General features: G+C 39.4%; 1 protein-coding gene across 1 annotated transcript; it reads right to left on the reverse strand.

The window, feature by feature from the left end:
• Nucleotides 1-184,147: 184,147 nt before the first annotated feature.
• HCN1 (hyperpolarization activated cyclic nucleotide gated potassium channel 1) lies at nucleotides 184,148-486,248 on the reverse strand. Its single transcript, XM_036310979.1, has 8 exons — nucleotides 485,751-486,248; nucleotides 448,749-449,172; nucleotides 311,132-311,293; nucleotides 267,454-267,672; nucleotides 234,822-234,968; nucleotides 219,216-219,456; nucleotides 191,048-191,212; nucleotides 184,148-187,652 (listed from the first exon to the last, which is right to left on the reverse strand). The coding sequence occupies exons 1-8, from the start codon at nucleotides 486,146-486,148 to the stop codon at nucleotides 186,772-186,774; spliced, it is 2,637 nt and encodes an 878-aa protein (XP_036166872.1). The 5' UTR covers nucleotides 486,149-486,248; the 3' UTR covers nucleotides 184,148-186,771.
• Nucleotides 486,249-576,716: the final 90,468 nt, after the last annotated feature.

Genomic DNA, 576,716 nt, shown 5'->3' on the forward strand with positions numbered 1-576,716 from the left:
TTCTTTAATTTCCCCCACCTGGATGTGTTGGTTCAGTCAACCACATCCTTATTAATATTATTCCTTGGTTCAGTGCCCAGCCCCCCTGCACACACCCACCCCCAGCAGGGACATTCACAGTGCCATGAATGTAAATTGCTAAATATATGCTATTGCTCTATATTGCTCTTCAGTCTGACTTAGCTTTTAGTTTCCTGACAGCAACTGTATGTATTATGAAATAGATGGAAAGGAAAAGCAATAAAATTTCCAGATGAGAAATAGGCTTCATAATTTGGCATTGAACGATTGAGAATTGTTTGCAATTAAATGCTAAGAATATTCAGCTAATTGCTTTTATATTTTTGTAACATCCAGAATTATTAAACACAGGCTAACACAAATGCTCTCTGTCACCTAATCTTTTTTAAAAATTTATCTTTATTGTTGAAAGTATTACAGATGTCCCTTCCCTCCCATTGACCCCTTCAACCCCACCCCCCAGGCCTTCACTGCACTATTGTCTGTGTCCATGGGTTATGCATATCTATACTAATAAAAGGGTAATATGCTAATTAGACTGATTATCCTTCTGGACAAAGCCACGGTGGCAGGGGCTGTGGCAGAGGCAGTTAGGGGTGATCAGGCAGGCAGGCAGGCGAGTGGTTAGGAGCCAGGGGTCCCGGATTGCAAGAGGGATGTCCGACTGCCGGTTTAGGCCTGATCCTAAACTGGCAGTTGGACATCCCCCAAGGGGTCCTGGATTGGAGAATGTGCAGGCCGAGCTGAGGGGAACCCCCTCCTCCCCCTGTACAAATTTCATGCACTGGGCTTCTAGTCCTATATAATAAAAGCCTAATATGCGAAGTGTTCAGTCATCAGTTCAACCAATCAAAGTGTAATATGCTAATGATATACTAAGAATGCTTAACTGTTCACTGTTACATGCACTGACCACCAGGGGGCAGACAGTCAACCGATGGACCAGTTGCTATAACATGCACTGACCATCAGGGGGCAGACACTCCAACTGGTAGGTTAGCTGGCTGCTGGGGTCCAGTCGATCCAGACTGAGTGAGACAGGCAGGACACGCCCTGGAGCCTTCCCACAGTCCCTCCCCAGCTGGACAACCTCCCACGTCCCTGCCTAGCCTCTATCATGCACTGATGGGGTCCCTTGCCCTCTCACAATCCGGGACCCCTTGGGTGATGTCAGAGAGCAGACATTTCAGCCCGAATTCATGCACCAGGCCTCTAGCATAGTACATATAAGTTCTTTAGTTCTCTTCCCACCCCTACCTCCCCTCTTCCCTCTGAGATTCCTCAGTCTGTTCCATGCTAATCTTTTCATTTTAAGAAGCTTGATCATCTTTCCCTCCCTCCTTTCTCTCTTTCTTTAACATAATATAATCTATAATAATAAAAGCATAATATGCTAATTAGACCAGACATCTTTCCTGATGAAGCTGGAGCTGCGAGGGAAGCCCTGGTCCCGGGTGCCTGCTGGCGGCTGGAGGGAAGCAAGCCCGGGTCCCCGGTGCCAGAGGGAAGCAGGTGCCAGCAGCCTAGGGAAGGAAGGCCTACTCTTGCACGAATTTCATGCATCAGGCCTCTAGTCCACATATAAGATGAGGATAATTATAGGACCTACTTTTTAGTGTTACAGTGAAGATTAAGTGAGTTAATCCATGTAAGACGCTTAACATGTCTTCAGCAATGTCAGTTTATTTTGTGATAGGTCGTTTGTTTGTACTGAGCCCCTGGTTTTGCCAGTCACTAGGCTAAGTACCTTACTTGAGTTTTCTCTTTATATCTTACCATTCTCATTTTGAAGATGGGGTCCATGGACTCAGAGCTAGTACATAATAATGTTGTTATTTGACCCTCATTAGTCTCCTTCTCTCTTCCCAATCCTTAGCCACAGTGCTTCTCAGTTTGGGGTCCTTGGCTTCTTTTTCTTTTCCTCCACGTGCAGTGAGCACAGCTACCCTGTGTCTCTGCAGAATTTCCTGGTGTAGCCAAAGCTTAGGTCCTGTGAGTTACTTGAATGATGTCCTGCAGTAAATCAGCAAAGCAGAGAGTTTACATTCATATCAAAAACCACTGAGAGCTCCAAATTAAAATTATGTTTACATGTAAGTTATCAATGATGAAAAACTTTCAGGTATCATACATGGAGTTTCAAATATTCTGAAAGTAAATGTTACATTTATTGTTTAACATTAAAGAAGACAATATTCTTTTTTCTTTATTGCTGAATAGAATCCCTTTCATTTTATTAATATACAGTTTTTAAAATTTAGTGCTTATTGTCAGTGCTAGAGAAATACTCACCAAAAAACTACAATTAAAATTTCACTAAAGCTCTTACACAAATGGTAGATAATTAAAACGAAATGTTGTACTGATAATTAAGGGGCAATACTGGATTAGTGTGTTTTTCCCTTTGAAAGTTGTAGGTTTATTCTTAACTAATTCTTTTGACAATATCCCTGGCAATATTGTTTTGGAGTAGTTGGTGTTCACAGATTTTAATTCTACCTTCTCAAACATTTGCTGTTTGGGGTTGTGTATTTAAATCAATAGCTGTACAACACCCACAGGAGAATAGGAGAAACATGAAGTCTCACATTTTAAGTAGTGTAGCCGTGTCCAAGAAAGATTTGTGCCTAAGGTGACAATTGTCTCATTGAGAAGAATGTCTTAACTTAAAGAGAGTGTGCGATTCTATTGAATCACATACGACGCCATATATCCTGCATCTGGCATCAAGCACTGCACCCCCATCATTATAGCACATAGGAGGATCTCAATAAACATGTGCTGGATGGATAAGCTCTGCTTAATGGAAATACTGTGTGTATGTGTGTATGTGTGTGAGTGTGAGTGAGTGTGTGTGTGTGTGTGGTTTTTGTATGAAAGAGATTTAGTCATGCTTTATCAAGTGGAGAAGTTTTTAAAACAAAGGTTTAAAAGGCAAAGGCTTTGAAATTAAAAGGTTATTAGAAATTCAAATAGGAGTCAGCTACGTATGGTGATAGAAGAAGATTTGACTTTGGTTGGTGGGCACACAATGAGATATACAGATCATGTACCAGAAGTTTACACTTGAAATCTATGTAATCTTATTAACCAATGGCACCCTAATACATTTTATTAAAAACAAAAGAAATTCAGCCCCTAATCTTGGGTATGAATGGTAATTAATGTGAACTGTAAGTTCATACAGATATCTATCTTTGGGGATAGTTTATTTCATAGGCATTGCTACCGGTCAAGATAAGTTTGGAGAAATATGAGTCAATGAAAAAGAAAAATACCTAGAGAACGTTGTTGCATTTTCCAAACAGGTTAGAATTGGAAAGTTCTACAAGGACACATGTTTCCCCTTGAAAGATCACACATCTTGCGATTTTGCTGCTTCTGTAGGAAACGTCATCTTGCATGAGGAAAGAAGGTATTTTAAACCACATAGACAGTTCCATGTAGTTATAAATAGGCCGCGTTCTAGAAGTTCATTTGAAAGTTAATTTTGGGGGGAGTTATAACCTATTTTCCTGTGGAAGCAATGTGAGAAATAGGACTTTGATTCCCAAGGTGCCAGAAGGTGTCAGGGCTTGTCCAAGCGATTTAATGTACAAGCAAGTGCTCTGGGGTAGAAAGAGCTGGATTCAGATTTCAGCTCTCTGAGTGTTGGTTTCATCTCCCATAGAGCGGTACTAATTATAGCACTCACTCCATTGAGTCCTGTGGATAAATGAGGTTATCACATATTAAGTGCTGGGCTTGCTTCCAAGCAGATACCGCACACTACAAAGGAGCCATTGTTCTATACCACTGTAGTAAAGTCTACTAAAATCCAGGCTCTCGCTCCAGTTAAAGTATCTTTATTGCACCCCATTCCCTATGGGCCCCCAGGTACTGTCCATGTCTAAACATTTTTCACGTGACTCTACTCCACCTCATCTGGGCAGATCTGCATGCCTGTCCACGTGTTTTTTCTCTGCTGGAAATGAACCCAAACACTTTTCTTCTTTCCAAGTCCTACTCAATGCTACTTTCTCCCAAAAGACATTTTTCTTCTCTGAGCCAGAAGTAATGATGAAAAACTCAGATGTTGAAGGAGCTGCTAAGTGGAACTAGTTGCAGAATCAGAAGAGGCTGATAGATTTGGGGTTTGCCTCTTTTCAGGGGTGGAAGGGGAACGCAGGATAACACCCTGGGTTAGGATAAGGCTCTTTGTCAGAGGGTGGACTAGGTGGGAGGTTTAATCTGCCAAGATAACCCCTAATGGAGTGAAGTAGCACAGAAATCTAGCTGGAGCTGGACTGGATGAATTTGGCGTTGCCTCCGACACGGGCAGACACACTGTTGAGGGCATGGCTAGAATCCCACTGTGTAACCCGGGGCTTGTTAGTTGTTCACGAACTGACTTGATTATATGATCAGAACAAAGAGATGAAAGAATGGAGACTATGCAAAGCTAAGCAGTATGATCGTTAAAAAGTCAATTAAACTACATTCACTAAAATAAAATGTCTTTAAATGTAGTTCTATATAAATTAGAACAGCCTGCTGCTTTAATTTTTTTTTCAGGTAGCTTTTGTATTTTATTTTCACTTTTTAAAAAATTATCTTTATTGTTGGAAGTAATACAGATATGCCTTTTTGTCCCCATTGACTCCACCACTTCTCCACACTACTGTCTGTACCCATGGGCTATGCATATATGCATGTAAGTTCTTTGGTTAATCTCTTTCCACCCACCCCTGCCTTCCTGTTGAGATCCATCAGTCTGTTCCATGTTTCTATGTTTCTGCTTTTAAATATTATTTAAAATTTTAATTCTTGCTTGTATTCACAAATCTCATTTAAGAAATAATTCTAGATTCACTTCTAACCATTATTATAAACTAGAGGCCTAGTGCACAAAATTCTTGCATGGGTAGTGTCCCTAGGTCTGGCTGGTGATCAGGGTCGATCTGTGGGGCGACCGACGGGGTGATTGGGGGCCCCCTGCTGGCACCTTCCTTGGATGGCCTGGCCTGCAGGCTGGGGGCAGCTCCTGTCTGTCCCCTGGTGGTCAGTGTGCATCATATTAACCGGTTGTTCCACTGGTCATTCTGCTGTTCGGTTGATTTGCATATTAGGCTTTTATTATATAGGATATCCATACTTCTTATGTGGTGGTTTAGAGTAGAAGAGGGTTGTGGGGGTGAGACACAGGCCTTTTAACATTAGAATGCTTTAATCATGGGGCCTAAACATTTGCACATACTTAGTGAACATGTTTCCTTCGTAACTTTCACAGCTCAGGTGTAGGTAGTTATAGAAAAAGAAGACTCCTTTGGGAGGAGGACAACAAATATACATTAGCAAGCTGAATGAAAACATGTATTACCTTATTTTCTATTTTTCTAGCCCACCAAATTATGTGGATAGTTCTGACTTTGCTAAGGAAAGAATTTCACATTTTCAGTAAATGTCAGTTTTGTTTTGTTTCCTTACAGAATAGCAGTTACGAAAAGCTGTGATTTATTGGTACCCACTGTATTCAGAAGGTAGTAGCTTCTGGCCTTATTCCAACTCCTCCATCCAGTGCAGAGCTTTGCCAAGGGAACTGTTCTACTTTACATCATGCTGTTATGGGCAAACAGCTTTAGCAGGTGCCCTGGAAATTTTTCATTCTTTTAGTGAGGGCTACGCCTGCCACCCTCAGGCATGAGTTCCTATGTGCTTCTATCAGTGCCAATATCCATGTACACTTTCAGAGTTTGTCCTTGACCTTCATGTCTTCTCATTCTGCTGATGCTCCTTGGTGTACTTCCTTTCTTCCTCTGGTCTCTGGAACTATCTCTGTATGTACCAAGGATGTCTGGTTTACACTTTTAACCCATATCTCTGTCTGAATACTCAGATCCATAGATCTAAATGCCCCCCAAACCTCTCAACTTCTCTAGGAGAGAGCCCTGAGAAGTTAGTTATATACCATTTAATGAACTTTGCATGATTCCTACCATTGGGGAAATTTGGGACTTACAGGCCTCATGTAAATATTTAGAAATGTCCTTATCAATCCCTGATAATTCCAAGATTCACCAGTTTGAAAAACACTTATCTTAGGAGACAAAGGATTATACTTTTAAAATATCTTGCACAGGATAATTATCACTGAAAAAGAGTAGTTTTGCCTTTAATTCTATCAAAATTAGTTTTAGGGCTTCCCTTGAAAATGCAAAAGTACACTTTTAAAATTTCAGAGAACTCATAAACCCCTGAGATAATGTAGTACAATTCTCAGTTTGAGAAACTCAATTTTATTACATAGCCAATCACGATGGTGGATCTATTGTTGCTTCATTACTTTCTAACTTTTCCTTAGTCAATATCTTAATTTCACATTGGAAAGGCATCTGAATTGTCCTAATGTATACAAAATTCTCATTTTGAATACTAATATGCAGCATGCCAGTTAGCAAGATATTTAGGTCTAGCTTCATGTGTGTGATCATATGAGTTCAACATAATTATTTCAATTAACATCATTTTTACCCTATATTATTATAACATTCTCACAAATATAGTTTTAAATATCTGCAAAATATTTTTCTGGGTTAATGTCCCATAGTTCATTTAATCATTCCTCTATGTTTTAACAATCCCTAATCTTTCATTGTTTTTATAGTTTTATTATTTCTATCATTAGCATGTTTCATTTCTCTATGATTCTATATGCGATCTAAGATGGTTCAAATTCTTAGGAAAATATAACCTATTAATAAACTTGAAAACAAATTTTTCTTAAATAAAGCCAAGTGGAGTTTCCCAGAGATAGTAATGGGAATTGACAAAATTTCTTTTTTAAAAATCTTTATTGTTGATTTTATATATCCCCTTTTTCCCCATATGACCTTTTCTATCCCTGCCCCTGCCTTCACCACCCTATTGTCTGTGTCCATGGGTTATGCATATCTATACTAATAAAAGGATAATATGCTAATTAGACCAGATAGACCAGACGTCATTCGGACTTTCGGAACTCCTTCTGGACAAAGCCATGGTGGCTGTGAGGGCGGAGTGAGGACGGGCAGCCACTGCGGCCAGCAGTGGCAGCAGCAGTGAGGTGATCGTGGTGGTGCCTTCCCCTGATAGCCCAGTCACCTCCCACAGAGGCAGCGGGAGAGGCCGTGGTGCAGTCCCTGGGTCCCAGTCCCAGTGCTGTGGCCCCTCCTTCTCCAGAGGCCGTGGGGCCGTCCTGGGGTCCCGGGGTCTCGGTCCCAGCACCACAGCCCCTCCTTTCACAGAGGCGGTAGGAGAGAGGTCTGACCAGTCCCAGAGCCTCCACAGAGGCTGGATGGGGCGCGACTGCAGTGCCTCAACCTCCCACAGCCCCTCCTCCAGCCGGCCTGGCCCCAGATCGCACCCCCACCACCATTGGTTGGGGATGTGGGGCCAGCGCTAAGAAGCAGCAAGCCCAGCTTCTGGTTGAGCCACACTTCCTCCACCCCCACCCCCACCCCTGCTCAGCCAGAAGCCAGGCTCATGGCTGGAGAGCACAGCGGAGGTGTGAGCCTCTCCCGCCACGGCAGGCGGGCAGTAAGGAGCAAGGGGTCCTGGACTGCAAGAGCCCCGGACTGGGAGAGGGATGTCTGAGTTCCAGCTTAGGCCTGATTCCCGGGGAGTCCTGGACTGTGAGAGGGCACAGGCCGGGCTGAGGACCCGTCCCCCCTCCCCCAGTGAATGCATTTCATGCACTGGTCCTCTAGTATGCATATAAGTTCTTTGGTTGATCACTTCCCACCCTTCTACCCTCCCTCACTTTCCCTCTGATATTCTGCAGTCTAAAATTCTTATTATAGAGTGTAGGGCTATATGATTTAGAGAAATATTATAGTTATAATTGATTTAGTACTTTAAAGTTAATATTTATCAATAGCCAATATCAAAACAATTATCTGGAAAGTTATAGATAAAGCCATGGACCCCTAACTAAGTGGCAAACATGATATAAAAACAGCAGATTTCTTAATTTGAAGTACATATAATTGTATTTTTGCTAAATGCCCGATGTGGAATACTCTCATGGGAGGTATAAAGTAAATTCCAGCAGAAGAGTGGCCAACATTCTGTATGTCCCAACTCTGCAGTCTGTCCACAGAGGGACCGGGCTGGTACATGACGTCTGGAGAGGCAGGCTGATGAACTGCTCTTCCTTTGTGTCTGGGGTGCTGAATTCAGGCGAGGTCACGCTGTTATTTGTAGAAATAATAGCTGGAAACTGAAAAGGGCTATTGGCCCTTTCCTCAATAAATCATGAGTAAATAGGGCAAGCTCCTTGGACAGCTGGGGTCAGTTGTTGCATTTCATTTCCCGTCTGCCTGCTGGAGCAGAGCAGGACCAGTCCCTCAATATGCAAAAGAGAGGTTGACATCTAACACCTTTTTCTGAGAAAATTCTGTCAGTTCACCTCTAATGACAGCCTTTCATATAACTCTTCCTTTTCTCCTTTTCTTGCTCTCCTTCTTCCTCTTCCTCCTCCTCCTCAGCCTCATTCCCCTGCTCCTTCTTCTTTATTGAACCCATCTTGCTGTGGGAGAATACAATGAGATTTCCTAAAAATAAAAGCCAGTCCATGAAAGACATTTTTTCCCCTCCTGTGCTGTATTCTCTGACAAGAGTAGAGGTTTGCTGACTATGTCAGCACTGGGTCTGAACTGGCATTGGGGTCCCCAGGCCTGGCAGGGAGATAGAATGACCTTGGCAGGGGGTGGTGTAGGACAGATGTTAGTAGTAACCAATGAGAGGAGGGATGGATGCTGTAGGTTGCTGAGGAGAGTCAGCCTGTTCCTATACAACAGGTGACTCAGGCAACAGCACCTGAGCGCTTGCCCTGGTCTAAAGATTTTCCATATGATAAGCCATAGGTTTTGACATGTTAGCAAGGCATGGAGTAAGGGAATTTAAGAGCAATAGAGGGAGCCAACACACAGGGACTGCTGCAGCCAGGAGGCTCCTGCACAGAGAAAGAATAGAGTGAGGACAAGACACATCCAATTCTGGAAGAAAATCCTTAGAAAAGAATACATTTATGGATATTTTTATTGCCCAGCATTGTTATGCTAATTGTGCTATACTTGCATAATGTTCTGCTGCCTATTTAGAATTTTCAGCATATTTTGGGTCGGACCTCAATATGATTAACAATAAAATGTAATTAGGAATAAATGTATGCACACTGACTTGGCAAAATATTTTATTACAAGCACAATAAACAAGTCACAGTTAATTTAGGTTATATGTATGTCCCTCTGTACCAAAGTAATAAGAGAAAAAGTGAGTTAAGGAAGGAGCAAACTTCAGATAAATTCTTTTATATTGCTACATTGTCAATTAATTGCAAAATGCAATTATATCTGCAAGTGGAAATTGCCATCAGAGAGTGATTAGATTAAATGTAGTTATGAATCTTTTGGTTATTCAGGAATGAACTGTGAAAGGGTACAGAACTTGAATGGTGTACCAAAAATTTTATTTTAATACCAGTCTAATGTGTCAACAAATTATGTCCCCAAAATGACTTATTGTCTTTGTGAAAACATAAAACAACAACAACCAACTAACCAACTCATCAGAGTCAACACTATTGTACCTCTTAATCACAAGGAGTCATTTTCTAAAGGAGATGGGTATTGGTAATTGTACACACAAGTTTAGGTGATAATGAAGCACCTTGATTACTTTGCAACATACTTTCTTTTATTCAATCAGATACTAACTATAGGGAGGAGTCTAAGTATCCTTGGGGAAATTGGGGTGAATGTGTAGATAGCTAGAAGGGGCTGGATATTTCTTACCTTCAGAATTTATCTATGTCCTTTATTTTTTAGAATAGAGATGAAATAGTACTAATATTTTAGACTAGAGGTTCAGAGTAGGTATTAAAATAGCATCTGGTTTATAATGATAATTTCCCCTTTGTAAGAGATTTATTTTCCACTCCATATTTCAAAATAGAAGCAAATTCCTGTTAATATTCAAAAGTCAGTATTTTCTAATGGAGGAAAATAAAAATTGCCAGTATCTACAGAGAAGAGCAGCATTATTTGTCTGAATAGTTTTATTTATGGACTCCCTAGAATTCCCAGACCAGAACTAGGTCTTGTATTTAAAGTTCAGGGCTCCAGTTCCTCAGAGATACTGGCATTATGGGAAGTCTAGTCACTAAGTCCATCCTATCTAATAAAAGAGAAACATGGTAATTAGCCATACGGCTGCTACCCTTCCCATTGGCTAATCAGTGAGATATGCAAATTAACTGCCAACCAAGATGGTGGCCGGCAGCCAGGCAGCTGACTCGAAAATGGAGACTTGCTTGCTTCAGTGACGGAGGAAGCCAAGCTTCCCCGCCTGCCTTGCCGGCCTCTAAGCTGCTCTCTAAGCAACATTGTAACAAATATAGAAGCTAAACAAAACCCTGGGCTTCAGCCAGCAGGACCGCAACATTGTTTCAAATACAGAAGGTAAACAAAGGCCAGAAACCTGCTTTCAGCAGCGGAGGTCTCATAGCTGGAGCCGAGCCTCAGAGCTAAAGCTGGCCCAGAATCAAAAAAAAGGGAAAAAGGACAGGTTGGGAGCTTCAGTCACCCGCCGGCCTGAAAACGGCCCTCAGCCCCTCACCCAGGCTGGCCAGGCACCCCAGTGGGGACCTCCACCCTGAAGGGTGTGTGACCAGATGCAAACAGCCATCATCCCCTCACCCAGGCTGGCCAGGCACCCAAGCAGGACCCCCACCCTGATCCAGGACACCCTTAAGGGCAAACCAGCTGGCCCCCACCTGTGCACCAGGCTTCTATCCTATATAGTAAAAGGGTAATATGCCTCCCAGCACCGGGATCAGCGTGACAGGGGGCAGCGACCAAACCCCCTGATTGCCCTGTGGCTCTGTGTGTGACAGGGGGCGGGGCCACAACCTCCCTATCCGCCCTGCTCTGTTCGTGACAGGGGGGAGCTCCTCAACCCCCTGATCAGCCCTGCTCTGTGCGTGAAAGGGGGGAGCTCCCCAACCCCCTGATCGCCCTGCGGCTCTGTGTGTGACAGGGTGCGGCGCCCCAACCCCCTGATCGGCCCTGCTCTGTGTGTGATGGGGGGAGCTCCCCAACCCCCTGATCGCCCTGCGGCTCTGTGTGTGACAGGGGGCGGGGCCACAACCTCCCTATCTGCCCTGCTCTGTTCGTGACAGGGGGGAGCTCCTCAACCCCCTGATCACCCTGCGGCTCTGTGTGTGACAGGGTGCGACGCCCCAATCCGCCCCCCATTGGCCCTGCCCTGAGTGTGACAGTGGTGGCACCCCAACCCCCTGATCTGCCCTGCTCTGTGTGTGACAGGGGGCAGTGCCCCAACCCCCTGATGGGCCCTGCTCTGTGCGTGACAGGGAGTGGCACCGTAACCTCCCTATCGACCCTGCCTTGAGTGCGACAGGGGACGGTGCCCCAACCCCCCAATCGGCCCTATGCTGAGCGTGACTAGGGGTGGCATCGCAACCTCCCAATCCACCCTGCTCTATGCATGACAGGGGGTGGCGCCCCAACTCCCCAATCGGCCCTGCTCTGAGCCCGACCAGGGGCTGCACCTAGGGATTGGGCCTGCCCTCTGCCACCTGGGAGCAGGCCTAAGCCAGCAGGTCGTTATCTCCTGAGGGGTCCCAGACTGCAAGAGGGCACAGGCCGGGATGAGGGACCCCTTTTCCCCCACGAGTGCACAAATTTTTGTGCACCAGGCCTCTAGTATATATATAAAAGGCTAATATGCAAAGTGTCCCCTCTGGAGTTCGACTATGAGACTGGGAGTTCAATTGTTCACTATGATGTGTGCTGTGTGTGCTGACCACCAGGTGGCGGCACAGAATGAAGGGAGGCCCTAGCCAGTAGCCGGAAGGCCCTGATTGTCCCTGATCGCTGGCCAGGCCTAGGGACCCTACCTATGCATGAATTTCATGTACTGACCTCTAGTAGATTATATGGCCCTTGTCCTGGCCTCTAGGCTATGCTTGCTTGCCTCTGCTTTTCTCATTTTAACCTCAGGTGGGGTTTGGCTGCAGATTGTGAGGACAGACCAGCTAAGCCTCAAATATGATAAACTTTGTCTTATTGCTCAGTCTGGCATAGATCACCGTTAGTTTCTCTTGCTTTGTGAGTTGGAAATTCCCAGCCAACCCTGCCTAATCTCATACATTAAATACACAGTGCTTAGCAGGGTTCAGCACCCAGTACAGAATGTGACTCATTTTTATTAGACATCAACGGATAAACCATGATGCTGGGAGGTAAAGCTGTAAATGAGATTTGACACTAAGACCTGCATCTGTCTCCATAACCCAAGAGTAATCCTTATATGTGTGCAGTTTAGGTTTTTGTTTGTTTAGTGGTTTGTGTTTTTTGTTTTGTTTTGTTTTAGACACATTTTATTCAGACATTTAAGTTTTAAAATAATGGATTTTTCAACATTGTGACCTATATGATAATAGCAACATTTTTAATATTAATTTCTGAATCACTACATTTGCTTATAGGAAAGGCAATATCTATTTGTATAATAATATGCTAATTTTGAAGGGATATAAGTAGTTAGATGGCAATTTTTGAACAGTACTCTGTTCTACTTTTGAAAAAAATCAGTCTGCCCTTATAATTGTTGGGTAGTGAAATAGTATTTATTTCTTATTTATGAGATGGAGATGTGCACTATTTGAAGATTTATCCTTTGTAGCCAGTTTTTTAAATGGCATTTACCCAAACAAGTCCTAATACTCATGATGTTTGGTGATTTGTTTATAAACTGGCTCTTGTAAGCATTATACATTGTGGTGACAAAAGTTTGGTATTGGTTTTCAGTTTTTTGCGTTTTTGTTGATTCTGAGTATAACTATCTTAAAAAGAACGAGTAAAATAAAATATTATTTGTAAAATATATCCCACGATAGGGAAAATGGCATCTACCATGATGTTAACATAAAGGAAGGAAAAAACACACACATTTTACATGTTTAAACCCAAATCCAATGTTTTGTGTATATTATTAAGGTGCATTGCACAATGTGTTTACTTCTTACCATCTCTGCTGCCAGTCACCATCATGTCTGGCAGTGAGTGTTGGAATTGCCTTTTACTTTAAAAATAATCTCCCTCCTTCTGCTCTTGTGAGGTGTGCTGTTGGAGGCACTGAGAAAGTCATCTTAGCACGACTGGCTTAACTTCTCCAGGTGTGAGGATGGGATGGATTTCTGACGGGCTCCCTGTCTATGTGGGCACGTGTCCCCCAGGCCTTTCTAGAGGGATGATTGGTGGTCACAGGTGTCACTAGTGGTCCTTGTAAATGCAGTTAGATCCCTGAGGTCACCCCTGATAAATATCATCCAGGAGAGGATTCTGGGAATCTTCACTTTTAATGAGGTCCCCAGATGATACTAATAATCAATTAAGGCTGGGAAACACTACTCCAGCGGCTGTGGGCATAGATATGACCTGGATTAGGGCACGGAAGCTAAAATGAACACCTTTGTGTTCCCAGAGGCTCACTGCCACTTTCCGAGGAGTAGTACCTGAGGCCTGGAGCCTGTGTAGTCAAGGCCGGCCAGCCGCCTTCTCGTAAGAACAGACGGCAGAAGCCCTGTGATATGTAAACAGCCCTCCTGGATCTTCAGGTGCAGTGAGTATGGCGTCGTATCCAATTCTCATGCTCAGGAACTTAGTCGACCACCACCTCTTCATTTCTGCATAGGGAGATAACTGAAGAAGGGAATTTACCTACACTTACATGCAAAACTAGTTCTGTAACTGTTGTGGCTCGTATAAATGACACGCTATTAATAAGAATTTTTTACAAGGTTGGGTTGAATTGCAGACGGAATATTTTGAAACACTGGAGGGAGGGAGCCTGCAGAGGTGGCATGACCTGCACCAACTCCATCTTCAGCTCCCTTCGCACACAGTTATCCGGTGAGAGCTTGAAGGCTCAAGCTGGTGACTTCCTTTCCGCGTTGGCAGAGAAGGTTGGTACATTGAACTGCAACTTTCTGGTCCATCGTCCCCACTTGGCAGCGATATGGAGTCAATGTGCCGCTCCTTTTCCTGCTACATCTTCAAACTTGGAGGTTGCCTCCATTGTTAGAGAACTCTCACTCTTAGTGCTTGGGTGTTCTGTTGTGCTTGTTTAGGTTAGCTCACTTTATAGCCGAAAAGGCTAGGGCAGCGGTTCTCAACCTGTGGGTCGCGACCCCTTTGGCGGTCGAACGACCCTTTCACAGGGGTCACCTAAGACCATCCTGCATATCAGATATAGTAGCAACATTACAGTTATGAAATGGAAACAAAAATAATTTTATGGTTGAGTCACAACATGAACTGTATTTAAAGGGCCAGAAGGTTGAGAACCACTGGGCTAGGACTAAAGTACTTATTAGAACAGAAGTGCATATGTTGGGAAGCTTTATTAGTTAGTGGCCTATTTCTAGGCAAAATAGAAATGCAAGCTCAGAAAGAAGTGCCTACAGGGAAATTGACTTTCATGAATTGCATGTGTGAAGTGAGCAATGCTTCCTCTGGCCACCAGAGGTCTTCAAGGACCCGTCATAGCTGCGTATCTGCCACTGAGGAGGAAAAACCTCTGAGGAAGCTGACAGATTCTCAGCCAGCAATTCACGCAAGAACTTAAATGATGATCTGTGGTCTGTAGTCTTAAGGCTAAACATTTCTGCTAGGTAGAATTCAGACCAAGAGAACAAGATAACAATAACCAAACCCTCAAAGGCAGAACAGTTACGATGTTGTCCTTTATAGTTTAGATAAATTCATTGTACTTTGTGTTGGGGGGCTTCTGATGATAATTGCGATGATTGAAAACTTCTTATCATTACTACAGAAAAGTGAAAATTCACTATCATTTACATTTATTCACATATATTTATAAATGTAATATATATAGTATATGTAAAAGAAAAATCCCAATTCTGTCTTTAAATTTAAAGGTTAAGAGACAATCGGGGCTAATTCCTTTGATGTAGTCTAACCCATTGAGAAGCAAAGATTTTATATCAATTTAAAAAAACAGCTCCCTGTTTGAATTTTTAAAAGAAAAGGACTTGAAACAAACTAATGGATCCTACTATCTGCATAATAACTTAAGTAAAGGTTGTCTATTTCATTGATAGTGTGTACTTTTATGTTAATTGCTTATGCAGTATTTATCCAGGGGCTACTATTCGCCTGCCGTTTTTCTGTGTTGGCACGCAAAAAAAAAATTGCAATCACACTGTTTAGATTGCATGATCACTGCTTAGAAATTCACAGAGCAGTGCAGGAAAAAATGGCAAAGACTTACAATTTGGCTTTATACACTCTGCATTTGAAAGGTGGTAATCAGCAATGGGAACTCAGAGAGTGGTACCTAATTTAGGGAGAATCAGAGATTTCACCAAAAACGCAGGTACATAAGCAGATGTTGGGATGGTGGGAGAAGGAGAGCTGTGCCTCCTGGAGGAGAAGGGCATGAGCAAGCAGAGTGCAGCCAAGTAAGAGTAAAATGTTAGCATATCAAGAATGACAGCCGCTGTAACTGGTTTGGTTCAGTGGATAGAGCGTTGGCCTGCAGACTCAAGGGTCCCAGGTTCGATTCCGGTCAAGGGCATGTACCTTGGTTGCAGGCACATCCCCAGTAGGGGGTGTGCAGCAGGCAACTGATCACCTGTTACTCTCTTATCGATGTTTCTAACTCTCTATCCCTCCTTCTTCCTCTCTGTAAAAAATCAATAAAATATATTTTTTAAAAAAAAAAAAAAGAATGACAGCTACTGGGTGCAGAAATGTGCTGGGCCTGTGACAAAGACAAGACTTTTGTTTGCTATATGTAAAGTGAAATTGCCAAATACATCTTTGATTGTTGAGGGTCAAGAAAGGGCTAAGGTTGAAATATTCTTAATTCTTTTTTTTTTGCATGTTTAATTTAATTTTATTTATTTTAATTTTGTTTTATTGCTTAAAATATTACAAAGAGTAGTCCATATGTCTCCTTTTTTTTCCCCCTTGACCTTCCCCGGCCACCCCTAACCCCCAGTGTCTTGTGTCCATTGGTTATGCTTATATGCATGCATACAAGTCCATTGGTTGATCTCTTATTTGTTATTTTTAACCACTAACCATATTGAAATAGAGTTTCCAAAACCAGGGTTCAAACAAAGTTTAAAAAAACAAACTCACACAATGGTCTGGAAAACAATTTAACATGTTTCTTTTTATTATCCAGTCCCCGATTCTGTTTTCTGATTGTCGGAGCAGCAAGAGCACAGCTGCTCTGAGTCCACATATTCTTCTAAATTCTGCTCCACTCCACCAACTGGCAGGGCAGGATGTAAATCCCGCTCATAGCACTGCTTGTGAGAGCACTCACTGCTCCATCTTGCCCACGGTCCACGTGGGGGAGCATAGGTCCTGCCCCTGCCCTACTACACTAACTGTAGGGTCCGAGCCCCTCTGCCAGGGGCTGGACCTTCTTGGACGCCAGGTGGTAGATGGAGAAGCCATGAGAAGCTGTAGGTATATAAGAATGAGTCTTTATTGCAGAAGCCAGTGGCCATATAGCCATCAGACAAAACAGTGCTTCATAGGAAAGTCCCATACAAGCAGTCACACACTGGCTGGTGAACAAATACATCTTTCCCACAAAGCAGCATCAGTCTCTGTATCCACAGCTATTATCTGAGCAGCCGCACTCTGCCCCTAGACACACCACCTCACACAGTAGCGGCACCTGAGCTCCGCTCTTGCCTCTCTGGCCTCCCGCCTCTCTCCAGCCTTTCCTGCACTCCTAGCACATTGGTTGGTCAGTAATGTATTATACCACTTAGAGGCCTCTTGCCAACAGTGACATCAACCATTTGGGTTATAGAAGGGCACCGTGTACTGTGAGATCGCTGTGGCCTTGCAGCAGTGTAGTCCTTGGACATTCTGGTTAAGATTCCCATGTTCAGAGTGGCCTTGGCCATCCAGCATTTTAAGAACAAGGCCTTGACTATCCGACGTCTCTGGCGTGGTTCCCACACTGATGAACTTTTTTATCTTCTCCTCCCTTCTTGCCTTAGGTTGCATGTTTCATCTTTTAAATCTAATGAAAAGGGAGCAGTGGAGAACAATGCTTAATATGGGTGTGTTCAACAAAGTGCCTTTTTGTTTAATGTTTGTGTAAGGTAGGAAACAGGGAAGCATTGTAAAACCATTCAAAATAGAAAGACAGCAATGCAATACATCTGAATTATATTTTACTAGAGGCACAGTGCATGAATTTGTACACAGGTGGGGTCTGGCCGGGCCGGCCCCAATTGGCAGATTGGGGCTGGGCCTGTTGGAAGGAGGAGACAGCGGGAGGTTGGCCAGCTGGCCCACCCTAATCAGGGCCTGATCAGAGCAGGGATGGCCTGGCGGGGGGACCGCGGGAGATTGGCCAGCGGGCCTCGCTCCCAGTTGGGGTGGGGGGACCGATTGGGGTCGGGGCCGGCCATGGGGAGTGGCTGTGGGTGGTGGGCCAGCTGGCCCCTCCCATGAATGGGGCCCGGGGACAGGCTGTGGGAGGTTATCCAGCCAGCCCCACCCCCGATTGGTATGGAGGAGGCTGATTAGGGACAGAGCTGGCTTGGGGGAGGTGCCATGGGCCAATCAGGGTGGTGGGGGCTGACCAAGGGTGGAACTGGCCATGGGGAGGGGTTGTGGGCTGGCTGAAGGCCAGCAGTCTGGGGAAGGGGCCAGGGGTGGTTGGATGGCCGGCCCTGCCCCTGATCAGAGTGGGGGTGGGGGGGCTGATCAGGGTCTGAGCTGACTGGGAGGAGGGACCACAGGCTGATGGGGTGTTGGGGGCCACTGCCCCTGAATGGGGTCAGGGGAGGGGCTGTGGGAGGTTGGCTGGCCAGTCCCACCCCCAATTGGTATGGAGGTGGCTGATCGAGGGAAGACCTGGCTGGGGGGAGGGGCCATGGGCCAATCAGAGTGCTGGTGGCTGATTGGGGGCGGGGCCAGCTGGGGGGAGGGGCTTCAGGCTGTTGGGGTGGTGGGGGCCCATCAGTGGTGGGGCTGGCTGAGACGGAAGGGCTACAGGCGATTGGCTGGCCAGCCCTGCCCCTGATCAGGGTGGTGGGGGCCCATCTGGGGAAGGGCCGGCTGGGGGGAGGTGCTGCAGAAGGTTGGCTGGCCGCCCCCAACCCCAATCAGGCTGGTTCGCTGGCCACAGTGGGCGTCATAGTGACCAGTCATTCTGATTATTATGGCATTCCATTTGCTGACTTTTTATATATATAGACTAGAGGCCCAGTACACAAAAATTTGTGCACTTGGGGGGGAGAGGGGGTCCCTCAGCCCGGCCTGTGCCCTCTCGCAGTCTGGGACCCCTCAGGAGATAACGACCTGCTGGCTTAGGCCCACTCCCGGGTGGCAGAGGGCAGGCCCAATCCCTAGGTGCAGCCCCTGGTTGGGCTCAGAGCAGGGCCAATTGGGGAGTTGGGGCGCCGCCCCCTGTCATGCACAGAGCAGGGCGGATCGGGAGGTTGCGATGCCACCCTCAGTCACGCTCAGGGTAGGGCCGATTGGGGGGTTGGGGCACTGTCCCCTGTCACACTCAAGGCAGGGTTGATGGGGAGGTTGCGGCGCCACCCCCTGTCACGCACAGAGCAGGGCCCATGAGGGGGGTTGAGGCTCCATACCCTGTCACGCACAGAGCAGGGTCGATCAGGGTGTTGGGGAGCTCCCCCATGTCACTCACAGAGTAGGGCTGATAGGGAGTTGGGGCACCGCCCCCTGTCACACACAGAGCAGGGCTGATCAGGGGGTTGGGGCATCGCCACTGTCACACTCAGGGCAGGGTCGATGGGGAGGTTTTGGCGCCACCCCCTGTCACGCGCAGAGCAGGGCCAATCAGGGAGGTTGGGGCTCCATACCCTGTCATGCACAGAGCAGGGCCGATCAGGGAGGTTGTGGCCCCGCCCCCTGTCACACACAGAGCCGCAGGGCGATCAGGGGTTTGGGGAGCTTCCCTCTATGAGGCACAGAGCAGGGCTGATCGGGGGTTGGGGTGCCTTCCCCTGTCACGAACAGAGCAGGGCGGATAGGGAGGTTGTGGCCCCGCCCCCTGTCACACACAGAGCCGCAGGGTGATCAGGGGGTTTGGTCGCTGCCCCCTGTCACGCTGATCCCGGTGCCGGGAGGCCTCGCGGCTCCGCTGATCCCAGTGCTGGGAGGCATATTACCCTTTTACTATATAGGATAGAGGCCTGGTGCACGGGTGGGGGCCGGCTGGTTTGCCCTGAAGGGTGTCCTGGATCAGGATGGGGGTCCCCACTGGGGTGCCTGACCATCCTGGATGAGGGGATGATGGCTGTTTGCAGCTGGTCACACACCCTTCAGGGTGGGGGTCCCCACTGGGGTGCCTGGCCAGTCTGGGTGAGGGGCTGAGGGCTGTTTTCAGGCTGGCAGGTGACTGAAGCTCCCAACCGCTCCTTTTTTTCTTTTTTTCTTTTTTATTCTGGCCCAGCTTTAGCTCTGAGGCTTGGCTCCAGCTCTGAGGCCTCTGCTGCTGAAAGCAGGTATCTGGTTTGTTTGGGTTCTATAATCAAAACACTGTTTCAACTCCAGCTCTGAGATCCCGGCTGGCTGAAAGCAGGTTTCTGGGGTTTTGTTTAGTTTCTATATTTGTAATAATGTTTCAAACTGCAAGCTCAGAGGCCGGCAGCAGCAGGCGGGGAACGTTGGCTTCCTCCGTCACTGAAGCAAGCAAGCCTCATGTTCGCTTCCAGCTGCCTGGCTGCTGGCCGCCATCTTGTCCGGCAGTTAATTTGCATATCGTCCTGATTAGCCAATGGGAAGGGTAGCGGAGGTACGGGTAATTACCATGTTTCTCTTTTATTAGATAGGATGGTCATAGCAGAATTGCCTTGAGAGAATTACACAGTTCTACCACATGTTCATAGACATTTGTTTGTCTTCTTCTAACATGGCTGGTCTTGTTTTGGGTCTAGATCATGTACAAGTGTTGCAGAAAGAAAATGTTGGATTCTGACAGCTGATTCTCATAGCCACTTGGCCTGGAGGTCAAACCCTCCCTGGTATTAGCTACAACAATCAAGATTTATAGAACTGCGCACAAAGACCACTAGGGGGTGCACCAAGGAAGCATAACAAAATGCGGAGACAAAGAAACAGGACAAAATTGTCAATGGAAGATATAGAGTTCAGAACCACACTTTTAAAGTCTCTCAAGAACTGTTTAGAAGCCGCCGATAAACTTAATGAGATCTACAAGAAAACTAATGAGACCCTCGATGTTATATTGGGGAACCAACTAGAAATTAAGCATACACTGACTGAAATAACGAATATTATACAGACTCCCGACAGCAGACCAGAGGAGCGCAAGAATCAAGTCAATGATTTGAAATGCGAGGAAGCAAAAAACACCCAACCGGAAAAGCAAAATGAAAAAAGAATCCCAAAATGCAAGGATAGTGTAAGGAGCCTCTGGGACAGCTTCAAGCGTACCAACATCAGAATTATAGGGGTGCCAGAAGATGAGAGAGAGCAAGATATTGAAAACCTATTTGAAGAAATAATGACAGAAAACTTCCCCCACCTGGTGAAAGAAATGGACTTACAGGTCCAAGAAGCGCGGAGAACCCCAAACAAAAGGAATCCAAAGAGGACCACACCAAGACACATCATAATTAAAATGCCAAGAGCAAAAGATAAAGAGAGAATCTTAAAAACAGCAAGAGAAAGAAACTCAGTTACCTACAAGGGAATACCCATACGACTGTCAGCTGATTTCTCAACAGAAACTTTGCAGGCCAGAAGGGAGTGGCAAGAAATATTCAAAGTGATGAATACCAACAACCTACAACCAAGATTACTTTATCCAGCAAAGCTATCATTCAGAATTGAAGGTCAGATAAAGAGCTTCACAGATAAGGAAAAGCTAAAGGAGTTCATCACCACCAAACCAGTATTATATGAAATGCTGAAAGGTATCCTTTAAGAAGAGGAAGAGAGGAAGAAAAAGGTAAAGATACAAATTATGAACAACAAATATGCATCTATCAACAAGTGAATCTAAGAATCAAGTGAATAAATAATCTGATGAACAGAATGAACTGGTGATTATAATAGAATCAGGGACATAGAAAGGGAATGGACTGACTATTCTTGGGGGGGAAAGGGGTGTGGGGGGTGCGGGAAGAGACTGGACAAAAATCGTGCACCTATGGATGAGGACAGTGGGTGGGGAGTGAGGGCGGAGGGTGGGGCGGGAACTGGGAGGAGGGGAGTTATGGGGGGGAAAAAAGAGGAACAAATGTAATAATCTGAACAATAAAGATTTAATTTAAAAAAATAAATAAATAAAAAACAGATCTGATTCATAATAAAAAAAAAAAAAAAAAAAAGAAAATGTTGGATTCTGGAGTTTGAGGCTTTAGGTTCCTGCTTTTTGCAGGATTCGGTGTGAGACTTTATATTTAAGTTGAATAGGAAATAAAACTCCTCTCACTCTGTCACCCCCCCATTGTCTGACTGCTGTGTGGGATTGTGATTAGGTCACTTGATGGTTCTCCATCTACCTCCAGGCCCTTTTCTGTCCTTGCTCCCTAGCACTTTGCCCAGTCAGAACAAATTCTGTGATTTTCCGTAATTTGACATTGTAGAGAAATCTCCAGGTTTTTGCATGAGTTGTTCCCTTAGCATGAAGATCCTCTTTATTTTTCTCCCATCACTGTCCTTGTTTGTCTATACAATAAGACTGATATTGCACTTGAGAAATTACAGTATAACATAAAACTAATTTCTTTTACAGTCTTTATCTATTTGTGTGTCTAATTCTTCACTAAACTGTCAGGGATAGGGCCCTTAAGTTTTCACTCAGCACCACAACAGGTGTCCAGGCATAGTAGGTATTGAATAGAGTCATGTTGATTGAATAAAGTAAGAGTGGAGGAAGGTAAATGGATATTGAACTAATCATATAAGTGATGGGACTATTTGGTTCAAATTTCTTTAGACTTATGGAGGACAGGTTAACTTCTCATCAAGGTGTTTTAATTTTGTGATATGTTTTATACTTTGTGATACCAAAGAAACAGATTTCTCATTCCTTTAAAGTAGTCTGATGAAACAGCATTTAAATAAAATTATTCACTATAATTTATTTAAGAAAATTGGTTTCATCTTTGTATTCTCACTTAAAGCTCCTTTATCAAAGGGAAATGCTATTTTCTATTTATTACTAGGCTAGAGGCCCAATGCACTACATTTGTGCAAGGGGCTTGGCCCTCGCAGCTGTGGCAGCTTGCCTCGGCCCTCGCAGCCCCGGCTTCGTCCAAAAGGTTGTCTGGCTATCCAGTCTAATTAGCATATTATGCTTTTATTATTATAGGCTAGGGGTCCAGTGCATGAATTTGTGCACCTTGAAAGGAACTGTGTGCCACAAGGCTGCGGTGGGCACAGGGGTGGGTCTCAGCCCATCCTCCGTGCCCCTGCCCAGCCCCTCCTACCGTGGCCCCTGGTCCCCTGTCTGCAGGCAGCTCTGCTCCTGCCGCTGCTGCCACACCTACACACTGATGGTGCTGGCCCCGCTCACACCCACTGATGGCACAGAGCAATTGGGGCCAGCGCCAGCAGTGGGTGTGAGTGGGGCCAGCACCATCAGTGGGTGTGAGTGGCAGCCGCTGCCCTGATTGTCCCTCACAAGCAGGGTGAGGTGGAGAAGCCCTCAGGGGTGATTGGGGCCAGTAGCTGCTGCTCACACCCACTGACAGTGCCAAGTGATCGGGACCAGTGCCGGGCGCCAGCAGCAGATGCAAGTGCTGGGCAGGACTGTGGCACGTGGGAGCAAAGAATTTTCAGTAACCACCAGAGGCTCACCCCGATGACAGCAGCCCAGCACCCCACCTTGGTCTGGTGCCCCCGCTCACCTGGTCCACCATCCCACCATAGCCGATGCTCACCATGTTCCATGCTCTTTTGCCTGCTGCCAACCACCATGTTCTGCACGCACCCCCTGGTGTTCAGCGCCCATCATAGCGACCAGTTGTTTGGTTGTTCAGTATTCTGCCATTCGGTCTATTTGCATATTAGGGTTTTATATATATAGATTAACCCTCTGTTGAAAGGAGATTAACAGCTATCTTCAGAAGGCTCCTGAGCCTTGCTTATGCTTAAGATGGGAAGCAGAGGAAAATACCCATTTCTCCTAATACGCTTCCAGCCATGAAAATAAAAATGCAGATTTAACACATTTGATCTCTTCCATCAGAGCTTGTTTTGGAGGAAGCCAACCTGTGCACTGTGTTCCCTGGGGTGGAGCCGTGAGTGTGCGCTTGGACTGAGTATTCCACAGAGCGTAAAGCAGAGCTCTCGGTGTTTAGTCTCACTTGTGCCTTTGAACTAGACTTGCTTTCTTTCTAGTGTCACCTTCCTTGTTCACCAGAGTTTTGGAAGAAGCCTTTCTTAGACTTGATGCATTTGGGATGCTGATATTGACTAAGGAGACTGCAGCCTTTATTGTATATTGGCTGGAAGCAAAACCGGTGTGGTGTCAGTCCCCTCTGCTTCTTCCCTGGCTCCTAACCTGACATCGAGTGGGGACACATTTAAACATGTCGAAGAAGCATTTGCAGCTTGGTAAGGTTTTCTTATTCAAAATAACAGCATGACAAAGCTCTGTAAGAAAATGAGCTGGTGCTACACTGACCTTTGTTGTGAGGGCTGAAGAAAACCTTTCCATCTGCACTTTGTTCCTTGTGCTCATAGCAAGGTTCTATTTCTAAGGGACCTTTCCATCTACAGCTGATGACTATGTCTGGGATGGACAGACTTCTACTGGCACCACCAAAGCTAGTCTGCCACCTGGTTTTGTCACTACATTTTATTAGATTACAGACCATCTCATTTATTGTCTGTGGCTGCACTTTTGTGCTACAACAGAATTTAATCATAGTGATTCAATTTCTGATGTTGATTAGTCCAGAAAAAGCTTGCTGACCCCTTATTGTAAGTGATATCACCTATTACAGTTTTTTTGGCTTATATAATGTTGTTATTTATCATTTGTTCTTTTGGATAATGTGGTAACAACTTATATGTTAAATTACACCTTTAAAATATATAAGAAAGGAAATAGAAAGGGAGAGAGAAAATTTAAGTATGCATTGAATAAAAAAGGTCAAGGTATACAGGAATTTTTATAGGATAAAGTTAGGATTGATTAAAATAGATGAAATAAGGAAAATAATAAGTAGAATGAGTATAAAATATCAGTATAATTAACTCAATCTGTCAAATAACCTGTTTTTAAGCTTTTTTATTATGCCATGTGTACTATCAATTTCCTGTGGGAACAATTCTAATTAGAACACAGTTAATACTGACTATGTAAATTGATATACTTTATCTATTTTAAGACAGAAATCCTACCAAAGTCAACTATTAGGTTTCCCCCTTTTAAGCTATAACATTGTTATTTGTGTCATTTGGAAGGCAGTTCCCAGTAATTAGAACAGCAGGTTGCAGATGGATTATTTCGGCATGACCACACTCATTTTCCTGCCCTCAGGTTAGATGGCCATTGTTTCATGTGGGCACTGCCCATTGTCCCTGGGCAAACGCCCTTAGATTGTCCTTGGAGGAGGAAATTAGCCTGGATAGATCTCTTGTTGCCTCAGAAGTCTTTGAAACAAACTGTGTTAGTGACTGCTGGCTGAGGACTTGCTCCAAACAGGAAAAACAATTCAATAATCTTATGATTTGAATGTCAACCTGACATAAAGTTAAAAAGGAAAAGATTCTCTTGTTCAAGAGATTTTTAAAGGGTTTCTTTGAAGTGCATACTTATTTGTAAACTTTTTTTTTTTTTTTTTTTTTTTTTTTAGGTTGACTGAAAGAAACCACACTCCTCTTAAAATTTGCTAGTTAATGTACTTTAGAGCATGGCCTGCCTAAAGAGTAGAAGTTGGAGAAATTTAGGGGAGAAAGAAAAGATGAGGAAGTTTCAAAACAAAATGCTCATTTGTGTTTGGAGCAGGGAAGTGTGTTTTTGACAGAGGGTCAAATGCCCGTCTATTCACTTATTTAAGGTTATGCAGAATTTATAGAAAGACCTTAGCTGATGCGATGTGTCTGTTCCTTCACCTAACCAGAAAACCATGTCCTTTGCCCCTGAGCCAGGGGATAAAATACTCAGACAAGATTTTTCAGTGCGTGATTGAATGTTGCTATTTTTAATATAAAAGCTATGGAAAATTGAAAGATGGAGTAAATGTAGGAGCATAGATATTACTATACTTCAATACAGGCTTCAGACTACCTTTCCAGCCTCATCTTTCACCCACTTTCCCCAGGTTAATTCTAGAATTTGCCATACACTTCATGCCCCCATGATTTAGCCCCTTGTGCTCCTTTTCTGGAATCCCCTTCCATCTCTTGATCATCTGTAAATTCTACTTATTCTCCCTTTCACATGTCTTAACATTAGCCACACCTTCCCTTGACCTATAGAATTAATTTCCCCTTGTCATAGCACTTGTTCTTATTTTATTGCCATTATTTCTTGATTTATCTTTGCTCCTCCAGACAAAACTCCCTGAGGGCAAGATTTTGTCTTAATCGCCTTAATATCCCTCATGAGAACATAATGCTAGGCACATAAGCAGGAGCTGAAATACATCCCTCTTGAATGAATTACTTGCAAATCATGATCTTTCAAAGGCAATGCCCTAAAAAAAGTAAAATCTGAAAATTAGTGCTGTAAGTGAGATCATATGATTCTATAATTATCACAAAATTTTCTGTCATTCTTACTAGATGAATTTTGTCTAGTCCCAAAGTTTGATTTTCAGTGGTCTGTGTTTGATATTCCTTTTTTAGTAATATATATTTTTATGGCCCCAATCATAGTTCTTGCTGGTTGTCATTATGGCTAACAACATTAGTTTAGCCATCTGCTGACTCAAGAATAATTGATTCTCTGCGCCTTCTAATTTGATATAAGAAATAATGTCAATGACAAGTATAAGTTATAGGCCTTTACATCACTTCAATTTTGATAGATCTGAGGTTACTACACACATACATAGCACAGATAAATTAGAAATAAAATGTAACTGCTCATATGTATAGAATTAATTCACATACAAATGCTGTTCATCAAGCTATATATATTTTTTTACTACCTATAAAGAATGAAAGTAAGGCAAACTTCCGCTGTAAGATGCTAATTCAGTGGATTATATTTGCTTATCAGCACAAACGCATTCCTCAGTACACCTCTAGACCTTAAGTGTAATTAATGAGACACTGGGCTCCTAGAGATGGTGTCTTCTGGTTTGTAGACAGAGTTACATAAGACACAGCTGTTGGTGATTAATCACAGGTTCTAATGGATAGTGTGTTTGTTCTGTACTCCTCAGAACAGCAAAGCGGCAATGATTTGTGTGTGTGTGATCTGATAAACAAATTTTGAACATATGTAATGCTGATTTATCCATTTCTAACTTATTAATGGGGAGCCCTTGCTTTCCCACTGACTAAAATCAGTGAAACATCTGTAAATATGTTTATCCTGGGCTTGATGGACCTCATTTATGTAACGAATTGCAGTTGCATAATCTATGACTGAAGCAATGCTTAGTTCGTATAAAGAAACTCTCCCCTTAGGGATTCCCAAATTGGGCAGGAGGCAGGTGCTGGAGTGTCCCAGAATCCAGGATTCTTTAAATGGAATTTCTAATAAATCTGCTATTTTTCTGTGCCACTTCAGCAAGTACAAAAATGATCTAATATTTCAACAGCCCTGATAGAGACCCGATTGTCATGCAGTGAACTTAGATTTAATTTAACTCTCTTTATCTTTACCTTACTTCACTGCTAGAGCCCAATGTTTGCATTTGTGTAGTCCTATATAGCTGTTATCCTACTTTAAGTATTTCGGTTAACATTCTACATATGGTATTTCTTCCCTCCCTTTTTGTCAATCATGAAGTATTTCTCTGGTAAGTCATCGTTATCAGAGGAAGTGCATAACCTATAGTGAATTAAAAGCTGCTGCAAAATTCACCATTTTCATTTTCAGTTGTTCTGAAGTATTGCCACTTAGTAGAAATGTCATCCTCTGTATTGAGAAGACAGGTTTCTGTGAATGCTTTTAAAACAAATTCCTGCTGACAAATGAAAATGTGGCCAAGTATCCCCAGTGGGCCAGGTTATGGTCCCTAAGTCATTCTGTTCTTTCCTCTAGCTCCTTCTGTTAGCTATGAAGCCCTTTAGATCAGAAGATGTTAAACTGCTTCCACTGAACATCACTGAAGTCAGGGAAACTAGTGCCAGAGGATAGGTTCCCGGAGAAACAGACCCTGAGACTCTGAGGTTGCCAGGCAGGAGGTGTGTTTTGGGAAAAATTAGGAAAGGTGGTCGAGACAATACTGAGAAGGGAAGAAGGTGAGTTATGAGCAGTTGCGATGGCCTCAGACTATCCTGCAGGAAGCTCTCAATCATGGATGTCCCTCCTGAGTTTTTGTATTTAGACAAGGAGCCAGGCTTCTGTGCTTCACCATCACAAGTCTTTGAATACAGGCCACTCTTGGGGAGGGGCTGAACCTTGGGCCAGTCTGCTCTCTTTGCTGAGGCCAGTTTCTGGAAAGAGACTAATGAGAAAGCTGTTGGCCATCAGCATTCACAGCAATGGAAGAAATGAGTGTTTTAGTCCTTGAGGACAAGTTCTGAGCAGCACATGACAGCATCTATACATATAAAAGGCTGTGACTGTCTGCCGACCAGCCGGTACCTGTGACGTGCACTGACCACCAGGGGGCAGACTCTCAACACAGGAGCTGTTGAGCTGAGGTGACTTGGCAGCGGCATTCTCTGGTGATGCACCCGGGAACCAGAGAAGAGGGAACCTGATTCCTCATGGGACAATGTGATTTCACCTTCGATCGTGGGTTATGTTATTCCTGGGCACTGTTGGCCCTGAATCTGGTTTACTGCACACTTGTGTTTGCGATCCACACCCTGTATGATAGCAACTTTGTAGAATGCCCTCTCGCACTCCAAGACGCCTCGGGGGATGTCAGAGAGCCAGTGTCAGCCCGATCCCTACAGGCCAGGCCGAGGGACCCCACCTGCCAGAGGGACCCTGCTCACTTCACAGACGCCCTTTGAGCTGCAGCGCTGCCCCAGGAATTCTAATTAATTTCCTTTCAATGTGCACAAATCCCTGGACCAGGCCACTAGTCTACTGTAATGAGATGCCTGACTCTTGGTACAACATTTGTAAAGCCAGCAGTGAGTGGTGATTAAGTTGTGTGGTGTATAGAGCTTCACAACCATTTAAGTTAACAATGGCTTGTAAGTGGCAGATAGTGATGTTGTCTTTGTCTTTAAATAACTTCAGAAATACCACCCTTTAATTTACCACTGAGACCTTGGGAAGTTTAGAGTCAAGATTATCATTAGCTTTAATGAGAATAATTTGTACAGAATCCCATGTTTTAGTGAAAGAATAAAAACATTTCTACACGTTAAGCTTGGAACAACCCTTCATTTCAGCCTTTACATGAATACACAGAGCTTTTATCAAAATGACATTGAAGAGTTTTCATATTTTTGTTGTTTTATTCCTAATAGATTTCCAACTATACGAGTACCAAATTTGGGTATTTAAAAATATTTCTGTTAATTGGGTTATAAATTTAAGTAAGAAAGAGTTCATCTGACTATTAAATAATATATGGCTAAATTCTGAGGGTCAAATGAATGTATTTCCAAAGTGTGTTTAAAGTGAAGAGGAGGATGGTAATTGGATGATATAAAATTGTATGTTTATTGACACAATTCCTGCAATGGCAAAAATAAGTCCAGGTGTGTGGTGAATATAAAAGAGTGGCAAAGTGGCAAAATTAACTCAAACATATGCAATTTACTAGTTGAATGAATAGGTCAATTTGCATTTAACACTAAGGGGTCAGATGGTTTTAGGAATGAGTGTGGGTGATAGATGGCATAGTTACTTAGTTCCATTTCAGTAAATTAACAAGTAATTGACAGAAGTACTCATGGCATTGAGCAATTATTTGAATAAAAATGTATAGGATTGTTTTATAAAATTCAAGGTTTACCAAATGTGGTTATAGTTAATTCATTACATAAATTGTAGTAAATAAATTAGCTTATTTCACTACTTTAAAATGCCAGTAATGTTTTAGCTAAATAATTACTTATCATTATGGTTTGTTTGCTTACTGAAATAATCCATTTGATCTTAATGTATTCTAATATTGTTTCTTAGTCCATTAAAATGATGACCCCAGCCTTAACCGGTTTGGCTCAAAGGATAGAGAGTCGGCCTGCGGACTGAAAGGTCCCAGGTTTGATTCAGGTCAAAGGCATGTACCTTGGTTGCGGGCAACATCCCCAGTAGGGGGTGTGCAGGAGGAAGCTGATCGATGTTTCTCTCTCATCGATGTTTCTAACTCTCTATCCCTCTCTCTTCCTCTCTGTAAAAAAATCAATAAAATATATTTTTAAAAATAAATAAATAAAATGATGACCCTAACAAAATAAAGACTTCTATAAGGTTATCATCAATCCTATATAATAAAAGCCTAATATGCTAAGTGACCAGTAGTCCATTCATCCAATCAAAGCATAATATGCTAATGATATGCTAAGGCTGTTCAACTGCTCGCTATGATGTGCACTGACCACCAGGGGGCAGACACTCTGACTGGTAGGTTAGCTTGCTGCTGGGGTCCGGCCGATGGGGACTGAGTGAGATGGGCTGAACATGCCCTGGAGCCCTCCTGCGGTCCCTCCCTCGCTGGTCAACTTCCTGCATGCCTCCCTGGCCCTGATCGTGCACCGGTGGGGTCCCTTGGCCTGGCCTGCACCCCCTCACAATCCGGGACCCCTTGGGGGATGTTGGAAAGCCGGTTTCAGCCCGATCCCGCATGCCAGGCTGAGGAACCCCACTGGTGCATGAATTTGTGCACTGGGCCTCTAGTTTTACATAATAAGAGACCCACCTAAATAAGACTGGATAAAGAGAAATAACAAAATAATCATACTCATCTTAAACTTTTGATTATAAGTGGATACTACCCTTGTAGAAATTTGTACTAACTTGATTGGTTAATTTATTCTTTAAGCTCAAGGTATATATTTGTTGTGCTGGTTTTTTTTTTTGGGGGGGGGGGAGTTGGTGCTTTTTTTTGCTTGATGTTGTCTTAGATAAAAATTATTTCTAGGCTATACATTGTTGGGGTTCTTGTTCCAGCATCTAGAAGGGTTCAGCAATCTGGAGAAAGGCTGTGTGTAACTTAATAAAGAGTCCAGAGACGAAGCATAATTTTGAAAGGCATTTGGGGGTCAGAGGAACCTAGCTAACGAAACTAAGATCTCCTTGTCTCAGGACCCCTTGCTATTTATTAACACAAATTGTCCTAAGGCAAGGTGGAGATATACACTTCAAAGGGTAGGGTTTCATATACACAGTCCATTGTCAGAATGGAAGAATTCGCCTACAGCTGTTCAGGTATTTGGCCAATAGGAGGCAATAACGTAGATTAAGATGCCCTGTGCTGTCTGGCAGCAAGCAATCATCCCTTTCAGGTTTGGGGAAATGCCCTTTAGCCACTCCAGATGATTCAGCCCTTGCTGACATGCTGGAATTGGCTTCCGGCAATACATTACTAGTATACCCCTATACTCAGTTTAGGATTCATGGAGCTATACATATTGATAACAGTATATCCTTATGAGAAAATATGGGTGACTGATACAAAGAAAAATATCTTAAAACCTTTGTGGGGTAATGTTTGTGAAATGTAGTGGATTGCTGCACTCACAAAACACAGAAAAGTTAAATAAGTTATAAGAACATTAAGGCAATTAAATTCAAAAGTACCATGTGGCAGGAGTGTTGAGGGTACTTAGAGCTGAAGAAATGAGTTTTAGACAAACTGTTTCAGCCCCTGGAGACATTTAAAGCATTTATTCTTAAGTGATGATTGGTATTTAAATGTCAGTGAGCAGTGATTGCTGTCAGGACCACAAGCTGAATTCCTCTATAAAGGAAAGTGTGCAAAAAAGAAGACAGCAATTCTAAAAATCATTTGTTCATGAGTAAATAAAAACCTGTGGATGGAATAATGCACAACTGAAGAAAACACTATAGTAAGACAAATTTGAGGAAATTATCCACAAGAAAGGAATTATACTGTATTATCCATCATTCCTCAACTCAAACTCAGACAAGATGGAAAATGTTTCTGATTTGAAGAGGTGTGAACTTTCAGATTGGAAGAAACATAGCAAGTCCCTCTAATTAGACACAGTGTTGTGAAACTATAGGACGTCAAAGGTAAAAAAGATGTGAAGACACTGGAGAGAAAAGACAGATTATTGACAAAGAGACATAATTGGTTAGATATTACATTTCTCATTAGGCATAATATGTGCATGAAGACAATTAAATATTTTCAGATTGCCGAGGAATAAAACTTTATACCTAGGTAAACTATTGTTCAAAGTAAGGATTTAAGACATAGATATCCCTACACATTAAAAAATAACCCTCCACTGAAAGACACTAAAGGATATAGTTTAGCAGGAAAAAAAGTATGTTGATAAGAAAAGTTTGGAAAGTGCGAGGAAATAATGAACAAAGCAATTGACCTAACAAACTTATAAATACTAAAATTACTAAGATTCCTAATAATAACTACTTTTGTATGGCTTTAAAACAAGGTGGAACTTAAATAGTGAAGAGTAATTAAAATAACTAAAGAGAGTTACTGAAGGAAATATTATTACATGTCTTTGAATCATTTGAAAGAAGATAGTGATTTACTTTGGACTTTATTAGACAGAAATAAAGTTAAATGTGTACGTTACAAATTTAAAAGAAACAGAACCATTGAAACAATAGAAATACAGCATTTAATTTCTAAACCAGAAAGAAAATTTCTATCAAATCAGCAGGAGGCAGGAAAAGAAAAAATAGGAGATACTAAGAAAAGGATAGTAAATTTTTAAAAATTGGAATAAGATGTAGAAATAAATCTAAATATATTAGTAATCAGAATAGATGTAATCAATCACCTTTTGTAATGCTGAGACTATCAGATTTGATTTAAAAGTAAACAAATAGCCGAAACCGGTTTGGCTCAGTGGATAGAGCGTCGGCCTGCGGACTGAAAGGTCCCAGGTTTGATTCCCGTCAAGGGCATGTACCTGGGTTGCGGGCACATCCCCAGTAGGAGATGTGCAGGAGGCGGCTGATCGATGTTTCTCTCCCATCGATGTTTCTAACTCTCTATCTCTCTTCCTTCCTCTCTGTATAAAATCAATAAAATATATTTAAAAAAAAAAGTAAACAAATAGCTCTATGTTGTTTGCAAATGATTATGCCTTACAAAATAAATTATGAAAATTAAAAAATAATGAAAGTTATTTTATATGAATACTAACCAAAAGAAGCAAGGAATCGTTTTATCAAATATATATAGAATTAATTCTACTTCTTCCTTTTCAATGTGGATAGTTTATTTATTTTCTGCCTAATTTTCTTTTAGTGGCAATAAAATATACCTAAATATTATAGTTATATCTTGTATTTATTTAATACTAGAGGCCCAGTGCATGAAATTCATAGATGGGGGTGGGGGGCCTCAGCCTGGCCTGCACCCTCTCCAATCCAGAACATCCCTCTCACAATCCAGGACCACTGGCTCCTAACCGCTTGCCTGCCTGCCTTCCTGATTGCCTCTAACCACCTCTGCCTGCTGGCCAGATCACCCCTAACTGCCTCTGCCTGCTGGCCTGATCGCCCCCTAACTGCCTCTGCCTGCTGGCCTGATCGCCCCCTAACTGTTCCCCTGCTGGCCTGATTGGCCCTAATTGCTCCCCTGCCGGCCTGATCACCCCTAACTGCCCTCCCCTGCTGGCCTGATCACCCCTAACCACCTCTGCCTAGGCCCCTGCCACCATGGCTTTGTCCAGAAGGGCATCTAGAAGATGTCTGGTCTAATTAGTATATTACCCTTTTATTAGTATAGATTGTCAAATTTAAAAAAAGTGTCCTTTAAGTCCTATATTTTGGTATGTACTGGATATCTGTTACATAGCAGACCTTATGATAGTTTCAGGAGACAGCAAAATTATGTCAGTCCCTGTTTTAAAGAGCTCAATCTTTTCAGTGATACAGAAACATAAATCTTTACAAATCTACAGGTTGGGAGAACAAGAGGACTGAGAAATGAATTGAAAATGAAGAGAATTTCAGGCATCTTTGAAGGAGCTATTTGAGTTCCCTTCAGCAGGGAGTGACAGTGTAGTGGTTTTGAGCAAGGAAACCAGTGATGGCTGATTTTTCAAGGGAAATTTTCACATTATAGTTATATAAAGACGGTTCTACTGTAGGGAATTTAACTTATTTCATGGGGGGAAAAAAACTGTGATGAAACATGATTATTTTAGTGCCTTTAAAAGTTTTAAAATGCCTTATGAGGACATTTTAGGAACCAAGAGCAAATATCGGTGGTGATATATTAAAGCGGTTCTCATTAAAACAAGGAACCAAGTAAGAATTCTATTGACCACTGTGCCTATTTGACATTGTTTTGGTGGTTCTAGGTAATGGAATACAAGCGTTGTGTGGAATAAGTGTAGTAAAAAAAATTTCATCTTCAGATGATAACATCGAATACTTAACAACATCAAGAAATTCAAAGAAAGAGAAAATTTTGGCTTTGAAAAAATCAAGAGTTTTCTTTTTCTAGTGTAACAGGATGTTTAAGTTTGAAGGTTTGACTGAACTCCCAGTTACAATGTGCTCTGAGTCAGAGTCACAAACGGAAATTTCAAAGGTGCCTGGGTACCTGCTGGATGAGTCATGTACAGCAAGGATCTGAAATGCTCAGGTGGCTGGTGATTCGGCGGGACGGCAAGCCTGCTTTGGAAAGACCTGTGCGCTAGTCAGATCTCTCAGCCTAGACCTGTCTTTAATTGGATTGATAGATGACATTTTGGAGTTTATTTGGAATAAACTAAAACCTAGGGTTAAATTCTAAACTCATTTCTTACTGAATATTTAGGATTTTTAAACTCCCAATGCAGTAACTACTAAACTACAAAAGAGGAATTGCAAAGAAACCTGGTAATGCAGTGGATTGCCAGTGCATTTTATTCCTTGGTGTTAAACAGGCAGTTGCTAGTTTTAGAATATTATTTTTGTTATTGCATGCATAACTTTTTCTGAGTGAACTCTAGAAATACATTATCAATGCAAATAATTTACACACTGGCCGCTCCTTTGTGATTACCTTTGTATGTGCGATTTCAGTACCTGAAAGCCCTGATGAACAGAATAATGGGCACAGTGGGACATTTTTTGTAGAAGTTAATTATAGTGATATTGAACTTCCTCTCATGGCCATAAAGTCCACCTATTTCAATAACTACTTTTTTAAAATTATCCAAAGCTTGTCAGTATGCTTATTGCTTGTACTTTTTCTTCCTCTTTTTCCCCTTTAAACCCTGTCTCATTTTAGAACAGATTTGAAATAGCATAGAGTATTCCACAAAAGTTAAATGTATAAAGAATAAATTATACTGAAATACTTGTGAAAATATAAATTCGAATGGAAAATCAGGAATTCAGATGGACATACCACAGAATTCTAGAAATTTACTCGACTTGTGTAGTATATTTTATTCTGAGAGTTATAGCCATTAAGGTTAAAATGACAACATAACCATTAACATAAATTTCACTGTTCATGAGAAAACATACCATATTCTCAATGAAAGTAAATTTTCCAGGCATTTATTTTCCACAATATAATTTTTATAGAAGTCGTCAAATGATATAATAGACAACATAGGAGTAAACACCATAGCATATTTTATTGAAGCTCATAATTAACTTCAGATAAAGTATCTACTATGTGTGATCTTTGTTTTTATTTTCATGGCCAAAAATGGGTATTTTTGAGGGCCACTTACATGAATCTCCATTTCCACAGAACCAAAGTTTAAAATTGTCAAATGTTTTAGAAGTGCTACAACTTTTTACAGGATTCATTCATTTTTCTTCATTAACTCACAGGTACTTTGTTATTGCCAATCATGGTAACATAATTACCTAATGAAATCTGAATTCTCTCTCTAGAGTAAATGAAACCATCCATGGTCAGAACATTTGAGAACTCTTTACCTAAGGGAGGAAATTATGTGTATCATAAGCTGCATATTTTGTTTATTTGTTCAACTGTCCCTGATACCTGATACCAAATATGGTTTTATAAGCTCGGCCAGTGTTGCTCAGTGGTTGAGAATCGACCTATGAAACCGAAGGTCAGGATTCAATTCCTGGTCAAGGCACATGCCCGGGTTGTGGACTCTATCCCCAATGAGGGGTGTATAGGAGGCAGCCAATCAATGATTCTCTCTCACCATTGATATTTCTATCTTTCTCTTCCTCTCCCTTCATCTCTGAAATCAACAAAAATATATTTAAAAAAATTTTTTTAAATAAACTCCTAGTCTTTTCATTCAACATCAGGCCATTCCACTGACCATCCCATAAATCTTGGAATAAGAGGGGAAGAATTCTCTGTCCTGTAATCCTTCATTGAAACCAAGGCCATGTTCTATTGCTACTTTCTGTGTCATCTACCCAGAGTGTGTGTTGTGCTCTGACCACTTCAAAAGCTTTGTGCAAATAAGTTCGATGCTGAACAACTGCAACAGCTTTTACAGGGACTTTCCATCTTCAGCCGTCCCACCTTCCTCAATAATGAAGTCTTCAGGGATGGTTAGAGGGGTACATGACTGCTGGCTGATGATGACATGAAACACAATGGTGAGAATGCAAGAGAGGTGCAAGGGAATTCCTAATGATAAAAATGATAATCCTCAGAGTGTGCTATTCCTTCAACAAAGATTTATTGAGCCTGCTATGTGCCAGGTAGCACTCTAGGTTATAAGTACTTAACGAAGCTCCCCACACTTCAAAATCACGGAATCAGAAGGGAAGATAAACACCACTTTACACTATGAAAATGTTCACTGGGCAGAGAAGTCTATAAACCTTACTTATTATTGGAGGTTGGAGAGTGTTATTTAAGTGAGATAAAGAGAAAAAGATAGGAAAAGTAATTTGGATGTGACAAAAAGTTATGACTACCTGTCCTAAGGAAACTAGTTGGTGATTACACAATCACAACTGTTATTATATGAACTATAGACATGACATAGAAACCTCAATGATCTGTTCATTTTTGGAAGTCTATTCTACACAAGCAAAACAAGTGAGAAATTCTTGCCTGGTCTTCCTGACATTTTCATGCCCTGAAGGGCAAAGGAAGTGATTACAAGAACTAACATTTTTGGCCTAATTTGACCAGCAGGGACAATTTGTTTCACAAAGCACCAGTGACAGGAGACTTTGGGAAAACTGACCATGTTGTTTTAGACTTTGGAATATCTTTGAGATGGTATTCATTGGACAGGGACTTTTGACTTTAAGAAGGAAGGTTGTGATAATTTCAGACATGAAAAACTAAGAAGTTCAGAAATGCAGCAAAAACTGCTAATGATATAACTGACAATGCAAATCTCAAACTATTTCAATGAGGAGGAAAAGAAGGCTTCTAATGAAAGAAAATGGCATAGCTATGCAGAGAACCTTATTACATGTTCTGATTGTAAAAATGCATGCACAGAATATGAAAAGGAAGAAAAGCAACCAAAAAGGAAGACAAATATCTCTAAATATAGAAATGGAGCATGGATCAGTAAGAATAGTGCAGGAAGGTCAACACCGATAATGAGCTGAGTTTTGCAAAATTTGCTGGAAACGAACAGGGCTATTTTAGGTGTAAAATCAGAACTGCTCTGGTTGATACCTCTTCCCCACTGTTCTCTTGTGCTGTGTTCTTTTGCTATTAAATGGAGACATTAACTAATATTAAAATAAGATTCCTTTATCCAGTACTTCCAGTATTTTCCCCCAAGCTTTTTTAGTTCACGTGTAGAAACCATAGCCTAAAAAAGTTATTTTCCAAACTACCCATGCTGGAAATGGAAGGGCCCAACTCAAAGACCTCAAGCAGAGTGTGTGAAGAAGCCACAAGTGCAGAAGGAGAGGTTAGAAAGGGACTTCATGATACACATCTTCAAATGAAAGGCAAAGATAATACTCATAAGATTACTCCTGCCTCTCATTATATTCTTCTAACAAGGTAGGATTAAGATATTCAGTGAAAGTGAAAGCTGGGGGCAGAAGTGGGAGATGAACTTTGTTCGGTTTGATTCCTGAAACTGATCTGGAAATCTCAAACCTACCAGTGTGCTGTCCTGACCCACAGGAGGTCAGAGCCAGCCTGGACTAGCTTCCTGAGGGGCCCCAGGAACTCCAAAGAATAATGAAGCGATTATAGCATCATAGATAAAACAAAACAAAAAAAGAATTTAAAATTTATATTACAGATGGAAAAATCAGAAAAACCCTATATAATAAAAGGGTAGTATGCAAATCGACTGAATGGCAGAATGACCAGTCTCTATGAGCATTGACCACCAGGGGCAGAGGATCAAAGCAGGAGCTGCCCCCTGGTGGTCAGTGCACTCCCACAGGGGAGTGCTGCTCAGCCACAAGCCTGGCAAACTGCTGGCGAGCTCAGCAGTGGTGGCGGGAGCCTCTCCCGCCTCCGCGGCAGAGCTAAGGATGTCCGACTGCGGCTTAGGCCTGCTCCCCATGGGGAATGGCCCTAAGCTGTCAGTTGGACATCCCCCAAGGGCTCCTGGACCGCTAAAGGGCGCAGGCTGGGCTGAGGAACCCCCCACCCCCAAGTGCATGAATGTTGTGCACTGGGCCTCTAGTATAGAATAATTTAAGAAAAATTGAAATTGTTGATGGTTAGGTAACTATTTTTGTCCAGGAAAATAATCTTCAGGATCATTACAGGAGAATAATTAAATACAAGATATTTCATAAAACAAATACCAAAAGAAATCACTGTCTTGCTTAAAAAACCATTATTGCTGCTCATTGTACTTAGGGTAGTTTTCCTTCTAACCACCTCCTCCATCAAATTTTCTTTATTCTCCCTTCTTTTCTCTTGACAACATTTATTTCTTTTACAACTCTATTTTGAGATCATTGTAAATTCACATGCAGATGGAAAATAATACAATAATAATTATGAAAAGCTACCTTCATCCAAAAAATTGATTTTGTTAATAATAGGAAATGCCACAAATGTTCAGATAAGCTAAAAATAAATCTGTCTAAAAAGAAAGTCAAAGACAGGTAAAATAATCTAACATTCGTTTTTAGACTGTGCTGTGTATTTGAGGACTAATTGCTTGTATACTGAATATCCTGTTGAGGCAAATTAAAATGGAAGTGAAGTTATTATGTTTGGAAATTGCCTGTTTCACACATTCACCCATTTGGATTTCGGACATAATGACCTCAGCAGTTCTCTTACTAAATCCTTTGGCCCTCACACTCTTTATTCATATTCTATTTTCAGTCTTTTACCCTGAATGGCTGGCTGAAAACTGTTTGGCCTTGGGCCAGCGATTTTCAACCTGTGTGCCGCAAACATTTATAAAACATGTAATACCTAACTATTTAGTCAGGGGCACTCTTTTCCCTTAGATTGTTAAATAAAAAAATAAAAATAGCCAACACACAGCAATAGCCTTCCGGTGTAAATGAATCAAAATTACACCTATTTTTTGTCAGGTCGGCAAAAATATATACATTGGTGTGCCACAGAATTTTAGTAATTAGGTTTTGTGTGTCAAAGATGAAATGGTTGAAAATCGCTGCCTTGGACTGTGGACAGCCACCTAACTCATCCCCAAGACCATGTAATGAAGTGAAAGGGGCAGAGACCAAGTGGACAGTATAGCACACCAGCTTGGAACCCAGCCCTTCCTTGACCCTGGTCCTCATTCCGTGATTTAAATTATAATTTTAAATTATTTAAATTTTTAAAAAATATATTTTTATTGATTTCAGAGAGGAAGGGAGAGGGAGAGAGAGATGGAAACATCAATGATGAGAGATCATTGATCAGCTGCCTCCTACATGCCCCCTACTGGGGATTGAGCCTACAATCAGGGTATGTGCCCTGACCAGGAATCTAACCATGACCTCCTGGTTCATAGGTCAGTACTCAACCACTGAGCCACACTGGCCAGGTGTAAATGATTTATTTTTTAATTTTCACAGCCTGAGGCCATTTCTCTGGGTGATATTAGTACCCTTGGGAAATAGTCTCTCATTTTAAGAAATGTTAAGTAGGCAGGAATTTAGAATACACCAAATTATTGTACCTTAGTCTCAATGTAACAAACAATGTTATGTAAAATTCACATTTAAAATTTTCATAACTAAGACTGCAGCTGATTGTTTATGGAATTAAAGACAGACACCTACAAGTGACATGAAAATACCTAAAATCTTAATTCCAGGACCAAACTATCCAACGTGGATTATATAAAAAAAACCGCATATGGCATTAGCAACTGGATATTTAAAGTGTATTTTAATTTACAAAATTGGAAATTTCTGTATGTCTCATGTGACTACTTTGATTTGAAAAAAACCCACAACTTGGAGAATTGGAAAATAACAGGTAAAGACATATCACTAGTGTGTAGCTACTTCACTTCAATTTTTTATAACATCTTGGACACAGGTTTTATAACTTGCTGAAACTGAGTTCAAAACCCATAGCATGTATTTTAGCAACATTCAACCCTTTACTACCTGCTGAGAAAGTTTTATAGTTTGAAGCCTTAACAGGACTATAGGAACATATATGATTATATATTTTTATGAACAATAACAATTGATATTTAATAGCACCCTGATTGATTTTTATTTTCAAGATTTAATTTACATTTTTACTTACAAAACCCAGAAACCCTTGACCTAAAGTTTTCTGTAGAAAAATCTGATGAATTACTGCTGCTGCCTATGTGTGTATATGCTTAAAGAATTGAGAAAGTCAGTAGGACATTTTAAAAACTAATGAAAATATTGAATGTAGAGAATAGTTTACATAATAGTCTTCCTTCAGGTAAATTACTTCCCAGTTTCCTGGAATTTCTTGCTTTGGACTGATGTCCTTAACTTGTCCGATTCTGTTTATGTGTGACTTGACAATGGTGGTATTCTGGTGACTCCAGCTTTTATTAAAAAACTTTATTGCAGGCTTTATGGATTGCAAGAACTATAATGCTTTAATGGGACAATAATTTTATAAGTTCCAAAGTTCCTGGGTAATATCAGATTTCAAAATTTCCCAGGCATATTTAATAAAAAATAAACCCACACACAGCCAAGTGTAAGATATTGGAAATAATCGTTTCCAAAGCCATCCGAAAAAGTGAAAAGGTTGAAGAAAGAGAGAGAGATAGAAACATCAATGATGAGAGAGAATCACTGGGGATCAAGCCAGCAACTCCGTGGACATGCCCTGAAGTCAGGCTCATGCCCTGACGAGGAATCGAACCATGACCGCCTGGTTCATAGGTCGATGCTCAACCACTGAGCCATACTAGCTGGGCTGCTTCTATTTTTTTTTTTTTAGTACTACTTTTGTTTAAAGTACCCCTTGATTTTTCTTCCTATTTTATTGATTTTGAAAGGTAATTATCTTTAACCAGATCAAGAAAGGCCTTTTGTGAAGGGTAACTTTTAAAAGAGGAAAAACAATTCATTTGGAAGGTACCGTTATTCTTGCAATAAAACACCACTGACTTTCAAGAAGATGTGAAAAATTCTGATATTTCTACATTAGTTTTTAGGGACATTGTCATTGAAATGAAAATCTTGATGTTGTTGCTGCTAATGATGATGATGGAGAAGAGGAGGAGGGGGAGGAGGAGAGGATGGCTCCTGTGAAGCAGCAAAGCATATTTCCAGAGGAGCTTGGTATTAGCACAGTGTATTGTCTGAAAGCATATTAACAAAAAGAAACAAAAAACATAGACAGCTGTTTTTAAGGCATTGTGTTTGCTATCTTAACTCAGAATTAACAAGAAGTGCATGTATAATACTTTGTAAACCAAAGTAATTTGCAGGGTAAATATTCTTATTTTTATCACTGTTATTGGTGTCCATATGATTATACTTGTTTGAGCAATGAATATTCATGTCACCATTTGTCTTTCCCTCTTTATGCGTGTGAGCTGAATATCCTGATGAAAGGCATCCTGCCCAAGGCTGAGATAAGGAATGAATCCAAAATTTAGTCTATGACTCAAATGTCTGCATTTCAGGTTCATGACACAGAGCTTCCTTGTCATGTGGCTCATAAGTGACTTTGATGGTGCCATTATCTTGTCGGAAATAATCATAGCATAAAAGCTTTTCTGAAGTTGGAATAATTTTGGCAAACTAGGGTTCTGACTGCATTTGGCTCTTGCTTCTCTGTGGCTGTTTCACTCAGTTAAGAGAGAAAGGAAAAACAGGGAAAATGTATTTTGCCTTAGAATAGGGGTGGGCAACCCCTGGCACGCGTGCCAAACATGGCACGCCAATAACTTTTGCTGGCACGGGAAACCCTCTCTCATAATCTCCCATTTACAATTTTTTTTCTTAATATTGACTTTTTTATTTTTCAGATAAATTCAGTGTAGGTGCATCTTAGATAAATAAATAATTTTACATAACAAGTTATCTTAAAGACCATAGACATGGATTGACGAGAGAGGGGAAGAGCAATTTCTATGCCTCTGCCTTAACTCTCCCTGCCTTCCTAGATCCGACCAGTGTTTTGGTTTCATCCACATATACGCTTGTGAATCTTTGTTCTCAGTGATGAATTTTGTTAAGTCTCATAATAGGAGTAGCCTGACGGATGAAAGTAGTAGCTCGTGCATATCTCTGAAGGTCACGAAATATAAACCTGATGTAAAATCTCTGTCATCAGTGATGAAGCAGCAAAAGTCCCACTGATAATATCAAACGGAGTCATAAAGTTTTCTGTCGGACTATCAGTGTACATGTATACATTAAAAAATAAATGTATTTTTCATCATCATATACTGTGTTTTTGTCGCTCGAATGAATTTCATTATTTCTTTAAGGTTCTTCACATACGTACACCTTAAGAGATATCAAGTAGGCGTAACATGTTCTCAAAAAATTAGGGTTGGCACGCAGAAGAATTTTGAGTCAGAGATTTTGCTGGTTTTGGCACGCACTCACAAAAAGGTTGCCCACCCCTGCCTTAGAAGATCCTTGGTCATCTGCAACATTTCTTGATGAACCATTTCCTATGTCCTAGTCTTCAGCAGGTGAAATTCAGAACACTGTGGAGTAAACTTCCCCAGAGAGGAGAGCAACCTACGAGGGTACTCAATCTCGCCCAAAGAGTTCACTGGAGGGTATTGTCCCATGGCCAGTGCACCTGTGTTCTCAGGAAGCCCCAGGAAGTGTTGCACATTCACAGACGGTGTGCATTTATACACACTATCCACACGTACAATTTTCTGATGAATCATTGTTTCTCCTTTCTCCAGCTCCCCCTGCACCCTGCACACAGTTATTTGCAACCAGATGTCTCTCCTTCCCCACATTCTGAGGGAAGGAAAATTCTCAGTTTGGTTTCTCAGTTTAGGAAGACCGATGTTCTGCAGAGGTGGAAGGCTTGGGCTGGGCTGTAGTGTGGTTGGCCAAAACTTGTCTACTGGAATCGTGTACTAAGAGCCTGAAGAGGGGAAAGGAAATTTACTCCTGTCTCAGCTGTAAGAGGTTACCAGCCACTGCTGCTGGATATGCAGAATTCGGCAGTGAAAACGGGGGGTCTTGCAAGTGGCCATGTGTGGTTTCAGTTGGGTGTGCAGGACTCTATAAGATACATCTTTTTCTTATTTATGGTACTGAACTGTGCTTCTTAAATTTGACTCCATAATGAGAAGGATTCATAAGACACCTTCGAATATTATTAGCATTGCATACATGTTTAAAATGTGAAATGACTGCATGATCTGCTATATCCTATCTTAGTATTGACTAGGGTGGGGTTAATTAAAATTCAAGATTTTATGAGAATTAACAAGTAAACATTCAGTGTCCTTCATTCAACAAAATTAATCACATCAGGTGACCAAATAGTCACTACAGTTAGTCCTTGATCTGTAAGAATCACAAATAACTCTTTATTCGATCTTCTGTAGCTTCTAAGTTACTTTCATATTGAAGTATATATTGTCTTTGTAATAGGACAATAAATTATCTCTGGAGACTCAAATTTATATTTCCCTCTTACTAGAGTTCTCTATTTCCAGATTTATTTCACAATCAATATATATTTCTTTGTAATCCAAAAATGTAATTAAAATGGCATACAATTCACCATTGCTACTATTTCTAGCATTTAACTGTTTCATCATGCTCTTCTGATCAAAGACTCAATGAGAGGAAATGTCTCCATGCCTCTTCCAGGACTCCCGCTCTCACTTCTAGACTCATTGACCAAAGTGACTGAGCATTTAAGGCAAACCAGCCAACCAAACAAAAAACAAAAAACAAACACCCTCCCCTCCCAAACACACGCACACACACAAAACCCTCCTGGTCATTTAATTTACTGGGACTCCTGAATCTTACAAAGTTTAGAATTTCACATAAGTCATTCTCATTCACTAGGTTTATGGTAGGATTACCCAGCAATAGGAGACAAAACTGTTTAGTAAATCAGACTGCCTGAATGTGCTTAAGAAATGTTTTCCAAAAAGAATACCATCCTTGCATAAAATTGGGGTTCCGGTGGGTCATACTCACGGTGAGTCATCGTCCCTGTGGCTTTGATTCTAATATCCCCGATGCCTAATGATGTGGAAACTCTTTGTGTGCTTGTCCTTACACTTTGACCACGTGCTCTCATTCAGTTGCACATTTGTTTGGGGAATGGAGACTCTATATCAGAGGTTCTCAACCTGTGGGTCGTGACCCTTTTGGAGGTCGAATGACCCTTTCACAGGGGCCGCCTAAGACCATCCTGCATATCAGATATTTACATTACGATTCATAACAGTAGCAATATTACAGTTATGAAGTAGCAGCGAAAATAATTTTATGGTTGGGGTCACAACATAAGGAACTCTATTTAAAGGGCCAGAAGGTTGAGAACCACTGCTCTATATGTTTAATATGTGTTGCATTATGTCACTTGATGTGTGTCTGTATCTCTGTATAAGGCCCTAATCCATGCAATGTTATCTCTATTGGTGTAATGATCTGTTTTAGAAAGAGGTTCGGAGAATTAAAGGACAACAAAAGGAAAGAGACCAATTCAAAATCATAGAAAAAACTAAGGGATAAATTTAGGAGAGGAAGAAGCCAAAAGTCAAAGAAAACATGGTAAGAATTCAAGGTGAAGCAGAAGGGGTGTTTTCTGTGAACAGAGCTGTAACATCACTGGCCACTGATCCCTCTTTGACCATCAGCATGTTTAGAGAATTAGAGATTCGGGTTGATTTATAGGTATAGTGTCAATGAAAAGTTACCTGTTTATTCTCGAGTCTCCATTTTTACTTTGCGCTAAGGACTCTAGGGTTACTGAACATCCCTTCCCTGTCCAAATAACTAAAGAAAAACAAAAAACAAAAGGAGGCCTACTGATTGTATTCTGTCCTAGCCTGTTAGTGCTGATTTGAGCTGATAATAGACAGGTCTTGACCTAGCTGGTTTGGCTCAGTGGATAGAGCATTGGTCTGTGGACTGAAGGGTCCTGGGTTTGATTCCAGTCAAGGGCACATGCCCGGATTGCGGGCTTGATTCCCAGTAGGGGCCCTGCAGGAGGCAACCAATCAATGATTCTCATCATTGATGTTTTTATCTCTCTCTCTCTCTCTCTCTCTCTCTCTCTCTCTCTCTCTCTCTCCCTCTCCCCCTCCCCCTTTCTCTCTGAAATCAATAAAAATATATTTAACAAAAGAAAATAAGACAGGTCTGAAAGCCCGTCAGTGAACTGGGGGATGGCAAAGATGTGGCAGTGTGATGACTGAGCAATCGGGCTTCAATTGTTGTCCATGTAAAGCTCAGCTGAAGATACATCATTAGCTTCCCGGGTCAAGATGGAAATCCAAACCTAAATAAAGGCAATGGGAAGTCCAAGGACAAAACAAAAGAAAACAAGCAAAATAAGTAACAAGATATAGGAGGCAGCAAGTTCAAATTATTTAAAACATTTAAAAGTTAAAGCCCGACCAGCATGGCTCAGTAGTTGAGCATTGACCTATGAACCAGGAGGTCAGTGTGATTCCCAGTCAGGGCACGTGCCCAGGTTGCAAGCTCAATCCTCATTGGGAGCATGAAGGAGGCAGCCAAGCAGTGATTCTCTCTCATCATTGATGTTTCTATGTCTCGCTCCCTCTCCCTTCCTTTCTGAAATCAATAAAAATATATTAAATAAATAAATACAAGTTAAAGATCCTGATTACACATAAAATTTTGTCTCATTAAAGAGGCCTCTACCTAAGCAGAGCTACACAACAATCATGCAATCCAAGCCCTGGTTTTCTGGATGAGAAACTAAGGATCAAAGAAACTACGGGGATTTGACTAATTACACTAATACTGGCTACATTAATAGACACAAGAATAGAACTGAGATCTTCTGACTCCAAATGTAGTGATCTTTTTTTCTCAATATGATTTAAACTATGTTTTCAAGTAAATAGGAAGCTAGGTCTCCTTTTTTTATGATAAAAAGTGAAGAGAATATTTGATAAGAATAAAATCTGTAATTCAGTTTCTCTTCCACTACTTCTGAGCTTTGCTCTATGACTGTCCCTTCAAAAAAATGATTCCACTTGGAGATCTAAATGCTTACCTGTTCTCTACCACTAACTAAGCATAGTATTAGGCCTAGCTTCCACTTAGTCCAAGGTGAATAAAATACTCTATAAATTCTGTGTTGTACAATGGGTTAAGTAATAAATCTGTAACAGTGATTTGTACTCTAGTATAGTCCTCTGATTTAATTATTAAAACACACAAAATTACATGTAAACTTGACTAACTTAACCCATCTAAGTAGTATTCCTTTACTGCAGAACTAAATAATATAAAACAAAATCAACCCAAACCAAATAAACAAAATAAATTGTCTTGAAAAGTTAAATATAAACAACATGTAGACATTGAATAAAGCTTGTTAATTAAATTATAAATTTAGAAAACTTGCTGCCTTTTAATTTTTTTTCTCATTTAAAAAAATGTACTACTCACTGTGTATATGCCAGAAATAGTTCTGGCTTACTTGGAGTGTTAAATGTTAAATTTCTGAATTGATAATAACCTCTCTCTATTTCTAAGATATTTATAAATCTTTCCTCCTTTTGAGGGTCTTCAGGGACTTTAGACTGCCAGGAAACTAAGGAATCATATACAAAGCATTTGAACACTAAAGACAGACTTAATGAGCAGGCTGGCGCGGGGGTGGGGGTGGGGGGGGCAGTTAGGGGTGAGCAGGCCGGTGGCGGGGGGCAGTTGGGGGCAAGCAGGCTGGCAGTGGGGGGCAGTTGGGGGTGATCAGGCAGGTGGGGGGGCAGTTGGGGACAAGCAGGCCAGTGGGGGGGGGGTGCAGTGTGGGCGAGTAGGCCAGCAGGCAGAGTGGTTAGGGGCAATCAGGCAGGCAGGCAAATGAGCAGTTAGGAGCCAGCAGTCCTGGATTGCAAGAGGGATGTCTGACTGCCAGTTTAGGCCCGATCCCACAGGAATCGGGCCTAAACCGGCAGTCAGACATCCCCCGAGGGGTCCCAGATTGGAGAGGGTGCAGGCCAGGCTGAGGGACATCCCCCTCGTGCATGAATTTCGTGCATCGGGCCACTAGTTTGATAATAATGAGTTTGATGATAAATTACCATTTATTCATTATCTCTCAGGGTTGTTTATCTGCACCAGAATGTTTCTTGTTAAAAATGATGCTTTCTTTCCACCTACGCTTTGGTTTGTAGCACCCCTTGATGAATGTCTTCACAGAGTGATGCGAGGAAGTTGTCACCCTGTTCTCCACATCCCAGTGGCAATCACAAAGAATTTGCAGAGCTGGAATGAATTATCTTTAAGCCCCTGTTTAAATAGATTTTCAGCATTTGTCAACTTACAAAAGATAATTGAGCAAACCAAAAATTTGCAAATGTAATTTTCCAAAGACTTAGAAGATATTTTCACAAAACCAAAGTTTTAGCAGTGGTTCTCAACCTTCCCAATGTCGCGACCCTTTAATACCGTTCCTCATGTTGTGGTGACCCCCAACCATAAAATTATTTTTGTTGCTACTTCATAACTGTAATTTTGCTACTGTTATGAATCGTAATGTAAATATCTGATATGCAGGATGTATTTAGGTGACCCCTGTGAAAGGGTCGTTCGACCCCCCAAAGGTTTCATGACCCACAGGTCAAGAACCTCTGTTTTACAGTCATAATTTCAAAATGACTTAGCTGGTATTTATTCTAAAGACAGAACTGGCTCTGCTGGGGAACACACCCTGAATGACCATTCTGTGTGAGGGGTGGGGTCCTGGAGGAGGGTCAGAGAGGATAGGATACTGTGGAAGATGGGCTAGATTCCTCTGTATAAGAAAATGGTCCAGAGATGTTGAAGCATAGATATTTTTAATATTCATATTTGTTTTGTGCATAACTGCAAGCGTAAGCCTTTTATGTTCTGTCACAGTCTTCCTTCAACACTTGTTTCTGGAATGAGTGTTTTTGGGTAAAAAAGAAATTGGTAGAGCATTACCATTTGAAGAGTGGGGTACATACACAGGATGATAACTACACAAAACTTTAGTTTAGTTGAAGTGTAAATTCAGAGCCTGAGTTGAGTAGAAAAGCTGCCTCTTCCCCTCAGTTTTTAAATTAAATTTATTGGGGTGACATCTATCTATATAAGGGGAATGTGCAAATTAGCCCAGATGCCATAACGTCACGACCGGACAGCAGGGACCTGAGGTTGCATGGCGCCTGGCCAGGGTGAGGGACCTCAGGCCGTGCCCCCTGCCTGGCGGAGCTTGACAGGGACCTCAGGCCATGCCCCTAGCACGTCAGGGCTTGACGGGGGACCTCAGGCTTCACCCCCCACCTGGTAGGGCTTGACAGGGTACCTCAGGCTGTACCCCCAGGCCAGGGGTCCTGAGGCTGCACCCCCTGCCTGGAGGGGCTTGATAGGGGTGGGGCCGGCTGGGTCAGGGTCTCAGCCAATGAGTGTGGGGACAGCTGGGTTTGGGTCTCCTGCATTTTCAAAGCACATGTGGGTGGTGGGTGGGGACTTGATTCTAGGTCCCACGGCGCACCCCAGACTCTGACAGGAGGGAGATTTTTATATACGTTTTACTAATTTTCTTCCATCTCTGACACTTCTATTATAGAGAAAGGGCAAATAGCAATATTAAAATATTTCCTCTAATTAATTCCCTTTTAATGTGCATGAATTTCATACACCTGGCCACTAGTTGATTAATAAAATTATGTAAGTTTCAAGTGTACCGTTCTATAATACATCATCTCTAAATTGCATTGTGTACTCACTACCCAAGTCAAATCTTCCATCACCATATATTTGTCCCTATTTACTCGCTGCTGGCTCCCATCCCTCTTCCTCTTCCCTTTTTAAGCACTTCCTTTTCACCTGCATCACTTGAATCCCTGGAGACCTTGGGAGGAACAAAGGCGATCACCCTCTGTGGAATGGGGTGGAAACACTGCACTGAATGTTACTTCTAGGACATTGGATCATATCACTGTCATTTTATATCTCACAACCACCTTGCTTCAGCATTCTTTATTTTAGAAAACAATTTATGTTAGACCTATCATAAGATAAGAACACTACTTGATATATAATCATCTTAACAATTTTCACCACAACCATTTATTTAATATAATTGCTCAGGGGACTTAAAGAAAAGAATATACCTATGGTCTCCTCCCTCAAGAAATGTACTTTCTAATGACATCCTGATGAACACATAAATTACTCATTTTAATTATTTATTGGCAAATCTGGCTCCCTCCCTGGACTATGGGCAGGACCAAATTTTATTCCTCTTGCATCTTCATTGCCTAGAATAGTTCCTGGAATATACTTGAATTTCACTAAATATGTGTTGATTAAAAGAGTAAAAGATGAAGCAGCTATGGAAATATATGTAAATATGTAATTGCCTTTTGTTTTGTTGAGTCAGAAGTACAGTAAAAGTATGGAGAAATGGGCATGTATTAATTTGTTGTTTTTATAAAACCCTGAACATAGATAATTTTTTAATGCCTGAGAGTTTGTCCATTATGGGTGTGGAGAGCTAGGAGAACAATGAAAAGCAGCAGAAAAAAGGATGCCTTGAAAGAAACACTGGCTAAACAATCAAACACACTGGGTCACTGTATCATGGCCACAGTCATCATCATGATGTCTATCTTGGTCTTTGCTGATTTCAGGTTTCTGAATTCCCATCCTCTGGCCTATGGCTCTGGCTTCAAGTTTTATCCTACAAACTTTCGATTTTTAGCCTCCAGTCTCAATCCTTAATTTAAGCAACTAAACCTTATGATAGTTTCGAAATCAAATAAAAATGTTAATCATACTAAACTATCACAAACAAGCATCGGCCACGGTGGTGAATGCAAGGCAAGTGCATGGGCGGCAAAGTGCACAGGAAAGGATGAGCTCTGCAGTGCTTCTCAATGTTTGGTGAGCTTACCTGCAGAAGATTGAAGTGATTTGTGGGTGTGAGTTTGCGTGCATGTGTGTTTGAGAGAAGCAGAAGGAAAAAAATGTCAAGACCATTTTAAAGTAACCAACCTGTAGGTTGCAGAGATGCAGTAGGAATCACGCTCACACCAGCTCCTTGGCTTACCAGGCTGGGGCTGGCTGCTGGGGCCAGTGATGAGGAGTTCATCATGGTGAGTTCTAAGAACAGCATCTCTTCCACTTCACTGTGAATGACAATAGCACCAGTGGCTGCAGGTTCTCTGATAAAACACACACACGCAATCATCCATACACCACACACATTAGAATCACTCTTTGTGCGTCAACATCTTTACTTTTGGAGTTAAAAAGAAGGAATGAAAAAGAGAAAACACCATAAGTGTTATTCTCTGGGGTTTGCTTCTTTATACATGTGAAAAAATTTTAAGAACACTGAATTAAAAGACAAAAACAACAATAATAACTAATTCCTCCCTTATTCTCTGGTGGTTTTGCATATTTGCTGTATCCTCTGTCTGTGCCTGGGTTTCAGGTTGAGAAATGTGCTACACTGCATGTCTCCCGTTCACTTTGAGGCTGGCTCAGACACTTCAGTCCACTTTTTCTTTCCTTTATTCATTCAGACATCAAGTCATCCAACACACATCTTATTGAGCCCACCATATCCCACCAAATGTTAGGCTCTTGAGATAGATGGATGAAACCTATTCCTCATCTTTAAGGAACTCACAAGCTAGTGGGGGGAAAATGCATAGCTACTTGTGATTTAGATAGTAAATGCAATAATAGGTACTAGTGTAAGGTATGGTATAAAGTCATAAAGAAAGTCACTTCTTAAAAAGGTGAAGCAAGTCTTCCAGGAGCAGGTGATTTTAGGGTTGAGCTTTCCAGGGTGAATAGGCATTGGGTGAGTCCCTGTGTAGTCAGCAGCAAGGGCAGTGGAACGGGAGTGATGACATCACAGGGATGAGAAGGAATTACAGGCAATGAACTGGGTGCTATGACTGAATTGCATCCCCCGAAATGCATATTTTGTAGCCCTAGCCCTCAGTGTGATGCGTTTTATGGATGCAGCCCTTGGAAGGTAATTAGGTTTAGATGAGGCTCTGAAGGTGGGCCCTTCATTAGGGGATTGGTACTCACAAGAACAGTGCTTGCCTGCTCTTTCTACCATGTGAGGACACTGGCAAGGTGGCCTTCTGTACGCCATGAACAGAGCTCACACCAGAACGTGGACCCTCCCGGACGTGGGTTTGGACCTTCCAGCCTCCAGAATGATGAGAAAAAACTTCCTATTGGTTAAGCCACCCACTCAATGGTATTTTGTTTTAAAAGCCTAAGGGAACTCCTGGAATGCGAAGAAGTGAAGCTGTAGGGGTGAATGGGGCTGAGACTGGCAGGGCCGCCTGACTGATGCATTTTGCTTCTCTTTATAGAAGCTGAGTTTCCCCCCCCAGGTATTTCCTCAATTCTCCATGCTATGCCTGGTTCACCAGTAGTTCACCCAAATATGCTTAGTCCTAACTGAAAATAATGGAGGTCTTGGGTTGAAACAGATATCTTCCTTCCAACAATGAAATGTGGAAAAGTGAGTTACAGTTATGAGGGATTATTAAATGTACCCCAAGTGTCACCTTCTAAAACAAAAGTGAAATAAAAAAGCAATGCATAATCAATTCACAATGGCAGGTTAAAGTGACACACTCCTGTTATTGTTTTATTAATGAACAATTCTTTTTTATTTGTAGGCAGTGGGAGTGAACAAGCAGCTTCAGGGGATTGTTGAAATAGTGTGAATTATTATGTCTTTAAAAATCTTATATCTACTGCTGATTTCTTCTAAATGTTTAAAAATATTAATTATTGATGTAATTTTTCCTTTTAGTAGTTATACAAATGGGAATAATGAAAATAATAAAATAAGCAAATGCCAATCTTAAAAATAAGGTTTGATTAAGTGATTCTCAACTGGGAATTCTTATTCCTTAATGAAAATCTCTCTTTTGAGTGTATATATTAATAGCATCAGCAGTTACCCAAGTAATCCTAAAGCCCCAATGTGCTTTTATGTACTAATTTTGGTAAAATCATCTGTATCTACAGAACTTATCTGTTTAATTTGATTGTCTTTATATGCAAATTAAAATCAACACTTCATTTTACTGAAGAACACAGAACTTTAAAGTATTTCGTGACTGACACTACACCACGATCATCCCCCTTCTCTGAAAGACCTCAAGACATTATAACATAATGAAACAATTGCTAGTACCATTATAGTTTGCAAGGAAGCATGTTATCTAGCTTGATCCTCATCAGGGTTCTAGGAAATAGGCATTATTGTGAACAGCACACATTTATAGAACAAGAAACTGTAGCTGGCTCAGCCCACTCTCTTCGGAGGGTAACGTTCTCCTCTGGGTCTCCCCAGAGCAGGAAAGCTGGGAACCACATAGCGGAGTCATTGTTAATGGGAGCTATTAGCTCTGAATCTGCTCGATCACATTTATCCCAAATGAATGAACAGGGTAGCAGGGGATCAGAAGGTAAGGATTTAAGATATTTGATGCCATCATTTGATTCTTTTTCCATATTTCTCCAGCCCTTTTTTTTTTTTTTAGTTCCGAGTCTTGGATGTTGAATTGGTTTGACACACGGGAATGGGTCTAGGAATAATGGAAATAGGGGCTGTTTTTTAATTATGGACAGTGGTCCACAAGCCATGAGGTAGTAGAATAGGAATAAAATATTTTCTTGATTCACTTCAAATAGAGCTATTTAGATGATGAGGCTAATCATTCATAGTCGTGGCCACATACTTGAGTCATTGGAAATCAAGTGACTTGGTTATTGTTTTCTTTGGTGCTTATTTCAGCTTCTGCTGGCCATGATTTAAAATTTAAGGATTGCTTAGTTCTTTTAGGGATATACATTCACAAAAATCCTGAAGGGGTATAAAGCTTGTGAACTGGAAGCACAAATGAACTTGAAATTGTATTGTCATTCACCAATGACATATTAGGGCAGAAACTCTTACTCAGACAAATAATTAGTTTTTACAATGGAAAGGTAAACAAAACTATAAATTAGGATTAGATAAATGTTTTTCCCTACTGAGACCAATTCGCCAGCACTTATTCTTTAGCTGTAAAATATGGGTGTTATAAAATAGAGTTTTGTGAATAAAGTTGGTAAAAATAATTAAAAGTGTCTGAATATTGTACTCTTTTCTCATATATATGAGTGTTGTAATCTGGTGCTTTAATTGGCATCTTTGTTATTTTCCCTTTCTCTGTTAGAGATAAAAGAAATCAAGATGAGAATTAAATGTTCTTAATTGAAAGGGAAAAATAAATACACTTAAGAAATATATATATAAATGTACATATGTATATATATAGTATATTTTTATTGATTTCAGATAGAAAGGGAGAGGGAGAGAGAGAGAGAAACATCAATGATGAGAGGAAATCACTGATCAGCTGCCTCCTGCACGCCCCTCACTGGGGATCGAGCCCACAACACAAGAAAGTGCCCTTGGTTGGAACTGAACCTGGGACCCTTCAGTCCGCAGGCGGACACTCTATCTACTGAGCCAAACCAGCTAGGGCAAGGAACCCTTATATTTGACAATGTTTCCAATTAGAAGTTCCTATGACGATGCCAGACTTTTCTTAACCAATTATTTACATTAAAATCTTGCTACTTAAATGCATACATTTGAGCAGTTGCATGTCTATATTCAAAAACAGGGTTTCTTTGACTTTAGTTTTCTAAATTAGTGTTTTTTAAGAATGAAATCTTGCCCTAACCGGTTTGGCTCAGTGGATAGAGCTTTGGCCTGCGGACTCAAGGGTCCCAGGTTAGATTCTGGTCAAGGGCTTGTACCTTGGTTGCGGGCACATACCCAGTAGAGGGTGTACAGGAGGGAGCTGATCAATGTTTCTAACTCTCTATTCCTCTCCCTTCTTTTTTAAAAAATCAATAAAATATATTTAAAAAAAAAGAATGAAATCTTGTATTAGCTCAGGCTACCATCAAAAAATTACCACAGCCCAGGTGGGTTTACACAATTCAAAAGAATGTTGTGGTGATTCCTTTCATAAATAGTGAGGGAAAAAGAGACAAGTGTTGAGTCTGAAATGCATTAATGATTCCTTGGCATGTGTTATTGTGTAATATGAATCCAGAAAAATGATTTAATGTAATTTTTATAACCCTGTAGTACTTCATTATCTGTATTTGCAAATTAGATAATTTTGGCTTAGGGTAATTATTAACATCCAAACGCATACAATTAGTAAGTGGGAGAGAAGGTATTTAGTCTAGGTATATCTAACTCCAAAACTTGTATTTTTTTTTTCAATAACATACTTCTCTTAATTCCTTGCTAAATAACCTTTAACAATGAGAACAGTCTTCATTTGTTAAATCTATTTTGTAAGTTTTCAAATAATATAAAAAGTGACTGAAGATTATTAGTTCAAATGGAAACCATAAATATCACCTTGCCCCAAACGTTTCATTTTGCTTAAAAGGAAATAGGCTCAAAGTGATAAAATGTCAACCCATGGTCTTACAGCTTGTTATTGAAAAAGATAATACAAAGACTCATTATAAAGGAGATTTCAATTTTACTTCAATTGTTTTAAAAAGTGTGTAATCAGTGTCTCACGTCTATATGTATTACTTGCAGATGTGTTCTTGATCTCAGCTACTGGGGCATTAGGACCTCCATATAACCTCAGCATTATATAGATTACCCTAATAAGAAAGACGTAGAGGCGTCAGCATGGTACGGAGCTCCGGAGGCTGTTTTCTTATTTGGAATTTCTATCAGGCAGGTGGTCATTGCCTAGAGATTATTCCTTGGCTAGGAGGCCTTTCGTCCCTGTATGAAGGCTCAGGGGAAGATCTTATACTCTTGAAAAGAACTACAGTTTTAGATCAATTATTAATTAGCAACTGGGGAAGGATCCAAATTGATGCTCAGTTCTTTGGACCTGACCTACCCAGGGACAGTGGATGGGAGAGATGCATCCTTAGAGTGAGTAGCTTCTGGGCTTGATTCGGAGCATGGTAGTCTCAGAATAGTGGCGGTGGTAGTGGGGAGGCAGTATCAAACATTGTTGCTGATTAACTGGATTCCATGTTAGGGATTTCGAGACAATAGCAGGGTAGAAACCCAAGTGTTCCTTGATCAAAGCAGGATTGAGTTAAATCTGGGAGCCTAAAAATAAATAGAGAAAATAAAAAAATAATGAGTAAGGAAACTGGAAAAGAGTGAGAATAATGAAGGATACTGTGACAAAGCCTCTTCTTTGAGGGTCTGTTTCACTTTGGTATTGCATTGAAGGGTACAACTAAAGAACTGCAAACTGTCATGAAGCCATGATGGATGACCTTGACACAAGTATGTGCAGTTTGACCTATAGCCATTTTCCCCCATGTGTCTTTTGTTGTTGTTAACGAGAAAAAGTTGAAAAGTTATTTTTAATTGCAAGAAGTATTTTGTGAAACTGTAGAAGTTGACAGGGCTAAGGAACATAATGGATGACTCTCAGGCATTAGAAATTTATACATGCTCAGGGGTTGTTTAAAAAACCCACAAATGAATACATCTTGGTAGTGTTATTAGATTATTTTCATGGAGCATAAATCAAGCAATTTAGGTACTGAGCTGAGAAACTGACATAATCAGATCAACAAGAAAAGGACATTGAAAAATTTGCATCCATAGTATAAATTAATAATGTTTAAATATAGTTACTCAGAGCAGTAACTTCCCACAGAATAATACATATGACTGAAAGAAGCCCTCTTAATTATGAAATTTGTCTCAATAGTCAAAGACAGTTAGAGATGAGATAGTTGTAGGTAAAATTATAGTCCTAATTTACTGTCAATTTTATCTGGTCACTATTAAGATAAATACCTTACATACTTACTTCATTCCATAAGTGTAGACAGAGGCAAAAAAAATGTTTTTAAAACCCTCAGATGTTTAATGTAGTACAACTGAGAAGCTGAACTATGGAGATAGAAAAGAATGATTAGATTTTAAATACTGGGATATTATAAGACAGTCAATGAGGGAGAGAAGAAAGATAAAGGAAGTTACAAAGATAAAGGCTTCAAAGATTGAAGCAATTGAGTTTCCGCAGTAATATGGAAAACGATGAGTAAGAACTTGGTAGGGGAAAGAAAGGCCTTCTTTGCTGAGGTGGAATTTTTAATCTGACTTTTGGAAAGGAATATTATGTAGGAGAATATAGAGAATATAAAATATATATTAAATTCTTTTTCTGATAATATTAATGTGTTCCACTTATATAATTGATATAGAAAAAGAACAAATAACTATAAATCAATAATTCCAAGACTCAAAGGTAGCTACTAGAACATTTTTAAATAATTCCTTTCAGCTTTATGTGCATTTCTATTAGCAAGAAATTATGGATCAGTAGAATACAAGTGTGTTTGTGTATTCAGAATATGTGTTTGTTGTGAGATTTTATATATGTATAATATATGTGTATCTGCTCCCAGTTCCTGGCACAGGGCTCCTAAAACCCTTGTACTTTTCTAGTCATAAGAGCCCTAGGAACATGTTTTGTTCTAATATTTGATCCTTGATTCCAGTCCTGGACACATAATTCCTAAAGCCTTTCCTGGGTGATAGCAGTGGCTTTTGTTCTAATGAGGTCACTCTGAGTGGGCTCCAAGATGGGACTGGTCAGCACAAAGAATAAGCCAATATTAGAAGCTTGCACATTTCAGCTCCACCCCTCATTTTCCAGAAAGGGGAGAGGGTACTAGTCAGGAATTTCAGATCAATACCAAAGATTGCTCATGAAAATGCTATTTCTGCTCTACAAGACTGGGAATTATTTTCAAAAATTCTGCCTCTGTTCTTCTCTGCTCGTTTGTCCTTGTTTAGCATGGTTGGCTTGATTGATAGTGATTATTTTTGAATTTCCAATATATGATGACTACTCCTCACTGATTTATTTCCCAGCATCTCAGCACTTTGATTAAATCCCCACTACTTTCCTACAAATGTGTTCTTCTAATTTAATTAAGATCTCAACAGCCTGGTTATTTACAAGCATTCCACATTATAGTAGCCCCTGGGCATTTTAACTAGAATATGAAAAGAGTTTCAAGTTTTAAGCTGGAAGCAATTTTACAGATGAGAGACAACTATTTCATAAAGTTATCCCTAGAAACCTAAAGATAATACATGTTCAAGATTTCTGACATACATAGAGCTCTGCGTATAATGTTTTCCATTACTTTTAGGTTTGATTTATAAAATTCTACCTCCACTCTTCATTTCAAATACCTCCTGATGATCAAATGATTTGGAGCCACCATCTTAGCAGCTGGACCCTTCCAGATGTGAAGCTAGTGGTTTGTCCATTCAATTACTGAAAAGCAAATGATCATAATTACCTGAAGTTAATCTCTGATGCACACTTTAGACGAAGATAAAAACAATGCAACTTTTGAGGATTATTCAAGTACCTTACCCACCAATTCTTAATGTTGCTCCTGTAATGATTAATCTAAGACATAAATCACATTCCACAAATGAGTCAGAGAAGCACAATAGCCCTGCTTCGGTTTTTCCTTTACTCTCACCTTTCTGCCACACTCACAACCCTTCTGACACCAGATTGTGGGGGTTCCCCCCCACCAGTAAACAATTTGTGACACCTCCTGGGGAACCAACCATGTAAATCAATTTTGACACTAACTATCTGGAAATAGCATCTGATACCAAGGAGACTTCCCCCCACATCAGATGCCAATCACAAGTCGTCGGCCCCAGGTGACCCACAACTTAGTCTGACTTGGCTACAGATCAGAGGTTCCCATAAGCCCCTCCTCCAGTTTGATTAATTTGCTACAGTGGCTCACAGGACTCAGGGAAGCACCACCTTACACAGGCCAGTTTTTCAAAGGATAAGGGAAAGGATACAGATGAACAGCCAGGTGAAGAGATGCACAGGATGAGGTCTGGGAGGGGCCTGAGCACCACTTCCACTCTCTCACTCTATTCCCAGCACCGGGCCGCCACTGTCTGCCACGTGATTGATAGCGATCGCCTTCTTTCTAAAAGGTCTTTCTGATTCTATTCTTAACCCTCACCATCTCTTCTCCATTCAGCAAGCAGTGATCATCTACAAATTAAATTGTCTCTCTGGCATTTAATCCTTCGATGGTTTCTTATTACACTTATAATAATATTTAGCAACCTTATTGTGGCTTAGAAAGGCCTATTTGACCTGGCCCCCTTCTCATTCACCTCAATATCCCGTCCCCAACCCCGCCCATCCCCCCCCCCCCCCCCCAAGTCCAGTTCACGCTGCTGAGACTCTCAGGCATTTGTTCTGCCGCTGAAAGAAGCCAACCCTATCCTCCCCAGCGCACTTTGCGCTCTGCCTGGGTGCTCTCTCTTTGGAGTTTTAAGTCAATTTCTCCTTCAAGTCATGAGTCCTTGCCCTCGCTTTCTCACCTTCTATCCTTGAAGCTGCTTTACTTCTTTCAAGGCCCTTATTACTATATAAAAGTATTCTGTTTATTTATTTATTTTTACTACTGGCTTAGTGTGTGTCTCTATTAATTAAAAATAAATATGCTCTCCATATAGTGTCAGAACTGCGAGGCTTTTGTTATGTTCATTGTTATATCCAGTTTTCTAAAGTACCCAGCGATATCTATTAAATTAATGAATGAAGCCCTAGCTGGCTTGGCTCTGGATAGAGGGTCAGCCTGTGGACCAAAAGGCCCCAAATTCAATTCTGGTCAAGGGCATGTTACCTTGGTTGCAGGCTCCTCTCCCACTCAGTCCCTCCTCAGTCCCTCCTGCAGGAGGCAATCAATCAATGTGTTTCTCTCACATCAATTCACTCTCTTTTTAAAAAAAAATATCAATGGAAAAGTATCCTCCGGTGATGATTAACAAAAGCAAAATAATTAATTAATTAATTAAATATTAAAGAATGAATGAAGAATGAATACATTTCAGTGAAAAACCTAGGCAAAGGGGAAGAATAAGTGGTTTAGAAAATAATTCAAATGAAGTCAATCCAAGAATCAAACATATTCAAGAGTACAGGGGTGAAAGAAAAAATCTAAAAATAATCAAATTGTGCGACCGGTGCTTGCCAGTGCTCCTCCACAGAGTATATTTACACTGACAGGAATTAATAGTAGCTTTAATCACTTTACAAAAATTTAATTTATGTAACAAGGGAGCAAATTTATGTATCTTTTTGCTTTTTAAAAAACCTTTTAATCATGAAAACTATAGCTGAATACATGCCCTTTGTAAACTTGTCCAGGTCATTCATCTCTCCTCCCCAGCTCATCCTCCCTCGCTGCAGTTCACCATCGTCTGGATTTCTCCAGATCTTTTTTTTTCTGTTATTTTTATCGTTCTATAATTAGTCTATCAAATCCAAGTGCTATAACTTTCTTTTTTTTAATTGGAGTAATTTTGGCTTCAGGAATAAACAGAGGCTTAACAATATCTGTTTATTATCTCACAAATCAGGTCAGAGACATGGCAGGAACTCCAAGGTCAACCCAAGAGTTTGATATCAGCAAGCACATGCACTCCATCCATGGTGCCATGTTCCCACCCTCCCCTGAACAGAACCCTTCCCCTTGCCTTTGGTTACAAATTGGTCACAGCTGTTTTATATAGTATCAGGCTTTCATTAATGTTTAAAGACAGAAATGGAAGTTTTCCGAACATATCTCCTTATAAGGCATTTCCCAGAAGCCCAGAAACTTCCACTGATTTCTTATTGACCAGAGTTACAATTCATGATATGCCTAAACAAATTACTTGCAAGAAGAATAAAATTACTATAAATGAGTTAGACAACAACATTCATCCTCATATTCCGTGCAAATATGGAGAAGGTAAACGTAAGCAAATCAACGTCTCTGAAGCAAGAAAGAAATGGGCAAAGGATGGGTATTGGGTTGGGAACCTTTAGGGTCTACCAGAAACATACATCATATGAAAACTGTGGTTCATAATGACAACAAATTTATTTTGACAAAAATAATAGAAATCAATGTTTCATCCTTCAAATCTCAGCTCGCCTTTTGCTTCCTCTAGCAAGCATTTTCTTGACTTCCCAAACTAGGTCAGGTCACTGTTTTACATCATCAGAGAGCCATTGGCAATGCAGAGCTAGCTAGCACAAATACTCTGTGGGATTATTGGATTCCTGTGTGACTTGTAGAGTAGACTATAAAATCTATGAGAGCAAATCTAGGGTTATTTTGCTCACTTTTCTTTATAGCCTCCATGCTTTGTACAGTGCTTGGCACATAATAGGTGCATAAAATATTTAAATAGAATACCTTAGTGAATGCTTGAAAAGTGGGTCATTTTTTACTGTTGCTGAAATAATCACATATAGTGAAGAGATGAAATTATAGCAAAGAAAAGTTAAATGTATAGTCATGCAAATTTTAAAATGTAGCATATGCAGGACCTGCCTAAACATTAAAAATTTAAAATGCTATCTGTGTGGCAGGAGATAGTGTTTCGAATTTCTTAGTCTTGTTCTTAAGAAAGTTGTGAAACAGACACTGACTGTCTGATGTGAACATTTCAACAGCTAAAGGCCCTTAAGTTGCCTTAATCTAACACTGCTCCTGTAAGTAAGTGGGGACACTTACTCTCATATAGAACTGTTTTCAACATATGTATATTGGGTTAGAAAATCATATACTTTATAGATTGGTTCCCCTGATGCTTCAAGTACTCACCTGAAACCATGCATAGTTATCATGATATTGTTGACTATATTCCTTATGCTGTAATCTACATCTCTGTTACTATTCTGTAACTTCCAATTTGCACTGCTTAATCCCTTCACCTTTTTCACCCAGCCCCCCACTTTCTAACCACTTTGCCGCACATCTGAAAGTAATACAAAATATTGAATGTAAATTGTAATTGAAAAAAAATTTAAAAGATAAAAATTAAACAAGTATATATATATATATATATTATATGAAGTGAAAAGATAAATTAACAGAAAAAACTGATAGAAAAGTAGTACTATTTTTAGTAGAGTCTACAGATAGACAATGGGAAAGCAGCACTTTGAAGTTGGGAGAGAGAGGGAGAAAGAGAGAGAGAGGAGAATAATTTCTGTGTATATTATTTAAAGATTCTCAAGGGGCAGGGGATTCCTCCAAAGAATGGGCACAATCCATCTGCTTGGTTTTGGGAGCGTCTCTGAAGTACTAGCATGTCACACTGTCACTAGCCTGCTGTAAGCCATCCTGGTTGTGGAGATTGATATCAGAGAAACAGAGCAGTGGGACATCAAGAGCAGAGCAGCCCTATCAATCTCTCTAGACAGATGCGTCTGACACACAGCAGCCTTGAAAGGCCTTGATGTATGAACTGCTCTTGGGATCCTTCTGGAACAAGAAAAGTCCATGAGCCTTTCTAGCCAAAGAATGATGAAATCCTAACACCTCAGTGTTCTGAAAGTTTGCTGTAGTTCATAGACTTCACTTCTGGATCGTGTATTTTCCTGGGGTGTGTATATCCCTATAACCACATAGTTGGTTTGTTCATTCGTATTCCCTTGTAAATGGAAAAATATCAGTCTTCCCCCCAAGGGCGTCCCTAGAGATATCATGGTATGTGCTCAACAGATATACGTACATATTATATTATTTAAAACACTGTGGCCCTAGCTGGTTTGGCTCAGTGGATAGAGTGTTGGCCTGTGGACTGAAGGATCCCAGGTTAGATTCCAGTCAAGGGCACATACCCAGGTTGTGGGCTCAATCCTCAGTAGGGGGCGTGCAGAAGGCAGCTGATCAATGATTCTCTTTGATCATTGATGTTTCTATCTCTCTCTCTCCCTCTTCCTTCCTCTCTGAAATCAATTACAATATATTTAATAAATAAATAAACAAATAAATAAATAAAAATAAAAACACTGTGGCATGGTGAAATGAATAAAGCAAAAAGCATCAGTAACATTATTTCAACTATACTCACCAATATATCTTAAAGTAGTAAGTTGGCTGTTGGTTAAAATACTTTCCCGTGAATATTGAAGGGTCTTGACTATTTAGTTTATTTCCATGGAACAATACATGTGAGATGCCTTCTTAATGATCAGCAATATTCTTTCTTGGCCTTCACTAACTCCTGATATTGTTAAAGTTCTTCAATAAGTTCAGATTTTGTTGGCTACTCAACTTTATAATATAAAAATAGAGTCCTTTTGGACTGAGGGCAGCACTTTTGATGCTCCTCTAGTTGTTAAGGAGTGTCAAGGTCAGAGGAAATGGGGACTCTCGAAGCCGGTGTGGGATGTATGTTCAAATGCTGATGGGCACATATTCTGAAACTGCTGAGTTTCTTATGGCTTGGTATAGCTACAAGGTCTCATGAAAAATACTCTGACTTCTTTAGAAACTTTTTTCTGAATTTACAAAATGGGAACTGTTTTTCTCCAGAAATTGGGATCCAGAAGGCCTCTCTCCTCACTTTTCCACATGAAAAATTCTCAGTTTCTATTTTTTTTCCTATTACATGTATGTGAATAAAAGTGGATACCATGGATAGTAAGCCCAGAACACTCTGAGGATGAACCAGCAAAAATCCAAAACTGCAATTGTGGCTGATGCTGTTGCAAGGTTGACTCATAATCTTTCTTTAATGTTGGCAAAAACAACAATAACAACATAAGATCAACTATTATTACATAACAAGAGAGAGCACAAAATTATATCACAAGATTCTAGGTTTTAAAATTAAGCTCAGTTTGAAATATGTGTAAGATGGCTTATTCTTACTAAATTTGTCTATGCTATATAGCATAAAATGTTTGATTAAAAATGAAACATGCTATAAAATTTAAATAGAGGTTATGTAAATGATAAAACTAATGTAAATATTTGTTTTGTGTCTGCCTTGAACAAATTGGCACAATCAAGCAATCAAGCCAAAGCTCTGCCAAATTAGATTTCAGTCCTTCAAAGAAAGTCATTCAACTGAAACTAATTTTCTCATCCTTTGCCTCCTCTATGTGCTGTCTGATTACTTATAGTCAAAACCAAGGGGTGGGAATACAGTGCTATAACTTATTTCTTTCTCCAAGAGGTTATTTGCTTCCTTTTAGGGGGTCTATTTCAATTGCATTGTTGATGTAGAAAAATTATATGAAATCACTGACGTTGGGCCTAAATCAAACTTCCATAAAATAAGAGCTTAATGAATAACAATTCAGGAAGAGGATCCATAAGTTAAAGAAACACACAATAACACAATGAAAAGATCACCAACATTATCAAAAAAGGTTAAATAATTCTTTTTTTAAGACAGTTTAAATTTGTGACTGTTTTTGTCTTAGGTAATTAATTATTTTCTGTCTGAATTGCATTTTCTCTCTTTCATCTCTTTACTATGTCACACTGTGAATTCTATTCAAGTACTTAAAATTTTCTTTTTGGTGGCTAAAAAAATAGCACAGATGCAAAAAAGAAAATAAGACAAGTCCAAACTGATATCCAAAGTAGCCATACAGGTAGATAAACAGAAAAATATTTTTTTCTTGCTAAAGTCCTGAAAAGTTTTTACATTAAGCAAGAAAAACCGAAGTACATCTGATTATTTAAAAATTTTCTAGTAGCCATATTAAAATTGAAAAAAGGAATAGGTGAAATTTATCTCAACATATTTGATTTAATTCAGTGTATCTACAACATTATAGCTTCAACATGTAATCAATATAAAAAACATTAAGGTATTATTTTTATGACCTCTCAATATCCAGCATATATTTTATGCTTCAAGCATGACAATTGCCTTGTTTCAGAAACTCAGTAGCCCCCTTCGCTATGGCTACTATTTCAGACAGTACTTTCCTACATCACTGACTCTCAAACTTAGGGTGTCTTATAGTCATCTATTAAACGTATAGATTCCAGGTTCTCACATAAAGAGTCTAATTCAGTAGGTCAATGTGGAGTCCAAGAATCTACACTTTTAACAGATATCCTCATAATTTTTATGTTGGAGGTCAGGAGATCACTGATAAAAAGGCTACTATCTAGAATCTCTAAGATCTCTTCAACCACCAATTTTATGGTTTCTAAGATTTTTCAGCACCTACAGTTTTAATGTCTTCAGTTTGTAGTGTTTATCATAGCATATCATTTTGTGGAAAATTTGTTTAAAGGAGTATATTGAATTTCAAATTTTTGGAGACTTTGAACAAAGCCACAAGGCAAGGTAGAGTTGATTTGGGCCATCTTTGTTCTAATTCACACTTCTTCTCCGCTTAATGAAGGGACAGATGGCTAGGAGTCACCTTCACAGTGTCCCTGAGAAAAACACTCTCTTGTCAGGTTTGAAAAAAACTTATCCATTTTGATCATCACAGTAAGCTTTGAATTTCAGAAAACAAATTAAATTCATGTGTAATATAACTCAGCTTTTAAAAAATACTTCTCACATTCTAAATCATTAGCAATATAAGATTTATTTTTACTGTTTTATTATGCTTCTCTATTTTGAATTTCCCCTAGATCCTCAAACTTTTATGCTTTCTTATAGACTACCAGATGTCTCATTTTGTCTGATACTGTACTTATCTGAATACAAATGACTGCTAAGTAGAATATTCAACATCTCTATGTACAAATTATTTGTATATATGAAAAACTTTACTGAAATATTTTAAAGTACCAAGGCTTTCAAAATGTTACATTTATATTAGCAGCTGCTTCTGCTTTAGAAATAAATGACAGGTTTTCATTATTTTCTAATTTAAAAGTTTTCCAACCACTCAAATCTGTGAATCACTCTTCTCTAAAATCAAGCAGACCAAGGACATCTTAGAGTTTACATCCTGTCTTTACAAGAACTAAAGGACCAGAAAAATTACATTTTTCTCCAAGGATGCTTTGTTGACATGAATCCAATTTAATCCTCTCCATGATCAATCATGGCCCAACATATATCTCCAGGCTATTTTCTTTCCAAAGATATGCACTTTAAGTGAGGTATACAATGTCTTTTTAAAAATATATTTTATTGATTTTTTACAGAGAGGAAGGGAGAGGGATAGAGAGTTAGAAACATCAATGAGAGAGAAACTTCGATCAGCTGCCTCCTGCACACTCCCTACTGGGTATGTGCACGCAACCAAGGTACATCCCTTAACCGGAATCGAACCTGGGACCCTTGAGTCTGCAGGCCGATGCTCTATCCACTGAGCCAAACCGATCAGGGCTGAAATGTCTTTAGGTCTATCAGAAAAGATGGGAATTATATGCTGTTGGTCTTTCCGTGTTGCTCAAAACGTCTGAAATTTCTTGATAACTTTGTGGAAAAAATGGTCTATCACTTATCCCCTCAACTTACTTAAAAAGTAAAGTTTTTTTTGAAATGTTAATCCCAATAACTTATTAAATCAAAATTTTCTGTGTATATTTTTTGAGCATATTCTAGATGCAAGGGAGTACCACACATATTACTAAACTACACTAAACTTTAATTCATAATCTCTACTTCCAAGAAGATTCAAGTTGTGTTTGTATGCATGCATTTCATTTAGTTCTTCCATAAAACCTATAAAGTAGTAGCATTATTCCAACTTTGCTGATTGAGAATCTTGGACACAATGTGCCAGAGCTCCTAAGTGTTAAATTAGGGACTACCCAAAGAGCAGATGAGCATAACCCATAGGCACAGACAACAGTGTGGTGATGGACAGGGGGAACGTGGGGCAGGAGCTGGGTGGAGGTGGGCGGGGGTGGGGATACTATGGTTTATAGTATCAACAATAAAATTAAATTTAAAAAAATGAACTAAAGAAAACAAAAGTATAAACACCACACTTTAGCTCCAGGTCTGAAGCTCTTTCTAATATATGTGGTAAGTATAGGGGTAGGAGCAAAACAGAATGTACTCAATTTCAATAAACATCATTTATATGACTTATTTTAATTTCTCCCATTATGTAGCACACATCATGTCCCAGATGGTGTTCATAAAATTACAAAAATCATGCGTTTGCACAGTGATGTGGAGAAAATAAGACTACTAAAGATTATAAATAGGAACCAAACCAATCATTATGTTTCTTTTAAAAAGTACATGATAGATTACTTATTGTTAGATCGCCATATAGTCATCTATTATACTTGAAAGATATTTAATGTTCTATTGTTATGCAATCACATACTGACTGGTGAAAATTGGTGTAATTTAGTCATGTAGAAGCCCTTAGAATGAGAATCTTTTTAAAGATAATTCTTCCTGTAATATTAAAAATATCAATTGTTCTATAGTCTAACAAATCAGAGTTAAATGATAGTTAATAACATGGTTTTAATCTAGAAAAGACACAAAGTACTGTACAATTTTTTGTTAGTTACCTTTTCATATTAGTGGGAACAATTTCCCAACTCCTTTCAGGCTCCACCCACCAAAAAAAAGAGTAGAAAGGAGATACAAGAATCAACAATATTTATTGAGCTCTAGCTGGATTCAGAGAATACTACTGCAGAGAAAGATTTCATATGTTGAAAATATTTTCAGACGTTAGTAATGGTTTGCAATAACTGAGCATTATGTGGATGCTGCAGTCTTACATAACTAGCCTTTCTCCTGTCTCTTTTCATTAAATAGTCTATGACTAAAGTTGAATAAGTTAATACTAGTAAAGATTGCTGTTTTAATAATAATGACTAGAGTGTTGACAGTGGATAGTAAGGTCAAGATAAAAATGAGCAATAACCGAATTCCTCTCTTTTTCCCCCCTATCTTTCTCATATCCTCCAACCTGATTACAGTCCATGCTCTCTGTACTCTGGACACAAGGGGTTTGAACTTACTTTTTGTCTCTTCTAGGAAATGTTTCCTCATCCCCTCCTTTGCCTTAGACACAGCTGACTCCCCTCTGAAGGGCCATTTCTAACCTCTGATCAATTCTCTTGGATATATATCCTTTACAGAGCCATATGCCCCTCCTCAGGAGAATTATCAAGGGTTTATGTTTTTTTAATTGCATTATTATTTAATTTGTCTCTATTTTCTCTACTAACTTACATACATCGTTATGAAAGTAGGGTTGATGTCTGTCTGCATAGTCAGTGTTTCTCCAACATCCACTGAAGTGCCTGGCAAAAATCTAATTTGAGATCGTACCTCTTTATTGTCCTATAGCCCATAGCATTTCTTTTCAGTTAATAATTTCTTTTTATTATTTAGTTTTGTCACAGCCAAAAGCAGTCTTTGCATCAGATCCATACTTCTAGCAACATTTGATTATGAAAAGATTTGATGAAAAGGATCTAATTTTGTGTTTTATCAGTTGATGATTTTAGAAAAGCTGCAAAGTTTAATCACACAGATTCAGGCATTGTTAGTCTTAAAGAATGCATAAAAAATCCAATAGAACGTTTCCTAATATTGCTTTATAATGAAATTTATTGCCTTAATATGAAGCACTATTAAATAACTAACTTATAAAACTAAATAATGTTAAACATAATAAAACAAACTTTTAAAAACCTAACACTCACCTTAATAAAAAATACAATTTTGTCATTTCAGCTGACACCCTCTATGAAATTGCCAAGATTACCTTTCCCAATAAGGCCAAAATAGTCACTATCCCTAATTTACTTAATACTTTATATCTATCTATCTATCTATCTATCTATCTATCTATCTATCTATCTATCTATATACATATATATGTATATGTATGTATATGACTGTATCTTAGACATACAGTATAGCTTTGTATCATTTAAAACTTTATATATTTGACTAGAGGCCCAGTACATGAAATTCATGCACTGGAAGGGTGCCTAGCTGCTACTCCCTCCCTTCCCCTGGCTGCCTGCCACTGCTGCCACTGGCCAGGGCCTCCCTCCCTTCCCCCAGCGGCCCCGCCCCCTGGTCAAACTCCCAAATGAACTCCTGGTCGAGGGGACAATTTGCATACCATGCTTTTATTATATAGGATTATTATTTATATTTCATATTCATTCTTCAGCACTTTGCTTTTTCACTCAACATTATAATTTTAGGTTCATCCATATGTTCATAAAGCTTTAGTTCATTGATTCTCTCTCTGCTATAGAGAGAAATGTAAGCTATTTACAGTTTTTATTATCTAATACAATGGTTTCTGTTAATATTCTTATGAATGTGTTTTTGTGTCTATGTCAGTTTCCTTAGACTCCATACCCTGGTTCCCTTCCCCTCCTGCCTTCAACCCTGTTATTCTTCTCAGTTGTCTACATAATGGCCATGGAAATCTTTTGTTAGAATGACTTCTGGTTACTTTCTATTTTTATCATTCTTGACATTTAAAAAATATCCAGCAGCTTTGCTACACTTTCATTCATACTAATAATTTGTTTATATGCAGTTTGGGTTTCTTGTAGGCTGAATTGTGTTTCCCCCAAATTTATGCATTGAAGTCCTGTCCCCACTACTTGTGTTTGGACATAAGGTCTTCAAATAAATTAATTAAAGTGAGGTCATTTAAGTGACTCTTAATCTTATATGCCTGGTGTTCTCATAAGAAGAAATTAGGACAGACACACACATAGATGAGATCATATGAAGACATGGGGAAAAGATGGCTATGGACAGGCCAAGAAAAAAGTCTCAAAAGAAACCTATCCTGTCAACACTTTGGTCTCACTTCTGGCCTGCAGAATGTGAGAAAATAAATTTCTATTGTTTAAGCCACCCAGTCTGTAGCGCTTTATGGCAGCCCTAGTAAAACAAATACAGATTTTGAATTGTGCTTCCTAGATTTGGTCAGCTCATAACCTGTTTGGCTGCATATGCAGTCTTTAATCAATCATATCATTTGTGAACAAGGACACTTTACCAGTATTTCTATAACATTATGATGATATTTTAGTTCTTTTTCTTACTGAAATATTTAAAACTTACAGTATAATGTTGAAAAGGATCAATGATAATGAGCACTGAATAAAATGCTTCTACATTTTTATCTCAATGAATGATGTTTGTTATGGATTTTTGATAGATAACCTCTATTAGGTTAATGACTTCAATTCTTATTCGAAGAGTATTTTTAAAAAGTATGAATCAGTATTTAACTTTATCTAATATTTTCCAACATCAAAACAGGATATTTCTCTTTTAACTCTATGTTCTTTTTGAAATTTTAATAACTGGATAGATATAGGTATTATTTATGTGATGTAAAAAGAAGAAAAAAGTATGGTGACTATTTACAATCGCCTATGGGATTTAACAATGTCGGATGAGACTGTGGCAGTATGACTCTTGTTAGCTCTCTGCAGCCAAAATCTTCATTAATTTCATGGGTGACAATTCTCAAGCCACACAGTCCAAAGAGCATACTAAGTAAATAAGCACTTTAGATGTGAAAAATGGAGACAGAGAGAATTTACTCTTCCATGAGTACAGTGTGATGTTGGGAATTAATTCTCTGTAAAATCTAATAAGGAGGCAAAAAAAAATCATAGATTCTCATTAACAATGAGCAATTATCCTCATTTTTGTTTAGCTTCACAATCAAGTGTGAAGATTGTCTTATTTTGCCCTTTTTTTATATGTATTTATTTATTGATTTCCTAGAGAAAGAGAGAAGGGGAGAGAGAGAGAAACAACAATGATGAGAATCATTGATTGGCTGCCTCCAGCAGGTCCCCTACTGAAGACTGACCCTGCAACCCAGGCATATGCCCTTGGCCGGAATCGAACCTGGGACCCTTCAGTCCGCAGGCCAATGCTCTATCCACTGAGCCAAACCAGCTAGGGCTTGCCCTTTTTTAAGACAAATTTCCCATGTGCAGGAAGTTGGGCTTTTTATGATATAAGATTTTACTTTTATAAGCAGGTGATCATATGTCCTAGTCATTTCTCAGCAGTACTTTTTTTTATGGGTTTATGTTGATACTTTCACCACTTTTCCATTTACCTTGGCCAGTGTTGGCATTGTTCTTTACCTCAATACCTGAGTGTGCTCTTCATTTCAGTTCCATGAATCAATCATTTCCTCTCAAGCTACCTATACCTAAGAATGCTCCCAGGAGAAACTTACAGGTTTTCTGTGAGAGCTTTAAGCTGATGCATCGGCTAGATATTTTAGCTGGTTTTGTTTATCTTAAAAATCTGGCATCAAATCAATCACAGACTATAAAAAGTGGCCACTCTGAGGAGAAAGATAAAAGAACTGTAATTTCTCCTTAAGCCATCCAACACACATTTATAGTGTACGTTAAAGGAGGCAGGCCACTGAGATCACTTGGGTAACAATTCCTCGTTTCTCATGGAGGCTAGGGAAGGAATTCTGCAAAGTTCACCCACCAGTCACAAACACTGGCTGTCATCTCTGTGATTGAAATTCTTCTGATTTATGACAGGCATCAAGCGGAATAAGTCTTTCTGAGTCCTATCACTTTGGAACAGGAAAGCTATTGGCTGACATATCACTTAGTAAATGTTACCACAACTAGAAATATTTTTGTTTAGCATTTTGTGATTCACCTAAAGCAATTATAATTCTAAGAATTCGAGTAAGGTAACTTCTCAGGCAAATTAAAAATCTCTACATGCATTTATATGTACATATATTTGTATTTTGACTGGAAAAAATAAACTTCTTTAAAATAGGCAAATTACATGATTTTCCGCATTTTTTGCCACTCAGAAGGAAAAGGGCCCCTGAATTAGTTAAAGTGAGAGAATTTTGGATACAAATGATCTTTAACAAAACTGGGCTGTACCAGCTAATGCCTGTTTGGGAAACACAGAACATAACAAGGCATTTTTAATGTAATTATAATTTAGAAATCTGCCATTTGCTCTTTGAAATGGTAGGAAGAGCAGCTAGTGATTTACAGTATGTGGTGATTGGGGATATTCCTTAATAGCTCAAAGGCTACTCTGCAATCCAAGAGCCCGCCTTCTCTTGTGCCAGGGAGGGACTTGGAGGATGGTCGTTGGTGGGTCTGTGAAGCCTTTTGCAGCTTTCATGGGTCAGGATGAACAACATTTTTCATCCTTCTCTGGAAACAAAACACCATGATAAAAGGCACAGTGAGGGCCATAATGACTCTGAAATTTAGTGGTGTAAAAATAACAATTAAAACTTAATTCATAGGCTCTCACTTTTTCTTATATTTTAACTAGAGGCCAGGTGCATGAATTCATGTGCAGGTGGGGTCCCTTGGTCTGGCCAGTAATGGGGCTGATCGGGGCCAGCTGGCCAGGGGAGGGGCTGCGGGAGGTTGGCCGTCCAGTCCCCCCATCAGGCCAATGGGAGGGGAGGGCTGGCTGCGGGGAGGAACTGGGAGAGGTTGGCCAGTGGGAGGTTGGCTGTGGGAGCGCACTGACTACCAGGGGGCAGCTCCTGCATTGAACGTCTGCCCCCTGGGTCACTGCACATCATAGAGACTGGTCAACTGGCCATTCCAGTAGTTCTGGTCGTTCAGTCATAACAGTCGCTTAGGCTTTTATATATATAGAATTCTTCCATATCATAAAAAAAGGTTATATAATTACCGTGGTTGAGCAACATGCTAGGAATTATATTGGGTAATATATATCATTTGTATTTCTTTTTTTTCTCTCTTTTTTTATTTTTTTAAACATATTTTTTATTGATTAAGATATTACCTATGTGTCCTTATCCCCACGTTACCCCCTACCTCCCCCGCCCCCCCGCTCATGCCCTCATCCCCCCCCCGTTGTCCGTGTCCATTGGTTAGGCCTATATGCTTGCATATAAGTCCTTTGGTTGATCTTTCCCCCTTACCCCCACCCTCCCCTACCTTCCCTCCAAGGCCCGACAGTCCAATCAATGCCTCTCCGTCTCTGGATCAGTCCTTGTTCATCAGTTTATGTTGTTCATTATATTCCACAAATGAGTGAGATCATGTGGTATTTATCCGCTCTCCAGTTCCATCCATGCTGTGGCAAATGGTAAGAGTTCCTTTTTCTTCTTCCTCTTCTTAAAGAATACCTTTCAGCATTTCATATAATGCTGGTTTGGTGGTAATGAACTCCTTTAGCTTTTTCTTATCTGTGAAGCTCTTTATCTGGCCTTCACTTCTGAATGATAGCTTTGCTGGATAAAGTAATCTTGGTTGTAGGTTCTTGCTATTCATCACTTTGAATATTTCTTGCCACTCTCTTCTGGCCTGCATGGTTTCTGTTGAGAAATCAGCTGACAGTCGTATGGGTACTCCCTTGTAGGTAACTGACTGTCTTTCTCTTGCTGCTTTTAAGATTCTCTCTTTGTCTTTTGCTCTTGGCATTTTAATTATGATGTGTCTTGGTGTGGTCCTCTTTGGGTTCCTTTTGTTTGGGGTTCTCTGCGCTTCCTGGACTTGTAAGTCTATTTCTTTGACAAGGTAGGGGAAGTTTTCTGTCATTATTTCTTCAAATAGGTTTTCAATATCTTGCCCTCTCTCTTCTTCTGGTATCCCTATAATTCTGATGTTGGTACGCTTGAAGTTGTCCCAGAGGCTCTTTACACTATCTTCATATTTTTGGAATCTTTTTTCTTTTTTCTTTTTCGGTTGGGTGGTTTTTGTTTCTTTGTATTTCAAATCTTTGACTTGATTCTTGGGATCCTCTTGTCTGCTGTTGGAGCTCTGTATATTATTCTTTATTTCAGTCAGTATATGCTTAATTTCTAGTTGGTCCTTTTTCATATCCTCGAGGGTCTCACTAGATTTCTTGAGGGTCTCACTAAATTTATCGGTGGTTTCCATAAAATTCTTGAAAAACCTTATAAATGTGATTTTGAACTCTATATCCAGTCGTTTGCTTTCCTCCATTTCTGTTATTTGTGACCTGTTTCTTTGTCTCCGCATTTTTTATGCTTCCCTGTGTTGGTAGAGTGGTTTTGTGTGCTAGGTGTCCTGTAGGGCCCAGTGGCTCAGCCTCCCCAATTACCTGAGGTGGACACTCTTGGTGCACCCCCTTGTGGGCTTGTGCACAGTCTTGTTGTAGTTAAGCCTTGATTGTTGTAGGATCACTGGGAGGAATTGACCTCCAGGCCAATTGGCAGTGAGAATCGGCTGTGTCTGCAGTGGGAGAACTTCTGTGCTGAAGACACCCTTCTGGGGCAAGACTTGCTTCAGTGGGGCTTTGGTGCTCACTGAGTCTGCCCCCCTGGGTGTGTCCCTTATGGATCTGAGGAGTTGTAATCCAGATGGTCCCCCTCTGACCACTGGGTACACTAGCTCTTGGAGGTTACCAAGCAGGAGCTATGAAGAGAACTGCACATTCCCCTTCCTTTTTTGGAGTTTGGAGGTGCCCTGATGAGGCCCAGCTGTGAAGCAATGCAAGCTGCTGTGGGACCTTGGGCCTTCTCTTGGAAGTTCTGGGTCTGTGGCCCAGCCGCAATTTGTTAGGTAATTTTCAGGTTGCAAAGGGCCAGGGCATTCATATGCAAAAGCCTCTGCCACAGCCTGGGTGGGGCGGGGTCTCAGGGAATCAAAGGGCGGAGCAAGGAACTATGGCGGATTCTCAGCCCTGCCCTAAGGGGCAGCTCACCTCTCAGTGTCCCGACAATCCAATTGCTGTAAGCACCTCTGAGGGAAAGCCGCCCTCGAGTTCCGAGTTCTGCCCGCTGCCAGACAGTCCAGTTTCTCCCCGTATGAGTCCTGGGTCCCCAGAGACTTCCCGGAACTGAAGTTCAGAGCAGTCGGGAGCTTGTGACTCCCTCCCGATTCAAAAAGACAGCCGCGTCCTCAGGTACCAGCCCCTTTCCGCGCACTCTCGAGCCTCCGTACCTTTGCACTTTACTTCCGCATCTCCTGACCCTCAATGTGCTTTTCTCCTTCCTTCTAGTTGTAGAATGTCCACTCCGCCAGCCTTCCTGCAAGTCTGGATGATGTCCGTTTTGTCTGTTTATTGTGTTTTGAAGTTGTTGTAGGAGGCAGCAATTTCGGTGTTTCCCTATGCCACCATCTTAGTTTCTCTGTCTATCATTTGTATTTCATCTGGTCTTAAACACCTGTGAAGTAGCATCAGTTCCTTTCATATAAAACATAACGACTCCTAGTAAATTAGTAACTTGTCCAGGCTCAAAAGCAGTCTCTGTCAGAGCTATGCCCAAGTCCCGGGTCCCCTCTGATCACCTTGGTTTGTTCTAGAGACCCATGTTTTAGAATCTGAAGATACAGAAAATATAAGCAAATATCCCACTTATTTGGGGGTAATAACCATGTGGTGAGACAGACAATCCTATATAATAAAAGCCTAATATGCAAATTGTCCCTTTGTGCAGACATTCGACTGAGAATTTGACCGGGAGACCGGGAGTTTCATTGCTCGCTATGACATGCACTGATCACCAGGGCATGGTGCAGAACATGGTAGGCGTCAGCAATGCAGCGCTGGCAGCACATGGCATTGGAGGTGCTGCCAGCCCCAATGGGCTCTGATGAGAGTGGGACCGCAGCGGGATGGTAGAACAGGTGAGCGGGTGGCACCAGGCCAAGGTGAGTGTGAGTGGGGGCCCGATCGCCCACCAATCACCCCACAGATGATGACCAGTGGGGGTGAGGGGGTGGGGCTGCTGCCCGGCTCCCAGGCACTGAGGGAGCCAGGCAGGGGGCCTGGCCCTGACCGATTGCCCCACAGGTGGGATGGTGGAGCAGGTGAGGAGGCGGTGCCAGGCCAAGGCGGGGTGCCAGGCGGGGCTGCGGGGCTGCAAGGCTGGGGACACAAACTGGGGCCCGATCTCCACAGGCCACCCCGAGGGAACCCACCTGTGCACGAATTTGTGCACTGGGCCTCTAGTAAGCAATAAAGCCAATTTTAAAGAAAAAGATTTTAAAATGCCAGGTAAGGAAAAGTGCTATGAAGGAAAGAAAATATCAAAAGTGAGTAGCAAGTGGTAGAAACTACTTTTTTATATATGGGCTGGAGGCCCAGTGCATGAAAATTCATGCAAGAGTAGGCCTTTCTTCCCCCAGCTGCTGGCACTGGCTTCCCTCTGGCACCCAGGACCAGGGCTTCTCTCCTCCGACCACCGGCAGGCACCTGGGACCTGGGCTGGCTTCCCTTGGGCCACCCGCAGGTACCCAGGACCCGGGCTGGCTTCCCTCCAGCCCTGGCATCATCAGGAAGGGCATCCGAAATGACGGCCGGAAGACGTCTGGTCTAATTAGCATATTACCCGTTTATTATTATAGATATGACAAATGCTTTTTCTGCATTTATTGAGATGGTCAGGTGGTTTTGATCTTTTCATTCTGTTAATATGCTAGGAATATCACATTAATTGATTTAGTTATGGTAAACCAAACCTTGCATCCTAGGATAGATTCTACTTGGTCATATTGTATATATAACCTTTTGATGTTGTTAAATCAGTTTATTAGTATTTTATGGAGGATTTTAACATTGATGGTTACCAGAAATATTGGCCTGTAGTTTTCCTATGGTGTTTTTGTCTGGACTTTGTATCAGAGTAATGCTGGCCTCATGAAATTAGTTTGGAAGCATTCCCTCTATTTTTAGGAAGATTTTTAAAAGATTCATATTAATTCTTCTTGTGTATTTGATAGAAACCAGTCTTGGAGACAGCTGGTGCTGGACTTTGCTTCATTGGGAGGTTTTCTATTCAATCTCCTTATTTAGGCTATTGACCTGTCTAGACTTCCTACTTTGTCTTGAATCATGTTGATAAGTTGTATGTTTTTAGGAATTTATCCATTTCTTCTAGGTTATCAAACTTGTTGGTATAAATTGTTCATAACAGTCCTTTATAATCATTTATCTATCTATCTATCTATCTATCTATCTATCTATCTATCTATCTATCATCTATTTCTGAGGCATTTGTTGAAAAGTCTCCTCTTACATTTCTGATTTTATTTATTTTAGCCTCTCAATAGTTAACCTAGTTAGCCTAGCTAATAGTTTGCTGTTTTTGTTTATTTTTTCAAAAAAAAACAACTTTTAGTTTTGGTTATTATTTTTCTGTTGTTTTTCTATTCTGTATTTGATTTCTGCTCCGGCCTTTATTATTTCCTTCCTTCTGCTTACTTCGGGTTCTTTGTTCTAGTTCTTTGAGGTATGGTTAGACTGCTTATCTGAGATCTTCTTTTTTAATGTAGGTGTTCATCACTATAAACTTACTCTGTTAAGAGTGATGGAAGGCCATTGAAAGGTCTTGAGCGGATTTAAGAGGTTGAGGCTGGTACTGTGGGTGAGGACTGTATGCTGGGAAGAACACAAGCATGGCCCCCCAAGGGCTGCTGCTCATCAAAGGCACTCATTGTACTAACATAACACTGAGATCCTTCAGAAATAGAGACTTCGGATGGGTATTAGCCCACTTTGTGTTTGTCTGCTCTGCTTCCCAGACCCCTTTTTGTGCTTACTTCCCCTCCCCCAACAGAACCACACATAAGCCCCTTTTCTAGAAAGATATGCAGGTGAAATATTTCCTTTGTTAGGTCTTCAGAACAGGCTTCTTAATCTCAGCAGTATTGATATTTGGGATGAGAGAATTCTTTGTTGTGAGGGACTATCCTGTGCTCTTTAGGATGTTTAGCAGCATACCTGGGTTCTACCTACCGGGTGTCTGCAGCACCCCTTAAATGGTGACAAAATTGTTTCACATATTGCCAGGTATGCCCCTGTGGGGCCAAAACCTCACCCCGGTTGATATGTTTCACAAAGAAAGCATATATATATATATATATATATATATATATATATATATACACTTTATATATATATATAAGCATATATATATATATATGCACTTTATATATATATATATAAGCATATATATATATATGCAAAGTGTTGGTTAATGTTTTACATTAATGATTTTAAGTGCAAAGGGCCCTAATAATTCCTGAAGTACCACATAACCTATGCCTTCACTCTACCTGTTAAACAAATTTCCGATATTTGGGTGGAGAAAAATACACTTCCTTAGACACAAATTTCATGTAATAGCAGCTCCTGTTTAGATGATATGACCCTCTTTTGATGAGATGGTTGTGTTTCTAAGGAAAGTTTTTTAAATAAATGAAAGAAAACATGGCGTGGTGAGGTTTTTCATTTCTTACTCTTTCTTCTTTAAGTTCATCGGAACGGAAGACATCTATTAAGCAGTATAGAAACAAAACCCCTACAATGTGTGTCCTAAGGCTCTCTATGCCAAACACCCAAAACTCATTTAGTCGGCATTGTTTGTCTTTCTGGGAAGGCAAAACTACTGTGTTCTAGACTAGTCTTAGGAATCATGGATAAGCTAAGAAAGACTTGAGCTAAATGTTAAAGGATGGATAGAGAGTGAGGGAAGAGGAAGAGTATGGCAGAGGTGGGGCAAAGGCAAGGTTTGGTTTATGAACAGTCAGACTCCTTGTTGGGAAACTAGAATGTCTGTCATTGGTTGTCCTGTGCGTAGGTCTTAAGCAAGGATGCATTTTTGTGTGTGTGAAGTGGGATAACCATTGAAAGGTTTGGTTAATACAAATTAGAAATTGCAGTATTAAAGAAACTATTTTTTGTAGCACTATCGCTGACCTGCAGAAGGGAAAATGCATATGTTAACATACTTATTAGTGTCATTATCACTGGGTTGGAGTATTTTTTCCCATTCCTTTGGATTAAGAAGTCTGGGAACTCTTGATGGAGTTGGGTGGGTACATTCTCAATAGAGCATAATGTGGGCAAGGGGGGCGGACACACATTCATAAAGCTGAATCCTGGAAGCTCTGAGCGAGCAGAATAAGGACACTTGGCAACTAGAGGAGGAAAGATCCTGTAACTGAAGGGGGTAGAGAATGAAATATATACTGCCAACAGCATTTTCAGAGCAGTCTGTTTTTAGTTAATAGAGATCTTCAAGTTGGATAAAGTATTTCTATAATAAATGCCATTACAGGAATGAAAAAGCAGAGTGAGTTCATATCATAAATTATCTCAGTTTCCAACCTGAAACCCACTTCCTGAGGTATTGAGAAATGAAAAATAATGGCAGGTGCTGAGGTGGGAAAGCAGCCTACTTAAAAGTCATATTCAAATCAATCTTGTAAGCTATTCATGAAAAATGCCTAAGCTTGTTAAATGCTTCAATTCTTTTAACACCTTTCAGTGTTTATGGAGATGATGAATTTTATGATTGAGTACTAACATCAAAACCTTAGAAATATTGGGCCAATACTATGATTATCTTTTCATTTCTAATATATTTAAATTTCAATTTTGACTTATTTTAAACCAGTGCATCAGGAACTTAGGTATTGTTCATCAATCCTGTGAATCTTCAAGTTATAGTTATTTTTCAATCATTTAATTTTTTTTAAACTTAAGAGAAATAATATGTTATTTTAATGAACTTTCAGTATTATAGTTACAAAAATTGGAACTCTAAATTTTATCAGCTAAGTAGAGAAGTTCATTATAAAGAAATCAATTTACTTAAATGTGGTCCAACAGTGTACATTTATATAATCAAAATATCTTGAAGAAGAGCTATTGATCATTCAAATCTAGCGTTGGTCAAGTATAGCAATGATGCATGCTTGCAATTGTTTGTGCTCGCAAATTATTTCACTAATTTGTTGATTAATGTGTAGCAGGAATGACTTTCAACAAAGACTTGCAGTCACACATTGTCCTGAATGAATATAATATAAATTGAGTCTGCCAACCTTCTTTGAGATTAATTATTCTAACATAAATGAGAAAAAAATCTGTTTTAAACTGTAACTAATTGATGACCGGTGTGGAGTTAATTGGTAGTAAAATTCACTATACATCAGAAAAAATTTCTCAATGGCTAATGTTGAGATAGAATTTGTACCCTATTTTAAATTTAAATATGAGGTTGCTATTTCAGTAAGTCATATTTAATATAAAACTGCTTAAGCTACTTGCACTGTTTTATTTATTTTTTAAATATATTTTTATTGATTTCAGAGAGGAAGGGAGAGGGAGAGATAGAAACAGCAATGATGAGAGAGAGTCATTGATTGGCTGCCTCCTGAACACCCCCCACTGTGGATTGAGCCTGAAACCTGGGCATGTGCATTGACTGAGAATCTAACCATGACCTCCTGGTTCATAGGTCTACGCCCAACCACTGAGCCACACCAGCCTGGTTATTTGCATTGTTTTAAATTTAACAAAGGATGGAGGAGTTGGGCAGATGGCTTTCTTTACAGAGCAATACAACTGAAGGCATTGCTACCAATCCATTCCTGCATCCTAGGCATAATGGCAACGCATTAGGAAAGCAGGTGCTTTATAAAAGTACTGGTACCTGGGCCTCCCCACAGGCAAATCAAGTGAGATGCTATGGAGGGGAAGGTTGATCACCTCTGTTTTTAAAAAGTCCCCTGTAGCGTGCTTTGCCCGGAGGGGCTGAATGACAGGGGAGGGGTATTTTATAGATCTTTTCTGATTGTTTATAACTTGCAAATTTCAAACTCCCCAAATTTACATCCAGGTTAGTTGAATGTTACTTTGACATCCCATCTGCAGAGACACCCGTCAATTTTCCTTCGGGGAAAAGTCTATTTTTTGGTTCACCTTAAATTCAGAGGATCATAACAGTATTCTGTGATTAAGCATCAGGAAATGTTAAACAGATTCTAAAACATAACCTTGACCTTATTAAATGTTCTATCACGTGTAAAATTAAGAAAAAAATATTCTTTACACTGGTTGCCAACTACTAGGAACTCTCATTGTATCATTTTTTTCTTAAATCCAGATAGGTTTGAACCTTGAACTTGAAAGTAACTTAATGATTAAAACATCTAAGATTTGTGGATAAAAAATGAATACTTTAGTGGAAAACATGAATTAAATTGTTATGCTTAAATTTCAAAAGTTGGAAAATGTTCCAAGAAATAAATTTGACACTTAATAAAACAGACATTTTGGAGAAGGTTTTTCAACTTGGATTTCAAAAGGTGATTTGTTCTCCTAATTGACATTTTGAACTGCTGGCTTTATTTTCTCTTATCCACTTTGAAATGCTGTTCTGACTTGGCTTCATTCATTTGTATCATTTCTCCTTCTACTTGCCTGCCATTTCCTTCCTCTGTAGTAGTTTATTTCATACTTAAATGGGAAAGTAATACTTGAAATTGATATTGTAGTAGGTCATAGTATAGAGGACATCTTTAACGCAAAATGCAATTAACCAAACATTTCCTGAAAAAAAATTACATCATAGGCTCTTTACTAGGGTCCGAGAATTACAAAGAGCTAAGGAGCTCAGAAGAAACCAGGGAATATAGATACAGCTATGCCTAATGGAAAATAAGCTCACAGCCCTTGCTGGTTTGGCTCAGTAGACAGAGCATCAGCCTGCAGAACGAAGGGTCCTGAGTTCAATTCCGGTCAAGGGCATGTACCTCAGTTGCAGGGTCAGCCCTGGCCTGGGCTCAGGTAGGGGCTCATGCAGGAGGCAACCAATCAATGTGTTACTTTCACATTGACGTTTCTCTCTGTCTTTCCCTCTCTCTTCCATTCTCCCTAAAAATCAATGGAAAAATATCCTTGAGTGAGGATTAATGACAACAAAAACCAAAATAACCAAAAAAAAAAAAAAATTTAATAGAGAGAGAGAGAGAGAGAGATACCTTCTGAGAAATGGATTACCATAGTTTTTTTGTGAGTGAGAAAGGAGTACAGGGAGGAATTGATTTTACCTAAAATTTGAAAGCACCTGGTTTTTTAATGTCAATGAAAATTTACCATGTGCTCAAATTAATATATTATTTTGGGGAGTTGGAGGTAAGAGGAGAAATCCCAGCAGAGGAAATCCCAATCCAAAGTCATGGCAAAAATGTATTTGGGACAAATAATGAGCCATGGCTGGAGGAGTAAATACACCAGAGGAGAGCTGAGTGGTTGGTTTTCCTCCTTCTCCTTCTTTCTGTCCATCCTTTCCTTCCATCCTTCACTCTCTCCTTCTTCTTTTACTTTCAATATGATAATTTACTTTGAAATATTCTACTATAAATACTGTGGCAGAAGTGCATGTTTAGAATGTGTGATAGAGTCCCAGGCTATTCTTTAAGGGCAGTGATTTAGTATTTGAAATGTCCTAGTCAAGAGTCGACACTTTGAAGATATTCAAACAGAAGTATCAAAGTTTACACCAAGGGGTTGCCTAATTAGCATTAGATACATTAGAAAACATTTTATTTTCTTTGATAAAAATGAGTGGAGTTTATGACCTGTGGTTGCCCCGCAAGATTCTGCAGACGCCTTCCCCGCATAAATAAGGCTTACAAGGCAGGCAATCCTGGGGCTCACGGAGGACTCTGGCCTGACTCAGGTAAAATGGTGCCTACTACAGAATATTTCTGAGTCTGTCTCAGCATGCACATCTGAGGCAAGGTGCTTGTCTGAGGACAATGTGGAGTTTTCCAGACCTTACTGGTGCAGATTCTATCACTGGCATTTTATTTTATTTTGCATGGTTGTTAATAAATTTTAGTGATTCAACCATATCTGTTCTAACCCTCACTTGCATTGCTTCATATCCCTTGGAAGGCATTTTGTGGATAAGGGTTGTATGTGGCCTATGACCCCTGCTTATGTTACTTGCTGATTTTCCAGTTTGACATAGGGTGGTCACAACCATACCTTCCTTCCTTCCTTCCTACTTTTTTCATTTCTTTTCCTCCTTCCCTCGCTTTTCCCTCCATTGTTCATTATTTATTTATTGAGGGCTTGCTCTCTTCCCAGCATTGTGCAAAGCCTGAAGTAAAACTCATTCTGTATAATAAAAGGGTAATATGCAAATTGTCCCTGCAACTGGGATTTCGACCAGAGTTTGACCAGGGGGCGGGGACGGCCCACCAATCACCCATGGCTCCTCCCCCTGGCTGGCCCCACCCCCAATAGGCTCCCCTCACCCCAACCCCGGACAGGCTGGCCAGACCCCACCTGTGCACAAATTCATGCACTGGGCCTCTAGTCATGTATATTTTCACCCAGAACACAGGAGAACAGGACTCTGCATGGCCACACAGTTCACCATAGTCAAGAACGTTGTGCCTCTTGATATTTCACTCTTTTTCAGTGCAAGACCTGGAACCCTCATGGCTACCCTTCTGAATCTTGACCCTGACACTATAGATTTCTGTCATTTTGGTTGTGACCTCTACATGATATAATTATTAAGTAACACATACATCCTTTGGTGTGAGATATTTAGATCTGCCCTGTCAATGCCAATTCAGAGGAGGCACACCAGGAGCACGGCCTGGAAAGGCGGGTCAGTGAGTTCATTAACCAGGACCGAGGTGGCAAGAACCATTACTGAGGCGAGGTAGGCAAGCTATTGGAATAGGCAACCAGGGGTCCAGAAAAGTGGGACAATCCGAGTGGAAGGACCCAGACTGGGGAATATGTAAGGTGACCAAAATGTGACAAGTCCAAGCCAAGATTCTAGCTCACTGGAAACTGAGCCCTCCTCCAGCCCTGGGGCTTATCCCAAGCCCTTGAGCCACCTGCTGGGTGGGAGCCGCCTGCCTCTGAGCAGCAAGTTCCCTGTGTATTGTCTATTCACAGATTGGATGGTGTCCGGCTTGGGCTATAACTCTATAAAGGGCAGAAACTACCTGATCATTGTTTTACAGTGAACCCCAAAGATATTCACATGTATTTATTAATACTTGTGGATAATAGTGACAGAGTCTCCAATTCTTAAATCAGAGCTATCCTTTTTGGGGGTGTGTGATTATTTTAAAAGTGTTATATTTTCTTACTGCTGTGAGTTCACTTCATAGGCCCGATTAGGTACCTCATGCCCATTTGTGTGATAGGATTTGTGTGTTGCTTTAGCAATGCAGATTCTCATTTAATTGATTTGGCCCACTGTGCTCTCTAGGAAAGGCATCGGAGGAAAAGCAAAAGAGAACAAAAACCTGGGATTTTGTGCCAGGATTCAAAATCCAGACTCCCTCCTATTCTATGGGCACCTCTAATTGTCACATTGTGTTTAGACCAAATGCACTGGCCTGCCATGTGCTCTTCTTTCCATATTATTTGCTCTGACTTTGATCTACTAAAAAGTCTCATCCATATTCAAGGTTTTTTATGTAAAATACCCTTAAAAATAAGCCCAAGTAGGTCCCAGTGATGTGAAACTATTTTATATCTTATTTCAGTGGTTATCATATACAATCATGTGAGTGACAGGCATAGCGAAACTTTATGGTACCTGTTTGATTCTTTAAGCAGAAACATTGAATATATAAGCCACCAGTTGAAAATGTAATTGGACTTTTACTTTCACGAATCTAAGCACCTATTTTTTATAAAACTTTCTGGCACGTATGTCGACATTCTTACCAAGGGTGTTTTCGGGTATACCAATTACTTCAGTATCTGTTCTTGGAAACATACTGTCACTCTTTACTAATGGAACTCACCACCCAGGAGATGCTCATCGAATATATCATGACCTTAAACTCTCTGCACTTGCCTTAAGGGGCATAGAAGGACCAGGCTGAAAAGACATTAGATGTCTTGTGAGAATGGTTTGGGGAAGAGTCAGCAAGCAGAGTGAGTACAGTGTATAAGGAGTAACTGCTGGGAAGTTATGGGGAAGAAATACACTGTGGTTAAAGTGTTTAATGAATAATTCTGGCTGTCAACATTCTGGTGACAGCTCCCCATCCCCTCCTCAAATTGTAGAGGTATAATTTAAAATGAAAAAAAAAAAAACAACCCTGAGAATTATTCTTATCAGAGCAACACTAAGATACAAAAACAGACTTTAAAATCAGTACAAGAATTCTTCCCAGGATTTTGGAGCGGCTGTATAAAATAAAGATAAAAATATCTTAAATAAACTCAAGGTTTATTAAAACCAGCTTTACATCCAATGTAGTCTTCTTTTCAAAGAAGAAAAATCTTTTCTAATATAATCACATCGGCAGGAACATTAGTCAGACTGAAATCGAGTCAATGAAATATTTCTTCATGATGACCTCTTTCGGTTTATTTAGCTAGTTATACCTGTTCTGAAATAGTTTAAATTCTTATCTGCTACTTTAATAACAGGATTTGAAGATGAAGTTCAATCAGCAAATGTTCCAAATGTATTTTGACTAAATTATAAAAAATTTTAAATTTCTATAACTTTGAGAGTCCTTCAATGCTATTAGTAACTATAAAATAAAATTAGTTATTTAATTCAGTGATTAACTACAGTCATTTAGAACACTTGAAGGTCAGGCATTTAATATCCTGCCCTTGTGAAATAAAAGCCCCAAACCTGAGAAGTTAAGTCAGCATATTTTAGTGAGACTTGTCTGCAGGCTGCATATACTGTTAGAATAGAAGTGTTCAGATCTCTGTATTAAGGATGTCAGCATTTCCATTAAAAAATAGCCTAGGTAAGGAGTTTAACTAGCATCCATCATTATACTGCTTCAGCTAGAGTTCCCGAGGCTTAAATACTAAACTCAAATGTGCATATTCTGATTAGCTGATTGCTTCAATTAATGAACATATTTAAATACAGAATGTATTTCCTCTGCTAAATATATGTCTCTCTCATTTGTGCTTTGGTTTCTCTTTGGGAAACAACCATAGTGTGCATTTGTAGAGCCTAATGCTTCTCTGTCTTAGAAAAATTGTGTGTATGTGTATTTTGAAGTAGTGTGATAGGAGGGGAACCTTTGAGCAAAGACTAGGCGCTTCAAACTTTAAAACCCCTTGGTAAAACACCTATGACAAATATAATCTAGAGGAGACTGAACACTAGGGGGCACTAGAGCCTCTCCTAAACTCTTCTGCCCCTTTTCAAGCTTCTCCTGGTTCTCATTTCCACTTTCTTATTCGTAATCTTTAGGGGGTAATATCCTTCTTTATATATGGTTAGTAGATTTGTCTGTCAAAAGGCCAAATATTGAGTGGGGAAACGGCATGTCAACTTGCATTTTCAGGACTGGACAGAAGGCCCTGCAAGAGAAGCTTCTGCACCCCACACTGGGGACAGCTGTCTGGCATTTTACTTTTTAGTAAAAGGCATGAATCCTTCAATAAGACACTTCCAGAGATGACCAATGTACTCCACCAGTGGCAAGTTTAAATGATCACTTTCTGATATTCATGGCTAAAAGCGGCTTACGGCAAAGACCTACCTTTAACGTAGGTGATTCTCTTCCACAACTGCTCAGCGATGATGAGGGCGGAAACTGACTTCCCGCTGGCTTTGGACTCAGACCAATGCAAAGTCCCTGACTTTAGCAGGATTTCCTCTTTTTATTTTTTACAACAGTCCTGTGATGTTACATCAGTTATTTCCTTATAGATGAGGAACATGACAAACTGGAAGATTAAGTAACTTGCTCAAAGATAAAATAGTTCCTAAGGGTGAGAACGAGTCCAGAAGCCAGGTCTTTGGGCCACCAAAGCTTCCTTAACTTTGATTTATTATACATGGGACATTTGGCTCATGTCCAGTTACTTCCAATTTAAAATAGCCTTTCTCTTCTGCATGTCACACCATGTGTCCTGCTTTTGTTAAAAATAGGGTTGCCATTGTTAAAAGGAATCGATAAAGCTAGAAAATATAATGTGCAAGTAACACATTTTGTAATTCTATCATTTGGATAAAAATGTGTTACTTCTACGAGCCTTAGTGTACAGGAAAAATGTTTGGAGCATGCAAATTATTTCTTTATATTTCTTGTCTAATCAGTCATTGAACCTGATAAGCACTATGATAGGACAACCACTATGAGGTATATAATAACATAGAGTATCACTTCCAATGTCCTCAAGAAATAATCAGAAATATACATGCCAAAAAAAAAATACACACACACACACAGTGGGGCAAAAGTAAGTTTACAGTTGTGTGTATGCAAAACAGCTTATTGTTGTACTATTTTTTATTAATTATTGCATTATTTTTATATGAGCAACTGATTGATCAAATGTGTGATGCATAGTTACCTTGTTTGAAATCTTTCTTTCCTCATTTTTTGAGACGTAATCCAACCACCATTGCTTTGTGATGCTTTCCGTGGCCATCTCAGACCCCCAGCATCTGCTCTCTTACTGAAAACTTACGTTATTGAGTTGTGAGAATCCCTTATGTATTCTGGACACTAGACCTTTCTCAGGTATATTAATTGCAGATATTGTCTCCCATTTTTTGGCTTGTTTATTTCATTTTATTGATGTGTTCTTTGATGGACAAGTTTTTTTATTTAATGCAAAATAACTTACCTGTATTTTTGTCCTTGTGTGTTTAGTGTCATATTTAACAATCCATTGCCTAATTCAAGATCATGAAGATTTTTGCCTATGTTTTCTTCTATTAAACACTTTAATAGTTTTAGCCCATGATCCATTTTGTTACGTTAGGCATATGGCGTGAGGTAGATATCCAACTTCATTCTATTGCAAGTGGATATCCAGCTGTCCCAGCAGCACTGTGGTAGAATTTTCTTGGCATTCTTGTGGAAAATCAATTTACCATAAATGCAAGAGTTTATTTTGCAAGACTCTCAATTTTGCATTAATTAATATTTGTACCTTTATGATAAGACTATTTTGCCCAGGAGGATTTGAATGTGACCAGTCTGTTACGAAGTGATGACTAGTGAACTCCTGAGTTTTTTGGTATCTATTATCATTAGTTATTCTTATAAAAATCCTGGTAGGATAGATGCTATGTATTTTATAAATGAGTACTTGAGAGTCGTCAGATTTGGTACTTACTCAAGAACACAGATCTCATATGGGGCATAATCACAATCCAGCCTCGGTCTGTGTGATGCCACCACTGTACTTGTTCCTCAGCATCCATCCGCCTCAATTCTTACTGGATGAAAGACAGGCACACAGGCCTAGTGATGCCAATTGTCACCCTCTATGTGGGGAGCAACTGGTGGTGCAACCTAAACCCTCATAAGAATAAACTTTTATAGGTTTTGATTCTAAGTAGCATATAATTTTAGTAAATTTTAGTTACAATCTTAATTACTATGTATTGTATCACTAAGTTACCTCCAAATAACCTTTATCTATGAATATGTACTATTGATTGAACAATGATAGATACACATTGGTATCACACAAATAAATTTAGGGTAAATTAGACATAAGTAGTATTTTTAAAGATCATTAAATTCTAATTCTGTGATTTAGAGAAATTAGTACATAAGGTACAAAAGTGAGTCTGTTTCAGAACTATAGTGACAACCTAATAAGTTACTCACTATAAAATAAGTATTGGACGAGATGTAATCTAAACTTCTTTCACCAGTTGTAAAATTCTATGTGCCCCCTAAAGTTAGTAAACTATCTTCTCTCGTCTCTACTGATCTGCAGTCAGCATAAGTGATAGGCAGCTGTTATAAAATTATTGTAAAGCTATGAATCATAGGCCACCAGAGAAAAAGAGTTCAAAAATTCCTGATTGACTATTTTCTCTCTCTCACAAGCAGACCAACATATTTCTGGTCATTTTAATATCTACTTCAGGATGTGATGTCTTTGTTGTTTTCCTCTTTAAAATTCTAGATTGTCTTTCACCCTTCTATCAAAGTGCAAGAGTTTTAATTACTTGGACATCCACACATTTCAACATAAAATAGCTATTTAGTTTATCATGTCTTTCTGCAGCATTTGGAAAACAAGGCTTTCTGACTTGAGACAAAAAACATTCTGAGAAGCTAACCTGGATGATGCTCCCCACTCAGCCCATTAAGAAGGAGAGCGTGTCGCACTCGGAAATTCGCCCTTATGAGTATTCATGGCAGGGAATATCGGGGTCAGAATGTTTGGGATCTTTCAAAATGAACTTTGACTGGAGTTGTTTATGCTAGTTTTGGAGGAGGGTGTTTTCTGTAACAGATTCCTTCAAGATAAAGGAAACTATAGTGTTGTTTCTATAGTGGATTTACACTGAGCGTGATTTGCATGTCACTACTTAAGTCTTTACATTTAAATAGGACAAACCATGGATGCTGTTATTGCTTGAAACCCTTTGAAGATGGGGATGAGAGGTATTTGAAAATGCTAAGGAGGGAGAAAGTTGAAATTGTGTAAATAATGATCTCTATGCCAGTACAAAAATATTACCAAAAGGATATAACAAAGAAAAAATCAAGTTCAAAAGTAAACTACAAATAGTGTTTGGAACAAAATAAAATCTTATAAAATATTTTATACAGTGCTCATTGTATGGGTGCTCACTGAAATAGAAATAAATGCAGTATTCAAATGTTATCTTATACGGTGGTAAATAAATTTTTATGCATTTGTGGCTTATAACAATTTAGTTAGAAATTGATTTAGATTTAGTTATAAATTTCAATTTCTGACCAAATTCCTTAGTTATTAATGAATTTCTTAAAGGTTCCCTTCTCTTTTCTCTATAGTTAAATTTCTTTGTGCGACACATAACCAGTTAATATTCTTCAGAAGGTGCTTATAATAAAAATATTACAAAATATTTTTGAAACTCCCCAAATAAAGTTTAAACAGAATGAATAAATATATCAGTTATATATGCACTTTGAAGAGATAAAGAAAATCCTCCCATTGGGTCAAAAATAATGGCAAGTGTTTGCTAAAACAAAAACTGAAATGCCTCATCTAAAATTTTCCAAGATGGTAAGAAATAGGTGTTACAGTTAAAGTGCACATGCTTCTTTACTAGCTTAATTATGGTCTTGTTAACTGATCATTTTAATATCTACTTCAGGATGTGATGTCTTTGTTGTTTTCCTCTTTAAAATTCTAGATTGTCTTTCACCCTTCTATCAAAGTGCAAGAGTTTTAATTACTTGGACATCCACACATTTCAACATAAAATAGCTATTTAGTTTATCATGTCTTTCTGCAGCATTTGGAAAACAAGGCTTTCTGACTTGAGACAAAGGTCTCAAGTCTTGTTAACTCAAGGTCTTGTTAACTCTTAGTTTGTAGGCCGAGCAAGAGTAAACAATTTCTGGCTAATCAACCCTTGGGAGGCTTAGATTTCGTAATGTGCAAATGAATGGCTATCTGTTGCTTTCTACCCTCTAAATACAACCCCGATTACCTGGGCAACAAGGACCACAGAGGGCATGGCATAGCATTATGAAATCAGTTACGCAGCATGCATTCAGACAGAAGCAGCTCTGCCCAAATAACCCAGGAGGAAGGGAAGGACGTCCCCACAAGGGCAGGGCTCAGAATCGCTGCCGAGCACAGAGGACTCTGTAATACACTCTGAATTAGCATCGTTATTTTAATGAGCTGGCTGTAATGTTTAAAAGCATTTGCTTTTGTAGACAGACTCATAAACTCTGTCCTAATGGGGTCATTTATTAATTTGCCTGAAGATCATTTCTTATGACAAAATCCTAACACATTTAATAGAATGCATCTTTAAGTAACAGGGTCTGAGAGCGTGTTATTTTTTAATTTCCCAAATGTTTCCATTGTGGATTGTGCCAAATGGTTTCCCGTTAATCATCTTCTCTTTATATGTTCAGATTCTTAGAACTGTAACTTCAGTAAGGTTTTTCTGTCACTATTGTTCTGGTTCCTGAGGATGTACTGGTTTTATATATATTGCTTTCAATTTTTTCTTTCTTTACACCAATGCTCTACTCTTACTACCTGTGGAAGCTTTGCCTGATCACCTCATTGGAAATGCCCCAGCTCCAAGCTTATTACTCTCTTTTCCTCTTACTTATTTTATTTTTCTTTAGTTCACTTATTACCTCATTTGTTTTTTAATCTCTTTCCCCTCACTAGAGCTTAAGCTTAATAAGGACAGGGCCTTTGTTCAGGGTTGTTTCACTGGAGCCTAGACTAGTGGCCAACATATTGTGGGTGCTCAATAAATATTTGCTGGGGAATGAATGAAAAAATGAGAGCTGAATCCATTCAATTCATATTCATTCACTGGTCACTTTCTATGACCTAACCATCAACATTAGTGCACATCCGTCTCATGAGTGATCCCCACAACTTCTCTACCATCATTCTGTAGTGTCCTAGTTCAGGACTTTATTTTTGTCATACTCTGACTCTTCAACACTTCTTCGTGCTTCTTTTTGGATTCAATCTGTCTTAATTTTAGTTCATCTCCTCAATATTCCTGGTCATCTTTCAAAATGACAAATGGACGTGTCACTACTGTAAGCTCACTTCCCACCAGCCCCATACCTCCAAAACAGTGCATAAGACTCCAACTCTGGCCAATGCCTGGACATGGGAATGGTGGTTTAAATTCCTATTATTATTTTGGAAATATTAAACAATATCTATTAAAGTGTAAACCACTAATACACCCTGTCTCATCAGTACATTTTTTGAAGATCATTTTTATTAATGTGGAAATACCAGTGCTGTACTGCTATTGATACACAAGAATTACTGCTTGGCTTGTAACTGCAACACACTGGAAAAAATCTGAGGCTAGATGCTCATCAAAAGGACAATGCTACTATACAGTCAGTGTGACTCAGTGGTTGAGCGTCGACCTATGAAGCAAGAGGTCACTGTTCAATTAAGGTTCGATTCCTGGGCAGGGCACATGCCTGGGTAGTGGGCTCAATCCCCAGTGCGGGGCATGCAGAAGGCAGATCCCCAGTGTGCGGTGTGCAGCAGGCTGCTGATAAATGATTCTCTCTCATTATTGACGTTTCTATCTCTCTCAGCCTCTGCATTCCTCTCTGAAATAAATAAAAATGTATCTTTAAAAAAAAGGCAGCACAATACTATCAGTCATATATCAAGATCACAAAGAATATGATAGATATTTATGTACTAAACAAAAGGATTATTTATGATACATACTTAACTGGTAGGAAAAATTAAGTTCTAGAGTAATGTCTTTAATAAAATATTGTTTTGTTGAGGGAGGGAGGGTGGGAGGGAAGATAAGAGACAGAGGGAGGGAGAATACATGTTGGAAAGGTATATTTGAGCTTTAAACATGACTTCCTAGTTAAATAAAAATAGTAAAATACTTGTATTTGACCAATATCTCAAGTTAAATCTATAAACTTTTGCTCTATTATAATATCAGTATCCCCCAAAATATATATACACACTTTGAATAATTATAAAGGCAGTGTTTATTAAAATATATTTCATTTTCAAAATTGAACTATCAGTTGTGACAGTGTGTATACATTTTTTTAATAAAAGCTTTAAAAAATGCAGGAAATGTAGAATTTGAGATGTTGAAAAGACTTCAAAGTATATGATTTTTTTCTTTGTATTGGTGAGAAACCAGAGGTTGTAGAGAAATTAAGTTACTTAATAAAAGTCACATAATATAATAAAGGTGGAATTAGGAACAAATTCGTCTTGACACTTCTTAGACTGGTAGTCTCTACAGTGAACTTATTGCCTCTCTAGGAGCAAATCTACTTCTTATTTGGGCTTGATTTTGCTAAATTATTTTTGATTGCCAGGCCATTTATATACAAAACCAGAAAATACAAGAATAAAAATGGTACCAAAAAAGCCAAAATAATTAAACTTATATTGGTTGAGTTTGAAGAAGGCATTATAATTTTTTTTATTAAAGTATACTTAAAATTTACAATTAGTTAAGAAAATACATTTTAATAAACTTTAACACATTGATCACATAGAAAGCATTTCAAAGTTAAACAAGTTCACAGTGAAAAAACTGAAAGTGCCTAAGCTGATATTTTAAATTAGACAGGGTATTATTGTGACTGTCAGGACAGGCAATTCAATAGGCCAACTGATTTGTCTGATCAATTATCACATGGTAATACAGCTGAGATTTCCGATTCACCTATAAAGCATGCTGTCTAGACATGAGCTCAACTTCCCTTTTTTGTTTTTATTGTTGTACTTGGGATATATGGGGACCTGGACGAAGCCCAAGCCAATGAAATGCTTCTGTATTTACATGCTCTCCTGGACTCCTCTCTGCTGTGCATTAATGGCTGCATTTAGCATAGTTTCTGATTTATTCAGAGCTTTGCAACTGCATTTCTTATCAGGTAAAATATATGACTTCTTATACAGTAGGAAGTCTTGATGATAGAATAATGAAAAATAAAGCCATCTTTGTTGCCTTGGAAAAAATAAGGAAAGGTAAACACAAGCCAAACTTTTTTGCTGAACCTGGTGCAGACCAGTGTTGCTCACCATGTCCTCCCTAGAGGACTAGTTGTTCAGAATTGGTAAAGGTACCATTAAAAAATAAGATGATGAGGAAGTTTTATAGTCAAATATGTTTGGAACAGCCAGATTTCTCCTGGCTTTTAGATTGCATATTCTAACAGAATAGCTTATACATTTATTGCTAATATAATGCCATATATAAATTGTTTTGTTTGTTTATCAGAGAACCCTCAACTAGGGGTTCTGTGGGTTGAGCATTGGGAAGTACTGATATGATACATTTATTTGATATGCTGCATGCAATTTAGGGGTCTGGCTAATAGGCAATAGTAAAAAACTATAGTCAAGAGAAGGACTAGAGGAAGTACAAGCACAGACTTGGCATTCTACTTAAGTAAGTCCTTGGAGACTGCCTAAGCAAGGTCAACTTTCCACACAGAAATTTTACAGATACCGACAATAAATAGGTTACAGTATAGCAAAGAATATTACATAAAGTGCATTCCATGATATACTTATTGTTGAATTGAAGATTATGCCTTAAACATATTATTAGCTTTTATAATCATGAATAAAAGAGACATAGTAGAATAATTGAACTAAGAGGTGAATAGAACTCATATAGTTAATGTTGGCAAAGGACTTTGAACCATGCCTGTCACATAGAAAGTGCCATATAAATGGTTGTTAAAATAAATAACATATAGGGAGGAGAGAAGAAAGATCAAAATAGCTTTGAAATATATACACACAGAGGTGTATTGCTGAATCCAAATTGCATATGTATTTAACTATTTAAATATCTTTTCTTTCATTTGAAGTTTTAAGTAGTTTATTATTGACATTTCCACTATGATTTACTTTCTCCTATAATTGAAAATATTATATTCAAATACTCATCTCAGAATATTTTTACTTCTGGATATATAATAGAGCTGAGATAAATGCCTGTAAACTTATAATGTTTTGAGCATACTAGTTGCTTGGCAACAGAGTAGCTGGTTCAGACTCTATGAACACTCATTGCTATCATTGACTTATTAAATAAATGTACAGATACATCTTTGTGTAAGTGTTTAGAAGATATCTACAAAGAACCCATTTTTGTCTTGCTTCGAACCCACTAGGCTGACCACAAAACATTGAGCTTTCTCTCATGAGATCAGTGAAGCAAACCCTGTGGTATATTAAAAAAATATATTGCCTTTAACTTTCTAAATTGTAGTTAACTGTTTTTTTGCTACCAAATTCTAGAAGTTTGTGTATTTTCTTTCACTAGTTTGGCATATTATACAACTGAAGCATTTAAGTATTAAATATTGAATTAAATTAGATTCCAAGATTCTCAGTATCTATTCACTTTGCCATATATATCAAATTATTCCAAAGGAGTAAAAATGTCTACTGTCTTAAAAGTATGGACTACAGTTAGCTCTTTGTTGAACTATTGTCTTATGTTTACCCTAATAGTCACAGACACTGATGTGAAATATTAACTATAGTCTATTCTCAATTCAAAAGAAACATTTGAAATAATTAAAAGTAAAAATAATATAAGCATCATTTAAAAACTCTTATAACTAGATCAATTTATGGGTTCTATACTAGGAACTTAATCCACAAATAAGAGATATTTAATTTAATCCTTTCTGATTGCTCATTTTGTGGCAAAGATATCTAACTTTCTGGAGTAGGATATTTTACATTAATAATACCTTCTTAAAATCTCAAGTTAATTTGCTCCCAGAATGTATCATTTACATAAGAGAATCTTGTATTAGAAATTTAAGGCCAGCATTGTTTTTTATTTATTTATTTTCTTTATTGATTAAGGTATTACACATATGTTCTTATTCCCCCAGTGTCCCCCCACCCCCCTGCTTATGCCCTCACCCCCCTAGTGTCTGTGTCCACTGGTTATGCTTATATGCATGCATACAAGTCCTTTGGTTGATCTCTCCTCCCAGCATTGTTTTTTAAAGAAGAGGTCATTTTTCACACTTGAATATAAAGTAACTCAGCTCTACTAATGAAACCTATGGGTATAAATAGTGTCCAATTAACTTACAGTTGAAAACACAATAATTGTCCTCAGCATCTTCAGCTAGTGAGATCTGATTTCTCTCTTAACTCAGCTCATGCCTCTCTATACCCATGATCTTCATGTAAGAGCCAGACAGACGTCTTCTCACTGCCTTGCGTAGTAAGGATCTCTGCTTGATTAATGCACCCCCCTTGCCTCTGGACTTTCCTTTTTGACCTATTTCTCTAACTAGCTTATTCTTTTCATTTCTCATTCCCTCCCCCAGCTTCTCATGCATCATATATACATGCATTATGCCTGTATTTTTCCAAATTTGTGAAAAAATATATCTTAAAAGTTCTGTTTGTAATTACGACTTCTTAGTATTTGGCATGACATTTTTCAGATATTATAATTTTACCAAGTGGAAGAAGGTAGTTTAGAATGGATTCAGAAAGATATTACTCTCAGAAAGAATACAATCTGCAAATAATGGCCCCCAAAAAGTAAAGGAATCAATCCCAGAGGAGACAGTGTAAGAAGACTATGGATGATCAGAAAAACTTAGACAACACAGCAGCAAGAGACTGGGCAAAAAACACATTTGTCTTGGCCAACTTGTTCAAAGATTCTCACTGGTGTCTGAGTGAAGAGAATATGAACATTTATGTTGGAATGCACTGTACATTCTTTGCGGTTTGGTGTGTATGTTCATGCTTAAATCCATGTGTAGTAAAATAATATTATAAAATGTTGGCTCAGTCATCTTTGCTTAACAAAGGCCAGGTTTCAGACCAGTTGTGAGACACATGGTCATGGTCAATTCAACTTCACTTCTACTATTTCATCATTCTGGTGACTAAAGCACACGAAATACAAAATACTAAGGCAAAAGTACTTACTTCAGTTTGGGTATGCTATATATTGTCTTTAGCAATATGTGACCGAGCTTATTGGGTAAGTTTGCCAGCAGAATTAAATTAAAGATAAATTTATAAAAAAGCATTTGTTGTTAGAGAACACCTATATCCTCCAACTTAAAAAACTACTAGTAGTATTGTGGTAGAAAATCTTGGATTTTCTTATTTGTAAATTGCTTTTACACAGGAAATCAATACCTTTAAAACACAATCATTCTTTTTGGGAATGATACATGCGCAATAGTGATCATATGAATAATATTACTTTCAAATCTCCATTTGAACAAATAAAAATAAATATCTAGATTGAAATATAGTTTGTTTTATGTGATTTCTCAGAGTGAAGCAATTTACATATGATAATAGCATATAAACTGTCTGAAAATAGTCTTCAATAAATCATAGTTTATTACCTTTGGATTATTCCCCATCTTATTTTTGAGTAGGGACATTTTTTAAGATGTAACAACAATTTTGACTAAAGTGTAGAATACATAAATACATGTATTTACATATATATCACAACACTGTTATAATAGTTACAAGAGCACTTTTTAGGACAAGTAGAAGATATAAAATATATATTTTGCAATTAATTTTTACCACTTGATAATAGAAACTCATTCATTTGAAAATGCAGAGTAATAAGAATAATCAACTCTCATGAAAAACTCTATTTCAAGTATAGTTTTTCACAGATCAGAGGGTGGATCATTCAAAAGAGGGTTCCCTAGTGTGTGACGAGATCCTCATTTTCCAAAGTCAATTCCACAGAATATTAATCAGCCTATCTGTCTATCTATTATCTATCTATCATCTATCTATCTATCTATCTATCTATCTATCTATCTATCTATCTACCTATCATCTATCTATCATCATCTAAGGTGTGTGTGTTAGCCTTTAATAGTCCTATCTACATTGGGAATTTCAGAAAATAAAATGCTATAGGCACAATTTCTCTGATTTATTTCACTTTTAAAATTCAGAGACATCTTCCCCTTGCTTTTTTTTTTTCTTATCAGAGCTTTGCATGGGACTTGTGTTTACTGAAACCATAAATACTGAACTAGAACTTGACAACTAGGACCTTGAGAGAGATGATTGATTCCTTTTGTAGTGCTTAAGAAATTGCTCACATTGCCTATTGATGAAAACCAAAAATCCCATTTGATTTAGTGGCATCAAGAGAGGACAGCCTCAGTTTGTGTGATGAAATTTCAACTGTAACAAGATAAAAAAATAATGGAGGAAATGTTGGCAGGTTATATAAATTTTGGTTGTCCTTTGAATATATTTGGGTGGCCCAGCACACTCCTCCTTCTCCCTCAATTTGATATAAACTGTGTAATTGCCTCTTTAGAAATATGCAAGGCCCAAGGCTGGAAGATTAAGCCAGGGAGGCTAAATGATACTACCTCCTTACTTAATTACCCACTTTGGTGCTACTACCACGAGAACACAGCTTTGACGAAATACCTCAGAAACAAGGAGACACACAAAAATAATATTTTTATCAAAGCCCTTAAATGCATATTGATTCTCTAAAACTGTGAGTACTCTAAATATATGAGAAGGAATAAAAAATAAGGAACCAAATCAAAATAAAAAACTAGTTTGCAAAGGTGTTGAAGAAAGAGAGATAATAATGATGATGCTAATATTGTCTTTTTAAGGTTTTATAAGACTTTAACTCTTGGAAAATAGGTCCTTCAATAGAAACGATGCACCTTATGGAACAAAGCTTGTGACAGCTTATACATTCATAAGCACTGCTAAACATCTTTCAACAGTAGTGTATGACATGAGTTTCTTGACAGTTTAAATAGGTCCTTTTTAGGAAGCAAAGCCCACAATGAAACTGAAAAGTAAAATAATTCCTTGTTTTAAATTTTAAAACACGTTACCAAACAGACTGTACATTTTTGCAGAGGTAGTAGTTTGGTGTTTTCCACCCTGATAAGATCAATTCAATCTCAAAAAAGCAGTGATGTTCTTTCCTGGACTATGACAAACTGTAGTCATTTCAATGTGGGGACAGAAGAGGAATCCAGACCATTATGTTGTTTAACTCCATTTCCCCCTAAGGTAATGAACATAATGACAGAGAAAGCATTCAAGATTCTAGTTCCTACATCCTGGCTATTATTAATTTGCTTTCTCTATCTTTGTATTTTATGTCTGACTGGAATGAAATAATAATGCGTGGTAAATGCAGATTTAACATTTAATATCATCTGAAATACTCTGAGTAATTTTCTACGAAAAGCAAAATGTTTAGACGTCATTGCCAATAAATACCCATGGAAGCAAAAATATATCAATACCCATGCCCCCATCAGCATTTATTTAGGCCAATACTTCTCTGGGGCCCAGGTTTTTCCAAATCTAATGATTCATTACAGAGTAAAAAGCATATAAGCCCTCAGAGGGTGCTTAGAAGAATATACTGTATATAAAAAGGCTATATTAACAGTATATTTTGAGGTCCTGGGTACTGTTTTACAACCTCTCATTCTGTCCTGTTCAGCTCAATGCCAAGGAATGCTCTCTGCATTTCACCTGAGAAAAGTGGTGGATTTGGTTCTGCTCTCCTTTCGCCTGAGGGTGAGTTCCTTGGAATCACAGTTTAAGGGGGAGGCATTCGTAGATAAGGCCTCATCTTGGGCAGACTCTGGGCTGGGATGTTTCCAGACCTCTCTTGCTCTCACTCCTGTCAACAAACACTTGTAAAATGTTGTAACAATGAACGGAAATACTTACCATAAATTATTTGAGTGCTTTTTTCTAAAGAATAAATAGAGTTCAAGAACATAATCATGAGCCTGGCCGGCATGGCTCAGTGGTTGAGCATCGGCCTATGAACCGGAAGATCACGGTTTGATTCCAGGTTGTGGGCTGGATCCCCTGTGGGGAGCATGCAAGAGTTAGCTGATCAATAATGCTTTCTCATCATTAATGTTTCTATCTCTCCCTCTCCCTTCCTCTCTGAAATCAATAAAAATATATATAAGTATATTTTTAAAAAGGAACACAATCTTAAAGTTTCCTAAAGGAGTTTATTTCGATGCTGTGGAAAGGTAACCAAGAAACTGAGTCATATCAGAGGCAATACTTTGGAAAAGAGTGGGGAAATCAATCCACAATCGGCTCAATACTTCCTTTTCATTCTGCCCAAAAGACCCTAAACTGCCAAATACTGAAAATAGGATTTTTTAAATTTGAGATAGGAGGTAGTGGCCGAAGATAAGGGATTGATTGATTCCTAGCCCATTTAAACACTTTTTCTTGGCTGAAAATATCAGGGAGTGGGAATAGAGATGAATTACCTATGCATTTATTGGCAAAATTGGCCCATGTCCACTAGCACTTTTCTGAGTGGTTCATTCTTGATGAATAGTGTCATGTGTTAAATTGAGTTTGAGTATTCATGGATGACTGAGCTAAATTTATTTTTAAGCTTATGTTTTCTAATTGTCTGCATAACCTTATAGCATACTTGATGCTCTATGTTAAAAATAACCAACTTGAACACATTTAGTGGTTTTTTCCTCTAGTAGCATAAAGCCACCTCACTGTCTATAAAAACAAACTCGAATAGCTGTATATGTGATCATTAAGAAGGTAATAATTATGTTTTTAGGCACCAATGACTCAGTCACTGCATTAGTTCCAAGTGGTGCAATGTCAGTTAGAGCACTTGAAGTAATATAATCTGTATGACTTCATTGCCTTTCACAGGCCAATTCTTGGATTTTGACTACATCCCCCTGCTCCCACTCCCCATAGTATCATCATGAGAAATAGAAACTCTACTAACCCATAAGCACCATCTTCTACAAAAAAACTTTCCCTGGTAGAACTCATCTTTCTTCCAAACTTTTCTTATGACTTATTTTTGCACCAGTCATATAACACATGCTATATCTTGTTTATATCACCAGCTATATACATAGTCATGTCCCTTTGTTTGTACTTTTAAAATAAAGAGCACTTTTATTAAAACAACTAGAGGTCCGGTGCACAAATTTTTGCACCGGGGGAGGGGGGTCCCTCAGCCTGGCCTGTGCCCTCTCACAGTCTGGGACCCCTCGGGAGATAACGACCTGCTGGCTTAGGCCTGCTCCCGGGTGGCAGAGGGCAGGCCTAATCCCTAGGTGCAGCCCCTGGTCGGGCTCAGAGCAGGGCCGATTGGGGAGTTGGGGCGCTGCCCCCTGTCATGCACAGAGCAGGGTGGATTGGGAGGTTGCGATGCCACCCTCAGTCACGCTCAGGGTATGGCCGATTGGGGGGTTGGGGCACCGCCCCCTGTCATACTCAAGGCAGGGTCGAAGGGGAGGTTGCGGTGCCACTCCCTGTCACGCACAGAGCAGGGCCAATCAGGGGGGTTGGGCTCCGTACCCTGTCACGCACAGAGCAGGCCCATCAGGGGGTTGGGGAGCTGCCCCCTGTCACGCACAGAGCAGGGCCCATCAGGGGGTTGAGGAACTCCCCTCTGTCACTCACAGAGTAGGGCCGATAGGGGAGTTGGAGCACTGCCCCCTGTCACACACAGAGCAGGGCGGATCAGGGGGCTGGGGCGCCGCCACTGTCACACTCAGGGCAGCGCCAATGGGGAGGTTATGGCTCTACCCCGTCACACACAGAGCAGGGCCCATGGGGTGGGGGGGTTGGGGGCCGCACCCTGTCACACACAGAGCCACAGGGCGATCAGGGGGTTGGGGAGCTCCCCCCATCAGGCACAGAGCAGGGCCGATCAGGGGGTTAGGGCGCCTTCCCCTGTCAGGAACAGAGCAGGGCCGATAGGGAGGTTGTGGCCCCGCCCCCTGTCACACACAGAGCCGCTGGGCGATCAGGGGGTTTGGGCGCTGCCCCCTGTCACGCTGATACCGGTGCTGGGAGGCATATTACCCTTTTACTATATAGAATAGAGGCCTGGTGCATGGGTGGGGGCTGGCTGGTTTGCCCTGAAGGGTGTCCTGGAACAGGGTGGGGGTCCCTACTGGGGTGCCTGGACAGCCAGGATGAGAGGATGATGGCTGTTTGCAGCTGGTCACACACCCTTCAGGGTGGGGGTCCCCACTGGGGTGCCTGGCCAGTCTGGGTGAGGGGCTGAGGGCTGTTTTCAGGCTGGCGGGTGACTGAAGCTCCCAACCGTTCCTTTTTTTCTTTTTCTCTTTTATTCTGGGCCAGCTTTAGCTCTGGCTCCAGCTCTGAGGCCTCAGCTGCTGAAAGCAGGTATCTGGTTTGTTTCGGTTCTATAATCGAAACTCTGTATCAACTCCAGCTCTGAGATCCCGGCCGGCTGAAAGCTGGTTTCTGGGGTTTTGTTTAGCTTCTATATTTGTTACAATATTTCAAACTGCAGCCTCAGAGGCCGGCAAGGCAGGCGGGGAACGCTGCAGTCCTCTGTCACTGAAGCAAGCAAGCCTCATGTTCAGTTTAAGCTGCCTGGCTGCCGGTCCCCATCTTGGCTGGCAGTAATTTGCATATCGCCCTGATTAGCCAATGGGAAGGGTAGCGGTTGTACACTAATTACCATGTTTCTCTTTTATTAGATAGGATAATAACTAGAATTTTTACAGCATATTCATTAGAATTAAAGACATAAACTTTATGTTATGAAAACACATATTTTAAGTATCTTTGCATTTAGAAGTCATGTCAGGGCTCTGACCATATGAGGTGCTAACAAAGAATCTGTTGAATAAGCGAATTAATGAACTTGTGACCCTTAATTAATAAACTGAATCCTAAAATGATAAAAGAGGAATGCACTACATTGAACCAACAGAAGTAAGAGGCTTTCTTTAGGATGTTGAACCAACCCACATTGACTCAGCCAGCAAATTCAATATAAAATGCAGTCAAACAAGTGGAAAATGGAGCTTTTATGGACAAATATTAAATTTGTTAAATGACCTTTTAGTAAACTTATCACTAATGAACCCTGAATAGCAAAATTGTGCCACTTTTCACCATGGGAGTTGCAAAATTTAATTGTACAAATAATTCATGCTGCATGTTCTGTGTTACCTTTACTCATAGTTTATAAATCAAGAAAAACATCTAACTTGGCTACTTATAAGACAGACTATCCAAATGATATGACCACAGCCTAGCTTTTCATTTCATTTTAGCAAGATTCTGGAGAGCATGCTGCACCTACGTTAAAAATTTATGGCAATAAATTTTCTTTTTTTTATTTTGGGAAAAAATAGAATCACCTTGAGAGAGGTCAGCAAAACTGTTCAATGTGCTTGTCATTTATTGGCTTTATGTAATTGAAGGTCGAGATGATCACATACAAGATTGCATAAAGGTATATAGTTCAGGCTCCATTGCCAAGACACGCTTTTCATTCAAGATCTTTTTTTTAAATTATTTTAAAATGCACCAATACACATTTTATTGATTTATTGGTGGGTTTGGAAACATTTAAAACAACTAGAAATGTAAGAGACTTTTGAAAAGTAAGGGCAATCATGAGGCAAGAAAGAGGATTGGACAGACATCCCTCTCACAATCCTGGACGGTTGGCTCCTAATTGCTCACCTGCCTGCCTGCCTGGTTGTCCCTAACTCCCCCCCCCCCCTTGTTGTCCTCTGTATGCTGGCCTGATCGCTCCTAACTTCCCCCCACACACAAGCCTGGTTGCCCCTAACTGCCCCCTTACTGGCCTGGTGATCTCTTACTGCTCCCTCTGCCGGCCTGGTTGCCCCATGCAGCCTGCTGTTCAGTCGTTTGGTCGTCCCTCACTAATCCCCCTGCCAGCCTGGTCATAGGCAGCCATCTTGTGAGGACATGAGGGTTAATTTGCATGTTACCTCTTTATTATATAGGACTAGAGGCCCAGTGCACAAAAATTTGTGCACTCGGGGGGGGGGGGGTCCCTCAGCCCGACCTGTGCCCTCTTGCAGTCTGGGACACCTCAGAGGATGTCCACCTGCTGGCTTAGGCCCGCTCGCTGGGGGATCGGCCCCAAGCTGGCAGTCAGACATCCCTCTGCCAACCCGGCAGCCCTCGGGGGATGTCCACTTACCAGCAGGGAGCAGGCCTAAGCTGCAGTCGGACATCCTTAGCGCTGCTGAGGAGACGGAAGAGGCTCCCACTACTACCGCTGTACTGGCAGCCATCAGCCTGGCTTGTGGCTGACCAGAGCTCCCCCTGTGGGAGTGCACTGACCACCAGAAGGTAGCGCCTGCATTGAGCATCTGCCTCCTGGTGGTCAGTGTATATCACAGTGACCAGTCATTCCCAGTCTTTCTGCTGTTAGGGCCAGTTTGCATATTACCCTTTTATTATATAGGATAGAGGCCTGGTGCATGGGTGGGGGCCGGCTGGTTTGCCCTGAAGGGTGCCCCGGATCAGGGTAGGGGTCCCGCTGGGGTGCCTGGCCAGCCTGGGTGAGGGGCTGATGGGTGTTTGCAGGCTGGTCACACCCCTTTCAGGGTGGAGGTCCCCACTGAGGTGCCTGGCCAGCCTGGGTGAGGGGCTGAGGGCCGTTTTCAGGCTGGCCAAGCCCCCTGGTGATGGAAGCTCCCAGCCTCTCCTTTTTTTTTTTTTTCTTTTTATTCTGGGATTTATTTAAAACTTTGATTTATTTAATTGAAACTTTGTAGTCTTGAGAGGAGTTCAGAGCTGTCCAGGATGGGCGGGAGGGAAGCCTCCTGCTCGCTCCAACTCTGTGGCCACAGCCAGCTGAAAGCAGGTATCTGGGGTTTATTTACCTTCTATAATTGAAACTTTATTGCTTTGAGTGGAGCTCAGAGCTTTCAGCAGCAAGTGGGAAGCTTGGCTTCCTCCATCATTGGGGCAACCAAGCCTCCTGCTTGCTCCAGCTCCGTTGCTGCCAGCCACCATCTTGGTTGGGTTAATTTGCATATAGTCGCTCTGATTGGTTGGTGGGCATGGCTTAAAGAGTAGTGAAGGTATGGTCAATTTGCATGTTAGTCCTTTATTTGTGTAGATAAGATAATGAAATAAATTTTAAACATATATACCATGTGGTATAGTACCTAATCTTCTGAGAATGGACCCAAACTTATTAAAAGTAAGCCTTGTGGGATCAAAATCTCTACAGTCAACCAGTGACCTCATTGGAATTCTCTAAACCTGGGAGATGTACATTGAGGGGGTAATGTATTGGAAGGAGAACAAGATCCCTTGATAAATTGTCAGCCTCATGCTTTCAGGAAGCATTCTGTACATTTTGACCATTAACCGAATGGTCAAGCCTTGTGGTTAAGCAAGCAACAACACAACACAACAACTGTAAACACTGAGGAGGTCATGCAGCACATTTCTTTCCCATTCTTGAAACTCACTATTGTTTCACTCCTCATCTGTCTCCAGTCTCACATCCTCTCTGCCCCAAGTGAGTGGGATCACTGGCCTGGCTGACTAGTGGAAGAAGCCTGGCCCTCATGGCTCAGTCCTCTCATCTTCTCTTCCTCTGAGAGGGAACACACACTCTGCTCCAGGGTAGGTCAACCTGGTGAATTGAGAGGTCACTATTGAGTAGCTCAGTTGCTCACAGATAAAAATAACACCTTTCTCCATAAAAGACTATTTTTATGCTTTATCTGTGTTACTTCTCAGTTGACTTCAGAATTTTGGCAGGTAAGATAAGCAATATAATTTGGGGGCTCTACACTTCAACTTTCTTGATACCTTAAAGTTTATTTTTAGTGCTAAAAGCAAAACCTATGGAGCATTAAATGAGCTAATTCATAAAGTGCTTAGTCCATTAGTATAGTACCTAGAACATGGTCATGCCCGATCCTGGGCCTAAAACGGCAGTTGGACATCCCCCTAGAGGTCCCGGATTGGAGAGGGTGCAGGCTGGGCTGAGGGGACCCTCCCCCCATGCACGAATTTTGTGCGTCCCACCTCTAGTACTAGTATCCTATCTAATAGAAGAGAAAGATGGTAATTGGCGTACGACCGCTACCCTTCCCACTGGCTAATCAGGGAGATATGCAAATTAACTGTCAGCCAAGATGGCGGCCGGCAGCCAGGCAGCTGATGCGAACAGGGAGGCTTGCTTGCTTCAGTGATGGAGGACTCCAACGTTCCCCGCCTGACTTGCCGGCCTCTCAGCTGCAACTCTAAGCAACTATGTTGCAAAAATAGAAGCTAAAAAAACCCCAGAAACCTGCTTTACTCAGTCGGGCTTCAGCCAGCCAGATCGCAACATTGTATCAAATACAGACAGTAAACAAAGGCCAGAAACCTGTTTTCAACAGCCGAGGCCTCAGAGCTAAAGCTGGCCCAGAATAAAAGAAAAAAAGGAGCGGTTGGGAGCTTCAGTCACCTGTCAGCCTGAAAACGGCCCTCAGCCAGACTGACCAGGCACCCCAGTGGGGACTCCCACCCTGATCCAGGACACCCTTCAGGGCAAACCAGCCAGCCCCCACCTGTGCACCAGGCCTCTATTCTATATAGTAAAAGGGTAATATGCCTCCCAGCACCGGGATCAGCGTGACAGGGGGCAGCGCCCAAACCCCCTGATTACCCTGCAGCTCTGTGTGTGACAGGGTGCAGCGCCCCAACCCCCTGATCCGCCCTGCTCTGTGTGTGATGGGGGGCGGTACCCCAACCCCCCTGATGGGCCCTGTTCTGTGAGTGACAGTGGGGAGCTCCTCAACCTCCTGATGGGCCCTGCTCTGTGTGTGACAGGGTACGGAGCCTCAACCTCCCTGATGGGCCCTGCTCTGTGCATGACGGGGGCAGCGCCCCAACCCCCTGATCCGCCCTGCTCTGTGCGTGACAGGGGGTGGCGCTGCAACTTCCCTATCGACCCTGCCTTGAGTGTGACAGGGGGCGGTGCCCCAACCCCCCAATCGGCCCTACCCTGAGCGTGACTAGGGGTGGCATAGCAACCTCCAGATCCGCCCTGCTCTGTGCATGACAGGGGGCAGCGCCCCAACTCCCCAATTGGCCCGGCTCTGAGCCCGACCAGGGGCTGCACCTAGGGATTGGGCCTGCCCTCTGCCACCCGGGAGCAGGCCTAAGCCAGCAGGTCATTATCTCCCGAGGGGTCCCAGACTGCGAGAGGGCACAGGCAGGGCTGAGTGACCCCCAATGCCCCTTGAGTGCACAAATTTTTGTGCACCGGGCCTCTAGTAATACTATATTCTTCCAAGAAGGCAGGGCTCATATAAGATTTCCCTTAGTCCTTGAATCTTGGTTATTCCCATCCATTATACCAGATATCTCTGGAGCAAATCTCCCTATGAATACTGGGAAAGTGTTAACCTGGTAATGAGAGGAGATAATATCTTTTCAAAATAGCAAAGAATCAGCCCTGAAGAGGTAGAGGGTGTGTGTTGGGGAAGAGACAAATGCATAAGAAATATCTGAAACCAACTATTGGCAGTAGCAGATGTTTTTGTATGAAATAGTGAATAGAAACACTGGCCAAAACAAATGTGACATCACTTCCACTATCTAATGAATTGTCTTTAAAGGACAAAATCAGTTTGGTCATTAAAGTGTTTAATGGTTTGGCTACTGTCACACTTTAATCTGTTCCTTTCTTTTGATTTTTTAAGATTTATTTATTGGAAGAGAGAAAGAGAAACATTGATTTATTGTTCCACTTATTTATACATTTATTGGTTGCTTTTTGTATGTGCCTTGACGGGGGATAGGACCCATAACCTTGGTATATCTGGACAATGCTCTAACCAACTAAGCCACCTAGCTAAGGCTGTTCCTTTATTTCAGAGAGTCAAAATTTGGTCCTTTATTAAGATCACATTTTGTTTGTGTGCCTTTTTCAAGATGTAGCAAATAGGTCATGCAAATCAGATTTAGTTTAACTTCAACTTTGCTTCCTTAATTAACATAAAGAGAAGATGAATTCTCTTACATTGCCTTAAATACATCTTTCATAAACAGAGCATTTATAAGAGTACTGAGTATATGCGATGAAGTCTATTCAAATTGAATTTAGAAGATGTTTATTCATTGACTCATCTGAGGCAATGTCTTCAATATCTATTAATAACAAACTATTCTCATGGAGCAATCTTATAATGGGTTTGATTTTTCTTAGAAAGACATACAAAAATTATTTTCTTAGTGCAGAGGGTAGATCTTCCTTATATACCAAGTCTTTCAATTTCTTCCTTACTTATTCTAATGAAATTGGTGGTTCCATTATTGGGTCATTTCATACTGAGAAGTCAAGAAAACAGATCCCAGAGAATTAATTTTAAATTCCTTTTCTTCTTTTGAGGCAGAATATGAAGCATCTGGATTTGACCTTTTCATAACACTAAAAATTTCTAAGGAAGGTAGATTAATTTGTTAAAATAGCATTTACCAGTTTTTAACTATGTGTCTGAGACAATGCTAAAAGTTGAGGATATCTTAAGGGACATAACTCAGTATTCCAGGATTGTAGAGTCTAATTGTAATATGTGATTTAAATTGTATTTCAGGCAAGTAACATAAGCAAAATTGGGAAACATATATAGACAAGGAAGGATAAGGAATTAGGAAGTCTATATACTTAAGGATTGATACATGGATGTTGGAGTGTAGTTACTGATATAGGTCATTTGTATCATACTTATTTTTATTAAGTGAATTTTTAAAAATCAACAAGAGAAAGATCTTGAGTGGTGAACTCAAATTGTTTATTTCTAGACACAATTTGTAATGCTCCTTGGACATCATTGTGGAAATTGCCCGTGAGCAGTTGAAAATCTGAATCCTAGGCTCAGTAAAGAATATAAGACTAAAATGATGGATTTGAGATACATGCCTTCCTTGTGATATTTGAAGAATGACTAGTGGGGTCACCACACCCATTGATGGTATATCACCTGTAGAGAATATAAAATAAGACGATAGGCATGGAAACTGGTAAAATAAGAAAGGTTTTAGAAGCAGCAATGTCTGAGGAATTCTATAGAGAGATCAGGGTAACTATAGGGATAACAGTCAATCTATAGACTACATATAATATCAGACATATTCCTGTTAGTGTTTATATTAAACTGGGGGCCCGATCATGAAATTTGTGCATGGTTGGGGGGCGGTCCCTCAGCCTGGCCTGCACCCTCTCGCAATCCGGGGCCCCTTAGGGGATGTCCCACTGCCCGTTTAGGCCCGATCCTACAAGGATCACAATCCGGGACTGCTGGCTCCTAACCGCTCACCTGCCTGCCTGTTCACCCCTAACCACTCTGCTTGCCTGCCTGATCACCCCTAGTTGCTCGCCTACCTGCCTGCCTGACCACTCTGCCTGCCTGCCTGCCTGATCACCCCTAACTGCCTCTGCCTGCCTGCCTGATCGCCCCTAATCACTCACCTGCCTGCCTGATCATTCCTAACCACTCACCTGCCTGATCTCTCCTAACTGCTCACCTGCCTGCCTTCCTGATCACCCCTAACCACTTGTCTGCCTACCTGATCACCCCAACCCCTCTGCCTGCCTGCCTGATCGCCCCTAACCACTCACCTGCTTGCCTGATTGCCTCTAACCACTCTGCCTGCCTGCCTGATCTCCCCTATCTCTGTCTTGGCCACCACCACCACAGCTTCATCCAAAAGGATGTCTGGCATGACGTCTGGAAGGTCGTTCAGCTGTCCAGTCTAATTACCATATTACATTTTTATTATATAAATTAGGTAAAGTTTTATATTACTATTCTAAGACAAAAGGAGATAAGAACATCTACCTGGAAATGGATCTATTTTGTTGGGCATTGATTGTAACCCGGGCTTAGGTAATATTTCAGAAGTCAAGGTTCTCAATGTTCTCCACATCAGTGCTCATATATCCATTCTTCTGTCTTATGCAGGTTACATTTGGGAGGCTTTGATTAACTATTATTAGCCAACAGGATGACTCAAACAGCTGCCTATGAGTCAGCATCTCTATACATTGGTAGTTTTATCTCTTGCCCATAGGTATGAATTATTTTATTCACAAGGGCCATAATGACTCACTTTATTTCTCTCTGGTTTCTTATCCACTTTCAACCATAAATCAATTTTGGAAGTCTCAACTGACAACTAGGTCAGCTTTGAATAAATCTGGATACTGTGAATTTAGAGTGAATTAACCATTGTCTATTTATCAGAGGAGGAGGGGGCTCAGTTCCAATGTTGTAACAGATTATTCTCAGGAAAAAAATTCTAATTTCATACATCAAACATGTTTACTTACCTTTAATATATATTTTTATTGATTTCAGAAAGGAAGGAGAGAGAGAGAGAGAGGAACATCAATGATGAGAGAGAATCATTGATTGGCTTCATCCTGCATGCTCCACACTGGGGATTGAGCCCACAACTGGGCATGTGCCCTGAATAGGAATTGAACCATGACCCCCTGGTTCATAGGTTGATGCTCATCCACTGAGCATGCCAGTTGGGCTGTTTACTTACCTTTAAACAACAACAACAAAAAATAACCAAGGTGATTACCCAACTCTTGTGAACTTACCTACTCTGGATTTGAAGTTAAATTTTATGATACCATTAAAAATAATTTTTTCTTTCTAATGCGTGTGCAAAATGTTACCTGGTTAAAAACAGAGGTAAATTATTTTATAGAATTCAGGACTTTGGAGAAAGAAGTTATATGTTGAGTGTGCATGTATGTGTGCACTCACATGTTTATGTGAATACATCTTCTTTCACCACATTTAATATAGTAAAGATAGCTAACATCCTATTACCAAGGAAAAGGAAATAATATCTCACGTTACGGATTAGAACACTGAGGCTTGGTAAGTTTAAGTAAGCTCTAATTACAGAGCAGCTCCTTAACTAACTTGACTTTGTACTGCACTCAGCATAGTGACAGCCCATCAGCAAACCCAGAAGGAAGTGTGCTGGGACTGAACGAATGACCATATGAATCACCACATTCTCATTACAAAATGAGAATTGAACTCCATTTATCTAGTCCCATTTTTTTTCAGTGCACAGTAAAGAAAATAAAAGCATACTTCTCTTTCCTGAAGAGTATAAATCTCACTCCCTACATTTTGGGGAATCATTTTATTCTGCGTGGATCATCACAGCCTGAACCATAACAATCAATGAGGATGCTAAACGCTATTTTTCACCACTGGACCTACTACAAAATGCAAGTGAGCCTGTTAAATCACTAATGTCTTCCCTACATACACTGAAATTAAGCCTCTGGACTAGTCAGTTTGATTGTTGGCATAAGTTTGATTGAATAATTTGAAAATGAAAAGATTGAATAATTTGAAAATGAAAAGATTGAATAAGTGCCATTATGACAAGAAGACAGCTATTTATTGTAGTCTTACACTACACCAATTCATGTTTCATGACATGAGCTCTAACCTTTATGCTGTTATAAAAAATGGATTCTGGTGTAGTATTGTCGTTCTGACATCTGTTGGTTGGACAGACTTTAATGATGGAGCCAATCAATTATTGGTGTTTGCGAGCGTCCTCAGAAGACTTAGAGCAGCCCAAAGGTTGTCTGCTGGGTCTTTTTCAGATTTCAGTGCTTCCAAAAATGTCCCTTCGGGCTCCGATGTCTCTGGAATTCAGTGCAGCCCTGCATTTTTTTTAATTGCTTAAAATATTACAAAGAGCAGTGCATTTGTCTCCTTATTTTTCCTCCTTGACCTTTATTCTGATAATGCAAAATGTCAAAAACTTATTAAAAGCTTAATAATTTAATCTTATCCAATATATTCCTATAAGGAAAATATTTAAATATAAAATTTAACCTCAAGAGTTAGATATGTAATCAACTCCACAAGTTTGGGTCAAGAATTTTCATCTCCACTTGAAAATAGGCTCGAGACTATTTTGTTACTGTTTTAAGAGCTACCGTAATGTCAACCCTTTCAGCTTGCTCAGAAAATACACAAGGGTGATTATTTTGGTTACAAAATCCAATAGTAAAATATACTAGTTTGTTGAAGAAAATGGCTGGATACCTGAATTCCTGGCCTCATGCATTTTCACAAAGATTTTCATTTTTCAATGACACAATGGATTTGACTAAATTCCTCTAGCCTTTCAGCAAAATAAATGTTCTCAAAAGCCTATTGTTTATTGGTCCAGGACAACAAGAAAAAATTGTCCAGATCCTGATTTTATTCTGAGAACAGAATGCACTGTTTTCCTTTCCCTGTAAACAGTATACTTTGGTATTTTGACAATGGAAAGAAATGAATTGCATTATATTTGACCAACGTCATTCCAGAAATGTTACTCTTAGCATAATATGTACTTTCCCCCCTAGAATATAAAAAGCTCTCCATGACGTAAGTATATGGTTGGAACTCATTTAGAGTTACTGAGGCCATGGCTGAGAAATCAACAGCAGAATCCCATTTTGTACAGTACTTAGGTAAAAGGAATTCTCAGTCTATAGACATAGCCAGAAAGGTCCGGTGGTAAATTTTCTGCTACTCACCACTAATTACAGTAACTCTTAGGAGTCCTCATTTATTTTGAACCTCTCATATTTTTCTGCTGCTCAGGCTCTCAAGGGCATATGGAAATATAAAGTATATGTTTGAAACAGTCAAAGGAACTTGTCACATCTTCAGGGGATCTCTCATTTGAGTCAGATATTTGCATCAAAAACTAATTTGATATTAAATCAAAATAATAATTTTAGGTAGAAGAATTCAAATATCACATAATTTTTTAAAGATGATGGAAGAATCTTACGAAGAAATCCTCCCACTGCTTGCTCAGACTCATTTCCACTAATCCCCTAATAGGCACCCATGCCTCAGTCATATCAGAGGATGTCTCAAGACCTAAATATGCCTTTTTTTCTCTCATAAATCCAAGTCCTCACCTTGTGTGTCCTTAACACTGAATATCATTCTTCTGTATCTTTTTCTGGCCAACTTGTGGTCCTGTAAGACTCACAACCAGCTTCATCTCTTCTCAAACGCTTCCCCTGACCTGCTAGAATTAGCCATAACTATACTCTGGGTTCCCACAGCTTCCTGTGCACTTTCCTTTTAAAGCTTTTCGTATATGTCTCTGGGTCTGTTTTTGTTCATCAGTTGATGTTGGTCATTAGATTCCACATATGAGTGAGATCATGTGATACTTATCTTTTTCTGACTGGCTTATTTCACTTAGCATAATGCTCTTTTGGTTCATCCATGCTGTTACAAAAGAGTTCTTTCTTTTTTACAGCTGCATAATATTCCATTGTATAGATATACCAAACCTCAGAGGGAAGGTAGGGAATTGTGGAGGAGGGGAAGAGATCAACCAATGAACTCATATGTGTATATGCATAACCCAAGGACACAGACAGTGGGTGGTGAAGGCTTGGGGAGGGAGGGGGGTGGAAGAGGGCAATGGGGGGAAATATGTAATACTTTCAACAATAAAGATTTATTTTTTAAAAAAATCTTCTCTTATACTGTATTGTTTTTATCTTATACTGTACTGTTTACTTACTAGACCATGTGCTTGACAAGGGCAAATTAATATATTTTATCTTTGTATGTCTAGTTTTTGAAGGATTAATCACTTCTATCTCTCTGCAGTCCTTCATAAGATATGCCATCCTCGGTGAATCCTCAGCATATGCTATCTGGCTGATGTCTGATTTATTGAAATCTCTCCATCATAAAATCTTGCATATATTAAATATTAAGATATTTATAATTTATGTCATACCTGTTTTCTAAAAGTACGAGGCAGCTTTAAAATGCACCTCAGGAAATATATATCATAAACCCAGGAGTAGGTAACCTAGTAGAATTTTGCAAACTCTCATCAGTTGCCCTTCAGTTGACCATCTTTGAATATGTGAATTTATAAACTGAACATTAAACTTCAATGTAAATTTTTTAAGTTATCCTTTATTTTATATTAGACAGAAGGTGATAGAGTGTGTTAACAATGTTTTAGAATTTAATATCACAATATAACATGCAAAATGTATGAGGTAAATTGAATAACATTACCTCATTCTAGGAAATAATTCTTATCAAAAGTATTCCCCGGGGTGATTCTTGATTTAGTTATTTTGCCAGATGGCTGTGTCAAGTTCCATATTGTTGAATATTAGTTTCCCCATGGAGGGATGAAATTAGTAAGTAAGCCAGGTATGAAAAATCCATGAGAGGAGACTTTAAAACTACAAAATCTTATAAACATGATCCATTTGTATTTGCTCCTACATATATGAATATTGCTTGGACACTGATTTATTATGCAGAAGTCAATATATATTATGCATGATTACCAGTAATTCTATAATAATTTCAGAGAATAAAATTGAAGTTAAGATATGTAACACATGAAGACTATATTAACAGTAAGATAGTGGTGGAGTGTATTATTTTTATGTTTTTTTTTCTCTAGCTTAGAACAATCTCTTCAGTTACCCCATAGCAATGGAAAGTTTTTTGACCTTTTCAGATAACAGATCATGTGTTATTATATTTATTAAATATACAATTTAAACTTTTGATTCTATCCTAGTCTTATAACAGCTAATGTGTTAACTGACAGTGTTATTTAAGAATTGTGTCTGGATAACATTTCCTATACTAATAAAACAAAATTTTGATTATTACAACCACATTAACATTTTCCCTTTTGTGGCCTATTTCAATTATTCATATTGACACCTTATACTTCTAGCACTTACACTGTCGATTGCTATATTTCTGTCTATACAACAACAAGAACAAAACCAGGACTGAAGGGATACTCCTCATTCCTCCAGCTGGGTCAAAGGCCAAGGTCATTTCCCTTGCCTCCTCTGCCAGTCATTCTAGATTCTCTGGGCCTCAAGCATCACTTCTGCTGGTCTAGGTTGCTTGCTGAGTGGGAAGCACCAAAAGTTGTCCTAGACTTCCCTGAATTCCAGACATATTCCTCACCACCACTCTACTTCTGAGAAGCAGGATCCGTTACTACTGCCAGTGAAGTAATTCCCATTTAACTAAAGATCAACTGGCAAAAGGACCATAAATGACACCTTTGGTACTAGGTTAAGTGGAACCCTCACTGTATCACCTAGTAGAAGGTTTCCCCACTGGGAATCGTGATCTTTAACCTGGAAGATCCTCAAGTTGAGCAAATAAGAAACATAAATTCCCCAAGTGTGCATCTGGGAGTGAGGATGAAAGGGGTGACAGGTGCAATCAATGTCTTACCTGTACCTTCAAACACCACAGTGCCCAGCCTGGCTTCCAGCTGCCAGCATCCTGGAGTCTTTGCCTGAATGCCAGGGAATTGACTGAAGCCTCCAGGTATAGTCCTCAATAAGTTACTGATGGGAATTATTGATGAGTATCCCATGTCCCTCACTTCTTGATGGTATAACTCAGCCATAGGTTTTATGTAAGCTCACAGTTACTCCACAAGATTCATAGTGAAGACCAAAATATAAATCATTTGTTTTCTAAATTTACTTTTGTTTTCTCATTTATCAATGACACTCATTTTTAAATTTTTATCTCCACTGCCAGAATCATGAAATAATCTCTGTTTATTAGCAAGAACAATAACAATAGTTTCATCATTTCATTTTATTATTATAACAGTTCTGTGAAGCCAGTAATATAATTATCGGATTATTGATAATTGGTTAAAATTTTACATATAATAATTCCTTTTAGACTTTATTATTTTACTGAAAGTATATTGAAAAGTAAACACTTTAATAGTGGGATTTATATGAGACACATTTTAGAGACGACTAGTTGAGTTTTATCATTGCAACTAAGATTTGTTATAATTCTGGCAACAAGAACACAGTATTTTTATTGAATTGATTGGGGTGACATTGGTTCAAAAAACAATACAGTTTTCACATGTACACTCAACAAAGCATTATCTGCACACTGCATTGTGTGCCCATTGCCCAAAGCTAAGTCTCTTTCTATCCCTATTTATCACCTCTTTGCCCACCTTCACCTGCCTCGCTCCCTTTCCCTTCTGGCTATCACCACACTGCTGTCTGTGTCTATGTGTTATATAATTACCTTCTTCCTATAATAATAACTTCATTTTCCTAGTAAATGCTGAGGGATATTATTAGAATTATATTTATAAAAGTTATCTTCATAATATCAGCTACAGTTTTATATTATATTGCTGCCAAGGGGTTTTACAATCTAAATAAAAATGTCTTTTATTTTAATATGAGTAAATAATTAATTGATTTCTAAAACACAACTATTATGCCATTTATGTATAATTTATTTCAAATTAAGTTTAACACAAAACAAATTCAATATTTTCTAATTATATGCACATGAAAAAAATAATTTTAGAGCACCAGCTATTTCATTTTTAACAAGGTCTTTGTAGTTTAATTTAGCTCTGCAGGATAAAATAAAATGAGGAATGAGAAAATAGGTCTAAATGAAAGATGTCAGTTAAAATTTTGAAATAATAAAAACCTCAAATTCAGCTGTGAAAAACATTATAGTTTGTATGCAGTACCTATCTATATATATAAAAGCCTAAGCAACTGAATGACAGAATGGCCGAATGGCCAGTCGACTAGTTGCTATGATGTGCACTGACCACCAGGGAGCAGACTCTCAATGCAGGAGTTGCCCCCTGGTGGTCAGTGTGCTCCCACAGCCAACCTCCTGCAGCCAGCCAGCCTCCTGAGGCTGGCCAACCTCCTGCGGTCTCTACCCCCGGTCAGCTGGCCCCCACCCCGGTCAGCCCCAATGTGGAGGGTGGCGGGCTGGCCAACCTCCCACAGTTCCTACCCCCAGCTGGCCAACCTCCCATGTTTCCTCCCCCTGGCTGGCTGGCCCCCCATTTGGCCCCAATTGCAGGGAGGCAGTGGCCAACCTCCCGCGGTCCCTCCTCTAAGTCGGCTTCCCCCATAGGCCCCGATCACTGGCCAGGCTAAGGGATCCCACCCATGCATGAATTCGTGCACCGGGCTTCTAGTAATATACAACAATTTCATTCTAAATTATATTTACACTAGTGGCCCGGTGCACAAAATTTGTGCATGGAGGGGGGTTCCCTCAGCCTAGCCTGCACCCTCTCCAATCGAGGACTGTTGGAGGATGTCCAACTGCTGGTTTAGGCCCTCCCCTGCCGGCCTGGTTGCCCCCACCTACCCTCCCCTGCCAGCCTGGTTGCCCCCAACTGCTCTCCCCTGCCTGCCTGATCACCCTTAACTGCCCTCCCCTGCTGGCCAATTTGGTTCTGATTGGTCAGTTTCTATGCCAGTCAGCATCAAAAGCTCTGCCTCTTAGGCAGCCACTGTCTCCTCACAGTTCACCCAGATTTGGTTCTGATTGGTCAGTTTCTATGCCAGTCAGCATCTCCAGGTCTATCTCAGGGCTTATCTCCGGGCCTTATCAGAGAGGCTGGGCTGATCAGCAGCCCCTGCGGAGGCCAGGAGAAAAACACAGGCGTGGCTGCTGGCTAAGCCCAGAGAAAAAGAGAGAGGCAATGACTGATCAACAGCTGCCATGGAGGCTGCAGATTAGACCCTGCCTCTCTCTCCAGGCTTCTCTCCAGGCCTGATCCACAGCCCCCTCGGCAGTCAGTGCTGGGACGCTGTGCCTGCACCGGCACTGACTGCAGGATTGACTTCCAGTGTTCGGTGGAGCCTTCAGTTGGTCATTATGGACCCTGGCTTTTTATATATTAGGATTAGAATTTATTAAAAAAAACAATATTTTCAACATTCAAATTTCTAATAAAAAATTAATTTTAAAAATAAGAACAGTGTTCCAAATATAAAAAATAATAATAGTTTTTTTAAAGTCAGAAACAAGACAAAGATGAATACTACCACCATTATTATTTAATATTTTTCTGGAAGTGCTACTTAATAGAATTTGACAACAAAATACATAAGAGGTAAATATACTGAAGACAAAAGTCATCACTATTTTCAGATGATGATGATACTTAGAAAGATAAGGAGAAGTGACTGAAAATATTACAAACTATAATTCAAAATGTTTTAAACTCAATTAAAAATAACCAGTTATAAAATATTAGGAAATAAAGTATTGGATTTAAAATTGACAAAAGATTAAACACTCTGAAATCAATAACCCTGTAATAGTCAGGAGCTATGAAAACAAAATGAACATATTTAATCAATAAAAACCAATCAGCACAGATAATATAAACACTGATATGGACCTGACATTTCAACCAGGAGGTAGATTCTTATATAATGCATGCTGCCATTTATGTAGAAAGAAAAAAGGTATGTGTATGTGTATATGGGTAGCTTGTTGGAATAGGTACAGCAAGTTCATCTAGAAGATGAAAGAGTATTGCCTTTACGCATGTGAAGAAAAATTACTATAAAAAACTTGTGCTGAGAAAACTCAGTAAAAATGGCTTAATTTTTTATTTCCCACAGTGGACAGCAGCATGGTTTTGAAGCTATTCTACCTATGTCTATGGATCTTTCTAGAAAGGAACACATCCATCCACTACCATAGGGATGTTCCCCAACTGGAGTCATCCAAAGTGCCCTGATTTCTGGAGTCAAGGTGAGGTTATTCACTTGTTGGAATAGGTTGGCTTTTCTTCAACTGAACTGCTGGGCCATTTAACCACTGGAAAATAATTAGAGCTTCAGGATTTGTAGCCACCTTACTTTTTCCACTGTTCATATTTGTACAACAGAGGATGAGGGGTCATTCTTAGAGACACTGTCATGTCAAAGCCAACCTCCTGTAGATGCTACAGTCAAGTGTGGATTGCTAAGGACAGGCCTGCTAATTGCTAATTCTCAGATTCTAAAGCAATTTTCAGAAAACTCTAATTCCTGGGGTGAAGCATTTGATGTTTTAAAACACCTGTTCCAAAGAAGTAAAGTCATCTTCATTTTAACTGGATTAGTGTTTAGTCAATAGAAGGAAACTGAAACGTATTGAGTGCTCCCGGCATGTCATTCATGGTGTGAGTGACTTTGCGTGGGTTCTCTCAGCAACCCTGAGTGCACACGAGACAACAGACAACTCACAGTAAAGTGCATAGACCAAGGTCAACTCTGACAGGAAAGGTCAGGGCCAACCTTCCAGTTTTCCTTCATCTCAAAGAAATCCTGTCCTCTTCATTAGAGCATCCGTCTCAATACTCTGACTGGTATGTAGCTTCCTTACACAGTTCCATTTGGATACTATAATAGAAGAATTTCATTTCAGCACCCTCAACCCATCAGTAAATTTGGCAACACGCATAAGAAGAACCAGTTCTGCCTACAAACAATGCCTGTGTATTTGTCATCATCAATGTGAAGATACTCACCTGCAGAGCAGTTGTGTTAGAAGGGTAGTGAATTCATTGCTTTAACTCTGAACCCTTCCAGAAAATTCTGGCAACTTTATTTTCAGGATTGCCTCTACTGATGACCACAACTGCCACAAAAGGAAGGAATCCGGTTGTTAGATCTGTGTTGGGGAACAAGAGAGTGCATGTCTGTGGATTGGGCATGTCTGGACACTATTTTTGTCTGTTCCTAACAGCTAATACTTCTATAAGTTCATTAGATAAATTTGTTTTGAGTGGAGATAGCAGGGTAGAGCATGCCATTAATCTCTTGGGAGAGTGGAAGGACAGAAATATGAGGTTTAGACTTTATGGTGCCAAATCCTATCTAATAAAAGACAAAAAGGGTAATTGACCGTACCTTTGCTATGCTTCCCATTGGCTAATTTGCATACTGCAGGAGGGCTGGCCAGCACCAGACGCCATCCGGGCCCCTTGTGAGGCCCTTGTGTGGCCCTGGGCGGCTGGGCTTAGACGGCGCGATCGCGTCACCTAAGTCCCGCCCCAGCCAGGACGCCCATGTGCCACCTAAGCCCCGCCCCCAGCTGGGACCCCATGGCGATCCCAGAGCAGGCAAGTGCGGAGGGTGAGCAGCCCCCTGGTGGGCCTGCTCCTGGGATCGCCATGGTGATCCCAGAGCAGGCAAGTGCAGAGGGTACCCCTGCCAGGTGGGCCTGCTCCTGGGATCGCCATGGCAATCCCAGAGCAGGAAAGTTTCCCACAGGCAGCACCCAGCAGGGCCTGCCCCCAGTCTCTGCAATGATCTGGTGATCCATGAGCAGGAAAGCGCAGCCTGTAGGCAGGACCCCACCCTGGCCACAGCTCAAGGGAGAGAAAAACACGCAGTGGAGGCCAGGAGCCTGAGAGATCAACACAGAGGGGCGCCTGCTCCTAGCCTCCACAGTGTGTCTGGGGGCAGGCCCCCAGCAGACACACACACTCACACACACACACACACACACACACACACACACACACACACACACCGCACCTGCTCTGAGCCTCCAATGCGGCTGGGGGAAGGCCCCCTGCAGACACATACACACACACACACACACACACACACACACACACACACACACCGCGCCTGCTCTGAGCCTCCAATGCGGCTGAGGGCAGGCCCCCAGCAGACAAACACACTCACACACACACACACACACACACACACACACACACACAGGATGCCTGCTCCGAGCCTCTGCTGCCAGACTGTGGCCATCAGTAGGACATCCACTGAGGGCTCCCGGACTGTGAGAGGGGCAGGCTGGGCTGAGGGAACCCCACCCCCCAGTGCACGAATTTCGTGCACTGGGCCTCTAGTACTTAAAATAATACACATAGAGACATTTTGAGGCAAGAGCACATTATTTAAAAAGAATCAATTTTTGTTTAGACAAGAAGCAACTTATCAATGTCTGAAGATTAATATAGCATCTATTATTGAGGAAATGTGATAATCTAGATCAGTGGTTCTCAACCTTCCTAATGCTGCAACCCTTTAATACAGTTCCTCATGTTGTGGTGACCCCCAATTTCATTGTTACAAATTGAATATAATAAAAGCATAGTGATTATTCACAAAACCATATGTAATTAGATATGTGTTTTCTGATGGTCTTAGGCGACCCCTGTGAAAGGGTCGTTCGACCCTCAAAGGGGTCGCGACCCACAGGTTGAGAACCGATGATCTAGATGAACATAGTAGCTAGATTTTGCCCAATAATCCTTTCATGAAGTAATAAAAAAAAAAAGGCAAAATATTTCAGAAGTGTCTTGACTTCTTTGCTGCATACCAAATATTCATTTGAGAATATTTGTCACTTAGATCTGACTAAGAGCGTTCTTTCAGGAATAGACAATTATGCTCCTGGTTTTGAAGGAGTAGAAACAATTCTAGCTCAGGTATCAGTTTATATTTTCAACCGTAAATTTAGCAAAGATAACTTTACATGTGAAGAAAGCTGAAAGTTAAACAAAGGCTGGTGAGTCAAGCCAGATATTAGCACTACTAAGGAACTAGAGGCCTGGTGCATGAAATTTATGCACGTGGGAGGGGGGGGTCCCCTCAGCCCAGCCTGCATCCTCTCCAATCCAGGACCCCTCGGGGGATGTCCAACTAAAATGTCAGTCAGACATCCCTCTCGCAATCCAGGACCGCTGGCTCCTAACCACTCACCTGCCTGCCTACCTGATCTCCCCTAACCGCCCTCCCCTGCTGGCCTGGTCACCCCTAACTGCCCTCCTCTGCTGGCCTAATCACCCCTAACCACCTCTGCCTTGATCCCCGCCACTGTGGCTTTGTCAGGAAGGAGGACTGGAAGATGTCCAGTTGACCCAGTCTAATTAGCATATTGCCCTTATATTAGTATAGATTGTTAGTGACCCTGAGGCTGGAGGGACTGAGGGAGAAGGGCAGCCCAGGATGTGGTCTACCTGGTGAACTTGAAGCCACTGCAGGTCTATAAGGCAGGAGCTGCAGCCACAGAGGGGGCTCAGAAGCTTCCAGAGAATCTTCCAAAACAGAAGCACTCCAAGTCCTCTCCTTAACCTGTTCTCCAGACTTCTGCCAGTGCCTCCCATTGGGCCAACTTAGCTGAAAGCCAGAGGACAATGGAGTCTGGGAAGTCTATTGTACAACACAGAGTGGAGTAGATAAGGGTGGGGAGTAGATGTGAAAGAGCACTATTGAACAAAAGGCAGAGTTTTAGTGGTTCTCTTATATTTGACTTCTCTTTGTTCACCACCTGCCTGGTTTGAGGCCTGACGCTGTTAGGAATGTGTTGCTCCATAGCGCTGAGCCCATCATTGTCTGTGCTTTTTGTACACCCTGAACTTAATCCATATAGACAACTATGACAATGGAACTTGCCAGAGTTCTCACTTCCAGTTTCTGGATGAATTAACATCAGAAGACAGAAGTAAAGGCCCCCTAATAATGAGGTCATGCGGAGTCACCAGTCTCCTGGCTTCAAAGCAATGCTCAGCAGAGTTCTGCTTCCCAGGGAGAGAGATCAGAGGGAGGACCAGGGATTGCACACGTACCTGTGGGTGTCTGGGCAGACGGAAGTCAGGCAGGCAGGCAGAACAAAGGTTTGGGGAAGTCACGGGGTGGCAGTCCAGCACAGACTTGAGGTGAGTTACAAGAGCACACCTGTGGGGACTCAGAGGTGGGGTAGAGATGGGATTGTGTCAGCTCACCTGGATTTACAGAGTATATCACATCTGTGTTACTGGAGCTTTACAAGCTGTGTGGTTGAGTTTTAATTTGCAGAGATGAATGCCTCTACAGAACTGAGGATGAATGGGTAGCATTAGGATTCACCACTGGGGTCTTAGTCAACTCAGAAATGGTTCTTTAACTAAGGACTTTAGATCCAGATACCCAGTCTTAGAGAGTAACTGTACTCACACTATTAAATGAATTATGTATGCAAATATTACTGAAGAGTTAACCAATGAGCAGTGTTCCTGTGTACTACCTGAACCAAATCAGGTACCCTGCTCTGGCTTCCAGATGCCCTTAGCATGGTGTTACAGTACAATGAAACACCCACCACCCCTTAAACAGTGATGAAGCTCTTCCTTGAAGGTCTATTTAGGATGCTGAGGGTGGAGTTTACAGAAATATTTTAAACTTTCTAGAATATTGTGGGTACTTCTTCTTCCTCATAAAGTTCTACTTGTCCTTGCTGCTGCTTAAAGTAGTTGTCTTCTCATGCATGTCCTCCTTCTTCATCCTCTCTCCGCAGCTTCGGCTTCTCTGGGTCACTGGGCCCTTTCTCCTGAAGTTCTACCTGCTTCTCTCACTTGCAATCTCATCCACCACTGCTCCCAAAAGCAGAAAGTGGAGTCCTCGGGATCTGTGTTTCTTGGAAAGCTGAGAAGGAGGGAATTTTAAACACACTTTTTATTCTTATGTTTCTGTTACACATAAAAGGAACTGCTCATAATATGCAGACTATTCTGGTATTAATTTTCAAGTTTCCCTCATTAAAGGAGAATAAATTCATTGGCTACAGGAAGCTAAAGAAAACACCTCAGGCCCAGTCAAGGTGGCTGGGTGGTTGAGCGTTGACCTATGAGGAGGTCAGGGTTGAATTCCCGGTCAGGGCACATTCCCTAGTATGGGGCTTGCAGGAGGCAGCCTATCAATGACTCTCTCTCGTCATTGATGTTTTTATTTCTCTGTCCCTCTCCATTCCTCTCTGAAATCAATACAAATGTATTTGGAAAGAAAATACCTTGGCAGATCTCTGCTTGCATCCTCTTCTTGACTATGCATTGTACACTTTCATCTAGTTTTACCAAACTAGTCAAGGGATATGAGAAAATATAGCTATTCTCAGGTCTCATGGGACCTCCCTTGAAATGTAAATGGAACCTCTAAATCTAAGAACAGTCCACTAGAAGATAAAGAGCAAGCAATTTACCAGATGGCTCTTTCTGGTTTCCTATCTCCCATTGGTCAAAGTTCACTCCATGGGGTCTTAGTTCTCCTGCACTGTATGCGCCTCCAGGCAGCCAATGGAGAAACAAGAGCCTCTATAGGTCAAGTGAGTTTGGATTTCAAAGATGAAGTTTCTGTGCCACTGAGTGACAGCAATATGGGCATTTTAAAGCCCAGCCCTCAGTCCCAGAGGCTGAGATAGTCAGTGGCATCAGGAGATGACGGGAGAGATGTCTGGGCAGGAATGGCAGTACTGTAGGCAGTTAGACAGACATGAGCAGAGCAAGGATGATGGGCCAGGCACAGAAGGTCACCAGGATGGAAAGCCCCATGTGCCTAGTAATGAACAATAAATTGTAGGGTGGGACCTTGCTCCCAGGGTGACTTTTCCTCCCCTAGAATATTGCTAATCTTGCAGTTTGGACCCCCGACCTTTCCTCCCTAGAGATAACATCTAGGCCTTAATTGTATTTGAGCTGTAGGCCCAGATAAGCAGTAAAACTAGCCACGGCTGATGTCAGGACCAGCTGCATTGAATAATGACCCCCTGCCCTGGTGCCAGCCAATCAATCAGCGGAGAACACAACCCTGAAATGACACACCTGGAAAACTGCTGAATATTCTATTAAGACCTTTCCCTAAAATCTCCACCTTAAAATCCCTAGGATGGAGGACCCAGTGTGCTCTCCCTCCAGGTAGCACACTCATGCCTTTTCCTTTCTCTTCCCCCTTCCCCCCGCCCGCCCTCTCTAGACTAATCTATCCCTGCAGCTGCCATTGAAATGATATTGATGACACACAAATCTCATCACCTCCAATGCATAAAATATTAATAATTCTTTGTGGACTTTAAGACGAAAGTCTTAAATCCTTTAGTCCTGCATTTGAGGTCCTTGACATTCTTCATTCAACAAGCTGTATCACCGTCTTCTCTCACACCTACTCTCAAACAACATCTCGAGGACTTATGAGGCTCTCAGCCTTCTCAGAGCTGCTGCCTCCTCTGGAATCCCCTCCCCCAAGCCTTGCAAAACAGACACCCTGAGAGCATGAAGACCCTTTGATGCAGAGTCAAACTGAGCATGTTCTAATGAAGACCGGGAATCATTACAGCTGAGTGCCCAAGAAAAACTCCTGATCTTTTTGACCCTGAGGAGATATGCATTCCCACCCAGCTTTCTTCTTCTGGCTTTGCAATAACACAAAGCCTTTGGTCTCATGGTTTCTGATGCCCTCCACATTCTGAACTTCTCCAGTGCTGAATAAAGCAGGAGGTCAGTATAAAAGCAAAACAATGTTGATATCGCAAAAATAAATACAATGTAAGAGGAGAATAGTAAGAAAAGGCATCCCCTCCAGACACTGTAATCACACTAACATCTCCTCCACCGGCCCTCACGCCCCAACCCCCATTGTTACTTGCTGGCCGCTCCTCACTCAGCAGGGTAATAAAATAAGAACTTGCTTTCTGATTTGCTTGTGTTCACAGCAGACACCTTGGTGTCTTCTTAACATATCTCACTGTGCCTTCAGCTCAGAAATAGTTCCCCCAGCCATTTAATAAATGGAGCCTTGGCTTCGTGAGGTCGCATGCTGTATTTCCATCAGCATAGACAGCTAATATCTCCACATCCCACTGGGTGGTGGACTCTGAATGCACTCTTTAATCCCAGATTTTAACTTAAGAGCCTGGGACATTTTCCACATAATGTAACACCTTACCAACATCCCCTGGGCTGTATAGTTCAGCTCAACAGTGTTTGTGAGACAAAGTATATTCATCTCCAGAGCTCATCATTGCACAGGATGTACATTTTCACACTAGCATGTTGGTTTGTTTTCTGTTGAATGTCTATTTTTTAGCTTTTATATTGTTTGTTGTTTTTTTTTAAATCTAGCTATTGATAGATAGATGTTGTTATGCTTGCCTCTGAATTCTTTTAAAAATAGGAAGAAATGAAGGAAAGTTTAGTTATTCCTCAAAATCCAGGCCAGGTGTTATCTCCTTCATGAAGACCTTCTCATTCTATTTGCCACCAAAACGAATGATCCTGCCCGCCTGTAGGACAAGTTTTGTCATAAGCTTGTCTCTTGTTTCTACACATAGTACATTAGTTCTTTATAATATTAATAGAAATTTGTACACGACTAGGGTCCCTAGCAGCTGCTGGCTGCTGGCCGGGGCCTCCCTTCTCCCGACTGCCTGCCGCCACCCCCTGGTCGAACTCCAGGTGGAGGGGACAATTTGCATATTAAGCTTTTATTATTTAGGACTAGTAGCCCAATGCATGAAACTCATGCACTGGGGTAGGGGGGGGAAAGGGGCCCCTCAGTCTGGCCTTCACCCTCTCCAATCTGAGACCCCTCAGGGAATGTCCAACTGCCTGTTTGTGCCCACACTTTTAACAGATAACAGCTCCATTGTTGTTTCTTTTTTATGCTTAAAACCATTGGAATTAGTAGGTATTCAAAGTGTGTATACATTTTGGGGGGACACCCTGTATATCTCTAGTCAGCGGTGAAAGAAAACAACAGCAGATTTGGAACCCCCGGACAGGGAACCTCGCTCACTCCCCACATGTCTCCCCATTTCACTTTCCACCTTCGTGGGCAGCAGGAGAATCAACGTTTTCTCTCATTAATTTGGAAAAGCACGTCCTGTCACCTGCGCTAGGCCCCAAGCAAGCGAGGCTCAGTCAGGGCAGCCTTTGCTCATGGGTGCTGGCACCCAAAGTGCACATTCCTCCTCTACAGTCACCCCGGCTATCCCACTGTTTCACTGAGAGGACGGAATTCCTCTCCGCCTCTGGGTTCTTGATCTTGAACACTGACGGAAGGCACCTCAGCGAGGGCCACCCGTGCCCACCAGGTGTGTCTGTCTGCACCTGCTCCTGCCTCAGCACCTGCATTAACCCCCCAGAGGTGATCTCATAGCTGCACTGGCCTCCGTGGGAACAGGGCATCACCACTCCACCCTCTCACTGTTCATCTCACAGGCACCCACCCTCAGCACCCAGAACACCCAGACACTCTCCAAAGGACGTGAGCACATCAGAGGGGATGTGTGCACATCCTGTGGGTGTGTTAGGCATTCTGGGTTGATGGAAGTGAGGTGGAGAGGTGGGGGGAACTTGTGCACGCCTTGGTTTGCAACTATTGAAGGCGTGGGAGGGTGACAGTGTGCTGGGGGATGTTCGCATGCCAGTGGGGGATGTGCACACCGGAGGCCTCTGGCTTTGCAGATCCACAAACCCCTGTGGTGCGGCCAGGAGGACGTCAGTCTGGCCTGCCATGGTGGCTGTCCCTGCGATCCTGCACCTTCTGGGCCAGGAGGCAGATCTTGCGCAGCCACTCCTGGGCATAGATGGCCTGCAGGTGCTACTTCAGCTCAGCCTGCAGGCTCCGCTTGGTGCACTTACAGCTGTCACCACCGCCATGTGGGGAGTACAGGCCGCTCTCTGCCGGCCTGCCTCCCCTGTCCAGAGGCTCTCTGCACTGCTCACCTTCCCAGAGTGACTGGGGCTAGGCGGAAGCCAGGCGTCTTGCCCTGCCCAACCCTGGCTGATCCACCCCTGTGAGAGCTGCCGCCCCGCCGGGAAGGGTCACGGATCCGGGTCACAGGACCGTGGACAGCCTCAAGCACTGCCCCCCGCCCATCAGAGTCACAGATCTGGTTTCGAGACAATGGACAGCCTCAAGCACTGCCCCCCACCCAGCAGAGTCACAGATCCAGGTTCAGGACAACAGACAGCCTCCCGTGGTGCCCCCTGCCTGCCAGGTCACGGATCCAGGTCCAGACCGCAGACAGCCTCAAGTACTTCCCCCTGCCCGGCAGGGTCACAGATCCGGGTCCTGGGACAGCGGACAGCCTCAAGCACTGCCGCCCGCCTTCAGTATGCAAATTAGCTGCCATCTTGTTGCTTCAGGGTGGGGGTCCCCACTGGGATGCCTGGCCAGTCTGGGTGAGGGGATGATGGCTCTTTTCAGGCTGGCGGGCGACTGAAGCTCCCAACCTCTCCTTTTTTTCTTCTTTTTTTTAATTCTGGGATTTATTTACCTTCTATGGCTGTTACTGGAGCTGAGAACCGGCTTTAGCTCTGAGGTTCGGCTCCAGCTCTGAGACCTCGGCTGCTGAAAGCAGGGATCTGGGTTCGTTTGGGTTCTATAATTGTAACACTGTTGTGGTCCTTCTTGTTCCAGCTCTGACGGCTGAAAGCAGGTTTCTGGAGTTTGTTTAACTTCTATAATTGCAACAAAGTTGCTTAGAGTTGCAGTTCAGAGGCTGGCAGTGGCAGGCGGGGAACCTTGGCTTCCTCCTTCACTGGAGCAAGCAAGCCTCCTGTTCGCTTCAGCTGCCTGGCTGTCGGCCGCCATCTTGGTTGGCAGTTAATTTGCATATTGCCCTGATTAGCCAACGGGAAGCGTGTCAGAGGTACGGTTAATTACCATGTTTGTCTATTATTAGATAGGATATCTCTGATTAACTTGTAATCTTAAGGCATCTATGTTCATCTTTCTATTCCTCTGACACTAGCAAGTAATGAAACCCACATAGACACATGGTTTTTCATCTTGTTTTTGATTTAACACTTTATCTGCAGAAAAAGTCAACACAGTGAAGTTTTAAAAAAATATTTTCCCACTTGAGTTGAATTGTCTTCCCAAACGTTAAGTCCATTTTCACTGCACAAGTTGATGCTAACATGTATTTGTAACTTTCAATGTGAGAGTTACCCACATGCTGGGCAGAGATAGAAAGATCCTATTTCTAGTAAATCCAATGCAACTGTTGTCCTTTAGAATTTCTGACCAGCTTCAATTAAACACAGTGGTGGTTTGCACCACCGTTGTTTTCTTCTTTTGCCTACAGAATATTTTCTATAATTACTACTGAAGCAGAGATACTCTAGTTCAAAAACATATAGTTACAGCTCATGATTTGCCTTTTAAATATATGAGGATTAAACTATTTCCCTAAAGATTTCACAAAGATGGGCCTAAATAGCAATCTTTCTTCAATGCATATAGTTACAGACACCGGTGGCTATAGGTCATTCATAAGATTTGAGAGGAAAAGTATAGAGTCAAAAAGTAGAACACAGGTCACGCCTTGTTAGTCTTTCTTTTTTAAAAGCTGCTCCAAAGCAATAATTATTTCTGCTCACACATAAATCTATCAATGGAAGAATTAACCTGAATTTCCAAATATTCCTTCCTCTCTGGGATTGATAAGGAAATGAGAATTGTGTGCTTAATACCCTGGTGGGATTAAAACCACTGACTGGTGTTATGGATGGTTTTGGTTAGCTTCACTGTGCTAATACCACTTAGCTGGAACTTTTAAAAGTTCCCAGTTGTAATCTGGAGGTAAGTATTGGATTACAGCACCTGTTCTAAACACACCGGGAGTCTGACACACTTTAGGAGTCTAAGAAATGCTTTAGATTTATTGGTTGAACTACAGATGTTTTCTTTAGTTGACCTCTCCACACTGTGACTCAAGATTAGAATTCTAAGAAGTCTTTTGTACACAAAAAATCTGGATGAACTCATTAGTGCATGATTTTTTGAACAGTTTAATGTATATTTTAAATATGTGAAAACAGAGACTAAAATAATTTCACATTATTGCTACATTAATACTTGGGAAATTACTTTGGGTGAATGTAGATTAGTGATGAAGCACATGCATCCTAAATGGCCCATCTTGTTTATGGCTTAGAACAGAAGAAAAAGCATTAAGCAACTCTGCAGTCAGATGACATCATTCCTTCCACAATCGGTAATATATTTGTCTAATACACTGAACCAAGCCAGCTATATAATGGCTACAAGAACAGGGAGCTATGTGACTTACCTTCAACTTTCAAAAATATGAACCTGTGTAGCCTTTTAGTCTGGTCACATACTGGTGTTTATCTATTATGTTCACTATGGTGATGTCTGAAAAGACCCGAATTATAGGAGCCCTTGTAAAAGCTGCAAAGTCTACAGTGTCCTTGTGATAGTGGAAGATTTATTGAGAATGTGAAACCTCTACTCAGGCAAAATTTTGGAAACTCTATGTAGATGAAGTCCTTGAGGTGCTTGGCATCACATCAAGTTTTATTGTGTTCTGTGTTAGCATGCATTAGCATTAATACCACAGCCAACATATCTGAAAGAAATGTCATCAACTATCATGAAATTGATCAAATTCATCAGCACTGTTTCTTTAAATGGTACTATCAAAAATCGATTCAGCATATGAAGCTCTTACTGACCAACCATCTCAAGATTTTAATTCACTCTCATTCTCCAGGACAAATCTTAACAGACAGTATTGAACTTCAAACAGATTTCTCACATTTTTGAAGGCCTATATTAAAGCAATTTCAAATAGGGAACTTGGCAAACTATCATCTATTTTAATAAGACGAATCTTTTGATCAACACCTGTCAGCCAACATAAAATACAGCTGAAAAACTAGGTCTTTGGCCAAGCTCCTGGGATAAAAGAGGATTGAGGTGAGCACTGTGAACACATTGTTCACAGGTTCCAATGCTGGAGCAGTTCCAGAGCGGATGAGAATCCAAAAATTATAAAGCCTTTCAATCTCCCAACAGATAAGAATATTCAGACACCTAGAAAATAACTCTACTTTTACTTCCATTGAGAGGTCAACATAAAAATACACACTTTATATTCAAATCTGTATTAGTCTGTTCAGGCTGCCATAAGAGAACACCTTAATAACATAAATTTGCATTAAAGCAAAAGAAAAGAACAAAAGTAAAACTCATAGAAACAGAATAGAATGAGAGTTGCCAGTGGCTAGGAGGTGAGGGATGTTGCTACAATATTGGGGGATGATATGGGTAGAGACTTTTAGTTATAAGATGAATAAGTTCTGGGGATATAGTGTATAGTTAAGTGACTATGTTTAACAATACTGTTTGAATTTTATTTTTAAAGTAAACCTTAAATGTTCTCACCACCCACACAAAAGAAGGCAACCATGTGAGGTGATGGATGCAATAACTAACCTCATTGTGGTAATTAACTCAAAACATGCATGTCTATCAGATAATCATCTTGTACACCCTGAATTCTGAATTGGCACAATTTACAATTTGTCAATGTATAATTTGTCAATTATAACTCAATAAAGCTGGAGAAACAAGATATTACTTTGGAAAGATTATTTCTACATTCAGTTTTACAAAGGAATGCAATTCTACAATATAATCAATTACATACAAATTTAATGTATCTACAGTCATCACCTAACAATGGCTGCCTGTGGCTGCTACAATCGCTGTTCTTACGGGCATTCTAATATAACAGCAGCTCTCTTCGTTTCTAAATCTCATAGATACAATTTCACTTGGTTCTAATTAGGAAATAACCTTTTGGCAAAATCACTCAGAAGCCGTCTCATTAGTAATCAAAGAGAAATCTTCCGTTTTATCCAGAGCTGTGCTATTCTAGAAGCTTAAGTGGATTCCTCAGGTTTATCTTATAAGCACTGTGCTTTTCTCTAGCAGATGCTCATATCTCTCTAACATTATTATAATCTTATCTTTTCCTCCTCAATGATTTACTTTCAAAGCGACTAGAATCACGGTAATTCCAAGAAATCAAATATACAGCTTTGATCACTGTTCACATGATTTCACAGTCATTGAACCGTCTGTGTTTTGTGCCTTTACCATTTTCGGACTTGCAAAGGTAATTTAACACAGTTCTTCTTTTTTAAATTTATTAAATAGTTCAGACAAACAAAAGAGCATAAAAATCAGAAGTATTTTTAAAATAAAGCACATGTAACTACCACCTAGTTTAAGGAAGAAAAATTACTAAGCATTGTTTCATCCTAATTTAGAGGAAAGAGAAATAAACTTGTTTACTGCATGTCAGACACATATACAGATTCTAAAACGGAAGCTATTATTTGCTTTACAAAGTCAATGCTCACAAAGCAGGAATACACATCATCAGCAGGTAAGGTTCAGCTTGCTATTTGCAGTCTCTAGAAGTGATATGGACTAGAGCATCTTTCGTTTCTTAAACTGTGATCAAACTATACGTAACCACTGAAGCTGTAGCCTAATGTATTGATTTATTTTGTTAGTCCACCAGTTTTCACATGCAGTCTATGATATTCACTTGTTCCTCTGGAGTTCTAGCTTTTCCTATTTCAATCATTCTTTCAAGAGACAAGAAGGAAGGTTTTTACTTTGTAAATTCACTAAACTGAATTCATCTCAAGATTTTAGTAAACAGAAACAAAAATAAAAGGGACAAGAGATTAGCACAATGATTGGGGAAAATACTAAGGGAATGAGTAACTGCTGCAAGTGAAGAAGAAATAAAAGGTGAAAAACTGGAAAAAAAAAAAAACACTGCAAAAAAGTATAAGATATCGTTGAAAAAATATACAACACATGCAACTTTAAAAGAATGCAACCCAAATTAAGTGAGAAGATTTTATTGAAAAAAATTGAAAATACCACAGGTGTACAATAATCCAGTCTCTAGCTAAATTTTATAGGGTGTCCCAAAATTCACGCAAGATTTGAATTTTGCGTGAGCATTAACAACAACAACAAAAAATAAAAGCCTAATTTTACTTGGTTTATTGAATCAGATTCTAATATCTGTTGCCCTTTGATTTCAATCCCTTCAATTTGATAAGCATTACCAAGTACCAATTATGGCCCAGGAGCAGGGACAATGAAGACCAATGAAGACCATGGCTTTGTGTATGTTCCAGCAAAGCTGCGGAGGCCATTTACCCGATGTGCTATTCCGTACATAACCCTATACTGTATACTTTATGAATCAATAAAAAATTTACAATTTTTAATTATAAACCTGTGTTTCCTATCAAAATTACTTTTTGCATGAATTTTGGGACACCCTATATGATCAATTAAATAGAGACATTACTTTGCTGATGTATGAATCTGTACAAAATAAATAAGGGATACTACTTAACAGAGTTAGTACAAAATACCTTATCTGTACTTCAAACTGTCAAGTTCATAAAAAACTAAAAAACCCTTAAAAACTGTCAGAGTCAAGAAAAGCCAAAAAGGTTTTGGATTTGATTCCGGGTCAGGGCACATGCCTAGGTCTCAGATTCTATCCTGGTAGCAGTGCCTATGGTAGGCAACCAATCAATGCTTCTCTCTCTTTCTCTCTCTCTCTCAACATATTTTGGGGTGAGGATTAAAAAAAAAAAAAGCCTAAGGGAGACTTGATGGCTATCCTGAATGGGATCCTAAACTGAAAAACGTCATGAAGTCAAAGCTAAGAAAATTGAATGAAAACATGGGCTTTAGTTAATAATAATAATAATCTACACTAATAAAAGAGAAACATGGTAATTGGGGTACGACCGCTACCCTTTTCATTGGCTAATCAGCGAGATATGCAAATTAACTGTCAGCCAAGATGGCGGCCGGCAGCCAGGCAGCTTGAAACTAACATGAGGCTTGCTTGCCTCAGTGACGGAGGAAACCAACGTTCCCGCCTGTGGCTGCAGGCCTCTGAGCCGGCAGTTTAAGAAACATTGTAACAAATACCGTCAGACTTCAGCCAGCAGATTCGCAACACTGTAAGCAAAGGCCAGAAACCTACTTTCAGCTGCCCGGAGGCCTAAGAGCTGGAGCCAAGCCTCAAGGTAAAGCTGGCCCAGAATTAAAAAAAAAAAAAAGAAAAAAAGGAGCGGTTGGGAACTTCAGTCACCCCCAGCCTGAAAACAGCCCTCAGCCCCTCACCCAGACTGGCCAGGCACCCCAGTGGGGACCCCCACCCTGATCCAGGACACCCTTCAGGGCAAACCAGCCAGCCCCACCCATGCACCAGGCCTCTACCCTATATAGTAAAAGGGTAATATGCCTCCCAGCACCGGGATCAGCGTGACAGGGGGCAGCGCCCAAACCCCCTGATCGCCCTGCGGCTCTGTGTGTGACAGGGGGCGGGGCCCCAACCCCCTGAGCAGCCCTGCTCTGTGCCTGATAGGGGGGAGCTCCCCAACCCCCCTCCCCGCCACGGGTCCTGCTCTGTGTGTGATGGGGTAGAGCCATAACCTCCCCATCGGCCCTGCCCTGAGTGTGAGGGTGGCGGCGCTCCAACCCCCGGATGGGCCCTGCTCTGAGCCCGACCAGGGGCTGCACCTAGGGATTGGGCCTGCCCTCTGCCACCCGGGAGCAGGCCTAAGCCAGCAGGTCATTATCTCCCGAGGGGTCCCAGACTGCGAGAGGGCACAGGCCGGGCTGAGGGACCCCCCCTCCCCCCCGAGTGCACAAATTTTTGTGCACCGGGCCTCTAGTAATAATAATAATAATGTATCACTATCAATTCATTAGTTGTGACAAATATACCATAGTAGTATGTGATGTTTATAATGGGGAAAACTGGATTTGAATTATAAAGGATGTCTCTGCACATCATTGTAACTTTTCTGTATTTGATTGTTTTTGATTGTTTAAATATCTAAATATCTAAAAATGTATTAATAAATAAAACTGATCAATTATACCTCAGTAAAGCTGTTTAAAAGAACCCACAAAAATCACAAAATAAAATTCAAGAAGTACTAAAAATAATTAGCATTTCCAATCCATTGACTATCCAGGAGTTTCTGAAAAAAATATTTGATAGATAAAAACAAACATCCGCTATACATAAAAAGGTGTCTCAATTATTTTTGAGGTCATAGAATACACTGAGAATCACAGAGAATCCTAATTTTTTTCAGGATTACTAAATAAAGAATGACATTTCCACATCTCTAGTCATGCATATTCATAATTATTTCTTCATTCTAACCTGAGAGGGTAAAATTGTGATGCAATTGCCATGACCTCCTGATTAAAGCATGCACAGTTCAAGCTCTTCCCTTATCAGATAAGTGCATTCCATCGGTGGATCAGTGCTAAACATGTTGTACCAAATCATCGCTAGACATTGAAAATGGTGACTCTGGGGAGCACTTAATTAGTAAAGAATCCTGTAATCAAGTCAATGAAGTATTCTTTATGTGTAAAAGGAAAATGCTTACTTGTCCTTTACCCAGGGAAAATAAACTGAGATACAGAGACTGATATATAATTCAATTTTCATCCAGTTTCCTACCTGTGTTGACAGGGTTGAAGAGGCCAAATTACTTGTCACATCACAATGGCCCAGATGGGATTTCATCTAATGAAGGGTGAAGGCCTCTCAAAGATTTCTGAGCAACTGTAAAATAGTAGTGAAAAGGCTGAAAAATTATTTTTTTCATTTAATGGTATGCTTTATAGTCCCCTTACCTATAAAGCATGTCTACTGGAAGTGTTCCCTGCAAGTCCACTTGGTTCACTGCATTCTAAATAAGTTTTTGATTGTTTAAATATCTAAAGACTTCAATATTTAGAACAGGTCCTCAGTGGACTGTAACTACCTTGCACTTTGAGAAGTCACTTATGAGATGGGTTCTACATTGTTTGCAGCCAAATCCAATTACTTAAACAAATATTCACCAAACACCTTCTAATGAAAGGTCTGTTGCTAGGCAGAAATAATTCATTTCATGAACTAAGAAAAAATATAGAATATATAAAGGTGGAAAATGAGCACATGAAAAGATTCTTCACATTATATGTCATCAGGGAAATGCAAATTAAAACAACGAGACAACACTACATGCCTATGAGAATGGCCAAAATCCAGAACACTGACAACAAATGATGGGTGAAAATGTGTGACCCCAAATGATGGTGAGAATGTAGAGCAAGTTTTATTCATTGGTGATGGGAAAATACCTATGATGTAAGGGGAGCTGTCAGCTGACAGACTATGATAGGACCTTAACCACTGTGATAAAGGTCTGATTAAAAAAGTCTTAAACTGATGCACAGTTCTAAGAACATTTAGATAAAGCCAATAAGAAGTCTTTGAGCCAAGGTTGCGAGTGAAAGGACCCACATTGGTAGTTATGGAACAGTCGCAGAGATAAATTACAGCGTAGGGAACATAGTCAATAATACTGTAATAATATTGTCTGGGGCCAGGTGGGTACTTGAAAAAGCCAATGTTTCAGTTGGAGTCCAAAGGCAGGAAAAGACCAATATCCCAGCCAACCAGTCAGGCCTTCCACTGATTGTATGGCACTCGCTCACACATCAGGGAGAGAAGTCTGTTTTACTCAGTTATTGTTAAATGTTCAAATGCTCATCTCAGCCAGAATCATCTTTACAGATACACCAAGAATAATGTTGAAATAATGTCTGAGTGCTGATGGCCCAGTCAATTTGACATATAAACTCACAATCACACAAATCTTGATTCAACTTGCCATTCTGCCTCTGGAGAATCTAGATGAATCCAGGATAGTGACTGTAGACTTGAGTTGGCTTAACTAAGTAGAAGCTTTGGTTGGATCCATTATGCCAAAGGTGGTGTCATTGCTAGAGTATAAAACTTTTGAGAGACAGCTCGTAGTATGTAACTGGGCCCTGAGAGAAAAGAACAGTTGACCATGGGCCTTAATGGGCACCATAAATTCTTTTATCACCTGGCCCCATAAGCCCTTACTCCAACAGGGCGGTCTTAAGGGTGCTTTGACACTCTGCTTATCAATTCAGATGCTATGTCCAATAGTCTGTGCTATGTCTATGTATTCCTTCCTCAGGGTAAAATCACCTAAGTAATTTGCCATAGATGATTTGGGGAAGGGCTAGGGGAATAGTCACAGTATACCTACACCCTTGCCAGTATTTCAGGTTGCTTTCTCATATTGAACCAACCAGTTCTGTCAATGGGTTCTGGATTTCAAAATGGGCTTAGGTCTGGGATCTGAGCAAGTGATTATGACTTTTTACCACCCTCAGTCTCATATTTCTCTATTCTTGCATCCTTTTTGTTGTTGATGTTAACCAAAACCAAACCAAAACAAACAAACAAAAAAACTTCCCTATATTTTCATAGAGATGCCATGCTCTATTAGCCATCTCCACACGCTATGTCTAAGAGACATCAAGGCCCCTACTGTCTCTTCAGCTTTGATGGCCATTACAAAAATTGTTTGGCAGTTAAGTACCACCACTTTGCCCCTGTTACCTCAGGGCCTTATAATTGCCATGGATTTTAATGAGTCCAAGTATGTAACTGCTTACCCTACCATTAGCTCCGATCTGCAGAAAGCCACTCCTGATCTTCTTAGTGATGCTGCTGCCCCTCTTACCAGATTACTTCTGATAGATTTGGTAAAGAGTGTGTTCTCTGAGTCCTTCCATGGCCCACAATCCTCTGGGGGATTTTCTTAATCTGCATAGTATGTCCGTCCCAGCATGCCCACTTCCCTTGACCTATTTTATTCCTTTTTCTGCCATCTTCCAGAACAACTCGGCCATTCTACTTTGCTCAGCATTGACCAAGTTTTTCTTTCAACTTTAAGAACCACATTAGCAGTGACTTTGCCACATTCCCAAAGGTCTTTGCCGGAATTTCAAGTATTGAATCCTGAAAATGTGCACCAAGACAATGAATTTTTATACTTTGCCCCTTCCACCCAAATACATCTCCAGGGCTATTCTCCAAGCTCACATGAAACAAGCACAGGCTACCTGGGTTCAAATCCTAGTTCCACTGACTTTGGGCAAGTTGCTTCCTGTATCTCAGTTTCCTCACATGCAAACTGAGGATAATATTACTACCTATCTTAGAGAGTAATTATGTATTAAATGTAGCAACATATGCAAAGTGCTTAGCACTGTGCCTGCACACAGTAAATACTCAAGAAACATTAGATCCTGGCAGTGTTATGGTATTATTATTATTATTATTATTATTACTCACCAAAGAATATGTTTCCATTGATTTTTTTCAGAGAGAGTGGAAGAGAGAGGGAAATACAGAAAGAGAAAAACAATGTTATTGGTTGCCTCTTTCATACACTCTGACCAGGACTGGAGCTGGGGAGGAGCCTGCAACCGAGGTCTGTGCCCTTGACCAGAATCGAACCAGGACCCTTTCAGTCTGCAAGCCAACACTCTATGCACTGAGCCATAGGTCGGCTTTCATATTATTGATGGGATGGGCCACTTACTCTCTTTAGGCTACTTTAAAGATGTGTGGTTTGAAGTGACCCTGGATAGTTCAACCACTAACATAAAATATAGAACTACAAAATATGCTATGGACGGCCCCACTCTAAGAACTCTGATGGTTATAGGAAAATGAATGCTGATATTTGTAATTTGTATCAACTTTTCAAAACATTACAAAGTGTGACAATGTCACAGTGGTATCTCTGAGCTCCTAACCTTTGTAGCCAACTCTCATGCTGGTGGAACGTGAAACATTTTGGAACCTTCTGTCATCTTTCCTTGGGAATTAGGTGTTTTCACTTGGCTCTAGGACTGCAAACCATGAACTGTCTGTGTCTTTTAGCTCGTGATGAGCTGACCTTTCCCATGCAACAGGGCTTCTGGTTGTGTGTCTTTGAAGATCAGATTGGGAACTTGGGCAAGATGTTTCGTCAGGAAAAAGGTACAGATTGTGTGTGAATTGTCATAGTCCAAGAGCAGGGAATGTCAGGGAAAAAATTATGTGCCTCTTCACAACACCAGAGGAGGGTATAGATAAATAAGATTCAACTAAGTATTACGGATTAAAGCGCAAGGGAGATGCGCAGGACACCGCAAACATCCACCAGAGCACACCTCCGAGTCAGTCCCATAGGACCTTTCATGGCCAGATGCAATGGTACCAGCCCAAACTGGCCGGGGGTGCAGTCACCAGACAAAAGGGTGGTAAATGGTACAATATCCACAAATCAATAAGCGTGATACATCACATAAACAAATTGAGAGATAAAAATCACATAAACATATCAATTGATGCAAAAAAAGCATTTGACAATATCCAACACCCTTTCTTGATAAAAACTCTCAGCAAAGTGGGAATAGAGGGATCATACTTCAACATAATAAAAGCCTTATATGACAAACTTACAGCCAACATCATACTCAATGGGCAAAAACTAAAACCATTTCCCCTAAGAACAGGAACAAGACAGGGATGCCCACTCTCACCACTCCTGTTCGACATAGTACTGGAAGTACTAGCCATAGCCATCAGACAAGATAAAAAAAAATAAAAGGCATCCAAATTGGAAAAGAAGAAACAAAACTGTCATTATCCTCAGATGACATGATATTGTACATAGAAAACCCTAAAGACTCCATCAAAAAACTACTAGATTTAATAAATAAATTCGGCAATGTAGCAGGATACAAAACTGACACCCAGAAATCCATGGCTTTTTCTATACACCAATAATGAGCTCACAGAAAGAGAAACAAACAAAACAACAACAACAATGACAACAAAAAACAGCCCCATTTACCACTGCACACAAAAAAATTAAGATACCTAGGAATAAACTTAAATAAGGAGGTAAAAGATCTATACTCAGAAAACTATAGGACTTCGATAAAAAGGGATAGAGGAAGACATAAACAAATGGAAGAATATATCATGTTCATGGATTGGTAGAATCAACATCATTAAAATGTCCATACTGCCCAAAGCCATATATAGATTGCAATCCCCATTAAAATGCCAGTGGCATATTTCATAGACCTAGAACAAACTCTCCAAATATTCATATGTAATAAAAAAAGACCCTGAATAGCCACAGCAATCTTGAGAAAGTAGAACAAAGTTGGAGGGATCACAATACCAGATATCAAGCTATAGTGCAAAGCCACTATTCTCAAAACTGCCTGGTACTGGCACAAGAACAGACATACTGGTAAAGACCAATGGAACAGAACAGAGAACCCAGAACATGACACAAGCCATTATGCTCAATTAAATTTGACAAAGGAGGCAAGAGCATACAATGGAGTCAAGACAGTCTCTTCAATAAATGGTTTTGGGAAAATTGGACGTATACATACAAAAAAAAAATGAAACTAGACCACCAACTTACATCATACGCAAAAATAAACTCAGAATGGATAATGGACTTAAACATAAGATGGAAAACCATAAAAATCTTAGAAGAATCCATAGGCAGAAAAATATCAGACATATGTCATAGCAATATCTTTACTGATACAGTTCCTAGGGCAATGGAAACTAAGGAGAAATAAACAAATAGAACTACATCAAAATTAAAAGCTTCTGCACAGAAAAAAAAACCATAAAAAAACAACAACAACAAGAAATCCCACTGTATGGGAGAACATATTTGCCAATGTTATATCTGATAAGGGCCTAATCTCCAAAATTTATAGGGAACTCATATATCTTTTTTTTAAACTATATTTTATTGATTTTTTACAGAGAGGAGGGGAGAGGGATAGAGAGTTAGAAACATCAATGAGAGAGAAACATCAATCAGCTGCCTCCTGCACGCCCCCCACTGAGGATGTGCCCTCAACGAAGGTACATGCCCTTGACCAGAATCGAACCTGGGACCCTTGAGTCCACAGGCTGACGCTCTATCCGCTGAGCCAAACCGGTTAGGGCGGGAACTCATATATCTTAATAAAAGAAAGATAAACAATCCATTAAAAAAAATGGGCCAAGGATCTAAATAGACACTTTTCAAAAGTGTACATACAGAAGATCAAGAGACATGAAAACATGCTCAAAGTCACTGATCATCTGAGAGATGCAAATCAAAATGACAATGAGGTACTATCTCACACCTGTCAGAATGGCTGTCATCAACAAATCAATAAATGACAAGTGCTGGCAAGGATGTGGAGAAAAAGGATCCCTCGTGCACTGCTGGTGGGAATGCAGACTGATGCAGTCACTGTGAAAAACAGTATGGAGTTTCCTCAAAAAACTAAAAATGGAACTCCCATTTGATCCAGTGATCCCACTTGTAGGAATATATCCCAAGAAGCCAGAAACACCAATCAGAAAGGATATATGCACCCCTATGTTCATAGCAGCACAATTCACCATAGCTAAGATCTGGAAACAGCCTAAGTGCCCATCAGCAGATGAGTGGATGAGAAAACTGTGGTACATCTACACGATGGAATACTATGCTGCTGTAAAAAATACCATTTGCAACAGCATGGATGGTCATGGAGAGCATTATGCTAAGCGAAATAAGCCAGCCGGAGAAAGATAAATATCACATGATCTAACTCATTTGTGGCATATAATGAACAACATAAACTGATGAACACAAATAGATCCAGAGACAGAGAAGCATTGAACAGACCATCAAACCTCAGAGGGAAGGCAGGGGGAGGGTAGGGGTGGTGGATAAGAGATCAATTGAAGGACTTGTATGCATGCATATAAGTATAACCAATGGACACAGACACTAGGGGTGTTTTCATAATCATTTTGAAAGGCATATGACCTTGTTGGCTATACTAAGTCTCCCCAAAACTCTACACTCAACAGGTAAGTAACTGTTCATTCAGCAGATATTAGAGGGCCAGTGATACACACTGTAGACGAGAGTATCTGGTGACATTTGCTTGCTTTTGACTCTCCATTCCAGTTTCCTAGGCACATGTAACTTCTCTGTGATTCTGCTCCTTCAACATAATGACCCCTCACATAATTGTTGTGAAGACTAAATGACCTGATGTATATAAAGTATCTGAAATTGTACCTGGCCCATAATAAACTCTCAACCAATGCAGTAATTCCTTTTATTATGACTGCTCCTTTGATACTAAGCTCTGAATAAAACATGGTCTATGACATTCGGGGGCTTATAATCCACCAAAACTATTAACGAATCAATAGTGCACTGAGTGTTCTGGTCCGACAAAACTCTGTGGGACTCTTCGCCACAGTAAACAGATGGCTTTATGGGTCTGCTTTATGAGCAAGAATAAATGTAATAAAGAAAAAAGTAAAGGTACTATTTTGAAAAACAAAAGAAGTTGAAATTTACTCTTTCTTGTTAAGGAAGAAAATTATTATTAGAGACTATCAACAGAAAGCTATCAAAAATTGGAGTGTTTTCTTTCAAGAGATCCATATAGAGGCAGAACTTTGCAAATATATAGATTTTTGCTGTTTTTTTTTTTAATCAGCATTCTGAAACATAGTTTTTTTTGTATATTTTTATTTAAAAATTTTAATGTTGACATTATTGCAGGGGTACCTCTGAACCCCCTTTGCCCATCTCCACCCTCCATTTCCTCCCTTGGCCTTCACCAAACCATTGTCCATGTCCATGGGGATTGCATATATGTCCTTTAACTAATCCCTTCACCTTCTTTACCCAGTCCCCCTTATTGCCCTCCCCTCTGGGCACCCACCAGTCTGTTCCATGTATCCATGCTTTGGTTTCATTTTGTTCAACAATTTATTTTGTTCATTAGATTCCACATATGAGTGAGATCACATGGTATTTGTCTTTCTCTAACTGGTTTATTTCACTTAGCATAATATTATCAGGTGTGAGGGGAAGTCTTCCCCAAACTGCACTGGCTGTAATTTAGGAACTGAGAAATGGCTGTAGAGAAACCTTGTACTGACACTAAAGGCACATTAAGCAAGCCAAAGGGCCTCCAAGCATCGCATAACTCAGGCTGGCCATGGCCGGTGGCTTTTAATGGCAGAAAGAGTGCATAACACTTTTTCCTGCCTGGGCTCCATGCCAGGCTGCTGAGAACATTTATATGTTTACACATGTGCCCAATCAAGAAGCCTCTCTCAGGAGCTGGAAGGCAATGAGGTGCCACCAGGTCCTTGAGATACTAAAAGCGAATCCTTTGCCCCAGGACCTCCTCGTGGTCCGGATGATACACAGTAAGGCGGAAGCATCCTGGGACCAACTCTCTGTCTTTAAATGGCAGGTCAAGTCCATGTTTATTAATGAGCTGAAAATGCCTATGTCTGCTGGAGCCTGCTCGGGGACCTCCTAACACGGTTCCCATATCTTTAAAGGAGACAGGAAGTTATTATTGAATTGCACCTTGAGATGGAAGGCACTGTGGCAGGCATAGCTGCTCCCTTTAGCTGTGCCTTTTTGATGGAAAATTTTCATCACCTTTGTCCAAACAGGTAAAATTGTGTCTCCAGCGAAATGAGGAGCAAATTGAAGACTTTATTGCTAACGCTTTTATTAAATTTCACCTTACTGACCAGCCAATGGGTCACATTGGCTTCATATGTTATTTGGACATGTAGGGTTTTCTCATAACCTCACTATTAGCAATTAGAAGGGAAAGCTTAGATTCTCAGAACTTCCCACCATTACGTAAGAACGCATAATAAGGTTGTTTCACTTGTTCATTTCTCCTTTTCTTCCTGGATTATTTTTTTCCATGTTCTACTTGGGGAGGGAGTGGGAGCAGGATGTGTGGGGTCAATGAGGGGAAAAAGGGGAACATCTGTAATACTTTCAACAATAAAGATAAATTAAAGAAACAACAACAACAATGGCTTAACTCACTGCCAAACTCATGCTTTAATGAACTCATTTAATAAATTAATGAAATCAATTCATCAAAAAATAGTATGCATCCTTTATCACACAGTAGGATGATGCTATCAGCTGCTCTAGATTTCTGTGCGTATGTCTATTTGTGCACTTATGGTGGGAGCAAAAAAAATCAAGCCTTCTGACACAGCAAACCATCCTATCTTCAGCTGTTTCTATACTCCATCTCCCCAGCAAGGTTATTTATACTTTGTTCAACCAATATTACTGAACATCTGTGAAGTTCTGGGCACTGTGTTTTGGCACCGGGGCTGCCGTAATAGACAAAAGCAAAGTGCCCGTTCTCAGGGTGCTTACATTCCATGGGATACAAACAAAAGCCGGATAACAAAATGTAGTGTAACAGGTCAGATGCTGAAAGTATTAAGAAGAACATTACAGCAGGATAAGGGGGGAAAGGATGGTCAAAGAGATCCCGTTTTAGAATGGCTGACTAGGGAAGATGACATGGCCCGGAGGCCTGGCTGCAGTGAGACCCTGTCCTGATCTCCAGGAATTGCTCCTAAGGACGCCTGCAGCAAGGTCATGCATGGCTTAGCTACGTTCCGGCCTCAGTCTTCAGAGAATCCTGGAGCAATGGACCCAACTGCTATGTAGCAAAGTTTGGCACAAGGGTTACCTCTTCTGTCCCAGGAGGCAAGGCAAACTCTGGGGAAGAAGCAATGATGCTGGTCAGAGGACACCAGCCTGGGCAGCCCACAGAGCCGGGTAGGGGCAGAGCTCAGCTGCGCAAGCTGCACAGAGCACAGTCATTCTTGAGAATTTCCCGTCTCTTCCAAACACAGCCTAAACTCATTTATTATCTCAGTCTCCCGAATCAAAGCTGTGAGAAGGGAACATGCCAAGATAGAAATGGAACAAGATAATGGGTGTAAAAGGACAAAAAGCAGAAAACCTCCTCCTGAATGATTCCGAGTGTTGTCACCAAGGAGAGAGTTTGTTAAACAAAGAACCTGTAGTTCAGCATCTAAGAAATGACTTGCTAGCTTTGCCTGCGTAGGGATCCTGGTGCTTACCTGGCAGAAGTCACACTCGGTTAACAAATGAGTACCTTCAGAGTGGACACCGTGAACTGAAGCAATGAGAGTTGTAAGTGACATGCGTCTGGTTAATGATTGGCTGGGAGGTGCCTCTGCTTACATAATCATCATCTTTATTTTAAACTAACCAAAAATAGGCACTTAACCACAGAGCATTTAAGTTCTGTTATAAATTATCAAGTATTTTATAAAGGATATATTTTATACAGAATTATTGACTGATTTTAAGAGAGCACAAAATTATAGTTTTTATTTCTTAGTGGTAACAAGGGACAGTAATCACCAATCACATGATACTCAGGAACAAAATAATTCTCACCCCAACGAAGCAGACCCCATCCTGATAGGACAAGATGATAAGGGTAGTCACACTTGTTGTGGGAGTTCTCAAATCCCCCTGTCATTTTTGTTTACTTTCCTGATTGCTTGAATTCATCTTCTCATTTGTTCTCAACTTCAATGAGAAAACTGAGTATCAGAACTAAATAATTTGAGGGGACTCTAACAATGAAATAAAATATAAGTAATGTTTATTCAGTGGTGTCCAGGGGACAAAGTTTTTTGCATCCTTGGGATTGTGTGAAATTATTTTCCTTTCAATGTCTGTCAATTTTTCAAAATTTCTAGAAATATCTATTGATTTAATTATTCAAAACTCTAAATTAAAAAACAAAATTACTTCACATAGTGAATGAAATCTGTTTTGTTTTTTTTTGTGTGTGTTTTTTTAAAAATATATTTTATTGATTTTTTACAGAGAGGAAGGGAGAAGGATAGAGAGTTAGAAACATCAATGAGAGAGAAACATCCATCAGCTGCCTCCTACACACCTCTTACTGGGAATGTGCCCGCAACCAAGGTACATGCCCTTGACCGGAATTGAACCTGGGACCTTTCAGTTCGCAGGCCAACACTCTAGCCACTGAGCCAAACCGGTTAGGGCTCAAATCTATTTTTAAAAATATTTTTTAAAGGACAGTTGACACACAACATTAGGTTAGTTTCAGGCCTATAACATGATTCGATATTTGTACACATGGCAAAATGATCTACAGTAAGTCCAATTAACATCCAATTCAAGTCTGTTTTCAACTCAATTTTTTTCTGCTGGTTTAGGCTTAAACTCTTAGATCTACAACTAATTCTTTTTATTATTATTATTATTAGTTAAGGTATTACAAATGTGTCCTCATCCCCCCCATTAACCCCCAACCTCCCCCTCCCCCCCCTCGCCCCGCACACTCATGCTCCCATCCCCCTGTTGTCCATGTCCATTGGTTGGCTTATATACATGTATACAAGTCCTTCGGTTGATCTCTTCCCCTTACCCCTGCCCTCCCCTACTTTCCTTCTGGGGATTGATAGCCTGATGGCTAATTCTTTTCCAACTGATAAGTAAGACACAAATGTTTGAAGATAATTTGTTTTCTAGTTTCCTCTGTCTTCTCTTCTTGAGTCTTAGCATTTCCATTTTCTTCTACAATGACTACCCATGTTCTTCTTCATCCTGTCATTCTCCTTTGATGAGAAATAGCTTATCTGTGGTACTCAAATCCAAATGAAGAGCCACAACATTATTTACTTAGAAAAAAGAAATCTATTACTGTAGCCTATAATAATGATTTTTTAATATCTGAAAGTTGATGGTATATTAATGATATGATCATGGTTACAATTTCCTTTATATTAATAAAGGGGAAACTGTAAAAGGGTATTTGTATTTAATATATATCCCTTAGACCATCAGTCATGAGCATATTGGGGTCACACACAAAATCCCAGCAATAAAACAATGTTTCTCTGGGCCATCACCATCCTGTAGCATTGCTGGTTGTCAAGCTCTATGCAAATTCTCCACTCTGTCATGTGGAAATGAGAAGAGAAAGAAGAAAGATCCTAGAGTATGTCACCCAATAGTTTATTATTTCAGACTAGAGGCCTGGTGCACAAAAATTTGTTCACTTTGGGGTGGGGGGGGGTCCCTCAGCCCGGCCTGTGCCCTCTTGCAGTCTGGGACCCCTCGGAGAATGACCACCTGCTGGCTTAGGCCTGCTCCCCAGGGGATTGGGCCTAAGCTGGCAATCAGACATCCCTCTGGCAGCCCGGCAGCCCTCGGGGGATGTCCACTTGCCAGTGGGGAGCAGACCTAAGCTGCAGTCGGACATCCTTAGTGCTGCTGAGGGAGCGGGAGAGGCTCCTACCACCACCACTGTACTGGCAGCCATCAGCCTGGCTTGTGGCTGAGCAGAGCTCCCCCTGTGGGAGTGCACTGACCACCAGGGGGCAGCTCCTGAATTGAGCGTCTGCCCCCTGGTGGTCAGTGTGTGTCACAGTGACCAGTCATTCCCAGTCTTTCTGCTATTAGGGTCAGTTTGCATATTACCCTTTTATTATATAGGATAGAGGCTTGGTGCATGGGTGGGGGCCGGCTGGTTTGCCCTTCATGGTGGGGGTCCCCACTGGGGTCCCCCTGGGGTGCCTGGCCAGCCTGGGTGAGGGGCTGATGGCTGTTTGCAGCTGGTCACACCCCTTCAGGGTGGGGGTCCCCACTGGGGTGTCTGGCCAGCCTGGGTGAGGGGCTGATAGCTGTTAGCAGGCTGGTCAAGCCCCACCCCCCAGTGGGGACCCTCACCCCATAGAGGTTTGGCCAGCCTGGGTGAGGGGCTGATGGCTGTTTGCAGCTGGTCACACCCCTTCAGGGTGGGGGTCCCCACTGGGGTTTCTGGCCAGCCTGGGTGAGGGGCTGATAGCTGTTAGCAGGCTGGTCAAGCCCCACCCCCCAGTGGGGACCCCCACCCCATGGAGGTTTGGCCAGCCTGGGTGAGGGGCTGATGGATGTTTTCAGGCTGGCCACACCCCCTTTAGGGTGGGGGGTCCCCACTGGGGTGCCTGGCCAGTCTGGGTGAGGGGCTGAGGGCCGTTTTCAGGCTGGGCAAGCCTCCCCGGACTTGGAAGCTCCCAGCCTCTCCTTTTTTTCTTTTTTTTTCTGGGATTCATTTACCTTCTATAATTGGAAGTTTGTTGCCTTAAGTGGAGCTCAGAGCCAGCCGCGGCAGGCAGGAAGCTTGGCTTCCTCCATCACTGGAGCAACCAAGCCTCCTGCTTGCTCCAGCTCTGTGGCTGCCGGCCGCCATCTTGGTTGGGTTAATTTGCATATAGTCGCTCTGATTGGCTGGTGGGTGTGGCTTAAGGCATAGTGAATGTATGGTCAACTTGTACATTTGTCTTTTATTATTGTAGATTCCCACAGGATGCCAGGCTTCTGGCTTCCAAAGGCAGTGTATGGACTTGCACAGGCTACCATCTAGCCAGAAGTTCACGCTGTTGTGTGAACACTGTCTTCCATTTGGACAATCTCTATGGGAAGCAATAATATGGAGCTGGCCTGACAGCTCACTTCTTCCCTATCATGCATAAGCTTCTAACTCCTCCCCTTCACCCACCCGACTCCACAGGCTCCATCATCCCCCAGGGATGGTGGTGAGATCCATACGGGTCTTAACATTTCTTGGGTCTATTTATCTTATTTATTACAAACATGTCTATTGCCTATGAGGAAGTGAAAGCCTCCATCCCCTCTCCCTAACATTGTACAGTGGACTAGGAAGACTCCACTCATTAACTCAGGATGGAATCACAGTCTCTGTTCTTCTTAGATCATTTTAAGAAATTTAATTAGCAAATTCATCCACAGGTGTGTCTGGTTTTCTTTGCTATATTCAAAACAGTGAACAAATAATAAAAATATTACCCTAAAGCAAAGATAATTTTATTAAGATAGTTTTGAAGAGCAGTATTCTGAAAACCAAATAGTTAATGCTAATGTGGGACTTTAAAAATTATGAAAAATGTTCTTTATTCTGATTTCAGTGGATTGTCTATTTCTTGGAGACATTAATTCAAACAAAGCACCATGGAAACAAATACACAGTGATCATTATATTTATGCTTCATTTCCCCATCAATTAGTCAGTGTGATGGGAAAAGTGCCTCCTTTTCCCACATACAATATGTGGTTTTATCATTTTGGACTAAACTAATGATTTCCCTTACGGCTCACAAACAATTTATTTTACCATTCCTGATGAAACTAATGATTTCCCCTAAGGTTCACAACTAGTTTATTTTCATTTTTATCAACCTACCCTAATGTGATGGTGTTTTCCCCTGCATGAGACTTTTCTTCTCTTAGCAGATTATACCTCACAATTAGCATTCTTTTAGTTGTGTGTATGTGTGTGCATGTGTGTAAAGGCACAAGAAGACACATTTAACAAGAAGGAATTAAAAACAAAAAATGTCAAAATAAATGTTTTCACTTCTGCAAACATTTTTCCCACACTACACAGTCATATAACTTTACGTAAAGAGAAAAAAAGAAAAGTTGAAACTACTGAATCACAGCAAAAGTTAACTTGGAAATGTCATATTAAACCAATGACACACTTTCCACTTTTCTTGCCATAGTGGAAAGAAAAAATTGTGTTTGGTTCTAACATAAAATATGTTGTGTCTTAATAATATGTTAAATGTATTACCCTGTTTCCTTTGTAACAGATAATCTTATCTCCAATTTTCTTTGAGTTTAGGAAATAAAGGAGAAGCATCAGAACACCTGTGTAATTTCTCTCCCCTCCCCCACCCCTTTTTGTCCATTGCGCAATAATAAAACGATACAGGTTCAGGAGAGGACTTAAAACACAGTTTTCAATTTGGCTCAAAGGAAAAGAGCCCTGTGGTTATTGGAAGCCTGAGCATCTCAAGTTAAGGAAAAGAGAGGATGTTCATGGAATTCTAAACTTGAAGTATGCAAATGTTTCGGAAGCTGCAGTAAGTGAGTACCTCCCTTATTCCTCTACTTTCAAATAGACATAGTGGGGCATGTGGAGTGATTACCCGGTGTTCTGTATATTACTGAAGGTTTTTGTATCATGCAGTCTTTTTTCATTCCATTGTACAGCAGCTTGTGGTTTGGGAGGGACTGACCTGACCACAAGCTCTAGTGATAGATATTTTCAATAGTCCTGAAGCAACAACTGCATGCAATCATCTGCCTCTGTTGTCCCATTCAGTGTGGAAACGTCTAAGGCTGGTGGTTAGTGTATGGGATGCTCTCTCTCCCACTGGCGGGGAACAAGCAAGAACAAGGGGAATAGTGAATCATGCTTGCTGCTGGAAGGCATCTTGCAAACATCTTGGTAAAAAACTGATGTTACTAACAGCAAGAAAAAAGAAAGACAGAAAGAAATCCAGTTTTTGGTGACACAGTTAATTCCATTGAATCGAGTCTTTCCCTAAAATGGAAACCCCTGACTAAAGTTATTTCAGCCAAAATTTTCTTTTTGTTTGTTTGTTTTGTTCAATCTGATTAGTGTTGTGTGTTTTATTACTTGCAGATGGACACATCCTTACACTGAGAATAGCTTACTGATCCCAACTGGAGGACTCTTACCCAGAGCAGAGGTCATCTTGTCCTGTTTCCATCCGTTTGTGGGGTCACCCATCCTACAAACTTCTTACTTAAGCATCCCTTTTATTGAGATAGGATTTTCTAAATCGAATAATATAGCTAATGTGATTCATCTTAATTTTAATTAATGATTTTAGCTAGCATGCTTTTCTCACTCTATTTTAGTAATTCATGCAAGCATATATGTAATATAAAAATATAATGTATATATATAATTACTGTAAGATATAGCACATAAGATATATAATGTATAGTATATAATACCTATATATACTTTCTGCCTATCTCTATCCCTGTCTCTGCCTGTGTGTGTTATGACATTTGAAATCAGCTTTGATTACCAAATATTATTTAAGCAATGCTGATTTTTTCATCACTCACCTCTCAGAATCCATAAACGGAATATTGAGATTATAGCCCATGACCTTCTGGTAACTTACTTTCTGTTCTGCCAGCATCCTGAATTTAGAACATTAGTCTCATTCATGTAAGTGCCACCTTCCTAAGCCAAGACTTCCATTAGGTCAAGATTAATGTAACTAATGAGCATTCTGTGCCTGTGTTTAAACCACCACCACCCCCCTGGCTCATCATTTGTCCCCCTCCCCCCCGCAATCTGTCATTATGACACAGTCACCTTTGAGATAATGGATGCGGAGCCAAGTTTAGAAATCCTGTCACAAGCTTGATTCTCTTTTCTCTTCTCCATCTCACCCCATGAGCCCCCACCCTCAGGGTAGCATCATGCCTGTGGCTTTTGATGACATTAACAAATACTCCTTTAATGATGTCTCAGGAAAAGGTATATCATTTGTTTGAAAGTTGCAAGCATTGACCTTAATTTACCTTAATTGACCTGGTTATTATCAAATTCTTCCTGTTTTACAGTTGGACACACTAATGAGAAGAACACTTATTATTTCCTCCCAAAATAAGTCTGACTAATTGGGAGGTTTACAAGATTAATTGCAGGGAGTTTTGCAAAAAGTACTTGTCCAAGGAACGATCAAGAATTTGGCAGTATGCACGCATTATTTTGAATTATAATCCACTGAGAGCTTAAAGCTACTTTGTCATCCACTTCTCTACGTTAGTATCCATGGGCATAAAATTCCCTTTAAAAATCAGTAAATTCGACAGCTCTTGTACATTGTTGATCTAATTCTTTGACCTGATTTGATACAGTAAGAGTGAGCACTTCTTGAAAATGGCATGTGAATGTATAGGAAATGCATAAACAAAGTCGTACAAACTAGCTTGCAAACACATATCACAATCATTCCTGGAAATAAATAAGCAACCTTAGACCTCTGATTTTTCTTTCAGGCTTATTCAACAGAGGCCCCATTTGTGTATGTGTTGAAAGGTTAAGTTAGAAATTGTGACTGCTCTATTCAAAATGGGAGAGCCTAGACCAGGCAATCAGTCCTCACAGAACCCTCCAGGAGCTCCTGTTTCTTGGTCTAGCCATTTCTCCTGAAGAACTCAGATGCAGAGATACACCATATTATATTTTCTCAGTTCACTATGTTTTCCTCAAGTTGTCATGAATGAGGAGGCCTCATCTTTGTAGAAAAAAGAATTTCATGGTAGCCAAGTTTTTAGCAAAGCCACAGCTAAAGTTAATTCTCGCACCTCCTGGGGCTCAGTGTCTTTAATTTACCACCCATTGAGTCCTACCTGTTGTCAGGCTTCATAGAGCCTTTTGTCTTCTAGCTATCTAAGTACTGCTCACGTATAACATGGAGGGGAAATGACAATAGAACAAAGAGAGTCACATGTCAGTCCCTACATGTTTCTTTCCATTTCTCACTTGTTCTTCTTCTCACTTTAAAAGCTCCTGGAACTGGAGCTTACCTGAAAGGCTTCCCTACAATAAGTTCAGAGTGAATGGGAGGAAATTCAATAATTAGCATGAAGCATGATATTCTAGTAAGTGTCTACTCCCACAGGTCTTTAGCATTCTAATCCCCAATCTCCTTCTCTGTTCTTCTTTCCCACGTACCTGAAATCCTGATGTGAACTGAGATACAAGATACACTTAAACAGATACTATTTTGGGTAGTTACCTAATTAATTAATTCATGGTTAAACATATCATTTCTTCATTTGAGCTACAGGTCATTGAGAGGAGGCCATATTGTCCCTAGTGCTGACATAGTATAGTTAACAGATTTATTTGTTTAAGTGATTGATTTAACAATATTGACTTGCCAGAGTGAAAGATGTATTTCCAGTTTTTCATCTCTGGTCCTTATAAGTCTTACTTGGTCTTTATGAAGTTAGAAGTTATAGCAAGAAGTCACAGTGTGTCATCAGAAGAATGCAGGGAGCTTCCTCGTGGGCTCTAGATCATCAAAACAGCAGAAGCTTAGGAGGGGAAACAAGCATGGTGGTGGGAAGTAAATCAAGTTCACTGGTCTCTCTGTTTCATGCAATGCCTCCTATGGTTTCACTTTATTAATCACACATATTAGTCTCAAGGTTACTCTAACTTTTAGAGTAGAAACCAGTGAAATGAAGGATCACTGGTTTGAAATTGCCCCTTGGTCCGCTGAAGGTAAAAGCACCTGTGAGTTCAGGATGTCAACACTGTAATTATATCATCGGCAACCTGACCATGTATGGGAAAGTCTTATCACACAGCCTTCTAGGCCTCTGACCAGATATTCATAATGCCATCCATTTGCAGATCAATTAAATGAACTGCTCAGAAGACCTTGTGAACATGCAGCAGCCCTGTAATGAACACCCAATGATAAGTATTCCTTAAAAACACTATTTTCAGACACTAACCCATTAATAATTATTGTAATTTTAGGGGGTCTTCTCTTTCAGCTAAAACTATCAGGAAATCAGGTCCACACAGGATGTATATTTTCATCTGGAATTGAGAGGATACAACCATTAAAAAATCACCATCCATTATTTATTATGTGATAAACACTTATACTCCAGTGAAGACCTTCATCAGTCCTCATGTGTATACTTTCACACTGATTTGATTTTCTCAAGAAATTTTATTTTTTGTCTCAAGCTGCCTGCATGGATGTGAATTTATATATTCTTTCTGATAAAAGGTGGATGATGACTATCTAAACTATTTGCCTGTTTAGAGCAGGTCACTCCCAGCTTTATGCTTCTAGTAGTATGTTGGGCTCACAGGGTTGCCTTATGAGATTAGCCCAACACAGTCCCTAATATTTCAAAGGAAAAATTTTCTGTCAACACAAGAATGAGAATCTAAAACACATTTTGATTTTTCCATGGCCCCATGAATTGCTGGGTCAAACTGAAACACCACTGTTCCAATTAAGAGGCATTTCTGTCATTTCCTCAGTCTATTATCTAGGCTTCCCTTTCCCCTTAAGTTCCCTTAACAGTTGGGATGTATTGGCATGAATATTTTGCTCTCCTTTGATACCACACTCAAGATAAAGGTCCTCAATTTTATAGTTCAGTCTCAGGAAACCAGTCCACAGCCTAGAACCTTCATATGTGTGCATATACCACATATTGTCACAAGTAATTGATTTCTCATTTGTAAAGATTTTCTGATTTGGGACATTTGTTCTCATTTTTGAGTCCTAATGGTGGGTTCTCTGTGTCCAGATTCACTGGTCGGGCAGTGAGCAATGGCCGGAGACTGAGATGGGACAGCCTGTGTCTCATTTATCCTCAGTCTCATGCTTTTTAATTTTACTCTTGGTAAACTCCAGCTCAACAATCCAAACTTAGTTGATTATCAGTATCACTGATAAGGTTTCAAAATACACATTTCTCAGCTCTTTCCCTGGAATTTCTGGCTCAGTGAGCATGGAATGATGCTTAAAATTATCTATTTAAGAAATAATCCTGATCTGAGCACTAAAACTATCTTGGCACAGTGGTTCTTCAATAAATAGTCAAAACAATAAATTAATTATGAAAAATCACTCAATAGTTTTATATCTGTGATTTTTCCAATGCTTGGAAAATTGAGTGTAGTATAAAAAGAAATGACACCAGTCTCGACCTTAAGGAGCTATCTACATTAAACAACTAAGCATCAACTAGAGGCAAACACCTGATTAGTTATCAAAATACTGAGTGAAAGTGTTCAAAAAACTTAGAAAACCAGAGAGGACGAAAAGTTACACTCATTCATTAGCACCTACTATTTGTGAGGCTAGTGCTTGGAAATCAGAAATGAATAAAACAGTTTCTGAGATCCAGAAGTTCTTAGGCAAGTGTAAGATAAACACTTAAAGTAATCAATAATGCAATGACATCAAAAAACTTCTATAGGAACTCAAAAAAAGGGACTCAAAAATTCATGCCTGAGATGTTGGTGATGATATTAAAGCTGGAGATGAATCATGGCATTTTTACAGTCACAAGGTCACTGTGCTTCAGGATTGCTAGTATCTCCTGGATAACTTTGCATGCAAACAGTCTTCCCCTTCTATGACATTTGGGGGACCCCAGAAGGAGTTAGAAGGTCACTTAAGCATCTTTCCTACCTTGATAGGTTTAGAAATGCCAGGTATAAGGGCCCAGTATTCCAAACTCTTATAGATCAGCAGGCTATTGCATTACCTCTAAAAACCACTTGAAATATGGTTTCAAGTTGACTGGTATTGTAAATGAGATCATTCTATTTTGAAAGGAATTCATGATGCTAATGTTAAGGTTGTGTGTTATCATAATTCCTTGCTAATTGAGATAGGTCATCGATTATGCTTTTCAGTGAATTATGTGGCAATAAATAATTCTGAGGTGAAGAATGTATTCCAGGACAAGATTGATATAACCAGGTAGGCCTGAAAGATGTCAGGGAAGATAAATCTTTCTACACAGGAAATAATTCATCATGCTGTGTGTAGTTGTTATGGCATACACTTATGAATATTATTTTTAAAGCACTTAAGCTACTATTCTAAAAAACTCAATCACTGAAAACTTCTCAATCAGCCTAACATTTCAGGCAGGGTGGCCTTCATATGGCACAAGGAATAAGTATATCATGACAAGTGCCGGTCGGGAGCTGGGGTGAAGAGGGAGTGAGCAACATGCTGTCTCAGAGAAAGAAATTCTTTCAGAATAGACTCTATTCTGATGGTGTCCATGCTGCGTACATGTGGGGGATTCTCTATGGAATAGTAAAAATGCATTTCTTTATTTGCAAATTTAACATGGGGATGATATGGATGTAGTCTATTCTCTTTAAGACATCTTACTTTGCTTTGAATGAAAGCAGGATATTTATTTAGAACATTTTAGCTATCTGCTTAGATAGCAGAAAGAAATTAGAGTAAGATAAGAATGCTTAATAGGAACACAAATTATCGAAGGAGGTTTTTGAGTCTTATTGCTGAATATTTTTGAGAATAAGATTGGCCAAGGTGTAGGGAATGTAACAGGGAGATAAGCCAAGTGGCTTAGTTCCAGTTACTTTATGGGGGCCTTGAACACAGCTGGAAGGATTCACATTTCATTCTGTGGGTGTATGGAGAGTGACACAGTGTTTCTGATCAGGAAAATGATATGATCGAACCTGGGCTTTAGTTGTACTATGTTATAAAGATAATAATAACAATAAATATACTTTCTGTATTTTATCTAATTAACTATAACAATAACATTAAATAAACTGTTATAATTAAATATTTAAGAAGCTCAATAACAGTCTTTTAAATGTAGACTTCTTGACGGTATCCAAGACTGAAAGGTTTCAAACAAAATTTCTAACATTTAAGCCTGGAGGGGCCTATTAGAAAAAAGGACTTCTAAGATAATAAAAATATCCTAGAATCCACTTTATTTTTTTCTATGTAAATTGACATTTCAATGCAGTTTTAAACTAGAGTTTATTTTTCTTATAAACAGGACTCAAGGTTTTCAGGACAAGAATAGGAGTATTATACTAACAGAAAAGAAGGAGTCAAATGAAGCTAAAAGAAAGTATGGTAGTACTTATTCAGTAACGATGCTTTGATCTGCCATTCAGCATTTGTAATGAGCATACACTGATTTTTCCCAAAATATAGGCTATTTTTGTTCCTATAAAATACAACATAGCAGGAACAAGAATTTTAAAAGCCATAACAGGGAAATGCAATTCAGTGGAGACAGGGCAGTCACAAGGCTTCCCACAGTACAATCTGGAAAGCTCGTGGTGAGTCAGTCTGCGGACATAGACTGTGTCTGCACACCCCACGCTGGGATGCTGTGAAATGACCAGGGAAATGACTGCCATCTGTGCAGCTACCATTTTAAGATATCAGTGTATGCTTGACTTTTGACAGAAAGGCTTGAGTAGAAAACTTAAAGCAAACATTACTATCATTTTATTTTCAGGTTAAAACTGGAGGGAAAAATGCCTTTCCTTAATTGTGCCAGCCTGAGCTCTCCCTAAAATGAAGGGATTGTATTAAAAGTCCTTTGACTTAAAATAACCAGGTGGAGTCATTGCCTGGCAGTGATATGGTCTACAATGACTTCGTTCCTTCAACAAATGTCTTTAGTTCCCTTGCATCTGCAGCTACTGAGAAATAGAAATCCATTGTTTTCCTACAGTAATATCAAAGCAAGCACTCAAACAATAACAAAGGCAATACATTAAAAGAAATCCACCAAATTAAAAAAAATTAGACAGAGAAGATGAAATATCCTGAAGCTCATCTGAAAAGGGTACCAGACACTCCATCCAAAGCAATGTATTTTGCCAACAATGCAGGGGATTTGCTGAAAAGGATGCTTTCACTCACTAGAACATTATTTTGAGTTCAGTTGAGTACAACAAACATTATTATTGATGAAAACATTAGGCACATACAGCCTTTGACTGATGGTGTTGTTCTGTATTTTGCTTTAAACTATAAAATATAAAATCATTTGTTGTACCCTTTGTCATGGTCAAGAATAGAAACTGGAGGCAGACTCTTTCGGCTCAAATACTTTTTCTGCCACTTAGAAGCCAGTACCTTTGGTCCGACTTAACCTTTTCAAGCTTTGGTTTCTCATCTGTATAATAGAGGAAATAGCACCTTCATCATTATGATGATTAAATGAGTCAATAAGTGCTAAGGGCTTGGAACAGTGTTTAGAACATGATAAATGTTCAGAAGAAATCAACAATTATTATTCATAAGCCCAACGTTGTAAGAGTGAGATGTGTGAGTCAGATTGTAAAGTTCTCATTCTGGGACTTCAGACACATTGGTTAATTTATTGAAGATCTTATTTTCTTCATCTCTTAAATATGGACTAGACTATACTTTGTATCACAGTTGTCACTAGTCATATATGTCTACTGAGCACTTGAAATGGGACCAGTTCAAGCTGAGATGTACTGTTAGTATAAAATGTGTTCCTGATTTTGAAGACTTAGTTTCCTATTCCACAAAAAAGAGTGTAAAATATCTCAATAATTTTTTATACTGGTTTGATGTTGAAATGATAATATTTTGGAAATATTAATTAAATAAAATGTATAACTAAAATTAATTACCTGGTCACATTTTACTCATATTTGATATGACTAACAAAGAACTTTAAATTACATATGTGGCTCATCTTAAATTGCTGTCAGGCAGCACTGCTTTAGAGTATTTTACTCTTTCTATTTATAATACATTAGAACTCTGTGATCCTACTCTGAAAATTAACAGGTATTAGTCACATATTTTTGTAAATAAGCCAGAAAAATCAAGAAGGATAATGTAAATGTCCATTATAGTCATTCTCAACTCACATTTTATTCTAAAATTTCAGGAAATTATGAGATTATGAAATTATCACCTCATTTCTAAAGTAAGAAATGTCATATCAGGTCATTTCATGAGTTTCAATTGCTCAAATCCTCCAATTTCACATCTAAAAGAGAAACCTTTGTAAACCTTTTGATAAACTCAATCACACATTTCTATTGATTATAGAGCACTTAAATGCCTCCACACTTGTCATCTTTAATAAAAAAGTTTACTGTGTATGTGAATTTCATCCATATTCCTAAATTTCACTAGGAAAATCCCCTAGATTTGGTTCTACTTATCAAAGGTACTCCTATCTCTCATGCCTACACGTGATTTAAGATATTTTACAATATAGATCCTAATGTATCCTAATACACACCAGAATATATTAGGTATATTAATGTGTATATACTAGAATTCGTGCACAGGTGGGGTCCCTCGGCCTAGCCAGTGACCGGGGCTGATCAGGGCTGGATGGCCAGGGAGAGGGACTGCAGGAGGTTGGCCAACCAAGGGCGGTTGGCTGTGGAAGCACACTTATCACCAGGGGGCAGCTCCTGCGTTGAGCGTCTGCCCCCTGGTGGTCTGTGTGTCATCATAGTGACTGGTCGACTGGTCATTCGTACTTAGGCTTTTATATATATATATATATTTGTATATATTAGAAGCTCAGTAAAAAATAAGAGTCATTGTCCATAAGTGCTTAGCTAAGAGCCAAAGAGACCTGAAGATTAAAGTGAAAATGGATCCCTGCTTCTGGTGAGTGCACAACCCATTCGGGAGGTGATTGTGAGAGAGAAGGAATGGTCTCTTGCTCTTTATAAAGATGCAATAACTCAACTCTGAGGTGAACCTCCAGCTGGCTGGAGAATTAAGCTACTAACTGGAAAGCTATTGAAGCGGAGGCTGCCAAACTTAGTGTATTCTGCTTTTAACTGCCTTGCAACCTGGCACATTCCTTGATAGCACCAACATTTCATTCTAGTATTCATCCATCCATTTCTTCATAAATTATTTATTGAGAAGCCATAACATATCAGAGAATCTTTCTTTCTTTCCCTGCCCTATTCCAACATCTAAGCCACCAGCCAGTCCTGTCCATTCTAAATTCTTCTAAAACTCATCCTAACTATAATTTCTAGTAACCTAGACCTAATCACCACCATTTCACAGCTCTGATTTAACTCTTTATACTGCTTCCAATATTCTTCTTATACACTTCAACACTAGATGAACATGCCCTGAAATTGCATTTCTTGTCCCACATTGTTTCCAAAATAACTTTTGGTTTCTAATTTTCTTCATCTTAAAAATGGAGATAAGCCCTAACCAGTTTGGCTCAGTGGATAGAGTGTTGGCCTGCAGACTGAAGGGTCCCAGCTTCGATTCTGGTGAAGGGCATGTACCTTGGTTGCCGGCACATCCCCAGTAGGAGGTGTTCAGGAGGCAGCTGATCGATGTTTCTCTCTTATCGATGTTTCTAATTCTCTATCCCTCTCCCTTCCTCTCCTTAAAAAAAAAATAAAAATAAATAAATAAAAATGGAGATGATATCATATGTTAGTGTTGAGAGAATTAACTAAGGTGAAGTGTTTCCTTGAATAAAATTTTGTTCTTTGTTGATGGTGAGTAACATGAATAATGCATTAAGTAAAAGGGCAATGTATAACCATACAACTTGACTGGCATGTAATTGTATTAAATCCCTAAAATTAGGATTATATTTGAGTTTTAATGAGTACTGACTGAGACATTTTTCTTTATTTTTCATTCCCCATATTGTGCTTATTATTCAACTAGAGGTCTGGTACATGAAATTTGTGCACAGGTTGGGGGGGTGGTCCCTTCAGCCCAGCCTGCACACTCTCCAATCCAGGACCCCTCAGGGGATATCTGATTGCTGGTTTAGGCCTGATCCCTTGGGCCTAAACTGCAGTCAGACATCCCTCTTGCAATCCAGGACCGCTGGCTCCTAACTGCTCACCTGCCTGCCTGCTGATCACCCCTAATCACTCTGCCTGCCTGCTTGATTGCCCCTAACTCCCTTTGCCTGCCTGCCTGATGCCCCTAACTGCTCCCCTGCTGGCCCAATCACCCCTAACTGCCTCTGCCTGACTGCCTGATGCCCCTAACTGCTCTCCCCTGCCAGCCTGATCACCCCTAACCACCTCCGCCTCGGCCCCTGCCACTATGGCTTTGTCCAGAAGGATGTCTGGAAGGATGTCTGGAAGACATCCCGTCTATCCTATCTAATTAGTATATTACCCTTTTATTAGTATAGATTTTATTTGTACTTACTTTTCTGTATATCTGCTTTCTTAGTAATCAGCTCAAATTTACTGCTTCTTCTATGGGGATCACTGGCTTCCTTGTCCTGTCTCCCTTGACAATGACATTACAGTGGCTCAAAACACAGGAAAAGATACAAGGAAAGTGACAAAATTGTTTTCTTAAGTTATTTTCTGTATTTAGCTTCTACAAAAAAAATAAAGCATTTTTTCAATTTTAGGAGGATTTACAATCACAAATTATTCTAAAAGAGAAATTAAGTATATTTTGTAAATATTTCTTAAGGTGAAATCTATTCTAGATTTTTCAAAGTAAGTGATATACTGTTTTGGCAAGTTTATGATTTTCATGATTTAAGTGATGGAATATATGCAGTATCTGAAGTCTTCTGGACTATGGAAAGTGTGTTTTTCTGTCCCTTTAATCCATTTATAAACTTGAATGATGGATTTTCTTGGGTACTGTGTGAATTCAGAAGTGGAAGGTCACTTGTTTGTTTTAAATGCATTTATTCTGAAGCTGATTAAAACAAAAATAATCTTTGGAATAAACATAAAGAGCATCTTTATCTGAAAGTTCTATATTTATTCTCCCTCTCAAGTAAAAAAGTGCTTTCCACATTAGTTTCCAAATTTGATTATCATGCCCATTCTGCACATAAAACTTAAACAGCCCTATACATGTTTAGTGTTATCATTTTTCTATATAATATTCCAAATCTTATAGATAATACAGTATCTAGACTAATAATAGAGGAATATGCAAATTGTCCAGGATGCTGTCACAGTAACAGTACCGACCAGCAGGCTGTGTGGGGCAACAAGGCCGGCAGGGGGGTTAGTGAGAGATGACCAAATGACTGAACAGCAGGCTGCATGGGGTGACTAGGCTGGCAGGGGGGCAGTTGGGGGCTACCAGGCTAGTGGGGGGGCAGTTGGGGTGACCAGGCCAGCGGGGGGGGGCAGTAAGGGGCAACCAGGACAGCAGGGTGGGGCAGTTAGGGGTGACCAGGCCGGCGGGGGGGGGGGGGGACAATTGGGGGCAACCAGGCCAGTATGCGGGACTGTTAGGGGCAATCAGGCCAGCAGGCAGACGCGGTTAGGGGTGATCAGGCTGGCAGGGGGGCAGTTAGGGGAAGTCAGGCAGGCAAGCAGGTGAGCAGTTAGGATCCAGCGGTCCCAGATTGTGAGAGTGATGTCCAACTGCCGGTTTAGGCTCTATCCCTGGGATCAGGCTTAAACCGGCAGTCAGACATCCCCCGAGGGGTCCTGGATTGGAGAGGGCGCAGGTTGGGCTGAGGGGACCACCCCACCCCTTGTGCATGATTTCATGCGCCAGGCCTCTAGTTAATAATAATTTTCCACCAAGCACACACTGTGCTGAATAGCCTATTTTACAAAGCCTAGATGTTGGATCAACTCTTGCTAGCTTGAGGCCTTGGCAGATGTGTTCAGAGATGCTGCTGGCAACTCTGTGGCCAGGGCCAAAAAGAGACCCATCAATTAGAGGTTACTCCTATTGAAATGACAGGGACTCCTTGTTAAGTTTGAGTTATCCATCAGCGAAACCCACCACTTTAGGAAACACAATCTCAATTCATACAAAGTAGTACCTGCACCTAGAAATAGAATGGAGATATGTAACAGTTTCTAAAAAATCACCAATAATAGAGCAAATGGGACCCCAGAAGGTGCCAGGAGCATGTGATTAGTATCCCACACAGGCACAAGGAAAGATGCAATGATGAGGTGATGCAGTGCAGGCCTTTGAGACCACCATTCAGACCTATAAGATGCCCCCACGTGGTACTAGCTGTACCTCTGGATCTATATTATGGACAGGCCAGTTACAGATTATTTCAAAATAATAGTCTCTCATTCTAGATTCCCATTCTAAAATAGCAATTTTTGAGGATATCCAGCTGGAGAGATCTGGTGCTCTTCAATGTAAGGAGCAGTTTGACAAAGACACAGTAAAAAGTAGGTTCACTCAAAATGCGTTTTCCAAATCTTTGGTGTAGTGAATGACACTGAAATTAGTAGAAGTTCTGTCTAGTGTGGATAGACACTGTCAAGTCCTTTTTAAGGATGGGTTTTCCTTTGCACAATCCTATTTTCCATTTGCGTGATTGCACGCAAACGGCCCTACAGAATCATGGTGAGCATGGACAATGCTCTGGAGGCAAACTCCATCGTCACTGACATTCTCCTTATGCCTTTATTGGAAAAGGTTGTTCAGAGTCTTCTTTGCACTGAATGAGCCAAGAAATTAGCTCATGGCCTTTTCTGATAATAAGTACACCAGGAAAAACCTAATCTGACATATGGAAATGAAAGCCTCATTGACTCCTTAACATTCCCCACGGGGCATCTTTATAGTTTCCTCAGTAAAAAAATCTGAAATTGAAATTCTGAAAAGATCACTCTTTTAATTATCCCAAGACTAGCCAAGTTGTTTTCTAGAGCTTCATCATCCTAGACAATTCTAGTTAATCACACAGTAAACCAATGATAATTATTTACACTTGATGGAGGCTTTGGAAAAAATATATAAATAATTTAAGAATGTCATTATTGTATTAACATATAATACATATGTATTATTTTAAACAAACACTATAAACCTATGTCTACTTTGCTTAAAGGACAAATTTCAATTTTAAACTCTTTTTATTTGCAGAAAATACTTTCAAATAAGGATGTGAAAGCAAGTGGTGCTGGCTATCATTATGTAACTTGGTAATTTCACGTTGGCTAATAACTCATGATGATGGTGGTAATCAGGACCACAGTGGGTACTTATCCACATCAGGAAACGAAACGTAGCTGAGTTTAATTTAACTCTACAGGGAGTAAATGCCAGGGGAACCCATTCCCTCAGGAGAGGTGGGAGGCAGACACATAATTTCTGTACATGATTCCTGAAATGCATGTATTATCCAGTGTGGCTGTGATAACTGACTTTTACATGTAAGCACTATATGTGACACAGAAATAAACGGGTTTTATATTTTTCCCTTTGCAACTCGTACAGGATATTCATCTCAGTGTGAGCTGTGGAACAGAAGTGGCAACAGCAAGGCCCACTGAAAGCCTGGAGGAAAGTAACCTTTGCCCCAAAGTATTTCCATTGCAGTTTGCATTGTTTCTAAGGGGAACAACAACAACTGAAATAAGTATGGCTTTTCTTATTCCATTGTGAAAGTTAGCAAACGGGAGAAGAATGTAGTGATTATGTATTATACAGTGAAGCTCCTTAGATGTCAAAGGATCTTCTCTAAGGAAGCTTTGAACATGGAAACTACCAATCACAAAAGATATCTAAGGTTATTTACATGATATGAATATGGGCACCTGCATCTTAGCCTGGGGTCTGTTAATGCTCTGTTTACCAGTGGTGCCCTGATATCTGAGGTGACTATAATTTCTTTCTGCTACCACATGATACCTATGGTCCATCTAAAGGAGACACCAGACACATTTTGAGCATGTCACCTTCCATGGTTTGGTTTATGCTGATCTCGCCACAGATGGCTTACTGCCTCCTCTCTCCTCCAAAAAAAAAAAAAAAAAAAAAAAAAAGGCACAGAGCATGAAATAAAAAACAAAAACACAGAAGATTTCCAGGGAGCAGTTAGTCTGTTCATAACTGAGAAAAAGGCAAAAAACACAGGAGTCACAGTGTTATCTTGCAGCCTCACAAATCAGACTGCACAAGTCAGAGGCACAGTGGTCTTTATAAGGTGTAAGCACCTTTCAGAGAAAAGCGTCAAGACTTCTTAAAGTTAGGAGCTGGCTCCAGACAGGGGGCCCTGTTTCTGTTCATGGGTTTTGTTTGTACTTGTAACAGAAAAGATTTTATTTGTCTGTTTTTATGATGGTATTTGATGTGCTTCATAATGGGGGGCAGAGGACTAGGCAGTCTGCTTACTCAATTTCGAGAGCTTTTAGTATTTTAATAATTATTTAAAATTTAATTGTGATGATGACTCTTAGCATTGATGGTTGATTGCTGTTTTATCCTAATTAGAATTCTTGAAATGGTAATCTGGTGCTTTTACCAGTAAAGAGTTACGAAAGAAATTATGAAACCATATTTTGAACTCTGAACTGACTGATGTGTGCTAATGGGATGTCAGGCTGAGGCGAGGTGTTAATCAGTGGTTGGGCATCAGCGAGTAGACACAATAATGGATTGCATTAGTGCAGTCATGGTAGAAAGAATGAATCACATCATGTAAGTCTCTGGAGAGTCTATTATGCTCAATGAATTTAGTCATAGCTGCCAGAGGTAGTTCTCTATGCTTGCTTTTTTTTTAAAAAAAAAAAAAAAAACACAACATATATTTTTATTGATTTCAGAGAGGAAGGGAGAGGAAGAGAGAGAGATAGAAACATCAATGATGAGAGAGAATCATTGATCAGCTGCCTTCTGCATGCCCCCTATTGGGGATCGAGCTGACAATCTGAGCATGTGCCCCTGACTGGAATCGAACCCTGGACCTTTAGTTCACAGGCCAAGGCTCCATCCACTGAGTCAAACCAGCCAGGGCTGCACTTGCTTTTTATATCCTGTCTCTAACACCGAGCTACAACTCATGCAGTTTGGCACCGCTTGCTTCTCATAACAACTTTGCTAAATGGAAATTCTTAATACTGACTGGTAACTATGGACAAGACGTATATATCTATCTCTCTCTATATAGAGATAGATATTTATATATAGATCTATATCTAGATCTATATATAGATCTATATCTACATAGATAGATATGGATATAGATAGATAGATAGATAGAGATAGAGATAGAGATATAAAGATAGATATAGATAAAAACAGACCAAAGCAAAAAAAATTTCCCAGAAAAGAGATAGCAAAACCTCTTGATGTTTTGGAAGACATGAATGAGGAGAAATAGGAAGCTGAGAGAAAGTGAGACAAGTTATCTAGAGGTGGTTGGGAAAGTTCCCGAGAGTCCAGGGAAGCAGAGATTTAAAGCAAAGACCTGCCAATGCACACTGTATTCTGATACAGGACTTCCATCCTTATAAAATCGGGAAGCAAGGCCAGTCCCATGATATCTTTACCTTTATCCACTCAGTGAGTGTGTCCTACTCCTCACTGCCCGTTGTCATGAAGAGACTAAAATTTAACTTAATCTAAGAATATCAACTTCTGCATTGGGTCTAGTAGAACATGCCATTACATTTGCCAGTATTCCCATTTAATGAACAGCTTATTTGCTCACTCATTCAATGTAAAACTACTGACTCACTCAATAATAAAGAACCTACTGAATGCCAAGAACAAATATAGGTTAAAAGTTTCAGTGTTTGTTCTCAAAGTGTAAAAGACAGATAAGGAAACAGGTAAGCATACTGGGAAAGTGTGGGATGTTGCAAGCTGACAAGGATTGTTACGGACATACATATGTGAGACACTTAGCCCCATCTGAAGAAAGAAAGAAAGAAACATTTCTAGAGGAAATGACATCTGAACTGATCTTAAAATGATGTAGAGCGGTCACCCAGTCGAAGAAGAGTGTCTGGTAAATCACTCATGCCATTTTTTCTACACTGAAATTTTTAGCACATACTGTGGGCCAAGCATGTTGCTTAACGCTACAAAATTGCTAGGCTAGTGGGAGAAATTTAAACAAGACTATTCTATTAATCTAAATTCTTCTATAATCTATGTAAATAGCCTCTAATTTTCTCCTCCGTACAAATAGAGAATTCAAGCAGACTGGAAGATAATGTAACACGTGTGTGAAACATTCCTCATTTTCCCAAGCATCAGAGCTTTAAGGTACCAAGGGTGCAAGTTTAGACCCACAATCCCTCATCTGCAATTATGCATTTTAAGAGCTCTGAAATTTTTTTTGTTCCTTATCTAAGAGAAATACTTGACTTGAATTGATATAAGGCTATCTATTTTATTTACTCACCCCATTTGTTGTAAATGTCCATATATTTCACTGGCTATATTAGCATATTTGCTTATGGGGCACCACCAAGCCACTTTGGAGGTATATGCATATTAAATGCATATATACATAATGCATCTTTTTAAAATCTAAAATATTCTGAATTGTGAGACAGAATTCTAAACTTTTCAAATATCAGAATGTAACTTGTTAATGTAGAAAAGGGAACAGGAGGAGAGCTAACTTGCCCTTCCCAACATTTACACCTACCAGCACACATCATACACAGCAGGAGGAAGTCCTACTGAGGAAATGCTAAAGGTCAGATTTAGAGTCAATCTATATCAGAAACGATCACATTTTTCAAAATCCATTAGAACATTGGTAAACACTTTTACACATGTATGTCTGAGACTAGCACTAGTTATCTAAATATAAACATATATTAATAATTTAAAAAACAAGATCACTGTCCAGGAGTCAGGAAACCTGAATTAGGCTGTGATGCTGCTACTGACCAGCTATGCCATTTAGCAATTCTCTTGTCCATCCTGAGTTTTTATTTATCTAATTTATTCCACTTATTCATACAAATTACTTATGAGGACAATAATCTTCCAAATACTGAAGAATTTGCGCTATATGAAATCCAAAGCTTATTCTAGCTCTAGCATTCTTTATATTTTTCTTAACATTTAATTTTGAAATAAAGTTATCTATTTACCTGTCTATTCTTTTATCCATCCATCATTTCATCTCATTTTTGTGTGTGTCATCCTAATTACTTTTGTGGGGGGTGGGGTAGTTAGTTCAAAGTCCTCATAGGTTCTATTTAAACAGGATAAAAATGCTCTGAGTTACTTTGCTGCCTCCTTTAAGTTAAATAATCAGCTCCTTATTCAGGCCATTTACCAGTAAGAAAAGTGTTGTAGGAGCCATACATTACAGCTCTTTCTTCCAAGAAAATCAATAACTGAGGAGATTAGAAAATGGTAGAGGGCAAGGGACAATTTATCTGGAGAACAATTAGTCAGATTGGAAAAGTACAGAGAAAGATATATACATTTATAAATATATTATGATATACTTATATTATCTATACATATCAACTATATATAAAATTATCTGTGTATCATTCTTAAAATTTTTCTTTAAGCAAGAGGGCTTAAGTGTTGTCATAGTAATGTACTATTTACCTTTTCTTTTTTTTGCCATGTTCCGTAGATTTGTTAATATATCATTTCAGTCAGTGTGGGCTTTTATAACAAACTAGAAGCCTGGTGCACAAAAATTTGTGCACTCGGGGGGGTCCCTCAGCCCGGCCTGTGCCCTCTCACAGTCTGGGACCCCTCGGGGGATATCCACCTGCTGGCTTAGGCCCGCTCCCCAGGGGATTGGGCCTAAGCTGGCAGTCAGACATTCCTCTGGCAGCCCGGGAGCCCTTGGGAGATGTCCACTTGCCAGTGGGGAGCAGACCTAAGCTGCAGTCGGACATCCTTAGTGCTGCTGAGGAGGCAGGAGAGGCTGTACTGGCAGACATCAGCCTGGCTTGTGTCTGAGCAGAACTCCCCCATGTGGGAGCTCACTGACCACCTGAGGGCAGTTCCTGCATTGAGCGTCTGCCCCCTGGTGGTCAGTGTGTGTCATAGTGACCAGTCATTCCCAGTCTTTCTGCTGTTAGGGTCAATTTGCATATTACCCTTTTACTATATAGGATAGAGGCCTGGTGCACGGGTGGGGGCCGGCTGGTTTGCCCTGAAGGGTGTCCTGGATCAGGGTGGGAGTCCCGCTTGGGTGCCTGGCCAGCCTGGGTGAGGGGCTGATGGCTTTTTGCAGCTGGTCACACACCCTTCAGGGTGGGGGTCCCCACTGGGGTGCCTGGACAGCCTGGATGAGGGGCTGATGGCTGTTTTCAGGCTGCCTGCACCCCCTTTAGGGTGGGGGTCCCCACTGGGGTGCCTGGCCAGTCTGGATGAGGGGCTAATGGCTGTTTTCAGGCTGGCCACCCACGCCCCCTTTAGGTGGGGGTCCCCACTGGGGTGCCTGGCCAGTCTGGATGAGGGGCTGAGGGTTTTCAGGCTGGCCAAGGCTGCCGGCGACTGAAGCTCTCAGCCTCTCCTTTTTTTCTTTTTCTTTTTTTATTCTGGGATTTATTTACCTTCTATAATTGAAACTTTGTTGCCGCTCCAGCTCCGAGGCCACGGCCTGCTGAAAGCAGGTATCTGGGGTTTGTTTAGCTTCTATAATTGCAACTTTGTTGCTTAGAGTGGAGCTAAGAGCCGGGCCGCAGCAGGGAGGAAGCTTGGCTTCCTCCATCACTGGAGCAAGCAAGCTTCCGGTTCTGCGTGGCTGCCAGCTGCTATCTTGGTTGGCAGTTAATTTGCATATCCACTGATTAGCCAATGGGAAGCATAGTGGAGGTATGGTTAATTTCAAACTTTGTCTATTATTAGATAGGATTACCAAGACTGCTTAGTTTATAAGCAACAGAAATCGGGTTCTCACTGTTCTGGAGCCTAGGAAGTCAGAGATTCAGGGGCCAGAATGGTCGGGATCTGGTGAAGGCTGTTTTCCTGGTTGTAGGTGCTGATGTCACTGTGTCCTCACGTGGTGGAAAGACCAGCAGAGCTCTCTGGGGTACCTTTGAAAAAGGCACAAGTTCCATTCATGTGCACTCCACCCTCATGACCTACGCACCTCCCAAAAGCACCACCTCCTAACACCATCCCATGGGAGTTAGGATTTCAAAATGTGAATTTTATGGAGACAGATATTCAGTCTATAACACATATAGATCTTCAAATGGCAGTGTCTGGGACATGGGACCTAATCTTACAGTCACAATTCATATGTTCCTTCTGTCCACCACCCACTCAGATTTGTCTTATATCTATATTTAGCTCTTCGGAGGTTTCTCTAAATAGCTTTGTAATACCACATTAACTAATCAATACCAATTTGAGGTAGGCTCATTACCATTTCTATGCTTGACCTAGCAAATGGAAAAAGGCTAAGTAGGAACATAGCTAAGGTCATCTCACTTGAGATTAAAATAGAACATTTTATATTATATTTGCTCCACTTCTTTGCATTACAATCTCCATTCTAAGGATATCGCTGACTTAACCAAATGTTCTCAACATACAGTCTATGACTCCTGAGGCCTCAATTTAAGAAGTTGAGGAAAGACAAACTTGTAGCAGGATCTGAAGGAACCTAATGAAATATAAATTTTTAGGGGTGCAATAGACAGGTTTAAGGAATTTTTAGAATTGAGGGTCCATGGAAAAAAACACAGGGCTATAGAGCAGACATTATATTTCCATAAGACAAGGGCGAGGCAACAGTTACATTTACATAAGATAGGGAACTGGGAGTAACAAGAGATCTATATTTACAAAATAAAGAAGGAGGAAGAAAGCTCAGAGGGAATGGGAAAACAATGAGGGAGGAGGGCCTTAGGAGTTACTATAGTAACCAAATCAAAGGGAATAGCGACCAATCAGAGGGGATATCAAGGCACCAAGAACTGCAGCCTTTACAAACCAGGGGAACAGGAACTCGGTGGGACTCTTTCTCCCTCCGCACAGGGGAGCCTGTGCTGTGGATTCTTTCCCCTTCCACGTGTTCCAGTCCAAAAATCCCGTATCACTTTCCAAAGCTTTAGGCAAGTGAACTGAATAATTGGGGTCAATTGAACGCGTGTCTCCCAATCCTCTGAAAACGCTCTCTACATTTTGGAGACTATCCCAATGACATGAGAGCTCTTTGTTAAGCTTGGATTATCTAAACTCTGGCTTGGGAAGGACCAGGCACTTTTTCAAAATAACCAATTAGCCTCCCAATCTTTCCGGGCTTCTGATGGGTCCTCCCCCTAACCAATCCGTTTCCTAAATCTTCTGGATTTTTTTTGTTTGTTTGTTTGTTTTTGTAAAATCTGGCCCTTTCCCCAGGCTAGACAGACAGGCCTCTATGTTCACCCTCTGGACTCCCACTGCCCACATGCTTACCTTCCCCTTCACCAGCTTGGCTTCTATTGGGCATGCGCCCAGCAGAGAAATTTCTCCAGCTGTTTTATCTTTCCATCAGTAATCCAGGCTAATGACAGGCAAGGATCCTTCCTTCCTGCTTTAGAGATTAGGTCTCAATGCAGCTCTCCCCCGGGGAGCCTCTGAATGCTGCAACTTCCTAGTGAAGCAAGCCCTGTCCTATTCACTCCCAGTTGATTAGGCTTCTTAATGTCTCTTTTCCTTTGCTTCCTTCCTTTATTAATATTTTGCCACCTACAGGAACAGTCCTACCCCAGTCTAATGGCCTTCTTGTTTAATTAATTGAAAGGACCCCTTATAATTACCTTAGAGAGTGGTTGGAAGAGTTAAATATTATTTTCTTAGATTGCAAACCACAACCATGGATAAAAATAACAATACGTATGTTTCTTTTACAAATATTTTCTTTCTTTCCATTTTCCCCTTTTTCACGAAGGACTGAAAAAAAAATAATAATTTGCCCTCATTCTCCGGCTTCACAAAGGCAAAATCATGTTGCTCTCTCCCTCTCTTGAGTTTACAGCTTATTGTGCACTTCAGGTTCCTCTCAATGTCCCAGTTTTCCATATATTTTCCAGTTGTCCCCTTAATGACTGCTTCTACCCTCTGACTCACAGAGAGCCTCATTAACTCTGTTCTGGGTTACTATTTGCTGACTCATTTTTTTCTCTTACAGTTTCCCCTGATCCTTTTGCTTTCTTTGCACCTGGATTTCACTTATCTCTTTATATGCTTACTGTGCATCATTGTAGACTCATGAATTAGGTCTTTTTAGGTCTTCAGAATGGAACACGTATTCATGGATAAGCATACATTTAGCAGATTAAGGTAATCAGAGGGTGACTAAAGGAATCACTCTTATTACAAACAAAAGGTTAAAGTCTTCTCAACAGTGCAGACAGGACAATGAGAGCTCATGGAATGAAGGGAGTTAGAGAGAGAGAATGCAAGTGAGAAAACGTAAGAGCATAGAGAGAAAGTGGACTTGTTTCTTTAGGAGCACTCCTGAGTAGAAAGGAAAAGTTTGGAGATTTAGGAATAAAAAGAGAAGAAACTGTTAGAGGTGTGGCAAAATTGGAATTTCTGCAAAATTTCCGATTTCTTTTTTAAATGTCTAAATAAAGAATACTTAACATGTAAGGTTTGTGGATTGATTCCATAGGGAAAGGTACTGCCAGTCATGATTTGAGGCAGGGGTTTCTATAGGTTTTTTAATCTGAAATTGAATGCTAGACCATTTTGAATTATGTGTGTGTTTGCACAGAAATAAGTCTTAAATTATGTGGAATTTTTGCCTGTTACAACATTAAAGGATTACCCTGGAAATATCTATAACACTTTTTAAAAATGTAGTTTTATTGATTTCAGAAAGGAAGAAAGAGGGGGAGATAGATGGAAACATCAATGATGAGAGAGAATCATTGATCAGCTGCCTCCTGCATGCCCCACACTGGGAATCGAGCCCACAACTCAGGCATGTGCCCTGACCAAGAATCGAACTGGGACCTCCTGGTTCATAAGTCGATGCTCAACCATGGAGCCACGCTGGCCAGGCTATCAATAACACTTTTTACTAGCTTTTCTCTAGAGCATGATTTAAGCCTAAAAACATTTACTACAAATGAATTTGCACAATTCTAGTGAGGCAGTATGTGGAAATCAGCTCCATTTTCTTCTCTCAGGAAGGTGTTGCTTCTCAAAGTATTGTCTGCCACCTACTTCTTACACTTGAATATTTGTTTAAAAATGTAGATACCTAGGTTATAACTGAGTCACGCAGAATCACTAACCAAGAGCATGAGGGAAAAAGGACTCCTCAATTAAGGTAGCAGTGCTTGGTTTAAGAAGAGGATGATATGCAAAGAACCTGAAGACATTTGGCTGAAACACGGATGCCACACTTGGTTTAAGCTATTCTTAGTTCAGTAAATGAACAAAACATCATATCCTAGACTTTATTATGCTAGCGGGTGTGCACCAGATAATCAACTTGGCTGAATATCCATCAAGGGTTCATATGTGCCATGTGAAAATGATTAGAGTTAAAATGTCAGCCTCAGTACCATAGGTGTGTGTGTGTGTGTGTGTGTGTGTGTGTGTGTGTAAAAAACAGTGGTCAATTAGAGCAGTATTTGTTGGGGGAATACCTGCTTATGTTCTCATTGTTTTTTTCAAAATGACACTTCATGGGCATAAGGTAAGGGCCTATGTAGGATGTAGTTACCCAGCTTAGTGTAAAGATTCAGGTCCCCCATGGGGGAAAAACAAAATAAAATTTCAATATTTCGAGTGACAGGATAACGAAAAGTTAGACAGAATTTTATAATTCTGCCCTCTTAGCTAAGGGAAGTAAACCTATTTTGCAGATACTTAAGAACATAAATCTCCCTACCATTTATCTAAATTAAAAGTGAGACAGTACCATTTATGACAAACCATATTTCTAGTACAATATGTTTGTCAGTTTTCAACAAATATTTATTGAGCACCTATGCTCTAGGCCAGTGATGGCAACCTTTTGAGCTCGGCGTGTCAGCATTTTGAAAAACCCTAACTTAACTCTGGTGCCGTGTCACATACAGAAATTTTTTGATACTTGCAACCATAGTAAAACAAAGACTTATATTTTTTATATTTATTTTATATATTTAAATGCCATTTAAGAAAGAAAAATCAACCAAAAAAAAATGAGTTCGGGTGTCACCTCTGACACGCGTGTCATAGGTTCGCCATCACTGCTCTAGGTACTGGGGAAACCAATGAACAAGAGCGAGAGTCTTGCTGATTCAGTAGAGCTTACATTTAATGCAACACACAGCATTTCTGGTTGTTCCCCTCTCACACTGGAGTCAGATAGCAATATGCTGTTAGCACTTTCCTTGTCCTGGACACACACCTCGATAAATTACATTGCTAGTTGCATTGGCAACCATACCAACCTTCTGGTTCCTCTGTCGGTGCATGTGTGGGAGGCAGCCAGTCAATGTTTCTCTCCCTTCCTCATCTCTAAAAAATCAATTAAGAAAGCATATTCTCAGGTGAGAATTTTTAAAAATGTAGGGATCATAATCAAAGAATGGAGACAGTTTGTGGGGAGTGATTGTAGGGGGCAGGGAGGGGACAATAGATTTCTAATTGGTGTTTTAAAATAAACCTGAAGAACTAAAAGGTTAAAAAAAGTTACAATGATTTGTAGTAAGGATATCTCAAGGACTGAGGGATTAGCCTTTGGTATCACAGGATCTGATAAATTTAAAAGATATTGGAGTCTCTTTAAGAATTTAGACAATGTGTTCTTACAATATTAGTGGCCCAATGCACAGATTCCTGCACATTGAAAGGAAATTAATTAGAAGAAAGATTTGTGCGGTAATTACGTTACTGCAAAAAATTATATGTCAAATAGTATATATAATATCCTATCTAATAAAGACAAAATATGCAAATTGACTGTCACTGCAACAAAGATGGTGGTGCCCACAGCCAATAAAGAGGAAATATGCGAATTTGACCAACAAAGATGGTGGCAGACGGACCAGGACGCTTGCGTCGTCACCATGGCCCAGCTGCTCCGGGCCTCTGGGCAGTGCGTGAAGGCAGAAGGCAGCCCCGGGCTGGAGCGAAGGCGGAAAGGCAGCTCTGGACTGGAGCGAAGGCAAAAAGGTGGCTCTGGGCCAGATCGAAGGCGAAAAGGTGGCTTAGGGCCAGAGCGAAGGCAGTGCTGGCAGCCAGGGGAAGGAAAGCCTATTCTTGCACAAATCTTCGTGCATCGGGCCTCTAGTCGTATTGTAAAATTTAAACATGCATGCGATTGGCACCAGCGAGGCCTTTATATGTATCCCGCATGCATGAGTCAATGTGTATTTTTAAATTGCCAGTGCACATCATATGGACTGGCTGGTTGGTTGTTCAGTCAGTCAGTCGGACAATCAGATGGACGTATGGTATGTCACTTAGCCATATATATATATATATATATATATATATATATATATATATATATATATATATATATATTATTGACCATATTCCCTATGCTGTACTTTACATCCCTATTAGTGACTATTTTGTAACTACCAATTAGTACTTTTTAATCCCTTCATCATTTTACCCAGTCCCCCAAATCCCCTCCCCTCTAGCATTTATCAATCTATTCTCTGTATTAATATATGATGTCAGTGGGTACTTGAAATATGGGGGGAACACTTTGTAAAGTATATGATTATTTAACCACTATGCTGTATACCTGAAACTAATACAAAATAATGTTAAATGTCAACTGTAATTGAAACATGAAATTTAAGTAAAAAAAGAACTTAGACAATGTGTTAAATTTATGTATCTCTTTGGCCTTATCATTCCCTTCTTTCTCAGTTGTTTGCTGGAACTGCATGATCTAGCCACATCAACTGTTCTAGAACAGAGACTTTTCTCTGCTTAAAGATAAGAAAGTAGGGAAACAGCAAGTATAAACCACTAATTTGGAATTAAGTTGAGAACTCTAGGTTTTGGGGGCAGCCAAATCACTTTGAATTGAGTAAAATATTGAAGAGTTTACTAAGGGGCTAGCAAACCAAAGTTTGTCCCTCACATTTTATCTATGTCCCTCATTTGGAGCCTTGCAAAAACACTGCTTATTCCTGTTAGAGTTAATTTACACAATGTCCTCACTGATTGGTTAATTAGTACACAGCATTGGTGAGATGTACGCTCAGCTCCTGCTAGTCACTGAGAAGGTTACAGAAGCAAGATGTAGGGCACAGTTTACCTGAAAAATATGAATCTGTAGTCAACTTTTCCATATTGGGGACAAGTACAAGCCATATGTAATATCTAGCTAATGATTGTTTTCTTTGCTGCAAAACTGAAGCTGTCCTACTGTGAGATGGTTCAACAATTATTGTTACTGAGATGATCAGGTCACAGCCATTTGTGAAACACTTATCCTCAGTTTTGCCTGTTGTTTCAGACGCAAATTTCTGGAAGCTAAGTTGTGTTGTCAAAAATGTTTAGCAATACATAATCATGTACTCTAGCTCAAATAATTTTGGCTTCATAGCTGATAGCCTCAATGGCAATATTTTGTATTATTATTTAAGAGAAAAGAATAACTCCTAATGTAGACACCAAATTATTTAGTTTTCACATCTCCAATAGGATATTTAGGAAGATTATACTTGATTTATTCATTTGTCCAACCACTGAGTATCTCCTATATGGCTGACACTATGCCTTACCTTTTAGAATGTGTGATTTGTACAGATCACCTTCTACTTTGTGTAAATTACCACTCTCTTTGAAGGTCATTTACACATTGAAACCTGAACTTCATTTCAGCAGCTCTACCCAAATCATAACTTTTCTGGAAGATTCCATCCCCTGACATCTAATCTATCCTTTAAAATGACATTCTTTCTAGAAGTACATCACATTGGTTTTCTGCTAAAATGCCATCAGTGGCTTTTGCCTATCAGTGAAACTTGATAGCTTTTAGGGTCATAATTAAGCTTTTCCTCAATCTAATATTCTCTCTATAAAATCTCTTGCCTCCAGTCAAATACTCCTGGAAGAAATAAAGAGCTAATAACTCATGAAGTTTTCAGCAATATCAGCTCTATATTATTCTTGGCAAAAGAACTGAAGGGTTGTAAAAAAAAAAAAAAAAGAAAGAATACCTAAAAGGGTAGTTGATTTGCTTTTATGAATTCAAAGGATGAATTCACTTTTATCATAACTACACTAAAATCTAAGTTGTAGGATAGGAAGGAACCTATAACTGAAGTGAGAAGCTTGCTAGAACACAAGGACTCAGGTATTAATAAGATGTCAGGATCTAGAAGAATCAGGTATGTTAAGAGCATTGGAAACATGTAAGCATTTCATGTGATGCCCAATGTCAAGAATTTGCATCTACAAATTTTAGGTTAAGCTAAATTGGTCAACTACACAACCAGCTTGTTTTAAGACAAAAATAGGTCATAAAGTACTAAGATTGGTGTGTGTATTAGTAAATTATCTTCCTTAAGAAATAACATGACTCTTCCCTTGTTTTATAACCTATACAATGAAGTAATTAAATTTAATGTTAAAATAAAAGTAAATTTAAAAGCAAATTTCCTGCCATAACAAAGATTCCCCACTCCCCCAAATGTGTTAAACCTTCCCCCCAAATAAAAATAAACAGTGCATGAAATATACAGTTCTGGACCAAGTATCTGATTAAACTCTTGGAAGCTTCAATTTTCAAACTCCACAGTTCTTTGATGATTTTAGTCCCATACTTTATCACCTACCTATAGATCTTGAACAATAATGTTCACCACAGTGGCACTGACTTCCTCTGACCTGAGGTGGCTGGTTTTTTCTGACTTTTTTTTCTATAAATCACAAAGTAATAGTGATCCTGCTGGGAGTAAAGTTTTGAGAACTGAATCTAGATGAACCTACAAGCCTCAAAGAAATTGTAATTGTAGAAGGTGGTTTTAAAGCATCAGTTCTAAGAAATAACCCTGTATGTCCTCCCACTCTCTTGCTGTTCAGCTAGAAGCCTGAATATAAAGAAAAGGGCAGGGCAGAAGGTCCAGCTGTTAGGAGCTGGATGCCTGCTTTATGCCAGAGGAGTTCAATGGCACTTAGATACTTACAGAGGTTCAGCTACACAGTCCCACTACTCTCAGAACATCACAGAGTCACTGGACACTTCAATAGTTCTGTAGTTCAAAGAGGAAACTGTGTGTGTGTGTGTGTGTGTGTGTGTGTGATGTCTTTCAGAAACCCGCCTCTTCCTAAAAGTCATAAAAACAAGGCTCCATATGTGTAAGCAAACCTGTGTGTGCCTGCACATGCAATGTTTTAGTCATTGTCAACTACATCACATAGTAATTACTTCACTCCTGAAGATTCTTATTTTGAAGGGGCATGGCTATAATAACGTTTATCATCAAGAAATCTTATCTGGAGCTTTACCTCCTCCAGTGCATAAGGTTTCAGGGTAAATTATTAATTGATGTTAATTATTAATTAACTGTTACAAGTTATATATTAAGAGTAGGCTTGTGGACACTGAAACACAAGATTATGAAACTCCAGCATGATTACCTGGTGAGTGGTAGAACCAGATTTTTAGCCAGGTTTTCAAAGCACTGCAGATGTGTAGACATGGTCGATGGATAGAAGTCCACTTATAAAACATTGACCAAATTATTTTTTATAATATTAGTTTATTATTACTAGCCTTTTAAAAATGTTACAAAAAGCAATAGACACATTGGACTGATGTGAGAGTAAGGAGCATTGCTGGCTATGACATCAAGATTCATCCCCAGTAAAAAACTGGTAACATCTAACACATATTAATCCCACCTCCATTTCAAAAAGGAAGTGCCAGGAGGCAGGCTAAGAAAGGCAGACGACTGAGAGGAAGTCTAGGGATGGTTCAAGGTAATTTATTAATTGATGGTTTGTCATCAATTTCAAGTTCATAAGAACTTCAAAATTCTCTGCATGAATGGCTAAGAGACTTGACCAAACTCTAGCGTGGCTACTATGAGTCCAACACTGTCTCCCTAGAATGGCACTAGACCCTCAAAACCCTTGCCTGAGAAAACTCAACATTCCTAAAAGAATTTATTATTTGTTACTGGCAAAACATGATGCTATCCCTCCTCCTATCTCACTTTTCTTAGGTTAGCTACTTACTTTTAAAAAATACAGTTATAAATTCTTTATGTCTCCTTTGAGATGAAGACCTTGCACTATCAGAAACATCTCAGGGACCTGGGAGCCATGTCTTTGAAATGCAAACATCCAGAGAGAACTCTCTGTCTCCCACTCCCTATGAGAGGGACAGAGTCTAACTGAGCACCTTGCTCCAATGTGCAAAACTACCTCCTTCCTAAAGCTATGAAAACTTGGTTTCTCCACCAGATAAATGCTAGTCGATATGTCCTAATCACATTGACCAAACGCCCTAGTACCTTTCTCTAGCACACCCCTTGTCTAACCCTCCTACCTCCCTAGTGGATTTCAGCTCAGTCTACACTGAGTCTCTCACCCCTTACTGGAGTCATCTGAATAAAATCTGTCTGACTGGCTTTCACAAGCATCCAACTTTGCTTCTCTTTGACACTCATGCTATGATGCTCAATATCGACTTGGCATCCCAGAAATGTCCTTACACCTGAAAGTTACCTAAAATACCCCTAAAATTTATTGAAATCTCCTAGGACTTTACTAGCACTGTACATCCTTCTCACAAACTAATTTACATATGAATTACTTAGCAATCTTGTTAAAATGCCAGAGTGTGTAGGGTAGAGCTCAGGATTCTGCAATACTTACACCCTTGCAGTTGATTCAGATGATATAGGTGCAGACACACTCAGCAGCGAAGCTCAGGAGGACACCATGTTATCTTTTTTGGTCATCCATCCTATCTAATAAAAGAGAAACATGGTAATTAGCGTACGACCGCTACCCTTCCCATTGGCTAATCAGGGCAATATGCAAATTAACTGCCAGCCAAGATGGCAGCTGGAAGCCAGGAAGCTTAAAACGAACATGAGGCTTGCTTGCTTCAGTGATGGAGGACTCCAACATTCCCCGCCTGCCGCTGCAGGCCTCTGAGCTGCAACTCTAAGCAACTATGTTACAAATATAGAAGCTAAACAAAACCCCAGAAACCTGCTTTAGTCTGCTGGGCTTCAGCCAGCAGGATTGCAACATTGTTTCAAATACAGAAGGTAAACAAAGGCCAGAAACCTGCTTTCAGCTGTGGAGGCCTAAGAGCGGGAGCCAAGCCTCAAAGCTAAAGCTGGCCTAGAATTAAAAAAAAAAAAAAGAAAAACAGGAGCGGTTGGGAGCTTCAGTCGCCCGCCAGCCTGAAAACAGCCCTCAGCCCCTCACCCAGGCTGGCCAGGCACCCCAGTGGGGACCCCCACCCTGATCCAGGACACCCTTCAGGGCAAACCAGCCGGCCCCGACCCGTGCACCAGGCCTCTATCCAATATAGTAAAAGGGTAATATGCCTCCCAGCACCGGGGTGAGCGGAGCCGCGAGGCCTCCCGGCACCGGGATCAGTGTGACAGGGGGCAGTGCCCAAACCCCCCAATCTCCTTGCAGCTCTGTGTGTGACAGGGGGCGGGGCCACAACCTCCCTATTGGCCCTGCTCTGTTCGTGACAAGGGAAGGCGCCCCAACCCCCTGATCAGCCCTGCTCTGTGCCTGATAGGGGGGAGCTCCCCAACCCTCTGATCACCCTGCGGCTCTGTGTGTGACAGGGGGCAGCACCCCAACCCCCTGATCGGCCCTGCTCTGTGTGTGACGGGGTAGAGCCATAACCTCCCCATTGGCCCTGCCCTGAGTGTGACAGTGGCGGCGCCCCAACCCCCACCCCACGGGCCCTGCTCTGTGTGTGATGGGGTAGAGCCATAACCTCCCCATCGGCCCTGCCCTGAGTGTGACAGTGGCGGCGCCCCAACCCCCTGATTGGCCCTGCTCTGTGCATGACAGGGGGTGGCGCCGCAACCTCCCCATCGACCCTGCCTTGAGTGTGACAGGGGGCGGTGCCCCAACCCCCCAATCGGCTCTACCCTGAGTATGACTGAGAGTGGCATTGCAACCTCACAATCTGCCCTGCTCTGTGCATGACAGGGGGCAGCGCCCCAACCCCCCAATTGGCTCTACCCTGAGTGTGACTGAGGGTGGCATCACAACCTCCCAATCTGCCCTGCTCTGTGCATGACAGGGGGCAGCACCCCAACTCCCCAATCAGCCTTGCTCTGAGCCCGACCAGGGGCTGCACCTAGGGATTGGGCCTGCCCTCTGCCACCCGGGAGCAGGCCTAAGCCAGCAGGTTGTTATCTCCCGAGGGGTCCCAGACTGCGAGAGGGCACAGGCTGGGCTGAGGGACCCCCCTCCCCCCTGAGTGCACAAATTTTTGTGCACCGGGCCTCTAGTATATATATAAAAGCATAATATGCAAATTGACCAGATGGCAGAACTGGTTGCTATGATGTGCACTCACCACCAGAGGGCAGATGCTCAATGCAGGAGCTGCCCCCAGCCTGCAGGTCCCAATCGTCCAGCGGGTTGGTCACCACACACACAGAGGGTGACTAGCGGCGGAGGGCGGGGCCAGTGAGCAGGCCGGCACAGCCAACCTCTGATTCCTTCCCCCAGCCAGCAGGCTCTGATCATCCAATGGGAAGTGAAGAACCAGAGGTGGGTGGTGGCGGATGCAGTGGCACTAGGCCAAGGGGGGTGCGAGCGAGCAGGGCTCCGATAGCCTCGCTGGTCGCCCCTCACACAGAGAGTGACCAGCGCCCGCAGCGGAGGGCAGGGCCGGCTGCTGGCAGCTGGGGAAGATTGGCCCTAATCACAGGCCAGGCCTAGGGACCCTACCCATGCACGAATTTTGTGCGCCGGGTCTCTAGTTGTTTAAAAATGAACTTACTGAAGCCCTTCCTGCTCATGATACTTAAAACAGCAAATGCTCTTTAATGTTATTCTTGACATTCCCTTCTCTCCATTGGTTTCCTCCAAATAATTTTTTCACTATCTGCACCATTTTCTATCTATCTATCTATCTATCTATCTATCTATCTATCTATCTATCTATCTATCATCTATCATGTACTTCTTCCTAGAGCAGTGGTTCTCAACCTTCTGGCCCTTTGAATACAGTTCCTCATGTTGTGACCCAACCATAAAATTATTTTTGTTGCTACTTCATAACTGTAACGTTGCTACTGTTATAAATCGTAATGTAAATATCTGATATGCAGGATGGTCTTAGGTGACCCCTGTGAAAGGGTCATTTGACCGCCAAAGGGGTCACAACCCACAGGTTGTGGGTTGTGGGACCGCTGTCCTAGAGGGATATAAGTTTCACAAGGGCATATGTCCCATCTTGTTCACAGCCACATCTACACCATCTAGAACATTTATTTATACACCATAGGTGCTTGAGGAATGAATTGCATGAGTTAATGGGTCATCTAAATTATATATTGAACTAATAATGCCTTGAACCTCTATGGTAACATGTATAACAAAATAAAATGGACACAAAGTGAATAAACAGCATCAATTCCAGGCCACATTGGGGAAATATTATGGGTGAAAGGGCCAATAAGCATCTTAGACATTACCATCGTCTGACTCTCTGGCTGCTCAATGAATCAGTTACGACGGGGCAGTCTGCAAGGCCAATTAATTAATTAATTATTGCAAACTACGGTCCACCTTCATTTTACTCTTAGGCTATTTTTAATTATCATATGCTGCATTTCAAATTTTATAAAGCTGAACTATTTTTTAATTAATTTGACAAGTATCCCTTGCTGCTGCCTCTTCCTATGCACTTTTTTCTCTCCAACTCCACATGCTTGCTTTCTGTTATAAAAAGCACTACTAGTATAATATACAAATAAGAGTGTCTGCTCGGCAGTGAGGCTAGGACCCAGAGCAGCACAGATCCCTGTTCACATCAGCACTTAGGACAATGGTTCTTTACCATTTTAATGCCATCTTTTTATACCTAATATCTTATACTAGCCCCTTTTACTCTCCTGAAATGATAGTCATTGATAAGATAACATTTTTCTTAAGTTTTTATTTATTTATTTGCAAGAAAGAGAGAGAGAGAGAGAGAGAGAGAGAGAGAGAGAGAGAGAGAGAGAGAGTTGGGTCACAACATGAGGAACAATTTTGAGAGAGAGAGAGAGAGAGTGGAAGAAAGAGAGAGAGAGAGAGAGAGAGAGAGAGAGAGAGAGAGAGAGAGAGAGAGAAGAAGGGAGAGAGAAAGGGAGAGGGAGAGAGAGAGAGAGAGAGAGAGAGAGAGAGAGAGAGAGACAATAATTTCTTGTTCCATTTATTTATGAATTCTTTGGTTGCTTCCTGTATGTGCCCTGACCAACAGAACCACCCAGCCAGGCAGGGCCTGATAGCATAACACTTTTAAATATAAATGAATACCTAGAATGTCTTTTGTGTAATATGAATGAGATCTAACAAAAGGTATTTATAGTAAAATAAAAATAATAATGTATAAATACTAGTACACAATATCAGATTTTAAAAAATTCTCATTTCCCACAGTCTGAGGGATTGTTAGCTGCTGGTTGGAGCTCTTTACATAAAGAATTCTGCTACTGTAAGTACACAGGCAGACATATAGCTTTGCTAGTATGAGTGTACTTGGTATCAGTTGGGTTCCGCTGTCTAAGTTCTGAAAAACATTGATGCTGTTCCGTGCTGAGGGTGCTCTGGAGTAGCAGAGGCCCGCCCCACTCCTGTCCTGAGCACCAGACTCTGCTCCTGCTGAGCCATCCTTTGTTAGAAGGTTTGCTTCTCTCTAGTTTGAAAAGCTGCCTTGGCTTCTTCCTTATTTCTGAATAGGCCCCGTTTTCTGGTCTTTTCACAATCTTAATACAATCCACACCCTCCCTCTCCAAATTGGTCACATTCTTTTTGAAGCAAAGGGCCCAGCTTTAATATTGGTGCTATTGTTGATATCTCCCAGGTCAGAAAAGTAAGATTAGCTCTAAAAATGAAGGTCTAAAAATGTCTCTGGGTGTTTTTCGAAACCTTCCCTCTTTCCCAAGATTGCCTATATTTCTAATCTGTTGAAACTGAGTTTTTATAACCTAAGGCTTCTCCCTTTAACTTCCCATTCCCACAGACATTGTAAACTAATTCCAACTCACTTTGTAAGTTGCAATTAAGGGAGATTTTATGGCTTCATTGGAAATGCAGATCTTTGCTTAAGGCACACATTTTTAGCTCCATTATAAACAAAAGCACAGGCTTACTCAACAGGATTTGTCATAGCAAAGAGATTATTAAGTACATTGGTAAAAAAAAATGTCCATGAGAAACACCTTTAAAGAGACTGAGGAATCTATGAAAATATACCTGAAGGAAAGTAAGGAGAAGGGGGTACAAAGTCATGACAAACATCAGCCCCTCCACAATAAACTAAATTCTATACCCATTATTTTCTAGAAGTAAATCTTCATAAGTGTTTCAATGTCAGATTCCCCTTTGTTCTTTAGAATTAATACTGTGGCATCTCCACCATCAAAGTGAATATTGAAAGCCCTCTCAGATATGTGTTTGATCTCCTTCAATGTCACCTTCCCTCTCTACATGCACTGCTCTTGAATTGTTTTTTCAATGTATGTTGTCAGCAAAGGTGGCTTCCCTGTGAGGACCAGGCTGTAGCCCTGTGGATGCTGAAACAATTCCTGGTCAGGTGCGGAGGTAGAAGTGTGGAATTGTGTTTATGTACAAAAGATGAGACTAGATCATTAAGAACTGAAATGTGAAGTGACTTTCTTGGGATGCTGGCTAATTGCCCTAATTTTGCTGGTTTTCATGTAAAATAAATAAGTACAGCCACTTTTCATGGTTTCCTTATATAGCCTCAGCCTGTCAAATATTTCATACTTTGGGGGGATAAAACACCTTTAGAAATGTCACAATTTTTCTTGCACCAAACCTTGCTATTTTTTTGCCATCACGGAAACATGCACTTTGAGAAATATGTTGTGCTGGGATAAGGGCAGGGGTTACTTCAGATTGGCTATCAGTATCATTTCTTCATAGAAATACAGAATGTGTTGTAAATAATCATCCCTTTGAAAAGAACTCTACAAAGGAAGCCCGACTCAATGCATTTGATCATTGTTCTTCTGTGAGTGTAAAAAACAGATATAAAACTATTAAAGTTATTGGATTTTTCTTTACATTTTTAAAAATATGTTTTTATTGATTTCAGAGAGGAAGGGAGAGTGGGAGAGATAGAAACATCAATGATGAGAGAGAATCATTGATCTGCTGCCTCCTGCATGCCCCACACAGGGGATCGAGCCTGCAAGCTGGGTATGTGCCCTGGCCAGAAATGGAACCCTGACCTCCTGGTTCATGGGTGGATATTTAACCACTGAGCAACACTGGCCAGGTAGTTATTAGATCTTTATAGGTAAATATTGAAGATCTTTAGAATGTTTAGAGTTTGAGTTGTTGGGAAGCTGTCTACATCTAAAGGCTCTCAGAACATGTCTACAATAATGGGCCACACATAAAAATACCCACATTTGGTTTGTGATTGCAAACAGTGATGCCGGACTAGATTATTTATTGTATTAAGAAAATAGAGCTTCCAATGAGTTTTGGTTAACTCTCAAATAGGATTTGCTCTTACAAGGTAGAGATAAACCACAGTTGAGAATATTCAGTTCAACTTGCTACAGGTCCTATAGGCTGCTCTGAGTTGGGTGATCAAACAGATTTTGATTCATGCAAGTGTCTTTGGGATCTGTGTTTCACATTGTAAGACAATTTCTGTGAGGAGAATGATCACTTGAATCTTTCTGTGTTTGTTTACAAGCCAATATATTCCATATGTATCTGATTCTTGGTATGAAGATCTATGGAGACTGTATTCTATATAATGTATTCAAACCTATTAATTATTAAATACTATTTGATATTTCTCAAATGAAATACTTATCATGTCAGATACCAGAATATCCTACTTTGAGAAACTCGGAATTGCATCTTTTTAATAGGACTGAGAATGTAGTCCTATTGCTTTGAAAAGCATTACAAAAATCATGAATGCTCTCTTCTAAACAATTATAATAAAAACTAGAAGCCCAGCCTGCAAAATCGCACAGCCCCGCCCACCCGCACGCCCCGTGCCGCTGTGGGAGCAGGACCCCAGACCCGCTGTGCCGCCCCGGGAGTGGGACCCTAGACCCCGCCCGCCTTGTTTGGTAGTTACGGCGTCACGGGGTGAGGGCCACAGGCTTTTTATAATATAGATTTCTTTTTCCTGCAATAAATTTGTGAATATGTCATTAATTCTTCCCCAGCTAGAGAAGCTCATGCTTTTCCAACCCTAGAGCTCTAAATGAAATGATGGAGAACAAAATGACAAAGGCTAATGGAAATGTCCACTGCTCCCGGAGAAGGAAGGAGCGTGGCCTTCAGTCGAAAACTCCAAAATGGCGGGGAGGAATGTGGGTCCCCCGGCAGGTTTGCTCCTAAGGATTTCGGCAGGGGATTGGTATTTTCTCTAGTTCTCTTTTCAAAGCAGTGGCTCTCTTCCTGAGGGCTTCATGGATGTCCAGTGTATGAAAGGTAGATGCCATTTTTTAAAAGAATCAAAATTGCTTATGAAAGTCACTGCCTTCAAGTGCCGGTAGCAGGTACACTTGACCCTGAACACGACAGTAAGTCGTCCTTGCTCCTTCCTATTTTCCTGGAAAAGGGACACATTGAATAAAATTATAGAACTGAGCTGGTGAGTCATTGCATGCAGCCGGTCTCGCTTCCAGTTTTACCATTTCTTTCAGGACTCAGAATAGCTATTGATGCACAGCGTCCGAATTTTCTTTAAGGGCCACATTTCTTTTGTATTTAAGGGCATAAGTAATCTTTCAAATAGGCAGAGCATGTGTAGAATCTTTGCTAGCTGGAGTGCACGAGAACAAAAGGACCACGTGTGTGTTTCATGGCACGTGTTCTAGAGGATAGAGGTCCAAGGGAGAGCAATCTTGCTCAAACAGCTTAATGTCATAAATGATGAAAGCGAGGGCCACAGAAACAAAGCAGCATAGTGCAATTAACAGCTATCAATACTTCAGTTGAAAAGGAAGACATGGAGACTTTACAGGTAAGTCTGAAAGGTAATAGAGATGTTGGTACTTGGAAGTGTAAATAATTCAGGCTTTGAAATCACAGGTCTAAAATTCAAAACACATCACATTATCTAAATCACCCAAGACCTTTGGGAGTTACCGTAGCAGCCTGGGGGTGCTGTGCAGTGTCCTGCAGAGGTTATGCTCATTTCAGTCCCTAAATGGCAACATAGCCATTTACAAACAAGCAAGCATCCATGAGGGAATCACTCACCTACAGAGTGGTCACCGAGGCCTGGGGACAGGCTATTTCTTTGATGAATACTCCTGCCCTGCCGTTTATCTTACAGTTTTCAGGACACCATCACTCACTGTAATAAACTCTATCTTGAGCTTTTAGATCTCATTCCAAATCCACAAGTGTAGGGAGGTTCTATCTTTATGCAAAGCCTTTATGAGGTTCAAGACTACCATAAAATAGGTTTGCATATATAAATTACAGGCTTTATTTCTAAGTGTCTCTAATCTCCATATCCAATAATACCAGAGAAATGTCTGTGTATTGAAGTTGGACAACCATATGCTAAGGAATGACAGAGAAGAGAATTTAAAAGACAAAACCCAATGTATACTCTACAGAAGAGGTGAAATAGAGAACTAGCTGAGAGCTTATGTTCTGTTTCAATTCCTTTCTACCCCTACAGAATATCTATAATTAATTTGGTGATTATCATGTATAAGCCCTCTTGGAAACCTGAAGATGTAAAGATAGAAAGGGAGAGTCAAATCTGTACTCAGGAATAAAACAAAAGGTTGGGTTATGTTGATAAAATAAAATATTCATGATTTTAGTTGATTTTGTTGAATTTATTAATAACCTTTATATATTTATATTTGTATGGCTTTGAGCAAAGACAAAAGAAATACTCTACCGCGTCCCTGATCATACAGTTGTTGGAAGAATCAGCTCGTCTACTATTTCCCCAGCAGCAGAAAGACCAGTCTTTTCAATAATACATTTCTTTCTGTACAGATTAAAACTCCATACGCATGGGCTTACCTAGGTACAGAGAAAAGAGGTCACTTGTCAACTAGCAATTGGCTTTTATGTTACAGGAATGTGAGTCATTTTTTTCCTTCACCTAAGTATATAGATTCATACATAGATGTAAATAATTCACCCTGCACCACTGTTAGTTTAACATACAAACCTTAGCTTTTTGTCCATTCTGTTACAAAGAGAGTAAAAATTGTTTTGGTTGCACTAAAAGACCATGAAATTCAACCCTGCTCACGTTTCCCAATAGTCCTGGAAATAAAAAGCCCAAAATGTATCTATTGTATAAAAATATTTCACTACCAAACCCATTTGTCCTATCAAATGTAAACCTTTAATAATTTAAAGGATCAATACATGATCTTAATAAATTGACATTAACTCTCCATCTTTTAATAAAATAAAGGAGTTTTGTACTGATATGTAAATGGTCTTACAGTTTTCCCATAGGATCTAGGTAGACTGAATAACCCCATTCTTACACCATTCCCGACACGCCTTCCTGTGACCAGCGTGGTACCGATAACATTACATTGGCTAGCATTGTTGATCCACATGAGCTGCGATCTCTCCGAAATTAAACACAATGACTCATTTTGGTATTATAGATGTTTTTTCCCACAAAAGGCATGACAGGCAGCATGGATCCATTTTAGAGTTTTTCTTTTGTTTTGTTTTCTGTCTTCAAGTCTGTCTGGGGGCCCTCCCCATTTAAGGTGGGATCTTGGTTAAGTTCTTCAATGTGTCACCAGCGTCAAAGATACTGAAGACCTCCACTCTAGGCCATTCTCTCACGTTGGGTTATTTACAGAAGTTGGTAATTAGGGATTCTCCGATTGTGTTCCAGTCACCGGCCACGTTCCTGGGATGCATTAGGCACAAATCATTACTACGGGACTCCCTGCAGAGGGAGAAGATGCTCCCGGATCATTGAAAGAGTTAAGGAAACAGACAAATTCACAAACAATGCTCACATTCAGTTCCACCCTGCTTCCCGTCACCAGGTCTAGACTTTTCTCAGCACTTTTAAAACAACACACCTCCTCTCCAAGGCCCATGTTAACACCATATGCCTTAAGATTTCCTAACCACTCAGTTACAATATATATAGAGCGAAGCGTGTGTTCCCAACAGACATGATGCTGCTATGAGCATTTATTTCTTTAAATCAACACCACCGTAAACTGCCAACTACAGTGAAGACAGAACACACGGGCAACTCCAAATCAAGCTGTGATTTACAAGTCATTATTTAAATAATAACAATAATAGTACTCATATTAAAAGAAAGTAAAAACCTCACTTCTAGTCTTAAGATAGAGTTCCATCCGAGTCAAACTTACAGGAATTTTAAGATAGGCAATTAATAAAATTGGCATATATTTCTAGAAATGAGAAATGCTGTAAGCCTTTCCCTACAATGACTGCTTTCAACCTATCCCCCCCACAAAAAAAGCATGCAGGGATATTTTCCAATGCTTGATTATGGCAAGAAGGAAGAAAAGTGATGGCTCTTGGTGTAATACAAGCAATTTGTAGAATCGAGCATACAATTTTGCATAAAACATTGCAGGTTAAAATAACATTGTAGGTTTCAAGCCATTGCATTACAGTTGAATAATTGTCACAATTAGGTTTTGTAAAATTTAAAACTCTAGATTTTGAAGTGAAACAATAAAACTAAATTCTTAAGTGATGACTTTGACCTTCATTCAGCACAGAATAGCTATTTTTTATTTGGGTTGAAAAGATTATTTACAACTAACATTGATTGAGTCTGGGAAATGTCCAATAACACAGGAAGAGAAATATCCCCTCGCTACCTGAATGAACAATGAACATGTTTGAGGTTAGAGATATTCCTAACACTGGCTGCTACTCTCCTACTGTGGCCAAGCATATACAACTGTTCTTTAACCTAGGTCAGAATGGAAAGCACCAAATGACAATTTGGATCTATAAAACGGAATTTGCTATTTCACCCTCCATAACGAATGATTAACCATTTAGATGCAGAGACACAGCTAATGAAGGAGGTGTTGATTGGTGCCATTCAGTAGCTCACTTGAGCTGCCTTTTAAAATCAGGGTTTTGTTTGCATCGAATCCAAGAACTCTTCCTAAAATAGAGAAATACATATATCAAAGGAATTTAGGAAAAGCAGGTTAAAAATAAATAATCTTACAACAACATTTTAAATCTTTTTTAATGATTTAAAGCAAGGAAGACATATATAACACTGAATGCTAAACAAGTCTTTGAATGTCTCTTGGATTTTAGATATATATTTAATAGTATATGTATATATATTTATATATATATATATTTTACATTTTGCGTGTAGGCCAGAGCTGTCTAAAATATCTCTTCATAATAGGCTATAGGGATGTGTCAGGAGATAGAATAAAATAAGATCTGAGAATGTTCTCGGTTCATTCGAGTCTGTATGACAATCGGCAGGGATCATAAATTTGAAGAAAATCGTGGCTTTTCCACCTCTGGGTCTGTTTTTAAGACTGAGGAAGGCTCTTTCTGAAGGGGGGCCGCCGGCGGAGGAGGTGCAGGAGGGACTCCTCGGGTGGGGGGAATGGCTCCCGAGGACATCTGTCGGAACAGGGTCACCCTCTGGGGGACAGTGCCCCTGCCCCCCGCCTGCAGGCTCCCGCCGTGGACGGCTGGCACGGGCTGAGGGATGGAGGCCAGGGACTCGCCCACCGTGGGGTGCGGTCTGGAAATCGGGGTGGACACCTCGTGGGGCAGCGAGGGCTGCGAGGCCGAGAGGGGCCTGACCTCCCGGCTCAGGCTGGCGTTGTGCAGGGCCTGCGTGCTCTTGTGCACGTCGGTCTTGGGCGTGGAGCTGCCGCTGGGCGTCTGTGGCTGCGGGGGCTGCTGCGGGGGTGGCGGCGGGGGCTGCGGGGCCGGCGGCGGCGGGTGCACCAGGGACAGCTGCGACGCCGTCGGGGAGGCGTAGTGGAAAGTTCGGGCGGCCAGCGGGCTCTGGACGGGCGGGCTGCAGACGGCCGTGGTGTAGGAGCAGGGCGAGAGGATGGCCGAGGGCTGGGGGGTCTGCGTGCTGGGGCTGGGGGAGTGCAGGTTGCTAGGGGACAGGCCGGTGGCGGGGTACACGGGCGGCGACTGGGTCCTCACGCGGGAGGTGGGCGTGGCCGTGGCCGTGGAGGCGGCGTTCGGGGCCGGCATCTGCGGGTAACTGATCGGAGCGATGGCCTGCACCATCTCCCGGTCGTGTTTCACGATCTGCTTCAGGATCTCGTTCTCCTGGTTGTTGAAAACACCAGTGTTAAGATCCTTCTGGAACTTTTGCAGAAGAATTGAATTTTTCTTGCCTGTCAGCGAAAGAAAAATAAGCGCTTAGAATGCCTACCCAGGACAGGCGGCAACTCCCGGGGACAGCGGCTCCTGAAAGCAAGTCCTCAGTGAGCCCTCGGGCGGGTTCCGAAGCCCAGTACTCACCTTCACAAACAGGGGCGGGTGGGGGGTGGGGGGGGGGAGGGGGCCTGCCCTTGGCGCGGCCTGCACCATCCTGGAAAATCCCACCTCCCATCCAGGTCAAGTTGAAAAATCTGTAACGTGGCAAAAGCCATCTTACAGAAGAAATGGAGAGTGAGGGCTCCGGTGCAGAGCCGGGAAGAACGGGCAATGGGGCCAGGATGGGCCTGGAATCAAGATTTGAGTTGAACGCTTCTTTTTCGAGAAAGGACAGTGGCACGCCCACTATGTGACAGGCCATGGGCAGGTTCATTTTATTCACCCCATTCTTGGAGGCGTGCTCACGCCCACTGAGACAGAGGCAGGGTGAGGGCAATGCCCAAGAAAATGTGGCTCCTGAGTAACTGGGCTGGGAAGGGAAAACAGCAGATGTGACATAGATGTGTCATCCTCAACTAACCAGACACACCTGTCTCACGTGAATGCCGGACCCCAGTCCCTGGGCCTCACCCACTGCTCAGCCAGAAGCGGCATTTTACTGAGCTCCCCACGTGGCAGTCGGAGAAGCAAAGGACTTTGTTTCTGACCAGCGTCCTACTCCAGTGATTCTCTGCCCTCCCTGCATCTCAATCTCATCCCTGGGCTTTCAAACACACTGAGTTCCACCTGTACTCAACCACTTAAATCAGAATGAGCAGACCTGGGGCCCAGGTTTTGACACGGTAACAGCTAATTTCCCCCCTGGATTCTTCTGCGCCGCCCTCATTGAGGACATCATAATCTTCCTCCTCTGACAGGCTGTGAGGGTATAGTGCAGTGGTTCTCAACCTTGGCTGCAATTAGAATCACCTGGGAATCTTTTTAAAATCCTGATTTCTGTGCCTCATCCTCCGGAAATTCTGTTTCTTTGTTATGGGATGAGGCCACAACATTAGTAACAAAGAAACAGAATTTCCAGAGGATGAGGCCCAGAAATCAGGATTTTAAAAAGATTCCCAGGTGATTCTAATGTGCAGCCAAGGTTGAGAACCACTGTTTGTGGTGGGCTCTCAGCTCACTCCAGAACTCAGTCACCATAACCATCACCCCTCCTTCCTGCCAATGTCTCTCCAGGGCTCTGCAGATAGCAGACATTCTGTGGCAGAATAACTACCAGCACGAGGAGTAGGCTGATGAAAGATGGGAAGTCAGTGACTTTCGATGACATCATTCATACCCAGGTGAACGTGGTAACTAAAAAGTGAATCAATTTGCCAAATCACTTAATAAAGTGTGACATCTAAAGGAACAAGAAATATTTTTGAATGAAAATATATGCTAAAATTTACTCATGCTGAGAAAAACAATCATTTTTATTTTATTTTTGATCTTATTGATGTACAATTGACACACCCATCCTATTAGTTTCAGGTTGCAATCATTTTAAATGACTGACAGAATGGATAGCTGTCTATCTCTCCTTTCAGAATTGACCTACCTTCCCAAAGAGCAAACACCCCTAGGTTAGGAATAAATGTAAATACTAATTTAGCATATTCCCTTAACTAATTATAATATACATTATAATATGATGACAATTGAGAAGGATTGCATTTCTTTGCGATCATGTGAACAGTCAACATTTCATAATCTAATATCTGTGACCTTGTGGAAAAATACTATAACTTTTATTGTTCTGTTAGCATTTTATAAGAATTAAAAATGCAAATGTTTGATGCTTACTAGCAATTTCATTGCCTATACTATTAATTACGAACCATTTCATACAAACCTTTTTTATAAACATAAACTGCAATGAATTAGAGGAGAATGAAGCTGTATCAGATAAAGAGATATTTCCTATTGAAATAACCTAATTTTAATGCTTTCTCTAAAGATGTGGAGCTGGTTTAGGAAAAGAATTTATATGCTCAGAAATTAGCCTCTAGTTCTGCATGAACATTCATGCACCACAATGAGGGAAGTTATTTTCAAATTAAGTAAAGATGCTTTGAGGAGTATTCGTTTGATGGGCACTATGCCCTGTTAAATCTCTAAGTTGTCATTGTGAGTTTCTAAGGTATGAGTTAAGTCTAACGGTAATATCCAAATACTATCTTTTTTCTCCTGACCTAATTTCAGATCCTATGCAGTCTGTTATCCTAACATGGATGGAAGGAAAGTGGTGAAATGCAGCAGAAAAGCTCACATATCCATACATCAATCACAAGTCCTTACCTTTTAGTAAGAGTGAAGCAGTTGCAATACCTCTTTGCTTACTTTCAAGTGATCCCAACCCCATCTCCTTTGAGTTCATTGATTCCTTCAACCCTCCCTACCTCTGGCCAATAAAATTTGCTGTGCACCGGGTGCTGTGAATGTAATAGTGAATTAGACATGATCTCTGCAGTTACAAAGCTTAGCATCTCTAGTGCAGTTACAGCACTAAAAGCAGTGCTGTGACGGAGGAACTTCCCAGGGATATGGGAGAACATATCTGAGTACCCAGCCTATCAGGGGGTGGGGTGTCTAAACTGAGAGAGGAAGATTAGTAGAGTTAAGCAGAGAAAAAGGGGCAGAGCAGGGCAGGATGGGTAAGAGGATCTGGGTGTGTAAATGAATGCATACTTCTGATGTCACAGTGTCCCAGCAGATCTCGGGAAGTTAACTGCAAGCCAATCTAATGTAACTTGACTATGGCCACTATTCAACTCTTTAAACTAGTGTAACTAATAAGGCTAATTTATACATTTTTATTTGAGAGCAGAGCAGACTAAACTAAATTGATATTTGCAAAGTAAAGCATCTATGTAGGACATTTCTAGCAAGGCTTTTTTTCTGCTTGAGTCTGCATTACAAATATTTCAAGAAGTTTCTACTGAGACAGTTATTTAACACAAGTTCTCATTTCTTAATATAAGGATACAATGTAAAGTGGAACCTTAAAAAAATCCTTCTGGTAACTTTGGTTTGTAATGTAGACTCATACATTGGAATTTTAATTCTATTTTAATGCTATGTAGAATTTTTATCATTGCTTTTTACCTGAAAATTCAAATTGTATTGGCATCACTGCGGAAATCAGATTGCGTAGCTAGTAAAAATAGAGATGAATAAGTAAACCTAGAACACTGAGAAGAGAAAGTTAGAGCCTCGGATCTTTCTAGAAATAGGGCTACAGCTAATTGCTACTTCTTTGCAATTGAACAATCAATCTGTGAACTAGCGTCTGGGACGGATGACTGCAAATACGTATCAGCCCACTAGATTCAAACTGAACTGTACATGAAGAAGACAAAACCAAAGAGAGTACCTATCCGGTCTAGTCGGTCAATGGCAACCGTCTCAAAGGCTCTTCTCATCATCGGATATTCCTCCAGGACCTCATTGAAGTTGTCCACAGAAAGTGAATAAAGACGGCAGTATGTGTCAGCTCGAACACTGGCAGTGCGGCGTCCCTTGGTCAGCAGGCAAATCTCTATAAAAACAAGGAGGACAGATTCGTTTGGTCATTTTCTGTTAGAGGCCATTAGGGCCTCCCAAAATTAAAGGTAGAATCGCATGGTGTGAGAACCCAATGATTAGCAGCATCTTCTGTTTTACCAACTAATTTTTTTTTTTGACAATTAAAAGTATCCAATTGCCAACACTCAGTCTTAAAATATTCTTCTTTTTTAAACAATTGAAGCTTTGGGCTCAAAGGGAATGCTGAGACATATTTATCTTCCCTCAGGTCCCCATTCCATTCTCCTTGAAATAACAACAAAAAAAGATGCAGGAAGTGAATAATAAATGCACAATAGAGTTGAAAACAGGAAGAAACCATGCTGAGGTAGAAGTTTTTTTATGAATTCTGGAAGTGAGGCAGAATGGTAAGAATTAGGAAAATTCCTTGGCACATGGGATGGGGAAAGAGACAGCTGAACAAACTGGTTGAGCAATTTACAGCCTGGTCACCAGGTACAGAAGGTCACCGGTGGAAATCCTTGAGTGCCTAGCAAATGGCAAAACTGAGAAAACAAAAACTTTGCTTCCAGGGTGACCTTTCCTCCCCCAGTGTATTACTGGTCATGAGGTTTAGACCCCCTGGCTTTTATATCTCTGGTGTGGTTCGGACCCTCCCCTGACCTTTCCTCCCCTGGCATATTGCTAGGCATGTGGTTTTAGAGCCCCCTTAGAGGAGAAATAGAGGCCAGAGATAGCCTCACAGGAACTCCATGTAAGTCCTCGCTGACCACTCCCTTAAGCAGTCAGCCCGAGAGCTATCATCTAGGCCTCAGTTGTTTTTCAGATCCAGGCCCAGAGAAGCAGCAAAGCCAGATGAAGTGATGCCATGGCCGACATCAGGACCAGCTGCGATGACTAATGAGCCCCTACATTGCAAACGTCAATTCATTTTAATAGACACCATGATCCTGAAAGGACACACCTGGGAAAGCTGATAAATATAATGTTGAGATCCTTCCCTGAGACCTCCAGATAAAAGCCCTCAAGACCAAGGACACAGTATATGCATCCACCTTGAAGCAAGTCCACTGGTGTCTCCTTTTTGAGTGTATTTTACTTACTTTTCTCTTAAGCTCTAAGGGTTGCGGTGAGACTTGCAACCAGGGGAGCAGCAGGCAGTGGCAGCTCATCGTAGGCTAACCCATTGAACCTGTCTCCAAGGCCCCCTTTTCTCTGACTTTTCACGGAGCTAACAGCAGCCCCACCTTGGCTCACTGCTGCCTCTGTGACATTTACTTCTCAGTGAGTCCATGCAGCCCAGCCTGGCTCACTTCTTTCCTATAACGTTTCTAGAGAGCCGAAGCAGAGCACCACCTCCACTCTCTCCTGTTATTTCTTCTATCATAATCCCCTCCTTTATTTCACTATCGCCACCTTCAATAAACACGTTCTCAAAATCATCTGGACTCATGTGAAATCATTCTTGTACAAAGTTAAAGCCCACACACGAGGCCGGCCCGAGGCAGATGTGCTCTGAGCCTGGTCCCTTTCCAGTGATGGAAAGCGTGAAGCAAATGGTAGCATGTAGAAAGAAACCAAAATGAGCCCAAACTTTGGCTTAGAAAGTCCTATGATGAAGCAAAACTGGACCAGTGGAATGCATTACCGGCATGCCTTATGTAGTTCCTATATTTCCAATAAGACCAGTATAAAATTTTTATTCCATATGCACTGAGGGGGTCCTATTTAAATAACTTCTAAGGAGAACTCTTCATTGAAACTTAGCTTCCCAATATATGGTAAATAAATCTTTGCAAATTTGGATTTCCTTATTTACTAACTAAATAAATGATAAAAGCAATAATTTCATTTTCAAAATTTATTAATTGAATTCCTGTAGGCTAATCCTTAGGGTATCAGATGACCCAACTGCTCCATGCTATTTGTGTTGACATTAGTTAACCTTGATTATAATCATGTCATTCCTCCTGAGATTATTGTCACTTACATGAACAGTCATGTGATAAGGTAGGGCAAATAGCCTTAAGAATTTGCAACAATATTTCCCAGACCTCTAAAACAGAGCTTAACATCGCAGTAACACAGAGCTAGTCATGAACTTACAGCAGAAATTTGTAAGGTAATGTGTTTAACCTGAGTTTCTAGAATGGGTGGGAAAATTTGTATGTGACTGCTTGTACTAACCAAGGTAAAAGCTGCTTCTTTCTTTTGTAACTGATGTCAAGAAATAAAAGTACTCTCTTGTACATCAAAATGCTAATTTTCTACAAATTACTTAGGTTTCTAATCCACTGTCTCATAATAATGTGCAAGAAGAAATATCACTTTTTGGTTTTCTTTTTATATTTATATCTGTAATCTTTCCATCTTTACACTAGTGAACTAGTAAAATAGTATTTCTTGTGACATAGGAGATGGTAACATCTGGCTTAAATCAATTTGCATATCAAGCTTGGCTGGTAGAACCATTTTTAACTGTCAAATGGAATTGAATAAAAAGCTAAAGGAATTAAAAGTAGGATAAAACATTAAATAGATGTAAATTTTGTAGTATTTGATGTATTTTAAAATATTTTATATTTTTGTAACAGATATTGGATATAACATATTTTCAAATGTAGATATAAAGTGATAATTATGAGTACCTCGATTATATATCATGATACATATTCTAATAAAATAAATTTTGCTTTTTTCTAGATATAACTTATCATTTCAGTTCCTATAGACATAGTCATATTTGTACAATTATTAGTGTCCTCTACTACTGCTCATCCTGTTATTTAAGACTAGAGGCCTGGTGCACGAAAATTCATGCACTGGTGGGGGGGGGGGAGGTGTCCCTCAGCCCAGCCTGTGCCCTCTCACAGTCTGGGACCCCTCGGGGGATGTCCACCTGCCAGCTTAGGCCTGCTCCCTGGGGACATCCTTAGTGCTGCCAAGGAGGTGGGAGAGGCTCCTGCCACTGACCCTGCGCTCGCAGCAGTCAGCCCAGCTTGTGGCTGAGTGGAGTGCCTCCTGTGGGAGCGCACTGACCACCAGGGGGCTGCTCCTGCATTGAGCATCTGCCCCCTGGTGGTCAGTGTGTGTCATAGTGACCAGTCATTCCTGGTGGTTCTACTATTAGGGTCAATTTGCATATTACCCTTTTATTATATAAGATTATTAAGATCATCTAAAGTTACTGCCTTGTCAAACACACCTTAATTCTCCACCTATGTTTTGAGAGTTAACCTGTGTTTTTCAAGGCAGTAACTTTTCATCTGTCTTAAAACAGAGGATTAGGGTGATCAGCTCGGGCTCTGAGTATTGACCTAGTAGTGGCCCTTCAGACAAGTTATTCATTGGCAAAGTTGTAATGAGGACGAACTAAAATAGTGCCTATAATGTGCCCAGTATAAGCCCAGCACAGTATGGACACTCCTAAAACATGAGTGTCCATCCTTTATCTCTTATGTCCCTTCTCCCTGTATGCTTGTGATTTGGGCTCTGTCTGCCAGAATTAAGAAAAAAAGTAATGCTTCATATATCATTAACTCTCCAAATTTATGAAGTGTATATAATCTCCCACACCCTCCACTCTCTCGCAAACAATTTGTTCATAAAGTAACCACATCGATTCCTTAGACTTGTCTCAAGTACTATGGTTTCACACCCATGAACACCTTTTCTTAAGTTTCCCAGGAAGAACTGATCTTTGTGCCTCCTCTCCACCTTTATCCTCTTGCATCTCAGCCCTTACAACACATTAGTGGACTTACTTGCTTATACGGTATTTCTCTACACTCAACTATAAGGTCTTTAATGGAAAGTACAACAATCACATATGCAATTTCTAGCACTTACCACAGATTTAATAACATACCACTTGGTTCAAGAAATAAGGAATGAATGAATCAACAAATGTAAAGCAGAATTGACTTATACCAGGATGGAAATATTCTTTGTAAAATGAGGTGCTCACATCTGAGCACAACATTCCAAATAGCCATATTGTTTTGAGGAGTTTTGACCCTATCCACCAGAAGTCACATTGCTCTTATCTATTATAGATTATGAATTTGCTTATGATATGACTATTTTATATTGTTGGATATGTAAATGTATCCATTAAGGTTTATACATTCCACTCCTTAACCTCTCATCCTTTTCCCTCCCTTAGGAGGTCTGTGTCTTAAAATTCCATTGTGACTTCTTCAAGTACCTAATGTCTACATACGATCACCTTTACACACTACTATCTATAAACTGTTATCTACTATATATTTATAGGGCTTGTCCTTGGCAAGTTAAAATACTTGATGGACTATCCCAGGAATTCTGAGAATACCTGTTGAGCAGGTAGGAAACATTGCTAGCCCCACGTTGGCCATGTGATAAACAGAAGATTAAAGAGGACCTGTTATGTGACTGGAACAGAAATCCCACAAAAATATCAAAGCTAAGAAGGATAAGAGCATGGTTTCCCTACTTCTATCCAACTCTAAAAATCCACCAGACTACTGCAAGCCTTTCCTTTTGATTTTAAGTCTACCAACATTCAACTCTTTAAAAGTTAATCAAACACTTTGAATTATAAATGCCTTTAAAAGCAGCCAGCTTTTTAAAAATTCATCAAATGAATTCAGCTCTTAGATACCTCAAGTGTGTGTGTGTGTGTGTGTGTGTGTGTGTTCAAGTAATATCCTGATAGCTTTGTTTTCCTATGTGGTTTAATATGTTTACCCAAAATGAAAAAGAAAAGTACAGCAGAAATAATAGTCTAAATAGAAAATATATTCATTAGATATTTCTTAGGGGAGTCTATGACAGCAAAAAAAATGTCTCCCCAATTTTTCTCTGGCTTTCTCTTTTTCTTCCTTACACACATATGCACATACACGCATGAATAGTAAAATGGAGATTTAAGTAGACATTTCCTTGGTTTATTTAATGTAAAAGTTAATGCTCAACTGATTCAGACGGATTCTTTAGTGCAGCATTTCCCACACTTTAATATGCATAAGAATCACCTGGGTCTGTTGCTGAAAACAGAGTAGGATATAGTTAGTCTGCAATGGGGCCCAAGACTGCGTTTCTAGCTGGTTCTTAGGTGATGCCAAGGATAGGCTTCTTTTGTAAATGAAAAGTTGTAGCTGCCAGACCTACATCTATACCCGGTTTCCTTGTTTAAGATAAATTGGGAAAAGGTGGCAAGAAGAAATGGAAATTAAGTGACAGTATGAATTTAAGTCAACAAATGGTTTTACTGTAACCAGTACCTTGAAGGAAATTTGAGAATACAAAAATAAATGAAAGACATTGACTGATCCTGTCTCAAAGAGTTTATAATTTATTAAAAATGCAAGCCTATTATATATAAAAAAGGTTGAGAATAATTTCAAAGCTAAACTGTCTGCTAGTGACTTTAATGTTGATACAAACTTAAAATCCATATAATACAGCATTCATCATAGTGCAGTTCTGTACGCCTGTGGTGGCATGAAGGGCCTGGCGTGTGTAGGCTTGGCGGGAAGTGTAGAAATTGCATTGCTTCACCATGAGGATGGAGAGAACAGGAAAAGAGGAAGTGGGGGAGGAAGATATCAGAGTGCAATCAGAGAAGAGTTTGGGAAGGGGTTTCATGGAATTGTAAGAACAGCAGCCTCAGGGTCACAGAAGTTAGATGAGGCATAGCGAATATTCCACCATGAATAAGTAGTCTGGTCTTGATCTTCCATGTCACTGCAAAGCTTTTCAGGAGGGAATTTGCGTCTCTTTTAGGAAAGAAGGTCATGTGGGATGCAGTGGGTGTTTCCTTTACTAGTAGGTATCATGCTGTACATGGGAAAGGCACTCCACCTCTCTTTCCCTCCTAGATGGTAAATGTGTTCTCCTTCAAATCTTTTGTTTTATGACACAAGAATATCAATTCACTGTTGGCTTGTAAAATGAACTGAGAGGGAGGTTCTAAGCAGTTAAAATACAAATTTGTAAAGGTTTCCTAATAATTTTGGGTACAAGGTGATGGGGAGTTGTCTGATATAAAGCTTAGCATCCAGAACAGAAGTGTTCTCTTCGAAGAATCACTGTGAAAGAAGTTTCTCAAAAGAACTTGAAAGGTGATGAGGCATCTGTGATTGTGAACCTAGACACTTAAAAAAAATCACCAGAGGGTGTTTGTCCTATGAGTCAGAACTTCAGTTTGTGTAGAGGCTCAAGTATCCTATCTAATAAAAGAGAAACATGGTAATTGGTGTACGACCGCTACCCTTCCCATTGGCTAATCAGTGAGATATGCAAATTAACTGCCAGCCAAGATGGCGGCCGGCAGCCAGGTAGCTTAAACTGACATGAGGCTTGTTTGCTTCAGTGACGGAGGACTCCAACATTCCCCACCTGCTGCTGCAGGCCTCTGAGCCTGCAGTTTAAGAAACATTGTAACGAATATAGAAGCTAAACAAAACCCCAGAAACCTGCTTTCAGCGAGCTGGGATCTCAGAGCTGGAGTTGATACAGATTTTCGATTATAGAACCAAAACAAACCAGATACCTGCTTTCAGGAGCGGAGGCCTAAGAGCTGGAGCCTCAGAGCTAAAGCGGGCCCAAAATAAAAAAAAAAAAAGAAAAAAAGGAGCAGTTGGGAGCTTCACTCCCAGCCTGAAAACAGCCCTCAGCCCCTCACCCAGACTGGCCAGGCACCCCAGTGGGGACCCCCACCCTGATACCAGCTGCAAACAGCCATCATTCCCTCACCCAGGCTGGCCAGGCACCCCAGTGGGGACCCCCACCCAGATCCAGGACACCCTTCAGGGCAAACCAGCCAGCCCCCACCCATGCAACAGGCCTCTATTTTATATAGTAAAAGGGTAATATGCCTCCCAGCACCGGGATCAGCGGAGCCGCGAGGCCTCTCGGCAGCGGGATCAGCGTGACAGGGGGCAGCGCCCAAACCTCCTGATCGCCCTGTGGCTCTGTGTGTGACAGGGGGTGGGGCCACAACCTCCCTATCTGCCCTGCTCTGTTCCTGACAGGGGAAGGCCCCCAACCCCCTGATCGGCCCTGCTCTGTGCCTGATAGGGGGGAGCTCCCCAACCTCCTGATCAGCCCTGCGGCTCTGTGTGTGACAGGGTGCGGCGCCCCAACCCCCCCTCCCCCAACCCCACGGGCCCTGCTCTGTGTGTGATGGGGTAGAGCCATAACCTCCCCATCGGCCCTGCCCTGAGTGTGAGAGTGGCGGCGCCCCAACCCCCTGATCGGCCCTGCTCTGTGGGTGAGAGAGGGCAGCACCCCAACCCCTTGATCGGCCCTGCTCTGTGTGTGACAGGGGGCGGTGCCTCAACTCCCCTATCGGCCCTACTCTGTGAGTGACAGGGGGGAGCTCCTCAACCCCCTGATGGGCCCTGTTCTGTGCGTGACAGGGGGGAGCTCCCCAACCCTCTGATGGGCCCTGCTCTGTGTGTGACAGGGTGGAGCTCCCAATCCCCTGATCGACCCTGCTCTGTGCATGACAGGGGGGAGCTCCCCAACCCCCTGATCAGCCCTGCTCTGTGCATGACAGGGGGCAGCGCCCCAACCCCCTGATTGGCCCTGCTCTGTGCGTGACAGGGGGTGGCGCCGCAACCTCCCCATCAACCCTGCCTTGAGTGTGACAGGGGACGGTGCTCGAACCCCCCAAATGGCCCTACCCTGAGCGTTACTGAGGGTGGCATTGCAACCTCCCAATCCGCCCTGCTCTGTGCATGACAGGGGGCGGCGCCCCAACTCTCCAATTGGCCCTGCTCTGAGCCCGACTAGGGGCTGCACCTAGGGATTAGGCCTGCCCTCTGCCACCCGGGAGCAGGCCTAAGCCAGCAGGTCGTTATCTCCCGAGGGGTCCCAGACTTTGAGAGGGCACAGGCCAGGCTGAGGGACCCTCCCTCCCCCCCGAGTGCACAAATTTTTGTGCACCGGGCCTCTAGTTTATACATAGAAAACCCTAATATGCTGTGTCCCTCCAATCATATTATTGGTTGCTATGACATGCACTGACCACCAGGGGGCAGACGCTCAATGCAGGAGCTGCCGTGATGTGCATTGGCCATTTACAAGGAAATGGCACCATGGACCTGGTGCTGACAAAGCAACACTCAGCTTCCCCCAAGTGGGATACAGGCTCTGCCACCACCCTGGAGTGACAGCCCACCAAATTGCAACCAACAGTGCTACGACCCCATGGCACAAAATGCAGCCCACAGCCCAGCCCAGTCCAGAAACAGGTGTGCAGGGTAATGACATCACATAGCAATTCCCGGCTTTCTTTCCCTAGCGACTAGCCTCCTTGAAGTTTCTTCAGCTCAGGAACAGGACTTGCTTTATAGCCAGGTGCAAACATTTTACACTTTAACCAAATGTCTGTGAAGCATTTTCCCATGCCTCATCTCATTTGATCCTCACAGAAGTCCTGGAGTACATAGATAGGAGACGCAGTAGAATCTTATTTTCTTTTCATTAGCAAGACAATGGAGATTTAGAAAGTTTAGAAACTTGACCCGACTGAAAAGAAGTAAGAAATGGTGGAACTTGAAAATGACTTCAGGTTTCCTCACTGCACAGAATATAATGAAACACTGCTACAGTTAAATATTTTACCCTTTGTTCTCCCTGCGTGATCTACAATAATAATCTGTTTCATGTTGATATTTACTGCTGTGCTGCTGACAATTACGTGAAAGAGAAATTGGGGTGCTTCACTGGGCTGGAAAATGTTTAGCTAAATCAGAAAGCAGGTCTAACTAAGCAAGTTTATTCTATATATATAAAAGGCTAAGTTGACTCGTGCATGAGTGATACATATAAAGCTCTCACTGGCGCCAATTGCACAGGTGTGTTTTGATCTGTCATTTTTGATCGTGAATTTGGTTGACACTTCTATTATAGAGAATGGGCAAATAGCAATATTAAAATATTTCTTCTAATTAATTTCCTTTCAATGTGCACAGATCTGTGCACCAGGCCACTAGTATATTGATAAGAAACAATAACCCAGCCAGGCCAGCATGGTTTAGTGGTTGAGTGTTGACCTATAAACCAGGAGGTCACGGTTTGATATCTGGGGTTGTGGGTTTGATCACCAGTGTGGGCATGCAGGAGGCAGCCAATCAATGATTCTCTCTCATCATTGATGTTTATATCTCTCTCCCTTCCTCTACAGAACCAATAAAAATATTTAAAAAACAAATGAACAAAAAACAATAATCCAAATCAGTCATTAGTTTAGTTAGTAGCACAGTTAATAGAGGTAAACTGTACTAAAGGATAATAATGAGAAGGGAAGTATCTTTTACAGAATGTTTCCACTTGTATTATTTTATTCAGAATGAGCTCAATTTGGAGATAAAGCTGATTTTGAAATAAGGTTCTATCAAGAGTCCTACAGTCAAATCCAACCATCACATTTTTTATTGCTTTTTGTACCGAGTTAAGAATGGTTTCCACATATTTAAGGTTTCTAGAAAAATAAATATAAAAAGACTTATGTGGTGGAGACCATGCATGGCCCACAAAGTCCAAAATCTTTAGTCTCTGGTCCTTTACAGGAAAATATGGTTTAACTGGATTTCTTCCTCTTCCACATAGATGCCCTTTAGGTTGTTCTAATACTGGGGGAGGAGGGAGGACTTTCTCAGCCAAGGCTTCTCATCTGGACCACAACACACAGAAAATCATTTCAGTGATGATGTTCTGAATTCTCACAAGCCTGGTATATCAGCAGTACCAGTCTAGATGCATAGGTGCTAAATAAATAGATTAATTGTAATATATACTTCAAGACAATAGGGCTTATTTCCCTCTTGGCTCTGGTTTCAAAGGGCTGGGAAGTATTAGACTAAATTGGGCAAGGAATAAATCAGTTATAGGAACAAAGATGGACTTTACAATTTTGTGAGAATTCCTGTTTATTAGGCTAGTGTATCTATCACCTTTTATGCTCTTGTGCTAGTGCCAGCTTTCGGAAAGAAAATTAATTTTCCTAATGGATTATGAACCAGAGTCATGTTAATATTCATCCTGCAAACGGAGTATTGATGCTCCTGGACATTTGCAAGCTGCCTGTTCCACAGGCTCTCACTCATGAATTCAACAAAGAGCTACCGGACAAACATAGGCATTACACAACTGCAAGTGCGGCAGATGCTGGTGATGTACTTGTACTCAAAATGTATATGACCCTGGCATCCTTAGAATGTATAGTCTAGCAAGCACAAGACCCAAGTCATCTCTTATTTCCTCTCACCTTTATCCTCACAAACTTGCTGTATCTGTATTTGCTATCATGCTAAATGGCATTGCATTCAACAAAAGAGAACCCTCCCTTTCTCTTACTTTCCATAAGTAGCTGGACCCTAAATTCCATGGATCCTTCTCCATCGGTATCTTTTCTAATCCTTTGCGGGGGGTTAGATTTAATCATCATAACTTCATATCTCGGTTGTTTTAAGACCCTCCTGCCTATTTGCTTACACAGATGCCTCCCTCTGTGAGAATATGGTGCTGTTTTAGCAAATGTTATTCCTGAACATACATTTGCTCCTTCCATTCCTCATTTTGAAAACCTTCAGTCCTTGCCCATTACCAGCAGGAAGGGATCCTAATTTCTTGAAAAGACATAGACCTGGATTCACTCCTCCCTGCTCCTGCCTTCCTCCCCCGCCACATTCCAAACATTTGGAGTGCTGTGTGTGCATTTCCCCAAACCAGCACGCTTTCCCGGACCTCTGCTTTGACACTCACTGCTCCTTCCATCTGGAATGCTCATCCCACAAAAGTCCCCTCTTCCGCTGCCTCCTACTCAGCCATCAGAGCTCAAGCTAGGTGTCACCTCCTTCAGAGAGGGTATTTTTATGGACAGATTCCTACATCTTAAGTTGTGATTTTATCTTATGCTCCTAATGCATTGAGCTGTCATGCTCTGCATGTCTACTTGACTTCCCACATGTTTACTTTCTTGAAGACATACTGATTATAGGACACAGTCTGACATATAAAGTCTCCATAAAGTTCGTTGAATAAGAAACATTAACCAAAGCATGGACTGTTCATATTTAGTTGGTGACTACATTAGTCATAACATAATCCACATATAATGTTAATGACTAGTATATAATAGGTTGAAAATGATTTTATGTCAGTAGATCGATTAGTACGCTATTGATATGGAATGGGGAAGCAAATGATGAACGAGAAACAGAACACTTTGTTCATGGGCCTGTATGTGTGTGTGTGGTTATTTTGACAAACATTATAGAAGACCTGCAAAGCCCTGAGCGAGGAACCAGAATTATAAAGTTTAAGAAGATTCAGCCCAGTAGGGAAGCACAGATGATTTCATTGTAATGTACTTAGAAACAGAGAATAACTGAGAATGCTATAGAGAGAGGAGATAGTGCATGAGAGCATGGGCCACCTGGAGGTTCAGAGCAGGCTTATTGGAGGAGTGCATTTGAAGAGTAGTTCAAAGCAGAAAGTTAAGGAGAGGAGAGAAAAGTTTTTGCCACCTGTGAAAATGTTACCTCCTATCTATCAGCTTTGACTATGAGATCTACCTGGAGAATTTCACTGGAAAAGGATATTTTTCAGAGTTATCATAGACCTTGAGAGAATGGAAAGATGTTGAAAGATAGGGCCAATGGCTCTGAGCGAGCACACCACCCTAAGGCAAATATTTACTAAACAGATACATAGATATCTGTGAACATGCTGATAGAGAAATAGACTATTGCAGCAAATGAATGCTTGATTTGTGCCTGCATCCACTTTACCAAAGCTAGTCTGGCATTATACACATAAACACCCACACAGACATACATATATAATTATTTATTCCTTGCAACCGCCCTGCAAAGTGAGAATTATCATTTTTTTAACAGACTACTGCACTCTGCTAAAAGAATTCGATTAACCTACTTAAAGTTAAATAACTAGTTGGTAATGGGGCCTTCATTCGAGCCTTGGTCCCTGTGAGTTCACTCTTGTTCCAGCAGAATCCCCAGCCCCCTTTCTGGTATTGTCTTGGGCGGATGAAAATGTGACCCGTAAAGAAAAGAGACTACTTTATTCCACTGTAAGCCCTTTCTTTCCCAACAAACATTTTCAAAACGTCTTTGAGGTAGAAGACTGCATTCAAATAAATGGCTGCAAAGATGAAAATTAAAAGGAACTGAAACAAAAAGACATTTAGTTGATAGCTACGCAGAAGCACAGCCATCCAAAGCCCAGTGCCGAGCCGGAGCATCTGTGCAAGAATCGCTTGTGTTAACAAGTCTGACTGTGTTTCCCAACTCCGCCAGCCCTCCCCTTGGCTCACGCAGAACCCAGTTTGCAGAACACATCCAGTGGCAGCTTCTTGCTGAGAGGCGCTGAACGCTGCTTTAATTTCGCAGCCGGGAGCTGGTGCCTCATCACGGACCAGGCTATTACACTGTGTGCACTGGGAAGACCGCAATGCCGGCCATATGGCAGTTTCTCCGCAGACGAGAGGCCTTCAAACCACACCGCTAAGCCTGCGAACCATTTGGTGGCACACTCATTCGTTTGGAGAGATGGAGATTTCTATATCTCTCCTAAGTGTTCTTCCTGTGCCCGATAAGAGTGATGGGTCCATTTCAAGTGGAAAAAACAATCTAGGTCAACCTTCAATCTCTCACACTCTGAGCGGGACTTCCAGAAGTTTCTATCCATAACAGAAGGGAACATTGACTTTACAAATTGATTTTCCAAGTGCACAGTGAGGGTCACGCTTTACTTCAGGATGAGCTCGATAATCACCGACCATCAGCAGTGGGTTTCCTGAGGTGAAGAAGCCAAAGTGGCCCCATGTTATTTCTCTCCTTCCATTTGCCATTCCTGTCCCAACGGTTACCTGGCACACTGCTGTTCAGTTTTACAGCTCGGCTCAGAGGTGACTTTCTTCCTCCATCCAAGAACTTCCTATCGTGGTCTCAAGGTGTCAGGTACCACTCTAGGTGTCTCAGGTGTAAGATGCGTTCCTTACTCTCATGGAACTCACATTCTAGGGAGGGCATAGAAAATCTTACCTAACTACATTTGAATAATGGCACCTGCTACAGGAAAATAAAACCAGGGAACGTGTCAGAGGGATAGTGCACGTTTAGAACATGATACCCATAGGGTTACTGATGTCTCAGGACTTTTTATATCTGTTTGAATCACTTTTTTTGTTTATTTAATGATTACCTTTTTTTCAGAGATTTTCTTTTCCTCAGTTAAAAACATAGAAATTCTGAAGCTCTGATTTCAATAGCAAGTTCTGCACTGATATCCTTCAGAACCACATCCTCTCCTCGGTGCTGTTTTAGCAAATTCTAGTCCATTCCTGGCAATGCCCTGAGTTACCAATGCGGACCTTTTGTGAGAATGGCACGCCCACTCCCTCAGACCCACTGGCAGAGTCAAACCTCGGGGGGCCTTCTTTTTCACGGAATAATCACTTCTTTCTTTTCTGTACAGTTCCTGCTTTCCTCTCCCTGGCTGCTCAGGGCCTCGGCCATTTGGTTCAGGCACAAGCGGACCAATGACACAGCAAATGCAAAGCACTGAACATTAAACCCAAGACATTGTTCTAGAATGTTGTCCTCTGGGCTGGAAATGAACTTTCACCTCCCCTGATGCCATCTGTTTCTCTCATTTTCACTCTTCTGATATCACTATGGACTTCTCACTCAGAAGCTGGTGGGAAATAGGTTTACTCTTAGGTATTTCCAAAACCCTAAACATATTTTAAAAATAGGGAATTTCATATAAACGTCTGTGGCTCTTTTCAGCTTTCAGTTTCTAAGCTTCTTATTCATTCCTGTGGTCCCTGAGAAAAATCTCAAATTGTTATCTGAACATGTAACCAAGACCAATTATCGCCAGTTTCTCCTCTCTTTACAGGTGTAGAGACACAAGGGCTTGCTTCAACAAAGAAGTCCCAACTAACGAAGGCAGGGATGCTGATTGTTTTTCCTAAAACAATACATGCACTCTAGCCAACCTTGAAGGTATAAGTCTCCATCCACAAAAACATGGTCATTCTGACAAATGAGTGATTCCGAGGGGCTCCGAAAACCAGACCCGAGCTAGGACTTGTAGCAACGCTACCCAGTTCTCTTACTCTTAAGGTATCATACGCCATCAGTTCCCATCTTCTCAGATAAACTCTCGTTTTCGCTTTGGGAAGACATACAAAAGGCAAATTTAAGGTTTGACACAACACATAGTTAAGAAACTTAGTCACACAGATTTTGAGGGGAGGGGTTATGATTAAGTTTTAAAATTTACTGTGCTGGTTGCTCGAGCAAGGATATGTTCTGCAATAAAAGCCCAAGATGCACAATGACACTTTCAGAATGCATTCACTCGAGTAGAGTCATTTCCCCTCATTTAGCTTGCCTGGAATTTTCCACTCAAGATTATCTGCCCAGAGCACAGGCATTGTGAAGTCCTAGAGTACATGCTATTCTTTTATTTAACATCCTCTGTCCTTCCTCAGCTAATCTGATTGAGGCTCAAAGAGATCCAGTCTAGTAAGAGAATTAATCTCCTTCTACACAGCACACTATCTTAGAGGTAGCTCTGTGTCACACAAGGCAAGGATGTGATCAGGCCCCTGTGTGTTTCATTTAACCCAAGAAAAAGTTCAATCAGAAAGATCAGGCTCAGGATGACAAAATGATTAGATTAAGTCCCTTCTCTCCCTCTGAACTGTGCATTATAGCAGACGCCCTCGCACTAATGGCACCGACACCAAAATACAACTGCACCAGGTCCAAGATTCTCAGCAACTAGGAATCAACATTTGTCTGAATCACTTCCATTCTAATTAGAGAAGGAAAAGGGGAGATGAATAGAAAACAAAATATGGAGGTATTGCTCTGATTTCTCTCTCACTGGAAAATTTATAATGATAATAATAATGATATCCTCACCTATTTCTATTATCTTCTTTACAAAGATAATCTATTAGGAAGTTCAAGTCTAAGTATTTATATTGTATCCTCTCTTTCAACTTGTAACAGTACATGCACGGACACGTACATTATGCATATAGAAATGATTTCAGTATTTAATAAGCATTGTTCCAATATTTCCAGATTCTTATTGAGGCAGGATGAATTGGTGGTTGTCCTATAGTTACAAATATCTTATAAACTCCCAGAAAATGAGAACTGTTAATGTGCTCATTGTAAGTCCTTACAACAGGAAAGTATGTACTGCATTAATAATTGAACCACTGCATTGTTCAATGAATTCAATTATGATTTCAAATGCTATTTCTCTACAGAGTCTGATAATTGTTTGACTTTAATTAATGTTCTCATTCATGTCCAGTATAACTGTGTAAATGGGGGTGGCTGTTCACTGACTTCCTAGCATCAAGAATATTTAGCCATATCTTTGGACCCTTCCATTCCTTTCTTTGGGGCACACATACATATCCTAGCAGAGGGGACCATTCATGATATGCCATTGAAATGTTATTGTGTTGTTAATGTGTTTCTTGCCACATACAGTATGTTAAAAGACTTCTGGCATTTTAAATTTGCTGAGGATATTCCAATATTTCCTTAAATTTATTATACCTACACAGTAGCTGATGAGATGCAATTTAAAGGACCAAAATTATTTTCACTTCATTATCTTTTTGATGAACTATTCTGACCAGTAATTTGACGCTTTCCTACTAAGTAAATCCAACCATGGAGAGACCTGTCTCCGTGGGTAACAGACAGGTCAAGACAGTCACACTTAATTGGAGTGTTACTAAATTCAGATTGTTTAACAATAGGCTGAAATAAGTTATGTGTGTTTGTATGTGCACAGTGTGTTTCATAATTCAATCGAAGAGGAAAGAATCCTTGTTTTCTGAAATGCCATGAAGTAACATCACAGGTAAGAAGTTACAAAACCTGCACCTGCTACAGCAGGAAGACCAGTGGCTGGACGCGCTGGCCCACCTTGTCATTGCGGAGCTCTGTGGCCCAGGCAGCTCTCGGCCCTCGTTTGTACAAGGATTAGATCCCTCCCCATTCTAAATGTTACAAAAATGTTTCTGAACAATTTAGTTCTTAAAAACATATGTTTGCTCTTCCATTTCACTGTATTTTGGAAATGCTAAAGATTATATATTTTTGTAGCTATTTAAATCTAATATGGTGTTATATGAAAAATGTGAAATTAGTACAATGTCTAGCACATTAAGCATGAGTTACTTGGAGAATTTGGACCATCTTATGTGCTATTTCTTGGGGGTGGTGTTTGCACACCCACACTCATGTGTATAAAGTGAGGAAATAAGAATTTTCAGAGATGAGATGATCCTCAGTTTAAAAAATTTTGAGATTACTTAGTCTACCCCAGCTTTCACCACTCATGGACATTGATTTAGAGTGAATTCCATTGCTACTGGGCTCCGACTAACACTGACTCAGGAGATATACAGATGGACCCATTCTCCAGCGCTGAATTATTTGACGTGAGCACTGCATCAGTAATGCCTCAGTAATGTCTTTTTAAAAAATCCTCACCCAGGCATATGTTCCATTAATTTTTTAGCGAGATAGAGGAAGGGAGAGAGAAAGAAACATCGATGTGAGAGAAATATTGATCAGTTGCCTACAGTATGGGGCCCGAGCTGAGATTGAACTCACAACCCTTTGGTGTACAGGATGATACTCCAACCAACGGAGCCACCTGGCCAGGGCCTCAGTAACATATTATAGGCGTACCTGCTGGTCTATGCTACACCAGCCCCTATGCCTCAATTACCACTAACATCACCTCATAGATGGTGTCCCAGGTGCTGTGCTGAGCACTTTATGTGTTATGTATGCTAGAATCTCTCAGTCCTCTCAGCCAGCCTGAGGAGGTAGGAATTAGAATCTTGATTTGACCAATGAGGAAACAGGGGCTTGAGAAGACCAGTGACTTTCTCAAGGCCCAACAGCCTCTCAGATCTAACTCTGACAACCACACCCTTAACCGTATCCTCCTGTCACACTTTGAAAAGCTTCACAACCCGCCCCTGATACTCTATTTTTTTCACTACCCGTCAAAAGTGAGTTGTAGCTCATTTCCTTCCAAGAGGACATGAATCATCTCAAACATAACCTGCCCCCAATTCCTTTTTAAAATCTAGGGTCTTGTCCTAGAAAACATCCTTAAATATACAGCCTTCCTTCAAAAATAATGTGGCTTCTAGAATAGGCAAGAATTCATTTTAGATGTTCAGCAAGCTTTAAAAGAAGCAAGATGACAAAAAGACTACCCCCCCCACACACACACACAAGAGGCCCATTCCTGCAGAATCATGGAGCTGGAAGGCTGTAGAGTAGTGGTTCTCAACCTTGGCTGCACATTAAAATCACCTGGGGATCTTTTTAAAATCCTGATTTCTGGGCCTCATTTTCCGGAAATTCTGTTACTTTGTTATGGGGTGGGGCCACAACAATAGTAACAAAGAAACAGAATTTCCGGAGGATGAGGCCCAGAAATCAGGATTTTAAAAAGATTCCCAGGTGATTCTAATGTGCAGCCAAGGTTGAGAACCACTACTGTAGAGGTTCTATCTAGCGGCCTAATAATCACTTTTCAGAGGATGCTCCCAAGCCCCTAGGGCCGTGGTCAGCAAACCGTGGCTCGCGAGCCACATGCGGCAATTTGGCTCCTTGAGTGTGGCTCTTCCACAAAATACCACGTGCAAGTGCGCATGTACAGTGCGATTGAAACTTCATGGCCCATGCGCTGAAGTTGGTATTTTGTGGAAGAGCCAGTATTTTGTGGAAGAGCCACAAGAGCCGCATGTGGCTCGCAAGCTGTGGTTTACCAAGCTGCAGTTTGCCGACCACTGCCCTAGGCATTAATCAAGCTGCCTGGGGACATGCAGGTGGGTCCTATCGACAGAGATGGGCCAGGATCCTTGCTCTGTGGATGCTGCACACTCTGCCACATCATGCTGCTTCCTAATCATTCCATAGCTTTGTTCCTAAAGACAGAATCTGATCATTCATTTGCAACATTATGAGTGGAGAACCGTCAAGCAACAATACAGGCATAACTTCTCAATTGCACGTGGTGCCTAGTTTCACAGGGAGACCTCTGTACCGCTATGATTTGGCAATGTGGACCTTCAGACGTAAGTGGAAGGTCTAAATTTAAGAGCATGTAAAACCTGGGCCCAGAATAAAAGCCTCCGCTATTAGCACCCAGGGAAGGCCGCATGGAAAGGGAGCGAGCAAGAGACAGAGTTGAAATGAGGACACAGGAGGAAGCAGCCATCTGTCCCCAGCAGTGAGGCAATGAAGTCACCACGGGACACCACCGCCGCCTGGATGAACCTAGACAGAGTGCACTGCTCAGATCCTAAATAGTATGAGCTGGGGCATCTCTCAGATCAGCCCTTCAGGGGGTTTTACATGCACGTCCTACACTATGACAATGAGCCCGGATGTGTTCTTTGCTTATCTGCTAACTCTCCTACAGGAAACAAATGTGACCTTGAGAACGTCAAAAAAATTTAATTACTTCCAAATGTATACTTGGTGCCTCAAGATAAACACTTATTCTCCCCCAAGAAAAACGGTCTTACTTCACCACACTTCACTCTGGGCTGACAGTATAGCTTAGCAGAGGTGAGGAGGAGATATAAAAAATAAAAACTCGAAGGCCAGAGTTTCCCATGTAGAGCCTGCACTTGCACACTTGGCTGCAGCGTGCTTACCCAGATACACACTTCTCCCTCATTTCCAAACTCTCCGAGACTCACGGGTACAATGAAGTATGATCTTGGTCCTTAAAGAAAGCCTCACAGCAGGATGATACTTTGTACAACTTTTATCCAAAGGACTCGAAGAGTTTACTAACGTTAGCTCATGCGTCACTCCAGCTGGGATGGCCCATGAGCAGATCTGCTCAACTGGGGTGAGAGCTTAGCGAAGGTGGACGGAGACTCTGAAAGCCCAGGGCAGGCTGGAGAGGAAAAGACAGGAGCAGCCAAAGAAGGAGCCAAAAGAGAATCTTGCTCCACTTTTCAGCAATAAGTAAGGTTTTACCAAAATGCTAGCTCTAATGAGTTTGTTCACATTTATTTTCCTATAAACTTATGTTAAGACCTTGTAAGCGAAACAAGAGTAGACATTTTATGTTGGAAAATGGGAAAAAAATATAAATAGAGATCATTTGTTACAAGTTGGATAACTGACTTAATGATATGAAATGCTATTCAATTAAAGATGACTCCCAAATTAGATTCAATGACACAAATTTTTATTTATAAAAATGATATATTATGTGCTAAGGGTGAGAATGTGCTAAGGGTGAGAATGCAAATGCACTCATAAAGTGATCATCTATAAGTTTTCAACATAAAAGGAATCTTTTAGTTCTGTAGTTTCTGTGTATCATATAAATTTTGCAAATAAATCACGAAGAAAAATTACAGATGGAGAGAAAATAGAAAAAGAGTGTAAATAATATGTGAAAGAAAAAATGATCTTAGAAGTATAGCTTTAATTTAGTTTAAGTAGGCCTTCATTGAAATGCAGATCATTCTGGTCATAACATTTAAAGCATATGACCAATGTGTCCATCAGGATGCTTGGAATGATTCATCCAACACATTGGTCTCAGTATTCTTTAACTAGCTCAATATTATCTTTCATTTTAAAATTTTTGTTTAGCTACTATTTCAATGGTCATCCCCTAGACTTCATTATTACCAACAGCTTACCCAACTTCACATCACTACTTCTTGTATTTGCAGCTCAATTTATTCTACTGCTCTAACTCCAACAAGTCTTTTACCCCACCAGAACTTCCAGTTCATTAATCTTACTTCTTTTCCACTGCTCACCACCTTCCACATGAACTAAGTTAGAGTTCTTAATCTATCACTGGGATGAGTTATAGATGCAACATGGTCTATGTATGTCCACAAGTCCTTTTTCTGGACACCACTCTCAGTTCAGCTCCTATGACTCTTTGCTCTACTGATATTCTCTTGTTCCCATACCCACCATGTCTGTGCAGACTTCAGAAACTTTGTTCTTGCTATTCCCCATGCTCTTCCCGCAGATATTTATATGACTATTTGCCTCTTTTTATTAAGGTCTCTGCCATACTGTCCTTCTATTACCCTGCCTTATATTTTTTCATGGTATCTACTATGACTTGAAATTATTACATGCCTTCATTTATTTTTTGTTTACTGGTGTCTCCCCAATCACATAGACTATATCCACAAATTCTAGAATTATATCTTATTTATCACTATATGACAAATACTTAGAATTCTGCCTGAAACACTGAAGATTTTCAATATCTACTTGATGAAGAGAAAAAGAAACAAATTAAGGAAGGAAAATATATCATTTGCTTCATTTATGGGGTAAATTAACTTTGAAGGCTAGTTGGGACTTAGCATGAAATAATGATTGGAAAATTTCCAGGAAGAATAGAGAAAGCAACAGCCCTTTATATCATTCTGGATACAGTTGTCTTATAAACCTTTGTCTCCCATCCTAGCAATTTAAAACAGTTTTGTCCAATAGGGTAGGCACTACACTCCCTGTGGATATTCATATTTAAGCCAAATTAATTACAATAAAATGAAATCGCTAACTCCTCATTCACATGAACGCCAATAGCTGCATCTGGCTAGTAACCACTTTATTGAACAGTGTTGAGTAGAGAACATTTCCATTACCCCACACAGCTCTATTAGATAGCAATATCTATGTTCTATTGCTTTAAATTCTAAAGCTATATCGTTGAATCCCTAATATAGTGAGATTAATTAAAATTAGATAGGAAGTAATTAAAGCATTAACACCGAATTTCTTAGATATAGGAACTGCCTTTTGTTTCATTTAGTTTAGTTTGTAATTTATCATTATTGATCGTATTGACTTCCTATGTTGAGATATAGACAATGAATTTAACAGAGTATAATACCAAAGTGAATAGGAGGCTTGACTGCCTTTCCTCTTTTAGGGTTGGGGAGAAAGCAGTAGAAGAGATAGAGATACAGAGTAGAGAAAAGGGAAAATATATGCATCCATCATCCATCCATCCATCCATCCATCCATCCATCCATCCATCCATCCACCCACTTGCTGTACAAGTTCCTACTGAGTGTCTGTGATAGCTCAAGAATTGTGCTTTGGTGCTAAAGGTTTAAATGGAAAGAAATCACAGTGTCTAAGCTCATAAAATTCATAACATAAAAATTGACAAAATAATAATGAAACTGTTCAATCACAGGTTAAGGTCAAAGTGCTATGAAAACAGAAAGAAAAATCATCTGTCTAGGGGAGATAAAATAATACCATTCAAATGGTATCTTAGGAATTATGAGAAGCAAAGCATTAGCCTGGAGAAAAAAGAAATGTTTTTCCGACCAAGGGGGTCAATCTTTGCAAAGGCAAACTTTGCTTACTTAAGTAAAAACTCATAGTCTTGGGGGTGCTGGTTTGAGGGTGTCTGAAGGGAAAGTTTAAAATTGAGATTAGAAAAATAGGTTCAGCCAGGTTGTACAGGGCTTGGGCAATTTTGTTAAAGGATTTGGGTTTGTTATTCTTCATATGAAGGGCAAGGGCACAATTCAGATGAACCTCCTTGCAAGAGGAACTGCTGTGGAGTGAATATAAACACAGAGAGCACGTAGAGTGCAGGGGCCTCCTCGCCAGGAACCCAGGGATGCAGGCAGACGCGGGAAATTCTGCGCCTCAGGCTAAGGGGCCCATTGCTGATTCTCAAATCACTCATGCAGACGGACTGTAAGGGGAAGCCTAAGGAAAACATTGATCTGGGAGATGGTTTTCTCTTCGACTATTCTTATTGGTAATGTACATGCTTTGGAAGTTCTCCAGCTATACTGGATAGAAAACCCTGTTTCTCTCTACCCCAGAGCTATGCATCAAAATGAAAAAAAAAATCTTCCATCTGGTCTTCATTACCAGAAATTCCATTAATAGCACATGCAAAGTTTATCACCACAAAAGGCAGCATTGGGAAACACAAGTAAAATGTAAATACCAAAGAGCATCGGTAATCACAATTTAGCAACTTTTGCTTTCAAAAGGAGAAATACCATTAGAAAAATTATTCAAACAATTTTATATCTTAAAGTGAATCATAACTGATAGACTTATTTCAGTGGCTATAAAACAGTATACCTGAGGTTTTTTGCTAGATACTGAAATTTAAGAACTAGACAGAGGCACATTTTAAGAAATTAAATGCATGAATTAGAATTACACATAAAGATGAGAAAGTACATTAGCCTCACGGGGATTTTATGCTATTAGGTTCAAGTTATGGCCTGGATTTTCTAATTATAAGAAGCCCCAAAGGTCTGGGTGAATACCACAGGAATACAAGGGAACCAAGACTTAAAATCAGGTTTTCTCCTCCTTTTCTTTTCTTCTCTTTCCTTTTCTTTTCTTTCTTTTCTTTTCTTTTCTTTTCTTTTCTTTTCTTTTCTTTTCTTTTTTTTCTCTTCTCTTTTTTTCTCTTCCTCTTTTTTCTATTTTATTAGAGAGCAGACATGATAACTTCAAAATATGTCTTCTTTTGAAAAAAAATATTTTGATTGATTTCAGAGAGAAAGGGAGAGGGGGAAAGAGATAGAAACATCAATGATGAGAATATCAGTTAGCTGCCTCCTGCGCACCTTCTACTGGGGATTGAACCCACAACCCGGGCATGTGCTGAACCAGTGGCTTCTTGGTTCATAGGTCAATGCTCAACCATGAGCCACACCAGCCAGCCTGATCAAATGCCTTCTTAATGCTCCCCCTGATCTTCATAAGTGTCACAGACATTTGAATTTACTCCTCTGTTCTACACGGATGCATTTATACATGACTTTGTAGAATCCTAGAGCCGTGAGGTGAGGATACAGATGGGAACTAACATCTCTCCCACCCAATAACCTAGCTAACCTAGTGGTTGTACGTTACCTGGTATTTCTAGGGGGGCTAACAGCCGCAGAAAGATCTGTCAGAGTTGACTTGACAGTACTGAAGCAAATATTTCATGAGCCTGGCCTAAGGCCAGAACAAATGAGGACGAGAAAGAAAAATCTCTGAGACTCATTGTTATTCTCTGCTGTTGCCTCCCCTTTCTCCTAAATATAATAGGAGTATTGGGCTAATCAAGTTGTGAATTTACCATCCACGGATTCCTCACGCCTTCTAGAAAATCAGCGTCAGCTTTTAGAAACGCATGAGAGGCGCAGTGAACTGTCAGGTAGAGATCAGCAGATCCTTGGTCTCCTACAAACCACGCACAGCCCCCGGGGAGGGGTTGCCTGTCTGGTTGTTCATTCGGAGGCTCTCAACTTTAAATGCCACATGATCCTTATCTGGTCACATGCATATGGACATAAAAATCCTACATATAAACATTAGGCGTGTAAAGAAATTGGCGGTCTCCTGGAGGCTGGCAAAACATTAGACACAGTTAAGCAGCGTTTAATACCAAATAATTGATCACAGCAACCAATGCTGGAAGTGGGCTCCTGCTGGTAGGCTTATTCACATGGCCACACCTTCAGAAAAACGTATTTTGACAGGACAATTAAGAGACGGAATTAATTAGAACACTTTTGTGTGGAAAGAAAAATGCCCTTTAAGAGGTGAGTGGATGAAATACTAAAAATGAAACACCTTCCATTAGGAAAAGAGAAGCTTTTCTTTAAAATTATAAACTATTGAATAAAAAAATGCGTCATTTGAAATTTTAATGAGGTATATTAATGGAACTTTCTCTTAGTGGATAATATATTGATCATATGATTAATAGGAGGGTCAGGATAACAGAAGAATCTATATATATAAAATGCTAATATGCAAAGTGTCCCTTATAGAGATCAACCAGGAGACTGGGAGTTTGACTACTCACTATGGCATGTGCTAACCACCAGGGGTTGGTGCAGAATGAAAAAAGGCCCCGGCTGGCAGCTGGAAGGCCCTGATCCTCCCTGACTGCTGGCCAGGCCTAGGAACCCTACTCGTGCATGAATTTCATGCACCGGGCTTCTAGTAGACTATAAAACAGTTCAACATTTACACCCTAGAAGATCGCCACGCCTCTCTTGGAAAGCAGTGAGAACAGTGGACAAAACACAGGCTGTGGTTCAGATTCACAGCTGAGTTTGAAACTTGGCTTTGTCCCTTTTAGCTCCATGGCCCTGGCCAGGTGGGCAAACTTCTCTGAGGCTCATTTTCCTCATACGTAAAAGTAGAACTATAAAATTTTCTTTGCCCTGGCTGGTCAGACCAGTGATGGCAAACCTTTTGAGCTCGGCGTGTCAGCATTTTGAAAAACCCTAACTTAACTCTGGTGTCGTGTCAGATATAGAAATTTTTTGATATTTGCAACCATAGTAAAACAAAGACTTATAATTTTGATATTTATTTTATATATTTAAATGCCATTTAACAAAGAAAAATCAACCAAAAAAATGAGTCCGCATGTCACCTCTGACACGCCTGTCATAGGTTCGCCATCTTTGGGTTAGACCAATGGGTCATGGGTTCCATTCCCGTTCAAGGGCACATACATACCGGGGTTGCACGTGCAGGGGGCAACTAATTGATGTGTCTCTCTCATGTTGATGCCCCCCCCCCCCACTCTCTCTAGAAATCAATGGAAAAATATCTTCAGGTGAGGATTAAAAAATCAATAAAGCCTGGCGGGAGTGGCTCACTAGTTGAATATTGGCCTATGAACCAGGAGGTTACAGTTCAATTCCCGGTCAGGGCACATGCCTGGGTTGCAGGCTTGATCTCCACTTGGGGGCGTGCACAAGGCGGCCGATCAGTGACTCTCTCTCATCATTGATGTTTCTATCTCTCTCTCTCTCTCCCTCTCTGAAATCAATACAAATATATTTATAAATAAATAAATAAATAAATAAATAAAATTTTCTTCACAGGAGGAATCAAAAAGGAGTCCAGGAAACCTTTCTTACAAGCAAGAGCCTCCCTTAGCTCCCAAACTCACTGTGTCTCCATCACCTGGCCGGAGCCAGGAGGACCAGTCTCAGCAGACACTGGATGCTCAGTCACCATTGCTCTCAGTAGGGAGTCTGGCACTCCCATGTGCCTGAACTCGGCTCTCCATAGGGCCCTGTGGAGTAGGGGCCATTCCTTATCCTTCTCCCCCACATTAATTTTCCCTGAAGCACTTATCACCATCTGATAATGTGGCTTATATTCCAGTTATTTCTACGTCGATTTATTAAATTCCTCTTTCTAAAATCAAAGTACCTACTAAATATATAAGCTCCACACCGGGAAAGCCTGTCGATTTCGCTCAATGCTGTCTCCCCAGGGCCTTAGGCACGTTCCGAACACACAGTAGACACATTGCCTGCTCCTTTTCCTGCGCTCCCTCCCCTAGAACTGAACTGGGAAATCACTGCCCCTGCGCAGGCGCTGACCTACCGCGCTCCCTCCCACACCTCAGCACAGAGAGATCGAAAACAACCACAAGAACCTGTCCGAGTTTTATAAAAAACAGTATTAATCTAGAATTACTGTTCTGTATGATTGTAGAAATAAGTCAGGTTAGGCACAAAACACAAAACTCCGAATTTGACCTTTCTTTGAATAAGTCCCCTGATCTCACCAGTTGGGACAGTGTGTTTTGTACACTAATTATGTTTGTTTAATCCGGACATTTTAGCCAAGTGGGAAGAGCATTGCTCAGCTGATCCGTGGCTTTTCTGCTGAACTGCTCTGTGAACTGGCCACGCTCTGTTTACACGAATATAAAATGAGTGTAATACAAAGGTCCGTTCTGTTCATTTCAACGGCTCATATTAGATTCTGAAAGAATTATGAATTCTAAACCCTAACATGCTAAGTACAATTTATTATTCTTAGATTCTGACTGCCTTTCATTATCTTCTTTGGTGTTTAAATCAAATAAATATCAATTGTGTGTGTAAAGAGAGATTGCTTAAACTGCCTTGAAACAGAGAATACATTGTTTAGAAAAGTTTCCTTACTCTTTTTAGAAATGAGGAAAACCTGAGATACCCAAAGTCATCTAGGGGGTCACAAAGTGAACAACATAACCACAAAATTACAGACCAGCCTCACTTGTAGATAGAGATGCTGAAGAAATAATGCCATAGGACAAAGTAGTTTTTATCCCCAAAATGATCTTATAGGCACAAGGACAATTTAGTTGACTTTACTAACAGTTTCACCCACATAAGTCCAGGGAAGCAACTGTCCTAGCTGTGTATGCAGCCTTACTTACATTAGCACACATAACTGTAATAGTAATTAAAAGTGCCTTTGAATGCACAAAACGTATACTAGTAGAAATACATTCTAAATGTATAATAAAACTTTCAGAAACTTATTTTTAAACTTTTCTATGACATATTTATAACACCGCCCCTCCTTTTATTGCCTCAAAAACGTTTTACCTCCACACCATCTTCTGCCAAACCAGGCTCATAGGCTATGCTTTTATTTCTTACTTTACATCTTTCAATTGCTCTCTTTTTTTTTCTTCATTCAAACATGAAAGGCCCCTTTAGATTCTTAGATTCGTCTAATCTTAGCACAATCTTTACAAAAGGCTAAGGGGCTGATGAGGCAACACAGACTCACAAGAAGGAAGAAGAGTGTGATGACAGGGGAAGATGGAAACTTCAAAATTGTCCTTAATGGCTGAGCAGAAGTCAAAGAAGCTAATTTTTTGAGTTGTATGTTTTACTCAGCAATATATTGACAAATAAGAACTTTATGGTTATTTTGATAAATTCCACAAAAGCATTTAAAACAATTATAAACCTTTTCTAATAATTATTTCTTAGCTGTTATTGGAGAAAACATCTTAAACTCAGATTATTATTATTATCCTATATAATAAAAGGCTAATATGCAAATTGTCCCCTCAACTGGGATTTCAACTGGGAGTTCGACCAGGGGGCAGGGCCGGTCCACTAACCCCCCGTGGTCCCTCCCCCTCGCTGGACCCCACCTGTGCACAATTTGTATGATATAATCTCCATTTTTTTACAATTTGTGCACAGGGCCTCTAGTCATATAAAATATAGTTGATTGACTGGTTCTCAACTCCTATTAATTTTATTTGAATAATTTCTCTTTGTAACTATGGATTTTTTTATTGTTGACACTGTTATAGATGTTCCCCACTTACCCTGCTTTGCTCACCTCTACCCAGCCCCCACTTTCCTCTGGCCATCACCTCACTGTTGTCTATGTCCATGGGTTATGCATTTAGGTTCCTTAGCTAATCACTTCACCTTCTTTCATCCAGCCCTCCCCTCTGAACTGGTTGGTTACTCTCTAATAAACAAGCAAATAAAAGTGTGTCTCCAGTCGAGACTTCCTGAATCAGAATCTCTGACATTTGGGGCCTGAGCATCTTTGACTTTCAAATGGCTTCTCTGATGCCACACTTGCCATCTAATACCTGAAGGAAGACAGTTTACTAACTACCTGTTAATTTCAGCATGAGGTGGACTTGACCAGGACTCTGGAAAGCTATGAAAAGTGCTATGGAAACACAGAGCTGGGATACATTGATTCTGATGGAGAAGCCTCCAAAAGGGGTAGAAGATGATAAAGTCTATGAGGGATGAACAGAAATTAACAAGGACTACTTAATAAGGAGCACTTATGGAGCACCTCACTGATGAGAAGAAAAAAGGGTTTCACTTGAATTCTCTCCTACAGGATAAATCTGCAGATACTGGAACGCAGACTTCTTGCTGTTTTCTAAAGAAAACGTTCCAGTTTTTGGTGCTGAGGAATGTTTAAACATTAAGCTTGACAAGGCCTGATAAGTGAAAAACATGCCATTATAGACACTTTTTAAAATCAGAATTCCAATGAGAATTTATATTCAAAACCAACAAATCAATGTTCTGACACCTCCAGAATCCTAACGAAGACACGTACTGAAACAACTTCATGTCATCTCGGTTGTGTTTCTTTGGTACTAACCTCCAAAGTACGAGCCGTCGGTCAGCTTCATTTCTTTACTGGACTTTGTGATGACTCCAGCAACACCATGCTGGATGAAGTACATTTTTTTACCCACAGCTCCTTCTCGTATGATATAATCTCCAGGTTGAAACACCTCGAATCTCAACTTGCTCAGCATGGCAGTCACAAAATTGGGGTCAGCGTTAGCAAACAGAGGCATCGTGGCCACGAGTTTCCGACAGTTGAAGTTAACTATCTCCTATAGATGGAAAGAGTAAACCAACATTAGGAGTGATATTATTCATAGCAAGAAGAAAGCATATACTAAAATTATATATATCATATAACATCATAATTCAAATTCAGAACCAAAACCTACATAAATTCTAATAACCTACATGTCTCTGCAACGCCAGGGCTCATTTTATCTCCGTGTTGGAATTTTTATATTCACAGTTCCCAGTGTGGTACAGGCATATATTACACATTCAGCACACGCTAATTAAATATATACAAGCCTCAGCTTTTACCACTTCGCATTTATTATTCTTTACGTAAAATGAGAACTTCTAAAATGTGGGAGAATTTTAGTCTCTCTTATCTTTTTTATGAAGAAAGGAGGCCACATCATTGCCTATTAGCTACATCACGACGGCTTCTCTGCTCCACTGTGTTGAACAATCTAACTCACACCTACCAATAGGAATTCTGAAACGGGGCCCACTGACAGACAGCAGCTTTTCTATGTTTTTCCCTTAACATCATTCATGTCAGAGTGAGAACCACGGAGAGTGCAGACATGGGTTCCATAAAGGAGTTTCTAATTCTAATCTCTGTTTGTACATTTGGTCGGTTTCTAGGCTAGGTCAGAAAACCCTCCCTTCAAAGCCTCCCCTGTTTCCATTGGAAGCCTTGGACTGGAGAGAGGTCGGAGTCCACTTTTCCTGACTTGTTTTATTTCTGGACAGGAATTCTATGTTAGAAGAACTACATGTTTAATTTCATTCTGTGGATTCTGGTCTAGCTATGACATCTCTCTGAACCAAACAGGGACCGACCAGCTTTAATCTTGCAAGTCAGATATGTAAAGGAATAAACAATGGGCATCTAAAATTTACCATAATGTCATTTCTCAGAAGTGTCTTCTCCAATGAGCTCTCAAAAGAAAAGGGTAGGGCCTGAACTTTTTATCTTGCTTAAGACACATAACTTAAGTAACCTCAGTGAGGAAGTGGGAAGAGGGCAAAAAGAAATGGAGATCTGAATTCCCTGCTTTGGGAAAATAACTTATATAAAACTCTGAATTCCAAGAGTAGGAATGGTGGTTTCTCTTAGTCTTGCTTCATGAAATGAACTGCTATGTTCCCAGGATAGGTTAAAAGAATTCCAGCTGATACAGAGGGCACCAAAATTAGGGTCCACCATGGAAAAGAAGGTCATGCATCCTCAACAAGATCTCGTGAGTTTAGCAGAGTAGAGAGGTGTCTCTAATAGTGGAGCTTCATGGAGAGTTGTAAGTGTTTAAAATTCAGCAGCAAGAAGCAGAAAATGAACATGGCACAACAAACAAAAGAAAGATGTCACATGTGGCACTTGGTTTGTGTGGCATCATCCAAGACCTCATAATGACAGCTGACTGCATTGGGGGCTGCATCCCAGGGCAATTTGTGAAGAGTTTTAACTGGTGCTAAAGAGCTATGGTGGGTGTTGGGGTTACAGTAAGATTCAGCACATAGTAAGTGCTCAATAAAGATGCATGCATGGATGGATGGATGGAAGGAAAGAAGTTGAAAAGAATGGATAGAAGAAAGGAAGATGAAAAGGAAAGTAGGAATTTGGCCTTTCATCAGTAGAGAAAAGTACTCAAAAAGCTCAGTTTTATTCCCCTTGGGAACAGTTGCCCAAAACTTTTACAATGCTTTCTCAAGGAACCAACTTGAGAAACAAGTGTTATGTGTATAAAAAATGTGCTTTTTAGTATTAGAATACCTCTATACAAAAACCACATGAAGATAAATGGTAAAATGGAATGAAAAGAAACAAAGGTATGTCATTAAAATGACTGGATTGATTGTTTAAAGGGTACTTATTTCATATGAAAATTACACAGAAGAATGCTGTTGGGGAAAGGGAAAATAAGTCAGATTGCAAAGAAAATAAGGGTTTCAAACAAAAATAATAAAGAGACGCCTTACACCTATGTTCTTTCATTTCAACTCTACAAATGTTTCTCTTAATTGTTCTCCCGCTTTTCATTTTAGAAAAATATTTGAAAGTTTATTTTACAAACAATTACACTGGTGTTTATCTATCTGAATAAGTCCTCTTTGATGCATTGCACATTCAGGGACACCTGCTGGCAGTGCCTGGGGTATGATACTGCTAGATAATTTCATATTATCACTATTGCTGGAAGGAATCAATATTCTCTCTCTCTCTCTCTCTCTCTCTCTCTCTCTCTCTCTCTCTCTCTCTCTCTTTCCATGTAAACACTATCTGATTCAAACTGTGAATTCTAACAAATATTTGATATGAAAAAATAAGAGGCAAAAAATTTGTTTGCATTTCTCTCCTTTTCATATTTTAGGTTGCATTTCATTGATGACTAAGACACAACCTATCCACTTACCCCTCATGACCTGTGGGTCATTTCCAGTTTTAGGCTAATACAATAAACCTGTTATGAACATTATTTTTTGAAATATATTTTTATTGATTTCAGAGATAAGGGAGAAGGAGAGAGATAGAGAAACATCGATGATGAGAGAGAATCATTGATAAGCTGCCTCCTGCATGCCTTCTACCGGGGATCAGGCATGTGCCTTGATCACCATTATCTCCTGGTTCATAGGTCCATGCTCAACCACTGAGACACACTGGCCAGGCTGTTATGAGCATTCTTGAAGTAGCTTATGGGCTACTTTCTCTTGAATAGTTACCTCATTTTGTAATTGCTAAGTAATCAGATAAGCATGTATTTACTTTAGTAGACACTGCCAACAGTTTTCCAAAATGATTGTTTTCCTCATATAGCAGCAACATATCAAGTTCCAGTATTCCTGCATCTTTGACAGAATTTGATGTTATCATAATTTTTGCCAGTAGCAAGCATGAAGAAATATTATTTTTCCCTTTTTCTCATTGTGGTTTAATCTTACATTTATATAACAATGATTAGCATTGTTATGCTCATTATGGGTCAGATGAGTATCCATTCAATGAAGTGCCCAGTCAAGAGTTTCCCCTGATTTTTCCATCTTAACAGTTCTTTTTAGCATCCTGACTGAGTTCTTTGTTGGGATATGCATTGCAAATATCTTCTCCCTGTCTGTGGTTAGCCTTTTCATTCACAATGGAATGCTTTACTGTTATTGTCTTTCTGCAATTTGTTTAACTCTATGTCAATCAGGAAAAATGGGATTTGATGTATTTAGATGGCTTCAGGGAGTATCTATATTAGCAAAGAATCTGTGCTTTGGAACCATGCAGACTGAGACAAGGAGAAAGTTTCAGCAATATTGTTTGATTATAATTAAAATGAATAGCAATATTTTAAGGCTCCCTTTCCACTACAATTCCTTTTTGATAACTTAAGTATCATTGTAGAAAGTTCCATTGTGTGAAACATTTAGTTTTCCTCCATTCTGCATTAATTTATTCTGCACAGTATAGTTCTAAAGAAGTTTTAAGCAGGATAGCTATAAATATAATTCCCATCATTACAATAAGGAATCACTGAGTAATCTTAAAGAAACAGAGCTTCAGTGACATTGCTAAACCCCTGCACCCAACACGCCCTGCATTTTACATGGTGCAGGCACAGGAGAGCTTTCTTCTAAGAACTTCTATCATATGGATAGTCAAATGACATCCAAGCATTAGAAACAATGAGTACATTTGGCCAAATCTACACCAACTGATACTTCGTCACCCAGAACATCCTAAAAATGAATTGTTGCTGATGTTGCCCTATTTTCTCCCCAATTTAATGACCTGGACTAATTACAATCAAAACAGAGTGATTAGATACCTCCGGGTTTTTTCTTTAAAGCAGGGATCATTTGCAGAATGAACATACTAAAAATAAGAGAAACTGAGTTTTTGCTGGGTTTAAATACTGACAAGTATTAATTTATTTTACCCTCATAAAAATCCGATGCTGTAGTTATTATTACTACCTCGTGTTGAAGAAGATACTGAATCATCTGCCCTAAACCACACATTCACATTTTGAGAGTGTGACATGGATAAGTGTTGACTGAAATGACAAACTCATGGCTGTACACTTTTTTATTATTATTTTTAGTCTGTGTTTATTCTCCCTACCACAAATATTTTAAAATATTTAAACAAGAATATCTTCATGTGTAGCATGCATGCTCCAGTTTGCCACAGTTTTTAAAACACTGTATTGAATATCTTTTTACTTCATACAATTAGGCGATCTGACTGGCTTCTGAATTCAACAGAATTTGAGACCTTTGCATGTAAAGCAATGGAGTGCAAGAAGAGAGTGTGGGACTAGTATCTATTGTTTGTGAGGCCAGGGTCAGTGTGCCCTTCACTTCTCCCTTTCTAAGAAATACTTCTGGCCACTCATCTCTGGTTCTCCTTACACAGCCCCCAAAGGAACATACTTTAATTTCTTCACATGAAAAGGAAGTGCGATGAGAGAGGAAGAGAACACGATTTATTAAGCACCCATGTTAAGCAGGTATATGTTATATCTAATTTGTTCCTGGGAGAAAACAACCAAAGAATAAACCTGAATTTGTTTTATTTCCCCACATACACAAAAGAAAGAAGATAGTGGAGCATAAAGAGGGAAGAAATCCATTGCCCAGACCATGATGCTAGAGTATGTCTAGAGAGACTATGTTATCTGACTCCCACACCACTGAGCATCCAACCTTACCTGGGGCCTCCCTCCTACCTGAATCAAAGTCATAGGAACTTAGCACCCACATCCTTATATTTCTGTCATTGTCTATGCTTTAGAATAAAACATAGTCACTTTTAGTATAACTCTTAATCTAAAACTTTACCCATGTCAGAGCAATATCTGTTGCTTTAATAAATTTGAATGGCACATTTTATGCAATGTACATATTTTCAGTGCAGATTATTAAATGGCAACACATTTACTGTTGTGCAATACATGGGTCTAGATTGAAAAGTAAACAAAAATGACCTTGTTCATATTTATTTTGTGATTCAATTGCTATGGAAATATAGCTACTTTAATAATTAGTAAAATAAATTTTTGGTGGCTTCCATCTCTCTCTTTTTTTTAAAGTGATTTTCTTAGACAGAGGAGGGGGGAAAGAGAGAGTCATTGATGTGAGAGAGAAATATCAATCATCAGTTGCCTCCTGCACGTGTCCAACCAGGTATTGAACCTGCAACCTGGGTATGTGCCCTGACTGGGAATCAATCCAGCAACCTCTAGGTGTACCAGATCATGCTGCAACCAACTGAGCCACACTGGCCAGCGCAACAAAATATATTAAACTTAAATTTGTCTTTTATTTTTAATGTCATTTCTAGAAAATTTAACATTTCCTATGAATTGCATTACATTTCCACTGGCCAGAGGTCTGCTGCCGTACAAACATGGTGCCATGTGGAAGCGGATTTGGAACATGGAAAGCATTTCTACATTTGTTTTAAAGCTTCATGTTAAATGTTATGTAATGAAGAATTCATCAAGAGAGACATACAGTATAATTTTTCAATATTATTTACACCTTGAAGAGAGAAGTGAAACAAATTGTGAAACTTCCATAGTAAAACATGATTTAGTTTGACCCTGGAAAAGATGAGACTGAGATCACAAAGCTTCTGAGAAGAGTAAGTCAGTATCTGGAAATGACTAAAATTAATTTTAAGAGCCCTCCCTGAAAGCTCTAAGGCAATAATACATGAAGCATGTGAGGCGATAAAGAATCAATACAACAAAAACCTCCCTGTCAGCTTCTGAGGAGCCATTCAGGGTCCTAGGAGAGAGCACTCGAGTGTCCAGTACAGAGCATGGGACACAGAAGGGGCCCAGAGGCAGGGAAGTGTAGGTTTGTGGGTGTGATGCAGGACTGTTCTTGGAACTAGCAGAAGGTATTCAGCATTACTCTGTGGGACCTCACCCTCATCATGGCTCTCATGGAGATGGCATCAATAAAGACAAAAGTGGCTTTAATGGCCTGCTAATGGTGGCATTCTCTTGCATTTTCTGAGAAAGATGATAAACCTGTGGACACATTTATGGTATTTTTCTAAAATACAGTTCACCAGGCTTCAATCCAGATTCAGAGAATCTGAATATAAATCTTTAGGGGATATGAGTCAAAAACCTCTACTTTTAACAACACATTCCAAGTTATAAGAGGTGGTGTGGAAACTATGGTTCCTAAAATAGAGAAGTTCTGAGAGTTTACATTTAGTTGAGGGAGAATATGTATATACATATATATGTATGCATATTCTGTGTAAGATAATTGTAAAGAATAAAATAAACATGGGTTAGTTTCTCTTCCCCCTTCCCCCCCTTCCTGCATGTCTGCCCTTAATCCCTAATTCCAAAACTAACTTGCTCTGTACCCACAGAAAGGGACTCGAACTCTAGAAATCTTAACCTTCTCATCCGTAAACCAGAGGGAACACTAGCAACTCCATTGTAGATGACCGCCATGATTAAACAATTCACTTAATGTTCTCTATTATTAACCTCATAGCTATTAAACAATATCTGGTTAAGATCAAATAAATGGTAGAGAATATATATTCTATAACATTTCAAAGAAATAATGATTTCAATGTAATTTAGTAAGGGGATATGGGTTTGATTGAAAAAAAACGTTGAGTTGGGGACTGTTTATTAAAGACCAAAGATGAGGTGGGTGCCAAGGTTCAGAAGAAGAAATGCCAAGATGTTCTTAATAAATAAAACTCCCTTTTGGCAAAAATCCAGGCATAAAATACAGGATTCTTATGATAAAGCTGACCTGTTGATACAATACATTTGAAAAGTGAATTGTAAACTACACACACGTCATTTTTTTAAATAAAAAAACAAACAAATGGAAACAATTTAAGAAATAGATTTCCCTCAGCATGCCCAAGTAGGTTCTATTGATCTAGTGGTTTGTCTTCTAAATTGCATGATGTTGACTGAATGTGTAAGAAAATCGGCCCATACAAGCAGGTCTTACTGCTTAAAGAGGTTGCGTGTGCTTTAGGTTTTGTATAGAAAAAAATCATTGCCAAGACCCATGTCAAGATGGTTTTTAAGTCTTTAATCTATTTTTTAAAAGATTTTTTTATTGATTTTTAGAAAGAGAGGAAGGAAGAGAGAGAAAGAAACATTGATGTGAGAGTGAAACACTAATCAACTGCCTCCTGCATGCCCCTACCAAGGATCGAGCCCACAACTTGGGCATGTGCCCTGAGATGGAATTGAACTGGCAACCCTTTGGTGCACTGGATGACATCCAACCAACTGAGCCACACTGCTCAGGGCTCTTTAATCAATTTTGAAATTTAGTATATAGTATCTGTATTTCTCTGGTAATGAATCATATGTGACTTTCTACATGTCTTGTATTTTTAGTAATGCATTTTAATTTTGTTTCATATTTTTTAAAAATATATTTTATTGATTTTTTACAGAGAGGAAAGGAGAAGGATAAAGAGTTAGAAACATTGATGAGAAAGAAACATTGATCAGCTGCCTCCTGCACACCCCCTACTGGGTATGTGCCCCCAACCAAGGTACATGCCCTTGACCAGAATTGAACCTGGGAACCTTGATTCCATAGGCCGACACTATCCACTGAGCCAAACCAGTCAGGGCTGTTTCATATTTTTTAATGTCTTTATATCTTGTCTCCACAAGCATATAGTAAGAATTTTGAGACTGGAAATGACATTTTATTATTTACTTTCCCATCGCACTTGGATCGATATCCTGCGCATATTAATAAATCTATTTGTTTTCTAGAAACTAGGGATGCAGGAGAAAAGCTCTGGCCAGAAGAGAGAAGAAGACCTAATTTCTTTGCTCCATAATGTGACCACGAAATGACCAGGCTACTTACATAGTTTTTCTAGTCTCTTGTTACTTTGACTGCTATATGAGTATCTGCTAATTCATAATATCTCTGTATAGCTTTATAGTACTATGATTCTAACCTGTTTTAGTTCATTTTAACTAAACACATTTATATAAAGTATTTAAAAAGTCAACAATATGTACTTTTAAAAATGATTTAGAATTGCACTAAATAAATAAGCATGCAAATTATGCTGTCTTCCCTGACAGTCTATTGGGAGAAGTAAAGGTCAGAAGGACAGTATTATACTCTCAGCCCGATTCATGTTCTGTGCAAATGAAATACACCAACGCCCTATATTCTCCCGGGACACATGATCTGAACCTATTTTCAGCCCCTGGCTCTTCACACTCATTGTTTAAAAATAGACCAGTTCTAAACTTTGGAGACAGGCTCAGGAGGGCATTAACCTCTCTCTCCACCATTAAGTTTGCCATTTTGCTCTACTCGAATCAGTGTAAATCTGATCATGTTCAAAATAGACTTTTATTTTGTACACATCCCAACAGGTTCCCATGAGCTGCGCTGTGGAGTTCACTGAATCGGTCCAATTGGTTTTTCATTTTAACTGTACTGTCTGCTTTCATTAAAGCAGCCATAGTCTCAGGAACCTAAAGTTTCAATGCCAAGTTTTAACGCTAAGTCATTGCATCCTGAAAGCCGGCTGCTAAAATGAAGGGAGAGCTTCGAAGCAGATTGTTTGAATAAATTCCAGCAGAAATGAGACAGGATGAGGCTGGGCTTGGTGTGCCTCCCGGGTGGGTCTGACACCCTCTGAGGGACCCTAGCACAGCACTGAGAACACGGGAATGGATGTTCATTTAGATCTCTGGCTCTCAGTAGGGTGTAGCAGCCATGCGGGCTAGGGCTGTACCCTGTTCTTCATGGAATCATAGCAATACCAAGAATTACATTTACCTATATTTACTTTGTGCCAAGCACTCTTTCTAATTTTTATATTTTTTTGCTCATTTAATCTTTATAATGATGCTATGAGAGTTATCATCATCATTCACATTTGCAGAAGAGGTAAATGAAATGCATGTAAGTTATGAAATAGCCCAAAGTCGTATATAGAGTAAGTTGTGGACTCAGGGCCATGCTCTCAGCCCCTCCCTAGTAGGTTCTCATTCATTATTTATTATATAACTGAAAGTATATGTATAGCTATTGATGGCACTGAGAATATCACAAAAGGGATTTAAACCATTCAAAACATAAGCCTTTGAATACTTCTGCGCAGCCAGGGGAAAAGAGGAGTATATTATAAATGGATGGAGGAGAAGGGGGAGGGCTCTCCAGGGAGAGCCAGGTCAGGTAATGCTGGGATTCCAATCCAATACCAGCCCATCCTTCTAGATGGCCCTGGAGTCCAGTTTTGCAGACTCTGAATTCTGACTAGCACAGACACAGAGCAAATCGACAGTGAAGATTCCAGATTCTAGATAATACATCACAGAGTGAGAGCTATAATTTAAAATGCCAAGTTTCTGGTACTATCTTAAGAATTTTTCTCAGAAAATTATAGTTATTCCTCTACTTTCTGGCCCATGTATTTTAGTGCACAGTGGAATGAGGGTCATTTTTTTAGATGACATCACCGTCACCTTCTGGAATGCTGCTGATCCTCCTGGAGCGGGTGTGCCGGTCGGTCGCATACTCAAGCCCCAAGATAAACATACAAATGTACCTGCTGCTCAGAATCCTCTCCATTATCAGGTGGCTCACCACTCAGGTATGGATGGTGAAACCAGGAACATTTGTTTTATGAGCCACTGACAATATTCTAGTCAGACTGGGCATAGCAATACAAGAAAAAATATCACTTTCTATTGGGTTATAAAGATTGGACAAGAGTATTTACATACCTACAATGGTGCTCCACTGAAGCAGCCCTCACACCCCTCACTGATTCTGCAATAAATCCCTAATGTATTAAACTGGACGAGGTTCAAAAGAAAATGCAAACAACCACATGCAAAATAGGACCTTCTGGCCTACAGTGCCTACATCAAAACAAAAGCACAGAGGACTCTAAAGAGGCCAGCATCTATTTGTTGGATGTCGGAAACAACACTGCCCACAGTATAATCTGAAGTGATATGGAGACAGGGTTGTGCACAGTGCTGCAAAGCTCTGGGTGTCACTTTCTTAGCCATCCACGCACCATATTTGCTCTCTCCAAGCTCTAACAGTCAATGATTCTTTGAGATGATTTGACAAGTGTGAGATCCTTATTTAATTTGCCTTTTTTAAATTTATCCAGCATGTACTTATTATATAAGTACTATCTAGGGCAGTGATGGCGAACCTATGACACACGTGTCAGAGGTGACACGTGAACTCATTTTTTTGGTTGATTTTTCTTTGTTAAATGGCATTTAAATATATAAAATAAATATCAAAAATATAAATCTTTGTTTTAGTTTGGTTGCAAATATCAAAAAGTTTCTATATGTGACACAGCACCAGAGTTAAGTTAGGGTTTTTCAAAATGCTGACATGCCGAGCTCAAAAGGTTTGCCATCATTGACTGATCTAGGAACTGGGATTACAGTGGCAGTTAAGAAAAAGTCCTTGTTTCCAGGGTCCAGAGTTACAGAATGAACAATTAAGAAATAATGATAAAGGGACCACAAGACAATAGAGCGATGTGTACACAAGAAAAAGGCTGATGTGAAAAGAACGATGCGGAGAACTAGTTTAGATAACCTTCTCTCAGGCCTCTATAAGGAGGTGACATTTGTGTTGAGATTTGAGCATTAAGAATGAGCCAGGTTAAGGGCATTTCAGCAATTTGTCTCCAACATAGGAATAAGATAAAGCATCTAGTTTGTGCCTCAGAAATAGAAATAGGAGAATGCTTTCAATAAAGCAGTGCTTTTGAGATATCTACTAACTGAATTCATTTGCAAATGCAGGATACAAGACTTTTGCAAGGCTTTCTAAGGTCACACACATTCATAATTATGCCATTTTCTACACTAAAATTTTTTCATACTTAAAAGTCTTCAAACACATTGAAAAGAAAGGCTTGGGAATAAAGTGGATAAAACATAATGTGAACTTAATTGGTTATAAATATATAATGACATTCATATTCCTAAACATTGCATTTTAGCTTCTCTATTTTCAAGCAATAGGCTTTTTTTGTGTAAGTTTTGGAGAGTCTGAAGGTATGACTTACCTTCACTTTTATACATTTCTGAGTATCCAGGCTGTATTAGCAAAACTCACTGCTCTTAAGTATACATTAGAATCTGAAATTATGTGAAATACTTTCATAAAAATGAGCCTTCCAGATAATAAAGCATTTTAAGTTAAAAGTCTTATTACAAATATGATGGTTGTTGACTCAAAATTGTACAGACACGATCAGCAATTGTACGTGGTGTGTGTATATGTATACCAAACACATCATATATTTTTACCTTCTGTCACAGGATATATATATCAAAGAATCCAACTCTCCCTTTCTGAGTGTCCTAGTTTCACTGATCTGACATTTGATGTATCAATCATTCAGTGTCTTCTATGTGCCAGGTACCTTCTGACACTAGAGGCACAACAGTGACCAAGATACACCTTTGCATAAGTTTGTGCCTCATCTTCCAATTGGAATGCAGCTTTTGGAAGGTGGAATAATGTATTTCACTATTTTCCAAATATGTCTCATGATCTGTCACTATGAGTTGAAGATAGCCAGTACAAATTACTCCAATGTAATAGGGAGCGAGATATATTCCCCATTGTTCTTATTGAACTTTTCTTCAGAAAACATGTCTGCCTTGTTTAGATTCAAGGTGTATTTGAACAATGACTTCTATGTCTCTGCAGATGCCTTTCCCTACTTTCCTATCTTGCTCATCCTGCTTCCTTGCTAATGAATTCTTAATTCAGTATAACATCAAATTTAGGCTTTTGTGTGAGTCCAATGCCAGAAAAGCAAAGGCTGAAGAGCAAATAAACAATTGGAGAACATTGTTTTCACCTTTTTAAGGTGTTAAGTGTGTGAGCATTTCATGCTTCCACTTCTAGGATCTCTATTTTTATTAAGTAGCCTTGATTCTCACCCTGTTTTTCATTCTTAATTCTATTAAAGATCATTCACTCAGTACACATTTAATGAGTTCCTAGCATATACTGGTCACTAGAGAGACAAAGATATTAAGACACAGTCTCTGCACTCAAGAAGCTCATAGTTTTGTCCTCACCAGTGTGGCTCAGTATGGTCATCGCATGCACCAAAGGTCATAGGTTTGATTCCTGGTGAGGGCACACAACCAGGTTGCAGGTTTGATCCCAGCTTGAGGTGCATGGGGGAGGCAACCAATCAATGTTTCTCTCTCACATTGATGTTCCTCTTTCTCACTCTCTCTCTCCTTCTCCTCCCTTCCTCTCTCTCCCTAAAATCAAGGAAAACATGTCTTTGGGTGAGGCTTAAAAAAAATAAATAAAAAGTAAAAGTGTAGTGACAGAGAAGGAGTGGTCAGGGAGAAATTAGGAAGAATGCTGTGCCCTGTAAGAGTGTTTAATGAAAAGAAGAAGGTAAGCTCAGCAGAAGGGGTTGAAGATAGACAGGGTAGCATGAGGCAAGGCAAAGGGGCAATCAATAGCATTCCCCCCAAATTATCAACAATTCTCAGCTGATGAAGCAAGAATGTAAAGAAATGAAGATGGAGTCAGGCCATGGAGCACCTTATGTGGCCTGTCAAGAAGTTGGACTTTTTCTTACAGGGGATAGAAGGTCATGATCAGGTTCTAAGAACAGAGTAACACCGTTAAACTTGTGTTTTATATCCGTCTAGAGTAGCCTTACTTTTTTCCGCTGAGATGAAAGGCAGGGAGAAAAGTTGAGAGTGCACTTCAGCAGTTGAAGTAAAGGATGCTGAGACCCTGAACTATGACATTTGAAAATTCAAGGAAACAATTCATCATCACTTAATGATGGAACAGTTGCAGGAAATGAGGAAATGGGAGTTATGCCCGTGGATGGCATTAGGAGGGAAAATGAGAGTGGAATATTTTCTACTGATGATCAGAGTACATGAAAGCATGGCAAGAGCAGGTAGGTAGCAAAACACACGATTAGGAACATTTTCTTGTTATCCTGATTTTACATTATGTTGAGAATTTGTAGTACAGAGGAATGCTTTGCATTTAAGCATTCGAGTTCCTAGGGTCCATTTTTATGATCACTTTTTCTATTGTCTTTCTGTATTCCTTCCATAACATTTAATTCTGGAATCCTTACCTGTCCCTGCTCATTTAAAATAAATTTGTAGTTTTATTGTAGCCTCCTGTGTTTTGATCTATCTTCATCCCTGACACTATCTCTGGGATTACCTATGTCTCCCTGCTATGGCCTGACCCACCCTCCTTGGAATCTCTCCAGGCCTCAGGGAACCCAACCTGCTTCCGATGTCCTAAGATTCTGCTCCTCAGTGAAGGGGATTTGGATTTAATACAGATTCTGAAGTCCAACCAAGAGAAAAAGCTAAGCATATAGAGATTTAAAAACAAACAAACAAAATCTTACCTTTTTTAAATATAAAGATAATTGAATTTTGTTTCCCAATGCAAAAAGATATACTTATTCCTATTTGATTGAGGACTTTATTGAGAATACAAGCTAATCATTAGCATAGAAGATATCCTGCACAGAAGGGCTCGGATGGGAGCTTAAGGGGCTTTATGTGATTTGATTTGAAATGGAAAGACAAAGTTTCAGAGCAGAGAAATGAGCAGCTTGTAACCATAAAGGAAGATTAATCTGACATTGGTGAAATTTTCAGTGGCAGAGAAACAAACGAAAGGATGGAAGGCAACTAGTTATGGTGCAGCTACTCCCTGTGAGAAGAACACAGTTCGGGTGATGGTATTAGGAAAGAAGACAAGGGTCTGGGCATAAGATGTCTTACCACAGTTAATTGATTAGCATTTGGTGATTGACTGAATGTGAAGAGCGGGGAAAAAATTCAAAAAAAGGAACAATGTTTTCTATTTCACATGAATGTAAGAAAATGACTGAAATATTTATGGAGATTTCAAAAGATAAATATTTCAGCATTGAATGATTACATTACTTTATGAAATAGCTTATCATACGTATGAGGCTGGGTGGTATCATGTAACTTTTGAGAAACTGGAGTTTATGGCAAGAACTTGGAGCTCAAATTTACAGAATGGAAGTGTGAGGTCAAATAAATAGAAGAGAGCAAATTCAGAAAGGCAGAATGTCAAGTCAATGGCTCAGTAATGGTTCAGTGCTGAAGTTGCCCCTCCTCCCCAAACAAAACAAAACAAAACAAAACAAAACCTCAGATGTGTATTTTATTAACAGTTTAAATGTTCCCAACAAGGGCTCAAAAGCAAAGGCCTTGATCATTAACAGGTCATTGATAACTTTCAAGGGAACAGTTTTGGTAAAGATGTGATCAAATCACAATGCAAGGATTATATTGGGAATCTTTTGACAAGGTTGGTAGTAAAAGAAAGAAAAAAGAGCAAAGCATTGTTAAGAAATACGAACAAGAAAGAGAATGTTCTTTCGGTACAGGGGTGACCTGAACATTCTAGTAGGCAGAGGGGGGATTTCTGGGGAAGGATGGAAAGAAGACCCAAAGCAAAGTATTGTAATGAAGTTATAAGAAATTACTTGCAACAGGTGAGGTGAGTCTGTGAGTGAATCTAGGGGATGAACAGGGAAAATAAACATGGAAAAATAGTGGAAATCAGAAAAATAAAGAAACAATATGTAATAATGATAAGAGGGTGGAAGATTGGGAAGATATGGACAATCAGGACACATGAAGGAACTTTCATAACTGGGGCTACAGAAATAAACAGTTCTGAGAATCATAATTAAAACAATTTCCAGTATTTATTTTAAATATATTTTTATTGATTTCAGAGAAGAAGGAGAGGAAGAGAGAGATAGAAACTTCAATGAAGAGAATCATTAATCGGCTGCCTTCTACATGCCCCACAGTGGGGATTGAGTCTGAAACCTGGGCATGTGCCCTGACCAGGAATCGAACCATGACTTCCTGGTTCATAGGTTGACATTCAACCTCTAGGCCACACCACTTGGGCAATTTCCAGTATTTTTTTTTTAACAATGAAAAACATGTGTATGGAAAAACATAATAAAGAATAAGGGCATGCCGAAACCGGTTTGGCTCAGTGGATAGAGCGTCGGCCTGCGGACTGAAGGGTCCCGGATTCGATTCCGGTCAAGGGCATGTACCTGGGTTGCGGGCACATCTCCAGTAGGAGATGTGCAGGAGGCAGCTGGTCGATGTTTCTCTCTCATCGATGTTTCTGACTCTCTATCTCTCTCCCTTCCTCTCTGTAAAAAATCAATAAAATATATTAAAAAAAAAAGAATAAGGGCAAAAAAAGATGTCTTATCATTTAATTCCAATATTTCTTTTGATCAATGTGATAGCATGGACCTCAGGATTTCCCGTAAACAGAGAAAGCAATGACCAAGGAGGCCCAGGACTAGAAACCTTACCTCTCTCAGAGGATCGTTCAGTTCATTGAGAATATTTTCCTCATCAAAGATCTTCCCTTGGTATCTGTGCTCATAGTAATCATGAATCTTCTGACGCATATCAGCTGGCAACTTATGGAATGACATGTATTGTTCCACTTGCTTATACTGTAAGGAAAGGAAAAAAGAAAATGAAAAACCATTGTTAGGCTGAATGAGAAATTGTCATGTTACTTTGCTATATTCAATAACACCTGGATAGCAATAACAAAAGAAGTAATTCTTTAAAGGGAAGAAACTTATGCACTAGGTTTTAATGTCACTATTCTGTGTCGCATATTGTAGAAGGTATTTATTTAGGTAAATCTTTCCTGTAATAACCTGAGATGTTATGGAGAGAAGGCACAAAAGGATTTCAGAGTGAGTTTAAGGTTGTAGTCCCAGAAAAACCAATAATGGGGTAAAAATAAAATTTTTACATACACGCACACGCACACACATATTCTTTTTTAAAATTTCATTTTTAGCTGAGTTCCAAAAGAAGTATGAAGCTGCTCTTTGGGTCTTAACTTGGAGAACGAATCTGGTAACTTTGGACAATACAAAAAGTTTTATCTTAGCTCTTACAGGGAAAGAGCAGACCTAATTCAGTTTTGAACATCTAGGCAGGGAACTTGGCAGCTGTTTGCAAGTCAAGAAACAGATGCCTTGCAAAGTAAGAGAATGTGTCCCGCTTCAATTTAGGACCCAGGAGAACATGAGGGTGAGACTAGATCCACCTAATTTCATAGCAGGAAGTTAACTCAGACAGTTAAGTTCATTTAACCAAGAAGTTCTTAAACTTGGGTATTTATAAACTTAGGTGGGGTTGTTGTTCTTTGGGAATGCAGATTTTCAGGCTTAACTCTGAGATGATTCCCTTGATGTACAGGTCCCTGTGAATTTACGCACATGCTCACATACACACAGAGAGTCACTTAAAAAAAAAAAGCATCCCTGCTAGTTGACAGGACATGGTAGCACCAATGTTGCGTGGGAGCTTATTAGAAGGGAATTTCAGGCTTCACCCCAGATCTATGAAATCAGCATCTACATCTTAAAAGGACCCCAGATGACTCATCATTTTTACATTTGAAACATGCTTTTAATGTTTTAAAAACAGGTAGTTATGATGCCATACTTTGAAAAAGTGAGTTAAAACTCTCAAAATTAGTTTCATTGAACAGAAATAAAGTTGATAATAAAAATAAAATAGTAAGTAATAAAACCAGATAAAAATACTGGAATCTGATTCTTCTTTTAAACAAAACACATTTGATGCATTACCATGGGAAGCTTTTTCTCAGATCTTTCAGATAGCAAAGTTCTCTCTAGAAAATCTAGGTCTTCTGCTTCCTTGTCTGCACTTCTTGTGATTATAATTGTAATTGATAACAGACACAGCTAATGAATAACAGCAATTGAATTTCTTCAATTTCCCCACATACTTTCCTTACCTATAAAGCTCATATTGTTTGGATGTTCCCTTTGAGAGCTTAGTATCCTCTATTGAAATACAATTTTGTCATGAGAATTCCTTTATTTGGTCACCAGATTATCCCCTTGAAGTATTAAAGCCCCCAAATGAATATATATGAAGCAACCAGATTATGATGCAAGCATTTTGAATTTTAGGCACCGATGCTGTCACAGCCATTGTGTGTAAATGGCTTCTAGTATGTACTTGAGAAGTACAGGGTTAATATTTCCCGAAGAGCTCAGAATCCATATGCCTGCCTAACCTCAGATGCTTGCTAGTTCATTTCTGGAAACCTGGATTCAGTCTGCTGGGCCCTCACCAGCTGGTCCATAGGAAAGCAACTTCCATGGCCTTCTCTACCGACCGCTCTGGAGGGTGAAGCTGATTTGCAGCTGGTCTGGAAACGCTCTATCTTTATTTCTGGAGACATTTCTGTGCCTACTTTTTACTCTTAGACAAAAAGGGGGCAGTGGAATATGTGATGGACTTTTCAGGGTCTAAAATGCCACTGGAGACCCCCACGGTTAACTTCTGCACTAATGACTTACAACTAACCTACTTGATTTTGATACCATTGTCATTAACCTAGTTATTAATAACAGGAAAGGAGCAAAGGGAAGGCCAAATATTATAGACATATCATTTGGGCAGTTTCACCAGGAAGCTAAAGCTTTACTTTCCCCAGGGAGCCACCGTTCTATTCCCTGCAGATCTCTGGGGGAAGGGACTGCAGAGGGAGAACAGACACATGCCCAGTGGAGTTGGGGTGGCATTGGGAAGGTATTTGCTTGTCAGTCACACCTGGGAACAGGTCATTGGCCAGAATGGGCATGGCCATGGCAGGGCATGAAATTTGAGACATTTAATCCCTCACACATTGGAATTCGTGAACTTGGAGTGTAACACTTGACGCCTGCCTTTGTGGGGCTCTATTGCTCCTCTTCCTGACACTGGCCTACATGACCCATGATGCTGAACTGGACCCGGATGCAACATGGAATGGAAACTCTGGACACTGGCTTTGCTTTTAGCTCTACTGAACCCTCAGCTATACTTCTATAACTGGAATGGCACTTTGGAAACCCAGGGTTGTAATTCCACAAATAAAAACCACTCATCCTCCCATGCAAGTCTCAGAAAATTCTTTTCCTCACAATATCATAAGGACCCCACACTCAGCACCCAGTGGGGAAAAGGACACCCAATTTCCCTGATATTGGTTTAACTAGCCTGGCTCAACTAGATCAAACTCTATGGGGAGCTTTGTGGGTGAGCTCTCCCCACACCAAGGCTCCCCGCACAGATCCTGATGGAAGAAACCAGAGACAGCTCACCCCAGGTGCTCCCCATGGGGAGCTCACTCTGGGAAAGGCGCTAGCTTCTGATGCTTATTTGTGTCTCTTCCTCTGCGGTGTGGTCCCTTTGCCTTTAAACAAAAGCCTCCTATGAGCAAGTCTGGCATCTGATGCGTCCTGTCAAACACCCGGACTTGGGAAAATAGAACAGCTTCAGACAATAGGACGACTACAGCTTGGACACTGACTACAGTGATGAAAGTCCTTTCCGTTCTGGCCAAATAAAGATTCGCTACCAGCTGGTGTCCAGCAGTCTCTGCTTACCCTTCTCAACAAGCTTCCTGCCCAAACACTGCTTGGAGTGGTGAGAATGTTCAACCTTAGAACATTGAGCTCTAGATTTCTTAATTCTTTGTAAGCATCTTAGGGGTATAAGACGCAGTGTTAACAGTGTGGTATTCATTTGGAGGAAATCTGCGTCTATGTGCAAAGGCCTCGTCCTCTAGAGGAAAAATTAGCTGCTCCATGTCTGTCTCTGGAATTGGAAAACGAATCCTTGATTAGCTGCATACAAATACCACATGTGAAACTATTTTATTTTTAAGGCAAGTCAGTGTTGGTTGAAATCCAGTTCTTTTTTCTTACAAAATTCATTTCATCCCTTTAGGCTTCAGTGTCCTAATCTGCAGCAAAAGGGTGTTAGGCCAAATGATGTACCTTGTTCCTTCAGAACAAAATTTCTATAGGTATTTCTTGTCATTTATTCATACTGAGCCAAGTTTGATTTTTGAGCCTATACGATCCATTTTAACCATTCACTGACATGGGAATTATTGATCTAACAAATGTTAATTGATTGCTGTGTGCTAATGGTTCTCAAGGGGCAGTTGTCAAACACCGGTACCACTTGGGATGTTAGAAAGGCACATTTGTATTCTCCACCCGAACCTACTGAATTAGAATTGCAAACTCTAAGCTGTGTGTGTTTTAACAGACTCTCAATTCACTAAAATATCAGAACCACTTTGATATGCCAAGTACTGTGATAACTTAGGACATAAGGAAGCGCAGTGAGTGAGAGTCAGGAAAGAAAAGAAATTCAGTTTTGACAAGTTAAGATTAAGATGCCCACGGCTCATCCTAATGCATATCTATAGGTCAGGTACTCAGGAAAGAAAATACACATAGTTGATGACTCAGGGGTCACTAAGGAAGGAGGGGTCAAACAAGGAGAGAAAAGACAAAAAGTAGAACCTACATTTTAAAAGCAGTGGAGTCATGGAGATTGATCAAGGTAAGGGAACTAACATTTGCCAGCAAGATGTGTGAGCAGAACCCAATAAAAATGATTAGCAGAACCCAAAGAAGGACAAAGTATTGAGAGGCGTGCTCAAAGGAATATTCTCTAAGAAAAGGGGTATTGGATATTGTCCAGTAAATTTGGAAATGAGGTAGTAATCCTCCTTAGAACTAACAGGATAGCCCTAGCCAGTTTGGCTCAGTGGATAGAGTGTCAGCCTGAGGACTGAAGGTTCCAGTTCAATTCTAGCCAAGAGCACGTGCCTGGGTTGCAGGCTTGATCCCCGGTAGGGGGCGTGCAGGAGGCAGCCAATCAATGATTCTCTCTCATCATTGATGTTTCTATCTTTCTCTCCCTCTCCCTTCCTCTCTAAAATCAATAAAATATATTTTTTAAAAAAGAACTAACAGGATAGTCTTTTGATACCCAAATATCATTGTATACACTGAAGATGACTGGAAGATAAGAATCACAAGTTATACTTTTCATTTTATTATAAGAACAAATGACATAATATTAAAAAATTAGTAAGTTAAGTCAAATGGAGCTCTTAGTTTATGATTCTAACTCTAGCCTTCAAATCTATATAACACTGCATAGAAGTAGTTAACTTTTTACTGAAGTCTGTCTCTCAGAATGCATGGAATTACTGTACAACAATGTGTTTTCTGTAATCTCAGGAGGTTTTTTACAATGTAGCCCATGCTGACAGCAAACACTTAACCTGTGAGATGTCTCTGTGTAACTTGAGATGGCAACAATAACTGTCATTGCATCACTTTTTAAAGTTTTTATATAGGGAGATTCCAAATGATTCCAGGAACAATGATTACAGGTCATTGCCACCAATAAGCCTCCTTGGTAGAGTGCAGCCAAGATTTTGGAGATGACAGTGAATGCTCCCAGGTAACCCAAGACTGAGTTACTTCCTTCTTTTTATTATTTGGCTTGCCTTGAAAATGAGCAGATTCCAAAACGTTTTTCAAAAGTCAGGGTAGCTCTGTTTAAGGCTTAACCAAGCAAGTAATTGAAAAAACAAAAATAATGACAAGTCAGTGTATTTAAGAATTAGAATAAAATACTTAATTACCAAGTAAATAAATTGTTCCTATAAAACACTCTTAGAAAGTTAATGTTTTAGTTAATTTATATATATAAAAGCCTAAGCGACCAAATGACCTGTCAACCCATCACTATGATGTGCACTGACCACCAGGGGGCAGACGCTCAACACAGGGGTTGGTCAGTGCACTCCCACAGGCAACCTCCCATGCCAGCCAACCTTCCATGGTCCCTCCCCCAGCCAACTGGCCCCGATCAGCCCCTATCAGGACTGGGTGAGAAGGCCACGATCAGGCGCAAATGTAGGTCAGGCCGAGGGACCCCACCCTTGCACGAATTCGTGCACTGGGCCTCTAGTTTTAGAATAAAAGTCAAGGATATAGATGATTGCTAGAATATGAAACATTCATTATCATTATAATAGAGTTTAAATCTGTGCCTGAGTATTTTAAAACCTTTTAGAGTATTTTATTGCTCTAAATGGCTTTGATTTTTATTATTGCACCTTTTCCAAGTGTGTGTGTGTGTGTGTGTGTGTGTGTGTGTGTGTGTGAAAGTTATTTTGATTGTTAATTACAGATTTACAGATTGACCCACTGTGGTAACCTAATCACACTTTCATTTTTCAATAGGATCATTTAAAACATAATGTGCTATCTAAACACTCTTTTTTAAAATTAAATTTATTGGAGTGACATTGGTTAATAGAATCATATAAGTTTCAAGGCACTACCTCATACATGTTAGAATGGCTATTATCAACAAGACAGGTAATGACAAGTGCTGGAGAGGTTGTGAAGAAAATAGAGCCCTCATTCACATTCTCATTCAATGTAGAATGGTACAGCCACTATGGAAAACAGTATGGAGGCTCCTCTAAACACTCTTATTTAACACCCCCAACAATTTCTTTCACCCACAGATGACGACCTTACCTAAAATTTTTTTAAAAAGTAGACGCTTTTCAACAAGAACATCTATTAACTCATTTAGAGAGATACCTTTTTTTTCTTCTTGCTCTTATAACAATAAAAAAAGTGTCTTTCCTCTCATTTGAAGTTAATCTTTCAACTGTGTTTGAATATCTCCTCCTTAGCTCTCCTCAGGAACATTACCCTGTGTGCTATAGTATCTATCTTACAACTTTATCTTTCTCTGTATGTATTGGTTCTAGCCAAATAGCTTTCAAATATACTTGCCTTTTATTACAAAGAATAATAACAACAATAATAAGTAACCCTTAGATATTATAAACTATTTTCCAGGCACTCAACTAAACAGTTTACTCATATTTGCTCATTTTATCCTCACAACAACCTTATGAGATTGTACCATTATCTTCACTTTACAGATGATGAAACTGAGGCACACAGGATTTAAATAACTTGTGTCAAGTAATACAGCTAATCAGAGTTGAAGTGAGGATTTGAACCTAGGCCATCTGGATTCAGTTTGTGTCCTTATTCAGTGCCTGATATTCCTGTCTTTAAAAAAAAGGATCTCAATTGAGCATAAGCAACCCTCAATCTACCACCCAACTTTTTTCCTTCCCTTTCTCAATCAATTTCTAAAAAAATGGTCTATACTCATCTCACTGTCTATCCCTCTTAGAACTTTAAACACAGGATTATAGCTCCCATTTCTTCTGCTCCACTAATACTCTTACATTTAAATGATTTCCCAATGATTGCCATGATAATTAGATATAAAGCATCTTATTTGGTATGAAGAGCAATGGACATTAGTAGCTGACCCTGCTGATGCCCCATGTAAACCCCTGACCTTGCCAGGTGACTACTTCTAACTTCAACTATACGTATGCTGGATAGTCCATCTCAGGGTTTCTGCCTGAGAACTTCCTGAGAAATTTAGAAAAGTTGCTCAGCTTAAGGTAGAGTTGCATGGAAGTTTGGGAATGGGGAAAGTGTAGGTAATACTACCCAGAGTAACATTCAATCAATGAGAAACCGGAGTCTCCACATTTATGTCATAGCCTCCCTTCCTTCAGAAGGACAAATCTATGGTGCATTCTGCATCTTTCCTCAAGGGCATCAGTGGGACCACATGCATTTGTCCATGTTGGAGAACAACTCAATCAAATACATTTCATTGGCTTTACCCAAGTCTTACTCTTTGTGCTCCCCATTCTGCTTCTTGGAGTATTCTGCTCCTTGGAATTATCTCCCAATAAATTACCTGTGCCCAAATCCTTTTCTCAGGCTCTTTTAGGAGAACCCAAATTAAGACAACATTATTATTGATCCTTTCCTCCAGAAGGCATCTAGCCCCTGGCTTCTCCATCTATATACTCTTCTTGCTTCCTCTTTCCTCTCTGGTTGCTTTCTGCAGTCTTATTTGTTGATGTCTCTTTATATGTTGGTGTTTCAAAGGCCTATCCTTACAGAATTTTTAAAATATTTGACCTCACATATTTTCCATGAGTAATCTTTCCCTTATCTGACTTTAGTTACTATCATATACTACTGATCACCAATCAATAACCCCAGTAGAGAACTAACTCCTGATCTCCAGACTCATCTGTCCATCTTCCACTTGAGCATCCACCTTTAAAACATGTCTCAAAGCACATCAAACACAACATGCCCCCAACTGAGGTCATCTCCCTTCTCCCCCACACTTCTCTGTCCAACCAATAGCCAAAGCTGTAGATCTGGTTTAGACGACAATTATCTCTCTGTTTCCAATACATTTTACCTTTATTCTCTATACACTAACCACTTGGGAGTCCACTTTCTCTGAGTATTTTTCCCTACCACCTGGCTTGACTCAAACTTTAATAAACATTCAGATAACATGGGGATTTCACTAACATGAAGATCCCTATTCAGGATGGGTGGTGCTGGAACTGAGATTTGGCATTTCTAACAATATCCTAGATCAGTGGTTCTCAACCTTCTGGCCCTTTAAATACAGTTCCTCATGTTGTGACCCAACCATAAAATTATTTTCGTTGCTACTTCATAACTGTAATGTTGCTACTGTTATGAATCATACTGTAAATATCTGATATGCAGGATGGTCTTAGGCGATCCCTATGAACCGCCAAAGGGGTCGCAACCCACAGGTTGAGAACCGCTGTCCTAGATGATGCTTATGCCAGTTACCAGAAACTCACAGTAGAAAGGTCTCGATTAGATTAGGTGGGCCATTTAGTGTCCCTCCACACCAAACCCACACCCTGGCTCTTTTCCCACTATCATAATTGCTTATTAAGTTTTCTATATTTTCCACTAGACCATAAGCATCTTGAATTGTATCTTCACCGATGTATCTCTATTTTCTAATACAGTGATTCACATATAGTAGCTGTTAAATATTTGCTGGATTAGTTATATATGTTCTAAAATATTCTTTTTTGTAAACTATATTGTTTAGTCTTGATTGGGAACCAGATTTAAATTACATTTTGAAGTACTACCAAAATGGCATCAGACAGTTTTGTGTGATAAGGCCAAATATATGTAAAACACTTAAATTCCTTACTTCTTTTTTTTTTTAAATCTAATTATTCATTGGAAAGATAAACCAAACACCTATTAATTGTGACAAAATGTTTATCCCCCCCACCTTCTCAGGAGTATAATATGCCTTATTTGAAGTAGCTTAAAGATCTATAACTTAGTTCATTGACTTTAAATGATTTGTCATTTAATTTTAAAAATTAGATGTTGAAGGACAAAGTGTTTCCTAAACTATGAAGTCTGCTAGTCATAAATCTACAGGTAATATTTCACACTACCGTTAAATTGTATAGGCTACCCATGATTGCAGCTTTTATAGTAATAATTTGTGTTATTGTAATTCAAATAGTATACATTTTTTAAAAATTGTGTGCTTTGAATGTTGTCACATTTTGTCCTTTGTGTGTGTGTGTGTGTGTGTGTGTGTTTAAAATTATTCAATGAAAAGATGGCAGTTTAGTTTTTAACCCTACATTGGGAAGATATATTCACTCTCTCTAATGGAGTTGAACATTTCTTTTACCAATACCCTCTTTCTATCACCCTTAACCATTTAGAAAATGTTTTTATTGATTTCAGAGAGAGGAAGGGAGAGGGAGAGAGGGATAGAAACATCAATGATAAGGAAGAATCATTAATCTGCTGCCTCCTGTATACCTCCTTCTAGGGATTGAGTCTGGAATCTGGGCATGTGCCCTGACCTGGAATTGAACTATGACATCTTGGTTCATGGGTTGAAACTCAACCACTGAGCCCCACCAGCTGGGCCTCAACCAATTCTTTAAGCTTTCAGGGATGGGTGATAAATTATTTACATAAGGCCTGTATAATTAGGTGCATTCAAAAGATTAATACTTTAAAACTAAAAATATCACTGATATTCTTCATTATTGTTGGTCAAAATATTTCTTTGCATTAGTAACAGCTTGATTTGCTTTTGAAAGCCTTTTTTGTTTTTTTAATATAATTGTTTTTATTTCACTGTCCACAGCTTTCCAAATTTAAAGCAACTGCATAGCTGAGGATAAACAATAATAACTAAGAGTAAATATCATCTGGAGAATAATTAAAAGATGACAATGAATTAAAGACTCATCACCATGGAGAACAACACATCTGATGAAGAAAAGAGCTTAAAATGAGTACTCCTCTGTATTACTTTGTTTTTCAAAAATGAGTAATTCTAACAAAGATTAATCCCATCTATACAAATTAAAAACATGATTTTCATTAAGAGCATAATATGTAACAAGATTGAAATGGATGTGATTATAGTACTTATCATGTCTGACATGATGTGCTATTAAGAAGCAATGAAGCAGCACAAACATATATTAAACACAGCCAATCAAAACCCACGTTTCAGACCTGAGTATTGATCAGGTGTTATTCTCACATGGAACAATTTAAAACCCGTGCTGACCCACTGGGGAAGTTACAATATGTACTAACTATAATAATCTTGGGAAATATCTACCAGAGAGTAAGGGGATGTTAGAAGAAAGTGCTAAGTACAGCTCTGTGGAAGAAGAAGCATAGAGGTCTTATTTAAGTAAGGTCAAATTTTAATAAAAGGTGAATATTGTCAGTTGATTTAAAAAGAAAATACACACAAACACACATACATATGTTTGTATTTTGTGAATATACATATCAACATACAGAAATATGGATTCCTGAATATAAGTGTACAAAGTGGTTTTTAATGCCAGCATCATAACATCATGATTAATAATACTAGGGAAAGGAGATATTTTCAGAAAACCAGTCATGGAATTTATAAAAGGAAAGGATCTGAACCTTATCAACTCAAACACTATGAAACTAGTAGTCCTGGGTTAATACAAAATATGACATTGTAAGTTCCACCATACGATGTTTCCTGGAGTGGTGAGAGAAGACAAAGCCTTCCAATCTAACTAGCATAAATTCGAAAGTGCCTTGTTACAGTTAGAAGAATTAGCAAGAGTACAAAACAAGCTTGCCAGAGAAACATCTTAGCAGCAGGTGAGAGCAGCTGTTCACTAAAATATAAGGGACCTTCTGCAAGGCCAGCGGTGTCAGCCACCATATGAAGATGAGTCAAGGCCCATGTGCTATCGGGCAGGGAATGGACTGGCTGTTATTGGCCAAGCAAAGTGAAGAGGTAGATCCAAGAAAGGGACCAATGGGCCACTGGATACCCACCGTCAAAGCCAGGTAAACAGAGACAGCAAAGCGAAGGAGTTTTTAATCCTGTTCCACTCTATCAAAAGGGGCCAGGGGTTGACATTGCTTCTAATAATCAGCAAGATGTTTTTTGTTAATTTATTTTGATAGGAGAAGTACAGCTTTTGTTTCACTTGGTAAGTATTTATGGCCTTAAGTTGTAATTTCTCAGAATAAACTGAGGCTTCAAGATGGTAACACTGCTTAATGGTTTTCTTTTTCCTTTTCTTTTCTTGTGCTGAATGACCTTAAGGAGGCGCACTTGGTCAACAGTCATTGCTAATGAGTGTCTTTTTAGCTAGATGTGCAGCCAGCCACTTTCCTAGAGTTTAGTCGGGAAGTGGAGGAGGGTTATAGATATTAACAGAAATGAGAAGTGATAGAGGAATTGGGAAATTATTCTAGTGCCCCTCTTCTCTTCATAATCAATGTTCATGGATGGAGAATGTTGTCAGCTTTGAGTTTCCTGGCTTTTAATAACAGTATATATTCACTGAGAAGTCTTAAAATGATATCTGCAGTCTAGACCTCTTTCAATCAGTTTCTTTATGTTCAATTTCCCAATTGGTATCTCCTCTTGGATGCATAATAAGGAGCTGACAATTGACACATCTAAGGCCCAAATCCTCCCCCAAACTTCTTATCACCATAGAATAGCTCATGGCTGCATATCACATAATGATGACTTTCTTCTAGCTGAGATTGGAAACATTGCATTGCTTTTGCCATATCTTTTTGTCTTATACACTACTTCTGTTGGTGAGTTTTACTCTATGCACATATTTCTTAATTTACAGCTTTGTTAAATTTTAATTTACATAGAGTAAAAATTCTCACTGTAAGTGTTCATTTTCGTGAGCAATCACGTTTTGGAACATTTCCATCATTCTCCACAGTTCCCTCACTCTCTGGGGGGTTACCCCACATCCCCACCACTGGTCTCAGGAAACTATTGATCTATTTTGTGTCACTTGCTTTGCCTTTTCTACAATTGTAAATAAATAGAACAATATCATCTTCAATCTTCGGCATCTGGCATTTTTTCACTTAGCATGATGTCACCAAGATACATCTATGTTGCATATATCAGTATATATTCTTATAATGTTTCTATTGCTGAGTAATATTTTTGGATCTTTTATAATATACTAGAGGCCCAATGCACAAAATTCATGCAAGAGTAGGCCTTCCTTCCCCCAGCTGCCAGCACCAGCTTCCCTCTGGCACCTGGGACCCGGGCTTCCCTCGCAGCCTCGGCTTCATCTGGAAGGACAGAAGGACATCCGGAAGGACGTCCGGTCTAATTAGCATATTATGCTTTTATTATTATAGATTCATCTAGCCATCTCTACTCCTGCAAACTTGGTCTAAGTCATCATCATCTCTTATACAGATGACTTCAAAAGCCTTCTCACTGGATCTCTCTGCTTCTCCTTTTGACTGCTCATACTTTCTTCTCAGCCCAGGAGCCAGTGTTATCCTTCTAGAATGTAAATCTGACCATGCCATGCCTTTGTTTAAAACCTTCCAAGTATTCCAGTCTTAGAGGAAATGTGGACATCTTTCAATAACCTACAAGGCCACATGTGAGCTTGCTGTCTCTACCTTCTCCTACAACCCTGCTTGCTCCCTTAGCTCCTATCTGATTGGTGTCCTTCGCCTAGAAATACAGGAGGATATCAAGAGTATCAGGAAGTACAAGAGTCCCAGAGAATAAATACACCACATCTTTCTGCATCCTGTTTCCCTCAGTGGTGATAAATAGAAAGCCTTGTAACATTAAAATAAAATAAATTGTAGAATATAGTGCAAAATGCATTTAACTTTTAAATGCATTTTCCTATTGAGACAAGTGGCTTTAGTCTATACCCCAGAACACTCCCATGTGTGTTTACATTTCTCTGCATTTTAGTCACACGAGGTAAAGAAGTGTGAAAGTCAGGGACTTGATCATTCTGGGTCACGAGCGTGACGAGTTTTAATTACAGCATTAGCTGAGCTGAGACTGATGTAGGCAAACCTCTAAGAAAGGATAATTTTAGCTCTGTATTTTCTTAAATCGAGTTTTCAAGTCTGTAACAACAATGACAATGACAGCAACAAACCATGTTTTGCAAGAAGACTCTGGTGTAACGGGAATGTTCCTTCATGGGGTGGAGTTCAGACAGACATAGCTGTTTTTAAGTGGAGAAAATGAAAATGGTATGGGAATTATAGTTCTTTGAAAAATATATCACTGGCTCTGGTTTACCGCTAATGGAGTGTATGAAGACACTACAATATGAAAAACAAAAGACTGTTTCAGTTCTTCAAACAGATAAAACTTTATATGAAGCAATCAGCTATTCACACATATGAATAATAAATATATTCCTCTAATATCATCCAATAAATAAAAATGCAGATACGAAGAAAACCCCTGAAAATGAAAAGAAAATAAACTTTGGATTAATAAGCTTTTAACTAAAAAAACTGGACACATCTGACTCCCAATATCCTACCTTAAAAAAACATTCTAGTACTTTAATATTTTCTATACTAAAGCAGATGGTTGTAGTGCTTCAGAAAACATTGAGTACCTTTCCAATATAATACAGTTCAGATTAGACAAATTATTGATATATAAAATTTTCACATCTTTTCGGCACTTTAGCATCAAGTGCGGAAGAAAGAGATAACTAGAAGGTTATAAATAACTAAAAATAGAAATTACATTTTTAAATAGTAGCATTACATATATTATTCTTGCTAATTTAAGGTTTTTATAATTATAAGTTTTTTTCCCTATAGTGGACTAACATTTACTATTCATCATAGTCATACATCTATTTATTCTTCTCTAAGTACTTTCTCTACAAGTCTGCTAGGTCGCAGAAGATAGTGACAGAGCAAAGCCTAGAATACTTTTCTCTTGACTGCAGAATTGTGCTCTTAGCTAAACACAAAACACATAAAAATGCTAAAGATAAATACTGTTTCATATGTATACTGTGTAAAAGAGATAAAGGGTAGTAGAGTGATGACTGGTCCATTTAAGAACTTGGGTGCTCCTTTCTATTGATGCTCCTTCAATGTGTTTATTTGTTGAGGAATTCTTGGGATGTCTTATTTTTATCTAAATAAATAATGAGGAAAAGAATATCTCAAGGCTAGAAAAGGTACAGAAGTTAGGGACTACACTGAGTAAACTGATAGGTGGACAGCATTATTAGAAAGCAATCTACATCTTTAAAAATTAAATAGGTGATGATAACATTCCCAGGATGATTTACAGTTTCCAAAGAACTTTTGTTCTTCCCAACAAGCCCAGGAGGCAGGCAGGGCAGGCTTGCATATGCTCGTATCTTCATGAGAAATTGAGACTCCTAGGAGGGAAATAGCATGCCTGAGGCCAAGCAGTACTTTCACGGTGGGGCTGGGACTCTGAGCCACGTTCTTCACACACTGAACATATGCCCATGTCTCCTGTGAATCTTGTATTGCGTATCGTTCACGAAGCAGTGGAAATCTGTTCTGATTTCCTGACATGACTATTTTTTACAGGCTTCCAGGGGACTCAGACGCGCAGCCCAGGTTGAGAACTGCCGGTTTAAAATACGAAGAGAGCAAGCGGGAGTTTGTAACATGAGGAACATAGGTCCTCTGAGAGCTGCTGGAGGAAGGCAGGGATGCTACCCTGGAGGAGAAAGCAATTGAGAGACGGGGTTTGACCTAGTGTTCTCCGTCATCCCAGCAGAACCAGGGACAGTGGCTAGAAACTCTAGAGACAGATGCCACATTAATGGAAGGCCTGACGTTCATAAAACTCAAACATCCTATATAATAAAGAGCTAATATGCTAATTAGACCGGGGGGAATGACCTTCCAGAATGGCCAGTGGGTGGGGCCGCAGGGCCATGGGGCTGCAAGGCAGCCAGGGCCAAGAGGCAGACAGGCTACGAAGGATGAGGCAGCCAGGGCTGCGAAGGCTGAGCCCCTTGCACGATTTTTGTGCATTGGGCCTCTAATTTCAAAATAAATGTCTGCTCTGTGAGGTGGTAACCTCTGTGTTGAGGAAAGTAAAGAATGGACAACTATGGATTGAGGAAATGGAGGGAACCAATCATGAGAAAATTAAGGGAGAGAAGAGATCACTAAGATTTCGAGATAGTTTTATACTTTCTCATTTATCTTGAGCCTAATTTCCATTCTTCAGTTTGTGATTATTGCAAATTTTGTGCATTGGTTACTTATTAATAATTTAAAAAATGTTCTCATTTAAAAATAACTGATACTGTCTTATAAAATTTTAGGACAAAATGTGTTTGCATGGACCAAAATGTGTTTCCATAATGCCAATATGCATGTCTCTACTTAAGGGTATTTTAGGAGAGAGATAGCATATGTTGGAAAGAACATTGGAGACACACAGATCTGAATCCAAATTTCAGCTGTTGTTTTTGGGTTATATGACCTTGAACTAGTAACTGGACTCCAAAACAGAAATTACAGAAACCAAATCTGAGAATTAAATAAGTGGTGCTAAATAAATATTAGTTTCCTAATTTATGTCTGACCTAACTAGTGACAATGTCCTGCACTGGCACAATGACAATTTAAAAAAAAAAAAGGAACATAAAGGTATTTCTTTGTCTTCCCAAAGATCTCCAATTTGGAGATCTCTGCACTCCATAACTCAAACAGCTTTAGAACCTTGTAATTCTAGATCATTTTCCAACCCTGCACTCCATGGCCAGAGCATACTGAATGTATTTGATATGTGCTCTAAACATGCTGAATCCCATTTAAATTGTCCTTGATGACTCACAGTAATCAATATGAATAACACCTCCATTCTATACTTAGTATAGTAGTTACTGCCTGGATTTTTCCATATTTCTGTATTGCATTTTCCTGAGGCTTTTACCTAATTCATTTCTCATTTCAGTGGCTCCAAGATGTGTAGGCCTGTTGTCTTTCCATGAAATTGCCTTTGCCAATTGCTGCTGATGCTGCTCTAGCTCTTTTCCTGTGATAGGATCCATTTTTATCTGTAGCTTTCCAAATACTTAGGGGTCTGTTTTGCACACAATCACCTGCAGCCAAGTCTTTACAGCCTTTGTCAGACTCCAGTTCAAACTAACCCAGAACAAAATTAATGGTTTTTGGTAAAACCAGTCAAAGAGATGGTAAGTATCTGAGAAGGCAATGAATGCAACCACTCCTTATACCTATATGTTGACACTGGCTTAAGATTTAGGGAGGTTTTAGTTTAATGATCTGGAAGAGATATTAATACTCCTATATTATTGCAGCACTATTCACAATCGACAATTTGTAGTAACAGCCTAAAAGTTCATCAACAGATAACTAGATAAAAAATGTGGTATATACATACCATAGAATACAATTTATCCTTAAAAATTAAGGAAGAGTTTGCAATATGCAAGAACATGGAAAAGCATTTATGGCATTGTGCTAAGTGAAAGACACCAATCACAGGAAGACAGACACTGCAGGATTCCAGTTATATAAGTATCTTAAATAGTCAAGTTCATAGAGTCAAAGAAGAAACGGTAGTTCCTAGGGGCTGGAGGAGGAAGGATGAGGGGAGTTACTAAAGAGCAGGAATGAAGTTTCAGTTGGCAGGATGAATGAGCTCTAGTTATCTGCTGTACACAGTCAGCAATAATGTAGCATATACTCAAAAATTTAAGAAGGTAGATTACATGTGTTTTTATAACAATGAAATTTATAAAAAGAAAATTATGTATATTTTAAAAATTTTAATTGATTTGAGGGAGGGAGGGAGAGAGAGAGAGAGAGAGAGAGAGAGAGAGAGAGAGAGAGATATAGAGAGAGAGAGACAGCTCCTTGCCACTCCACTTATTTACACATTCATTGGTTGATTCTTGTTTGTGCCCTGACCACGTATCAAACTGCAACCTTGACATGCTGGGATGATGCTATAATCAATTGAGCTAGCTGGCTAGGGCTGAAAATATTTTCAAAATACATTAAGTAAAAATGCAAGAACTTGAAGAAGAAGTTGAAATTTGTGAATTCAAGTAGCTTTACAATTGTGAGCACCCCAAACACAAGTTTATTCTTGTATTATTATTAATTATTTTGTATTTTTCCATACAAACAACTGTAAACCTACTTTTGTCCCACCCTGTATATTGTGGATAGCTAGTGTACACTAACTAATATGCCCGTTTCGAAGAATTTAAGTTATATCAGGGTGATGTTATTGGGACATTAATTAATGTTCTAAATTGCTGCATTATAGGTTATTACATATATTTATAATATGTGTAAAAAACAAAGTCAAAATGATAAATTTTATTTTATGTATATTTTACCACCAAAAAATAGGAAAAACTAATGGGCGTAAGATTTCATGACCCTGACACCTGCTAACACACCAGTGAATTCCTTGTTCAGTTGTTAGATCTGTACCCCCTTTTACATATTTCACATACTATAGATATAGTAATATTATATTTTGATGTCAGAGGATCATGAGGTGATTTTTTTTGTTGTTTTTTTGTCACATCACAGGAAATTCCTGGGACTAAGGGATTAAGACATTCTGCCACTTGTTCAAAATGAGGTTAATTCCCTTACTTTTTATAAAACTAAAAATTATAAAATGTTATTTTCTTTTCCAAAGTAAATGGCAGAGTAAGGGTCAGTGTGCTGTGAGCATAGTGATTATGAGCAGCTATCTTCAGCTTCACTGAACCACACGGTGTTTCCCATTAGAAGCATTATCATATCACAGAGCTCTTTTTCAAGGGAACAAAGCTAGATTTCTTATGTAATTCTTGCAATCAATTTATGTAAGAGTCTTAATAAGTATGAGATTAGCAAGTGCAGAAAGGAAGAACATAGCCTATTAATAAGCTATATTCCCATATAACCTTATGCCTTTGAAGATAAATTAATATTTTTCTGAAAAATCAGAGAGAAATTCTCTGAATTCACAGAATCTAATCAATTCTGTAAGAATTTCAGGTAAGTTTATAAAGGAAACAGTAGATCCTAGGGTTCTTCTCCCCAACATTGTGAAATACCACAGCCAACATTATCACTCAAATGTCCTGGTAATTTTTTACAGGTTATTATGCAGTAATACATTTTGTATGTTTAATGCCACCACTTCTTATAAACCAATGCAACTCTTTGTACTAATTTTCCTGAAAAAAGGAAACATTATTATTTTAAAACATGAACACATAATTTTAAAATCTACAAATAGGTTTAAAATCCATGAGGAACTGATAAAAGTATTAAATTTTATTCATTTCAAATAATGAGATATTCTCAAGATCAATCCATGTTGTCACCAATGACAATATTTCATCTTTTGATGGCTCAGTAGTATTCCATTGTATATATGTACCACATTTTCTTTATCCAATCCAAATTTTTGAGGAACATTCATAATGTTTTCCATAGTGGCTGTACCAATTTACATTCCCACCAGCAGTGACTGAGGGTCCCTTTTCCTCCACAACCTCTCTAACACTTGTTATTACTTATCTTGACGGATCTTGAGAATATCATGCTAAGCAAAATAAGTCAGTCAGAAAAATTCAAGAACCATATGATTTCAATTATCTGTGGGATATAAAACTGAAAGCAACAAATGAACAAAAACAGACAAGAAAAACTCATCGAAACAGACAACTGTATGATGACTGCCAGAGGGAAAGGGCGCAAGGGGGTACAAGTGAGAGGTTGTAAGGGGTAAATGGGGTCAAATATATGGTGACAGAAGGAGAGTTGACACTGGGTAGTGGGCACACAATGCAGTATAAAGATGATATAAAATTGTACACCTGACCTATATAATTTTATTAACCAATGTCACTCCAATAAAGTTAATTAAAATATTTAAAACAGCAATGGGTTATATCAAGATAATGTCAAAAATGATTAATGTCAGCATCATTTTAATATCCTATATAATAAAGAGGTAATATGCAAAATGACCATCACTCCAACACACAAGATGGCCACCCCCCTGTGGTCAAAGATGGCTGCTCACATGTGGACACAAGATGGCCACCACAAAATGGCCTGCAGGGGAGGGCAGTTGTGGGTGATCAGGTCAGCAGGGGAGGGCAGTTGTGGGTGATCAGGTCAGCAGGGGAGGGCAGTTGGGAGGGACCAAGCCTGCAAGGCAGGGCAGGGCAGTTGGGGGTGACCAGGTTGGCAGAGGAGGGCAATTGGGGGGGGACCAGGCCAGCAGGGGAGGGCAGTTGGGGGCAACCAGGCTGGCAGGGGAAGGCAGTTAGGGGCAATTGGGCTGGCAGGGGAGGACAGTTAGGGGCAACCAGTCCATCAGTGGAGGGCAGTTGGGGGTGACCAGGCCTGCAGGGGAGGACAGTTAGGGGTTATTGGGCCAGCAGGGGAGAGCAGTGTGGGGCAATCAGGTCGGCAGGGGAGCAGTTAGGCATAGATCAGGCTGGCAGGGGAGTGGTTAGCGGGTGATCAGGCTGGCAGGCAGAAGTGGTTAGTGGCAATCAGGTAGGCAGGCAGGCGAGCGGTTGGGAGCCAGCAGTCCTGGATCGTGAGAGGGATGTCCGACTACCCGGAATCGGGCCCACATGGGCAGTCAGACATCCCTCGAGGGGTCCCAGATTGGAGAGGGTGCAGGCTGGGCTGAGGGACACACACCGGGCCTCTAGTTAACATATAAAAGAATATAATACCAACCAAAGAAGTATTTCAATATACTTCTGCTCCAGAAAAAAATTGAATCTATAGAACATTTGCTAGCAAAACCCATGAAATTGACTTATTTATTCACATTCTAAAATAGTGAAATGCTCTGCATCTGGAGATAAAATTTATAATTCATTTATTCCAGTTTCTCCAACTACTAAATAAGAAAAGTAACGCCTTTAAAAGTTTGTTGGGAGATTTTAGTGATAAATGCCAAACAGCTGCATTATGCCTCATGTTTACCATTAGATCTCTAGGCAGCACTAGAGTTTTGAAAGGATGTTCACAGTGGCAGGTACATTTGCTTTCAGACAAATGCAAGGTTTGTGCATCCATCTGATTGACAAATGTAATAAAATATTAATAACTTCCTCAGACATCTCAATTATGTCTATATCAAATATAGCCAAAGAAAAACTGGGAACTTTATAAAATCTGTAGGGTGCTAATTTATTCTGTAATTAAGAATCATAAAAGTTGATTTTCTAAAGTGTATATTCAGTATTTATAAAGCCAACGAGCACCTAAACTGCACTGACAAAATAATTTTTTAAGTGAAAAGTTATTTATATTAGAAAGCAAGGCCCATTTGCAATCTAGTTCACTAATACAAGAGCTCAACTAATGAGCAATGCAATTAATCTGCTCATTCATTGTTTGACTTGAGTATCATCTTGTTCAGAGAATACTGTTTCTACAAATGCTACAACCTTGGAATAGTAATTTTGGGAGGTTGGAAGAAAAATGCAGAGGCCAAGCTGCAAATTACTTCTGCACATTGTATCCTCTTTAGCTACCTGTGCATCTCTCTAAAGCACAGAGCTGGAAAATAAAAATGGTGCTTTTTCTCTCTGCCACTCTGCTAGTTAGACCTGTGAAGGTGGAATATAATTCAATCTCTCTGTTTCTCAGGCCTCCTATCTCAAAAATGTGAATTAATTTAGAGTAAAATCATAAAAAGGATATTTACACAGAAAAATCTTTCTTCTTTCCCTTGCTGGAAACTTCAACACAATTTAGTCAGCAGCTTTTACGCTAAGAAAATATTCATGTTAATGTTAGCCTTATTTTTATGGTAATTGGCCATTTAAAATGCAGATGTGTTCTTACAGATCTGCTCTAATACTGGTGAGTGCCATGGACACTCATTTTCAGAATGCTATTTTCTTTGTAAAAGACTTGTGTGGACTCAGCTTCCGATTATTCATATAATGAATAAAACACGAAAATGGGATGCTATTCTACCATAGTTTATAAATTTGGAGCATTATTTTTTAAAAAAAATATGTTTTTATTGATTTTAGAGAGAGAGAGGAAGCTAAAGGGATAGAGAGATAGAAACATCGATGAGAAACACTGATCGGTTGCCTCCTACACGCCCCCTAACTGGGGATTGAGCCTGCAACATGGGAATGTACCCTGACCAGAAATAGAACCAATAAGCACCTTAAAACATGTTTTTTTTAAAAAAATTGATTTCAGAGAAGAAGTGAGAGAGAGATAGAAACATCCATGATGAGGGAGATCATTGATTGGCTGCCTCCTGCATGCCCCACACTGGGGATCGAGTCTGCAACCGGGGCATGTGCCCTGACAGGGAATCAAACACTGACCATCTGATTCATAGGTCAATCACCCACTGAGCCACACCGGCCAGGCTGGAGCATTCTTCTAGGCTTTTCATTTTCCTAATAGAAGGGTTCTCACTGTGATTGTCTACAGAATACTTTATTAATTTTTAGAAGTTTGGAATATAGTCACCTGAATCATTTATGAAAAGAAGAGAGAACTGATTTGTAAACTTAATTTCCTAAATTTTGTGATTTCTCCAACATACAGCTTCCTGGAGCTCGCATGACTAGGAGGCTATGCTATTATTGCCAAGAAGCTGGGAAGCATGAATCATCCAATCAGAGAAGAGTGTTCCAGAAAAGAAAATTCCAGATAATTAAGGCTTTTACTCTTTCACCCTTTGAAAGCATCCTATCTAATAAAAGAGAAACATGGTAATTGGCATATGACCGCTACCCTTCCCATTGGCTAATCAGGGCAATGTGCAAATTAACTGCCAGCCAAGATGGCGGCCGGCAGCCAGGCAGCTTGAAACTAACATGAGGCTTGCTTGCTTCAGTGACGGAGGACTCCAACGTTCCCCGCCTGCCTCTGCAGGCCTCTGAGCTGGCAGTTTGAAACATAGTTACAAAAATAGAAGCTAAACCAAACCCCAGAAACCAGCTTTCAGCTAGCCGGGATCTCAGACCTGGAGTTAATACAGAGTTTCGATTGTAGAACCTAAACAAACCAGATACCTGCTTTCAGGAGCGGAGACCTAAGAGCTGGAGCCTCAGAGCTAAAGCTGTCTCAGAATAAAAAAGAAAAAAAGAAAAAAAGGAGCAGTTGGGAGCTTCAGTCCCAGCCTGAAAACAGCCCTCAGCCCCTCACCCAGACTGGCCAGGCACTCCAGTGGGGACCCCCACCCTGAAGGGTGTGTGACCAGCTGCAAACAGCCATCATCCCCTCATCCAGGCTGGCCAGGCACCCCAGTGGGGACCCCCACCCTGATCCAGGACACCCTTCAGGGCAAACCAGCCAGCCCCCCCCCATGCAACAGGCCTCTATTCTATATAGTAAAAGGGTAATATGCCTCCCAGCACCGGGATCAGCAGAGCCGCGAGGTCTCCCGGCACCGGCACCGGGATCAGCATGACAGGGGGCAGCGCCCAAATCCCCTGATCGCCCTGTGGCTCTGTGTGTGACAGGGGGCGGGGCCACAACCTCCCTATCGGCCCTGCTCTGTTCCTGACAGGGGAAGGCGCCCCAACCCCCTGATCGGCCCTGCTCTGTGCCTGATAGGGGGGAGCTCCCCAACCTCCTGATTGCCCTGCAGCTCTGTGTGTGACCGAGTGCGGCGCCCCAACCCCCACACCCCACAGGCCCTGTTCTGTGTGTGACGGGGTAGAGCCATAACCTTCCCATCGGCCCTGCCCTGAGTGTGAGAGTGGCGGTGCCCCAACCTGCTGGGGTCCAGCCCCAGCAGGTCCAGGGGTCCCCAAAGGTGTAGACGGAGTCGGCGAAGAAGGAAGGACACGGAGACAGTGTTCAGTTGATCAGCAGCCTAGCCAGGATCTCCAGCCAGGATCTCTAGCCAAGTTCTGGTCTGGATCTCCAGAGAGGTTCTGCAGCAGCCTAGCCAGGATCTCCAGCCAGGATCTCCAGCCAAGTTCTGGTCTGGATCTCCAGAGAGGTTCTGCTTCGGATCTCCAGCCAGGTTCTGTGTCCATGTTCTCTTGCTAGGTTCTCCAGGTTCTCCAGCCAGGTTCTGTAGCCATGTTCCCTCGCTAGGTTCTCCAGCCAGGTTCTGTCCAGGTTCTCCAGCCAGGTTCAGTCACCAGTTTCTAGTCAGGTTCTCTTGCCAATTTCTGTAGTCAGGTTCAGTCCAGGATCTTTTGCCATGTTCTCTCCAGCGAAGTTCTTCTGTCTGTAGGTTCTGTGTAGGTTCTGTCTTCTTAGTTCTGTGTTCTAAGCTCTGTATTCTAAGTTCTGTGTCTTGCTGTCTTATTACATCTGTATTTATACCAGTTGATTCAATCCTATCAATCTCTATTACAAAGGTTAGGGCATTTCTTATCTCCATTCCAGGGAGTAAAGATTATGTAGCTTAAGCATGATTGTTCGTAGTTAAAGTGATTAATTACCCGCCTGGCACTTAGTTAAGAGGTTTTATTCCCTCCCTAACTTCAGGGGAAAATCCCTACCTGGGGAAACACCCTTTCTCAGAGACCTTGGTTAAAACACATAGTGCCAAGAAGGTGAGCAAACATATTAAGAACAGTATGCCATATATGCCAGGTCCCTTGAAACAGCAAGCATGGACCGGCTCCTGGCAAATTCCCCCTTTTTTATTTTTTAAAAGCCAGGCATTAAAAAGATAAACCCCAAATGCTCTCTTGTATCCATTTTAAGAGTAGGATTGGCGCTTTCCGCTATTACCTGAGTCCTGATCTGTCATCCCAGGGAGAGCTTGCCAATCCTGCACTTTCCCAGGGTGGAAAGGCTGCAGTGGGGTTAAGGATAAGGCTCCTTGGGCCTACCTCCTCCCATGCCTTTACATTTACCTTTCCTTCCTCAGAAAAGCATGGACATACTTCTTGTATAAAACGTTCTGTCTGACTGGGAGTAACCTTAGTTCCTCTGCTAGCAAGCATATGTGTTAAAAGATCAATACAGAGTCTTATTTCTTTAGACTCAGTATGGCACATCTTCTTAATCTAAAGATCAATACAGAGTCTTATTTCTTTGGACTCAGTATGGCACATCTTCTCAATCTAAGTTCTGTACTATCTACCTTCTTACCCTACTTATCCTCTATAGGGGGGTCTGTAGCACCCTGGTGGAGTCCTATCCGTCCCGAGTGTGGGGGTTTTCAATGGGGGGGGGGGCTTACCTAGGGGAATCCTGTTCCAGGGGTTCCCAAAGGTGTGGACGGAGTCGGCGAAGACTATCCACCCTCTTCCTACGGTGGAGTCCGATCCGTCCCGAGAGTGGGGCTTACCTAGGGGTCCCTGTTCGGGCGCCATATGCCGGGGTCCAACCCCAGCAGGTCCAGGGGTCCCCAAAGGTGTGGATGGAGTCGGCGAAGAAGGAAGGGCACAGAGACAGCGTTCAGTTGATCAGCAGCCTACCCAGGATCTCTAGCCAGGATCTCCAGCCAAGTTCTGGTCTGGATCTCCAGCAAAGTTCTGGTTAGGATCTCCAGCCAGGTTCTGTGTCCATGTTGCCTTGCTAGGTTCTCCAGGTTCTCCAGCCAGGTTCTGTAGCCATGTTCCCTTGCTAGGTCCTCCAGCCAGGTTCTGTCTTCTTAGTTCTGTGTTCTAAGCTCTGTATTCTAAGTTCTGTGTCTTGCTGTCTTATTACATCTGTATTTATACCAGTTGATTCAATCCTATCAATCTCTATTACAAAGGTTAGGGCATTTCTTATCTCCATTCCAGGGAGTAAAGATTATGTAGCTTAAGCATGATTGTTCGTAGTTAAAGTGATTAATTACCCGCCTGGCACTTAGTTAAGAGGTTTTATTCCCTCCCTAACTTCAGGGGAAAATCCCTACCTGGGGAAACAACCTTTCTCTGTGCATCACAGGGGGGAGCTCCCCAACCCCCTGATGGGCCCTGCTCTGTGCATGACAGGGGGTGGCACCGCAACCTCCCCATCGACCCTGCCTTGAGTGTGACAGGGGACGGTGCCCCAACCCCCCAATAGTCCCTACCCTGAGCGTGACTGAGGGTAGCATCGCAACCTCCCAATCTGCCCTGCTCTGTGCATGACAGGGGGCGGCGCCCCAATTCCCCAATCGGCCCTGCTCTGAGCCTGACCAGGGGCTGCACCTAGGGATTAGGCCTGCCCTCTGCCACCTGGGAGCAGGCCTAAGCCAGCAGGTCGTTATCTCCCGAGGGGTCCCAGACTGCGAGAGGGCATAGGCTGGGCTGAGGGACCCCTCCTCCTCCCCGAGTGCACAAATTTTTGTGCACCGGGCCTCTAGTTTAAATATATTTCAAAATAACCATTTCTTACATCACTTGTAAATTTTCCTGATATTTTAAGCAATGTTCACAACATTTTTAAAGGTGTCTTTCAGTGTTTGCCAGGATTTCTGTGTTTGTTTTGAAGTACTAAAATATTTGGATGAAAAATATGTAGGAATTAAACACTGATGTAATTTAAAAGCAATAAGTTTAGGTAAACTGGAAACAGAATGGAACAATTATCATCTTCCATTTGAGCCCCACGTGGTCTGCGAATGCTCACTGCCCTGCAGTTAGCCTGAGCTGTGCATCCCCTCTGGCACCGTGACTGTGTGATTCGGGGCCTCCTCAGCTCTTACAGCGCCTGCTACCCGCAGTCCTCCTCTCCGTAGGGCCGGCTCAGCTTTACAGTCTGCCAGCCAGATGACATCAAAACAGAACGAACTCCCGTTGAATTAAAAATACATTTTATAAATTGTTCAAAATTCAGTGGGGCCCAGACGCCAGATAGGAGTCCTCCAACCACAGCCTGAGCTAAACCCTCTGAAGGCCAGCTGTGCCGATGAGGTGTGCTCCTACGCTGCTAGACTGCCTGGTGCTACAGGGCAGGCTTTCTGGTTGCTGAGCGTGGTTTTTATATTTCCCGGTGCCTGCTCTTGCTTGCAGATGCTGTTTCTCACTATGCAACTGCTTTTAGCAGCTCTGCTTCTGCTTCTAACATGTTTCTTTTCCACTAAATTTGAAGGTGAATCTTAATTCAGGATTCAGAAAGATATTATCACTAGAAATCTGGGCTCCAGGTAAGAGAGATAGTTCTGTCAATAACTAAAAATAATTCAGTGTTCTCATGATCAGCCCATTACTGGGAAATGGAAAAAAAATTACAAGATTAAAATGAAATCAGTATTTTATGTTCTCATTGGGGAAAAAGTTAAAATAATCTATTTGCCTCATTTAATACACATCTTGGGTCTTCTCTAAACATCCCTTAATAAAACGATGATACTGAAGTTAAAGATCACTTTTCATTAAATATGTTAATGCTGTTTTAATAATAGCTTCTCCCCAATTTCTTAAATAACATTCAAAATTTAGTTCATTAACTTTAATAACTTGGTGAAGTAGGAGGACAGTGAGAAATCTTTTAAAATGAATATACTAATGTAGTGTAGTTTCACTTGGCAAAGCTTAAATGGTGAATGGAGAATATAATCATCTATCTCATATTACCATCTGAATAAACGTTTGTTTCCTTTAAGTGAAATATTAGTATAGTCAAAATAAAAAGTTGAAAATATGTTGTGTCAGTGAAAGACAAAAAAACACACATATGATTTCACTTATATGTGGAATCTGAAAAACAAAGCAAACAAATGAACAAAATTTAAATAGATTCATAGATATCGAGAACAGACTGATGGTTGCCAGAGGGGAAGGGATTGGTGGACTGGGTGAAAAAGGTTAAGGGATTGAGAAGTACAGACTGGTAATTACACAATAGTCATGGGAATGTAAGGTATAGCACAGCAAATATAGTCAATAATATTGTGTAAACTATGTATGATGCCACTTGGGTGATAGAAATATCAGGAAAAATAAAAAAATAAAAAATGGTTGATACTTGCTTCAGCTGTAGTATATCAAATTGTATTTCAAGTCACACTATCAACATACTTAGTTAAAAATTCGTGATTTACCTCATTTCATACATCTTAAGAAGGAAAAAGAAGTCTGACTTCACTAATGATTATTTAAAGACTCTGTTACCCTGGTAGCTAAGGCACAGTACATAAGAGACATTCTCAATAATGCACCCCAAAGTTTACTAACAGAGAGCTTAATGGAAGACATACATTCTCCCTCCATTTTACTTTTCCATCACCTCTTGCTCTATATATTTGCCCACTCTCTAACATCTCTCTTCGCATAGAGTCAGGCCTCATAATTCAAAGGCCCAAGGGCTCTCCATTCTTACCAAACCATGCACTGATTCTTGTCAGATTAGTGGATCCCTGTCTGACCAGCTTCTGCCCTGTGAATGTGTTTAGCAGTACGTTTATGTCTTATGACACAAAGGACATCAATACAGTACAGCAAACCCACTTGAAAGAGAACTGCAGGGAGTAGGTTCAAATGAAAATTCAAACATTTCTAAAAAATTAGATCTATATATTAATCAATAAATAAAATAGTGGGAAATGCAATGAGCCATTACAAGAATCTGTTAGATGTGCAATACATGATTAAGTGTAAACTATAAAGTACCAAATGAGGGGTTGGCGAGGATGAATCTTTAGCGCTTTGCACACACCTGAAACCATGAACACCTACAATAAAAATGCAGGGAATTTCAACATATAACAGAGAACATGGGTACAGAAAGTATCACTTCTTAAAAAGGGATACTGTATCGCCCAGTGGGATATATTAAACTATAAAGGCAGAAAATCAGTGGTTTAAGATACTTACAATTAGCAAAATTATATTTTTCTCCTGAACTAAATTAACATCTTCAAACTCCCTCTCTTTACTTGTGACTCTCTCTATAACAGTACTTACTTAATATAAAAACAAGTTCCCAGCTGAGAATGTAAACTGTCATCATTCTGCCAGGAGCCTAATTTGTTAGCAACTCTAGTGGCCACATGATGCTAACTCCAGGGCTACTGCCCCACTGTTTCCCTAGGAGAGAATCCCACAGACAGCCCCTGTCCTAGGATCTTCCTGGCCAGAGAACGTTTGGTGGCACTAGCTGGCACTCTGAGTGGGATAAATTCAGCTCCCAGGAAGAAAAAGGATATGGTATAGCACAATCGGAAATCTTTCCAACTAATTAAGGAGCCATGTGGGAGTTGTGCTGGCGGCATTCTCATTTGTAAAGGAAGGAAAGACGCTTTTGCGAATAATAAAGAAAAGCAAGGGAAACAGTTTGCTGAATGCACATGGATTTAGAGCTGAGTCTTCCCCCTAACAATGTTGCCCATGAAAATGAGGTATCAAGCTCTTTTTCATTTAAGCTCTGGGTCGATATGATTTTCAAAGGTCACGATCAATATACATCAAAGCCCCTTTGTCCTCTGAAGACAAATACTATCAGAGCCTCCAAATCAATAAACCAAATCAGCAGCTCAACTAGCTAAATTTCTTGATATAATGAAGAAAGGTTGCAAAAGAGGTGGTGACTGTTGCTTCTGTCTTTTTAATTGAATAAAAAGATTATTTATAAACCATTGTGGCCATCACTCCGATGTTTCCTCTTTGCTTTGCCATTACTCTGGTAAAATATATTTTTTAAAATTAAAGACTCAATTACATGAGGGCAGCAACCTGCTCCCCCATCCACCTTTTTGAGACAGTGGATCCATCATGGCCTAAAGACACACATGCTTCTGATCAACCCAGCAACTAAGAAATCTCTTCACCCCGATGAAAGACACTTAGATAATAACACACCTCTTACTTACAGGGAAATCAAGGCCAGAATTCCAGAGGGGAAAGCATATTGAAAATTTAGTTTCTAAAGTGATGTGTTTATATCAAACATATGTATACCTATACCTGCCATCAATTGCTGTAAAACCTGAGGCAACATGTTTACAATACCTATATATATAAAAGCCTAAGCAACTGGCCAACCCACTGGCCAACTGGCCAACTGGCCAGTCGCTCTGATGCACAATGACCACCAGGGGGCAGACACTCAATGCAGGAGCTGCCGAAATGCAGTCACTTGGCAGCAGTGGTTCTTGGGTGACGCACCCAGAACCAGAGAGGAGGGAGCCCAATTCCAGTGTACGCCACCTGAGAACCGCCGACTCGCAATTTGGGACCCCTCAGGGGATGTTGGAGAGCCAGTTTCAGCCCAATCCCTGCAGGCCAGGGCGAGGGACCCCACCAGTGCACGAATCTGTGCACCGGGCCTCTAGTGTTTACATATGCCTCAATAAAATACATAATATATATTTTAAAAGATGCTGTCATGTATACTCAAGTGACAGCATTCAGAAAAACACAAATTATTACCCCCTTCTTCTCATTTATGCTAGAATAAAGGCTGGACACCTGTAATCACTCTTATTCCTCAGGGTCCCATGTGAGTACTATTGTATACTCAGCATCACTGTACTGAGGTTGCTATGTATGGGGCTGAAATCACATCAGCAGAGACACAGATCTGACCACCATGGTGCTTATTCTCCCTTGGACAGATAGAATACACACAACCAACAGATTACTATGAGTTGGAATAATCAGGGAAGACGTCACAGCCTTCCAGAGAGAAGGATAGGACAGAAACACACAAAAACATCATCTCTTCAATGTGACCTTTTCTCTCTTTTCTCTCCTTTTGATTGAGCTGGCCTCATTCAGCACCTGACTCACCTGCCTCCTCTCCCTTGCACATTCACTCCCTTAACCATTAAGCCCTCAGGACAATGAGGTTCTGATCCGCATCAGACAGTCACAGGAACAAAGCCCAGGGTCTGTTGATCCCAGACACAGTTTCAGTCAAACTAGAGACAATATCTAGGCCTCAGTTGTGTTTCAGCTCCAGGCCCAGAAAATTGAGAAAACCAGATGAAGCAACAACAGGCTGATGTCAGGACCAGGTGTAATGACCAATGACTCCCTATTGCAGTGCCAACCAATCAGTAGAAACCATGACCCTAACTCCCTTAGTCACCATGACTGATGCCCCCCGCCCCCCAATATAATCCATCCCCTGGAAGCCGTCTGGGAGCCAGGTCTTTGAGCATTAGCTCACCTGTGTCTTTAGTGTGGGACACTTCCTCAACTGATAAACCCTTCTTTGCTGCAAACTTTTGTTCTTATCTGATTGGGCTTTGATGTGTGTAAGGAAAATAGACCTTTTTAGTCCAGTAACAAAATCCATGTAAACAGTGAAGGGGGTACAAGCACGGAAGGGGTTAGGAAGAAAGGAGGGTCAGGTCAGAAGCATTTGGTTTGTTGAGAGAACAATAATTGTAATTGTCTGGCTAGAAAATAGAGTTTAAAAGTTGATTTGGGACCACTCCATGTCCACCCAAATTCTTCCTGAAGGTCTTATTACAGGGGAAACAAGTATACTAACCATAATCACTTTATCTTCAATGGTCTGAAATGTGCTTTATTGCAAACAGGACTTGAGTGGATTGAAAAGGAGGGCAGGGCTTGGTGCCCGCCTGTGTCTCTGGTTATACCATTAGCTTTTACACATTTGCAAGATTAGACTGATTTTAAAAAATTATTTCTACAGAATAAGAAATGCACGTGATAGTCCTGATTATAGTCCTTCATTTACAAGGAAAGACTAAGGATTGATGGTTTACCAATTTCAACCTCAGAGTGAACTCTGGAGCCAAAATTAGGTGAGCTGAACACCAGCGCATTCTGAATGGCTACTATAAAAGGTATTCATTGGAGCTTGCTTCTTTTACATAAAAAAAAAAATGTTGCTAATGAATATATGGCAGTGAAAATAATATCAATATTAATTGATTAGGCATTCTTGGCAGATGGTTCTGATAACTACAAAATAAGAGGTTCCTCAAAAAGTTAAACTTAGAATAATGATAGGACTCAGAAATTCCACTCCCAGTGTGCTTGCCCTCTATTAAGCACTTGTAAGATGAAGAGGTAAAAAGTTAAACAGAGTCAAATATGTGCTGATGGAAGAAGATTTGACTTTGGGTGTTGGGCACACAATGATGTGTCATAGAATTATACACCTGAATCCCATATAATGCTATTAACCCACATCACCCCAATACATTTAATTAAAAACCAAAACTTGATGATTTAAATTAATAGCTTTCTTTGTGAATGTCTATGATTACATCAATGAATGAATTAGGTTTCTAAGTTATACCTGGTTCATATAGTTGATCTAAACACACAGAAACGGTGAGTCCACTTAATATGCAATATAATGGAAATAAATGCCATCCTGGGGTTTGGAGACTCATTTGTATTTGAGAAAATAGTTGTAATGTTGTGGACAAAAAGGAGGAAGGAAAAGAGCATTTTCATGAAAAACAATATCAACCAGAAGGGAAAAAGAAAGAGCTTAATAGAAACATATTCTGTGTTGTAGTCTTATCTTAAATCCCCATAAATTTAGCCCCAATTCCTTTAAGGTACAATTTTTAGTCAAAGTCACAGTTGAATTCATTCTCTTGTCCATCACTATGGGCTTTGTTCTTTACAATTTAATTGGAGGCTTTGTATTAAAATGAACCTCAAAGCAATTCTGATGGTTCATTTTTTCATTTCTTTAGTAATAAAATACCACTTGCTTTTATAACAGTGGGTGGCCATGTAATTTCCTTCAAGAGAAATAAAGTACCTAGGTTCCCTTTCCCCCATGGTGTGAGTACAGTGTTAAAAACTTTCACAAATGAAACTGAAACGACCTTTGGCTATTTTGTAAGGAATTAGAAGTCTAAGCCGTGATCTCTCACCAAAGTAGCGATCTAGAACTATTTGAACTGTTACTATCAGAAATGCTCTTTGGCAAGGTGTATACTCTATGTTCTCAGGTTCAACAGAGCTCCTATAGAGTAAATTATTCCTTCAGTGATGAAATATTCTTATTTATCTTTCAGAGCATTACTTATGTTTAGTCAGGAATGCAAGAACTCTCTGAGGTTCCAAGGTCTAGCCTCAGCCAAAGTTGTTCAGCACATGAAAAAAAAAAAATCCTAGAATAAATAATTGCATATATCTAATTTTACTCTCTCTTTTGGGCAATTTCGATCGGCAAACATTTTAATTAACACATGGTGTATATGAATGCATGATAGCAGCTGTTAATATGCATGTTTAAGACTGAGAGTGTGATGACTTATCTAGACACAAGGGCAACATATGTTGAGCTAAGCATACGGATTGTAATATGAATTACGATGCTAACACACAGAGCACAGAGGGACACAGGCAATGGACGCCTGTCCCCATTTAATCAGCTAACATTTTCTAACATATACTAGAGAAGGCTTTCTATTATTTTAACTGAGGAACATGAACCTTGATAATACCTTAAATCAGCTTCAGACTTTTTAAAAAAAATATATTTTATTGATTTTTTACAGAGAGGAAGGGAGAGGGATAGAGAGTTAGAAACATCCATGAGAGAGAAACATCAGCTGCTTCCTGCACTCCCCCCACTGGGGATATGCCCGCAACCAAGATACATGCCCTTGACCTGAATTGAACCTGGGACCCTTTAGTCCCTAGGCCGACACTCTATCCACTGAGCCAAACCGGTTAGAGCAGCTTCAGACATTTTGAAGCATGTAACTATTTTTCCTGTGAGTGCAAATTCAGAGTATTTTTTTTTAAAAAATTATCATTCAAGAGAGAAACTGGAAACGAAAGCTATCAGGACCATCTTGAGGAAACCTCAAAATATCGAAACAGATTGTGTTTTCCTGCTTTAAACATTTTATCTCATTACACGTTTAATAGAGGAGATGGTTTAGTTCTCTTGAACACTATTAGTTAAATTTACAAAATAGCTGGTTGGAGATATTAGAGAGAAAACACATTACCTTCTCTTGGTACTGCCGTCTGGAGGAATCCAGAGACTGGATTAAAGCCGTGGCGTGGCCCACAAACATGGCGTAGCAGGTGGCCCCCACGATCATGCTCAGCATGGTGATCCACAGGTCCGACATGCTGACCGGGGCCTGCGCGCCGTACCCGATGCACAGCATGTGGCTCATGGCCTTGAAGAGCGCATAGGAGTACTGCTTCCCCCAAGAGTCATTCTGGAACAGAGGAGAAAGAGAACAGGGACTGAGCCAGCCGGAGAGCAGGATAAACCGTGAGCACGGCCTTACACAGGAGTGTTCCAGTCACTGAGCCTGGAGACACCTGGGAACGCAGCATTTGCACAGGAGGCTCTCCTAATGGCTCACAGACAGACCTGATGGTGTTCCAAGCCTGCCTGGCACTATGAACTAGACCAGCGGTTCTCAACCTTGGCTGCACATGAGAATCACCTGGGAATCTTTTTTAAAATCCTGATGTCTGGGCCTCATCCTCCGGAAATTCTGTTTCTTTGTTATGGGGTGGGGCCACAACATTAGTAACAAAGAAACAGAATTTCCAGAGGATGAGGCCCAGAAATCAGGATTTTAAAAAGATTCCCAGGTGATTCTAATGTGCAGTCAAGGTTGAGAACCACTGAACTAGACCATAGTCCACTGTTAAGATATACCTTCCTATTCAGTTTTAGGTTTGTTGTTTTTAAAACTAAAATCACTTTTGGGACAATGGTGTGGGCATCACATAAAAATGCCAAGGATGAATGCTGATGAGCTCATTTCAAAGTTTCCAGAAAATCTGGCCTTTCTGAAGTCCTTAATCTTATATTTCTTACATTTGTGAAGTCCTTAATCTTACATTTCTTAAATAAAAAAAGTAAGCAGTTTGAAATACAGGTCTGATAAATGGAAAGATTTACCTACAAATGTCAGGGTTGATGATAAATCTCACTGGCTTTTTAAAAAATACTAAAATAGATTAAAATAAGCAAATAATATCTTGGCAAATCTCTGGGGGAAATAAGATGACTTCTTAGATTAGTTATTAGATGCAGTTTATGATGTCATTTCAAAAGTTTATTCCAAGCTCAACTCTCCAAAAATAAACTGTCCAATATACCTTATCTACCCTTTAATAAAATTATTTTTTGTTTAATTTGCATCAAATTTCCTAGGCCCGGAATTACATAATTTATGAAGCCCACTATAAACTGAAAGTTTGGACGTTTTAGTTCAGAACTCAGAAAAAAAAAAAAAAACATTGTTAAAGACAAAATATATAAATATTTTTCCTTTAAAATATATTATTACAAATCTTAACATGGTAATAGTGACTGATTAGTAACAACATAAAGGTACATCATTTAAAAAATATTGTGGTATGATTATATATCATACAATAAATAATAATACTGTATTATTGTAATATCTTGATTGATCACACACTTTTTCTGGTTTATTTTCTGCAAAGTCACTTCCTGGGTATCAAAATTCATTTAATTCGAAATTTCGTTTTTAATGATAAAATTGAAAGTGGCATCAGTTGCTTTTGGCTAATAAGATCACAAATAATTCTTGATGCTTTTTTTAATCTCAAGAAAGATCGTTTTGTTGATGCAAATTTTTCTGGAGTTATTAAGAGTATTCTGTAGGCTGATTTAACATTGGGATAAATTTCTGATAAATTATTTATAAACATATAAATATCAGTACGCTGGAGTTTATTCTCATAGAAGAATTTATCTACAAAGATAAAACACTTCATACAAGTCAGTTTCATGTATGTGTAAATGTGATTTTTAAAAAATTAATCTTTGTATGTTAATTATGGTTTAAAATGCAAATTATAAAAAATAATAAAGATGTACCCTTCACCAGTTTTCCCCAATGGTTACATCTATAATATAATGTCACAGTCAGGAAATTAACATGGATACAATACAGTGATCTCATCCACATTTTAATAATTTACATGTACTCATGTGTGTGTATTTAGTGTTACGCAATTTTATTGTCTGTGTAGGCCTGTGTATTAATCAACACAATCAAGATACAGAACAACTGCATCCCTTCTACTGCCTTTATACTGAATTTGATGTAAATGTCTCAATGGTATTTTAATATTTTCTCTAACATTTCTGGTAACTTGTTGAGGTCATACAGGAAACCAAAAGTAGCTTTATGATTTGTATGCAACCCCAAATTCCTGTTTACGTATTATTTTCCCTTACTTTCAATTACAAGAAAGAGTTTAATTTTAAAAAAAAATTATCTTCCTTGTTAATAATTAGCTCATTTACAGCTGCACATGAAAACAGTGTTATGTTCCATCAACATAACATGATCTTTGAATTTAATCTGTGTTTCTAGGCTGGTGGATATTTGCTTTGCAGATGTTTTCAAAACTGGGCATTGTAAGCAACAAAGAATTCTAATAACTCCCTCAAATGCTTTCTTGCAATGTCCATGTGTATTCTCTATTTGGTAATAATTTATTGGCAGAGTTTATTTCCTGCGCTCCGCAGACACAGCCTTGGAACTTGGGCAGAAGATTTAATATTTGTGTAGAGACTGCAGGAATAGGCTCCTGGGAGTGACAGGCAGCTGGCCTCTCGCCGTGGGTTCTCTCCCGGTCTGCCTCAGGGGAGCTCCCCCTATCTCCTTGGCGGCCACTACTGCTGCTGCAGCTGCCATTGCCACTGCTAGCCTGGTGAGCTCTGCTTTGGTGGCGCTGGGGACACACAGCATCCCAGACTGATGAGGCATGCCTGTGCGAGCCTGGTGCCTGGCCAACTGCTGGCTTTGCACTGCCTCCTGTGCCTGCAGGCCTGGCCCTGTGTGTGCCCAGCTGCCCCCTGCGGCCTCTGCTCATCATGTCCATGCCCCACTGTCCCAGGGGACTGCACTTACAAAACATAAAATAAAAAATAAAACAATTAAGAATTTCAAGATAGCAGCAGCAGAGCATTAAACCAAACACAGGGTCCTGCTGACAGTGTCCTTGAGCAACGACAAGGTCACACCCTACCCACACGCCCAGGAAGCCATTCCTGCCTCAGTCAATAACTCTTGCATGATCAGAGATGTTTAAAGTTATTTTTTAAAATATTAAATATATGTGGATATTTTGTTCATATTGTAACGGGGTTTTCCAAAATCAAATTTATAGAATATAAAAATTGAACATGACTTTGGATGTGATGGGCACACAGTGCAATATACAGATCATGTATTGGTTAAGCTTATTAACCAATGTCACTCCAATACATTTAATAAAATAAATAATGTTGGCTTGTCTAATGTGTAGCATGCATTCATCACCAAGTGTGCCCTCGTGTTCACATATTAGATCTCCCGAGCTCATACTTCTCATTCTTGTATGTATCTTTCTTTACCCTCTGGAGGGTTCCAAAAAAGCTTGTCAATTAGAAACCCAATAAACAAACTGATAAGTAACAAAAATGTCTTGGTGGCCATTTGAAAACAACCAAATTGTCCTTTGATAGATGATTGGATAAAGAAGATGTGGTATATACATACAATGGAATACTACTCAGCTATAAGGAAAGATGAAATTCTGCCATTTGCGACAACATGGATAGATCTTGAGAATATCATGCTCAGCGAAATAAGTCAGAAAATATTAACAACCATATGGTTTCACTCATATGTGGGATATAAAACTGAAAGCAATAAACGAACAAACAATAAAGCAAACAAACAAAAACTTGTGGACACTAACAATAGTATGGTGGTTACCGGAGGGAAGGGGAGGGGAGAATAGTAAGAGATGAAGGGGGCCAACTCTATGGTGATGGAAGAAGATTTCATTTTGGGGGGTGGGCACATAATGCAATGTTCAGATGATGTACCATAGAATTATACACTTGAAACTTATATAATCTTGCTAACCAGTGTCATCCCAATAAATTTAATTTAAATAATTGAACATTATAAGGTTTAAAAGCCCAACCTTGTAAACTTTGGACTTGCATGTAGATGCTGACAAAAATAACAGATCCCATTTGGTTGAAAGAGTTAAGTTTCATAAAGTGAAATTCACTGTTATTTACTTCTAAAATGAGGTCAAGCTGCCATTTATCTGTCTATCATCTAATCTATCTATCTATCTATCAATCATCTATCTATCTATCTATCTATCTATCTATCTATCTATCTATCTATCTATCCATCCATCTATTTATCTGTCCATTTATCTACCTGAAGAGTTTCTCATAAATCAGCCAGTCTAAATTATAGAGAAGATATGTAAGAGAATAAGGAATACAGTAGGAAACAGAGTGGAGGCCAGAGTCAGAGGGGTGAGAATATTTTTCAACACGATACAGGAAGCTGCTGAAAGTTTTCAGCAGGGAACGCTATCAACTGAACGTACTCCAGGAAGATTGATCCGGAAGAATTGTTGAGCAGTGGCTCTCCAACTTTGTGGAGACAAGGTTACCATGGTTACCAGTCTGCATGCGGAAGATTCCGTGGTTTGAACCCAGGTGCTCTGGCTCTAAAGACTACGCTACTAACCACTACATGATATAGCTCTTGGTTTTATAAACCTACCATACTGATAATTTCAAGAAAAATATTAAGGCTGAGAAATTAACTGCTCAGCCCAAATCTCACATTTAAACTCTTATTTAATATAGTAAATTAAAATAAAGCAAAGAGGAGACCTAAAGGAGGAAAAGCAGGATCTGAGAGGGTTTTATGAAAATTCAGGGACATTTCTATTCCCAATATACCATATTTCTTTTATTACTTGGCTATTCTCCTTTCATCTTTTAAAATTGACTCTATCCTATTTTAGTCTACATCAATAATAACACACACGGGAGACTATATATTCTAAATGCTTTACCATGTCATCTAAATGTTACCCACTTACATACAACTTGGATCCCATTAAAAGTAAAAAATAAGTTACCTATGAATTCTGATTTAATTAGGGTTTATCTTGTTTATAATTTTAGGTAAGGCTTAACAAATGACTCCTTATAAATCAATTTCTTATTATTCAAAAGTGTTCACTCATTTAATTCATTACTTCTCTGAGGCATCATTGAAATTAATTACTTTTTGGGGAAGATACATTAAGCCAAATTAACAGGAACATACATAGGTAAATTTATTATTCCATCTGGGAACTTTCATATAGATAAAGGTATATTTTGAGTTTCCTCAAGGTTTAACTTAAAATACTTTCTAGGCATCTGTTTTGACACCTTGCTTGTATTGTTATTGAATTTGGGTGGGGGTGATGGGGTTTGGCAAAAAAGAAAAGAAAAGAACAATAACAAAAGAAAACATTTATTCTAGTGTCCTTAGATCTCCTAAAATAGGACATTGAACTCACATTAAGTCATTTATGTGAACAAAAAGTTCTCCAGTTCATCATCTTTCATTTGAACTGATTTTCTTGTTAATTTAGAAGCCAACATATTTTATTATTGAATACCTGAATTAACTCTTCTTTATCAATTGAAAGCAAATGTGAGCATGAATATGTTAAAGAGGTAAAATCTTTGACTACCTGTATATAAGAGAACAGTGAGGATAGTAACAGCTGGTTTCTATCAGTTTCACAGTGCTGAAGTATGGCAGCCATGACTATAGACTCTGGGAGCAAGCTTTATAGTGATTAGTGATTGAAAGAGAATTACCACTGTTTCTAAGTATTAATTTGAGATTTGTTTGTTCTTTGAAATATATACCCTAGAATTATTAGATTCATACATTTATTATGGACAGAAATATTTAAGAAACATCTTTGAGAATATTTGTATCTTAGCGGAATGAAACATTATTTGTGACTTGTGTTACAGATCATATTAAGTTGTAATGTCAATGGGAAGAAAAGTGGAGGTCATCTCAATGAGGCCATGTTAAATTGAATTATTCAATAGGAATATTATTCAGTACAAACATTCCTATTCAGTAGAAATATATATGGCATTTCCCGTAGTATAGTGCTGTGCAAAGCAAGCATTAACTCAAAGTATGCAGGAAGAAAGAGAGCTTACAACAGCGGTTCTCAACCTGTGGGTCGTGACCCCTTTGGGGGTCAAACGACCCTTTCACAGGAGTCGCCTAAGACCATAGGAAAACGCATATATAATTACATATTGTTTTTGTGATCAATCACTATGCTTTAATTATGTTCAATTTGTAACAATGAAAATACATCCTGCATATCAGATATTTACATGATGATTCATAACAGTAGCAAAATTACAGTTATGAAGTAGCAACAAAAATAATTTTATGGTTGGGGGTCACCACAACATGAGGAACTGTATTAAAGGGTCACGGCATTAGGAAGGTTGAGAACCACTGGCCTACCAGTACCATATTTTTTTGGATTTTACAATCTGCCAACCTTGTTACATATGAGTACTATATTTCAAAATGTATTAGGAAGTACTGAATTATTTCCATTAGGTCACAGGACAGAAGCTCTTTTATTCTTAGAATGTATGTATGTATGTGTGTATATATATATATATATATATATATATATATATATATATATATATATATTCTTGATAGCAATATCTCCAAATAATTTAAATACCATGATTTCTATATTGCCCAGCCAGTGTAGCTCAGGGTTAAGTGTAGACCTATGAACCAGGAGGTCATGGTTTGATTCCAGGTTAGGGTGTGCAGGAGGCAGCTGATCAGTGATTCTCTCTCACCACTGATGTTTCTATTTCACTCTCCCTCTCTTTTTCTCTCTGAAATCAATAAAATATATTAAAATGTTAATAAAATTTATTTAAAATAATATATAATTACATACATATTTTTTCAGTTGGAGAAATTTATTTTTTCTTATTTGTAGTGTTATGATCTGCTTATAAGCATTTGTACCCGTGGCACCAATCCCTTTTCATTACAGGAGGGATCACAGAGTTTCTAGGAGTAAAATGTAAAGTTGGTGCATAACTAAACTTCTGTTGCCATAGAAAGAATGATGTCTGGCTTGGTCTTAGAGCTTAGTCTAGACTTGTTTTCTGGTCAATTAATCCCTCAAGTTCTAAGTGTACTCTTTCCTGCTTCGATAATGATGATCAAACACAAAATTTGCATTAAGTAGATTTGTAAATTAAAATTTAATGATGCTTGAGATAATGGATATTTTCCCCATATTTTTCTTAATGTTAGTGTATTACTTTAGAATAAAATTGAAATAATCAGTAAATTATTTTTTAATTTGGCATGTATATTAACCCATATTTTTATACTGAGTCCATTAACACTTATTATAGAAAGGCCCCAAATCAGACACAATTTTAAGATTTTTAAGTTAATTTTTAAATTACAATGAGCATTTAAGCAAAATATTTTCATTTGTCGTCTCTTTCTTGTTTGTACAAGTAAATATAAGCACACATACTTTACATATTTTTGCACAGATAAGTGTTAGTAAACATATCTATAATATATAAAAGCCTAAGTGACTGAATGACCGGAACGACCGGTCAGTATGATATGCACTGACCACCAGGGATCAGACACTCAATGCAGGAGCTGACCTCTGGTGGTCAGTGTGCTCTCATAGCAGGAGCACTGCTCAGCTGAGACCTATCCAGATGGCCCACCAGCCTGCTGGCAGCCACTCACTCCCTCAGAAGTCCTGCAGGTCCAATCCCCAGAGAACAGGCCAGGTTCCAACAGATCAGAGCCACTGGCACAATCCCAACAGTGCCGCCAGCCTCCTGGAAGTTGGCCTCGGGCACTGCAGCCACTTCCCCTCCCTTGATGCTCCACAAGGAAGAAACAATATAAAGTGGCCACCAGGTGGCTCCCGACACAAATGTCAGCGGGATGGATCTGGATCCTGGGCTGGCAAGGGTGTCCCACTGCCTGATGGGAGGGCCAATGGCATTCCGGCTTCTCCCATTCCCCTCAGTACCCTACCTGTGGATGAATTCGTGCACCTGGACTCTAGTCTATATATATAAAAGCCTAATATGCTAAGTGTCCAACCCATTAGTCACTATGATGTTCATTGACCACCAGGGGGCAGATGCTGCGACCAGTAGGTTAGCTTGCTGTTGCGGTCTGGCCGATGGGACTGGGCATGACGGGCCAGACACACCCTGGAGCCCTCCCGCAGTTCCTCCCTGGCCTCTAAAATATTTCTTCTAATTAATTTCCTTTCAATGGGCATGAAATCATGCACTGTGCCTCTAGTTTTATATAATGCATAAATATAAAGGAAAAATGGAAGTTAGTAACATACACTGAACACTTAACTCCCTGCAAAATAATATTACATCATCTCAATACTCCTCATAACATTCTCGAAACCCGATATTGTTCTTCAAGGTAAGAAATGCAGAGCTTAGAAAAATTAAGAAATTTCTTCAAAGCCACACTTGTGGGTGCCAAAGCTGGAATTCAATCACAGGTCTGTTGGAACTACAATATAAATGCTCTCCATTCCAAATATCATAGCCACATAGTTCCTAACAATTTATATGAGTAAAATTCATGATCATTATAATGCAGTATTTTCAAGCATTTTTTTCCCTTAATTTTTTTTTTATTTCTATGAAATACATTTAAGGACATCAATGTACTGAAACATTTGGTCTGTGAAATAGCAGAATCATTAGCACCAAAAGGATTCATGAGCTTGTATATATCATTAAAACAATAAATGTTAACTCTTGGTCATGGGTAAAGGTTTTTCCATCTTTACAAGCATTTTAAGAACATAACCATCACACAGACATTCTTCAAGTATTTGTTTTCAGTTCAACCAACAGAAGGGAACCTCTGCTCCACCGTTAGGGGATTTAGAGGAAACATTATCTCAGGTTTTCATCAGAGAAAACCTCTAAGGGAAAATTCTCTGGAGAGTTCAAGGTCAATAAGATGATTCGGCCATCCAGTTGTATTTCATGTTTACACTTTCCTGTTAGCTGAGAGCTCTCAGAGCGCTCTTCTCCTTCCCCCGCCTCCCCAAGCCTGGGGTGGGGCCACCTATCCTGCCATTTAGTGGGGCCAGTGCTCTGGAAGGAAATTCTTGCCTGAGGCTTAATCCTCCAGAGACCTCCACATGGAAGATTCATGTGACACAGGGAGGCAGGTTCCATCCGAGACATCAGTTGGTCTGGGGGTTTTCACTCAGCGCCTGGCCAAAGTAAACTAAGCCGGGATGCCCTCCGGTGCAAGTGCTATTGCTTAACCTGCACTTTTAAATTAATTTTCTGGATTTTAGTAAAACAGCTCTGCACTGCTGAGCTACAAATTAGTGGATCATCTCTTTTGATAGCATTCTCAAATAATTTACCTCTGCTCATTAAATCACGAGGCTTTAGCATATTGGCTGTGTAAAAACTACTGAAATTAAAGGGAAAACAAAGAACCATAATCTTTGCCAGGCTCCAACTTTGGCTCTTAGTAAAGAAGGTAGCACCATAGACGGAAAAGGAACGGGAGACATAAGAACATCTTTTCAGCCTGCTTGGAACCCTTGGGTGGTGGTTGTTAATTATTAGTTCTACAAATGTTTGTTACCATACAAAAGAGTGAGGCATTTGCCCTGGCCAGCGTGGCCCCGTAGTTAGAGCACTGGCCCCTGAACAGAAGGGTCATGGGTTTGATTCCTGGTCAAAGTCATGTACTTGGGTTGCAGGTTTGGGGGTGTGTGCAGGAGGAAACCAATCAATGTGTCTCTCTCACATTGATGTTTCTCTCTCTCTCCCCCTCCCTCTCTTCCTTCCATTCTCTCTAAAAATGAATGGAAAGAATATCCTTGGATGAGAATTAACACACACACACACACACACACACAAACACACACATAAAATGATAAGAGTCAGGCACTAGATATTTTTAGGTAATTTGCATATATGTCAATTATATGTCAATTTGTAGGACAGATGGTGTCATGTGGAAAGAATTTATACTTTTTATGAAGATAAATTGAGAGGCTTTATATAAAGTGGCTGTGTATAAAAAAGCTAATAAATGTGATGTTTTCCACCTAAAGTAGTTTTGTAAATGAGGGTCTATACTTACTAATAATGTGTGTATGTATGTGTTTTAATTTAACAAACATATATAGAGCACTTTATGACTTCTAGGTACAATTCCAATCTCTACAAATATAAAAATCTTGAAGAATTTTATTAAAATCCAATGTTCAGAGTTAGGCATAACTAAAATACAGAAAAATTTAAACCATGGAGAAGAGAAATGTGTAAGGCGACAAGCTCACCTAGTATTTGGTTATTTACACTGAGATTCAAGAGAGCTTTTCCATTATCACAGAGTCAAGCTCTCACCCACTACAAATTCTGAAATTCTCCCTTTTAATGGTAGAATTTGCCCTTATAATTGAACATATCCATGTAGTTTTGATGTTATGGAAAAGAAACTTCTCTTTTTCTTTTTCAATTTGGATTTCCCACTGTGCCTGATTTTCCACTACCAGAGGTAAGAAGAGATAATGAAATAAAATAAAAGAATCAATCCACTAAACTTTTGTTTTCCTATAGTAGATTGACTTTTATTCATACATTCATAGAAATTTTGGAACTCTAAGAGATCATAGCAAAAATGCATTTTATTTTTCTATGAGCAAGCTGAGTTTCAGAATCCCCAGGATCATAAAATAAATACATAAGTAAATACATACATACATACATACATACATACATACATACATATATATATTCGAAGCACCTAACTTTATTTTTATCTAATAAGCAAGGAACAATATACCTAAGGTCTCATCTGGTTTGTCTAAGAATTGAAAAACAAATCTTTGTATCTCTAAATGCCTGACACTATCACTTTAACTTTTTTGCATTATCACAGTAATAACCATAAAACCACCAACAACAAAAGCGTTGAGTTCAGTTTATGTAGATCTCTTACAATAAGAATCTAATAGGACCTGGTGATCATCACAACAACCTTATAGTAGCCAGCACAGCTTTCATTATGTTCATTTTTCTAACAATGATGACATTCAAAGTTTCTTTAATTTGCCCATGGCCTCATGGTAAGAAGTGGTATCTCTTCATTGGCCCATTGTGAAAACGCTTTTAAACTGTACCTTCATAATTGCTATCCTATACTCTATACACATATGGGCATTTAAGAGGAAAAATCAACCATGGTCTGGTGAAACCATCTCCATTCTGAAGTGAGAGTACAAGTTAAATTATCACAATATTTCTGGGTACAATGATGCAGACTGCACTCTACTGCTCTCTCTATTGCTCAACCAGTGTTATCTATTTTAGGAAAATATACTCTTATTAGATCAGTGGCTAATTAAATATATAAAAACATCCCAGTGGGCCAGTGATTTTCAACCTTTTTCACCTCCTGGCACACACAGACTAATTGCTAATATTCTGTGGAACACCAAAATATATACTGTATTTTTGCCAGTCTGGCAAAACATAGGTATAATTTTGATTCATTCACACCAATGGCTATTGTGTTCATTGCTGTCATTTTTTTATTTGACAATTTAAGGGAAAAGAGGTCAGTGCCCCTGACTCAACAGTCAGGTATTGCATGTTTTAAAAATTCTTGCCGCATACCAGTTAAAATTCTTGGTGCCTTAGGCTAAAGTTGTTTGAATCACTAGTTTAAAAGGTAAATGACACCAGGAAAAATTATTGTATTCGATTAGAAAATATTTTTACAATTCATTTTCTTATTGAGAGTGAAGAAATAAACACACATATCAGCAACAGTACATGTTACTGAACTTTAGAGACTTAACCTCCATTGAAGACAAGCAAATCAAGCCTTCAATTACATGCTAGAACATGGTGTATTGATTATGCAATCTAACAAGGTAAGCCTAGGAAATCCTCCACCGTGTAAGGCTGTGAAGACGCAGAAAGTATCGAGTAGTTATTTTTAGAAACCTACCCCCCAACTTAGAGCTCTTATCCTATGATGTGCATTCATTGTATTAGTAGTACAGCTTCTGTGTCAAAGGTACTGCTCTGACCAAATATTTTTCTTTGATTTCTAGAGTCACATAAGCCTTATATACACATAAGTTTATAATGTGTGGACTCCCCAATCTCAGGTACAACTTCAAAGAAAATTAAAATACCATGAAGTGAGGCAAGACGCAACAACTTGATCAGCAGACTCAAACTTAGTACTGTTTTTAGTAGTACAGTTACTTAGAAAGGTTAAATCCCTAGGGTCTCAGTTGTCTCTGATAAATCAATTCTCCACTCACATTACATTGGAGTGTGTGTGTGTGTGTATGAGAGAGAGAGAGAGAGAGAGAGAGAGAGAGAGAGAGAGAGAGAGAGAGAGAGAGAGAGAGAGAGAAAGGAGATTTCTTTTTAAGATTCAGACTATCTTCTTTCAGCCATATCTTTGAATTTAAATATAGACTGATTTGGATATTCATAAGCAAGGAAACTATAACACAGAAAGAAAAGAATTCAAAAGAACTTTTCTTTAAATTATTTTCTCTCTTTCTTTCCCTTTCTTTCAGCTTTTTTAAAAAATATATTTTTTATTGGCCCTAGCCGATTTGGCTCATTAGATAGAGCATTGGCCTGCGGGCTGAAGGGTACCAGGTTCCATTTCTGTCAAGGGCACATACCTCGGTTGCAGGCTTGATCTCAGACCCTGGTCAGTGTGCATGTGGGAGGCATTCAATCGATGTGTCTCTCTCACATTGGTGTTTCTCTCTCTCTGTCACTCTCTTTAAAAATCAATAGAAAAAATCCTTGGGTGAAGATTAAAAACGACAACAGAAAATAAAAAATAAATAAATATATTTATTGATTTCAGAGAGGAAGGGAGACAGAGAGAAAGATAGAAACATCAATTATGAGAAAGAATCATTGATGGGCTGCCTCCTGCAAGTACCCAACTGGGGATTGAGCCCGCAACTCGGGCATGTGCCCTGAATGGGAATCGAACCGTTACCTGTTGATTCATAGGTTGATGCTCAACCCCTGAGCCACATGGGCCAGGCATTTTCCAGCTTTAAATTCTATCAACTTACAATAAGATTGAAACAATGGTGATTCAGACATAATTTCCAATTTTGATAAACTCCTTTCAATTCATTAAAATTAAAACAAAAATACATGGATAATTGTCCCATATTCAACTATGACATTGCCATGGAAAGAAAATATTAATGTGAAGGTGGTTTCTTTTTTTTTTTTAAATCCTCCCCCGAGGATATGCTTCCATCATTGATTTCCAGAGAGAGAGAGGGAAAGAAAGAGAAAGAGAGAGAGAGAGAGATCAATGTGAGAGAAACATTGATAGGTTGCCTCCACCCTGACTAGGGATCAAACACAGCCTGTGTACCAGTATGTGCTTTGACTGAGAATCAAACCTGAAACCTTTAGTTTATGGGACAACACTCCAACCAACTGAGCCACCCAGCCAGGAGGAAGCTGGTTCCCTTTGAACTGCAGTGGATTCAATTTGAAATCACACTGATGAGGATATGCTCTCTATATATTTTTATGGCATAGAAAACTAAGGTTATTTTACTTTTAGGAGAGGGGCAGTTTTTTAACTCTATTTCTGTATGATATAAAATCCTATAAAATAAAGAGCTAATATGCAAATGACCGTCTCGCCCTCCTGCCCTGGCGCACTTGAGCCTCACGCTGGGGGACCTGAGGCCCTGACCACCGCTCCAGCACCGGGACCAGGGGACTTGGGGCTGGGCTGGTGGACCTGGAGTTGTGCCCCCCGCCTGGTGGGGCTTGACTGAGAGCTGAGGCTGCACTCTCCGCCCTGCTAGGCTTGACGGGGGTGGGGCCGTCTGGGTCTGGGTCTCATGCGATTTCGAGGTGCGCGTGAGTGGGCGGGGACTTGACTCTGGGTCCTGCAGCATGCCCCAGACTCTGCCAGGGGGGAGATTTTCATATACATTTTACTAATTTTCTTTCATCTCTGACACTTCTATTATGGAGAAAGGGCAAATAGCAATATTAAAATATTTCCTCTAATTAATTCCCTTTTAATGTGCACAAATTTCATGGCACTAGTATCATAATAAAAAGGCAAATGCTACCAAAAATGGAGTGTTCCTTAGTTCTTTGGTAGAATTCCTTTTTGTGTCCAGTTTTAATATCACCTACTGCCAACCCCTCCTGCAGCTCTGACCACTTGGGTGTGAGGCATAATGATTGGTGTTTTCTGAGGGGAGCTGACACTGCTTGGTGCGAGTCCTGGAAAAGACTGGCCTATCACATCTGAGGCAGAATGCCAGGTTTGCGGCACACTGGCAGGCTGACCTTCAGGAACACATCCACACAGGTCCTAGACATGTCTTCCTTCACCTCATGAGACATGGAAGGAAACGACACGATGGCTTACTGCAAAGCCAGAGGATGTCTTAACAATTAGCAGCACACATTTTTCAGTCCATAGGGATAGTTCAGAAATAAGAAGTAAACATTCAAAGCTGAATGGTTTCTCTTGTGCACCACCTCCATGACTCATGCCAGATTTTGCCAAGCTGGTTCTAAAATGATGATCTGCTCCAACTCCACCCTCACATGTCTTTAGACACTAGTGACCTAGGTTAACAAATCCTCTCTGTGTATTTGGATATGGGTGTATGTGTCTGTCCACCCAGGCTTGCTTAGAAAAGGTGAAGCATAGCGGTCTCCCTCTGCACCACCAGTGTGTGGTCCATGGGGGCAGTGTGATCCCTGGCCCCTGGATAGTGGAAACTGAAGAAGCAGTAAACCTCAGTGAGATGACTTCAATCACACTCAAGATGAAAATTGGGAAGCAAGTAACCAATTCTCCAATAAGAGAATCAAGATAAAGACTGGCCTACTCAAAATCTCTCCCATATCTTCTAAGTGGCTAGAAAGTCCTTTGAGTCTGTTTTACATAAGAAAGTAAAGTCAGTGGCATTGTCTCTGGAAGGTCACAGTTGAAATGCCTGTGCATCACCTATAAGTCAGTATCCAAATATCCTCTTGCCATGGCCTATAGGATCCTTGGCTGGTCCCAATAGGGTTCAGGGTTGACTCCCAAGACTCTGAAACAGGGCCAGCATAGGCTGGCTCAGAGGGGATAGAGCATGTGGAGCATCCCTAACAAATTCTTTCTTTTGAGGAAAGGCAGGGCTCGAATGGCATAAATTTGAAAGAAAATATCAGAGGCAGGACCTTCCAATTGAAAAGAGACAAAATTAGAGTCGATGTGTATCAGGCATATAAGAGGGCTATAGGCAGGTTGCTGTTGCCTTGGTATGTCCATGGCTTGCCTTTGGCTATCACTGAAAATGGGATGGTTCTCAGGATTCCTTTCCATCTTCTCTTCCATTACAGGGAAGTGGCATGCTGGATTAGCAGGGAGTTACCCTAGCAGGTTGGCAAATGGTGAAAAATCAGATCTGTTGCCATATGAGGAATAGAAGAGCTTAGAGAAACATAGAGGAGAAAATGAGAAACGCACAAAAGAGTAAATCCCAGAACATTGATTATGCAACGTGAAGGTAGAATCCGAGTAAGGGGGGTAGAAAGAAGTATCAAAAGAGGTCAGAAAGAAAAATATTAAAATCTTTCAATTTAGTTATTTCTATAAACTTACTAGACATGACTACTGTTCAAACATAGGGCAGCTTTCCCTGAAGAGGTGAAATGTAGTGACACTCTTTATAAAGCGGTAGGTGCCATGAAAGAATAAATGACAGTATTACTGTTAATATTATTAGTCAGCACGACACATTAGCAATGACATGGTTGCCTGTGTATCTCAATGATACTGCCAATTTGAGGATATTTATAATTGATTCTGGTTATGTATTTTCTTCATAGTTTGTTAGCTACACTACGCAGGGACAAATTGCATAAGTAAGATGAATTGGTATTTTGACAAAGTCAGCTAGAGAACTATGAGAGGCAGAAAAAAAAAAGAATATTGAGTATTTGGAATGGCAATATAATTACAGAATAAGAAGGGGCAGGACATTTGGGTTAGAGTAGTGATCTTAATAGCATTAACCATACTGGGAAATAAATTATTTCAGAACACACTAAAACATTTCTAAAGACAAATTTGATAGTGAACTAAGGCACTTTGAAAGGCAATCATCTACTCATGGGACTAAATATTTATAAAATGGGTTCATGGTAAAGTATCTCTTTAAGAAGCTAAATGGAAAAAAATCCCTATGAATATACAATACAACTCACTCAACCTAAGCTAAACACAGAATTCATGTATCTCAAAGCCCAATAATTTGTCTTCAAAATTTAAGAAAACCACTGAGCCTTGTTGTACACTCTGGATATTAACAAATTAGGCTATTTGAAACAGCAAGATGTTCCAGGAAACAAACCCTTATATCAAATTGACCACTGTTATCCTATCAAAATATAAACCTAAAGACATCACCAGGGTTATGACGCTATTCAATAGATTAAGCAGATATTCTCTGAATATTCTTATTACTATTGAGTGAACTATGACCATTCTTGTATCAAAAATGTCCGGCAGTGACTTATATGAATAAAATCTTGAAAAAATATATACAGAGGGTGGGGAAAAGGTAGGTTTATGGCTGGGAGTCCACAAGGCACAGAACTTATTTTTGTATTATTATTTATTAACTAGAGGCCCGGTGCACGGATTTGTGCACTGGTGGGGTCCCTCGGCCTGGCCTGTGAGGCAATCGGGCTGAAACCAGCTCTCTGACATCCCCCGAGGAGTCTTGGATTGTGAGAGGGTGCACAATGATGCAGAAATCCATGCACTAGGCCTCTAGTATGCATATAAGATCTTTGGTTAATCTCTTCCCGCTCTCCCCCTCCACCCCTCTCCCCTTCCCTCTGAGATTCATAAGTCTGTTCCATGTTTCCATGCCTGTGGTTCCTGCTCCTGCATTGAGCATCTGCCTCCTGGTGGTCTGTGCACGTCATAGCTACCAGTTGGTTGGTCGGCCAGTCGCATATATATATATGGATTACTGTATTATTTTCCATAGGAACAACTGTAAACCTCCTTTTGCCCTACCCTGTAAATGACTTAGTAACAGTGTTGTATCATGTTACCATAGCTACCTTGAATTATGTTAGATGTTGAAAAGCCACATGCCTGCACCTGAACCACAAAGGAAACCAGAATTTCTCTTTAAGATTCAGGGTATTTCCACTATGATTGTGATGTGAACTTTAAATTAAATTAAATCAAACAGATGCCCTTAGCAGTTGGAGCAACTACTCTCCCAATTGATATCTATACAGCAGATGGCACAAACAACTCAGCCTATATTTAAAAACTGTTATAAAAACTGAAAAAATGCAGAGTCTTTCAAATGCATTCGGCATTCTTTCCTTCGTGAGAGCCTTGTCTGTGGAGTGGCATCCCTGGCTGGTTTTCAGACACATTGTCATATATTTCCCTCCTCAGAAGTTTTCTCCCAGAATGAAGTCAAAGGTCCCTCCACAATGACATCTTTATAATTTCCTGGGCTCCAAGTGTCAAGAGTTAAATTTGAAAGACACTCTAATTGTGCAAATAACATATTTTACATGAACCCATTTTATTAACATTGTTCCTTCAGGAACACTGGAACACATTATCAACATCCAGAGACTGACAATCTACCAGAAGTGGCTCTGGCTTCAGTCAAGCGAGGATGCCACATCTAACATTGGCATTGAAGGGAGAGGTGTGGTCCACTGTGCAGAGGTGGAAACCAGACTAGCCCCATGAAAACAGCTCTGAGAGATCTCGCAGGTAGCACATATTTAGATATGCAGTATTATTTATATGGTGGTAATTAGCTTCTGATGATTCTTGTGCATATCCTTAACAAAAAATAAAAAACAACACCACTATTTTGGCTTTCCAAAACATAATTAATCAAATATGATTGTTTTCAGTCTGCTCCAATCTTCTGGTTAGGGTAGGTAATACAAGCAGCAGAGATTTCTCTGTATAAAAATAAGCCATGAATCTTTGGTGAACAGGGACACTGAATGGTTACTGTTCCTCACTACCCCCCACACATTAAAAAGGGATAAAGGCAATGTCAATATTGAGTTGCCTAATCTTAGAATTTCTAGGGCTTCCCAGAATCACTCTGCATGTGTCAATCAAATAATGGAGAACGCATTTAAATACACTGAAGTTCGGATGTCCTTTGCCAACAACCCTGAGTTGGTTTGACCTTGTATAAAACTCAGAACTGAGAAGGTAAGGAGAATGTTCAGGTGAGTTTTTCCTTAGTGCGGTGGCAGGCACGTAATGTGTAGCCATTAAACATCAGTGCCCTGACTTTTTGATGGATGGCCTGAGGGATGAAGTGACTACTAATCATTTAGTATTAGATAAATTGCACTAATAATTTACTTTTCTGCCTCCTATGTTATCGTAATGTTTCTGTAATATATTATTGTCTGGAAAAAAAAAAAACCAGCAATGATCAGGGGAAACATCAGTATCAGTATTTGGTACTAAGTTAGGTCAAGGTCAGAGTTAGGGGTGGCATCTATGTAGTTTGGGCTTCCGAGGTATTTGACTTTTAAACTGCTGATTTGTAACGCCATACCTATTGCAGAGTGAGGGATCGCATCATATCCAGTTTCACCGCCAACATCAATACAAGGTCATTGCCTCCAGCAGGTGACTGAAGAGAATACAGTGTAATCTTAATGGCAACACCCCAAAATAAAACTAAGAATTTTCTCAAGGCCTTTTGAATGCACTAAAATATGTAAATGCGTAAAACAATAGGTTACTCACTGTCGGCTATGATCAATTTAATTTGGCTGAGCAGACAGAAGCAGCTTCATTAAATAAGAGCTACCCAGGGTCTCATTAGTGCAGAGGATAGAAAATGAAGGTGATGCTAAGGTGTATGACTTCATGGTGGAAAATTTTAATCCTCCAAACACCTCCCAGAAAAGAAACCCAAAGCAAGAGGAACAACTGTCAGACCTCAAAATCTCGTTTAGACCAGTGGACAAAGGCGAAGATGGAAGAGAATAGAAATTCTAAATATACCGAGATATATATTTTTACAAAGTGAGGTTGACAAGGTTGGAGGCGGGCATGGAATGTCTCTTATCAGGGTGGCGTATAGAATTATTACCACACAAATCTGCATATGGAAAAGTGGGCGCCTCAGTATTCTAACGTGGCAGTTTCATGTGAATTTCATCTTAGAAAAAAAAAGCCAACTAAGGTCTGTGAGTTGATTTTACAAAGTGGTACAAATGCATTTTCTTATTAATTTTTTAATCCTGTCTTTTCACACTTAGAACGATAGAATGGATAGAATGAAAGTGAGTATAACGTGTTCTGTTAAAATTCAAGCAAAGGTGAGAAAACATGTTCATTAAACTATATTCATTGAATAATATGCAAACAAAGATGAACCATGTTTGCCCATTATATGCTCTCATTTCTTTAAATATATAATTGAATACATACTATATATATGAAACCAGGGCAATAACTTATCACAGAGCTCATCTGAGCTAAAAAAAAAATAATTCTAGTAGCATTCATGCAGTGTAATGTATTTAATATTGCTTTGCACGCAGCTTTAAAACCCAAGCAATCTGAGCTTTTCTAAATAAAGTTATGGTAGGAAAAAGGTCATGCGTTCAGGCTGGTAAGCCCATGAGGAAAATAACAGTAAGATTCCATTTAGACTCTGATGCTGATAAATCCATATAACTGTCAGCAGCTGGGTCCCAGGCTTAAAGACAGATGTGGGGAGAGAAACACAACTGTGGAAATGGAAGCGAACCCTGTGCTTAAGGACATGAGCCAGCTGGGAATTGCTTCTCGGAGCAGAAGGTATCAATCAAAGCAGTTTGCCGGTAGGGAGTTCTAATTCCTCTCTGCAAAAGTACTTTATTTAAATTGGGAGCTTAACAGCCGCTTCTATATGATATTGGCATGACCTGACCCTAAAGTACACCAGAGCATAAATGACACATTTCCATTGGAGTGAGTGCTCTTCACCAGCGGATATCAGTGCTGTCTTTGGGCTTCTTTTGCATACGTGCCCCTTTATGTCAGGAAACATGAATGATGACCTAATGTTTTTGCAAGCATATATCAGACACTTGAAGGAATTTAGGATGAATATCGTACTGAGGCAGTCTGGGCTTCCTTAAGAGGATCGAATATCTCGTGATTTATTTGGTGCTCTATGATGCTATCCAGCTTCCCGTGCTGAATAAGCCTAAAGCAGTGGTTCTCCACCTTGGCAGCACATTAGAATCACCTGGGAATCTTTTTAAAATCCTGATTTCTGGGCCTCATCCTCTGGAAATTCTGTTTCTTTGTTATGGGGTGGGGCCACAACATTAGTAATAAAGAAACAGAATTTCTGGAGGATGAGGCCCAGAATTCAGGATTTTAAAAAGATTCCCAGGTGATTCTAATGTGCTGCCAAGGTGGAGAACCACTGGCATAAAGGATGACGAGTTATTATTACATATGGCAAAGTCCCGAGGAAGGGAGGGTTGCCTGGAGACCCTGCAGCAGTTTACTGAGTGGCTGTGGACCTAGGATTTGTATGCAGCAACTAGGAGACAGGACTTCCAATTCAAGAAATCAGGATTCTGTGGGAGAGGTGATACCCTCAGATCGTGAGAAATGAGAGATGCAGAAGCTAACAGGAGGATGCCAGGCAGAAGCCCTGAGGTGTGCTGATGACCAGGATGCCGGAGCAATCAAAGCCAGAAGTCCCCTAAGACAGTGGAGTGAGGGTTTCTATTGGAGACCTGAGAATATGCCCCCTCCTAGAAATGTGCTTGGCCTCATTCCTGTCCTTCCCCTCTCTGCTCTTTGGTCAGGAAACTGACCAGAACACATTGCAGCAGCAGGTCCCCTTACCTCTGACTTCAGCTGGCTTCAGTCCATGGGAGACACTGACCGGTGACCAGAGGTGATCAGAGGGAGGAGGGGGAATGTGGTCAGGATTCCGGGCTCCACTTTGAACCGTGTGAGTTGGCTGGGGGTTTTCTATTCTCTTGTGGATGCAGCCCCATCTACAAGACTCCTTTTTCTGGGGTTTAATGCTGCTAACAGTCCTGGGATTACTCTCCCTGGGAACCCTGCTATCCCTTGTGGTCCCCAACACCCACTCACAACTGGGTAAGCAGTCTCTTTTAAACCTTCCCTCATCTTTGTAATTGGAGAACGCCATCTGTCCTCTGCTGGGTCCCAGCCTGTGTAGTGCTTCTCGGGGCTTGGGCAGAGAGGGGAGAATCCACGTGGGGAAATGGAAAAACACTTAGCCGAGAATGAAGGAAAGTTTTCTCAGGAGATCAGTCACTAACAATTTGACCAACTCAAAGTCATTTACCTTCTCTGGGCATCTGTTCATTTGTAATAAGCCAATGCAGACTTCTGGAATCTAAGGCTTCTTTTTTTCTCTAAGATTTATATTTCTATTATTCTAGACATGGAAACAATTTGATTGACAACTCTGCTGCTCATGAATTCCTTTGGGTGCCTGCCAGCCTCCTTTGCATTGCTGAGATGTTAATGGAAGGAACATTAGGCTCAGAAGCAGGGGGCGAGGCAAGATCATTGCATGTGGTATAAGGGTAGGAAACTCAAAATCCCCCAGTGAGTCCTCTAGCTTCTAACTCAGCTCCTCCCAGGCCAGCACTCAGGGCCCCATAGTGAGGCTCCAGCCTGTTTTTCTCACTTTCTCAGTCTCACTTCCCACAAACTCTCCACCCAGTCAAACTGCTGACTTCCAGCCCTTACACTTTCAGGCACCACCCTTCCTTCTAAGGAATATTTTGCTCACTACATTCTACATGCTTGAAGGCTCTCTTTCCTTTCTGAAAATTTAAATCCTACCCATCTTTCAAAATTCAAATTTCACCTCTTCCTTAACAATATTTCCTTACCATTCCTATAATAATTTTTTATTTGTAAAGAAAAACTCACTTGCTCGGCACTGTCTACCAGGATTTATGCAGGATCTGGCCCACAACAGCTTCCGTAAGAGTTCCCGATGCCTGACTCCAAAGCATCCGCCATGGATCTGCTGGGATTTTCTGTAAATTGCATGCTTCTATTTTCCTCTTGTCTTCCCAACTACAGTTCGAACTATGTCTATCTTTCACTTAATTCCCTGTCCTGGCCAAGTTCATTGCTTATAAAAAGTACTTTAAAATGATAAGAATAAACATTAAAATTGTGATTAAAAATACCTCAACATAGTAATCCCCGTGCTTTTATGAATACACCAAGAAACCAAGTGCTAATGGCTTTTGTTGAAATTAGGAAATCGATATTTATCTCCTGAGGAAGGTCACCTAAATTTAGAGGGGAAAACACAAATTCGCCAAAATGTCCCAAACATTGGAGAAAATTTTTACTTTCACTGTGTTACATGGCATAGAATGTTACTGTTAAATTAAAAATATTGTTAAATTATTTTCCAAACTGCACTTGGGGATTTGTTTTCTTTAATAAACTTAACATAAGCCCAAAATACATATTTCACTTTGTTTATTGCTAATGATCTTGACAATTTATCTGAAATACGGAAGTATAGCCTTAGCATTTTATATCTCAATTAATAAATGCATTTATATAGATTAAATAAATAACTCAAAAGAAAAGTAATTTCTATTGCTACCGTCTACTCATTCATTTTTCTCAGACTGCGTGTGCTGGCATACCAGTGTTTTCTGAGCTGACTCCCACACAGTGGTCAGCTCTATTTTTCTTAGCATGTTTTCTTCCTAAATTGCTTTTTACAGCTTCCTGTTTCCAAGATACCAAGAGCTGAATACATCACACTTGTCTACCCTTAAATGTCAAACAAACAAACCCACACAAACCTATTGGCTGTCCCCAGAATGTTATTCACTGTCATATCTTTAAAGAAATGGTGAACAGTGGCCTCAAAACCAGCTTTTAGTTTGTTAAAGGAATCATTAAATAAATAAAAACCTTCCACAATTTGCTGTGCTCAGGGTTAACATTTAAGCCTTGTAATTGCTCTGCTGAGAGACATTCTTTTGCTTCTTCCCCAAGTCTCTGAATATTTCTGTGCTCTCTATAATCTATTCAGCCGTTCATTTTAGATAGTCCTACTTTCTCTTGCAAATTGGCTTGCAAACACCAGGTGTTTGGTTAGATCTGACCAAATTATAGTTTTTGGAGACACCATGTGTGAACAAAATTTATTGTCTTACTCATGACATTGGTTCAATTATTGGTGTTGCAAAACTAAGATATTTCTAAGATATGAACCTGTATAGCAAATGTATGGTTCCACTAAATTGCTTTTATTTTTATGTGTGCATACAGACTACAAGTTATTTTTAAAAAATCTTCACAATTAAAACAAAGCATAACATGCTTGTAAAGAATGTAGGTCATCTGGAAGTTTGATATATAAACTAGAAAAACACTATGATATAATTGTAATTGGCTAGTTATTAATAATAGGGAAGGAGTAAAGGGAAGGCCAGGCATGATAGGCATGTCACTTGGGCAGCTTCACCGGGAAGCTGCAATTTCACACTCCCCAGGGAATACTGGCCCATTCCCTGAAGACCACTGGGGGAAGGGTTCCAAAAAAGGAGAGACAGATGCAAGCACAGTGAAGCTGGGGTGACATAAGGAAGGTACTTGCCGCTTAGTCAAACCTGGGGACAGAGATGGTTAGCCAGAATGGGCCGGGCCACTGCAAAGCCATGACAATTTGGGAACACACAATTCTTTAAACAAAAGAATTCTCTCTCCTGTTGCTTTTGTGCTCTTGGCTCACTCTTGGTCTCCTTGCATTCACTCATGTTTCCTCCATAGCTGTTTGAAAGTGAGGAGGACATTTAATCCCTGAGGCTCCACGTGCAATGGACTGATGGACAACAGTGGGGAAACGTAAATTAAACCAGCTGATGTTGACTTGGACCGTGCAGATATGGAAAGCAATTCTGGGCCCTGGCTCTGAGTTTAGCCCTGCTAAAGGCAAAATGGGACTTCTTCCTCAGCAGGAGGGAGGGAAGTGAAACCCTGGAAACCTGGAGGTCCGATTCCACAGTAATACAGCTTTCTACAATATGGCATTCTCCCATAAGAGTCTCAGAAAATTCTATTTCTCAGGATATCGCTAAAATCCACCCCCACTAGCAACCAAGGGAGCTGAGGACCTCTCCTCCCTGGTAACACTTTCAAGTTAATCCTCAATCCACAAAAATGTTGATTCATTACCAATGATGAAACTACTTGATTAAAATTATGGTACAATGTGTGATGGCGTTGTTGCTAAGTCATTTGAAGTATTTCATGTTCTGGCTCTATGAACAAATCCTGCTTTTCTAAGATTGTATGGAGGCAGTACTTGATCACTTTCCATTTTCAAAATTTCTGGGCATTATCTGAGGGAGAACATTATGTCTTCGTCCTGTAAAGTCTAAATTACGGTGAAAAGAGCATGCTCTTCGGAGTGAGATGGTTCTTAAGTAAAATTCTTGGTTGGCTTCTCGCTGGCTGTTACAGTGAGGAGGCCATTTCACCCGTGAGAGCCCATGCTGTCCTTTGTAAGACTGTGAGTAATATGTGCAGAGTCACTCCAAGGGTTAAATGAGAGAGATAGCACATGCAAAGCTCCTGGAACGTAGTAGAAGCATAACTTGTGGACACGGCAAACAATAGTCTCACTCTGTAAAAATGAAGCAACATTGTGAAATTTGACTTTAGAAATGATTTTAGCCTGTTTCACATTTTCTGCTATGGATTCATTTCTGTGCTTAGTGCTAATACGTTTTGAATTTTCTCTAACTTAAAATTTTGGTTATTCTTGTCAAGAGTCATGAAGGTCATTGTTTCCCTTCTGGTTAGAATATCCGCTTTTTTTTTTTTTTTTATCACTTTAGTGCTAACTTAAAGCAATGAAGAAACATTCATTTAAAAAAATATTCAATATTTTGTGACTTGAATATTTTTACCATATTCTCCTTATGAACTTGTAAAAATGTATTATATTAGTATACATTGTATAACGAGTGGGTTACAGCTGATTTGTATAGGATTTAATTATTAATTTTGATTTACTAGTAATAAAGGCAATTGCACATTTTTATATTAAACATTGTGCATGGTTTGTAATGATTTAATATCTCTCATGTATTATTAAGTTCATGCATTATTACCACTCTGCAACTTTTGAAAATCAAATTTTGCCTGGGGTTGATACAGGAGAAAGAAATAAAGGCAGAAATGAGTAAATTACCCCTGGATAATTACAGGAGTATAGTAGACCAAACTCTGTTTATCAAAATCTCTGTTTTATAGCTAGGGGAGTTTTCATTTAAAAAAGCTCAGATCACAATGACATCCCCAATAACATCCTTTATGCACAACTTGCTGATGGGACCATGTTATAGTCAATGTGTTGTTTCTGGGCACTAAGGTGTAGCCGCCTCTACTTCTTTCTCTTCCTACCTCCTCTCTTGTGGCTAGCCAGTGAAACATGCAATTTTTAGGTGCTTTGCTGAAGGTTGAAATGTTCAGGAAACACACTTTTCAAACGATTTGGTTTCCTAACTTGAAGTGAAGCTAAAATGGAAAACATGTCTTTCTTCATTTTGCGTGTAAGACAACACCTGCCTGGTGCATAGTAGGTGCTCAGTTAATGTCTGTCCAATGCCTGAATTCAAATTGGAAAAAATAATATCACAGAGGAGAACATTATGAAATCTGTTGGCTCACCCTCCAGCCTGACCCACACGATCTGGGTGGGGGGAGTGTGAGCCCAGGGGTGCATTAGCTGACCGTTGGGAGTGGTGTTCCCAGTGTCCCCGTGACAGAGGACTGCCGGGTGAGCTCCTCGCTTCCTACAAGGTGCAGTCAGCAGGCGTCAGGGGCTTTTCACTTCTCCGGAGAGAATAAAAGAATAAATTTTAAGTTGCTTATGAGAGACTTATATACTTAATATTGGAGCCTTGCGATGGCTTGTGGAGAGTAATGGCTTGTGAAGAAAGTGGCAGCATTTTTATTATTCTAAAGGTGTACAAGTTTATGTCTATTGGTAAGCTCCCTAGAGGGACAGTGGGAGTCTGCCCTGCACCACATCTGCCCGGCACAACGTCAATTCCAAAGGCTCACACGGTGCTGGAGTGACATCCCGGGCAGCATTGGAGGTGAAGTAGACTGTTATTCTTTGCACAATGGACAGAACTTAGTCAGTAGGAATCCAGAGGGAACATGAAACAAAATCCAGATCGACAGAATACAGAAGTTCAAGTACAGATAGGCTGGAGGCAGAGAGGTGAGATTTTACAGAGGATAAATTAAATGAGAGGATCATCAGCCTGCCGAGGTTTAGGGTGAGAGGTGTCTGGCCAACGTCTGAACCACGACAAACAGCAAGGATGAGTTTAGAACAGCCAGCTTTGCCACAGTTTGGTCTACAGGACCATGTTGCTAACGGCTAATATTTCGAGTGCTGATGCTGCCAGATGTGCTCATTTATAGACAGTGTTTATAAATATCACAACAACCCGACAGAGTGGGCATCACTGAGGTTTTGAAACTATGAAAAGAAAAAGAATGAAGTGTTAGCGCCATCATATACAGTATCCCCAGGTACCAGCAGAAGTGTTCTCCACTCTGTGGATGCTGGAAACCAAAGACAGCACCGACCCCTACATATCACCTGCTTTTCCCCAGACACACACACACACCTCAGATAAAATTTAATTTACAAATTATGCACAGCAAGAGATCAACAACAATGACTAATAATAACATGGAGCAATTATAATGATATACTGTAATGGAAGTTAGGTGAATGAGGCATGATTAAGTAAAACAAAGGCTACTTAACCATAGTAGTGCGATGCCAGGACAGTGGATCTGATCACCAATGCGGTGACTAAGTGACTGACTGGTGGGCAGTGAATATAGATAAGCTGGGCACACCCATCGTGGGCGGGGCCAAGCAGGACAGTGAGATTTCATCATTCCAGTCAGAAATAGTGTGCAATGTAAAATTTATGAATGGTTTCTTTCTATAATTTGACACCTTGATCTTAAACTCCCCGGCCTTCAGAACTGTGAGAAATAAATACCTGTGGCTTAACCCCGCGTGCATGGTATTTCTTATTGCAGGCTAAGCGGACTAGGACCCTGAATATTTGACTGAGTTCCAGATGTTGAGGAAAATAGCTAAGCCCAGAAAGAGCTTTGGAGGCTTGGAACTGGACACACCAGAGTTAGACCTCAGCTCTGCAATGTACAGTGGTGACATTAACAACGCAGAGTCCAGCTGCCTCGCTGTAAAATTGGGACCCGCAATGTGCGCTGTGGGGTTGGCGAGGACTAAATGACATCAGGAGCACATAGAGGCTCCTAGCATACAGCAAGCACAGTTACCAAGAGAAGGACCATGCAGCAGAAGAACACTCCCTTCAATTTGGTGTATCTAATACGATGCTTCTAGCCCTTGCCCTGGGAAGAATGTGCCTTTAAGTGCTGTCTCTTTCATAGCAACCTCTGTAACTATCACCATGCACAGCACCAAATGCCCAGTACAACAGCCATCACATGAGAGAATTCTGTGGGTTCTGAACACCTCGGGTTCAGGAGCATCTTGCCTTGGTCAGGAAACTGTAATTCTCCTGTGTGACTAGAAGATATGCTTCAATGGATAATCGCTGTGCCTTCCTACCGCATCAATACATTTTTATAAAGTACTATCTCCATTTAACATATTGATTATTCTATGTGCTCAGCTACCAGTGGTCCATCAGAATGTCACTGCAAGGTCACTACGGAATGTTTCCTTCTCAGTTCAGTGGAGCTTTCCCTCCTCAGACAAGTGGCAGGTCATGGAGGGAGGAGATAAACATAAAAAGGGGGCCAATTCCTTGAACTGAATTATGATGCTCAAATCTCTCTCTCTCTCTCTCTCTCTCTCTCTCTCTCTCCCTCCCTCCCTCCCTCTCTCTTAATCTCTCTCTCTGTAACATCTCTAGAGACACAAGGAATCTGCTCTGTAGGACATCTGCCCCGACACTATTGCAATTCCAAAGGTTCACACAGAATACAATTCCATAGACATATCAGGTGGCTATAGTGCACATTTGCTAAAAATCAAATTTCAAATAAGGAAAATATATCAGAGAAATGTAATGGGCCAAATGATACCTTAGCCTTCAAATTAAATACATTGATTTAATGTTGTTTTTTAGTAAGTTTTCTTTTCTATCAAATGAAAATATAGAAATATAATACGTTAAAATGGAAAATCGTGTGAATATTATCTTTTGTCTCTTTAGAGGGAAACGAGTCCAGTTGAAATCTCCCTTAAAACGAGAGTTCCATTTTATTTCCATGACCTTATTCTGGGTACCCTGCATCAATCCATGAGCAGACGAGAGAGAGAATGTGGCTCACAGGGACATGGAAGGTCCTCTCCAGTTAAAGCAGATCACAGGATATGATTTTTATAATCATAGCAGCATTTTAGAATGGATTTTCAAAGACCTCATTTGATATAAATGCAAATACACAGATTTCTTTAACAGGACTTTCCGGAAGTAGGGATATTTAAAAGAGATTTAAAAAAAGGTAAAAAGGAAAATCAAATACTAACATCTGATATCATTATACGTGTTGACTAAGAATCAGCTTCAGTTTGGAATAAATGTGGAGACTCTCAAATACTGATGACAAAAACATAAATCAAAGAGCTCAAACTTCACTGGAGATTCGAGACGGCTACACATCCAACATTTGTTTTGGTTTCTCTTCACTGAACGTGATACTTGAATAAATGGAGCTTACCCTCATTTTTTCCTTTTATAGTACCAAGTTCAATTAGGACATAGGCCTCCCAGGGCAGGATAATGGACTGACCACGGTGCTGGGTGCAGAGCCGACAATCAGTAAACATTTGTTGATGGCCTAACATAATGAAATAATGAATCTCCCAAAATGATCTCTCCCTAGAATATAGCATGAGGTCTGACAATGTTTATATCTACTAGTAAATTAAGTACTTAGCTGTTCCTCCCACCTTCATGACCAAAGACACTTAGGTCTGTCTTCTACCCCGAATGCCAGGGAATATGTCACGTGTTCTCAAATCAGTCTGACTTACTTATGCAGCCCACGGTTCTTTCTTACCCTCCCAGGGGGCAGTGGCTGCTGCCCCACAGCCAGACCTCCCCAGTTCAGGTCAAGCTCACCTGGTGCTGTGCCCGCCTGCCTGAGCTTCAACCGCACACAGCCCAGTGCTGCGCTGCTCCGGGCTCTGCTGCTCTGTCCCAACCATTTGCTTGCTGCCGACTGGCTAGGACATTTGCTCCCACACTTGCACCTTGGTGACTGGCACTCTATTTTCCCCTGGGAAATAAGAACACCGGATTCCCTCCTCTGGGTCCTGTCTGCCCTGGAAGGGGCTCTCACAGCTCAGAAAACTGGGTCTCATTTAGCTCCTCCTGTCCCAGAGCATAAGCCCCCAAATCTCCAAGGCCCGCTGTGACTTGGCTGGCCCGGGGGTACCCTTCCAACATCATCTCTCCAGCCACCAGTCAGCTCTGCATAGGCTGTCCCTTCCTCCTGGATGTCTCGCCTTCCCGATATCTGCGTAACTCATTCTTCCATTTCTTTGAGTTCTTGGCTCAGATGCCATCTTTTCAGAGGTGGCATCTAAAAACCATGCTGTCTTAAATAGATCTGCTTGACCCAGGTCACTGTGTTCTGTTCTCTTGCTTTGGATTCCTTTAATAGGATTGTGCTGCCTGGAATTATCCTTTATAGCTCTTTATTTTGTTTATTTTCTATTTTCCTGGAAAAAAAAGACAACCATGAGGGCAAGACACTGTTTTATTATCAATCTATTTTCCACTACATCAGCAGGTACAAAAATAGTCACTCAAAAAAAAAAAAAAAGGTAGGTAAGTAGATGATCCATAAGTGCTACTAGTGCCTCCCAAGTTAATGACAATAGTGGGTGCAAATTAGTCCTGCGGTATGGGGTGAGGGGGATTACACCTAATTGTATACACAACACACTTCTCCAAGTCTTCTTCAATCCAGCCTGAACATTACATCCTTACAACGGAAGGAATCTTCTTTATGATAAAGTTAAGATGCTGGATATATATATTTTTTATTTTATTACTGACATAAGGATGATGCTGCATAATCATCTTTAATAAAGCTCTTCTTCATCTGGAATATTTAGAGTCTAAAGCTTGAATTGCAGGTCCCCTGAGTCAGGTAACTATGGCTCTAGCTGCATGGAAGTTCTAGGTCTTGATTTATTAATTAATGGGTTGCTCACCAGGTATTTCTCAGTGGTAGGCAATGGGGGAAGTGAAGGCCATGGCTTTTAATTTTGAGAAAACCCTTCGCAACAGAATCCAAATGGTGCATTTTTTACTGTTTTTCATACCAAAGTTGCATTATTTCCCCCTTACAACGACAAAGAATTCTCGTGTACAGTGCTGAATTAATAATGTTCTTGCCTTTTTACTTATGTATTTTGCCAAGGCCAGTTTTTTCAAATCATAACTTTTTGATAATTTATCATATCATTTAGAGAAATTGTCAAACCAATTAATTCATGTAAAAGAAATTGAAATCATGTAAAGCGGTGTGATAAGTCCAGACTGAGCCATTAATGCAGACAAATCCCCTTTCTCTCTTTTTTTCCTAGTGCCTTTCCTTAATTGCTTTTCCCCCTTTGTAAATGGGGAGAAAGGAGAAATTCTGTGAGGGCCTGAGTCTGAAGGAAGAGACCAATACTTGTAGTGACAAAGCCCATATTCCTGGTTTCAACCTTATGAACTAACTGATAGATTTCAGAAGTTGGAAACTGAAGGTCTGCTGGGCACCATTGGGCATGAATTGCCACCTGATAATCATCAGCTCCATTTGAGGAGCAGCTGTGTCCCTTGGTCACCAGAGGCAAGCAGCTGCTTTTCGCCTTACGCTTGGTCTAATTCACACATCAGTATCACTAGATTGGCTCCTGTAGGCATTTAAGCTTGCTATCCATTTTGAAATCAGTTTAATTGGGTCAGACAATGGTTGGGTAATATCCTTTGACCAAAGTGGACTTCATTTAAAAAAATATATTTTTCAAAAGTTAATTTCATTTGATAGCCTCACGTCGTCAAGAGCCTTTGAAAGAATTTTCTATGTGCAAATTTATATATTAAATAGTATTTTTAGAGAATAACATTTTCTAATTATTTTTATTAACTAAGTTGATCCTGCTAGTAATAGGGTATTTTTTTGGTTTCAAGAGTTGGTGAAAGATTTTTCTTTGCTGTCATGGTAACTGGAATATTATAAACAATATTAAATAACTATTTGACATTTAAGATTTTTTGGGATCATCATTGTATAGTCAACTGTTTTATGCTACAAAGAAGCATAGCCTCAGGCACTGGGTTGGGCTAAACCTACATTAATTCTCTCCTAGAATTATTTTTTTGAATAAATCTCAGACACTTTCCCCATTTCTCTTGCCACGGAACTCTTTTTCACTAAGCTATTGGGAAATAAGTGAAAAAAAGTAAGGCTGTTTAAGGCTTTGATTGTGTTTTATTAATATTAATCAGATGTGTTACAGATGTTTGGTTAACCAGTTGTTTATTTCATATAGATTTAACCCTTCTCACTAAGGTTTGCTCTGCATCCTCTAGAAAATGTAATTTCACAAATTAAAATTCATAGAGGGAGAATGAATTAACTTATTTATTATCTATTTTGTCTCTAAATAAAGACATAAGCATTTTGGGGGAAGCTGTAGGCTCAATTTTCCGTAACTTGATAGTAATTAAAATAATCAGCAACTTTACAAGCAGCTGCATCACAATGTAAGGTTTGGCATTATTTTGGGTGAAGTCATTTGTGAAATATGCAACTCCTTACTTCCTGCAAGTTCAACAGTAAGTCCATCTTTTTCTCTGTGCTCCAAATGGAAGCTGGCAAATGATTAATTTAATCCAGAATAATATTTTTGTTATGGTTTTAAAGATTTTTCTTATCACTAGTAATAAATAAAAATAGAATAAATACTTTTAAGATGTTAACAGTCTTTTGAAGGAGAGCTACATACTTCTAAGTTTCTCAGGGAGTTTATCCCTGTGCTCTATCATAAAGAGGGATAGAGTTTTATGAGCTAAATTCTGCTACACCTTAAGAGACACACTGCAAAGAAAAACACATTGCAAAGCAATGAGCCCCTTTCCTGTTTATACAATTGAAAATATTCTGTGTAAAGATAATGGCATCTCTTTTGTTCAATCTGGCGGGATTCCATTCTTCCTGGCACACTCTTCATGGGTTTTTACAATCTGCAGGCACACTTTAGTGCTTTCTTAATACTTAAATGCTCTGTCAAATAATCAAGAGAGTTCTTTGAGAAAAAGTGGTCATTGAAAAACAAGGTAATTATTGACATGTCACAATGTCCTTAATTTATCTTACATACGAATAAATTTATAAATGGATCTAAATTAGTTTAAAAGCATCATGTCAGGAATAAAAGTAGATAACCAGTGAGCATTTACCTTTCAAAGATATTATTAGGTATCTTTTGGTCAGAAAATAATTGCCTGTAGAATTAAAAATTCTTATAACTGGAGGCCCCAAATTAAACTAAATATTTTCTTGTAAAAATATTGTTGGCTAGAATTTTCTAGTTAATATGGGTCTTGATTACTGATATGCTAGTGGCCCAGTTCACTAAATTCGTGCACTGGTAGGGTCCCTAGCAGCTGCTGGCTGCCAGCCAGGTACTCCCTCTCCACCCGCCCCACCCCCCAGCTGCCTGCCACTGCTGTCGCCATCCAGGGCCTCCTTCTGCCGCTGCCACCAGCCAGGGCCTCCTGCCACTGCCGCTGGCCGGGGCCTCCCTCCCTTTCCCTGGCCGGCACTGTCCCCTGGTCACACTCCCAATGACCACTAGGTCAAGAGGACAATTTGCATACTATGCTTTTATTATATAGGATATTGAAACTATAGCCACTAAAACCCTCTGTATTTATCACATCCTTGCCTGATTCCCGTTCTTGTCCCTTGCCTTTTTTTCTGACATTATTAGACCTTTTGTTCTGCCACATAAAAATTCCATTCTATTAGACTCAGTTCATCATTCTTTTTAACAAGACCTTCCTGAAAATGAGTCTATAACCCAGCATTCTCTTTTGATTTCTGTTAGCTACATCTTCAGTGACTGCAACCAGATTGTAATTAATATGTTGAAAAGACATTGGATTATTATGTTGAAAAAATGTCATAACCCACAGAGGTATCCACACCTTCTATGTTGATATCTATCTATTAATCTGCACTTTGGGGTGTGGAGCAAAAAAAAAAAACAAAAAAAAAACCACTCAACCCACTATTAACCCACTCAATTCAATATTCTATTAATCCAAATATTTTATAAGATAGGATGAAGAATCTGTAGAAAGCATTGTATAAACTCTTTGTATTAGTCTAATGATCATTTTAGAAAAGAAACAGTGGACTGGTATATGTACATGAAGTTTTCAACAATCTTTTTTCCTCCCATGATAAGTTATCTACAAACGAAGAGAGAATTTAAAAAAGGCAGATGGGTTATGACTTGGCTTTATTAAACAAGTGCTTGCTTTGACCACACACTGCCTTTTCTCAGTGATCACAAATAATTTCTTTTATAATTTAACTAGAAGCCTGGTGCACAAGATTTATACACTTGGGGAGGGAGTCCCTCAGTCTGGCCTGCGCCCTCTCGCAGTCCGGGAACCCTCAGGGGATGTCCAACTGACAGGGAGCCTAAGCCAGCATTTAGACATCCTTAGTGCTGCCATGGGGGCAGGAGAGGCTCACGGCACTGCCACTGTGCTCACCAGCTGTGAGCCTGGCTTCTGGCTGAATGGCACTCCCCCTGTGGGAACACACTAACCATCAGGGGGTAGCTCCTGCATTGAGCGTCTGCCCTCTGGTGGTCAGTGTGTGTCATAGTGACTGGTCATTCCACTGATCAGTCGATTTGCATATTAGCCTTTTATTATATAGGACTAGAGGCCCGTTGCACGAAGATTTGTGCAATAGGCCTTCTCTCCCCTGGTTGCCAGCACCAGTTTTCCTCTGGCACCTGGGACCCAGACCTTCACTTTGGCCACCGCCTTTCATCTTCGCTCTGGACACAGTCTTTGCTGCGGCTGGAGCCTTCAGTCTTTGCTCCTCAGTCCGGGCAGGAGTCTTTAGTCTCTATCCAGAACTGCTCCTGTAGCTCCTTCAACCCCCCACCTCCCCCTTATAGCTTGATCGCTGCTTCACCTGCAAACCTTGCTAATGGACTCCTGGGTCCAAGGGGCCACCTTGTCTGTGGCCCGGCTTTCCTATCACAATCACGATCACGGGCCGCAGGCAAGGTGGCTCCTGGGTCCCGGGGCACTGCCTTGCCTGTGCCTGGCTTTCTGATCACGATTATGGGCCACAGGCAAGGCGGCTCCTGGGTCCTGGGGTGTAGCCTTGCCTGCGGCCTGGCTTTCCAATCATGATCACGGGCCACAGGCAAGGCGGCTCCTGGGTCCTGGGGCACTGCCTTTCCTGCGCCTGGCTTTACGATCACAATCACAATCACAATCACGATCATGGGCCACAGGCAAGGCGGCTCCTGGGTCCCGGGATGCCGCCTTGCCTGCGTCCCGGCTTTCAATCACGATCACAATCACGGCCGCAGGCAAGGCGGCTCCTGGGTCTCTGGGGATTGCCTTGCTTGCGGCCTGGCTTTCCGGAGGCTCCTGGGGTTGCAAAGGGGGGCCTGGATGGCAGCTTCGGGTGTCCCACCCTGCTTGCAGTATGCAAATTAGCCGCCATTTTGTTGGCAATTAATTTACATATCATGCTGATTAGCCAATGGGAGGTGTAGCGAAGGTATGGTCAATTACCATGTTTGTCTATTATTAGATAGGATGCAGAGTCTTGCTTGGAATCAACATCCAGGCTGTAATTTGCAGCATTTCATTGTCCTTTCTATAAATTCACACATTATTTACCTACACCATGGACAAGTGGTTCATCCCAATTTTCACAGTTTGTGAAAGATCCTGTGCAATCAGCCCACCATCTCTTCTTCATGATACCATCACCTTAAGGTGCACTTCACATGGGCCAGGGAGCTGGGCTCACCTGGAGTACCAAAGTAGTGAGTTTGAGTTCAATTTCCCTAGAGTTTATCCATGTATACTCAATTTAAAATAGTTCACCTTCACAGAAGACGTCCTTACACAAGACTAAAGGTATTCCACTTACACTCCATCATTTGTTGGTCTTTGCTCCAACAATCACTAAATTCCATCAACTTTTCCCTATTTAGATGCTATCTTAGATCCAGTTCAGTCACTAACTTCCTGCTTGATCTTTGACAGATATGTTTAGTATCTCATTCTTAATTCATAATGTATGTATTCATTGGTGTTTGCATGTAAAGGTACCTTCAGGAGAAGTTATGAATAAAATCTTTAAAAGTTGAAGATTAATAAAATCTTTAATTTCATTTGCCTAATATTTATGGATTACTGACCTATGCCAAACTTCTCCCCCACCTTTTTTTTTTTTAAAAAAAAAAAAGAATTGATACGATAGTTGAGAGCTGAACTACAAAAGTGCTAGACAGAATATAATCATCATTTAATGGAGCATTAATTATTTAGTTTCAACTTGGGAGTAGTGTGGAGTTAGCAATGGGTACCACCTGAAATGGTATTTTCCCAAGCATCTTATAATTCCATTTAACTAAATAAGTTTTTATAAATATGAGTCAATAGCTGGACTTAAGACATAATTTTTTTTAAAAAATCATCTAAAGGACAAAAGTACAGTTTGTGCAAATTGAGATCATCAAACTGAATTATATCCTCATTTGAATAAAACTGAAATTAAAGATTTTTCTACCCGAAGCCCTTCCCTAACTTGCAGGCATAAAGATCTTAGATGACCACACTGATCACAATGGCAAAGGCTAACACAGGTGCTCGGTATGTATACGATTGCTTTGGTGGACAGTATAAGTAGCTAACATAATCAATATCTACTTTTATCTTTAGAATATATTTAGAGAAAATGTATTTTGATCTTATAATATATTCTAGAAAAAGATATTGGAATACATAGACTGTACAGTGGTTCATGATTATATATCTTTTTATGAATTACAAAGATATGATGGGGAATTCTCAAACTTTCTTCTGTAATCTTTCATCTTTATCTAGCTTAGACAGTTAAAGTAAATGGTTAGAGCCCACAGATGGATATGCTCATGGCTCTATACATGGAGTAGGAGACATCAGGTTATTCAGGGAGGCCTGGTGTTAAGTCTCACTGAGATGGAGCCCAGTTTCTGAGGCACCTGGCTGGTGATGGCAGAAGAGTATTTAACTTTAGTCTCACTGGACATATCACTATACCTTAAAGTATAAAGAAGACCAGCTAATGATTCTACTACATATTCCTAAGGTCTTATCTGATAAATTGGCTATGCTAGTTGGCAAGAATGGTGCTGCTTCTAGCCATTTGTTGCTTAATACTGAAGAGCTGGTCTATATAAGAAGAACACACACATTTGAAACTTCTGTATCAGTCTTGGTACTGGTAAGGCCTCTTCATGGAGTCTTAGCCAATATGTAATTTAAGTAATACCCTTTATCCTTCTTTAGATGGAAGGATAATTCACTTTTCTCTCATACATATTTCATTTGAAAACAAAGGACCAGATTAGAACTCATTTCCATACGATTGTTCCCATAACTGAGTACATGTCTGAGAAGGAAGAACACAGTAGGTGACTTGTTTATTTGTGATGAGGTTTCTATTCAATAGAGAGCAGGCACCAGGCTGGTTTTCCTATTAGGCAGAAATAGGAAATTGGATGGTGAAGGAGAACTACAGTACTCAGCAGGCTGCTAGCCTACTTTGTTATTATAACTCATAGGACCTATGAATGCATTTTTTTTTTTCAGTAGAACTACAGAGTGACTTGTCAGCAAATTAGTTACTTTTTATCAGGACTTTAAAAAAAGTCTGTGGCAATACATTCTATTTAGAAAAAAAATCAACAATGTATTAACACAATTCCTAATTTATAGAATTACAGATCTACAGTACATGCTACACCTCAAGAGAGGACATATAATTTCAATTAAGATATTTTAGCTTCATTTTTAGTTATATAATCTGTTATATTATTTCAACCAATCATTATCTAAATAGTTCATTGGGCTTTGTAAAAGAAAAAGTGAACCAATTTTAACTTCGTCTTTGTATATTTGCTAGAGTATGAACAGATAATACAAGAATCCTAGTTTTCAACGTCCTGCTTGGGTATGGAAACTTGCAAATGAATGATATACATTCCTTTTTTTCCAAATAATTCCCTTAAAGTAGATGCCAACAAACAACTCTTCCTACTCTAGCGCCCCAGTGTGCGTGTGGTGACTATAACAGTGTTTGAGCTGGAAGTGACTGACGTGTCTCAATCCCCATTTGTCCAAGCTTCCTGAACCCAAACCAGCTGACAGTAGTTGACATAAATGTCTACCCACTTTGTGTCCCCCAACCTTCAGTTTATACTACGCATAGACTATCTTAGGCCACAGGCGGCTGCCACTGACATACCACTCTGAAAAGTGAAGAAAAGTAGTACTGTCTAGGTGGCTAAATTAGAAAAAATTGTAAAAAGAGGCTTGTCTGCATGGCTGAGTTTTCATGTGTCCCGGGCTTGGCAGGCAGAGAGAGGGCTAGTCTCTGGCTCAGAGGTCTCTGGGCTATGCACACATTTCAGAGGCCTCAATTCAAATTGGCATTAATGGCTTCAGCAAGTAATTTCCTATTTTATTTGTTTATAAATTCCTTCAGAGAAGAGCCTACATATTGATAAGCTCTTAATTTTAGCTTTCAGTTAGAAAGAAGTGGTCTGAATGAAGCCGTACAGAATGTGAGCACTGGTGAGGGCAGGGGTTTTGTCTCATTCTCTACTGTGCGTTCAGGGCTTAAGATCATGCCTGGCAAAAGGGTGGCACTCGGGGAGATGGCCTAAATGAAAGAAAAACACACACACTCGTTTCAGAGCTGAAGTACAGGAACTTCAGTGCTTTGCCTGAAATCACTGATGTTTCCTTGGTAGAGGCAATTCTGGAATCCATGTCTCTACATTCAATTCTGTCAGCGTTTACCCTTTCTAGTCTGTCGTCTTGATGAGTTAGGATGAATAAGCTACCTCAGGGAGTGGGTGACAAGTAAAACTCATGCCTCTAGAGAGGATCTGGGGGGTCGCACATCAGCTTTTTCATGCTTAGACCTGCAAGTGAAAGATGACACAGCCATTCAGAGACCCTTGAACATACTGATCACAGGGCCCCATTCAGCTGGAAGAGAGCTGGGAAAATTGCATAGTGTGACTGTTTGGTTGTCAGTAAGTGTCCCTGACACATTCTCTCAGAAGAAAACAAAATTGGATTGTTACCTAGATCTTCTAATCAAATTTTTTATTTTCTCTACATAGGTTTTATTAAATAGACTCTCTATTTTATATCTCTTTTTTTCTCTGATATTCGTAGTTAATATGGTTCATACATCTCACTTTTTTCTGGAATATATTGTTATCTTACTTATATAGAACTGAAGAGCATTAAAACTTTATGAATTTTGTGTATGTTTCCCAGGAGGTGGTCAAGTGATTACTTATTTTTGAAGATATAATTCGATGTACAAATTATCAAAGCAAAAATCATCCAAAGAAGAACATTGAAAATGCATAAATACTATAATAACTCCTTTATACATAATTTTCAAATACTGTTGATAATTACTCACTTGATTATAAGCAATGAATATTTTACTGTTAGCAACCGAGGCAAGGCTGGCATCGGATCTGTGTGATATATGGGCGCCCCTAAGGCATATTGCCTGACTGCTGGAGTGGCATCTCAGGTTGAAATCGTGTGCAGATTCCTTCAAATCACAACAAATAAAACACAATGTATGACCCTAGACTTGGCTTAAAATATTTTGATTATATTTCTCAAACAAATATGAGTATAAAACTAGAAATATGTTTCTTATCCTTATAGCTCTTATAAAATTAAAACAAAAAGAAATTTACAAAGCAAATACTAAAAACATAATAAATGTATCTTAGTACAGATCTACTGTGACAGATGATGTTTTGCTGAAACCAGATAGTTGCATACAATGTAAATATAGTGCTGTTAGGGCACTAATTATTGCCGAGTGTATAGTTTAACACAATACAACTATGGCTATATAACAAATGATTAAGTTTTCCAACTCATTTCTCCTTTTGACTCCAGTGAAAATTTTGCACCACATTTAATATATCATTTAGCTTTGATTTGGTATAAATGGATTGTTTATTTATTAACCCATAAGCCAGAAGTATTTTAAATAACACCTCATGAAACAACACATTTCAACAAAAGCAAATCCAGGCTCCATAGTTAGGGCATTCAGCTGATCCTAGGTTCATAATATGCTCATGTTGAAACTTTTCGAACTATTGCCCGTGTTTATGAGATTGCTGGGAAACTTGTAGGATCCCTCAGAGTAAACTTGCAGACTTCAAGGAGAGAAACATGACCCTAAGAACATATTATTTAGCTATAAATCCTTCTCTATTTATTCTGGAAAATGCCATCAAATTTAAAATGCCTAAATGCCATCAAAATTAAAATGTTAGTTCAAATGTGTCATAATTTTCATGTTCTTAGATTCTTAAAATAAATATTTCATATTTGTAATTTAAACCAAAAATCATTATGTCTAATCCCTTTAATAATGAACTAAGACAATGTTAGTGTGATATGCCTAAATCATAGTCACAAAATACCATGGGAATAACAAGATTTTTAAAATTAATTATATTAGACATTAATTATCACACTAATACAAGATTTTCATTCAGCTAGAATTTTATAATTCAAACAGTTCTTGAATAAAAGAAAAGCAAATATTACAAATGCAAAGCAAGACTAATCCCATTTCAAGTAGCATTTTGCCAGTCAAATCTCCTATTTCAGCAATTCAAGTAATCCACTATGGTATTGACTGACTTAAAAAAACACACATTTAAATAATTCTTTTAGTGATGAATTTATAAAGATTGCAAAAGAAATAGCTGAGGGGAACTGAACCTACTTCTATGGAATGAAATGCAGATTAGAAACAGTTAATATAAGGAAAACATATTGAATAAATTACCCATTAAAGTACAGAATAGTTATAACATGAACTCTGAATTTCTCATCACAGGACACATATGGATAATTAGTTAGTGATATATTGGTATACATAAAAATACAGATATGAATGTGATTATAGTTAAAGAGAATTTAAAAAAGTATTTGTATATGGATATAGATGCAAAATGTGGTAAAGAAGGATTTTTAAAATATACATATAGAGATAAGGATATAGCTATAAATGCAAATATGGTTAAGATAGATTCAAAATAATATTTAAGGATATAAATGATTTAAAATGAAAGATGTGGAAAAGAAGGAAGGCAGAAGGAATTCACTAAACTTTCTCATAAACAATTTAGTATCAATGCCATATGGACAATGCATAACTTTTAATCCGATAACCAAGAATGACCAGTGTCATCTGCACTCCTCCTCATCTGGCCCCTTAAGTTTGCCTTCCCAGTTTGACTTTGTTTTTCAATATCTACATCTCATATCAGTTGTCACTTTTTAGTTTCACAGCTCAAATGCTGATTTTCGAGTGACTTTCTACTGCTACTGGTATGTTGTGACTAAAGATTCCATCTTTCATAATTACTTTTTTTAAAAAAATGTATTTTTACTGATTTCAGAGAGAAAGAGAGAAAGAGAGAGAGAGAGTGAGAGAGAGAGAAAGAGAGAGAGAGATAAACATCAATAATAAGAGAGAATCATTGATCAGCTGCCTCCTGCATCGATTAGTTGCCTCCTGCATTCCCCTCATTGGGATCGAGCCCAGAACCCACCTGGGGATGTGCCCTGACCAGGAATTGAACCACAACCTCCTGGTTCATAGGCCAACATTAAATCACTGAACCATGCTGGCTGGGCTTTCATAATTACTTTTAACTGTTCCTTGCAATCTGTACCATACAAAATATTCTAGAACAGAATATTCTATTTAGAACAGAAATCGTGGCATCAGATAGATTGGCATTCTAACCTTGGTTCTACAATCCATACTTGTGGTGTGACATTGGATAATTAGTTTAACCTTTAAAAACAGGGGAGGACAGTGCTTACCCCTCTCTGTTGCTCTGAGGACCAATAAGAGAGCATACTGTTGTGTATGTTAAGCATGATATACAAGTGTAGGGTGCTTTGTTCTTACATTGGATTTTCACTTTTCCTTTATGACTTTTTGTGTGTAAATGCACTGCTTTGTTGTGTTGTTATGGAAAGTTTTCTAGAACACAAAAGCTTTAGGACAGACAATAATATATCCAAGGTAAATGACACCATCAAGATTCTCTTTTGGTACGAAAATGTCTTTTTTTTATGGTTTTTATCTCTTTCCTATCACCAATATTCACAATTTTACATATTTTTGGTGTGAAAAATAAGCTAATCTTCACACCAACTTAAATGTTTCCCATTCTCAATGTTTGAGTTAAACATAGAAATCAACTTAAAAGTTATCCATCCTCTATGTTTGAGTTAAACATAGAAATAATGCTAAGTAATTGCAAAAAAAATTAATTCACTTTCACAAGTAAATCTGCAGCCCCCCCCCCCCCCCAAAAAAAAAAGGACCCAAGAAGCAAACTGTAAATTCAGGAAACTCATTTTGTACAACATCTAGGCCATAATACTAGTAAAGGTTTAATGATATGAGATTAAACACACACACGCAAAGGAGAACATGCAGAAAAACCAAACAACATTTTCTTCATTAAATATGCTTTATCACTAAATATAATAAATAGTATATTACCCTACATTATAATTGCACAGTTATATGGACTGTTTGGATACCCCAAAATACTCTTTTAATAAAGACAATTGTTATTTTTTGAGAGTATCATGCTAAGTAAATATAGAACCATATGATTTCACTCATGTGTGGGATGTAAAACAAAATGCAATGAATGAACAAACAAACAAAGAAACAGAAAACAAACTCATAGATACAGACAACAGAATGGTGGTTACCAGGGAAGAAGTGGGTAGGGGAAGGATAAAAAGGGTAAAGGCAGTCAAATACAAGGTTATGAGAGGAGACTAGACTGGGTAGTGAGCACACAATTGAATACACAAACAATCCTATACAATAAGAGGGTAATATGCAAATCGACAAAATGGTGGAAAGACTGGTCCTTATGACGTGCACTGACCACCAGGGGGCAGATGCTCAACACAGGAGCTGCTCCCTGGTGGTAGTGTGCTCCCACAAGGGGAGCGCTGCTCAGCCACTGGCGAGTGCAGCGACCCACCTCCGAGGCAGTGCTAAGAATGTCCAACTGCAGCTTAGGCCTGTTCCCTGTGGGGAGCGACCTAAGCTGTCAGTCGGACATCCCCCTGAGAGCTCCTGGACTGCGAAAAGGTGCAGGCTGGGCTGAGGGAACCCTCTACCCCCTGTGTGCACCAATGTCATGCATGCGGCCTCTACTATATTATAAAATTGTATACCTGAAACTCATATAATGTTATTAAGCAATGTTACCCCAATAGGTTTAGTTGAAAACACAGAAAGAAATAAAATGTAATGCTAGAAGAAAATATGAGAACATAAACAGAACAAATATTTGCGAATGTATATATGAAAAATATTCACTATTGTTTCACTTGTTTTGTGAGTGTTGCACTATTTAGAGCAAAACATATGCTCTTAGACTTAATGTGAATATGGGTATATTTAACTTTAAAAATCAAATGTATACTTCACATATTTAAAAAATATTTTCATATCTTTAAGGGCAAAGTTTAAATGCTACCTTTGCCATGAAGTTTCCCCTAGAAAGAATTACTGTTGGAAATATCATTGCACCTTATAACATCTCATTTGCTTTTATACTAAGGCACATGTCTCTGTATGTTTAGGAATGCCTAGCACCGCATGCCATCAATATAGTAAATGCTAACATCAAGTTGAAAGAAATAAGTTACTCTAAAGAATAGGTATTAAAAAAAAAAAGATTTCCCACTGATTTTTAGAGCTAGAAGAAGGGAGAAGGAGAGACAAAAACATCGATGTGAGAGCGAAACATCATGTTGCCTACCAGAGATCGAGTCTGTACCCGGAGCATGTGCCCTGACTGGGAACCAAACCATCAGACTTGCGGTGCACAGAAAGATGCCCAAACAACTGAGCCACACTGGCCAGGGCAGAAGTAGGCATTTTAAAAAGAATGTTGTACTATGGTTATTTGCGTGCATGTTTGTACCTTTGACATAAAATGCCTCAAGATACCAGAGAAAGATATCCAAAAACAGAGGCTGTAACATATACTAGTCCATCCCCAGGAACATTTCATGCAAATAGAATTTTGTTGTAGAAAAGAAACATAACATCTGATTTTCCATCCATGGAAGCAAAGTTATGTTTTCTCTAAACATTGATGGGGGAAAATAGATCGTTCTAACAGAAGCAGATAACTTTTTGGTGGAGCAGTGCAAACGCAGCGTGGGACAGAACAGGAGGGACTTACGACCATCTTGTTGAGCGACACCCAGCAGTCGGAGGGGAAGTCCTGTAGCAGCGGCACCAGGAACTGCAGGCAGCCGTCCCAGTGGCACAGCAGCAGCATCATGCCGATGAGGTTGAAGATGCGCACCACCGCGCTGGCCAGGTCGTAGGTCATGTGGAAAATCTGGGACCAAAATATAAAGTCGGTTCTTAGAATCAATTTTTTTTAAAAAGTCAAGAATACTACCAATGTCAGTAGTCATTGATATTATATCATGTAAGTACTGACTTCATAAAAATATGAGAAGACTTTTACAAAGAGAAACAGAATTCCATTTCTTTCTCTCTGCACGGAGACCAGGCATTCCGCTTTCTGAATACTACAAACGACTGTGAGTCCTCCGCAAAGAACAGAGATAACAGAGATACATTAAATGTATGGGTCACATTTAAAAGCATTGGTTTTGCCCAGCCAGGTGGCTCAGGGGTTGAGCATCAACCTATGAACCAGGAGGTCATGGTTTGATTCCCCAGTCAGGGCACATGCCCAGGTTGTGGGCTCGATCCCCAGTGGAGGGTGTGCAGGAGGCAGCAGATCAATGATTCTCTCTTATTATTGATGTTTCTATCTCCCTCTCCCTTCTTCTCTCTGAAAACCAATAAAAATATATTTTAAAAAACATTGGTTTTGCAAATAATTTTCATTTATGTTCTTCTGGGCATTTCGGCAAAGCTGCTTTAAAACATGATAGCAAAATTGACAAGTGATAGCAACCCTCTTCTTTTTCTTATTTCTTATTAACATAAGGGACTTACTGAAGGACAAAATAATAGTAGTAGTAGTAGTAGTAGTAGTAGTAGTAATAAGCTAAGAACTAAAGACGACTGACAAAGGGAGTTTAATTGTAAAATATAAAGACTGAGAATTAATTGCAGTTAACTTTTAGCTATATGAGTGCAATTCTTTATCTGTGTATATTGAACATGAATAGTAGCCTTTGAGATAACAATTCCCTGGATTTGGTTAAAAAAAACAACAATAGTTGAGCAACATTTAACAAAAAATAAAATTGTTATTTCCATTTATATTGTTTGCACAGTACAGGCTACCCTTTTCTATGACTCTTTCTTATTGACATTTTTAAGAAATTAATAAATATGGCTACACTACATATGCAAAGACATAGCAGCTTGAGATATTCTGAATCACATTTTGGATAATTCTCAGAAGAATAACTTATTTTGGAAGTAAGAAGGACAAGTATTGCAAAATTCTCTGAGGAAAAGAGCAAGCCCCACAAAATTTGTATTTTGATTTAGAAAACAGGTCTTTGTAAGGAAACTTCTATAATTCTTAATAGAGATAAGATGACAGGATTGCTAGAGTTTTTCTGTTATAAAAATCACCCAATCTGTCTTCAATTAAATGTTTTCCACCTTGCTCCATTTCTATTAGCCATTAATTCTTTCTTTAAACTATCTTCCTTTTTGACACAGTAATTACAGTGAGCAAAAAAATAATCCTGCTTTGTGGAAATGTACGCACTGTTCTGAATTCCTTTCAAAAGTAAGTTTGGGGTCCTAGATTTAAAGGCAACAGCTCATGAATTTTGACATTCAGCAGCTATACACATAATTTAATTAAGGAACTGACAATTTTATTTTCCCTTAAGTTATTTTTTAATTTGTTTTTTGTATTTGGCAAATCCATAGAAAAGTCCTTTTGAGGTTATTGCCTATGATATTTCTTGGTCACTGAATTTGTAAATAGAAATTGTATAACATTTTCAATAAAAACATCTCATTAAAAGTAATATAGTAAAACATAATAAAAAAGGTTCCTACTATTAAAGTAGAAAAAATCACCATGGATTAAAATTTTGTTGTTGTTTAGTAATAGAAGTCTATATTTATAACTAAGTATTTCCTGCCAAAATAGTTCAATATGACTTTTGTGCATTGTTGGAAAATAGGGTAACATTACAGAATTTGAACTCTGGAGCAAACAAGAAACTAACTACTTTTTAACCCGATTCCTTGAAGTAAACAATAACTATGTGAAACTCTTGCCCAAGTCTGTACATTATAAGCACACAGGTAGCAGTCATCATCCAGTTACAGACTGTCGGGGAAGATTAGGGCTGTTAGAAGGACTAGTGCCATTCTTAGTAAAGCTGACTTTCATGAATTTTCTATTTTGTTTTTATGGAATTTGATTTTCTCTGTGAAATCTTCAGGGATTATTTAATGAATAAGAGGTACCATATGCTAATATTCACCAATGCCTTTAGAAAAACCCTATCACTTCTGAAATGTTTTCCAGAGAAACATAAGCACTATTTTTATAAAGGAAGTTGTTGGGGCGGGGGGGGGGGGGGGATAAGGCCTTTCAAAACATATTAGAAACACGTTGTTTCCATTTACTTATTTATTTATTTATTTTTGATGCTACCATGTGATTAAGGAACTCCTACTATAACAAGAAAATTCCTAGAATCAAGCCTGTCCTCTACCCCATCCATCCCCAACCTCACAAAGCTAGCATACAGTACTAGTCCAAGATTTATATACTAAGTCTAGTACTATAAAGAGTGCTCAGCAATAATTCACATAATTAATTTCATAAACTGTAAACTGTCTCCCCTTTTGGCCTTTAACAATATATGTTCAAATGTGATACCACTTTTTGGAACTACCTAAGTTTAGAAGAGGCAGAAGCAAGTTGGCTATTTGACACTGGTTAGTATTGGAGGCCAATTTCAAATAATCAAATCCAAGTATCTCCACCTGATTCATCTCCCTGACAGAAGACCGTCATGATGTACATAGTGCTCATTTTGATGATTACACACATGAGTGTGTGGAGTGCCTGCCAGGGCCCCACCTGGTTGTCTCTTGAGCTCCTATAATTCATCCACTCTGACAGGCACAGTCATCAATCACTGGGGGCCAGTTGCTGAGATTATTAATGGCCCTGTTAAAACCTTGCTCATGGAATATTTGGATTGATAAGACCATTTTCTTATGGAGCTCGGACACCCGTAGACAGTCAAGCTAACCCAAGAAGTAAACATCTGACCTAATTCATGCATTGCCACAACTTCTCAGTGTCTAAGTGCAACATTACTGGACAACATGGTCAAGCAGACCATACCATGGATGACAATAGCTTCTGGTTGTTGTTGCTTTCCCATCTAAGAGGTGAATATCTATTGTTGAGTGATGAATTCCTGTCTCAATCAATTATATTAATACTACTTCCTGCAAGCTTGACTTCACACAAAAATAACACCACAGATGATGCTCAGTAAACTGTTGCATGAATGAATGAGAACGTTGCGGGTGTTTAAAAGTAAAAGCATAAGTAACCGCTTCTGTGTTTTTAATCAGGGAATTTAAAAGTTAGTCTCTGTCTTCCTAGTGAATTGACTTAAAATCTGATTTGCATGCTCAGGGTGTTGGTGGCAGAAAGACAGGACGTTCTGGCCACTAGCAATATGCTTTTAAGTGGTATTTGTAAGAGTCAACTGGGAAAAAAAAGAATTAAAATAAGTTTAAAAGCAGTTCTTTCATTTCCTTTTCATGAAAAATTAGACTACAAAACGTATCAGTGGAAGGCACTTGCTTTACATTAGTCCAGCTCAGAACGCTGTGTTGTTCATATGACTCAGTGAAAGAATAGATCTGGTCTCAAATTCCCACTCAATTCTTTTTTTAAAATATATTTTTATTGATTTCAGAGAGAAAGGGAGAGGGAGAGAGAGAGATAGAAACATCAATGATGAAAGAGAATCACCGATCGGCTGCCTCCTGCACACCCCCACACTGGGGATTGAGCCCACAACCCGGGCATGTACCCTGACTGGGAATCAAACCCACGACCTCCTGGTTCACAGGTCAATGCTCAACCGCTGAGCCATGCCAGCTGGGCGCCCCCTCAGTTCTTTTTATAATATTATAATTGTAGAGTTCTGCCCAGTTGAAGTCCAGTGACTCCAGATAAAATAGCTAATCAACTTTCCAAAACTAAAAAAAAATGTTCTGATTAAGATAATTTAATCAGAACCCCCAATCCTGACCTAATGTTTGCAGAATTGTTCACCATATGTAAAATTTTTCCCAGGAGCAATGTATATTCCATTCTGTTTCTAAAAGGCCAAATCCCAAAATGCTGTTTGGCAGGTATTCATAAATTAGCTGAGTTCTTTACAAATGCTTCCACATTCTTTCCTGATACACTGGCTTCAGGTGACTCTCACTCTAATAAACCACCTATGAAATCAGTGGGCCTTAAACAATCCTTAACTATTTGATCTACTATGTTTTACCTAACCATCATAATTATGAAGAGCAATGTAACACTTTTCATAGCATTCAGTGATCTGCCCTTAGTCTTTGACTTCCCAGAAGGGGACCATTTATCGGCTAGATTGCTTCTATGGTCTCAAAATTTATTCAAGGGTTAGAAGATACCATCAGAATTCTAATCAAAGCAATGTTGAGAAAATAAAATGGGCCAGGAATGGCTCTCTTGACAAAGAACTTTCTTACTGTTAAGGTATAAAACATGATTATGTTTTTTAGTTTCTCTTCATAAATTTATATTTGCATCACTTGACATATCTTTTCGACAGAGCATCTCTATGCCATGTTGACAATACAATGCAAGAAATACAAACATTTAGCTACTCAGTCTGTTTCACAGCTAACATCTACCTAGGATTCAATATGGATTCATCCTAATCAATGATAAAATTAATATTGTAAAAGTCCTACAGCACCTTCTGCAATTCTAACCTTAAAAATGATCCAGATTATCTTACCAGGTAGGTTTTAGGTACAAAGAGTGGATGAAACCTTATTAAAGGGCTTACTTGGTAAACGAGAAAACAGCAGTCTCCACAGTCACCTCTTTGAACACTGACTGGTGACTGCAGTCATTGGACTGATTTTTTAGTCTCCTGCTTTATCTGGGATCTCCTTAGGAATGGCCAGTCCATTTCTTCAGAAAAGCCAGCTACCCCGGCCTCTCATTTCTAGAAGCCTCTGTAAATGCCCGAATGCAATGGTCCACTCCCTAACCTCACACACCGATGGTCAGGGCCTCAAGCTGTTGGGTGCTTTTATCCTGGATTCTTTGTTCCATTGTCCCTTCCAAAAATTCCCTTATGTTATCTATTAACATTCAACACCCCCAGTCTTTTCATAAAATTCTTCCTCTCCTGCTTGGCTTGTGAGTCCCCCTCACTGTCTCCCCAAAGATTCTCCAGTAGTTTTCTTAAAGAGTCAGTTCAGTTTTTTCATATTTCATCAGCTTTAGCTTCTGATAGCAGTGCCCTCATTTTCCCATCTTCCTTTTGCCACTTTCAGACAATTATTTGTCTCACTGTATTAAAAAATCCTTTTTCTTTAGCGTTCATCTACTTGGCTGCTCCACCCATAACCTCATTTCTGGCATTTATCAACCTCTCGGTCTCCACCCACCACACATCTCCATTTATTAAGGACTGTTTTTCCATTGATCAGAATGTCAACTTCTGATCAGTCAGAACAGTCACCTTCTGTACCTAAGCTACTGAAGAGCACTGGAGAGCAAATGTAGATTGTGGCTACTAACATTTTTTTAAAGGGTAGCAACCTTATTTGAGGCCCTTGGTTATGATCCATTTCTAACACCATCTATCCTAGACTTTCTCTCCATTTCCCCCAAACCCATGACTGTTCTGTTCAGCTTTGGCTTACAGTTTTACCTTTTCTAGAGGAAAGCGGCATTCTAATGTTTATGTTTCCTCAACTCTGCCCTCCCATCCCTTCAAACAAACATATATTGGCAGCTTTTCTTACTATTTTTTTCCTCGCCTCAGAATAGTATGTCTTCTATTCAAAACAAGTCCCTACTAATTTTTAATAGTAACCTGATCTTATTCTCCCCCAAGAACCCAAACAATTAGTTCAGAGTTCCTCAATCTAAGGCGGCCCACCCCCTGTTGTGGCCAGGAGGACACTTTTGTAAAATACAGTACAAATGAAGCAATATAAAAATGAAATTAAAAAAGGAACGTGATGTAGTACTAACTACTGATTATATTCCTGGATGTCATGTCAATAGCAAATAGCTATAATTTCTTGATTACTTTTCTGTCAGAATCATTAACTTTTTCTACACTAGCTTTACCCCAAACACAATTTCAGGGTAAGATAGGCACTAAAATATTGATTTAAAAAATATAATTACTTTTTTCCTGAAATTCTTCTTTGGCAAATCTTATCTTGAAAACTCAAATTAGAAATTAAAAATTTTTAATATAAATTTAATAATCTCTGTCCTTCCCTAGTACATAGTAGAAAATAAAAAAAAACAACCAGAAATGGCTATATAAGTATGTATGAATGTGTGCCTGTGTGTAGAGAAAGAGGGTAAAAAAAGCAAATATCCACATTAGCAATAGCTTGTGAATTCTGCATAGGTCTTGTAAATGAATTTCAAATGATATTTCCATAACTCTGTGTTTTTGGGACAGGGTTGAGGAATAATTCATTTTAGACATAACATTTTGCTAACAGTAGTCTCATTAGTATTTTTATAGTTTCATGCAAATCTTTGCTCGCTCTCTTTTGTATAACTGCTGTCTCATCAGATTTGTAATGTTACATGCTCCAATAAGTACAAACTTAGTTGTCTCTACATTTTGAGCTACAGATAGCGTAATTATTCTAGTTTTTGTTACTAGTTCATTTCCTCAGTACACAAAGCCAATCACATAAATTTGTGGAATGGAGAAATGCACCTAAACTTGGTAAGAAGATATATTTTACTTTGGAGAATTCACTTCATCAATTTGTATTTTTAAATTAATTTAAATAATGAATGCTCTTAAAACAGAGATAATTCAGTCTCTAAGCTCTGACTGAACTATCAAAGCACACAGAGCAGAGAACGTTTAAACAAATTTTATGTACTCTGCAAACTGTTTTCCTATAGACTGACAGATATACAGTCAGTATGTATCTGGTAAATTGCTTTGAAATTACCAAGTAAGAATATGCATTATTTTTCCATTCCATTCAGATGTAATTTAGAAAGAATTTTTGCACTAATCCTCAGCTAACCAAATTCTATTGAACTGCCTCTAAGACATATATAAAATGTATAATATATTTTGGTGGTCTCTTGCTAACATATTTTTAAAGTATACAAATGTTATTTCTTCTACTTTCTATAAATTTTGTGAGAAAGAATCCACTCCAGTGTTTTAGATGTCTCATTCATAAACTTTGTTAAATACACAAGTAATGGTAAATGTTTGGCACATCAACTAATTTTTTTTACTTAAAATATTGAAAATGATAGTGTTTCTAGGTTGGTAAAATTTTTAAATTTGGTTATATATACAAGGTGTCCCCAAAAATGTATACACACTTTAACAGCTGATAGCTGAATTTTGAAAATGAAATGTATTTTTAATAAACACTGCCTTTATAACTATTTAAAGTATGTGTATACATTTTCTTGGTACACCCTATATCAGGGGTCCTCAAACTTTTCAAACAGGGGGCCAGTTCACTGTCCCTCAGACCGTTGGAGGGCCGGACTATAGTTTTTTTAAAAAAAAAAACTATGAACAAATTCCTATGCACACTGCACATATCTTATTTTGAAATAAAAAAACAAAACGGGAACAAATACAATATTTGTATTTGCATGTGGCCCGCAGGCCATATTTTGAGGACCCCTTCCCTATATTTTAATTAAACATTACATTGCTAACTATATAGTATATCATGTGTCCAAAAAATGTATACACACTTTAACAGCTGATAACTTACTGAATTTTCATTCCTTTTTCAGGTTTAACTGATTTGATATAATGGGTGAAGCCAGACTAAGCTTTGAATAAAGAAAATGTATCCTAAAGTGCCACTAGACTTTTTATGGGGCTACATAAAATATAAAGTTTATGGTACAAAACCGGTAACAGTCGACGAATTGAGGGCACACAAATACCGAACAAAATGATTCTTAATGTTTGCAAATCCATTGCTTCACATTATCAGTAGTGCCTGGACCAGAACAGTCATTAGTTTGAAAAAAGACATGGAAAAAAAAAAGTATTCATTTCTGTAGATTATTTCAAATTTTGAAAATAAATCGTATGCTAATAAACACTGACTTTATAATCATTCAAAGTGTGCATACATTTTTTGGGACACCCTTTGTATCTTTTTAGTTTTTGAGCAATTGCATTTTTAATATTAGAGATAAAGTTAACATGAAATAAAAAGGCACCAAACAGGAAATTTTGCCAGGTCAGGGCTGCAAAAGTTGTCTGTTGGGGAGACACATGGCCTGAAACCAGGAGACTGGCATTCTGGTCCTGACGCTGCATTAATCAGTTTCCAAAATTTCCCCTTCGCTTTTCAATGAAAGGAAAGGAGCTACAGCAAGTTACACCCTTTATTACAAAGAAAGAAGTACAATGTGAAGAAATGAAAACACAAGGAAGCCAACATACACACACAGAAGTGGAAAGGTCCAGAAGAGGTAAAACACTATGTTATGTAAATAAGGTCCCTACACCTTTGCTAACAAATTAAATAAAGCTTCATAATGCAGCTGTCATCAGATAAAATGTAGTTGAATAAAATGTAGTAGACACCATTATATTTGGACAAATTGCACAGTCTAGTCTTTCTCAACATTGACAGTCTAGAAAAGTCGGGTGCAAAACAGCACATGGCACCCTTCTCCAGGAGGCGACAGAAGAGGCGAGAGGAAGGAAAGACGTCTTCTGAAAATACCGCTAAGATGAAGACCGCCCTTCTCCCCCATCTTCTAGCCGTGGCCAGCAGACCTCCATCATGCATTGACATGCCACTTTGCCGCGCTGGCCACATGAGTCAGTCGAGCCTGAAACACTAATTTATTTGAGTGGATTTGTGTAGGAGATGCTCTGGAAGAAAAAGTGGTGCTGGCAAATGCCTTCTGAAAGAAACCACTAAGTTCATGTTTTGGGCATGAAGACAGTACAACAGAACGACAATTTTTAGTGAATCAGTCACATATTCTGACATTTGACAAAACCCGGTAAGTGAAAAACACACCATATTATTACTGAACTTCTCAAAAAGAACCCAAAACTTAGAAAACAAACAACTTTTGGCAAAGTTATAATGCATCCTTTCCTCAATTATTTGCATTATCAACCCTATTGTAAAAAGATTTATTCAACTCCAATGGCTAACTGCATGTTCTTTCAGGAGAGAAGGAAGGAAGGAAGGCAGGAAGGCAGGAAGGCAGGAAGGCAGGAAGGCAGGAAGGCAGGAAGGCAGGAAGGAAGGAAGGAAGGAAGGAAGGAAGGAAGGAAGGAAGGGAGGAAGGAAAGAAGGAAGGAAGGTTGGGAAGGAGGGAGGGAGGGAGGGAGGGAGGGAGGGAGGGAGGGAAATTAGTTCCCAGTTTAGAAACAAGTGGTACATTTTCCTAAATGGGAATCTTTGGGATTATGATATATTTTACCAAATACGTTTTGGGATAACAGAATGGAGATTCTTATTTGAAAATAATCCAAATCCATATCTGCAATGAAATACATTTATGTACAAATTCTGTTTGTGATTTTAGTATCCATTAGTTTCAGAACATCTGTCATCTTTTGTCATAACCTGGTTACATGACCAATGTTCATATAGACATCTTCATCGTTGTAGTTTATACTTATTCAAGCTTTTTATCACCAAAACTTACTTCTCTGAACACATCTTTTTTGTCTAGTTTATATTTTTCACTGTCTTATTCTTTCCAAACTGTCTTTTGGTTTGAGATGGCTAATCTTTGAAACGTCCTATTTTCTTCCATTCTTTTTTCTCTGCTCATCATCACTTCCTTATCTAGTCTGACACAAAAAGCCATTATTTCAACCAATGTCTTATCAAAATTGTCAATTCCCTTCTCTGTTGCATTCCCATAGTAATAGTCTCTTCCAAGATTAATTGTCCGTCATCTCACTCCTATATATGAGCTTCTACATGTACTACTTTTGGTCATCATAGTTGAACATTTTATGATTCTCTCTTTTACTGTCTCCATTAAAATATAAACATAATGGGGAGAATCACATATTACTATCTTAATTTCTCAAGGTCTTTGGCTCAGGGTTAATTTTTTTAATAAAAAAACTAGAGTTTGCTTTAAAAACAGCCTAATTTCTCAGAATAGGCTCAGGGTTAATTTTGATAAACATATGCTGAATAATTGGATAATAAATGTGTGAAATCTACCACCTGTCAATATTAAGTTAATTTCATGTTTCTATAAAATAAATAGCATGTAAATATTGTCATCCAGGTGTCACTTACTTAAAAATAAGAAAGTAACTCTATTGGTGTGGGCTCAGTGGCTGAGCACTTACCCAGGAACAAAAAGGTCACAGGTTCGATTACCAGTCCAGGGCACATACCTAGGTTGGGGGCTCAATCCCCAGTGGGTGGCTGTGCAAAATACAGCCAATCAATGTGTCTCTCTCATTGCTGTTTCTATCTCTTCATCCCTATCTCTTTCTCTCTCTCTTTAAAAATCAATAGAAACTTATTTTTTAAAGAAATTAAATAAATACCAAAGCACTCCTGAGAAAAATGGAACAAAGTCAGAGGTATCACACTACCTGAATTCAAATTATACTACAGAGCTACAATAATCAATACTGAAGAGTACTGGCAGAAAAACAGATACACAGCCCAGTGGAACAGAATTGAAAGCCCAGAAATAAAACCACATATGCATGGGCAAATAATTTTTGACAAAGGATTAGAAAACATACAAAGGAATAAAGAAAGCCTCTTCAAGAAATGGTGCTGACAAAATTGGAAAGCCACATGCAGAGGTATGAAACTAGACTCCAGTTTGTCCCCATGTACAAAAACTACTTCAAAAAACTAAGTGATCTATTCTAAATGACATACAGGGTAGGGCAAACGTTGGGAGTACGTGAAACACATAGTTTATTCTTGTATTATTTATCAATTATTGTAGCATTTTCCATACAAAGCACTGTAAACCTTGTTTTTCCCCACCTTGTATTTATTTTCTTGTCAATTCTAGTGGAAACTAATTGAAATCTGAGTCGTTGTTGTTTGAGTATCAAACAACAAAGTGATGGCGAACCTATGACACCCGAACTCATTTTTTTTGGTTGATTTTTCTTTGTTAAATGACATTTAAATATATAAAATAAATATAAAAAATATAAGTCTTTGTTTTACTATGGTTGCAAATATCAAAAAATTTCTATATGTGACACGACACTGGAGTTAAGTTAGGGTTTTTCAAAATGCTGACACGCCGAGCTCAAAAGGTTCGCCATCACTGTTGTAGAGGCTTGTATAATAAGCACATAAAATAAACTAGTGATTAATTAAATTTTGATTACACATAATGATTGTATGAAAACAGTTTTAATTACTTTAATGTTCATTGTCACAGGTTCTATAAACATACAATTATTATTAAATAGAAGAACTCAGTTTCTATGTTCTGAATGCATGCTATCATTGCAGAATTTAAAATATATTGCAGGATTGGCAATATTTTTTTAACAATGGTGCAAACTATTTTGAGCTTTTGAGATTATTTTAAATTAACTGACATATTGGACTCCTCTGATATTGAATCTGACAACATGAACCCCATTGTGTTTTAAGTGTATTTTCCAGATCCCTTATCAATTTGAGCTAGCAGGCTAACCCTGTAACAGATGCTGAGCCTGAACCAAAACACATTCTAAAAAACTGGAGATTTGGACTTATTCCTATTGAGTTGGCAAGAGTGAAAAGCAATAGAATTCAGTACTTCTGACAAGTCCTAAATGGAGGCATCCAGAAGGTTACTGTCATTATTATCCAGGCTTTCACCCAGAATTCAGACTCACAAATCACTGTCATGCTGTCTGCTAAATTCAGCCTTGACTCTGGCTCCACATTAGCTCATCCCTTTAGTATATTTACGCAGTAGGAGAATTAGCAGAAGAGAATACTTTTGTATTATGGTGTATTCAAGCGCCCAATTTCTGAGTCACATATCCAGAAAGAGAGGAATTCTAAGACTTTTAGGATTAAATTTTAAATACAAATATTTACAAATAATTTATTAAGAGCAGCAGGTGAAGACAGCATGTTTGCCTGAAAGGGTAAAAACATTCTCAATGCCACAAAGTTGTTCTAAGGATTTTACAACCTTTACTGTTAGCCATCAACCAATTTCATAGATGACCCGTATTTAAGAGGGAATGCGACTGATTGGACTGTGTCCCCCCCGCAAATTTCATGTTGAAGCCCTGACCTCCAAGGTGACGGTGACTGGAGATGGGGCCTTTGGGAGGTGATTAGGTCCAGAAGGCAGAGTCCTCATGCAGGGATTAGTGCTCTTACAACAGCAGACCAGTGACTTTGCTCTCTCTCTATGCCATGTAAGGATACAGCAAGAACATGGTCATCTGCAAGCAGACATCCAATCTGCCAGCACTTTGATCTTGGACTTCCCAGCCTCCACAACTGTGAGAAATACATGTCCTGGTTAAGCCACTGTGTCTATGGTATTTTGTTATAGCAGCCTGAGCTGACTAAAATAGGGAGGTATTAATTTTACTGTTAATTTTCAAATCAGAATAGTCATATTCAAGTAGCAAAATCGAATAAACAATATATGGAAAAATAAATCATGCCTCTTTAAATATTTAACTAACATGTTGGCAATGAGACTTTACAGTGATACCACTATTGACGGGTATGCAATAAAACTAATATTAAGTGAATATTATATATTCATGCAAATATGAATATGTGTTTTTAAATATCTAACAAAATTTTTTGAATTTTATGTTCAAATAGACTTGTCTCCCAGAGCATGGAGAGCAAATTCAGGTCTAATATCTGGACTAGGGGACTATTTAACTGTTGGTAATATTTTGGTATAGTTCTTCCTAGATATATGCCTTTAATATACTTTTTTCTATAATTATGTATACACATTTTTAAAAATTTTAAGAGACAGTTTATTTACAAAGATATAGAGGTAGTAGAAGTGAGCCAACTGGGCTGCATAGGCTCAGGAAACAAGTTACAGAAGCAAAAGAAGGGCCCTTGGTGCTTACGAGAAGGAATGGCAGAGGGGAAGCCCCTGGGGGTAGGAGGACGGACAGGAAAAGCTCCTGTGTGCACCCTAAGGAAAAAAAAATGTTTTTTAGTGGTGAAATCAATGCTTCCATTATTGTAAATAGCCTTTCATTCAATAATACGTATGGGTGCTAATTGCTAATATATCTAAAACATTTGCCTCTTAATTCATTGTATAAGTGGGTGAAAGTTTATTCAATCCGTCTGCTCTGACTGAACCTTCAGTGAGCCATTTCAAACTCTGCTTAGAATTTTGTAGTTGAATTCCATCTACAAGAGGAAAAACCAATGAATGTCCTCAGCACTGCTCACCTGACTCTGATTCTCCAACCGTCTCCTCTATTTAACAGTTTCATTTCTCATCATTCTAGGATTAAATCATTTTCAGACGCAGATAAAGTTGCCGTAAAGCATGTCTTTGGGAGATCACTTGAATCTGTTAACAGGGATAATTTTAATGCTAACTGATGTGTTACTTGCTTCAAAGAGGAGGTTCAAGGTCACTGACTCATCTATTCGTGCCTGTAAGGCGGACCTGAAGCATGGCAGGCGGTCAAGTTCAGCACATCCCTGGAACATTTATTCTCATGTAAGATGAGCCGTTGTTCTGCTTGATTAATTTGGTTTAAGCAAGGGAATGTTAAAATTCAAATAGCCCTGGAAAAATTACACACGACAGTCTCATCTACTGGGAAAGAAAACAACCAGGTGAGGGAGAACACAGGACTGTGGGCAGATAGAAGCCGGGGGCCTTATCCTGGTGACATGCTACCGGCTCCTGTGCATAGCAGGCAGCCAGGAGGTAGCCGAAAACCGGGTGGGCCTACAGGTCACAGACCAACCAGGAGCAGAAACACGCAGCGGACAGAGGGCAGCCGGAGTAGACATCAGCTCTAGTGTTTCCTCAGCGGCACTAACCTGTCTGTATGGCAGCTGTGTACTAGTCTAGCATTTGATATTTAAATCAAGTAGGGCTCTATATAAGTGTGTCAATATTGAAGAGGTTTACTACTTAAGTGAATATTATTAACTTTTTACTTATATTTACACAAATGACTTTAGAACAATTATTTCTAGTGTGGCATTAAAGAATTCTCTTAAGAGTAGGTAACACATCTACCCTTCAAAAGCATGTGTACCTTTCAAAGATCAAAGAATATAACTTCCCCAAGAAATGGCGAATTTGAGAGGATGTCCCATCCTTCAACTGCAAGGCTGTTCAGGAGTCAATCATTAGGCTACTGGTGTCACTGGGGAGAGGGACACGGTTCAGCTGCAGTGAAAATACCTATGACGTGAAAGGCCATGCCACCAATATAGTCACAAGAAATAAGCTCAGAACCTGGCAGCCTACCCATATTTCCTGGGTTGTGAGGCTCGGATGAGACAGAACATGCTCTGATGGTGGTGAGTGTTCGCTGAAAGGTAGACTCATTGTTCATAATCAATACAGCCCCAGGCAGGCTGCTGAATGAGCAAGCATCTCCTAAAATCATACAGTTTCTTATCAGCAACCTTCATCCGCAATGGTGTCGTCAACTTGTTCTTTTTTTAGAGGTAGAAAGAATGGAAGCCAAAGAGAATCAATGCCTTAGCCATCATAAATATAAAAAGCAAGGCTGGTACTTTTTACTCCAGTGAGTGTCTTTCCCATTTACCCTGATCAATTTCTCTAACCCGGCAGCTGGCTTTTACCTTCGACATACTCTGAGGCGGTGTGTGTGTGTGTGTGTGTGTGTGTGTGTGTGTGTGTTTCTATTGTTTTCTCACATTTGTAATGTATCCTTTTATTTTGGACATCCCTGATCATCTTGAATACAAAGAAAATTTTTGGCTTATATTTATATTTTGCTGAAACAAGTGTAAATTAATCTTAAATCTTTCAGCTAAATCTCTCACGATGCTTTTACTCAGAGTCAAAGCAATAAATCATATAAGGGAAAAGGCACATTAACACATGTTGGCTTCTCTGCATTTTTAATTGAAACCTAGTTTTAAAAATATTTATCTTTGAAGTATAAGAATAAAAATGCACAAACACCAATAATTGCCAAATTATTCATAAAAATTTATTAAAGTATTTGAAAAAGCTCTTTTCAGTGAAGTTAATAGAAAAAGGCTTAAGTGCTTTGCAATTCAAGTGGACAATTATTTTCAATAGAAAGCTCATATCCTACTTGTCACAATTAAAGCTGAAAAATAAAAAGCAAATGTGTCTTTCACTGTGACACATTTGCTTTTTTATTTCATTATATTACACAATGATATAAAATATGCACACCAGAATTTACTTCAAGGCATGATTCTATTTAATTTTAAATCAAATCAGCATTCCTCTGTCTACATAAAGACAATGCCATTCTGCATTTAAAGATAATTTCCTGCTCTTCATTAATAGCGTCTTCTTAATTTTTAACTATTTAAATTTATCATGAAACCTTGTCTTTAGTTCTATCATCTGTACTAAAACTAGAGTATAGTAATAGAAGCTTAGGATATAATAATAGAAATGGGTGCAGGCATTCATGTATTCCTTTATGGATATTACATATGTGTATATTTACATTATATTGCATACAGGGCATCCCCAAAATGTATACACACTTTAACTTTAAATGTATACACAATTAACAAAATTGATAGCTCAATTTTGAAAATGAAATGTATTTTAATAAACACTATCTTTATTATTCAAAGTATATGTATACATTTTTGGGACACCCTATATAATCTATATATATGATATATCTTTCCCTAATGACAGAAGACACCAGCTATAAATTAGAATGTACAGAAAGAAGCCTTAATTATATTGTTCAGCAAAACCTTTTTTTCTTTATTCAGCACTTTATACTTACATAAAAATGTAAGCTGGAAAAAACAAAGTAGCTTTTTACTTTACTTAATAACAGAGTTCTAGTCTTTATCAGGGAAAAGGGGGGTAAGCTGTAATATTCACAAACAGAAACAGCATTTTCGGATGACATATCTATGCATCTAGAATAAGCTCACAAAGAAAAACAATAAATATTGCTCACAATGAGTCATAGTTGCACCACCACTTATTTTTGTAGAAATACTTCAAAATATCTCATCATTTAAAAAAAAAAAAGCTTTGTCACCTTCTCTATAATTTCATCTAACTTCTTTATAAACTTGGGTCCCAGGGCAGCCTTTATTTCTTCTGGAAAATCTTCCCAGAGCCCCTTTATGTATTGGAAACCCTCCCCTTCGTGTTCCCACAGCACCTCGAGCTCCATCGCAGCACTTATGCTGGGGCCTAACTGCCTGCTTATCTGTCCTCTCCTTTGGACTGTCCATTCCATGTATATATTCCTGGTATTTTACATGTATTTTAAGCTTTTCATAAAATAGTAAATATTTGGTGAATTAAAAATAAGATAAACAAATTTGCAAGAGAACAGATCTGATTTTACTCCATACTATTTCCAGGATACATTTCTGACCACCCTGAAGTAACTCAAATGAGCCACTGTCAACACATCAGGAGGTGACATCCAATCTAGTTACCTGTCCCTTGTTTGGACTTTCTCATGTGTCAGATGGAAGGCAGGAAGCTCTGGGTGCCAAGTGACAGACTCGAGGAGACCAGACCTGGGAGGGGTCAGCGAGAGGGCGGTGGAGTTTGGAGACGAATGAGGATTGATTTCTGCAGTGATTGAAAATCGTGGTGGGGCTGGTGCCTGGAGGACTGAGGAATGGGAAGGACTGGGAACTCTGATGTAGCCCCGGATGTTAAAAGGACATCATCTGGGATGTTAAGGGACAAATGCCATGAGGAGTGAGAGGAGAGCCATCTGGAGGAGGCAGGTGTGTGATAGGCAGGCTTTACAACATTGCGCTCTGTCCTAGGTACCCATTCCATTTTCCTGCCGCAGGCGCCCACTTTTCCATCAAGCCAATCAACTGAGGTGGGTGCATTTTGATTGAGGGAGAGAGAGGAGGGTTATGATATTTCTGGTGTGTCTCCCTCCCCCCTGCAGAAGAATCACTGTGCAGAGTCACGGGACCGAGACACCTGTGTCTGTTACGAACTATAATTTTGAGTAGTTACTTTACTCCCAGTCTGTGTTTCCTTATTTATAAAATGGGGATAATAATGTTACCTATTGTGAACTGTTATATGGAAGATTAATTGAGATCTTCAAGAAAAATGAAGACAAGCATTTGATAGACAATAAAGGATCTTGGCTAGGTTTGTTATTATTTCCATTTTCCCTTCCATTATCCTATCAGCATCTCTCTTGTCCTGCTATCATTCATTTGCTAAATTAGACTCTGAACCCACTAGTGTCAGGAATCTGGGAAAGATGGACACAAGGGCAAAGGTGGAGCTGGAAGCATTCCAGACATTTGCTGCGCTTCTGTGAGCTGCGATGTCAGGGATCAGGAGGTGAGCAGGCTCCCAAGCAGCAGTGGCAGCAAATGGCAGGAAAGGGGGTTCAAGACCCACACTCTGTGTCTGTCCAAGTCTTCGATGTGGACCAGGGCATTTCCTCAATTCTATGTAAAAGGCTTTGCTTCTGCAGCTGCCGACACTCCATAAGCCTCCCTCTCAGACTCCACTCTCAAACTCCAATAGAAATTCTGGAAGTGGCACTGCTAAGAACTAGCAAAAGAAGAAATATCAAGAAGAAGGCTTTCCACAGCAACAGGCTGGAGGGAGGGACATCAATGACTCTAGGACAGTGCAGGGGACTCCTAAGGGATTTCTGATCCACCCCAGCCTTGCGGACTGGAATCTAAAGCTGTATATTATACAAACCCCCTTTCTGTTCTTACACAAATGAAAGTTTAAACATTATTGGTGTCTGCACACTGTCCCAAAGCTAAGGCACAGCCATCTAGAGCAGTGATGGCGAACCTATGACACGCGTGTCAGAGGTGACAAGCGAACTCATTTTTTTGGTTAATTTTTCTTTGTTAAATGGCATTTAAATATATAAAATAAATATCAAAAATATAAGTCTTTGGTTTACTATGGTTGCAAATATCAAAAAAATTTCTATATGTGACACAGCACCAGAGTTAAGTTAGGGTTTTTCAAAATGCTGACACGCCGAGCTCAAAAGGTTCGCCATCACTGATCTAGAGGCTATGAGCTCTACCTATTTGCTGAAACAGTGTTAGATAACTGATCTGGCTTAAAATATAAAATATGGCAGAAATTCCCGGTTGCCTATTCAATCCCCCTTCACCCTTTCTTCCTTAAAGAAACATTACTTTGATAGTGTCAAAATGTTTCTAGTTAGAAATTACATTTGCTATGCTCCCTCATAGGTAAGAGTAGACAACACAATACTACCAGAAGCTATGAACCAGGGCTTCCAGGAAAGCTCGTGAAGAAGGGCAGGAGGGTGACTTTAAGGGGGGGAGGTTCACTATTTGCCCTTCCTCTTATTCCTTATAAAATGAGGACATGAAGGTGAGGGCTCCAGAAGTTACATGGTGACAATAATGCCACGTTCATAATGGAAGCCGAGGGCGAAGGTTGGTGGAGCAGAGAGAACTGGCCCGGGGCCCTGGTGACGTGGAGTTGCGTGGGTTCTCTGGACTGGACATGTCATTCTGGGTCAGCAGTAACAAGGGCTGAATCTGTCCTGACTGAGGCAGAACTTACACTTTTGTAATTTTTTTTTTTTTTTAAAGAAAGAGATTAGAAAGTGTACACAACCAAGGTGAATGTCAAGGTTTGGTCCAGAAGTGAGTCTTGATTCAGTGCCTGAGCTCAGGTGAGTGTGACCCAGAAATCATTAGGGGAAGAACTGTTCTGCAGGTCTGAGCACCTTCTGTATATAGGGCACAGGTGGCAACTTGGCACCTAGAGGCCTGGCCTTTTGAGTCATGGCCAAAACTCAATTTGGGGAAACTCATTACCCATACATCTGCCCTAATTTCCTGCGAGACTTCCCTCAGATATGTAGTCTTCTGCTTAGCTTCCTTATGTTATCACTTATTACATTTACTAATGGAAAAAAAAAAAAAAAAGCTGTTCTAGCAATATATCCAAAAGCAATGGATTGGTTTGCCCTTCAGTGTAGGCTGTAAAAGAATTAGTTTACTTCACATAAGTGATGACTGTGTGCTATGTGAATATCTCCCACCCACACCTTATTCCAGTTCCTTTTCCTCAGGCGCATTTTGTTCAGTGTTAAACACTGAATAAAAACCACATGCATTTCCTCTTCTTATCTCTTTCCCAGTTTTCTGACTTGTCTTCTTTTTTGGGGGGGAGGGGGGATGCATAATTAAAAATCTTGGGGCATTACCAAGAAAGATGGTGAAAGTATATAAAACAATAACAAAGTGAAATTACGTGTCTTATTAAAAATTATGATGAAACTCAGAAGCAGGACAAACAGAGCTGTTCTTTGAGTGCTATTAAAAGGTCCACAGTGTGGAATCTCAGAGGGAAGGCGGGAGTGGGAGGAAAGAGATCATCCAAAGAACCTGTGTGCATGTGTGCATAACCCATGGACATAGACAAAAGGGTGGTGGAGGCCTTGGTGGAGGCAAGCTATAAAGGGTCAATGGGAAAAAGGGGACATGTAATACTTATCACAATAAAGATTTAAAAAAAGAAAGAAACATGTTTTCCACTTGTTTGAATCATTACAAATAATTTCTGCTTTTTAAATTCCCAAAATTTGTGTAATAGTTTCTTAACAAAATCTTTAATGTGTAATTTAATGACATTTTTAAAATATATTTTTATTGATTTTTTTACAGAGAGGAAGGGAGAGGGATAGAGAGTTAGAAACATCGATGAGAGAGAAACATTGATCAGCTGCCTCCTGCACACTCCCTACTGGGGATGTGCCCACAACCAAGGTACATGCCCTTGACTGGAATCAAACCTGGGACCTTTCAGCCCGAAGGCCGATGCTCTATCTACTGAGCCAAACTGGTTAGGGCAATGTGTAATTTAAGTGAAATATTGTAGAAATGTTGCAAAGGTATATCTTACATAATAATAGACAAACATGTAAATTAACCACCCCTCTGCTATGCTCACCAGCCAATCAGGAGAGTGAGCAAATGAACCCAACAAAGATGGTGGTTAATTTGCATATGTAGGGGGGAAGCAGTGGAGCAAGACCTGAAGGCTCCATCTGGAGCCGCGAAGCCTGAAGGGTCCGGCCGGGGCAAAGGCCTGAATCCCAGGTGCCGGAAGAAAACCGGTACCAGCAGCCAGGGGAAGGGAAAGCCTATTGCACGAATCTCTTCATGCAATGGGCCTCTAGTATTATTATAAGAAATTATAGAGGAAATGAATACATATCTTTAAAATTTTTATGAGTTTTTTAAAATGAAGAGATAATTCATATAAATCTTCAAATATGGAGCCAATAATAGTAATGAAACCATTCATTTCTGTTGCTAAAGCAGATATACCTATATATAGGCCAGGTGTTTAAAATTCAGTCTCTGCTTCTTGATTCTAATGAGTATTTCTTCTGCTCCCACGAGTGGTCTGCAATTCATCAAGTGCCTTGCATTCCCTTTATCAGAAATTGTTTCTTGCTCTCTTAGGCTGCACAACTGTAAAGGATATAAGAAAACCTGAAACATTCTAAGGCCAAAACAGCGGTGTCACTACGTTAAGAACTCTAGGTCACTGTCAACGATGTAGTCAACAATCACTGTGGGTACTGAAAACTGTGTCTGATTCATCCACTTAGACTGCACATCTAGTACATAAAATCGGTAGCTATTTAAGCATCTGAAAATGGTGAGCACATGCTTTTTGCTGTGCTCTGCACTTGGTGAGTTTATATGAGGATGAAAGTTTTATGTGGTGACTCATACTCGGGCTTTCTTAAAAATACGCTTGTTCAACATATACATTTTTGACAAGATCACTGTACATTCAAAAGTCCAGTAAGAGGACGGATACTGTGCGGAATCATCTCTAGATGTTATTTTGGTTGCATCCATGTGGCCCCTTCACTCTCTGTGATGGAGGCAGGATGTTTCACAATTAAAAGGCATATTTTATCATGGCTTTGCCTAATGTGAGCACCACAACTATGAAAATCCATGGTCATAACTCACTTTAAAAGATGTGCATATACAAGGGCACTTTCTGATTTTTATGACTGCTAGGAAAATAGGCAAAATAATGTTCTTGTTTTAAGTTCTATGATTTAAACATATTTTTATATTTTTGAGTAATCCCAGGAATATTATTATGAACTAGTATGTTACCTAATCAGGGTTGAAGAAATTGCATTACAAACTTAGCAAAATTACTTCTTTCATATGACTATTTCTGCATAGGTACATAAAATCAAATCAACATATTCAGGCCAAGTTCTTAGAAAATGTGAGACTGACATGTGTACCATGTGGGTGAATTATTCTTGGAAGCCTGGATAATAAGGTCACAGCCTGATCCACTTGGCTGGGTGATAGAGAAGACACACAGGTCTTGAAATGGAAATATTATCTTAATTTTTGCTATTTTTAATTGATAAAAGTGATTTTCACAGTTATGAGAAGCTGGACAACACTGTAAATATGTAATTTTACCTGGAGAGTATGGGACATTGTTGAATAAGAATTGTCTAAATTTGGGTAAATGGATACAGGACGTAACACCAACACCTGTATTCCTTGTTCAATCCATGGCTCAAATTTTACATTTCAGTGAGCCCTCTCTGACCATCTGGTTTATTACTAAAAACTGCCTTCTCCCAACACTTCCCAACCCTTCTTACTGTTCCTATCCTCCTGATTCTCTTGCCCTGCATTGGATTTTGTTACATAAAACTTTTAATGGCATAACATGTAATTCATATGTTATGTTTATTTCTACATGTCTTTCTATTAATATAAAAATTTATAATGGATTTTTTCTATTTTTTCACTGTACTTAACCACTAAAAGGCACTTAATAGTAGCTCAATAAATATTTGTTAAATGACAAATACTTTGCATTGAGGAACATTGGACAAAAATATTTACTTTTTTCATGTTACAGAAATTCATATCAACCAAGGGACAGGGACTGTTTATATCCTGTTGCAATACAAAAATAATAGCATATGTCATTTGTTCTTTCCTTAAGTTGTGAGTGATATTGCTTTAAAATATATATGGTATTTCCATGTTATCATAAAATGTTAAAATGCTATCAAGGGCTATAAGAATTCATAAAAAACAATCTTTAAAACCTGTTTTAATAATTGTCACACTGGGAAAATGGTAGCCATTCAGAAATTCCAAAGGTTTCAGTCATATTGTGCTAGAAAAGGGATGGGTTGCCATGGAATCTGGGAAAACACACCCAGAACCCTGTATATATATAATAAAAAATATCATAGCTACTTCTATTCCTCCATCCATCCCAATGCTTAGTGTTTAAGTATTTTCACTTAGTCTGTGATTTGATACTGAGTCTTGTGACCACAATTATGTCAGGAAAATCAGGTAACCACATGCCTTCACATCTCACCTCAAAGGTCCCAAGATTGGTGTCATGATAGGTTCTAGCCCTAAAGCCTTAACTGTACTATTTGCTGGGGAAAAGAGTTACTGACTCCCTGCCACAAAACCCACTCATACCACATTTCTGCCCCCACTGTGTATTTCATGACATACTGGACAAGCCTGGCATGCACCGTATTGATTCTGACACAGGTAAGGCCTCAAGAAAGTGCCAAGTAGGGAATAGTTCATCTTGAGTTCAGAGAGTGGGGGAGACGGCATGGGCTTCACAGAAGACAAGGATGCTCTGTCTGAGTTCCCATTGGAATAGGATTTCCAAGGCCTGAAAGAAGGTACAAGTACAGCTTCAAGTAGTGAGATGTGAAGTTTCATTGGATTTGGGGGAGAGTGTGTAATAATTTCATGTAATGGATAGCCAGGCATGTAGAAAAAAACATATGCATATGAGAGAATAAAACTGAATAGTTAAAATGAACAAACAAGTAAATTAATGGGAAGAATCAAGTGTTAATCTCTTCTTTCCAATATGAACTTTATTATAGGTCAATAAAGTATTTCATTAAATGTTAGGCACTCAGAAAATAAATAAATAAAGAGTATGTGAATTAGAATTACGGTTTTGAAACCATTCATAAAATAATGGATTTAGGTAGTGGCTGCTATGATCACAAAGAGAGAGACATTATGTTCCTTCTGGGATAAGTACACACTATTACCTGCAGTATACCCTTGCCCCCAAATCAAACCTGGATCTCATACCAATGTAAAAGAAATCAAGTGAAAAGAACGTTTTGAATTTAGTAAACTCCAGACTTTCAAAACTCTCAAAGCAAATAAGTAGATTTCTCAAACACACACACACACACACACACACCAACAAACAACAAGGGAAGGGGAGAGAAAGAGACAAAGACAGGGAAATTGATTAATTTTAAATCTAGATTCAGAGGAAAAGATATTTAGGGGACATCTTTATTTCAATTCTGATTAGAAGAAAGTTTTAAATACAAATAAGGGAAGTCAATAGGGAAAATTTGAGTACTGAATATGTAATAAAAATGAAATATTTTTTTATGTTAGGCTTATAACATTTCATTATTTTAAAATCCAAATTTTAAGTTATATATTAAAATGTTTATAAACTAAATGGTATTATATTTGGAATTTTCTTTATAATTATATGGGAAGGGAGTCTGCATAGAGATGAAAATCAATGGGTTAGAAAGACAATAAAATCTCTCATTGAGAACAAATTGCTTAAAAGTCAGTTCTTATGATACTTGTCTTTCTCTGACTGGCTTATTTCACTTAGCATAATACTCTCCAGGTCCCTCCATGCTGTCTCAAAGGGGAAGAGAGCCTTCTTTCTTGTAGCTGCATAGTATCACATGAGTCCACTTATATGTGGAATCTAATGACCAAAATAAACTGAAGGCTGGGAATGGGGAGCAGGTTGGGGGTAGAGGGGGTTAATGAGGATAAAAAGGGGACAGCTATAATACTTTCAACAATAAAGATAAATTTTAAAAAGCAGTCAGTTCCGTGTAGAGATGTGTTTTATTACTGAATCAATAGTTACTCTTCTTTTCCATTCATTTCATATAAATCTTGATTATTATGTCATAAAAACTCATTGAGAATAGAAAATCCTTATTAACACTAAAGTAAACCTTTAACAGAAAATGTAATACACTTAGCAGCTACAAAATTGCAAACTAATGAATTTTCTTTTTCAAAAATTTATTTTTAGTATAGTTGACATACAATATTTTATTAGTTTCAGGTGCACAACATAATGATTTGACATGTACATTAAAATGTTATCTAATGGTAACATTTCTTAATGAAAATAATAGTCCAACAGTCCCCATCAAAATAATAATAAATATACTGTTAATAAGAGGATTCAGGAGATTAGCTGTGAGGTTAGAGAGATAGGACAAATATGGATTTTTTAGAGAAAACGTTTCATAGTGATTCAATTAGAACAGAATGTGTTTTTATGAGAGAGCACAGATATTAGCATGTTTAAATCAATTTTAAAAAACTAAGTAGGACATCTAAATTTCACATGAACATGGACCATGCTCAGGTGAACACCTGCTCAGCTTAGCGATGCCCCATGGTTTCTGCCCTTTGCCTTCCCTCTCCACCTGCCTATCTATTGGACAGGGACACAGCCAAGTTCAGTTCATCCCTGCACCACAGACGCTGCCACTGGCACCCACTCGGGCCATCTGGCCCCAGTCTGAGCATGGTTCCCTCTACAACTGTTGCCATAGCAGCAGCTGAGGGCTAGGACTGGACAGGAAAAGAAGGAGGACACTCCACGTCCACGCTTCTCGCTGAGATTCTGAAGTGGTTCCAAGGCACACAGAGAGTTGTGACGGCAGAAAGTGTTTCACAAAGATATCCACCATAGAGAAACACGTGTGTTCGTAAGAGACATTCCAACCCTACAGATAAAAATGAAGGAGCCCCCTGTCATAGTCGGAAGGAAAGACATAGACTTTTTTCTTGTTGTTGTTAATCCCCACGGGAGGATATTTTGCCCAATGATTTTTGGAAAGTGGAAGGGAGGGGAGGAGACGCAGAGAGAAACACTGATGTGAGAGAGACACATAGACCGGTCAGGGCTGGGGGACAAGCCCGCAACCTAGGTACCAGGTATTGAACCATCAATCTTTCAGTCCACGGGCTGGTGCTCTAACCACTGAGCTACAGGCCAGGGCCAGACATAGACTTTCTGATGAAAGGGTGAAGGTCATGAAGGAGGCTTTTTAGGCCTCTGTAGAAGGAGGGGAGAAGACAAGCTCTAAGCACTAGTAGTAGATCAATGTTTGGAAATTCCTTTTTAAATAAAAATCAGGCACCAACTCCTCAAATTGCCACATTGATATTTGAATGTATACAAAGGTAAGCATTTTCTAGCTATTATAATTCCATGTTAAAAATCATTACCAATATTTCATTCCTGATTTAAAAACAAACATACAGTATTCCTTCATGTTCCCAGAAAACTGTATCCTACCAGAACGTTGCCAAAATCTTATTTTAATTGTATAGGTTTTGAGGGTAATAAAGGGAGGGGTGTATACAAACACTGTGTGAAGAAAGGTAAACCATCATAAGCCAAAACACTGAAAACTTACAGGACACGGAAATCAATGAACTCTAATCTTATTTTTCAGAAAGCATACTGTCCAGGCTTTCGGCAGGGAGGAGGACTGCTGCCTCTTGAGGGTCCTATGATGATGATGACTTGAAAATGCACCCCTCAAGGTCATCTTCTCTGTCTTCACCACCAAGTTGGACTATAGAAGCACGCCAGGCCAAGGCACCCTGTCCTACTTTGAAAGCCACAGGGAGTCAGATGATGCCGCCTGTTTTATCAAAATTATTCTCTTGGTTCATAATTTTAGCCTTTTTATAATTTAAATTATAGAAGCTAGATGACCAACTTTTCCTCAAATACTAGCACTACCTCTTTTTCTATAATCAACATTGTGCGTTGTCTTTTGTGAAAGAATAAGAAAAAGAGAAAGAGCAGATGAGATGCTAGCAATCGCAGCACTGCTGGGCTTCAGGACGGAGGGCAGCCTGGGAGGGGGGGGAAGACTGACATTTTCACACATCTCATCAAAGGTCAGGTGTTTCTACATCAGATCCGTGACTCAGTATTAACCAGTAATGTAACTTTACTAAGCAGAGAAAGGGCAGTTATAGTGGACATTGACTAACTTTGAGACAGTCAGAGAATGCCAGGGTGCCGTGTTCTAGGAATAGTGAACGGTGCATAATGTTCACAGGCCAAGTGTTTGCCTCCGGGTTGAAGCCTTTCAATAATCCAAACAGCCATGGCTGGGGAACAAATGGTTTCATCCTCATCCCATTCGCTATAATTTTATCTGAGTATTCAGCCTGCTTTTTAAAAATGCCACTTATATAGTCAGTCAATTCTTCAAATATTTACTAAGTATCCACCCTGCCTGAGGCACATTTTCCTTAATTTCAAGGTCTTAAAACATGATCTACACACAACATGGTCAACACACGATACACTTCTTCTCTGAGCCTTATGCATTATTACTCTTAATATTAGCATTTACAATGTCCTTGGCACTGTGTCCTTGTCTGAGAAATTAATCTTTTACACTTATTGCTATGAGGGCACCTCCACCCAAACAAGAACTGTGAAATCATCACACAATAATGTAATGTCCCAGAGGTAAAAGTGACCCAAGAGATTTGTTTGTTGTGGTGGTGAGACACATGTAGGTTAGTTAGGTTACACTCAGCTGTATATTAGAGTATACTTCATGTGTATTAAACTTAAAAATTCAACTAGCCATGCTTCTAGGCTTGGGAAGAGAGAGAGATACAGGAAAGGAAGGAAGGAAGGAAGGAAGGAAGGAAGGAAGGAAGGAAGGAAGGAAGGAAGGAAGGAAGGAAGGAAGGAAGGGAGGGAGGGAGGAATAGAGGGAGGGAGGGAGGGAAGGAGAGAGGGGGAGAGAGAAATGAATGGGGGAGAAAGGAAGAGAGAGAAAACAAGCATTTGAACGGTTTAGGGGACTCCAGGCATTGGCACCCTGCAGGTCTCCATGCTGCCCTGTGTGCATGACCTGCCTCACAGATATCCAGGTTCTTTCCTCTCAGTGTGGATGTGCCTCCCACAGTAGAAGCATCACAGTGGACCAAGTGCGAGTCCAGTGTTTAAAGGATAAATGATGTTACTTAATATTGAGACTGAAGGTTTATAGGAGACATTTCAGGAGCAAAGATGGGGTGACTAAGACTTCCTGGAGAAATCAGGGAAGACTTCCCTGAGGAGGTGATGGTGCTTCAGCTGTCTTAACAATTAGATGTCCATGCAGACCACTGAAAGTGAAGGGCATCTCAAGGAGAACTTGTATACAAACATGACAAAAGAAGTTAATTGTGTGCACAGGTAACGTCCTTCCTAGTACATGACTAGAATACAGCCTCAGTAAGTCAGAGACTCTTTTTACCTTGTTGGTATTTTTTTTTTACATTTTTTAAAAATTTCTTTATTGGTTATGGTATTACAAATGTGTCCTCATTTCCTTGTTGATTTTTGAGTTTATTTCTAGCTCCTACTACAGAACTAAGCTCACAGGAGGCGTTTAATAAATCTTTATTTAATTAGATGTAAGTGGCTGAATCACATAATGATCTAAAGTGGGAAGCTGTGGGCAACAGGTCAAGAGGTATTAAAGATTCATATCATAAAATATCTATTATACCAAATATAATTAGAATTAGATTTGAGCGGCAGGAAACCCCAGATAACAAAAGGTGATTAAAAAAGAGAATTGTATGTCTCTCTTTTTTAAGTGTTGGCCCCCTAGGCCTCCTATGGTGATGACATGAAGAGCAGGGACTGATTCCTTGTGTCATGGTCTCATACTTAACACAGCTACTATGGGTCCCTCCATATTCACATTCTAGCATGCCTCTCCATTTAAGGACCAGAGAGATATTCTTAAAGACATCAATGTCATCCATCTGCAGTAACTGTCATATATGGCCACATCTACATGCAAGGGGGCTTAGAAATGTAGGACTTATTGTTGATGTCCAGATACAGTTCATATTTAGGGGTCCTATTAAGAAAAAAATACTGGGGAACAAATAAAATCTTGCATACCCAGTTTAATGACGTTTGGACTGGATCCTATGGGTAACCTGTTCTAAGGACTTACCTAGTTTGATGAAACTTTTTAAGGTAACTTTATAAAAGTACTGATAATGCACCCCCAGTAGCAATGAGCACACCCAGTGCATAGATTTTGGTTTCTCATGTGATTTTCCATGATCTCCCAATGGCCCAAACTAGAAGAATTTAAGCAATAAAATAAATAACATAGCAGTGGATTATAATCCAAAGTATAAAGTAAATATCCATGAGTTCTGAATAATATAAATACATGATTGGGTCAAACACTGAATGCCAGAGAAGAGTGAAATCTCCTTTGCAGAAGAATTCCAAATAATTCTCCCCCAAAAGGATGGAACATGACTTTCCACCCCATTAGTGTCAGCTGCACATAGTGACATCCTTTCAGAGAAGACCGCTTGGAAAGGGAGGAAAAATAAACGTTAACGTGGAGAAGCATGGAAAACACTGCTGCTGCCTGGTGATCAAGGTCAACATCATCAGGGATGTCATAGTCACAGCATATACCCTTGATAGGAGGGAACCATCAGAGAATGGATGGTGTCTTACCTTCAAGGTCATCTTCCCCAAATCTCACAACTCTTATCTAACCATAATAAAAATATCAAACAAACCCTAACTGAAAGACACTTTATATAATGCTAGAGGCCTGGTGCACGAATTCATGCATGGGTGGGGTCCCTCAGCCTGGCCCATAATTGGGGCCGATCGAGGGGGGGCGGGGGGAGCAGCCAGCTGGGGGAAGAGGCCGCAGGAGGTTGGCCCGCTGGACCCCCTGATCTGGGCTGATCGAAGATGGAGGGGACGGCTGGCTGTGGGAGGTTGGCTGGCCACGGGAGGTTGGCTATGGGAGTGCACTGACCATCAGGAGGAAGCTCCTGCATTGAACGTCTGCCCACTGGTGGTCAGTGCACGTCATAGCAATTGGTTGACCAGTCGTTTGGTTGCTTAGACTTTTATATATATAGATTTTCCTCAAAACTGTCAACACTGCCATTGAAAACAAGGAACATCTAAGAAATTGTCACAGTCCAGAGAAGCCTCCAGAGACATACGACTTAAGGTAATGCAAATTTTGGACCGGATCCTGGAACAGAAAAAGAAGATTAAGTAAAATAAACTGAGCAGACCTGAATAAAAGTATGGACCTCAATTAATGATAATGTATCAGCATCGGTTCATTAGTTTGCCTGATGCACCAACTATGTAAGATGTTAATAAGTAGGAAGACTGTGTTTGGGATACATGGAAACTCTCTGTACTATCTTTGTAACATTTTTTTGTAAATATTAAACCATTATAAAGTGAAGTTTGTTTCAAAAGTTATAGTGCTTAGTTTTGGTTATGTAAAAAGAACCTGGATTTTAAAAATATATATATATTTTTATTGATTTCAGAGAGGCAGAGAGGTAGAAACATCAATGATGAGAGAGAATTATTGATTGGCTGCCTCCTGCATGCCACACGCTGGGGATCAAGCCTGCAACCCTGGCATGTGCCCTGATTGGGAATCAGGAATGGAACTGTGACCTCCTGATTCATAGGCTGATGCTCAATCAGGCTGTTAAGGAGAAGACCTTCACCCTCATATAAGGTCCTCACGTCCTGTCAGCGTGGTAGCAACAAGCTGCCTTTCTTAGATGCATTCCCTGTCTCTTCAATCTCTATGCACAAAACCTTATTTTATCTTTTCCCCTTTTGCTTCAGAAAGCTAGCTCCAGGTCCAAGGAGCTGTTAACATGTTAGTATAATACAGACAATTAGATCATTTTATTGACATGTATTGAGTCAATGCCTTAGGTAAAATGAAGAGCTGTGCAATCTAATTTTTTCCTACAAGACAACACTTTAAAAAATTCATGTCCCTCACATTTTTATTTTTCATTGAGTTGGCTTTCTTTTAAAAATATTATTCAGAGAACAAATGCTTACACTGAATTCACAGTGGCCATTGTCACATTGATAAAAAACAATTCTATAAACATATTCTAAATCTTACAAAGGACTCAGAATACTTAAATGGATTAGAAAAAATAGATTGGAATAATTGCTAATTGTACCAAGTTGCAGTAAAATAAAGTTGATTTACCAAAATATATACAAGTGAGCTTGCAGTGAAAGGTGAGTGTGAGCTTTTGCAGAGTGAAAGAATATTTAATTGAATAAAAACATTTGCTCATTTATTAAGACTAACTTACTAAGCTCCAACTCACTCATGCCACACACTGACTTAAAAGATGAATAAAGTATAGTCTCATCTGTCAAAAATTCACTGTCCTGATTAAATAAAAAACCACAAAAACACACATTACAATATAATATAATGTGGATTACTTCTGAGGAATGTCCACAGAGCAGTAAGAAAACATAAGGCAGTGGCGCTATTTAAAACAAATACCATAGATCGTGGCATTACCAGGAATCCTGAACACATCCCGATAGCGACTGGAGATTACATCTTGAAAACATATAGAGACCAAATAAGTCACCTACTTCTGCTTTGGAAATAGCTTCTATTTAAGATACAACAAAGAGTAAAATGATAACATAAACAATTCAGGAGAAGCCTTGGAATGAAAGTTTATGGGAGAGCATAATAGATTATACAAAGGAAGGAAAAAGGAGAGTGGAAAGGTAAAAAATATGCCCAAACTACATCACCTACATGATTAAACTGCAAATCCTTACCTGCCCAAAGACACATCTTTAAACGTATGAAGTTGTCCAGGTTAGTATAAGCAGATATGTCGAGTCATGTTATAGACCTCCATAAATTAGCCCCCACATTAAAGCAGATTAGTAAAATTAGAAACTTGCAAGTTTCTCATAATATAAATATTTCTTTAAAAGACACAAATTATCCGAGGCTAAAGGATAAAATATTTAGCATTTTCATTAGCTGCCTTGTTTCTTTGTTTGTTTGTTTTCTGGCTGATAAGCTCTTTCGTTTTCATTGTTCCCTGAACTGGAGAATATATTAAGCTCAAAGGCTGAAAACATCTTAAAATTTCTCCTCCTCAACTTCAGAATTAAAAACAAATAAACTATGATTCATTGTATATTCCTATATCCTGTTACTGCTGCTTAAAAAATCTTATGCTATTATTTAACATCCTTTGGAATCAGTAGCCCGTGTTGTAAAAGTCTCCCTCAAATGGCCCATGCTCTTTCCTTCTATTTTCTTCCGACCTCCTTATCATTCATATCTGAATTCCAAAAATATCCTCCTTACCATTCTCTTCACTTCCAGTATTTCTGCTACAAAACTATGGCTGTGGTCAGAATGATCTCCGTAAACACTAACTTGATCACGTAATTCAAAACCTTCAAGGACTATTCTTCAAATAAGAACTAAGACCAAATTTCATGCTGACTTCAAGACCTGCTCCAAATCTATTTTTCAAGGATTGTTTCTCTCCCAATATTTAATCATTTTTAATCAGGAAACTACCCTTCCCAAAATTATTTCCTTCTTGTTAATCTGATCATTTGAAATAACTTTTACCTCATCACCCCAGCTGCTGAAATGATACCCATCTTTTCAACCAGAGGGAAAATGTTTTTAATAAACTTCTGAACAGAATATACATTTGATGAATGTTTACAGAATTGATTTGAAACACATTTTCCATATTCATGTAAGAAACTCTTGAAAAAATGGCCTCTACCTGAATAATTTGAAAATAATTCATTGCTTCTTGAGGCAATTCATTATAAACATTCTTCTTGAAACTTTCATCTCTTTACCCTGAAAATTCTGCTGATATCGGAGTGTTTTAAATGTTCTTTGTAGTAAACTTCATTGGTAATAAGGTTCCTTATTTATTTTCTGTTCACCCAGTGGTAGAGTAAAGATAAGAGCTTTTTTGCACGCCTCTCTTTTTTAAGTGTTGTATATTGGAGTATACCGCATGTGTATTAAACTTAAACATTCAACTAGCCATGCTTATAGGCTAGGAAGAGAGATAGATAAGGAAAAGAAATAAGACTAGTATCCCCACAAAACCTTAGTATGGTATACAGACCATATGTGCACAGTTTTCATTTTAACATATGGAGGACAGAAGGAAAATCACAGCTGACGTCCAAACACATGACAACTGCTGCTTCTCCACATTCTGTGAGTCCATCATGCTGTGTTGGTCTTTGTCTTACAGAGAACCTCGTTACTTGCCCAGGACATTCTAATTGTCAGTAATGGGGGCTACTTTGTTGTACGGTATCAAACTAAGAAACATTAAGAATTAGCACAGTTGCCCAAACCCACCAGCAGCAGAGTCGCTGTTGAAACTGATAGTCATATGTTTCTGAATATCTATTGATGTCTTAGAGAAATATGAACAAAATCATAGAGCCGTAAGTAGAATTCAAGTCAATTCAAGAAAAATGTATTGCAATTCTATTCTGTACAAACCATTTTCTTTATTAAAAAGACTAGAGGCCCGGTGCATGAAAATGTGTGCACTCGGGGTGGGGAGGGGGTCCCTCAGCCCGGCCTGCGCCCTCTCGCAGTCCAGGGGCCCTCAGGGGATGTCCTGCAGGAGGCGGCCAGGTGGGCTGATTGGAGATGGTGTTGGCCAGCGAGCGGCAGACCCCGCCCCCCCCATCACTCCTCCACAGCCACAGGTAACCACTGCCCCCCCCCCCATCGCTGTCCCCTCCCTCTGCCCACTGTCATGCACCTTGGCTGGTCTGGCACCGCCTGTTCACTGGCCCCACTCCGCCTCCCCCCCTTACTCCCCCACTGACCATTCATTCCCCAGTTCGGTCTATTTGCATATTATGATTTTATTATATAGGGTACCACTCTTGCCTTCATGGCTATTACCACATACTAGGAATGCCAAGTATATGCTATTTTAACAACTAGGATGGCATAATGTACAAATAAATGTATTATTCATTCAATGGTACCACTGTGAGTGAGACCACAGTTCTACTGAAGTCCCACATAAAGTGGATACAGAGAAAGAGTTCACCTGGCCTGCCATTACTCTACCATCAATCCATAACCACATTATGAAATATAATATCCTTCAGATTCTGAGAGCACCTGCTACTGATTTCAAATATTAAACATTATAAACTTTGGAATGTAACTTATAAAAGTCAAGTTGAAATGTATTTCACAGGATAAAATATATACCCCTCAAAATATTTAAGTTTATCACCAAAGATTGTTTTTAATTCTTTTTAAAAAATGCAAAAACATTATCTCTGAATACAGAAAGTGACTCTGATATATAAATGCCAATCAACTTTTCAATATGTTGGAAAAGAGCAGTGATATTTTAGTATCCTACTTTCATATTAATATCTATCACATACATCTCATCCAATGAGATTGTTTATTTTATCATTAAAGAAACTCCCAGATCATTCCACTGTCTGCCATTCTGTACACCCCCTTCCCCACCCCCTCCTCACTAAGGTTGACTTTTCTAAATTTGATGCATTATTTTAGGCTCAGTTTACATCTTCTCTCCTGAATCCAAGAGGATTGACTGCATCCTATTTCTTCTGATTTATTATCTTCCATTCTTTTTTTAAAAAAGGGGTACATAATGGTTTGAGTTTCAGCAACTATCCTGTAGGCAGGTGGACAAAAACCATACTCTGAGAAGGTGGCTCAGAAAGCTAACAGGAGTTTATTGCATCATGATGAAATACTGAAATACTGTTTTCATCCTACCAGCTTTTTACTGCATATCTTTGGACCTCTTTCAATGTGGAAAAACAACAACAGCAATAAAAATCAATCTTCAGCTATTGTAAACTACAGTATTTTCTATATATAGTCTAATGCAATCCTTATTGATACACCCTCCTAAGTACTGCCAGTATTAAGAACTCCAGATAAATTTATCTTAAATCCAAGAAATCAATTTAGATTGATGACACTTGATTTAATTGGTTCATGCTTAAAAGGTTCATACTGCAAGTTCATTTATTCAGTTGCCCAGAGTGACAGTCTAAGACAATTTTTTCTTAAAGAATTTACCCAGAAAGTATTTCTCTTTAAATTAGAGGCTCTCTGTGTAATTTATTAACATTTCCTTTGGATAACTAGTGCATCTGGCAATAATTCTTTAATTATTTTTCAGGCTAATATTATTGAGAATGTAATCTATTATGTAGACAATTATTTATTTCTGTTGGCATTAAAGCAGACCTTAAACTTCTATGGGCAAAATCTCAATTCCATTTGTAAGCATCACATTTATCCGCATCAACAGAGCAGTTGAAGAGCTTTTTCTTCATGCTCATGTCCAGTCACTTCGCATTGCTCCACACATCAGCCTCTGGGCACATGGTGTGGCAGCTCGGTCACAGAACTGGTGGGTTCTCACTGGGCACCAGGCAAAGCTTCTGGCATCACAGGATTACCAGGGTTCTGAGCAAGGCAAGCAGGACTTGGAGGAGGTCCTGGTAAGAGCAAAGGAAACCTAACATCCACACAGATTGATAGGGACATGCTGGGATGCGAAAGGTGTAGGAAGGGATAATTCCGGTAGATATTTCCTCAGGAGATGAAGACAATCAAAACTGCACATGAGGGAGATGAGGGGAGAGGAAGAGCTCAACCTGGGGATCAAGACTCAGCAAAAGCAACAAAACTATATCATAATGTACTTTGAGTCAAGAAGTTATTGAAGAAGAGGAAGGGAATCTTGGTATATCAAGAGCAAAAATAACAGAACTTTATAAGCTCCCAGAAACAATGGAGTTTCCTGAGATAAGAAAAACAGAGCAAATACCTTCATACAAGATTCTTAGGGGCCCAAAGTGGACACAAGGAGAAGCATTTATATGTAATGTCTAATTTATATAAGTATAATTTTCCCACAGGGTACTAAAATCATGCTGGTACCTGAGAGGTAAAACAAAAAGAAATCCATCAAAATCAATTATGCACACACACACACTATGTGAAAAAATCTTACACTCCATACAGGTCCTTTTGCTGTTCCACAAAGCTTACAAACCCCATTCTTATAAATCTCTGTATATAAAATCCAGGATTATCATGACCCACTATTTGAACCTATCTATTAACAAATTACTAGGGTTCTAGTGAGGAAGTCGTGTGTGTGTGTGTGTGTGTGTGTGTGTGTGTGTGTGTGTGTGTGTTGTATTTACAGTGCATCCTATACTTGTCAGAGGAAAAAAAAACATCTTTTTTCAGGACCCAACAGCTTCCCTCAGTCTCATGCAGGCATTTTGAATTTCTTATAGTGTGGATGGTCTGTGGTCTTCTCATTATCTTAATGAGTTTGGAGGAAAAAATTCAGATTCTTACTCCCCAGAGTCACTCAATCCCAGGATCCAGGCTTTGGCTCTTGTATATGTACCTTGTAGAATCATTACATTCCTTATAATAACATGTGTTATACTGCCTGTAATTAACATGGCATACACACACACAGGTACATATAGATACTCTTCAACCTATGACCCATAAATCCCATCTTAAGTTGAAACTATTGTATGTGGTAAAATGCATATAATACATCTAACCTACCAAACACCATAGCTTAACCTGGCCCACCTTAAACGTGCTCAGAACGCTTACATTAGCCTCCAGGTGGGCAGAATCATCTAACAATGAATACATTGTAGTGCCAGTTATTATTCACTTTCAGGACCACATGGTTGACTTGGAGCTGCATCTCATGACCCCTGCCCAGCATCATGAGAGAGGATTGTGCAGGATATTGATAGCTGGGAAGGGATCTAAATTGGAAGTATGTTTTCTACTGAATATGCATCATTTTTTCACCATCACAAAGTTGAAAAATCATAAGTCGAACCATCGTAAGTCGGGGACCGTCATTTATACAGGGTGGGACAAAAGTAGGTTTATAATTGTTCATATGGAAAATAATACAATAACTAATACATAATTAATATAAGAATAAACTCTGTTGCCCTGACCAGTTTGGCTCAGTGGATGGAGCGTCGGCCTGCGGACCGAGGGGTCCCGGGTTCAATTCTAGTCAAGGGCATGTACCTTAGTTGCGGGCACATCCCCAGTGCGGGGTGTGCAGGAGGCAGCTGATCGATGTTTCTCTCTCATCGATGTTTCTAACTCTCTATCCCTCTCCCTTCCTCCCTGTAAAAAATCAATAAAATATATTTTTTAAAAAAGAATAAATTCTGTTTCGGGTACTCACAACTGTAAGCCCACTTTTTCCTCACCCTGTATTTTTAAGCAGTTTCTATCTCATAGCCTGACTTCCTGTAAAACAACATGTTCACCTTACCAGTTAACAATGATATCACAATTCTTAGTACTTGTCAGACTTAGAATCACTGCCATAAATACATACAAATATCATAGTGAGAAAAATAATATTTATCTATAATGTTGATGATACAGATATTATGGGCATAAATCATAACCTTATCAAAGCCGTAGGCAGTGCATCTATTCTAGGTGCTGTGAATGGATGCCTAGATTAACTCATTTTGGCGGATGCCTAATTAACTCAACTCTTCTCTTATAGATGCAAAAACTCACGGTCATCAGTTCTGATTGCTATTTGCTTAGCCTGTTTCACTGGAATAATCTTTAAGGAACATTACCTGGGAATTATGCCATTGGCCATAAGAGAATATGATGCAAAACAGCCTTATGGAATTCACTGTTTAATGATCTGTAGGAGCATATTGAAACCACTGTTCACCATAGGACATGCTCCCTGTTCAGGAGGACTCACTGGAGACTAATATTGCAGCTGGTTTCCATTTCTGAAATAAATGTGCTTTGCCTAAGTAAATAGCATGTATCTAACTTCTGGACACTGCAATTCATGTAACTGGCCTTCTTTCACCATTACATTGTCTGTAAGAAAGCATGTAACCATACTTGTTATCCACCACTTACTCATACATAGTATGAGTTTTTATGTACTTTTCTTATTCCTACATTCATGTTTTCTCCCTGACCTTACTATCCTTTAGTTTAAATTTCTTCACCTATTGTTTTAAAACATGTTTTGTTGCTTCCTTTTGTTAGCTACCTGAAGCTTCTTTTACTGTGGACAAAACAGGGTATGCAAAGACTTTAAAAATAAATATTCCTCCACGCATCTATTCAGTATGCTCATTTTGAGGCCTTCCATTATATCAAAATGTGTGTGAGGCGCTGTCTTTACAACAGAGAATGAGGAGGCTTAAGGAACTTCTCTTATAGATGCAAAGACTCATGCAAACCCCAGACTACAATGCAATCAGTGCTAGCATCTGCACACTGTCCAGTAGCAGAGAGAGCAGACGGTCATCAGTTCTGTTTGAGAGGAGAGGTGCTATATCAGTCTAGGTCCTGCCAAGAAAGAGGTGCCACACATGGCAGATACTTTCATAAAAGGACATAAAGGACTCATTTTAAATGGTGTGCAAAAGATTTAGAGCAGCGGTTCTCAACCTATAGGTCGAGACCTCTTTGGCGGTCGAACAACCCTTTCACAGGGGTCGCCTAAGACCATCCTGCATATCGATATTTACATTACGATTCATAACAGTAGCAACATTACAGTTATGAAGTAACAACGAAAATAATTTTATGGTTGGGGGTCACCACATGAGGAACTGTATTTAAAGGACCAGAATGTTGAGAACCACTGATTTAGAGGAACAGGAAGAGATGATGCATGTCCCTGCTCCCTGTGAACACAGCCTGAAGAGACAAGGAGAGTGGCTCCTAGAATCCAGAGGGGACCCTATATGGAGAGGGCACCGTAAAGAAGAGTGCAGCCAACCCCCAGGTCTTTGCCAGGAGATTAAATGCCCTGAGGCTGCGTACTTATTCTTTCCTGTGACCTTCCAGTGCTCCCCATCCCCACCCCACTCCCGGCTACACTTAACACAAAGACAGGGTGCCAGTTTTTTAGTCTCCAGGGACTGTGGCAGCAAAGTGCCACAACTAGGTGGCTCAGAACAACTGAAATGCATACTCTCAGTTCTAGAAGCCAGAAGTCCAAAATCGAGGTGCTGGCAGGCTGGTTCCTACTGATGACATGAAAGAGAATGGGTCCCTGGCCCGTCTCCCAGGTCCTATTAGCTGTAAGAATTTTTAGATTATAGATGACATTCTCCTTTTCCCCATTACATTCTTTCTCTGCAGGTCTGCCTCTGTGTCCAAATCATCCCTTTTTATAGTCTCTCAGTCACACTGGACTAGGCCTCATGCTGATGAATCTCATTTTTACTTGATTACCTCTGTCATGACCCAATTTCCAAAGAGGGTCCCATTCTGAGCTACTGGGGGTTAGGGCTTCAATATGTTTGAGGATACACAATTCATTCCATTACAGCAAGAAATTCCACAAATTTTAAATCCATTTTTCATTTTCAGTTGACCTACAATATTATATAAGTTTCTGGTGTACAGCAAGAAATTAGAGATTTATTTACCTTAGGTAGTGACCTCCAGGGTAAATCTAGGATCCATCTGACACCATGCATAGTTATTACAATACAATTGACTATATTCCCTATGCTGTACTTTACATCCCCATGACTATTTTTATAATGGAAAATTGCACTTGTTAATGTCTTTCATTTTCTTCACTCATCACCTTAACCTTCTCCTATCTGTGGACCATCAATCTGCTCTTTGTACCTATCCATGTGTTTCTATTTTGTTCATCTATTTTGTTTTCAGATTCCACCTCTAAAATCACAAAATCACAGGTATTTGCCTTTCTCTGTCAGTCTTATTTCAGTTAGCATAATACTTTCTAGGTCCATCCATGTTGTTGCAAATGGTAAGATTTCATTAATTTCTATGGTTAATATTCCCTTGTATACATGTACCCCAGCTTAATGCTTTTGTCTATCAATGGACACTCAAACTGCCTCCAGATCTTGGCTGTTATAAATAACTAGAGGCCCGGTGCATGAAATCCGTGCATGGGTAGGGTCCCTAGGCCTGGCCAGCTAACAGGGCTGATCTGTGGGGGGACAGGTGGGGCGATTGGGGGGCCCCTGCTGGCACCTGCCTTGGCTGGCCTGGGGCCTGTGGGATGGAGGAAGCTCCTGTATTAAGTGTCTTCCCGTTGGTGATCAGTGCATGTCATAGCGACTGGTCGTTCCACTGGTTGTTCCACTGTTCAGTCGATTTGCATATTAGGCTTTTATTATATAGGATGTTGCAATTAATGTAGGGCTATACATGTATCTTCAAATTAGTGTCATGTGTTTCTCCAGATATATTCCCCAAAGTAAAAATGCTGGGTATTTTGGTAAATCTATTTTTAATTATTTTGAGGAACCACCATACTGTTTTCCATAGGGGCTGCACCAATCTGCATTCCCGCCAACAGTTTACAAGGGTTCCCCCTTCTCTATATCCTCTCCAACACTTGTTGTTTGTTGATTTACTGATGGTAGCCATTTGGACAGGGATGAGGTGATATCTCATTGTGGTTTTAATTTGCAGTTCCCTAATGATTAGTGACATTGAGCATCTTTTCATATGGTTATTGGCCATCTGTTTGTCCTCTTTGGAAATGTCTGTTCAGGTCCTCTGCCCATTCTTTAATCAGATTGGTGGTGGGTTTTTTTTGTTGTTGTTGTTTTTTTTGTGTGTGTTTTATTTTGGTGTTAAGTTGTATACGTTCCATATATATTTTTTAGCTTTTATGATTTTACTTAATCATGACAGCAAAGAAAGAGCCCAGTGGTTTTCAATAATCTTGAATCCACTATACTATTAAAGAAGGGAATTATCACCTTTGGCAGAGTATTAGAGACTTTTTAAATTTTTTAATTTTACAGAGTATTAGAGACCTTTCAGTGTAACTAAAACTCAGATGGTCTTAAGAACATTTTAAAATCTAGCTGCTCATGGATGAGATCACTTTAATCAGTTTAAATTATTCCTAAATTTTAAAAGACTATAAGCTAAATGACTTGGAAATCTCATTTAACTGTACTTTCCTATCTTAACTAATAGCTAAAAGCCTTGATCTTCTTCCATTATTTTCAAATGTAGAAATTTACTTTCTTAACAGTCTTTCTAATTTGACTCCCCTAAATTATTACAAATGCCATCAATCCAGTTTGCTTTTATTACCATCAGCTTCATTTTAGGCCACATTTTAAAACATTTTCAACATGTATAAATAATTAAATATCTGTGTCAATTTTAACAAGTTATAAAAATTATCTTTAAAACCTTTGGCCAAAATCTCCATTGTCATACAAATTAATGTTAGATTTACTAATTTGAATTAAACCTCACATTGAATTTCAAACTTGTGCGTAATGAACCACAGATCAGCAGTCATTTCAAAGTATAAGCATTTTTCACTAATATTCCCTTAGCATCCTGGTTTAGAAAAAAAAAAAGTGATTTGAAGGGATGGTTAATGATGCTTACATTGCCAGCAGTTTTACCCAGAAGATTCTTTGATTTAGGAGAAATTCTTAAAATGTGAGTCTCTTTTCATTAACAACCTGAAGAGAAAAATTTTAAATGCAGGCACTATTCTCCTAACTCTGGTAAAATGTCCCTTTTTCCTAACTTAAGAATAAAACATATAAAATCTAACAATTTTTCTACTTTTATAAATTAAACTTGTAAAAGAAAATTGGCCTTTTCTGCAGTGAATACACACAAAAAAGGGGCAATATTTTGCTTCTGAGTTGGAGATAGTTGAACATCTGCCTGAAGTTAGTGTAACATGATAATAAAAATAAAGAAGGTATTACTCTACATAGTGGTCAATATATTAAGTCCCATACAAACTTAATTACTTTTAAACCCCATTTTGAAGGCAGTCAGGATAAACATTAACAAATAAATATGCTTAAAAATAATTATTAAATCCCCCAAACAAGTTCAAATACAAAGGAGGAATGTGATGATGAGAGAGGGTAACAGCATGGCTAGGGTTTCAAGTCCACAACTGCTCTGCTCTGTCCCTAGATGCTTCATTCAGCCTTTTCTCCTTGTTGGCTAACTTTCAGTGTTCAAGGAATTTACTATAAAATGTCAGATTCTAATTCCCAGTTTTGCCAACCTGTTCTCCCATTATTGAGGTCACATAAGCCCTTCTTTCACACGTGACCCAACCTCAATTTCCAGATTAGTGCTTCCCTTAAACAGAAAGAATGAAGGTCCTTTGGCTAAGTTCTCAAGGACATAGCAGCAAGTGGACACTGCTTATCTGGCACTGACTATGGGTCCCAGTGTCTGAACTTGGCATCCAGCCTCCATAGAGTATGTTAAACTCGCCATCCTGAACAATCCATCTGTTGTCTTCTAGATCCTCCAAACCACCTTTTTGTGGCCTGTTCCAATCCCTCCATTTCTTCTGTGCAAAGGCTAGACTTCTGCCCCTTAATCCAGGCTGCTGGCTCTGGCTTTGCCAACCAGCTCTTCTGTAGATAACCATGTGTTCTGAACCCCTGGTCTTAGAAAAGTCTTCTCTCCCAGGGCTAGCCCTTCTTTTGGATGACCCACTGCTCCAATCTTCCAGCTATCTTGATTCATTTCCTGGATTAGACAGCTTCCTTCCTAGGCCCAGAGCTGGGGATTCTGTGCCCGCATTTCCTAGATTGCTATTGCACACAAGCCTTTATCCTTGGTTCCTTATCCACCCATTGTGGGCCTTGGTTTAGGTCCGATGTTCCAAGCTTAGCAGCCAGGCTCAGTCACATAGGCTTCCAGTGTATTATCTCATTTAATCCTCTTGCCCTCAAGCAGTACTCTCAGTGTTATTTCCTCCAAATTGTAGAGAATGGAAGGAAAGCTAAGTAAAATGATTAAGGCCCAACTTGAGTTTTAGCTCTCTACTGAAAAGTGTTCCTTCCCTTCTTGCCACACACCAACCCAACACACGCTAACATTCACACCCTTTTATTATTATTATTATATTATTATTATTATAATTTTATATATAATTTTATTGATTTCATTTAGGAAGGAAGAGGAAGAGAGAGAGATAGAAACATCAACAATGAGAGAGAGTAATTGATAGGCTGCCTCTCACATGCCCCACACTGGGGATTGAGCCCACAACCTGGGCATGTGCCCTTGACCAGAATTCAACTGGGGACCTTCCAGTCCGCAGGCCAATGCTCTATCCATGGAGCCAAACCATCCAGAGCTACATTCACACCCTTTTATACACAAATTGAGACAGATACTCTTCCTTTGGGAACAGAAATTTCCTTTACATCATCGTTATATCTTTCCTTATTTATTTTTCTGAATAGAATGTGAAAAGGTCTGGAGTAGAGACTGTGTTAGATTAATTTTTATGTCATCATTGCCTAACACATAGTACACATTAAATAAATGTTTAGTAGCTTAAATTGGTGACAGTACTATGGCCTGGAATGGTGGAGATGGGACCTAAACCAAACTACATTTGACTTCAAAGTTAGAGATTATTGTTTTTGTTTTAACCCAACAATATACTATTATCCCAGAAAAAAAAAAGAATTTTAAATTAACAATAAAATCAATAAGTTTCTTTAGTTTCATTTATTCCTTTTTCAGTACATAGGTGGGTTATTCTGGTGTTTTAATCTTATAAATAAATTTAGGTTAAACAGTGAAAATCATCACCTCTATACTAGTGGGTTCTCAGACACAGTAAACAGAATAACTAACTACTTAAGCAACCTGATATGATGCATTCTGGAATAATACTTTTCCTTTAAATACCTGTCTTATTTCCTTTTATAAATCTCACAGTTATTGAATATATTAAGGTTCTTTGTTCTGGTAGTCACCTATTAACATTCCTGTGAACCACATTACCAGTAATAGCTTATTATATAAATACTAGAGGCCAGGTGCACAAATTCATGCATGGGTGGGGTCCCTCTGGGTGGCCTGCAGGGATCTGGTGAAACCTGATGTCCAATGCTGCCTGAAGCTCCTACCTGCCGCTTCCGCTCATTCCGGCCCCACTGTGCCTGCCATGGGCTCACGCCTAATCAGTCCTGATCAGGAGAGGCTCCTGCTGCCTCAGCAGTGCTTGTCAGCCATGAGCCCTGCATCTGGCGCCCTCCAAGGGGAGTAGCCTGCGGGATCAGGCTGAAACTGGCTCTCTGACATCCCCTGAGGGGTCCCGGATTGCAAGAGGGCGCAGGCCAGGTTTAGGGACCCCACCTGTGCACAATTGGGCCGCAGGAAGGCTCCAGGGTATGTGGCCCATCTTACTCAGTCCTGATCGCCGGACCCCAGCAGCAAGCTAACCTACCAGTCGGAGCATCTGCCCCCTGGTGGTCAGTGCATGTCATAGTGACTGGTCAACCAGTTGACTGTCTGCCCCCTGGTGGTCAGTGCACATCATAGCACGTAATTGAGCAGCCTTAGCATATCATCAGCATATTACACTTTGGTTGTTTGGTTGTTCTGCAATTCGGTCTATTTGCATATTACCCTTTTATTATATAAGATAGTATTAAAGTTATAGCAAGTGTTTTAGACCAGGACTAACTTGTAGCCTGTAGACACCCATATGGTCAGCTGCCCTTCATTACTGTGCTTTATGAATTAACAAATAGTTTCATTAATACCCCTCTTCTAATGTGGAATTTTTAATTTTAATTTTTGGCTCTTTGAACAAGTTTAAGAGGAGGTAAAAGTGGGCATCATTATATTGGTTTTATCAATGTCGATCCACACTCAGGGAGGTTAAGTAACCTTCCAAAAACTTGTGCTGCTTAATAAACATTGAAAACAAGCAAAAGCCTCCAGAAGGAGGAGACAGAAAGACACCAAAGAAAATACTGTTTCTTTTAAAATTTTGCCTTAGGACCTGCACTGCCTGAAAAATCCGGGAACTATGACAAGGAAAGTCTTCCCAATCCTTTGCTTGTGGATTTGTGTCTCAGTAAGAAAAGCATAGACCAGGTCATTAAAACTGAAAGCATACGCTCTGAAGGCAAATCTAATCAGTGTGGTAATTAAGGTAATTGATTATGATTATGATTATGAAAGTAAAGACAAGTGAAAGTTAGTAAAGGTGCCATTAGGTTTGTGGAATCTACACGTTTAATAGAGACAGTTGGGGCAAGAAATATCATATTCTTAAATGAATTCAAGCACAGTAAAGACTGACATTGACTTTGAGGGTTTAACATAAAAGTAGGTCATTATAGATCATCTATTCTCACCTCCATTCCCGTTGAACTGATGATTCTTAAAGTCCCCAAGATCTTTTCTTCACTCGCATAAAGGAGAAAAAGAAGCTCCTCACGACGCACTGATGTCCTATCATTTTACTCTAGTTCACTTACTTCACGAAGCCCTTTCCCAAACATTTCAATCTTTTACTATGGTCTAGCTCTAAAGAAAGCAGAAGAAAATCTCTCTATCACCCAACTAAACACACAAACATTATTATTATTTATTATTATTATTATTATTTTCAATCCTCACCCAAGGATATTTTTCCATTGATTTTTAGAGAGAGGGAAAGAGATAGGGAAAGACAGAGAGAAATATCGATGTGAGAGAAACACATGGATTGGTTGCCTCCTGCACAAGCCCTGACCGGGGCCCAGGCCAGGGAGGAGGAGCCTGCAATGAGGTGCATGCCCTTGATCAGAATTAAATCCGGGACCCTTCAGTCCACAGGCCAACGCTCTATCCACGGATCCAAACCGGCTAGGGCTAAACATTATATTTTACTTTACTCTTTTAATATGTATAAGCTAAATAGCCACTCATTAGGTAGATGAATGATGAGAGCAAAGCAGAGCCCAGATAAAGCCAATATTCATGATTTCTTTAGACTATTGAGAGTACAAAGGTCTCTGTGGAGGTTAATTCTAATAGTGACATTGTCCAATGCCTTTTATTCTAATAGTGACGTTGTCCAATGCCTTTTATTCTAATAGTGACGTTGTCCAATGCCTTTTACTAGAGGCATAGGCTACTGTTCACCTAAAATGTGTCAAAGTAGAGGAGGAAGTACTGTGAAGCTTGGAAGGAGGCAGCCAGTAACTAATGGTGGCTGTGGAAAAATCTGGGAATGAGGAGTGAAACTGAACTCAAGGCATTTCAATCAGGTCCAAATGGCGTCTTGGGCAGAACACCAAATTAAAATAGGCAAAATCAAAACCACTCATTTAAATTAGAAACAGCTAAAGATAAACATTTTCTCATCTTGTAGGCTCTTAAGGAAATCTAGTATTTTCCACTCTTGCCAAATCACTTTTTATGTTATTATGAAGATTTAGTTTGCAATTTTATAGCTCTGTTCATTACAAACCAATTATATATATTTCCATTTTTAAAATAGGGTTAATCTTTATTTTTTTCTACAAATGTGCTAAATCTTCCCAAATCAAGGTGATAAATTATAGATGTACCTATTTTTACAGATTATATATATATATATATATATATACATATATATGTGTGTGTGTGTGTATATATATATATATATATATATATATATATATATATACATACATATAATGTGGTAAGGTGATTTCTGGATTTTCTTATCCCTTATCATACTTATAGTTGTATTATCTGGATTGCTATTTCTACAATACAAGCAGACATAATAATAGAGATGATGAATAATGAGAGCAAAGCAGAGCCCAGATAAAGCCAATGAACTGATAGGAGGATACAGCAGACAAAGCAATGCTGACTAGAAATCAGAGTAAATGGGGTGAGTTTTGACTCCACTGTTTATGGACTATTTACCCTCAGGGTAAGACTTTTGCCTCTCAGAACCCTGTTACGAATATCAAGAAAAATGAGGCCCCACTTCTACATCACTGACTTAATTCATGATTAAAAACACTATAAAACATACAGCACTAGATACAATAAAACATCAACACAGGCTTACTTCAAGTCATTGTGATACTTAAAAGAGAGTTAAAAAAAGAAGCAGTGCCTTCAGAACTTTATGGTAAACTGATAATTTACAGTACATTTCTAAATACGGCAATTGATGACTTTGGGGGAATGACCGCTCTCATTTACCATTCTTGGTGCTCTGGAGCAGTTTTAGAAGACTTAAGTGGGAAATAATTTTATATTCCTTTGAGAAAACAAGCAAATATTTCTGAGTAGAGAAGAGGGGATTCTCTACCTAAAGGAATTGGCATCACCAATTTTACCTAGTCATCCTCCAACTAGTGACAAAATATTAACTTAATTTTAAAAATACAGGTGCTTTTTGGATGGGCAAAAACTATTGATATCATGTAATTAGTGAGTATATGTATTTTACAATGTTTCATAACTTTGGACTCCTAATGTGGATTCTATGAATAGTATGCTTGGGTAAAAAATATTATAGCCACAGAATGCTTAGGCTCTGGACTTCTAAGGTAACTATGATCTGAAGAGTATCCTCACTCCCAAAGGACATGTCAAAGTAATAAATTTTAACTTTAATTAAATTCTGTTTCCCAAAAAATATAAATAAAAGAAGTTCATGTATATTAACTAATGTAAACCTTGTATTGACTTCATGTGATAGGTTCTATTATTATCACCTCCATTTGACAGGTAACATAACTGATGACACAGGGAGGTTTCCATATTTTTTCCAAGGTTACACATCTAGTAACAGGTGGAAACAGGAGTTATCCAGATAGCCTAGCTCCCTCGGGGCAGGGAACCAAGGAGGACATAGAGACTGGGGTGGTAGCGAGGGCTTTAAGACATCCATTTTGAACTTGAATGCCAAGAAATATTTGGTGTAGTTTACCGATCTAAAATTAAAGAAATACACATACAAAATCATCACACTCATAATAATTAATAATCATCATGCTTAAAACTGTAAAATAACTTCTACCACAGATTCACTTGTTTCATATAAATAATCTATGGGAACAGTGAAATTGAGTAATCCCCGATAAATGTTTCTCCTTGTTGAGTCTTCCCTTTTAATAGACACTGCTAATTCCACTTCTTAAATGTTTCTCTAATTCGTTCTGTTCTCTCCTTATATCCCCTCCTTCTACTCTAATTGCCCTTGTTCTGGGCTTTTTAAATAGCCTCCCCACTGAAATGAGTCCTCCTGGAAGCCATACACCTGATCCCGGCACTCCACTGGTTCACTTTCTCACAAAGATGACCTTGGAGGCCTGTGGAGAGGAAGCCATGTTGATGAAGGAGTTAGAAGTGAGACAGATGTCAAGTTCTATTCCAATATGACATACTGAGCTGGCTCTCCAGGGCATAGTCAATCTCCCTCCTCTATGCTTCCATCATACTTTTTTCATATGATTTTTCCCCTTATCTCAGTTTGATTATTTATTAATTATCATCTTATTCACTTCTAGCCTGTAGGCCTTCAAAGTCAAAGATTTTAACAAAACATGAGAGGCTGGACTATTTGTGGTCATGCTTTATAATACAGGAACTTGGAGCCTCAATAGTTTGTGCTTGTATGCCAGAGCAGACAGAAGTGCTCGAAAACAATAGCGATCATTGTAATAGCCTCTGTTTAGGCCTTTTTCTTTATTATTTACTCCATTTTTATAAGAGAATGTCATTTCCAACCTCTAATACTCAGCTATTAAAACTTGGTGTTATAAGTTACAGCCACTTGAATATAACCTAGGAATCATTTATACTCTATTTTGTTAATAAAAACTCGATTGAGATAGATCATATTTATGAATCATGGCTTTAGGTATATTCATTTTAGTTACCACTTATTTTTGGAATGAAAGAAAACTCTACCCTGGAATTGAAACAAATAATCAAAGTGTCGTATATGTTTTATTCTTACCATAACCTATGGTACCAAGGCGCTTCTAAACTGAGAATTAAGAGATTAGGCCACACTTCGTTGACCTTCAGCCAAGGCGGCTGGGATCTCTCCACTATGTTCATTTGGATCAGTGTACAGTATTCTGAGTTTTTTGTTTACAGGCTATTTTATCACATGCCGTTTAATTTATTTAGACAGTGTGCTTAACTTGCACTTTTCCTCACAAACGGAACTTTAGAAAGAAAAATATATATGTAATTTGCTGAGATCGAGTGTGTTCCAAAGCATCGATTCTCTTTTTCTTGAAAAACTGGCCTTATTCGAAGTGGCTGGGAGACAAAGCAGCCTGGCCTGAGCCGCTCCTGAGAGCGTGTCACTGATAGAGACAAATGAGCTTAATGAGCTCAGGGGAGCGTGGCAGCTAAGGTCCGGAGCTGTTCGGAAGAGCTGCTTCTCCGAGGGCACGATTCGAACATGTGTCAGGTGCAGAACATGCCTCGGAGAATGAGTGCCATTGGTGTGTGATGCGCGCTTTTTACGTGGTGTTTTCCATTTTAGTGAACACGGCACATTTGTTAAAATAGAACTGGCTAGGGAAATAAAAATCCTTACTGTTCACTGTAACTCAAAAACACAATCGATAAACACACAAGGAAATAAAAGCAAAATCACCTCCCTGAAATCTAGGACTCCAAGCCAGTTCCTATATCCCTGACTCTAGGCTCATGCCAGGGAACTGCCTTATTAAAATGTTACTTCACTTATGTCTAAGGCAGCAGTTCTCAACCTGTGGGGCGCGACCCCTTTGGGGGTCAAACAACCCTTTCACAGGGTCGCCTAAGACCATCGGAAAACACATATATAATTACATCTTGTTTTGTGATTAATCACTATGCTTTAATTATGTTCCATTTGTAACAATGAAATTGGGGGTCACCACAACATGAGGAACTGTATTAAAGGGTCGCAGCATTAGGAAGGTTGAGAACCACTGGTCTAAGGGGAGTGATGAGATAAAGCACATGTCTCCCTCTTTGCCAAGGATTCTCCAGGGACGGCCTCACCTAGCTGCCTTGCCTTTCCAGGTGGGTGACAACCTGTTGATTGCTACCCTCACTAATGTATGCAGTATCGTAGGGAATAGGAAGTGTATAAGTATTTTCATTTCACCAGAACTCCCTGTGCACCCTCTGACAGGCACACAGCTAACCTACACGGGAGGGAGTGTGGCAAGAAATGGAGAGAGGCTCCCTCTCTGGGTCAGTGAACGCAGGGAAGAAAGCATTCCCTTTGGGTAGCTTGCCAAGTGAATAGAACTTGAACAGAACTTGAGCTGGAATTCAGCCCTACTTGTCCCTCAGAGAGGGGCCTCTGCATGTGCAAACTGCAGCATCCCTCCAAAGAAAGAGTGCTGACATTGAGGTTACCGGTGGATGCTGCAGGGCACAGTCCTATGGACTCGAGGCCATCTGATAAGTGGCCAGTGGAGGGGAGAAGGGAGGACAAGGAGTAAAATAGTGCTGGCATTATTTTACAATACAATGGCTAAAAATGTTTGAGATTTATAAGAAAATTCAGTTATACGGGTCACAGATTTCTGCTCTCAGTCGCCTAGCAATGACTACCTAATGTCCACATCATTTTCTATGAGATGTTTATTTAAAAAGGGAAAGTTATAAATCCATGGCTGGGGTGGGGATTGGTGTGCTTCCCGGGGGGTAGGGCGGTGTAAGACCACAGATGTGCTTGTAATTTTTAAAACAATTCCAAGATGCTCCAGAAAGGGGAAAAGACATAACTAACTTACAGGACGTGTAAGAAACTGATAAGTTTATGGCGGTAGATGAAGTTGTGGGTCTAGTTTAGTAGCCTGTAGGGAAATTCTAAGAAAAAGAAGAAAAAAGTGAGAATCAAGCTCAATATGCATCAGTTGGTTCAGCAAAATTAGTAGGAGGAATGGTTTTTGGAAATAATAGAACTAAACTAATGCCATAAATTCCTTTAACAAACAGCCCATTTTAATTAGTTAAAAGCATATGGTTTATTTTCAGAGCAGATGGGGAAAATGAATTGGTCCAAATGAAACAGTTTTTACAAACTGTAAAATTCAAGACGTGGAAAACGGTTTTTAAAGCATACCGATATAATTTAACATGCACGTACATTAATTACGTGCCGAACCTGAGTGCAGTTGAAACAATAAGATCTAGCATACCTATCTTTTCAAAATAAAATCTCAGCATTCTACTTGGTGCCCAAATCTGCCTGAAACTACACCAGGCACTATGAAATGGAACAATAGCAGTATCCCTTTACTGTGAAAGAATGCAAATCATACAACAATAAGAACAAGGGAAGGTATCTTTACAGAAAGCAAAAACGATGGATGATATTTAGATTCTTCCATATTGAGATACACAGCTGGAGACTGTTTTATAGCACCAACCTAGAAACATGTTTGGCCCTGATCTAGTCAGTGGATGACAATGTCTCAACACATTCCTTAATGAGATACTCCAGGTAAGAAAAATAATAGGGAAAAAATACGCCATGTTCAGAAATGTTATGTATAATGTAATACATTTCATTGTTTCCCACTAAATAATCATTTTGAATATCAAGGCATTTTCCACCGGTGTCTTTTCAGTCTTACAATTGAAAAAGTACTGTATGTATGTACATACACGTATACGCAAACACATATATATATATTCACATAGATAATTTTAAAGTGTTATTTAAATCATTCAGTGTAAAAAAAGCCTGACTCAGTGATGTTATCTTTGAGTTTTATGAGCAGTAGTAACCCTGCCTGAATATACTTGCCAAATAGGTTAGATCTTAATTCTCTTACAAAACATTGGCCTTGCTTTGCTGTTTGTTTCATTGATTCTATTGAATTTAAAGGCACCACTAGACCTTTTGTCCCTCTGTGGTTTAGTTCCTCCCTTGCTGCTTGAATGTTTGGTTTGGTTATTCTGTTGCTTGCCTTTTCTCCACTTGCCTTTTGTACTTTGGCCATTGACTACAACCATATAAAGGATGTACCTAGAATCACCTAGGAAACTGGAGATGTCAGCACTAAAGCACAGCGCTAGCTCTGCACTAGCCTCTCAGGTGAATAGGTCTTTGACTGAAAGGAGGCATAGTCAGGGCACTTTCCTGCACCATGACATGAAAGAGGAAGTACTACCATAGAATAATCAGTGGCCCTATAGAGGTTACACTTTCTTCTATGCAACATTAGTAAAGATCAATCTACACAGTTAAGTTCATGGCTGCCAGGGAAGGACTGCAAAATACTGCAAGCGTTGTGAATTCTTGATGTGTTTTTGTGCTATCCAAATGAACTAATTCCTATCTCCCCTGCATTTAGAAGCGTTGAATTGACACTTTTAGGTAAAGTAAGCTATGAGTTTCTTCACCTTGGGAGCAATAATCTAATAATTACTATAAACTCACAGTATAATTAATTATTATAAAATGCAAATACTGACTCCATTAAGAATAATAATCATGAATTGAATAACTGCTAAGTAGAAAATAATAGTAAGGATGATCTTTATGTACATGATAATTTCTCCAGCAATCCTGTGAACTAATTTCTATTATAAAGTTGCTTATTATGAAATAAAATTTCGTAACTCTAAATCATTTGCCCAAAGTTGTATAGTTGGTAAGTGGCAGGACTGGAATCTGGTATCTGACACAAATGTAAGGTTATATCCCATGCTCTTTCTAAATGCCCAGTAAAAAGGCTTAGTCTGAGTTTGCATATTTTATATGCAATACCAATGAATATTTTTGAAAGAGCAATGAGGTAAAAAAAAAAAAAAAAAAAAGCTCAATTGATTTAAAGAAGCCAGTTGTTACTTTACAATTGTAAGACAATGTGATTAATTAAACTGGGATAATCAATATAAAACACACGCGCGCGCACACACACACACACACACACACACACACCAGTAATAAAAAGATTTCTGTAATAGTGAAAAACCAAAGAACATCAATGTTATCAAAAACCTCAGAAGCAATTTTAAGATGGGCTTAGACCTGGAGTGGTTAGATCTAATTGCTAGTTTCCAAGTCTCATATATTGTGAGATAGAATTTCTAAGCAACATGTTAACTTTGCGTCAGTGGGCTTTCTTTCCCCCCCTTCATGTAACAATTAATAGTCTTTCCTCAACTTCTGACTTTCTAGAGAAGCAATATAGAAAGAGAAGGCATATTAAATCAACAGGTTGGAGTTTAAAAATCCAGTCCGATTCTTTCTATTTGTAACCAATAACTAGTCTCATAAATCTCAAATTCTTCTAAATCCCTCTGAACATTAGTATCTCACTTATCAAATGGAGACAATATCTATATCTCAGATTTAAGTGTAATATCCCATAGCCTTGGCACAGTAGATGTTCATAAATCCCAGTTGCTTTCTTTCTCCCTTTCTCGTTTCCATGTGTTCTATCTACAAACTTGTTTTTAAATTTCCTAACTATAAAAATGAACTTATGCACAATAGAAAATATGGAAAACATGAAAGCAGAAGTTAAAAATATATGCATGATCCAACATTATTTGAAAACAAACATTTTTGCATGCATTCATGTTCATGCCAACACACACATACATATTCTTTTCTATAATTTTAAGTAACTCAACGTATAATTTCTTCATTTGCTTTAACAATGTAAGAAAATCCCAATTTTATACAGTTATGTTTAAAGACTAAAATATTTCATTGTCAAGATAGTCCCCAGTTTCTTTAATCATTGTTATAGTTTAGGGTATTTGAGTTATTTCCAATTCTACATAATTGTAAAGAATGCTGCAATGAACATCTTTGCAAAAATGGCTTTTGCTGTATACTTTTATTAATTCAGATCGAACTCAAATATTGAAGTTAAACAGTATAAAACTTTTAAGACTCTAGGTTGATATGCTTAATGACTTTTCAAAAAGTTATGCCAAAATGTTTATGACAACCAAATATATGTGAGAATGACTTTTTTCCCCCACAAAACTATTCTATTTTTGACTGTTCTGATTTTTAAAAAAAATATTTTTATTGATTTCAGAGAGGAAGGAAGAGAGAGAGAGAGATAGAAACATCAATGATGAGAGAGAATCATTGATCAACTGCCTCCTACATGCCTCCTACTAGAGATTGATCTTAGAACCTGGGCATGTGCCCTGAAAGGGAATTGTACCAGTGACCTCCTGGTTCATAGGTCAATGAATTCTCAATCACTGAGCCACACTGGCTTGGCTGTTCTGATTTTATAATATACTAAAGGCCCAGTGCACGAAATTTGTGCACTCGGAGGGGGGGAAGGGGTGGCCCTCAGCCTGGCCTGCACCCTCTCACAGTCCAGGAGCCCTCGGGGGATGAGCCCTCAGGGGATGTCTGACTGACAGCTTAGGCCCATTCCCTGTGGGGAGCAGGCCTAAGCTGGCAGTTGGACATCCTTAGTGCTGCCATGGAGGAGAGAGGCTCCCGCCACTGTCGCTGCGCTTGCCAGCCATGAGCCTGGCTTGTGGCTGAGCAGTGCTCCCCCTATGAGAGTGCACTTACCACCAGGGGGCAGCTCCTGCATTGAGCATCTGCCTCCTGGTGGTCAGTGCACATCATAGTGACCCGTCATTCTGGTTGTTCCACCGTAAAGGTCACTGGGCTTTTATTATCTAGATTATACCATGTTTTTGTTATTTCTATAGATTTCACAATACATATATCACACATTATTTTATACATTTTGCTATTGGTATTTTTATTTTTTCTTGTTGAGTTGTTCAAACTCCACATGTCCTAATTATAATAATCTGATAATATACCTGATGCATTCTGCTTGATAAAAGTATTTCACTGTGTGTTTACCTTTTAATTCTAGTAGGCATTTCTAACATCATATAATTTTAACATAAAAAAGAAAAGAAATGTATGTCTATAAAATGAAGTAGCAAAATGAATCCAAACTCCTTTTAATATAACAGAACAAAATTGGAATCCAAAGTACAGTGTGTATATGCCTGTATTGCTCTGATGAAACATACAAATCTTTGTTAATATGGTTTACTTAATGTTCACTACAAACATTTCATTATATCTATGCAAAAAATATTTTTAATCTAAGAGGATACGGCCTAAAATATTGCTCTACTACAAACTGAATAAAATCTGCGGGCTGTGCTCTACACATATTGCTACAAAATGCCCATTGTAGAAATGAATCTATAAAGTAACAATGGAAGTGTCACAGTATGTTAATCAAGTTCCCCTAAGTGCTATCCTAATTCTGTACAAAATGCAATCATTTCTTATTCCCAAAGCCTGTCAATCACAGATCTCCAGAGCTAACCCCTGCTGAGCATCCTCCATAGCCCTGCTCTCCCACTGCCCTGCAGGTGACTTGCCCTGTGTGGCCTGCAGTCATGCCTTTCCTCACACACCCTAGAACCCCAGCCCCACCCTGCTTAAACCTAGCCATCTCCAAATCTGCTTCAACTGTTCACTCCTGAAAGACACCTCTAGGCTCCCTTTAGACTTGGTTAGGAGAGGCCGCTGTGTCCCTTCATTGAATTTTGAACTTCGAACCATGGCACTTACCACACTTTATCACCATTTATTTGGGTCTGTCATCCCCATGAGGAAGTGGACTGAGCAGTGGCATAGAATACCCTGAATACTCAATAGAGCTACAGAATCTAAATGACATAATGTGAATTTGACTCCACAATCCCCACATATTTTTGTAACAAAACTGATGAAAGAGGATGCTGTGGTTCACTGTCTTACCTTTTCTCCTTTGGGACGATTGGAAGATCAGTAATTATAAGCTATAGATAATGAGTAAGGGGGAAAGTACACAGAATTTATAATCAGTAAGTTCAAATACAGAATGAAAATGAATCTGTGTGCTTTCTTCCTGAGGCGATACTTTGATGAACACTATAGGGGTGACAACAGCTCTGTTAGCAGCAGTGCCCTTAGAAGACTAAGCACCCTCTAATGACCTCGGCTAGGAGCTGGTACAAGCATTAGGCAGGTGGACACCACCCAAGAGGTCCAAGTTGTCTTATGTATTTTCCAGTGACAGGATTTCTGCTGTTTTTGTTAGGTCTGTGTTTCCAGCAGAACTTAGCTGAAATCAGATCTTGATGAAAGTCAGAGAAGCTATTATACTGAGCTATTGGACAGCATCACTTAAAATGTTCTGGCTATTTAAAGGAGTGTATGTTCAGGCACTTGGAGACTTTTGGGTTGAGCTGATTATAGAGCTTGCTTGACTGTATATGAATCTGTACAATAAAATAACACAAAAGTACTTGTACTATGTCTTTGCAATATAATTATTATTATTTTGACTTCAACTTGTGTCAAAGCAAAATAAGTTCAAATTGTTTTTGTGGCACAAATTAACTTGATTCTAAAGTATTATGGAGTTTTTTTACCAAAACCAAATCTTATTATATGCTGAATAGAAGACGTCCCCCCAAGTTGCAAAGTAACATCTTTCTCTCCCTCTCTGAAGAGCAATAACATTATTTTGATATTAAATTTTTCTTATTCCTATAAGATAGAATATTTTGAGTTTAGATGTATATTCGGAATGATTATGGTTTTCATTGAATTGAGTAAATTAATAAGGAGCCATTTCAAAATTAAAAAAAACTAATCATTTGCTTTAGAAATCATTTCAACTGTTATTAAAGCTGCTAGAAAAGTAAAAATAGAAGAATGAACAATTTGGGTTGGTAAATTTTTGTTGCCTAGTATGCTGAATATGAGCTAGCTATTGATATTTAGATAAATATAAGCTACTGAATAAACAGTTGACTAGCAGAGATCGTATTCATGCATTGAAGCAGTTTAGTGATATCGAGTTAGTGATCCTACCCGTGTCAGGCTGAGCCTTCCTGTAGAGCAGGGGTGGGGACTGTCCAGCTCGAGGGCCTTATAAGGCCCCAGAAATCATTTGGTCTGGCCCTGCCAAAGCATTAGGGGTGAGGTAATTAAATGTCTGTCCAAATATAGCAGGCTAATTTTTAAGCTGATAATTTTGTATGGCCCGAGAATGATGCTATCAATACCCAAATGGCCCTTTGCAGGAATATGGTTCCCCAACTCTAGTGTAGAACTTCCTACCTACTGGGTCTTCTTCATATTGCCTCAGATTCATAGTCATAGACATGGATATAAGCATATTGCTTATTTATATTTTAACATGTTGAGTGTATTTTGAAACCAAGTGCTGAACCAATACATCAATTCTTCTTAAAATCTATCTGATTTGATTTGACAAATCATGCTTGGTTGCTACAGTATTTTAGGTCCTAATCCTGGGTGTGATCTATACATTTTATAAATAAACACTAAATGTTTTTATCTATGAAATATATAAAATGCTGTGGTGAGAAAAGAATCTCTCCACTAGACAATATCTTTCAGCCTGGTGACCCTTTTAATCAGGGACTATGTTGTATTCCAGATTTAATACATCTTCCTATGTTTTTGTTTAGAAAGAATAAAAGTTTTATCAAAGAAAAAAATGTGGTTATTTGAATAGGACATGTTTGAATAGTACAATATGATAAACGTCAACATCTTTTTTCAGCATTCAAAATTATGTATTTAATAACTTGCCTAGGGCCCGTCATCAATTTAGTGATACACAATTCTTATCTCCTCAAGTAGTTTATAAACTTAAAAAACATGTTTCTGGATTAGTTTAATTTTTTTCACCAAGACTACTAAGTATCAATGCCCTGCATAAAGTAAGAATCAAAGAATAAACTTTACATAAATGAACTTTATAAGCCTAGATTTGACAAAAGAAATAAATGGTGATAATAACCCTACATTACAAGATGATATGGGATTTCCTTGTTTGTGTGAATAAATAAAAAAATGCAATGACCCTTTGATTTATTTTTTTAACAGATAAATATTGGAATACAATGGTTTTATACAGTTGTAATAATCTAGTTATTATTTAACAGGGAAGGAGAAAAGGGGAGATTAGATACTGTAAGCTACAATTTAACACTCTCCAAGTCAGTTGCCCACTGAACCATGGGAAAAGGGACTGGACAAAGGCAACTGGGAGGCATGCCCAGTAAGGTCTGAGTGACATGGTAAGATGCTTATCTGTCCATCACAACTGGGAACAAGTCCGTGGCTTCAATATCGTGGCCACTGCAAGGACACAAAACCTGAATATTTAAACTAGACAAAGGGAGTTCACTATCTTGGTTCTCTCTTTCTCTCTCAACTACTAAAATGTCCACTGTTAAAACATGTGCATTTGCCCATCCCATAAGGACAGTACTTATTTAAATGTTAACTTAAACCTGAAAATATGTGACATCATCATTCCAAATATATATTTAATGTATTTTGGTAGCAACAGGAAAAACTCACAAACCTCCCATCTGCATGTCCTTAGAAGAGCGTATAAAACTCATCCATGGATTGAAGTTTCCTTCAGTGTAGTTTCTAGGAAACCATTCATAAAATCACAGCTGCAGCTAATTTTCATTTGTATGGATTTCACATTTGTTAGAAAAAGAGAAGAGGGATCATACTATTTTTGAAAGCCATGCACAAAAAAAGTAAATTATATCATCTTAAGCACACAGATCTTAATCATCCACAGAGTGGCAACTCATTATCCCTCTTCTCAAGTAAAACTCTGCTACATACTTGCACTCCATAATAGTCCATTATATCTTTCTACTTCACGGGCCTAATTTTGGAAAGTCCCTTCGTATTCTGGGATATGCATGTCTGTCAGAATTTTCTGCCCAATTTCCTGCTTAGGCATCACAATGGAGAATTGGTCAGGGAACAATAATGGACAACTAATCAACCCAGGATCAAAGAGTAAAAAATATATCCTGCTCCTATTGATTAAACATCTAATTTCATGTGAAACACAAAAAATGAAACCACACGAGGATTTTTAGTAAAATCTGCCTTTTTTTTGGTTTCATGAAGAATTATGTTCATAAGTTCAAGTATAGATAAAAATGAATGATGTTTCAAGATACTAAAAGAACTCTCAAATGTCACCAAAGAAATTACATCGTTGAACAATTGGAGAGTATTATAAAGTGATAGAAAGTTGAAGATGGGTAAAAGTTATCTTTATTTTTTAAAAAATGATAAAATACTGCTTTACAAAGGACACTGTTGATTTAGATAATAGTATCATGATATGAAATTTAGTTATTTAAGGATATTTATTTTAACATATATTCTTTTCAACAGTGGCACCTACTTCTGGTAATTATCTATTTGCTTTTTTATCTGTACAATTTAGTAACTGTGGAGGATGACTATATAAAAAATGTATAATACCCCACCATTAAAAGCCAAAATGGTTATTGAAAAACCCTCACAAATTTATGATAATAATTTAGAGAACATTTTTCAACAAATGATTGCTTCTCAGTTACATATGAGGTGCAAAAGTCTCTGGTTATTTTTTAGAAGTAATTTTATATTATTCCTAAGTAGCCAAAAAGGTAACTGATTACAAAACATAAAGCCATTTGTTTTATATTAGCACACATCCAAATCCCAAAATGACTTTAAAATATTCACACAGTGACCTCTGATTTGCTCTCTTTCAGAGCAAGTCTTCAAGAGAAACCCATGAACAAGGGAGTGGTTAACACTCAAATTTTGTATCTGAGCTTCAGCTACGGGAAAGACTGGTCTATAAATAACTTCTGTAGTGAAATCTATCACATTTCTCCAAAGAACTGCCAAGGCTTCATTAAATCTGCCTTCCCTGTTAACTTCAGTGGCGGTATATTCCCTTTAATGTCTGAGCAGTACTCCCATCTCAAACTGTGAATTTAAAAAGCTGCTGTTGTTGACAGCCTTTAGCTTTAAAAAAAAAAAAAAAAGCAGCAATGAACTCAAATAATATGGCATTCAACTAATTTAACAGTATTTTATTTCAACTGGCAATTGAAGTGTCCCTTTGCAATGTAGCAATATCCAAACACTACCATGTCTATAATATTACTTTATACTACTTATTAAGTATTTCTATCCACAAATATAATCCCTTGAAACATATTTCTTGAGTAAACTGACAGATTTCCATGACAATGATATCATCATTGCATTTAATTTTGTACTGGAAATGTCATGTCTGAAACGATTTTTATCTATCAGCTCTTTGCTTTCAAGGGAGAATTGAAGGAAAGACGCGAAGGAGGAGTTGATGTCTTAAACAGGTTCTTACTTTTGGGCATCCATGTTCATATTTTGATTGTTCCATTTTAGCAAAAATCCTGCTATATCAGTTTTGTCAGAATTCCCCACCATATCTGGTCACTGTCAGTATCTTACCCAAGTATTCATCTCTCACCATCTCCGATGTCTGATCACCCTGGCCTGCTTTCAGCAAGAGTCTCATTAGGTCAGTTCAGCCAGAACTCCCCACTGGCCCTAATATTTCCTCTTAGTAATTTTCCCCCATTGACCATTGCCTGGCTCTTTGACTCTATATCAGTGGTTCTCAACCTGTGGGTCGCAACCCCTTTGGGGGTCGAACGACCCTTTCACAGGGGTCACCTAAGACCATTGGACAACACATATATAATTTGTTTTTGTGATTAATCTCTATGCTTTAATTATGTTCAACTTGTAACAATGAAAATACATTCTGCATATCAGATATTTACATTACGATTCATAACAGTAGCAATATTACAGTTATGAAGTAGCAACAAAAATAATATTATGGTTGGGGGTCACCACAACATGAGGAACTGTATTAAAGGGTCACGGCATTAGGAAGGTTGAGAACCACTGCTCTATAACCTCATTTATTCTTGTTGGCTTAGTTGTTGAGCCCCATCTGTCTCCACCCTGGACAAACCTCATTTGGGTACCCCTTATACCCATGGCCGTATTCCTCCTGAAGAAATCTGCCTTAATGCTTTAACATGTGTCATGACTATTTTTTTCTTTAATACTAAGAGCAGATTTTATAGGTCTAGCCTCAAAATTAGTACCTATGAAGAGATGTTAGAGAGAGGTGATTTTGGTTCATACAAGGATAAATGTATTCTATAGGACATAATGAACAATGAAAGGCACTGTAAATGCAGATCCTCTTAATAACTGGTGGAGACAAACATAGTGAAACACAGACTTAAGAGAATATCAGAGGAGAATGATAAAATTAATCACAAAGATGTCTGGAAGTACACTGCAACTACCCTAACTTTAAGAATGGCAAGAGAGAAATATTGTCACTTATGTGTTTGACATCTCTGCTTTTCCCACTTACCTCAAATTCTTATGGGACCCCAACATCACAGTTAGTTATAGGACCCCGAGCCTACCCCTGACTTTAACTTTTGCTGCTCCACCTAATAGCTCATGGCATCTGTGCCCAGCAGAGCCCAGATGGGGAAAGACAAGTCTGCAATTCTGAAGGACTGAATGAGCAGTTATTGCTTATCATCAGTAATAGACGGGCCCATTGAAATATGGAATAGGCTCCCTCATGAAAGCATGACTCTCGGGCAGTAAGTGTGCAAAACAAGTAATGAGAGGTCAGAGATGTAAAGGAGACTCTCAAGTTAAGAGGAAAGAACTGGAAGACCCCTAAGTTCCCTTGCAATTGTAATGTTCTCGTCTCATGACTCGGATAAGATGCAATACAGAAGGCTCTTATTAATCAAATGTGATACTGCCTTGCTCACAGACTTTGAACCTAATGGAATTCAGGTTTGTCCTAAGAGGAAGGGTTTCAGCCCAGGGCGACCATATTGCTCTTTTTCCTGCAGAGACACACACATCTAAGCAGATCTCAAAACCTGGTTAACACAATAAAGAAAAGCTACTTCACTGGACACCCCATAATCTAATCCGCCCTTTGGGGTTGCAGAACAATCTTAGGCAACCAGCAGGAAACCAAAATGTCCAGGAAAACAGGGTAAGGAGCTGTTAAATTGCCCATGAATATGCAGTGTGCATTTGTAAAGGCTAATTTGACCTTAAATCGTGGTCCTCTTGCCTGACAAACTGCTGAACATGTGCATGAGCAGCTCAGATCATCCGTAACATTTAGCCTTTTTCTGAGTCTAACAGAGACTCAGAGATGGGGATAGAGAGCAGGCATAAAAAGTAAAGAAAAGATTTCTTTAAAACTAAATTTTTTAAATAATTTTATAGCTGCTTTAATGAGGCTACTTTAAAATGTTCCTAAGACAAAACACCCACATCAAAATGCTCTGGTGTGAAAAAACACACGTTGATAATCACTTTCCTTAAAACCTTGCAAAATGTTCATTTAGGAAATCTGAAATTCTCATTTTTTCTTAAAGGCACAGTAGAAAATTTCAGAAACATTTCTATAACCATGTAACTAATCTTGGCTTATTTGACTCAGACTTTTGAATTTTTCTTGTCCTACGTCCAGAAGTTCAAGCCATTTTTTCTTTTTAAATTACATTTGACCCTAGAACAACACAGAGGGAGGTGAGCCAACCCCCACACAGGTGAAAATCTACCTATAATTTTTGACTTCCCCAAAACTTCCCTACTGTGGACTGGAAGCCTTCCTAATAACCTACACAGCTGATTAACACATAGTTTACATGTTCGAAGTAATATACACTGTATTCTTACAATAAAGTAAGCTAAAAAAAGAGGAGAAAATATATTTACAGTGGTTTTGAAAAAAAATCCACATAGAAGTGGACCCGCACAGTTCAAAACTGTATTGTCAAGGGTCAACCATGCTAATGAGTACACTGGCTATTTTTAAAATCCAAGTAGCTGATTTCCTGTGCTTCTGCAGAAACCCTAACTCAAATCTTTATGTAACTTTTCCTCCTCATTAACATTATTTCTAAGAAACTCTAGATGTCAGCATATAAAGTGAGGACCTTTGATAATGTCCCATCTTTTCTCAAACTAAAATGACCACTCTTCTCTGTCTACAGCTCAATATCCTTTCTTAATCCCTTCATTATATACCATATCTTGCCATGACTACATGTAAACTTCTAAAGACCCTTTACTTTCTCTCATCCAACATCCCTTGAATTGCACTGTTCATTCCTTTATTTCACTAGTTTCCTATCCCAGTCTCTTCTATGGACTGCCCACTGGTAGATCAAGTTCGTCGTTGGAGATCACATCTATACCTAATAATTGCATGTCTCAATTGCAATTGGACTCATCTCTCAAGCTTGCTTTCTACCCACTCTGGACATGTATCTTCCTCATCCCTCTCCCCATAGACTTACCACAACCTCTAATGTCATGGAGAGCCCAGAGCCTTATTTGTTTTAACCACCATTAAGATAAAAATAGGAAATTCCCCTAATATTTCCCAATGTATTGGTGTTCCCTTTCAGGGTTTGGGAATTTTTGGGTTTTTTTTGTTCTTAGTTTGTTTTTCCTGCTTATTTGGTTTCTTCAATATGATACACGTTGATCTGACAACCCAAAATTCTCCAAGGTCCTCATTATTAAACCACTTAAATTTTCAGCAGTAAAAAATGCAGCTTTTACATCTTTGTTAGAAAATGGGGCACCTGGAAAATTCTAACTTTGAAACGACTATGTGGAGTTATGCATGGCTTGTGGCTAAAGCACTGAGTCTTCAGAATCTTGGCCCTGAATTGGAAACTGGACTCAGAGCACAGTCACTACAGACTCCAGCGAAGGTGTCCTGGCACTGTGGTCAGTCTAAGGCTGCTGAGAGGCTGGCACGATTGGGAAAAACAAGTGGCCTCCAATTCTTGCTAAGGATGGCAATTAAGTAATCTACCTTTCAAGAAAGCATAACACTATCATCTTTCTTCTAGCCTTTCTGCATGGAAAAATCAAGCAGGCACAGTGTCATCATGAGAGCAGCGATTATCTGATACTCCTATGAAAATCTGTTTAGGGATAAAGTAGCCAAAGTCCAGATCATTCCCACAGAATGTGAGGTTTCAGCGACTGCTAAAAGAAAAGTTAAAGTAATAAGCATAAAGTGTCTGAAAGGTTAAATGAGATACAACCACACAAATAAAAGGCATTTTCTTTCAGAATGCCCTCTTCCTCCAAGTGATCTACAATGAGATAGGTAAACAGCTGCTAGGATGGTTTGTTCTATTAGGAGGATAGGCCATATGATTTCAACAGCAACTTGTTGAGTTTGTAATCATAATAACAGTGTGCCAAACAAGGAACATTGAGATATTAAATTCTATTGGGTAATTTACTGAGGCATGAATGCTTATAATTCCTAAATGGTCATATTTCATAGCTATCCATTATATAAGCAATTGCAAATATGCATTTATAAGTAGGTGGGGGCCATTGTATCTTTTATTAAAAACTAACACAATTTTGAAAAGTGAAAGTAAGCCATAAAAATAATAAAAATGTTCATTTTTTTAAAATATGTATATCCTGACAATAATTTTATTTTATGGAACTAAAAATAGTCCTATCAAATTATTTTCAAAATAAAATTATTTCTAACAAATAAAAACAATGCATGTATACTAATTTAAGAAATTAAGTATGTCTAACATTTAAAAATTAAGTAGAATAATAATTCTTGATACATACCTATATACTTCAATAAATTTCTGTATCTAAGTCTAATACTGTTTAGCTAGTATTAATCTTCAGACTTTTAATATGGTCATATTGATTTTAATATTTTTTTCAACAGTTCATTTTATGTTAGCAAAAATAACACTGCTTGCCATTTTCATTAACCTTTCTCAATAGATTGCTATTTTTTTTAATTGAGAAAAAATACCTTTTCTGGTAGTATCTGCTAATCTCATATTAAATTCTGGTAATTACAAGATATTCTGAATTTTGCATATCAAAATGTGTAATTCTTGAGAGCAACTAAGATGGCGGCATAGGTAAACACCGGGAAATTATCGCCTCACACAACAATTGAAAATTACCGCAAAGGACTGAGCAAACATCATCCAGAACAACAGGAAGGCTGGCTGAGTGTAAAGTCCACAACTAGAAGGAAAGAAAAGCACGCTGAGAGCCAGAGGCGCTGCGGAGGTGAAGTGCAGAGGTACGGCGGGCGCGCGCGCGAGGAAAGGGGGTGGCGCCTGAGGACGCGGCTGTCTTTTTGAATCACAAACTCCCGACGGCTCTGAACTCCGGTTCCGGGAAGTCTCTGGGGACCCAGGTCTCATACGGGGAGAAGCTGGTCTGTCCGGCAGCGAGCGAACTTGAGGGCGGCTTTCCCTCAGAGGTGCTTGCAGCCGTTACTGGAACACTGAGACGCGCGACTCCGGCGGAGAATCGGCCATGGCCGCTTTCTCCGCCCTCTGACTCCCTGAGACCCCGCCCCACCCAGGCTGCCGCAGAGGCTTTTGCATGTGAATGTACCTAACTGCAGCCGAACCAGGCAGACCTGGAACTTCCAAGAGAAGGCCCAAGGCCCCGCAGCGGCTTGCATTGCTTCACAGCTGAGCCTCTTCGTGGCTCCTGCTGTGTGGCCTCAGGCAGAGGCTGAATTAGCACCTCCTTAGATCCAGGAGCCACGGTACCCAGTGGTCAGAGGGGGTTCATCCAGACTGCAACTCCTCAGATCCATAAGGGACGCACTCAGGGAGCAGACTCAGTGAGCACCAAAGCCCCACTGAAGCAAGTCTTGCCCCAGAAGGGTGTCTTCAGCACAGAAGTTCTCCCACTTTAGACACAGCTGATTCTCACAGCCAATTGGCCTGGAGGTCAATTCCTCCCAGTGATTCTACAACAACCAAGGCACCAAGAGTGCACCAAGAGTGTCCACCCCAGGTAACTGGGGAGGCTGAGCTACTGGGCCCTACAGGACACCTGGCGCACAGGGCCACTCTATCAACACAGGGAAGCTGCCAAAATGCGGAGACAAAGAAACAGGTCACAAATGGCAGAAATGGAGGAAAGCAAACGATTGGATATAGAGTTTAAGGCCACAGTTATAAGGTTTTTCAAGAATTTTATGGAAACCGCCGATAAATTTAATGAATCCCTCAATAAGTATAGGGAGACCATGGAGGACATGAAAAAGGACCAACTAGAAATTAAGCATACACTGACTGAAATAAAGAATAATTTACAGAGATCCAGCAGCAGAAAAGAGGATCCCAAGAATCAAGTCAAAGATTTGAAATACAAAGAAACAAAAAATACCCAACTGAAAAAGAAAAAAGAAAAGAGATTCCAAAAATATGAAGATAGTGTAAGGAACCTCTGGGACAACTTCAAGCGTACCAACATCAGAATTATAGGGGTACCAGAAGGAGAGAGAGGGCAAGATATTGAAAACCTTTTTGAAGAAATAATGACAGAAAACTTCCCCTACCTGGTGAAAGAAATGGACTTACAAGTCCAGGAAGCGCAGAGAACCCCAAACAAAAGGAATCCAAGGAGGACCACACCAAGACACATCATAATTAAAATGCCAAGAGCAAAAGATAAAGAGAGAATCTTAAAAGCAGCAAGAGAAAGACAGTCAGTTACCTACAAGGGAGTACCCATACGACTGTCAGCTGATTTCTCAACAGAAACCATGCAGGCCAGAAGAGACTGGCAAGAAATATTCAAAGTGATGAATAGCAAGAACCTGCAACCAAGATTACTTTATCCAGCAAAGCTATCATTCAGAATAGAAGGTCAGATAAAGAGCTTCACGGATAAGAAAAAGCTAAAGGAGTTCATCACCACCAAACCAGCATTATATGAAATGCTGAAAGGTATTCTTTAAGAAGAGGAAGAAGAAAAAGGAACTCTTACCATTTGCCACAGCATGGATGGAACTTGAGAGCGGATAAATACCACAGGATCTCACTCATTTGTGGAATATAATGAACAACATAAGCTGATGAACAAGGACTGATCCAGAGACGGAGAGGCATTGATTGGACTGTCGGGACTTGGAGGGAAGGTAGGGGAGGGTGGGGGTAAGGGGGAAAGATCAACCAAAGGACCTATATGCAAGCATATAGGCCTAACCAATGAACATGGACAACGGGGGGGTGAGGGCATGAGCGGGGGTGGGGGGGGTGGGGGGTAGAGGGTAACGTGGGGACAAGGACACATATGTAATATCTTAATCAATAAAAAATATATATAAAAAAAAATGTGTAATTCTTTCAGCCCAAATATTTGTGCAAGTTACATCTTTCTGCCTCTACTCAGAGTGCCTTTAACAAATATTTTTCAAAGAGAAAGCATGTCAAATTAGTTGTCTATTAACCCTTTGAGTGCCAACCAATATCCTAGGAACTATGCTAAAATTGCCAAGGCATTTTTGCTGATTTTACAGCAGGTTAGGAAAAAAATTATGAATCGCAAGTAAATGAAGTTACATATTCAAAAACTTAAGGAAACCTTTACTACATTTGTTTCCTCTTTGACATATATTGTTTGCTGATTGTATTATAAAATACTAGTAGAAAAAAAATTTGAACAAAACATATGATGTTAAAATAGAGGGACACCCTTCTCCAATATCTTCCACAAAATCGTCATCTTCACAGCAAGAATTGACATATTCAGCAATAGCATCATCACTAATAAAAGCAGACTTAGAACTGGATGCCATTTCGAAGCTTTAGGGCTACAGAATCTGAGTAAACTTCATAAAATCGTAGTACCTGTAAAAAATTAGGCAGACAAATGCCAGTGGTCAATTTTAGAACTACAAGCATTCGGCATCATAAGTAATGTGCGCTTAGGTGCCATCTGTCAATAAAGAGTGAACCGCTAGCATCTCATAGTGACACTGCAGGAGGAGCGCGATCACGCTCCCTGGCACTCTAGGGGTTAATCATTCTTGTGAGTGTTTCACCAAATTTATCTGTTTTGAAATCTTAGGCCTTCTCAATTTTATTCATCCTGGTAGGAAAAACAAACAACTTGATCTAAATAAACACAGGAATTCCATCCAGTTAGTCACGCAAAGCAAGATGTTCCAAAGCTTCTGAGCTACCAGTATTTTTGTTATCCTTGATTTTTATAGAAACATCTCAATGTGTTTCTCTTTACAAGTTTTATTGTTACTATTTTTTATTAATTAAAAGTTTCCCATCTGATTATTGGAAAATAATTTCATTAAAATTTCCAATTTTAACCAAAATGCAAGTGAAATTTAGAGAACGCATACTAGCAAAAAGTGAAATACCCTTGCAACACACTTAAGCTGGTTTATAAATCATTCTTCAAAGGCTAACGTATTTTGTGAATCACACTTCTCATGAGTAGCAAAAGAGAAAATATGCATTATCAAGATGAAATATATACTTTTATATTTAATACTGCATTCATCGCTCTCGTATAATAAAGAATTTCACAGGGCTTTGTCCCAGGTTCTTGGGAGGGAACATGAGTAATAGAAGGGTCTTTGTTATTTATGAGCCCTTTGGTTGACACCTGAGTTTATACTAAGGAGATTACTCAGGGTGGGCCCAGATCATTAGAAAGAGCAACTAGGAGATTAGATCTCCAGGGAGGGTTAGGGAGCTAGAAATTGAGTTCAGTCATGTGGCTGTGAGTCAACATTTCAATAATCCATGCCTTCATAATGGAACCTTCGTAAAAATTGGACACCGAAACTTCCTGGTTGTGAACACATCAATGTCCCTGGGGGGCGTGGCTTGCTGATGCATGGGGAGAGGGCAGGGAAGTTCTATGTCTGAGACTCTACCAGGCCTTCCCTTGTGTGTTTCTTCATTTAGCTGGGCCTGGTCCTCATCCTTTGTAATAAAACTGCAATCATAACTATAGAGCTTTCTTGAACTATTTGAGTAATTCTAATGAATTATCAAATCTGATAGGAATCATGAGAACACCAGGATTTGTGTCCAGTTGGTCAGAACTGCAGAAGAGCAACGAGGAGATTAGCCAAACTAGTGAATATCATCTGAAGTGGCATCATTCCTATGGGCCCCATATTCTTAGACAGATGGCATCTGACACCACACCAGGTGGTCAGTGTATTGCAGTGTATACCCAATTGCACACATTTTGTGGTTTTCTTATTTTATTATTCTCTGTGTTTGTATACATGTCCCAGCCTCCTAATCTACCAGAGTATGTTTCCCAAGTCCCTTACTCTACCAGTAAATATCCATCAGCAGAACGATATCAGAGAAGAAGTCTTGGGAAAGTACGTTGACTTATAATTCACACACACACACACACACACACACACACACACACTACAATGAGAAGCTGTGAATAAATATCTAGGTAAAAATAACAGCCAGGAAGGTAATTCCTTGAGGAAAACTGGGATTTAGAATATTAAGTGAGAATTGTCAACATGAAAGTGATAAAAAGACGAAAGGAGAAGTGCTACATTTCCTTTAGGCAGATCACCGCTGAGTAAAAATAGCTGAATGAAAAACTGCCTTGAATAGATCATACTTCATGAAAATTAATGATTTCCTAATGCCACTGCTGATATTTTATTTTCTGAATGGACAAATAATAACAGGCAACATTAATTTAATTAAACAAAATATAAAAGGTATGTGATGGACCATCTAACACTAGAATTTGAAAATAGGAAGGATATCTATAATAATAAAAGCATAATATGTAAATCGACCAACGGCCAAACAGCAGAACGACCCTCTGGACATCCTTCCAGACGGCCTTCTGATGACCTTCTGGATGAAGCCGGGGCTGCGAGGGCTGAGGCAGCCAGGGCTGGGAAGGCCTACTCTTGCACGAATTTCATGCATAAGGCTTCTAGTACTACATAATAGCATAATATTGAATAGAAAAATACTGTACTGTGACATAGTTTCCACTTCACAGACACAAATTAATAGAATACATTTTAAGTATGTTGATGTCTTTTCTTTAAACAATCCCTTAATCAACCCAGTGTAGGTTGAAAATTAAATTGTGTGAAAATTAAATTTATGTAGTGAACTATATTTTGGAATCCCAGTATCACTTCACTTTTCAGTTGAACATATGTTGAAAGTAATATAAGTTTTACATTGGAATTCCTTCATTTAGAGGAGTTAAATCTAAGTATTCTCAAATTAAGAAATTAAGAGAATATACATTTTTCCAATAACATCTCACATCGATTCATAAACAGAATTTGAAAATGTCAAAATTAGTCAAGCACTTTTTGAAATAAAACACCTTTTTATTAACATTCATCATATGCCAGATATGTTTTATAAGATGTCTGATAATCATCTCTAATCCTACTAATAACCCTTCAAGGTAAGCATTTTGACCTCTATTTTACAGATGAAAAATGTCAAGACTCAAGTGAGCCATTCTAGCCAGGCTAAGTCAGTCCAATTTAGATTTGGTACCACATGTTCCTCCAACTATGCCTGTGGGTTAGAACAGCTTTTTAATTGCGAATGTACAAAGACATGGCACCTAGGTTTTGCCTGTATTGGCCTCACCACTGTGTATCTTTGACCATGTGAATCTTTAGACCAATCAAATATGTAGTAAAATTCTTCTTATCTGACAAAAGATAACTTGTTGATTAATCAAAACTTAACACTCATTTCCTTTCATTTCATTCTGCTCCACAAAGACATTTTATTTTTAGTGTATTTTTATTAATTTCAGAGAAGAGAGAGGGAGACAGAAACATCAATGATGAGAGAGGATCATTAAGCAGCTGCCTCCTGCACACCCCCTCCTGGGGATCGAGCCCACAACCGGGGCATGTGCCCTGATGGGGAATTGAACCAGTGACTTCCTGGTTTATAGATCTATGCTCAACCACTGAGCCACTCCAGCTGGGCTCCACAAAGACATTTTAAATAACTAATGCCATTCTGGCACCTGGCAAATGCATCTTCCACTTAGCATAAGCAATTTGAACAAGAAAATTAAGTGCAGATCAATCGTCAGAAAACTTTCACCTCCAACTCCAACACCTAGCCAAGGCCTATCATGTCACATAAAAAAGTCAACGTGTTTTAGAATGTGTTCTTAAATTAGTAACTAATTATGTCTGACTATACATTCTTTAAGCAGGTTTTGTTTTATAAAAGAAAAGATGTCAAGCATTCTCTCCATTTTTATATAAAGGGTCATATTTCACAGATAATCTGATTTCAAAATAAACTATAATTATCGGTAGTGAAGAATATGATATGATAAAAAAATAATCTCAAATAAACAAGGGACAGGTGGCCACCTGAGTTACCTCTATTATTAATCTGTATCAGAAGGAAGAGACAAGGAAGAAAAACATTAAGGAATTTGTAAAACACACGGCAGCCACATATTTGTATTTGGTAAGCGCTTCCTTTCTTTCTCTGCCTTGTAAACTAAAAATACCTTATAAAATAGCCCAGAGTAATTATCTTGTCAGAAGAATTTTCTGTGTATTGTAGTGAAATTGAACTGAAGCTAAATTTATCATGGCAAGAAGATATCAGAGAAAAGGCAAAGAAAAGTTACATTAAAATTAAACTGTCAGATTTGAGGGTTCATCCAATGGATCTGACCAATAAACTCAGGAGTTAGGATACACAGAAATGAAGTTCTCTTTTCATCCCTGGAATCCTCCATTGTCCCTAATGTTCTCTCTAGGGAGTGATAGCAAATTCATTATAGCTTTTCTTATCTGCAGAAACCATGGGAGCCATGAATGGAGGAGGTGTCACCATTAAGCTGTCAACAACTTCCCCACCGTATAGCAGGATTTACTCATCCTGTAGCCTTGGGTGGCCTCAAAAACCTAACCCATACAAGAGAAATGATTTTCTGTATAGAATACACTTGTGTGCATATTGGTGTCTCTTCTACCATCACTAAGCAATGCTGGATGCAGGAGACTGTTTCCTTGAGGAGTAACTGTGCTTGCACAGTAATCAACATGTGAGATTGTTAAGGAGTTATAGAAACAATAAATAAGCATTTAATTTATTAAGATCACTTGGTTTAAGGATTATTGTATGTACATGATTTAAAGCCTTGAGTCAAAATTAGTTTGAGGAATGCTGTCATTCTGGAAACAAAATAAAATTTAATTGCATGCTCACTCTAACTTGATGCAGTGGTGTAATGGGTGGTGTATAAGAGGGGGAACCTAAAGGATGCTGTTTCTCTGTGGTTCTATTAAACTGAACAGCTCTCTCACAGCAGGTCAATGTTATTCTCTCTCCCACAGAAACCAGCATTTGTTCTATCATCCTAACAGTGGAATTGCTCACTTTTCCTCATCCCTATTATTCAGAGATTCTATGAGTGCTGACCAGTATACTATTACTGAGTTGTCTCCCTTTTAGGAATAAAATAGGTATAATAGCTTAATCTGGGGAAGGTAATTCCATTTTAAGTAAACACACTATTTTGACTTTATTCTCCTATATTTATGAAGTCTGAATGTTAATACTCAAATGCTTGCTTTTCATCACTCAATAATTTCTGCTACTAGGTAGTTCAGTATTTCAATATACAAAATGTTCCCACTTAAAGCATACAATGAAGTCACAAGTATATTACTAGATATCTTAAATTATTAAATTTTGCAATAAGTGTCTAATAGCTATGTGTCCAAGGGCAACCACAGATTTATAAATCAAAATCCAAACCACCAAAGGATATCCTGGCACAATACCAATCAGTAATCACAAAATAGGCATTGATAGTAATTTTTCACAAAGAGAAAAGTAAGAAAGAATAAAAGAAGACGACTGATGCAGACAAAAATAAAAGGTTTTTGACATCAGGGCCCATGACTGAGTGGGCAGCCATCATCATGGCTTCCTCTAAGATTAGCCTTCTGTGCTCGGGGATGGGTTTCTCCCTCTGAGGGAGAATGCTTGAGCAAAAACCCTCAGAGTGTTTCTTGTTTAACTAATAATAGGAGCTTTACAAAATCAGAAAGCCTTTAAATAAGAAGAATTCAATTTTGGGGTGAGATATACACAGGTAGTAAAAGTGTCCATCTGCCCCCCTCATTGTTTTTTCTCTGACACAGGTTGAAAATGACAAAGCACTCGGGCCCGTCTTGCAGAGGAACTGAATGGCTCAATACTTGTGTACTTGGAGATCATGAAATGTTTCAGACTTTAATAATATTGTCCCTAATTCATAAGGGAAGTTCACATAATTGCTTTTGAAATTACATGTGGTGTACAAAAGAATTAAGACAATCAAGAGGAACTAATTGCATCAAAGTGGAATTAAGTCATATTGAGTTGAAATGTGCTCATCTGCCTGACTTACAAAATTTTCTTCCTCTCGTTGAGTCTTCCCCTCTTGGTACCTCCCTTCCTTCTTCCACAATCATTCAACACCCGCTATGTGCCAGAAACTGTCCTTGGCTCTGAGAATATAAAGTCAGGTAAAGAATGCTCCTTTCTTATATAAAGGAAAGGAGAAGATTGTGAATAAAACAGTGTCTTGCAGCATGAAATGCTATGATGAGCAATCTGGAGGAATGAAGGAGGTGTGGGAGCAGAGAACAGGATCGCTCTGAGCATCTTCAGAACTGAATGTTGGCACATAGACCTAAATCTGAAGGATTAACAGAGGTTATCTAAACATGGAGGATAAGGGAGAAGAGTGTATTTATTTTAGAACAAAAGAAAAGTGTAAAAAGCATGATGACAAAAAAAGAACACAGCTTCTCAAAAAGATTGGATTGGAAAAAAAATGTTCTGTGGGAAATATCGATGGAGAGTTCAGCTAGCACAGTGCCTGTCACCCAAATGAGGGTGAAATTGTGTTCTAATTCTGAACCCCACTAGCACAGCCATTTTTATCGTCCTTGGCATGCCTTAAAAAGAACCTTGGATTTGAATTCAGCCTTCTTGGCATGAATTTTAAAAGTCTGGTCCACTTGGCTAGCATTTCAATTATGACTATGTGTTTGAATTGATACGATCATTATTATACTTTCAAATGTCCAGTAAGATATTTTTACTTTCATCATTTTCAAGAGAAAATGATGATTGTATTTCACATGTTCACTAAGAGACTTGCCCAAAATTACAATATCAGTAAAGACATAAAACCAGCCCTAACTGGTTTGGCTCAGTGGATAGAGCGTCCGCCTGCGGACTCAAGGGTCCCAGGTTCAATTCCGGTTAGGGGCATGTACCTTGGTTGTGGGCACATCCCCAGTTGGGGGTGTGCAGGAGGCAGCTGGTTGATGTTTCTCTCTCATCTATGTTTCTAACTCTCTATCCCTCTCCCTTCCTCTCTGTAAAAAATCAATAAAATATATATTTTTTAAAAAGACATAAAACCAGTATTAACTTCATCTGTGATAGGTCTTTTATTCTACTACACTTACATGTAGCCAGAGTTTTTTATTTACTATTTTATGAATAATTATTTGTACATTGAGAGGTATCAAAGATCATTTTATTTTTCTGGAGTTACTTTTATATCAGATTTTTTTTTTTTTTTGCAAAATAACATTTTGAACAAAGCTTCCTTCCCCAAAATATTTGATCTTTATAAACAGAATTGTATCATGGACACAATCCAGCCTTCCCTAGGTGGTCCAGGAAAGGTACATGGCCTTGATACCACATTCATGTTTTTAGAATTATAAAGAACAAAAGTTGGAAAAAGTTTAGTAAATTGGACCAAAGTAGTACTGGTCGCAAAATGACCCTTCATGCCTCGGTTTCTTCATCATTTAATAGGCAAACTAATAGTGCCTAACTCTGTTACTGGGAGAATTAATTATTTCATAGGTGTAGTTTAGAAGACTTTCTGGCACAGAGGAAGCACTTATTAAATGTTAGTAATTGTTTTGTTAGTATTAGTTTTTAAAACTAATCATATTAAGTACTCAACTGTCCACCATATTGGTAAGCAAAAAATAAAAAAAACGTTTAAAACTCCATCACATTTTAAAATATACTTCAAATTCTTAGAGATCTTGTGACAAAGAATTCTTTATTTAAAGCATTAAGTTCATCTTCTTAAGATGCTCTGTTTGTCAATTATATAATTCTGAAGCTGTTGCCCATGTGGAAAGATAGATTTATATTGTAAAAAAATATTTTGGAACTTCCAGGATGTTAAGACTATGACATATGGCTGGATGTCTGTTTGAAATGCGACACTCCAAGACTTCTTTGAGTTCACTCTTTCAAACTTCAGTGCACAACATTTAACCATGTGTAGCATCACATTTGACACATTTATTTGATTGAATATCCTATTTTTGTTATGGTTGTTAATATTTTACAATGAAATAAAAATCACTTGTGCCTGGCCAGTTGCTCAGTGGTTAGAGTATTGGCCCAAGTACTAAAAGGTCTCCTGTTGGATTCTAGGTCAAGGGCAAGTAATGAGTTTCAGTTTGATCCTGGCTTCCTGATCAGGGCATGTTCAGGAGGCAACTAATTGATGTGTGTCTTAGACATCAGTGTTTCTTTCTCTCTCTAAAAAACATGGAAAAAATAGCCATGGGTGAGGATTAACGATAAAAAACAAAACAAGAAAAAAACTACTCATTATAAAGTTCTTCAGTATTAGAAGAGTTATCTAATTTCCAGTCTTTGATTGTTCTCATACAATTCCAATGTCCACTTTTTGAACGGACATAACTTTATGTCTTAATATTTTTAATTGAAGCTTAATAATAGCAAGTACAATTTTAATTCATCTATAGTTTTCAACTGGATTATGTGGGTCTAATTATTATTGTTACTTGCTGTGGAACCAAGAATATAACACATTTTATGCCAGTACATTTTAACATACAGACGATGACTGATTTATTTAACTTGCTGGAAAAACCAAGTTTACTAGTAAATAGCAAAGTTGGAGAGGTTTTGTTAGTGGCAACCCACGAGCGAAATAAGGAATTTGCAGGTAATTACTAAGTAAGTGATCTAAAATTGAGATATAAAATATTAGGTGCAAATAGAATAAGTTCTATCACTATTTTAATTACCAAAATTATATTTTACTTTGGGGCCATAAGCCCATTTTACCCTATTTAATTCAATCAGATATTTCTTCTCTCTTCTCTCTCTTCCCTCCCCATCTCTGTCTATTTCCCCTACCCCAGAGTGTCTTCACTGCATCTCAACAGGCTACTTAGATTCTCCTGGTGTCTGCTTGTGTTTCTTTCACTGGACATTTTCCTAGATTCTATGTCCTCCAGAGCATGGAGTCCACTGACACATTCATTTTTCATCTGTCTCCATGTTTAGCAGGAAGCCTAATCTATTATTAAAAGATGTCCAGCAGTAGTCGTTCCACCTGCATACTAGCTTAGTAGTTGGAAAAGAAACTTTAGTGAAGCAATAATTAAAACAGAGATAAGGCAATCTATATTTTTTTTTATCATGGATTGCACAGGAGATATGGAAACCAGCAGACCAAATATCTTCCATACTGGATGTCTAAAACATTACTTACATCATCAAATAACATTTACCCCTTCATCCTTTGCACCCTAAATTGTACACTGAATAGTTGAACTTGCCTAGCTGTCAACAAAATAAAACACCTTACACTGTTGGTTTAACTTCTCTAAAAATTAAAGCTTTAACAAATATTTAGAGATCAAGGGACCAATTGGAGGCTAATCCTTTGAGATTTTGTTACCCTTACATTAGAGTTATTTAATGTCTTTAGCACAAATATACAAATAAATTTAATGTGTAAAAAACTGCTAGGGGAATTAAAATTCTTAAATGATAATTTGTCCCTGCAACAAGAACCTTCCTTTTTTATGCCCTACTCACATTTTACATTCTTGGTATTAGCATTGATAAGAATTATTGTCTGGCTCCCTTGATAATTGAAATATTTGATATGTTTCTATTGTTGAATAAAAGAGTACAAAGAGCTATTTGTGTATTTCACATCTTCAAATTCTTCCATACATTGTCATTGTTTAGAATTTGAGTCACTGAATTAATCATCTCCTTCCCTGCCCTATCTCAGGATAGCTATTATCAATTATAACAGATATCATTGTTGTAAAGTCAATACCAGTTATGCCATTTGCATATTATTTAATAAAACATTTGAAAGCATGCCTGTCCTTCCTCATTATGCAGTGGAATTTCATCCAATCAGAACAGAAGCCTGTTGCTTTCTTAAGAAGTGACTGTCCCCTTCTACTCTCCCCTTCCTTCCCTTGTAGGTATGATACATATTGATATTTTTCACTCGAAGATTCCTCACTATAGACATTGTTTGGATAACTAATTAATGTTGAAGGATTGTAATAAATATACACCCTTCCAGAGGGACTTCTATTCTAAAGGGGGACTTGAAATCAGAACTTAACCAAGAAAAATGGAATATCTAGTCAAAGAATTGTGAAAACTGGAAGGGACTTCTCAAAGTCCTTTAATATTCTCTCTAAGGCATCTACATTAGCCCCTCCCGTGGCCTTAAAACTTATTCTTTCAGGAGTGCTCATAATACTTTAAAGGTAATGCACTTGCATCTCCTGCAGTCTACTCAGGCTAACATATTTAGGGTTCATTCATTTAGAAAATATCTGCAAATCTTTCTCATGAGAAAACATGGTGTGTTGCTTTTGTGTGTGGATGTACAAAGGGCTGCCCTCAGCGCATGGGGAGCCAAGACTGAGGGTGACATAGTCACATTACTTCTCTAAATTGGAGAAACATGTTTATTCTTTTAATGGTGAAATAATGTCACTATCCATACAAACTATTAATGAAGAATTTCAAGGACTAATCATTGACTCAGTATTCAATGATTCATTCAACAGAATTATGAGCACCTGCTGTGTCTGGCACAGGTTGAGCTGTTGAGGATAGAGCACTGAGCTCAAGTCCTTGCTTTCATGAAGGGACTCTGCAGTGAGGTGGGAGGGAGGAGATAAAAAAATAAATTCAATATATAAAATGTCAAGTCGTACCTAGTGATATGAAGAAAATGCAGAAAACAGAATATGTTGTGTGGAGATAAGTGGGCAAGCTGCTTTTTTTTTTTTTTTTTTTTAAAAAAAAGGTAGTCAGGAAAGGCCTTACTGAAAAATAACATTTAAGCATACACTTACATTAGCTATTGCTGTGGCATGTTGTGCAAAATATTTCTGATGCCCAGCAATTCATGCTTGGGAGGCGGACGATATTAACTTACTAGCTTTAAGACATTTCCATGTGCATAATAGTCTACATATATAAAGTTCTCCAGTCAAATTTCCCAAAAGAATCTCAGCTTCAAACATTCACAATTAAACTCATCATCTTCTCCCAAAACAATTTCTCCTCTCCTTCCTCTTACAATTTAGTAAGAAGCGCAACCATTCGTGTGTTGCAGTTCAAAAATCTGGGTGTCATTTAGAAAGCCTTCCTCTAACTCCCCTCCCAGGCTGTGGAGGGTATTATGTCATCAGGGAAGGTGCATTTTCTACTCTCCAAATCCCACTGCTAATATCGTCCTGGTGCAAATACAGCTACCTCCCTGCTCCCTTTATTTTTGTCTTTATAAGTTTGCTCATTTTGTCAGAGAACTAAAACCAATAGTAGGGAGAAAAATAGTTTTGTTTGCTCCTAACAGAAATAGTGCCTTCCAGAAATAGACTTGCAAAGCGCTCATCCAGAGCCATCCCTGCACTCTATTCTCTTTCAGAAGAGACGAAGGGGACTGAAGATGATTGATTGAAGATATCTGTTATTGCTGGCTGCTAACATTTAGCCTTGAGAAATTATACTCTAAGTCATATTTTAAAAACTATAAAGTGAGGTTTCTGAAAAAATTGTATTTACATTATAAGAAATAGTTTTAAGATTTGCATTTTTTAAAATAATCATTAAGTGAGGTTTCTGAACAAAAAATAACTGTTCATAAGAAATATAATTAAGATATGCTCTTATACTATTACAAGTTTGTATGATGTCAATTTAAGAGTAGATGCCCAATAGTACAAGCATATTGAAACAGCTTACAACTGATCATTAAATGTAATATTCCATTTGACAATGCCACTTAATAATAAAATTAATATTTGCTATGTATTTATGATGCCAGGAGGATACATAGCTCTTACATCTGTAAAAAATTCTCCCCAACTCCCCAATTAGTCCATCTTTTCCATTCTTGAATCATCCTAAACCCAATGCTTCACCTCTCCCAACCCCAAGGAAATTTGCTAAGGCTTTCATTCTTCTATTTAAGGTATTCTTAATGTTGCAAATCATGTATTTACATGTCTGTGTATCAAATGAATGTCTGGCATTACCCACATCTACAATAGCCTCTTCCTGAATCTACATATTCATTTTGTCTGTATCAACAAACTGCTTACTAGCAGGTACTCTCATGACAAAGACACTTACTTGACAAATACTATTAACACCCTCGTGCAAGCAGAGTGTTGTGGAAGGAAAGTAAAATAAATAAAATTATTATTCTTTCTTTCAATGCTATTATATCGTAACCTATGAAAAAACACACATGGGAATTATAGCAACAGGAGTGGTATGTGCACAAGTTGCTAGAGGCCAGAAGAAAATGGAATTCTTCTGGCTGCGCTGATCCAGAAAACTTAATAGTGGAGCTGGCAGGTATGCAGGGCCTTGGTGGTTGGGTGCAATTTTAAAATGTCAAGATGGAGAGTTAGCTGAGCTGAATCATATTGTGTTTGGTTAAATGTCCATAAGACAGGTTTCACAAATTATCGTGTTTTCAATTTGTGAATACTCGTATAACTTAAAATGTTCCCATAGGAATGAAGAAAATATAAAACATAGGCCTAGCATAGATATATTACAATGTTTATTTACATAATAAATAATTTGCAATTTTACAAAAGATTTTTCCTACAGTCCCTAAATAACAAATCTTCATATGCAGAAAAAAAGTCATTAGCATAACTTTCTAGTTATATTCACATTTACCTTGACAACTAATATGCAAATTATAAAATGAGCTTCATAAGAACTTTTCTGACATTACAAACATTATCTCATAAAGTATTTTTCTTATTTTTTTTCTTATAGCTAAGATCCAGTTTCTTTAAATATTCTTAGGAATATGAAGCCATCTGTCTTTGAACTGAATCTAGGGGGGCCATGTCTAAAAATTAAGAAAACAATATTGTTGTCTGAATTGGTATTAAATACTAGAAATTATCAAAATCCCATTATTCATGAGTTGGGCTGGTTGGAAGTATCCCATTTCTTGCTCATGGTATTTGAATACATACTTATCACTCAATGAAGTGAAGCAACTCACAGACCGTGTATAGCAGTGGTTCCCAGCCTTTCTTTGGCCATGCCCCACCAAGCATCTCTAAAATCCTGATGCCCACCCTGTGACATATAATTCTTATTATTCAAAAAGTGAACTCCTATTCATGTGGAGGAAGCCTAAAAGGCCATTCACTTGGTCTAAACAAGCTTCCAAAGAACATGGCATCCATGAAAGAGAAAAATTAAAGAATGAAAGGACAGTTGAAGTACTGAGGAAGAAATCACTAAGAAATTGTTTAAAAATAATAATAATTTGAAGCTATATGAAAAAATAGCAAATAAGATTTCAAAACATATGATAGAGAACTGAAATGCATAAATATGTCACAATATATATTTATATACTGCATATGAGGCCCCTAGAACCATAAGAAATGCAAAAAATTCACTGTTAACTTATTCTCAAATTATCCTCCTTAAAAATCAAATTGCCCGTGGAGAGTGTGCCCCACATTGGAAACCACTGGTGTATAGGATGATTGGTTACAGTAAAGCCAAGCCTACTGGACCCCCGGAAGAAGGACTCTTCTCTCACTGGCATGGTAAGGAAAGATCTGGTTGTTTTCATCGCTACTGTTTTCCCTGCTCTTCCTTGGACGACCCTCGGCTGGGTCCTGAAAAGCCCATTGGCATACACAGGCTCCCCTGGCAGCCCGGGTCAGTGGGTAAAAGGCCTGTCCGCCGCCTCACAGGAGGATGTCAACACCAGGCCCCAGCACATTCCTGGCTGATAGGTGCTGTCTTCCTGGCAATGAGTTAAACTGACTTGAGATTCGGGCTTGACAGTCAAGTATCTGCAGCCTTTGACCAGACACGCAGCACACAGTGTTCCTTCCCTGTTGCCATAGAGAGAGAATAAAGAAAACGCACCTCATCGACCCCTCTTCAGAGCGCTCTCAACCTTATTCCAGTTCCCTTTTCATTTTATTTTATTTTTAATTAGACGTCTTGGGGTGACACTGGTTAGTAGGATTGCGCAGGTGTAAGAAGCATTGGATAGGAGGGCTGGAGAGGCAAACGTCCCGCTGTCCCTCAGTCCCGCAGCCAGGTTTGGAGACGGCAGGGCTTCTGAGTCCTAGAATCTCAGCAGCACGGGCATTCTCTCTCCCAGGTGCTGTGCTCAGTGCTGACCTGTCCTAACTCACTTGCCTCTCCCAATGCGACACAGAATATCCCCATTCCATGGCTGAGAACATAGAGGCACAGAGAAACTGACTTGGTCAAAGCCACACTATTGAAACAACAGGATTGGGAGCCAAGCTCTCAGTTCTGTTCTACAAAAAGAGCAAAACAAAGTAAGATATTTTCTTTATTCTGAGATATAAGACACACAAAGTGAAAATAATAGAGTGAATGAAAAGTGACATCTGTGCCACCGTCCACTGTGCCCTCCTGCCTGCTGTCCACTCACCGGGACTGATGAGCCTGTATCACTAATGTCTGCAGATGTCATCGCTGCCATTCCCTGACTTCGAACTTCCCGAAGTCACCTCGCACATCAGAAGAGATGTTTTTAAACACAACTTTATCATTTATGCTTACATATAAGTCTATAAAAGCTAGTCTAATAAGTAAATATACCCAGAACTACCGTCATCTTCAAGCTCTAAGTTGTAGACTAGCTCATAAATGGGGCCCAAGACCAACTTAGTCAACCTCACATGACCTGTCTCAGGGACACACTGGAAGTGAGTTCCTTCTTCTCCCTTTGGTCATGTTTCTGTCTCCTACAAACATCTCCCAGGGTCCCTCACATACCCTGCAACAAAAATAGCAAAAAGTGAAACAATCAAGGGGAGAATTTAGGTGTAGACAGAACTCAATACAAACAACAAAGAACACGCTCACAAAGGAAGTTAGATGGCGCTGATCTACAATCCAGTTTTCTGAGGCTTAGATAACAGATACAAAAAGAAAAACAAAGCCCTAGCCGGTTGGGCTCAGTGGATAGTTGCCTCCTGTTAGGGTTGCCGAAGGAACCTAACACCTCCCACATGGGAATTGAGATGGCATACGAGGTACATGCCCTCGTCCAGAATCAAACCCAGGACCCTTCAGTCTGTGGGTCCATGCTCTGGCTGGACTGGCCCCTTTTTGCACTCCTTCCAGGTAAATACACCCACCCCAGATCCTGAATGGACTCACATGGAGCTTAAGACAACCTGTGTTTCCCAACTGCAATTCCTCTGCTATTCTGGAATAAATGCAATTTCTAGTAATTTAGGTTGACAAGGGGGTGGCAAAACATGAGGTTAAAAGCTCAAATAGCGGGAGGATTTGTCTGTTTTATGTGCTTTCTAGAGAATTTAAACTACCTTGTGAATGGGAATATGTGTTTCTTATGGCCAGTAGTATTATTTCAACAGATTCTGGCATTCTGCTTAATAATTCTTATTATCCAATGGTTGCAGGTGTCAACACTTAATTAGAAGAGAAAAATCACTTAATAGTTAAGGTCCTTTAAGTGATAAATTGACACTGAGACAAGTTGTCTAAACAGGACAGTTCCATGATCTATAAGTATGCATGCTCCTGGGAACATTGGGCACATATTTGACACACTGCAGCTTCTTTGTTCTTCACCCTTGACATTGGTTAATATTATCAATCAATCCTCAGAGAGAAATCACCAATTGGGTGGGTGTGGTAATTATTCCACTTATATGTACAGGGTGGGCAAAAGTAGATTAACAATAACGGGTGCATGAAGCTCAAGAGTTTATTCTTGTATTATTATTATTTATTAATTACTGTGTTATTTTCCATATGAACAACTCTAAATCTACTTTTTTCTCCACCTTGTATTTTTCTCTCCTTCAATGTTCTTGGGTTTTTGTGGACAAGTAAACAGCCATAAACAACATTTTATTGAAAATGATAAGATAGCAGCACTTTAATGGAAAAATACCCCAGCAAAATCTGTGTTCAGAAGGGTGTAGAACTCAAAATGTACATTTCAGTGAACAACTGAATAACCAATGGCACAGTTAATTCTCGTAACTGGTATAAGAAATCTCCCCAAAGTCAGAAGTGACATTTGGTGTGTTACTGGCAGGGAGTAAATATTCAATTATTCCCTCTTCACTGAAAAGAAGATAACACAAACGTAGTCATGGAATGAACTGCTCTTAAGTGGCAGGATAATGCTATGTGTGACAATTATTTCAACTATAAAAGGTTCATATTGGGGAGAAAGGAAAATGTGGCATCAAAGTTCGGTTAAGAGCATGGTCCTTAAATTCTAGGATATAAATTCAATTTCTTCCGCAATAATTTCTGTACATTATATTTAGGATTCAGCTTTCCAGATTAATTAGGAGAGCAAAAGTTAAAGCATCTTCACATAAAAGGGACTCTGTCTCTCCTGGGAGTTAGTGTATTCAATTTTAAATTCTGCACAAATTTTAGTCTGGCACATTTATACACTTATCTCTATTTTTTTTTGTTACTCAAATAAAACACTTAGAATAGTTTTCAGGGGTTCATATCAATAGCTCAAACTATTGTCATTGAGGGCATATTGTTGAATTTGTTATAGAGAACAAAAAATAACATTTAAATGGGTAATCTGAAGTACCTAATAGTCAACATTAAATTAATAAGCCCTAATGAATAATATATCTAAAAATACAACATCACTAAATCAGGACCTTCACTAAATGAGGATTTTTTAGGGATCAGATACCTAAGAAAAGATTACCAATTATTTTTGGTACAAAAAAAAACGTTTTCCAACAAAATTCATGACACCAATTTCAAGTTTTCATTTTTCCTTAAGGAGAGATTCAGTTTAATTAGAACTTTATAACCCTAACTCTTCTGGCATTGTCTCCCAGTCGGCAATAGAAGGACTGGGATCCAATTTGATTCCATCTGTAGAAACTGGTGTAAGTCACACAGATTTCCTCGAAACAGAACACTCCAGAGGGATTAGATGACAATCATGATGCATAACCTCAGGGTATAGCACAATTCACTTGGAAAAAGGAACGTACCTTCTCAAACTGCCTGTGTCCTGATACCACCATCACAAACAGGACAATGAAACCACCTGCATATGTTTGTATCTGAGTTGCAGAACAGCCCGATCTTAGGTATACCGAATCCATCAGCGAATATACAGATATGGTCTGTCCTGGTATGCATGTGGGATAACGGATTATCATCCAGTCCATAGAACAAGTTATTTTCCTATGCATGTTCTCAGCACAAGGCCCCTGAAGGCACAGAGACCTTCATCTTGGCAGACCCTCTGCACAGGACTTCTCTGGAAACAGCCAATTTTCTTGTTTTAATAAAGATAACATACTGTACTTTTGAACCTCTCCAGGCTATAAAATTCTAAATCTGGGGTAGATTCTAACTAATAGAAGTGCTTTGTTTGTTTTGTTTTCTTTTAAATCTAGAATCTCTTTTTCCATGTTACTTTGCTGAAAAGTTCACCCCATGAAATAAATTAGACAAATTTCCTGCCATATTAAGTAAAACACTATATTGCAAATGTGGTCCCAATTTTTTTAAAGTATTGAAAATATTCAAGGGTTTAGGATTGAAAAATAATATTAACGAGAATGAAGAATCCTTAAGTGTATACATAAATGACTGAAGCTATTTCGCCGGTGAGACTGATCATGGCACAGCAACAGGAGTTGTCTTTTGACTGTCGATATTAGCATGACCTGTAATTTTTCCATAGGAGCCACAAATATCTTTAAGAATAAAAATAAATAATTAGAGGATTTCAATAGGCTGTTGGTTTTCAATTATCCATGTATTCTTCTATTTACATAGTCCAATGGCTTTAATAAACATTATTTCATTAAAACATATGTTCTGAAACAAAATTATGGATTTTGCTTATGAAATTTTCCTGGAATCAACATTTTTTAAAATATGTTTTTATTGATTTCAGAGAGAGGGAGGGAGAGGGAGTGACAGAATGAAACATCAATGATGAGAGAGAATCATTGATTGTGGACACTTAACCCACCGAGCCACACCAGCCAGGCTCAACATTTTTTTCTTGAATTGTTCTTATTTCTGTGTACTTCACTCAATACATATGAATGCACTTAAAGAAATGTAGATAGTTTTAATATAACTATAAAAATTCAGGTAATCAATTATTTGAATGCTTTATGTACTTACATAAACATAGTCATAAACATGCCAGGTAGTATTTACTTCCATGTAAATAGAAAGACTACTGAAGATTTAGATTCTCCAGATACATTTCCTAAGGCATTGATAAAAAATTCTGGTGACTTCTTTTTTAAAAATTTCATGGATTGAACTATTTTGAAAAGGTTAAGAAAATAAATATGCCTTAATATACCCTAATGCTTTAATTTTAAAATTTGCTTGATAAAATCACTAAGTATTTCATTTTCAGAATGGAAAAAACAACAACAGTTTTCCCTTCAAATCCTTTGGATCACCAAACAAAAATGTTTTTAAATATGTTTTATACTTTTCCACACACACAACACATTGGACCCTGTGTGCCGCATTCATATTAGCAAACTACAAGTTTAACTTGCTCATGGCATCCTTACTTGCCCCTGACGGTGAACCATATTTAGCAAGACAGCAAAGCTGGTCAATCTCTGTAACACCTGGGCAGTGTTCCAATGGGGATACCCACATCTTTAAAAGACAGACAAGGAACCTCATTTAACCTTGCGACTGCCAACACTAAGATGCAGAGGAGCAAAGAAAATGTGTTCTTGGCTTTCTAAATGGCTACAAGAGAATAGCATCTTTTTTATTTTTTTTATTCACTAATTTTCCCTAAATTGCGAGCATCCCTGTGTTCTCTGGGTCTGGGCCAAACACTTTGGGAGGCATATTAGCACTTACAGCCTGTTTAGGGGACTCTAAGATTACCCAGTGTCAATTTATGAAATGGTTGCCCTCCATGAGAAGCGCTCCTATGCCTCTCTCCCCACGTCCCCGGGTCCCGGGACTCAGAGGGGAAAGGGTTTTCTCCGTTGTTTGATGAGGATGCACTTCTTTGCTTTCAGGGGGCCACAGTGTGTCACGGTATCATGATGCAATGACTCCGCTATTATAAATTCAGAGAAAGCCTGCTCCTGGCACTCTCTTTGGGATGAAAGAAGAGGCATCCCTTTTGCTGAATCAGTCCCAGATAATGAGAATTTTAGTGAAGCCAGCCCACTGAGGCATTCCTGACTTCTCTTACTGAACACAAGGAGCCCTGCAAAGTAGTCTCAGCTCTAAATGTTGCCCATGGTGCTTAACTTTTCTGGATCCTAGTTTTCTCAACTGACAAATAAAACCATTAGACTGAGTGAATGCTAAGGAGAATTTTAGCTGTAGTATTACCTGACTTTCAGGTGATTAAACCTCATCATTAGCAATGACACAAGAAGAGAAGAAGGCAGGGAGGGAGAAGGAACAAGAAAGGGATGGAGTGAGGGATGGAGGGAGGGAGGGTAGGAGTGAGGGAAGAAAGAAGGAAGGAATAGATGCATAAAACATGGACACATGTTCTGCACATAGATTGTTTATTTCTCTAAACTACCACTCTAGTACAGCATCCAGCTCTTTACCCCAACTGCATTCTCCTTATACTAGTCAGACTCATCATCGCCCTCACTTCCAAATAACCTCCCCCTGCCATCTGCTCTTCTTCAAATCATGGTGAAAGGACTGATGCCCCATCAGTGTGGGTACAGAGAGTGGAATTCAGTGGGCATGAGGAGAAAAGTTACCTGACAATTCTGGCCCACAGACTGTCTGAGTCCGAACATATATGAGTAGTCAGGAATCAGAGCTCAGAGCAGAAGTGGGGGGTGGAAATACATGCAATGTCTCAGTCAGGGCAAGCTATGGGTGTGGAATGAGTTCACCCCGGGAGAGAAGTGCAAATGATCAAACAGATAAAACAGGGGGGAAAGGGTGATTTTCTTTTCAACTAGCAGAGGCTAAAAGACATTGAAATGCAGATGGATCCAAAGCTAAAAGCCAGAAGCCTTCTGACAGCCGAGCTGCCAGGACCAGGGGTGCCTAAGGGGACATTCAGCCCTGGCGTCTGCTTACTTCGCACTGCTTCTAACTGAGATGGGGGCTCCAAGGATTGTCAAAGGGATACCTAAGCTGAGAAGTGGATGCCCTGCAATCTTGTTAAAGAAGAGATTTTTCTTTCTTAATTATTCCATGATTAAATACCAACAAATCACTGTAAAATTCTCAAAGGTATATTTAAAGTACAACTTAGTGAAATGAGCATAGCCTTGGAAATCCTTTGGTCCAACATCTCATTCTGGCTCTATCACTTCATAAGATACATGACTTAAGTTTTTATCTACCTCTGTATGAAACAAGTAATAACCAAACAGCCAAAAGGCATTGTGTGCCCCAGTGTCTCCTGTATGAGAGCAGTGTCTGCCTCACTGAGGTTACTGAGAATTAAGTAAGGCTTCACATGAGCAGGGACTTGGTCACAGCAGATGACCAAAATGTTAGTCATTCCATGGCTGTACCTCAGTAATCACACAGAACGGCCATGCCTGGCACATGGACATCAACCTACAAACCACTCCCTTAACCTGACTCCCCGCATTCAACAGGAAGTCAAGCTGAGCCAACGGAGTAAACAGTGTATGGACACAGTCACACACGTGTCAACGGTACAGGTGGAGACAGGCATGCAACATGTGAGCGGCAAACAGCAAACTCCAGCTGCTGCCCTTTCAGAACAGGAAATAACACCGGAAGCTGGGGGAAGGTGTGAGCTCTCCTTGCCCAGCAGCCACTTAGGGACAGTCTTGAAACAATGGCCCTATGTGGGGTTGAGGCTGTGGAAGTCTCACAAAGCTGTGTGCACAGCTCTGTTCCTTTCCACGGAAGAAAGGCTGACATCTGCATTAGAATCACAGAAGAAAGGGAAATCTGCTGTCTAGAGAACCGAAGTCAGAACAGCTCTGGAACTCATGCATCTGCGAAATGAATTAGAAGAATGTCTGTAGCAAGATGAGAAAAAGCTAGAAAAATGAATAGGTGCTGAATATTTATTTCATTGCAAAAGGTATTTTTATCTGCTGGGCTGCTAATTCGTTATTTGTTTATCTTAAAAGAGAAAGTTATTTCCTAGAGAATTCAGATGAAAATTACTGAGGTTCCATTAAAAAAAATAAAAATAGACAATCACTATCATTTGGAGGTTAGAACAGTTTGAAGTTCCCCCAGGATCTTGGAAGATCAGAGTCAGTGCTTTGCCTTTTTCTGTTGGGGAAAAGGCTTTGTGATGGTTTAGAGGCTCTGCTGATAGTTGCCATGGGGTGACTGGCTGTGTCATCAGCTAAGTGGTCTCAGTAGGCAGCTTACACAGTGTTATGTTCTCTTTTTTTCACCTTTTTATTTTCTGTGCTATTTCACGTAAACAAAAGTGAAACTGAATTCAATGCAGAGCTGAGCATGGAACTTTCTTTTCTCTCATAAAGGGCACACAGAGAAGTGAGATGATAAGAAATGATAATTCGATCATTACTATTTGCCCAGATCTGCTCACAACTCATCACCAAATGGCTGCAGGTGGCTTCAGGACAAAGACAAAAAGCATCATCAAGCTGGCAATGCTAGCTACCATAATTCCTCTAAATGTGTAGCTATGTCATTTTATAAAAAGGATAGATTAAATAAATATATTGATTTGCTCTATAAAAATGGCTACAGTTTTAAACACAATTTCCTACTGCGTACTTTCTCCCTCTCCCTCCATCCCCACCCTGCTTGGTCTCTCTCCTTCTCTTTCTCCATGTCATAGGAAAAAACCAACAGAAAGATGAGTCCTGAGCAAAAGAATTTTGACTAATTGAATCAAAAATGTTTTTCCTCTCTCCAGAAATCCCATACACCCTAGACCAAATATATCTAATTAAAATCCTTCTGTTTCCAGTATCTAATAACTAATGTAGAGTCATTGGAATTCTCATATGTGATGAAATAGTAGTTATAACGAAGTTCTTTTCCATGTTAAATTGCATTAGGAACGAACCACCCATTAGGGGATCTCCCCAGAAATCTACATGCCAGTTCACCTGGAAAGAGAGGTCTTAACAGCATGTTACTTTAAAACTACCAGACTGGAAAGAGTTGGAAGGGACAGAAATGCACTTTCTTGGCAATTCCTGGCCTGAGAACCAGCAAATTCATGGAGATATTGAACAAACGCCCTGCTGTCAAGAGCTCTGCAATCCATTTAAGGAAAAAGGCACACACCACCCGAGATGAAGGTCAAGCCAGCATTCCAGTCAGTGAGTATTATTAGGGACTCAGAAAAGAGCTCTGTGGCTTAGAGCAACTAGGAAACACTTCCTGGGAAAATGGCATTTAAAACCCAAATTTTTGCCTGTGACACAAGAACACTGGGCAGCAGGATGGGAAGAATCTAAAAAGTGAAGCTGAAGGACTTTACTTCTCCCTATGGTTAGGTAAATAAGACAAAGGCACAGGGTACAGGACATGGGTATGGGGCTGAGCTTTTTCCATATTTCTGTTTTTCTACTCTCTAGCCAAATGTCAGAAAAAAATACTATTTTTTTTTTAATAAGCAAAATAGAGAGTAGGGAAAATTCACATGTATTAGTCCGTTTGGGGTGGAGGACAGGTATGTCTGGCCTTTCTCATATATCTCTGTCACTGGATTTGTCTTATTGAGATTTTTTTTCTTCTACAGTTTGGATCCAAAAAATCTAATGAAGTTTCTTGCCTCACTATGGGCAGGCAATCTCAAAGGAAAGGGTCCATGGAGCTCAAATGCTGGAACTCAATCATAAATCCAGCAAGCGGCTCATCTGAGAACTCGGGATAGCCAGCCAGGAAGGCAGGGTTGCTGTGCATTCTGTCCTTGACCTCCAGGCCTGTGTTCTCACCTGGACATCAGGAGCTGGGATGACAGCTGAAATCAGCTTGCTCTCACCTGATCCCTTTCCAATGCTACAATCCCAGGAAACAGGATTGTCATTTGTGTTACAAACACACATAAGTTAAAAATAAACCAGATTTGAGTGAAGGCCTAAAACGTGTTCCTGTGAGTCAACACGTCATCTTCTAGGTGTGGATTTCAGTACATTGATTTGGGTGGCTGAGAACACTTTAAAATATAAGAGTAGAATTCCTGTTATTTTATAGTTAGAATACATTGGGATTCTAACCACCGCCTAAAGTTTTCGTTTGTTTAAAACGGCAAAAATAGAAGAATCTTTTCAGGTCCTGACAATGCATTGATCTTTTCCAAACAGAAAGTGAGAAAGAATGGAATGTGAGTCCTAATTGGTTGAACGGTCTCTTTCCAATTCAGATGCTAGGTTGTAGCCCCCGGCATCTCAATATATACCTGTACTTGGAGATAAAGTCTTTTAAAACATAATCAGGTTAAAATGAACTCTCCGTGTGAGCCCTAATCCAATATGATCAGTGTCCTTATAAAAAGAGGAAATTCGTACACACACACCAGGAATGTACACACACCAAGGAAGGGTCCTGTGAGGATATATCCCAACTTTTATTGGTCAATATGAGTGGCATGATGTTTGCTACATCATCCTTTTAGAATTTGAAGAAGCCACATGATCTATAACAGTGATGGCAAACCTTTTGAGCTTGGCGTGTCAGCATTTTGAAAAACCCTAACTTAACTCTGGTGCCATGTCACATATAGAAATTTTTTGATATTTGCAACCATAATAAAACAAAGACTTATATTTTTGATATTTATTTTATATATTTAAATGCCATTTAACAATGAAAAATGAACCAAAAAAATGAGTTCACTTGTCACCTCTGACACGTGTGTCATCACGTGTCACACATAGGTTCGCCATCACTGACCTATAATATCATAGGTGATAACTCAAATGCATATTGTCATAGTGTCCAACTTACTCTGCATTCATTTCCAGTTTTAATATTGCCCAAATAAATTTCCCAACCAATTCGTTTTTGTTTTCAGACATCCCTTCAAGCATAAACTTTAGGATTTATGTAGATCATAGCTATTCTAATGGCTAGAATAATTGCCAATTTCTTTCCAGCATTTTTCTGAATAAAGCATGTTAAAAAATCATAAAATGTTATGCACTGATAAATACGAATATGACAATTAGGCTTGGAAAGGCTATTAAAACATGACATCATCTAGCTCCTTACAGATGAATTCTTAAAGATGAATACTGGATGAAAGTAGTTGACCACACATCTTCCACGTAGCTTTTATTATTTAAAAAATATTCCATCCTCTCTCTATAGAATGATTAAAAAGGACTCTAAGTATAGCATTAAAGGATTGCATTTGTTATGAGAGCAAAACAGGTATATGGCGCTCTGCAGGCAATTTATAGCTGAAAGCTTTGCCCACAAAACCTCTCCTGCCAGCAGAACCATTAACGTGGTAATCAATTGTGGAGAGCCATGCCCAAAGGAACTGCAAAAAGCCAAATGAAACCTCGCCAGTTACTGAAAACAACGCCAATTTGGAATTCAAAACAGGACTAGCTGAAAGACAGACTTTTCCTATTAGTTACTGCTTAAAGCTACAATGTCAAGCGTTTCTAAAGAAAATAAATGGTTCTTGGTTTTCTCTTTGATCAGTGCCATAAAATATTGTTTGCTATTGAATAGATTTTTCTTCATTTTCCAAAATCACTTTTGGACTGTTCCTAGACATTCAAAAGAGAGTGAATCATTAAGATTGCTATTTTGATAATAAAAATAAACCACTTAATGTCATCATGTATGGATAATTCCAGGTAAAAGCATGTTGAGAGTGGCCAATGTCACCTCTCTATGACACTGCGAATAAGGTAGAGTAATTACTTAGGGAACAAATGACAACTGTGCTGAAACATTAGGATCAGATCTATGCACAGTTTTAAAAATAATCAATAAAGAAAATCTTATATAGTTAATTTTTCTTAAAGGAATGAGGTTGTCTTGTAATACAGCTTTTTTGGTAAAAACCTTGTAACTGAAGTTTCAGTATTACAATTATAATGTAAACATTCCAGTGTTTCTTTATTTAAAATGTGTTTTTATTGACTTTTAGGGAGAGGTAGGGGAAGGGAAAGAGCGCTAGAAACATCAATGAGAAACATCTATCCAGATGCCTCCTGTACACACCCCTCCCCTCGCCACCACGCTCCCACTGGCTGGGCACAACGTGTGTTTCTTTGGTGTCAATTACTTTTGTGCTAATATTTTGTATCAATAGTGTGTATTCAACAGCCAATTACAATAACAAGACGGAGGCCAAATTCGTGCTGCTCCACCCCGATACCACACACGCCCTGTGATCATTTTCCATCATGCACCGAACCTTTCTCAGAGGGCTAGTATTTCCAGGCCCCTGTCAATGCTAAACATTGATGATGAAGAAACAGGTCCCTGACTACTCAGAGTATTCAGTGCAGTGTGTTCTTTGGTCCTCATTTTCTGCAAAAGATGTAATTTTTAGACTCTTAAAGCACATATTTTGAAGCTACTTTTCTCCTTTATATCAATTTTTCTTTGAAAACAATCCCATTCTTGGAAACCAAGCTCTGCCAGTTCTACCAGGACTAAAAAACATGTGTGTCAGAGGCAGCCTCTAATTCAATACACCGTGATGCAGCTTAACCACTACAGAAAGAGCAGGAACCTGATGCCAGGTATTTTTCTAACAGGCATGTTGGTGTCTTTCATAACATAGGTATGATGTATATTTTTTATTGTCTAAAGTTTTACATATGTCTCCTTTTTCCCTGATTGAAATCCGCCCCCGCCACACACACAGCCATTCCTACCCTGGGGTAAGGCCCCACCACCCCAGTGTCTGTGTCCATTGGTTATGCTAATATGCATGCGTATAAGTCATTTGGTTGCTCTCTAATCCCCCCACTTCCCCTGCCATTTGCCTCTGGATCTATTTTTGTTAATCAAATTATGTTGATCATTATATCCCACATATAAGTGGGATCATGTGATATTTATCTTTCTCTGACTGGCTTATTTTGCTAGCATAATGCTCTCCAGTTCCATCCATGCTGTTGCAAATGGTAAAAGTTCCTTCTTTTCTTATAGCAGTGTAATATTCCATTGTGTAGATATACCACAGTTTTTTAATCCACTCATCTGCTGATGGGCACTTAGGTTGTTTCCAAATCTTAACTATTGTAAATTATGCTGCTATAAACATAGGGGTGCATATATCCTTTCTGATTGGTTTTTCTGGTTTCTTGGGATATATTCCTAGAAGTGGGATTACTGGGTCAAATGGGAGTTCCATTTTTAACTTTTTGAGGAAACTCCACACCATCTTCCACAGTGACTGCACCAGTCTGCATTCCCACCAGCAGTGCACCAGGGTTCCTTTTTCTCCACATCCTCGCCAGCACTTGTCATTTGTTGATTTGATGATGATAGCCATTCTGACAGGTGTGAGATGGTACCTCATTATTGTTTTGATTTGCATCTCTCAGATGATTAGTGACTTTGAGCATGTTTTCATATGTCTTGGCTTTCTGTATGCCCTCTTTCAAAAAGTGTCTATTTAGGTCCTTTGCCCATTTTTTGATTGGATCATTTATCTTCCTTTTGTTAAGTTGTATGAGTTCTCTGTAAATGTTGGCGATTAAACCCTTATCTGAAATAGCATTGGCAAATATGTTCTCCCATGCAGTGGGCTTTCTTGTTGTTTTGTTGCTCGTTTCTTTTGCTGTGCAGAAGCTTTTTATTTTGATGTAGTCCATTTGTTTATTTTCTCCTTAGTCTCCATTGACCTAGGAGCTGTATTGGTGAAGATATTGCTTCGGCATATGTCTGCTCTTTTGCTGCCTATGGAGTCTTGTAGGATTTTTATGGTTTCCCATCTTATATTTAAGTCCTTTAGCCATCTTGAGTTTGTTTTTGTGTATAGTGTACGTTGGTGATCTAAATTCATTTTTTTTGCATGTATCTGACCAAAGTTCCCAGCACCATTTATTGAAGAGACTGTCTTGACTCCATTGCATGCTCTTGCCTCCTTTGTCAAATATTAATTGAGTATAATGGCTTGGGTCAGTTTCTGGGTTCTCTGTTCTGTTCCATTGGTGTATATGTTTGTTCTTGTGCCAGTCCCAGGCAGTTTTGAGAACCGTGGCTTGGTAATATAGCTTGACATATTCTACTGTGAACCCTCCAACTTTGTTCTTCTTTCTCAGGATTGCTGTGGCTATTCAGGGTCTTTTTTATTCCAGATGAAATTTTGGAGAGTTTGTTCTAGATCTTTGAAATATGCCTTTGGTATTTTAATGGAGATTGCATTGAATCTGTAGATTGCTTTGGGTAGTATGGGCATTTTAATGATGTTGATTCTACCAGTCCATGAACATTGTTTGTTCTTCCATTTGTTTATGTCTTCCTCTATCTATTTTTTTAATGTCCTGTAGTTTTCTGAGTACAGGTTTATTCCTAGGTATGTTAATTTTTTTGGTGCAATGGTAAATGGGATTATTTTTGTTTCCATTTCTCTTTCTGTGAGTTCATTATTGGTGTATAAAAAGGCCATAGATTTCTGGATGTTAATTTGGTATCCTCCTACATTGCCAGATTCATTTATTAGGTCTAGTAGTTTTTTTATGGAGTCTTTGGGCTTTTCTATGTACAATATCATGTCATCTGCGAATAAGGACAGTTTTACTCCTTCTTTTCCAATTTGGATGCTTTTTATTTCTTCTTCTTGCCTGATCTCTGTGGCTAGCACTTCCAGTACTATATCGAACAGGAGTGGTTAAAGTGGGCATCCCTCTCTTGTTCCCATTCTTAGGGAAATGAGTTTAGTTTTTGCCCATTGAGTATGATGTTGGCTGTAGGTTTGTCATGTAAGGCTTTTATTATGTTGAGGTATGATCCCTCTATTCCCACTTTGCTGAGTGTTTTTATCAAGAAAGTGTGTTGGATTTTGTCAAATGCTTTTTCTGCATCGATTGATATGATTATGTGATTTTTGTCTCTCAATTTGTTTATGTGATGTGTCACATTTATTGATTTGTGGGTATTGTACCATCCTTGCTCCCTGGAATAAATCCCACTTGGTCATGGTGTATGATCTTTCTAATGCAATCCTGGATCTGATTTGCTAGAATTTTGTTGAGGATTTTAGCATCTATATAAATCTAGGTATGATATTTTAATCACGATTACATTAGGTTTTTACTTCTCTGTTTTCATCATTTTGCCATCTCAGATAATTTAGATTAATGATTAGTTGAATGTTCCCTTCATTTTTATGTTTCTGAATGTATATGAGTCAACATAAAGAAAAAAAGCAAAGCAAGTATATGTAATGATTAAAGCATTTTTGCTTTTTACTAATTGATTTAATTTATCAACAGTTATCAAGTCCTCATAGTAGCTAATGCAAAACAAAAATTTAATTTTGAGTGGGAACCACTTAGCCACTTAAAAATTTACCAAAATAATTGTTCACAAAATTACTGAAAAGATTTCCTGAAATAGTTAAAAATGGAACTCCCATTTTACCCAGTGATCCTACTTCTAGGAATATATCCCAATAAAACAGAAACACCAATCAGAAAGGATATATGCACCCCTATGTTCATAGCAGCACAATTTACCATAGCTAAGATATGGAAACAGCCCAAGTGCCCATCAGCAGATGAATGGATTAGAAAACTGTGGTACATCTACACGATGGAATACTATGCTGCTGTAAAAAAGAAGGGATTCTTACCATTTGCAACACCATGGATGGAACTGGAGAGCATTATGCTAAGTGAAATAAGCCAGTCAATGAAAGAAAAATACCATATAATCTCACTCATTTATGGATAATTAAGACCATTATAAACTGATGAACAAAAATAGATACAGAGGCAGAGCAACATCGAACAGACTGTCAAACTATAGCAGGAAGGCCGGGGAGGGTGGGGGGGGGACAGGTAAGAGATCAACCAAAGGATTTGTATGCATGCATATAAGCATAACCAATGGACACAAGATACTGGGGGGTATGGGAAGCTAGGGGAAGGTCAAGGGGAGGAAAAAATGGAGACATATATAATACTCTTTGTAATACTTTAAGCAATAAAACAATTAAAAAATAAACAAAAAAATAAAAAAATTCTGAAAAGAATTCAAAATTCAAATGGAGTGATTTAGGGTATAATCTATATAGAGAATCAAAGGAATGATAAATATAATTTTACAATCAACCCAACTGCCAATACATTTCTAGGGGGTTTAAAGAAACTTCCTTCCCTCCCTTCCTCCCTCCCTCCCCCCTTCCTTCCTTCCTTCCTTCCTTCCTTCCTTCCTTCCTTCCTTCCTTCCTTCCTTCCTTCCTTCTTTCCTTCCTTCCTTCCTTCCTTCCTTCCTTCCTTCTTCCTTCCTTCCTTCCTTCCTTCCTTCCTTCCTTCCTTCCTTCTTTCCTTCCTTCCTTCCTTCCTTCCTTCTTTCTTTCCTTCCTTCCTTCCTCCTTCTTCATAAGAACAGAAGGAGGAATACTTGCTCCCATTTTACAGATGTGGCTGATTACCCAGAGAAAATAAGTAAGGTGGTTCAAAGGTGGGGTGGCCAGTGAGTGCCAGGGCCAGGACTCCAGCACAGACATTCTGGGGGCTAGGGCACACCATTAAGTATTCTGCTAGTAATGATATTATTCAATTTTTCCAGTCAGGAACACTAAACAAAGTGTGTTTTTGACACACTAAAAAGGTCCTATCAGTAAATGGTGGCACTGTAAGAAGTTAGGGGGCCAGTCACATAGGTGACAAAACATCTATTAACTACTGTTCTGTGTCTGCTGATAAATGATCTTTCAAAATGTATGAATAATACAGGGACAGAAATTGCATGTCATATGGTCAAGGAGCTAAATATATCAAGCTTTTAAAAAATGATACAATTGAGCCCAGCTGGTGTGGCTCAGCTGGTTGAGCATCATCCCGTGCACCAGGAGGTTTTAGGTTCGCTTTCTGGTCAGGGCACATGACAGGGATTCAGGCTCAATCCCTAGTAAGGAGCATGCAGGAGGCAGCCCATGGATGTTTTCTGTCATTGATGTTTTTCTCTCTCTCTCCCCCTCTCCCTTGCTCCCTCTGAAATTGATAAAAACATCATTTAGGTAAGGGCAAAGAAAGGTATGGCTTTATAAGTAGCAAACTGCCCAATGTCTGCATCTTAACAGTAGTTTAATTTAATTACCATTTATCCAACAACAGTATTTTGCTGGCTGAATTGGGCAGTGAAATAAGAGGAGCTTGCCAGACCCCAGCAAATACACAAAATTATTTTATTTACAATGTTTTCTGATATATTTTCCACTATATTTTCATAGAAATAAAAAGTGAATATTAACATTGCAACTTTACATTTAAGGCTTATGAAAAGCTATTGAAAATGAAAAGAGCATGTTATCTTACTGTGTAAGAATATAATCTAAATCAAATAGGAAATAAAAGCAAGGCAAATATTTACCTATTAGTTGGAATATATTTGAGACAGGTGTTTGGATATGTAGATGCTTCAAATTACCTGGGTATCTATTTTTGTGTGTGACTGCAACCAAACATTTAATGACTTTAATATTTCATTTTAATGGTGCCTCTACAAAATAAAAATATACATGTCTTTAGCTCAGTAATTATAATACTAGAATTTATTCTACAAAAATAATTGTAAAACTGGTTAGTGAGCTATATATAAGAATACTTTCTGTAGCATGGTTTCTAATATTATTGAATTGAAATCAATCTACATGCCCATCTGCTAAGAAATAATTAATTATATTGTGTAAAAACACAGAATAAAATTCTGTGCAAATATTAAAAAATATTAAGGTAGTTCTAGGAGTAATAGGAAAAGATGTTCCATAATATATTTTAATTTAAGAAAAGTAGTTTCAGAATAATATGGGCAACATTATCAAAATTTTAAAAATTTACACATTTATAAAGTTTATATATTGAAAATGACTCATAAACAAGAATCTGGAATTATATACATAAAACAATAAACAGTTGTTATCTAGCAATTGAGATGGATGAAATGATATGAAGATTTTAATTTTTTGTTTATTAGCATATTTATGTTTAGAATTTTAAAAATTAATATATTAGCATTACTCTTGTAATATTATTTTTAAACTATATAGAAAGATAAAAAACAAAATTAACCCCCTGTGAAAATTACAGGATGAGTTTTCAAAAGAATTTTTAAAGAGGGAAATCATTAAATCTAAGGAAATAGCACAGTTCACATTTCTGACGTGTGAACAATGAAATTATAAAAAGCAAAATCAAAATTTGTAGATAAAGATCGTTGATGGGAAATATTAGCTTCATGGCCTTTAATTTTCTAACATAAAACTTCTACCTCCAGGGCAATCTCAGTTGTCATGCAGGCAGGTCTGGAAAGCAAAGTGCCAGTTCCCTCAGTCACAGTCCCACAAGCAAGGGCACCAGGACTCTCCCACTGTTCAAGCTTCCCCTCTCAGAAATGGCTCACCTTGCAAGTTCTCATCTGCTTTAAAGAGAGTGGCAAATGGAAACAGGACAAACGGCTAGTTTGGACAAGAGGACAAAGCACATGTAAGAAGCAACTCCACCCGGTACAGGGCAGATTGGGTGGTGGTGGGGGAGCAGAATCTTTGGGATGTTTTTCTCTTATATACAGGCTGATATTAAAAAACAACAACAACAAACAACTAAAAGATAAAAACAAGAAAATAATATGATTTTTCAATGGTCAACTCAGGAGCTAGAATTCATCCTGAGGAAATATGCTAAACGCTCATGGCCTGGAATGTGTCTGAAAGGACTATACACACAGTGAAAAAGGTGGGTGGGGTGGAAAAATGCTCAGGGCTTCCCCACAGGTGGAGGCTGAATCAGAGATCCCTCAATATCACAAAATCCAGGACAAGAGCCACATTCCCAGTAGGTAAATCCAAATCAAATCCAATCTACAAAAGGAGACTATCTATCAGGCCCAGGTTTGAAATGAAACAGGATGAAACGGTTAGCGACAGAGTAGGGTGGTGGTGGTGGTAGGGAATATAAAGAAGAAAATGGATTCAACACAAAAGAATCAACACATAAAAACAAAAACAAAAAAATAAGTACAAAAACAACAAGTAAAAAACACCAAAATGAAATAGTTGTAAAAGGAGAATAACAAAATAAGTTGTTGGGAATGAATCTAAATAAGTATAACCTAAATAAATGACAATAATCTAAATCTCCAGATAACAGATGTAAAACTGAGCAATAATAAAAATTATATCCATGAAACTTCACAGATGTACGAAAGTGGTACTTAGAAGTATATATGCAGACTTTAATGCTTACATTAGAAAAAATGAGAAATTAATTAAGCACCTGATTTAAGATACGAGAAAATAAACAGAAGCATAAAAGATCATGTTATCTTACTGTGTAAGAATATAATCTAAATCAAATAGGAAATAAAAGCAAGGCAAATATTTGCCTATTAGTTGGAATATATTTGAGACAGGTTTTTGGATATGTAGATACTTCAAATTACCTGGGTACCTTTTTTGTGTGTGACTGGAACCAAACATTTAATGACTTTAATAGGCAAAGAAAAAATATTATTAAGAACACATATTGAAATGATTATATGAAAAAATATGACTAAGAGCAGATATTGAAATGATTATATGAAATAACTTATGAACACCATTATGCACTCAACTTTGAAACTTTGTCATGTTTTGAAAAATAAAAGACCAAAAGTGACTCACATAGAAATAAAAAATTTGAATAAAAGTTTGAAAATTGATTCATTACTAAAAATAGTATTTCCAAGAAGAAAAATACTAGGGTCTGATGGCTAAAGGGAAGAGAGATATCCAATTACACCAACCTTTCTAAGAGAATAGAATAAGAGAAATAACCTATTTTATGCTTCTGTAATCTTGATTACAAACCAGAAAAGGTCATTTTAAGAAAAGAAGCCTCAAATAGTTGCAAATATACTAGGCAAAATAATAGCAAAGAAAAATGAGGTTTTTGACAAAAAAGTCTAAGATACCATGAACAAACTGGATTTACTCTAGGAATACAAGATGCAAGTCTGGCTCAACACTGGGCATTCCCATATATAATTAATTCAATACATTACAGATTGATTATAGGGAAATATATATACATCATGTATATATGATATCTATATGCATTATATTTCCATATAATTATAGCCAGCCTCTTTCTCTCTCCCTCTCTCTTTCTCTTTCTCTCTCTCTGAATACCAAGAGATGGAGAAGAAAGGGCATTCAATAAAATCCAACAACTGATACATGCGGAAAACCCTTAACAAACTAATAATGGAAGAATACCTGCCATCACCTTTCCTAGTCAATAGTGTATGTTAAGCCTTAGCCCATGCAACAACCATTAAAAGAAATAGAGCTGGTCAGGTAACAAAAATCTCCTCTTAACCATGAATATGGCTGTCTATACCGGAAACCCCAAGAATACAGAAACACATTAGAATGGATAAAGGAGTGTAGAATGGGGCTGCAGTCATCTGCTAGTTGGCCTGCAGCTCCAGCTAGCACCTCAGCAGCTGCCTCAGCAGAGACCTGAGCTAGAGGCCCCAGCTAAGCCCCGCCTGGCTCTCTAACCCACGGAAGCAAAGAGATGGTACATGTTTGTTGTTGCTAGCCACTAAGTCTTGGGGCCCTTTGTTAAGTAGCAATAGATAACTAATATAATGAGGCATTCCTGAAAAGTAGGGAGATGTTTGTAATATCCATGTTTTAAAACAAACTATAGTTCTCTTGCATTTTCCCCCCATGGAGGTATGCCATGGTGTTTATTCATAAGATCTGCCAAAGGGGATGAAGAAGAGAAAATGGAAACTTGAAATATTAGACCACTCCTTCCTGGTGGTAAGGACCAGAGGTTGAAGGTTACCCAAGGGTTTCTTGTTACTGAAAAGCCTTTCAAATCTAATCACCTCTCAATTATTTAGAAAGTGATAATCAAATCTGTGAATCATCCCTTTGGATTCTCTTTTCTCTTCTGATTTTTCCTCTTTGGCTATGTCCCTAAACATTGGCTCTTTTAATGCCAAATAAGCTAGGCCAAAACCAACAAGGAGCCAACGCAGTGAAATCTGGTCCACATAAGCAGTACTGCACAGGAATTTCCACTGTGGCCATTATTCCATTTCCATATTACACACTCCAAATGATCTCACCCACACTCTACCCCCAATAATTATCTTCCCAAAGAATGTGCCAATTTTCATGGTTATCATGGTATTTACATTACTTCCTGCAATCCTTTTAGGCATAATAATTAACACATAATATATTCATGACCTTTGCTGGAAGCAGTAGTTATCCATGCTATGCTAAAACAGAATCAAACTTATCTTCAAGAGTCTTTTACATTTTAAAAAGATAAGTTTGATTCTGTTTTAGTATAGCATGGATAACTACTGTTATCCATGTAGAAGATTCTTATCAAGAATCTTTAAGCTAGAATGATTTACAACACGCAGGATTTCTGTACTTAAATTGGCACAGCCATTACAGAAAACAGTGTGGAGATTCCTCAAATTTTTTAAAAAATAAAGCTACCCATACAACCCAGCAATTCCACTTCTGGGTATATATTCAAAGGAAACAAAATCACTATGTCAAAGAAATATTTGTAGCCACTTGTTCATTGCAGTATTATTTGCAACTAAAGGCCTGATGCATGAAATTCATGCAAGAATAGGCCTTCTGTCCCCTGGCTGCCGGCACTGGCTTCCCTCTGGCACCTGGGACCCAAGCTTCCCTCACAGCCCCGGCTTCATCTGGAAGGTCATACAGAAGGATGTCTGGTCTAATTAGCATATTATACTTTTATTATTATAGTCAAGATAAATATATATTAAATAAATTCTATTCAGTCATAAAAAAGGGAAGGAAATCTTATCATTTGCAACAACTTGGATAAATGATGAGGACATTAAGCTAAGTGAATAAGACAGAGAGAGACAAATATCACTTATACGTAGAGCCTTAAAAAAATAAAAATAGCCTCATACCCAAAGAAATCAGGTTGGTGGTTACCAGTTTACCAGAGTCAGGGCTAGGGGAGTGGGAAAATTGGATGAAGGTGATCAAAAAGTACACTATTCAGTGATAAGATATAAAGAAATTACAGATATATATATGTATATGTATATATGTATCTTATATATATATCCATATGTATCTTTTATACACACACACACACACACACACACACACACACACACACTGGGGATATAATGTACAACATGATGACTATAGTCAACACTGATCAATGGTATATTTGAAAGCTACTAAGAGAGTAAATCCTAAAAGTTCTCACCACGGGGAAATAAACTTTTCTGTGACTACAGGAGGCTATGTTTGCTAACTAAATGTATTGTGCTCATCATTTCATAAAGAAAGGTCAATTACAAACACACAGACATGCCAAGGTCAGTAAAGAAGGCAGCAGGAATGAACTGCAAGACTCCATAGCAGAAGAGTCAGGTGAAAGCATTCTCAGTGGGTCAGTCCTGCACCTCTTGTTACAATTCTCAGCCAAAGCCTTTTGATATGACTGATATGACTTAGTATTACCTAAGAAAAAACACCATAATAATATATGTCAACATATAATCTAATTTAAAAGTAAAGATTTGCCTCAAAACCGTAAAACTCAGTTTAAAGCCAAATACAACTGGCTTGAAGTCATCTGCTCTTTTCCTATTACCTGTGTCCCTGCTGTCCTCCAACCACAGGCTGAATGAGGATAAACAGGATGCTGGGTTCAGTTCCCTCCTCAAGGCATCCTCACTGAAGATGGCTCTTCTGGCCATGACTTGTAAAATGGGTTGAAAACAATAGTCATTTAATTTAAAAAACTGAAAAAAAAATTTTCAAAATGGTTTGGTAAAACAGACAACGTAAAAGAAAAGTTTTTAAAGACATTTTGAAAGTATTATTTCAAGTGATTTTACATACCTATGAAGTATACTAACAATAGTATCTAAAAGATATATTTGCTATGTAATAAGTATTTTTTTAAGAAGATTGGGCTTTCTCTCCAAAGACTTATATAGCTGAATATTGGAAGATTGATGTTTCATATATAAATATTATACTTAAAAGGAAAGAATAAGCTATGGGAATAACTCCTCTCAGACAAATTCGCACAAAGCAACGAATGACCAGAGCCATGGGGTACAACATGTGACATAACACATGGAACATACATCACTAATAGATTATGCTTATTCATGTACAAAAATGTTTAGTATATTATTATATACTAGTGGCCCAGTGCACAAAATTTGTGCACATTAAAAGGGAATTAATTAGAGGAAATATTTAAATATTGCTATTTGCCCTTTCTCTATAACAGAAGTGTCAGAGATGAAAGAAAATTAGTGAAATGTATATGAAAATCTCACTCCTGTCAGAGTCTGGGGCGCACCGTGGAACCCAAAGTCAAGTCCCCGCCCACCCATGTGCAGTTCGAAATCGTAGGAGACCCAGACCTAGACGGTCCCACCCCCATCAGGCTCCTCAAGGAGGGGGGACACAGCCTCAGGTGACCTGGCCAGGCGCCAGGTGGGGGGCACAGCCTCAGGTCCCCCATCAAGCCCCACCAGGCGGGAGGTGCTGTCTCAGGTACCCCAGCTTGGCACCGGGTTGGGGACGTGGCCTCAGGTCCCCTGGCCCCGGCACCAGGGCGGGGGCATGGCCTTTGGTGCCCCGGCCCTGCCTCACATTCTCCAGCCCTGGTGCTGGGGTAGGGGGCGCAGCCTCAGGTCCCCGTCAAGCCCCGCCAGGTGGGAGGCACAGACTCAGGTCCCCTGTCAAGCCCGCCGGGTGGGCAGCATGACCTCAGGTCCCTGGCCCTGGCCCCGGAGCAGGGGATGCGGCTTCAGGTCCACGGGCCCAGCCTCAGGTCCCCCTGCCATGGTGCAAGGGCACGAGGCTGTGCTGACCATTTGCATATTAGCTCTTTATTATATAGGATAGTGGTAAACGAGGAAACCATGTTAGATAATGGATACAGAGTTAGCAGTTCATATTATTCTAAGTATAGAGACTACGCCCAAGGGAATCAAAACTTAAGACAAATAATAATAATGATAAATGCTGATATGTATTAATTTGGCTCCCATGTGCTAGATTCTCTGCTTAAAGACATTCCTTCCTTTATTCCTCACATTAATCCTATGAGTTAATCATATGAGTAAGATTTCATTATTTTCATTGATGAGACTCTTTTTCAGATGTTTAAAGCACATTTTCAAAGTGGTACATTCAATAATGTTGAAACTCTGCCAGAAAATTCAAGTCTTTTACATTAATAACACCATGATCTTTACTTTACACTGAAAATCCAGGAAAGGGGAAGGGAGAAGTTGATGAAAAGGCATCCTGTGGCTCCTCCAATCAGTTCAAAGGAACTGGTTGTTAAAATATATCAGCTAGCTCCATTTTTCCTCCACCTTTTCACCAAAATAGAGTAACTCTATCATCATAAACACATAACAGCCACTCTTCCAATATGCAAAACCCTGAAAATGCCACTGACTGATCAGTCACCGAATATGTCCTACATACCCTGGCGGTTACCCTAATCTTAAAGTTGTCTGAGATGAAGACACCACCATGAAAAGCTGGCATCAGATATAATGGCAAAGCTTTTAATAGGAGCTAAATGTGGGACTAGGAATAAGAAAAATATTTGTCAATGTCTAAACAAAATTTTGAAAAACAGAAAAAATGTATATTCACACGTAGTAAGAGGCGCCATATAAGTTAAGAGAACGTAAACTATCAAATTCAGGTCAAAGCAACTTTTAATTTTTTGTACATATTTTATAAAAATGTATTACTTAAGAAAAGTTAAATAACCACTGCGCATTTCTGTATTAGTTAGGGTGATGCTAACAGTTGTGACCATGGAATGTGAACTCTCGGGTTTCTAACAATACAGAAGGAGTCCTGTTCATTTCAAGCTCAAGGGTGTCCCCTCATTAACAAGGGCTGCTGCTCCAAGTAGGAATTCCGGGACTCAGGCTAGTGGTTCCGGTAATCTCCAACAAGCGTTTGCCATGTCTCTAGCCAGAGAAAGGAAAGCAGGAGGGAAGGGAATGTGTGGGAAAGTGTAAAAATGAAGCTCATTCCTTTCACTCCCATCCCATTGGTGACAACTCGGTCCTGCGCTTCATGCCCCACTCTTTAGGGAGAATGGACAAAAAGGCACTGTGAGCCCTGGGAGAAACTCGCACAAACTCTGCTATAGGCTCAATGTGCTCATTTGTGAAATTGAGAAGAAAACCTACTTGGTAGTGTTTTGTGAAGGTTAATTGAGAAGAATGCATGTAATACTCTTAGAAGTGTTTCCACGTTGCAAATATTCACTACAGAATAACCAGTGTCCTTTGTCGTACTAACACACCATCTTAGCAGCAAACATGATGAATTTCTAGGAATATAAATTTAATTCAAGAAAGGACATTCTGAGAAGACTGTAATTGCCCCCCCTCCCTAGCCTGCTCCACAGTCTGCTCATCCATTCACTACAAATATGTCACAGACCTACTCCCCCACAGAGGCTGTGCTGGGCTTGGGTGAGGCACACAGGGCAGGTCTGGTGCATCTTCAGGAGCTCAGTCTATTAGAGCAGGCAGAGCACAGATGGGAAGCTATGACAGTCATCTAAGAAAGATGTAAAAGAAGACAGGGAATGCAGACTTCTTAGCATGTTACAAATATTCAGTGTCATGAGTGCATGTAGCCATGGCTGCAATAAAATCAGCAAGAAATGCCACTGACTAATCAGTCACCAAATATGCCCTACATACCCCATGGTTACAGATTGGAAGGGTGAGCTGATGGAGGGTCCACCTGAAATGACTGGTTGTGGTCTTGCTGTGAAGATACATAAAAAAGTGAAGCGTCCCTTCACAGGGTGTGTGAAGAGGGCGCCTTTCACACACTGAATCTGAAGTGCCAGGCAGATGTTCAAGTAGAAGAATTCAGCAAGAGGTTGAGCGTGTAAGTCTGAAACTCAGAAGTGTGTTAGTGTGCAATCCACAGGTCAGTATTATTTAGGTAGTTGTGAAATCTTATTTCTTGCTGATATTTGCTTTAAAAATTGTGTGCACATTTAATTGGCAGAAAAATTGGTAGAACAGCAGGGACTCTATAATCGGTCATGTTAAAGTCTTCAAGGGACAGAAATAAAGAGAAGTGGAAAACAAGTCTCTTCAGAAGTGTTTCCACCCAGAGACACTAACGTAGATTGAAACTGCTCCCGTTGTCTATCTCAGAGGGCCTCGGAGCAATGACACCTTGGGAGCAGTACGCACATCAGGTGCATAGATCTTAATTTCTATCATTCCAATAAGAACAGCTAGGGCTCCCTGAAGAAACTGCAGATTCAATGGCTCCAGAGGGAAAATATAAGATGAATCTGGAGCACCACGTAATGCCAGAAAGTGATGCCAGGGGGAAATGTTAGGGACATGTCAAAAGGACACAGGAGCCAACCTAAAAGAGTTGTCTATCGTTGGAAAAAGCTGAGCAACAAAATAAGTAACAATAGTATTGGATTAAAACCCAAAGGTAGAATAAATATTCCTGAGTCCATACTGCTGTAGGCAAATGGTTAAATAAGTGACTAATTGCTGGGGTCCTGCCCCAGCAGGTCCAGGGGTCCCCAAAGGTGTGGATGGAGTCGGCGAAGAAGGAATGACACGGAGACAGCGTTCAGTTGATCAGCAGCCTAGACAGGATCTCTAGCCAAGTTCTGGTCAGGATCTCCAGCGAAGTTCTGTTCAGGATCTCCAGCCAGGTTCTGTCCAGGTTCTCTTGCTAGGTTCTCCAGCCAGGTTCTCCAGGTTCTCCAGCCAGGTTCTGTAGCCATGTTCTAGTCAGGTTCTCTTGCCAATTTCTGTAGTCAGGTTCAGTCTCTAGGTTCTTCAGCCAGGTTCTCTCTAGGTTCTCCAACCAAGTTCTGTAGCCAGGTTCTGTCCAAGATCTTTTGCCATGTTCTCTCGCTAGGTTCTGTCTCTAGGTTGTGTGGCCAGTTTCTGTCCAGGATCTTTTGCCATGTTCTCTCCAGCGAAGTTCTTCTGTCTCTAGGTACTGTGTAAGTTCTGTGTCTAGGTTCTGTGTCTAGGTTCTGTGTGTAGGTTCTGAGTCTAGGTTCTGTGTCCTGTTGTCTTGTTACATCTGTATTTATACCAGTTGATTCCAATCCTATCAATCTCTATTCCAAAGGTTAGGGCGTTTCTTATCTCCATTCCAGGGAGTAAAGATTATGTAGCTTAAGCATGATTGTTCATAGTTAAAGTGGTTAATTACCTGCCTGGCACTTAGTTAAGTGGTTTTATTCCCTCCTTAACTTCAGGGGAAAATCCCTACCTGGGGAAACAACCTTTCTCAGAGAGGTGACCTTGGTTAAAACACATAGTGCCAAGAAGGTGAGCAAACATATTAAGAACAGTATGCCATATATGCCAGGTCCCTTGAAACAGCAAGGATGGACCGGCTCCCGGCAACTAATAAGAGAAGAGACAGATTTTCATTACAAAGTAATTTCAAATAAAAAATCAGGAAGAAATAAGAGAACTCTCCATTAGAATACTACAGTAATAGTTGTTTCAGCCAAGTTCACTTGAACTGGTAAAATGAGTGAACCAAACTCTAAGAGTAAACAGGACAATCACATAGCCTATATTGCTCCTCAAAAATACTTAATTAATGTGGTGATTTGAATTCATGTCCAAAGATTTTTTTAATTGTTTATGTTTCTATTGATTTTGGAGAGAGAAGAAGAGAGAGGGGGAAATAGAAACATTGATGAGAGAGAAATATCAACTAGCTGCCTCCTGCAGACCTACTGGGGATTGAGCCCACAATGTGGGGCATGTGCCCTGATTGGGAAATGAAGCAGCAACCCCGTGTTGTATGGGGCAAACTCAACCAACTGAATCGCACTGGCCAACGATTCTCTGACACTCCTCCCTTCAGGTGGTAGAGATTGATTTCCTTCCCCTTCAGTGTAGACGGCACTTAATGACTTGCTTCTACTAAACAGAGTGTGAAGAAAGGAAAACTTTACAGTGGAGAAACTCTGGCAAATACCACCTTAATCAAGTGATCAAGGTCAAGGTCACCCAGGGTAAGTCATGTTGATGTCATGTACCCTAATAAGATGTAATGAAAAGAATACTTCACTTCAGCCATAATCCAAGTCTAATCATGAGAAAGCTTCAGAAAAATAATTTTACAAAATGCCTGACCAGGACTCCTCAAAGTGTCCTTGTCATGAGAAAACTACAGGACAGTTCATGTCACTAAGGAAATGATGACTCACTGTGGTGTCCTGGGGTGCTAGAATAAGAAAAGGACGTGAAAAACCGGTGAAATGTAAAGGAAGTCTGGTGCTTAATGGTATTATACCAGTGTACCAGAAAGTAAAGCTAGGTTCTTGCTTTTGAAAAGGGAACCATATGTTCTGCAAAATGTTAATATTAGTGGAATCTGGATGAAAGGTATATCTACTGTCTACTCGGAGGAATGCTATCTACTATATTTACAACTCTTCTGTAGATTGAACATTATTTCAAAAAAAAAAAAATACCAGATTGTTATGAGAAGACAACTAAACTACGGAGAGCATTAAGGGACTAACTGATGTGAGAATAGCATCTGCATGACTATTACACCAGTCAGTTCTCCACTGTGTACCTCACATTTTGCCATCAAAAGAGGGACAGGCTCAGAAACGAATTCACACACAAGATGATTGAGCAAATTTTATGCCCTACCTTCACATATGATCATAGTGACAGAAAACTCATTACATTCAAATGTTCCCCCCTAACACTGGAACCCTTATAGTTTCTCTACCTGACACCTCTACAGAGCCTCAAATAAAGCAAATGAAGGCAGTTCCATAATCTATACTTTCATTCATTCAACCTATGATTTATTGAGCATATATTATGTGCCAAGCTTTATTCTAGGTGACTAGAACACACTGATGTTTCAAGTTGAAATAGATAACAGAGACCACCTAATCCAACCCCTGATGATTCAGATGAGGAAACTGTCTCAGAGATCAAATGATTTAACCAAGGTCACACAGCAAGGTAACGGCAGAAGTAGACTGGAAATCAGGCTCTTTTTCAGCAACTTTCTTCTCAACACACACAGTGCTTCTGGCCTGAGGAGAAACACTGAGAAAGGTATTAAAGGTGTTTGTTCCCTTTGTACTTAGGAAAAAAATTCCCCAACCTTTAAGAGTGATTTGAGATCATGATGATTATTTATTTCAAGAGCTCTTATTTCTAGCAACCTTTATTCCAGGAACTTGAAACTCACACTGTTTAATCATCAGAAAACCCTTGTTAGATAAATCGCATAATTGTTCTACTTCTTTTTTCCCCCAGAAGGAGAAACTCAGGTTTCGAAAGGTTAAATGTTTTCCTGAGCTCATTTAATGAGATAGTGACAAAGCTGAAAATAGAAGTCCCCGATTCCTCCTGTTTGCCTTATTTCACCTCATGTATCACACTGCATTGATTTCTGTTTTTCTGTAGTGCTCTCACTACCAGAGACAAGTGTTCTGTATCCTGTGAGGCGTGGGCAATGTGGAAGCATGGAGCATTATTATGTTCTTAATGCAACTTACAACAGGCACAGCATCAACATTTTTCCTAAAGGAGATTATTACTGATTTCCTCTGATGATCAGGTTTCTTAGTGTCTCTGAACCTGAGTTTCCCCGCCTGTAACAGAAAGGAATAATACCTGCCTTTGTAGTTATTGTGTGGATTACTTGATATAATCAAATAATGGACTTGCTAGCAAAATATCTGTATATACTAATTAGTTTTTCCTCTATTTCCCTATGAGTTTTAGATTTACATATAAAATTAAAAATATGAGATAACTGAGCAAGAGTCATGTGCCAAACTAGGTAAATATGAATACAGTAAAGGAGAAATTAAATATTTGTTTAATGGAGATTTCTGGAAACATTTTGAATATCATATAAGAGCAGATGCTGTGCCCATCAAATATAATGTTTCAAACAATCTGAATCTTTGATTTGATCTACACCAGTCAAAATATATCACCTGGGACAATATAAGTGGAATTTTTCCAACCAGATTAACATAACAGAAATATTTGAACATTAATATTTGAATAAACTGAGCAGAAAAAATGTTTATTTTACTAACATATAATTCACTAATTAGGACTAATTTTAGAATACCAATAAGGTATATTAAAATCAATTAAAATACATAGAACAAAGTATTTTAGAAAATTTACATATGTGATAATTTCATATTTTTCTTAACATTCAGCCAGAGATTTCCTTCCATATGGTAAGAATTATAAGCCATTTGCTTCAATAGGTTAATCATCCCCCCTTTCAACTTTTAAACAATGAATTTATTTGAAAATCTAGTTTTTCATGAATAATAGAGGGGAAATTAAAATGAATTCGCATTAATTTCAAAGCTTCCAATTTTTAGTTGTTTTTTATTTCAAACCATAGTCCTTTGAAAAAAAAAGATTGTGTGATTAAAATTTAAATTTATATAAAATTGCTAAAAAGAAAGAAAATAATTAAGCAGCTCATAAACACCATGTAAAAGGGAACTTTTAAAAAATATATTTTTCACTGATTACTATGGGTCAGCCTGTGATGGGATGGTCCTAATTGATTAGTTGTCATGATGAAAGGTAAAACACACTAATCACATTTCTCTTCAGAATTCATGATTGAAATCACAATTGTATCCATATGCAGGCACTCATCTGTGCCTAATTTTAAAAAATGCACCTGTAGCAGAATCTTTTCTGCAAAAGGACAGAGCCAGCTGGAGAGACAATTAAGCCTGATTGGATGATTCAGCAATAAAAATAGGAAGTTAGCTGTATGGAAAAGCATGAGCTACAAAGAACTAGAATGTCAGGACAGGGCTCCTTGAAAGAAAGACTAAGAAAGTGAAAATAAGTCCAAACAGTCTCTTCAATAAATGGTGTCAGGAAAATTGGACAGATACATGCAAAAAAATAAAACTGCACCACCAACATACATCACACACAAGAACAAACTCAAACTTCAACGTAAGTCACAAAATCACACAAGAAAACATAGGCAGTAAAATCTCGGACACCTTTCATAGCCATGTTTTTGCTGATCTAGCTCACAGGACAAGGAGAACAAAGGAGAAAGTAAACAAATGGGACAACATTAAATAAAACAGCTTCTGCACAGCAAAGGAAACCATCAACAAAATGAAAAGGGAACCCACTGTATGGGAGAACATCTTCTCCAATGATACATCTGATAAGGGGTTAATTACCAAAAATATGTAAAGAACTTACAGTACAATCCAATTTAAAATAGGCAAGGGATGCCCTGGCCCATGTGGCTCAGTGGGTAGAGATTGGCCTGCAGAGTGAAGATCCTGAGCGTGATTCCAGTCAAGGGCATATGCCTGGGTTGCAGGCTTGGTCCCCAATAGGGAGCATGCAGGAGGCAACCAACCAATGATTATCTCTCATCATTGATGTTTCTATCTCTCTCTCCCTCTCCCTTCCTCTATGAAATCAATAATATATATATGCAAATGCCTGAATGAACACTTCTCCAAAGAGAACATATAGATGGCCAAAAGACATATGAATAAATGCTCAAAGTCACTAATCATCAGAGAGATGCAAATTAAAACTACAATAAGGTATCACCTCACCTGCCAGAATGGTTATCATTAATAAATCAACAAGTACTGGTGAGGATGTGGAGAAAAGGGAACCCTAATATATTGCTGGTAGGAATGCAAATTGGTGCAGCACTGTGGAAAACAATATGGTATTTCCTCAAAAAATTAAAAATGGAACTGCTTTTTGTCCCAGAAATCCAATTTCTGGGAATATATCCTAAGAATCCATCCCAAAACACCAATCAGAAAGAATATGTGCACTCCTATGTTCACAGCAGCATTATTTACAATTGCCAAGATCTGGAAACAGCCCAAATTCCCATCAGTAGGTGAGTGGATAAAAAGCTGTGATATATTTATATGATGGAATACTACATGGCTGTAAAAAAGAAGGAACTCTTACCCTTTTTGACAGTATGGATGGACCTGGAGATTATTACGCTAAGTGAAATAAGTTCATCAGAAAAAGACAAGTATCACATAATCTCACTCATATGTGGAATCTAATGAACAAAATAAACTAATGAACAAAATAGAACCAGAGACATAGATACATGGAACAGACTGACAGCTGTAAGAGGGGAGGGGGCGGGGAAAAGGGGCACTGGTTAAAAGAAGGTGAAGGAATTAGCCAAAGAACATATATGCATGGCCCATGGACACAGACAACAGTGTGGTGACAGCCAAGGAATGGGGGGTGGCTAGGTGGAGGTAGGGAAATGGGGGAAATCTCTTATAGTGTCAACTATACAAAAAAGAAAGAAGTCCATTAACACAAGCAAGAAGTTGAACTTTTCAGTTAATGGTAAACCAATTCCTGAAAAAGAAAGTGCAGACCACAGAACATTGCATATGAGATTACACAGTTCTCAATATCTGCTATGCTTTCATAGGTAGTCAATAGAACAATAATAATACCAGAGTGTTATCAAGGGTCACCTAAGCCTTCCTTCAGTCAGTTGATAACACTGGCTCCCTCCTGCTCCTTCTGGGGATAAACATCTAGTCTTTTTGCAGGAATATACTCCCCTCCTCTTCTTCTTGCTAACCTTTCCTCATCACTCAAAACTCCATGCATATCATGATTACACCTATCCAGGGAAGACTTACTTCATCCTTCAGATTGGATCAGTTTCCTCTCATAAATATATACTTTTAAAATGATGTTTCCTCCTTTAGAGTACATAGCCCAAGACTGTATTTGCTTAATTTTAATATTTTAACCTGTATTTCTTATGCTACTTTAAGATCCTTCAGAGAAGACCTTGTGTCTGTCTCCTTAACCACAGAAAACCCTGAGGAGGTGCTCAGTAAATTTTCATTGTTGAATGGATGAATCCTGAACGGAGAATAATGAGGCTGAGATGCAGCCTTGCCTGACACTGTTAGTTCCATTATTTTGGATGAGTTCACTTTTGCCTCTGTGTCTCAGTGTCTCCTAAGATCACCCTTACCTCTAAAATTACAAGCTTTAACAAATAAGTCATATAAGTTCTAAGCTTTAATAAACAACTTATATCTTGACATAGACATAAGATTTCCAAGAAACTTTCATCCTAACTATTATATTATTCATGTCCCGCATTCATTTCCTTCCCATCCTCTATTATTTCTGGAACTGGGTAAAGGCAGTTCTCCTTTGCAGGTGGGAGAAACATCTACTAGTGACTGAAGAATTCAGCCTGTCCTAAAGAATGATGAGATAATTTAAACATTCATTCAACAGATAATGATCATAAATCTACTAAATCCTAGACATTGTTCCAGTTGAAGAGGACAAAATAATAACTAAAATAAAGTCTTATTTATCATAGAACTTTCATTCTGGGGGAAGTGGGGCAAATACATATATATATATATACAAATATATATATACAAATATATATATACAAATATATATATATATATATATATATATATATATATATATATATGCCTAAGGGACTATCTGACCGTTCGACCATCTGACCGGTAGCTATGATTCTCAATGACCACCAGGGGACAGACACTCAATGCAGGAGCTGCTGAGCTGTGGTGACTTGGAAGCTGTGGTTCTTGGGTGATGCACCCAGAACCAGACAGGAGGGAACCCAATTCCAAGGTGTTTCACCCAAGAACTTCCCTCTCGCAGTCCAGGACCCCTCAGGGAATGTCGGAGAGCCAGTTTTGACCTAATCCCCACAGGCCAGGCCATGGGACCCCACTGGTGCATGAATTCATGCACTGGGCCTCTAGTATATAATATATGAAATTGTGATGAGTGCTATGAAGAACAAATAAAACAGCAGGATGGATAGATAACACTGGGAAGAAGTTCACTGTTTTGTAGGGTAGTCATGGAGGATCTCACTCACAATTGACCTTTGAGTAGAGTTCTGAAAGACGTGACAGATGAGAGAATATCTGTTGAAAACACATTCCAGATAAAGGGAAAGGGTTGGTGCAAAAGTCATGAGTCAAGGGCATTATTAGCAAATTTCTTGGTGCAGCAAAGAAACAGTGTGCCAGAGGAAAATAAACAGGCAGTGTGATAGAAGACAAGAATATAGAGGGAACTGGGGAGTCAGATATGTAGGACATGATGGGCCTTTTCATGGGATTGGGAGCCATTGGAAGGTTTGGAGCCATGAAGTGACCTTATCTGACTTAGATTTTCAAAGGAATGCTCTGGCAGCTACATGAAAAATAAGCCCAAAGTGATACTGTTGTAATGAACCTATCTATATATATAAAAGACTAAGTGACCAGCTGACTGGCTAGTAGGTATGATGCGCACTGACCACCAGGGGGCAGATGCTCAACACAGGAGCTGTTGAGCAACAGCAATTTTGCAGGGTGCCCTCTTGCACTCTGAGACCTCTCGGAGGATGTCAAACTGCTGGTTTCGGCCTGATCCCCACAGGCCTGGCCGAGGGACCCCACCTGCCAGAGGGACCCTGCTCACTTTGCAGACACCCTTTGAGCCCTGGAGCAGCCTCAGGTGTGGCTGGCCGGAGAAGGACCATGGAAGGTTGGCTCCAGGGAGTGCCAAGTCCATCTCACTCAGTCCCATCCTGCCGGCCACCTTCTAATTAATTTCCTTTCAATGTGCACAAATCTGTGCACCGGGCCTCTAGTTTATTAATAACTGGAAAGGAGCAAAGGGAAAACCAAATATTATAGGCACGCCCAGTAACACAATGGACTAATGGACTACAACTAGCCTGATGCTAAACCAAACCCAGATCCACTATGGAACAGAAACTTTGGATACTGTCTTTGCTTTTAGGTCAGCTGAGTCTCCTGCTGCATATCTTCCAGGTCTAGAATAAGGGAAATGGGACTTTGGAAACCCAAGGATGTAGTTCCATGCAATTAAAAATCACTCATCCTCCCATGTGAGTCTCAGAAAACTCTTTTTCTCGAGATATCATAAGACCCGACCCCCAGCATTCAGTGGGGAAAGGGATACCCCACTCCCACTAGCATTGGAGAAGTCCCATCCACATATTTCTCCGATAACAAAAGGGTGCAAGGGTAGAAGTAAATCACTCAGGAGGTGTTACAGTAACCCAGGTGGGATGACAGTAGCTTGAAACAGATGGTAAAGGTGGAACTAATTAGAAATGGTCAGATCCCAGATCTATTTTAAAATTGAGTCGACGGATTGGATATGGGCAGGGTGGGAAAGAATAATCAAGTAAGCAATGAGCTGGGACTGCAGGGAAGGGCTGTAATTGACTTTTGGAAAGGGAAAAGTCACACTAGCATGGGCTACAGGGGAAGTGCCCTCATAGGAGAACTAGCTTTAGTTTAAGAAAAAAAAAGTGAATGAGATATTTAACGAAGAATTGGAGGTCAGCTGCATTTCCTTGATAAGACCTTTAGGAACCAGTGTGGGGGGAGGGGATGGAGAGAGGCAGGAAAGGAAGTCAGAATGGTGGGTGTATGGAACCATATGGGATGGGAAGCACATGGCAGTCTGAGTCTTCCTGCCTTTGCAGAGGCAAGTGGGCCGTGGGCACACTGTGGGATGATGTCTCGGGCCCACTGGTGATGAGTCTGTGAGTCAGCGCTGCAGGAAGTAGGCCACTTCCTGCCAGGAACCCCTGCTGCTCCCAGATGATGGAAATGCACATGCTCTCTCTACCAACATGCTGCACCTTTGGTTTTCGTCCTGGCGATGATTGATCTATTTTAGGTACTGGGTTACATGTCAGCATTAGAGAAGCACTTACCTGCGTGTACGATTAGTGAGCGTTTACCTTCTCCACAGCAAGTACGAATATAAGGTAACTCACCCCATTTCCCCCAGGCTTGTCTTACGCCCATGTTTTCACAACACCTCACACCACTACCCTCTGCGCACACTGTGCCCGCACATATTATAGGGCTGTGTGTGTTTAACGCATGAGGCTCTGTAATTAATCAGATATGAGATGGGAAAATAAACAGAGCTGGAGTTAAAATTTTTACCTCTAAAATCAGAGAATGCAAACACTCAGCTTGCAAGCAGAAAAAGTTCTTTAAAGAGCCCAAATTACAGATTTTTGGAAGTATAAAAGGGTATGGAAAAGGATATGGGAAAACATATCAATAATAGGTTCATAAAATATATCAATACAAGGCAAAGAAAATAAAATTGCAAAATTACATTGAGCTAAGTTTTGGGTACTTTGTGAAATGTATTACTTTACTACAAATACCTAACTAAACATGATAGAGAAATATTTCAATACATGATTAGGCCACTATTGTGATTCACCTGTTTAATTAATTATCTGTCTGGCCTTGTATACATACAAGGCATATTTATAACAAAAAGAAGAAAAGTTGGAATGATACAGGCAAGATTTTTGTATGTATGTTTCATATAATTCCTTCTATGTGCCGGGCTTTGTATTCAGGCCCTGTCCTGGGCTCTTTATAAATATAACTCATCCAATATTTATAACATTCCCCAGAGTTATCTATTACCCCTATTATAGAGACAGAGAAATGGAGGCTTCACAAAGTTACAGAGCTTAAAAGAAGCAGAAACAAAATTTCAACCCGATCCTGGGTACATCACGCTGTTGTCCCTTACCAATTTTATGATAACTGTGAACAAATATTCATGTCAATGGCAAATAAATATCTAATAACACTTCTTTGTTGAAAGTAATTGCATGACTATCTAGAAGACCAACAGTTCTGAATATTGATGCAGAAATCACTGAACTACCACAATCAGCAGCGGCTGCTCCCAGAAAACCTCCTTCAACAATCACGACTGAGTGCTCACCCTGTGTCAGGTCCTATTTAAGCTCTGGGAATTCCATACGAACACAGAGGGTGAGTGTCCTGTTAAAGACACAGAGCAACAAACCACAAAGCATATAAGTAAAACCACTCCGAAAGCCAAGAAGGAAAGGCCCGTCCTAGTGAGAAGGTGAGTGCAGAGGGGTGTAAGTAACTTCAGCTAAAGGTGTGCAGGAAGTACCTCTCCGAGAAGGGAGCACCTGAGCAAAGTTTGGGGAGACCAAGAACACAAGCAATGCACAACTTCCTAAGGAGGGCCCATGCTTCGAGGAACAGAAGTAAATCTAAGGAAGCCAGTGGATAGTCTGCAAAGAGGGACAGTTGCACAAGCTTGAGTGTGGGGGGTTGCGCGGGGCCCAGGTCGGGCAGGGTCCTGGTGGTCATGCTAATGCATTTGGATGTGACCATAACTTATTGGAAGGTCTTAATCAGAGGATTCAGAGGAGGCTAGGTCCAATTTGGAATAAAAAGGTAAAATAACATCACAGGAAAGATCAGATCGATCGATCGATCGATAGATAGATAGATAGATATAATATTTATGTAGATGATCATTTGCCTACATATATATGTATATATATATGTAGAAAGAATATATATGTAGATAATCATTTGCCTGCACTTCTATGCCAAATATATTTCTCAAAGTCAGTGCTTAAGAGCTGGTGCTGAGTAAGACGACTGTGCCTTCAGGCAGGAAGGAACAGGGTTCTGTGATTCTGATTTCATCTTGTTCTTCCTCTAGATGACAGCTTTCTTTTGGTAGCTGACACTGAAATGCAGAGCCCGCACAATCAGCCTCTTCCATGCCACGTCACTGGAAGGCTTCACATCTGAACAGCAGGGCTGGCTCCTCTCACCGAGTGACATGTGTCATTTCTCTCCCAGAATAACCAAGGAATGTAGGCATGTGACCAGGTGCATCATGAAATATGGACACATCATTCACCCTCTTGATTGGCTTGAAACTGAGCCATCCCTCCACGTGCTGCTCTGTGGACTGGGCACAGGCATGGGTAGTTAGTTTTTCACTGATCTTGTGAAGCAAGAGTTTATCATCAAATCTGCTTCCTCCATTTCCAGTGTGACACGAAATTGTACTAATAGTAGATGGTAGAATTTTGTGGTGTCCAAATAAAGAGCTAACTTATCTACCTTATATCACACATGTGCTTTAAGAAGAAAATAAATTCATTGCCTATGAAATAAAATCTAGGAACCACTGATTGAGGGTACAGAGTCAAGAAAAGATCCAGCCTACCATATGTGTTTTTATCGAATCATGTTTACCTTTAGGTAAAACGGGCTTGATGGCATCAAACTTACATTTACTTTGAGTGACAGGAGAGGCAATTAGGTTACTGGTTGCCATTATCCATAAGTTTGGGTGGCAGAGTAATGTCATACCATAATCCTAAATATGATATTTCTTAAAAGAGTCATCATTCTGTGGTTTCATAAGCCATTGACAAACAAAGTATTAGTAATATTCTCAGTGTATTTGTGAAATGGTAGATACTGTTTAAATATATCACATTTTGTTTATGGAACCTATGTAAGCTAGAGACAAAATGAATAACATATGGACAGCCACCAGAATACAAAACTGGCAAACGAGCAGCTTCGTGGACACTTCAGTCTATAAAAAGCACCAGAACATCTTTAGTATAAATATGCGATAAAATGCCAGTCAACTTGTGTTTCCAAACTTGGTACTTTATACTTCCCTGGATGAAATAAATGTTGGCCCTATAATGTCAAGGTAGAGAATACTGGGAGTGGAACTTCAAAACAACAAAAATTTTTTAAAAGTATATGAAAAGTTAACATCTTCCTAATGTCACTGAGCATTTTTAAAAAAATGTTTTATTGATTTTTAGAGAAAGAGGAAGAGAGAGGGATAGAAACATTGATATGAGAGAGAAAGAAACATCACCTATTAGCTGCCTCCTGCACCCCCCCCCCCACTGGGAACTGAGTCTGCAACTTGGGAATCAAACTGGGACCACCTGGTTCATGGGCCAACACTCAACCACTGATCCACACAAGCCAGGCTCACTGAGCATTTTTCATGACATATATGAACTCACAGATGATCAAAAGCCTGACTCATTGGGAAGAGAAAATTGAGGACTAGCCAATGACAAGCCTGGAGAAGCTATTTGAAATTACCCACCTAGACTAATTCTCTACAGAGGTGAAGGAGCTAAGACCCAGAGGAAAGAAGTTAAGAATATTATCCAATCTAAAGACAGTTTCACTATGTATTCAGAAAGATGAATATACATTTAAGAGCTAGAGGCATTACAAGGAAAATGATAGTCACTGAATAAACATAATCATGGTGGAACCATTGTCAGTAGGATATGTTTTACAATTTCTCAAGGTTACTTGAAGCTCATACTATTATTTATATTCCCTAATCATTTTTATTCTTGTTATGCTATAAAACTATTATAACACCCTGGCCAATTTGGGTCAGTGGTTAGAGCATTGGCCCACAGACCGTATGGTTGAGGTTCGATTCCCAGTCAAGGACATGTACCTCAGTTGCAGGCTCAATCTCCGCCCCAGTTTGGGTTCCTGCAGGTCAAGGCCCATGTGGGAGGCAACCAATCGGTTTGTCTCTCTCATATAGATGTTTCTCTCTCTTTCTCCTTCCTCCCTCCCTTCTACTCTCTAAAAAATTAATGGAAAATATCTTCGGGAGAGGATAAAACACACACACACACACACACACACACACACACACAAAAAAAAAAAAAAAACAACAACAACTATTATATCAAACAAAGGGCTTTGTGTGTCATAGTATATGCACAATACTGGGAGATTAAATACTGAGCACCTGATGCAGATTCAAGTATTTGAAGGAGGAAGACCGTGGCTGCAGTTGCCTTTGAAATGCAGAGAAGAAAAAATCTGATAGGTGATTAGATAGATAACTGTTAGCAAAGTTAATAGAAAGTTAAAGAATCTAGGTGGTGGGTATATGTTTTCACTGTGACATACTTTCAAGATTTCTACTTTCTACTTTTTTTAGAAAATTTTTATAATACCTGTTTGCAAAAAGTTAAACTCTTAAAAAGAGCTGCTAGTCTAGAAGAAACTAAGACAGTTGTTAATGGACAAATCCATGTGACTGCAGATGTGAAATGCCATATATCTTAACTCTTCAGATGGGCTCGTCATTTGTTTCTCCAAAGGGGCACCAAAAAGGGTGGTTATAGTTTAACCGAGCTCCATAAACACATTTTTTTCTGATTATTCCTTTGTTTATTATACAACTTTAAAATATACTCACTACCCTCACTGAATACATTTTATCCTACAGTATTTTTGTACTGGCAGAACCGTTTGGTTGAGATTAGAACCACTTCTCCTCAGGATCAGAAAGATGGGGTTAAGAATTAGCTAGAACTACATCTATTCTGAAAACGCTTATTGATAGTAGAAATAAAAATGTAGTAAAAAAAATCCTTTTAAAGTATCAGGTTGTTTTTCTATTTTTTTTTTTACATATGTGTCCTTTTTTATTTCCCCGCCCTTGACAATCCCCTGGCCTCCCTACCCCCCAGGGTCTTTTAAAATGGAATGAAAACAACAACAACTTTAGCCTGGACTGTCATACTACCTCATGCTCCTTCCTTCTAAAAGTGATCAGTGACAGGTAAATAAAATGCACTCTTATTCTACAACTAGAGGCCCAATGCACAAAATTCACCCAATGCAAGAGTAGGCCTTCCTTCTCCCGGCTGCCAGCATGGCTTCCCTCTGGCACCCGGGACCTGGGCTTTCCTCGCAGCCCCGGCTTTGTCCAGAAGGTCATCCAGAAGGACGTCTGGTCTAATTAGCATATTAGGCTTTTATTATTATAGATAATAAAATTGTTAGCTGTTTGAATTAATAAAATAGGCTCTAGGCCACTTGAATATGCTTGGTATTCTTAGGGAATAGACACGTGACTTGTCATGGACCTCTTCCAGAGTGTCAGAGATGACAAACTGAACCCAGGTGTTACTTTGTATTGTGGCTGAGAATTATTTTTGGAACCCTTTGTCCACAAAAGGGGGAAGCCTTATGTTTGGCACACACATTGTCCACCTCGGGCGAACTGACTGCTGAAATTCATCCAAAGCTCTGGGATCCAGTGTAGAAGGCTGGACTAACACACTACAGTTGTTAAAATTTAAAGGGCTATAATTTAAGCCTAATCATGGCTGGTTAAGCACGCCACTGAGTAAGCAAGGTCACCTTAATGATCGTTACTTTATCCATGAAGAAGCTTTCTATGATGCACACATTTATTCTGCTTGCCCGGTCCTTCTATACAGACCTACTGCAGAAAGCAAATGATGCCCTAGATCACAAATGTGCTCCATCCACACATAATGTAACTTTACCTTGCAAAAATTAGGATGACCTTGTTGTTTCAAATATACCATAACCTCTGAAAAGAAAATCTATGAAATCTGCTTGTTGAAACAAGGCATACCATTCTGATTCTGTCCATAATGGAATAACAGGGACCAGGCTTCCCCTCCAGCTTTAAACCACCAGACAACCTGACAAACTGCACGAAACAATGGTTTTTCAGATCTGGGTCCAGGGATCACAAAAGAATAAACCCTAGAGGAAGAGGACAAAGTAGGTGAGCCCTAACCAAGCACCAGTTCCCTGCCTAGAGGGGGCACAGGGCAGAGAAAGGGGACACAAAGGGAGCTCAGCAATCCCACAGAGCTGACAGTGAGTCTGAGAGTGAGTCTGAGAGTGCAGAAACAGGGGTCCCACTGACTGGGATTTGTGTGGGGAAAATACAGCTGAAGGAGCTGCCCAGAGAGAAAGCTCCAAGGTCAGCAGAGGGATCCCTGGAGTCTGGCTGAGTACTGATCTGCACAGGCTTGTGAAGTCACTACAAAGGCCAAGGCAAGAACCAGCCAAAAAGAGTAGAAAAAAGAAAACACATGAAGGAATAATGCCGAGTATTTTCACAAGTTTCATCAAAACTATCACCTACAGACCCAAAGCACTCGACAAATTTCAAGTAGAAGAAAAATGGAGAAAACCACACTAAGGCACATCAAAAGCAAATTGTTAAAAAGCAATGATAAAGAGAAAATCTTAAAAGCAGCCAGAGAAAAAAGTCGTATTACGTCCAGTGAACAAATAAAAGAATGACATCAGTCCTCCCATACATCAGAAACAAGGCAGGCAGAGAAGAATCAAGTGATATCTTCTTATCTAAATGAAAAGTGTCTTCACTCTTTGTAATACTTTAAGCAATAAAACAATTAAAACAAACAAACAAAAAATAATAATAAAATAATAATAATGATGAAATGAAATAAAAATACTATCAATGAAATTATGATACAAAAAAGAAAAGAAAAGTGTCTTCTTGGAATTCTATATGCAGCAAATATACTTCTCAAAAATCAGAACACAATCCTGACAGCCAGGTCTACAAAAGCAGAGACAATTCATCAACAGCACACCAGCACTATAAGATCTTGGGAGAGAAGGAAAATTATACCAGGTAGACATTTGGGTCTACACAAAGGAATGAAAAGCAATAGCAACAAGTTTAAATTTTTTTTTAACTCTCTCAAAAATATCTTAAAAGACAATTACCCATTAAAGCAAAAAGAATCTTCATATACTTTGGCATTTATAACAAAATATAAATATAGGAATATATTTATAGTAATTTATATCATATAGTAAATTGTATGATAAAACAAATGCTAGCAAGGGGACATTGGAAATATAGTATTTCAAATTTATTATGCTATATATGAAATGGTATAATAATATTTGAATGTAGACTTTGATAAGTTAAAGAGGAATATGGTAAGCCTTAGAGCAAACGTTGGAAAAAAATTTAGACATGGTTAGCAATTCAATAGTGGAGATAAAAGATTCATAAAAAATACAAAATTAGTATAAAAGGAAGCATGAATATTGGAAAACAGTAAGAAAATACACATGGGATCAATAGAAAACAATATCAAGATTATAGATTTAAACCCAACTATAGCAATTTAAATGGTTTAAATTAGTTTATCAGATTTGATAAACAAGCAAAAAGCAAGTTTCAACTATGTGGTGTCTACAAGATACACAAGTTGAAAAAAAGCATGGAAAAACTATACCATACAAATATTACCTAAGTAAAGGTCAAGTGGCGAAATTATCATTAGACATTGTCTATAGAGATGAAAAAAGGTCATCTTATGAGAACAATCTACCAAAAGATACAAAAATCCTAACCATGGCATCAAAGTACACACAGTAAAAACAAAAAGAACTGAAAGGAGGGATGGACAAATCCAAAATTATTCGATTGGGTATTTTAACACCCCTAGCTCAAGAAGTGCTAGAACAAGACAACTTGATAACATTGTTACTTGTCCTGACAACTATAAAGCACTACACAATAGCAGCAGAAAACACATTTTTGAGTGCATATAGAACACTCACTAATATGGACCTACTATGGGACATTAAACAAGTTTAACTAAATTGGAACAAAGCATAGATTAAAAAAATAATTCAAGTTATAATAGTAGTAGCATTTACCAAAAATTGTATTTGATGTTTAAGTACTTTCAAAGTCTAAATTGTTTGAAAAATGAAGTCCAAAAAAAAGTAATACATTTTAAGGAAAATAGATATATTATGTCAGGCTTAACCATTGCTTGTTTAATGCTTGCATTTCAAGTGTTCTCAAAATTTCAAGCATAATTAGTTTTCCTTGTAAAATAATTATCCTAATTATATCATACAGGGGTTGGCAAAAGTAACTTTACACTTGTGAGTACATGAAACACAGAGTTTATTCTTGCTTTATTAAATTATTGTATTATTTCCATACAAACAACTGTAAACCTATATCTGCTCATCCCCTTTAAATTCATAACACTTATTGTTCTCTATTTGATTGGGCAAAGGTCTATACATTAGCATTGTAATTAATTTTAGGGTGGAGGATAGAAAATTAAATTAATGTGGATATCCATCCATATTAAACTCACCTAAATCTGATGTTTGCGGGCTTGGAAATTGGTACATCCATAAATAGAATAATCTAAATTCCTATTAAGTATGAGCTCACTTAGAAAAACTAAATAAGATAAAGACTGCTTTATAATTGATGCATCTGAGAAGCATCTCGGAGGTAGCCACCCAGGGCAGTGCCAGGTCTCTCTCATGCCCAAAGGCATGTCCATCAGCTCTCTAAGCACTTTCTGAGCTTAGGAGGATGCCATGTGGCAGCACCACTATAGTTTGCACCAAAACTATCCATGAGAAAAAACAACAACAATGAGATAACAAGCAGGTCCGGGATTTTTTTTTAATAGATTCAAGTTTAATGCAAGTTAGTGACAGGCCAACTGAGTGACTGAGTCTAGACACACCTGCCTCCATCTCTCAACTATTCCCACTCCTGAAATAGGTCTATTAAGCAAATGGCTCCAGTTCTTTGCCTCCTAGGAACAGGGTGGGATTGCTCTTCTTGATTTGTGGCTGGGTGAGGACATGTGACAAATTTTGGCCAAATAGTTATAACAAGTGACACACATCCCTTAGGGTCAGATCATTTAATTGCCCATCAAGACCCCCTAGACTCACAGTAGTTCTCAACCTGTGGGTCGTGACCCCTGAAAATACATCCTGCATATCAGATATTGACATTACGATTCATAACAGTAGCAAAATTACAGTTATGAAGTAGCAACGAAAATAATTTTATGGTTGGGGGTCACCACAATATGAGGAACTGTATTAAAGGGTCTTGGCATTAGGAAGGTTGAGAATCACTGCTAGAGCTTTCTATCCCTTGTGAAAAGGACTGACAAGGTCAAGAGGGAAGCTGCTTAGACAGTTCCCACCCAGGTGGGAGGGGACAAGGGGCAGGACCGCCTACCCGCCACTGATGGATAGGTAAATGGAGCAATGAACAGCTTTGCCCTGGGAGAAGCTACTAAGATATCTTGGGCCAATGATAACACTTTCAACACTGAAAAACAAAAGCAAAATGTTGTCTCCATAAAACCATTAACAACTCACAGACAACACACTGGGGAATGCTGAATGAGGTTTCTAAAAACTTTTACAGCACAAGGCAAGCACTCTAAGGAAACCCTGTACAAATTTAATGACATCTTAATTTCCTTTGCAACCCTAAGTTTGTAGTGTAACATGTTTCAATGACTGAACTGCGAGGAAAATATTTTGATTACTTCTTAGGGAAAATGTTGTTTGAATTACGTTTTTCCTTTAGGAAAATTTTAATAGCATAATTTGGAAAAAATTTATAAAATAATTGTAAAATTCTGTCATATTTAAGTTGCATTTTTTAACCCGAAGTATTTACTTCCTATGTCAAGTAAGATAATTAAGTAATATAAAGTATCACCTGGAGATTTATAGTAGGTACAAAGGGAAATAATTCATCTGAGATGTTTGGTTTTGCAAGTTAAGTTATTTTGCCAATTTAGAAGCATTCTATTTTGAATTTAGTCATCTTGTTAACCACTTTTGTTTTATTCATACAAATTTTTTCTCTATTTCGGAAAGAAGAAGTAAAATTATATAGCGATTAATGAATAGATAAGATCAGTGGTTCTCCAACCAGGGAATCACACTGGTTTATTCACTCCCGAGACCCCACCCATCAGATGAAGGAATAAGAAAATACTGTACAGACGTAGTGGGTTGGGGTCTAAGGTTTACAGTGTGCATCTGTTCCTGATAAGAGACATATATTTTGTTTACCACAGTTATAAAAAAGTGACTAATAGGTATTTTCTTATACACTTTGTTAGTGAATTTCTTGAGAAATGGGACAGAAAAGGAGGACAGGGAAAATTTTCTACTTCCATAAAGGTAAAGGTGGTAAAGGAACTCACAGCACTGGCAGGGCCTTGTTTTCTCCAGGAGCAGGGAGAAGGGTTGATTTCCTGAGGGCAGTGGTTAGAGTTGGGGGGGGGGGGGCGCATCTGACCTCTCACCTCTTTGAAGAATAGGTATTGTTATGTAATCTGAGATTCATTGGGGTAATTTCACTGCTTGGTGATTCTCTGGACAAGAGCAACAACAACAACAAAAGTAACATTAAAGAATAGTCCTAAAATGGAAGGACATTTGAGATGAGCTTCTGGTGGGAAGATTTTCCTTTTTTGAGGGAACTCTACCAACATATGATTCCTCAAGGAATCCTAGGAAATCCTCAGTGACACGGCCCCGGGCATCACGTTAAAGGTCACTGGGAGCAGGAAGCACAAGGAAAATGAGTGGTGAGTGCCAAATGTGAAGAAAATCCAAGCATCCTGAGTGGAGGTGGCACAGAATACCCGGTTTGCTGTTGGTGCTCATGTCACTAACTGCAGCTCAGGTGCTTGCTATCTGGTAGGAGCTGTCTGCTCAGTAACCGTGGTCATGCATTTTCTGGTTCAGAGTCCCATGCAAGAGCATCCAAACTACATGCAGAGTGAGAGAGCAAGAGAGACAAAATCTAGGTCCTTTTTTGCTAAATTCTCTCACTAGTTGTAGAGTATGTAAAACTGTCTATGGAATTTAAATATACTGGTTCTTCTTCCTAATAAACTTTCAACATTTAAGAATCATTCATTAATTCTGATGATTGGAAAGAAAGGAAAAGTTTCCAGATTCCAACACAAGGAAGTCATTTTAGAACCTCAAAGTATTAATATTATTTTAAATGAAACTGATTTTTGTTTGTAAAACTCAGCAAAGTTCGCATTATAGGAAAGCATGGCATTAAATAGCCCTGTCTGTTTCACTCTCTAACGATAGGATGGGAAATACTGGCTCAGACACCACCCCCTGTCCTGCCCCACGAGCCGGCTTTATGAACTGACAGTGGAGCTGTTTCCAACTGAGCTGACCTGTCATCAGAGAATCACACTGGAGATCTTCCATTCAAGGATGTCCAAATAGAGGAACTTATGTGATCGTTGATTTCCTTTCTAACTCCTCCACTAGATTACAAAATCCCTTTTAGCTGTATTTATTAATTATTAATCTTTGTAGTCCTATATGTAGGACAGTGCGCAGAATCTAGCAGGTGGGCAATTAATATGCATTAAATACTATATTTGAAGATAATATAAATATATGAAATTTGCAAATGAGAAGTCAGGAAAATATTTAACTACATAGTCTCTTATTTTTATTTATAATCTATAATAATAAAAGCATAATATGCAAATCGACCAAACAGTAGAATGACCGTCCGGATGATCTTCCAGACGACTACGCTATGACATGCACTGACTCAGGCCAGCCAAGGTGGGTGCGATGCAATTGGTGGTGGGGGGGGGGCGCCATCGCCCCATGATCGCCCTGCAGAAGGAGGCCCAGGCCACCCTCTGAGGGGTGATCAATAGGGGGTCTCTGTGATTGATCGCCCCAAAGAGGGAGGCCCAGGCCAGGCAAGCGATCGCACCCCACACCTGTTGCCCGCAGATGGAAGCAACCGGTGGCAGGGGATGGGGGGCAGTTTCATACAGATGGCAAGCAATGGCAGCGGCGGGGGCAGGGTCAGCTGTCAGCAGCCGGGAGAAGGAAAGCCCCAATAGGCCCTGATCACTGGCCAGGCCTAGGGACCCTACCTGAGGGGTCCCGGATTGCAAGAGGGCCCAAGCCGGGTTAAGGGATAACTGCCCCCCGCCTTCCCCCCGCACAAGTTTTATGCATCGGGCTTCTAGTAGTCTATAATTACATATGCAATGCTACTGGATATATAGAACTATATGTTTAAGAAATGTGCTACTAACTAGAATTATTTCAAAAAAGGCATTTTGCTAACTTTCATCTGGAGCCATATAGTGAACTAATATCAAGACACTGGAGATTCTTAGAACATCTGAAATAACAATTCAACTAAATGGAAAGGGGGAGGGATGATTTAGCTGATAAAATTCCCAGCAACAACACTTTGAAACACTGAAACATTCATCTTCGACATTAGGCAAATACTGATGATTTGGCAGAAGGGAAGGGAAAGTCTCCAGCAAAACTGAAATATCTTTTTTCTATCATTTGCTGGTGTCCTGTATCTTCTCTGCAGCCCAGCTGAACTTCTCATATCCTGGTGGGACCCCTCTCTGATACAAATACACCTCTCACTCAAGTTGGGACACCCGTATTCATTTATCTACCTCGTTTGCACAGAGACTTCCTCTCAGCTATTTGAGAATTACTTTCACTGCCTGTCGAGCAATAGCCTACTAAGATGCTATCTCTGTAATGGCTTAGACTATATTTGAAGTTCCTATCAGATACTTTTGAATCGGAGAAAGCCATGGAACATATGAGAATCATTCCCCAGTGGTGGTGTTAATGTCACAATTCCCAAGAAACGCGCCGGAGAGCAGAAATCTCATCAGTCACTTAGGACTTTAGAGTCCAGTACACATCCTGGGCCTTGTAAGTCAGGAAAGTGGACACATATACTTCTTTTGGAATCCATCCAGCCATGCTCTAGTATTATTCTAAAGTCAATAATTTATGGAAGCCTTCAATATCTTAAGTCAACAAGGTTTTCAATAACTCTTCCCTAATAAATGTACTAGCAATTGTTGGTAATTATAGTCATTATAAAGTTATTTTGCTTTTGTGACAAACATTAGCTGAGGGGGGTCAGGGCGGTAACCCTCCACCAGGTTAGGACTATCTACGGCCCTTCTCTTCAGTGTCATGGAGACAAGCACGTTCTCACAGGGCAGAACTGCTTCCCACTGAACTGCAACCTCCAAGCATTAGTGATTCTCCAAACAGGACTGTTAGAGCCTCGTAGGTAGTTACCGCTCCGGGATTCTAAACTTCAAAGCTCTCATTGCTACCTTTAACTCTCCGGTCTGACCCAGAATATGGAGGAAGAGGAGGATTTCATTCTTTCAGAACTTCTCTGAAAAAAATCAGTAAAATAATTTGACCGTCTAATTACCGCTTACATTAATATGCTTCTCTAGACTTTTAATTTTAGAGTTTACAAAGCACTATAAATGAATGTTCTCTTTGATTTTTAAAGCAACCATATAATTCAAGTAAAAGCCATCATCCACATTTTTAAAATGAGAGAAACGTGTCCACAGAAGGTATTTCTGACTTTCACTCCAATTTAGCCGAATTTCCTTTATTTTATATGTTCACCCAACTCATCTCCACAACAGTACGAACAAAGGGAGCAGCACGCTAAGATAATCAGCATCATTGCAAACATGCCCACTGATGACCAATCTTTATAGGAAACCACTCCTGACAAATAAGATTATCGTAGAAGAGCTGCTATTGGCTTACTTCACAACTGCTTTAAATTGCATGGAACCCTGGGACTAGTTTCCAGAATCCTTCCTCAAAGTCTACTTTCACTTTAAGATGTAATAAGAAAAAAGATTTTGACTCTCTTAAAAAAAATGGCCTAAATGGCAGACTTAACTCAAAATAGCCACCAGAATTATATAACCAACCAAATGTATTTCCTTTTCACACTTAAGACAGGAGTCCTCTCATAAGAAATCTAAAGTGCAGGCATCAGCAAGACAAAAAGAGAAGTCAAAGTAGGTCTTTCTCTGTGATTACCCAGTGCAAATGAAGGATCCACTTTGATTTATTCTTTGAATTTTCATAACAATTACAATGTTTTATAAAACACTTTCTGTGACAACTTCTGATATATTTCAATGACTATGCTTTGCCCAATGAAATATAAATCAACTACTACTTTTGACATAATGCAAGCCTAATTTTGCTTCCCAAAATATTTCAAATAAATAAAACCTACTTTCGACTTGTATCTAACTAAAATGAAAAGACTGATTTGTTAGAAACTGACAAAATAAGCATACATTTCCCCCCGCCCAATGATTAGGTAAGTAGACTCAAGAGTTCCTTGAGAGATGTAATTTGCCGGGAGCCGGTCCATCCTTGCTGTTTCAAAGGACCTGGCATATATGGCATACTGTTCTTAACATGTTTGCTCACCTTCTTGGCACTATGTGTTTTAACCAAGGTCTCTGAGAAAGGTTGTTTCCCCAGGTAGGGATTTTCCCCTGAAGTTAGGGAGGGAATAAAACCTCTTAACTAAGTGCCAGGTGGGTAATTAATCACTTTAACTACGAACAATCATGCTTAAGCTACATAATCTTTACTCCCTGGAATGGAGATAAGAAACACCCTAACCTTTGGAATAGAGATTGATAGGATTGAATCAACTGGTATAAATACAGATGTAACAAGACAGAACTTAGAACACAGAACTTAGAAGACAGAACCAAGAGAAGACAGAACCTACACACAGAACTTAGAAGACAGAACCTACAGACAGAAGAACTTCGCTGGAGAGAACATGGCAAAAGATCCTGGACTGAACCTGACTACAGAAATTGGCAAGAGAACCTGACTAGAACCTGGTGACTGAATCTGGCTGGAGAACCTGGACAGAACCTGGCTGGAGAACCTAGCGAGGGAACATGGCTACAGAACCTGGCTGGAGAACCTGGAGAACCTAGCAAGAGAACATGGACACAGAACCTGGCTGGAGATCCTAACCAGAACTTTGCTGGAGATCCAGACCAGAACTTGACTGGAGATCCTGGCTGGAGATCCTGGCTAGGCTGCTGATCAACTGAACACTGTCTCCGTGTCATTCCTTCTTCGCTGACTCCGTCCACACCTTTGGGGACCCCTGGACCTGCTGGGGTAGGACCCCAGCAGTAATTAACATCACCTCGTTGTTTCTAACAACAAAATATTCTTGGGCACCACTGTACTACTTTCAGTAATGTCATGTCTCATCACACCTGTCTTGTTTGTAGGTGGTATACAAGACCAACCAAGTGACCAGTTCAACGGAGATCATTCCCACAGATTAAAGTAACACATGCTTATTATGAAACATTTTGGCAGTTGAACCAGAATTAGGGTTTAAACCAGAATCACATCACAAATTGTGTGTCCAATATTGATGAACCAATGACATTCCCAATTTGTACACCAGTAGCACATAGATGAGTCCACAATGGCAGTAGTCATAATATATGTTGTATCTGCAAACTCAATGAAGGGGAAATCTGAGACATTTACCCAGACACTTCAGTTAAGTGTAAGGCTGAATGCATTTTGTCCTAAATGTTGCCTGATTCATTTGTTGCTTCAATTCCTCATGCGGTATATTTCGTGTAGAAAAAAAAATACAAAATAGCATTTATAATACTTCCAATATTTCCTGAGAAGAAAGAGAACATAATGAGCCTGAGGAGCTCAACAGCTATCTTTCTAGAGATTTCATCACCATGAATATTGGAGGCATGGGGTTACATCGTTTTGAAACTTGGGATGCAAGTCTGGGGTTTTCAATATAGAGCCATGGAAGTGTACAAAACATGCAAAACAGGGACACAGACTGGACCAATCACAAAGCATTAAGAAAGTCTAATATTTTGATCTGGAAACAGTAACATGAATGTTTTAAATTTGATCTGATTACTTTGGCATTAAAGTGAGATATCCATGTGAAAAGCATTGGTCTTATACAGACCTGCCTCAGTGCACTGACCAAGAACATTCATAAAATTATCTATCTTACTTCTAACACATACATACCCACACCCACACATTATTTATCAATATTATCAATTTCTCCTTAATTGTCTTGACCTAACATTTAATATTCAAATAGATCTCATCACATTGTACCTTACAACTTCAGGGTATCTGATAATACCTTAGAAAGCACACATATTACTGAAAACAATTCTCTAGAATAAAAATGACTCTTTGCTGAAGGAACTTAACAAACTGCGTTCCATCTGAGAAGAAATCATAGATATAATAATTTTTACCTATGTGACCATCTGTAGTCATCTATTTTATCTAGACATTGATAGCCAAACAATTAGGAGATTATGAAGGAGTATAAATGAATAATTTCAAAAAAGATAGTGTTGGCATCTTAGAATACTAAAGTAACATAACCAATAGAGGACATCTAGTGGTCTTTAGCAGAATCAATATTAGCCTGCCAAAAATATTTACACACACACACACACACACACACACACACACACACACACATCATAATGATAGTTTCAGTACGTGGGCTAATCAGAGAAAGATGATATCAGGATCTTATATTTCTACACAAAGGCACACATCAACTTAAGTATTTCAAATAATTTCCATGTATCTCATTTAACTCAAACTTCACAACTGTTCTATTAAGTTTTAGTCATGAATCACTCACTTTGAATACTTCCACCCAGATTAAATAGAAAATATAAGGCACAATTTTAATAAACACACATAAATACTAAGTTCTAGTATATGATCCAATTCACACCACCATGTTTTGGTGGTTAGAAAAACAAATCTCAAATATAATTGTATCACAATAATATAATTATATTAATATCATATTAATATCACATTAATAATGTCAAATATAATTGATATTTAAATTATAAAGCTGACAAAATAAACTTTGCATATGTCCTGTTCATGTTTCATTTTATACAAACACTGCAAGGCCAAGAATTCATGGCAGAGATATCTAGAAAAGTATCCTGCTTGACACTAGCTATATATAAAAAACACAAGTGAGTGATAACTCTCTCCTGACTTATCCTTAGCTCCATCCCCAGTGGTCTCCAACCCTCCTCATTCTGCTGCATTCTCAATGTACCAGTAAATCCCCTGCCTGCACTGCCTCAAGGACACCTTACTGAGTAAGGCTACCATCAGCAAAAATTCCTGTCTGCACCTCCCAATGCACCACCTTACTGCCTAGGTTCTGGAGGCTGGGAACTGCTAGGCTAGGCTGCCTTGCAGGAATGTGCTCTTCTGCTCCCATTTTGCCAAGCTAGGTAATCCAGATTCCAGCTTTGAAATTCATTCAAGTATGTCTGAAGCTCTCTTCTTGTGCAAAGAAAGCTCTGTTGATTCCCTCCAAGTATATATATTCTTTTATGTGTGTGTATATATATATAATTGATTTCAGAGAGGAAGGGAGAGGGAGAGAGAGAGATAGAAGCATCAATGATGAAAGACAATTATTGATTGGCTGCCTCCTGCACGTCCCCCACTGGGGCTCAAGCCCGCAACCCTGGCTCATGTCCTGCCCTGGAACCATGACGTCCTAGTTCATGGATCGACACTCAACCACTGGGCCACACCAGCCAGCCTCACTCCCTTCTTTATGCCACCATTTACCACACCATCTGTGATTATGTCTGTTTCTCCTACAAAGCTGGGGAATGCTTTGTATTCTCATGTGCAGTATCTGCAAACAGAAGCTACTTAGTCCATGCTTGGGAGCGAAGAATGGCTATTCCCTTGCAATTACTTAGTGGATTTAGTGCATGGAAGACAGCTAGTGGACAGGCAGGCTCTGATAACCCACTGTGTTTAGAACTCGGTATCTGTGTACAAGCAGATGCAATGGCAAAAGCTGACACCGACTCTTCCCCATAGACATTTATGTCCATTAACAGGAAAGGAACATGCATCTAAGCAAGCAGCAGCAGCCAAGCAATCAGCAGAACAAATGCAAGCAGAACCAGTAGAACTGCTCACAGTAGAGTGACTGACCATGTAAAATGTTTTCTGGAAATAAGTTGAAGTCTACTTTTTAAGGGAGCAATGGAAAAAGAAAGGCTTTCTAAATCTGAGGTGTGGCACATGCAAAATTACAGAAAGAACCATTCTCTGCAAGAAGCACTGTAAACAAAAGAAACACAACACAAAAATCAGAAAGGAGTCCTTGGGTGCAAATAGGAAGTGACAGGGTTGAGACAGGGACTGGTTGGCTGAGGAGCCTTGAAGGTACAGCAAAGAAACACCGATTTGATGTGATAGGCAACAGGGAAGTTCTCTGCACCCTTACAGAGGGCAGTGTTACAGAAACAACGGTGCTTGCTCATGGCCAGCCTTGGGATGCTTAAAAAATGAAAGTAGTTAACAGTATGTGCTGTGTAATTGTAGATAGGCAATTCACAGCAAGAGTTCGTTTCTAATACCAACCAAATAAAATGTTAAAATTAACCAAAGACAGAAACTGCACTCTGAATTAGCTCCCTGTGGAATATATTTTCTGATTAACGCTTGGCTGTTAAACATCATCTGTTTATCAATTTGTCTCTCAGCTGACATAAAAACCTAATATCGATTGCTTGCAGAGAATTGTGATGTCCTAGACACATTACTCATCCAAAATTGCTATAGACATATACCAAGATGGAAACCACAAGCCCTCCTTCTTGCCGCAGAATGGATTTAGTTCATTGTGATGGGTCTAAAAATTTATAAAAGGAAGGTTGAGGGAATAGTAAATGAGGAATAAAGAGCAAATATTATAGATATGTTTTCCAAAGGCTTAGTTATGATACAAGCATCATGAGTGTCCCACACTATTTTGTTCATTGCCCATGGCATTAAATCCTAAAAATAGATAGCCTCTACAGAATAGTATTTTTCTTTTCAATTGCTATTCCCAATACCTAATAACATCAAAGATCATCCAACGTCGATAATAAACAAAACAAAATACAACCCAATGGGCTGGGCAGCATTCAAGGTTCCTAGGACCCTTCACCTTCACTAACTGAATAATCTCCCACTTACTAAGCTCTTAATCTCCCTTCATCTCTCCAGTGGCTTTTGAGGGCTAACAATTGTTAATATTCCATTTAATTTCCAAGGATTTCCTCACCATATGTCTCCTTCAGGAGGATCACAGAGAATGGGTCACCCCTGTGGTAGGTTACAATAGAGCGTTCTGCCATGGGTCACTGACTTTACTTGAAATAGAATGAGAAAAACAATGCTGAATGAAAGAAATGAATTTTAAAAAGCCAAACTACAAGAAAGATTCACCTCAGTTTTCTGGAGATGAGAGAAACAGGCATTTTCTGGCCTAATTTATTGAAATAATTGTTCCAGATTTTTACCTCACCTAACGATATACATGCAGTTTCATGAAACTTTACACTGAAAATATCACACTGAGAGAGCTCTATTTTTGCATCTTAAAGCCACTGATCTTATAATTGTCTTATGTAAACATCCCTCCTGACTTCTTAACACCACGTGTTTCACAAATCTGTTGGCCAAATCAGCTTTTTCCTTGTACAATAGCCACAACATTCAACTTTAGTCATCATAGTAACATAAGGACTAAATTTCTCTATTTCATTCACAATTTCTCTAATTTATCTGGCTTTGGTGCTTCTTGTTGTTTTTCAGATGAACTAATTCAGACTGGAAAACACACACACACACACACACACACACACACACACACACACACACACACACCATGTATCATTGAAGACCAACACAGTTCCCTATAGAAGGCAGCTGCGTTCCTTGGAAATGATTCAGTTAGAACGAGAGCAGTTTCCAGATTTCACACATTACTTCCCCAAATTTGCTATATTTAGAACCAGCCAGCTTGGTACTAAAACACCCAGAATTCAAAGACATGTGGGTGAGCTCACATCTTCCTGCGCGGTCTTATTCTAAACCCTCCCAGGGCAACTGCTACCAAACTATTTGTTGTATTTCTACTTGTAAACACATCCTTGTGGCATTTATCAAAGTCAGGTAGAGATTTGCCAGCTTGGAACCATGTAAGATCCTTTGTGATTTTGGTTTGAATCATGTAGGTGGTGAGGTCATGAATTCATATTACATTTTGGATCAATTATGACTGTCTCTTCCCTGTTTTACAGGATTACTAAGAGACATTAAATATCCATGATGTGTGTGATATCATAGGAAGGTATCATATAATCAAGGAAACATTCTTCACTTAAACGAGCTTACGGTTCATTTATTATCAAGGTCATTTATTTATATGAAAGAACCTGCCAACTCGCAGCCCTGGTTGGGGTGTGTTTGGTTACCAAATGCCTGTAAGTGCATATTAAATTGCATTTCTCAGTCACGGTGGCCGTGAGCCTGAGTCATGCATAGCATGGCATCTATAAAACCCCATCACGGTACACACATCCAGGTGCCTGTCACCGCTGCCAGGCGTGAGAGGACATCCCTTTTAAGGAGTGTCCTCTCTGCCCACGTGGCCTGCCATTTCATCTGATAGGTTATCATCTGTTCCTCCTGACGCTGTTCTCTATGGTAAATGGGTTAAAACTACAAGACTCTGAAAAGCAGTCGCACTGCCCACTGCATTTTTAACTGACTGAATATTTGTCTCAGTGACTCTTCATTAATATTGTTTTGTGAAACCATGTTTTAAGAGGTAAATATTCATCTACATTTTTTAGTGTTTTTTTTTTTAAATATATTTGTATTGGTTTCAGAAAGGAAAGAAGAGAGAGAGATAGAAACATCAATGATGAAAGAGAATCATTGATGGACTGCTCCCTGCACACCCCCTACCAATCCAGCCTGCTACCCTGGCATTGCCCTGACCAGGAATTGAACCATGACCTCCTGGTTCATAGGTCAACACTCAAACACTGAGCCATACCAGTTGAGCTAGTCATCTACAATTTGTATTCAATACATAAAATCATTGGATATTAAGGTATTTGACATTAAAAGAGTACACACATGTTACAGCAAGAAGCTATAGGTTTTGGGGGTTAAGAGCATTGCCTCTGGAGTTGAACTGCCAAGGTTAGAATCCCAGCCCCGCCTGTTACCATGAATCTGCGCAAGCTACCGGAGTCACTGGGAAGATTTACTAGTAAAGAATAAAATATATTACGTGGCATATAATAATTCCTCAATAAACATTAGCTGTTATCCATAATCAGCTTGGTCTGATATCAATTTCAAATTGGTATAATAAAGTTTGAGAACCAAACAATTACTGCATTTCAGAAAGAATGTACTATCTAGACACAGATGAATCCAATCTCTCAAAAGTGCTTCAGTGGATTTTAAATATAACCCATATCCATATTTTAGGAACCATCCGTTCTCAGCCTTTTCAGCAATGTCTCACGCAGTGTGCATGATCACATGTCATTTCCTGAAATCCTAGGAACTGAAACGCCATTGACAAGCACACACAGAACATGGCTGTGGCCCCAAAGAAAGCAGAGCTAGTGCTCACAGAAGTTCCATTTTCAGACTCATTTAAACCTAAATTCCAAAACACAATTCATCCTAAAAATGCTAAAATTAATTGCTGCTATGAGTAAAGTGACAATCCATAGCAAGTCTATTGTTTCCTTGAGTGCAGACTTAGACACTCTCAAAGCATTTTCAATCTTCAGTAAAACTCAGGTGATAATTTACAAAGGTAGGCTTAGAAGGAAAAGAAAGTTAAGATGTTTAATAAACAGACTCTGGAAGTAGGGACATGAACTCCTTTGTGTGGGATGGAACAATTCACTCAGATCTTAGAAACTCCCTGCTGAGCCCTCTTTGGTCCATAGACTGCCTGGGAACAAAGTGGCCCCTAGTCAGCAAAATACTGGCCAAATTGACTGCACTTACCCACTGTGTTATTTGAGTTTTTTATCTATTAATTTTCCTCCTGGGTATGCTGTCTTTCAGTATTATGAAATGAACTAATAGGGAGAAACTAGCATAAATAATTACATGCAAAGCAAAACAAAGAGCAGGGGTCCTCAAACTACGGCCCGCGAATATAAATATTGTATTTGTTCCAGTTCTGTTTTTTTACTTCAAAATAAGATATGTGCAGTGTGCATAGGAATTTGTTCATAGTTTTTTTTAAACTATAGTCTGGCCCTCCAACGGTCTGAGGGACAGTGAACTGGCCTCGTTTAAAAAGTTTGAGGACCCCTGACAAAGAGCAACATTAAAATACTGAAATCACTCTTTACATGTGTAATTTGGAAACACCCCCAAAATCTGTTCTTCAAACACAAATTCTCTGAAATTTCAATATTAGAGGAACCATATACCAGATTATCTCATAGAGCTAATGATAAAACTAGATTAGCAAATAGACCCTCCACATCTTTGTCAAATATTGTCCTTGATGTATTCATATCAGATAAAAAAAAAAAAAAGAGCCATTCATGAGAAAGGAAGGGTTGCATTGGTTTGAATAAAAATTGTTTTGCTTAAAGTGCAATTGTTAGGAAAAAACTAAATTGATATAAAAACAATAGTTTTAAAATCACGAATTTCTTTTCAGTTCATTCAAATCTAATATTTGACCATATCTTTTGAAGATACACATATATGACTTACGTACCAAAAAATAAAAATTTTCTCCTTGAATTTCATAAACCTCATATATAGACCAGTTGTACATTTTAAAACAGCCTTCATTAACAATATGGTCATACAGTGACTTTAAAAAGTAAAATAGATGTCTTACCTCTTCCCACTGATGTATGTATCTAATTAATCTTGAAAGTCGTAATAAACGCAAGAGACTGAGAATTTTTGTAAACCTCACGATGCGAAGTGCCCTGGCCGTCTTGTAAACTTCTGAATCCATTCCCTTTTCTACAATGAGAAAGATATAATCCACTGGGATTGATGAGATGAAGTCCACCACAAACCAGCTTTTTAAGTAATTCATCTTGATCACTTTAGGGTCCAGGATAATTTCCGAGCTGTCTTCATTGACAGTCCCAGTCCTAAAATTCATAATCAGGTCCAAGAGGAAAACTGTATCTGAGGCCACGTTGAAAATAATCCACGGTGTTGTTGTTTGTTCTGTGAAGAACGTGATTCCAACGGGTATGATGACCAGATTGCCAACCATCATTATAAGCATTATTAAATCCCAATAAAACCTACAACGAATAAAACAATCAGGTTTTAAGATGCAGGCAGCAACCAGACCATCCCACCCCCAAAAAAGTTATTACTGATTTGTGGTTAATAAATGAGTGAGAGAACAAAGTGTTGGCTTTAGAAATAAGGTAACTAACTCCTTCCATGGCGACAAATTTAAATCTAAGTAAAATTAACATATTCCGAAAGTAAGGTATTGTGATTAAAGAATTTCAAAAATTATTTGATATCAAGTGTTATAGAAATAAATTAAAAAACACCCATTACCCCATTTATCTGGTAAACACCCAAAAAAACACCCTCCCTATAAACCAGGGAGAAATATAAAACCAGAAGACCCAACTTAAAAAATGCTTTTGGTAAGATTCTTTGAAGGTGTTTTGAAGTATGTTATATACCAAATTACCAATCATAGATTAGAATAAACAAGGTGTGCTAAAAATACCAGTACTGCAAATTTATCCCTAGGAGATTAGGTCAAATAAAATTCTAGAATCGTCCCTAGCTTCACAGTAGTCCAAATATGTATGCTTTATTCTTCTTTAGTTTGAAATAGGAAAACTAACATTTTTCTGAGGCTAAAAATAATTGAAGAGACTCTACTCTAGATTTAAAACTAGAATCTATGTTTACTAACTATCTTTTGAAATATTCTTATCTCACCTTTCATTAAAATTGGGAGAAAACCAGGAACTTTCAGGTTATTCCTGGTTAATCTATTGTAACTAAATTCTTCAGAGATGATTATGTAATTTTCGTTTGTGTTCTTGCAAAGAATATTGACATTATAAATAGACTATTTATACTTGTGACAGTATATACTTATAACAATGAAGAAACAAATGTACTGATAAATCTCTTTAATAATGAAAAGTCTGAAAAGACATGAGTCACTTTGTCCTGGTCATATGTGTCCTCTTTTGGAAGTTTAGTTGCATAAAAGGTATAGAAATTTCTTTTTACCGAGATATTTTTATTTAACATTAATTCTCCCACTTAGATTACTTGAGCCACTTTTGATAAGTCAGGTATTTGCATAAATCCATCAAGTTTCTACCATCCCTAATTATAAATGGCTCTTGGAATAAAAGTAGTAATATAAGAAAGAACTATAAAAAGCACTCTCTCCCCTTATCTCCACATGCCCCCCAAGATCAGGTCAAGGGTAAATGTTTGTCATTTTAAAGATTTTTACCAGTCTTTCCATTAAAACGTATCTATACATTTAGGGACAAGCATACAAATAGCCATGTCAATCATGCATTATACACTGCCATTTTCAATGCAATCTTCTCTTTCTTTTTCCTTTCCCAGTGGAAATATGCAAAATGTGCCCCTTAATATACTAAGGGCAAACGAGAGGTAGTGTAATAGCCATTTCACAAGGAAGCGATGTCACTGAGCTCTAGTGTGAAATTGAGTGTGCACTGAGGATTACCACCCTGTGGCTACTCTCAGTCTCTTCTGTGGGCTCCCCTGTGTGTCAGGCATAGTGGGCCTTTTACCTTCTACTCCACACAGACTCTTCGGGCAATCCCATACACCCATCCATGTCTTCTATGGTTCACCTGTAACTGATGACTCCAGAAGCTTTATCTCTATCCACTGCTGCCTTTAAGCCGCATGACCAGCAGCCTATTGAACCTACCCCCTTGCCTATCTCGCACTCTGGTTAAACAGCATCCCCAGGCCCCGATTCAACACCTCACCTCCCACATATACTCCTCATGCCCCCTTCTGTCAAGGAAAAGAACAACTCTATACCTGATTTACAAGTCAGAAAGCTTAGAGCCATCCTAGATAATTCCCGGACCTGAATCTGCTCAATCTCATGCTCAGTTACTGTGGCTGTTTGGTTTTAATACCTAAACATAAGGTGGATTCATCCATTTGCCCCTTATCATTCCCACTGCAACTGCCAGAAATTCTTACCAGCGTTCAAATTTGAAGACAAGTTACTTAAATTCTCTAACTAAATTGTCTCTTCTGTAAAATGAAGATTATTATAGAACCAAATGTGTAGAGATTTATAAAAAAAATAAAATAACATATACAAATTACAGATCCTAGCATATAACAAACTGTAGACAAAATGCTGGTGGCCTACTTACTATTAGTTTACCTTTCCTTTCCAAAATAATTCAGTTGTTATGAGGAGTAACCAGGAGCCCATTGAAAAATACTCCCTTTTATATGCATGTTTGTATTTTTGTCATTAAGATAGAAGCTATTTTGAAGGAAAAATAATATTCTATCCATCTTAGTCAATAGAGGTGAAAAGGATAAAGTGCCACCCAATGTTTATAATTGCAATAATGTTTATCACACCATAGCTTTTTATGACCAGGATTTAATATGGTCTGAAGCCATTAGTTATATTGACCTCATCATGAAGGTCCATTGATCCTTATCATTTCCTCTTAAAGTATCAGTGACTCTATTTCACAGATATAAACACAGGTCTCGAAATAGACTTTGCATAATATAACTCTTCAGTTAACATTCATTCATTCTCTGCTAGCCAAGAAAAATACAGTTAACACCCACTCAGAAGTGTGGTATAACTTCTGTTTTTGAAACAATGCATATGTCCCTGAAAACTGACCTCATGAGATCCTCTTGCCTACCTGCCCACAGGTTTCTCTTCTTGGCTCTTAGCTCTAAAAATGTCCCTTTGGACACTCAGGCTCTCCCTTTTCCTCATCTCTCAATTTCTATGTCTTACATGTTTTATTCCAGAATTGTCTTTCCTATATAGTCCCTCTTCCCATCCCCACTGTTAATATTTCAAGAGTCTCCTGTCTATGGCATCTGATCCATTCTATTCACTGTTCCAGAGCAACCTATCTAACAAGTAACTTGCCAGCTCAAAAGCCATCAATGACTCTCAATTAAATAGAAGCAAGTTGCCCTGGTTTTCAAGGAAATAAAGACTCCTACTCCCTTCCCAGACTCTGCTTTAACACTTTATGCGAAGTACCTCATATGTCAAGCAAGAAAGTCCCCGCCATGTGCACCTGGGTCCATGAACAGGAGATAGAGAACCTTCCATTCTGTCTATCATTTCTCTTATTAGCATCACCTCTCCTTCAGGTCCCATTCTGGTGAGAGTTTCCTAAGTTTTTGTTTGTTTTCACAAACTCCAGAGCAACATATATTTTCAGTATGCTTCTTATATTATTACTTCTTTGGGTACTATTTTTGTTTCTTCCGTCATCACTGGATTTAAATTCATTAAAGTTCAAAATTGTATCTTGTCTTCTATTTAATTTCTGTAATAATATGGACAGTATCTAGACTAGCCAATGCTAAGTAGATAAATTAATTGAATTTTTAGTAGAAAGCTACACTTCAGTGGGGATAAAGAAATGCTTTTTAACAAGACAAAGAGCCTTTAATGCAGTAAATAATTTCTTAATTTATCTTTTATATAACACTGAATTTTTATTCATTGAGAGTTTTTATGACATAGACTACATTAAAATAAATTAAATAAGAAAGCAGATTAAGAACATGTTCTTAGATTAGACAGCCTGAAAACAAAACAGTTTGGGATTTGACAGTTGGTTTGATATGTTACAAAACCCCTCTCCTTTTCATGCTGCTCTATAGAGACAGGATTTATTTGTAAAAGATCTTAGTTGGATTTTGAAGGCAGACTAGAGTTCAAATTCTAGTTCTACTAGCTGCCGGTTTTGGACAAGAAAGGTAACGGCAGTGAACTTCAATTTTTTTCTACTACTTTCTTTGTAGGAGGACTGCAAGCAATGATGTATGTAAAGTATAGAACCTGTTAGAAAGTTTCTTGATAATTACAGTAAAGTAATAACTAAGTAATCATTTTTACCTTCTACTGAAAGGAGATACACAAAATAAAATATTACAATTATAATTAATATACCATTGATGCCGAAACCGGTTTGGCTCAGTGGATAGAGCGTCGGCCTGGGGACTGAAAGGTCCTAGGTTCGATTCCAGTCAAGGGCATGTACCTGGGTTGCGGGCACATCCCCAGTGGGAGATGTGCAAGAGGCAGCTGATCGATGTTTCTCTCTCATCGATGTTTCTAACTCTCTCTCTCCCTTCCTCTCTGTGAAAAATCAATAAAATATATTAAAAAAAAAATATATATATATATACCATTGATAACTATGATTTTAATTACTAATAAAGTAATGTTGATAGACAAATTATTCTTATGTTCAAAATCTATTTCCCCCCTCTAAGATTTTAGAAGGGAAAAAGTGGCATTATAAAGATTAGTTTCCTGATATTAAACTGTGGAGAATTCAAATTTACTCATGCTTCCTTCTTTCTACCTACTTGTATCCCTGGTAAATAAAGACAACCCCCCATTCTGTAATAACAAGAACTCCTCACTGTCCCTGAGGTTCCATGCCCTCTGATGACACCTGCTCCAGGTGAAAATACATGATGTCAGACATTTCTAATCCAAAGCCTTAAAGGGATTTAAACAATCTCCATATCCCGCTACTGGGATTTAAATTTTTCTCTAAATATTTAGTGGAAGGTTCTATTCTCCCCTCTGTCTGATGAAATAAATATTTGTCATTCAGTAAACTTGTGGCTAAACCCCTGAAATGTAGCAGATTTATATGTGGCAATTATTTTAGCTATGATTGAAAGCAAATGGAGAGTTAAACCTGTCCCATTACTAACACTTAAGACTCCCTCTGAAAAATTACATTTTTAGCTATCAAACACAAATTGGGCATATGTTTGGTAAGCTACTTATTTGTCAATATAAAGGAGTAAGCGTCTAACTGCCTTTACTTTTTTAAACACACAGTCCTTGTAACTAAGTTTTAAATTTTATTTAAAATATTATTTAGCCGAAACCGGTTTGGCTCAGTGGATGGAGCGTCGGCCTGCGGACTGAGGGGTCCCGGGTTCGATTCCGGTCAAGGGCATGTACCTGGGTTGTGGGCACTTCCCCAGTGGGGGATGTGCAGGAAGCAGCTGATCGATGTTTCTCTCTCATCGATGTTTCTAACTCTCTATCTCTCTCTCTTCCTCTCTGTAAAAAATCAATAAAATATATTTAAAAAAAATATATTATTTAAAAGTGATTCAATTTTCAGAAGTCCAATAATAGCCCAATTATTAAGCACATGTCTTGAGAAATGACATAAAACACCTTCTTTTAAATGCTGTGTCCTCATCCTAGTACCATCAGTGGCAATTCACCTGCCAAGACTCAGCAGCCAATCCCTGAACTTGGATCAGATGGGTTCTCAGACACTCTCCACCACCTTGTAAACCTCACTATTTACACACAGAATACTCACCCTGGGGTCGACACATGCCTGCCCTAAGCTGTGCAAAGAGTATTTCTTAGTCAGGTCTGTGATTTGGTCTAATGCCTTAATGTCTCTCAAGGATAAATGCATTGTCAAGGATGTGTAGGGAGTAGAGATATCAGAAAACTCAGTCATTCACATATAGACAACTGGAAGGGAAAATATGCTAGCTTTCCTAATACAGTGAAACCTTGCTAACATCCCCATTGTAGGAAAGTTTAGTTTAACTTATGGATAAAACAAAGTTAAATCATAACTGAAGACACTGAGATGATTTCCAATAAACTTAACAATTTTCCAAATGAGAACATGAGATGGGTGAGAGCCACACTATGCTACAGCTAATCTTATTCATTAAAATGAGTGATGGGATAGAAACATAATCCATATGAGGGTGTGAAGAGGTGGACCAAGCCCCCTTTCCCTGTAACTGCTCTTTTTCATTGTGTGCTAATCTCCCCACTGCCAATATGAATGGTTTATATTGGTCCATAGACCCTTGTCTGTGGTGTTTCACAATTCTGTTTACTCCTCCTACCAGAAACCCTCCCAAATCTGTGGTTTCTATGATTCTGTATTTTCGTCACTCCTCACTCATATTTATATTCCAGAAGAACTTTATTTTCCTCAACCTTTACTTAAGTCCTATTTTTCCTACATTAAAGTAGGCATCCCATGACCATCTCACCCAAGTTCTCATCCCTCTATTCACTCTCTCCTTTAGCCTCATCAATCCCTTTAGGCTGAACAAAAATGTTAATGTAAATGGTTATCAGGTCTCTTCCTGGCCTTGACCTCTGAGATGGAGTCATGCATTTCTAGCTACACCCTGTACTGTTAGTGGCTTCTGGAGGTCCCAGTGGAATAGCTGTCTCCACAGGCTAAAACCCAAACCAGTTTTACCTTATGACCTCAAACTAATTCTCCTGGTATTTTTATTTCTGTTTATGATAGCATGTCTGCTTTTCTCCTTTCAGCCAGCCACTGGGCATATGACTTAAAAATGATTCCTGACTCCCCTGTGGGCCCAGTCCTGCATTCAACCAGTCTCATATTCCTTCCGATACAGCAGCTTTCATATTCAGCTTTTCATGTTTGTTCCATTGCCATCATTCTCCAAGAAGTTTTTATGATATCATTATTCTGCTTACTAATGTTCCTGTTTCTACCTGCCCCAGTAAATTACTTCCTATTTATAGCCACCAGACTTCCTATTGCTTGCAAAATGAAGTGTAATCACTCAAAATCCTCTACGGCCAGCTTGTCCCAATTCTTTACCTTGAAGCTCATCATTTTGTGCGTACATGGTCCTCAGGTATCATACAAAAAGACTGTTTTTCAGATGCCTCATCTTTCCCATTGCCCAACAAATGTCTGGGGTTTACTTCTCTTAAAACCCAAACTCAACCTCCACATTTACTAACATTACTTCAATAGTCAAGGACAATGCCAGGCGCCTCCCACCACCCCAGTCCGCTCCAAACTCCAGCCTCAATTTCTCTATGTGATTTCAAGCACTGCAGACACCTACTAGAGAAGACCATAATCTAGTGCAATGGGGATCAATTAATGAAGAATGTCTGTAAATACTGCTTTTGTGCTTCTTCCTAGCCAAATCATATGCCAATCTTCTTTATATTTAAATCGCCTAGCAAATAATAGACATACTGCCAATTCCCCAATGATAAAATTTTAAATTTATGTTAATAAAAATGTACTACAATAAGATATATATATATATATATATATATATATATATATATATATATATATATAAAATTTGTTTTTTTGGATGGTTTCGAAATTATAGAAGTACAAGCCTCCTTATTTCTCCTTGCTGGTAGAATTATGCTGCATACTTTTAAACTTCTAATTTTCTTGCTTTAGACAACAGAATGATGTCATTCAAGGACATCTTCATTATGTCATTCAAATTCACTTCGAATGAAGGCCACAACTTTCATTCCATTGAATCAAAACATCTGTTTGCCCCTAAATATCATGCACAAAATATATTTCCATAAGTCTACAGCTTTCATCAATGATGCAGAATGAAGAGAACTCCCTGAGGACTGAATAGGTCTGTGCTGCAGGATTCTATCTTTTCATAAAAATCCTGAACTTACAAAAGGAAAGTAGAAAATGTATAAAATAGCTCCTACTGTTTAAATTTACTTAAAAATTGGACTTTAAAAGTTTAATCTAAAATTGCTCCTTGGCTTCTCGGTATTTTTATTTGATTTGTCACTGAGTGATTTTCAAAAATTTAAGTCTCTACTTGGGAGTCTCAGAACTTTATTTATTAAAGCAGCAATTTTCAACTGGTATGCCACAAGAATTTATAAAACGTGCAATAGCTGACTATTGAGTCAGAGGCCCTGACCTCTTTTCCCAAATAAAAAAATGACAACAGCCAATACGATAGCCATATGGTGTGAATGAAACAAAAGTACACCTATTTTTGTCAGATTTGCAAAAAATATATACTTTTGGTGTGCCACAGAATTTTAGCAGTGAATGCATGTATGCCACGAGATGAAAATTTTGAAAATTTCTGCCTTAAAGAAAAGCAAATATATTGTCAGTGGTCATGTTAACCAAAATGCATTCCAGACCATTCATTCTAGGGCAAAAATCCAGTAAGTTCATGTCCATTTTTAAACTGTTTCCAAGGACAGACTGAAGGAAACATGACATTAGTAATCTTAATGATATACAGTCTCATGACACAGACACTGAAGGCACCTTTATCTTGAAGCTCAGTTAATGACTATCCATTGCTATGGGCTTTATATTTGCTGATTACTTTCATCCAACCACTGAGATTTTGGAAAGAAGGAAGATGACAGAATTCTTCCCTGTCTAAATACATAACTAAGTTACGGCTTATTCCAGTTTGAAGATTTTAATTTCAGAATGATTCTTCCCTCGTTACTACCATAACCTTTCCCCAACATGGCTTGTTTTCAAATCATACCGTTTATCTTTCTTGTTGCTGATAACATAGGTCGCTTCCCATGTGTTTCTTGTTACTCTGCAGATTCCAACAAACCCATAGCCTCTTAGTTCACCCTCAATCTGTCAATGCCACATGGTTCATTTGCACTATTGCTCTAGTTTGAGGGTGTGATGGCAGATACAGAATCAATTCCCAAGCATATTATCGTGCCCTGCAAATATCTACATTTTAAGGGAGTTTTGGAATGTGGCAATGATCTTGATTTCTGTATATAATAATTTACCTCACTGGATATTGAAAAGGATGGCAGCCTCAGGGCAATAAAGCATAAGTAGCACTTATTAGATAATAGGCACTGTGTAAACACTGTCTCATTTAATACTCAAAATAAGCAAAGAGGTAGGCAGCATTATCTAAATTTAACAAGAGGAAACTGAAAGCCATCCAGCTAAGGACTGTTTTTAAATTCATGCAGGTAGAAAAAAACCCATGACCAGCTTGCACACTCACACCCCTTCCACCATATTCAATGCCTGAATAAATGACTCAAGGATTTAAAATAACATTAAAGAAAAAAAACTTCCCACATGAAGTAGGGCAGCATAACCACACTTTCACCAGTCATGATCCATCACCCTCGAAATGAAAACGAAATTGTTTTCACAATGGAAAGTTCGAGTCCTGAAGGGGACTAGACAATGATGCTCTAGGTAGGATTCAATGGCTGGTCTTTGGTTTGTGTGCTTTTCAATATGAGAAACATTGAAGGTCTACCTACATTTCCAGAGAATCAATGTGACAGCTCACCTGTTCCAAAGCCCATGTGTTACCAAGCATCTTCTAAATAAAGAAGCTATGGGATTGTCTATTAAAAAGAGGATTTCTGGATTCTTTCTGCTTTGGCTGCAAAGATATCTCACTAGTGTTTAAACAAAAATGAATCCTGAAGCTCTAAAGGCATAAAGCACTTAGAAAGTGAGAGTGAAATTTGGTACCAAGTATTTCTTCAAAATTGTTAAGTTGTAAACATTCTAATAAATGTGTATCGGCTATCTTCTACATATCAGGTATGGTTCTACACACTCTAAGAAATTCAAACAAATTATATACCAACTAGAGGCCCAGTGCATGAAATTCATGCATTGGGGGGTGTCCCTCAGCCCAGCCTGCCCCTCTCTTATTTGGGACCCCTCAAGGGATGTCCGACTGCCCGTTTAAAGGGGCAGTCGGACATCCCTTTCACAATCCAGGACTGCTGGCTTCCAACCGCTCGCTTTCCTGCCTGCCTGATTGTCCCTAGCCACTTCTGCCTGCCATCCTGATCACCCCCTAACCACTCCCCTATCAGCCTGATCAACGCCTAACTGCCCTCTCCTGATGGCCTGGTTGCCCCTAACTGCTCCCCTGCTAGCCCAGTCACCCCTAATTGCCCTCCCTTGCCAGCCTGGTTGCCCTTGTCCTCCCCTGAAGGCCTGGTCGCCCCCAATTGCCCTCCCCTGCTGGCCCGGTTACACCTAACTTCCCTCCCTTGCCATCCCAATTGCCCCTAACTGTCCTCCCCTGGAGGTCTGGGTCTCCCCCAACTACCCTCATCTGCCAGCCCAGTCAGCCCTAACTGCCCTCCCCTGCAGGCCTGATCCCTCCTAACTGCCTTCCCCTGTTGGCCTGATTGCCCACAACTGCCCTCCCCTGCTCACCATCTTGTGTCCACATGGGGCAGCCATCTCTGACTACATGGGGGTGGCCATCTTGTGTGTTAGAGTGATGGTCAATTTGCATATCACCTCTTTATTATATAGGATTATATAGGATTCTTCCCCCATGAACTTCCAACTTAATAGGAAAGTGAAGACTTTTAATTAAAATAGAGAAGGACAAAATTTAAGACATATTCATAAATAGTAAACTATCTGTAATCTGAGTTTCCAAAGGAGAAAAATAATCAGTCCTTTGTTTAAAAAAGTACTATGATCAAGGAAATTCAGAGATGATTTGCTGGGAGGACTTGAGCTTGCATTCTATTTAGGCACAAACATGAATTTATCAGCAAATAAATGCTGCTGCCTGGGCTTGTCATACAAAGAAACTTCGATACCGCCCAGTCCTCAAGAAAACAAGGTCTAGGAAAGACAAACAGTAATGTCTCCTAAAAGATTTTAAGTCCTATGACAAATGATGGAAAGATCACTCCCAGGGCACTCAAAGAAGTGACAGAGTCTTCCTTGGGGGAAGGATGGAAGAGATGGGCAGGGCTTCACAGAGCCACTGAGATGCTATTTAACCTACACACTACAGTAGCTTGTTTTGTTGTACATAGACCACCATAAACATTTACTGAGCACTAAGTCAGGTTTTCACTAGATACCCACCAGGATTGCCACTAGGAATACCAAGAGAAAGACCCTCACTATAGAGAGAAAAGGGGTGAAATGCCATGAAAATTAAAAGGTATGGTATGTTTACCTTTTTAATTAATACTTTAGCTGTTATCATATTAAACAAATCCATGGCTACATAAAGTTTTTTCTCTACATATAGTTTAAAACAGTGTTTTCCCAAAGAAAATGAAGGATGGTGATCACAGATATCCAAAAATGAGATAAAATAGAATCTCAATTAAAAGGTGTTAAGTTCTGCTTATTTTTATAAATTTTATATAATACCATGTTATTTTCTTCAAAATATTTTTTAAATAGTCAATATCTACCTACTTATTTTAACAGTAGGCTTTTGAAGCTAAATATTATTCATCTCCATGAATTTTAGGTTGTACATGGATGGAGAAATAGGAATACCATTTCCATTTCCATTTAGTTTATATTTTTTTCTAAAACAATAATACTTAAACATGTTATTCTATACTTGAATTCCATTGAAGTTTTTTCCCACTGGAAGATATATATTATCTGTGGAGCAGAATGGGTTATGTGTCAAGGAAGAAAATACTTCTAACAGAAGCATATATTCCCATATGTAATAAGTATCAAGGATGTGTGAGCAAAGTAACATTTGCCATGGAATATTTAAGAATTGAGGACCATGTTTCTTTAGTTGTCTGGGCAATTCACACAAACTCTGGAGCATATTTTAAGCAGAACAGCCAGTACTATGAGTAATTTTCAATCGCCTACAAAGAGTTGAATGAATATGCACTTCATTTCACTTCAGTTCCCACCAAGAATTCATGTGTATGTTTCCACATAACTGTAATGCCTTTTCTCCCTTCCTCTTTTTTCTGTGGCATTTATTAAACTTTTTTTTTCTTGAACAGAAATATATCCACAATAGGATTCTGCTCAGGAGATAACTGAATCCCACTAATAGGTGGAAGTTGTGCCTTTTTAAAGACATAGCTTCTGCCTTCAAAAAAGTGACAGGTTGTGTGTTTGGTTTCTTCAACAGCTAAAAAAAGCAAATAACAAAAACAAAAAAACTGTGGAGAAATAAAATATCACACTTTTCTTGGTACCAGAGAGATAATTGGCGGGGGGGAAGGACTCAAGAACTAATCTTATATATTTGTCAAATACAGCAATTCTTTAAGTAATTATTTTGTTGTATCTTTGAGATTACTAACTCAAAAGTCATTATTTCAAAACCCATATGGTGTTATATAATAACATAAAACATGAAAAGAAATATCAACCTCTACAATATGATTATGAAAATTAAATCATAGCAAAACTGTTGGCAACTTAAAATTGATGTAAATGTCTAAATTCATATTCCTACCCAATCTCTCTGACCTTTCCTCACACTAATCCTCAACCTGGTCATGGAGCTGTAGGCTCTAACCCCTCATGGCCCCTGCACACATCCTTTCCTTCACTTCATCTGCACAGCTGCTCCCTGAGACCATGGGGAGTACATTTCACCCATTCTCCTTGTCTTCACCTTCTCCATCTTCAAGTGGACAAGCAACTCCCCTGGCACATGGCCCAGGGTCTCAAATCCATGGTCACTCCCCTTTTCCCTCAGAACATTTGTGGTACATGGACCTTTGAGTGTATCAAGCCTAATCCAGGTGCAAGCAGTGGCATCTCCAAATTGTCTTTCTGGGTGGGACTAAGGAGGGTAGGGAAAATTGGTGGAAGATGATGTGGAAGATGAATGTAGAAAGATTTCAAGTAAAACTATTTTGTTATCCAGCACTCTGCTTTTGCTTGGCATTTTAATTTTTGGTCAATAAAAAGCATCAACATGACCTAAAATCACTTACTCATGCTTCATACAAGATTGCAGAACACATTTGGGTGGGCATAACTCTCACAAGCCATGCCTTGGTATTTTATGAAGGGCAATGACCATGTCTTGTTCTACTGCATTAAAATAAATACACACACACACACACACACACACACACACACACACACACACACACACACACCTGCAACAGCACCATCCACATCATTAGCCCTAGAGAAGTGTCCAGAGACTGAATGAAGAAATGAGCTCCAGATGGGACTGGTGCCCAGTTATACTCCCTAAGTACTTTGGCTTTTCCCTAAGGACCTTGGCTTTTCCTTCATGAGTGCAAGCACACACATGCATGCACATACACATGCTTTGTTTGTTCTTGTTTTAATATATTTTTATTGATATCAGAGAGGGAGAGAGAGCTAGAAACATCAATGGTGAGAGAGAATCATTGATCGTCTGCCTCCTGCATACCCCCTACTGGGGACCAAGCCCACAACCTGGGCATATGCCCTGATCAGGAATTGAACCAGTGACTTCTTGGGTTCTGGGTTGATGCTCAACCACTGCACCAGACCCAGCTGGGCAAATGCTTTGTTTTAAATGTATATGGACAATTGTTTCAGGTCTATTTCTCTAACTATAGTGGTACTGTGGTCAGGGACCACACCTATTTCTGCTTCCCACTATATCGCCATTGTAGAACATAATGCCTACAACTACAATGAACTCTCTAACTATCGACTGAATCAATAAAGAAATGAAGACATGGTATTACAAATACAGTCTATATTTGAATAGGGTGTCACTTGAATATTTTTCTGTTGGGCCATCTAAATATCATGAAAATGTGGACAAGCTAGAAAATGCCCAGAAAAAAATAGGAGAAGGGGGGAGATAATTAAAGAAATGAAAATCCTAATTTGTGACAAATGACTTGAAAAACTACATACAAAAGTCTAAAGAAATGTAAACAGATTCCACACATTCTTAAAAGTAAACAAGGACTTATAGTTCAACCAGCATAGTTGGAAGGTGAAGGAGGAGCCACGGAACCCTTCCTGGCTGGTCCTATAAACCCCAGTGGATTCAAGAACTGAGCTTCAGGGGGTGCAGTAAGAATACTTAGAATGCTTTGGTACCTTCTCATGCAGTTGTCAAACTACTATCACGGTGTAGGAGTTTGTCAGACAATAGCTATAAAACCACCTTATCACTCATAAAGTATTTTCACAGTAATCATTCTCATTATATTTCCTCAACAGTTCTGTGAGACATATTGAAATGTCTTATTAGTCCTACGTTTACAAATGGGAAACCTGAATGAAACAATGAAATGTGACTTACCATTTAGTGGAATCTTAGACTTGAAGGAGGGTTTTCTAGTCACTAACCCAGGGTTTTTTCCTTTCCATTCTCTGTCATGCATTACATTTATTTTGATTTGTATTTATTTGAATTTTACACACATATACAAATATTTTTATGCCATAGACATAGCATAATATTCCTTTTACAGAGAGGAATGACATGATTGAAAATGATATTAATTATCAAAATAGTCACAAATGCAAAATTATATATTCATCTCTGACTCCACTCCAGATATCTACCACTGAAGATGCATAAACATCCTAGATGGTGGATCACAATTTGGAGTTAGATGATAATCCATTTATTAAATTCCAACCATTATGAACAATCAAGCATTCTATTGAATAACAGGAGTCTTATTTAATAAGGGTAATTTTGGCATTTTGTAGAATATTTTCCAACTTAATTGCTTTTTCCTTTAAAAAATTTCATGGAAAAACATTAGTTATGCATTTAAGCCAACATACTGGTCTGCTGTTATTGTGTTTTGTCATATTTGTGTTTATTATTGACAAAAAAAAATTTCTTGGTGTTAGGAAAAAACAAACAAACTACTTACGAATAAGTGTGAGACAGTGGAAAGAAGACTAGATTAGATGTGGAATGCTGAGCTTCCCAAATTAGTATTATCTAGAGCTATACCCAGGAGAAAAGCCCCTCAGTCTAGATCTCTATCTTTTCCTTGGGGAAAATGAACCTAGAACAGAGAGACAACAGTCTTCTCAAAAATAAGAGCTTTGTTGTGTACAAGTCATTTGTGTATCAAAGCAAGAATAGAGAGAACACAGCAATTTTAAAGAAATGTAATATGGAAACTAATTAGGGAAAGGCAGGGAAGATGAGGCAGTAAAGAACCCCATGAAGGAACACTAGGTAAGATGTATGATTATCCAATTTCCAGGAGAAGGGAGTTGAAGGAGTCAAATAAAGCTCCTGTGTCTTATGCCAAAGAAACTAGAAACAGATAATGTGACAGTTTTGAGAGTGGATGTGGGGGAGATTAGCAATTCAATTTTGGAGATAATGAGTTTAATATGTTTCAAGTTCACATGACAGGAGACAGTTGGAACTGTAAATTTCTGAAACTTAGAAGTGATGCCAGAGCTTGGGAAAACTTTAGGAGTCGGTGTACAGATTTGAAAACCAGAGCCTGGGGAAACACAAGTCCTCCAAGGGAGAAATTGTACACAGATACATTATTGTTATCCGAAGTTCATACTTTATTCAGAGATCCCTATTTTATAGCGAATGTCCCAGGATCCTGCCCAGAATACCACATTAGAGACAGTTGTCATGTCTGAGTTCCTCTTGATTATGACAGTTCCTTAGACTGTTCTTGATTGTGGTGACTTAGATATCTGGGGGGAGTACTGGTCACATATTTTATAAAATACCCTCCAAAATTTAGATGTGTGATGTTTCTCTTATGATTACACTGGGGTTCTGGGACTGGAGGAGGAAGACCCCAGAGACTGATATCACGTCATGTCAAGAGAGTTCCTAACATGGTTTCTCAACATAACCTTGGTCACCTGGCTCTATTGTGTTGATCAGGTTTCTCACCAGTACAATGAGTCCTATTTTCACTCTTTCTTTGAAATAAATCACCATTGACAGCTCACAGTTAGAGAAAATGGGGAGTCACAATGCATTCCTTGAAAGTTTGAATAGCTTAAATTATTTAAAATTCTTTGACAAGGAATTTTGTCTCTTCTCCATTGGTTTATTAACTCAGTTATTTACATCAGTATGGACTCCTGAACACTGATTTCATCCTTCAGCTTATAATTCCATACTGGCTTATTCAGTTGCACAATTTGTTCCAACATGGGTCATTTGCAGCTCTGTAGGTTATCTTTTCAAATTCCACCCAAGCATCCCTAGTCATTAGTAGCTTTTCAAGGAGCACAATTCTTTGCTTGTATCAGCATCACAAGTTGGGGGTCAGAGGTGACAAAGAAATGTGTTTGTCTTCAAATAAAGTTTTCTATAGCTACCAGAAACTGATAAAACGTTCTAAAATAGACCTCCAGGCAACCGCCACAAATTTGAGTTTATGCTCTCAACCACAAGACACAGCAGAAGCATTCTGGTACTAACCTTTATTTCATTACTCACAATTCAAACATGAACACATCTATTCCCCCAAATTATTTTCCATTATTTATTTTCACATTTTAAGTGATTTTTCTTTTAATAATAAAGGCAAAATGTTTTCTTTTTCTTTGATGAAACAAAAAATTAAGGCATTTAATAATAAATGTAAACCTTTATAGTACTAACCTTCCATGAGATAGTTATGCTTTCAATTTTAATATTAAAATGCTAATTTTTATAATTATACACAAATTTGACTTAAATTAAGCTACTTGTTATGAGTTATATAAATTATCTCTTTGGGACAAATACTAAAAAATTTATAATTTAATCATTTAAATCGATTTTATGAGTGGAACTTAGAGGTCTATATTTTTTAAGTGTCACACAACTCTCTATGGAGGCAATTATTAAAACTTCTCAATAAAAGAATAATGTATAAAACAAGAAAAACATACATTGTACAAAAATATACTTCATTAAGTATATTCTATCTGCATGCTTTATGGTATTTGTTCATGATTTAATGTTAGGCTTATGTTATGAACTCTAAAAAAGTTCTGTAAGACTGAAATAGAGAGTATTTTGTGACTTATACCAGGACTAATGCAAGAGATATAATTAGAGTGTTGTGTCTCTTCCACCTCTTAGAATTAATTTAACATGATCTTAACTGTATTTTAGTCACTACATATAGATCAGGAAATGGTGTTACAAATTGACAAAATGTTTCAACATCGTAAAAATAATGTTTTCTTAATATATTTTACGGTACAATTTAAAAACATTTGTGGGATTTAAAAGAAGTACAGAATTTTTGCATTTTCAGTAAGGGAAGCGTGGATATAAAAGCACTTACTATATGTCGTATGTAGAAGGCACCTAACTTCAGAATTTCCAAACAACTATTACTACTTAGAAACTATAAATAAGTGATGATATAATTTCCTGGGAAATATGATTAGATACCCTTTCTGGAACCAGTACTCTCATTACTACTCTGAGTTTTATAATATATAGCTTGGGAGAGGAGACATAATGCCACATACTTCCAGATAATTTGCAGCATCCCTATAATTATGGGGTCTGATACTAGCTTTGCTTCTGATTCAGATATGGCACGAAGCTAACTTTTGTCCCTTAAGATATTTTAAGTCAGCAAAGTCCTAGCTCTCACTCTATTTGCGAGTCATAGTATAGCTATTATCCATTCATTCAAATCTTTGTTGGTTATTTCTTTCCCAAACACACTACATCTCATGGTGGATCACCTAGAGCACTCATTCTCTAGTCCACTGAGTACAATTGATCCTTCACTCAAACACATCCACCAGCCACACCCACACGTGGATCTAGGCTACAACATAAAGTTTCTGTGTGTACACAGAGATGCTGAACTGCTCGAGAAAAAAACACACACCCACACCCAGATGGTTTGGCAAATTTATGTGCCGGAAGCCGGTCCATCCTTGCTGCTTGACACAGTCGCTGCAGGAAAGAAACATCTGCACAGCATATGTTTCAAGGGACCTGGCGTATATGGCATACTGTTCTTAATATGTTTGCTCCCCTTAGCGCTGTGTGTTTTAACCAAGGTCACCTCTCCGAGAAAGGTTGTTTCCCCAGGTAGAGATTTTTCCCTGAAGTCAGGGAGGGGATAAAACTCCTTAACTAAGTGCCAGGCGGGTAGTTAATCACTTTAACTACAAACAATCACCCTTAAGCTACATAATCTTTACTCCCTGGAATGGAGATAAGAAACGCCCTAACCTTTGCAATAGAAATTGACAGGATTAAAATCAACTGGTATAAATACGGATGTAACAAGACAATAAACAGCAGAACCTCTCTGGAGATCCAGACCAGAACTTGGCTGGAGATCCTGGCTGGAGATCCTGGCTAGGTTGCTGATCAACTGAACACTGTCTCCGTGTCCTTCCTTCTTTGCCGACTCCGACTCCGTCTACGCCTTTGGGAACCCCTGGACCTGCTGGGGTTGGACCCTGGCATTTATGCTCCTCTTCTCAGCGTCATGTGTTATATTCAATTGTACCTTCTGACCTTTCCCTGGATCATCCCACAGTATTAAATCAGCTTTACCTTCAAGACGAGCCATGGAAGCCTAATGCGATTTAAGGGTTATCTCTGTATGGCTCCTGTCATCTATCTGCATCCAAGTAATTTGCTCCTTTTCCATTGTGAACAATTTCTCTTCTACCATCCTATATACTAAAACCCTAATATGCAAATCGACTGAACAGCTGAACAACCAGTCGCTATGACACGCACTGACCACCAGGGAGAAGATGCTCAAAGCAGGAGCTCCCCCTGGTGGTCAGTGCGCTCCCACAGGGGAGCACAGCTCAGCCAGAAGCAGGGCTCATGGCTGGCGAGTAGCAGTGGGAAGCCTTAGCTGGCAGGCGGACATCCCCTGAGGGGTCCCAAACTGCAAGAGGGCACAGGCTGGGCTGAGGGACACCCCTCCACCCCCCCGCCCCCCCCCCGCCCCCCAGTGCACAAATGTTATGCACCAGGCCTCTGGTTAGATATAAAAACTCAAGCACAAAAATAGGATAACGTCACTTACTGAGATTTTGGGTTAATCATTCAGTCCTTAAGGAAACATGAGCTGGAGGGCAGATTTAGCCATCAGGTCAAAGTTGACATAATTAATCAAAGAGATAGTTTGGATATGTGGTCTGATGCAAAGGAATATGGCCTGGACAGAAACACAGCAGGGATTCATTAACATATAGGTAGTGGCAACTCATGACATGGTAATGGATAACATTTACCAAAGAGAATATGTACAGTAAAAGGCTTGGAAGCTAGATCTTGAGGACCAACAACATTTAAGCTAAGAGTGAAAGGATTCGATCCTGATAGGGACTTTAAGAAACTGGACAGAGATGTAGGAAGATAATCAGAAGAAAGAAGGGTCAGAGAAGTCAAGAAGTGCCAAGTGCCAGTAGGGTTCATATTAATGAGGTCTGGGAAGTGGGCACGGAATTTAGAAGCAAGAATGTTAAGTGACATTTACAAGATTTCTTGGTTGGTTGGCGTTTTCAGCATACTGCTCAAATGAAAAGCAGGTAATGTTGCGTGTAGAAGAAATGATAAGCAAGGGAGAGAGGGTGAATATAAATTCCTCTTTTGAAATGTCTGTAAATGTAAAAGGTAAGCTAAGGAAGTAGAACACTACTTGAGAGCCAAGGGTTTGTTTCATTTCATGTTTAGTGTTTTGAGCTTGTTTCTTATAGATAAAGAAATTAAGTTCACTTGAGATAGAATAAATGATGAAATGCATTTGTAATTATCCATTATTATAGGAAATTTTGATATTATCACCTATCTCATTTTCCCAAGAATTTAAAATTAACCCTATTTTTAAACATAAAGTTTCAGCAGGATTTTCTCTAACTCTCCGGTATCTGCTCTTTTCCTTCTAAATCTGTGTGGGATTTAGTTTACTCGGGTAATTTCTACAGCGCCACAGTCCCAATAAGTAAGGGGGGTGAGTGACATACTTATTTCCATGCAGGGATACCATTAGGTGGAAGAGCCTGTTATCAGACCTCAAGAAGCTAGAGGGGCCCTAATCGGTTTGGCTTAGTGGATAGAGCGTCGGCCTTCGGACTCAAGGGTCCCGGGTTCGATTCCGGTCAGGGGCATGTACCTTGGTTGCGGGCACATCCCCAGTGGGGAGTGTGCACGAGGCAGCTGATCGATGTTTCTCTCTCATCGATGTTTCTAACTCTCTATCCCTCTCCCTTCTGCTCTGTGAAAAATCAATAAAATATATTAAAAAAAAAAAAAAAGAAGAAGCTAGAGGGAGTGATCTTAGAGGTATGACAGGACTATAGATTGTGGGAAATTTCTCAGGCATCTGCCACATAATACCTCAGACATGTTTTTTCTTGCCTTTCTTATATGCCTCTTTTCAGTAGATTTAAATTATTATAATAACCTTCCTAAATTTTCCCAAGCAACTGTAATCCATTATTATCTAATAAACTCCAATTAATAAGCTATGTAACATATAGCATTTATATGGTGGCAGACTGTAACCTAATGGCAAATGTTTACCTTTTTGTGTAATAACTATGTCTGTCTTCAGTAATATCTGTAGCTAAAGTTTTACAGCTTCTTTTTACTTCCACGCGTTCCCAATGGCTTCATTATGAGTGCAGCTATACATTGCTATTTTCACTTAATAGTCTGTTCATTTTGCTAAATAAGCACTACCAATTAAAAGAATATAGGAAAACATAATAAAAGAAAATTAAAAGTATTTTTAGGAAATATAATTGTTTTCACTAGTACTTATATTTTCTGGATTATTAAACTTAAGTAGAATCAAAAGCAATCTTTACAGTGTTATTTTCATTTTATTTGCCTTCCTGGATAAGAACATTTCAATTTTCAAAATTTACTCTTAACTCTTTACTGTCAAATATTTAGCTTTTTAGAAAAATAAATGAACATTTGGAATAACTGGGTTTTGATAGATAGGATCCAATCCAACACGAAGAACTCAAAATAGGAAATAAAGCTCTCAGAAAACCTCAGCCAATATTCAGTTAATGAGGCACCACTTCCCACTCAAGACTATCAGCTAAATATCTATGATTCTCACAGAAAAAGAATATATGAATTCTAACATTTTTTTTATAAAGTCAAGAAAAACACTGAGTTGCTGAATCAGGATATAACTGAATTCCTCTGGGACAAAGGATAGTGGTTAAGACCCTGGGCTCTAAGCCAGATTCTCAGGTTCAAATCCCAGCTCCTCCACTTAGAAGCTGTCTGATTACCTAACCTTTCCATAATCTGGTTTTCTGAGCTTTAATATGACACCTATTGTAGGTTTGCTGTAAGAACTCAGTGAGATCATATAAATCAAGATGCTTAGAATGTGTCTGGCACATAGAACTCAGCAGGTAATATTGCATCTGACCATCTTTTGTAGAATAAACCACTGACTGCTCCTTTTCTCATGTGTGACTAGGCAAGACATTTTAACAGTAATTCTTTCCCCTTACACTAATATAAAAATAACTGACAGATAATGCATACAAGTTTGATTGACTGTAGACAGGGAAGTCAGCATATTAGCATGCTTCTCATAGAAAACAATGGACAGCAATTCTAGGCACACAGAATGTGTATTTTGTAAACTTTATTCTACATGAGATAAAGTAGAAGCATTTCATGTCCAGTTATTGATTATGAAAAGAATTTGAGACCATGTGGTGTTCAGCTTAATGAGAGAAATGTAAAAAATATGAAATTCCAAAAATATATATATTTAAAAAATCACAGTGAAGTTATATTCTAGGAAGACACTCTACTTTCAAAAGTCACTAACTTTAAAACACTACCTTATGTGGTTGTATTTCCCAGTCACTAAATGTTTACAGCCACATGCTTGAGAGATCCATGGCACCACCTGACAACCACATTTTGGTCATCACTATCTCTTTCCATTTGCCTGCAGTGAGCTCTCACGTAATTAGGGCTAAATACAATGCACTTTTAAAATTAAACCAAGCCTCTGGGAAAGAATCATGAAAATTGATGGTTAAAGGACACCCAGGCAATTAACAAGCAGGATAAAGTTAAAAATTGAAGATAAAAAAGTAGGTTAAGAGCTTTTCTCTCTCTTTCCAACATGGTTTGTTGATACAGAAGGCATATCAATTAGCTTCAATTTACAGTAGAGAGGAATATAGAGGCAGTCCGTATTTCAGTCAATAAGTAAATTGCTCTGCTAGTTTCCAATGGATTTTTCTCTCTTTTAAGCATACAGTTCTGAAATAATTCTCAACTTGATTGACTTTTTGGAAGCAAGCCTGAAAATCTATTTATTTTATTTTTTTGCTTTCTGGAATCACAACAGTGTAACAATAAGCTAATAACACTTTAAATGTTAAAAATCTGAGATATTTTTACCCCAGTAAACTGTTTTTTCCACCAAAAAAATACATGTAACATATTATTTCTGATGATTTAAAACAATATATGAGATGAATGGTAAGGCTGTGACTTGGTTTCGTTCTTTTTTGTAACTAAAGCATCTACTAGTCCCTGAATACACACTTGGCACTCAGCAAATATTTACTGAATGAGTGAATTCATGCCTATGATACCATAATACTTTTACTTATTTATTTTTGTTAATCCTCACCCAATATTTTTACATTGATTTTTAGAGAGAGTGGAAGGGAGAGGGAGAAGAGAGAAAGAAACATCGATGTAAGAGAGACACATTGCTTGGTTGCCTCTTGCATGCTCCCCAACCAGGTCCAGGGATCAAGCTTACAACCTAGGTACATGCCCTTGATCTGAACTGAACCCGGGACCCCACAATCCATAGGCCGATGCCCTATCCATTGAGCCAATACGGCTAGGGCAATACCATACCTTTTAGAGAAACTACTATTATGTGACTTCGGATTATGGCAGAACTCTTACTATTGGACTGGACAATTCCAGCCCACTCTGAGCTGCTCTTCTAGAAAATGCCTGTTGGTTACATGGGAGGTCCACCTCTTCGCGGGCCAATCGGGTGACCTTGTTTCCCATGACTGCCTTCCTTCGACATAGGTGGAGGTTCAAAAACCCAGGTCTTACAATAGGTTTGTCCCAATCTATTCATCTTTTAGATTCATGAGAAGAATTTAACTGTAAAAGTTGTCCATGGTGTTTCTGGTTTTGCTATCTATTTGCTTGATCTGTTTTTTATGTGCAAAAGATAAGCTACCACTGACTTCTCAGACTCAAGTCCCTATTCCTTTTGAAATTATGTCAGCTTTGCCCGGCCAGCATGGCTCAGTGGTTGAGCGTTGACCTATGAACCAGGAGGTCACTGTTGGATTCCCGGAAAGGGCACATGCCTGGGTTGCAGGCTCGATCCCAAATAGAAACATGCAGGAGGCAGCCAGTCAATGATTCTATCTCATCATTGATGTTTCTGTCTCTCTTTCCCTCTCTCTTCCTCTCTGAAATCAATAAAAATATGTTTTTTTTTTAAAAAAGAAAATTATGTCAACTTCAATTTTCCTGTATCAAGATCTATGCTATCTTGGCCATTAACTTAATGCAAGGACCAAATTAAGAGTGTTTACTCAGAAAGATTTTGGTTGGAATTTTTTTTTTTTTACTTTCAGTTTGGTGAATACAATAAAATAATCTACTCATCACAGTGAAAAATAAAAGTTAATCCCCTTTCAAATGGACTCAGGATTTTATTAATTATACCTATAAAGACAGTGGTCATTTCCCATCTCTATTCAATAAAACTTGAAATGAAATGTGCACTGTTATACCAGGCAACGCAATTTGGCAAAAGAAAAACAAATGATACATATGAGAAAGTAATGTCATTTCTTCTTAAATGTCATTGCCCAAAGAAATATATTTTCCAGTCTATTTTGATGAAGATAGCTTTGATTCCAAAAGCAATGACATTTAAATATAAGGCTGCAAGAAACAAAAGCCATCCAAGATAGCCACAAAATATATCCCCGATTTTTTAAAAAACTACATTAAAAACAAAAGTACAGTAAATAGAATATAAGCATGGATGTATATTAATTTATATCTTCAAATTTTACTTCTAAATACATCTTTCTGTGCATTACATTAGGCTATTCACACTAAATTTAAAATTTTGTAGGAAATACAAGGAAAAGGACCAAGTGGTTGTTGGAAATTGTGGATAAAAGCCAAGGTTTAGCATAATGTTGCCAACATGTTTTCATTCATTCCTATTTATTGAGTGCCTACTTTCTGTCAAGCATGCATTTGGCCCTGGGAAAACAGTGGTTTAAAACAATTTTTATAAAAACCCTCACCTTAAGTGAGGCTTAAATTACAGAAGAGGGAAGAGAATAATTAAATTAAATCAACAACACATTTAGTATGCTAGATTATAAGTGCTATAAGAAAAGGCAGGATGGGATATGAGGAATAGCTAATAACCAGGGGTTTTGGATAGGGTTGGAATTTTACTTGGGTTATATTTGTTCAAAGTGTTCTACTCGTATAAAAAGTGCTATAGGGTTCATCCTGTATCCATATATTTGCAAGTGGATCATTTTTGTAAGATAATTTACTAGCCCTTATATTTTTAATATTTTTATTCAGGGTCACACTGCCCTTTGGAAAGGTTGCAGGACTGTCTGGAGTCCCATTTTGGACAGCTCTCCCCCATAGTGATATTATTAAACAATCCACTAATATTTCTCTAGGAACACTGATTTCAGTTATGTTTTTTACCTTTTATAAATGTAAACCTATATGGATTTAATAGTGTTGCAAGCTCATTAAAATGGATTTTACTCAAGTATTTTAGTCAAATACTATTTCTCATTTAACATATTTTTATATGGATTTGAAATCTTCAAATTTGGATATATAATTTATATTTTTGGTTTTTGTATCCAGTAATTTTTTTTTCTATTTTATATCCTCCATCACAGTCATTAACATTTAGCAAAGTTATTGATATATTTTAATATATTTATCCTATAATCAGCCACCCTACTAAACTTTAGAGTTAATTCTATCATTTCTCAGTTGGTTCAACCACCTTCTTAAGGTTGGTAAATAGCCTATGCAAAAAATAATTTATCTCCTCTCACCCCAAATATATTTCTAGCTATAATGTTGTGCGTTGTTGCCCTGGCTGACCTACCCAGAACCAATCTCTTTTCCATCCCATCTGACAAGGTCTGGAGCCTCAACACCCAACCACTTGATTGACTTGGAATCCTCTCCCTCTCAAGGTGAGACTGTAGCCACAGCTCTGATTATCAAATGGTTTGTCCAAGCCAAACTGCCTGCCCATATCTTCCACACATTGTTTTTAGTATCATATTTCTGTGTACAAATATTAAACAGTTCGGGCAGCCTTAACTAGGGGTCCAAAAATCAACGTGCTCGAAGGGAACCTCACACCTCTGGAAATCACAGACAACATTGTATGGATATATGCACTTTATCAGGGCACAGGGTCCACAGCCTTCATTTGATTTTGTAAGTGCGCTACGAGCCTGGAAGCCTAAGTAAGGCAAATGGATGCCCATGAATGATTAATATAATCAATAGTTACTGTTAACAGAATTATGGGTTATTTATATAGCTTAAGACATATGCAGCCATAACTAGCTGCTTTTAGCATATATCTCTACTATTTCATATAAATAAAAATACACCTAAATCCCAAGCAATATATCTGTTTTTAATCTTCTTTTATAATTTACTTACATGATTAGCCAAGACAATTGCCAAATTTATTGCTCAGAACAAAGAAGCTTTATAAAAATAATTATTTAAACAACGAATGACTCTTCTATAGCAAATGTAGCTAATACTCATTCCCTATAGGCACTACTCAGAAAACTTGCAAAATTCATTTTCTCAGCCTCTGATCATGCCTTTCAAACAACTAAGCCTGGGCAATTTTAATTAGGGATATTTTCTGCCAAAAAAAACCCCAACAAAAACAAAAACAAAAAGACAAGGCTAAACATTCTCTAAGGGCAATAAGTGGCATCTGCTCTAAAATGAGGTTTAAAAAAAGATTTAAAAATCATTGTTTCAAATTCACAATCTTTCTTAACCCATATCTCTAAATAACTGTTTTTCATGACTATTAACTTTGACAATCAAAAAGAATGTAGCAAGTTATGAATCATCTTATTTGGCTCAGATATGACATTTAACTGATTTGAAACAAGATCCCAAATGGTACAATTATGCCATTTTCCGATGAAAATAAAGATGAACAGAAAGGAACACATGCAATGCTATTAGAATTTTCTCTAAAAGTTATTTATAAATGCTGTGGTATTCTAGACCAAAGTGGGAGATAATACTGTTATGTCTGGAAAACGTTGCAAGTAGAGGATGTATTAGAAGTGTCCAAGGCTAGCTGCCTCCTGAGTGATCCCACTTCACAAAGCACACATGGAAACAGCCACCAGACTTCCACCAAGATAAAGAAAACAGAGTAGCTTGTCCCTTGCAGGGCCCTGCCTTCACAGACACATCTGCTGAAGGAATTCTGAAGACTGTCAAGTGTGTATGAAGAGTCTTTTCTTTCTCAAGTAGTTCACGTGCCCTAATTCGGTTTCAATTTCACTTTCATAATAACAGCTAACACTTATATAGCATAAGTGCAGAGCATAATTCCTAAGCACTACATATCTAGACACTCCATAAATATTTACAATATAAATATAAAATATATCTCTTCCCCCAAAGCTGACATGATACAGGTATTTTATGGAGGAAAATGAGGAAACATTTTCAAACAGTTTGGAAACTAAGGCCGGGGTAGTGGAGCTGGGATAGTACCCCAAACATCCTGGCTCCAGAGTCTGTGTTCTTAGAAAAACTTTATGTTACCTCAAAGCCTATCTATAGCATTTTTTAAAGTAAAGTAGTATTAAAGGATTATTAAAAAACATGTAAACCCTGCCCCATTCCTTTCACTCCACGCACACACTCTCTTAAGTCAAACACCCCAATTGTTCCTTTGGCTATATAATTTGTAATCTGCAACTGACAAATCAACTAAACCCTGTTCATTTCCAAGTATGGCACATGAAGATTTACATTTCTTACTGCTCCCAATCTTCATGCACCTTTCTCTTGCCCTCTCAGAATAAATAGACCACACTCTTTGCTTAAATCAGTCAACTTCTTGAGACTATAGTGACCAGGTAAGTGGGATTTACTGTTGAGCCAGACAATGCACTGTGACTTTTCCCCCTTTTTCATGCATCTTCAAATCATTCTGGAGTTGATAAAGGTCTTTCATTTGCTAGTATTCAGTGTACCCTATAGGCATTTATATTAATGTCAAAGATATCTTATTCCAAATTATCTCTGGAACACCTATTAACATTACTTTTCAAATGTCGAAATTCATCAGTTTTTTTCTTTCCCCTGAAGGCCTTTTGCCAGAACCCTCTGCTTTCCTGCCCCATCTAGATTGGTTTCCCTCAAGATTCAAGATTGCTCCTCAGGCTTTCTTTCAGTATTACTCTGTGTTAGAGCCCATGTCTCCTCTTCTGTCTTCACATGATCTTGGTGTAGGTCCTCGTTTTGCTGGAGCACATCATGAAAACGACACAGGAGTGGTGAAGTTTAGAATTCTTGAATTTTGAATGTCTTTAATCTTCATATCACAGCAGGGTACCATGTATTTTAGAAATCACTTTCTCTCAGAATTTTGTAGACTGTGTCACATTGCATTTAGCTCACTGTATGTTTCCAACTTCCTAATATGTAACTTTCTCTTTGGAGAGTTTCAGGATTTTTTCCTATTGGGTGGAGTCCTACACGTCAGTGCAGTGATTCTTGGTGGAGCCTTTCACAAGATGAGCACTCTCTGAGTTTCTCAAAATGACATTTCACTCCCTGCTGTCCAAATATATTGTTTAAAATGTCTATATTAATTCATATGTCCATTTTCACAATTTTTTTTCTTATTCTGGAACTCTTCTTATAGATTTTGACTTGATAAGTTATCCTATATTTCTTTTCTCTTTTTTCCTTAACTATGAAAGGTTTCCTAGACTTTATGTACTAACTTATTTTATCCAAGTGCTCTTTTTTATTCTTTCCATAGCACATTGTTATCTAACTATATAAAACCCTAATATACAAATCAACTGAATGGTGAAACAACCAGTCGCTATGATGCGCACTGACCACCAGGGGGCAGATGCTCAACACAGGAGCTGCCCTCAGCCTACAAGCCCCGACCAGCAGCGGTGGCGGGGGGCAGGGCTGGCGAGCAGGCAGCACCAGGCCAGCCAATGCAGGTGCGAGTGGGGGTCCCCAACTCTCCTGCTGGTCACCCCGCAGATTAGCCCTGATTGCTGACCAGGCCTAGGGTTCCTACCCATGTACAAATTTTGTGCACTGGGCCTCTAGTTATATAGATAAAATGCCTTCCTGAAGATATCATTGATAGAGTATTTTTAATATTGTAATTTCTCCTTATCCCAAACGCGTCTGTTTTCTGGATTTAATTTTGCTATATGATTAGGCTTTCTCTTTTATGATGGTGATTTGTCTCCAAAGCCTCATAATCTTTTTTTTCCCAGATCATATTAGATGATGGGATATGATGACATGATTGCACAGTCTCTATGTGCATAGGTGAGGCTTTCTGCAAGGTCATTAGGGAATAGATAACATTTTTACTGGAAAACCTTGAAATGTCTCCCACTGGAGGCATTTTTCTCTGATTTCCTGCCTGAGCAGAATGGACCTGACTCAGAGCATTCTCATGGCAGAAATGAGACTTCTGGATTCGCTAAGGAGACCCTTATTTAGACCTTCTGGGTCCAGCCCATCATTCCTGGAAACTATTTCCTACCTAACCAGCAACTTCACGTCCTGGACACTTCTGGGGTTTGAAAGATGGATTGTGGAAGTGGAATAATTTCCCCATTAGCTTTCTGTTTTCCAAAATGCTTTTGAGATCTCTTGTTCTCTGCTTTCTCCTCTTTCTTCTATTTGTCTATGTATCTGTGTTTATTTCATATATTTTGCAATGATTTCAAGAGGGAGGAAAATAAATTATTAGGTTTGTTCCACCATGTTTTTCTGCAGGTTTGGAGAATTATTTATACTGGCAGCCTTGTTTCTTTTTAGGTAAAAGAGCTGGAGTGTGAGAACTAAGCTCAGAAGGGCCGAATTCCTGGCCCAGTCTACATCACCGCATTCACGCTGCTAACCGCCTGCAGTTAGTCAGTTGTCTGTATATTGGGCAGGGAAATGTAGCAGCTGGGACATATACTTGCAGGTGGCTGTAAGGAGGGCACGCCAGGTGTTACTGTAGGGGAAAAAAAGGCTTTCTTTGTCTCGGTTTATTAATGCTAAGATAAAAGGTGTGCACACCCTGGTTGGAGACTAATTCTTTGTCCATTCATTCAATAATATTTGTTAAAAGTCTGTTATGTGAATCCAGCAATGACACTTCTATGATAAATGAAATATATCTCCACACACACAAAAAAAAATTGTATAAGAATGTTCCTGTGGATAGTATTCACGGTGACCAAAAAAAGAACATTCCAGATTTCCATCAACTGATGAATGCATAAATAAAAGTTGGTATAACCATTCAATGGAATAGTATTCAGAAAAAGGAATAAAGTACTGAAACATGCTACAATCTGGATGAAACTTGAAATCGTTATGCTAAGTGAAAGAATCCAATAAGAAAAGACTATATAGTGTATGCTTCCATTGATATGAAACGTCCAGAAGAAAAAGAATCTATAGGGGCAGAAATTATATTAGTGTTTGCTGAAAGCTATGGGGGCAGGAGGAGAGGAAGAAGATAGCAATAAGTGCTAATGGGTATGGGGTTCCTTCTCTGAGTGATAAATGCTCTAAAATTCATTTTGGTAATGGTTGCCAACTGTGACCTTACTAGAGAACCTTGAATCATAAAGTTAAATGAGTGAGTTGCATAGTGCGTAAATTATATCTCAAGACCTGTTTAAAAATAAAACATCAGAGGAAGCTGAGCAGGAAAAAAGGATACTGTGTGCATGTTTAAGACATTAGGAATACAAAAATGAATGGAGCTTAAATTCTAATGGAGGGACATACATAAAACATAATTATAAATTATTATTGAAAAAAGAGGCCCGGATAGAAAATGGAAAGGAAAAGGTGCTGAAGGTGATCACAATGATTAAACTGAAACACAGTTGACAAGGATAAGCTAGCTATGATGCAGAATGATGAAAAGTGAAAAGATAATTTCAAGCAGTGGGGTGAAATCACACTAAAATAAAACAAGCAGGCGAGTTCCCCCATGTGGCTGGAAGACAGGGAGAATGATGAGGTTGCAGCGATAGTTGGAATTATGGAAGGTCTTGTAGCTATGGAAGGTTTGTCAAATGTATTCTAACAGTAATGGGAAACTTCTAAAGCAGCAATTTTCAACCTGTGTGCTGTTAGAATTTCTAAAACATTCAATACCTGACTGCTTAGTCAGGGGCACTGACCTCTTTTCCCTTAGGCTGTCAAATTAAAAAATGACAACAGCCAACACAACAGTAGCCATCAGGTGTGAATGCCGTCTTAAACTATAAATACATAGGTCATATGACAGAATTTCATCCTATTGGTCATGCTGCATGATAAGGTTTTGTCTGATTGGTTAATTCTTGGAAACAGAAATCCTTACTAACAAGGATAGGCACCTGACTTTTTAAAAGTCACTTTGGAGGAAAAAAAAAAAAAAGTAGATAATCACTATTTCTTTGTAAACCAATAAAAAGTGTACCTATTTTTTTGTCAAATAGGCAAAAATATATATTTTTTCATTTGCTGCAGAATTTTAGTAGTTTATGTGTGCCATGAGGTGAAAATCGCTTAAAGGATTTTAAGCAGAATGAGTATTTTGCTAGACATTATATAACGTCACTTGTCTTGCCACTCTATGGTGAGCAGAATGGAGGACAGTTCTGTTTCTGTCCAGAACTGCCTGTGCATAGCTAAACAGGAACATCCCATTGGTGAACCTACATCACTCTTCAGCTTTCACAAGGTGTCTCCACTGGTGGCAGTATTATCTGGTAAAACCCCTATGTATAGACTCTCTAGAATGTCCACAGGCCATAATTCCACTCCCTGAACTCAGTGCAGGATATAATGAAGACTAATGCACAAAGATGTTTGCTGCAGCACTGTATATAACACCAAATACCGAAAATGAACATGGATATACAAAATGTGTCGAGAGATGCTACCACTGTCTCTCTAATTAGCCTTACTTCTTTAGAGTTATTGCTAATATCGGCAAATAAAGCCAGGTATATGGAAATAAGACTTTCAAACTGTAAATCTAGGGCATACAGAATTTTGCTACTTTGCTTTCACTGAGTGGTCAGTTAGTTGGTGAAAGGATTGAAGCATATTGGGGGGAAATTAACTAATAAACTTGAAAATGAGCTAATATAGGTAAAGTGCTTAGAATTGTGCCTGGCACATAGGAAATGTGCTATGTGTTAGGTATTATTGTTATTTTTGTATTGTTGCAATTGCATTAATTATATTAATTTAATAATAATTGGAATACTTTAAAAAATAATAAACTTGAAAAGGGCCATGAAATCAATTGTTGTCACTCAAACTTTGGTGAAATGGTTCAGATACATGCTCAACTCAAAAATAATCAACATCTGTATATAGTATGGAGCAAAAGTAGGTTTATAGTTGTTCATATGAAAAATAATACAATGATTAATAAATAATAATACAAAAATAATCTCTGTGTTTCATGTACTCACAGTTGTTAACTTAGTTTTGCCCCACTCACCATGGTTATGTACACATAATTGTACACAGATATCCCTTGAATAGTTTATGTCACACAATTGTACACACATGCATATGCATGTACATGTGCACATATGTGCGCACGCACGCACACACACACACGCACACACACACACACGCACACACAGCCAGGAAGGTTTATTTTGCAAAAACAGAAAATTCAACTGAGCATCACCATTTTCCCTCATTTTTTTCTGTACAGTAATGATAAGCTGTACATCAAGATGCCCTCACAAAGAAAATTATTTTTAGAAGAGTACGTAGTGTAAGTGGAAATAGTCGTTTTCCCTAGTGCATGCAGATTTTTTTCTTCATTCCCACTGGCTCTGCTCCTAAACTGTATGGTATCTGCCTAATTCAGTCTGCTACCTCTTTACACAGAAAGATAAAATGAAAACTTGTCACAGAACCTGAAAATGTTCAGGAGTCTTCATGAGGAGTCCTTGTCCTTAACAAGAAAATCCTCATCTTAAGCCCAACTGTTTTTCTAAATAATAAAGTGAATTATCTGTTAAACACAAAAATGACAGCCAGACTGGGAAAATGTTCACATGAAAATCACATCAGATATATTCTGCTTGCCTCCCACTTTGGGATATAGGTTCATTGAGTGGAATAATGAAGAATTACAAATACTATGTAATTTGACTTTTGGTGTTAGTGGGGCTATTTTGGTTTACATTTTTGATCAAGCAGATATAGTTTAATTTGGCTTTGTTAAATAAACCGATGAGAATAATAAGTTCCAATGTTTTTAAAAGTCATTGTTATTCAACATTCTAGTTCATAAATATGACTCCATATACTAAAATATGAATTGGTGGAAGTACATCTTCCCCAATGATGCTCAGATTATACCAAGTAGGTTTAAAAGTAGGTTTAAAGGGGAAGTTGCTCAGAAAGAAAATGGAAAACATCTCATAAAATATTAATAATATAGTAGAACTGTAATGTCATAAATGCAATTAAAGAGTGAAATATTTAATAAAACTTGAAGTTGTATAACTCCCATGTATACTAAGAAAAAGTAACTGAAAAAATTCATACCTCCAAATATTTCCAATAATTTCACTTTAATTGGGCCTAATAGTTGTTAGAGCCAGGAAGAAAAAAAAAAACTTAATTGAATTTCTAAGATATAAAAAGGTACATCTAACAGAAAAAAATAAGTAAATCCTTCAGGTTAATTTTGGCTGCGTTGATATGGAAAGGAAAGGAAAGGAGGGGCAGTGTTGCTGGGAGAACAAAGGTAACATAACAATAGGCTAATTAGTCCTTAAACCCCAGAGGGTGGGATTGCTTCCCGGAGAGGCTTTTGGGAACAAAAGGTCTCCCCCCATTAACTGGAATCTGGTGAAGGCTCCCTTCACAAAGGGACACATCAGTGACCCCTGACACCTGTACAGTTGTGAATGCAACTCGGAGGTGGAAACCCAGAAAGTCTCTTCTTCAGGAAGCGACTCCCTTCTCTAGGGACCTGTGGCCCCGATGATGCAATAAGCTCTGCACAGAGTTATCCAGACTAATTGATGAAAAGCAAGGAAGAAATAACATGGAGCTATGAAATCTCCCCAACCTGCAAGATGTTGGCAGGCAATGGATATGGAAAAGGAGTATTGTTTTTAACAATGTTGGAATCCCCGAAATAGCCCATAGTCTGGTGATAAATTCTTCCAAAGTAAATTAATCACCTCACAAAAAACCATCCATGAAAGTACTCTAAGTAGTATTCTTTCAATCCATTTCAATGATTATATCACAACTATGGATGGGCTGTGACGCACAATGCCTGGCCTGGGTCACTTTTTTATTTTTATTAAATAAGTGAAAAGTAATATTATAGCTAATAAATATATAATCACTGTTACTAATATCAAAAAAATCAAACTTAACCTCCAAATTAAATATAGAGTATCCCACACACACTTTGAAGAATATAAAGGCAGTGTTTATTAAAATGCATTTCATTTTCAACACTGAGCTATCTGCCGTTGAAGTGTGTACACATTGTTTGGCCATACGCTGTGTCTGTGTGTTCTGTTCACCAGAAAGTCAATAGACGGTCACTGTGTCCTCGCTATGCAAAGGTCGGTGTGATTTTATTCTTTAAGTAACTATATTTGCCCTCAGTTGGGTGATTAGAAACCATGGTGTAAACAAAAACATAAGATTTTTTTCACTCAATTCTCTAGCTCCCACCCAGTTTTTTTAACAGTATGGATAGGATTTGACTCTCCTCTCCTCTCTGGAGTTTAACATCCTCTCCTGAGAAAGAAGGGAAATACCGAGTCTCTGCTCTACTTCCACCTGAGGTGGGAGAGAACCACCCGCCAGACCCAGCCATAGGTCTCCTGGGCCCAGTGAGAGGCACCTCGCTAGCTCTTTGGGAGTCTCAGCGGGAGCAAAACCCTGCCACCGCTGTCCCTGGAAGTGGCAAGGGACCAGAAAGTGGAGAGAAATCATCCAGAGACGAGAGAGATACTAGATCGTTAGCCACAGTGTTCAAGTCCAGACCTGCCCTGGAGCAGCAGGCCCAGGCTACAAGCAGCAGTGTGGGCTGACTGAGCGTCAGGCTGGCATTGCAGGGATCATAGCTAAGAACCTCCCAGAAAGTGTCTTCCTCAGAAAAGGGCCTTGAGGTTCACAGATCCTGCCCACAACATACTCACTGGTTGCTTTTCCTTTAGGCAAAAATACTGTCAGAATTTTGTCTTTCAAATAAGTGTTTATGTAATTATCTCCTTAGTTTGTTACTTTAGAAATATTTTGATTATAATTTTTTAAAATCTATTTTAAAATATCTTACAGTTAGTAATTATTAATTTATGTCTGTCATTCTTTTTCCAATGCAGTTATTCACACATTCCAAACTACTCCACAATGGAATTTGTTTAAAGTATCAGTTCACTTCTTTGTCATCTCCCATTTCTTTGAAATGCATGATTCCATCATTTGATTTCAATTTCTTCCCTTTTTTAGTAACATTTCTTTCTTTTTAAAGAGATAGCTTTTGCCTGGCATGTGCGGCTCAGTGGTTGAGCATCAACCTATGTACCAAGAGGTCACGGTTCCATTCCTGGTCAGGGCACTGCCCAGGTTTCAGGCTGGATCACCAGTGTGGGGCATGCAGGAGGCAGCCATCCAACGATTCTCTCTCATCATTGATGTTTCTATCTCTATCTCCCACTTCCTTCCACTCTGAAATCAATAAAAATATATTTTAAAAAATAAATCGATAGCTTGTTTCATATGAGTTACTTGGGAAAATGTAGAGAATCTTTAATTTCATGAATTTCATTCATTCATAAGATTTTGGCACACTATTCCAATTCCTGAAATATAGGGCTATATTTTTATCCAGTAAGTGGTAAAAGTTCAACTGTTTGACATATGACACCATTGTGAAAAATGCAGTCTTTACATGTTGCTCAAAAATATACACGTATCCTTTGAAATCATTTCATTGAGGGTGAAATTAAAGTTTAGCATCTTATTTGCATGTAAATACTGAACCAAATCTATTTCAGGAAAGGCCATGCTTACTTTTGTTATTAATACTGAAGACTCTTGCCATATAAAGTTTTTTTTTCATGAAAAAAATGGTAATATATGTTGCAACATATTTCCACTGAGGATTGAGAGAGAGAATATCCTGTATATAATTTCTGACCTTTAAAATTCTAAAGAACAGGCCAATGGTACATACTTTATGACAAGGTCATTTACCAGTTTGTTCCTATAAGTGTCTTCCTAGTGGAGGAAACATATTGGAATATTTAGTAGATCCCTTTAGAATGAACATTCTTTCAGTCAAACTGAATTTTCTATGGACTATTAATACCGCTAAGTTTCATAAGTTCTCCTCTGGACATTGCTGTGTCTTCACAAACAAGAGCTTCAAAATTATGCACTTCCCGAAATCCATTCACTCTGTGCACGAACAATCGAGGCTACTGATGTCCGAGACAGAATCTATCTCAGACAGTGTGACAGTGGGGCCGGAGTTAGGGGTTTTCCAGAGCTAGTGCCATTCAGCACTGTGGACAGCTCCCATTAAGGCCTGAAGTTGGTGGCAATTTCCCTGTGTTTCTAAACAGAGCTCCAAAGTCATCTGCTTTGTATGGCTACACTTGTTTGCTGTTGAATAGACACCTGCTTAGGCGGCTTAGTGTGCTCGCACTCCGCTAGATGATTCTTTTTCGAACGAGTTCAGTTAATTAATTAATTAAGGCCACCCTGATTAGTGATTAGTTTTTCGTGTGTGTTTTTCGTGGAAAGCCCAGCTTATTCGGGAGCTAAAATAAAGTGGCTGAGGGTGTGCGCTCGCTAATAAGAGGATCTACTCCGCGACCTTCATTTGATAATCTCTACCCATGCTCTTAAGCGAATGAATACTTGGGTGACAAATAAGAACAGGAAATGTCTTCATTTTAAGTCTCCGAGGCAGCTACCCTGACAGCTGCCAGCTCCCTGCCCTAGTTCTCCAGCTGGGGAAAGCGGGAAGGAGGTTTCTGAAATAGACTTGGAGTCAAGGTCAAGAGAGGGTGTCCCTGTGTTTCAGGAAGGGAGTCTGAGAACGCCGAGCCTGGTTCAGGCTCGGCTGCCGGGCACGCTCCCGCCCAGCCCCTCAGCGCCGCGGGCACCGAACTCTCAAGTCTCGGCTGCGGAGCGCAGAACCCCGCGCCCAGCCTGCCGGCCACTGTCCGCAGAAATGCATGAGGATGCCCAGCGCCTGTACACGGGACACAGATGGACACTCCCGGGCCGAGAGCGGCCCGAGGAGCGGGGACCTGTGGGTGACTGTCCCCCACTGGCCGCCCCAACCTCTGCTCAGCCCAGGAGCGCCTCTTTCCTTTTGGGGAGGGACGCACTCCTCGGGGGAAACGGCACGGAACCCCCCAAACCACTTTCAGGCCGCTTCCTTGCATTGCCATCTCCTAAGGAAAAGTTTCCTGGCACAACTTTGCATCCTCCCATCGGGGACCCTATGGCCTTTTTCCCCTGATGGGTCCGCAAAGTTGGCGAGGCAAAGGGGAGCTGGTTCCCGGGCCTGAGGAACTCCGTGCTGGGTGGAAACTAGTTGAAGAACGGGCTCCGTCCCAGCGGGGCACCCACAGCGCCACCCTCGCCCTCCCGGCGCCTCGGCTTCCCTTCCCTTCCCAGCCCCGCGCCCCTCCCGGAGCCCAGCGAGGGCAGCGGCGCCGCCGGCGGGACGCGCGGGGCCCCCGCCCCGGGCGCGCGGAGCCCGTACCTGAAATCGCTGTAGGGGTGGATAATCCAGAAGCCTGCAGTTTTAACCCTTTCCTGCTCCTTCTCCACCGCCTTCTGGCTCCCAAACATGCGGAGGGAGAATTTGTTGACGCCGGGCTGCAGCATGGAGGTGAACTGCCTCTGCATGAAGCCGTACTGCCGCCGGGGTCCCTCGGCGTCCTCCAGGCCCCCGGCCGGCTCATCGCCGCCGCCGTCCACCTTGAAGCACACGGAGTTGCCCAGCTCCTTGGCGCCCGCCCCGCCGCCCCCCGGCGGGCTGCCCAGCCCCTTCTCGGCCCCGGTCGACCCCGCGCCCGTCGCGGGCGGCTTGGCGGGGAAGACGCTGTTGCCATCGTCCCGGCTGCTGGACGACGAGTTGGGCTTGCAGCCTCCTTCCATGCCCGGAGGACGCGGCGGGCGGAGGACGGCACGGGCGGCACACTCGCCGGGGGCTCGGCGCTGCGGGGCGGGGGCCGAGCCGGCTGCGCGCGAGCCCGGCTGCCCGTCGCGGCGGCGGCGGCGGCGGCGGCTGCTGCTTCCCGCCCGCCCGCCGGCTGCTCGCTGCGCGCCTGGCTCCCGCCGCCGCCGCTGCCCTCGGTGGCTGCGCTCCGCTCCGGCTGCGCCGCCGCTGGGCTGGGCTGGGCTGGGGCTGCCGGAGCCAGAGCCTCCGCTCAGCCCGCGCAGCGCCGCCCCGCGGCTGCCCCCTGCCGGCCGGAAGGGTCTGCACGCCGCACACGGCTGCTCGCTCCACTTCTGCCCAGCGTGACATTGAACTCCGGAACTGGGGAGACACTTGTCTCACTGCACGTTGTGATTGTGGGTGTAGAGTATGCAAACAGGAGGCGGACTGAGCTGGCGGATGTACGTTCACCCAAAGAAACAAACATCCTAAAACTCGCTTCGCTGAGACATTGTCACCGTGTTGGACCGCCGGTTTGAATGGTGTTACAGATCGGGAAGGGGACAGGGGGTGGCCGGCTCCGCAGGCAGAAAATGCACGAGTAAAGCTAGATGTACAAGAGAAAGTAAGATTTGCCAATGGATGATAAGTTTCATGAGCAGAAGGGAAGTCCAGTGTGTGTGTGTGTGTGTGTGTGTGTGTGTGTGTGTGTGTGTTCGTATGTGCGTTGGAAGGAAGAGCAGACAGCAAAAGCTACTATGTCTGGGTAACCCCGATTAACCAGCCGCTTATGGCTTTCCAGATGAAGCTCTGTACCCACAGACAACTGACCTCTTTCCACTTATCCCTGCTTATTCTCTCAGAGCTCCTTAAGCAGGAGATGGGATTTCTTTCTCCCCAAGGCCACCACACACACCAACACACCTGCGAGCAGGTAGGTCTTCCCGCCGCCTTTACTGACACAAAAGTGTGCTGGGGAGAGCTGGCCGGAGCTGACCTATCTTTCAGGCAAGTTATGTAATCAGGGAAACCCGGTAGAGGCCTGCGAGTTGGTCAGTGTTCCCCTACGCCTCGCCGGGAAGCGAAGATGACTTGGAATTTGGGCAGAATGCAAACACCGCTTCAGACGGAGAAAAAGTACCCTCAAGTGAAATCTACAGCGCGCTACTAATGCCCAGGCAGGCATTCTGGGCTCCTCTTCCTCCCTCAGTGCCTCCCAAACCCCCCGGATTAGCTAAAGGAAACAAGATGAACTGCCAAGCTCACCAGTCGCTCACAGGGCAGCCCCGCAGCCTGAAGACCTTCAAGGCTCCCCCAAATGTCCCCAAACAGTGTTCAGGCTCCCCGTGAGCTTGGCAGTACATCCCTCTCTTTCCCGTCAGGAGTGGAACAATGTATATTTTAACATAAATCTTAAATGTTATGATAATGTAAAAATATACCACCTAACGTGGTATGCTAACTGAGTTTAAGTCACCTTCTCTTTTCTTCTAGCCAACCCTATTTTGTTCTATTTCAACACCATCTTAATCATGACCAGGCAGTTATTTTAGTCAGCATTTTTCCGACACAAGCATTGTCTTCCTGCCCACAGCCTGTTCCAAGGAAACCCTGCGCCATCAAGCTTCCCTGGTCTCATGGGGTCCTGTCTGCTACAGCCACATTGTGTGGGGCGAGGAACGGGCACCTCAAGGAGAGAATCTGTGACACGCTGGCCACCAATGGCCTGGCATGACAGAGATGAAGCCAACTGGCAATGGGCGAGGTGCGGATAAGGACAAAGGAAGAGAACTGGATGCCTTCACAAGGGGTGAACAGGGCAGAGAGAGGGAGCAGAGAACAGAGAAAAAGGCAGGGGGAAGCAGGACCAAGAAGCCATTAAGCCCAACTGCGTTCTAATTTTTTTATGATTTCCCTCACCATTCTACGTACCACAGCCCATGCTAACTCTCTTTCAGGGAGTTCCATCCTGACTCAGATGCCAAATGTTTTCAACTAACCAAAAACCAGAACCTTAAGGAAATAGTGTAGGTGGCTAAACATCAGTGGTAAGAAATGGGGAAAATAGGAACAATACTGTGCTGTGATCTATCAAAGCAGGGACTTTGGAAACACAAAAGGTCAGAGGAGGACACCAGGTGCCAAGGGCAAGGGAAGCCCAGGGGATGGATGAAGCAAGCACACCTAGAGCCCACCCTTCCCAAGGAAGGCCCCGGCACTCAGGCACTTGCTTCATTAGACCATTCTGCATGCTTCTCCAACCCCTCTATTTTCAGTCAGGAGTGGAACAATGTATATTTTAACATAAATTTTAAAAGTTATAATAATGTAAAAATATATCATCTAACATGTTATGCTGAGTTTAAGTCACTCTCTCTTTTCTTCTAGCCAATCCTATTTGTTCTATTTCAACTTCATCTTATTCATGACCAGGCAGTTATTTTAGTCAGAATTTTTATTGGTTTCAAGGTCTGTACTGAACTAATATGACAGAACTACTAAAAAGCAAGTTTTCAAAATAGAATGAAGAAATAGCTAAATAGGGTCACAAGTCATTAGTGGGTCCAGATGCAGGTTGAGGGTCACTTTTCATTCATTTGCATTCTCAAAATATGCATTTTTAAAATTTAGGGAATGTGTATGATATTCATTTATTAAGGTTGTCAGCAATAAAAAAAAGTCGTTTCTTTACTGTACTTTCAGATTGTTGACTGAAAGACATTTAGAATGTGAACTTAAACAAAAACCTTCCTCAGAAAAGAGAGAACTGGCAAGAAGATTAGGAGTGAAAAGTACAAAAGGATGAAAACAATGAGACAGGCAGAATCAGCAAGTACATTTTAAAATGGGATTCAGTCATGAAACTAGACTTCCGTGGCTAGAACAGATACATTTCTTTCATTGTTTAATTGTTCTATTTTTGAACCCACTGAATGAATTAGAACAGGTTTTTTTTTGAGGAAGAAAGAAATCAGGGTCTGATCATTCGCTCAGCAGGGGTGAGGAGATAAGAAACACAGATGAGAGCAAGCTAGGCTCCACTCTGCTTTAGCTTCCCACTCTCCAGCCCCAGACCTGAGTTTTACTTTCCCATTGTCATTTCCATTTACCCATTACCTCTCCCTTCCCTAACCCTCTCCAGACACATGTGGACCACATCCCAAGACAGGCCTGAAATTTGAGGATAACCTCTTCTTAGCATGTTTCCCTGTCTGTTGATTAGAGTGGTGGATTTTTTGTTTGTTTGTTTGTTTGTTTGTTTGTTTGTTTTTCAGGCATCTTAGAAATAGGACTACCATCATGCTCGACTCTATGTCATTCGATGTCCATGATGTCAAACAAAGTGCTTGGTATTTCGGAGGGATCTAATTTCTGAGGACCCATCTGAGACCATCAATTATGAATTTATTTCATGAGAATGTCCCAACAGTAGTCGGAATGGGTGCTGTTCAGGACATCCCAGGATTATGCATCTTTTAAACAGTTCCCTGTTCCCTTTAATCCTCTGGTTAAGATCAAATTGCAGACAGCAGCAGAAGATTGATATGAAACTAAAATAAAATCATGCAGCAGATGCAAGCACGTGTGAAATGAGACAGAAAAGATAGATGGGCAACTTGAAGTTTGACAGCTTATTGGAAAAGTCTCAGAAGAACTTAAAGGTTTAAAAAATAAAACACATTAGTCTTCTTAGTAGGATACAGATACATGTTAAACACGCATTTCACATGTAAGGAAATAGTGTTGGCTCTGTCTGTGTTAAAGAAAGCAACTGTAAGAAACAGAAAAAAGGATAGTTTACCAAAGGCAACCACACAGCCTCTGTGAGTCTGATGAGCAGGAAAACTCAATTATCTATCTGGAGAGCATCCAGCAATATCATGCTTAATGTGAGGCATTGGGGCTGCTAAAGTCAGAGCAGGACACTCATACCCAGCGTGGCTGCAAAGTGTAATATTTTTAGTTGATAATATTGCTTTCCTGGAAACCCAGAAGAATCAACTGCATAATCATTATAGTTAATAACAAAATTTAGAATGTAAAAACAAAGTCAACCTGGAAAATTATATTAAAAGTGAAAGGATGGAAAAGTAAGGGTTTTCAATTGAGTTTTAAAAATAGCCATCATACAATACCTTTTCTGACCACAGCAAGCAGTTAGAAATTAATAGCAGAAATAAAACTAGAAAACTTAAAAATTTGTGAAAATTAAGCAACACACTCTTAAACAACCAATGGATCAAAGAAGAAATCACAAAGGGAGTTGAAAGAACCAAACAAATATACTACATGAAGAGAAAACTACAGACCAATATCCCTTATGAACATTGATGCATAAGTCTTCAACCAAGTAACAACAAACCAAATATAGCAGCATTTTAAAAGAATTATACATCATGACCAAAGGATTTATTCCTAAATGCAAGGATGGTTCAACATGCAGAAATCATTTATTTTAATACACCACAGTAACAGAATGAAGGAAAAAACATGTAATATTTCACACGTAAGGACATACAGAGTAATGATTTCAAGTGATGAAAAAAGTCATTTGACAAAATCCATTATTTCAAGTGATGAAGAAAATCACTTAGCTATATATGAAAAACCCACAGCAAACATCATATCAATGGTTCATGACTGAAAGCTTTTCCTCTAAGATCATCAATAAGACAAGGGTGCTTGCTTTCAGTATTTTATTCAGCACAGTACTGGAAGTTATGTTTTGTTTAGATATATTTTTGGCTATTAGTTCGCTTTGTAGATCACTATTCCCTTCACTACTATATGGAGGATTACAGTGCATGATAGTTATTGATTTGCGTCTTTTACCCTTTTATGTGAGCTGTACTAGTTTTATAACTTCTAGGGATAACGCCAGCTTACTCTGTGCTGGGCCCTGTGCTGTGTGCTCCGCAGATAGCTCACTTTAACTTTGTAAGGGAAATTCTGTCTCCATTTACCCACTAGGATCAAGAGCTTATACACACAAAAATTTACATAGCTTTTATGTGGTGGAGCTACCTTTTACTCATAGTCTGATTCCAATGCTGTCTGTGACCCTAACTGAAATGATGTACTTATTTTAGAAGAAGTATATGTATATTTTTCAAACCCACATGTATGTTGGCTTTGAAAATTATTGAATGTCTCATCGCCAGATGAATGAATGAATGAATGAATGAGATGATATGGGGTTAATACTTTGCCAAGACTGAACTGATGAATGTTATTTTTTTTCTTAAAGTCATGTTCCCCTTTGACCTTTCATTTCCAAGACCAAACCTCCTGACTCATTTCTGAGAGGAGGTGGGTACTATGACAAAGAAGTCATTGATCAACTCTGAGTCTCAGAGATGACTTTCTCGACCTCTTTGGCAAGAAATCTCAGAGAAAGTCTGAACATGAAGTTGCATACTATTACCAAAAAAAAAAAAAAAAAAAAAAAGACTATTATTGGTTTTGCCTCTGAATCAATTAGAATGCATAAATTCAGTTAAAGGGGTTAATTTTTTGGGATTCTTCTCATCCCTAGCAATTGATTAAAAAATCTTGAATTTCCAGTTTGTTTTAACCTATTTGTTTTGTTACCCTCCAACCCACCTCAGCAATGTCAATTACTTTACACTTATCCATTCACATCTCTTATTCTTAATATTTTTATAAACAACGGACTTCATTTAAAATAAATAGCCAGGAATTAGGATAAAATTTTGGCTAAAGAAAATAGGGTAAGCAGTTCCACAAAGGACAAAGAATTGACCTCACTGGAATGGAGACATGAATTAAACAGCGTTCCTGCATTCTGAAAAACTGGTGTCCATTTAGAGAAACGTAATCTTTTTGGTTAAAAATATTGGATATAAATACTTTTTAATTGGTAGGGGCCTTATGTCAATTTTCTTTGTATAATCCCTTTCCTGAGTCCACTGGTTAGAACTAGGCTCCAATGGCAGAACCCTGCTGCCCCTTCCTCCCATCACAGGTATGGATGCTGGACTCGAGCCAGGGCATGGAGTTTATTCTCCCACATTCTGAGCTCTTCAGCACAGACTGAGAAAGTAGGCTGTTGGCTGCATTTTCTGTGGTAACAATGTAGAGATTCAATCCCTAATTTCTCCCACAAGAATTCCATTTGTGTCTTCTATTTTTATCTATATTTTCTATGGAAATGTTGTGTTACAGAACCAGGGTGATTTCATGCCGAATAATATACTGTCAGTGAAATTATTGAGTCAACATTAAAATTAAAAAATGATTTAAGTGCTTAATGAAAGAGGAAAATGACACTAAATTTTAGATTTGACAATATTTTTGATAGACAAAAAGGAGAAGAGGTACTGATATATTTTTACATGGATCCAAATAGAATTAGGATAAGGAAAGTCCTATTTATGTGCAATATCTTGAAAAATGTAACATTTCAGTCGAAATAGAAGTGGCAATTTATTATGGCATTAATAGATTGATGAAGCTAATGAAATTAATACATTATGTTTAGGTCTTTGTGTAATAAATGAGTCAATGAAGCATCAGCAATGTTGGAGATTGTTAAATGATACAAAAATTATTCAAACAGGCTCATTACTTGACCAAACTCAGGAATAGCAAAAAATGGGAATAAGGCATATTAGTTGTGTAAAGAGTCAGAAACTCACAGACTCACAGATTACCAGAGCCAGAAGCAACTTTGGGCAACTAGAATACTGGTCCTAGCGTTCAGATGAAATCATTGGAACTATGGGTCATGAATTAATGAAAACCACTTCTTATTTCTTTGGGTGTGGGATGACTTTGGATGGGCTAACACAAATCGGAAGTGATAGTAAACAGTGGCTAGAAAACTGGTGAGTGAGCCATCAGAAGCCCACTTGTGTGAAGACTGAGAAACTTCTTAGGAAATAAGCCAGACACCATGACCCTGCACTACTGAAATAGCCATAAGATAAAGAAGGACGTAGTGGTCTGGAGCCTGCGTCAGTACCTGTCCACCCTTCTAGATGGACCATTGGGCTCTTTACCACAAAGTGTCACACCAAGGGAGAGAAATACCCATTGTAGTCTACACTGACTCACATGTACTCGGCTATCCACTTGCCAAACACATGGTACTAGCCAGCGTTGACAACATAATGGCTCCCCAGAATCAGAGCAGTACCCTATGAGGGAAGTGGGCGTCACGGGATCCAACTGGAGATGCCCTATGAGCCACACAGAGGCAGGTCAGCTCCCTGCAAGGTCCTCTGAGCTCCATGGAGCAGCAGCCCACCAAGAGTGAACTTATTGTGAGCACAAAGACAACAGCCCTTGCGGGCTCCCAGAAAAATGTACTCAGAAGCAAAATGGGTAAGAACAAAGAAAATGTGAGTTATTTCTAAAGATAACCTCAGATTTACTCACTAGCTGCTAATCAAGGTGGCAATTTGGGTTAGACAAGGAGTGGCTTTCAAAATCAGGCCTATGGTGACAACGATTCTCTAAGTCAGTGGTTCTCAACCTTCCTAATGCCGCGACCCTTTAATACAGTTCCTCATGTTGTGGTGACCCCCAATTTCATTGTTACAAACTGAACACAATTAAAGCATAGTGATTAATCACAAAAACAATATGTAATTATATATGTGTTTTCCAATAGTCTTAGGTGACCCCTGTGAAAGGGTCGTTCAATCTCCAAAGGGGTCACGACCCACAGGTTGAGAACCACTGCTCTAGGTGAAGATGTGCACAATGTGTTATTATTGTGAACATCGCTGAACATATGTATCTTCTATCAAATGTGAATAATGTAGGTTTATAACAAAAATTTGGACGACAAAACAGCACAGCAGTTCTGCTTTTCGATTGTTTTGCTTCATTAGAAAGATAGTAATCACTCAAGAGTGTATATAAATGGAAAACCCAATAAGTGATATTAAGTCAGTTCTAGTTATTTGGAATACCAGGAGACAGGTGAAATTGGCTTCAGTGATTTTTTTCTTACTTATTGGCATCCACTTCTCACACCTAATGGGCTTCCAATTTCATTTTGACAAGTGTCTGCCCCATTACGAGCTGTGTTGGTGGCCCACTGCATTAAGCCTCTTGGTCCCCCCTGCAAAATCTGGCATAAGGGGGAGGATTTTAGAAGCAAACCTCTCTTCTCACCATTCCAAGTGAATAAAAAACACTTTCATTCTCTCTGCGGATTTTGAATCCTCAGTAGAGTGCCATAAGGACAGAAATATATATATATAATTTTGCTTACGCATTCCAGCAACGGCACATGAATGAGACTTTTAAGCTCTTCCTGCCCCAAAATATCCTGCCTATACTTGGTGTATGTGCTCTCCACACTGATTTCTTCTGCTTTCTCCTCAATTTTGTGGGTTTGCTTTTTGCTAAAGTTAGTTTCTATGACTTGTAACCAATGATCTTGATACAGATACTGGTGCCAGAAGTGGGATGAAACTATAAACTGCTGGATTCATATGTTTGCATTCCCCCAAATTCTTCTGTGGAAGCCCTAACCCCTAAGGCAATGGACCGAGGAAGTGGCCTTTGGGAGGTGAGTAGTTCCTGAGGGTGAAGTATCATAAGTGGTGAATGCCTTACCAGCGAGTCCCAGTGGAGCTGCCTCACCCTTCCACCTTGTGTGGGCACAGGAACAAGTCAGCAGCCTGCAACCTGGACGAGGCCTTCTCCGGAGCCCCAAGGTGCCTACACCTGATCTTGGACTCTGGCTTCCAACCATGAGAAAGAAATAGCTGTTGTTTTAATCCGTGTTATTTTGTTACAGCAGCCTGAACAGAGTAAGACATAGACCAGGAGGGAGATATGGGGGATCTGCAATTAATTACATTGCTGGATGAAGCTAAAAGCAGAAAAACTCCCATTCATCTCCCTTTAATGGAAACTGGACACTCACAGTGCCAGGTGGCGTGGAAAATAGCTCATTGAGTGCTGGGCTGTGCCCATTGAGAGCAAGGCTCGGGCAACCAGGTAGCAATCGCTATGAGACCATATAAACAGCACACGGAATCTCCCTTTTTATTGTGTTCACAGCACTTATCATTATTTTGTTAAAACTGCTGTCTTTGGTCTTTCCCCAATAGAATATACACTCCATGAAGGCAGAGACTTCTAACCTAGCTCACTAACCCAGATTTCCTGGTATGTGGTGGGTGTTAAAGAATATACGTGGAAGGAGGAAATTCATTCCAGAACAAGGAGGGATGCCTGCTCCTCACAGTCAAGGCCCTGTCTCTCCACTGGAAACCAGTCCTCCATAACTGCACCTGGGCCTCTCAAAATGTGATTCCCTTACGCCAGCTGAGTTACTGTTAGGATCCTCCAAGAGGGAAGACGAGAGCGGACTAGGAGCTGGAAGAAGGGGAGACGACACACTGCTCCTATTTCTTTCTGTTCCTGTCACCAGCACACACCCATGGCCATCCACCGTGACACTGGCAGGGTTCCTAGTGGCAGCAGGTGCGCCAGTTTGCAGGTTTTCTATACCCAGTGACATCCCAGCATGTTCCCTCAGAGACACCAGCACCAGTTGATGAGCGCCCTCCCCTGGAGGTCAGAGTCGTAGATCACGGGAAGGTGAGCAAGAAGGGAGGACTCCAGCCCGTTCTCTGCACAATCCAGTACTCACAGATCTTAGTTATAGCAGCAAAGGTAGATCTGATGAACAGAGACATGCAGAGAGTCTAGGCCTCACAGGCAATTCCCAGAGAGAGCCAACTCACTGCCTGGACAACTTCAATGGAAAGGAGAATGTCTACTTTTAAGAAGCATGGACTTATGGAGCTTATTAGATAATTTGGGATTGGATCCCTGGGTTTTTCAGCTAGCTTTCCTCCTTTCCTGCACAATGGTTCTCCTCTTATTTCTCTACTTTGTCTTTCACTGACCCCTTCTCTTTCTTGTGACCTCCATTTTCAAAAAAAAAACAACCATTCTTGGGGACTCAGATGACTTCCTTTTTTTTGTTGGGGGAGGTCGATAATGGAAAAATATATTAACAATAACATAAGGGGTAAGTGGATGGGGCAACAGGGTGAGACAAATTGGCCATTAGGTGATAATTATTGATGAGGTGATAATTATTGATGCTGTCTGATGAAGATTCATTATGTTATATCCTATGTCCATCTTTGGTACATACAGTTAAAAAAACACACAGCATCAAATCTGTGTGAGGCAGGGGCCTGGAAGGTATGGCTTTAAGGCACCATTTCAGACTCCAATTATTAAAACCCTACCCTTCCCTGGACAGCCTATTCCATGACTGTGACAGCCAATGACTTAATAAACCAAGAGATAAAGAGGAAAAAAGAGAGATGCAATTAAAGAAACAGGCAGCCCAAACTTTGCCTATCCCATTGAAGCAGCCCTGCTGATGTCTTCATTAATGTCATGCAGTCAAAGCAAAGAGAAAACCGCTCCCAGGATTACAGCTTCTGCCATTTTAGGGCCTCTCTGAGGTCACTGTGGCATGCATGTAGTAAGGGGATCACTGGTAGATTTACAATAATCCTGACAAACTTCAGACCAGGCTAGGAGGACCCCAGACATGTGTCACTATTTTTACTTTTTGTCAACATAAGATATTTTTATCTTCTTTCTCTTAAGAAAAAGGCCCTTCATATTAATAAGTTTGAAGCCCCATCAAACATGGACATGCCTCTGAAGATGATAAATGGAGGTTGAAAGCAAATGCATACAACAGTAGGCCCAATGCAACCATGAATATGACTATTTAACCAGTTTCTATCTGTTGCCAAAGCTTCCTTTTAGCCCAAGTCAGTGGGCCACACTTATTACTCCAGTGTGCTCTTAGACTGAGAAGTTGTCCTGGATTTTTCATTTTTAATAAAGCCTGAAATGTGTTATTAATGCTTACAGTAGAATAAATCAGGAATTGTGTAACAGACCTGCCTCATGTGGTAGCCTGTGAAGGACACTGTGTGGTAAATTGAGTTCTTCCTCTAATGCAAGGTTAAATCCACCAGATGACCAGAAAGGAGGCGCATCTTTGCCCCTGGCGTGTTGTTGGAGCAGATGCATTTAGCACGTCCCTTTCAAGGACAGCCTGAAGGCATTCACTGGTGACACAAGTGTGCCTGGATGTGAGAGGCTAGGAACACCTACCTCTTGTAAGCCTCCAGGAAGCGTTGAAGGCACAGGCAATGACTGCTACCACCAGCCGCGGGGTGTCCTGGTCAGTGCACCACAGCCCTGCAAGGTTCCCAGGTCCACCAAGCTGCACTGGGTGAAAGCAGAGAAATAACATGCAAAATGTTTGTCATGAGGGTAACATTGTAAACAACTGAAATGAAATTGAGAGGTTCTGTGATGCTCTAGAGCACCTACATTTTGGCAAAATGGTAACAGCATGAAAAACCATAAAATTCATAAAACAAATCGTAAATCGATACAACAGTGGTGAATTTTAGCTTGAAGAATATTTATTTAAAAATGGTGCTATGGTTGAAAATATTTGGAAAGGAACATTTACACATCAAGTTGATAAAATTCTCCAAAAATAAATGTTATTCTACTTAATTCATTTTTTTAAGATTCATATAATCAACATAAATATTTCATATTACATACAGATCTGTTGTTTTAGATTTTTGCAAAGAATTGGATTTTTAGCCTGGCTGGTGTAGCTCAGTGATTGAGTGTTGGCCTACAAACCACATACCTGGGTTGCTAGCTTGATCCCTAGTAAGGGGCATGCAGGAGGCAGGCAATCCATAATTCTATCTCATCGTTGATGTTTCTATCTCTATCTCCCTTTCTCTTCTTCTCTGAAATCAATACAAATATTTATATAAAAGAATTCTATTTTTGAGAAAAGAATTATAAGTCCAACAATATAATAAAATATGTCCATTAATAAGTAAATATTCCAAAAAGGAATTGATTTTAATTTTCTGTATCCAGTTTGCATTCTGATCATATAATTGGCTAGAACCAGCACTCCTGGGCAACAGGCAGGAGCCTTTGGTGGACTCCCGGCCGATGGAAGAGTAAGCTATTCTAGTAGGAAAGGTCAAGTCTAGGCCCTAGAATTCCTTCCCCCAATCAAAAATTTAAATCTAGAAGTGCTGTATTCTTTGTTGAGTCATAGGAATCTGTGTCACTATGAAGACTTGAAAGATTCAGGGCAGTTGAGTTCTAGAATATTCCAATTTCACTCTCTAGTTTGTCCAGCACCAAAAAGAATGGCTCTTGGAGAACATCAGGTGGTTACTGAAAGCTTCATGAGTGTGGTGTTTCCCATTGCACCTGCTGTTCCAGATGTGGTCTCCCTGCTGGAGTAGATCCGTACAGCCCCTGGCATATGCTACTGCTAGCCCAGTGTTTCCTAGGTCTATTTTAAAGAAGGCATCATAGCTCCACAGTAATTTGTTGCACTTTGTGGTGACATATTCCCCTGTGTTATGACATAATCTTTGTTACACAAAAGCATTTTCCAGGCTGCGTTGTATCATGAACTAAGAACACCAGGGAGATATTCTATTATCTTAGCATATCTGTAACATTAGATTCATCTACGATTTGACAGCCATCCATCCCAATATCTTCTCATAGTACTGATTTGAATCCTTCAACACTGAGCATATTTAACACGCATCATGCTAATTTTAGCTAAATTGATTTTCTGGATGTTGGAGGGCTGACTGAAGCCCCTCTGATTAGAATGATCTTCTGGCATTCCAACTGCCATTATCTTCGTAGTATTTGTCTTGGTATTTATTTATTTTTCAGTGAAACAGAATTTGTCACAAGCATTTGTTTCATGCCTTTAAATTAGATTCAATACAGAAGTAGCAACAGCTGACTCAGATATTTATCTCGTGAGCTTGATTTATGTCTTTATGAAATCTTAGTGCATGAGATGAAGACGGGTGTCCCGACTCCACAGGACTGATAGTGCTATTTGTCTTGTCTGTCCAGTGGCATCCTTTAACCAAGGAGAGAGGGAGGTGGTCTTCCAGAGCAAGTGGCTGCCAGGGACCCGGGAAGCTTCCTGCGGAGCATTTGCTGATAAACTTGGAACTGATATACTGCATACATCAATTCCAAGCTAGCTGCTTCAAAGATTGGAACGTTTCAAAATAATAGTGTTCAAAAAGGAAGAGAAATCAAAGATGAGGAGAGTAAGGGATGTCGAATAAAAGGAGAGAAAATCCAGAGGACCAGCGGGACAGATGGTTTTTTTCTATCAAAGCCACTCATGGTTTTCTTATTTTCCTATTTTGTTGCACCACCAAAATCAGGATCTTTAGATAATGTGAGCATTGGTAGTTAGCAATACAACAAAACTCTAAACATTGACTTTTTCCATGACCTATATTTGGATGAAGTAGAAAGCTGTTAATAATAAATAAATACTGACTGTCCCATGATTTGGTCAACATTCATCAAATACTAGCGATGTCCCAGGTCAGGAGCGGTGAGGACTTAGAAAAGAATAGCCACTCATTTCACCCATGTCTTTAGATCATGGCTTTATGCTTCCCTAACTCAAATGAGACCTCAAGAGATTTGGAAGCAGCCCAAGTGTCCATCATAGAAGAGTGGGTAAAAAAAAAGCTGTGGCACATGTACACAATGGACTACTACTCTGCCGTAAAGCGGAGGAACATTTTACCCTTTGTGGCAGTTGGAGGGACCTGGAGAACATTATGCTAAGTGAAATAAGCCAGTCAGAGAAAGACAAATACCATGTGATTTCACTTAGATGCGGAATTGAATGACCAAACTGAATTACCAAGCAAAATAGAGACAGACTCACATAGAGAGCAGGCAGATAGCTCTGGTGGAGCGGGGTGGGGTGGAGGGATTGAGCAAAAAAGAAAAAAACAATAGAGAAAACTCATGGGCAGGTACAACAGTGTGGTGATGGTGGGGGTGGGGTGGAGTGGAAAAGGGCATAGAGGGGATGAATGGTGATGGAAAAATAAGTAAGTAAATAAATAAACAGATGTCTAAATAAATATAGCATGTTAGGAAGAGTACCACCTGGTAATAGGCATCAAATAGTATACCACCTATTTGTCCTTTCTCTGGAGATGAAACATTGAGCAGAATGGAAGTGTCTCCTTTTATCTACTCTCCTGTCCTCTCAACACCTCCCATAAGTTTGTCACCAACTCATAGTGGGAATAATGAGGTGCACATGAAATGGAATGGTTTTTACAAAGCTCCTGTGAACCCTCTCATACTACCGAGTTCACTTCTGTTCTTTAGAAATCAGCTGCTCTGTGGTATTCACTTCCACTGCTACTTCAGCACACGACTCCCACATCACAGGAAACTGCTCCCATTTCCCATCTGCCCATCATTAAAACAACAACAATGATGCTTTCAATGCTTTGAGCTTCCTATAACAATCACAAAGGAACCAGGTCATTTTGAATCATACCTCTGTGTTTATTTATGAAACTTTCTCCAGATTCCCTTATTGTCTATGCTGCGCTGTCTGCTATTTCAGGCTTAGATATAGATATAGATATAGATATAGATATAGATATAGATATAGATATAGATATAGATATAGATATAGATATAGATATGACATCAGAGAGGAAGGGAGAGGGAGAGACAGAAACATCAATGATGAGAAAGAATCAATGATGAGAACGAATCATTGATCAGCTGCCTCCTGCACAGCCCCGACTGGAGATTGAGCCCACAAACCCGGCATGTGTCCTGATCGGGAATCGAAACCTGACCTCCTGATCCATAGCATGACACTCAACCATTGAGCCACACCAGCCAGGAGTTTCTGGCATTTCTTGAAGGAGTGATATCTCTAAAATTGCAAAGTGTCTGTTCATTCCCCTTGTATTTAATAAATTCCAGCCCAGGATCACCAGAGGTTCTAGAGAATAAAAATGCTGGGAGAGATGAGAAACAATAATAATTCAGTTTTTCTCATTCCTGGCAAGTAAATTCCAATAAATGGGAAAAAACAAACAGACTTGTGCAATATGTGAAAAGTAATTTCATTGAAAACATTATACAGATTATATATACAAACCTGCCTGACTTATTTTTTTAATAAATTTTATTTTTCAATTACAGTTGACATGCAACATTATATTAGTTTATATAACCCAGTGATTAGACATTTATATACCCTACAAAGTTATATAAATGCCCCTCAACCCCCTTTCCATCTGGCATCCATCAGTCGGTTCTCTGTATCTATGAATCTGTTTCTGTTCTGCTGGTTTATTTTGTTTCTTAGGTTCCACATATAAATAAAATCATATGGCATTTGTCTTTCCCTGTCTGACTTATTTCATTCAGGATAATATCATCAAGGTCCATTCATGTTGTCACAAACGGCAAGACTTGATTCTCTTTTATGGCTTAGTCATAGTCCTTTATATATATATGTACTAGTTCTTTATCCAATCATCTATCAATGGACATTTAGGTCACTTCTATATCTTGGCTACTATCAATGCTTCAATGAATATATGGACATATATGTGTTTTCAAATTTAGTGTTTCTCACTGACTTATTGAAGGAAGTTAATTATCTGAATTTTGTCTTGAAAAGACATTTAATAAATTGCAGGCCATCAAAAGATACTGTGATTAAATCTGATAGAAGCTATACAGCCACTTTCCAAAGGAAAAAAGTTTGGATATTAAAAGATTTCTTACATTTTCAGTGTTTCTTCTGTAGGATAGTCTGTACCAAATTGGCATTTTATGGAAAATTTTTCTCAGAACCCTGAAGACTTTACTAATACAGTAGATATATAATAATTTCTGGGATATTTTGACTAGTAGGAAAATCTAAAATTTTAGAAATTATTTACTGTTGTATTATATTTTAAAAAATTGACATCATCTACCAAACTTATTCTGAAAGTCAAGTGCTTAGTGTATTATTTATTTATTTATTTATTTATTTATTTATTTATTTATTTGTTTGTTTGTTTAGAGAGTGAGAGGGAGGGAGAGAGAGAGAGAGAGAGACGTTGATGTGAAAGAGACAACTGGATTGGCTGCCTACCACAGGTGCCCCCACCAGGCCGGGGAATGAATTCGCAACCCAGGTACATGCCGTTGACCAGGAATCAAACCCACAACCTTCTGCTGTACAGGCCAACACTCTACCACTTAGCCACACAGGCCAGAGCTATAATTTAATTATTTTAATAAATAATCAATAAAAATAAAAATGAACTTTATTTGTACATTTTGGGAATATTGATCCATAAGTATGGTATATATGTCTTTGATATGTACAGCTTTTCAAATAGTTGAAATTTTGCAGATATAAGCAATCCTGAAGAATGTAAGATGGCATTGATGTAAACTCTGATAGCAAAATATAGTTAAACACTAACTCTAATCCTGTTTCCTGCTTTTAATACTATTTTCATTTATATATCAACAGTGTAACTGACTCATTTATAGTAATGTTAATTATAAAACATTTCCTTTTCCCATAAAGTAATAAAAATAGAGCATTATTTTCACATGGGAAGCTTGATTAGCATTGAAATGTTGTAGAATTAGTCATTTCTAAAAGATAATGGCCCTTAATTGACACCTATCATCTGGTACATTTTTAAAATCCCATGGTCTGTTAGATCACCGGATTTGAATTCTGTGTTTGCTGGATGAAATGAAATTATTTTTTCAGATACAGTAATATAAAAACACTACACGTACTTATTTGTTGTTCTTCCATTCTTCTACTTTTTCTTTCTCTTTCCTTTCTCTTTTTTCTCCACATTCACCCCTTGCTTCCCAAATAAGTAAAAGGCAAAATAACCATCATCATAAAATGTCTAACCACTTAGCTTTTATATGTTTACTCACTTAATCTTTAATCATCCCATGTTAGAGACAAGGTTCAGAGTCTACTTATCCCAAATCCCACAAAGCAGCAGATGTAGTGTTAAAACCCTGCTACTTCTCCAAGAAAGGTGAGGGTCTGGGGCAGTGCAGGACTGGTTTCCACTGTCTTCAACACAAGCTCATACAGGACACCTCGATGGCATCATCCCATGCTCCTCAATGGTATGTGTATGTAACCTTTCCACTATTTATTTTACATATATTTTTATTAATTTTAGAGAAAGAGAAGAAGGGAGAGGGAGGGAGAGAGGGGGAAGCATCCATCAGCTGCCTCCTGCACACCCTGCAACCTGGGCTCGTGCCCTGAGGGGGAATTCCCGACAGTGAATCAAACTGGTCACCTCTTTGTGAGATGTTCAACCAACTGAGCCACACTGGCTGGCTTCACTATTTTTCTTTGCTTAATTCTAGGCTGTGAGTAAATACGTTGATACCACTGAAAAAGAGCTATGTATACTAATATGAAATAGGTTTTAAAAATATCTGAGCGTGGTAGGTGGTGGGAATTCTGTCTTTGCGTGCTGTTGTAACAGAGGTTGACCTTGGGTGTGGCTTTCTGTCTCCCACTCTTTCTCTGAAGCTCAGAATCTTTCTCGGCTGCACACGGAGAACGCGGCTCCTTGTCTGCACTCCCACGAGGCATTCTTGCGCTCTCTCCTCCTTCCCCAAACACTCACAAAACAACTGCTGCCTTGTAGTGTGTGTGCTGCTTCTGAGCCAAGTTGAGTTGACTTTTGTAAGTGCCGGCAGAGCATGGGAGGGCTGGCAATGTAAAAATGATGACCCTGTTCTTCATCGTGTACAATGAGGCTTTCAGAACCCGGTACTCAGAAATGATTTTTTACTCTGAGATAGTGTATGAAATGTATGTAAAGACAGCCCATTTGAAGTCAGGCAACACGGGTTAGACCTCCCTTCCCTCAGCTCACAGCTGGCTGGCTGCTACTCTTCATCTTCATTTATAAAATCGGGAAATACTATTTTCCAGGATGGTGGTAATGATTAAATGAGAATATGTTTGAGGCAAATAAAGGTTATATGTGGCAATGCATAAGAGCTTCACTTTGCTTTTCTACTTAACATTCTTTTTCTGATTTAATATGTTTTAGAAAACCTTCAGGCTTTAACCGGTTTGGCTCAGTGGATAGTTGGCCTGTGGACTGAAGGGTCCAGGTTCAATTCCTATCAAGGGCATGCACCTTGGTTGCTAGCACATCCCCAGTAAGGGGTGTGAAGGAGGCAGCTGATGGATGTTTCTCTCTCATCGATGTTTCTAGCTCTCTATCCCTCTCCCTTCCTCTCTGTAAAAAAAAAAAAAAATCAATAAAATATATATTTTTTAAAAACCTTCAGAATGGCCCTGCAGCCTGCTCCTCATCCTTCAGCATCCTGCAGTTTGTTCACCATCCTTCAGCTGTCTGTGAGCGGCTGCTCATCTTTGAACGTTTGCTCACTTACTTTCTGGTGTGACGGGGTATTTCCGGTTAACCTTGTGTTCCTCCTGCACCCCGAATCCAAGACCTTTATAAAATGTAAGCTTATTTTAAGAGAAAGTGGCCTCTCGTGTGGGGCTTTATACACACTTGAACTTCCACTAAAAATGAAAATAGATTAAAGTATATAAACTGTCTGGGCATAATTCTGCTCATTGATAAAATGAACCATTATAACTTGATAAAATGAACCATTATAACTTGTTACAAAACAAAATCCTTCCTTTGATAGTTCCAGATGCGCAATAGAAAATCTTGACTCCTTGGTAGAAGGATTTTCGTGTCTGACCTACCACGATCTCCCTCTATGATCTTTGACAAATCAGACTACCAAGGAGCAGGGAGGAACCAGAGAGAACCTTGTACAGGGTAGTATAATTTTTCTTTTGTAAAGTAGAATATATATTTTTGAGTAAATTCTATATGGAGTCCTGGTTTATAACCAGGCAAAATTAAGGTTGCTTTAGCTTAAAAAGCCATCTCGGAGCCCCAGTGTGCTGAGCAGCCCTCCCGTGAAGTACATGGCTCCGGAGAGCATGACTGGAGTATCGCTGCTCTGTATTTTATGGAGGAGGAGACTGGGTGATAAGTTTCAGTGATTTTTCCTAGAGTGAGAGAAATCTGGATTAATGATAGCTGGAACTACATCCGGGATTTTATTTACTGCTAGCCCATTACTAGATCACCTTTACCTGTGTATCTCAAAGGCACACTCTCTAACTTAGAAGTAAATGTGCATACACTTCTTCCCCTGATGGATTTCTGAGATGCTACAATCAATTAATAAAGGTGAGAAATATTGGAAAGATAAAGATAATACAACATATCAATATCTCTTTTGCAGCTTCCACACACGTCATAAAATATCAAATTGTCCTATTCTTGAGGAGCTACGAAGGCTGTCTTTTGTATCACTACTAAGGATGCCCCCTTAGTGCAGTTAATGCAATTACATTTATAGTATTTAATAAGAATGTATCCCACATATTGTCTACAAAAAATAGCTTATGCTTGACTTTTTAAATGTTAACTACCACAGTCTAGGTCTCTTGTAAAAAACTCAATGTAGCACTTGGGATATTGCCTTATAAATCCTGAAATGCATATTAACAGACTTTGGTTAAGCAGTACATTAAGGAACCTACTTGTCTCAAATCCTCTTCCCTCTTCATTGTGTTATACACTTATCCCTCTTAGATCACAGATCAATGGAAGGAGGAGCTTATAACCAAAGGACTCTGGTGTTTGATCTAAGGCTGAAATCTCACAATATCTGTCTTTCAACATAATTAGGAAGTGGTTCTCTCTGATCAGTCTTTACTGTTCTCTCTGTGCCACAAATACTAAATGCTTAAGCCGTTTTATAGGAATTAAATCAACTACTGCAATACACTTACTTAGAATGACAAATATGGGAACAGAATTCATTTTAAAGCTTCATTAAAGAAGTTTCCAAATATTATATTCACAAATATAAAGTACTGTTCGTTTTTCCTGACAATGTTCACTATATTTAAGTGTACAGTGAAATGTCAAAATGACCCTCCAGTCATTCTGAGAGTTTAAAATAAACCCTGATATGTGCCAGGCACCGAATGGTTGCCCCACATACAATTACAGGAACAAATTTTTACTGGACACCTTGGCAAAGCACGTTCTTGCCCCTAAATGGCTTTTCTGAGGATAGAATGCAGTTTCTATAATAAGAACTGTCATTTAATAAATTGTCCTCAGGGCATAGGGAAGAATTATGTGGCTTGGCAGAAGGAATGGATTTACTAATGGAAAAACCTAGTATTTATAAGGCCTCAAATCATTATATCTACTATCTGAAAAACAGTGATAGGAAGGATGCCTCCAAGTATAGTTTGCTGTATAGTTCACTCTAAAATAACCTGGTTATGACAGACTTTGTTTTAAGCCCATGATTTACCAAAACTATATTCTAATAAACTTATCTACATACTAGATAACAGCTTCGCCTATTTCTAATTTGGTTTATACATTTGTTTCAACCTACCTACCAGTAAAGTCCAAGGTGGTATTTTGAGTAGCATTGAGTAGAAAAAACTCTGAAAGGGGGGGGGGGCAGGGGGGAGAGACAGAGAGGGAGATGAGAATTAATCGAATGCCTTAACCTGCCAAAACTGCACTAGACTGTTTATATTCTTAATGTAATTTAGTATTTGAAACAATTCTAAGGTGTAAAATTATTATTCCAGATTTGCATAGGAGAACAACCAAGTCTCAGAAAGATAAATAACTTGTCCAAAGACTTACATCCAGGAATCAATCACAAATCTTTCTGATCCTAAATTCCATGCTTCTTCATCCACCCTGCTGCCAGCTGCCCAGGGGAGGGGTAAGAAAGAGAAAGAGGATAGAGGGAGAGCAACAATGAGCTAAGTTTCCTTTATAATTTTGCATGTCCAGCCTTTTCTGTTCTAATCATTCATCAATCCAATATATGGTAATAGGAGAAGATTTGACTTTTGGTGGTGGGCACATGGTACAATATATAGATGTTGTAACATAGAAAACTACACATGAAACGTAGATGGTCATGTTGACCAATGTCACCCCAATAAATTTAATAAATAAAAATATGAAAATAATCCAAGCATATAATGATAGCAGTTTTTACCAGAGTGATATCAGTAGAAGTGAAAAGAAATGACAGGTTCTAGAAATTTGCTTTGATTGTAGAGCAACAGAATCTGCAGATGTGTGTGTAAGAAAAAGAGAGAAGCAAGGATGATCCTAAGGCCTCCTCACTGTACAACTGCAAGAATGAATTGTTAATTACCATGCTAAGAAAATCCCAGAACAGGAGTTATTGGAGGGGAGGGGATGCAAGAGAACAGAAAACAGGTGTTTTTGTGATGTTGCTTTTACATTTCTTTAGAAAAACTCCCTGATGTTTACAAAATAAATAAGTAAAACTACTTCATTGTACTATTTTCCTATTCCATGTTTTGTTTTTATTTTTTTGTTAATCCTCCTCCGAGGATATTTTTCCACTGATTTTTAGAAAGAGTGGAAGAGAGGGTGTGGGACAGAGAGAGAAACATTGATGTGAGAGAGACATATCAATTGGCTGTCTCCCATGTGGGAATGAGCCAGGGATTGAGCCTGAAGCCAAGATATATGCTCTTGACCAGAATCAAACCCGAGGCCCTTCAGTCCCAGGGCCTATGCTCTATCTACTGAGCAAACTGGCTAGGTCCCTATTCTATTTTTCTACCTTTCTTCTGCATCTATCTTCCTGTCCTTCTTTCTTCTTTCTTTCTCTGTGTTTGTCTCTCTCTCTCCATCATTCCCACTCTCCTTTCCTTTCTTCCTTACTAGTTCCTTCTATCCATACAACATTTCTCCCTTGCATCATCACTGCGGTGATGATTGGGGAGGACAGAGGACCACGACAGCATTCAGACATAATGCCACTATTGGGAAATTATTCTGAGAGATTCCTTCAACATTAAGAAATGAGTACAGGCATTTCAGGGAGCTCTCATTCATCATTTTATAAAATTCAGTTAATATTCTTGCTTTTGTTAAATAGAATTTCAAAGACAAAGATCTTTTTACACCTGTTTTCATGTATGTACCACCTCACTTGTTTAAAATTCTAAATTGATCAAATTATAAAGTTAGTGAGATGGTGGTATCCATTTCCAGAACGAAACAAAAGGGTTGCAAACTCAGTTCTTGTGGATCTTCTTTACTTGTCTTAATCCTAATTATTAACAATGAACATTAATGTGTCTATTATTAGTATGAAAATGATAACTAGAGGAAATTTTTCCAATATACATTTTCATACTTTCTTGTTTTTTAATCTTTTTTGGAAACTATTAATTTGCTATGCTACAATTATACTGTTCCCTAAATTAAAAAATGTAAAGAAAAGTAAACAGAGATAAAAATAATGATACATAAAAGTGGAATCTTTTTAAAAATTGTTAATGTGAGATGCAAACTAGAAATCTCATTTGGGCTGTTGACCACCCAAGGTCAGAAGCAGTGTTGGCTCCCTTCCCAGCCATCCACCCCTAGTCTCCAAGCCCTTTGGGTATCCAGTTGGCCAGGGCTGAAGACTCCTGATGAGCAATGCAGTGGCACTCAAGCTGTTGCAGATGGGATGGGAATAGCCAAAACCACGCCTCTCTAATTACATGTATTAGCCCTCTAGCATGGGGGGCGGGGGGGGGGGGCGGGCGAGGAGCTAGCTGAAAAATTACATGGAAAATACAAATCTGCAGGAGCTGCCATAGTTGTCCCCATTCTAGCTGCCTGGGGGCTTTGCACTATTCTCAACTAGTATTGACAGTCTGCCTACCTCCTGTGGATGTCAAAGCCAAGGTCAAGGCTGCCGGGGTCCAACCCCAGCAGGTCCAGGGGTCCCCAAAGGTGTGGACGGAGTCGGCGAAGAAGGAAGGACATGGAGACAGCGTTCAGTTGATGAGCAGCCTAGCCAGGATCTCCAGCCAGGATCTCCAGCCAAGTTCTGGTCTGGATCTCCAGAGAGGTTCTGCTCAGGATCTCCAGCGAAGTTCTGGTTAGGACCTCCAGCCAGGTTCTCTGTCCATGTTCTCTTGCTAGGTTCTCCAGGTTCTCCAGCCAGGTTCTGTAGCCATGTTCCCTCGCTAGGTTCTCCAGCCAGGTTCTGTCCAGGTTCTCCAGCCAGGTTCAGTCACCAGGTTCTAGTCAGGTTCTCTTGCCAATTTCTGTAGTCAGGTTCAGTCCAGGATCTTTTGCCATGTTCTCTCCAGCAAAGTTCTTCTGTCTGTAGGTTCTGTGTGGGTTCTGTCTTCTAAGTTCTGTGTGTAGGTTCTGTCTTCTCTTGTCTTGTTACATCTGTATTTATACCAGTTGACTCCAATCCTATCAATCTCTATTCCAAAGGTTAGGGCGTTTCTTATCTCCATTCCAAGGAGTAAAGATTATGTAGCTTAAGCATGATTGTTCGTAGTTAAAGTGATTAATTACCCGCCTGGCACTTAGTTAAGAGGTTTTATTCCCTCCCTAACTTCAGGGAGGGAGTTTAACTCCCTCCCTACCTGGGGAAACAACCTTTCTCAGAGACCTTGGTTAAAACACATAGTGCCAAGAAGGTGAGCAAACATATTAAGAACAGTATGCCATATATGCCAGGTCCCTTGAAACAGCAAGGATGGACCGGCTCCCAGCACAAGGCCACGGGAAGTGAATAAGCTGTGAACCTAGTATAAGAAAACAGGTAAGCACCTTCTGAAGACTACAGGGAAGTCTCCATAATTGGCAGAAATGTGGGTCGGAAGCTGTAGGTCATGACATTAGTGGAAATCTATGAGATCACTCTCCTTAATGCTCCCACAGGGAGGCAGAGAAACCAGGACTTCGTGAAAGGTCAGCATTTGATGGACTGACTTCCTCTCACCTATGCCTTTCAAATGCCTGTCATTTTTTTTTTTTTTTAGACTTTACAACCTCTTTATTTTTAAGATCAGCTCTTTATGGGATGTACCTGAAGAGCAATGAATCTAAAGTCAGTCACCTGATTAATGGTTATGGATAAAGCGATTCTGAAATGATTTTAGACGTGTCATAGGATGGAGAAAATGTGTTAATGTTGTCGGGAGCCAGGGCTTTCATTGTGGAAGAAAAGTCACAGCAGATGGGAAAGGGAGAAAGGCAAGAGAAAAACCTTTGGGAATGGGTGAGAAGTACAGGTTTCTGTGCAAGCCCCTCATTTCTGAAATGGGTGCATGTGTGTGTAATGCATGTGTGTGTGCACATGGATTTGTATGTATGTTGGCATATGTATAGGTGAGTATATATATATGTGTATATATATATTATATATATACATATATATAATATATATGTATATATATATAATATATATATTATATATATATATTGTGTGTGTGTGTGTGTGTGTGTATTTTTTCCTAGCCTTGGCTGCTAAAAGGGCCTACTAGTAGAAGTAAAGATACCACAATAGCCCTAGCTGGTTTGGCTCAGTGGATAGAGCGTCAGCCTGGGGACTGCAGGGTCCCAGGTTCGATTCCAGTCCAGGGCATATGCTCAGTTTGTGGGCTCGATCTCCGGTAGGGGGCGTGCGGGAGGTGGCCAATCAATGTTTCTCTCTCATCATTGATGTTTCTATCTCTCTCTCCCTCTCCCTTCCTCTCTGAAATCAATAAATATATATTTAAAAAGATACCACAATAAAAATAAGCATACAGTGACCATAAATTCTATCTTTAATATTATTTCTTACTAAATAGCCTGGAGCTGGGGCAGGATTGGTGGAAGATGGGCCTGGAACACCTTGTTACAAAAGAAAGTAAGGAAGTGTTAAAAAAATTACATAGGCCTGTCACAAAGATCTAGGTGCCAGCTTAAGTAGTCTCTGCTGGCAAAACATCAGTCATTTTGAGCATCAAAATAATTAAAGAATAATAAACTATAAATTTTAAAAGGATAGATAAGCAGAAAGATAGATCAATGGGAGGATGGAGAGGAAGACCTGTAGCTTATAATAAAATACCACAGAGTATGGACTAGTGAGCCATTATTTTGCAATCATGGTAGTAAAGACTGGTATGGGTAAGAATCATCAATGAACACTAAATCCAGAGGGAAATTTTGATGACATGTAGCATATTTGCATGATCTTACAGTGTCTCCCTACAGAGTTGCAAAGAAAGTGTAGTAACCATAGTGTGGAGAAGTCAGATACTTCCTCCACCAAAATTGGTGTCACTATTGAGGGACCACACTCAGATGAGGCACCTTAAAACCCATCTGCAGATATATGGACATATAGAGGAACAGAGATGATGAGATAAAATGTTAAAAAGAAATAACTCTGAATTAGGGATATAGAGGTATTCTTCATTCCACTTATACTTGCAAAATTTCTGTGAGTTTGAAATTTTAAGTGTGACATTATTTTATTTTAATTTTTAACTTTTTTTTTAATCAAACAATTAAATATTTTAAATTATGATCATATGTGTGGATTTGTGCATATATATATAATATCTATAATACCTACAGGTTTATATTATTTTACATATATATGATATATACATACATACATACAAGTAAATTGATTTCAGATCATTTATCCAAATTGTCAAAAGTGGTATTAATATAACATAATAAAGAGCATGCTAAATATAAGTTTTTAAAAGTAGCAAATAAGAATCTCTAAAAATCTGATAATGTCATTGAGGAAGAATGTGTTTACTTCTAAAGTAGGAAAGACATAGCATGATTACAAGCCATAGGAGAGCAATGTGGAGGAAAGGTTTCAAAAGCAGTAGAAAATGAAAGCTATTCCACCCCTTTACGTGTAACTGATGTGGTAGACTGGCAAGTGGGTACTCTTTCTTCACTGGGGAGCTCCATAAAGTTAACAAAAACACAAATGGTATTCCTTCTAATAAGAAAATAGGTAACTCTGTCTCATGTCAAATGGCATAAAACGTCAATGCCCTAACGATAACCCTTGAAGTGAATTCGAGGACATGTGGGGAAGTGAAATCTGCTTCTTGTTTCCATGGATAAAAATTTCCCTCGGGCCCCAGGAGCCTGAGCATGATTGAGATGTGTAAATAGGATCAAAGATCATTTGTAGGGGGCGTTTCAGAACATTGTGCCGCCACACCATGCTGGATATTTATAATTCACAAGTTCTCAAAACTTACATATGTAAGAACCTTAGACTTTGTAACATATTGCAGATGCCATGGTATCACACTCAGATATTTTAATTCATTATTTCTGGTGCTGACTGTGGGTAAAAACACTTTCAGAAGCACTTCTATAAATTCAAATATCCATGGTTCTGAATCATAGTGTTGGACAAGTGGCTACGGAATTAAATAGGCATATTCTGATAATCCCTTGAGTTTTTAACTATGTTTGTCCTACATTCCCACCCTTCACGGATTGTGAACACACACAAAATCTAGGTGTATTAGGTTGAAAATGGAACCCTAATGGTTGATGGCGATCATTAAAAATGTTCATTTTGTAGTCCCCATATCTTTGGATGCCATCAGCATTATATTTAAAAATATATGCTGTTTTGCTATTTCAGGACAAATAATGACCATTTAAATTGGCTATTCAAATAAATCATTTTTAAATAGTTTGATTTGGATTTTCTATTTTAAAAATAAAACTAAAAATTTAAAATTATTTTGTATTTAATGAGATATTACAAAAATGTGCTTGGCATTTGAATAATGAATCACATGTGTACATGTCATTGTTCTTGAGGAGTAATTTTCCTGACAAAGTTTTATGGCATCACCAATTTACGCGCTCAACATCACATTTGACTTCCAAGGCTAAATTATCTCTTAAGAATCCTCCTTTTGTTCACAGTGAAGATTCATCAGCATTTTTATCTTTGATTTAATTTTTTGATAGTCAAAATGTTCTCTTTTAAGATACCTACTGTTCTCTAATACAACTTTGTCCAAATATTTACCTGATCTAAATACGTAAGCACACATACACACATACACACACACGCTTTATTTTCTTTGTGTACTCTAAGAACTAGTGACTTTTTTGCAGGTGTGCCTATTCTATCTCCATTATACCTTTACTGGGCAAAAGTTTGGCTTTGGGCTCCAGCATTTGTCCGGTATCATGTTATTGGTTTCATGTAATCTTGATGGTGCTAATTTCACTTTGTCACCAGTTGGCTCTGCACTGCACTGTATTGTTGCAGGCATCCAAAATTACACAGGACACCAACCATATAAACACTAGGGAAAAGTGATATTTGAATTCAATTTTTAATTTTGCAAAATGGTCTATTCACTAATAAATTATGTTGTCCTGTGATTATTTCACTCCTCAATTTACCCTGTACCAATGGGGACCTTGAAAATGAGTGTTGGGAAATTAGTACCACCTGTATCTGGTTCCTGGCATGCACCCTATGCCTAGCTATTCTCTTGGGAGAATTTGATTCCCTTCCAGGATTCCTTGATCCAACAATGATCGCATAGCTCATGTGACATGAGGCTAGGCTGCACTGGATGGAACCTGGATGAAGATCCACAACCAACTAATTTGCATATAGACATTTAGTTGCAACCACTGCAGTAGCCTTGGGAAGCTTCTTTGTAGTGCTAGTCTTGTGCAGGATAGAATAAAGTCCTGCAATAATGAAAGACAAAGTGACATCAAATTACCAACTTAACTATCATTACATTTCATCTTCAAAGAAAAAGCTGTGGGCAGATAAATGTTCCCTGTTAGGATTCATTTAGTGATTAACTCAGTAAAGAACCCAAAGGACGGAACGACCTGAATAACCAGAACGACTGGAATGCACTGCAGCAGCCAATCAGCCTGATCAGGGCCCCAGTGGGCCCCCCAAACCTCCCATGGCCCCTCACCCCAGCTGCCCATGCCTCTGATTGGCCCCCCAACCTGATCGGGGCAGGGCTGGCCGGCCAACCTCTCAGTACCTCCCCCTGGCCAACAGGTCCTGATTGCTGATCAGAGCCAGGCCCTGGCTGTGACGGGGAACCAGGGGTGGTTGGTGGCGGATGTGGGTGGTGAGGGAAGGAGGATGGAGGGAGGTGGGGAGGCAGGGAACCACGTGGTGGCAGCATGCAGGTGGCAACTGAAGGAGGAGGGGGGAGGCCAGGAGGCAGGAAACCTGATTGGCCCTGATCATCAGCCAGGCCTAGGGACCCCACCCATGCAAGAATTTCGTGCACCAGGCCTCTAGTGTATAAATATTTTCCATGTTCCAAACATCTTGTTGTGTTCTACCGAAGGTGGTAAACAGAAAGTTCATCAAATTAAAAAAGGTGTGAGGAAGTATTGTTTAACTGAATTCTACCTCTACAAACTTGAAGAAATTCCAATACTCCTGAATAGATATTTTACAGTGAAAACAGTTTAAATAGATGCTTTCTAATAAAAACAAACAAACCACAAGTGGATTGTTTTAACACACTTCTACTAAGTCCTTTGTTTAAGTGAAATCTATGTTTTATTTATTTAACACCGATTAACAGTTAAGAAGACAGCCAACTGTTAAATCGTCCTCCGGGAGAGAAAAACACTCATCTCACACTGCTCCAGTGTGAACTCAGGATAAAGGTTTAAATTGCACAGACCCAGGATAAGCTGAATATGCATGTAATTATGAAATCAAAAAGCCCTCAGTCCTACAAGTATGACATAAGGAGCCATTTATACAAAACCTCACAGACAGTTTAACGTTTTACATTTTGTAAGCAGCTAGAATATAATAGCCCAGAAATCAACTCCTACGTGTCACATGAAGTGAGTGGTTTCAAAACAAGCAAATAAAATTACAGCTTACAAAGAGCACCGCGGCCACCAGAAAGTCTTTTGAATCTAAGTTTTGAGGTCTTTCTACCAGAACAAAAACTGAATTGTTTTGTCTGTTCTAATAATCTTCAGATCTTTGTAGAGTCTACAAATTGAAAACCATGCTTATAATGCCAGGGCTGCTTTTCAATTTTCAATGGATTGCTTCTCAGTGTTTGTTATAGTGTTGATATGTATTTTGGATTATGTAACAGAACCACACTACTCACTTTTTTTTTAAAATGTTTAGATAATTTCATGAAATTGTCAGTTGGACTCTTTGGATATGACCTACTTAGCATCATTAATCATGCATTTATTAACAGTTATGAGCACTGCAATTATTATAGGTCTAGAGGATGTTGAAGTGAAAGAAGCACGCTGATAGCTATCAGAGAGGAGGGTTGGGGGGCTGCTGGGAGGGGGGTGGAGAGACTGAACAGAAAGGAAAAAAGAGATGCATTGGTTTGTGTGTGAGCTCAGGGCCAGATCTGACACCAGGCAGAATTGGGCAGTTATATCACAGAACGTCAACTATTCCTGCTCTTTCTCCTTTTGTTTTTTCCCTGTGGACAGTCAACTTAGGATGAATTAGAAGCTATGAAGCCAACTGCTGCAATGAGTCTCACAGCAGTCTCCCTGACTAACGGCCTGGCTCCGGGAGAGATGCTGTCCCCATGGCCAGCTTGGCATCTGCTGCCTGGGATTCCTCTTTGAGCCAAAGGTTTACTTGCCTCTCCACTAAACTCAAAAAAGGGGCCAAAAAACAAGCATAGCTTATTTGTATCGAGCACTTAGGAAGCACACAGCCTGTATTAATTGCTTTAGAAAACACAGACAAAGGACAGCAAATGAACCTGCACCCATCCTCAACACCTGCCCAGAAATGCCCTAAGGCTAGTCAACTCCCATTTAGAAAACATCTTGGCTAATCTAATCTCTGCTGCATTTAAGGGATCCATAGTGATTTATGACAATATTACTTGATACTACCTTGATTAGACCTCTATTGAAATAAATTTGATTTCTCCAACATCAACTGTCATCAGCTGAAGGTAGAGATTCAGCCAGAACAAGAATATTTGTCCTGTGAAATGCACAATGTATCATGGGAAAGAGAAAGCCTCATGTGACTGAAAAGCACTCAATTTGGAATCCAACCACTGAGAGTTCCAATGCCAGTCCCTAATTCCACTAACTTGTCAGAGCAGTTGTCATCACCTTATTTATAATATAATCAATAATCTGTGATGGCTATCTGCCGGGAGCCGGTCCATCCTTGCTGTCTCAAAGGACCTGGCATATATGGCATACTGTCCTTAAAATGTTTGCTCACCTTCTTGGCACTATGTGTTTTAACCAAGGTCTCTGAGAAAGGTTGTTTCCCCAAGTATGGATTTTTCCCCTGAAGTTAGGGAGGGAATAAAACCTCTTAACTAAGTGCCAGGCGGGTAATTAATCACTTTAACTATGAACAATCATGCTTAAGCTACATAATCTTTACTCCCTGGAATGGAGATAAGAAACGCCCTAACCTTTGTAATAGAGATTGATAGGATTGAATCAACTGGTATAAATACACACATAACAAGACAGCAAGACACAGAACTTAGAATACAGAGCTTAGAACACAGAACTAAGAAGACAGAACCTACACAGAACCTAGAGACAGAAGAACTTCGCTGGAGAGAACATGGCAAAAGATCCTGGACTGAACCTGACTACAGAAATTGGCAAGAGAACCTGACTAGAACCTGGTGACTGAACCTGGCTGGAGAACCTGGACAGAACCTGGCTGGAGAACCTAGCGAGGGAACATGGCTACAGAACCTGGCTGGAGAACCTGGAGAACCTAGCAAGAGAACATGGACAGAGAACCTGGCTGGAGGTCCTAACCAGAACTTCGCTGGAGATCCTGAGCAGAACCTCTCTGGAGATCCAGACCAGAACTTGGCTGGAGATCCTGGCTGGAGATCCTGGCTAGGCTGCTCATCAACTGAACGCTGTCTCCATGTCATTCCTTCTTCGCCGACTCCGTCCACACCTTTGGGGACCCCTGGACCTGCTGGGGTTGAACCTCGGCAGCTATCTTTCTTTCAGGGTATTTATGGCAATTCATATATAACGGATTTTAAAAATTTTATATACTCATTAATCATTTTTGGGTCATGCTATACTAATTTATATATTTGCCTTAGTATATTCTTCTTAGAGTAAAAAACTGCCTTCCCCATCCTTGAATCTCCCCATAACAGACAGCACTTGCCTTATCCTAAATGGGAACTCAATATATATGTGGAAATTTTTTATTGTTTAGATTCAACCTTTTGATAAATTTCAAATAAATCCAAAGTTAGCATAGGTGTTAATATGCCACCTTTAAATGAAAATTTAATATATCTAATGCTGATCAATAAGTTTAGAGCTTTTAAAATATTATTATTTTCATTATTACACCTGTTATTAGGTTTCAAGGTGGTTGTCTTTCCCAGTCCCACCACATTCTCTCAATCTTGGCATCTACAATGGTCCAGTCTGTGCTCTTAAAGTCTAATTATCCTAAATGAGAATCGAATTAATAACAACTGTTCTGTGGTTTAATAATATATTTTACCAACTAAGCAACTATTATCTATTTATGATTAAACTTAGATTGTTTATGGCAAGAACCTTTTTGATATATTATAAATATTGACACCCTAAGGTGCTCTATTTCTTTTCCAGGCACCAAAGAAGAGTTTTAGAATGTTTGCTATAAAAACCACAAGAGATGGACACTTAGGCTGAACTGAGCCACTCCGCCTACAGGGAGCACAAGCGAGTGTGAGTGTGTGCGCGCACATCATGTTAAGATGAGAGAATTATAGCTTTGCCTGGGAAAACAGGGCAGGAGTGACTGCTTTTGTTCAAGTTTCATGTCTCAAATCTTGCGTAGCTCTTAGATCTGCCTATAAATTCTGCATCAAAAAAGTGCTAAGCTGCTCTTTCTGGCTCTTTGAGGGCGTTTGGGTCAATCTCCATCACAGGTTCAGGCCATCGTGTTGCCACCAAGCCCTGCCCTGTCACACCAGGTCCCCAATACCATTTAGGTTTCTGTGACTGGGGGAATCACTGCCTCTTCCAGATCCCAAAGGCCTCTACCCAAGGAATAGTCTGGATGATGGTGAAGAAACTGAGGACCATAAAGAATAGCTTGAGCCTGGCCAACGTGGCTCAGCGGTTGAGCATTGATCTATGAACCAGGAAGTCACAGTTCAATTCCCAATCAGGGCACATGCCCAGGATATGGGCTCAATATCCACTGGGGGGCGTGCAGGAGGCGGCCAATCAATGATTCTCTCTCCTCATTGATATTTATCTCTCTCTCCCTCTCCCTTCCTCTCTGAGATCAATAAAATTATATATTAATTTTTTAAATAAAAAGAATAGCTTGATTTGAAACTTGTACATATTTAGGAATATGTTTGTGAGCTCTTGCCCTAAGCTCTGCAAATGTTGGAGAAGACCTATAGTTTTCATCATCTCACTAACCCCGCTCCTTTCAATAAGAAAAGACACCTGTTTTGTAAGTGTTGTTCATCTCAAAGAGAACAGTAGTACTGCCAAATGTTAGGGAAAGAACAATAAGCTACTGAAAAGCTTCCCCAAAATATGATTGTTGAGTAAGCTACATTTATGCCCCTACACCAACTAAACCTGACAAATGTACCTTCATTAGGAACATGGGTATTTACAGCTTCCTAGAAATCTATTTGTTTAACTATTTCTATAGATAGATGAGAAGTTTGAAGTCAGGAGTAAATTTTTTCTGTTCATTTTGTTTTTAAATTGATTTTAGAGAGAGGAGAAGGGAGAGAGAGAGAGAGAGAGAAACACACACACATCTGTAGGTTGCCTCCTGCACAGCCTCCTACTGGGGACTGAGCCCACAACCTGGTCATATGCCCTGATTAGGAATCAAACTGATGGCCTTTTGGTGCATAGGATGATGCTGAAACAATTGAGCCTCACCACACAAGACCCCCTGTTTACTGTTTTATTCAACACTTGTATAGTATGCCAGGTGTCTAAGAATATTTAGTAAGAGAATTACTAGAGCACAGTAAGTTATTAAGTGAACGGTCATTCAAACAGGTGGTTCCATCTGGAAGGAGAGAAGGTGAACCATGTGAATGTACGCAGAGAATACTGAACACAGAGAGAGCAGGAGGGGCATGTCGCTGAGATGTTGAGAAGGTGACAAAGGGAAAGGAGCAGTGAGGAATGGGATCAGAGGGGCAGCCAGGCCAGGCCACGGGCTCCGTGCACATGGCAAGGATTCTAGATTTTGTATGGAGTGAGATGGGTAGACATGGGAGGCTTACTCTGACAGGCTTTGCTTTATGAGCAGGAGGGACAGCTTCCCACAGCTGACATGTGGCAGAGACTGGAGGAGGCAGGGGGAAGCAGGGAGACCAATTGCAAGCAGCACATTGAGGTCAGCCTGGTGACCCAGCATCCCTTCTGCACACTTTTCTTCCAAACAGGAGAGCTGATGTGCTTTGAAAATCATAACTCTTTACTATCTTTACATTTGTTTTATCTTTTTGATATAATTTCCCTCATAGGACATGATGAGATATTGTTTCTTTTGCCTCTTCTTGCCTTTCCTTTACTCCTAGTGGGGAAAGCAAATATGTAAGATGGTATAAACATGCAGTGTTTTCTGATGCTATTGTTATTGAAAAAACACCAGCAAAATTAGCATATTTAATTGAACATATCAACAGTGGTTTTTTGTTCTCCAGCATAGCCTTTGATAATAAACCTCTCTGTTAAGCAAATTGAGCCTGCAATACACGTGCCTTTATAATTAAGTGTATTGTATATACTACTATATGTAGATGTTACAATATAGAGCATTATAAAATATATATTACAAAGAATTCATAAACACTGACTATAAATAGATTTGTTAAAATTCCGTTCCTGCACTCCAGTCCATCCCTCCAATCACCCTGGATGTATGTGTGCCCCTTCAGACACCCCATCAAAGCGGTACAGGCTTCCTTCAAAATTACACTAAATTACACTAAAGTTATAGTCACCTCCTTGAAACTGCAACCCTTCTTGGAATCACAGGCTCTGCATGATTTTTGAGATTCTGAGGCCACCACCAGAAGAGATCAGTGGAAGGACAGAGCCCTGGGAAAGACTGAGCAGGTGAGACTTTAGGGCACAGTATATATTCCTCCTCAAACATACCTGCTACTCCTCCCTCCCCAAAGTTCAACACCACGATGCATTTGCTGCTTAACGTTCTCTTGCAAATTTTTATGATTTGGCTCAATATCTTTGTATCCCATAAAAGTATATATTACAGTTCTACAAGAATGTAATATTTGTTATACTACTGTAATACTGTAATATTGCATGTTATAGAATTTTTGGTAATGGTAACATTGTATGTATCATTCTGCAATATTTTTTGCTTCGTTTTTGTTTTGAAAAGAAAATACACTGATATAATATTTTTACAGCCCACAACTTTATTCCTGTTATTCCAAAATGCTTTCTTTACTGTTTTTCTCCTCAGAATTTCTCTACTTTCTCTTTTCTTGAAATCTATTATTAGATAAATGCTGGGATTCCTGGCTTGATTATCTACATATTTTGCATTTTCCACTGTTTTCAAATCTCCATTTGGTTTTCTCTGTATTTTAAATGTCCTCCTTGATGCCTTTTAGTAACAGTATTTTTTTAAATAAGTGGTTTTTGAAACAACTTTTCCTTGTGTCCTCATAATTCTCTTCTAAGGCAACCTGTTCTTGCTTAAGAGCTTTACTCTTTAAGCCAATGTGAGTATGGAAATTATTGATTGTCAGAGTGATTTCTGTTCCCTTGAATATTAATTGTTCTATTTGTTCATCAACGCTTTTCTCTCCTATGCTGTTCATTTTCAGATATCTTGTGATTCTTAGCTGTCAGTTCACGTTTGAAAACAAAAGACCTAGTCAACTAATACAGGTCGCTAGTGTGGGAATCTTCTGCTTTTTTTGAACAGGTGTTTCTTTGACTGGTAGTACTGACAGTTTTTCTGTACATATGGGTAAACTGTTTCATGGCCAACTTCATAGTAGTTCACACCAGTAAGGATCAGCCCTCCCTCTAACTTCCAGCTTTATTTGACTATTTCTAGGCTCACAGTTGGAATCTCAGCCTTTCCTAATGGTATCATTAATGGTTTTAAAGAAATAGGACTCAGATAAACTCTGTATCATAACAGACATTTGCTTTATACTCATGCAGATGGATGTGCAGAACTCAGTATCCCTACAGATAATCCAACCTTAAATACCATGAATTCAATGCCATGAATACTGCCCAATAAGCCCACTTTGGGGACAAGATGATGGAGTGCTCTGGCTTGTCAACAGAGCTCTACTTAAATTAAGAGTCTTTGAGACACATAGATTTATGGTCTGCCAGATGCTTTTGCTAATGGGTCTTCTCTGATTTTAAATAATTTTATTTGAATAAAATGAAAAACAAAATAAAATAAGCAAACAAAATCAGGTTGTTTGGTTAGCTTTTCACTTCCTGAAAAATACTGCTTCCAGCATGCTGAGCAATAACTTATTATGTCCATAAGGATGTTTCACTACCTAAGCTGCTCAGAATCTCCCTCTTTCAATCAGCCCTACATCTAATAGCCATATGGGCGTCCGGAAAGCTAACTTCTGTGCTGGTAGATTGGCTGCATTCCAGCATCGCAGCATCCCAGTATCCTAGGGGTGCAGCTGCTGCCAAATTATCTCAGGCAAAGAATGCTTTGTAGGTGACACTGAAGAGACAACTTGAGAGGCCAGCTGTGACGTGGGTGGAAAATCCAGGCTTCCCCATCATGTGGAAGATTGGGTTTTGTTGGCTCTCAGCTGCCCTTTGATGTGGAATAGATCACTAGTGCTCTTTGCCAGCTCTCAGAAGACATGAGGACCTACATAGGTTTTCTACTTCCTTTCAAGCAGTTCTCACACATCTACCACCTGGGAAAAAATCAGATCCTAGTTCCTGAAAACATGTGGTTACACAGACAGTCTTTGACCTATGAAACATCAACAAACAGACATTGTTCCCAAATATATGGAACTAGATGCCACACACGCAGATGTCAACTTTCTAGAAGTAGACAGAAAAGGTGCCATCGTTCCACGATTAAGGGATGAGTTTAGTGGTATTTAGTAAATCAAATCCCTCCCAGCCCCAAAGGTGAAAGACTACACCAGTCAAGTGATGCAAAAGCAAGGAGTCCAGAGACTTCCTCAGTCATAGAGCAACTGTGCCCTCTACACAGTGTCACTGGTCTCTCCTAACCATCCCTAATTTGCCTGTTAGATTAGTCCACCTTAAACAGCAGACATTTGTCACAGCAATATCTTTACTGACACAGCTCCTAGGGCAATGGGAACTAAGGAGAAAATGAGCAAATGGGACTACATGCAAATGAAAAGCTTCTGCACAGGAAAGAAACCATCAACAAAACAGCAAAAATGCCCACTGAATGGGAGAACATATGTGCCAATGTTATCTCCGATAAGGGTTTAATTTCCAAAATTTATAGGGAACTCATTTAACTTAACAAAGGGAAGATAAACAATCCAATCAAAAAATGGGCAAAGGACCTAAATAGACACTTTTCGAAGGAAGACATACAGAAGGCCGAGAGACATATGAAAACATGCTCAAAGTCACTAATCATCCCAGAGATGCAAATCATAACAATTATGAGGTACCATCCCACATTTATCAGAGTTGCTATCATCAACAAATCAACAAACGACAAGTGCTGGAGAGGATGCAGAGAAAAAAGGAACCCTCTTGCACTGCTGATGGCAATGCAGACTGGTACAGCCACTGTGGAAAACAGTATGGCATTTATTTAAAAAATTAAAAATTGAACTTCCATTTGACCCAGTAACCCCACTTCTAGGAATAAATCCCAGGAAAACAGAAACACCAATCAGAAAGGATATATGTACCCCTATTTTTCATAGCAGCACAATTACAGTAGCTAAGATTTGGAAACAGCCTAAGTGCCCATGAGCAGATGAATGGATTAGAAAACTGTGGTACATCCACACAATGGAATACTACTCTGCTGTAAAAAAGAAGGAATTCTTACCATTTGTGACAGCATGGATGGAACTGGAGAGTATTATGCTAAGTGAAATAAGCCAGTCAGAGAAAGATAAATATCACATGATCTCACTCATTTGTGGAATATAATGACCGACATAATCTGATGAACAAAAATAGAACCAGAGTCATAGAAACATCAAACAGACTGTCTAACCTATGAGGAAAGGCAGAAGTTTAGGGGGTAAGAGATCAATCAAAGGACTTGTATGCATGCATATGAGCATAATCAATGGACACAGATGGGGGGGGGTGAGGGCATGTGCTGGGAGTGGGGGCAGCCAGGGAGTGGTCAATGGGGGAAAAAAGGAGACTTATGTAATACTTTAAACAATAAAGAATTTAAATTAAAAAGAAAATAAGTAAACTTGATAGGAACTTTCTTTACTTAAAAAAATCAAGAGTTTACAGTTTCTGCCAAAACCGGTTTGGCTCGGTGGATAGAGCGTCGGCCTGCGGACTGAAGGGTCCCAGGTTCGATTCCGGTCAAGGGCTTGTACCTGGGTTGCAGGCACATCCCCAGTGGGGGATGTGCGGGAGGCAGCTGATCGATGTTTCTCTCTCATCGATGTTTCTAACTCTGTCTCTCTCCCTTCCTCTCTGTAAGAAATCAATAAAATATATTTTTTTAAAAAAAGAGTTTACAGTTTCTGTTTCCATTTACTAAAATGCTCTTCCCAACCCTTTGGAATTCATTTTATTTCCAGAATTTATTTTCTATGTGAGACTATAGTCAATTACTCCCTCCTCTTTACTACTTTGGAAACTTATGAATTTTAGTATTATTAATATTAAGTGTATCCTTATAATTGTGATGGTTCATTTTGATGAGTTTGCCTGACTACTACTCAAAAGTAGACACTGTGTCTTATTTATCTTGTATTCCCAGCAGGGATAGAAAACTTTTTTCTTCAAATTCATAATAACTGCTTTGTTCCAGTATTTTTCTATGGATGTGCCGAGAAGAAAAATAATTTCATGGGTAAAACAAGTAGAAAATATTGTGCCTTTCTTTGCTAAAGGATTTTCAGCACCATTTATAAGGTACTGTGAACAGAAATTTCTAAAATGAGATGTAAACTCACTTTACAAATGACAACTTTTGGAGATCTGTTTACTTATCCTGAAATGGTGTTCTGTAAAATATGTGTAGGAACTATTAATCTACAGCATAATTCTAGCTCTAGAAGAGCATCAGTGTTTTATGTGTTATTATATAACTAGAGGCCCGATGCATGAAATTTTTTGTGCACTGGGGGAGGAGGTTCCTCAGCCAAGCCTGCCCCCTCTCACAGTCCAGGAGCCCTCAGGGGATGTCCTACTTACGGTTTAGGGAGCGGACCTAAGCTGTAGTCTGGCCTCCCTCTGCAGGAGGTGACCAGACTGATCAGAGGTAGGCGCTGCACCCATCATGCCCCTGCTGCTGCCACTGCTGGCTGCTGCAGCCACCAAGGTGTTTTCATCAACACAGACTCCAGTCTCTTCACCACAAAAAATGACAAACTTTCTTTAGGCATTTTCAAGATGTCTCTTTCATAGGATTTGACATTTCTTTCTTTCTTTTTTTATACTCATCTGAGGATATTTTTCCATTGATTTTTAGAGAGAGTGGAAGACAGAGAGAAACATCAATATGAGAGGGACACTTTGGTTGCCTCCTGAATGAGCCCAGACCTGGGCCCTGGCCAGGGAGGAGCCTGCAACCTAGGTACATGCCCTTGACCAGAATCAAACCCGGACCCTGCAGTCCACAGGCTGAGGCTCTATCCACTGAGCCAAACCTGCTAGGGCAGGATATGACATTTCTTAGCACCTCCAGCAGCAGAACTTTGTTTTTTCCTCCAGGAGTGTGGTGGAAAAACCCTAGATCACCTTCTTGGATTCTTATTACCCAAGTTACCAAGAACACTGCGAGTGGCATACCAGGAGCTTAGCCAATGAGCGGTCAGAAAAGGTGTTTCCTCTGCAGCTCATGTGCAGAGGCAGGACTGTTGGCTCCCTGCGGATAGCAGGCCCTCTTCTCTCCAGGCCTGCGCCATCTGTGGCTTGTCTCATCACACACGCAGTCCCCTCCCATCCACTGTGCGTGCAGCCTCCTCCTGAGTGGTGGTGAGGTTACGGTGTCCTGGAAAATTTGCATATTATCTCTTTATATATAGATAGATGATTTTTTAAAATGTGAAATTAGAAAACACATTTTCATTGAGTTTGTATAATAAAATTCTGTCAGAATTTCAAATGTAAAGGCTTGTTTTGACAAATTAATTAAAGGATTAATTATAGACACCATTCTACAACTTCCAAGTGCCAATACAACTAGAAAAAAGACTGATTTTTGTTCAGTTCAAAGTATACTCATGGATGTTAGGGGATGTACTTAGTATAACAATGTCTGACTTTGTCACACACTCAGAAAATACCTTTACAAGATCTGAAAGCAGCCCAAGTTTTCAAGTACATGAGTAGATAAAAAAGCTGTGGTGCATTTACACAATGTAATACTATGGCTGGCGGGGCTCAATGGTTGAGTGTTGACCTATGAACCAGGAGATCAAGATTCAATTCCCTGTCAGGAACATGCCCAGGTTGTGGGCTCTATCTCCAGTGTGAGGCATGCAGGAGGCAGCCAATCAATAATTATTTCTCATCATTGATGTTTCTATCTCTCTTTCCCTATCTAAAATCAATAAAAATATATTAAAAAATAAAAAGAAGGAAATCTTTCTTTTGTGACTGCATAGATGGACCTGGAGAATCTTATGCTAAGTGAAATAAGTCAGTTAGAGAAAAAAATACCCTTTGACCTCACTTATATGTGGAATCTGATGAAGAAAATAGAATAGAGGCACGGATACATGAAAAGACAGACAGCTGTCAGAGGGGGTTGGGGAGGGAGAGACTAGTTGAAAGAAGGTCAAGGGATTAGCCAAAGAGCATACATGCATGACACATAGACACAAACAACAGTGCAGTGATGGCCAAAGGGACAGGGGTGGGGGCTGGGTGGAGGTGGGAAAAGGGGGAATAGGGACATCTGTAATAGTGTCAACAATAAAAATAAAGTTAAAACTATCTACAATACAGTTGTAAATGTATGCATAAATAATGCCTAGATATATATCAAAAATATTTTTTCTCCTCCCTCCCCTTCTTTTTCTTCAGTTTTGAGAATTGGCTTCCTCAGGCTTTTTTCCCTCCCAAGGAGCTATTCACCTTTTTTCAGGTACACCTGACAGTGACAGAATGTCTGCCTGATTTGATGCACAGGGCATTAGGGTGAGCGTGGAGAGTCCCTCCGGAGAACACCTGGGAAAGGCGAATTCTCCCAGAGCTCATGAGCTCTTAGTACCTCTAGTGCAGAGGTTCTCAACCTTCTGGCTCATTAAATATAGTTCCTCATGTTGTGACCCAACCATAAAATTATTTTTGTTGCTACTTCATAACTGTAATGTTGCTACTGTTAGGAATCATAATGTAAATATCTGATATGCAGGATGGTCTTAGGTGACCCCTGTGAAAGGCCGTTCAACCGCCAAAGGGGTCGTGACCTACAGGTTGAGAACCGCTGCTCTAGTGTCTGAGCAGCCTTGTTGATGGAAAGCACCAGGGAGCCACAGCCTCACACAGGAACAGTCCTGAATGATGACTCCGGCAGCCCACACAGAAGGATGGATGACATCGCCACACCCAACACACATCCCAACCCAGCCAGGGCCCCGTCAGCCAACACCCATTTTCATCACTGGAAGCCAAATAAATTACTCAACACTGTCTGTGCCACATGCATATTCATTGTATTCTGAGCAGCTGCATGGGAAATAAATAAAAAGCAGTAAATCAAACAGACTTTGGGTTAGAGGGAATCTTTAGAGCACCTACTTATGGACCCTACATCCTGAAAACTGTTCATGCTCCATCCTAGTTACCCAGGTCTTGAAGACAAAGAAGAAACATATCCTAAACTGGAGCCACAGGTTTAGTTATATAGTCAAAAAGAGACAATAATTATTTTGATGAAAGTGATAAACTGAATTATGATATAGTCAAGGAAGTATTAATTATAGAAGACGTTAGAAGAAAAAATTCAAACTGCTTTACCCCCTAAAATTTCATTACAACACAACTTCTGTTCATCTTTGAGGTTTCTTATGTATTACTGTGGCTGATACGACTATCTCTAGGAACAGAAATAGCAACTCTCCATTGAGCACCTGGAAGTCATTTTTACTATCAACAGCATGAATGTATCTTAAATGTGATTCCCGCACAGAAGGCAGTCTCTATTATCAACACTTTTTCAACCTGGAAGCAGGGTCTGCCTCTTCTTCATTTCCCAAAGAAAATCAATTTTATTAGAAATTAGAAATAAATGAATCATTTACTGAATAATTAATAAAGGAGACAAAAGAGAATTAATTAAATATATGTCACATAGTAAACTATAGTAAACTAGAGGCCCGGTGCATGAAATTCATGTACAGGTGGGGTCCCCTCAGCCCAGCCTGCACCCTGTCCAATCTGGGACCCCGCAGGGGATGTCTGACTGCCGGTTTAGGCCATTTTTCTACCCTGCCATCTCTGAAGCTTTCTTTAGGCTTTTACAGTTTTCTCAGTCACAATTATATCGTTCCCCTTTGTCACAGATACATAATAAACTGGAACCAGGGGCTCTAAATTACATGCCTCCAGGTTCATAAGTTGTAAGCAATAGAGCTTGAAGCAAAACCCAGGTCTGTCTTGAGACAAGGCCAACCAGTTCTCTGTTTTACTGGGACCATCTATAAAAATAAAATACCTTCTTTTATTTGGCATTCAAGACACAATATTTGAAAATAGTTAATTAAAGAGTCACTGGGACTTGAACTGAAGTTCCAAGTCTAGATATATCACTGCATATAACTATGTGGAACACACTCCTAGTTTTGAAGGCATTTTTGTTATGAGAAACCTAATGGTCAGCTATGTGTTCTAAACTTTTTAGTAATGAACGTTTTCAACTACTTGAAAATATAATTTTACCTGGAAACCAAAATTCTGGTCTTTCTATATTTTATTCAGTGTACTAATGTTTATTTCTGCTAAGTACCAAATATTTATTTTCAGCACTGTCTCCCCCAAGAGGCCCTCTCAGAATCCTTCACTCAATTTTTTTTTCCATTCTCTAGCACCTAATGCCTCTAACATTTTGGTATTAAATCATAGGCTGCCTTACATGGAGTGTAAGACCTTTACCTCTAAACAATGTTAAAATGTATATATGATTCTGATATCATGCCAGGCATTAGCATCTGTTCAATGAGTGCTTTTTAGGTAAACACTAGCACGGACCCACATTGGCACGCGCTGCCGGGGTCCAACCCCAGCAGGTCCAGGGGTTCCCAAAGGCGTAGACGGAGTCGGCGAAGAAGGAAGGACACAGAGACAGTGTTCAGTTGATCAGCAGCCTAGCCAGGATCTCCAGCCAAGTTCTGGTCTGGATCTCCAGAGAGGTTCTGCTGTTTATTGTCTTGTTACATCCGTATTTATACCAGTTGATTTTAATCCTGTCAATCTCTATTGCAAAGCTTAGGGCGTTTCTTATCTCCATTCCAGGGAGTAAAGATTATGTAGTTTAAGGGTGATTGTTTGTAGTTAAAGTGATTAACTACCCGCCTGGCACTTAGTTAAGGAGTTTTAGCCCCTCCCTGACTTCAGGGAAAAATCCCTACCTGGGGAAACAACCTTTCTCGGAGAGGTGACCCTGGTTAAAACACACAGCGCTAAGGGGAGCAAACATATTAAGAACAGTATGCTATATACGCCAGGTCCCTTGAAACATATGCTGTGCAGATGTTTCTTTCCTGCAGCGACTGTGTCAAGCAGCAAGGATGGACCGGCTTCCGGCAACGCACCCCTTTGGGCATGGATCGGAACAGAGTTGGCCTAGACCTGAGCAGATGTCTCAAGGCAAGGCTAATATGCCAACTCATTCCCAGAGTTGAGATGCAAATTTTTCTGTTGAGTCCAAAATGAGGAAGAGGAATGTAGAGCCATGAATTCTGCGCAAATACTTCAAACACAAAATTTTGAGTCCTCCATGACAAGCTAGATCTTATATCTTTTAAAAATTATGCACAGGAGATTTATGTTCTAGTGGTGCATTCATTATCAAAGTAGATGGCAAATCCTTGTGTTGATTCTATTTATATTTGCTTGTAGAGCACACAGATGAGTTACTTGCACATAAAGAGTTAATTACCATATCAGTCTAAGGTTGCATGACCCAGAGAGGCCAGACTTTCAGACAGAGCACTTCAGTAGTTCCTGCAGTTTGGAATCTGCCTGAGAGCAGATGTGATATACTGCCAGCAGCCAGCTTGCACAGAAGGTAAAGAGAGAATTATGAATCCTGTGGCAGGTGGACGGCAAATGACAATGATTTACTGCTTTAAATTTATAGTTTCAAAGCATGGCAGCATCATTTTATCATTTGTTCTTTTAAATTGGCAAAAAAGGCAAAGAAACCCACATTCAAATATATGATTTGAAAACATTTCAATGCTCAATATGAGCATTCTCAGATTATTTCGTCCTTTTAATTCTCTCTTTTCTAGATGGAAGATTTAAATTTCAGCAATTGTTCCTTGGTTTCCCCCCCCAAATAAAAATAAATAGATATAGATAGACTAATTCGAAACCAGGCAGAAGAAAGTGCTGTCTCCTTTTCACCCAAGGAGGGACATACTATGTTGCTAACATCCTGAATTCAAAGAATTGGACTGGTTACTGTTTATCTAAGAGAGCAATCCTTGGCTTTGTAACCAGGCAAAATTCACTCTGCTTTGCTATACTTGCATCAAGAAAAATTTCCAACAGTACCTTATTCTGAGGTGGCTATTGCACTGTGGTGTAGAAGCAATTGATGGCATACAAAATCAACACGTGTTTCTGATCAATAGCACAAATGTCAGTGTTTAATGGCCTTACGTTAGCTCTCTTCAAAAACAATTTACATAAATTCCATTTGATTTAGGACAGTTTGAGAGCCATTATGTTTAAAATATCTTGCAGGTAAGACACTTTGAGAAAAATGTTATGAGTAAAATACCATGCCAATGTTACGAATAAAATACCATACTGATTCAGGCATAGTTCATTTTCTTCATGCCTTTTCAATTGAATCAAAGATTCCTGGGGGAAAAAAGATAGGGTGTATTGGTTCCAATATAAAATCATGATTTTACAAGCTTAAGTGGACATTTGACATTGCACAACAATCTCAATTTTTATCTTCGCGCAGTTTACTCTTCCATTAATTCTTTCTCACTTTCCAGTATCCAATTTTTGCAAAACTTTCAATTTTCTTTCAATGTCCAATTTCTCCACTGTGAGGAAATAAAAACTTACATCTACATCCTTTATGTCTGTCTTCTCTCTTGTCCAATACGGACGTTCCCATCCTTTCATTTAAGGTCCATCTTATGCTCAGAACCTGTCATCTCCAGAAGTCTTCACAAAAGGCCTATGTTAGGCCTCAATTAGTCCTACTTTCTTATTTATAAAGTATCTCCCTCTCAATGGCATTAATTACAGCAGTTAGTAAAGAATAATAATTAAAAACACTCCTTTAAGTAATATCTCAAGTCTCCACTGTGATTCAATATTTACCTTCCCATTGCTTTTCTCATGGAAAATTATGCTTAGAGTGGACCGTGTATAGTGTATGTGTGTGTGTGCGTGAATCCATTCTCTTTAACTTTTAATCGTACTGGACAACCCCAAGTGAGATTCTTCCAGATTGTTTGTGATTTTTGTTATTTTATATATAAAATTTACTATGTCTAATTATATGCAATACACTATTAAACATATAGTGTGAATTCTGATATCATATTTCAATCCTCCCAATATATCTGTGGCATAGAAAGCTGCCTCTGTCAGGGCTTAAAGTTCTCTCTTTTTTTTTTTTTTAATTAAATCTTTATTGTTCAGATTATTACATTTGTTCCTCTTTTTTCTCCCCCATAACTCCCCTCCTCCCAGTTCCCGCCCCACCCTCTGCCCTCACTCCCCACCCACTGTCCTCATCCATAGGTGCACAATTTTTGTCCAGTCTCTTCCCGAATCTCCCACACCCCTTTCCCCCCCAGGAATAGTCAGTCCATTCCCTTTCTATGTCCCTGATTCTATTATCATCAACAGTTCATTCTGTTCATCAGATTATTTATTCACTTGATTCTTAGATTCACTTGTTGATAGATGCATATTTGTTGTTCATAATTTGTATCTTTACCTTTTTCTTCCTCTTCCTCTTCTTAAAGGATACCTTTCAGTATTTCATATAATCCTGGTTTGGTGGTGATGAACTCCTTTAGCTTTTCCTTATCTGTGAAGCTCTTTATCTGACCTTCAATTCTGAATGATAGCTTTGCTGGATAAAGTAATCTTGGTTGTAGGTTCTTGGTATTCATCACTTTGAATATTTCTTGCCACTCCCTTCTGGCCTGCAAAGTTTCTGTTGAGAAATCAGCTGACAGTCCTATGGGTATTCCCTTGTAGGTAACTGAGTTTCTTTCTCTTGCTGCTCTTAAGAGTCTCTCTTTATCTTTTGCTCTTGGCATTTTAATTATGATGTGTCTTGGTGTGGTCCTCTTTGGATTCCTTTTGTTTGGGGTTCTCCGCGCTTCTTGGACCTGTAAGTCCATTTCTTTCACCAGGTAGGGGAAGTTTTCTGTCATTATTTCTTCAAATAGGTTTTCAATATCTTGCTCTCTCTCATCTTCTGGCACCCCTATAATTCTGATGTTGGTACGCTTGAAGCTGTCCCAGAGGCTCCTTACACTGTCCTCGCATTTTTGGATTCTTTTTTCATTTTGCTTTTCCGGTTGGGTGTTTTTTGCTTCCTCGCATTTCAAATCATTGACTTGATTCTTGCGCTCCTCTGGTCCGCTGTCGGGAGTCTGTATAATATTCATTATTTCAGTCCGTGTATGCTTAATTTCTAGTTGGTTCCCCAATATAAGATCGAGGGTCTCATTAGTTTTCTTGTAGATCTCATTAAGTTTATCGGCGGCTTCTAAACAGTTCTTGAGAGACCTTAAAAGTGTGGTTCTGAACTCTATATCTTCCATTGACAATTTTGTCCTGTTTCTTTGTCTCCGCATTTTGTTATGCTTCCTTGGTGCACCCCCTAGTGGTCTTTGTTCGCAGTCTTATAGTTAAATCTTGATTGTTGTAGCTAATTCCAGGGAGGGTTTGACCTCCAGGCCAAGTGGCTATGAGAATCAGCTGTGTCAGCAGTGAGAGAACTTCTGTCCTCTAGGGAGGTGCTAATCTAGCCTTTGCCTGAGGCTATCTGGCAAATGCCTGTGTGCAGGGCTTGGACGGGGCGGGTCGCACAGGATCAACAGGGTGGGCCGGAGAGAGCAGTTATGGCGGCTCTCAGTCCCGTCCCCAGGGGCTCTGCCTCTCTGAGTCCCAGCACCCGCTGCAAAGCTCAGAGAGAAAGCTGCACTCGCTCTGACCGAAGCCAGACAGTCCCGCTGCTCCCGTTTGAGTCTGGGTCCCTAAAGACTCGCCCGGATCTGGAGCTCAGAGTCTGCGACTCCCTCCCGATTGAAAACGCCAACCGCGCCCTCCGCCGCCAGCCCGCTCCGCGCACTCCGCACCTCAGAATTTGACTTCAGCACTGCGCCTCCTCTGAGTGTCCGTATGCGTTTCTCTTTCCTCCTAGTTGTAGGACTTCCACTCAGCCGGCGTTCCTGTGGTTCTGGGTGCTGTCCCTTCTGTTTTTTGGTTTCACTTTTGAAGTAGTTGTTCAAGGCAGCAAACTCCGGCGTTAACCTATGCCGCCATCTTGGTTCTCTCAAGTTCTCTCTTTTTAAGTACCCTATATCACTCCAACCTGCTAGAATACTCACTTGCTAAAGGGCGCTTATTATTGATTGATTCATTCAACAAACATTGATTGAATCTCTAAACTGCCTTGTTATGTTTTGTCTTTTGTTAATCCTCACCAGAGGATATTTTTTCCATTGATTTTTAGAGAGAGTAGAAGGGAGGGGGAGAGACACACAGAGAGAAACATTGATGTGAGAGAGACACATTGATTAGTTGCCTCCTGCACACACTGCGACCTGAGCCAGGGATTGAGCATGCAACTGAAGTATGTCCCCTTGACCGGAATCAAACCGGGTCCCTTGAGTCCTTGGGCCGATGCACTGTCCACTGAGCCAGACTGGCTAGGGCAGCACTGCCTTGTTTCACGCACAAAAGATACAATAGTAAACCAGAGAGCCTCAAAGGACTTATAGTCTCATGGAGAACGCTACTAACAAATAAAAACATAAATAATTATATAACGTCACTTTCTGCAATGGGTAGTTGTTTTCTTATCAGCTATAAAATATTTGCATATTGCTGCTGCTCTGAATTTTTAACCTGAGAATTTTATGTCCTTTGGGTGCTAGGATAATGATGGTGGAAAGAATCTCCTTCTGCTCAGAGATTAAACAAGAAACATATATTTACTATCATAAAACCATGGCTCTTCCCAGGAAACATTAACTTCCATAAGCCACAGTAGCATGGAGCAGTGCTGTATAAGTGCTGTATAATCACAATGTCAATGGGCTACATTGGATAACAGGGAATAGAAGCAACTAATGAGTTTTTTCAAAAAGACATCTGGCCTGATGTGCACTATGCCACTGAAGTAGATGACCCACAGAAAGGAAGGGATCACAGCCCCTCTGGGCCTGCACAACCCTCCTTGGTCTAAGCTAAGTCCTTCTGTTCATGTGGGTGGGTGGGTTAGCCGCGTGTCTCTGTGTTCCCTCCTCTGATAGGAGTTTTTGGTTATAATATTGTATAGTTTTGTGGCCAGAGAAGAAGCTGGTTGCCTTCACTTTTCAACTCTAATGAGTCCTCAAGAGAAAGGCTAAAAGAATGAAACCAGTGAGGTCTAATCTATAAATTATTTTAACCTTTCTGCTGCTCTCTATCATTAATGGAGGTCTGGATTGAGAGGCCAAATTCGCCACTGAACATCCTGACTCCTTAATCTTGAGTAACTCAGATGACCTATATCAAGTTTAGTCTTAGGGATATGCTATAAACCTAGCACAGATGTAAGAAAAATACCAAAAAATTAACTTAGTTTTTTTCTTTTGTTGATTGATTATCCACCCTAGTGTTTTCTATTAAATATCAGAAATGCAAAGGTAGGTATCAATTCAACACATATAAAGATAAGGCCATATCCCATATGCAATTCGGTTTCCTAAGGTTTTACTGAAGATATTGACCTCAAAGGGCTACAGGTAAGTCTTTAAGACTATTACCTGAACTTGGTCAGCACATATTCAGTATTTCATAAAAGAACTCAAGTTTTTATTGGTGCTTTAGTTAATTCAAAAAGAGAGAAGTAGGGTGGCTTTGGGATGGGGACACCATGACCCTGAACACCTGGTAATATTCCTTACAATCATTGGCCCCAAAACTAAAAGGATTTCAGAACATGTTATAATAAAATGTATTTCCATAGATCCAAAAATAGGTTCATTGCAGTGAATATTTCTATTGTTTGAAGATATAACTTCATTTATTGTAATGATTTCTAAAATTATATTTACTGGTAAATATAGCATGTTCACTGCCTAAACCCAAAGGGAGAAAAGAGTTTTCAAATTTGGTCATGACATAAGAACTATCAAAATATTCAGAGAGTGCTTATGAATGCCAAACCATCTATCTTGTGCAATTTCTAAGCCAGAAGGTTGGCTAAATGTGTGAAATTTCTGAGCTGTTACCTGAGCTCCATGCACTGGTGCTTGCATTTCTTTACATTACAAAACGGCTTTGAGAACTGGGAGGGATTAAGAAGTCAGCTATGTTTAAATGAAATATGACTTATAGCTCAGAATATGTACAGTCATGCTCTCTACTTGAGAAACAAAGTGGGAACTTAAAATTGCATTTTACTCTCGTGAAATGATTTTATAGCTGCGTTAGCAATTTCTTGTTTCTAAATGCATAATGTGCCCACGATGCTTTCTTTCTGAAGTCCCAAAGTAATATGCTGGGCATTCCCTGGGAATTTAAGTCAAGGATTATATAATAGAGCTTCATTTGGCAGCAAATGGTCAGAGAGTATTTCCAAATCGGAACTAATCACCCAATCAGCTAACAGCTGAAGATTCCGTTATTTTCAATTTGGAATGAATCTTGTTGTCCATCACTACATAAATGGATGTATTTCTTATGCATCAGGGATTTGTAGAGATGAAAGAGAAGAAAGAAAAAGAAAATAATGAAAAATAACTGTGGGTTAAAAAAACAACAACACACAAATGAGTATTTATCTGTTCCAAATGTGTGCAAATATATCCGCTAGCATACACACACACACACACACACACACACACACACACACACACCACATGCACAAACTTATGCATACACATCACACACATTACTTTATTTGCTATCCTTTCGTTATATGATCATTATAGGATATGCCGGTGGGACAGCAAAAATTGTGACTTCCAGGAAAGACTCTACCTCATCTTCTTGGTGCACTGTGCTTCCATGCTCAACCCACGCTTTTCCACTCCTCTCAGTCCACCCTCAAGTCATTGGTAAGAAGTTCCTTTCCAACCCCGAATTTGTTGAATACTCCTTCAACCCCCTACCAGTTTCATGACCATAATACAAACCTTTTAAAGCATGACAGAAAGGCCCATTATAAATATAATTTCCTATCAGCCAGGTATGTAACCTGGAGACAAAAATATTAGTTGTGTCACAGTATGCACACTCACCCTTGCTAAGCTACCTTTACTATATTTAGTACAAAGTAACACTACATATAATAGCTTCAATTTTCTGAGGATGACCTGTGTCAGGCACTTCATGTTTTTGTTGGGAAGATGTTATTCACATTTTACAAATGAGGAAACTGAAACTAGAAGGTTAATTATTTGATCCTCACCTTGACCCAAACTCTAACCCTGATGTCGGGGTAAGGAAATCCATTGAGGACCAGAGATTTATAATTAGTTAGGCCGTACTCCACAACCTTTACCTTTTCCACTACTGTATGTCCTATACTTTTGATGGATCAGCCACAAGCTTTTAATTAAGTGCTGAGCATCTTAATGAGGACAACAGATAAGATATAGAATAAGATACGGAAATCCTCCGATGGAATACCTTGTGCGTATGCCTGAACTATCTGCTCCCACTGAGATGAATTATAACGACAACTCAAGTGTAAAACTGGAGGCACTGCACACATTTTCTTCTTTCTCCCCCCAGTCACCAGATCACTTATACTTCCCCACAAACAGGGAATATACGTTTCAGTGAATTTCCATGCACGGTGACTGGTACTAAATGCTATGAGAACTGGCTTATGCTGATTTCAATCAAGGTTCAGGAATGACAAAATGCCATTTTTCTTGACAATCTATTTATTATATTCATGTTGAAGGTCAGTAGAATTTTCTTTGTTTTCCCACAAATGTCTTTATTACAAGAAAAATCTCCAATGACACTTAATATCCTAGATTTAAATTTTGAGAAAAATTGGCCACTGGAGCAATGATATATGGACAGCTCCAGTGACTGAAAATCTCAAAGGTTGTGTAAATACACGGGTTTCAGCCTTCATGTCTAGATTAAACCCATTTTGTAATTCCATAAATTATTTATCAGGATTTCTACTTCAGTTTGAGGTGGGCGGGGGGGGGGGGGGACCTAAATTTGTTTTATTCTGTCAGTTCATATTTTTGCCTAAGTTTTCTGGCCTAAAACCAAGAGAAACGAGATGAATAAAAGTCAACCACAGTGGGTCAATGTAGCTTGGATCCATTTTATGTATCATGTTTTTCCTTCATTCTAATTATTAAAGAATTACATTTAAGATACTAATGCTTGGGGGAGAGAATGAGATGATAGAATAGAAAAGTATGTTATATAAATATTTAGCTTCTCTGAAATAGAATGAAATAGAGGGTCCAATGTTTATTTTGTTTTAGAGTAATTTAGAATTAAAAAGAGTAGTTGGGATCTTCCCCATACTGTTTCTATCATTATATATTCTTACATTTACTCCCATTTACTAGTGTTCAAGACAAAAAAGTAATTTTACAATAGTAATAAATTTACAACTCTATAGAGTAGGTTTTACTATCTCTATTTTACAGATTAAAAAATCAAGAGTGACTATATTAGTTGCCCAAGTTCATTCTGCTAATGAGTGTTGGAATAAGTTTTAGAACACCAAAATGATCTGTGTTATTGTCACTAGCAATAGTACATTTCAGGTAGAGTAAGAAAATAATTTCTGGGAAAGATTAATTTCTCCTCACTTCAGTGCCAAGACCTTATTTTTCCTGCTGCACTCTATTTCCAAGCTATAGCATATACGTTATATTATGATATATTGTGGAAGAAGTAAATAAAAATAGTATTTTATAAGTATATTATGTTATTTATGACACTTAGTGGTAGCTTTATAGCATTTATTTGTAGTTATTACCATTGCAGGGCAATTCAAAGAGACAAAGACCAGTCAGTAACTTGGAAGATTTCATTTCTTCATAAAGCTACCTTGTTGTCACATGTTAGACAACCAAAATGACCAAGGCTGCCTCCAAAGTTTACCAATATGTATATGATGACAAGAAACTCTCCTTACAAAATTTAACATTTTTACCAGTTTTAATCTCCAATATCCTCCACATTATGTGATGAAAATGCTGGGAAAATATGTTTTAGTTGTTTGAGCAAACACACTACTCTTTTTCAGTAGTGTTTCTTCTCATCTTCCATCAGTTGGTCTATGGTACCCTGGGATATCTAGTCCCAAGTGCTGGTGTTACTGGAGAATTTTATAATTGGATCCCACTACCAAAACTAACACAATGGATTATGTAAATACCTGGCATCCTTCTAAAAGGACTTAAATTTTTCTACTAAAAAGTAATTAAACTTACAATTAAATAATGGGTAAAGAAATTCAGTCTAAATAGCAATTGTATTGCTCAATCCTGAAGAAACTACGACTTTAGGCCCAATATTTTTAACTCAGGAACCTGAAATATTCACCCAATGCAAAAGGGAAACTCTACTACTGTACAGAGGATGGAAAACTTCTTGCTGCTCTAAAGCACAGTAAGTACAATAAAATGGCTGCATCTTTAAAAGTCATATGACAGAGGGGGGAAAGAGATCAACCAAAGGACTCGTATGCATGCATATAAGCATAACCAATGGACATAAGACACTGGGGGATAAGGAGGCTAGGGGACTGTCTAGGGCGGGGGCGAGGGGAAATGGACACATATGTAATACCCTTTGTAATACTTTAAGCAATAAAATAAAATAAAATAAAAAGAACTATATAAAGTAAAAAAAAAAAAAAATCAGCTGCTTGAGCATTATACCCGCATCTCCATTCACATCTTCTACTAGAGTGGCTGAAAAAAACCATTTTTTTCAGACTGCCCTGCAACTATGAACTGTTATATGAATAATTTTGGCTCATGAGATGAAGTTTTAAGTCCCTCAGTAAATCTTCCTTACTAAAAAGAAACAAAGAAAAAGATAAAGCTTCATGAAGAGAATATTCTTTTGGCCTGGAATAAAGATGCATTGCTTGAAAGAAAAGTGGTCAAGTTACTGTACCAAACCTATATACTACAAAGCATTGAGAGATAAATTTAAACAAACCTAAATAGAATGATATAAGGCATTCATAGGTCAAAAGACTATTTTTGTAAGATGTCTGTTCTCCCCAAATTGACTTATAGATGCCAAACAATCCCAATCAAAATCTCAGAATTATTTTTAGAAGTAAAAATAATGATTCTAAAATTCATGTGGGGATGCAAAGCTTAGAATACCAAAACAACTTTGACAAAGAACAAAGTTGGACTACAAGCATGACTTGATTTTAAGCAATAGCGATCAATATAGCATGCTGTTGGTATAAAGGTAGACTAACAGATCAATGGAAAAGAATCAGTTCTATTTATTGACTCACTCTATTTATATATAATCAGCTGATTTCAATGAGGTATAAAGAAATGATACTGAAATATTTTGGATATTCACATTTAAAAAATAAGCATTAACTTATACCTTTTATCACATTTTTAAAAAATCAACATGGGTAATACACATAAATGTAACACCCAAAACTGAAACTTTCTAAAAGAAAACACAGGAGAAAATATGTGACTTTGGGGTTGGTGGAAATTTTTCTGAGATGAGACAAAAGATATAATATATGAGAAAAGTTAATAGAGTTGAACATTACTAGAATTAAAATTTATAATCTGCAAAAGACTCTTAATAGAATGAAAAAACAAAGCATAGACTGAGAGAAAATATATGCAAATCATATATCTCACTGAAAGCTTATATTCAGAACACAAACCTCAATATTAAGAAAATAACCTAATAGGTATGAGCAAAATATTTTAACAGACACTTCACCAAAAATAAAGATAAGAATAAAAGCATATGGAAAGATGCTCACATCACTAGTCACTAGGTAAATGCAAACTAAAATCAACAGCGATTCACATTTATGTAGCCATAGAAAAGATTGAACAAGCCCCGTGTTTGTGAGGATGAGAGCCACTGGAACTCTCAGATATTGCTGCTGAAATGTAACATGATACAATCACTTTGAGAAACAGATGAAAAGTTTTGTAAAACATTAATATCTAGAATAAATGTACTGCATATTATGATGCAATTCATAATATATATCAAGACTGTTAAAGAAATTATAATAATTTAATAAAAATTATGTAACATATGGCCCACCCACCTCAAGAAAAAAGAAAGCCTTTCATACAAATGTTCACGGCAGCCATATTTGTAATAACCAACTGAAAGAATGTCTATCAACAAATGACTAGATAAACAAATATTCATACAATGGAATATTACCCAGCAATAAAAAGGAACTTACCATTGATGCACACATACTCATGAGTGAATCTCAGAATCATCATGCTGAGTGAAAGAAGCCATAGGGATGGAGGATGTCAGGAGGAAGGGACACAAGGGGACATAAGGAAACTTTTAAAGCTTATGGGTGTGTTAATTATTTTGATTGAGGTGAAGATTCTAGGTGTGTATACCTACGTCCACATTTATCAAATCATTACTTTAAGTAGATGCACTTATTGCATGTCAATCATACCTGAATAAAGTTATTTTTTAAGTTCAAAGGCAGAGAGGGTATATTTCATTAAAGGAAGAAGAGGCTGATGACTGGCTAAAACCAAAGAGGCCCTCCTACCACCAAGATGACTAAAGTAACAGACTGTTTTCTGAGGAAGCCGAAAAGACAGGAATCTGAACCCCATTGATGGAATTCAGCACCTACACCACCTTGGGACCTCTTCACTCCTGACTTCTTGCAGTAGTAGAAAAATAAATGACAAATAACTCATTTTTTAAGCATCTATTCACTGGTTCTGTTATATGCCGCTAGATGCGATCCTGACTGATAAAAATGTTAAGATGTAATGGATGGAGCTCTGCTTAGAAATGATAAGATAGAATCAATTTGTTTCAGAAATATGGAATGACCAACAAAAACAAATTGGAAAAATAAAGACAGCAGAGCAGCACAAGAGGAAGATAAATGATCCCAGGAGCCAAAGAAGTTATGTTCTGAGGTAGTTCAGTCCCCTGAAAATTCTAGGGATTTGGCTTCAGCAAGTGATGAATAGGAGGCATGGAGCTGGAAGTGGAAGCGTTATTACCAGGCAGGATGTGGAAGAGCAGGGGTGGCACTGAATGTGAATTGCACTCAGCTAGGACCCAGAATCTGGTCATCAAAGCAAAGTGGAGTTCTGTATAACAGATGACGTGAAGAGCATCATCACTCATTAGCAAAGATGGTGAAGCCACATTAAAGGACACGAACAGAGTGCAAGAATCAAAAAAGACAAAGAAACAAATGTGAGCAGACTGAGTCGAGGTAAATATTAGGAATGAAAGTGGCAATACAGAGCTCACTGTATGGGACATCAGACAAGTGCACCAGGAAAGCTCCGTTTTTAAAGAAGAATGCATTAATTCTGAAGTGTTGATTAATTTTGAATGACAGCTGAGCAAAATGGTATATGTGGATATAAAAGCAAACAAACTACATAACACAGATCCTAATAGCATAGAATATCAATAAGGAAACAATAATCAGCTACAGAATTGTTTTGGTTGCCTTGTATATAGAAATAGGAACTAAACCAATTTGGACATATAAAATTTGTCAATTCCTCCTCTTTAAAGTAAAATTTAATTAATTTATTAATTATATGTAATAATTCCCATCCTTCATTTCACTTTATTTGTGCAAATTTGGAAAAATAATGTTAAACTATTATTTTATCCATTTTCTTAAATATGACATAACTGAGTCCCAGGAAATTAATCTAGATGAAAGACAAAACAACCTAACTCAGGTATTCAAGTTACAATTATAATATTAATTATCTGGACGTATTAGAGACACCGTGTTAACGAAAGGGATCCCAATTAATCAGTGGGTTAATCAAAGAAAAATCAAGTGATGGATCATAAAATAAAGTTCACTATATTGTGGAGTTATTCTCAGTCAATAAATGATTTCAATGCTCCAGAAGACTTTGAGCATCAGGTTGATAAATGGATTCCTGTCCTCTGTGGCTTAATACCATTAGTATCTTTTCTCCCACTTTTCAAACCAGCTAATAAATGCTGTGCTAACAATCTTTTGCTGAAGGGCCAACATCCTGTCTTTAAACACGGATCTCCTGACTAAATAACCTAGTGTCATTATTCATCATCCATCCCCATAAAGGCTATCTGCCACTGAGTTCAAGGTCTGCTCCCCTGAAAGGGAAATGACAACCTAACCTGCAACCACTGAAAAGGAGTGTACAATGGAATCTTTTTTAGAGTTTAATGATTTTCCACCCACACCTAACTTAATAGTATTTTGAAAGCAATTCACCTTCATCAATTTTTTTCAAGCTATTCAACGCTTTCAAAGAAATAACTTTCTCTTTTATTTATTTAATTCTCACGGGTTTACATAACACATATGTTATGTAATGGCAGAAGTGCAAATGGCATAAACTGCTTTGGAAAAAAACACATAATTAACCCTGAGGCTAGTAAACACTGAATATGACTTTGGGGTCATGAAAAAATATTAGACATTCTTCCTAGATTTGGAGAATTTCCCACTTACTGAGTTAGTCTCCCCTGAAGCAGAAGCTAGACAATTTCCCGGCCTCCCTCCCTTACAGTGAAGATGTGGGCACATCAGGAGGGAGGGGAATTGCCGAGGTCCTCTTTCTGTGCAGGAGCCGTGGCTACAGGATTGCTTTTCCAATGGGAACGGTGGGGGAGACTTCCAGCAGCAGTGACAGGGGCTCTGACATGAGGCCGCCAGTTATTAACGTTGACAAGAGCTCAGGTGCCTGACGGCGCTGCCAGCAAACAATGCCCCTACTGGACCCCAGCACTTGTCCCTTGTTTTGGCCATGCATGCAAGGAAGTACCCTCCTGAAGCATGTGCTTCTAGAACATATCCCAGCAACTCTAGACCCCAACGTTTCCTAGCCAAAGGGGCTTTTTCACAGGGGTGTCCACACAAATGGTCATGAGGTCCCTGCTGATTGTATGAGATGAACTTAGACGTGGGAAGAGAAGGAAAGTCATGGCCAGAGGCCTACTCCTGTGCTGTTTCTCCAGCTACTCCTGTGATTCTGGGTTTCCTGGAGTTTCTGTGTGTCATCTCATATTTCAGATAAGAAATTTTCTGTTTAAAGATCTGGAGGAGGCTCAGTTGTAGGAACTTAACAACCCCAACTGACGCACTAGATAAGCATCTGAATGAGAGATAAGGGTAGAAGTCTGCCCCTGTACAAGTGGGCAAACGCCTGTTGAAAATGCTCAGGTGTCAGAAACATCCCTGTTTTATTTTCATGGTGAATGGAGAGGCTAAATGAACTAGTAAGTTATGTGATGGTTGGTTAAGTTATGAACAAGTACTAACTAGTTGGTTAACTAGTTTGCTTAACTAGTTGGTTAAGTTAATGAACTAGTAAGTTATGTGATGGATGGCAGCTACTCTATTTCTGGTGATCATATGTATGGATTTTCATTATTTGAATTCACATTTGGGGGCTGCCGGGGGGGACTTGGAGAACTAAGAAGACCTGCTCTGGTACTTTTGCAGGTAGCTCTGTGTAATGAGAGGAGAAAGCATCAGACTAAAATGCAAAATGATAACACACTGTTATTCTGGTTAATAGTCTCCAAAAGAACTATAAATCATATAGCGAAAACCAGCATCCCAGACTTCTATTCTGAAAGACTGAGTCATTACAATAGTCATGGAATTTACATATTTGGATAATAAGTTAAGATAAATGTTCACAAGAGAAATAAAGTGCCTATTGCATTTAATGTTGAAACTTAGAATTAATAAATATTATTCTTTATATTTTCTAAAAGGCCAATTCAGGATCAAGGAAAACCAGTCTTTAAATGGCATTTGAGGCGCTCTGATATTTCCTAACCAGATTTCCTCTTTTTGCTAATCAAGAAACCACATGAATTTTTTTCTCATTTTTTTTTTCTGGAAGGTGGTTTATTTTGGTAAACAAATTCACAATAAATTAATAAGAATATCTTTTAAGACTTCATTTCAATCAAAGATTACATATGGCAAGTAATGTTACTTGCACTACTTTTGTGACTTCTCTGATATAATTTTTGAATTAGGATTTTGCAACAAAACATTTCTTATTATATACTACTACTGAATTACAGCTAAGTAAAAGAAAGAAGAGAATTAGAATTCAACATTAGTTAAAAATTAACTTCAAATCCTTTGAGCAAAAAGATTGTTTTATTTGACAAATCTAAAACTGCCAAAAAAGCAAAACTATTTGACATTTTAAAGGCATTAGACTTTACAGGAAAAAAAATTCATTGAGGTTAATGTCCACATTAATAAAGCCTGGAATAGCATATTATGTAACAGGAAATTGACTTACTGTGGTTAGTCTCCAATAAATCTATAAGGTCTAAATTTTTAGTAACACGCTTCAGTAACAGCAACAATTTAATGGATATTAAAAGAAAATGTATGCAGAGTAATGTTTCCACGGAGATTTATGCAGGATTGTAAATTAGCTTCCTCTAGTGGATGCCATTTTCGAACTGAGACACATAATCATAACTATTTTTGTTAACTAAACTATTCCCAAATTGAACATAAACATGACTTCCTGTTACTTATTGTTTCAGAGAGTGATAGAGATGTTAAAATACTCAAATATTCAGTATTGTATATATTTCCTCCATGGAAAGCAGTGACTTCCTAACTCACCATGGATGGCAGTACCAGGTAGTTGGCTTGGATTGTTTAGCTTTTGCTGTTCACCAATCTGTCTACAGTTATTAGTTATCTATTTTAACACAAATGTGATGCAAATAACCACAAATACTATCATTGACTTCAGGTACAATGAACTTTCAGTTCATAACCTTACATTCATGTGCTACCTCCCAGTGGCTACTGCTAGGAACTACTCTATTAAATGCAAGACAGAGGTTTAAGCCAAGAAGTAACTTTTATTTTGTACTCTTGGTGATGGTTATTCAAAGGGAACATTTTTGAAACTTCTGTGATGAATTTCAGTTGATATAATAAACTTTAATCTTATCAAAGCTTATACATTATCTAAACTTTGAGGTAATGGTGACAAAACTTTACTGAAACTGGCATTTCTATCCCCTGGTAGATAACATTTTCTAAATAAAATATAATAAATGCCTTTATCTTTAACATAGCATTAAGGTGATGTTAACCTTTGTTTCTTGTACAAAATGAACCTTTTATAACATAGAACTAGAGGCCTGGGGCGCAGAATTTGTGCGGGGGGCAAGGGGGGGAGAGGGGCCATCAGCCCAGCCTGCACCCTCTCCAATCCGGGACCCCTCGGGGGATGTCTGATTGCCCTGATATTTTAATTTAAAAAATAAATATTTTCTCTCTTCTTTAAGATCTTTGTATATCTTTATATATTTTATAGTATATTTTCAGAAAAAAAAAAGATCAACTGCTATGCATAAACATTAATACATGACATAACTATGGACAAGGACGGGAGTGACCTGATACAAACACACACACATACACACACATATGTGCACACACACACGTACACACACACAAATCCACAACAAAATAGTCACCCATGGGTATACAGACATCTCTAGTACCAACCCAAGCTGCAGACATCACCCTCCCTATGAAGAGAACCTCACCAGCTCCTGAGGGAATTCGGAGCATTCCCCAACCCCATAGAGGCCAACATCACAAAAGAGTGAGATTACTTTATGGAGCTGAGTTCCAACTTGGAAATATGCCCAAAATTATTAAGAGAGGCCTACAGGGCAAATCCCAATGTTGAGTAACTCTCTGAGAAAATTATTCTCTTGGTTCAAACATTCTCTCCATTACATTGGACCAGATCTCTGGATGTCATCCCATTTTTGTCTGACTTTGAATTACTCTACTGGTTTGAACTTTCTCTATCCAGTCATAGGATAGTAATTTCTCAATCTCTCCTAAGAGTTTCGCTTAACCTTTTTCAAGTGTGCCCTCTACTAACTCTTAAAGTACTTGCTTGCTCTGACCTATTTCTATTGCATTTTGACCCCTGTCTAAATAGTTTTTTTCAAATTTTCTCTACAAAAAGATCACCTGGACTGCTTATTTTATAATGTAATATCCTGGCTGCTACCACCCTCCAGAGGTTCCCAAGAAAATTAGGTCTGAGAAGGGGCCCCGAATTCTGGATTTTTGATAAGTATTCAACTGGTTCTTGGATCAGAGATGGGCAAATATTTACCCATGAATGACCTATCTAGATTTTATCACATTCTAGAACCCTAATAATCCAGTAACAATTCCTACAAAAGTATAATATTAAGCTTATTTTTCAACTGCATACATAACAAAATAAGCAAAAAACTGAGACTAATACCATTGAGGCTAAAATTTGCATTGAACCTTAAAAAGTAAGAGTATCTTTGACCACTTCGAGTTATTGCATAGACGTGACTCAATGTTTCTGTGATCTAGCATATAACCTATAAATTAGGTAACTTTGTGTTTGCCTTAAATGCAGATTAAGAACCTCCCCCCTTTGTTTTTTAAGAAGATTAGGCAGAAGAATATTTTGAGACCATTCTTGAACAAACAGCCATTAGCTCTGTACAAAATTCTATTTACTTAATCAAGTTGATTACAGTCTGAATTTCTATTGTGCAACTTTTTTTAGACTGGGTCCATGCTTCTTTGTTCTCTTACCTTTTAACTTAGTCCCTTCTCTCCCCCTCCCCACTCCCAGCACCCTAAATTTGATCAATTGCCTGCCAGGATATATGTTATATTATTGCTCTCCAGCATAATGGCCCTCCCTGGAGTGGCCCAGTTAATCTATGATAATTGTTAAATTTCCACTGTATAGATGAATTTCAAGTCTTGGCCCATATCAACTTTCCCAATTCTGTTGCTGCCAAAGTTCTAGTTTTCCATCAAACAATTTTTCTATCATAAAAAATCATGACTTCATCTTCCAGTCCCTTTTTTTCTGGGGGAAAAAAAATGCCCTTCAGCTAGTGAAAAAGTTTTGAAAATTTGAGAGGCTTTGGTCTCTTCCTGTCACCCTCAGCCTTAACAAGTGCCCTCCTAAATGACATTTTCAATAAATATTAGGTTGGCTTCTTTCAAGGAATCTTATGTCATTCTACGAACTATACCTGGGGATTCAGCCCATCAGGACCCCTCAATCAATACTGTACCACCTCGAAAGGGTGAACATAGAATTCTGAACCTTCTGTGATTCAAACTGAAGGCCTAAGGTCTCCAAAAGTATTTGGTAATTAACCCAAGGAATACAAAAATATTTTATGAGCCACGGTCAGCTAATGCTTAGATTAAACCAAAACTCATTGGAAATGACCTCTAGGCCATGAAGAATGTCCCTAAAAAGAAAAAAGAAAGTACATCTACACTCAAGTTAAGGTTCTTGTTGACTGAATATATTGCAAGAATGTCTGAAATAAAATTTACATCACAGAAATGAAATATAATTAGAATTAGTAGTTAATAGGCTAAAAACTAGCACTGCCAAAATCATAAAGTATATTGTATACTGGTTACAAAACTACTATTTTTCTATGTAATTAATAGGGAATCTAAAAAAAATTGGTAATTGAAAGAATGATAAAAATTATGTTCTGTACAGATTGTTCTGCCAAAGTGGGGGAAATGGATGGCAGTGATGGGTAAAGGCAGGAAGATCAGTTCTGAGACCTCCCTGTAGTTCCAGTAGAAACTGGATTCATGAGTTCAGTGGAAGTAAGATTGAAAACTATGTACTGGTGAAATATTTATAAAAATATCAGTACTTTTGACCCAGAAATTCCTCTCCTAAGTGTATATTTAACAGAAATGCTTGCATAAAATCATCCAAAGACATGTATGAAATGTTTATAGTAGCATTATCAGTAAGAGTAAAAAAAAAATAGGACAATTCAAATGCCCATATCAGTAGAGTAGGTAAATGATGGTACTTTTATACAATGGATTATTATTCATCAGTTAGTATAAAGAAACTATAGCTAAACTGCAACAATACAGGTGAATCTCGCAAACACGATACTCAGAAAAAGAAATGGACATGGACACAAACAGTACAGATTGTATGATTTCATTTATGTTAGGCAGACCTGCAATTTAATATGTGGTGCTAGAAGTCATGACAATACTTACCAATAGTTACCTGTAATGAGGAATATAAGTGGGGAGGGGTCATGAAGTTGCTTCTGGGCTGTTGGTCAAGTGCTGTTCCCTGATGTAGGTTCTGCTTACACCTATAGGGTAACTGTGTGAAATTCTTCTAGTTGGACATTTATGTCTAGTGTACTCTACTCTGCATGCTTTACTTCAATAAATATATTTAAAAATAAAAATGGCTGAACAATTAAGTGCAAAGACAGAATGAGTCATGGCAATTGGGCTGAATCATGAAATACTTTTTAAAAATTAAATGTTTATTGAGCATCTATTGTGAAAAAATACATTTGATAGACAAAATGTTGTGGAAGTTTTTAATGATGCTTTAGGGGACTGGAAACACTGCATTGAGTAGAGAGATATTTTAATTGGAGATTGACTAGGATTTCTGTCAGGTAGAGATTGCAAATATGGCATTTTAGGAAAAGAGAAAATTATAACACAGGATAGGTTTGGATCACAAACGGGTTGAATGACAGTTTCAAACTACACTAAGTAGAAATTAGAGGGGTTAGAAATGCATTTGAATGAAGGAGTTTCATGAAACAAGTTACAGGAGGTAACTCACACATGGAATATCTTGGAAGGACAAAGCTAACATCCATGGGGATTCAGGATGCCGTGTTATGGTGAGCAGCTTGAATGTCTGCTCTACCAAGGTGCCGGCAGAAATGGAAAGTGCAAGGGAATGAGCATCACTGAAGAGCTGGCATCTATGGAACCTGACAGGTGATTGACGTTGGGGTCAAAGGAAACAAAAGCCCAGTTAATCTGAGAAATCCTGCTACACACTGAGAGGTAAATTCTCAATAAGGTCAAAGGACAATTGGCATCAATGTCACCAGCATGCTTCCTTAAAAAGGATCTTCAGATCCAACCTCAGAAATAAGGGGGAGAGATCAACCAAAGGACTTGTATGCATGCATATAAGCCTAACCAATGGACACAGACAACAGGGGGGTGAGGGCATGAGTAATGGGGATAAGGACACATATGTAATACCTTAATCAATAAAGAAATTTTAAAAAAAGAAATACTTAATCAGACTCTCAGAAAATGAGGTTCAAACATTTTATTTAAGTAAGTCCTCCCTGTGATTTTTATGAAAACTTAGGTTTGGAAAGGAATGGAATTGGTAGACCTCTTGTGGAAGTTATTACAAAGTTTAAGCTGCCATGACAAATCCCAATTTTTTTTAAAGTATAACACTGAGCAAGTGCTAAAATTATACAGAATTGACTTGAAATGGGTGAATGCTATGAATTGAGAATACGTGAGGATTTCCGTAAATGCATTTCCACTAACAAAGCCTGAAGGCAAAACTCTCTATGTTCTTTAGAGTAAGCAACTATATTTCATTTTAGCTGCAAATGTGTTTTGAGTCTTTTACATCTGCCACGCTGAAGAGTTGGCAACCACGAATCCTGATAAAGTGTGTCATTTTACACAAGAAAAAAGAGCTGGGCAGTTCAGCAGCCTTGTCTCCCTACCACGTTGGAGAGAAGAGTTCAGCTTCCCTCCGGGAACAAGTGAACAAACTTGACTCAGGCATGGAGCCAAACTCTGCAATTACAATCAAGAAGGAAACGTATCAGGACATCCACTGGCCAAGTCCAAGGAATTTTCAAAAACTGAGATTTTCATCATGAATTACCTCAAAATTTGATGATGCCCAGGCTAACCCAATACATTTATTTAGAACAATCACCTGACATATCAGAATTGTTATGAGCTTTATTTGATAGAACAGGTAGAGCACAAAAAAGTTGCAAATAATTTTTAAATTTTTTTCAAGTTACTATCTAAGCTGGTGTCATTATAAATGGGAAATGGCAGTTTTTTAGATGGTATTGAGCACGGTCACCATAACAAATTCAGTTGGGTGATGTCAGGTTTGAATAATCTCTGTATAATCATTCTGTTCTAAATAGCATGCTGAAAATTGGCATTCTCTTGAATTTCTTGCATTGTGAGACTAACAAATGCAAAATTTAATAGGGAGGGTTGGGGAGGGGCTGAACACAGAGTATGAAGAACAGTTCCATTGGGCTTTGTATACCTAGCAATTGACATCAGCAAACCAAATGCTCTTAGGGTCTGTTCTGAGGCAGAAGGAAAACGACGGCTTTGATGGACAAAGCACTTGCAAGCACACAAATCTCTGTGGTTGGAATTTCTTGCTATTCTTTTAATTTTAGAAATATTCCCCACAGTAGCTGTTTTTAAATATTGACCGGAGTCAACTATTCTACTGAGATGTGATTAAAACAGGCCTTATTTCCTCTGTGACTACTAAACACATTAAAATGCAGTACAACAAAAAGCTTCCCCCTTTTGTGTATCAGAGTGAGGTAGAAAAAATACATCTTTGAATTGCTGACAGAAAATGATTTATAAACCAAAGGAGAAAAAACATGTCATGTTTCTTTTAAAAAAAGGAAAACAACCAACAGTTTCTTCTCTGTGTACTTAGGATAAAGAATATTTAGAGAAAAAACATAAGTGAGAAAGAACTTTATTTCTACAATGGCAAAAAATTCCTTTCCAAAAATAAGGTAGGATATTTTCTTGTTTATTTTTTCATGTGACTTCTGGGGGGAAAGTACTAAATATTGTTCATTATAATAAAAAATAATAAGTTGGCATTTGTTTTGATCATGATTCAATTGTTACTGAGATGTAACTAAAAACTGATTAGTTTGATTAAAAATTATATAAAATGCAATCTTAACTGGAATTATTAGAAAATAACTCATGAAAATATAATTTTTTAAGAATATAAAAATCATGAAATCTATTTCTGATCTCATTCTTTTGGGCTTGGCTCAATATGCCATTCAGTGAAAGCCAGAACCCAAGGTTGGCTACAATTAGTTTCTACATATGGAATACTAGTATAAGGCACTTTATCCTATATAATAAAGAGGTAATATGCGAAGTGACCATCACTCCCTCACACAAGATGGCCACCCCCATGTGGGCACAAGATGGCCACCACAAGATGGCTGGCAGGGGAGGGCAGTTGTGGGTGATCAGGCCAACAGGGGAGGGCAGTTATGGGCAACCGAGCCTGCAGGGGAGGGCAGTTAGGGGCGACCAGGCCTTCAGGGGAGGGAAATTGGGAGCTACCAGGCCAGTAGGGAAGGGCAGTTGGGGGTGATCGGGCCAGCAGGGAGGGCAGTTGGGGACAATCATTCCTGCAGGGGAGCAGTTAGGTGTCGATCAGGCTGGCAGGGGAGTGGTTAGGGGGTGATCAGGCTGGCAGGCAGAAGCTGTTAAGGGAAATCAGGCAGGTAGGCAGGCGAGCAGCTGGGAGCCAGCAGTCCTGGATTGTGAGTGGGATGTCTGACTGAAGACATCCCCTGAGGGGTCCCAGATTGGAGGTGGTGCCAGCTCAGCTGAGGGACACCCCCCCCCCAGTGCACAAAATTTGTGCACCAGGCCTCTAGTTAGAATTATAAAGCAATAAAGTGTGAAGAAATTCATGTGCCCTACTTCATATGCTTTTCTTACTTTAGGAAAATTGAAAATTGTATGATGGCCCTCATAGAGGACAACAAACAAGGAAAAGTTATTCTCATGAGAGTTAGGCCCAGCCAGTGTGGCAAAGTAGCTGAGCATTAAACCATAAACCAGGAGTTTGATTCCCAGTCAGGACAAATGCCCAAGTTGCAGGCTTGATCTCTGGTGTGGGCGTACAGGAGGCAGCTGATCAATGATTCTCTCTCATCATTGATGTTTCTCTTTCTCTCTCTCTCTCTCTCTCTCTCCCTCTCCCTTCCTCTCTGAAATCAATAAAAAAATATATTTTTAAAGAGAGTTAGTATTCCTCCTTTTCCTACACAAAGAAACTCAATATGCTCTCTCTCTGTTTGAGGATGAAGGTATACATAGTGTTGTAGTAAATTTCCCAAGTTTAACCCTTTGAGAACAGAGTTGCATATTACATATATAGCAAACATATAATTTTGTAATTATATTTATGTAATTACTTATATAAATATTTAGTAAATATTTAGTGAGGGCTTTGTCTCTCCAATGACTGTTAAGCACTTTAAACACAAAGAAGAATTAATCGCTACTGCCAGTATACTTATGATCCATTAGGAGAGGTAAATAATGTAATTATAAGCATTCCACTGATCCTCTCCATTACACCTTATTAATTGAACAATTATCACTTCAGTGGTAATAAATAAGAAGTGATTATCCCTGCCTGGGTAGATCAAAAATGGCTTCCAAGAGAAAAAAATGCTCAATTTGAACTTTGAAATATTTACAAACTGAATAAAAAGGGTAAGTTATTGAATGGTGAGGAGATAGTAGACAGAAAAACTATGGAGTGGTGAAACAGAGTGAATTGAGTGATGACTAGAAGTTTTATTTCTGGAGTGTAGTCTGGGTGTATGGGTTGTAGGGAGATGAGACCAGAGAATAAGGCAGGGACCATTGTTGGCTGGCATAGACTGTCTCCCTGAGAACTTTTACCATTTCTGGAAGTCAGTAGAAAAGTAAAGCTTCATGAAGTGGTTTGACTAGAGGAATAAAATGGTCATATTTTCAAATTAAAGAATTACTCTAGAAGAAATGTGAAGAATAAATTTCAAAGATAGACATTGGAAGAAAAGATATAAGTTAAGGGGCTGGTGTAATAATGTAGATAAAATTACCCGTCACATCTGAACACCTTTATAGAGCATTCTTTGTATTTTACTTCACCACGTGTCTAACATATTATGATTGCATTTGTTAAAGTCATTGAAAATATTTTTGCAAGTAAATATCTGTACATAGGTATATAATTATACATGTAAATATGTGCATTCAAGCATTAATATTAAGCATGAACATACAATATATAATACATTTCGGTTTCCTCGCTTCTAGAAATATTCCTTTTACTCTAATTATTAATGGATTAAAATACATTATTTGTGGAAAGACAGTATCTGCCTAGCCTCACTGAAATGATACATGAAGAATCAGTATGAAATATACATGAGTTCTAGTCCTTTGAATCAAATTCCCATAAAAATTATTGCAATACTAGTATGAAACATCATGATATGGCCGTGATAGACCACCTTTATGAAAGCTTTATATAAAGTAAGTCTGCACAGAGTTAGGAAAGCAGGAAGACCTAGAGGCAAATACTTTAATGAAAAAAAAGAAAATTAAAAATGGTCATAAAACTAGTTATTAAAAAACACGATGGTATCCATTGTCCTGGGAACAGTGCTCAACAATGACCTTCCCTAGAACAGAAATGGGCAGCACTGAGATTATTCCCAAAAGGACAACTATAAACACAATTTTAATTTACAGAGAATCTCTCTGGAAAGGGCATTTATGTCTGAAAGATATTGATTTCTAATGTGATTATTTAAATGGAAAACCTTATTGAAATTTCATATTTCCAAGTTTTTATCTATAAAATTGTACTTATATTGCTTTCTTTCAATTTTATACATTAAACAATAAAATGGGAGCTCATATTGAGTTGGCGCTTATTCTAAGTTTGGTAGACTATTCTTTCATTGTCTTAAAAGAAACATAAATTGTATTATATTGAAAACCAAATGTGTTTCAATAACATGGAAAAAATGTATTATTCTCCATTGTGCTCTGAATATTACATCTGTGAGCTTTCTCAGCAGGTGTCCAAAACATTCTCTTCAGAATTAAACTGGATGCCATATATGTAGGATTATGTGACTTTTCCCCCTTAATGATAGCCAAGAATTATCCACTTACATAACTGTGGATCAACTACTCTGAAACTTTTATTTTTTTCATGCTATTGTTTTAGGCACTCTCCTAAAATCAGAGTTGAGATATATAAAGTAGGAGGGAAAATAAGCAATAAAGATATATAAAGCATTCAGAACTTTTTTCCCTAGTTTTTATTTTTGCTGTATCTATAACAAGCCACTTCCCAGGCAAGCAATTGCTGTAAAATCACTGTCCTCCTCCTAAATTGGGAATGTTTTTGATTAAATGGATAAGGAGCTGCATTATGATAAAGCTGACAGTAAATAAAAACATGGTGGTTAAATAACTCAAAAATTATTTCCCTTCTAACAATAAATATCAGTAACAAGTGGCACTAACCTTCAGCGTAGAATGCTTTCTCCTATCCAGACAGGAAGAGTAACACCCAAGACCAGTTGCCATGTCTTTTTTGTTCGGGAAGGACTTCCCTTTTGAGTTAAGTTTTCTGGGGAGCAAGATGGCATCCCTTTTCTTTGTAAATTCTTTTCTCTAATGCATTAGCCTGGGATGAACGTAACATTTTTTTTTTTAAAAAAAAGGCATTAAAAATGGGAAAAATAGGAACATGATTTTATTTTTTTATGATTTTTAAAAAAATATTTTGTTGAAAGTGTATGTCCCCTTTTTCCCCCATTGACCTCTCCCAGCCCACCCTGGGCCCCCACCCCAGGCCTTCACCACACTATCGTCTGTGTCCATGGGTTATGCATATATGTGTACAAATTCATTGGTTGATCTCTTCCCCTGCCTTCCCTCTGAGGTTTAACAGTCTGATGCTTCTATGTCTCTGGGCCTATTTTTGTTCATCAGTTTATGTTGTTCTTTAGACTCAACATATGAGTGAGATCATGTGATACTTAACTTTCTCTGATTGGCTTATTTCGCTTAGCATAATACTCTCCAGGTCCCTCCATGCTGTCTCAAAGGATAAGAGATCCTTCTTTCTTACTTTAAATTGATAAACTACTTTTAGAGCATGTTTAGGTTCACAACAAAATTGAGCACAAAGAACAGAGTCCCCATATACGCTGTCCCCACACAGACACAGACCCCCATGGACATCGTGCCCCACAGTGGTTACACTCGTTACAGGAGAAAGAGCATCAGGGGGACCTTCAGAGGATCCTCAATACTAAGCATCAGGGCAGTTATCATAGTAACAGCATCCACAGGGAAGACAACTTGGGCAGCTTGACTGGCGGACGACACCCATGAATTACAACAGTGTCCAAGAAGCGGGCTCAGCGAGCTCCACTGTAACCAGAGGCATCAAGGGTGGGGTGTAGGCAGTTTTCCTTCAGAGGGATGCTAGGCGTCGGTGTCAAACCTGGGCTTTCATTCCACGGTAACCTTCCTGCTGCAGGGCAGAATTACTTACAGAAAAATTTTAATAATAATACTGTTTTGCTATATTATTGTCAACATATTTGCAAGCTGGAATTGGGAATGATGATACGCTACTATGCTAACCAGTGGTGAAACTGTCCCGGGTTTCTGGATAAGGAACTGATCTAAGGCACCTTTCTAACTAAGAGAGTTTTCGTTTTGTTTGTCAGGGCTTTTTGGTGTGTGATATTATTGTCTTTGATAAAAAAATGATTCATAACTAGTGGCTACAGTTCCCCAAAGATATGGATTCCCCTTAGTAAAATATTTTAACTACACTCACAGACCATTTGTACTCTCTGTTTTAGAATAAAAAAACATTTTGACAATGTCCAACAAATTGCTCAATTATGTGACTTTTCCCCCTTAATGAGAATATGTTAATTACCAGGTTGAAATCAGTTTCCGAAAGGTCTCCCATAATTTGGGAGTAGGCTGGCATTAGAATAATCTGTCTAAATATATTAAATTTATGCTACACTTTCATTCTGGTTCATGAGACTGATTTATGAGAAACATCAACTAGAAAACAGTAATAGCTTTCCCATTTTACAGACAGAAAATTGTAATTGGGAGGAAATAAAATGCTTTGTCCCAATTCATCTTGAAAAATGATGACGAAATATAATAAGAAATTAGGAGCTGTCCTAATTTTTACTTAATTTCCATTGTGCCAGGCCCCCTCTTTGCTTGTATATTACATAAACTGCCTCAGAACTGCTGGCTCAGCAAAGCTATTTAAGAAAATGTTAATATCCATGAAGAAAATTAATATTGCGATCCTCGTAAGAAGATCTGAAGGTGAAAAATCTTAGCAGACCTGTACTGAAGTAGCCCATTGAAGGCTGAATTGAAAATAATGTAGGTGATTTTTCAGGATGCATGTTTTTTTTACTCAACACTATTTAAAATCTTGATAAAGGTTCAAACTGCTCATAGAAGCTGTCCTTTTTCCTTTAAAAATAAGGCTTTCTCTGTTTTATTACATCTAAAAGGCTCATAGGCAACTTGCTATTTGGGGGCAGCTCAGTGATAGAAGTCCTGTTGTCCATGCGAAGTTGTTAACGATGCTAACTTTAGAACAGATGAAACAGGGCTGCAAGAATGGGCAAGGTAGGATGGGAGCAGACAGGAAGGAGACTGGATGGAGTGGCGGGCATAGCTAATTAGAGTCGAAGAAGCTAAAGAGTTTTCAGCCCTCCAGGTAGAGCCAACAAGAGTCAGACATGTGAGAGGCAGCTGCCCCCAGTGGTTTTAAAGGAGAGGCAGGGTTTCCTGTTCCTTTTACCCAGCACCTCCCCCTGCATCCCTGCTAACACTGAAACACAGGAAAGAACTACTGCCATATGCCTAGTATCACATAAAGTGGAAATATTACAGCAAACGAGATTAGTGGAACTCAGAGTTACATACATTAGGCAAAATGAAGAATCTTTTCAAAATAAGCTATTTTAATCTACATAATTAATGAAAAGAAAATGTTGGCCAGGGAGGATCTGGTGTATTTTTGATGGACACACTGAATCTACAGCTATGAAAGGAACAATTTCCTCTTGGGGATGGTGGGGGTACCTAGCTGAGAGACTCCTAGAAATCAGGAAAACAAGAAAAAAAACCACTTGGGGCAGATAAGATAGGCTGAGACACAATCCTGCTGGGACCCACCACTGGGAGGGGACTCAAGACCCTGAACTCCTCTCTGAGGAGCAAAACTTTGAGTTTCACATCAGGCCCCAAAACATCTAACTTTGAAAGTCAATGGGGCCCGGCTGGTGTCGCTCAGTGGTTGACAATTGCCCTATGAACCAGGAGGTCAGGCTTGATCTCCAGGAGGGGGCGGGCAGGAGGCTGCCGATCCATGATTCTCTCTCATCACTGATGTTTCTATCACTCTCTCCCTCTCTTTTCCTCTCTGAAATCAATAAAAAAAATATTTTTTTAGAAAAAGAAAGCCAAAATAAAAAATATATTTTTGGAAAATGAAAGCCAACCATTTTTATATTACAGATGTCTGAAACCCACAAGGACACAGCACTCTGAGAAACAGCTCTTAGAGGATTTGCTCCGTGGACTCCCCTGCCTCAGCGCCTACTCAGAGGGAGCTGACTGAAGAGCACCCAGGCTTTCTGTGAATGGGGCTTATTTGAGTACCATAAGCCTTGGCCTGAGAGGCAGGCACCTAATTTAACGCGCATTGTATTGAAATGCTCTCTGCAGGCTGGTGGGCATCAGCTGTGCACTTGTCTTTGCCTCCCTTCAGCTTGCCCTATCTCCAGGGAAAGAGGTCCACAGATGACAAGTACATGGATGAAAATATACTCAACATCATTTGTCACTAGGGAATTTCAAAATTAAGCAATTGTGTTTTACATCCTTGCATACACACTAAAATGGCTAAAGCCAAACATTTGACAGCAGTAACTGTTGACAAGGGCTCAGAGCAACAGGGACTCATCCATTGCCGGTGGGAATGCAAAACGGTCCAGTTACTTTAAAAGGCTGTGGGTTCTTACAGAATTAAGCACCAATGCTTCTAGGTACTTACTCATTTGACTTAAATATTTATCTCCACACAAAAACCTGTACAATTATGTTTAATAGAAGTCTTCAGCTTCTTTGACTCACAATTATGTTTTAAAATCCATGAAGAAAACTAATATTTTCGTAAGCAGTTTTCAGAGTTACAACATCCATAGGGAAGACAACTTGGGCAGCTCAACTGGCGGACAACACCCATGAATTACAACTTCCGAGAAGCGGGCTCAGTGAGCTCCACTGTAACAAGATGCATCAGGGTGGGACATAGGCAGTTTTCCTTGCAGAGGGATGCTAGGTGGATATAGGACTGCCAATTTCTGCCTGATCCCCACAGGCCAGGCTGAGGGACGCCACTGGTGCACAAGTCCGTGCACTGGGCCTCTAGTATAATATAGATGTTAGAAGGTTGGAGTTTAGAAAAGTGATCTTTGAGACAGTTCAGGAATCAGAATATAACCATCTGGGCTATAATTGTGCCATCAAAATAGTAAATCTCCTCTAGTCTGATAATGCATAAGAAAATTGCACATGTTTACTGCAGGATGCTAAACAAGATTTGCATCCTGCAGATTTTCAGAAAAATATTTCTATGTTTACCTATTACATAATTAAGGAAGTTTTTTATAAAACGATTTAATAATTATGTTTATAAACTTAAAACATAATTATGTTTGTATAACATGCCTTTTCATTGTAAAAGAGGTACTGTGACAAATTTTAGAATATCGGTGCATGTGTGGATACTCCTTTATAAGAAGTTTCATTACTCAAAAGGGGGTATACTGAGGATATATGGATAATTACACAAATAATAATATACCTATATTTGCATAGGTTCCATATTAATGAGTTACACATCATCTCTCTCTTTCTCTCTGGATTCTTGCCGGCTCACATCTTCTGGCTCCTTGAAGCTGTGATTAATTACCTCTACCTCCTCCTTAGCTTTCAAATAGAATTATCCTAAATAGCACTATTTCTGGTTTTTATATACTGTGTTGGAGGATAATGAAAATGCAAGTAGGCCAAAATTTCTGTGTGAAGTTTTAGGAGACAAAGGAACTTTAAAAATGTGATTTTTGTTTTATTTTGAGGTCAGAACTGTTCTCCCCCACCCAGAGGTGTACTACTTTAATTAATAATGAAAACAATTATTACCTACTTACACTTCTCCTGTATTCCTTCAACATTTGCAAAAAATAATAATAACTTAGGATAATTTAGAATTACATGCTGCAAATCTTGCAATCTATAATCACCTTGCATATTATGGGAGGTTTTTCAAAATCTATTTCACTAAGAGATGATGCTTAACAGTGTTCTCATGCCTTAAATAATTGTTTACTGCTACCCAATAAAGAAATCCCCTGCCACATTTTTTTCTTAGGGATATAAAGTGATGAACATATAACATTATTTTCATCTCTTTGTATCTCTTGCTGGTAATTATAGGGAATTCTTTTCCTAATGATATTAAAATGTCATTCTAAATTGAGTTCTCCAAAGATTGACACAATCCTAGGTTATGGAAGTTGTTGAACCTCATCGTGTTCAACTTATTTAGATTTCTTGATGAAATCTCGTGTTTGTTTCTACTATAGAAAATTTGTTTCTACTATAGAAAATACCTGTGCAGGACCTTAGCATCCAAAATGCAAGTCCCTGCTCCATCCCTCCCATTCTGAGTTTCACTGTTCATCGGAAAACCCTTCCCACCTGTCTGTTTCCTTAAATATGTGCTTCTAACTTTATAAATATCATGCTTATGCTTACAATGATATCTTGATACTATTTTTTAAGTTTCAGATAGCTTCTACTGATCTCCCAGTGTGTAAGATGGAGGTATAGTTCTTTTATGCTACCACCTCAAACACATTATTTTACCAGTAGATTTGAAAATTTTCTCAATTTAGTTTTACATTATAATTTTGGTTAGATCACAATTCTAAGTTTACCTTATTAAAATTATGTAAACATTATTCATAACTGAACCAATAGTGTATGATGATTTTATTTCCTTTCTTATATTCCTTTGATATTCCAGGAGTTAATAATTGCCTCTATTTTATTTTCTCCATTCTCTCTAGCATTAATTCAGCATTAAACCTTCTGCAATAATGTATCTCACCTCGTTATATGCGCTAACACCTTTGGAATTAATAGAATGCATCTTTTTTTTTTCTTAAAGATATTCCTCCTAAAGTCCCTTGTCCTCTTGATTTGGTCTAATTTAGATAGTTTTAGGGTCTGATGCACAAATGTCATAATGGACTGGCCTTGATCTTCTCATGGGTCAGAAACCTTGTACCCTGCAGCCAGGGCCTTCCACTTCATTCAGCTTCTTCGGTGTTTTGGTAGCGTGATCATGATTCCTGACAAAGGATTCAGGGGAAATAACTTTTTGAGACCTTGCATGTCTCATAAAATATTCACCCTATGCTTGTAAGTAAATGACAGTATGGTTATTTATAGAATTCTATTTTGGCAATCCTGTCCTTTAGGGATGGTGAAAGCATTGTTTCATTGACCCCTCAGAGAAATCCAGTGCTATCTTGCTTTTTCCTTGTTTCTAAAGGCATTGATTGGCTTTCTTTCTGGAAGATCTCGCGGTCATTACTTGTCCCTTGACAGTATTTTCAAGTTTCACTATGATAAAATGAAGAGTTGATTTTTATTTCACTTGGAAAATTAAACTATTCTAAAGCTGCTCTATATTTACAGAAAACAATTTGAAGAAAGTACAGAGTGTTTCCATATATCCTACACCCAGTTCCTCTATTATTGACATTTTATATTACTTCTATGGCCTATTTGTCACAACTAATGGGAAAATGTTGATACCATTATTATTAGTTGAATTCTAAGCTTTCTTTGTATCTTTGTTGTTTTAACCTGATGTCATTTTCTGTTTCAGAATGCCATTCAGGACACTACATTCTTTAGTAATCATGCCTCCATAGGCCCTTCTCAGCTGTCACAGTTCCTAAGACTTTCCTTGTTTGTAATTACCTTTATAGTCTGCGGAGCTGTGGTCATATATTTTGTATTGGTTTTTGTGTCTGATGTTTGCCTTATGACTAGACTAGGGTTATGATTTTAGGAGAAAGAACACAGAGGTGAAATACTATTTTAATAACATCATATCAACATGACATCACTGTTGAGGCAGCTGCAGTGGTGCTTGCCAGGTTTCTCAGCTATAAAATTATTCCCTTCTCACCATGTCCATATTGTATTCATTATAAGGAAGTTACTGTGCATATCCCACAGTTGAGGAGAGGAAGTCACATCCCCCCTATTTGAGGGCAGAGTATTGACCTAAATTGTTAATCATTACAGTATCTATCATATTTAATAAACCACCCTAAAAATACACATTTTTTCACCTATTCTACCCTCTTTCTCTGAATCCTTGTGATACAGACTTTTTCGACTGGAACCTGGATTCTTTGTCCGCCGGAGTTGAAGAATGAATCCAGGGACAGAAGCTGGTATAGCAAAGGTGGAGATTTATTGAAGAACAAGTACAGAGTCCCACAGAGTGGACTGCCATGTGGGGAAGGGGAAAAGGATCCCACTGACTTCCAGTTTCCTTGGTTTATAAAAGCTGCAGTTCCTGTGTCCTGACATGCCCTCTGATTGGTCAATATTCCCTTTCAAATTGGTTACTATAGTAACTCCTGAGGCCCTCCTCCCTCATTGTCCTCCTATTCCTTCTAGGCTTCCTTCATTCTTCTTTATTTTGTAAATGTAGACCTTTTGCTGTTCCCAGGTCCCTCATTCTATGGAAATGTACCCATTGCAGCTTTTCAGCTTCTCTATTCTATGGGAATATACCTTCTGCTGCTCTGCAGCCCTGTGTTTCTTCCAGGGTCCCCTTAATTTCTAAAACTTCCTAAAACCTGTCTTTTTCACCCCTAAAAATTCCTGTTTCACTTGCAAGAATGTTTTTACTATTTCTATAGGTTTACCTTTTCTAGAAGGTCATATAATTGAAATCATATAGTATATAGCTTTTCAAATTGATGTCTTTCACTTAGCAATATGTATACGCGATTCATTCATGTCTTTTTGTGGCTTGATAACTTATTTGTTTTCATTGTTGAATAGTATTTGATTTTATAGGTGTATCATATTTTGTTTGTCTAGTTACTTATTGAAGGACATATTGGATGCTCTCAGTTTCTCACCACTCCAGCTCATCCTGGCCCTGCTGTGCCTCTGCAGTCTCCTCCTGCCCATCCTAGGGCAACATCGGTGCGCCCATGACCGAGAAGCGGCCATGGGCTCGCTCCCAGTCAGTCCCAATGATGGTCCCAATCCTGGTCCTAGTCCAGATGGGGGAGGGGCACTCAGGGGAAGTGTCCATGGGAGAGGCTCACCCCATCGCCATCTTAGTTGCACTCACCATCTGGCACCCATTGGTCAGCTAAGCAGTGCTCCCCCTGTGAGAGCGCACTGACTACCAGGGAGCAGCTCTTGTGTTGAGCGTCTGCCCCCTGGTGGTCAGTGCAAGTCACAGTTACCGGTCAATTGGTCGAATGGTTGCATGGTTGCTTAGGCTTTTATATACATAGATGGTTTTGTTACAAATGAAAATGAAGATTTATATGTATAATATGCCTTTTTTTTATAATTATGTTTCTCTTCTTACCTATAGATTTCAAGACTCAGAGAGAGAGACTGGGAAGCAGTCAAAAACTGAATGCAATGAACTATTTATAGTTGAGGGAGAGGACTTTTACATTCACTAAAAAAACGTGCTTCATCATGTTGTTCCATTTACCTAGAATATACTTCTCATCCCTACACTTCCCTATTATTGACCACTTCATTACTTGACAACTCTCTTTTATGACCCCTGCCCCGGGATCCTCCCCTGACTTTTCTAAGTTGATTGCTCATGTCTTTGTATTTTAACTTGTATGTTTAAATGTTTTTCTCTATCAAAGTGACTGATTAACAAGTAACAAGAATAAGAAACCCATCATAATCACCTCCACACCCACAGTGCTAATCACATACCTGGAGCATCTTTATGATTCAATTAAATATTTGTCAGTAGAATGAAAAATGAAGTTAAAAGTTACTAACTTTATAGCTATCCATTCATATCATTTTCCCACTTTATCTGCTGGGTTATTGGTGACGATATTATTGTTTGTCTGAGTTCAAATTAGAGTGTTATTCTTTTTTTTTTCTTTAACACTTTATTAATTAGAAGGTTTGTGGTAAATATTTCCTATGGAGTAGCATAGTAATTCTGTTTATGAAGTTTTAATGTGTACTTATGACTTGTGAAAGTTTAGTTTTAAGTATCATAATAGGTAGTATTTGTTTCCTGGCTGTTGGTGCTGAAGACTGGCACCTAGATCATGGCATCTGTAAAGTGAACTCTCCTAAACACAGTATTGTTTTCTCCTCTCTATTCTTCAGTCTTCCTGTTCAGCCTTTCCCCTTCTCTCTTATTTCTCTTCCTCTGCCTGTTATCTTTGCTCCTCTCTATTGCTGGTTGTCCTGGTTAACCCCTTTGTGTACATTTAAAAGGCAACACAGGTTTCATAAAGTAGTATTAGAGTGCCTTGTGGGAGGATCCGGGGGGAGGGGTCATAAAAGAGAGTTGTCAAGTAATGAAGTCATCAATAATAGGGAAGTGTGGGGTACAGTTGGAGATACCTAATGGTAAACCTGGTCTTGACACATTAAATTTTATACCTTGCTCAAGGTTCTTCTGAATGAACTACATGGGGCCTCATGTTTATATCTGAGCATTCTGACTGCCCTGCATTTATTCTTTAGAACTTATACTTTGTAATAACTTAAGAATAAAGCAATTATACCCACTAGTTGTTTTCTTTGCCACATGAAAATAAAAACCCAGAGCAGAATGGTGCCTTTAATTTTACTATTTTACATTTATAAGGAACTATTTTAAATGAAGCTGCAACAGTTTTAGCCACTTCTGCACAAGAAAAATCAATCCAGACTGTATGCAAACATGCCCCACCTTTCATCCCCACTCCATTTCATCTGCTGTGGAGATTCAATGAGCTGCTAAGAGAGTACACAGAGAAGTGTTCTCCAGTTAGCGAATGCTTATCTAATGCAATCCTGCACAGTAGTGACTCCACGGTTACACTGGACCGTAGTTTATAGAGTTTTCACGTAGTCCAGTGTTGCTGGGAGTTCACCGAAATGTACTATTTCAGAAGATGTGCATATACATTACCTGACTTCACAGATACTAAAATCCTCTACTTCATTATCAGTGAAAAGAGACTGCACGATAGCTGATTCTTCATAGTCTGTCCTTTCTTTGTCAACTCTAATGCCGGAGAAATTTAAGTAGACATCTGACAGAGTGGGAGCCATTCCTAATTAGGCCATTAATTGGGCCTCTCGCTTGCTATTTGGCTCTATTACAAAGTCAACTACCACTAAAAATGAGGACTATTTCAAACCAAGAGATGAAGGAATACATCGTTCCTCTCTTACACAGCCAACTGGTCATTTCCCTTACCATTTGCGTTGTGAGGCTAACAGGCTCTGTTCTGTAGGCATACAGTCATTCACTCCTCCAGTTATGCTGTGACTTTAACATGTCCATTTGGTTGTTCCATCCTGCTTTGCTCTTCTGACCTCAGTGCTGGGTCGGGGTAGAATTTGGGACTGGCTTTCTCATTTAGAACACTCAGTCTAGAACACTGGCAGTGGCCAGTGCCGTCCTTGGCTCACACTCAGCACTTCCTTTCATGGCATCGCCTTGTCCGTAACCTGTGCACATGTTCATGCCACACCCCATCACAAGCTCCTTTAAAGATAGAGAGCATGTCTAATTCATCTTTGTGTTCACACCTTTCCCAGGGGAGTGGGAAGTCATTCACATTATATATGCGCAGCAGTCCTAGATCAGTCCGACATCTCTCTAAAGGAATTAACTCTATTAAAATATTCCTCCACATAATTCCATAGTTCCCTTAGCATATCCTTGCTTTGAACACTGTCACAATTATAATGTTTTCTAAAGTGCTGTTAATATGCCTTGTATTAATTCTGTATTGTTAGCTACATTGGCAAGAGCTGCCTGTTATCCCATCATGCTTTTAAATGAACCCAGAGGCTAAAATGTAATTGTCGGATCCAATAAAAGGCTTGAACATTGAGTTGCATTTCCCTGACAGAGAGAGAGAGAGAGAGAGAGAAAGAGAGAGAGAGAGAGAGAGAGACTCTCATTTGGGACTTCCTGGCTCTCACATACAGCCTCCCTGCATATGATTTCTTATGTTTCAAGATGGTAATGCATCCCTAAAGTGAAATCGATTTGCAAATTCATTTCATATTAAAAATACCAGGAAGTGAAAGCCAAGGCACAGAGCAGTGAGGCAGATGTAATACAAATATAAAATATAAGTACTTTTGTTCTTGTCATCCAGATCTTCACATTTTTATCTATGTTTGTCCTCCTTATTCCAGTTAAGAACATTTGGAAACAATTTAAGCAACAGAGAAGGATTTTATGCTAAGCAATAATAAAGGCAAGAAGATGGTCCAATGACAATACGCTGATTACGTGTAACATGAGTTTCTGGGTATAATCCAGGAACAGAAAAAGCACAATAGGTGAAAACTACAGAATCTGAATCACACATGGACTATAAATATTTTTTTAAAAATTAAGGTGAGAAATTCCTGAATCAAACATTATATCTTATCTCAAAACTCTGTATTATAGATCACGAAGATAATATTAAATGCCACTTCAGTTTTTAGCAAAAACTATTGCAATGATTTTATGAAAAAGGGAGAGCTCTGCTCTCTGTGATAAATGATAGAAAATTGTTTTAAAAACGATGTATCCCTATAATATAGTTTTCACTTTCATAACATTAACATATCTTCCCAGGAAGTAATAGTGTGGACCTTATGGCATACATAATTTCATTGGTTATTATTTGTAAATCAATTTAGGAAGTAAAACAATGTTTCAATACCTGGCAAGGCCCTGCCATGTGTGGGGCATTCACTTCCCACCTAAGAGCAATGCCAAGTCACATGTTTTAGGCTTCTCCGTCTCACCATTTCTATAAGGTGCTCTTTTCCACCTTCTTTTAAAATACTTGGTGTGTCCACCCAACACTAAATCTTATTTTTTACTTACAGGTTCTCTAGATTTTGGATGCTCCATCTCGGAAGCATGCTTCCAGGGTGGGGAAAGGACTCTCTCTTACTACGATCTGCAGCTGGACTGGAATCTGCTTTTAGAATCTGTGCAGACCATACTTTGCAGTAAGAAACCAGGAAGGACGGTGGAGTTATTCACATCAGCTCTAAGATATTTACTCCCTCTTTTCCTTGGCCATACCCACGCCTTTAGTACAGGCTGCCTCCATCTCCTGAGATTAATTACTTAACTCCAGAGAAAAAGTGTGTGGGCAACATGAATGCTGGCTGGGAGGCAAAATGTCTGTTTCCTAAAACAAAATGACTAGAATTGGCTGCTTATCCTTGGGCCAATTCTGTTCCTTGGGTATCTATCATTTTAATCCTGGATCTGCTGAACTAAGTCCCTTCTAAGAGTAACAATCCACGCATCTGGAAGACAGGAAGGCAATAGGAACATGATTGCAGGAGACCCAGCGTGAAACGTTGGTATTAGCAGAATCCGAGAGGCTCAGATCTCCTGGTTTGTCTCTAGGAGGCTCAGGGAGGGCCGCCTGATGCCACACTGTTCGGCACAGCCTCCCAGAAAGCCTCTCCTCGTGCCGCCCGCCCACAAAGACTGAAGTCTTCATTGCTGATCTCACTTAAAGAACTGCTCCCGTCGTAATCACTTAATGGTGTCTGGTTTGATTATCATTTTTCATGGACACCTCCTCTCAAAGTATGTATGGAGTGAGTGAGAAAAAAAATAAATTAATGTATGAAAAAGTATTATCTTAATCTTATTGGCTCTAGTAAGTAAATTAAAATTAGAATGCCTCTGGCTATGTCTTCCAAGCCTGAGAAAATTAAAAGGTTTGGCACACTGAAAGGCATTACAAAGGCTTTCATAAAGCGTAGAAGAAAACATTAGTATCCAAGCAACCCAGATGAAATGCTTTTTAGTCTGGCAAGTTCAAAACAAAAAAAAAGGATAAGATGGATGCTTTAGGAGAAAAATTACTGGTGATTATACCCCTCTCTAATATAGGCAAACGGACTTCTCAGAGCCCTCGGTCCATCACTCAAACAGTTCTCAGTTCTTGAGGGGCCGGGAAGGAGTCAAACCTGCATAAACATACCCCTCCATGTAAGCCACTTTTTAGCTAAGAAACAAGAGAAAACTGAAGACAAACAATTCTTTAAACCAGTTGGGAGGCAGATCAAGCACCAGAGGAGTGGCTCTGCTCAAAGCAGTGGAGTGCGCCTTTCCCAGGAGCAGGGCCTGCTGCAGACAGCGTGGGGCAGGCACCAGGGAGGCTTCAGAGCAGGAGCAACTTGACTTCTACTTTGAGTAGATACTCAGGATTTGTCGGAGACAGAGCCATGGTGAGTGCGTGTGTGTGTGTGTGTGTGTGTGTGTGTGTGTGTGTGTAAAGAGAGAAAATGGAAGATAAATTATTATTTTTAAAAGGTGGAAGGCAGATCAAGTGTGTGAGCATGTGCATATGTGTATGTGTGTGCATGTGCGCTGTGTGTGCTTCATGTGTGTGCACATGTGTGCAATTGTACGTGTGTGAACATGAGTATGTGTGTGTCATGTGTACATGTTGTGTGTGTGTGTGTCTAAATGTGTTTATGTACACATGCTTTCTTTGCTGGTTATATTGTTTACCTCTCTAAGTCCAACTTAACTTGCTATCTGTTGGAAGAATGGTGTGATTGAACTGCAGCAGAGGATTCTCTCATGCCTCATGTTGGTTCAAATAAACAACAATAACGGGAGCCCATGCACAAAATCAGAGGGTCTGAGAGGGGAAGGTCAGGGTATTTGTTTCCCTGGATCCTGTATTGATTACCTCAGCCTGACAATGTCCCTATTTTAAAGAAAGCCTCTTGACACAACTCTTTGCTTCCAAGTTTTAAGTAATTACTCCAACCTCCCCCAAGGCTTAAACTTAGTAATAGCCCCAATGTCACTAAGGCAAGGGTACTACACTATTCTTTGTGGATTCTCTGTAGCCTGCCAAAATCTTTGTAAAGAAGTCCTTAAAAATCATTCTTGAATTATCCTAATACAAAAGCATGCATTGGTTTTCTCCTGTTGACTGGTTACTCTGACCCAGTGATGAGTAGGGGAGGAACAGGGAAAGATGTGCACATGGTAGGATGCTCAGAACATAGAGACTACGTATTTGAGAAATCAGAAGATGTTAACTTGGAGAAGGTAGAAGATTAAGACAAGTTCATCCCAAAAGCTGAATGACAGTATATTAAGGGACAACCTTGGACACAGATGAACATGAGATGGAGGCTTTGGTAACATTCTACCATTTTCTTCACTTCCTCCCCTCTTTCCTAAGCTCCACGTGTCTCACATGCAGACCATGTGGCTAAGCCTCTTCAGGCATTTGTCTCCCATTCATCTCTCCTGCTCTAAGATGTTCACACTTGAAGACCTGAGACAAGGTTATTAATCTGAGAACTCAGATGTCATGAAGTGAACTGTAATTATATGTGAAAAATGTGTGTATATGTGTATTTGTGTGTTTGTTTTTTTTTCCTTGGGAGAAAGAATCATTGGCTTTCATTAAATTCTGAACTGGGCCTAAAGCCCCCCACCCCCAACACACACTCACACTCTGTTTTAATGTAAATAGCTTGTTAACTTCAGACATGAGGCACATGGAAGTATCTAGTGGCACACTGAACACAGAAGGTACATGGTGCACACATTTGACAGAACTGGTCCACAATGTAATTACCTACTATGGTGTTCTTGAATCAAAATATCTGTGTTCAAATCATGAATCCAAATAATGGGTGATGTGGACATTTTTCTTAACATTTTTATCCTAAACGTTCTTATGTATAAAATAAGAAAAATAAAAATTATATACAACAAATAAGAGAATTGGCCATGAAAACTTGTAAACTCAAAGGCAGTAGTACCCCATGGAGGAGTATTTTTATTTTAAATGGGCCTCTTGCCTTTTAACCCAGATAGTTAATCTGAAGGCACAATATTTTATAAATTATTTCACATAATACCAAATAGTTGTTGCTAAATTAAACCTATACTAAAATTAAAGATCTCCTGAAATTCTTCCCATGATAATTTCTACACAATTAACTATGGCAATCCTGTGTTATTTTATTTGAAAGTATTAAAAATTAACATCTCTGAAAATGTTTTATTACCATGTCAAATTATCACTTTCTCACTTACTTTAGGGAAGTTTTTGAGGTTTTGACAACCACGTTTATTTTAGTGCCTTGAATCAATTTATTTTGTGAATCTAAAATACCATGATTATTGTCAAGAATTAAAAATTGTTCTAATTCAACCTCTGACCTTTATTACTGTGTGATTTGGAAGACTTTTCTAAACTTCTTTCAGCTCCTTCAACTGAATTTTGAATAACAATGTTTAGAGCAGAAAAAGGAGAGCAGTGATTCTGTGGGCCCTCTCTCTGCTTCCTGTGCACCCCCCCCAAATGCAGTGAACGGCCTGGGGGACTGCTTTGTCAGAGTAAATGCATGGGAAGCCTGGGAACGTACATTCTTCCCCCGAAAGATGGGTAACCAATGGCTGACCAGTGCTAGCGCCCTTGCCTGGAATTGGGATTCACCAGAAGCATAACCCTCTCCAGACTTTCCCGTGTGGAGCCGGGCTGATGCAGCCTCTATAGAGGTTTGCCTAAGTCACATCCATGTTGCCTTCTTTCCACTTTCCCCCTTCGCTTCCCCTGTCCCTTAATGGACTCACATAGGAACCCTTTCTCAATAAATCATGGCACAACGATCCTCTCTCAGGCTCACTTCCAGAGAAACCCACCTAAGACATTGTCACCAACATTGTACACAATTGACAGATAGGGCTGCTATAAAAACACAATATTAGTTCCATTAGTTCTAAAAATAAAGTGATTTTACAGGTGCATATTGTATGCTAATCAAATAACTCTGAAAACCCAGATTACTATATTTTAGGATCAATTAACTGTATTTACCAAGGCCAGATGCATATTCAATGAAAACACAAGCTCTCTGACAGGAAGGGGTGCGTGGAACAGCGTATGGATAAAACAGATGCTTAAATGCCCCATCTTTGGTAATCCTCATAAACTCTCTAGCATCTGGTGAGATTCAAGTGATTCTGTCTCTTTAAGTTAATATAATCATCGTTGTAGCTTCACCTACAGATGACCAAACTGTGGGTTTCATTTTCATACAGAAAACAAAACTGCAGGGAGTCTTCATGTAGTTGGAGAGATAGGGTAAAATAGGATTTGAGAACTGAGTGATATGGCCGTGAATCAGGCTTCTTCCGTCCTGTTCCACTCATTGACTTCATATGCTCTTGAGCCCATTAATCTATTTTGCCTAATATTTTATAAGATGAACTCTGCCCTGTATTTCAAAGTATAAATACATTTCAAATAATGATAAGTTGATTAAGTTCCTCTGCTAGCAAATGTCACATTAAGCATTAATATAAATCACTATGGGTAATTAAATGCATTTGCAGATTACATTATTCTGAAGAATGCCCTTATTTTATCTGACTTGTGCCTTGGTGCTGATGGGAAGGCTGAGAGGAACTGGCAAGGGGCGACGGGGAGGTTCTGAGTGAAGCAGGGAAGGCCTTGTGCTTTATTTCAGGTTGTGCTATGTGGTTCAGCAGGAGCAACCACTGGGAACCTTTTTCATCCAGCATTTTTTTTTTTTTATCAGTTAAACAGATTCACTCAGTTATCATTTGAACTCCAGCTGACTCAGATGCTGTGATTTTCACCTTCCTGATATTTACCTTGCTTACTGGTACTGGACACGGGAGGAGAAACCAAATGGTCTTGGGTTAAGCTACTGAGGAACAGTGACTTGAAAGGTGCTCCTGAACTCCATGCTTCTGTAAACTGCCAAAGGCACAGAGCTCAGAGAATGAAAAGGAAAAGCCTTTAAGGCAGAAGCCAAGCCACCCAGAGGGCCCCTTCTCCCAGGCCTATTGCTTGTCACAGGAGTTGAGGTTGCTATAATCCTATCTAATAAAGAGGGAATATGCTAATTGACCCTCACACCTTTGCAAAAGATGGCGGCGCCCACAGCCAATAAGGAGGGAATATGCTAATTGACTGCCATGCACTCAAAAATGGCAGTGCCCACAACCACAAGATTGTGGTGCCCGATCCCCTCAGCCCCACCGTGCGCCTGCATCCAGAGTCCTCCAGTCTCCTCAGCCCCCAGCCACCCAGGGTTGGCCTGAGGCTCAGGAAAGCCTTGGATGGTGGCTGCCCAGCCACCCAGGGCCACACAAGGCTCAGCTAACCAGGGCTGGCCAAGGCTTGAGCTGCCAGCAATGGCAGCAGCAGAGGTGTGATGGGGCATCTCCTTCCCCTGATTGCCAGGTCACCTCCCACCCCTGAGGGCTCCCAAACTGTGAGAAGGGGCAGGCCAGGCTGAGGGACTCTCTGCTCCAGAGCATGAATTTTCATCCACTGAACCTCTAGTCTATGTATATAAAAGGCTAATATGCAAAGTGTCCCTGCGGGAGTTCAACTGGGAGACCAGGAGTTCTATCACTTGCTATGATGTGCACTGACCACCAGGGGGCAGCGTGGAAAGAAGAGAGGCCCTGGCTGGCAGCCAGAAGGAAGGCCCCAGCTGGCAGCCAGAAGGCCCCAATTGGTCCTGATCCCCGGGCAGGCCTAGGGACCCTACCCATGCATGAATTTCATGCACTGGGCCCCTAATAATGACTAAAAACAATTCTGTATTTGCTCTGTGTGAGCCACTGTTAAACACTGAACATGAAATACATCATTTAAACTCATGAGGTAGAAAAATTTAGTGTTCATATTTTATAGATTAGAAAATTGAGTTTAATTGGCATAAGGCCTCCTAGGAAATAAGTGGTGGAGATGGGATTTCAATCCAGAAGTCTGAATCCACACAAGATCTTATCCATCATGATATTCTGGCACGAGAGGAGAAAGATATGAAACGTTATAATGGAAGGAGTTTTTTTACTTACAAACATTAGGCCAGAAGCACTCGTCCCTTGTTGGGATCATTTAAGCATGCATCATGACATTAATAAAGTACTTTTTAAGCCTCAGATTTTCTCTCTTCCCTAGGTTATACGAAGTCCACAAAAGGCAGGTGATGAGAGCGAGGTTCCAGAAACTTGTAGCAGATTTCACATATTTTCCTTCCATTTATGAATAGGATTTATTCTTCCATCATGAAGGCAGTGCAAAATGTCAGTTTTTCTATTGACATTTTTACTGATCAACTTCATGTTTTTAAAAACCACACCAATTCTTAATTGATTCCCCAAAGAAGTTGCAATCCCAAATACTATATTTCCATGGCACTGCCTGCCTACTGGGATAGAGTGTCAACATTTTCTTTTGTTCTTTTTGTTTTCATGAGAAAAACTACTAAAAGATTGCTAAGCGGTATAAAAAGATTTAAGTAGGAAACCAAAAAGTGGCCTGGGAGAAAGGAAATAAAATAAAATGTCAGACTATTGCATTGTGAAATGGATTATGGAATATTTCTGATGAACTGAAATGGCCTAACCTATGGTCGTGGGTGGGAAAGACATGAGGAGCAGCAGAAGATAAATTCTTCAAGAGTGAGAGATTCTGAGCAGTGTACTCAGACCACAGACCAGGGCCAGTACCACCTGTCACTGAGAAGGTGCCTTCCCCGATACAAATCCCTCTGCTCCAGCCCCCTGGCCCTGTGGGAAGACTCCTTGCCTGTGCATGTGAATGGAAAGAGTTGCTTCCAGAAAGAGCTCAGAACCCAGGAGTCCAGGCCCGTGGAGTGAGAGTGGCAGGGAAATCACAGCTGAGGGTGACAACAGGAGAAAATAGCCTCAATCCTACCATGAAGTCAGATCAGCAGTTAGAGCTTATGACTGTCCCCAAATCACACTTTTTAGAAGACGGAGATGGCACTAGACAACAGATTGATGTTGATGAAGGAAGAAAGATTATTTCATAAGACATGGGCTGAAGAATTCAGAGTTGCTTAATTTAACAATTAAGACAGATGTGATATTGATTAACGCTCCCAAATGATCAAGGACGCAATTCCATCCCACTAGTAAGGAACAATATATGCTTTCAGTCACGGGTGAAGCACCAGACCAGGAGCCTGAAATATTAGTTTTGAGCTTGGGTCCCACACTGGGATCCCGGCTTGCTTTCTGATCATGTCAGGTCTGACACTGAGAACTCCAAAACACAACAAGGAGGCCAGCTTCAACCGGCATGCAACCTTTGCCACAATGAGGATTGCCAAATGAAAATGAGAGAAGATGGAAATGCTACGGGTCCTCACACAGAAAGGGAAGAGAAACCCTTACCCATAAAACCTTAGCAAGTGCATACTGAAATGCCTATCGTATTCTTTTGATGAAAGGTTTAAGTTTGCTGCACAGGTCATCAATTACTATTCGTAGGAAGAAAATAATGTGCAATGTTTTATGGAGGAAAGAAAACTCAATGTGGAATAAGTTTATAATTTGATTTATTCAGTCAATTCAATGTAGACATTCAGCTAATGGAGTTATGTTTTAAGTCAAGTTGTGTGGCAACAAGTTTGTAGAAGAAAACCTTTTATTATAGACGAAAATTAAGTCCAACAATAGTTCTGATCTATGCAATTCACCAATATTCCCCAGCTTGCCGTAAAAGAATTTTATTTTTAATGGCCTCCTCCTTCAGTGAATGGCAACATTTCAAAGATTACTTCCAGCTCATTCATACTGTCCCAGCAGCAAAGGGAAGGGCTGCTGCCTCCTGAGAGCATGAAGCAAAGAGAGACCAAGCGTAGACAGTCAGCATAGTCAATTGAAGATGCTTCTACATCCACACAGTAAAATACATTCTAAACAAAGAGAATTCAACAAAGTCACCAGGTTTTACTTGTTTACATGCTAATAAATACCTGGGTAAGCAGCTCACATTTCAACAGAATTTTCCCAATATTCTCTGGCTCTTTGCTCTCCTTTAAAACGTGTTCAGGACTCCCTCAACCTAGTCTGCCCAGCCCTGGGAGGGGCATCCATTTAACTCTCCCCATTGGACTGTGAGTGCCCGAGAGCTGTGGACTCACTCTCATGTTTCAGGTGCTTAGCAGAGGACCCAGAGGAGAGCAGGTTCAATAACTGGGTAAACTGAAATGCCTTAGTTCTCCTCTTACTTCTTTGATTTCTCTTCTTTCCCATCATTCTCTTCCTCTTTCAAACCCTTAGTTATAAATATCCCTCAAGATTTGGTTGGATTGCCTATTTCTCTAACATACGATGTCCTATCAATGCCCTTCATAATGGTGGGGCAAATTTGACATGCCATTTCTTCTAAACGAACTCTCCAAATCCTCCTGCATTTATACATTTTTCTCTTTCTAAACCTGTAGTCCTTTGTGCCCCCATCATGCCACTCAGTGACTTAGCCCTATACACTAGTCACTGACGGACTTGACTTATTTAAGAGTGACTGCTGCCAGAAATCAGAATTAAAGCTAACCATTGATCCGAAACAATATGAGCTGCATTATTTCCTGGATCTTAAAAGAAAGTCCAAATTTTTAAGCTGAGGAATCATTTCAAACCAGAAGAAAATATCTATAGTCCTAAATGATTGCACAAGAACACAATAGACACTGAAAATTACCCTCTTCAGGTAAATAGTTTTGGTGATAAGCTCCTTAAAGTTTTCTCATTCCAGTTTCTCCTTTTTCTACTTACTCTGGGAGGACAACATTGCTTCTTATTTACTGAGAAAGCAGAAACAGTCAGCAGGGAACCTCCACGGGAGGTTAACACTGTTCTCTCAAGCTCCCTGCCTTTGTGCACATATTTCTATCTTTAATGAAGTTTTTTTTTTAGTGAAAAGCTGTGTTTCCATGGAGGACCAACCATCTAGAGGGCTGCCTGAGATGGCACCTCCAGTAATTGCCCATGCTCTCCTGAATCAATTCCTCACTTTTTAATGTATCCTTCCCATCACAAGCAGGTGTGATGAAATACCTCCTATCCTGGAAGAAAGGAAGGGAAGGAGGGCGGAAGGGAGGGACTGAGAGATGGGAAAGAAAAAAAGAAAAGCTCTCTAGATTTAATATGTGCCATTGCTGTTTTCTTTTTTCACTTTAAAAATAAAATTCCTTAAAATATTTTCTTCATTGTTTTTCTCCACTTCTAATTCCCCCATACCCCTGACCTCACTTTAATCTAGCTTTGACTTCACACTCCACTGAAATAGGTTATCTCAGGGCCACAAATTCTCAGTAATACACACACACACACACACACACACACACACTAGAGGCCTGGTGCATGAAATTTGTGAATGGATAGGGTCCCTAGGGTCCCTAGGCCTGGCTGGTGATCAAGGCTGATCGGGGCCTTCTGGCTGCCAGCTGGGTCCTTCCTTCTGGCTGCCAACTGGAGGCTCCCTTCCCCAGCTGCCAGTTGCTGGCTGGGGCCTCCCTTTCCCAGCTGCCAGATACCAGCCAGGGCCTTCCTTCGTTCCACGCTGCTCCCTGGTGGTCAGCACACATAATAGCGAGAGATCAAACTCCTGGTCTCCTGGTCGAACTCTTGAGGGGACAATTTGCATATTAGATTTATATTTATATATATATATATGCCAGTGGCCCAGTGCACAAATTTGTGCACATTGAAAGGAAATTAATTAGAATAAATATTTTAATATCACTATTTGCTCTTTCTCTATAATAGAAGTGTCAACCAAATTCACAATCGACAATGGCATATCGAAACACATGCGTGTGACTGGCGCCAGCGAGAGCTTTTTATGTATCATGCATGCGTGGGTCAACTTAGCCTTTTATATGTAGAGAATAAACTTGCTTAATTAGACCTACTTTCTGATTTAGCTAAACTTTTTCCAGCCCAGTAAAGCACCCCAACTTCTCTTTCAGGTAATTGTCAGCAACACAGCAGTAAATATCAACACAAAGCAGATTATTATTGTAGCTCATGCAGGGAGAACAAAGGGTGAAATATTTAAGTGTAGCAATGTTTGACTATATTCTGTGCAGTGAGAAAACCTCAAGTCATTTTCAAGGTCTACCATTTCTTACTTCTTTTCAGTCGGTCAAGTGTCTAAACTTTCTAAATCTCCGTTTTCTGGCTAATGAAAAGAAAATAGGATTCCACCCAGTCTCCTATCTACCTACTCCAGGACTTCTGTGAGGATCAAATGAGATGAGGCATGTGAAAATGCTTCACAGACATTTGGTTAAAGTGTGAAATGTTTGCACTTCGCTATAAAGCAAGTCGTGTTCCTGGGCTGAAGAAACTGCAAGGAGGCTAGTTGTCACTACCGGGAAGAAGCAGGCATTGCTACGTAACATCATTACCTGGCACCCATAGTGACCTTTTCTGGGCTGGGCTAGGCTCTGGGTCGCATTTTGTGCCATGGGGTCTTGGCAGCATCAGCTGTGATTTGGTGGACTGTTGCTCAGGGGTGGTGGTGGCAGGGCCCGTGTCCCATTTGGGGGACAGTGAGTGTTGCTTTGTGGGGGCCAGGTAAGTGGTGCCGTTTCTCTGTGCACATCATGGCAGCTTCTGCGTTGAGCATCTGCCCCCTGGTGGTCAGTGTGTGTCATAGCAACTGGTGGGATAGTTGGACACTTAGTATATTAGCCATATCCTATATAATAAAAAGGTAATATGCAAATTGACCCTAACAGCCAAATGGCCAGGAACGACAGGTTGCTATGATGCTCACTGACCACCAGGGGGCAGACGTTCAATGCAGGAGCTGCCCCCTGGTGGTCAGCGCACTCCCACAGGGGGAGCTATGTTCAGCCACAAGCTAGGCCAATGGCTGCGAGCTCAGCAGTGGAGCCTCCTTGGCAGTGCTAAGAGTGTCTGATTGTGGCTTAGCCATCAGTCAGACATCC

The sequence above is a fragment of the Myotis myotis genome, unplaced genomic scaffold (assembly GCF_014108235.1).
Source record: "Myotis myotis isolate mMyoMyo1 unplaced genomic scaffold, mMyoMyo1.p scaffold_m19_p_5, whole genome shotgun sequence".
NCBI classification, from domain to species: domain Eukaryota; kingdom Metazoa; phylum Chordata; class Mammalia; order Chiroptera; family Vespertilionidae; genus Myotis; species Myotis myotis.

What these genes read in the sequence shown, in the direction of transcription:
- HCN1 (XM_036310979.1), bottom strand. Translation starts at nt 486,148, where the DNA reads ATGGAAGGAGGCTGCAAGCCCAACTCGTCGTCCAGCAGCCGGGACGAT. An exon ending in TGTCGCTCAACAAGATGGTC is followed by an intron (nt 267,673 to 311,131) that starts GTAAGTCCCTCC and finishes CCTCTGTTCCAG; the next exon opens with AATGACTCTTGGGGGAAGCA. An exon ending in GACGGCAGTACCAAGAGAAG is followed by an intron (nt 234,969 to 267,453) that starts GTAATGTGTTTT and finishes CTTTCCTTACAG; the next exon opens with TATAAGCAAGTGGAACAATA.